Source organism: Galleria mellonella, unplaced genomic scaffold (assembly GCF_026898425.1).
Source record: "Galleria mellonella isolate WM207_F2 unplaced genomic scaffold, CSIRO_AGI_GalMel_v1 utg65, whole genome shotgun sequence".
Taxonomy (NCBI): Eukaryota; Metazoa; Arthropoda; class Insecta; order Lepidoptera; family Pyralidae; genus Galleria; species Galleria mellonella.
In genome coordinates, this window is record NW_026442138.1 from 12,320,208 (window position 1) to 12,896,923 (window position 576,716).

Consider the following 576,716-nt stretch of genomic DNA (forward strand, 5'->3'; position numbering starts at 1 on the left):
TTCATTTAGCTACCAGATTGTCACAAAAGATGATCTTAAGTTTGTTAACGCATTTGTTGCGTTTACAGATTAAAAAATCTATAAAAAATGTAGTATACATATATATATATATAGATATCTTCTAACATAGTTAACTATTTGTTGTTGTAATATTTATGTATTTATTTATGTATGTATATATTTATTTATTATATTATGTGTATGCTTATATTAGTCTAATTATATGTTTATAACATATTAACATTATTATTTTTTATATTTCTACAATTCAATACTACACCGCCTACACATTTCTCTGTCCAATGGTTGACTGGTAGAAAACACCGTCCGATGTTAAATCTATCATATGTATGTACATAGTTTTACTGTAAATTCAAGTTTACATAAATAAATAAATATAATATATATACATACAAACAAATTCACTTTCTTCAAACATAACGTTGCAAACTCCATAATTCTATTATAGATTTTGTTTTATATTTTTTTTTTCTCTTTTTATTATTGTCCCATTATTCTTTACCATTGTCGTAGTCTGGCTTCTGTAGTTATTTTTTTATTATATTTTCCATGCTCATATCCGCAGTATTCCTATATTAAGGTTGCTGAAACAAGAGTGCCACTTAAGAATTTTTAAAGTGGACACGGTCTCATTAAAATTAAGGAGTTAACTAAATATAATTTTTAAAATAAGAATTAATTTTCTTTTTATGAAATTGATAGGTGGTAGAGTAATTTCTACGAGGGCAGATATTAAGTAACCTATAAATTAAACGGTATGGTAATTAAGTCAATACTTCTTATTTGAGTACAATAATTATATAAGATCGATTTTAATCTGATATATAATTAATATTTTTTTATACAACTTAGAATGGCAAACAAGCTAATGGCCCCCCTGATGGAAAGTGGTAACCGTCGTCTATAGACATGAGCAGTACCATGGACATAACAGAGTATACTGTTTCGCCCATGATACCATTCCTGAGGACGCAGGTGTTATTCCTCTGTACCCTGTAAATTCTCGCCATATCCAATCCTTCAAACTGAAACACAGCCATGCAAACACAACTGATTCACGGTAGAAACACGAATGGGTAATATATGACATTTACAAAAACACGCTTTCATTAAAACATCAGGAAAACTAATTTGATCCACAAATGGCGAAAGCAAGCAACATACGAAAAAAATAGAATTCTCTTTTTAAATCGGATAAAGTAGCGGTTTGCTTAAATGATAACATGATTCACAGTACGTGTTTGGAAGCAATAATTTTGTCCTACTGTTTGTTGGAAAATGGTTGCATAAATTCGCCATGTTTGCATTATGTGCAGAAATCCTGTTGCGGTTTTAATGCGTTGTGTACATAGATTGAGAACAGTAACTGCGATTTGTTGTTCCGTATTTGAAAATTTGACCACCTTCGTGGTATAACGGTATTGATATACTGCCTTACCTTTCGACGGTTGTGGGTTCCATTTCTGAACAATACAAACATTTGTGGTTATGAATCTGTGTCATTATTATTTTTGAGCTCATTCATGAGCGTGGCCCACGCCTATGTCGCAAAACAGCGTTGCAGCACAGTGCTGCTCGTTAACAGCACTGCGCGAACAGCGCGCTGTTTGTCATTGCGCGCGTACGATTAGCAGCTGTGGTAGTCGTGGTTCCCCATTCCCTTCTTCGCTCTCATTCCCTCCTTTCGCCCGTTGTTGTTTCGCAAGTGTGTATTTAAATCCCCCGCAACAGCGGGGGGAGGGCCGACACACTTCTTGTGTCGGCTTTTACTAACTTTATATATTTTGCTAACACCTATTATATTTATTGGGAGCGGCCGAAGGGGTGAATAATAAAAAGATATAAAAAAAATATTATATTAAAATAAAAATATACATTATAAAAAAAAATTAATAAATAAATAAAAAAAAAATAACACAATGAAGAGCGAAGAAAGAAGACACCACGCCGGCATACACAGACCATCAGTGTATGCCGGTTGAAAAACTTAGTGACCCGGAGGTCGTCGCCTCCGGAGTTGAAGCCGGGGTAGTGGGGTATACCCCGAGGCCCCTACCTCGCCCGCCCACACATCATCCGGCGGACAAGAGACGACCATGTTGTTGTTGTTGTTGTAGTCGTGGTGGGACCGATTTTTATATCACTATACAGTTATGTTCTCGCATCGTTGGGTGATAGGTTTGATTCCCGAATACATGCATAAGAAGAATAAGTTAATATATGACTAAGAGTTCCTATCGAGTTTCAAAGTAGTTAGGCAACCGTGAATTTAAAACGTGAGTAAAACCAATATAAATAATCACTAAAATTTAATAGTAATTAAGATTGCAAACAAAAATATATATACTTTCATACGAAGAAATAAAGTATTTGCAGTTCTTTTTAAACCCATTGCCCTCCCTCTGTACAAAACGAACCATCCTCGCTTTTAGTTTGTTCCCCCTGTGTTCTTGCGGCTACAAATTCGTTCCCTTCCTCCCTTATCATTTGATAGGGACCTTCCTTTTATTTCGCCGAGAGATTGTCCTAGTAACGATATAAAAATACGCCGAAGGGTTTTTCGGACGTAATTTTCTTGATGTTTTCAGTGTACGTAAACTTCTTTTTATTTTGATAAATGTAAATGACTGCAGTCGTGTAAATAGTACGTGTAGATGTCTACATAGGTACGAGAGACAAGACTTGATATACAGTACATTCTGAAGGTTATCTCGAGGCTACATATCGCATATCCACGCTTATGTACGTCAATATGGAGGCTTCAGTATAATCTAAACTTATTTTTTATATTGCGACGGAGGAATGTAGGCGTACGTTTCAACTACGTGTGTATTATTATTTGAAACAGTTAGTCTTTTTAAAAATGTATTCGCTAAAATAGGAAATTTTTCCTAAAGAAACGAAACGAAAAATTACAAAAATTATATTCCATACAAACTTGACAGGTGCTTTAAAAAAAGAGCGGGAAATCACCCATAAATCTTTTTACTAGGTATTATAAATGTGAAAGTAAGTCTCTTTGTTTGTTACCTTATAGAGCGTTACATGTTTAACCAATTATTATGAAATTTACTATAATATATATACTATTTTCGATGGAGAAGGATCTAATTAACGTAGCGTAGCAATTAACGGTGTACAATTTTAAAACAATTACTTAGTTATAAAGCTTATTATAGTCAATGTAATGTAAATTGTATTACTGTTGCTGTGCCTAAATGAATAAATAAATAAGATATTTTCTTTACATGGACAATGAGTATTATCCCGGTCCCGAACGAAGTCGCGTGTAAAAGCCAGTGTTTTATAAGTGTTGTTTTTCTCCACGAAGTGTGATCCTTTCCATCTGCATCTATCAACTGCCTAAATTATCTGTCCATTCCAAAGACCTCTGACATCAAAAATTTACGACTTTAATTTCGAAAGCTTCCACTTTGTCTTTCAAAGTCAAAAATTGACAACTGCGTGCTGACAACGGAGATTGACAGCTTCAGGTACCCCTCGAAACATGGTCCTCTCTAGTTAATTATACGCTAATACAGCCCCATTGAAGGGTCGACCCTATTCAATATTACCGATCTCTTTTGTCCATCGACAAACAATATACTGATTGTGATATAATAGGCTATTTATCTATATATATATATATAAAAGGGATGTTAGTAATGGAGTCAAATACCATTACTAGCAATATGCTCTGTCAGGTCGACCTCCACGTGGTTCCCCCTGGAAACCGTCGTGTTTAATTCTAGTTGAATTCGTCAGGATGGGCTAACTGATCTGTCTTTTCATCCTCACCAATCATCCCTCACTAGTGCCACGCTAGCGTATACCGTTAACGCAGGCGGGGTTACCAAACCATTATTTGTGTTAATATATATATATATATATATATACCCATAGCAATTCTCAAGCGTAGCTGAAGTGAGTTATTTTTTTTAACTAAATTCTGCTTATTTATTATTTATAAAAGGTACGACAGTTTTCCATATTCATCACATTTAATCTGTTTTACTAAGAAAAAAAGCAAGAACGTAATATCTAAACTAAACTTTGATAAAAGAAAATTCTTCAGATCTCATCAAATGAAGTACCGTAGACAGGGTCTTTTAAAATTCAATCCGAAAGGTATTGTTAGGTACTTTTTATTAAGTGCTTCTTTTTATAAGATATGAGTTTTGGAACAGAAAAGTGCTTTTTAATTTGGTCCACATATGAAGAGTTTAAAATATTACTCGTTTTTTTTTTTCTTATTTTATACCATAATATTTTTTTTTATATCATGTTTAATAAGAAGGGGTCACTGTAGCCTATGAATGCCTGCAACACTAGGGTCGCCACGTGTATGTTGCAGTGTCTAAAGAAAACTCATTATACTCTTTTGAAATTCCCATACTGTAGTCTCTAGGGTAAAATATTACTCGTTTCTTTTTCTTATTTTATACCATGATAATTTTTTTTATATCATGTCTAATAAGAAGGGGTCACTGTAGCCTATGAATGCCTGCAACACTAGGGGTGTCACGTGTATGTTGCAGTCCCTAAAGAAAACTCACTATACTCGTATTCCTTTGAAGTTCCCATACTGTGGTCTCTAGGGTAAATCTTGGCAGGGAGCTCAGGCCACAGCCTGAGCGTTCTTTTCTTAAAGTTAGATATATAGAAATTGTATGTCTTTATGATAAAATAGTTGATTAAAATACGTAATAGCATTGTTACCTATAATGTGAATAATTCAGCCCCTCTTGAGCTCATTTCACTGTTTCTTAGTTTTTCTTTTTCTATAAATTGCGCAGCGCTAGTTCTACTACAGGGAGACTTTGTACAAAAATCGTTTGAAGGATGGGATATGGCGTGAATTTACAGGGTACACAGGAATAACACCTGAGTCCTCAGGAATGGCAACGCATGGGGGGGTATCATGGGCGAAACAGTATACTCTGTTATGTTCATGGCACTGCTCATGTCTATAGACGACGGTTACCACTTTCTACCAGGTGAGCCGTCAGCATGTTTGCCATTCTCAGTTGTATAAAAAAATTAAGAAATCTTACATATTGAAAATATTTTAATTGCGTAATCCTGCATTTAGAAATTGTAACATTTCTCTCTATTGTTTTGTTTTGTTTTCTCTCTATTGTCCTGGCTAAGTGTGTTCCTAGTTACTCCACGGAAGGAGTACCATCGGTCGGTAAACACATATAGAGATAGCAAAGTTTTTGGTACTTTTCGTCCCTATAATCAAATTATATTGGTACAGTATTAAAAATATCATATAAATTATTGAAATTACAGAATACTGAGGCATAACACCGTAGTCCTCAGGAATGGCAACGCATGATGGGTATACTTTGTTATGTACATGGTACAGCTCATGTCTATAGACGACGGTTACCACTTTCCACCAGGTGAGCCGTCAGCTTTTTTGCCATTCTAAGTTGCATAAAAAGAAAAGTTGCTTACATTAAATTGAATCGAATAGATCGACACAAGTGAAGTAGTGAGACGCCGCTAGTCTTGATAATAAAAGGCTCATAGCGTAAGTCGGCAGCTCAGTCGCGCTATTATATTCGCTTTAGCCCACGATTCCAATATTATTTTTACATTAAGAGCAAAACTAAGACATATTTTCTTATATATATACCGCTATTAAATGTCGTTTTCTTTTATTCTTAGTATAATATGGTTTCTTCGCTTAATATCTTATTTTTGTTGCTATTCACCTTTATTCTGGAATAAAATTAATAAGTAAAATTTTGCTTCGCAAATTAATGGCTTCAATCGTGAACGCACATAAATAAACGACGCAATATTACGTAAATAAATTAAATTTTCAAATATTTAAATTTAGAACGTCTGATTTCGTACCTACAACTTGTGTAGTTTATTTCAATCGAAGTGAATAAAATTGTAACCGAGTTTTGTTAAAATTTTTAATTTTAAAGGGGCTTTGAAATCTTTTGGTCTTAAAATCTCTTGGTCTTAAAACATCTTGAAAAATTCTCAGGTTGTGAAATGATCTCCCTGTTGAGATTTTCCCTTAAGACTAGCATAGGATTCTTTAAAAAGGGCGATTTTCCCTTGAGCCTCTAGCACGGGATTTTAAAAAAAAGCAAAATACGTTTTTTTTTTAACGGTTGGTAACGCGCGTGTAATATCTCAAGTATTATAGGCGTCCATAGACTGGTAACCTTGTTTACTTTCACATGGACCGTATGCTTGTTTGCCATCATAGTAATATAAAAAAAATCATACAAATCTGTCCAAAGGAAATTCGTAACAAACTAAAAAAAATTGTTAATATTTTTTTTTATCTGTTCTGCTATTGAATATCCGCAGACTATGGTCAGTATTCAATCAATTCAATCAATAGTCAATATGGTCATAATTCGATAGATTATAAATTAATTGAGGATATTCATTTTAAACGATAGAGTAAATGTAACAATTTAAATATAAATATAATAAGAATGAATTTCTATTTTGGGGTCAGGGCGTTTGGTGTGGGGGTCGTCCTACACTGCGTTTGTCCGTACGCGGTCGCCACTCAAGAATCTTTCTTTAACATCTGTTGTGGGTTCTTCGAGCTATGTGATCAGCCCATTGCCACTTCAGCTTGCTTATCCTTCTGTAAGAGATTGCCCTAGCGATAAGACCGCCTTTTGTACCTTTATGTATATATTTTAATCTGTACTTTATGCTACTGTATTTTACTTGAATTTTCTAATTGTCATTGTAAATTTGTTTATCTTTTTAGCGTAGTGAAGAGTTAAATAAATAAATAAGAATCATGAACATCGGTTCAGACACAGCATCGTAATCACTCAATAGCTACAAAAAAATCTAGAACCTTCTTTTTGAAGTAGCATAAAAACGTTTCTCCGACTTCATTCGTTATTTTCCTTTTCTGTGTAGAATTCCATAAACTCTTTACATCGGATGTTTAAATCTTAAAGAATAAATCTACTACAAAATAATTGAACAACCTTTTCATTTTATAAGTCGATTATACAGTATTTAAAAAAATATATTAAAAAATAAGTATTCGCGAACCAGGATGTTGAGACAAGCGCTTGTCTCAAGCGCTTTTTTAGAAAAAAATAGATTTTAATATATTTTTTAATTAATAATTAATCAAATAAAATATAATAAAATCTATCTATCTATCCTATTTAAGAGCTGCGCTCTTGTCGGTGGAGCTCTTGCCACTCACTATGATTTTCGGCGAGTCTCTTCACCTCTTGATACGACACGACACCAAGTTTTTCCTTGATCTGCCTGATGTAACTATGTCACGGTCTCCCTCTTCCCCTCTTTCCTTCTATCTTACCTTCTATTATAATGTTCATAAGTTCGTCGTGTCGTATTCAGTGTCCTAACATTTTTTCCCTTCTGAGCTCAATAGTTCTTATAATTTGTTTCTTTTCCTTGACTTTTACTTTAATAATAATATATATATTAAATAATAAATAAAAAAATAATAACTAGTTCTAATTAAAACTTGACGAATGTGTGTTCATTTTATCAAGGTTTTTTAATAATGTTTTTAAATTTATATCTATTTTTTATTCAATGCCTATATACATAGGTAATAGGAAATAAATGAACTCACTGTGTTCGTATATAAACAAAGTTTACTAAATTTTTAGTATAAATAAAAAAAAACTTTTAGTTTTCCGATAACTATAAACTTTTAACTAAATATTATGACTGAATATTAATTTTCCGTTTATTTACAAAACAAACTGTTATTCTAGATTTCTTGAAGTATAATATTTCTACAACTTTGTCTATTATTATTATATAAATTATTTCCATTTATTTACTTGTATTACTTATTACTTATTACTTATTATACCTACCTATCTCAGGCACTAGTCTCTCACAATTATATTTATAATTAGATTTATAATTATATTAATATAAACACGGCCGTGTGGTCCCGCCATAGAATAGACCATTCGTGTTTCTACCGTGAAGCAGTTGTGTTTGCATGGTTGTGTTTCGGTTTGAAGGGTGGGATATGGCGTGAATTTACAGGGTACAGAGGAATAACACCTGAGTCCTCATAAATGGCAACGCGTGGGGGGTATCATGGGCGAAACAGTATGTATGTGTGTGTACTGTTATGTCCATGGTACTGCTCATGTCTATAGGCGACGGTTATCACTTTCCATCAGGTGGGCCGTCAGCTTGTTTGCCATTCTAAGTCGTATAAAAAAAATACCCCTTCCTTTCCCGTGGATGTCGTAAGAGGCGACTAAGGGGTGGCGAAGAATGGGCACGAGCGTCCTTCTTAAAACATCTCTAAAGCCTGACTGCGGTTGCCACTTTTTACATGCGTTATGTTAAAATAGTATATGTTTCGTGCAAAAATATATTAATTTAATTTGTATGAAGAAGACAGACTAATTTCATTTAAATTCAAGATGTCTTTTTTCTGTAAAGCTTGTAATTTTTCTTTTAATGTTCATATTGGAAAACCACAGAGGTTTATATTAATGCTATGTATATTTTAATAGGACATTTTAACATTTATATTTTACGTAAGATATAATATACGTTATATTGAAAAATACAGAACTCAAAGAGAATCAAGTTAATTTTCATCCTCACTCTAAAAGTTCTTACAACACTTTTCTAAAGAACTCACTCACAGTTTTCTGAAGAACTCAGTTCATTTCATTCAACTATTGAAGCGTGAAATCATTTCAAGTATAACTAATAGAAGCTTTTGTAAGTTTTAAAGTTCTTGAAATAATATAGGTGTTAAAACAAATAGATTATACTTCGATAAAGAAGCAGAGACTTCAATCATGATAAATTGAATAAAATATTTGAATTTAGAATGTTGAATAGTCTACAAAATGGTGATATGGATCGTAACAAATTAAATTAAATATTTGAATTTAGAACGCTGAATAGTACAAAATGACGATATCGATCATAATAAATAAAAAAAAAAAAATTGATTTTAGAACACTGATAGTCAACAAAAGGTCAATTGAATAGAAAGTGTATGTTAACTAAGGTTATTAAAGATTATAAGTAACAGATGACGTCAAAATAATTGTCGGAAACGATAAACGTAGTAAGTTCATAAAATTCCGGTCGTGCATGTACATAAGTACTTAATACATTTTATTTTATTAATCTATAGATTATGGCACATATAATTATAAATAATTGTTAACTTTAATAAAATAAAATAAATTGTTATATGCTGTTCTTTTATATATTTTTTATACAACTTATAATGGCAAACAAGCTGACGGCCCAATTGATGTAAAGTCGTAGCCGTCGCTTATAGACATGAACAGTACCATGGACATAACAGAGTATTTGTTTCGTCCATGATACCCCCATGCATTGCTATTCCTGAGGACTAAGGTGTTATTCCTCTGTACCCTGTAAATTCTGCCATATCCCTCTCTCCAAACCGAAACACAACTGCTTCATGGTAAAAACACGAATGGGACACAGATATCCAAGTAAAAAACTTTTATACTATAACTTTTTAAGTCTCCCTAAAATTGATTAAACAATATTTTACCACTTAGACAGAGTTTTTAAGACATTAATTAACAGTGTTTTAAATAATTTCTGTATTAAACCTATGGTATGGTTCAAAAGATGATATTTTAATGTTAAACATAAATCGATAAAAGAATCTCATCGACAAATCAGTAATTATTATTCAAGTAATATCTCATTATAATTATATTATCCGAATAAACAAATGTCTTTACGGGATAAAATAAATCCACATTAATTTATACTTGGTCACTGTGACGAGGGATAATACCCGGATTAAACTTTTGCGGCCATTTAAACTCTTATCACGTGGTAATAAGGTATGCTTTTGTTTAGGACAGGTAAATATCTTGCAGGTTCATTTTGTGGGTCGTGCGCTTCGGTAAAGTTGGGTAAGGTGTTAATTAAACACAGTAAGATAAGGTTTCTGTGTCCGTTAGTTACCTAATTTAGGGTTAAATCGTTTTTATAGTATTAAATAAAACAGATGCGATTGAAATATTTTCTTTGTAGTTTTTTTTTTTAATTTCTATTGGATAGGGTGTAAATTTATAAACTTGATTCTCTTTTTTATTTGTTATACTCACTTTTCCTCTAAACTTATCTCGTTGGTTACTCTGTTTGAGTCATAGATTGTTTCATTTGCTATTTATAGTGCACCTGATGGAAAATGGTAACCGTCGCGTTTAGACATGAGCAGTACCAGGGACATAACAGAGTACACTGTTCGCCTATGATCAGCGAATACTCTCCATGCGTCGCCATTCTTAAGGAATCAGATGTTATTCCTCTGTACCCTGTAAATTGTCTGCCATATTCTACCCTTCAAACTGAAATACAGCCATGCAAACACAACTGCTTCACGGTAGAAACACGAATGGGACATAGGCGCTCAAGCAAATGACTTTTGTATCTTCAAAGTTGTTAAAAAGTAAATGTGCTGATTAGTCCCATGAAAATTTATGCATGCATAAAATTGGTTTAGTTTTTAAATCAAAATAATTGATTTTTCTATAATTGAAGTCGATTTTTTTGGTGAAACACAGTCTTTTACTTATTTTTAAGTCTTAATTTATTAGCTGCATTACAAAGCAAGTTAGAAGTTTGTTTTCTTATAATTAAACGCTCTAGCGTGTACTAATCTTAATATTAGTACGATAATATAATAAATTCCTGCAGCGTATCAGACATTAACCGCACCAATTTAATGGGTTAATTTTCTTAACGGCGATAACAGTATACAGTTTTAATTAACTTTTACAAGAAGAACAAACCTCATAACCGTTCGAGCTACTTTTGTGCTACATTCAAATTATGGTAGTACACTTGAGCGAAGAGTACGATATTCAGTAAATTGTCCTACTTCCTATATTCATATAAAATACAATAGTACGTCGAAATACGAGTTTAATTCGTTCCGTAACCTTGCTCGTATGTCAAATTGTTCGTATCTCAAAGCGATTTTCCCCATTGAAATTAATTGAAATACCATTAATCCATTCTAGCTGCCAAAAAAACGATCTCACTTGTTTTTATCAAGTGTTTTTGAATAAGAAAAAATGTATTTACAAGAAGAAAAAACATTTATTTAGAACATGCACATCTCAATCATGTTTTTCTACGATTTCACACTTTAATTCTCTCTCTCGTATATTGAGGTACCACTGTATATGAAAAGTTGGTTAATTAGTACTAAATTATGTTTAAATGAATTTGAATATAATTGGGTACATAAATCGACCATAGCTTGGATCATTGTTTCTCATCCATTTTTAGTGTGTCGCGACCCATAAAAAGCTAACGTTACCATGTTTGCCATTCTAAGTTTTATAAAAAACTAACTGTAAGAATAAATTTACTGAAATTATCGTGCCTGTATTAATTTCGCAATCTTAGGTTACGGCTAACTAAGAACAGGCAACTTAAGTACATTGTACTAACTTTTCACTCACCGTACATTTAAACAAAGTCTCATTAAGAGACTTATTCTAGTATCTATGGAAGCCTTAACCTATCACTATCAAGTCTCTTTAAGAGACATATCTAAGGAAGCCTTAACCTATCACTAAAAAGTCTCTTTAAGAGACATATCTAAGGAAGCCTTAATCTATCACTATAAAGATAATATTAATAATCTTTATTTAAAACAGTAAATTACAGAATTGCTTAACTATGGCCTCCATATGGGTCGAGCCTGGATCTGAAGAACCTATAAAATTATATACACTTGTATAAATTTGGTCACTGAAGAAATAAAATCACTACTATAGAGCTTTCTGATGATGCCAACGATTGCGATCCTAGTAAAAGATTGCATTCCTCTAACATTTTTTTTAATTTAGCCGCACATTATTTCTCAGGGCGTATTGTTACTTATTTACCCTGATCAGATATCAAAATGTCATGAGCCGGACACAGAAATGCCCGTACCGCGCCCGTAGCGTAAAAGAGAGTAACTGTTTTACTCCACGAATTGGAGAGCCCTGGCCAATTTGCATTTATTACCCTCACGTGCTTTCTACCGGCAATGGGACCGGCTTCTATTTACGAAAATCGTTGCGGACTTGTTCTAGAAAATTCGCAATACGTGAGAATGTAAACCGATAAGTTTGCGATGCGTACGTGACGCCAAATTTGGAAATTTTCATTCGGCAATTCTATTTCTTTTAGGTGATAATTATAGGATAAGTACTTATGCCATGGCATACCATATCAGCTAATAATTGTCCATTGCTGAACATAAGCCTCCCCCATAATTACGGGGGTTTTTCCAGTACTTGCCAAGCTTGGCAGGTAAGTTGGTAATTGTAGTTAGGCTTTCGCTGATGCTTTAATAGGGACGCTGCTGCCAATTCCTCGACTATAAACTCCTTTAGTCGCCTCTTACGACACTCACGGGAAAAGAAGGGGTGGCCTATTCTATGCCGGGACCACACGGCCAATACGTTAAGTACGTAATGTGAATACTTATTTACTAATAATGATTTAGCCCTATCAGCACGAATTTATTTCCAAACATGTTCAGGATATTGCTGCCGCATTCCGCGTGTTCTATATATAATATGAGGAGCTAAAAATATTTGTCATTTTGCGAGCTATGTTTCTTTGATAATGCGTCTTTTCATTCAGATTTATTTACTAATTTATGCCGGCCAATTTTCCGCTGATTAAATTCCCCATTAACCTAATTAATCCGTGAGATGGCGATAAGTCCGTCCCTTGCCATATTGAATTCCAATAATACATCCATTTGAATATTATGCTAATTGAATTTTTTTTCTTTGGACAGAGATGAAACGTTACATTCATTTGTATTTTACAAATTATCAATTATATACCTTTATCATGGATAATGGTATATAGTAATACAAATATAAAAAAAAATATAACTAGATTATGGCTGCATATGGGAGATACATAAAAAAATTGAAAAGTTTGCCTTTTGTATCATTTCTCAATATAATTTATTTTATTTTATATTTATTATTTTTATAAAAGGTGCAACATTCCTCTAGTGTGAATGCTTGCCGAGAAGACTAGATCATTATTAGTACTTAAGTATTAACATAATTTTTAAATACACTTACTTACACAAAAATGGGCTCAAGTTGTCTAAAATAAATAAATTAAATTTTATTAAATGAAATAAATTGTAAATATATAATCCGGAAAGCGTATTTTTTTTACGCAAATTGATAATACAAACAAACAGATGACTCGCCTGATGAAAATCTATACAATGGACGTCTCCATTCATCTCTATTCTTGGGTGGTATTTTCTTTTAAAAATAAATTTATTCCAGTTTGTATGTCTGCAAAACATTACCCTCGTTTTATCCGCAGCCGGTACAAATAACAATTGATAGCGGCATCTGCAAGCGTCGAATATCATTTACGTATATTTCCATTCAAAAACAATAATAGAGCATGAAAACCGTTGAGTAAATTCGGCCTATGAAATCCGATACATTGTGTATTCGATGTAGCTCCGCATAGCAATAACTTCCGTGGAAACACAATTTTTGTCACTGTCATGTGACGAATTCAATTTTCAATCGCAAAGATGTAAAACATGAGAATAATAAACCGTTTGTAATCTATTTTTTTATGCAACTTAGAATGGCAAACAAGTTGACGGCCCACCTCATGCAAAGTGGCAATGTGTTGCCTATAGACATGAGCAGTGCCATGAACATTTCAGAGTATGCTGGTTCGCCCATGATATCCCTCATGCGTTGCCCTTCTGAGAACTCAAGTGTTATTCCCCTGCACCCTGTAAATTCACTGCCATATATCCCACCCTTCAAACCGAAATACAGTCATACAAACATAACTGCTTCATGGACTTGATAGAGAGTTGACAATCGTCGAGTACAGGAATGAACAGTACCATGGATATCATTAGCATCCTTTCTCGTTGGTTTCGTAAAAGGCAATTAAGGGAATTTAATGGTCGAAAGACAGACAGCAATGACCTTCTTAAAACTAGGGGTGGGTTAATATATAGCAATATCTATATATTTCAGTTACAATATACATATACTAGTCTAATAACGAATATGTTAAAAGTAATAATTCAAAAAATAATATTGAATAAAAGACTTTTAACATATTCGAAAATAGATATCGAACCGATATGGGCGATGTCGGAATGGGTGATGACCTTTTATACGCCATCAATGTCCGGTGGAACCTAATATACATATATTGGATCAGTATCCATATTATCCATGCCTACTTAAAATTTTACTAAGCCTTAACTGCAGTTGCTAACCTGCTTTCTAACTACTGGCAAAATCCTCCAAGTTAAGGCCTACGTTTAGCAGTGGACTTTTAACGACTGATATGGGGGGAAAGGGATTGTTAGTAATGGAGACTAAAAATTCCATTACACATACACAACCAGGTCGACCTCCTCGTGGTTCCCCCTGGAAACTATCATGGTTAATTCCTGATGAATTCATCATGATGGGCTAACTGGCCTGTATTCATTCTCATCGATCACCCTTCGCTTGTGCTCGGCCAGCGTATCCCGTTAGCGCAGGCGGGGTTACCATTCCATTTTTATCTCCCAAAAAAAAAACTGATATGGTGAAATCTTACTAGTTTTTACTTCGTCTGCGTGATCAGTACACGTTGATTGACCAGGATAAAAGGTAACCTAAATCCTTCTCCTTCTGTTCTACGTGTATACCAAAGTTCACGAGGATTGGTTAAGCCATTATGACGCCAATAGGCAACAAACAAACTCAGTTTTACATTTATAATATTAGTACGGATTAGAGGTCCCTTCAGTGACATTTGATTTTATTCCCTTCTTCATAGCTAGATCTAAGCGGCATTTCACCGGATTCACGGATTATACGGATTTTCTTTGTTCTTGGAATTTCATAATAATAAGCATTTTTGCTCAAATCTTAGCGTTTGTATAGCGTCGTTAGGCTATAGTCACAATTGTAGATAAAATATAAAAAAATAGTTTTATTTATTTTATTTTAAATATTTAAATATAATATAATCTTCTCCTCTCTGTTTTCGGAATGATTTGATTTTCTAGTTCTTCATGGCGTATCTTTTGGTTCGGTGGAGTCTCTTATCCTCAAAATAGCTCCACACTCGTCTACGCGCTAAAACTAATCCTTTACTATCCATGGTGCTAGATTATGGAGTTATCTTCTTATATCTACTCTAAAGAGAGATCTTTATGAATATATATATTTATTGGTATATGTAGGTGTATATATACACACATACACGCATACACACACGCACACGCATACGCAGACGAACATGCACACCCACAGGCACCCGCACGCTCGCCCGTACCCGCGCCCGCGCCCGCGTCCTTAACCAAGCTAGTGCCTGCGCACGCACACGCACTCGCACACGCACATGTTTACGACTAAATGCACAATACATAATTTCTGGGTAAAAAAAAAACAATGATAAGTATAAAAACACGCAGAACAATTATTACTTTTTCTACGATCGAATAAATTTTTTCATTTGTGGTTGAAAATATGTTAATATATTAATTTTTTGACAGTGTGTTCGCCGCGCTATAGTCATTCCGGCTTAGTTGAATTATGATTACGTAGATATTTATTCAGGGCAGGTTTTATGTTTCTTATTTGTGTAGATTTTGATTTCGTAGATGCTTATTGTAATATTCTTTGTTTTATTAAACGACGTCATTGAACAAATGTTAAGACTAACTAATCGTTAATTTTTTAAGCAATTTTGTAAAGAGAAGCTTCTGAATTCGTCTCTTTCTTTTGTATTATTAAAACAACAATACTATTTAGCGTTTAAGCCGTAAAAGACGTGTAGTCCCAGCGTAGAATAGGTTACCCTTTCCTTTCCCATGGGTGTGGTAATGGTCGAGGGATAGGCAGCAGCATTCTTCTTAAAATATCACCAAAGCTAACCTGCGGATACCAATCCGTCTGCCAAGCGTGGTAATTACCGACAACCCCCATCATAGGGGGAAGCTTATGTTCAGTAGTTAACGGCTGATATAATGAGAATGATGATTCACGATGCTGATTTCATAGATTGCCGAAACTGGATGATGAAAAAGGTTACCCCGCCTTTTTTTTTATACAACTTAGAATGGCAAACAAGCTGACGGCCCACCTGATGGAAATTGGTAATTGTCGCCTATAGACATGAGCAGTACCATGGGCATAACAGAGTATACTGATTCGCCCATGATATTCCCCATGCGTTGCCATTCCTGAGGACTTAGATGTTATTCCTCTGTACCTTGTAAATTCACGCCATATCCCACCCTTCAAATCGAAACACAGCCATGCAAACACAACTGCATTACGGTAGAAACACGAATAGGACAGAGGTACCCAAGCTATAGATATACGCTGACGGTGACCAGTCAGTCCTGACAAGTTTTTTTTTTACAACACAGGGGGCAAACGAGCATGCGGCTCACCTGATGGTAAGTGACTACTACCGCCCATGGTCACCCACAACACCTACGGCATTGCAGGTGTGCTGCCGGCCTTTTAAAAAGGGAATATGCTCTTTTCTTGATGGTTAGGTTATCGTATCGGTTCGGAAATACTGTAAGTAGTATGTAAGTGAGTATGAAATCAGATTAGTTAGCTTATCGTGATGAATTCATTAAGAACTATTCAATGAAACACTTTCCAAGGGAAACCGCGTGATGGTCAATTTGACAGTCTTAAATTGTTAGCAAAAGGGTCACTAGACGCTATTATTATCCCTTTACCCTCTTACTTTCTAGTGATCAGAATATCTTAGCTACATTCTTTATACACAAAGTCTTCTGACGTAGCTAGATTGATGATATTTTTTTTATTGGATGAAAATGGAATGGTCACCCCGCCTGCGCTAACGGGATACGCTGGCGGGGCACCAGTGAAAGGTGATCGATGAGAATTAAAACAGGCCAGTTAGCCCATCATGATAAATTCATCTGGACTTAATCATGATAGTTTTCAGAACCAAGAGGAGGTCGACCTGGTTGGGTATATTGCTAGCAATGGGATTCTTAGTCTCCATTTCTAACAATCCCTTTCCCCCCGATTGATGATATTAATTTACATTAAAAACTATTTTTAAACTCGTATTATATTAATTTATCTACAAAGGCTTCTGAATTAGCTAAAATGGATTTGTGAAATTAATTTATACCAGGAAACTATTTTTACACTGGTATTATCTGGGTTTTTTCCCGTTACTTCGTACACGTGGGTTTCTGAAATAGGTAAATTAATGAAACAGAATGGAATAAAATTAATGAACTACTTTTCGACGATTTGTCAAGATAAAACATACACATGATTTTAAATTAGATCTTAGGAACAAAACGGTGAATATTGCATTCAATTTAGCGCTTTATTTTTTTGCGTGATTCTGGAACAAATGTACGACGGACAGGCAAAATTCCTGAACAATATTATTTTAGACTCTTTTATTTTTTCAGCTGTTAACTGTCTACTGTTGGATATTTTTTTTTATACAACTTAGAATGGCAAACAAGCTGACGGCCCACTTGATGGAAAGTGGTAACTGTCGCCTATAGACATGAGCAGTACCATGGACATAACAGAGTATACTGTTTCACCAATGATACCCCTCTATGTATTGCCATTCCTGAGGACTCAGGTGTTATTTCTCTGTACCATGTAAATTTACGCTACATCCCACCCTTCAAACCGAAACACAGCCATACAAACACAACTGCTTCACGGTAGAAACTCGAATGGGACAGAGGTACCCAAGCAATCGACTTTTGTACAAAATCTCCCTCTGATGAAATGTTGGATGTAAGACTTTCCAATAAGGAGTTTTGCCAATAGTTACCACGCTTGGCAAGCGGGTTGGCAACTGCAGTTAGGCTTTTAGAAAGGTTTTAAGAAGGACGTTGCTGCCCATTCCTCACCCTCCCTTAGTCGCTCCTACGACTACACTGCTGAACATAAGCCTTCCCCTTGGGGTTTTTTTCCAGTAGTTGCCCCGCTTGGCAGGCGAATTGGCCACCGTAGTTAGCCTTTGATAATGTTTTAAGAGGGACGACTCTGCCAATTCTTCGACCATTTACTCCCCTTAATCGCCTCTCACAACATCAACGGAAAAGAAAACGTGATCCATTCTATGTCGGGAGCACACGGTAATATTATTCCCCTTTATTCCCTATAACAAGCATATATTTTTTAAATTTATAAAAAAGTACGTAGATGGATTTATGTATAACAACAATGAATGGGTAATCAACTCAGCGTTATATTATGGAGTACCCGCAGAGCTGATGTTCAGCTGGTACCTTCCAAGAAAAATAAAAATCTCAATCTCGAACTCTTATCAATTTTCCTGTTGTAATGTTATGTACAATACCTAATCTATTATGTAATCTTGTTTCAAATTAAGAGAGCTTAATAGATATATAGTTAACAGTGAAGTGGCGTTCCAAACAAAGCAAGGTATACAACGCGAAAGTTTAAAGTTAACTAAAGCAAGGTAATATTACCAGCTAGCTTCTTGTCCGCTACTTTGTATGCATGGCTTTCAGAAGTAGTGTAACCAACGAAATAAACCACTCCAGTTTTCAGTTCAACCCAGATCGACCTCCCCATGGTCCTCCCTGGAAACCATCATGCTGAATTGCAGATGCACCCATTACGATGGGCTAAGCAACCTGCCTTTTCGTTTTCACCTACCGAATTTATCATGGGGAGTGGTCTGAGGAACTGTTCGGATTGATACCTGCTGCTGATTTTCACCATCGTACAACTCGCCATAAACTAAAATTTGATCCCAACCATCTGGATGAGTGGCGGTTCTCCACCGTGGGTTTTTAAGGCACTTTCTACCACGCACAACCACTTTTTGGATTCAACTTCCAGCAGCAGTATTTCCGAACCGATACGACAACATAACCCTTAAAAAAGAGCATATTCCTTTTTAAAATGACGTTTGTGTTGTGGGTGATCATGGGCGGCGGTAGTCACTTACCATCAGGTGAGCCGCATGCTCGTTTGCCCCCTGTGTTGTAAAAAAACCTATCAGCCTTCACTGGTGCCTAGCCAGTGTATATCGTTAGTAAATGCAGGGTTAACATTTCATTATCATTCATTAAAAAAACATAGAGCAATTTACATTGTTTCACCAGATACCAACATTTCATAACCGTTAATCTGCCACTTGCTTACTCTCTGATTCTGATATATTGTTAAAAATTTCATAACACACCGAAAATAAAAAAATCTAATAAAAAGTTCGCAACCGAATTATTTGTATAGCGAAAGGCCAAAAAAACGCGAAACAACGGCAAATTGACCGAAACAAATTCGGTTTTATCTACATTCGGAGCGACTCTTATCATCCTAAAAAAAGATAAAATAAATTTACGATTGCAAATAAGACCTTCAGCGAGTCCGCAAAGTTTGCGTCCAAACCTTTGTTTTGCACATGCCCACCTGAAGAGTAGTAAATAAATGCAAATTGCTCGAAGCACTCTCTTTGGGATGTCCCCCCTCACTTCTAAATACCGACGCCCCTACCTCCTCTTGGTTTAGGGTACTATTGGCAGTTTTGTTATTGTGACTGCGTTCAATATTTTGTTTATTTTTTGCTCTTAATATAATAATAATAGAGAAAAAAAAAAACACCAAAAATATTGAAATATTAAATGCTCTGGATGTCAAATTATAAGTCTTTATTGATCATTGTGATAGTATTTTTGATAATAATTATAAAATAAAAAAATAATTTTTGAAATTTTCGTGATCATATGATCGATTTGGTATGAAATTTTTTTTTCAAATTGTAACTATGCTTATTGAGGAAGTTCTTCTGTTTCATAAACATTATTATTAAATTTTGATGTATATATATATAAATGTGCAACGTTATTAAAAGATATGTCTGTCTGTTACTTAGAGGGCTAAACATATTTGAATGGAATTTCGTATATGGATAGTCTATATCTTAACTGAACATGTAGAATATTTTAAATAAAACATTTGCTGTTCTACTGATTCATGTAAGCAAAGCCGCGGAAAATAGCAAAACCATAAATATATATGCAAGTGTGTATAACTGTAAATTTATGAACTTACTATGTTTATCATTTCTAATAATTGATACGCTTATTTTATAACATTACCACATAAAATTAGTTATTGTACTCACTAAGAATAGCAAAATAGTAAATGAAAGTGATTACGGTCTGTTATTTGTTTAAATAATAAAATAAATAACTTTAAATAAATAAAACTGCTTATTTCGCTTGAAGATTATAGCCGTGATCGTATTTTTTAGGTTTATTATAGTAATGTTCTTTCCACAAACATCGAGTCTTTTGTTTCTTCGATAAAATATAACTCCTCCATTCAGCTCGCCCGAGCATCTAATCATCTCACATTTACTGGAATTAGGTACTAGGCACGAACGGAAAAAATAACTGAATGGCAGTACTTACGTATTGTTTGTTACCATTAGGTTTAATGCTGCGGCGTTACCTGGAGTACTCCGGAAGGGTGTTGGCGGGGTCTAGGGGTAATAAATTCTGACCCCTGTAAACACGTCCACGTATTCAGTGTAGATTGAACTGTGTGCTAATAAATGGTTTGAACTAGTCTGTTTCTTGTTCATAAATCATAATTATGCTCACGACCACAATTTTGCTTGGGGTGGACAGTGGTATTTTGTTGTTTTGTTGTTAGTAACATAATATTGTTTTCTATTTATGTTTGTTAAAAGTATTTACCGTCACTGAAGATTTTATCTTACAATTAACGGACGAGCCGAATTTGCTCTGTATTTTTTATTATATAGTAAATACTTATAATGTTAAAAGACATTTAAAAGAGTAACTGTTGAGTTTCTTGCGAGTCCTTCTCAACAGATAACAACCATCCGAGGCCTGCAGTAGATTAAAAAAAAATACGATTTAAAAGTGCTTGTAAACAAGTTTATTTGAATAAAGATGATTTTAATTTAAACAAGAAATTATTTTCTAAAATCAAAACTATATCGTAGAAGCAACAAGTAGATAGTTCTATAAATAATAGCAACTAAAAAAAAATGTGTGCCAAAAAAGACTCAAAATGCATCAGTCCAAAAATTCATGCAAAAATATAGATCTATGTGGTCTACCTAAGAAGTCAGAGTGGAAAAATGTAAATGTAAGGAGTCCCGTTTGTTAAGTGTTAAATTGAAATAAACACAAAGATTTGATATTATTATAAACACAATAGAAAATGAGATTATTACATATTTTAAGATCAAAAATATTAAATAATTCACACAATTCCAGAGGGAGACTTTGTACAAAAGTCGATTGCTTGGGTATCTCCGTCCCATGTGTGTTTCTACCGTTAAGCAGTTGTATTTGCATCGCTGTGTTTCTGTTTGAAGGATGGGATATGGCGTGAATTTACAGGGTACAGAGGAATAACACCTGAGTCCTCAGGAATGGCAACGCATGGGGGGTATCATGTGCGAAACTCTGGTATATCCATGGTACTGCTCATGTCTATAGGCGACGGTTACCACTTTCCATCAGGTGGGCCGTCAGCTTGTTTGACATTCTAAGTTGTATAAAGAAAAAAAAACAATAATTAAAACTATATAAATTATATTTTTGGATAAAAAAAAGATCATAGTGGACGCGGTTTCAATCCGCATATAAACCTGGCCATCTAGCCTTGACGGTCACCTTATAATAATTTCATATTCATTTATATTGGTTATGCCACTAGCTTGCTAACCTGTCTACCAGGCGTGGTAACAATAGTAACGCTTTGGTGATGTTTTAACCATTTCATCACCATACCAGCCCTTAACTGTCCACTGCTGAACATAATTTGGGGGGACTTCCCAGTAGTTGTCATGCTTAGCAGGCGGATTGGCAATCACAGTTAGGCTTTGGAGATGTTTTAAGAGGCACGCTGTTGCCTATCTCTCGTCCTCACTTAATCACCTTTTACGACATCCGTAGAAAAGAACCATTTAACTATTTACATTCATTAAATCACCAAGTGTAATCATAAATATTTTATTATATCACTCTTCTCACTCTTTTTTGAAAATTTATAAATATAAATTAAACCACGAAGTCACGGTACAGTACTTAGTCACCTCAATTCCTTCCACCTTTCAACAATCTCCGAAATTAATATTAAACGCACTTTTGTCATTTTGTCCGCCATTTGTATTCTTAGACGTAGTCCATAATACAAACTTTGTACTTAGTGTGTGCCGAAGTAATGCCTAAGTTGAGAAATTCAAGTTGCCAAAGAGCCTTTTCGGTGTATTCCGGGTGCTTTGTTGTTTACTTATTTGCCAAAATATTTTGTTATAAACTGACTTTACTTGGTTTGTTGAAGCTTGGCTGAGATTGAAATTTCAAAATCGTTAGCATCATTTTACAGACCTGTGGGGTCAGTCTTGAAATAAATTCCAATAGATTGGTATTGGAACTGAGACGTTTTGCATTTTACCAGAGGGAGACTTTGTACAAAAGTCGATTGCTTGGGTACCTCTGTCCCATTCGTGTTTCTACCGTGAAGCAGTTGTATTTGCATGGCAGTGTTTCGGCGTGGCGTGAATTTACAGGGTACAGAGGAATAATATCTGAACCCTCAGGAATGGCAACGCATGGGGGTATGATGGGGAAACAGTATGTGTGTGTACTGTTATGTCTATGGTACTGCTCATGTCTATAGGCGACGGTTACCACTTTCCATCAGGTGAGCCGTCAGCTTGTTTGCCATTCTAAGTCGTATAAAAAAAAATTAATTGCAACACTAGCGATATAATGGTTCTATATGGTGCGAAAGAGATCGTTAGTTATAGGGACAAATAGCCCCATTACTAGCCTGTCCACCATATACCCTATCAGGTCGACCTCCATGTGGTCCCCTTGGAAACCATCGTGGCCAATTCTAGTCGAATTCGTCAGGATGGACTAACTGACCTGCTTTCATCCTCATCAGTCATCTATCACTGGTGCCCTGCAGACGGAGACGGACTGCAATTAGGAATTAGGTTAACAATTCTAACCTTATTTTTTATTTTCTTTATTTTTGGCAAACAAACTGTCGGCCCATTAGACGGAAAGTGGTGACCGTCTTCTATAGACATGAGTAGTACCATGGATATAACAGAGTGTACTGTATCGCCCATGATATCCCCCATGCGTTGCAATTCCTGAGGACTCGGGTGTTATTCCTCTGTACCCTGTAAATTTACTGCCATATCCCACCCTTCGAAACAGCCATGCACACACAAATGTTTCACAGTAGAAACACGAATGGGATAGAGGTGCCCAAGCAAACGACTTTTGTACAGTCTTTCTCTGGTAAATTTACTACTGTAATCTTTTAGAGGAAAGAGTATCTATCTTTTCTTCTCATGATACCCCAAATGTACTTCCTTACTCTTAAAGTAAAATTTTTATCAAACGTTACATATAAAAAACTTGTCAATCGATAGAGTTAGGACTACTCAAGGGATAAATAAAGAATGAAAAAGCAAATAAAAAATAAAATAAATTAAAAAGAGTTGCCCTTCCGTACCCTTTTTCGAAGAAGCCCTTGATGTATTCTCTAGGGAAAAGTTTTACAAGAAACTCATTCTACAACTTTAATGTTCGCGGATGGATCAGGTGCAAGTGTAGCCATAGTGTATGGGACCATACATATGCCCAATTTATTGGAACATTACTTTATCTATGCAGAATGAAATAAAAGTAATTGGCTTTCTTTTATTATGTAATTCTAATAACAAAACTGAATATTTATTTATTTATATGCTTTTGTATGTACTTATACGAGTAGTATAGATATCAGGTTATAACAAAAATGTACACACGCGGACTTATCCTTTAAATTTTATTTCAGTTTCATTCACTTCATTTTGTTTCAGATTTCAGTCAACTTCGACAATATAAAGCATAACATATATAGTGCAAAAATAATACAATTAGTAATAATTTATTATATATATATATATATATACACACATATAATACACAGAAATATAATTTGCAAAGAAATGTAGATCGTAGATATTACAACTGATGTTCAGTTGAAGAAGTTCAGTAAGAATGAAAGGTTTAAATTTTTTATGGCATTTCGACCTATTTTTTTTTTTATTTTAAAAGGCGACAAACGAGCATGCTGTTCACCTAATGGTAAGTGATTACCGCAGCCCATGGACGCTAATGACACCAGGAGTGTCGCCAATGCATTGCCGGTCTTAAAAAAAATATAAAAAAATACTTTCCTGACAAAATATTTTTTTGAAAGGACGATAATGATATCCATTTCAACATGTAATATTGATATTCTTGATATCAGAATATCAACTTTGAATTATATATTTAACTCTAGATGGAGTGTCGGGTATAAAAACTTGGCCGAAAAAATTGTCAGCCAAAATTTTCCGCTGACGTATTTTTTCATACTGTAGAAAAATCTATAATATACTCGTAGATAGTAGCCACTAATTATACAAAAAAATAAATGATGGTTTTTGTGATAAAAGTCATTGATTACGAGTCATTTAAAAAAATAGTTGGTTTTTGTCTAAGTATTTCTTGTAAAGCTCTGACCTAAGAAGCAACTTTACTTATTGGGTAATGCATAGCAATAACTATATATTTTAATCCATCCACCATAAGCTTTCTTATGATGGAGGAATGGGTAGCAGCGTCCCTCTCGAAACATCACCAAAACCCAATCTGCAGTTGTCAACTTGCCTGCTTAGCATGGCAACTATAGGGGACCCTCTCCTATAGGGGACGCTATGTTCAGCAGTGGATAGCTGGTAGAACAATCTATATATTACAATTAAAATATCTATTTATTGACCAAATAACAGATATATTAAATATCAGTAATATATCCCTTCATCATCATCATCATATCAGCCTTTATCTGTCCACTGCTGAACATAAGGGAGGCTTGCGTTCAGCAGTGAACAGTTTGGAAGGTTTTGCCAGTAGATGCTATGCTTGGCAGGAGGATTGACAACCGCAGTTAGGCTTTGAAGATGTTTTAAGAGAGACGTTGCTGCCTATCCCATGCTCTCCCTTAGTTAATATATCCCTATATATATATATATATATATATATATATATATATATATATATATATATATATGAAATTAAAATGAGAAACATCAAAGATACCCCCCCTGAGGTGAGTTCTCAGGAATGGCAACGCATGGGGGGTATCATGGGCGAAACAGTATACTCTGTTATGTCCATGGTACTGCTCATGTCTATAGGCGCCGATTACCACTTTCCATCAGGTGGGCCGTCAGCTTGTTTGCCATTCTAAGTTGTATAAATAAAGTGATTACGTTACAAATATCCGATACCGAAATGGGCCATTACATTTTTTTCTATGATCAGTCTATGGAAGAAGTCGATATATAGATATTGAATCGATACCGATATTACCAATGCCTACAGTACATGATATATGTGTATACGTACGTCAAATAACAAGAAATCTTATTTATACAGTCCATAGTACAGAGCAACTTTTTCAACAGGCTTACACTCGCTCCCATAATACCCGCACAAAATGCACCGTCATGACACAGAATATCGTACAAATCCCTCATGGGTGCCCCACAAATGCACATTCCGAAAGAAAACTGGCACAACGTGTGGGCTTACTCAGGTTTAGTGCGAGATGTGGAACAAAAAACGATAATCCGGGCTTAGAAGCCGAGTTCCACGTACGGCTCGTGATGTTTCTGTGGCTGAACGCATTAGGGCTGAAATGGCTGAGTGCTGGCTGTGTTAGCGGGTCAATGTTCCAGCTAAGTGGTGCCTTTAACTTGTAATTAAATAAACGTAAATAAATATATTATATTTATATGCATCCCTAAACTAGGTACTCGAAAATACAAAGATAAATATATCTTCGACGTTCCTTCTCATAGAACCAATTTGGGCTTACATACGCTTATAACAAGATCGATAATCATTTAAACACAATATTCTGCATAAACCATTTAAGGCTAAAATATTTCTAAAAGCATTGATTTTAGTCAATCCTAAATTTTTATATGTATTTTTTTATGTATTCACAAACCTCTTTTTGTGTCAATGCATTATTTCAATTAAGCGCATGTCTGTATATTTTGTTTTTTAATGAATTTTGTCAGTATGTATAATTTTGTCTTGTATTTTTGATATGCCTTAACAAATAAATAAATATTTACAACAATAATTAATTAAAACATTATAAACAGACAATCCAATTGATTCTGAAGCACTTTTTTAGCTTCTGGGTAAAAACAAATATTGAATTAGAATTGGGTTACTACTTTACATTCACTATCAGTGGGCTGTAATGCTTCAAATAATCAGCAATCATAAAAAACAAAACGTTAATGTATATAATTCCTATCTGAAGTCGTCAATCATATGTGTATATGCTTTTCCAATTGCTTCTGGAATTTACGTGTATGAAAAAACAATAAAATTTAAATTTCCCAAAAAAAAATTTAAACTAAGAGCACATTTTCTATCCAATCTTAATGCGATGACCTCTTTGACCAGTTTTCTCGCTGCCCGCTAAGACATTTGACAGACAAAAGCTAACTGCTTTGACAAGACAAATGACTTCGACAAAGACCGGCTAAGACGGCGACCGTCATTTTCAGACAAGAAAATATTTTAATACTTTTGACGTCCATTTGACCTTTGACCCTTTATTCGACTTCTTCATGCTATACAGCAGAATATTAATGTCCACTATCACAAAATATAAATTAGTCAATACTTACTACGGAGCTGCCGTGTGGTCACGGCATAGAGTACGCCATCTCTTCTATTCCCGTAGGTCGTAAGAGGTGATTAATAAAACATAATAATTTGCTATAGAATTCTAACGGCATTAGAACGAAATGTAAAGTATCACAAATGGTTTAATTGGTACTAAAAATTCTTATGTTTTTGTATATATTTACATGGTAAATAAATTTAAAAAATAATTTAGTAATCTTACTATATTATTGTGTAGTAAGATTATTTATATTGTTGTGCAGTATCTTATGTACAATAATATAATTTTAATATAAAAAAGACTGAGCTATTATGATCTAACATTGGTCTGAATTTATGAACTAAGATTTTTATCCGGCGCAGTATCTTTCGTTATGAATATATAATAATATAGCAAGATTATTAATTTATTATATTATTATTATTAAAAATTATATTATTGTGTAGTATCTACTGTACAATAATATAATTTTAATATAAAAAAGACTGAGCTATTATGAGCTAGCATTGGTCTGAATTTATGAACTAAGATTTTTACTCCGGTGCAGTATCTTTCGTTATGAATATTTAAAAGAGGCTTAGACGTAAGTCAAGATGAATGAGTTAATTTGGACCGCCTCATAATATAAAAGGATTTTCTGATGGATAGCAGCACGTATAAGGATTTTAAGTTATTTATTCAAAAAACTAGCCTTCGCAGAAGCCTGGTTAATTTATTTCTTTCCTCGTTGTTAACCTCCTACATAGATCTGCCCAGTACTAGGAAGTACTTGACGAGAAATTAATATACTTCATCTATACTAATATTAAAGAGAAAAGATTTGATTTATTATCAGCGAATATATACTATATGTATATCATTTTCGAAAATACTATCTACTCAAGCGAAGCCAGGTCGAATCGCTAATTTAAAATAAAGTAATCAATGTCACATTATATTTTATCCAGTCGGTAATTAGATTTTTTTAAATATTTTTACTAGAGCAACCTAATCGCCATGTTATGGGGAAAAAGGGAGTTAGTACTAGGGTCTAACTTATCCATTGCCAGCAATACACCCTATCAGGTCGACTTCGACATGGTTCCCCTGGAAACTATCGTGGTTAATTCTAGTGAAATTCGTCACAATGGGCCGACTGACCTGCTTTCATCCTCACCTCTCACTGGTGCCCCGCCAGCGTATAACGATAACCATTATCACTCATTAAAAAAAATCGCCATGTCATTATTTCTTGCAAAGTTTTGCAATCCTATAGTTTGAAGACAATTTACTGATATATTTATTTTCACTATAACAAACAACAAAAAAAAAAAGCCAAAAAAACATAGATCTAATATATATTGTAAATAAATAAAGTGTAATATACATATAATATTGCGTATACAACACGACTTTATACATATGTATTATTACACACACATTTTCTTACTAAATCAAACAACGCTAGCAGATACCTACGTCTGCTGTACAATCGTGGTATCAATACAAATGCTGTACGTGTACGTTTATTTACAAAATATGATTTATTAATTAAATCGAAATAAAGTACCTCCTACGTATCTGTCTATAGTTAAACAACAAGGAACACGAAACTAAAGATATTTCAGTAGTATTCAATTACTGTTTTAGTTGGGCCGAGAGGAAGAATGAAAAATAGAGTTGTGCATACGAGTTACACAATGACGAAAATACCACAGCTATGTTCACAGCAGGCGTGTCACGTCGTATGCACAACTATATATATATATATATATATATAGTTGTGCATACGAGTTGCACAATGACGAAAATATCACAGCCATGTTCACAGCAGGGGTGTCACGTATACACTGACGAAAACAGAATAATAAATTATCCATATACAATAATGCTTCTGTAGTGTATTACGATAGTTAACGAGGGTTACTTCTTGATAGAAAAAATTTAGGGGTCATCAAAAATGAGTAATTCAGTTACTGTGTTAGTTGAGTCTAGAAAAAGAATATAAATAAATGTAGTTGTGCATACGAGTTACACAATTACGAAAATACCACAGCCATGTTCACACCAGTGTAGTGTATTATGATACAAAACGAGGGTTGCTTCTTAATAAAAAAAAATTAGGGTCATCAGAAATACGAGAGTACATCTGATAGTTTTGTAACTAACTTTTTTTAATAAGTTTTCTAGAAAAGTGGCAAAAGAATTTATTTCTAAATATGTTTGCATCGTACACTCAAGAACCGTATAGAATGTTCAGCGTCGCATTCTTATGCATGAAAACGATGTAGATTATGTAGATAGAGCATTCAGAGTGAAAAACGAGTCAAAACGTATTTTTTTAAGGGTACATAAATGAGATAAAATGTCATTAAATTCTTGAGCTATTTTGACATTATTATTGTCTATTTTCAGTTATATCCTTTCAACCGTTTTTTTGATGCTGTAGACTTAAATACAAGTACGAATAAAGGTATACTTTCACCTATAATTTTAGAAGCACAAGATTTCCATTAAGAATGTCGAGATAATATTTATGTTTTAACTATTGATGGTCAAAAAAATTATTATTATAATGAAATATCCGAATCAATACTAATAGAATATTTAAAAATATATACTTCAAAAGTACCCTTCTTCACTTACTTTTTGTACAATACTTTAAAAGTATATATTTTTATACTACAAAGGAGACAAACAAGCATAAAGCCCATCTGATGGTAAACGGTCACTGTAGCCTATGAACGCCTGCAACACTAATGGTGTCAAGGGGGCATTGCCGATCCTGAAGAAACCTTAATATATATTTTTTAAAGGCTCCGACCCCAAATAAATGGAAAAAGGAAAGGCAATGATGATGATACTTTAAAAATACTAAAAGGAATATGTATAAATAAGAATGAAAACAAACATTTGCGAATATTTCCATTTATTTTCGGTTTCCAATAGTTTAATGAAAACATTCCGACAGTTATAAAGACTTCGTTTAAACTATTTACACTGTAACGTACAAACTTAAATTAAACAGATAAAATTATTAACTAGCAACGTAATTGGATATTTTATATCCATAAAATAAAATTTGCAAGTTTTATACTATTTTCTTTTCCAATAACAAATTTTTGTATTACAAATTATTCATTAATACCACTCTCGTAAAAGCCGTGATTTCACATTTTGTAAATTCGAGGCATTTGTAAAAAGAATGATAACATATACATATTTTCAGTTATAACAATATTTGTAATTAAAATATTTAATTAAATTAATAATATATTATTTATACTACACCTGATTGGAAAATGTTCATGTCTTTTCATCCAATTATGAAGAAGATTCCTCTAAATAAATCAATTAAAGCATTGTTACAATTTTATAAATAATTAAGTCATTCTCCTGTATAACAGTATAGTAGCAACAGGTCACTACAAAGAAAGTACATTCTCAAGTCCTACATTCGTTTACTTTATTTTTCTCAAAGGTGTAGTATAAAGTCACTCAGAAGAAATTAGAATTCTCCACTTTTACATTGCACTTTCGTCAATTTATTTTTCAAAAACTTTAGTATAAAACAATACATCGTTTAAAAGAAAGTACGAATTATACTCTTCCTTACTTTATTTTTCTCAAAGGTGTAGTAGAAAGCGATAGATCATCTAGGAGAAAGTAAAATGTCCACTTGTGATCACTTTATTTTTCTCAAATATGTGATATTTATATATATATATTTATATTTATAGCAAGAGGTCACTCGAGTAAATGACAATTTCCACTTTTAATTACTTTAATTTTCTCAAAAATACAGTATTCAGAAATAGATCATCTAAGGAAAAGTACGATTCCCACTTTCGCTTACTTTATTTTCCTCAAAAGTGTGATATAAAGCAATAGGTCACATAGGAGAATGTACAATTCCCACTATCGGCTACTCAAGAGAGCGTACAATTCCCACATTCGATCACTTCATTCTTTACAAAAATGTTGTGTAAAGTAATTTGGTTAGCCAGGAAAAAATACTTGTATGATTTGGAGTTTCGCTTACTGTATTTTTCTCAAAGATGTGATAAGACACTATACATAGAAAGCAATAGCTCAAGAGAAAGTACAATTAACACGTTTGGTCTCTTTATTTTCCCTGTGAACAATGTCAGTAAACTTATATGTATGTAACGCCATTTAAATAACATATACATTTTTTTATTTTCTCGTTATCATACAGATTCCTTCCAGGTATTTGAAAGGTCGAGCGAAAAAGATAATTTTAGTGGATAAACCCACTATTATGAAAAGGTATTCTGTAATTTTTCGATTTTACAAATAAAAGTTTTTGTAAAAAAAAAAGAAATCTTTTTCAACTTAAATAAATAAAATAAATAAATTTTATTATCGATCTTAAAAAGAAAACTGTAAATTAAGCTAAGGATCCCAAATAAACATTTTTATTTTATTTATTATTTATTAACTAATGTGTCAAACAAGCCTCTTATTAAAAACAAAAAAAAAACAAACATAATATACGTTAAACTATATACGAAAGTATGTATTTCATATCGTTCAAATTACATAACAATAATGATACTAATTTAGTTTTTTCCTTTGAAAATTGTTATAATATTGTACACCGCTCTACCCGCTGCCATTGACGTTCCTTTCCACTTCGGGGTTGCTGGAAAAGAACTCTTTTAGAGTTGAGCTCGCCTTTGTACATTTATGTATTTCTGTCATATTTTTATGTAATATTAGTGTGTACACTAAAGTATAAATAAAAAATAAGATACTAAGTTTATAAGAGGTTTTATGTATTTTATAAACATTACTGTCATACAATGTATGTTTTTTTTCTGTTAAAACACAATCATAAACTACATAAGTGTAATAAGCAATTTTCATATAAAATAATAATAAAATTAATTCTAATATTTTTCTTTCATTACTGAACACACATATATATATATATATATATATATATTATATATATATATATATATATATATAATATATCTTGTTCAAAGACTATCCACAGTATACCTGAGATGAGAGAGATGAGACAGCTATGCGCAGTGGTTAAAATTCGTATTAAGCCTGTCTTAAATGTTACATTCTTAAATTTCATATTTAAGATTAAGGATTTTCATTTTTCATGTATGATCCCTGATTACTTTAAGACGCCTAAAACATTATCCTATAATCGGAAAAATCTTTTATATTTTCAATTTTTACCAAAATCGGTTTAGAAGTTTAATTTTTAAATCAAATTAATTGGATTCCTTAAACATTGGTTATAAATAAAAATCGGTTTGAAGGGTGGGATATGGCAGTGAATTTACAGAGAATAACACTTGAGTCCTCAGGAATGGTAACACGTGGGAGTTATCATGTGCGTAACAGCATGTATGAAGTACCATGTGTTAAGTCCATGGTACCATGGGAGGTATTATGGCCGAAACAGGATAATCTGTTATGTCCATAGTACTACTCATGTCTATAGGCGACGGTTACCATTTTCCATCAGGTGGGCCGTCAGCTTGTTTGCTATTCTAAGTTGTATATATTTTTTTCACTTTGGTCAGATTTAATATGAATTTCAATCACTGCATGCATAGTTATTTAGCTTAATAGACAGTTATATCATGTGCTTATAGAGTGATATTAATTTTGAGCTACATAATTAATACCCATGAATTCTTTCCCAACATTACGACCTAAGATCTTGCGGTTGAATTCTGCATGTATAAATTTTTTAATTAAATTTGGTTTGGGAAAGTTCCTCCCGTTTGCCCACTGTCAGTTAGCCGTAAACAGATTGTCAGGTATGCCACCTGTTATTTGTGGCCATTTTTTATGTTATCGTATAGAAAAAGGAATAAATTCTCATTTAATGTATGTTCTATTAATAAAGTCTAATTCCATGTAATTACAGCACCATCGTCTAAAACAAAAATTTAGATGCCATTTTTCAATAGACATATGCTATCGTGTATAGAAAAGAATAAATTTCTGTTTAGTGTAAACCAATCTTTTCGCTTGTCAACCTTGGTTGAGGGTAACTGAGAGCAGGTAACTGGATTTTAAATGCATTTTATTATATTTTCGTTCATCTTTCATTAAGTTTCATACAAAAGTTTTATACATACAGAATTCATTATTTTTCATTCATATCAACTTTCATTTAAAAATTTTATACATTCAAAATTTAATGGCGGGATTTTAGACTATTACAAAAAATTGCATAAATGGGCGTCAAAATTACTTAAGTTGCTTATTGCATTTGTTTTTTGACATCATTATAAAAAACTTGTTATATTTATATTAATAAAAAATAATAATAATAACTTGAAAGTACACACAGTGCCAAAATGTAATAAAATAACGGAAACGCGTTTTTCGCTAGTGATTGCAGATAAAAAATAACCGTTTATTCGCATTTGGTTCGCAACGGTTGACTAAAAACCTGTTATTTCTTTTAAATAGCTACCCATCGCTACTTCGTTCGAGTGTACTAACGAATGAAATAAGACCCAGATCTTCAATTATTCGCCATTCTATAAAAATTTTCAAACCTTTTCTTTCATACAAACCTTGTCCTGACAATTACAGATAGCAAAAAAAAATTTTTTTTAAACGCAGCCGTTCTTTAGTGATGCGCTTACATCGACTCAGCGATTGATTTTCATTTATACTTTGACACTGTATTTACATTTTACACATAATTTAATAAATAAATCAACTATATATAATACACTTTTTAATGTAACTGCGATCAATCTGTACGGCTTTACAGTGTCACAACTAATAACGTTAACGTATGACTTTAAGACACGAATAGGATTAATAACTGTATAATACAAAACATATTTACATTGGTAAATTCACGTATTTACAATACTCCTTAATGGACAAAACTATAAAATTACAAATGTCTCAACTCGTATTATGACATATTTAACCGAAAATACGTATCTAATTGTGTAGTTCTCGTTCGTAAAGGTATAAATTTTACCAAGACTTTCAAAATTATAAATTCGGTTTTGTATACAAAAAAGCAATTTTTTTTAAATGAGCATTGTTAATAATTAAAAAATAAATAATGTAGACAAGATGTTGCCAGTGTTTGAAGTTAGACTAAATAGTTAAAATTTTAATTACCTAGAGGAAAAACATCGAAAGCAATTAGACTATCTAGAGAATAACTATTGTTATAAAATGAGACGAGACATTTATAATGCATAATAATATTATAATATATTATCACATTTTCGTGATTATGATAAACTGACTATAAATTCAGTTATTTCAACTATAATACAATATAGGAAACAGTTCTATTGAAATACAAATTTTTGAAATTTCATTTCAACGGACTTTATTCCTTTAACGTAGTTTGCCGTTAAAAATTCTATAACGCGTTATTGTTATTTGAAAACGTTATTAACGCTATTATTTTACACGATTGGTTTTACAAAATTTTTCACAACCATTTATGACAAAAAAAGAGTGTATAATTTTCAATATTGACGATTATTTCGGTTTGTTGGTAGTTCTGTTATAATATCCTTTAATATAAATTGATTCGCAAAACTCTTGACTAGATTAACATAGTATTTACATTTGTAATTTACATATTAGTAGTAACGAATTTAATTAGTTCTATCTAATCCAAATACATCTAATCACCAGTTGGGATCCAGTAATTGATACAAAATCACCTATTGCTCGATAATATTAAACAAACCTCGAGTCTTTTATCGTTGAGCACGCCGGTCACTTGTCACTTGCGTCTATTTACACATGTCCTAGAGTTGAGTCGTCTGTCAGAGCGGGGTGTCGCGTGGCGTAATCCGCGGGGCGGCGGCGGGCGCGGGCGCGGGTAGCGGACGCGGCAGCGTGCGGAGATGCTGTAGTGGTATACCGCACCGCGCTTCCGCCGGCGCCGCGATACTGGAACCGCGCGGTAACGTGCACGAGCCCGCTGCGAAACGTGCAGGCGGTGGAATGCCCGATGTGGGGTTTTGGAATGTGGAGTCCTAATAAAAAAAAATAGGTTGGTATTACATTTTAAATGAAATCTTTTTTCAAAATAAGTTATATTACATACAATATATAGAAAAAAAAAACATTAGAGTTAGTATTAATTGAGATCCTGCCAAGGCTTTTCCTAGAGACAATAGTACCCCATACTATAGTCTCAAAAAAGGGTATTTTAAGGTTTCTTCAAGGGGCAACGTGACATCCCTAGTGTTGCAGGCTTCGATAGGTTATAGCGACTGTTTACCATCAGAAGGGCTGCATGCTTGTTTGTCACCTTTATGAAAAAAGAAACCTATCTGGAATGGATGTCAAAGATGGTTCATATACCGTATACATAGACCAATACTCTAAACACAAACATATATAGAGTACTTAATATTCTGATTCACGCGTGCATAGTTTTGGATTTCAGTAGATTGTGATTGAATGTTAATAAGTCAGTTCTGAATATTTACAAATCGGAAAATATAGATGGGGAAATACATTATAATCACCATAAGAGTCTGGTGGACATATATTTCTCTATATAAAAGGAGGATATTAACCTACTTTTAGTACACTGATAAGTCGTTTCGTTGATTACGTGTGTTAATTTCTTGCAATGCCGTATATGTTATGTTCTCCTAGTACTTACGCTATTGTGACGACAAAAATTAAATACAATTAATTTCCAATAAAAAAATGTCCATGTATTATTGAACGATATTTTAATAGGACATTAATAATGATTTATGTATTTCTAAATACACATTTGTACAATTAAATAGCATTTTTCTGTACATGTCATTAATTTGGTACCGCGCCAGATTCCGGTGCAAGGAAGTCACGCCTCGGTCCAGTATTGGCTATGTTCCAGAGGCTTTGTTTTAACTACTATTACAATTTTAAACATTTTAGTAGCCAACGTGGTTTCTTACTATACAGTGAATACAAGTGTTCACTAGAATTACTGCTCTTTCAAGATAGTTGGTTTTACGTTCTCATTTTCTACTTTATAATCTCGTGAAACAACGTCTTCTACTTGAAACACATTTTCTTTATTGGTTTATTTCTTATTAAAAAGTTTGTCTATTTTGTAAAATGTATGAGTTTACGACTTACACTATCGCCAGATGACGTCGATCTTTGGTCGTCGATCACCAGCAACGGAGCTCCAGTACATCAAAATGCATACTATTTGCTTCTCTCGGTCATTATACGTGATAGATCGGTCATATGTACTCGTTTATACATCGCCATAACGCAGGCGAACGTTCGTGCTTTGTCTCTGTTTACTCATTTGTGTGATGATCTTTCTTCGTCGGAAGATTAGTAACGTCGCATTGTTTTTTTTTTTTTTATATAAGACGCTCGGTCGATCCACATTAGGTATATATTTATGCGACCGAAGATCAGTGACAGCAGATACATTGCAAATGGTACTAGTTTTAATGCCATATTACTAGAAATTGGTGTCCCTAGGTATTTATAGCAAAAGAACAAATTTTCAATATAATCATCTGATAACTTACAGAAGGATCATGCATCGAAGGATGCGACGGTGGCGGTGCAGTCCTTAATGGGCAATATCCGGGAAGACCCCCTCGGACTCCAGCAACACTCCCACGAGGACCTCTACTGCCCAGCGGTGGGGAAATAGTCGAGACCTGCTGTTGGCGGTAATAGTCCAACTAGTGTGAGGAAAATAAAACATTGTTCTATTAATGGATTACATTCTCTAGTAAGAAATAAGAAAAAAAAAAGTCAAACTTATGTCTCTTGTTCTCTCAGTCACTCAGCATATGGTGTGGTAAGTTCGTTGCATAGGTATTCTATAGAAGTCATGTATAACATAACAAAACAATAGCTATAATAAAAAAAAAAACTAAAATGAGATTAGAATAAAAAAAATATTAAATTAGAATACAGAAACAATTACACTTATATTAAAGGAATAACATGCTGATAGTCAAGCAACGAAAAAATGTTCATACTATGATTTTATTTTAATACAATTATCATCATCATCATATCAGCCTTCTATTATCCATTGCTGAACATAGGTCTCCCCTAAAAGACGCAAAATACTTTTATACTAAATAAAATTAAAATAGGAAAATATTGAAATGCAATCCATACCTGCATCTGATCAGTATCAGATGGAATTATGTCAGGATTACGATCATCGCTTTCGCTATCATCTTTTTCTCTTAATTTATCAGGAGAGGCTGGTTGTGAAGATGGTGGAGGAGCCGATCTTGGTTTCCTCTTAGCGCACCGTTGTCTGACTGCTATCATGAAAAGAACCAGCACCACCATAAGGACTCCACCTCCGCCGACAGCAGCAGACATGGCCCCGGACATTTGAAACGCTGTTCTGGGTAAATCTGTATGAAGTAAGAAAACTTTCTGCATTGTTTGAATTTTAAAATTTTAGAAATTAAAAATGTTTCAATCATGGTTCTTAGTTGGAGTGCCAAAGAAAAGTCAACCTTCTATTATCAGCTTTTTAATTGCATATATTGTAACCTTACCTAAACTTTTATCATGAACATGATGTTTCTCCGGTGGTCTCAATGTACTGGCTCTCAAAGGATATGGATCTCCTCTTCCCTTAGCATTATATGCAAGGACAGCGGCTGCATACGTTCGTCCAGGCTGTAAACCCGCTGCCATGAAGCGAGGTACCGCGCTTGAAACGTTGGCAACTATTTCCTAATGAAGTATAAACAAGAATGTTTACTGCATGTTATTTATAGTTGCATGGGGTCAAATTCTTATACCTAAATACTCGTATCGTCGATCATAAATATCTTCAATCGTGAATAACTGATCAGTCATCATTGATACAGGATGAGATAAGAATAGTAATATCTATCTAGTTAAGTCACACAAAACTCTTAATTAGTATTGAATGGTGTATATTAATCAAGTAAAATTTTTAACAAGTCTGAATTTGGATTTAATTCAGGGCTCGAAAAAATTCGTATTTAGATATGAACTTGGTTTCAACTGGATGTTGAAGAATACAGATAAAGATGATACGTACAGGGTGGCCCAAAAGTCCTTAGAAAAGTAAAATTTGAATTAAACGAAAACGGCGCGCGTGAGCGGTGCAGGGGAAGCGGGGGCAGTAACTTCGGTTTCTGGGAATTTAGTCGCGATGGAGCGTTTCACCGGAGCGGACCGTGCGTTTTGTGTACGCGAGTTTTATCAAAACAACAATTCGGCAACCGTTGCGAGGCGTAAATTTCGAGAACACAAAGGTTTACACAACTTTGATGACACCCCAGCTCTCCAAACGATTAAGAATTGGGTTGCTAAGTTCGAGGAGACCGGTTCGACGTTAGATAAACCGCGGTTGGGTCGCCCAAGGACATCACGTACGGAACAAAACATCGACACAGTGGCACAATCTATTCGTGAAAATCCTACACAGTCAACTCGTAAGCGTTCCAGTGCATTAAACGTATCCAGGACATCGTTACAACGGATTTTGAAGAAAGATTTACTTATGCACCCTTAAAAAATTCAGTTGGTACAAGAATTAAAAGAAACTGATGCTATTCAGAGAGTGAATTATGCTAATGAAATGTTTAATCGGTTTACTTCATTCAATAACATAATGTTCTCTGATGAGACACACTTCCATATTAACGGACATGTTAGTAAACAAAATTGCCGCTATTGGAGCCCGATTAATCCAAAACTTAAGCACCAGAAGCCCTTACATAGCCCTAAAGTTACAGTTTGGGCCGCTAAGTCAGCCCATGGCATCATAGGGCCTTACTTTTTTGAGGACGGCAGAGGGCGTGCTGTTACTGTTACTTCGGAGCGATATGTGGCCATGATCGAGGAGTTTTTCACACAAAAATTGCAAAACTTTCCAGGCTTTAATGCCCGAACATGGTTTCAACAGGATGGAGCAACTTCCCACACCTCCAATACTGCTATGCCCGTTATCCGTCCACTTTTTCCAAACAAAGTTATCTCTAAGAGAGGAGACATTTCTTGGCCTCCACGTAGCCCGGATCTGACTCCAATGGATTTTTTTTTGTGGGGCTACCTTAAGGCTAAAGTGTACGACTCTAACCCGCGGTCAATTAATGACCTAAAAGAAAACATCCGCAGAGAAATGGCAAGCATTTCAGCAGTGACGTGCCGCGCAGTCATCGACAATTTCAGAAGGCGTTTGCAAGAGTGCCGTGACTGTAACGGATTACATTTGGACGACGTTATTTACAAAAAATAATTCCCGTTTTTCTAGCTATATTTACAAATAAAAATATTATTCATAGTGTAATTAGTTTTATTTTAATTAATTTTTTTCATTACTAAGGACTTATGTATATGTATTTAAAACAGTGATCTAAATTATGACTGAGAAAAAGCTCATTTAATACACCAAAATAAAAATATTATAAAAAAAATAATTCAATTTGTAAGAAAATTTTTGTTTTAATAACGCGAGTCTTGCTATGATATACATTCCAAACAATTTATACAAAGACTCAAATTTCTAAACGATATAGTCACTGAATAAGTAGATAATCAATAGGTTTTAGACATGGTATCGTGTACGTTAGACGCGATAGATATTTTAATGGTTATGCGCTACTAGCTCATTTCTAGTCTCTCAATTCAACGCCGTTGAAATATTGGAAAACCGATGCAAAAATCTACTTTGGTAAATCCGAATATTTATTTAAATTGTAAATATTTTTCTAAAGTTCCACTCGCTACGAAATTTTTCAATTACTTAATAATAATTGGAGTATGATTCAAATTTTAATAATTCCTCTAAATATTTTCAAAATAGGTAATACATTTGAAAGTATATCAAGATATTTTACTGATGTGGTTCTAATTGTTGTAATAGATGAAGTATCTTGCTTTATAGATAATTATTAGTGTAATTAATTTCCACAAAATGTAATAAACGTGAAGTCACTATTTTAATATACCTAATTTAATTTCCGAACTGATTTAACAAGACGTTCTCCTGTTTGCTAATTGTCAGAATAATTACTAGGTATTATGTTAATTCTTCTTTAATTACATTGTAAGCGTTCTACAAAGGAAATTAAATACATGTAAGGGAATACTCAAATGTTAGAAACATGAAAATGTCTTAATTTGGATAATATCACTTTCATTAAATTAGAGACATTGTGTGTACATGTTTCAAAGTGGTGATTCTTTCAATCAGTGTTTGTTTATATTTTAGAAGGAAATTCCAAACTTTTCTATTATTTTTAATGTCTTTTAATTCATCAATTAGCGTGACATTTCCAATAAACCTATTTAGTAAATTTTGCTTAATATTTCAACTATCTAGTTTTAACAAATTATCTTCTTATTAGATCTACGTTGTTGCTTGGTTTTATGAGTAATGTCGGTAGATTATCTTATTAGTTGCTGTTACTTTTTAAGAAATTTCATAAAAGAAAAAGTTTCTAATTTCTATTATATATTCTCTTGTCTTTCATCAATTTTGTTTTTCTCTTTAAAGTCGATAGGTTTTACTTTCATCAATTGTAAATTGGTAATATCGACAATATCCATTATTAATTAGATTAAATAATATGTTATTTTTAAACATTTACCTATCTAGTTATATTTTCTTATAACGTTTCTTTATATAAGTTCTAATGGAAATTATTTCTTATTTCAGTAGCAAACATGGAATATAAGAATAAGATTTAGTTCTCGGTACTTTTTTAGCAACTTTATTCATAAAATTATACAAGATCGTAGTTATCTTTTTCTAACTTTGTGCTTGACATAGTTATGTCAAGCGCAAAGTCTTCAGTTTCGAGATTACAGGCGAGTAAACTCAACGAGCGTCTAGGGAGTCCCCTTTGGAAGCTATTAATCTCACATCGGGAGCGTTTCCATCACGCCACTCGCGAGATAGCTAAAAGAAAGCTAGCTTATTTAGAACACTGCAAAATGTAATTTATCTTTAGATATATAATATACTTATACAAAAAGTATAAAGAGCTGAATAACCCTTACTAATATTATAAATCTGAATGTAAGGTTGTTTGTTAGCTTTTGGCGGTTCAACTAATCGGAATGAAATTAATATTTACGAACTATATGGGGTGGACAACGATGAAGGTTAATCCCGGTCAATGACCATATCCCGGTAATGTGTAGGAAGTTGCGAATGGGAGCCAGTAGGTAATTATAATATTTTATTTTATAAGTTAATCAAAATTAAAAATTTCGTGAGCATAAGGTAATTTATAAACCTGGTGGAAAATATTTTTTATAATAAGTGTGTTTTAGTTATTCTTCGTATATTATACTATTATAGGCACTTAAGAAGGATATTAAATTATTTAAGAAGAATTATTTAGACAGTATTAATAATATAAGTGATTTACTTACTTGAGAAATTATCTCACGAACTTCCAAAAGGAAAGATTGCGGCATGCCACCGTTGAAGCCCTCTGAACATCGCACGCCGAATGAAGTCATTGATGCATTTACCACAGAGCAATTATGGACTTGATCAGGTCGACCTGTAGATATTAGTTCAATATTATAGAATATGATAGAGAAGTTAAGAGTCTCAGGAACAGGCAAAAGAGGAGTTATAAATATGCAGGAAGCAAGAGATATTATGTAAGAATAGAGACCTATGGCATTCGGTTCTCTGTGTCTTGCCCGCATAAGGATAAATATTATCCTATGATTAATATGTTTAAATAGGGGTTTTTTAAAAGTTTAACGTTTGAGTAATTTAGTTGTATTTATTGCTTTGCTAAAAAGCAACTGTATTCTCATGGTTGTGTTTCGATTTAAAGGGATAAGACAAGGAATTTACAGCATAAGAAGTTATACCATCTGTGTTATAAGATATAAAATGGACATCAAAGTGTATTTTGTAACATCTATTATACTGGTTACTGCTATAAATTATGATTTTTTCCATTATCTTGTTTAGCATTACAGGTTGCATAAAAGAAAAATAAATTCTTACCAGCTGCAATAATATGATAGACACAAGGTACGCGTTGCTTTCCTATTCTATTATGAGCCCAGCACAATAATGTTCCGTAGTCCATCTCAGTGTGAGGGGTATAGGTTACAGTAGAACTGGTACCAGCCCTGGACACGTATGTATCGCTAACTTCGTTACTATTCGCCGTGTTGTTGAAGGTCCAACGAAACTGTTGGAAGAATAAGATCATTATAATCTGAATTTATTCTAATATCATCATCTCATGATAATGATGATATTAGATAAAGTTTAAAAGAAGTGACAGAAGATAAAAGAGATTAATCTTACAAGCTTTAAGAAAATGTTATGATAACCTTCAAGAAAAAACATATTCCTTTCGAGCCATGTCTCTGGTATTGCAGGTGATCATGGACGGCGGTACTCACTTACCATCAGGTGAGTCGCATGTTTGTTTGCCCCTGTGTTGTAAAAAAAAATTCTAAAAGAGACCAATGCGCCAAGCACTGATGATTTCTTCTATATATATTTCCAAGAAGAAAAATTATAACACCTACAAAATGACTAAATGTATCTAAATTGTAAGAGAGAACACATAATATTACGTATTACATCGACACTTCATTAGAAAACTTTTGAAACCTCGTATCTACACCCATTAATTCCTTTATAAACTAGTACTTTACTACTACTGTTAGAATAGAAAGCAAGTATATTAGCTTATTAAAGTCCTGATCCTCATTCAGCGTTCATATTAAGTATTTGGTCGGTACAGATCATTAAGTAAATCCAGATTTATAAAATATATTTTACTAAGTCCGCAACATTCATTCTTTTGAAAAGGACTCGTATACCTGAAGGGTATACCGGAGAGCTTTTGCAAATGAATTTAAAATAACAAAGACCCAGGTGTTGTACTGGGTAGTAGCGAAAAACATGAAGTTTTTATGAATATTATGTTATGTATATTACTTAAGAAATGGCATAATGTTAAAATGTTGCTTTAATTAATACATTTTTGTGTATGGAATTTAATTTTATTTAGATCTGTTTTTGTATTTAAATATTAAGGTTACTTCAGTACTTCCAGTTACTTCCAGTAACCTATCTATGTAAGGATAAGTTAGAGAAAGGCTTAATATAATAATATAATTGAACAGGGTAAATAAACAAAATTGCAAGCAATTAATAAACATAATGAATTTATTTTTTAAATATTTAATGAAAGAAGAGACGAAGATAAATTACTGGATAATAGCTACGAGATTATGGAACTTGAATTCATTAAAAAAATTCGTCTTGATAAAAAATCCCAGTACGTATTGATTAACTGTCCAAATAAATTATTTTAATTTTTCTTATTTCTCTTAATCTATTTTTCTTCCTTCATTCTTTCTCAATGAACGTGGAATCTATTAAATTACTTACAGTAACTTCAGGTGGATTGGCATCGACTTGACACATTATATGTGCTCGTTCCTGTTTCGCCACCCCGTGGACTCTTTGCTGGGAACTTCTGCAGGTTGGCGCATCTGTTTAATACGATAATTGTTAACAATAATTTTCTCGTGTAAATATCCGATTTGAGTATTAATATTATTAGAGGTTTGTAATAATCATATGTTTATTTTATTGATATCTTTTAATCCTTCTCAATCCCATATAATACGTGTATACTGCATTTCATGACAATTGCTTAAAGCGTTAAGACAGTAAGAAGTGTTAAGAGATAATAAACAAACAAACAAACCTATTTTACATTCGAAAGATTAGTAAGGATTATAATATTAGTTTGTTTCGGTTTCACACAAAAATTTCTGCATCAAATTGGATGCAGCTTTCCAAGTTGTATTCCTAAAGCTCTAATTTAAAATCTTGTATAAGTTTTATAATTAAAACACAATCTAGAAGTGATGTATTTTATGGTTTTTCCTATTTATGGTAATCACGCGCCCAAATTAGGGGACAAAAGGATAGTATTTAATAAGTATATAATAATAATATATAATAAGGCTTAGTGAAACAATATGAAACAGAGAAGTAACAAATACAAAAACATAAATTACAATGGAGCCTATAATTTTAGAAAAACAATAATTTATGGGTTCAGTGAAATTGTGATAAAAATGTGTGTGCGCGTGCGCGTGCGCGTGCGCGTGTATGTGTATGTGTGGGTGCGGGTGTGAGTGTGTACCGTTGTATGTATGATATATGAATAGGAAATGTATAAATGTATGTATATGTGAGAAAAGATAGATGAGTAGGAGTGTATGTATGTAAATTTAAGAATAAGTAGCATTACGCCTATGGTGTTGTATTATAAGCACAAAAGCAAATCTTCCTAATAAGTTCCTATGTTCACCGTTAATGGCTGATATGATGATGATGATGATGATGATGATGATGATTATGATGATAAATATAATTGTACTTACACAGAACATCTAAAGAGAATGGTTTGCTTTCACCATCCCCTTCTGCGTTGAAGCCAACGCACGTGTAGTTGCCGGCTGTTCTTCTACCAACACCTTGAAGCACCAGAGACTGATTGCTGATGATGACGCCTTGGCCCACGTTGTGAAGGAGAGTCTTGCCCTACGTTATATTATAGGTGATTAATATATCTTAATACAGACTACCTATTATGTAATATTATAACATATATTAATATTTAATTTATCTATTTATTTGTAACGCACATATTATTTACCTACATACATTACATTATACCTACGTTAGTCTTATAATCCTGTATTTCAGCTGTTCGCTAACAACATGCTTTCTCATTGTATTAGGTTGGCTGGAAGAGATCTCTTTCAGAGATTAGTACACCCTTGCTCATAAAATTTATAATTGTCCTATCTATATAATTTACAAGTGCTATCATCGTCTTCCTACCCTTATCCCAATTATTATTTGGGGTCGACGTAATATACTTTTATCCATATTACAAAAAGATTTGGCTTTTAATTTACAAATGCTATAAATAATATTATTAAAATTACAATTGAATCTTACATTATGTCTCCATTCGACTTTGTATACGTAGGGATGTGCATTGATGATGCAGTCGAAGTAAACATCAGTGCCTTCTCTGATATTTTTCGGATCTAAATTCGTTCCTAATCTCACAACAGTCTCTGGAACATCTGTAACAAAATATTTTTGTGAATGTATGCGTAAGTTTATAATTATGAACACACCACATACAGGGTGAAAACGAAGTTATTGATGTTACTCGTATTATAGTCTTCAAGATACAGGTCTAGCCTAGTTTGGGGACTTTTTTTTATACAACTTAGAATGGCAAACAAGCTGACGGCCCACCTGATAGAAAGTGGTACCCGTCGCCTATAGACATGAGCAGTAGCATGGACATAACAGAGTATACTGTTTCGCCCATGATACCCCCCATGCGTTGCCATTCCAGAGCGCTCAGGTGTTATTTCTCTGTACCCAGTAAATTCACGCCATATCCCGCCTTTCAAACCGAAACACAGCCATGCAAACACAACTGCTTCACGGTTGAAACACGAATGGGACAGAGGTACCCAAGCAATCGACTTTTGTACAAAGTCTCCCTCTGGTAATTGTGATGGTAACTAGTAGACTGATGATAATGTAGATATTTTTCTCGTTCAATATAAATTGTAAAAATTGTAAATTGTACTTTATGTAGCTGTATCTCATTTAAATAAAATTATTATTATTATTATTCCTTTTGATGCAAAATTTTTTTAGAATAAATATTTAAAAAAAAAATTATATTCCATAGCAAGTTAAGCTAGCAGAGCACGTCCAGCTCTTAAGTTGATTGTAAAAGGTTGGTTGGTTGGTTCGACGTTAAAAAACTTTTGTTTCTCAAAGAAAAATGTACAAAATCACTAGTAGAATACTTTTCAAGAGAATGCTTACTATTTAGAACTATAGATACGAACTATAGTCGACTACTAATACTATAGAAATAATCGTATTAATACGCAGTACGATAGACTTATATAACTATGAAGATTACAGGAATTGTTAAACTTGCCTACTTCTATACCTATTATATTAATTGCTTGACAATTAAAAGCTTATGGCTAGAATAAACTCGACCAACAGGTCAGACATGCACGTTGTGGTCTCCGCAACCTTTTTCAACTCTTTGTAATACGTAATAAGAACTATTTCTCCATAGCAAATTTCATTGATTTTAATAAATAATTTTCAATCCTTTTATGAACCTATGTTAGCCGTATTTGTCATAAATTTAATGAAGTGTAATAACCTTCCTTCCTATGTATTTCTACTATTATTTCTATGTATTCTATAATAATAGGGTCTTCAAAAGATGTATTTAAATATCATTAGGTCGATATAGCAGTTGTTGAGATATAAGGTTCGTCTAATTCATGAGTTGGGGGAGACAATGGATTGTTAAAAATGGGGATTAGTACCCCCATTGTTAGAAATATACCCTATCAGGCTGACCTCCATGCGGTTCCCCCTGGACAGTATCGTGTTCTATTTAGAGTGAATCCATTACGATAGGCTAACTGACCTGCCTTTTCATTGTCACCTATCTCTCACTGGTGCCCCACCAGTATATACCGATAGTGTAGGCGAGGTTAGCATTCCGTTTCACCCATCAAAAAAGATTCATGGGTTGATCCTATGCATATATTGTATGCCAATATTTGCTAGCATTTAGTACCCCGCAATAGAATCATAAAAGTTAACGAATTCATTGAACTTGTAAACAAGTCTTTTTGAATAAAGATTATTCGAATTTGATGCAACATCAGAAATTTGAGAATTTTTTATAAAATTAAATCTAGTATTTTCTAATATCTTACATTGCACATCCAATGTCCAGTCATCCTCCAATGGTGCAACTGACGGCATCTGAGGGTTTGAGGCTCTACACGCAAGTTTTGCTCCAGTGTCGGCTTTAGTAAGCTGCAGTGACACTGTTGAAGTAGTCGTGTTCCCATCTGTTGATAGCTGTTAAAAGAGAAAAAAAAATATATTAAAAATTTATAAATGTATAGTTATACTGTTTTTAGAAGATTAGCAGAAATGTACATCAAGAATGTTAAAGGAGTGTTTAGTGCGTCCAATTCTTTAATATATGGAGACTATTATATTGAAATGTGATGTTGGAGAAGAATGGAGAAAATTAGCTGGAGAGATCGATTTAGTAATGAGGAAGTCCTGCTTAGGGTTAAGGAAAAGAGACAAATTATAAAAACTATTAAGTACAAAAGGAAAAAAATGTTGGGTCACTTGATACGACACGACGAACTTATGAACATTATAATAGAAGGTAAGATAGAAGGAAGGAGGGAAGAGGGAGACCAAGGCATAGTTACATCAGGCAAATCAAGGAAGGAGTTGGTGTCGTGTCGTATCAAGAGGTGAAGAGACTCGCTGAAAATCATAGTGAGTGGCAAGAGCTCCACCGACAAGAATACAGCTCTTAAATAGGATACATAGATATATTGTTTGTATTCTCTAATAGAATACACAAAAAAAGGAAATATTAACGTGAATTGACACAATGATAAAAATTCACGATTATTTTTTAAATAAAAATTTCAAGATGATTACATAGATACATAGGGTGCAATCGATTAGCATTCTATTAATCATATATATAAGTAGAAATTAAGAAACAAAATAACTGAGCCACCCACAATAACAAGATGCATACAGTTATCAAATATGTATGGGAGACTCTGCATTATTTCCTATTAATAACTCAGATTCTACTCTTTTCACGCAATGTACTTATTTGTAATAAAAAAAAAAGATATAATACATTCATAATACAAACATGATTACCAGTTTGATGAACAAAAACATGATTACAACAAGAAATAAGAAAACAAAACAATGATATCGGATTTCTTCTGAAAACGTTCCGAACGATAATCAAAATACAACAATAATGATTGTTTGAATCAAAACAAATCAGAATTTGTTGACGGTAACTACTTTAGTTTTTCCTTCAAGATAATTTTGACTATTCGTTTCTGTTGTTTCACTTGTCTGAATCGTGTATTTTTCCAATATCTCATTGAATTTGTGATGGATAAATTTATCTTCTCTTCGTATTTAATTTTTTGTAGGTACTAACATAATTCGGTGCTCTTAAATTAGTTTGGCATATTATCAACTTAGTTTAAGACTAGATTAGATTTCTAAGTTTTACCAATTTATCGCACTTTTGTAGAAATTGTATGTTAACAAACTATTTACATAAATGTTCTATTTAACTTTTAAATTGAGTTTCTCAATCATGTAATAATGGTTTGTTTTTATTTATGAAATTTTATATATTAAACGAAACCAGTTTCGTATTAAGTTTGTATAAAGTTTTTAGGTTAATTGTATATACTATATACTAATATAAATAGTTAAGAAATTGTAATTATGTTATTAAATAGTTTTTCTTATAGTTTAATTAGATTCACTTATGTAACAACTGGCGCTTTTGGAGACCCGGCTACACATTTAGCAATTGAGAAATATATTTCAGCGAAAGACATTTGGAGTTCATGAACTTTTAAGAGAGGAGTGATGAGCGATTATAGAGGTATTTTTTATTAGAGATACCTCTTTCAATGTAAGCAGGCGGTTACTTAAACGCAAGTAGTAAATATGTTGATGAAGATAATTGCATATTTAGTTATTTGGATATACAGAAGTGCATAACCGTTATTATTTTGTATATCAACAATAAATGTTTACGAAAATGCTAATTTATTTATTTATCACATTACAAAAAAAAATGTCTGGTACAAAAAGCGGATCTTATCCTATTACATCTGACTTATCCTAGATGATAACTTTTTAAGTTCGTAATTTTAGGTTAATCCAAAAATGATGAAAAATATTTTTTTTAGATTTATATCAAATGTATAAATGGAAATGGTGATACCTCAGTCGAATAATACATTACAGGATTCCAAATAACAAGTGCAAAATTCATAATTTTTGAAGTTCATACATGTATAGATAATTTTAAATATTTAGTTGCAGTTGTATCGCCAAGTCACTAGGAGACCATATATATTTTTATTAATTGTGAAATATGTGTCTGCTTGTTCAGGATCAAAAATCTGAATTAGAATATTTAAGTTTTCAATGTTCAAAACTTTTTACAAATTTTACCATCCCTTTTGAAACATTATTGTGAACGATTTAAAGTACTGTCTCATTTCTCATATCTATTATATATATATATATATATAAACTTTTGGACTTATTAATTGACTACAACTATTATTTGTACATTTAGCTCAATAATAAGTCAGGGGCTTATTGATGAGGACTTACCTATTTGTAATAAATTTTACCAGAGGGAGACTTTGTACAAAAGTCGATTGCTTGGGTACCTCTGTCCCATTCGTGTTTCAACCGTGAAGCAGTTGTGTTTGCATAGCCGTGTTTCGGCTTGAAGGGTGGGATATGGCGTGAATTTACTGGGTACAAAGAAATAACACCTGAGTCCTCAGGAATGGCAACGCATGGGGGGTATCATGGGCGAAAAAGTATACTCTGTTATGTCCATGGTACTGCTTATGTCTATAGGCGACGGTTACCACTTTCCATCAGGTGGGCTGTCAGCTTGTTTACCATTCTAAGTTGTATAAAAAAAAATTAATACCTATACAAACTATTACAGTCTGTTATTACTAAATGAATTTACTTCACCTGAATCAGGATGCAAAGTATCTATTCGGTTCTTGTTAACAAATCTGTGATGAAATATCGCAGTTTCACTACAGACACTGCAATCTTGTTCAAATTGATTTTAATCAAGTCTCGTTAATATTAATTTCTGCGTGGCATGTTAGCGGAACGTTGGCTTTAATTAAATTACATACAACAATCAAACTGACTCGAACGTTTAGCTTATAGTATACCTAACTACCAACGTAGCTTACATATTATATTTTACATTAATGATTGACACGACATATTACGTATTAATCAAATTGAATATTAGATGGTAATAATTTAGCACTCGTAATACACGAATTCCATACATTTCCATTACTCCTTCTTATCCTCAGAATGTCATAAAAGCGACAAGGGGAGAAAAAAATACTATTGCGGAAAAGGAGGAAAACTCGGAATAAAATACTACTCCTATAACAAGAAGCCGGGTCAACGTGGTAATAGTGGACTAATCCTCCTTTTATGGGGCGGGTCCCATGCCCAGCGATGAACCGAGGGACGTTAATTGGTTATTATTCGGATGATGAATACGAGTGTACGTGAAGAATACGTACGTATATGAGATGGTTCGTATCACGGCACAGCTTATATCGAGAGAGTAAATTTTTGGTAAGGTAAATCCACAACATAAATAGTTGTTTATTAAAAGTCATTTACGGATACAACATGGCGGGATCAGAAGGTATTCGGGATTGAAATGGAATGATAGAGCAATTTCATGTCACAAAAAGTATAATTGTATGACTTGAAAAATTGATGGATACTATAGTAATATTTAATCAAAATTCCCAATTCAAATCAATTCCCGTGTGGTCCCGGCATAGAATAGGCCACCCCTTTCATTCCCGTGAGTATTGTAAGAGGCGACTAAGGGATCTAAATGATCGAGGGATGGGCAACAGCGTCTCTCTTAAAACATCTTCAAACTCTAACTGCAGTTGCCAATCCGCCTGCCAAACGTGACAACTACTGGTAAAACCCCTTTAAGGGGAGGCTTGTGTTCAGCAGTGGACAGTTAAAAGCTGAAATAATGATGATTATGATTCAATCGAAAATGAATGTAACTATGGACTACGATGAAAAGGGGGGGAGAAGGGATTGTTAGTAATTGGGATTAGTAGCCCCATTGCTAGCAATATACCCTGTCAGGTCGAGCTCCTGGTGGTTCCCCCTGGAATCTATCGTGATTAATTTATTGTTAGTCTCGTCACGGTGGGCTAACTGACCTACTTCATTCTTACTTATCATCCCACACTGGAGCCCCGCCAGTGTATATCGATGGCACAGGCGGGGTTACCATCCCATTATTATCCATTAAAAAAAAAACTACGATGAAAAGTTTTATATCATCCAGGTATGATAAATGAAACGACAAAGACCTATATGGTTGACAAAGAGATACGGTGCTGACCGCACATAATTTTTATTTATTTAATTTCAATAGGCACACATTACAAAGAATTAATAATTGTACATGAATTTATATGGTATAATAGTGTATTATTCGAGTTAACTCTCCAAAAATATGCGTACACAGCATGATCGAATCATAAATACACAGTTGAATAAATATGTAGGTAAGCATAATATAATTTATGTAGCAAAAATAATTTTACTTGCTTATACCTTTACAACAAAAAACATATATATACATACATATATATACATAAATAAAACCTAAATAATAAAAAATAATACAAAAATAAACTAAGTATTCTGTTATAGCAGTTCTCTATGTTATGGGAAACAAAATAATGGACGTAATAGATTACAATCCGAGCATCTAGACCAGTGTTTCCCAACCTTTTTCGTGCTATGCCTCACTTGAAGATTTCTAAAATGTTTGTGCCCCCATACATAATTTTTTCCGACAAAGTTTACTCGACGACTCTAATCGCCCAGTTGATATTTTGGTAACGTCAAACGAAATTATACCTAATAAATATTAACAACATTTTTTTGTTAAATTTGGCACCGATATCTACATATTGCATTTAAATGGCCTGGTGCAAGAGGGTTAAAATCGCTTCGAATCTATTTCTTAATTGCCCCCCCCCCCCCCTTAACTATCAAATTGCCCTCCTGTGAGGTGTGGGCTCCACGTTGGGAAACACCGATCTAGACCTTCAATTTAAAAAGATTGTTTCCTAAATTGTCATAACTAAGAATTTGGGTCTTCATTTATGTGAAGTAACCTGTCTATCGTTACACGACACAAATCACCTGTAACGAACCTCGTTCATCAACCCAAGATTGGAACCAAATCATGAGTTGACGGACTCTTGTCACTTACGTCAAACATTTACAGCTAAAACTTAGGCAGAGAGTCCCTTACGAGCGATTCGAGTAGGCCCCAAGCACTCGCTGTCCCATTCAATCTACATTTATTACTTTTACGTGCCCTTATTTTAAGTTGACTCCGGGATGTTGTTCTTATAGTAATAAAGATTACGGCGCTCCTATAAATTTAGTTGATGTTAAATTAGCTGGTAATTTCGGAAATTCAGAATCGATGAGGCATAACAATAGCACCATCCATCTGCCTTTTTAAAACGGAGTTTCCAAAGTCGTTTGGACGATTGCGCCCATAAATCTGGATGGCAATTTTGAAAAGATATTAAAGGCAGCTTCAAAATGACCAAGTAAAATGTGTTTATTCAAAAGTCATTTCCAAACGACCTTTTTTAAAATGTTGTTATGTCTTTTGTTTTTAGCCAGATGTTTGCTATTTCAATATTTACCTTTTTATTATTTGATTTTTATTAGTTTTATTTGAGGTTCCGGCATAGAATAGGCCACCCCATCCTTTGCTGTAGGTGTCAAAAGAGTCGTCTACATTACTTATTCGATATCTGTAGTCGACGGCATTTTGCGTAATTTTAAATTGCTTGTAAACATGACTGGAATTGAAGTCCTATTTGTACTAAACTAACTTTTACACGCGACTTTGTTCGGAATTGGGTTATGTTCCCTCACTGGGATAAAAAGTTTATGTGGTCCCGGCATAGAATAGGCCATTCCCGTAGGTGTCAAAAGAGGCGACTAAGGAAGAGCGAGGGATGAGCAGCGGCGTTCCTCTTAAAACATCTCTAAAGCCTAACTGCGATTGCCAATCCGCCTGCCAGGCGTGGCAATTACTGGCAAAACCCCTGAAGGTAGGTTTATGTTCAGGAGTGGACAGTTAAAGGCTGATATGATGACGATGATTATTTGATTGGATTGAATACAACAACCGAATTACTAATAACACGATTACTATTGCTGGTTCCATACATTTTTGGTACTTTGTGGAATTCGAACATATTGTTATAGTACTCATTGCACTTTTTATATTTATAAAGACAATTATTTTATTAAATTCGAACTCACCGTTTCCTTAGCATTATTTATCCTATGACCGTTCTTCCACCACGTGATGGAAGCTGGGGGTCTGGACCCTGAACTCTGGCATAGAAGGTCATATCTTCTGCTCGCTGATATAGGCTGGTCTGAACCCACCATGTGTACAGTTAATGGCGGAACTGGAACAAAGAGAAATATGTTAGTTTTTAAATAGTGAATGTTTATAAATTAAATAGTTTATAACGTTTCAAAAACTATGTATATTAATATCTTTTAGGTAAAAGGAAGTGGTTCTCAAAGTTTGTATTATTGTGAATATAAATACAGTATAATGTTCAGAGATGGGCAGCTGCGATTCTCTTTAAACATCACCAAAGCTTAAATTCGGTTACTAATCCGTTTGCCAAGCGTGGCAACTACTGGAAAAGCCTCTTTTATGGAAGAGGCCTATGTTCAACAGCGGACAGTTACTAGCTGATATGATGATGATGATGTAACTCAGCATTATGCAAAAACTTCGCCAATTCTGAACCGATTTTGATAATTCTTTTTATAACTGTCACTGGAGTGATTTTTTATTTTATCTATTACAAACAAATCTTTCCTCTTTATAGTCTCTAAATATATTACCTATTCCCAATCTGTATATACTTGAAGCCCATATTTGTTAAATTAAATAATCACATGTTTGACAAAAGAGCAAATACAAAGCAGCGCAAGATACCCTAAAAAACTAGTTAGTATAATTAAATATTAAATTCCTATATGATGCGTTTAAAAATCTTTAATAATATTCCTATGGACATAAAGGAATTTCCATTAAATAAATTTATAATTGTATTACGTAAATGGTTACTTAGCAAAAGCTTTTACTCTGTAGACAAATTTAAAAAAAAAAGAATAGATAAATATCTAATATAGTTGTCGATGCATAAATTAATCAGTTCCTATCGAAATGGGACAGTTGCATGCTATACTGTAACGGCGAAATAGGCATGAAGCTTTATGTAACATAAGACCACTGATACCTACCCTATTTTAAGTAAATAAATTTATTATTATTATATCTGCTTGGCTAAAATTGCATTTAGTATGGGCAGTAATAAAAAAATAAGAAAAAATAAGTATTAAAAAATGCTTAAATCTAATTTTACTTGAAAAAGAATCTAATTTTTCTCATGTCTATAAACGGCTACCACTTTCCATCAGGCGGGCCGTCAGCTTGTTTGACATTCTAAGTTGCATAAAAAAAATATTTCTTTCCTTTTTCTTCTTTTTAGGTATATTATATTAGTAAAGATAGATAGATAGATACTCTTTATTGTTTCCTCCAAAAGATTACAATAGTAAACTTATTATAAATATGAACAATTACAAGAAATAATCACAATGAGAAAACAATGGGCGACCTTATCGCTAAAAGCGATCTCTTCCAGGCAACCTTTGGATGGAGAGAAGTAATTATAAACAGGTAGGTAGTGTTTTATTATTCTTAGTTTCAAGTAAAGCGAAGACGAGCATAAGCACGTTCTAAGTCAGACATCAAAGTGACCACAGCACATGTAGTATGAAGTTTAATGGTTCACAAATTTCAAGTTCTGCCTGCGCCAGCAGGCGGTTACAGTTGACGAGCTCTAACCGGCATCCGAAGTCGTCAAAGACCTGTAGTTACTACATACCACTTAGTATCTTGTTTGATAAGAGCTTTGCAAGCAAATTTTGGTAATAATGTAGCGGTACTGAAGATTCAAATTCGATTGTCAGTAGAGTTACACAATCAGTTTAAATTAGTTTTTTATTGGTTAAAATTATTTTGTCTTATTCCGCTACTGTTTATGTTCTATCAGCCTTTAACTGTCCACCGCTGAACATAAGCCTCCTCTTTTAGGGTTTGCCAGACGTGGTCACGCTTGACAGGCGGATTGGCAACCGCAGTTAGTCTTTGGAAATGTTTTAAGAAGAACGCTGCTGCCCATCCCTCGCCCTCCCTTAGTCGCCTCTTAACTCCCACAGGAAAGAAAGGGGTGGCCTATTCTATGCCGGGATCACATGATATATTTATGTACTAGTATGTATTATTCGTGTAAATAATTTAATTAATATGTATTATTAGCCGTGTAGTCCCAGAATATAATAGACTATCCCTACCTTTCCCGTGGGTGTCGTAAGAGGCAAATAAGGGAGCTCATAAGCTCCCTTATTTGTCTCTTACGACACCCATGACCATAGTCGAGGGATGGGCAACAGCGTCCTTCTTAAAGCATCAACAAAACACAAACTGCTGTTGCCAACCTATAAAGGTTGACATAAGTCAAGCATAGCAACTACTAGCAAAACTGACTGACTGCTGAACATAGCCTCCCCCACAAGGATATGGGGGAGGCTATGTTCAGCAGCGGACAGATAATTTATTTATTTATTTATAGCAAGGCAACAGATTACAAATTAATACATTTATAAAATAAATATTACATAAAACGGCATTAAATTTGCACTCCAATAACTGCTCTGCATAACATTCGATATTATATACATTAAAAGAATGACGGCTATAAATTTAAAGTAACAAATTGGCAGCCTTAATGTAACATTGCAAGGATTGTTGGAAGATATCAAGGTCCTTGCATACATTGTTATATTTTCTGCACATGCGGATAATTGGATTGTGATACGATACATTATTATTACAAATCGGTATATAAAATAATTGTTGTATTCTTTTATTACCTGTACGAAATGAAACAAGGCTCAACAATGTGCTACTGTCCCATTTATAGTTTATTATTTTATAAAGAGTAATGAAATCAGACATAGATCTTCTATTTATAAGAGAATTAATGTTAAAGTGATTAAGTCTTAATTCATACGAATGAAGTTTCCTTATAAGGAAATTCCTATATAATGGCTGACATGATGATGATAATATGGTTTAATTGCTTTGATTAGGTTTTATTATCATCTTTCTACCCTTATCCCAATTATTATTCGGGGTTGGCGTAATATGTTTTTATCTATATTACAAAAATATTTGGATTTTATTTTTACGACCGGCAGCCTGTCTGACGTTAACTCTCCATAGGTATCTTTGGCTAGGTTATATTCTAACTTAATATATAGAAGGCTTTATGTACTTATATATTCACACGAGCAAAGCCACGGAAAACAGCTAGTTTTAAATAACGCGTACTTACAATTCATATCCAAGGTGAGCGTGGTTTCAATAGGATGAGCCCGTGGGTGGTTGGACGCTCTGCAAGTGAGGGCTGCTCGGACGTCGGCCCTCGTCAGCGGACCCACCCTGATGACGCCCCGGACGCCGTTCCCGGACAACGGCGTCGACGGAGTGTCCGTTTCTACTTCATCTCTGAACCACTTCACCCATGGCCTGGGACGACCTGTATTTAAATTAGGTATGGATTTATCTAACTGCATTAATATATGGAAGTAATCTATGGTATACTGATGTAAAAGGATTGTTAATAATAGAGTCTAACAGCATCATAACTAGCAATATATTTTATCAGGTCGACCTCCACAAGGTTCCCAATGGAAACCATCCTGATTAATTCTTATTAAATTCGTTATGATAGGGAAACTGTCTTCACATGTATGCTCACCTTTCACTGGTGCCCCGCTAGGGTATTCCGATAGTATAGATGGGGTTACCATTTTACAGATATTTTCTCCTATTAAAAAAATATATAACAAAATAGGAGAGTTTGTTTTATATGTTCATTTATATGCGGTAGCCACTGGAATTACCAGAGGGAGACTTTGTACAAAAGTCAATTGCTTGGGTACCTCTGTCCCATTCGTGTTCTACCGTAAAGTAGTTCTGTTTGCATGGCTGTGTTTCGGCTTGAAGAGTGGGATATGGCGTGAATTTACAGGGTACAGAGGAATAACACCTGAGTCCTCAGGAATGGCAACGCATGGGGAGTATCATGGGCGAAACAGTATACTCTGTTATGTCCATGGTACTGCTCATGTCTATAGGCGACGATTACCACTTTCCATCAGGTGGGCCGTCAGCTTGTTTGCCATTCTAAGTTGTATAAAAAAAAATTAACAGTTGAATTTGAAACATTCTTCATGCTATTGACAGTTTATATTTTGAGGAAGGTTATAGAGCATCACGATATTACTACGGGAGACGCCGCGAGATGCGTCTAGTTTTTATGCACATTGGAAGATTGGACTACAAGCTAAGAGTTTATTTAATGGAAAATGGTAACCGTTGTCTGTAGACACAAACAGAATATCGTAGAATACCTACACTGTGGTGCGTCTTTCATGCATTGCCATGTCTGAGGGTTTTTTTTTAATTGATGATAATGGAATGGTAACCCCACCCGCGCTATCGGTGTACACCGACGGGGCACCAGTGAAAAATGATAGGTGAGGAGATGAAGCAGGCCAGTTAGCCCATCGTGACAAATTCAACAAGAATTGTTCACGATGGTTTCCAGGGGGAACCACGTGGAGGTCGACCTGATAGGGCATATTGCTAGCAATGGGGCTGTCAAACTCCATTACTAACAATCCCTTTCCCCCCCATGTCTGAGGGTTAAGGTGATATATCTCAATACTCTGTAATGTTACTGCCATGTTCCGAATAGAAACATGATGATGATGACATCAGCTGTGAATTGTCCACTGCTGAACGTAGGCCTTCCTATTGTGGAATCATGCTAGTGGTTGCCATACTTGACAAGCAGGTTGGCAACTGCAGTTAAGCTCAGATGGTGTTTTGAGAGAGATGCTCCTGCCTATCCCTCGACCATTCAATAAAAACGTAGCTAGATAGATAGATACTCTTTATTATTTCCCTCAAAAGATTACAATAGTAAACTTATTATAATTATAAATAATTACAAGAAATAATCACAGTGAGAAAACAATGGGCGACTTTATCGCTAAAAGCGATCTCTTCCAGCCAACCTTTGGATGGAGAGGAGTAATTATAAACAGTTTGATTGGAGACACGATGAAAACCCTATTATTTCTAAATTCCATATTTACATAGTCATCAAATAAAATTTCCCAACGTAAAAAAAAAAATAACGCTGTTCGTTAATTTATAATCAAAGGAGTTTTAAAAGAGTTTTATCCATAAGAATAAATAAAACTGGGAGAAACGACACTCGTGTATTTTCCTTTGTGAGTGCACTGACGCCGATAAAATGTACTCCACTTTCTTTCACTCAACTAGGGTTGTCACAAATTTATACTGATTTAATAAATTATTTTGTCATTTACAAGTAACACAAGATTTTGTTGCACAAAATAAACACTGATATCAATCATAGCTAAACCAATTATATTGATTTAAAAATCAGATCACTAAACCGATTTTGGTGAATTTTCTATGAAACCAATCTGAAAGTATTTAAGCCCCGGAAAACTTTTTCGAGGCAAAGCCGAACATGACCAAATTTGATACTTTTCTAAAAATTTAAATTAAACTTCCAAATAAAAAATAATTATTCAAATCTGTTTATAAACGACGGAGTTATGAGAGATAACATAAAAAAAAATACAAGCTAATTGAGAACGTTCTTCTTTTTCAATCGATTGATAAAGCTATTATTAGTAAACCGTTTATTCCTATGGATTATTGATTTATACACATGTGGAACTCGATTCATTTTGAACACAATGCTTTACATATTTATTTTTTTTATTTATTTATTAGAACAATCAACAAGACATCCACTATGATCACATTTTATATTTCCAGCAAATAGTTCGAGTACATAGTGTTGGTTTAATTTCTGGTTATTTACTGGTACATGGCATGCATTATTTATTTAGAAGAAAAGGAATAATTTATTTATTTTAACCAAAATATATTTTTTTTATACAACTTAGAATGGCAAACAAGCTGACGGCCCACCTGATGGAAAGTGGTAACCGTCGCCTATAGACATGAGCAGTACCATGGACATTACAGAGTATAATATAAAAATATGACGTGCATGAATATACAGGTATGCTTGATAATTACTTATTTCATAATAAAGGGATTGATTATTTATTTCCTTATTTTTACAACACAGGAGGCAAACGTGCATGCGGTTCACTTGGCGGTAAGTGACTACCGCCGCCCATGATCACCAACAACACCAGAGGCGTTGCAGGCGTTGTGTTGTCGGCCTTTTAAAAAGGAATATGCTCTTTTCTTGAAGGTTACGATGTCGTATCGGTTCGGAAATTTTTTAAAGACGATTAATTTAAAACTCTTTCCTATTAAAATGTTCTAAACGAACAGCAGACATAAATGTATCGAGTTTTACAAATATGTACATATATGAATTTTTTGCCATAACATACATAGAAATTTATAACTATCGCCTCTGGATATAACACCACAGAATCCGTGCCTATTTCACAATCCTCGTGGCAGTAAGCTGATGTCTCTGTATCCAGTAATTTCACTTTCTGTTTCGAAAATTGTAAAATGCAATATTTTATTAGGACATTTCAGTCCTAATTAGATTTATCGTGACAGATATACGTTAGATACACAAATTAGGTTACATACAGACCGACCGCGGTACGTTTTCCACCGTAATAAATTCAGTCTGGTGAAAATTAATTAATTTCTCTCTCACGATACATAATTCGTCGAATGCCATTTTGAATTTAAAACAGGATGAGAAGGGTTCACGACGAGTTTTTACAGTACAATTTCCGTGTCAATGTACTTATGTGCGTACGTAATGAGGGTGTTAAATATATTAATTTATGGGCTCCAACTTCGTTTTCGTTTGCCGACACTTTTAATTTTTAGAAAAGTATCAATTTTGATCATGCTCGGCTTTGCCTCGAAAAAGTTTTCCGGGGCTTAAAAGTTTGAGTCTAATTTATTTTCTAATTATGAATTTTCCCTGTTTAATCAATAAAGTGGAATATTTTTTAATTTAAGGCAAGGTAACATTAATTGTAACGGGATTTAAAGGCTTAATTACATGGGAATTAAATTATTTATATTTATTTATTTATTATACACAAGAAATATACAAGATGAATACACTGGACCTCGCACTAGGCGAACCTATGTCACGGGAGTCCATAAGGGATTACCATGACACAGTGTTTTACAAATATAGATCACTGAGCCGATTTTACTTTAATTTGTATGTACATGGTGGACTTCAAATCGGATGTTCTCTACAAGTTAACCATTGGACAAATGAAGCATTAAAAAAATAAGGGAATATTATTATAAATTATTCATATATTATTCATATATAATAGATTAATAACTGGAGAAAGCTAATGAGGTTTATTTGAATCGAAGCATTTGGCGTTCCATTGTTTCTGCCTACCCTAATGGGAGACAGGCGTAACCGATATATATGTATCTAATACAATACATATATTTATATATAATAAAATTAATTAAAAACTTACCTCCCGAAACGTCACACTTGAGTGTGAACGTATCTCCTTCCACATAAGGCCCCACTATGGCTTGCTTCACATCGCCTCTGTCATCGATGATTACCATCTTGCTGGGTGGTACTGTGAACAAAACATGTAATTTAATATGTACCTATAAGTAAGATTATAATTTACAAGATGGCGATTAAAAATTGCTGGCTAGTAGGTTTATTTTTTATTACATAAAAAAGGAAAAGTAAAACAAATGGTTAAAACAAAAAGAATACTATATTAGGAAAGTTATAATTATATATATGTTTTTATATAAATAGGAATGTATTTATATATTTTTATATAGAATACCTGGAAGAGATCGCTTTTATATTTAGCGATATTATCGCCTATTATTTTTTCAGTGTGATCATTTCTTTTATTGGTATGTGTCTATAATAAGTTCTAATATAGAACTTATGTCTATAATCGCCGTGTGGTCCCGGCATAGAATGGGCCTCCCCTTTCCCTTGGGTATCGTAAAAAGCGACTTAGGGAACTTAATGGTCAAGGGATAGGCTGCAACGTCCCTCTTAATACATCTCTAAAAGCCTAACTGCGGTTATCAACCCGCCCTCGGCCTCTCTCAGTCGCCTCTTACGACACCCACGGGAAAGGAAGGGGTGGCCCATTCTATGCTGGGGCACACATGGCGGCTTATTCTAAGTTTATATAAACGAATTTAGTGTTATATTAACTAAAAACGCATTGCCCACTAATGTTTCTGATTACCCCATCCAGGGATTCCAGTCGTTAGTATATTTATTTTATTATTAAACTACTAAATATGATAAAATACTTCATCGTTTTATCTATTTTATTAAGCAAAGTATGGTCAAACGAATTATAGGTAAAAAAGAAATAAAATTTTATACAGTTATTATCATTTAACGAATCGGCTAATTTTATTCATAGCGAATGAATATAGATAAAAATCCACTCAAATTACCCTTCCCTGATTTTGCTGATCGAAATGATAATAGCAAACCCCGGCTGTATCAGGGCTATTGGTAATGAGCTCCGTGTAATTTCATGGGTTTTTGTACTTATTAATTTCTCTGAAGCCTCATTCTAATTCCTCTGAACGTGGAACTATACTTTAAACGAGGTTTCTTTTAAAATTATTAATAAATGTTGTACATTTTTTGCATAGATTTTATTTATTCATTATTTAATTATTATTTTTTATGCAACTTAGAATGGCAAACAAGCTGAAGGCTCACCTGATGGAAAATGTAACCGTCGCCTATAGACATGAGCAGTACCATGGACATAACAGAGTATACTGTTTCGCCAATGGTACCCCCCTACGTTGCCATTCCCGAGGACCAAGGTGTTTTTTTTTAATGGATGATAATGGAACGCTAACCCCACCCGTGCTATCGGTATACACTGGCGGGGCACCAGTGAAGGATGATGTTCACGATGGTTTCCAGGGGGAACCACATTATATTCTATTCTATTGTATAATATGAAAATACAGTATACTCATTTATTTATTTATTTATTTATTCATTCATTCAATTATCCAAATCCGTTTATAACTGACAGAGTTATGAGGTAACAAATATAAAAAAAAAATACAATCAAATGGAGAATCTCCTTCAATTCGAAGTCGACTGAAAACGAAACGTTTATCGATTTACCCAATACATATAAAATGTTTACTGATACAACCGTCGTTTAATTCGAAAAGAAAAATAATAATACGTTCATGAGAAATTACGTAGCGTCTCATAATAAATTGCCAAAGTCTGTCCCGAAAAAAGATTAAAAGCCTACATAAAAGTACTGTTCGTAAAAAGGCTTATTATGGACAAGATGAGTTCATAAATGATAAAGATGGTCTAGTCTAGTCATAAATTAAACATGAAACGTTCTAGGGACTCTATTATTCTATAGAACTACAATATAATACTAATGTATTGAATTTATTCCATAAAATAGACATAGTCACTTCTTCTATTCTATTAATATCTTTATAGTTTACTATAACTCTTGAACGATCATTTTCAATTATTAATAAGTGATTCATATAAGTTAGTTAATTGTACATATTTAGAAGAAGAAGAAGAAAGAAACTTTATTCTACAGAAATGTGCGACTACATCCACACAGGGGTTAAAAAAAATATATTAAGAATTATAACAACGAAACTACACACAATATTTATATATAAAAAAAGAATATAAAATAAAAAAAAGGAAAAAAAACCAATTCGTATAATAACAGTTTCATCCAAAATTATTGCCATGTGGTCCCGGTATAGAATAGGCCATCCCTTCCTTTCCCTACCTTTAACTGTCCACTTCTGAACATAAGCCTTCCTCTTGGGGAGTTTTACCAATAGTTGCCATACTTGGCAGGCGGATTGGCAACCCCAGTTAGGCTTTAGAGATGTTTTATGAGTGACGCTGCTGCCCATCCCTCGCCATCTCTTAGTCGATTCTTACGACACCTACGGGATAGAAAGGGATGGCCTATTCTATGCCCGGACCACACGGCCAATTGCAATGTATTAAATAGCAACAAATTGTGTTTGTAGTAACTTTAAGTAACTAACACACAGCTTTGTTCGTGTAAACTAAAATCATTTCATCATAGTCGTAGAATACTGACGGATCTTTATATGTAATATTCGTCAGATCCGTCAGTATTCTACGACTATGACGATTTGTTTACGTAGAATGTCAGCCATAGATCATATAGTATGAAAGTCGATGTATCTTAATGTAAAAATTTGGATATTTTTTTTTATATTAGTATAGACTGAAAAACAACTATGTAGATACATATATATGAACGGTCATCTTCTGATAGCTATGTTGGTATGATAACAATGGCAAAAGGATGTAATAGGAAAGGGAGAAATGCGAAAACGAAAGCTTACGTTTAACAGGTATTTTAGTTGTATGAAACGGGCCCTCCAAAGGCTTGGCTACTTTAATTAAAACCTTCTCCTCATAAAATTCGGTTGTTGTTGACGCAAAGTCGATACAAGATATTGAAAACCTTTTAGAAATCGAGATTGTAGGAATGGGATATTAAACGAAATTAATTTGAAAGTCATCATATTGAATTTTGGAGCAAAACCCAACAAGGGCTTAGCAAATTTAATGGGTATATTGGTAAGTTCAAGGAGATATTGGGGATCGATTGGATTCCACTTGGAAAAGTTTTTTATGTAAATTTTAGTATAACGAAGTATTAGAGGCCAAGTTAAAAGTATACACTGTCAACGGGTTTAAATGACTAGATTCATCCAACTAAAAATGGAATATTTTCTGAGACAGGAAGCAGTCTGAAGTTGGTAGATTACTTTAGGATGTCGTAAATGGAGGCTAGGGAATAAATACACTAGGATAAGACAAAAGTCCTTACTAACATTATAAACGTAAAAACGAGTTTGTTTATTTGCTTGTTTAACAACATAAGCAATTACTATGAAATTTGGTATACTAGTAGAATGAAGAAGGACATAGGAAACTTTTATCCTGATCAGTGAATATATATCCTGGTAGTGGGAACGAACGGATAAAAGTTAAAAATAAATCTCCATAACAACTCGTTTGACTAGCACGAAAAAAGTAGGCTAGTATACTTCATTTAAAAAGATAAATGGAGGTACCAAAAGTTAAGAATAAAGAAGAATAGTAAAATGTAACTAAAATATATGCTCAGTTTTTCTGTAGTGCAATGCTTCTAAAAAGTAAAGAAGGTTTTACCATTTGACTGTGGAACCCGAGAATTTATATTGTACACATAAATACTACCTATCTAGATCATAAGCAATAGCAATATTGGTCCGCTTTTTCAACCAACGAAAAACAAAGGAGCCTATCTTATAGGTCCTTGTTTCTGATAACTAAAGGGACAAGATACTTCTTTGACGATAAACTTGTACAAAGGCTTCAGGCCGTAGAATAAATATTATGGAACGTGCCAACTCGACTTTTGTATCGCTATCTTCATTTTACACGTGCGTGCCGAATTAATATAAACTGTAATAATTTGTTAACCGAGTTTCTGCTCGAACAAATTGGAATAGAAACTTGAGTGCAAAAACAGACCTGGCAGAGAAATTTCGCCGGGTTTTGGATTAAAAATAACAAATACCGCCGAGAGAGTTTAAAATATGAAAATTAAATTGTATATTTTTATTACTCTTTATACAACAAATTTAATTATGATGCGCCTTTTGTGCAGTGTTTGTGGAATAAATCTCATTTTTATGTTATTTTTATTTTATAATACAGAAGTTATTTTGCCGTGTAGCTCCGGCATAGAATGGGCTATCCCTTCCTTTCCCGTGGGTGTCGTAAAAGACGGCTTAGGGAACTTACTTATAATAGCCGAGGGATGAGTAGCAGCGTCCCTTTTAAAACATCATCAAACGCCAAACTGCGGTTGCCAGCTCACCTGTCAAGCGTGGCAACGATTAGCAAAATCTCCCCAATGGTAAACTGTGATAAGTAACGATCCCGTTCCTTACGGCAGTCTACAGGAGAGACCCAAGTTCATCAGTGGATACATCATGACTGATATCGTGATCAGAAGGTGGATACAGAAATTATTTCGATGATTGTAGTCTCAGACCAGTCATGTTTACCGAATGTCGGTTGATGCGGATCTCTTAGTATGTGTATATTTATTAGAAGTTCACGCGAATTACGTATCGTTTTTCATGAGCATATTCCCATTGCATCTCGATGCTATTTCCTTCATATTATCTATTCCACACGTTTATTTTAAAGTAAAATATAGCCCATGTTACTCCCAAATAATATAGTATTCTATAAGTGAAAGGATTTTGAAAATCCGCTAACTTTTTGACTTTGTCCATTACAATTAAATCTTGCCTCTTTATAATATTAATTTAAATAGGGGACAGTTGTATTTTTTTGCCTTTTGTCCGTTGTCTTATTTGCTATTACGAGCAGAATAAAAAAATGCTCTTAATGTCGCTCTTAAAGGATCTTACATAATATTATGCCATAAATTATTCTTTATAAATCGCTATTACTCCAATAAGGAAATTGCGAAACATCAAATGAATTGTATCCAACCAATTATGATTTTATGTTCATAGTTGATTTTATTGCTTTTTTTTTTCACTATTTCAATTTTATATTCCTTTTTATATGGATAGATAATTTATTTGCATCACTTACAGCACACAAACAGCAAAAGATACAAAAGCAAAGTGAAAAAACATAAAAAAAAGATACATGTACAAAAGATAAAAAAAAAAATCAAAAATAAAATCAGAATGCATAAAATTAGTAAAAACTCTTTTCTTCATGTGTGTGCCACAGTAATACAAAACGGCCACAATTCAGCTTTTTGCTTTGCCCTAAAAAGAGCAAAACACTGATATTAATACCCGCTTACTGTGTACTTTTTATTATAACACATTATGATTTGTCAATCTTTGTCGGGTGCCCACGATACAGGCTCGCCTAGTGTGGGGCCCATTGTATCTTGTGTTTGTAACTTTGTGTTTTTGTAATAAATTTTTATTTCTATTCTATTGCAGTTTATAAAAGTGGGTAATTTTTTTTTTACAACACAGGGGGCAAACGAGCATGCGGCTCACCTGATGGTAAGTGACTACCGCCGCCCATGATCAGCCACAACACCAGCGGCATTGCAGGTATGCTTCTGGCCTTTTAAAAAAGAATATACTCTTTTCTTGAAGGTTATGTTGTCGTATCGGTTCGGAAATATTGCTACTGGAATTTAATTCCAAGGAATGAATTTCTGTAGATATTTTGTGATATATGAAAATATCATTTCATAATCATGATAATCATCGTCATCCTTATAATGACCGACTAGAACCTTCTTCTGGGCATGGTTCTCAGCTCATGAAAGGAAAATACTAGCTTACTTCTCGTTATGTATTTTGTTTTATTTAAATTAAAGTTTTTTATAATTTTGTTTATAATTATTCTCACTTTTTAAGGTTCCGTACCTACAAAGGAAAAAACGGAATCCTTACTGGATCACTTCGTTGTCCGTCCGTCCGCTTGTCAAGACCTTTTTTCTTAGGAATGTGTGAAGGTATCAAGTTGAAATTAATATCATAGAGTCAGATCTGCAATCTCTTAAAGAAGTGAAAAAATCAAGTTTCTAAATCGACACAATCAAAAGAAACGGTCGTTTGTGTTCCATTTATATTGCATATTTTGACATTCTTAAAGGGAATCAAAACCTATAGGGTTGATCTAGAATCATGAAATTTGGCAAGAAGCAATGTCGTGTAGCACAAGTAAAGGAAAAAATCCGAATACTGCAAATTTGTAGCAGTGTCACAAAAAAATAAAAAACTTTTTGATTTTGTACGGAACCCTCGTTGCGCGAGTTACACTCGCATTTGACCGGCTTTTATATTAAATAGTAACAGTACTCTTATGTATTACACTAGAACGTTATTAATTATACCCGATATATATAAATATAAACCCATAATTGTATATGATATTAAACGTATTCACTATTCATAAAAGAAAGCCTAATAAAAATTACGACGCGACAATTTATTTATTTATTTATTTTACACTTTATTGCACCAAGTAAAAAGAGAAATAACAAATATAGTAAATATTAATGAGAAGTGATACAAAAGGCGGACTTATCGCTAAGCAATCTCTTCCACACAACCTTTGGGTACATTGAGAAAAAGAAATTTTTTTTAAAACAATTTCATTAATGTAATAACATTGCATAATGAATAATTTTGCACTGTGAGAGCAACAATTACCGCTCCCGACATTACCGTTTATAACAAATGTATCCCTATTTTATGGCTTCAAGTGTACAGTAATAAAGGCTCCTTTGTGTTCGGTCCAAGAGTCATACACTTTGTGCATCTAGCTTTGTGTAATCTAATTCACTGCAATGCATTTCTACATCTGAAGATATGCGAGAGGATTGTCCGTTACAGTATGTTGGTATTATATTTATAAGATATATATTTTATATATAATATAAGTATGTATTAATAGAAAATGGTAGTTATTATTATTATTATTATTTCAGCCATAAACTGTCCACTGCTGAACATAAAGTTTGCCAGTAGTTGCCAAACGTGGTAAACGGGTTGGCAACCGCAGTTAGGTTTTTAGAGATTATTTAAAAGGGACGCTGCTACCCATCCCTCGCCTTCCCTTAGTCAATTCTTACGACACCCACGGGAAAGGATGCCACTCCATCCTTCGTCGCCATAAGAAACGGAATTAATTAAGAAACGGTTCCTTATGGCAGTATACAATTTTGGATTTGCCAGTAGCTGCCACGTTTGGTAGGCTAGTAGGCAACCATAGTTAGTTTTGGTGATGTTTGAAGAGCGACGCTGCTACCCATCCCTCGCCTTCTCTTAGTCAACTCTTACGACACCCACGGGAAAGGATGCCACTCCATCCTTCGTCGCCATAAGAAACGGAATTAATTAAGAAACGGTTCCTTATGGCAGTATACAATTTTGGATTTGCCAGTAGCTGCCACGTTTGGTAGGCTAGTAGGCAACCATAGTTAGTTTTGGTGATGTTTGAAGAGCGACGCTGCTACCCATCCCTCGCCTTCTCTTAGTCAACTCTTACGACACCCACGGGAAAGGATGCCACTCCATCCTTCGTCGCCATAAGAAACGGAATTAATTAAGAAACGGTTCCTTATGGCAGTATACAATTTTGGATTTGCCAGTAGCTGCCACGTTTGGTAGGCTAGTAGGCAACCATAGTTAGTTTTGGTGATGTTTGAAGAGCGACGCTGCTACCCATCCCTCGCCTTCTCTTAGTCAACTCTTACGACACCCACGGGAAAGGATGCCACTCCATCCTTCGTCGCCATAAGAAACGGAATTAATTAAGAAACGGTTCCTTATGGCAGTATACAATTTTGGATTTGCCAGTAGCTGCCACGTTTGGTAGGCTAGTAGGCAACCATAGTTAGTTTTGGTGATGTTTGAAGAGCGACGCTGCTGCCCATCCCTCGCCTTCTCTTAGTCAACTCTTACGACACCCACGGGAAAGGATGCCACTCCATCCTTCGTCGCCATAAGAAACGGAATTAATTAAGAAACGGTTCCTTATGGCAGTATACAATTTTGGATTTGCCAGTAGCTGCCACGTTTGGTAGGCTAGTAGGCAACCATAGTTAGTTTTGGTGATGTTTGAAGAGCGATGCTGCTGCCCATTCCTCGACTGTTAAGTTTCCTTAGCTGCTTCTTACGACACTTGCGGGAAAGAAAGAGAGAGAAGCTACTATTGTTTACGAATTGTTCTAAATATGAAAACAAATTATATTATAGAAGGCTATATAATAAAACGGATTATATTGTATAACTAACGTCAAATTGTTTTTTTTTTCTGGCGGTTTTTTTTTCTGAACACCATGTATATGAAATTAATAACTGGCGCGAAAATTGAATAGCTCCTAATAAGCGCCGCTTGTATTTTACTAAGCGGATTTGTTCGCGCCTTTCACTCACATGTTAATTTTTCTCCAATTGGAAAGCGAAGCGGGATTACACAATTTTGTTTTATCCGAACAACAATTTTATTGAATTTTGCATTTTATAACCAATAAAATAAGGTTATTGATTGTTCGCGGAAATGTATTACGGGATCTGTTTGGTTACGGTGTTATTTATTTTGCGCTTTTTTTATTTGATAAATGAAATAGTTTTAATTTTACGTTTTGATAGAATAGTCAATTTAAAATTATTTGGTTTTAGTTCAAGTTACTAGTTCATATAAATGCGTTTTAGTAATAATTGTTTTTAACCGACTTTAAAAAGAGGGAGGTTCTCCATTCGGTTGTAATTTTTTATATTTGTTACTTGATAACTTCGTCAATTGTAAAACGATTTGGAAATACATCTAATAAATAATTCTTAGAATTTACGATACAATTCAAATGAAATATTCGTCACATTATCTAATTATATACCTATAGTTTAAAAAAATGAAATATAATATTTACACGTACACACGCACACGCACACGCATTCATACATACACACACTCACACACGTACGCATTCATGCACCTACTAATACGTACTCGCGGGGGGAAAGGAATTGTTAGTAATGGAGTCTGAGAATCGCATTGCTAGCAATATACCCAACCAGGTCGACCTCCTCGCGGTTCCCCCTGGAAACTATCATGGTTAATTCCTGATGAATCATCATGATGGGCTAACTGGCCTGTTTTCATTCTCATCGATCACCCTTCACTGGTGCACCGCTAGCGTATCCCGTTAGCGCAGGCGGGGTTACCATACCATTTTCACATATCAAAAAAAAACACGCACTAGCTCACCTTTCACTCGCCCTCTCACCCATACTAGTACATACACGTAGATTATAAAAATTTTCTAATTCCATTTATTAACTTGTATGATGTCCTTGAGTTTGGAGCCTGGTGATCTGTAAGACGGGTAATCCTAGTACCGCCACCAGTATCTCACAAAGATTGTTTTAAATTGTAACCTATATGCTGTAAATTTTATTATGTTGTTATTTTTGTGAGAGAAATGAATATATATTTTACTTTACTTATTTATTTAACTTCATGTACATAATAAAGGTACACATGGCGGACATAGCGCTTCAGCTGCCCGCTAACGACATGCTTTCTAATTGTATTGGGTTGACTAGAAGAGATCTCTATCAGAGATAAGTCCACTCTTGTTCACAACATTTATAAATGCAGGACAAAGAGAGAACATGATAGCGGTTGTTGACTTTTAAGTAAATATAATATTTTAAAACGTATTTGTTTTACTATTGCAAACTATATTCTCAAAGAGAATAAATGATTGAATGAATAAACATTTATTTGCCTACAAATATAATTATTAATGGAACTATAAGCGTTTGCTAATTATTTAATTGCCGGATCATGTATGTGCTTAATTTATTTAGGTCCATACACGATCCGGCCGTTGAGTTTCAGATAAATAAGTTAATCGGATTACTTACCAATTACGGTGAGGTTAACTCTTGAATTTCTCGTCTGGGCCTGTTTGAAGTCCACCCGACATCTGTACACTCCCTGGTCCGATGCCTTCACCCTGTCCACGCCTAGTTCTGCTGGCTTTCTCTCAGGCAGGAAGTAGGCTCTTGATGCGAAAACGCTCTCGTCTGACCAGCGTTCAGCTACTCCAAAGTCTCGTTCTCTCGCGTCTACACTGTGTACAAAATTATAATCTCTGTATAGAAAGAAATACTTTTATTCAAGTTAACTTAGAATTAAGCATTTTTTAATAATCATTTTTTCATTATTTTAACCTACCTACAATATAATAAAAGTCTACATTTAACTAGCGGTTTTCCATGGGGTTGTTGGCATAATTTTTTTTATGCAACTTAGAATAGCAAACAAGATGACGGCCCACAGTACCGTGGACATAACAGAGTATATTGTTCCGCCCATGATATTTTTCTGTACTTTGTAAATTCACTGCCATATCCCACCCATCAAACCGAAACACAGGTATATTTTACATATATTTAGGTGAGCGCAATTTCTTAGTAGAAACACTACAACTATACTGTTTTCTCTATTTATTGTACGCACGCTGCCCGCTGGTAATTAATGCTCTTTTCCACTCCGGATACGTTGGAAGGGAATTCTTACAGAGTTTGTCTATTGTACATCTTTATTCAAAATAAATTATAACTATGTACTCTTTGTATGTAAATAAGTTTACCAGAGGGAGCTTTGTACAAAAGTCGATTGCTTGGTACCTCTGTCCCATTCGTGTTTCAACCGTGAAGCAGTTGTGTTTGCATGGCTGTGTTTCGATTTGAAGGGTGAGATATGGCGTGAATTTACTGGGTACAGAGGAATAACACCTGACTCCTCAGGAATGGCAACGCATGGGGGGTATCATGGGCGAAACAGTATACTCTGTTATGTCCATGGTACTGCTCATGTCTATAGGCGACGGTTGCCACTTTCCATCAGGTGGGCCGTCAGTTTGTTTGCCATTCTAAGTTGTATAAAAAAGAATAGTCATTATTTTTTATTAAAATATGTAGTTGCATAATGTAAATGAAACACGCCTACACAAAAGACAATGTAGACACTGTTCGTTTAAAATAAAACCATCTAACAGTGTTACTGGCTGTGACGTTCATGAAACTCCGTTTGAAAAATAAAGTGGAATATTTTAATTAAAATGCTTTTACAATAGCGAACGAACGACAAAGTATGCGTCTTATTACTTTTATTCACTCAGTGTAATGTAAATATTATGGTAAATGCCTTTTTTGTTCGTTTCTTTGTAAAATAACAGTTTGATATTTTACAAAAATGTTACGATTGAAATTATATTATTGGTTATGTCTCTACGTATTTATATAAAAATGAATTTTATTTGTACTTTGTTTAGATTCAAAGTAAGTTTTAAAATAGTTAGACTGCTTTTTATTAGAAGATGTTCTTTAAAAAGCCTCGTCAATGTTATTAAATCAAGTCACGGACGAAAAATTTTTAAACTTGCCTACATTTTTTTTGAATGCACTTGACATTTTCACCAAGTCTGAACCAACTTTGATATGTTTTTTGTAATCGATAGACTCAATTTAAATGAAATTGCGTTTTTGAATCAAATCGTATATAAGCATAAGTATATGTATTCAATTTAATTCAAATTCGATTGAATGGTTATTCGATGGTCATTCTATCCGTTGATACAATGTTTCGATTTGCTCCCGATTCGATTGGATATTATTTCGATGAATGTTTTTATTTGCATATACCCGTGTTTGATGTTGTTTAAATCGAATTCCAATTCGACTGAATGTTCGATTAGATATGATTATTACTATACAAGCCTTTAACTGTCCACTGCTGGACATAAGCCTTTCCCATAAGGGGAGTTTATTTCTTACAACACAGGGGGCAAACGAGCATGCTGCTCACCTGATGGTAAGTGACTACCGCCGCCCATGGTCACCCACAATACCTACGGCATTGCAGGTGTGCTGCCGGCTTTTTAAAAAGGAATATGCTCTTTTCTTGAAGGTTATGTTGTCGTATCGGTTCAGAAATACTGCTGCTGAAAGTTGATTCCAAAGAGTGGTTGTGCATGGGAGAAAGTGCCTTGAAAAAGTGCCCTTGCATTGCGTGGGAGTTTTGCCAGTAGTTGCCACGCTTGGCAGGCGGGTTGGCAACCGCAGTTAGGTATTTAGAGATGTTTTAACAAGAACGCTGCTGCCCATCTCTCGTCCGATATCGATTAGATATATATCTGATGAATTCCGATATGATTTTAATTAAATCACAAATCGATTGAACGATCGATCGATTGACGTTCGATTTGACTTATATTCGATGTGATTTCGATTTGATCCCATTTCAGTTACAAAATTTATCCGACAGACCATATGAAAGTAGTAAGTGAAATTCGCAATTCGAAATTATTCCTTCATTAATGACAGTAATTTGCAGCGTACAAATACAAGCTTCGTACATATAATTATGCTCGTTATAAATATTGTTTGTATGATAAATTAAACGTTTCCCTGTTGACTGATGTACCATAGCTCACTAATAATTATTCACCTTGTCTGATATAATACATTTTTATTTTTACTTATTGTTTACTTAGCGGTTTTTTTGATGGAACGGTATCTCCGCTTTCGCTATCGGTGTATGCTGGCGAATTAATTTCTGACGGAAATAACCACGATAGCTTGCAATAATATAAAGTGCCAGATGGAGACTTTGTACAAAAGCTTAGGCATCTTTTTTTATACTACTGACTTATGGTTATGGAATAGGTGATGGAATGAGCTCCCTGCCGAGTTTTCCCAAGAGTCTACAGCATGGAGTTCTTTAAAAGGGGGGTAAAGAGATTTCTTTAGGGTCGGCAACGCACGCGTAATACCTCTGGTATTGCAGGTGTTCATAGGCTACGGCAACCACTTTCCATCAGGTGGGCCGTCGGCTTGTTTGCCATTCTAAGATGCATAAAAGAAATATTGGCCATCCCTTCCTTTCCTGTAGGTATCGTAAGAGGCGACTAAGAGCGAATTTAACGGTTGAAAGATAAGCAGTAGCGTCCTTCTTAAAGCATAACCAAAACTAAAGCCTAAATATAATTGTCAACCCGCTTTCCAAGCACGGCAACTGCTGGCAAAACCTCCCTTAAGGGGGAGGCCTATGTTTAGTAAGGGATAATTAACAGCTCATGTACTAATTATGTAATAACATAAGACAGGACAACATATGATCAGCTAATGAAATTTAATATTAGATGACACAAACTCGATTTAGAAAATTGGTTTTCTAAATTAACATGACGCAGAATTTTACCTAGGCCTTAATTTACGAAAAGCAACGTGACTACTTCAACGCTGTGGAGGTCATATGTGGAGTAGGCATGGGTAATCTTGATTCCGATCCAATATCTATATATTGGGTGTCCTCGGGATATTGATGGCGGGAAAAAGGTCTCATTTCGATAGCATCCCTATCGGTCGAATATATATTTTCGAATATTTAGTTTTAGTTAACTGTGAGTATGCGGCTCACCTGATGGTAAGTGACTACCGCCGCCCATGATCACCCACAACACCAGCGGCATTGCTGCTGCCGGCCTTTTATCCAATATTATTTTTTGAATATCAGACTCTTAACATATTCGTAGATATTGCAATTAAAATATATAGATATCGGTTAGCTGGTAGAGAATGCCATATGGCATTAAGCTCGCCATTTGTACAAAGTTTTATTGTGCAATAAAGAATAAATAAATAAATAAATATTGCTATATATTACTCAGTCCTACTATGGAGGTCATAGATAATCATAGAGATGGCCAACTGATCGATCACGATCGATCGGTCGATCGCGACAATTAGTTCGTGGCAAGGCAAAAAATATAATATATTGCTATTTTAGCGGAAGGTGCTTAGACATATATAAATAACTACAAATATAAATAAGTAGTTACTAAGAATAATTTTCAGTTTTATGTTTTCCCTCTTAATAAAATACCACAATACTACGTAATTGTGTACTGAACTATGTTCTTTTATTTGAGATTTCAAGAAGTATGTAATTGGTAGATAGCACAGGGTTTCGTCAGTAAACAGTAGATCTTGGGTCTAATCATGTTGGCCATCCCTGGTCTAGATCATCTTTGTACGTTTTATTTTATTTTTTTATACAACTTAAAATGGCAAACAAGCTGACGGCCCACCTGATGGAAAGTGGTAACCGTCGCCTATAGACATGAGCAGTACCATGGACATAACAGAGTATACTGTTTCGCCCATGATACCCCCCATGCGTTGCCATTCCTAAGGACTCGGATGTTATTCCTCTGTACCCAGTAAATTCATGCCATATCCCCACCCTTCAAACCGAAACATAGACATGCAAACAACTGCTTCACGGTTGAAACACGAATGGGACAGAGGTACCCAAGCAATCAACTTTTGTACAAAGTCTCCCTCTGGTAAAAAATCCATTCAACTTGTAAGCGACGCGTTCTGTGCCTCAAAACTCAATAGTTTGTCTATGTCATTGTCTATGCGTGCGGTCGTTTAAACTTATAATCGGCGCAACGGACGCCACGCACCAGTCTGTACCTAGATACGATCGACACCACACGTCTATTTATTACCTGTAATTAACTATATTAAAAACGTTAAATAATATCCAATTGTTAAAGTCTTCGTTTTCTTGCCATCATTCGTGACCTACCATATTCCATACCATACACAACTGTTATTTAGGTAAGTGGTATTAAAATCCATTCAACTGTTGGGTAAGAAACTTTCAAATGTCTGTACATTCAAACATTATGTAAGTATATAAATTTTCATACATAATGCCAGTAGAATTTATGAGCTTATAGATTTATTGGAGTGAAGAATAAGTTTTCTTAAAATGATATTCGCGATGGTCAATATCAATTTGCGTCATATTCGTTCTGTCCTATGACATAAGGGTGTATGGTATGGGATGGGATTCTTCAAAAAAGGCTTGATATGGGTCGGCAATGCCCCTGCATTTAAAATTTATATTTTTTAATGAAATATGTGAAACATATTTTTAAAAAATATATTTTTCTATTTATGCTTTTTATTGAGTTTATATTAAATTTTAGAAGTTAAAAAAGTATTTTTAAAGTATTTTGTATTTTTGTTATCGAAAAATTTGTTCCTAAAATATCTACCCTTATACATTTTAACATTATATTCGATAAATATATAGATAGATAGATACTCTTTATTGTTTTCTCCATAAGACTACAATAGTAAACTATTATAAATATAAACAAATAGTTACAAAAAAATATTACACTGAGAAAATAATGGGCAAGAGCGATCTTATCCATGTAACCTTTGAATAAATAAACAGTTTGACTAGAGGCACGAAACTCTATTAGTTTTTTAAATACAAATAGACATATATATATAGGTACCTACAATAATTTAAAATATAAATTACTAGATTAAATGCCATCTAGCGTTAAAAATAAAATTCCAGTCGTACCGACTAGATGGCGCCATAAATATAAAATAGGCATGCCAATAACAGAAGGGCAAATTTACAATTTTAATAAAAAGCATTATAATTAAAAGGTCACAATTGTATTTATTGACGTCACTCAATATTACTTTAAAAAGCTTATTGGAGCAAATCAAATAAACTGATTTAACTTAAGTCCTTGCCAAGTTTCGAATCGCGTCTTGTTTGAAATGTTCTGAAGATTTGTCGAGGAGGTTAATAGGTATGGTGCATGTCATAAGAGAAAATCTGTACGTTACCTACATAAGTACATTCAGGACTTTTTTTAAATTTTAATGGAATACGCCTCGGCTATTGGTGTATGTTGACGGGACACGAGTATACGAATGAAGTCAGGTCAGTTGGCCCATTGTGATGAATTCTCTTAGGATTAACCACAATGATTCCCATAGGGAACTCTATGGAGGTGGAACTGACAGGTTATTGTGCTAGCAATCCTACATACTTTGTTCTGATTTGAAGGATGTTATTATATCAATGATTGCTGTCCACTGCTGAACATAGCCCATAAGGGTTTTGCCAGTAGTTTCCATGCATGGCTGGCGGGTTAACACCACAGTTTGGTTTTTAGTTATGTTTTAAGAAGGACGCTGCTGCTGATACGGACGGACGTGGTGCTGGGACCTACACGGCTAATCTACACGACGAAGGATGTAATATGAAAATGAAATTATTGGGTGTTGTGTTAAACTTAACTATCAAAGAGTTAGTAAATTGCTGATAAAAGTCAGTAGCGTGAGTGGTAATCGTTTAGTATAACTCTTTATTGTGCACAAAATTGACGTACATACGACATGATATATTTATAATAGTTTTATAAGGTAAACCGTTAGCTTGTTTGCTATTCTTTGTATCATAAAAAATATTAAGTCTTATCGCTAAAAGAAATCTCTATTATAAACATTAGTATCAAGGAAATATTAATTTGACCCTCGATAATTTAATAAAGAGACTCTATTATGGATTAAACAGTTTATTATTCTTTCTATGATTTGGATTTTGATTTCAATACGTGAAGTAAATTAATTGAATTAAGAGATGTAAATAAAATCTGTCTCTATGCTTATTTAAAACTAGATTTGACAAATACAAATATAAAATAAATATATTTAAAATATTTTATAAAGCAAAATATTTGTTACAGAATACAATGTTTTATTTTCTATTTAAAAAAATAACTCCCATGTTTTCTAAAATAAGATAATTTTATTTTTTTAAATTAAAATAATTCCAATAAATAGCATTGAAAATTAATTGTAGTTTTACATTATACAATGCTTAAAATTTGCTTTTCACGCGCCGAAATTATACTCGAATTTCAAACAAAAAATCCTTGTTCATTTTAACTTAAATAGTTATTAATATTGTAATTATTTTTAAGTTAACTGTAATTCACATGTGTTTTAAGAAATAACGTATTTTAAATTGTACATAATTACTAATCACAATGGAAAATGAAAGATACGCTTACTTTATTATTACGCTTGTCACTTATCACTTAATCCAAATGCCTAGAAGGTTATTCAAAGAGTCGTATTTAGTTCAAGCGGTGTTTATGGAATATTCCCAATAAATAGGAGAATGCTCTGCTGAAGAGGAACTCCTAATAAAACTTCCGGTACAAAGCTTAAGTGCTTCCTTATAATAGAACATATTTCTTTTATAATATCACTATTTATTTATTTCATATTTAGGCTGGAACCAAAATTAGCTTCTTTTAAGATAGCGTTCTATTAGTATAACTGAAAAATCGCAAATTGATAAAAGAATTTGACTTTTATAACTGATTAGTTTACCTGCAATTTTTGAAATTTTTAAGTGTTTTATTTTCAAAATTCTCCAACCTTCAATAGTTTTTAAAGCAGTGGGTAATTTATTATACAACTTAACCGCTTGATATTTTGCGCCATGTTTCACTATATAAGAACGGTTCTGAGCCACCTGCATCCATTGACTCCGTGCAATGCATTTGAAGTCGTCACTTCATGTATTTGGGGATCATCCTACACTACGTTTGCCCGTATGGGATCGCCATCCAAGAATCTTTTTTCCCCATCGTTTGTCTGTTCTTAAAGTTATGTAACCAGCCTATTGCTACGAGTACTTCAGCTTACTTATCTTTCGGGCTATGTCGGTTAGTTTCTTTTGCTGATATCTTCGTTTCGGATTTTATCACGCAAAGGAACTCCAAGCATAGCCTTCGCCATAGTCCGTTGAGTAATTCAAAGCATTGACCTGTATATAGTATTTATTTATATATTGTATAGATATATGAGAGGCAAATGCAGTGGTACCCTGCATTTTTGTTGTATTTTATTAAGAGAAGGACTGGCTGAAAACCAGCGCTGTGCAGCTGTTCACATTACGCTGGGACACTCACAGCATCAGCTGAGCCGGTTCCTTTTGCATAGATTTTTTTTACAACACGGGGCAAACGAGCATGCGGCTCACCTGATGGTAAGTGACTACCGCCGCCCATGATCACCCACAACACCAGCGGCATTGCAGGTATGCTGCCGGCCTTTTAAAAAGGAATATACTCTTTTTTTGAAGGTTATGTTGTCATATCGGTTCGGAAATACTGCTGCTGGAAATTGATTACAGAGAATGGTTGTGCGTGGAAGAAAGTGCCTTGAAAAACGGACGGCGGAAGACCGTCACTCGTTCAGATGATTGGGATGAAGATAGTATGGGACACTTCTTGTATATGTATTTTCTTTATTTTCTATTGCGATTGTGTGTTTACTGTTTACTTTTTAAAACGCCGGCAGCACACCTGCAATGCCGTAGGTGTTGTGGGTGACCAAGGGTGGCGGTAGTCACTTACCATCAGGTGAGCCGCATGCTCGCTTGCCCCCCGTGTTGTAAAAAAATGTTGTCTTTTCTATTCTATATATGGGTTATATTTACCTGTAATTATGTAGCGTTAACTCTCGATCGTGAATTTAAATATGTGTAAATAATGCGAAAGTTCAAAATTAAGTGGTATAAAAGAAGAAGTCAACACCAACCTGTATATAGGTGTACCAAGATCTTCCCTGTACCACAGCACAAGTAGAACAGCATCCACGTCATCCTGGGTACTGATGTCACATGGCAGGTATACTGGTTCACCCGCCACCGCCACCACTTGGGTCATAGGCACTGTGGACAACGAGATGGTATTTAATCGATTTATTTTATCTATCAACCAAAATTGTTGGGAACTAGTGTGCCATTTAGAGTCAGGATATTTCTTCAGGGTTAGCAACGCGCACGTGACACTACTAGTGTTGCAGGTGTTCATACTGTGACCGTTTACCATTAGACGGGCTGTATGCTTGTTTGCCACCTTCGTTTTATAAAAAAAGGTTGTAAATTTAAAAGTCTAAATGGTACATACACGAGACAATTAGTTTCTGATATATGTATATCTCAATATACTTTGTTTAATATAAAATATAATATAATATTTATAATAATAGAATATATTTACTTTAAATTGAAATAACACTTGTGATGTTAGGTGAATTTTCTTTAATTTATAATAAAAAAAATGGACTTTTGTTTGAAAAATAATAAGTTAAGTTTCTTGACCATTTTTCATGGCAGTAGATTCAAAAACACTATTAAAAAAAATTTTTAATTAAGTATACTTGAAGAGAAATTAATCTTATTCTTATTAAATGCTTTTATTCATTAAATAATTTAATTTTTTATTCATTAATACACTTTGTCAGGTGTGTTACGTGAATATCAAATACACGTAGTCACCTATGGAAATCATCGTGGTTAATTCCTGATAACTTTGTCACAACGGGTCAACTAATCTGAGGGCCTACCATGAAATGTTTTTCGAAATTTCGGTTCCGAACGAAACACAAATTTGATACTAAAATTACATGGTACATACCGTTTATTAATATTAGAAATACTATTGTTCCTTTGGACTTTTATGGTAGGATTTATGACAAACGAAATGTTAAGCTCCATTGGGTCGATTTCGGTATGAACAAAAACACAAAATTGAGTCCGAAAATTCGGAATTTCATTTCATGGTAGACCCCCTGATTTTATTTTCCTCTATCGTCGTTCACTAATAAAATCAAAATATAAATGGATCTGAAATATGTACATATTAAACATATAGAATGTCTGATAGCTTAAGTAAACATAATTATAGCAGTTCTGTTATGTTATTTACAAACTTACCAAACTTAAGATTATGTTTATATTTAGTTCAAATTATATATAATATGTAGTAACTAAGGGAACTGGATGGTTAAGGGATGGAAAGCAGCGTCTCTTTTAAAACATCAACAAACCTTAACTGCGGTTGCCAATCCGCCTGCTAAGCGTGGCAACTATTGGTAAATACCCTCAGTAGGTGGAAGCCTCTGTTCAGCAGTGGACAGTTGACTGCGGATTTGATAATGATGATATAGTACGTTTCTATGATATTTAGAACTTTTAAAAACCTTTTAGCAATTCTCTCTCTCTCTCTATGCGCGCTTCTCAAAATGGGGTATTATTATTTATAATATTTAATATATATATAATATAATATGTGGGGTACTACGTAATACTAACTTTACAAGTATATGATATATTCTTTAACAATATAAAGGTCGTAAGCCTCTTGGTACTAAATAGAAATAAAGCACAATTTTTTTTTATACAACCTAGAATGACAAACAAGCTGACGGCCCATCTGATGGAAAGTGGTAACCGTCGCCTATAGGCATGAGCAGTATCATGGACATAACAGAGTATACTGTTTCGCCCATGATAACCCCACGTGTTGTCATTCCTGAGGCCTCAGGTATTATTCCTCTGTACCCTGTAAATTCAAGCCATATCCCACCCTTCAAACCGAAACACAGCCATGCAAACACAACTGCTTCACGGTAGAAACACGAATAGGACAGACGTACCCAAGCAATCGACTTTTGTACAAAGTCTCCCTCTGGTGTACATCCGGATATCCGGACAAACATAAAGCATTAGCACTATTAGGGCTTGTGTTATAATTTTCTTCACCCCATGCGTTGCCATTCCTGAGGAGTCAGGATTATTCTTTTGTACCCCGTAAATTTACAGTCATATCGCACCTTTCAAACCGAAACAAAGCCATGCAAACACAACTACTTCACGGTAGAAACACGAATGGGACAGAGGTGCCCAAGCAATTGACTGGGTGATGTAATGGCGTGACTGACAGTCACGAAAAAACAACGAATTAAGAAACAATGTGATTCTCGATTCGTCACATTTTTCTGCTTTTAGAATACGCAAGGAAGGCAATATATTTAAACGGATTTATTTAGCACAGCACGTGTAAATATCAAGAGGAAAATAATATCATTGAAATAAACTGTACGATTTTTATTACTCAGTACCTGTTTGTCAAGATACAAGGGTATCAATTTTACACGTGATACAGTAATAAACATCTGCTTAAGATATTTCAGTAGGATAAAAATAGAAAAGCAATATCGCCTCTAAAGATGATATTGAACGAAAAAGACATCATAGAAAATAGACATTCGTATACCTACATCTCAGTGACACTTTCACTAACGAAAATCTCGGATACTACATCTCTGTGTAGTGATTTAGTGTTGGCAATTATTCGATTTTATGAATAATCGATAGTTTTCGTTTAGATTAATCGAAATGTCTATTAGCTTATCGATTGAAGATTTAAGCAAACTAATTTATTATAATCTGATATACGATTATAATGGCTCGATGAATCGAGTCTTAAGAATAAAATCGATCACTCTGTTATAATTTCTTATAATCTCCTTTATATGCTACTAGTAGTTTAGTTATTCTAATAGTAAAACTGAATATCTTTTAAAAAATTACAAGAGAAAAAATACAAATTTGAAACTTTCGCGTTAAAGCGGTGATGAAAGGTTCAAAATTTATTTGAAGTTTTTCGATCATTTTGTTCAAATATAAGGTATTGATTATATATATATATATATATATATATATATATATATATATATATATATATATATATATAAGATAAGTTAAGCCGTTTGGATCCCAAGAGTTTATAACAATACATCCTAAAATAAATTATGTTACTTATGTATATGTATGTAATTTCCTTTTTTTCTCTTTTTTTTGTGTATTTTAACTATATTTGTTGTTATTTTTGTGTTGCAAGTAGTTCAAGTGATTTTTTTATGCACCTTAGAATGGCAAACAATCTGACGGCACACCTGATGGAAAGTGGAAACCGTCGCCTATAGACATGACCATGGATATAACAGAATTTACTGTTGCGCCATGATACGAGTACCCTCTATGCGTTGCCATTCCCAAGGACTCAGGTTTCTTTTTACCCTGTAAATTCACTGCCATATCTCACCCTTCAAACCGAAACACAAACATGCGAACATAACTGCTTTACGGTAGAAACACGAATGGGAAAACAGAGGTCCCAAGCAAAATTATATATATATATATATATATATATACACAAATAGATCTTTTCATTTAAGCTTGTGGGTGCAACTAATTCATGCATCTTCTTCCAGCCAGCTCTATCCCAGGCCGTATCCTTGACCTCTCTATACGACATGACACCTAGTATTTTCTTCATCTGTCCTTATAGTTATTCCTCAGTCATTCCCTTTCTCTTTTAGCCTTTACTTTTCTTTTTACTGTGCTCTTTAAAAAATTTTAAGGAAGTAAGGATTATAATATCGAGAATTTTCGATTACCGATTACTGATTCTACTCGATGCTTACAACACTATTTCTATTCAGTGATTATATCGTTGATCCTACAATACAGTGAGCACTGTATAGAATTTCCACTGAACATACGCTACCTGTCAAATACGTATTCAAGAAAAGCTCTCGAAGTTGGGTGTATAGCGTACTATTATCATCTCTTTGGCATTATAATATGAATGAGTTGTGTACAGTTGGTAAGAAGCGGAGATTTCGGATGTAAATAGAGATAAAATAAGTGGAAAATCAAAGGAAAAATGTGTTTTGTAATGGCTTAGTGTTCGTAACAATCATAAAGATGTTACATTGAGTAAATTAAACATAATTATGTATTTTTGAAATAAATAAAAATCTTACTATTGTAAATGTGATAGTATGAATAATTGTTAATTAATCACGTTTAAACGACTGGACGGATTTGAATAAAATTTAGTACATAAATAGATCACAACCTAGAAATTGGACTATGGTTATAATAAGTATTTATAAAAATACAGTCAAATGACTTTTTCTTTAACACCTCAATTTTTAAAGTCAGTTAAGTAATCATACGGAAACAAAAAAAGTAACTTTAATTTAACCAAGAATACCAAGAAACAATTTCGGACTCCAATAACTTGCAAGTGTAACGAAAGCCGGACGATGCATCCAGCGACGGACGTCCGGATATCCGGACGTCCCCGCGTCCGGATGCAATGTGACAATCCGGGGGAAACTGGTGACCATTTTTGTTTCCACCGTTGCATTTTATGCACTGCTCCATGGTGTAGAGCTTAATGGTTAAACCGTTTTATTTTTATGCGATTTTAAAATGCGGGGTTTAATACAAAAACACAAACTTCATAGTGATAGGTTAAGCCGTTTTAACACTAAGATGTAACAAACAAACGTACTTGCACATTTATAATATTATCACTAAAGTTATAAGTCCTTATGGATTTACTTTGCACAAAACTCGATTGCTTGGGTACCTCTGTCCCATTCGTGTTTCAACCGTGAAGCAGTTCTATTTGCATGGCTGTATTTCGGTTTGAAGGGTGGGATATGGCGTGAATTTACTGGGTACAGAGGAATAACACCTGAGTCCTCAGGAATGGCAACGCATGGGGGTATCATGGGCGAAACAGTATACTCGTACTCTGTTATGTCCATGGTACTACTCATGTCTATAGGCGATGGTTATCACTTTCCATCAGGTGGACCGTCAGCTTGTTTGCCATTCTAAGTTGTATAAAAAAAGCTGTTATCTGTTTGTTCATTTTTGATCATAGGACTCCCCCATAGACTGATGTAAGGAATGTAAGCATTCCTTAAGACAGTTTACCATTAGGAGGATTTTGTTAGTAGTTGCCACACTTGGCAGACGGATTGGCTGACGCAGTGCAGCTTATTGTGATGTTTTAAGAGGGACGCTGCTGCCTATCCCTCGATTATTAAATTCCCTTAGTCACCTTTTACGACATCCATGAGAAAGGAAGAGGTAGCTCATTGTATGCTAGGACCACATGCAATTTCTTTAGCAGTTATTTTTTTTGCGACTATAGTCGCAGTTTATTTTTTTATAGCAACACATTTGAAAATTTTTAAAACAAATTATGAAGTAAGTGTAAAGTTTTCAACAGACAAAGAGTTCTCGATTCGGTTGTAATTTTTTTTTTATGTTTGTTACCTCATAACTCTATTAGTTATAAACTAATTCGGAAAAATCTTTTTTTATTTAAAAGGATATACATATGAGTCCTATAGAAGTGTTATCAAAATAGAATAACTGATTTTGAAACAATTGAAATCGGTTTTTTTGTGAATTCCTAATTTGTTACTTATAGTTATATATATATAAAAAAAAATACATTTTCCCTACCAATCGTGACCACTTCCAGATAATATTCGTTAAATTATATGCGTGGTACAAACGCATAACTCCCCGTAGGAATACAATAGTATTCCAACATGTAGAATTGACAACGGTTTATTGAAATCCAGGGATGTACTCGTGCAATGGAATACAACTCCCAACGGTCGGGAAATACTATTAATTTCCGAATGTCCAGCAGCATTTCCATTGTATTGGAAATATATCTCCTTACTGCCATCACCGGTAAAAATAGTTTTGGGTCGAATTTATACATTATTCTCTGACAGGAATTCTCTGAACGATTCTCAAAGGAGTGCTAATTATTGTAATGTAATTTATAATCATTATTAAATGAAATTATAAAAAAAAAAACATATTCTATTTTTTTTTCTATTACTAAGGTGGTAAACAAACGTACGGCCCACCTGATGGTAAGCGGTTACCGTAGCCTATGAACACCTGCAGTACCAGAGGCATTGCAATACCTGCAATACGCGTGCATTGCCGACCCTGAAGAAACCTCTTTGCCTCCATTTTGAAGAAACCCATGCTGTAGTCTCTTGAGAAAACATCGGCAGGGAGCTCATTTTATAATCTGACTGTTCGTGATAGAAAACATCTCTGAAACCGCGTTGTACGCGAACATTTAAGCTGTAGGGTATGAGGGTGAAATCCCTGCCAAAGGTCAATCGTACGATGGTGGAAAGTGACGATTTGAATAAAAATTCACATATGTAACGATTTTTTTTGTGGTACATAAAATTACATTGTTATAGTTTTTTTTTTTAAATAAGCGCCATCTAGTGTTCCATATAGTAAGTAATTTAATGCGAGAATATATACATATATAGTAAAATATTTTGAATGTAAGTATACAGTTGCTTGACCGATTTGAAAGGATCTAATTGTGGATTCAGGATGAATGAGTCTCTGTTTAAGACTCTTTTATACGCCGACGACCAAGTACTTTTTGCATCGTCGGAGTATGAATTACAACAAATGGTGACTATAATGAATGAAGCGTATGCAAGAAAAGGTATGAAAATAAATGCGAAGAAGACGAAGGTAATGGTTTTTGAGAGGAATGAAAGTTTAACGGCATGCCAGATTATGATAGGAGATGAAAAAGTGGAGCAAGTGAGTGAGTTTCTATATTTAGGTTCTTTGTTTACGAGGGATGGGAAGTGTGAAAGAGATATTGAGAGGAGAGTAAAAGCGGGAAACAGTGTTAACGGTGCACTGCTCTCGATTATGTCAAGTAAAAATGTATCGAGCAAAGCTCGCCTTGCTATAATTCAAGGAGTACTGACACCAACACTCATGTATGGAAGCGAATCGTGGGTATGGCAGAAGAAGCATGAAAGTAAGATAAATGCTGTACAGATGAGAGCTTTGAGAAGTATGTGTGGTATTACTTTAAAAGATAGAGTAAGACACAGTGTGATTAGAGAGAAGTGTGGACTGAAAGTCGATGTAGTGACCAAAATCGAAAAAGGAATGTTGCGTTGGTTTGGTCATTTGGAGAGGATGGATGAAAGAAGAATTACGAAAGAGATTTATCGAGCAAGAATGAATGGAGATGTCGGTAGGGGCCGCCCTAGACGGACGTATGTCGACCAAATAGGCGACGTGCTGAAGAAGGGCCAAATTAAAAGTACCCGTAACCGACGAGCGTGTATGACAAGATTGATGAATGTGGAAGAAGCGAAAGAGGTTTGTTTGAATCGAAGCATTTGGCGTTCCATTGTTTCTGCCTACCCTAATGGGAGACAGGCGTGACAGATATGTATGTATGTATGTATGTATAGTTTATTTTGTATAAAGATGTACAAAAGGCAAGCTTAACTCTGTAAGAGTTCTCTTCCAGCAAACCTTGAGTGGAAAGGAGCATTAATTACCAGCGGGCAGTGTACGTACAATAAGAAGAGGAAATAGTAGTAGGTTGTTTCTACTAAGAAATAATAAATATGCTTACCTACATACACCTATATACTTACATTCAAAATATTTTACTATATATGTATATATTCTCGCATTAAATTACTTACTATATGGAACACTAGATGGCGCTTATTTAAAAAAAAATAATAAAACGATTAAAACTTAAACTATTTTAAGTACCAAATTTTTTTTTAATTCTAATTCAGATTTTAATTTGCCAAATATTACCAGACCTCTATTCCAATGAAAGTTATTACGCAGTATTGAATCCGGAGAATTTCCAAAGAGAAATAACTTTATTATGAAACGGGTACTGGGAAGATTATATTATTTTAGTAATATATTTTGTTATCTACAAGGTGTAATGGAAAGGGTGTAGGCGCCATTTGATTATAATTATTAAACCTATTACTGTAATAAAATCATGGTTTACAAATAAATATATATCACGTCATTAAATTACTGACTTATGGCCCTTTTACATATATTTAGTATTCGTTAAATTATTTTTACAATAAATAATTTATGAATGAGAAAATAACTAGACAGAATTGGTAGTAGCTTAACTTTTTTTTTTAATTTAATTATCATAGAAATAGATACAACAATCATTGAGAAAATAGAGTTGGTAGACTAGATAGAGTTGGTAGTAGATAAACTTTTTTTTTTAATTTAAATATCATGAAAATATATATAAAAACTTAAGAAATTTTAGTACCACTTAAACCTCTTGAGCTTGTGTTTGGCACTTTAAATTTAATTCTTAAATAATAAGTATTGCTAGTAATATTCCGCAGTATAGCAAGGTTGCACAGAAAAGGTGCTCTTACTACGTAAAATTTAAATTTTATGTCTTTGACAGTAATACTGTTTCGCAAGTCGGTAGGCAAAGATTGTACTAATCACAGTATGAGATAGACGCTCGTCTGCTCGCCACAGTAGTTTTTTGCTCGAGTAGTGGCTTTCTTGTCTTGCGCGCCGAAGCGTGTATGTAGGTATATACAGTATGATCTGTTTTTCTTTGAATTTCTTTTTTAAAGAATTGTTCTTTTAGACAATATTTGTGTATATTAGTGAATATAAATATTATATTCACTAATATATATATATATATATATATATATATATATATATATATATATATATATATATATATATATATATATATATATATATAATGATATTTAGATATATCTACAAGTATGAACTGAACAAGTGTAGAGACTAGAGGTCTTTTATACTAAGATATTGGTATTTTCGAAAAATCTCCAAAATTGTAATTATCCTTATTAATATTATAAATGTGAAAGTGAGTTTGTTTGTTACCTCTTAGCGCTTTAGCGGTTTAACCAATAACTATTAAATTAAGATTACACCTACTATATGCAACGGAGAAAGAATGGTTAGTAATATCTCGATTACAAAGACACATGAATTAAAAAAAAAAATGCATAAAACAAGCTGTCAGTTTCTCTATAACTCTAAATACAGGAACAAACATATAAACGGATAGAGTACCTATAATCTGGTTCAGGAATTAGGGCCTCAAGCTTCCATATTTAAATAAATCCTATTCCGCATTTTACAATTGCAAATAAAAAAAAAACTGATACAGTTTTGTCGTATTCCTCATAAAATTAAATTAACTTCTTACGATTTATGCTCTGTTTACAATAAAACCATCTAAATTGTACCTAATAAATAAATTTCTTTAGTATTTATTACTTAGATGCGAGGATATATATTTAGGGTCGATTTTGAGGCGTCATTTCTCTATACCTATCTCAGATATTAAAATTTCAATTAGATATTTACTCGAAATCTTTATTCTAAAGACTAGTATGAACTAAATTTCTAATAGTAAAACTTATTATAAAATTACTAACAAAATTTCTCAAGTCAAAATTATTGTAAATTTAATTTATCATGGCCCATAAACCAGTAATTTTCACGAAGCTATCAAATTAAAATATTAGAATAAGAGATAGGTTTGGAGGATTGGCATCTAATATCCTTTTAAGAGAGTATTCTACTATTTATATTATATTAAGAGAGTTTCATTAAACTAAGCGTTATTTCAAAGAAATAAGAATTTAAAAACATTAAAAAAAATGGCGCATTCAATTGTTAGTACGAAAGACTATAAATATTTTTCGCTTCTCCACCCATATTTCTTTGTTGAAATATTCCATTCCACTGGTGGAGCACTCTATTAAAAGGATGTTAATCATTTTCATTTCAACCTGTATAAATAAATCCCAAAGGTCGTAGCCAAATATATCTTATCTTTGTTCTGCTTGTGGAGTTATTTCCTGTCCTACTTAGTCCCATTGGGATCTTTTGTGCTTCCTCTTACCTTATTCTAGCAGCCCACTATAACCACTTGCAGTGAGTATTAATTGAGGAAAATGTTGATTTAACACAAATGCCAGAATATTTCTAATGAATGTAATAGAGACAATGCTGGTTGGCAAAAAAGTTGTCCTTAATTAAAATGTACTATAAAAAATTCTTAAAATATTATAATATAAAAATTGTATTAAAGCCAGGATATGTAAGTACTTTTATTATATCGAAACAAACAATTGTATGTTGGTACGTTTATTCAGAGATGACACAGCTAGACTAACAATCGGCAACCACTGTGGAAGAAGAGTTTTTGAAATGTGACCCGTACTTGAAAACTCATTATAGTATGACTTGATAATGAGACAAATAAAGAAAAAAATATATATATACTACCATTTTATATAATATTATATACTAGGCGTGAACTGTCCACTGCTGAATACAGGCCTTCTCCTTCTTCTGGGCGCTTTTGCCAGTAGATGCCATGCTTGACAGGCGGGTTGGTAACCTCAGGGGGAGGGAGACTTTGTACAAATGTCGAGTACTTACTTTGATTTTGTACAAAAGTACCTCTGTCCCATTCGTGTTTCAACCGTGAAGCAGCTGTGTTTGCATGGCTGTGTTTCGGTTTGAAGGGTGGAATATGGCGTGAATTTACTGGGTAAAGAGGAATAACACCTGAGTCTTTAGGAATGGCAACGCATGGGAGGTATCATGGGTGAAACAGTATACTCTGTTATGTCTATGGTACTGCTCATGTCTATAGGCGACGGTTACCACTTTCCATCAGCTTATTTGCCATTTTAAGTTGGATAAAAAAATGCCTCAGGCTTTGGTGATGTTTTAAGAGGGACACTGCAGCCCATCCTTTGACCATTAAGTTCCCTTAGTCGCCTCTTACGACATCCACGGAAAAGGAAGTGGTCTATTCAATGGCAATAATACCATATGGCAATTTTATATACTCGTACTTTTGTAGTTAGTTAACGTTTTCTGTCTTTGTTGGATGATGGATAAATAGGTATGCATGATAATAATGAATCATGAGATTTTACTTTCTGTTACTTGCTTGTTTGTTTTATTTTTTATTTATATATTTGTAATTTTAGTTACAAAGTTGAACTACGTATAATCTTTATAAAATATTCGAATTCGGAAACAATACCTGCATTGTCGAGAATAAGTCAAAACTTTAAAGCCACAAATCTTTCAGTGAACTAAAAACTATCCAGCAACTCGAGCACCCTTAGAAATTTCGCAAAATTGGCAGGATTGCAACTCCACAGAGCCGTAGAACTGAATAAATAGATAAAACCGCTTTTTAATTATTCAAATGATGTCCCACCAACGTCCCCAATTCGAGCTGGATGCCGTCACAATTCAGACGATTCTCGCCTCTGCATACTTTGTTTTAATGTTAAAATTCGCCAGTCAAAATTTGCAAGTGAAGTGGAACCATTCGCTTTTGCGATATTGGTACTTTATTAAGCTTTTTGCGAGTTTCAGCTAGCAGTTTGGGAGTAATAACGTTTTGAGCAATTTGGTACAGCGACAAAAAGATTGGATTAGGTGTGTTCATGGCCTTATTATCATATGAAATGGCAGCGCGTTTATTAAATAGATAATTTATTAAATCAACACGTCTCGAACGTTGAATGTAATATATTTTTATGACGAAGTTAAAGGGGACTTTAAAGATATGGCACATATGTTTCGCGTGTAGGTACTATCCTCAGTATGAAAAATGACATCTGCTGGTAATTATCTTGTATAATGTTTAGAGCAATATCCAAATATTATGTAGTATATGTAGTCAAGTTTTTCACATCTTTCGCATTTTTTTTTAAATTTTATTTATTCTCATTCCCACTTTATGTAAGGTTGACTGTTCTAATTCTGCTACGTCAGGAACTTCTATTTTGGGTTGTGGGCTCGTGTAATTTCTTTTCTGCTAAAAGGTACTAAACACACGTAGATAATTAATGAAAGTTAATACTACTACGTTAGAGATTTTTTTTTCTACACTTAACTCTTGTTTCTTGCCCATTCTTCTCAGCTAAAATTATATTCCTTACTGGGCGATAGACTCATAAAAAAATAACAATTCAAAAATGATTATTACTATGATTATGAATATTTGAATCAAAATTATTTTTATTTTATTTTTTTATTTTATTTTATTCCAAGTGCGATTCGAGAGACAGCACCATCAAAATTTCTTTTTACTTTTTGTCATGTTATTATGTCATTATTCAATATGAGATTCAATGAAAAATATCATTATTTTTTTTAAAACATAACTTATTTTAATTTTTTTATATTATATCGTAATTTCCATGCGTATAGCATGGGAATTTAATAAACTTACTGTTTGTTTATAAACTTACTGAAACCATTGTCGGGAACGACAAACACAGTAAGTTTGTTGAATTTCTCTTGTGCATGCATACAGAAAAAATAATGCTAAAGAAATCATTATCAGCAGTGTGTCTGCAATATAGTGGTTTCGGAAACTATTGACTCTTTCTTCATGTATACTATATATAATCTTTTCTATTCTGGGAAGCTATCAAAAATTTAAATTAAAAAATATATTACTCAATAGTATTACTGGTATCTCCATCATACAAGAAGTTCTTTGACATAATCTATGGTAGTAAAGTTGAAGTAAATAACAATAATTTTTTTAAACGATTCAAATATGAATTCTAAAACAGAGAGAATTCGATCTTGAATGCAGTCAAACGTTATCCCAGCGAACTGAGTACTACTAAATTAAGTATATAAACGACTAGAAATCGAACTCGTGAATTTCTATATTGTAACTAAACCGGATAAGTCAGTTACTGTTACAGAATATAACGCGTGCACGTATCCAAACATTGTTCTGAGCAAACACACCGTTTGTCCACGTAGTGCAAACAATTGTACGAACTTGTTCCAGTTTTGGACGATCCTTATTTTATCAGATCATTTCTGAGTGTGATGAAAGTAAATCACGTACACGAACACAAATCCTACCATGACATCTTTGTGCGTTCGAAATTATGTAATGTCGACAGCATATCTTTCGTAATTTCATCAAGTGCCTATTTCGTTCGTCTTTGATATGACAAATATTTTCATGGTAAATTGATTTTGTTGAATTCAATATAAAATACGCAATATCTGATACAAGATGCGTAGCTGGTTAGTTTTTGGCATAGCAACGCGTGAAGGGTGCTTCAGTATCACATTTTATGGTGCTCATAGTATTGCTGTTATTGTTTCTATTGATTATTAGAATTTTCTTTCAGATGAAATATCAGCTTATTCATTTCTGATATTAAAAGAAAATATGTAAAATAAACTTTTTTTATGCAACTTAGAATGGCAGACAAGCTGATAGCCCATCTGATGGAAAATGGTAACCGTCGCCTATAGACATAAGCAGTACCATGGACATAATAGAGTATATTGTTTCACCCATGATACCTCCCATGCGTTGCCACTCCTGAGGACTAACGTGTTATTCTTCTGTATCTCTATATATATAATATAGATAGGGAATAAGCAAGACAATTAATAAATGTAACAATACAGTTGTATAAGTACAGTAAGGCGGTCTTATTGCTGAGAGCAATCATTTCAAGACAACCTTAGGGTAACGGACTAATTGTTGTACAAGTGGGCATGATGATATTGTATAATTAAGTAAGTTTGGAATAACAACGTAAAATATTAAGGAAATATTATTGTAATTATAAGTATATATATATATATATATATATATATATACATATATCTTTTGGATGAAACAATAAACAGTATCTATATCTATCTATCTATATATCTATAATCTAACTTAAGATAAATAAGTGTGAAATACATGTTTATATGTGTTATTACAAGAGGCTGTGTAACAACTGTATATATATATATATACTTGTATAAATACATAAATATTGAATGCCAATTTATCAAATGTAGAAGCAGTCAGATTGAGAGAAGGTAAACTTATACAATAATTATGCCACAAGATATTGATTTTCTTCAGATATAGAGTAGGCAATTTAGTGAATAATACATAACGACTAATTGGAAGTGAGCGAATGGGTTCGTTCGAGTGTTCGCCGATGTTGATCAAATTGAAATTATTCTGAACGGATAATAAATTATGAATTGTCGATACTGACCATACCTGCTAAGGCATACATAAGGCTATCCTTATGTATGCCTTAGCAGTAATAAATTACTACGTAGAGTTTTTTTTATGCAACCTAGAATGGCATACAAGCTGACGGCACCCCTGATGGAAAGTGGTAACCGTCGCTTATAGATATAGCTATATATAGATAATAAGCAGTACCATGGACATAACAGAGTATGTCCATGGTACTGTTTCACCCATGATACCCTCAGGCATTGCTATTCCTGAGAATTCAGATGTTATTCCTCTGTACCCTGTAAATTCATTGCCATATTTCACCCTTAAAAACACAGCCATGCAAACATAACTGCTTCACGGTATAAACACAAATAAACAAACAAGCATACGGCCTTGATAGTAAGCGGTTACCGTAGCATATGAACGCCTGCAATACCAGGAGTATTACATGCGCGTTGCCGACCCTGAAGAAACCTCTTTACCCCCCTTTTGAACAACTTCATGCGGTTGTCTTTTGGGAAAACCTCGGCAGGGAGCTCATTCCATAACCTGAGTGTATATTTTAAAATCAAATAAATCATTGTTAGTCTATATGTATACGATTGAAGACATCTTTTATTACATTTACATTAAAACAAGTACATTTAACGGAGCAAATATTTGAAACTCATAATTCGATTAATGTTATAGGGAAATAATAATTTAAGATAGACAGATACTTTTTATTGTTTCCTCCAAAAGATTACAATAGTAAACTTATTATAAATATAAATAATTACAAGAAATAATCACAATGAGAAAACAAAGGGCGACCTTATCGCTAAAAGCGATCTCTTCCAGGCAACCTTTGGATGGAGAGGAGTAATTATAAACAAATTGGTGGAAGGCACGATGAAAAATTCTATTTGTTCTAAATATGGAGATGTGATACATATAATAATATAAATATATATCCCTACAAATACATACAAATACAAATATATAAATACTGCTCACATGTATACGTAAAATACTTATAATTTTTTTTTAGATATCTGAAGAAATAAGTATGCTAACCAGACATATTATAAACAAATTAAGAAGATGACAACTTGTTCAAATAAAAATCCTTAAGTTTTGTTTTAAAACTAGAAGGACATAAGATTGTGATCCACAAAAAAAAACTGACTTCAATTGTGACAAAACCAGTTATTTCGATTTAAAAACTAATTTTTTGAACCAATTTTGATGAAATTTCTATAGGAATAAACCATAGGTGTATTCTTTAAGGTAAAAAAAAAAATTCAAATTATGTTTTTTACTGATCTTGATTTAAAACCGTTCAGTACTTTATGTGTGAAAGAGTAACAAACTACTACCTATTCATACATCTTTAAAGATCTTTAAAGAGGTCCATGAAATCTATAGAGCGTCTAAGATTATGCTTCTTTAACAGCGCTTACTTGAAAATTTTATTAACTACAGTAACACAAGTGATCTGATATAGGTATTTTATTGCCACGTAAATCTTTGTTTTACGATCTTATATTTTCTTTATAACAATTCACATATATCTTAGAACATAACCAATTTATTACTATTTTAATAAAACATATTATTTAAAAATATTTGTAATATAAAGAATTTCGAAAGTTTGAAAAATAACTGGCACAGGTCACGTGAAAGGCACTGACCTTGTACGGTAGCCAAAGTTAAACTTATTAAAGCTAATCTCACTGGAACCCATTAATTTCGGTCTACAAAACGACATCTATGACGTCACATAAGCTCTCGAGCCAGATAATCCGGCCCTCATCTAGATGAAACTAGCATTACTCTTCGTCGGCCGGTTCATATCTCACGCTTGATAGCTCGAGGCACAAGGAGATTTCCCCGAGGAACGTCGGAGCAAGGTCATGCCATGCAGTCGCTAATACGGGATTTGTTGGCTATTCGTTTTATCGTACAACGTTACAAGGTTAGTCAGAAATCAGTCATAAATGTCACCTTTCAGAATAATTCCTCATACAGTATTTTTATTTGACGCGTTTATTATTAAAGTCGAACAGAGGTAAAACAAACTATTTTTAAAAGAAATTAATTTAAACTTGGAAGGTTAATAAAATAAGTAGAACGTGTTGTTAATTTAATGGAATGTATTTAGAATTCTAAATTCAAATTAATTTATTTTTCAATAGCTAGTATTAAAATTTCATAGGTTTAAACGATTGAATTTAAAAAAGGAAGCTTGACTATATTTATAGAAAACAGTAACCAAGTTTAATTTTCGATAGCAATAATTTAGGAAAAAGAAACTAAATAAGAATTACTTAATAATAATCAAACCCAAACATCGAGAATAGAAAAAGATTAAAATAAAGACGCCATATTTGAAATAAAAAGTTGCAAAATTAATAAATGCCAATACATTTTAAGTGCAGGATTAAATCGTATAATTTTAATTGTAAAATCAAACTCTGCGTTTAAACGTTAAGGCGATTGCATTATAACTTGGCATCGAAGTTTAAATGAGATGAGTTTAATAGAATTATGACAATAAACAATCTTCCATTTGCTGCTTCTATATTTAACAGTAGCGACGCAACCGCAAACCGATTTTCTTTGGAGCAACTCGATTGAAACCTCTCGAAGCACACACGTACTCGTAACTCATGCAGTATTCAATGAATCGATAAGATGAAACATTCATGATGCAGATACAGCCGCCTCTAGAATATTCTTTATTCGTAAATAATCTCGTTCCTTCCGCCCTTGGATTCTTAAGTTATAATTAAATAGGTGCACGGCCGAAGTTCGCTCGGAATATAAATATTAGATATACGAATTTAGTATAACTTTCCCAATTTGTCTCGGCTTTGATTGTCTGTATTGTGCTCCCAAGGGTTTCGTTATCTGGTTTTCTGTATTACACTTTTTTTTTATGTTTGCTACGCTTTGCTGATCTCGTAGCTTACATTAAAAATATTAAAATAGTTTTACTATCATCATTATCATGTCAGTCATTCTATTGGGGAGTTTTGCCAGTAGTTGCCTTGCTTGGCAGGCGGGTTAGCAACCACAGTTAAGCTTTCGGTGATTTTTAAAAGGGACGCTACTGCAACTCAACGCAACTCAACTCTTGCCCTCCTTTAGTCGCTTCTTACTACAACTACGGGATAGGAAGGGATATCCTTCTATGTCGGGACCATACGGGACCAGAGTCAATTATATATTAGTTAATTATTATACTGCGGGAAAGGGATTGTTAGTAATAGGGTCTAACAACTGCATTGCTAGCAATATACCCTGTCAGGTTGTCCTCCACGCGGTTCTCCCTGGAAACCATTAGGTCTTGTTGAATTCGTCACGATGGGCCAACTAACCTGCTTTCATTCTCACCTATCCATTCTCACTGGTGCTCCACCAGTATATACTGATAGCACAGGTGGATCTACCATTTTCACCCATAGAAAAAAAATTATATTAGTAAGATAATAAAAAATAAGATAAACATCTCAAGCAGGGTTAGCAACCGTACTATAATTTATAGTATAGTTCTATATTTTGTCAACTCCAATCTCTAGTAACAACTTATATGAAAAGTAAAAATATCTCTACTAAGCTATTTGCTTTAAATTTAGAAAAGTTAACTTCTTAAAGTTAACTCCTTCTTGAACTGAAACCCTTCCAAAAATACCAATTGACAAAAATAGTATTAAAAAAAAGTTTAGAGACGAATTCCAAGTTTAAATTTAGTCGAAATCAGTTACCTAATTTAAATTCAAAAATAGAAATGGTATTATTTCTGAATAGAAGCACGATATCGGCTTATTAAAACTTGGCCAGCCGGTTTGGTATAAAGATTTCCTTCTCTAACACCAATATATTATGTTTTGTTCCCGTAATTGCCTGTTACAGCAACCTGGGGTGAGAAGGGGTGACGACATCCGTATTTCAATGGTGACATTTGTTTGGGGTTTAATGCTTGCGCAATATAAACATTTGTACCCATGAGTAATTCTGTTTGTATTTGTCTCGCTGTTGTCTGATATATACATACATATGTGTTCAAAAATCTAGTTATTTTAAAAAGTCGAGTTATAAAAATCATACTTTAAGGGTTTTTTAATATGATGTCTTTCTAATATAACAAAATTGTAGCTAGACGACTAGTTTTTAGAAATTTCTGTCTGTCTGTCTGATTTCATAGTTGTTGGATGCGGTTTTCATAGTTGTGTTCCTAAAGGTTCAACTTAAAAAGTGGTACATATTTTATATTGATATGCTATATAGAAGTCGTATATTTATTGGTAGTTCCTATTTTTCTGAAATCTTATGTTTCGAAATTCAGTCGAAAACACAGTAAGTTCACACACACACACACACACACACACACACACACACACACACACACACACACACACACACACACACACACACACACACACACACACACCCGCGCGCGTGCACACATGCACACATGAACACAAATAAACACACACACACGCACGCACACGCACACGCACACGCACACGCACACGCACGTACGCACGTACGCACGCAGGCACGCACACGCACAGGCGTTGATATTATATTTATATTACACTTCCCCATCTGAAGGTTGTCTGGAAGAGATCGCTCTTAGCGATAAGGCCGCCCGTTGTTTTTTCAATATATACTTTTCTTGTAATTGTTTATATTTATAACAAATTTACTAATGATATCCTTTGGTGGAAACAATAAGGAGTCTCTATCTATTTATTATATTGTGGATAAAAATAAATTTATGATGATTTATCTGCAAGTTTATAAATCTAGCAGCAAAAAAAGTATAATCTAAGTTAAGAAAAATAAGTGTTAAATACATGTTTATATGTGTTATTACAAAAGGGTGTCTAAAAATATATACAGTTGTTAGAACTTTTTATATCTGAACCTAAAAAGATTGTCTTGTTAATAATAAATGCAATAAAGAGTTAAATAAATAAATAAATGTTGTTTAAAGTTATAAACACATTTTGTTATAATCATAAAATTACAAATAAACATTAATACACCAACTTCACACAATTTATTTATTTATTTATTTAACACTTTATTGCACCAACATAACATGATTTGTTAAAACAATTTTCAATACGTATAGTGTAGTACAAAAGGCGGTCTTATTGCTAAGCAATCTCTTCCAGACAACCTTTGGGTAGAAAGGATTAAAGCATAAGTAGGTAGGTGGCGCGTTAAAAAAGATAGATTTGTAAAAAATAATATTTGTGACAGCATAGTCATATACATATACATACATAAATAAACACATACAACCAAACATATACATATATATACATACACATATAAATATATATACATACATATACATATATACGCATAAATACATACAAATATACCATATTAATACACATATATATAACACACATAAAACTGGAAATACGTAGGACTAAGTGATTATAAGGATAGGTAGTGGGCTTTAACTAGGTTTTTAAAAATGGGCAACGATTGAGCGCACCGTATAGAGGTAGGGAGTGAGTTCCACAAACGAACTGCTTGCACGGAAAAGAATTTAGTCACTTAGACTCACTAAATAGGTAGGCAATGTTTAAAATTAAGCTCGAGTTTTAAGCAAACTAGAGCCTTAAAGGCTACAACTCTAAATAAAGGGCCAATTTGTACAAATACAAGTGTACTCAGCACGTAAATGTGATTATAAATGTCAATATCAAGTATATAAATCGACCCGTGCACCATCTGGAACCATCTTTGAATTATATTGTACTATATAAGCTTGGTTGTACTAATAATAGCATTAGACATGTATATGTATTTATGTGTGTGGATGTATTATATATTTATGTACCTAATACCATGCATTGTGCTTTGTTTAATTCAATATTGAGGATAATGGCTGAGTAGCTGAGTGGCTGAGTATATTTGTACTAATAATTGTGGCAAAAGAAGGTCACAAATTTGAATTTGGCTAAATTTTAAAATGTTAAAAGATTAAATACATTTAACGTTAGTGGGTAAAATTAGTAAACTTGCATAGACAGTAAAATACATATAAAATTTTTAATAATACATTTATTATAATTTTTTAACCGCCATCGAGTGTCACTGCACATCGGAAAGGTCGGGTAAAAAGTGCCTGTAGCATTAAGTTCGCTTTCTGTATCACATTTTATTGGTCAATAAAGATAAATAATAATCGCATAATTTGATCGATATTTTTTTTTATACGACTTAGAATGGCAAATAAGCTGACGGCCCACCTGATGGAAAGTGGTAACCGTTGCCTATAGACATGAGCAGTATCATGGACATAACAGAGTATACTGTTTCGCCCATGATACCCCCCATGCGTAGCCATTCCTGAGGACTCAGGTGTTATTCCTCTGTACCCAGTAAATTCATGCCATATCCCACCCTTCAAACCGCGACACAGCCATGCAAACACAACTGCTTCACGGTAGAAACACGAATGGGACAGAGTTACCCAAGCAATCGACTTTTGTGCAAAGTCTCCCTCTGGTTATGTTATTATAGTTTATTAATTATATATTTATGTTATTATTTTATTGCACATCTTTTAAATTCATATCGAGCTAGAATCGGCATATAGTATTCTAGGAACAGAACTGAACGGATTTAAATCTCATTTAAATCCGATCCACTGTTGAAGCATGGCTGAGTAATATACATATGTTAAAACATCTTTACTAAATTTCACGTTTATAATACAAGAATAAAATACCTACGTCGAAAATAAATAAATTGACAAATCGATCATGACAATATACACTAAAAGAAATTACAGTAACAACCAATTTAATATCTGTAGCTTCTAAAAAAGCCCAAGTTATTTCAATCAAGCCACCATTATATTATAATCGGCATAATAACTACGGGTAATCTGGGGAAATGTAACGGAAAACCTTAATTCATCAAAAGAAATGTTTAAAATATTAAAAGCCTATTCAATCGTAAATTCCCAACAAAGGCGAAAACTTCGGGAATAAAAATTATGTAGAAGAATCAAATAAACCTCTGTGGACGTCTAATGGTCGTCATTTTTGACTGAGTCTTTTATAATCTAATCATAGAGTTGGTTCAGAGTAAATACAATTTTCTTTATATAAAAGATAGGTTATACAGGCATCTACAAAATAATTGGTTGATTGAGATAAAAAAAAATATTCCCAATAATGTAATGTTTTTATTTAGTTTTCATGATTTTAATCTTATTACCTTAATTTTATTTGTCTATAGCATTGAAAGTTCTTCTGAAAACTGATTAGAGTGGCGAACATAGATTACAGCAGATTATTAATCCCGGCCTCTCGAGCCGCTGCAGTGCCCCCCCCCCCCTTTCCTTTCCCACATAAGTCCCTTACCAATCATTCACCAATTTCCTTTTCGCTTTTCCAACGTTCCCTTCCATCTTTCCTCAATCCTTTCCTCCATACCGTAGGTGGCGGAAACCACCAACAAATGCATTCCCAAAAGAAGGTTGACGTCAAGCAGATGGCCGGTCGTAAAACTAAAAACCAAATCTTTTTGTAATATGGATAAAATCATATTACGCCGACCCCAAATTATTGGAATAAGGGTAGGAAGACGATGATATATATGTATTATTAATTTTATAAGAATATATATTATGTTTAGTTAATTGGAATTATTTTGCTACCATTAATAAGCGTGCAACTGTCAACATTAGAGGATTGACTATCATTAGTATTAGTAGAGATTCTATGATCTTCTCTATCAGTCATTAATCTCTGACCGTCATTCAGTCTACGCACATATTACAACACGTGTTTCGCCTCTATAGGCGAGGCACACATACTAATGGTAGCAGAATTAAAAAAAATAATCTGATCAACTAACCAGTGATATGGAATTCTGCAAAATAACACTTAATTCAGAAAATAGTATTATAGAATCAAAGACGTAAGTAAATGTAACGTTGGTAAAAATTATCCAGAACATCGCATATTTCTGTTTTGGTATGCTGGTGTGTTGGTTCTGTCATTCATTGGAAAGATTTATTAAATTATAATAAAAGATCGTAGAAACTAACCAACTATTAGACTACAGTGTATACAAGTGTGTCAAGTCAGGACAAGTTATTTGTTTACCAGTGTACAGTTAAAAGTTAAAAGTAATAGTAAATAAATAAATACCACTTGATATACCAGCACATTATAACAATTCCATATATTTCTAAATAAAGTAGATTTTGTATTATTGATACTAGACAACTGATAGAAATATTTAGGTATATATTTTTTTATAAATACATGGAAAAACCTAATAAAGACCAATAAAGACGGCCGTGAACACAAATATTTGTATTGAGTGGGATTTGAACCCGAGACTATCGGAAGGCGAAATGATGCTTCAAACCGTTAGACCACTAAGATTAAAATGATTTAATATTCTTTTGTTTTTATTTTTTTATTATATATAATAATGAGCAAGGATATATATATATATATATATATATATATATATATATATATATATATATATATATATATATTATAATTATTCCTCTCCATCCGAAGGTAGCCTGGAAGAGATCGCTTTTAGCGATAAGGTCGCCCATTGTTTTCTCATTTTGATTATTTCTTGTAATTGTTTATATCTAGAATAAGTTTACTATTATAATATTTGGGAGGAAACAATAAAGAGTATCTATCTATCTATATGTGTTAGTTTAATAACATAATAATCCTTGATTATTAACGTGATCTGTAGCAGAAGTCGTCCCTGCTTTATCACACACCATTTATCCGCGTCCTTCGGCGCTTTCTTTCCAGTTGACCTGCAATAATTTGTCCAGATGTTTCCAAGGAACGCATCGCTCGGGGAATTCAATGTTTTTTCATGCGTAATTTTCTTCTTGCAAACTACTTATATTTCGTGGTATTGAGCGGATATGTGTCTTTCCTAATCTTTTTATCTTGCTAAACTGGTTGTCATAGTAACACTAGATATATTCCGAACTCCTTTTGAATGAATGAATGAGTATACTTTATTTGCATTATACAATATAGGGAATAAGCAAGGCAATTTACAAACACAACGATACAATTGTATAGGTACAATAAGGCGGTCTTATTGCTGAGAGCAATCTATTCCTTTTCTAATTTCTTTATTCATTTATAATAATATAATTCTATATTCTTGAAGATGTACATTATAAATTAGACTCCCAATTAAATCTCTCATTTGGGCCATTGTACTTGTAACTCGTGGCTAATACAGCCAGCCAAGCTTCGCACAGAAGCACAGAAGTTTTTAGGTATCTTCACAGGCATCAGGGAGGTTATCGTCAGAATCTACCAGGAGATCATACTAATATTACTATACCATATCAGTTTTTAACTGCCCGCTACTGTATATAGGCTTTTCCCATGAGAGAATGTTTTTCCAATAGTTGCCATGCGTGGCAGGCAGGTTGGCAACTGCAGTTAGGCTTTGATAATATTTTAAGAGGGGCCCTGCTGCCGATCTTTCGACAATTAAATTTCCTTAGTTTGCCTCGTATGATACCTATGGGAAAGAGAGGGGCAGCCCATTCTGTGCCGGGACCATATGTCGTTACCAAGGAATAATATCGAGACAATATGTTTAAGATAAATATATATTTGAATTTTAATGTATTTAAAAACATATAAAAAAGGCTACTTCAGTCTGTTCAAAATGTATTAAACCCGAAATCAAGAGTAAACCTTGTCGAATAAAAAAGTTGGTTTATAATTGATGAATATATATGTACAAAAAAAAAGTGATAGGCGAAATCCAAAAGTAAAAGGTGCGTTTGGGAATCGTTTAATAATATTTAACAATGCTCCTGTCGCATTTGGAAATTTTAAATATTCGGATCGTAATGTCTCATATACGAGGTTTGTCCGGAAAGTACGTATAAAAGTTTTTTAAAAATTTTATTTTACAATTATTCAGGTAAATCAATTTTATCCCCTTCAAAGTACTCCCCCTGTGACATAATGCACTTGTGCCAACGCCGTTTCCACTGTGAGAAGGCTCCTTGAAAGTCCTCTGGTTGTAGGTTTCTCAGCTGCCCCGTCGTAGCTTTTTTTATCTCATTTATGTCCCCCAAATGCCGCCCCCGAAGTACCAATTTGGTTTTTGGGAACAAGAAGAAGTCACACGGGGCCAAATCCGGCGAATAGGGGGGGTGTTCGGTCACCGTAATGGAATTTTTACTCAAAAACTCACGGACAACAAGAGAGGTGTGGGCAGGGGCATTGTCGTGGTGAAGAATCCAACGCCCCTCTCGCGCCAATTCTGGACGAACTCGTGCCACACGACTGTCTGACCGTTAAACGACGGTCCCCATTAACACAAGTTCGAATTCTTTCCACGTTTTCGTCGGAATGTGAAGTGGAAGGACGTCCTGAACGTGGGTCATCTTGAACGCTTTCTCGGCCCTCTCTGAATCTTTTTAGCCACTTGTGGACGGTTGGTTCCTTCACAGCATCATCCCCATAAACTGTTCTGAGATCGGCAAAAATTTCACGGCCATTCTTGCCGAGTTTCGAGAGAAACTTGATTACGACGCGCTGCTCTTCAACGGAAGCGGGCTCCATGCCGACGGGGTTTCGTTAAGAGGTAACTTCACAGATGGCGTGACAAGCCAGTTCGCACCGCACGGCGGTCAGACCAGAACTGAAGCATTGTTAGGGACATAAGGAAGGGGTCCTGCGCTTACCTGGCCTCCCCACTCCTCTTTCTCGCATTCCAGAACACTTTTATACGAACTTTCCGGACAGACCTCGTATTTGAATCGATCCGAAAAGATTTGTATTCGCATTTCTTAGCACTTCCAGTCGAGTATATCTATAACTACACTAGGTACTAAGGAGTTAGTACAGGCGTAAGTACAGAATAGAGCGATAAAATATAAAAATAAAGCGACTGTCAGAATACAGTTTAGCTAGCTCATTTAATACCAGCGTCTTCAAAGCCGAAAAAATGAGAGCTCATTCTTTAGCCACAGTAACTTTTTTTTCTGTATTCTGTACTTATGAAAACAGGACAGTTGTGAAATCTTCTCAGTTTCTGTCACTATATATATATATATATATATATATATATATATATATATATATATATATATATATATATATATATATATATATATATATATATGAAAACTTTTTATAACAAAAAGATATCGCTCCACAAAAAATACTTCAATCACACACAACAAAACACACACACACACACACACACACACACACACACACACAGAGAGAGAGAGAGAGAGAGAGAGAGAGAGAGAGAGAGAGAGAGACAGAGAGAGACAGAGAGAGAGAGAGATAATCGACGAGATGATTCGTAGACTTTACATTAATAATATTTAAATTTAGAACGCAGAAACGTGTGTTGTGTATAACTTCTAAATATAAATCTTAGAATGTATCCTATTATAAGAATAAGAACAGTTTTTGCTGTATATCTTAGGCTACGTTTCATTTCGGTTACTTTTTCCATCAATTTCGTCCATTTGTAGATAGAAGTTTGTTACAAACGTCATTCATTTAAAACTGCTCAGTGATATACAAGAAGAAGATAAGCAAGAAACAACATCACATCCAGAGTTCACGACCCGAGGGGATTACCAGAATTTAATACACCACCTGTTTTGCGACCGTGTTGTTAAGTAGCCAGTTTATTTCTTCGAACACGTTTCAAACGCTAGAACAAATACAACCGCGCTCCGGGATTTAGAACTGTCGACAAAGCTGTGTAGCAAAATGTCTGTGCCTAAAAAATATAGCGCTCTGGGAGATATTTTTTTTTTATAAGTACATTTACACATCAATCGACTTTTTATTCTTTTCTATGATCAAAGATATACCACGACAGTCTACCTACAAAAAAAAATTAAAGCTCTGTACAAACCGGGACTAGTCCTAGCATTATTATTTACCATCATATAAGTCGTTAACTGTCCACTGTTGAACATAAACCAACCAAAATTCCCCATAAGGGGAGTTTTGTCAGTAGTTACAATACTTGGCAGGCGGGATGGCAACCGCATTAGGTTTTAAATGGAGTTTTAACCCTTTCAGACCCAAGATATTTTTTCTTTCGGATTAACTATATTTTCGTGTTCTGGAGTCAAACCATCTTGCCGGCACGCACGAGACTACTGCACCACCTAAGCGCTAAAATGATTTCTTATTGGCTGGTTTAGAATCTCACTATCATGTTATTTCAGCATCGTGCGTAAAAATGAATTGCGCGCGGTTTTAGATTTTTTTAAAGTTACAACTCACGCCCGTATCGTTCAGCTCTGAAAGGGTTAAGAGGGACATTGCTCTGTAGACTGCCGTAGGGTTCTGTTCAGCAGTGGACAATTAACGGCTGACAAGCTGATGATGATGATATGACGTTACAATATTTACAGTAGGGAGAGTTGTTAGGAGAGGTTAGTCTCCATTGCTATCAATATACCACATCAGGTCGACTTCCATGCGGTTCCCCCTGGAAACCATCGTGAGTAATTTATTGTTGAATTCGTCACGATAAATTAACTGACCTGCCTTTTCATCCTCACCTATTATCCCTCACTGGAGCCCCGCCAGTGTATACCGATAGCGCAGGCGGGGTTACCATACCATTATCAATCTATTAAAAAAAATACTTACAGTAAATTTGTTTATTTGTTCAGTAACATTTTATTGTACTAACAGGAAAGTAAAATACATAGTTATATTGATACAAAATATCGGACTTATCCTTGAAAGGGCCTTCCTCCAGCCAACCTTTGAAAATCTGATGAGATTATGTCGAGTAGCGGAAAAAAAGGTAGAGGCAACAAAACATGCTAATAAAGTAGCAAATTATTAATATAATAAGAAGGAAATCTTGCCATCTTTTAGGATTACATGATAACAAAATGTAATATATATATATATATATATATATATATATATATATATATATATATATATATATATATATATATCAAATCTTTCCTCTTTATCTATTAATTTATATAAGTGTTACTAATACTTGTAATTACATTTTTATTTCATATTATAAAATACTATTTTAATTCTGTTAACATTAGTTCGGGAAATATCGAAAATTAGAATCGTGAATGGCCATAGCATTGAGAAGCAATGCCCTATCTTAAAAGTGGAAGGGCTCAAGAAAATGAGATAGATTCGCTTTTTTGAAGTCACTTAATTATGGCTTCTGTCCTATTAAAAAATTCTTTTGCCCTATCTTTAACTTAGGTCTAGATACGACCCTGGAATCGGACAATAAACTGTAGTGTCTTATAAAAATAATCATCAAAAATAGTAAGCCTATTTGATGCCTATTCGTAAAAATTTTAAAAGAATTATGTTAAAAATCTGCGGAATTATATATATAAATATAAACAATGAGGGTTAGAAGATTCAAAATAAAATATAGCAGGTTCAGAGCAAGCAATAGACGTAAAAAGATGCAATTCGATCGCACCTAGATCATTAATTCGAAACATATATCTGAAGGTACGATGAAATCCATATGTCAGTGAAATTGAACGCCCTTTCTGCTCTTTCGAGCGAAACATGCAAATCTTACGTTGTCTACCTATCTTCGATCTAGTTGTGAGCGGCGGATCCAATTTATATTTTCTGCCAGACGTAGTTTAGGTAAAAGGATAAAATAATATTATCCACCCATCAAGCGTTTTTTGTATGGAAAATCACGTACTTTTATTTGTATACGGCGGTGGCGTCTGGTAGCTACAAAAACGTATGGTCTTACCACGAAAATTTTAAACACTGACTATTTAAACAGAGTTTAACAAAACTCTATTTAAATTGCTAAATATTGTTTATACAGTGTAATAATGTTTATTCGTAATTATATTTGCCAAAATCTATTAAAAAATTGATTTATTACTTTATTATTATTTTCTTAAATATGGAGTATTATCATACCTACTTGTACAACAATTAGTCCGTTACTCTAAGGTTTTTTTTGAGAGGTTTGCTCTCAGCAATAAGACCGCCTTAATTTACTTTTACAATTGTATCGTTATATTTAGTAATTGTAAATCCTCAGGAATGACAACGCATGGGGGGTATCATGGGCGAAACAGTATACTCTGTTATGTCCATGGTACTGCTCATGTCTATAGGCGACGGTTACCACTTTATATCAGGTGGGCTGTCAGCTTGTTTGCCATTCTAAGTTGTATAAAAAAAAAATGTCTTGCTTATGTCCTATATTGTGTAATGCAAAATAAAGTTTACTTATACATTTACTATAATAATATTTAATACTTTATTTTTAATAACATAGATTTTTTTTGTTTTGACATAAACAGATGTTAGACACGCTTTTGCAGTATAACATTTAAACAAGTATTGAATAACTGTCTATTACATGTTTAACTATTTTTTAGTAAAGCCGAAACAAACCGAATATTTGCCAAATTCCTTATGAATATTATAAATTTGATAGTAACTTAGTTTGTTACTTATTTGCTATTTCTTAACGTTTTATGGGATTGTCATAAAATTAAGAAATCGTTATGATATTTGATTAAGTCAAATCATGTTATCAAAATCGGTTCAGTGACTTAGTTTTTAAACGAAAATAACCGGTTTTTACCGCAATTGATTTATACTAATTTTATACATTCTTCTTCTTTTCATTTAAGAGTTTCCTCTTGTCGGTGCAACTAATTCATGCATCTTCCTCCAGCCAGCTCTATCCCAGACCATATTCTTAACCTCTCTATACGACATGACGCCTAATGTTTCCTTCATACTAATCAAATAAATAAATACCATTAGTAATGGTCCATTAGTTTTTACCTGGGCTTATGAAATACGGGAAACAGTGCTTCGTTTTCCCGAAATCCATTTCATAAAATGAAATAATAGAAGAATATTTAAGTTTTAAAATTAATTTCAGATTCAAGATCAGCTGTTCTGTAGGCAGATAGATATATCTCCTTAATAATAGTATCCCGCGGCTTTATATATATATATATATATATATATATATATATATATATATATATATATCCTACATATAGAAATAGGATATAATTTACTCATGTACCAAATTTCATTTAATTTCATTCAGTTGCGTATAAAAACGAACAGTCTTACAACAAAAAATTTAAACACTGTCTACTTGAACATAGTTTAACAAAACTCTGTCTAAGATAATAAACATTGTTTAAATTCTAATTCAATAAAATTTTTTTTTTTTTTGGTTAAACGGTAAAAGTCTAATAAACCTATTTTAGCTATAGAAATATTTTTCCTTTGTTTTGCTCCAAATTCTCAATAAGAAAGAAAGTAAAAATATTTTGCAATAGTTAAAAGTTTTTTAAAATCTTGTTTCTTACTTAATAAAGACTACAATCTTTATTATTCGTTTAAAAAGATTACAGAAGTAATTAAAAAAAAATATATAGTAAAAGATCACAAGAGCTAAAATATATCTTCTTCCAAATATTTTTTAGAAGAGGTAATTTATATTATCTATACTGATATTAAAAAGAGATAAAGTTTGTGAGTTTGGGTCTTTGGGGTAATCTCCCGTACTATTGATTCGATTTTAAAAGTTCTATTACTGTTAGAAAGGCGTATTATCCTTAAGTACTATAGGCTACTTATTATTTTGGTAAGTATATATTTTTACGAATTAATCACAACAAATTTAATTGAAGTTGCTAAAAAACCTATAAAATGGCGTCCGCTGCTTGAACGTTTTGAATTACAGTGATAAAATCTATAGAATAAATAAAAATATATATATAATTTACCCGCCATAAACTAAAATTTCATCCCAACCATCTGGACGAGTGGCGGTCCGCTACCGTGCGTTTTTCAAGGTACTTTCTTCTACGCACAACCACTCTTTGGAATCAACTTCCAGCAGCAGTATTTCCGAACCGATACGACAACATAACCTTCAAGAAAAGAGCATATTCCTTTTTAAAAGGCCGGCAGCACACCTGCAATGCCGTTAGTGTTGTGGGTGATCATGGGCGGCGGTAGTGACTTACCATCAGGTGAGCCGCATGCCCGTTTGCCCCCTGTGTTGTAATAAAAAAAAACTTACAAAATTGCCAGATATCTGAAAATAAGAATATGCTGAACAGGCACAAATTACATGACAACTTGCTCAGACAGAACTTCCCAACTGTGTAAATAAAAATCAAATACCGTTTAGAATTTACAAAATTTACAGGGTACTGAGTCCTCAGGAATGGCAACGCATGGGGGGTATCATGGGCGAAACGGTATACTCTGTTATGTCCATGGTACTGCTCATGTCTATAGGCGTCGGTTACCACTTTCCATTGGGTGGGCTGTCAACTTGTTTGCCATTTTAAGTTGTATAAAAAAGAATTGTCGGTAAGGTCATCGCTTAAGATTTGCTCCAGCAGATCCAGGGATCGCTTAAAAATCACTCCTGTGATTTAGTTATTTTCGTTTAATATTTCACAATAAGATTCAATTAAGGTTGTTTAAAAATAATTTTATGGTAGATTAATGCTTTAGGGAAGAAAAAAAAATGGAAATTAGATAGAACGCTTGTTGGAGCAGATATAAATATATCTCTATTTTGGAAGAGTAATTACTATTCTAAATTTAACCGGTAAATGTTAAACAGGGGAAGGGTTTTAATCCTTACAAATATTGTAAATGTCAAAGTGAGTCTGTCTGTCTGTCTGTTATCTTATAGCGGCTTAACAAGTTACTACAAAATTTGATATACAGTTACTATATGGGATGGAGAACGGTTTATTGATTTATTTATTTTTTAATTTTTTTTTTAAATATATTATGTGTATGTTTATATTAGCCTTTTTTTATAACACTGAGATGGCAAACAAGCATACAGCCCGCCTGATGGCAAGCGGTAACCGTAGCCTATGAATGCTAGCAATACCAGGGGTATTACGCGCGCGTTCCCGACCCTGAAGAAATCTCTTTCAATTAAATTTATTTATTCCCAATAATACTACATTGTGTTAAATATTTTTTATAAGTAACAAGAAGATTTTATAAAATACAATAAAACAGAAAAAAATATAAAGCATCAAATTAACCAATAATAATTGTCAAAAATTACAAAATTGGCAAATATACGTCTTAATAAAAAATGGCATCTTTAGGCCCCCTTTTGAAGAACCCTATGCTGTAGTCTCTTGGGAGAACCTCGGCAGGGAGCTTATTCCATAAGCTGAGTGTTCATGGGTCTATTAATTATGTTTATATTAATCTATATATTATACGAATATATCAAGTATTGCTTTATTTTTTCTTTATTCAATAATGTACCGCCTATTTATTTCTCGATTTGCCCCATAGTTGACTGGTAAAAAACACCGTCCGGTTTAAATCCGGGCCCAAGCAAACGAGTTTTGTACAAAATCTCCCCCTGGTTTAATAATAAGTGATAACAGTTACTTCTCTAATTAGTCAGTTTCTATGTTTTAATATCAAAATTATCGACTTGAATTCGCATTTTGAGTATGAGTCAAGTCAAAGAAAAACAGACAAGCATTGTTCCTAATGTCAGAAGCAAATACTGGGATAGATACACGAATCTACGTACAGTCGACTCCATATTATATTTTTATGCAACTGGAAATCGTAAAAAATACGACGGAGAATCTCTGATTGGAAATAGTTTAAAAGTATTTTTGTTGCTTATGCCTATAGGCGTAACAAAAATAATTTTAAACTATATCAACTATAGTAAAAAAACTTACAATGCTCTTCGAGTCCAATGTAATAATGCCTTCAGGGCACTGTTGGGGCTACCTAGTCACTGTAGTGCGTCACACATGTTTGCACGAGAGCGTACGGATGATTTTTACGCAATACGGCGCAAACGAATTGTTTCGCTGTTAGGTAGGGTGCGTCTTATCTCAAACAGTGTCCTGAAGACAATTGCTGATAAAATGGACTGTCCCATCCTAAAATATTGGGTGGGACAGGTTATCAATGCAAGAGCGTTATGACCACTCATTTACTAACATAGGTTAAGTCAATTTATAACTAACAAAATGGGCCTTATGTAGTCAAATTAAATATATATTATTATTATTATAAACAGTACCATGGATGCCATAGAAAATACTCATTATATTGTTTGTAATCTGAAGATGGAATTACGAAGTTACGCCCTCGTTGTAGGCATAGAAATAATTGCTACATTTTATTCATTATCATTTAGTGAAAATGTTATTTTTTTTTCACAGTGATATCAAATCACAGTTGTTTACTGGTAGAGAACAAAGTCCGGTGTTAAGTCCACTAAATGTACAAAGACTTTTCATCATCATCTTTCTACCTTTTTTTTTATTTTTTTAAATGTATGATAATGGAATGGTAACCTCGCCCGTGCTAATAGTATACGCTGACGGAGCACCAGTGAGGGATGATAGGTGACAATGAAAAGGCAGGTCAGTTAGCCTATCGTGATGAATTCACTTGGAATAGAACACGATAGTTTCCAGGAGCAACCGCGAGGAGGTTGACCTGATAAGGTGTATTGCTAACAATAGGACTAACTAACCCCCATATTTAACAATCCATTATCCCCCCCATCTTCCTACCCTTATTCCAATTATCATTTGGAGTCGGCGTAATATGTTTTTTATCCATATTACAAAAAGATTTAGCTTATAGTTTTACGTCCGGCCGCCTGCCTTATGTCAAACCTCTTTGGGAATGCATTTGTTGGTGGTTTCCGTCGCCTACGGTATGGAGGAAAGGATTGAAAGAAAAAAAGGGAAGAGAACGTTGGAAATGCGTAAAGGAAATTGGTAAAAAGAGGAATAAGGGACTTATGTGGGAAAGGAAAGGAACCCTTTCCGTGTTCCTGTAGTTACGGAAAAGACTGAGAAACTGCATTGTACATAGACTTTTACTGTGCATTAATGTTTAAATAAATAAATATCATTTTTGAGAATCGCGAATCGAATGATTTTCGCCTATAATAACTTAATGGCACACTCGCTACTATTTGCTATTGAAAGTGAATTTTGATTTACGATTTTAAAGATAAGAGCGAACAAATAGAGACTTTAACGCATTGCGACAAAGTCTTTAATTGCTCGCTTTAATTTTTTTTGTGTGTGAAATAAAATCTTAATTTATTTTATACGTAGCTGACTGTACATTGAGTAATATGTTCGTGGGTGTACACGCATTCATAATGGAATTATGTAAGGGACGCACCGTGTTTGCGCCGCTGAGTAAATATAAGGAAATTATTTCTTATACGTACAACATTTGGTTTGTTTGTTTAGTATTTATTGTCTGACGATTTTATGTTCTTGTAAAGTAAAACATGTTATACAACGTTCTATTAGCGAAAGACTTTTTACAATAAACAGTTTAGGTTCTTTCTTAGTAATACAATTTTTACAACAAATAGTTTTTTTTTATACCACTGAGGTGGCAAACAAGCATACGGCCTGATACCTGATGGTAAGCGGTTACCGTAGCCTATAAACACCTGCAATACCAGAGGTATTACGCGCGCGTTGCCGACCCTGAAGAAACCTCTTTACCCCCCTTTTGAAGAACCCCATGCTGTAGTCTCTTGGGGAAACCTCGGCAGGGATAGGAACGTCTCTCTCTAAACGTCATTAAAGCTTAACCTAACCTAACCGGGGGAAAGGGATTGTTAGTAATGGTGACTGAGAATCCCATTGCTAGCAATATACCCAACCAGGTCGACCTCCTCGCGGTTCCCCCTGAAAACAATCATGGTTAATTTCTGATGAATTCATCATGATGGGCTAACTGACCTGTTTTCATTCTCATCTATCACTCTTCACTGGTGCTCCGCCAGCGTATCCCGTTAGCGCAGGCGGGGTTACCACTCCATTTTCATCCAATAAAAAAAAAAAACACCAAATATGACAACTACTGGCAGAAACCTTTTAAAGCCTGTTCAGCGGTAGGCAGTTAATGACTGATATAATTATAAATAATAATAATTGCTTGTCAGGACTGGGGACTAGTGGGCCATTACTGTATATTTACCCTGGGAGCTTTACCTTCACGTTCGGAAATCATTGCGAGTAATTTATGTTGATTTTTGTTACGACGGTCCAATTGACATGATTTCATTCAGGAGAATAGGATTGTTAATAAGGGAGCTAAAAAGCATCACTGCTAATAATATATCCTGTCAGATCGACCGCCACGCGGTTATCCCTGGAAACCATCGTGGTTAAATCATGGTGATATTGTTACGAACACAAAATTTATATTAGACAAATCTTTTTTTTACAACACAGGGGGCTAACGGGCGTGCGACTCGCCTAATGGTAAGTGACTACCGCCGCCCATGATCAACCACAACAACGAAAACATTGCAGGTGTGCTGCCAGGTAAATGATATCTCTAATCTAAATCTGAAAGCATATCCTTTTAGATAAAAAAAAAATAGTTTTCCAAATTGGTTTATCAATAATGAAGTTATGAAGGTACAACCAAAAAAATCGAGTTCAGTACCTCCTCCTTTATTGAAGTTGATTCAAAAAATATGGGACTGAAAGCAGGCGCTTAGAAATAATATATTATCGTGGTGTAACAGCTAAAATCATAATATTTTTATTCTTCCCCACTCGCTACGAGACCTGAATAATCTAACGCGCGCCAGATGTTACTAGTAATAGATTTAATATAGCGAACTATGTACATCGATAGATTTTAAGATATTGGTCTAACATGGTGGTTTTCATAGGAAACCGCGTGGGGGTCGACCTGTCAGGGTATGTAGTTAGCAATGGCATCGCTAATTTCTATAGTAAGTATTGAGTAAAAATCCCGTCCCATATATTTGAGAGATATATAAACTAAACGGAGAAGGCTCATTTCCTTTGGTAACGGTATTACAAATATGTAATCAATACATTTTAGATAGATAGATAGATAGATAAACACTTTATTTGAGCCATTTATGACACACGTAAATTAAATGAGTTTATACAATCAGATTATTTACATTTTTTTAAATATAAAACAAAAGATGAAGTATATATATATATATATATATATATATATATATATATATATATATATATATATATATAATATTATATATAATATTTTACTTGTATGGTGATGGTGACGATAAGGATACAAACGTTAACTCTCAACATCTAAATATAGGGCTTCCCCTTGGAGGGTTTACTAGTAGTTTTTTTAAATGGATCATAATGGAATCTTAACAGCGCCTGAGCTAACGATAAACGCAGGCGAAGCACCAGTAAGGGATAGTATAGGGATAGGTGAAGATGAAAGTAGGTCATTTAGCCAATCGTGTTAAATTCATTCGGAACTACGATGGTTTCCAAGGACAACCGCGAGGAGGTCGAGTTGATAGGATGTATTGTTAGCAATGGAGCTACAAATCCTCATATTAATTCAAATGAGTGAAGCCGAAAGATACAACTAGTATCCTATATATCCGTTATTGGGCCAATATATAGGTATTGCTATATATTAAATATGTTTACTCCCTTTAAGACTACGCATTTTGTCAACAGAAACTACTGTTTTTTGTAAAGCGAAAAACATCTTAATCCCTTTTGTTGATCCTACACTAATTTTGTCAACAGATCTAATAAATTAACTACGTTCTTTTTATTTAGAATTCCTGGAATTGTAATACGTATGTATGTATCTTTTAGATATTTTGTTTTGTCTGATTCTGGTATTTCCCTTGTATACGAGTTGTTTTTCGGCCGACATTATTTATATAGGTATTATACCTATATATTATATGTATATAACGTAGGTTTGCCGTGTGGTCTCGGCATAGATTTGGCCACCCCTTCCTTTCCCGTTGGTATCGTGAAAGACGAGTAACCGACCAGGAAGGATGGGCAGCAGCGTCCCTCTTAAAACATCTCTAAAGCCTGACAGCGGTTGCCAATCCGCCTGCCAAGCTTGGCAACTACGGGCAAAACCATCCATGGAGGAGGCTTGCGTTCAGCAGTGGACAGTTAAGGGCTGATTATGATAATGTAGACAATACCAGTATTATGTGTATGTTATTATAAAATTAATGATTTAATTTAATATTGTTTTTGATCTTTTATTTATATATTTTCTAATATTCCTGTTCACAGTCGACTGGTAGATAACGCCATATTTTAAATACATAATAATTTAAGTCATTGGATTGCACCACAGGGAGACTTTGTACAAATATCGATTGCTTGGGTACCTCTGTCCCATTCGTGTTTCTACCAGGAAGCAGTTGTGTTTGCACAGCTATGTTTCGGTTTGAAGGGTAGGATATGGCGTGAATTTACAGGGTAGAGAGGAATAACATCTGAGTCCTCAGGAATGGCAACGCATGGGGTATCATGGGCGAAACAAGGACATAACAGAGTACACTCCGTTATGTCCATGGTACTGCTCATGTCTCTAGGCGACGGTTACCACTTTCCATCAGGTGGGCCGTCGGCAAGTTTTTACATCATGTTAACTTCTGATTGTGTATTTAAAATAATAATAATAAAAGTAAACAACACGAAAATTTAAAATTGACTCCATATTCTGTTAAGTCCGCCATTTATATTTATTTATTACATCCACTGGGTGAGCCTTACAGTCTATATATATATATATATATATATATATATATATATATATATATATATATATATATATATATATAATTACAAGAAATAATCACAACGGATATGTATATATAACATATATAACATAAAGGATATGTTACCATTTAAGGAGTCTAACAATAACAGTTTATATTGCGAATGGCAATATAGTATTACATTATCTGTATCAATGGTCAATAAACTTCTCGTGCATAATTAGTTTCTGTACCACTAATGAATAGGTTAATGGTTGGTTTGGCCCTATTGTGATGTAAGCCCGTTATGGGGATTAGATTTGCGAATGGAAATATCCATTGTAATTGATTGGTGGAGCGTACAGTCTATGGGGATTATTTCGCTAACACAGAATTATGGGAAGGGTTTGTTAGTAATGGCGATGTTAGTCCCAATTCTTAGCAAAATACCCTGTCAGATCGACCTCCACGCGGTCCTCCGTCGTGGTAAATTTTTGTCGTATTCGTATACGCTGGGTCAGTTACCCTGTCTTCATCCTTATCGGTTAATCCACCACTGGTGTTTCGTATTAAATACCATTAGTAAAGGCGGGTGCCTAATTCCATCATCATTCATTATAAAAATACACATTTATATGTGTCACAACAAGTAGGTATAAGTTGGCTGAGAAAATAATGTAGCATGTCGATTGAAAAAGTAAATAGATAGGTAGATTCTCTTTATTGTTTCTTCCAAATGATTATAATAGTACACTTATTATAAATATAAACAATTACAAGAAATGTTCATAACGAGAAAACAATTGGCGACCTTATCGCTAAAAGCGATCTCTTCCAGGCAACCTTTGGATGGAGAGGAGTAATTATAAACAATTTGAAATAAGCATGTTAACCAGACAAATAAATAAATTAAGGAGATTAATTGACAACTTGCTGAAATAAAAATCCTTAAGTTTTGTTTTTTAAATTGAACTGCACGATCTTTTTCGATTTTATTTACTCCTCTGATAAGGCACAAACTAAAATCTATGACACAATAGCGTCCCTGTCGGAATAAAGTGGCAGTAAGCTTCCTTAATACATCCCTCCCTTTAAAGCTGGCAGTTAGATTTTCACAATGCGAAGTAAAAAAAAAATCTATTGTCCCAATAACGTTCTAATAGACGAATTCAATCCACAAAAATGCACCGGCGACAATGAGATTGCAAAATCGGGTTACAACAAATTCAAAAGCGTAAAACTGTGAATTCGCTTAATTCAAAATAATCGAAAACTTCCTGGAGCGAGGCGAGCACGGTACGCGTTCGGTATTGGGCGTGGGTAATGCTTTGTTTTCTAGATATGGGAAATAAATTTCGCCCGGGGGCCACGGGCGGCGGAGATTGTTCGAAAAGGGCCAACTTAAATCGACTTTCGAATTGTTACTCCACTCGGATCCTGCTCTCGATAGGGCCTATCCGATATTTTTGGGTGTAAGAGAATTTTTCGGAGGGCCAAATGCTCCTACCCTAATAGTTATAATCAGTTTTGTATACTCACTATTAGTTGAAGTTCGGGAGTTTTACAACGTTTTATCTGAAATGCTTGAGTTTTGGAATCGGTTTCCGAACATGTTGATAGTATTTGGATATTCGTTGCTTTGGTAATAAGTTTTAGGTTGCGCGATGAAAGATTACTAAAGATTTCGATATGTTTTTCTGTTTATATGTTACTCTATCTCTGTGTCACAGCATCATATATTTTTGATATTAAACTAACACTAAAACTTTATAAAATGGTATAGAATGGAAACCAGAATTCGGAAAGAGAGTTTGTCTGTGAAATTGAAAATGGAATACTAGCTGACAGCTCGTGCAATGAAATAGTCACTAACCGTTTGCCTACAGACATGATGTATAAAGACAACTCTAAATTGATTTTGTGTCTAAATTCCCCAAATATTTAAATTTTAATTGAAAAATTCAAATTCTATCCAAAGACTAGAATATTGTCAAAGAGATCTTCTTAAATGGAATTAAATTAATTACTTAACTAATAAATAGACAAAAAACCGTAACGAAACCCCAATGGGAGGAAAGAGGTTTTGTACAATACCATTTATTTTAGTATTTATATTTAACCGCGTATTTCTTTTACAATTAATTATACATGCGTGGCTATGTTCCTGATAAATAACATAATACGGGTTCCATTCCGGGTCAGGCCAATTTAGAAAATACAAACTTTTTTTATACCATGCAGATGGCAAACAAGCATACAGTCCGTCTGATGGTAAACGTTTACTGTAGCCTATGGACTTCTGTCTTAGAAATGCAATTTATTATTTATAATATGTTTAAGAAAATTAATATAATTTAAAATAAATATCTAACACCTGCAATGCTAGGGGTATCACGTATCCGTTGCTGACCCTGAAGAAACCTTAATATATCCGTTTTGAAAAACCCCATACTATTCTAAGGAAAACCTCGGCAGGAAGTTTATTCCACAGCCTGACCGTTCGCAGGAGAAAATTCTTTTGAAACCGCACTGTACGTGATCATTTAGGTATTAGCGTGTAAGGATGGATTCCCTGTTTTTGGCGAGTGGGGTGATGATAAAACTTTTCGGATTGTATCAGGTCGGGGTACTCTAGATTGTACTTCCAGGTATTCATTGACCGATTCCTTACAGTATAGGATATCCTAGCGAGGAGTGCTATTTTGATTATGTGGTACTTTTTTATATTTAATACTCATTTATATTTGAAACAATCCGATTTTATTATTTGGCTAGAAACGCGTAAAATGTGAGTGTGGTAACTCATTATGAATTGTAAACTTCGAAACAATTAATTTCCATTTCACCTTTTGTTAACTTTAAATTGGATATTAAACTTACGATTTAGAAATTTGCTTACAATGAGCAATTTGTAAAATTCAACATTATTCGTTAATTACTATTTAAAAATAAAACACGAATCTATAATTACAATTTTTTTTCATCTGATATTTATATTCTGTATCTATACTTTTACTTCCGAGAATAGAATTGTAATTTATTATACCTTAATAAAAAAAGTTATAAAGGTTAAAGGTTATTTACTTGAATAATTTTACACTTTTATATGTTTTAGCATACCCACTCATGTGATTACAGAACAGTTGTACACTCAAGTACACATATACATACACACGTACACACACACACACACACACACACACACACACACACACACACACACACACAGAGAGAGAGAGAGAGAGAGAGAGAGAGAGAGAGAGAGAGATACGCACACACACGTACAAACATACAGTCTGTACGCTGTAAATAATTTCAATTACATCGCTTTATTATTATCTGTGTATTGTAACATTAATCGGTAACACAGGTCTTTTCATAACCTACTGCAGGCACCAGTCTCTCACGAAACAAGAAATTGAGAATAATATAAAGTGTAGTCTAATAAAGTGGGTATGGGTAATATCGGTACCGCTCCAATATCTATATATTGGATTCTTTTGGACAGTGATGATGGAAAAAAGGTCATTACCCATTCCGATATCGTCCGTACAGGCCAGATATCTATGCTAATTCCGATCAGGTTCTTTATTTAGACATTAAATATTGGATAACAAATATTCAACATATTCGTTATTGGAATAATATATACCAGTAGATATTGTAACTAAAATATATAGATATTACTATATTACCCATCCCTACAATAAAGTTTATTCACATCATATAATTGAAGCTGTGGGCGCTGCTATCTTAGGTATTTATCTATTTTACGATTACGATTGAAGCCCAAGCCGCAGATCTGTTCATCGGGAGGGTTTTACGTACATTTTACTGTTGCGTTAAATTTAATTGGATAATTTCTTGTTGAATATGCCACATGTTCACACATTATATGGCGTGCGTTACTCTTAAGCTCTACATGAATAGGTTCCTTTAAGAAAAGTTTAAAATCACATTATTTTTCCAATATCACTTTATTATTATTACTACTATTGTAAACAAGATCGCCATCATTGTGTGTTTATATATATATATATATATATATATATATATATATATATATATATATACTTTTTTTATACAACTTAGAATGGCAAACAAGCTGACGGCCCACCTGATGGAACGCGGTTACCGTCGCCCAATCGCCCATAGACATGAGCAGTATCATGGACATAACAAAGTATACTGTTTCGTATATGATATATCAAAGAGTATTATATTGAATGTTATATTCGCCATAACGGCAACTACCTCTTTAGTGATTAGAGTCGTGAGTATATAATTGCTAACTTCACATTTAAAAATATTAAACTAGTTCTTAAATAATAATACTAATTGTCATATGAAAGTTTTCTAGAAGCATATGCATGTATTTATTAGCAAGAATTATACCGAGCCAAGTAGGTCACTGCAAAATAAAGTGGACAGATTATTCAGCAACCGAGGGACAGGTTTTTGGCACTAATTTACAATTCTCTCTGAACTTACAGTTCACTAGACTAGCTTTATTAAGTCACTTAATTTTGATTATATTTTAACTGACTTCAAAATGAGAAAGGTTTGAATGTAGAATTTGTTATGCAATTATTATAAATATTAATTAATGTTTTAAAATTAATCAACACGTTTTGTTTACAACTTTATGGCAAATTTAGTATTTTGACAAAATACTAATTTTAGAATAAAATTCAAAATTTTGTCGGAGACGAACTATTTTAACAAAATGAAACGTTAATATCGGTTCGTAATCAAACAAAAAAGTCGGATAATAAATATTCACAAAAAGCAAACACTGTCAAATCTGATTTTCCTCATTTCATTGAACGTTATCGAAATAATTGGATCGTCATAATTGAAATGGAACTCTTAAAATCAAAACGACCATTTTCCCCGATGGCCTCGCAAAATTGTCAATTAGCCAAGTAAAAATGGCGGGGTGAAACCTTCAAATTTCCCTACCGCTTAATGGAATACGAATAGCTTCACTCACGATTAACTTTATAGTTGCTACACTGTGTTGGCAAACTGCACGCCTCGTCAAAATCTATGGAGCGGCGTCGAATTGGATCAACTATTCAGCTGTCTCTGTCGCATGAAAAGTAGCTATTACGGCCCACTGATTCTGTTTTGTAATCTATTCATACCATTACCTCATGTAGAACAAATATATTTAAAAAAAATATATATATATATATATATATATATATAATAAAACATTTTGCTGTATAATATCGAAATTGATAATTGTAGATACAGATGGCGCTTATAAAAGATAAAATTAATAAATGTTGCACATCACTAGTAGATTCGAAACTATTGTCAACGTGTCGTATAATTTTTCACTTCCCCCGCAAAAAAATATATTTTACAATTTTTTTTAATTATGATTAACATAAGTGTTCCCCATAAGGTGAGTTTTGCCAGTAGTTGCCACGCTTGGCAGGCGAGTTAGCAACCGTAATTAGGCTTTAGTCATGTTTTAAGAGGGACGCCGCTGCCCGTTTCGATCATTCAGTTCCTAAATGAGGACTAATCCTCTCACGGCACCCACGGAAAAGGAAAGGGCGATCCATTTTATGCCGGACAACAAGTAAACTTTTCAAATGTGACAAATGAAGGAAAATTCAACTATTCAAATGTGACAAATGATGGAAAATTCAACTATTCAAATGTGACAAATTAAGGAAAATTCAACTATTCAAATGTGACAAATGAAGGAAAATTCAACTATTCAAATGTGACAAATGAAGGAAAATTCAACTATTCAAATGTGACAAATGAAGGAAAATTCAACTATTCAAATGTGACAAATTAAGGAAAATTCAACTAGATAAGACGTTTAGACGTGTTATATTGTATTTCATCAGTTTTCCTACTTTTATGATATTACTCAGTGTAGATCAATTAGATTTGGAAAAAAAAAAATACCAAATAGTTTATCGTAAATGCATTAACTATACAGTAAATGCAATAACAATAATGAGTCTACGGTTTCACCACTAGATAGTTTTAATAAACGGTTAAAAGCATAATATAGGTTATATTGTAGATACATATAAACCATGCAAAGCCGGGGCAAGTCACTAGTCGTTTACTCAAAAGATGCCTTATCTATGTGAACACATGAATACGCATACGCAGTCAACTATTATTGAATAACTCCTACCAAATCCACTATCAAACAGCGAACGCCATTATATTGAATAATAATAATAACACAAGTCTCACAAAATTTGCTGCCAAATCCTCAAGTCATGTATCCATCCATCCATTGATCGCTCGTATCCACACTCCGCACGCAATAAAAATGAAAAATCCTTTTCTCAACTCACACAACTCGCCTTTCTAGCGGATTGTTGATCAGTGTTGCCACATAGAGTTAGATTTTCGCAATTCTGGGTAAAAATTTCGCTCTTAGATAATAGTCGAGAAAAATTTTTGGGGAAATTTATCATGGTAGAGAGTATTTTGGATACTGTTTTTTTTTATGCAACTTTTCCGATCATAATGAAATGTATTTAAAGGTGCTTGTTTTAGGTATAATTTTTTTTCATACAACTAAGAATGGCAAACAAGCTGACGGCCTACCTGATGGAAAGTGGTAACCGTCGCCTATAGACATGAGCAGTACCGTGAATATAACATAGTATACTGTTTCATCCATGATACCCCCCATGCGTTGCCATTCCTGAGGACTTAGCAATTAACTGTTCACTCCTGAACATAGTCCTCACTCATAAAGGGAATTTTGCGTTTAAGGAGTGATGCTGCTGCCCATCCATCGACCCTTAAGTTCTCTTAGTCGCCTCTTATGATACCCACGATAAAAGAAGGGGTGGCCCATTCTACGCCAGGACCATACGGTAATTATCATGACATAGTCTTTAATACATTTAAATAAATTTTGTTAAAAGTATATTTAAATTGTTATTTTTTTATTATATTGTCATCTGTTGAGAATGATGTTGCTAGTGTTGCAGGCACCCATAGGTTACAGGCACCTTTTATCATCAGACGGGCTGTATGCTTGTTCGCCACTATTGTGGTGTTAAAAAATAATATAAATATTAAAAAAAATATATAAATTGGGTAGAAAACAAACCACATCTGGTAACACTATTATTGATATAGGTATATCGACAGTCGAATATATTGCAGCACCCCAATCGTAGCGGTCAACGTGACGTGATCGATGAGGTTATGTAAATTGTGTACAATGACGGTTTATGTGTCTGTTTTTGTTATTCTAACTCCGTATAAGCCGCTTTAGGGTTGTCGATGCGCGAAGGCAAGTAATTAATTCTTAGACAGGTACGAAGCGCCCAGTACTACCTTATATTATCTGTGGTAGCGCGCACGTGTTACTTTTGTTTTAATAACATACTAGCAACCCGCTTCAGCTTTAAAGACAGTGTAAATGTAATTTTTTTTATATTACATAATGTAGTTTTCTATACCTTTGTAGCAACTATAAGTGAAAAAAAAAAACATTAAAATTGGTAAAGTACTTTTTGAGTCTTTACATTCGTTACAAACAAAAAATTAAATCTTCCCTCTTAATAATATTCATTTAAACTTGATTATTTCTGCGGATTTTCCACGTATACCTGTATATAAAATATGTGGACAAAACTTATACCAAATTTCATTTAAACCCATTCATTAATTGTTTGCATAAAAGAGTAACAAATACCCACATATACATATGTACATACATTCTCACAAACGTTCGCCTTTATAAAACTAGTCCAGTAGTTTTTGAATTTATCCATTAAAAATAAAACATTTCAAACCTTTCCACTTTATAATATTAGTACAAGAGTATAATAAAATAGAGAAGTAACATTTTTTTGTTATTATTCCAAGTGCATTCGTGTCGTAACGATTTGATAAGTGTTCCTCACACACATGCTATGAAGCGAAATGCACTAGCTTTGGATGGATTCCAAGATATGAGATTACAAAATTAGTTGGGTGCATCGAACAAGTCAGTTACTTGTTTCTATGCTTTATGTTACTATCGTCTTATTTATATGTAAACTTTTTGTATACACACCAATAAGAAATGTCTTTAGATTCGATTGCACTTTTCAGCAATTTTATTAAGAAAGTAACAGCAAACCTTATCGAGTTCTTTGTATGAATATAACGTGAACTTTTCATTTTAGAATTCTTTTTATGCAATTTAGAATGACAAACAAGCTTATAGACATGAGCAATACCATGGATGTAACAGAGTACACTGTTTCGCTCATACCTCCCATGCATTGCCATTCCTGAGGACTCAGATGCTATTTTTCTGTAAATTCACTGCCATATCCCACCTTCCAAACTGAAACACAGCTATGCAAACACAACTTCACGGTTGTAATACAACGGGACAGAATTGCTCAAGCAAACGACTTTTGTTGTCTCCCTCTGGTTTAACAAACATCTTTTGCATCATCCACTTTCTTAACTCATACATACACGCCGGTTTTATAAATTCTTGACTCGTTCTTTAAATTTTATTTACTAGAGGGGAATTTTGTATAAAAGTCGCCTATTCGAGTAATAGAGGTCTATTCCATTCGTTATTCTGCCGTGAAGCAGTTGTGTTTGTATGGCTGTGTTTCATTTTGAAGGGTGGAATATGGCAATGAAATTATAAGGTACAGAAAGATAACACCTTAGTTTATAGGAATGGCAACCCATGAAGGATATCATGGGCGACACAGAATAACTTGTTATGTCCTTGCTATACCATAAAATGGTCATCACCCATTTCGATATTGCCCATTTTGAACGGATATCTATTTTCGAATATGTTAAAAGTCTGTTATCCAATTATATTTTTTGGATAACAGACTTTTAACGTATTCGTCATTGGACCAGTAGATGTTGTAACTAAAATATATAGATATTGCTATATATTATCTACCCCTATTTTTTTTTATAGGTGATAATGAAATAGTACCCCACCCGCGCTATTGGTATACGCTGATGCCCTATCAGTACCAGTGAAGGATGATAGACGAGGATGAAACAGGTCAGTTAGTATATCGTGACGAATTCAACGAGAATTGTTCACGATGGTTTCCAGGGGGAACCACGTGGAGGTTGACCTGATAGGGTATATTGCTAGCAATGGGGCTGTCAAACTCAATTGCTAACAATCCCTTCCTCCCTTATCTACCCCTATTCTATGATACTGTACATGTCTATAGGTGACAGTTACCACTTACCACCAGATGGGCTGTCAGCTTGTTTGCCGTTCGCAGTTGGATAAGGAAAAAGATAGCACAAGGATTATCTGATCGCCTTATGTTAGTCGAGAACTTTCTCATTACATGTATTACTGTACTATCACTTTATCTTTTATCACCAGAGAGAGACTTTGTACAAGAGTCGTGTGCTTAGGCACTTCTATCCCATTCGTATTTCTACTGTGAAGCAGTTGTGTTTTCATGGCAGTGTTTCGGTTTGAAGTGTGGAATATGGCAGTGATTTTATAAGGTTCAGAGGAATAACACCTGAGTCCTCAGGAATGGCAACGCATGGGGGTATCATGGACGAAACAGTATACTCTGTTATGTCTATGGTACTGCTCATGTTTATAGACGACGGTTACCACTTTTTCTTTCAGCTTGTTTGCCATTCTAAATTGCATAAAAAAAACTTTCGCTCCGTATACCTGTTTCGTCGATAAAACCATTGAGTTATATTATGCCACAGTGGTGACAAACAAACATACAGCCCATCTGATAGTAAACGGCCACTGTAACCTATGGACGTCTGCAACACTAGGGGTGTCATGTGCGTATGGCTGACCCTGAAGAAACTTTAATATAAACTTTTTTGAAAAATCGCATACTGTAGTCTCCAGGGAAAACCTCGACAGGGAGCTCATCCCACAACCTGAATATTTCAAAAATTCCAGTGCACATAAAATAAAATACAAAATATGAATGTAATCACAACTTGTTTTGTTTAGAAATCTCGCTAATGCTTCTGGAATTCTCTACTGTACGAGTATACATAATTATTTTAAACAAAACTATACTTTAAAATGCAAATACATACATACTAAATTTCTTTTGTTCATAACTTTTGTACATAGGTGCTTTGGAGCTTTAATTATTTACGTGAACTTACCTACCCATCTATTTCACTCTAACATATATATATAACATACATATCGCCGTGTATGCCCCGGCATAGAATGGGCCACCTCTTCCTTTTCCGTGGGTTTTGTAAGATGTGACTATGGAACGGCGAGGGATAGGCAACAACGTCTTTCTTAAAACATCTCTAAAAGCCTAACTGTGCTTGCTAACCCGCTCGCCAAGTGTAGCAAGTACTGGCAAAACTCCCCTTATGGGGAAGGCTTATGTCCAGCAGTGGACAGTTAACGGCTGAAATAATAATACATATTAGTATATTTTTTGTTTTTCGCTTTACAAACTTATACTTTTAATGTATAATTTGAATGAGACCACATAGAAAACAAACTTATATGAGTACCAGCGATCCAGTCCAACTTTCCATGTTTACATAGAACTTTGAAAAATAATATATATACTATATTACTAGCTGATAATGTAGCTTTCTACAAGTAAAACAATTGTTAAAATAGATTGATTAGTTTTTAAATTTATTCATTACAAACTATTGTAAATTAAATATAATAATTTAATAAGTGTGAAACGGTAATTGTGGTCGAACACCTCTGAAATAGCTAGACCGATTTTTATGGATTTTTCATGTAAGTATATTTGGCAGGTATGAGAATTGACCATGAAATATATATCATACCGCTAGGTGTGTGATTAGGGTGTCTTTATCCAGAAAAAAAATATTTACATAGCAGAACTACGTTTGCTGGGTTAGATCGTAATAATATGTACTTTTTTACTCAATAAGTATGACACTTTTCTTAATGGATGATAATGAAATGTTAGCCCCAGCTGCGCTAACGATTTACGCTGGTGGATCACCAGTTAGGGTTGAGATGAGAGCGTAAAAGCAGGTCAGTTCGCCTATTGTGATAAATTCACTTGGAACTAACATGATGATTTACAGGGATGATCACGAAGAAGTCGATCTAATACAGTATATTGCTAGCAAAAGGGGTTACTAAACCCCATTACTAACTCCTTACTAATCTCTTCTCCCCCCATAAGTATGACACTATTGAAGTGAAACAAGATTCATTCTATAAAAAAATACATGACAGGCTTCTTAATACTGAAATTATGTCGCCTTTGATGGCCAATATTACATTTCTAACACAAACAAACAACTTATGGAATCGAAACATGGTCCTATGCGATTTCCCGTATGCTATAGCTCCAAATTTCTCAGTAGGCTATAGAGAGGGCTATGCTCGGAATCTCTTTGCGTGGTAGAATCCAAAACGAGGATATCTGCAAAAGAATCAAAGTAACTGACATAACCCGAAGGAAAAGCAAGCTGAAGTGGCAATGGGCTGGTTACATAGTTCGAAGAACTGACAACCGATGGGGAAGAAAGGTTCTAGAGAGGTAACCTTGTGTGGGCAAACGCAGTGTATGACGACCCTTCACTAAATGGAGTGACGACCGAAATGCATTGCAGGGAATCAGTGGATGCAGGTGGTTCAGGATCGTTCCTTTTGGCAGTCTGTGGGAAGGGACTATCTCTAGCAGAGAATGGATGATGGCTGATCGTTGAAATGATGATGATGATGACAAACAAACAAATAAAAAATAAAAATATTTTTCCCTATAATATTAATACACGAGTAGATACAAACAGCACAGTGCCAACCCTAAGCGAGTAATTGTAGCAAGCCTACAAGTAGCGCTAGACGTCAGTATTTAGCGGATGTTTCGTACTATAAAGCTGTGTACACACTCTGAATGTGCCTCGTGTCACTGTACGCCTCGGCGTAAATTGTCGCTGATGACTATGAGTACATACAGCTAACAAAGGGCTGTTTGTAGGCAAACGAATTTAACATTTTCCATTCGTATTTTTGCTGGATTTTTCTCTTTGTAAGTCTTATATTCTATATAGTGTGTTTTTGTCTTATATACAACGAGTATACATAAGAATGTGAGACATTGTATATACATAAAATTTGTCTTAAGCGATAAGACTGCCTTTTATACCTTTATGTATAAATTTTAATCTGTATTTTATGCTACTATATTTCACTTGAATTTTCTAATTGACTACACAATTTTTTATGGTTTTGGTACAATAAAGAAATAAATAATTAAAATAAAATAATAGAGAATAACTTGAGAGATTCAGAAATTGTAATGCGAGTATTAGATTAAAAAAAATATGCATAAAGATAATAAAATATTGATTTTAAGGAGTATTTTAAAAAGAAAATAAAATCAGTATGACAGGCTTCTAATTTTTTGGTGTAAAATATAATAGTAGTCATATATATCACTTTTCCTTCTCCTACTACCACTCCTCCCAAATTCCTCATTTATTTTGTTTTTTTTTCTGCCGTACGTATAAAACAGATATCCTCTGTGCCCGCATCAATGTTAACTACTACAAATATGCAGGAGGGAAAGGGATTGTTAGTAATAAGTCTCATAGCCCTTCTCTCAGGTCAACCTTCACGCGATTCCCCCTGGAAACCATCATGGTTAATTTGTGTCGAATTCATTATGTTGGGCCAACTGACCTGCATTCATTCTCACCTATCATCTTCCACTGGTGCCTCGTCGGTGTATACCAATAGCGCGGGCGGGGTTACTATTCCATTTTCACCCACTAAAAAAACCAACTTAATGATGAAGATGTAAGCAGTCAGCCAATCCTGACGAGTTCATTAAGAACTGGCTACGATAGATTCCAGGTTGAACCACGTGAAAGTTGATCTAACAGGGTATTATTATATCAGCCTTTAACTGTCCACTGCTGAACATAAGTCTCCCCTTGGGGTGTTTTGCCAGTAGCTGCCACGCTTGGCAGGCGGATTGGCGACCGCACTTAGGCTTTGGAGATGTTTTAAGAGAAACAATGCTGCCAATACACAGATAAATGTATATATATTTTACATACATTTATCTGTATATATATGTACTTGTATGTTTATTGAGTAAGTTTTAGCATTATTGTACTCCAAGAGCCTACTTGGAGCTGACATATCCGGCCAATTGTCTGATTTGATGTAGGCTTTTATTGTTGTTTTACACAATAATGTATCTTAAAATTCTATTCAGAACACCGGAGGATAAAGAGGTCATTATACATACCACTTTTGTTATATATTATATAATAAAAGTATATAATATATTGTATAAGATGGAGAGGTATTTATTTTTATATATGATATAAAAGTAAATTCTAGCACTAGATATTAGATTATCTTACTAACATTTAGGGGTGGGCAATATTATGTATAGCAATATCTATATACATATTTTAGTTACAATATTCTATATTGGTGGGAAAGGGATTATTATTGTTAGTAATGCGTACTACCGGCCCCATTGCTAGCAATATACCTTATCAGGTCTACCGACACGTGTTCCCCTTATGAAACCATCGTGCTTAATTCCAGGTCGATGGGCTAATTGACTTGGCTTTTCATTCTCACATATCATCCCTCACTGGTGCCTCAACAGTGTAGTATTACTGTTAGTGCAAGCGGGTTTACCATTCATACCATTATCATTCATTAAAAACAGGATCTTTTTTCTATAAGATTTACAGAGTTAAAAGACAGCTTTATTTATACAAAAAAAATATATATATATCCATTAAAGGAACAAGGGTGAGATAGTAGGAAGGTATGGTGGTGGACAGTTAATACATACATCAGTGACAGATGTTGCTCTAGCTAGCGGAACGCTGGGTTCGTAGTCACAGGTGGTCACTTGGCAGCCATTTTGAATCGAGCTTTTATCGAGGGTAAAATACTCACCCGTATCATATCATTTTAGTTCTTTATAATCATAGGCAGATTTATAATCGTTACCAGAGGGAGACTTTGTACTAAAGTCGATTGCTTGGGTATCTCTGTCCCATTCGTGTTTTGCATTTGCATGGCTGTATTTCGGTTTGAAGGATGGGATATGGCGAGAATTTACTGGGTACAGAGAAATAACACCTGAGTCCTCAGGAATGGCAACGCATGGGATGTATTATGGGTAACAGTATACTCTGTTATGTCCATGGTACTACTCATGTCTGTAGACGACAGTTACCACTTTCCATCAGGTGGCCCGTCAGCTAGTTTGCCATTCTAAGTTACATAAAAATATAAGCTTTTTCCTTAGCAGGCGGATTGGCGACCACAGTTAGGCTTTGGAGATGTTTTAAGAGGGACGCTGCTGCCTATCTCTCGCTCTCCTTTACTTGCCTCTTATAAAACCCATGGGAAAGGAAGGAGTGGCCTATTCTATGACGGGACCTACGCAGCTTAACTTTTCTTTGCATGATTTTTTTTATTGGTGAAATAAATCAAGGTGGTATAATTCATGTTAAAAATTAAAGAAAAAATGCTTTAAAGAAATAAATTAGACAGCTATGTTTTTTTTTCTGCAATGGACATTAAAAAGGTATTTAGACACGATCAACTTAAAGTGAACTTGTTCTTTTATATAATTTTTGGGCATTCAGTGTTATGATGGAAATTTCCACCATTGTGCAAAGAAGGCTTAATAAATAGATATTAGAAATACAATATGTATTTACAGAAACTCGTATTATGGTTGCGTGGTACATTGAAAAATGGGAATTACAAAATTGAAAAGAGACGTTTATGTGTATTAAGGCGGCCTTATTGCAGAAAGCAATCTCTCCAATTGAATAAGAAAAGGGTAATAATGCAAAAAAAAAAAGGAATCAGGAAAACACACCACTCCCCTACTAATTTTACGAATGTAAAAGTTTGTAAACATGTTTGGATAGCATATCATTCAATCATACTTAAATGGATGAATTTCATTGAAACTTGGTGCACGGATAGACAAAAAATATTTCTATTTACTAATTCGTAGATGTCTATTTCATATATTTTTTATTGTACTCCAAAAAAACGTGTAATGCAAAATAAAAAAATAAATAAACAATATAATTGTGGATGGCTCTTAGAACGGAAAAGACTTGAACTAATCGATATAGGCCAAATAATGAAGAATGCGGGTAAAGGGACTGTTATTAATGGGATCTAATTTCCCCATAACTAGCAACATACCCTATCAGGGCGACCTCCACGCGGTTCCCCCTGGAAACTATCGTGATTAATTCTAGTGGAATTCGTCACGATGGGCTGACCTGCTTTCATGGTCACATTTCACCCCTCACTGGTGCCCCGCCAGCGTATACCGATAGTGCAGGCGGAGTTATTATTCCATTATCGCCCATTAAAAAAAATAGTGAAAAACAGAATAGAATGGAATAGAAAGGAGTAGAATGGAATAGAACGAAATAGAATGCAATAGAACATAACAGATGTTTATTGATATTTTTACGATATGAAGACAGTTATTCTTTCATATTAACTATTATTATACGTTAAATTTTCGTAATAGTTTGAGAACTACTGCTTTAAATGTTGCGTGTGAACCTCCCCTAAGGATGTTATAAGTGTCTGCCCCCGCGTATCTCATATTCCGGCATAATAAATCACGATGTACATCAGGGCTATTACGGCTGGGAATGAATATCCGGTACGAACTATCTCCGATACGTGAATCTATTAGTTTATACGTGTAGTCCAATCAGCGACTCTAATTCCAGATATTATTATGTAAAAATCAATAAATAAATAAACTAAAAAAGGTAACTGAATTAAAATAAAAAAAATCTAGGTATCTGAAATAATTATTTTAATGTAATAACTACCGGTTTAATTTGCATAGATTTGTAATAGATCGAGAAATCACGATTAGTTTCGGGACCAATTCGGGACCCTTAACAATGAGCAACTGTGACGCGAGGGCGATCCTAACTGCGCACCTTGGCCCACTAAGAGCGAGCTGTAGGCGTTCGCGGTACTGTCACAGATAAGAAAGACGACATTTGGAAATCTTCGGAAATTTTCTAATTATACGTAAGTAAATCCGGTAGTTATTACATTAAAATATAATGTGTGTTTACAAAACTTTTAATAAAAGCAATAAATAAATTAGAAAAAATGAAACGGCACTGAATATAGAGGGCATTTAAAACTGAAAAACAATACTTATAACTAGTTACTGAAGTTTAAGTATGTACCCAAGAGACAACAGCATGGGGTTCTTCAAAAGGGGGGTAAAAAGGTTTTTTCAGGGTCGGCAACGCGCGCGTAATACCTCTGGTATTGCAAGCGTTAAAAAAAACTATTAAAAATTTTGCTATCGCATTCTAAAGAAATAAATTTAATACATTATAAAATTTGTTAAAATGTGTAAAATAAATTAAATTTAATTAAAATAAAAAAATATCATTATATAATTTTTATACTCTACCTTATAATAATTGTACAAATGTATATATATATATATATATATATATATATATATATATATATATATATATATATATATATATATATATATAACTTGTAAGCACTTGTAAGTTACATACAATATAATGCATTTATAAATGTTGTGAGCAAGGGTGGACTTATCTCTGAGAGAGATTTTATTATCATTTTACTATTATTTTACTATCAAACAAAAAAGATTCATACTCAGATATCTTCATTTACAGTTACATAATACTATTCCGATTGGCTCTCGCAATTGAATAAAACATAAAACAATTCGAAACAGTTCTGCTTGAATAAATTGGCTACCTTGGTTACCACAATTGGTCCTATGAAACGCCCGATAAAATGGAACTACACAGAACTATCTTCAGGTAGTACGAACATCGACATTGCATAGATAGATATAGTCAGATATACATGTATTATCTAGGTTATCTAGGATTCTCTGCGATACAGTTGTGATCTTATTTAATTTGAACTCTAAACATGGATTTATTGTAAACCTTAACATTGCCATATGGTCCCGAAATAAAATCAGACACCCCTTCCTTTCTCGTGGACGTCGTAAGAGTCGATTAAGCAAGCTTATGGTAAAGAGATGGGCAGTATTGTCCCTTCTAATACATCAGTAAAGTCTAACTGCAGTTGCCAACCCGCCTGCCAAGGGTGGCAACTACTGACAAAACTCTCTTTATCACTATCTTTTATTATTATTTATAACTATCTTTACACTGTTGAACAGAAACCTACCCTAGGTTTCTGTTCAACAGTGGGCAGTTAAAGGCTGATATGGTATAGATAGTAATAGTGTATTAAATATATTAACTTTTTATCTCCCAGATTAGATTGATGGGGCAAGTAATGCAATTACTCAGGTTGGCGAAATAAATAACGATAAAACTGGGCTACTTGTGGCAGCTGATTTGCCAGCAAATTTTTGTCGTCTATGATGCCTACGATAAAGACAACTTATGAAGAGTGGCCATAGGTTTTTTAGGTTTTTCTGGTAGTCTACAAATAAAAACTCGGTGATCCAACTATGGGTCTCGAGGTATCACTTGAGATTTTATTTATAAGCCCCAAAGATTGAAGATAAAAATCTCGCACATCCCTTCTGTTCTTCCTCCAGTAGTTGAGATGGTACTTTGGAAGATATTTTCACCTTAAAAAAGGTCTTTTAAAGTTTTAAAATAGAAAACATCAACATTTAATATCAAGAGAAACTGTGGTCAATTGTACTGAGATTCCATAATGAAATAAAGATTCCTGAGAACTAAAGTCTTATGCTTCCGTACCCTGTAATTTCACTGTCACATACTGGCCTTCAAATCGAAATACAACGATAAATAATTCTGCATTCAGAAGATACTAGCTAACTTTTTCATTGTCCTATCTTATTCCTCAGGAATGGCAACGCATGGGGGGTATCATGGGCGAAACAGTATACTCTGTTATGTCCATGATACTGCTCATATCTATAGGCGACGGTTACCACTTTCCATCAGGTGGGCCGTCAGCTTGTTTGCCATTCTAAGTTGTATAAAAAAAAATCTTATTCTTACCACCAAATATTATTTATTGTAATACCAAAAGCCTTAACTTAGAACTTAGTTACCCATTTAGACAACTTATACGTAAAGTTTCTCTCTGTTGATCTTATATTATTAAGGTTGCATTGAAATTCCATCTTACTCTTAATTCCTCTATAATGTAGCTAAACATTAACAAACAACCAGAAGGAAACTTTTTACTAAAGTTGTTTCCTTGGATACCTCTGTTCTATTTGTGTTTCTACCGTAAAGCAGTTGTGTTTGCATGACTGTGTTTCGGTTTGAAGTGTAGGTGATGGCAGTGAATTAACAGGGTACAGAGGCGTAACACCATAGTCCAGAAGAATGGCAATGCATGAGGGTATCATGGGCTAAACTGTGTATTCTGTTATGTCCATGGTACTGTTCATGTTTATAGGTGACGGTTACCATTTTTCATCAGGTGAGCTGTCAGCTTGCTTATCATTCTAAGTTGCATAAAAATTTTTAAACAAAAGCAAAAAATAAATAAAAGAATATAAATAAGTATCTATCTGGGCCAAAATACTCGGTTGCATGCAACGAAGAAATTCTATTACCAAACAACGGACCCTTCAAATGAAACGAAGTGAAATGATTTCATTTTTCGATGATATTGAACGGATGCTTGTAAAATGGAGAATTAAAATTTAAAATGAGTTTCTAAAAGTAATTTAATTAGATTTTAACTTTACAAACTAAAGTGTACGTTTCAGTTCCGAGAAGTGTTCGATTTTTATTTGAAACTTGTTGAAAGGGTGTCGATACCGAAAGTTCTGAATGTATTTTTAAACAATATTATGAAAATTTGTAGTTATTCTAGTTTGAATTGTTTGGAGTTAAAATTATATTTTTAAGTAGTTTAACAAATATTAAATACAAAGAGAGGTTATATATTTTTTTATTATTAATATGTTTAAAGATTTGTTTTATGGGACTAGCATCAGATTTATATGGAGGTAGCTTTTTAATTAACTGTATAGGGACGTACATTTTTTGAAAAAAAAAAAACGTGTCTGTTAAAAATAATTCGTATTTCATTTTAATTATCAATATCTTTTATTGACATCAAAAAAATAAAAATCTGATTCCATATATTTATTTAGAATTTGTAGTACCTTAAATATAAGAAAATAGACTTCAAAATCAATTGTAATAAAAAAGTAGACGGATGACGAAAGAGCTACCTACCAACTAAATTATTTAGTTATTACATCAGATTATATTTTATCTAACAAACAATCAAAATCAAGTCATAATATGATAATCAGAAAGGAGAAAATGTCTAGGGCATCTATTTTTTGCATACATCACTCCTCTCTATTTCTTGCCTCATCTAATTGCATAATTCGTCTCACAATGACGCCCTTGTGACTTGTGCCTTGGACTTCTCTATCACGTAATACATGGTCTAGCTAATAATAGGCAATCTTAGGTCTCTCACTCTACTTATAATCTACCCTTACAAAATAATAAGATATTTTTTATAAGTCAAAATTTTAATAAGGCAAAGTATGACGGACCGTCGTAATTTTTTTTGGTGGGTAAATTTTTAGAGGTGGGGGAGGGCTTCGCTAATAATGATGTCTACTGGTCCCTTTGCGAACTATATATATATATATATATATATATATATATATATATATATATATATATATATATATATATATATATATACTATACTATTATACTATTAGTTTGACCTTCTTACGGTCGCTTCTGGAAACTATTGTGGTTAATTCTTTATGGGGTCAAGTGACAAGATATTATTCTTACCTATTACCCTTAATTGGTATCCTACCATCGTGTATATGTATGCCGATAGCGCCTGCGGGGTTACCATTCCATTTTCACCGCTTAAAAAGTACTTTCAAGAGTTAAAACACTGCATCCGGGATTAATTTTCCAAGTCATTGGACACTTTTACTTGTGGAATATGAAATAGAGACTTGCGCGGTCCTCTTACAATATTTTTATTTCTTTGCAATGCTAATTCAACTGTATAGCTGTCTGTCGGTCTGTGAAGATGTATAATTATTTTAAATTCCCTTTTCTTTAGACGAAGCATCTTTTGAAATTTTCATTTCATCCTTTTCCGGGTTATGTTTAAAATTATACTTTTGAAGGCAAATCGCAAATGAATAATTGAAATAAATGAAAGAACCTATCTAAGTGAGAACCAATTATAATTTTGTGAATATTATTCAGAGACATAATTAACAATGTATCTCATGAAGTGAATGATATAAAGTAGCGAATGGGAATAAGTCTCGAACATTCTATTGATTCCTTCATTTTTACAGAGTTAACTGTAAAAGATCCCTTTGGAATTTCGTCATTCTATGTTAAAACTTTTTCATGTCGTTTACATAAAGTATTATTTTTTATACAACTTAGAATGGCAAACAAGCTGACGGCACACCTGATGGAAAGTGGTAACCGTCGCCTATAGACATGAGCAGTACCATGAACATAACAGAGTATACTGTTTCGCCCATGATACCCCCCATGCGTTGCCATTCCTGAGGACTCAGGTGTTATTCCTCTGTACCCTGTAAATGCACGCCATATCCCACATTTCAAACAGAAACACAGCCATGCAAACACAACTGCTTCACGGATGAAACACGAATGGGACAGAGGTACTCAAGCAATCGACTTTTGTACAAAGTCTCCCTCTGGTAGGCTAGGCCTATGTTTAACAGTGGTCGAATAATGACTGAAATGATGATGATAAATATGAAATTGAATTTAAAAGTAAGATTATAATTAAACGGTTTGTTTCATGTATTTTAAAATGGAACTGTAGTTATAATTAATGACATTAGGATTCATTTTTAACTGCGTAAATGTATTTTACTTGACTGGGATAAAAATGGACTGTGACTTTATCCATTCCATATATTGTAAGGAGGCTAAACTTCATTACTGATTTAGGTGACAAATAGTCGAGAAATCCTATTAATGCCAAAGTTTGTAACATGGATAGATGGATGTTTGTTACTTTTTCACGCAAAAACTACTGAACTTTGGTACACGGGTAGGTATAGCCTAACTTAATTAACCCCTTGCTGGCAATATACCCTATTAGGTCGACCTTCACGCGGTTTCCCCTGGAAACTATCGTGGTTAATTCTTGTGGATTTGTCACGATGGGCTGACTGACCTGCTTTCATCGTCACCTGTCATCCTTCACTGGTGCCCATTTTCACCCATTAAAAATAACATAACTTAATCCTAATTTAACTTAAAGGATACTTTAAACATTATATTAATTATGAGACAAATAAATAAATTATAATTCTAAGCTTCGAGCAGCGATCTAATAATTTGCCTGTAGATGCCTAGTTTAGAGGTGAAACACATGTTGCAAAACGCATGAACAAAATGGCGGTCGGAAATTGATGGCTAATATGGAAGGTTGTGAAACTTCTGGTAGTAATAGTGGTGGGCAATCTTCGAGTGTTGCCAGTTACACACATACTAATGGTAGCGGAATTAAACAAAATAATTCTAACGACATAACCAGTGCTTAAAATATGTCGATACATCTTTTAATTACAAGTCATCAACTTTCCAGTGGATAATTTAAAATAATAATGTCACTTTCCGTCATGACCGCAGTAACCCGTATTAATTTGCCGTAGCACGATACCCGGCGAGTGCGAGTTCTGCGTTTAACGATTCCATACATATTTATGTGAGATGCCTACTTTATAAATATTTATAAGGGACGCTGTGATCGATACGCCGGTATACAAACGATATACCCGGTGTTACGGATGACAGCTGATGAAGACTGATAGTAGAGTATAAATAATAGTACTACTCCAGACAGTATGACTACTCTTTGTATTTATTTCGAGTTACACTCACCCTGTATGACTTAAATATGACTTAGTAGTATTCATACACAGTTTTTCAAGTGTAGGATTTTGGCGTTGTTTATAATCATGTAATGACAGTCATTTTACAGTTTTTAGGAGACCTTAACATCATCATCATCATCATCTTTAGCCCACAGTAGTACATAATCCTATACCAAAGTTTGCTATCGTGTATGGTTTTGTATTTTACAGATTCAATCGTTCCTAGAAATTTTATGCAAATCTACACGTCAATACATTGTGTTTTTATATACAGAGGGCTTACCATGAAATGTTTTTCGAATTTTCGGGACAAAACTAAACACAAATTTCTTCATAGTCATAGAATACTGACGGATCTATATATGTAATATTTGTCAGATCCGATGTTAAAAGTACATGTTACGTACTGTTTTATGTGTGTATACTGTTTAAATATTAAAAATGTTAAAGTATCTTTCCCTTGTACTTTTATGGTACGATTTGCGACAAACTATATATTAAACTTCACTTATTGGGCCGATTTCGTATGAACAAAAATACGAAATTGCATCGGAAAATTCGGTATGTCATTTCGTGGTAGACCCCCTGATTTTGCTTCGCACTAAGAAAAAACTGTATCTCGAATCGTCGCCAAATTAAAATGGGACCAATTCGGAATTAAAATCTAGCGATTGTCAAAAGAATTGTGAATTGAAGTGAATTGGCGTCGTAAATGTGTAACATAGTCGTAAAAACAATAAATAAGGTAATTTAAAAAATAAGCCGGTCAAGTGCGAGTCGGACTAAGTGAGAGTGCGCAACGAGGGTCGATTTAGAAGCTTGATTTTTTCACTGTTTTAAGAGATTGCAGACCTGAGTAAATGATACTAATTTCAACTTGATATCACCACGCGTTCCTAAGAAAAAGGGTTTTGACAGACGGACGGGAGAAGAACGGACAACGAAGTGATCCGGTAAGGGTTCCGTTTTTTTTTGTAGTACAGAACCCTAAAAAACATTAAACCAAAACCATACTGACTAAAATGTGTCAAATAAACTGATTATATATCAATAAATCTATTACTTATTAATTTAATCGAAGTACTATTATATATGTTACCTACTGATCCATTTTAACCTTTTTTTTTAAGTCAGTTAAAATTTTAACTTTTTTTTATACAACTTAGAATGGCAAATAAGCTGATGGCCTACCTGATGGAAAGTGGTAACCGTCGCCTATAGACATAAGCAGCACCATGGACATAACAGAGTATAGTGTTTCGCCCACGATACCCCCTATGCGTTGCCATTCCTGAGGACTCAAGTGTTATTCCTCCGTACCCAGTAAATTCACGCCATATCCCACCCTTCAAACCGAAACATAGCCATGCAAACACAACTGCTTCACGGTTGAAACACGAATGGGATAGAGGTACCCAAGCAATCGACTTTTGTATAAAGTCTAAATAGGAACACATTAGAAATCTCGTTCTCTTGTAAGTCTAAATAGAATAAAGAATATAAATATAAGGAATATATAAATGACATTTTCATTATGCATAACAAAATATAAAAAAAAAAACAAATAACTAAATAGGTATAGTTATAATCACGAGAGGTATTAGTGAAGTCACTTTTCTGTAATAGGTAAAAGGCTCAATTTATAAGGACAAACCAAAGCGGTTGCTGGAACGGAAAATGGATACTGGACTCTTTTGACGGAATAGAATTTGAGGATGAAACAAAGCCCATATTAAAACCTTTGTGCGCCTTTGTAACTTTATGCCATAAAATTATATGTATATGGTAATTGGACTAAGTCCTTTATTTGTGAAAGTTTATTGAATACACTTTATAAATAAATGCGTTTAAAATCAAATTATAGTAATTCTATTTTGATTATGTGCAACCCTCCCTCCCATCCATCCATCCCATTGGCCCGCCGAGCTAATTTCTTTTTACATATGTATATATACGTAAGATAAAATGAACATAATTTTTATAAATAATTATTTCTCAAAGATGCTTGGAAATGTGAGCATTATTTTGACAATTTTCTTCGAGATAAATCAAAATTGCCGTACTGGCCAAATACATGCGGGCAGCGGCCGGCAAAAGTTGTATGAAAATATATATCTGTCGTGTTTTACGGCCAGATAAATTACTATGTAAACTCATATCTGACCTGTTATTTAACAATGGAATGACCTTTTACTTATAGACATGGCTACCAAGGAAGTAACTAATAAAAGGTTTTATTTAAATTTAGAACTGGCTTGCAAGTAGAAAGCTGTTTATTGAAAAAAAAAAACAAAGGTACATTATGACGTGTGAAAAATTATTATTGTTCGTTATTCGTCATTGAACTTAAAAAGTAAAATTGTGTTTTTGATTTCTACGCATTGTTTGAGAAAAATACTATACAAGCCTTGGCCACAACTAGGCATTGATGGACTCACGTATGTGTGCCTCGGCTACGCCTCGGCCCACATTTGTACGTTCGTCCATCAATGCCTCAGTTGCTGGCCGCTGCAGTAATGTACTATTTAAGTATTTTCAATTATTAATAAGTCCATGAAATTATTCTCAAGAAGATTTGACATCAGATAGGAAGCCGATCGTAAAACTAAAAGCCAAAACCTTGGGTAATATGAATCAAAACATATTACGGTAGAACGATGCTGATGATTTAGTTCATAAAGCCAGTAATCACAATGTTGTTGAAAGACAATTTCTGTATGCAAACTTTGACTTCAGTCTAGGAACATAAATATAATGGCGAGAAAACAGAACATTTTTGAACACTTACTTTTTTAATTTCTTTTTTATGGCAACAATACCAGCCAGTTATAACTAGCGTTACAATCAAAGAAATTTTATTGTTATCAAAACGGTATATCGTTATAAAACCTTACATAAAAAAATGAAAAAAGTTTCTTCCTGACCTATTATTTAAACATAAATTGATGATATTCCTTTGCCTTTGTCATAAAAAAGTACAGGAGCTTGTTCACATTTTGTTATTTAGTCATTTCTTTGTATATTAAATGAAATAGAATATCTGGATTTTTGTGTCATACATACTCTATATATTTTATTATTAATTCTATAACATAAAGTTGTACGTATAGTGAAGAATAAAACGAAATATTTAGGTACATGTATAAAAAGTAGAGCATATGTATTATCCATACTAATTTAATATCCACATATTAGGTTTCTGTGGACATATATAACGGGAAAAAGGTCATAATGGTCAAAGGATGGGCAGCAGCGTTCTGCTTAAAACATTACCAAATTTATTAAAATTGCAAACTGTCTGCGTGGTAACTACTGATAAAATTCTCCTTTATCGGAGAGGGTATCCTTACTGGGTACAGAGGATTAACACCTAAGTCCTCAGGAAAGGCAACGCATGGGGGGTATCATGGGCGAAACAGTATACTCTGTTATGTCCATGATACTGCTCGTGTCTATAGGCGACGGTTACCACTTTCCATGAGGTGGGCCGTCAGCTTGTTTGCCATTCTAAGTTGTATAAAAAAAAGGTGTTCAGCAGTGGACAGTTAATGCCTAATATTTATATTTATGATATAGATTTTCCTATATATTATTTATACTATTAAAAAAATACTTCTGGTAATCAAACTACGGATCCTCAAAAAATAGATGGAACTTCAACCTTGTACCAACGAATGAAAGTCTTAACTTTATATCAAATTTCAACTTGAAATGTTTCCGATAGGATTTACTTAATACCTAACTCGTCACTCGAAGCGATGGCAAATTGGAAACCTGATCTTTCAATGCTTAACAAAAGCATTTAAAACGCCACAGCCCTCCGACTTTCCGCCTTTCATGCCTATCCGATTACGATAAATGGAGTGGGACAAAATTAAATTATAAAATGATTCGCTACACTGAATTTTAGTATCTCATTAAAATAATATTCAAATTATTTTTGATTTGATTAAATCGAATCGTTTTTATGAATTATCATTTTCTAAGTCGGGATAAATGTTTATATCCTTTTAAACATAACAAATATGCCATTTTTATAACAGAAATTAAAACGCATTTAACATCTGTAAATGAATACAGACAAGAACGAAATAAGGCTGACAAGTGAAAGATAAAAAAATCAATTAAATAATCATTATAACCAACTTACCACAGATCATTATCATCGTCTCATCAGCCCTTAACTGTCCACTGCTGAACATAAGCCTTCCCTAGAAGAGTTTTGCCAGTAGTTGCCACGCTTGGTAGGCAGTTCGGCAACCGCAGTTAGATTTTTAGTGGTGTTTTAAGAAGGGACGCTGTACCCTGCCCTTCTACCATGAAGTTCCCTTAGTTTACGATACTCACGGGAATGGAATGGATGACCTATTTTATACCGGGATCGACGCGCCGAATATATTATTATAGATATGCTAATTCAGCACTCAATTAATATTTCTTTCTAGTTATTCTTTTTTATTTTATGCATGCCACATAGCTGATTGATATTTTATACAAAAAAAAAAAACGTTTAATACGCCATAATATCCAATAACTAAAGGATAGAGTATAAAAAATAAAAACAAATTCTGTGCGTGTCTTTTTTGAGTCACATACCCAGTCTCCTATCCGAAACAGGGTATGTGACTCAAAAAAGACGTTACTTTAGTTTTTTCTAGGACACGACCAAAAAATTACCTATTAATAACGTCTTATTAGTATTGTTAATATTACCGTGCTATTTGGAATGTTTCACGGTGATATCTTAGGAAACTGCCAACCTGTAAGACTTTTTTAATTTTCTAAAAATAGAAACTGGACCATACTTGAAACCATATAGTGTTTTAGAACATATATATATATATATATATATATATATATATATATACATAACTTGAAGGGAATAGTTTATACGAAATGTATCTATAATTCTTTTATCTGACTCGAAAACACAAATAGGTTAACGACCAATCTAATGGAAATAACATGGGTACCTTTATTCCACTCGAGTTTCCAACCAGTTGTGCTTATATGACTGTGTTTCGGTTTAAAGGGTGGAATATGCCAATGAAATTACAGGTTACAGAGGCATAACTCCTTTGCCCACAGAATTGATAATGCATGAAAAGTATCATGGGCGACATAGTACTCTGTTTTATCTATGGTATTATTTACTTATTTAACTCTTTATTGCACCAAAAACATGAAATACAGTTATATATATATATATATATATATATAACTGTATTTCATGTTTTTGGTGCAATAAAGAGTTAGGTGAGCTAAACGCTTTTTTTTATTTTTTTTATACAACTTAGAATGGCAAACAAGCTGAGGGCCCACCTGATGGAGAGTGGTGATAGTTTCACCAATAAAAAAAATCATGCAAAGAAGGGTTAAGGGGCACGCTGCTGTTCATCCCTCGACCTAAGTTTCCTTAGTCGCCTCTTACGATTTTTAACGACTAACGCTTTAATCAACAATGAAATTTGGTATACATATACTATATGGGATGGGGAAGGATACATATTTTATCTCTATCAATAAACATATAGCGGTCACGCAGACAAAGTCACGGGTAAAACCTAGTGAATAATATTTCAAAGAAATTATAATAAAGCACGTTGAGTATGCATCGAACTATTTCTACAATAGATACCTATGATTTACTTCCGTATTGAACCTACGTTAATTTTTTTACACTTGAAACATGTGTTTTCCAAAATTTTTTCTATTTTTTATATTCTATACTATAAGTAAGATTTTGATCCATGTTTAGAATATCCAAGTTCGCTTTTCGAGTGGTACATAGTTGTTTTTAATACAAAATTCTAAATTTAATATTTAAAACAATTAAAATATATAAACGAAATTGAAACATGTCGTTTTTTATCTGTGCATATTATTCGATTTAAAATTAGAATTCGATAAGTAGCCACTACATCTTTCACGTATGAAGTTAGGGGAGCAAAATCTGCTTATTTTTGCACTTCAGCCGGCATATTCTAAGTCATTACAAATAACAGTCAACAATTACGAATTGTTGAAATCAATGCCACACGATCTGGTAGAATAGTCGATCTGTAACCCGATGATTACTGCAAACTCCAAATGGCAGTGACAAGTGACAACCTCCATCTTAACCTAATAATACTACGCCCCTGCACTAACACGAACTCCTACCTAATTATTAACGTGTTTATTCCCGTCGTTTGTCATCCCGTAATCCCGGGCGCACCTGCGTTACGACAGCTTGGATCATGGTCGGATAAGTCAAAAACAATTTCGCTCCAGAACTGTTCTGTCGGCGTTTGGTGGAGCGAGCGGTTTGGATATATTATTATGCCAGAGACAGAGATGAAACGTATTTGAGAATACTTATGCAGGTGGATTTGTAATGTGAAGAACTTGATACTAAAATTCTAGATGAGAACAATGCTTATGTTTCATTTAAAATTCTCAAAAAGAGATGTTATTTAGGACTTCAAATATTGCTGTATAATCATAGATGTGGACACTAACCCAGTAAAAAACAGATAAATTTATCCTTTGTTTAGTAGTGAAGGAGAAAGAATTAGCTAGAATAATCGATTTAGTAGTAGAGGTGAGGCATATATATCGGTACAGTGAAATACAGGGTGGCCCAAAAGTCCTTAGAAAAGTAAAATTTGAATTAAACGAAAACGGCGCGCGTGAGCGGTGCAGGGGAAGCGGGGGCAGTAACTTCGGTTTCTGGGAATTTAGTCGCGATGGAGCGTTTCACCGGAGCGGACCGTGCGTTTTGTGTGCGCGAGTTTTATCAAAATAACAATTCGGCAACCGTTGCGAGGCGTAAATTTCGAGAACACAAAGGTTTACACAACTTTGATGACACCCCAGCTCTCCAAACGATTAAGAATTGGGTTGCTAAGTTCGAGGAGACCGGTTCGACGTTAGATAAACCGCGGTTGGGTCGCCCAAGGACATCACGTACGGAACAAAACATCGACACAGTGGCACAATCTATTCGTGAAAATCCTACACAGTCAACTCGTAAGCGTTCCAATGCATTAAACGTATCCAGGACATCGTTACAACGGATTTTGAAGAAAGATTTACTTATGCACTCTTACAAAATTCAGTTGGTGCAAGAATTAAAAGAAACTGATGCTATTCAGAGAGTGAATTATGCTAATGAAATGTTTAATCGGTTTACTTCGTTCAATAACATAATGTTCTCTGATGAGGCACACTTCCACATTAACGGACATGTTAGTAAACAAAATTGCCGCTATTGGAGCCCGATTAATCCAAAACTTAAGCACCAGAAGCCCTTACATAGCCCTAAAGTTACAGTTTGGGCCGCTATGTCAGCCCATGGCATCATAGGGCCTTACTTTTTTGAGGACGGCAGAGGGCGTGCTCTTACTGTTACTTCGGAGCGATATGTGGCCATGATCGAGGAGTTTTTCACACAAAAATTGCAAAACTTTCCAGGCTTTAATGCCCGAACATGGTTTCAACAGGATGGAGCAACTTCCCACACCTCCAATACTGCTATGCCCGTTATCCGTCAACTTTTTCCAAACAAAGTTATCTCTAAGAGTGGAGACATTTCCTGGCCACCACGTAGCCCGGATCTGACTCCAATGGATTTTTTTTTGTGGGGCTACCTTAAGGCTAAAGTGTACGACTCTAACCCGCGATCAATTAATGACCTAAAAGAAAACATCCGCAGAGAAATGGCAAGCATTTCAGCAGTGACGTGCCGCGCAGTCATCGACAATTTCAGAAGGCGTTTGCAAGAGTGCCGTGACTGTAACGGATTACATTTGGACGACGTTATTTACAAAAAATAATTCCCGTTTTTCTAGCTATATTTATAAATAAAAATATTATTCATAGTGTAATTAGTTTTATTTTAATTAATTTTTTTCATTACTAAGGACTTATGGGCCACCCTGTATAACAGGTTTGAAAAAATAACAACTCTGAAATCATTGAAATACCAAAAAAATTGAATACCATTGAAATCGTAACAACTGTTCCAGTTTTACAACCGACCACATTGACACGGAATATATTTATCTCGTATCTAGTATATGGACTTAACCTATGTTAGAAAAAGATGGCAGCTATTATTGTTTTAATATAATTTCGACTTTTCTGCTATTCCTTTTATTTCAAGTGAGCCTTACCACCAACTCAAAGAATTGCCACTTGACCAAAACACAAATGATTGGAAAGTACCTACCTGGCAGAATGTTTTGCGGCTTACACAAGTGTCAAAGGCAGCTTTGTATCGCTTTGTTTGCCGATGCTAAATGACACAAACACATTTTTCACGTTAAACATATTTTTGTGACAACCTTTTGAAGGTTTCCCATGAAAAATAACCTCAGGTTATATTTTATTGTTATCGTCAAATGTCTTTGTTGTGTGCGAATGGGATTTATTGTATTGCGGATAAAGTTCAGTTTGCGTTTATCTTTTATTTGCAATATCTTAAGTACCTATGTAATACAGTTGCGTCGTAACCAATAAAATAGACTTTTTTTTACTGATTTACAAGAAAGTTAGGTTATAATTTTCGCATATAAAGTTTGCTCTATAGTAAAGTATGTGTTGGCTGCCAGAATCATTGTAGGAGGCGGCCATTTTGTTTATCACATCTTTAATATCATAATATGAACATGCATCACATAGGCGAAATATATTCATAAACCCATATTACAGTAATTCACTTGATTTATGGAATTTCAATAGATTTAAGAGCAATATTGAAAATTGGCGCGTTTTATTTTATTAAAAAAAGGTCTCTTAGTCACAACAGTCATTATTGGTTGAACGTATTTTGAGACGTTATCTAAAACTCGGCGCTCCACCTAAATGCACGCGGACCAATGTACTCGTATAAATATTAATTACACCCGGCGTGTACTAAGATTGAATAACCCGATATTTATACATATTCAACCTCAATAAAACCTCCCGATTTATTAAATCAAATTCCATTTGAATGTCTCTTAATTTTTCAGACCAATTAAATAGGGTTATACGGTACGCGGTGAAATTCAGACGATACGCGTTGCCGGAATGAGATCGAGGTTGCTGTGGAAATTTACGAGATAAGTTTGAATTTTGTGACCCCTTTTGGGTAGGTCCGTTGTCATGGCAACGCGCTCGGGGATTCAGAGTTTTACACCGATTGGATTGTCCAACCGCGTCCAGGGTTGAACGTGATTTCATACTTTCCTTTGTTGTTGATTGATGCGTGTATTTTTTTTTTATAATAACTACATCCTGTAGCTTTGCTCGCGTAAACTTAGAATACACAAACATTCGAAAAAGTATACTCTGTTATGTCCATGGTACTGCTCATGTCTATAGGCGACGGTTAACACTTTCTTGTATTCTTAATCTCTGGTTGTAGAAAATAAATTATATAATTAATAATCGTCATAATAATATAATAGTCGCGGGATGGGCAGCAGCGTCCCTCTTAAAATATGAACCAAATCGAACCGAAGCCTAACTGCGGTATTAACGGCTAACGAGTACCAACCCGCCTGCTAAGAATGATAGCTACTGCCCCCCCCCCCCCACCCCCTTATAGGCGAGACCTCTGTTCAGCAGTGGACAGTTGACGACTGATTTGATGAAAATATATATGTAGGATTATTTTCATTGAAAAAAGAATACATATAAATGTAACGCAATTATAATTTTAAAGGAATACATGATCGCATCTTCAAGTGAAGAAGAAAGAGAGGGTCAGTGTGTGAGGGAGAGGAATGTATGTATTACCTTTCTGCTGTATCATTGTTCATCGGATGACATTACGATTTAGAAAAACGAGCTATAAAGACGCATATTTGTATACATATATATATATATATATATATATATATATATATATATATATATATATATATATATATATATATATATATAGTGTTATTCCTCTGTACCCAATAAATTCACGCTATATCCCACCCTTTAAACCAAAACACAGCCACGCAAACACAACTGTTTTACGGTTGAAACACGGATGGGACAGAGGTACCCAAGCAAACGACTTTTGTACAAAGTCTCCCTCTAGAAAGAAGGAAAAGAAGTCAAGGGAGAAATAAATCACAAAAGGTCATGGAACGGTCGCAGTGTCAAAGGTTTTTCCTTCAATAATAACACTCACTAGAAAGGATAGAGTGATCCATGCTACGCTGGGACCACACGGCAAATAATATTACAGTATTTGCATTCATATAAAATGCATCATTATAATATTAAGTACAAAACAGACAAAAGAAAATGTTAAATACGACGCAATATCATTTACGCCACAAAATATTAATATGCAAAATGTATTTTGCATAGTATTTCTGCAATTTCCATACCGACTTTTAATATCAGTAGAAAAAAAAAAAAGCATTTTGTGGCGCTTTTTAAAATGGTAGAATTTTTTGAAGGGACAACGGCCGTCCGTCTGTATATCTTAACAATTACTAACCCCATCCATTTTGGTACAAGAAGTTTTAAATATAATTGACTTACACTTATTTTGAAAGAAAAAAGTAATATATTACAGTAAGTAGTATGTAGTAATAGTATATTTTTCTTATACAACTTAAAATGGCAAACAAGCCGATGGCCCACCTGATGGAAAGTGGTAACCGTCGCCTATAGACATGAGCAGTACCATGGACATAACAGAGTATACTGTTTCGCCCAAGATACCCCCCATGCGTTGCCATTCCTGAGGACTCAGGTGTTATTTCTCTGTACCCAGTAAATTTACGCCATATCCCACCCTTCAAACCGAAACACAGCCATGCAAACACAACTGCTTCACGGTTGAAACACGAATGGGAGAGAGGTACCCAAGCAATCGACTTTTGTACAAAGTCTCTCTCTTTGCTTTCGGGTTAAGATACTCTCTACGAAAACATAACCTAAGTATTTTACTGTAATTTTCATATGGATCTCTGTTTTTTTTTTAATTATCATACATATAGCTTATGCTTATATTATAAAGGTAGAGCATAGTCTCAAAAACGGGCCAACTTTCTGTCAGCTAATTGTCAAATTAGCTGGCCCGTTAAAATTAGCGTGGCAACGTTCTATATACTTTCGCACACAATGTATTTTGACGTATAATTTAATAAAAAAAAATGATTTTTTACGCATTAAAAAGATGCAAAATTTATAAGACAAAATAAATATAGAAGTTACAAAGGAATGACTCATAACTATTTATCACGCAAAATTGTATGAAACAGTTATTGTTTTCTCGAAGCATTTTATTATATAAAATTATATTATATAAAAAATAGTTCCAAATTTAAATTAAAAAATCGTCCTCGTATTGTTTAAAATCAAATTACTTGCAACACTGAAAAGAAGCGCTGTTTTTATTTTAATAAAAAAACATCAACCAAGCACCAAATTAGCTGACTAAATTTCGACATGTTTTTGATACTAAATGCTCTATCTATATAATCTAACGTGATACCAAAATATATTTTTAGACATATTTTTTGATGAATCATAACATCTGTCTATCGGCATAAAAAATGCCAGTTTTACTTAAGTGCGTAAATTTTACGACGTATACTTAAGAGAAAAAAATACTTTAATATTAATCTTATAGCTTTAGTTATTACAGCATGTAATAAAGGCGGGCTCATATTCTGAGGGACACTTAAGCCTCACTCGCAGAATGTTATTAAAACTCCTTGAGAAATATACCTTTATATGGTAGACAAAAACAACTTAATATGAGCACGAGTTTTTAATTCGTAAAACACTGGCCTAAAATATTACTCGTAAAAACAAGTAATAAAATTATTCCGAAATATGTTTAAATTTAGAACTCATTAATTTTAATAACTAGTGTTGGGATTTTTTAAATTGCAAATATACATATAAAGAATGATTTTGTAAATCGAATGTTACCTTTAGAATGGTGGTCTCGTTGTAAATCAGCGCTGCAGCTACACGCTACAGCTTAAGTTAAAAGGGGACCATTTTAGCTGCTACTACAGCTGGCGGACATTATTATATAAATGTAAAGATAATATTAAATATTCTAATATTCAATATATCGTCCATATCGGTCACATATGTTACTTTCTATTTATTTTACCAGAGGGAGACTTTGTACAAAAGTCGTTTGCTTAGGTACCTCTGTCTTATTCGTGTTTCAACCGTAAAGCAGTTGTATTTCCATTGCTGTGTTTCGATTTGAAGGGTGGGATATGGCGTGAATTTACAGGGTACAGAGAATTAACACCTGAGTCCTCAGGAATGGCAAAGCACGGGGGTATCATGGGGCGAAACAGTATACTCTGTTATGTCCATGGTACTGCTCATGTCTATAGGCGACGGTTACCACTTTCCATCAGGTGGGCCGTCAGTATGTATGCCATTCTAAGTTGTATAAAAAAATTCTATTTATAATGCTATAATATATATGATAATAGACTTTTAACATGTTCGCTATCGGACTATTATATAGATTTGTAATTAAAAATAATTAATTGATATTGCTATTATTGCCCAACCCTAGTGTCAAACAAAAAAATATGCAACCGATTTAAAAACCTCCTTCTATTTTAAGTCGATTGAAAATTGTTTTTAACGTTTAGCTCTCGATTGATAGTTTCAATCGATTAAGTGGCAAGTGCCCTTATAATAGCCCTAACACTTAAAGCCTGGGTCGAGAGGACGATAATGGCTTTGTAAATACAAACAAGGGTTAGGTGACCTATCCTATCACACTTTGCATATCCCAACTCCCTGTATATTGAATGTTGTAATATCACTGTATAATTTTTTTTAGGGTTCCGTAGCAAAACAGGGGGCAAACGAGCATGCGGCTCACCTGATAGTACTCGTAAGTGACTACCGCCGCCCATGATCACCCACAACACCAACGGCATTGCAAGTGTGCTGCCGGCCTTTTAAAAAGGAATATGCTCTTTTCTTGAAGGTTATGATGATGTATCGGTTTGGAAATACTGCTGCTGGAAGTTGATTCAAACCGCCACTCGTCCAGATGTTTGGGATGAAACTTTAGTTTGCGGCGGGTTGTACGGTGGTGAAAATCAGCAGCAGGTATCAATCCGAACAATTCCTCAGAACACTCCCCATGATAAATTCGGTAGAAGATGCACAGAGATGCAACATCTCTGCGCAGTTTCAGTATTTACATAATAATGGCTCACTACACGTTTTGGGTTTTTTTTTTATACAACTTAGAATGGCAAACAAGCTGACGACCCACCTGATGAAAAGTGGTAACCGTACTGTATTATCAATACATATAATATATATCAACATATCGCTGATCATACCATTATACGAATGGTGTATTATGCACTTGGTCAATCGATTATTGAATATTGTATAACCTCATGGGGAGGAGCAGCTAAATCTCACCTCATCGAACTGGAGAGAGCACAGCGAGCTATACTGAAGATTGGCTTCGCTCTTCCTTATCGCTACCCAACTACAGAGCTCTATAACAAATGGGACGTACTAACAGTGAGACAAATATTTATCCTCAATACAGTACTCAAAAAACACTCACAACTAGAATACGATCCTAATCTAAATAGCGACAAGCGCAGAAAAGGTTCTGTCTGCCGTTCTCCTGCCCTCCGCACTAGTCTCTCTCAAAACTTCTTCTATTTCCTTGGACCCTATATTTACAATAAACTGAATTGCTTATTGAATGTATATGCCTTGCATAGATCAAGTTGCAAAAGATCAATTATCAAATATCTAAAATCCCTCAATTATCAGCAAACTGAAGGTCTTTTGTCTCCATCAATTTAAGATCTCCTTAAATAAGTACCAATGGCTAATGTTATTTATATGCATCAAGTGATACAATTAAATTATATATCTATCTCTACTCTATTTGGTTGAACACACACACACACACACACACGCACGCACACGCACACGCACACGCACACGCACACGCACACGCACACGCGCACACACACACACACACACACACACAGACACACACACACAGGCATACACACACACGCGCGCGCGCGCACTCATAGTCTGTATTTTGTTTTTTTTGTTAACTTTGCCTAAGTTATATACTAGAAATAAGTTTTAATGTTAAGTTTATTCTTACACTCTATATCTTATTATTGTTATCTGTGTATTATAACACTAATTGGTTGCCTTGTATTTGTGTAGTCCATGGAGATGGGGCACTGGTGACTTGTAACACAGGTTCTTCTAAACCTACCGCAAGTACCAGTCTCTCACAAAACTGGTCTTCATTTCAAATTGTACCTCATGTTGTTACTTTATTCCACCTTTTGTGAAGAGAAAATAAACCGTTCATTCATTCATTCATTCATTCATTCATTCATTCATTCATTCATTCATTCATTCATATACAATTGTATAAGTACAGTAAGGCGGTCTTAGTGCTGAGAGCAATCTTTTCAAGACAACGTTAGAGTAATGGACTAATTGTTGTACAAGTAGGTATGATATTATATATGTTCTTATTATTGTGTTATTTTTATCATTTTCCAGTAGATGGGCCGTCAGCTTGTTTGCCATTCTAAGTTGCGTAAACATTTTTATTAACTCAAGCAAAGTCGCGGAAAACTAGTAGTGAAAAATTAAGTAAGTCAGTTGTGTCTACGATTAGTGGGTTAAAGGTATCTGCCGATGTCTTTCTTCATTAGCATTGGCGAATAGCCAAATACCCTTCAACTAAGTTCTGTAAATGCAATCTGTTATTTAACGTAGTGAGTTAACAAATGAAAATTTAACCTGAAATATTTTATTATCTTATTTATTATTAAAAAAAACATAATTTTGCTCATTGAATGTGGAATGGCGTAATATTTCCTTTTTAATATTTTATTCACATTTGCCGGGAATAAATATTGATCTAATATTTTTTTTATCATAATAATTAGGTACATTCATACTGGCATGAATATAAAAGTTCGAACATCTTTACAATGTGATGTACTGTACTGACCCAATTATTGGTTGGAGGAATAAAAAAAGTAAAACGACGAACATTCGAAATTTGAATTACGAAGTTCAAAGACAATATTCCAATGAATGGGTCGCAATTTTCTTTTTTTTTTTTCTGATGCCAATAGCTTCGTAATGTAAAATCTGAGCGTCGGCAATAATTCTAATTTCAAATATTGTCTTTCGAATGAGTATTTTAATGGAAATAGAATTGTTATCAGTGCGTATGCTGTCTTTTTATTTTATATTTTATTTTATTTATTTTTTATGAAAGGAAAATGAGTCGTGCCTTAAGGATTTCAATACAAATGAAATTTTATAGAGGCAGTATGTTTTTATTTGTTATTAAACGTAGGTACTAAGACTTTGCTAAATTATTTTTTTTCAATTACACTCTGCTTCCTAAATTCCTTTGTTATTCACTTCAGTTAGGAATAAAAAATACTTTAAGAGTTTTAAAAAGGCACAGTAAACTAAACTTTAGTATTGTAATAACAGAGTTGGGACCGGATATTCGTTTTTATTTCAAATCATAATTTTAATTTACTGAACCCGAGTTAAAAGTTTTCCTATAACATTGAAATGGCAATTAAAAATTATGTTCTTTGTTTCAATATGACGGTAGAAATTTTTTTAAATTTACATTTTAAGAAGTTAGTTCTTAACTGTGATTTAAACAGTGTTACTCAAAAAACTCAATTATAAAAAAAACATACCGCCTTATCTTCTAATGGTCCCGGGTTCCATTCCCGCACAATACAGATATCTAGAGCATGAGTATGTCTGTTTATCTGGATATTATGTTTTCTATGTACATATATATACATATATATATATATATATATATATATATATATATATATATATATATATATATATATATATATATATATATATATATATATATATATATATATATATAGGTAATGAGCAAACGATCTACCCGATAGAAAGCAGCTACCGTTACCCAATGAACACCTGCAACACGAGAAGAATTGTGTGTGCGTTGCCAGCCTTTTAAATGTTTGTAGGCACGTATTTTGATATTTATTTTCACCAGTTTTGTACAATAGATATATAACTTTAATAGTATTCTAATAGTCTACTTCATTTGCAACTAGATGGCGTTATGTACATAATTACTTACCAGAGAGACACTTTGTACAAAAGTCGATTGCTTGAGTACCTCTGTCCTATTCATGTTTCAACCGTGAAGCAGTTGTGTTTGCATGGCTGTGTTTCGGTTTGAAGGGTGGGATATGGCGTGAATTTGCAAGGTACAGAGGAATAACACCTGAGTCCTTAGGAATGGCCTGGGGGTATCATGGGCGAAACAGTATACTCTGTTATGTCCATGGTACTGCTCAAGTCTATAGGCGACGGTTACCACTTTCCATCAGGTGGGCCGTCAGCTTGTTTGCCATTCTAAGTTTCATAAAAAAAAGTTAAAAAAAACAAATAATTTTTAATAACCATTATAAAGTTACATTTTTCAATAGGTATTACCAAAATCTACAAACCTTTGACTATTCTAAAGTTAATATTTGATTTTATGAAATTAGTTCGTAGTATAAATAACTATTAATACCGATAACTCGTCTTAGTAAAATATTAAAGCTAAAGTGGATTAGTTAAACATAAGATATAATTAAGTTACAAATGGTTTATGTTAATACAAGTTTAGCCCGTGGATTCGGCCGTGTGACCGGCCTAGTAATTAATAATTACTAGCTGTATCCCGCGAATTCATCTACTTGAGTTAGTATATTAAGTACCCGGTATGCTAATATAGAATATGACTTATCTGTGTACCAAATTTTATTCAAATCCATTCAATAATTTTTGTATGAAAGTGTAACAAAAATCCACCCATTTATTTATTAAACTTTAAATAAATAGCTAGATAATAGATAAATAACTATTAAAACTTATATACACTTATATATATATATATATATATATATATATATATATATATATATATATATAAGGTTTTCCCAAATTAACTGTATACGGGACTATAGTATAGTAGTAGTATATTATTACGATAAAAAAGGAACTTCATGTCGTAGTAGTATGAAATTATTAAAAAAAAAAGAATAAAATACCTAAATTTCTTCACTACATGTAAAACATCCTATAACTATACTTTTCTCTATCACACTGGCTGTAAACGCCAAGTAAACATCAGCTGTTTACTAAAACCACTGATATTTTGATATTAAAAATCGTAATTTACTTACCAATGTGAGTGTGTTTAGTCACTTAAAAAAAAAAGGTGATGAACTTACCATCACACTTCAAACAGGATTTGGACTGTCAAATTATTATATGTCTTAAAATCATAAAATGAAATTTCTAATGTAAGTAGTATATTCATTTATTTTAACATTTATTATATAAGCAGGTAGGTATTACATGTATTTATAGTGTGTGTATTTATGTAATATTTTATTATATATTTTAATATTTTTTTTAACTGTATATTTGTTTACGTATTAATAGTTGTAGCACTTCTGCTGCCCGCTAACGAAATGCTTTCTTACTGTACTGGGTCGACTGGAAGAGATCTCTGTCAGAGATAAGTCCACCCTTGCTCACAACATTTATAAATACATTATTTTATATGTAACTTACAAGTGCAATAGAGAATATATATTTTTATAACATCTATTATTACTAACAATCCCTCCCCCCCTTCCCATTTATGTATTTAAAAATAATATAGTTGTCTACAGAGTAAAGTAGTGTCGTATTACGATACTCTTGTATAAATACGGTAAGGCGACTTTATTGTTGAAAGCAATCTTTTCAAGACAATCTTAGGGTGAAAAGGATTGTTAATAAAACGTAATACCAGCCCCATTGCTAGCAATATACCTTATCAGGCCTGCAGCCGCGTGGTCCCCTCTTGAAACCATCGTGCTGAATTCCTGGTGTATTTATTACGATGGGCTAACTAACCTGCCTTTTCATTCTCACCTATCATCCCTCACTGGTGCCTTGCCAGCGTATACTGTTAGCGCAGGCGGGGTTTCTACACCATTGTCATCCATTAAAAAAAAACTTAAGGAAACGGACATAATTGCTAAACAAGTAGGTATGCAAATTTAGGAAGTTGAACAATTTAGTTTCTATGAAATCTTATATAATTGGCTTGTTGGCAGTTTTCGGAAAAGTATTTTGAAATTTGTATATGTTTATTTTGTCACCCACACTTATCGTTTTCCTTAAAAGTGCCGTTTAATTGCATAAATCATATTTCTTCTTCATTAAATTGAAATGTCGCCCGAAGTATTTTCATCTCGATATTTGGTGTTGTGACGTCACAATCATGGCCGACAGCTTTATATGTATATATATCTCTGTGTCTCAACTAAGTGCAAGAATGGTGGTACCTATGCGATACATGTGTTTAATAAATCTAGATACTAATCTATACATATATATATATATATATATATATATATATATATATATATATATATATAAATAACCTAAAGAAACCTATAAATCTTGGAAACTAAGAATGCTACCTATATATATATATATATATATATATAGTCATTTAGTTTAGAGAGATAATATATATTTATAATATAGATAATGTATTTCATTGCCTTTTTCCTGAAATATGTAGCACGAGGGGACGGTTGGGATAAACTAATCTATCGGACGCGGCGCTCGTACAATTATAATAGAACTTCACGTACAGGTAAGTTCGTTTAATCATTGAGTATTTCATATTTCATTTTTACAACTGTCAAATATCCAATTACAAAAAAAAAAATACGTGAACTAAACACACGTGTCGACATGAGAACCTCGTCTCGTTCGGTCGGTCGAAAACCATTTTTCTTTTTCACGAACAGGTCAAAGGAAATTGTATATTCAACCGCCGTCTCCGAATCAAATTTCCACAAAGGACGAGGGGGGAACTAACAAAAATATTTTTCTTCCATTTTCTCCGCAGGTAACTGTGGATGAAAATGGAGATAAGTCTAAAATTATTTAATGACGGTAAGGCATATATTATGATAGATGACAGAGTGGTCTTTTTTTTCATACAACTTAGAATGGCAAACAAGCTGACGGCCCACCTGATGGAAAGTAGTAACCGTCGCCTATAGACATGAGCAGTACCATAGACATAACAGAGTATACTGTTTCGCCCATGATACTCCCCATGTGTTGCCATTCTTGAGGACTTAGGAGTTATTCCTCTGTACCCAGTAAATTCACGCCATATCCCACCCTTCAAACCGAAACACAGCCATGCAAACAACTGCTTCACGGTTGAAACACGAATGGTCGTTTCTAAGACACCGTTCCTCTAAACCTACTTCTTAATCTAATATTAAAATTGGTGATTTCTCGAAATTTATTATTTACCATCATAATTTTTTCATTTCTTATTCTTTCACTGTTCAAGCTATTAAACACTGGTACACACTCCCGCTTGACACAAGATCGACCTTAAGCAAGCTAGCTTTTAAACACAAATTGCGCATCTATTTCTTAGAAAAATCACTTTCCCTTAAAAAAATTATACTACTGGTTAACTCCGTTTGAGTCATAGATTGTTATTTGCTCTTCTATTATAATTGTTTTATTTAATTATTTTATTATATTAGGTGTATGTATATATTAGTCTAATTATATGTTTATATTATTTGTACATATCAAGTATTGCTTTATTCCTCTATTCGATAATACACTGCCTACTTATATCTCGATTTGCCCAATGGTTAACTGGTAGAGAACACCGTCCGGTGTTAAGTCCGCTAAACGTACATAAAATTTTACTGTGCATTAAAGTTTAAATAAATAAACCAAATTTTGGCCTGAATGTATTAAAAATGTACCTAGTATATATAGATAAAGAGAAATGCCATCTCAGAATCAATTGGTCGAATGTATTTCTAAATTTAAATAGTATTAGTATTGTATATTCGGATTTGGATATTATTGAAAATAGATATAGAATCGTATCGCTGTTTATCAGTATTAGAAAAAGTATAGATCAAGTAATAATCTTTTTGTTTTCAGATCATTTAGTTCTGGCTAGTATTCGTAATACCAAAAAGCTGAAACCTTTTGTAATTTGAATAAAAACATATTACGCCTCTTAGATTACGCCAAACACGTGACCAGAATGCTACGTTCCAAATTTAAATATTTTAAATTTGTTTCCGAAACGTCTCAACATCCATCGGTGCATTTTATTTATTTAGGAATAATCAACATTAACTGGAGTAGCTACTTTTTTGATTAATAATATACACGAGTAAAACCTCGTAATACCGCTAGTCTATTCATGCCGGAAACTCCATTCACTCCGAATAATTAAAGCTAATGAAAGTCGCTCGAGTTTGACAGTTCCAATAACACTTCCCGATAACTATACGTTAGCGCCGGATTATTTTTCACGTCGCAAGCTACAACGTCACTCCTCTCAAAGCCAACTGCGACTCCGTAAAGTAGGTCAGGCAACGTTACCAAAAGTTGAATGTTTTGTTTCCTTTCGCCTTTATTTTTCTTCGGTCCGCTGTCTTTGTGTTCAGCAACGGACAGGTTGAATTTCAACATCGAAATCAAATTGTTTGTTGGTGAAGTTGATAATCATAATATTATTCGAGGGGAAGCCCGATGAAGTTAATATTATAATCTGTTTTTTCTTACTTGGCTTTGTAAACAATTTTGGTGTATCCTTTTAATCAACGTTACTTACTCTTGGTTATTTATCAAAATTTTATGTTATTAGAAATTAAATTAAAACAAGGCATACGAAGAATCACGGAGAGTTGTTTGGAGAAGAAACAACATTTTATTTACAACTTTTTTAGATATTTTTTTATGCAACTGCCAACATCGAACTAAATAAATTTTAATAAAAAAAAAATTTAAAAGCATTCGAGATCTCAGGTACTTATCATTAATAAATTGTATTGGCTTTCTTTATTGACGTTTTCTTTTGATTTTGTATATCACTTTAATAAATATCATAGTTATAAATTAATCTGTATTTCAACCTTATAAAACTTTTGTCCTTATTTCTTAGATCTTGTTATATATTTAATAAAATTATATTTACGATGCCATCTAGCGATAACAGAAATATAACTTTGCACAACAGGTCCTAGATGGCGTTGTAACACAAATACAGAAGTACAGAAAAAAGAACAGAAGGAGAATATTCCAATTCAATAAATTGAGAACGGAGACATATTAAAATTAGTTTTTATCCATTAAAATATTTTCTACACAATATTTTTATAGTGAGTCGATTGAGAGTAAATCCTCTTTTATACCTAGGTGCCACCGTATAAATTTTATTGTAACGTGTACATAAATAAATTGAGTGGAAAGAGTTATTTGAATCGAATCCATAGTTTTTACGAGCTACGCCTTAATGTAGTGGAAGCATAGAAAATGTTTGATCGTAAACCATTTTTTTTTTTGTTCAACATAGCCTTTTATTACTTCTCTTTGTTGAATTTGAATGTTCTGGGCTTGATTGGAAACCTGTAGCATGCTGCTGTACATGAAAGTAATTAGTCACATACTTAAATTGAAATGAGTCAAGGAACTTTAATTAGGTAATTAATGATTATGTTCCAAAAAGAAATCGACTTCAATTGTGACAAAATCAGTTATTTTGATTTACAAATTAAACTACTGAATCCTTTTAGATAAAAAGAAGAATTTTCGATATCGGTGTTGGAATTTGTATTTTATATTGCAAAACCACCTTTTAATTTCACAATATTTTAATTATATTTTTAACACAAAGACTTGCACAGTGGACGATTGTTGTAACGGAAGAGAGCGAAAACAATTTTAGAGTTGCCATAGTATAATATTAAATTTTGTGTTTCGAACAATCGGTTTAGAACTGATGGAGTTATTAGGTAACAAACATTAAAAAATACAACCGAATTAAGAACCTCTTCCTTTTTTGAACTCGGTTGATAATAAGAAATACAAATTAATTTTGCTAATTACTTTAAGAAAAGTAAAATAGCCTTTGATTTATAATGAATGTTAAAATACAACATAATTTTTCCTAACGCTTGAAGCTACTTGGGATATATTTTTAATGAAAATGTACTGAGAGACCCGGTAAAAAATAAGGATAACAAAGTTAGTCTGTGCAGTGAAAGAAAAAGGAAAAAGAATAAAAAAATAAAGAATGAAAGAAAGAAAGAAGAAAGGAAGGAAAGAGAGAATGAAAGAAAAAGAAAGAAGGAAGAAAGAAAGGAGGAAAGAAGGGAAGAAGGAAAGAAAGGAGGAAATAAATATTTATATGCAAGTAAATTTAGATTTAAGCATTTTTTAATAGTAACTTATTTCGCTACCGCCCATTATGAATGCAGTTACAGCCAAGAAGAGCGGGCAAGAAACTGATATGCTGCTTTTTTTAAAAAAAGTTTAATTATATAAATTATGAATTTGTGTGAAGATAAATTACTAAGCAGTACCAAATGATAAATTTAAAATAAATAGTTGTACAATTAAAACAAATCAATAAAATAAATCAGTTGCAATTGAAACATCATTAAGAGATAATATGTATCACGTAAATTACTTGTCTGAAACCGAAACAGTTCACACGTTACGTTAAACATTGACACCAGGATATCGTAACCATTAGAAAACTTCATCGTACCGGCCCATTAAAATTCGCAATTGGACGCCATCTGTAATAGGAGAGAATAACAAAGTCGGTGCTCGGGAAAACATTTCAACAATTTAATTTCGCACTGCGATCCCAGAAGGCAAAGAAACGCCACGGTGATGCCAAAGTATAATTTTATTGACATTTTATGCTAAAATACTGCACGGCTACGACTACTGGTGTGCGGTTTTATGGTATTTCTGTTCTACGGTGTATTACGATGGTATATCGCTGACAAATGGTTGCTGGGGATTTTATGGATTTATATAACGGCGTACAGAAATGTTAAGATGAGTCTCTACTTCTTTTAGCAGAGGGTGAATGTACAAAAGGTAGGTGGTATCAAAGTCGTATTCATGATTCTATAGCAAGCATAAAGATACCTTGGGCATTATTAGAGTGCTGGAGAAATTTAAAATGTCTTCTATATTTTAGCTGTTTATTTGTATCTCATATAGCATTCGTACACTTAAGTTGTTTGCTAACTACACGCTTTCCCACTGCATTGGGTTGACTGGAAGAGATCTCTTTTAGAGGTAAGTCCACCGTGCTCCCAATATTTATAACTGTCTTATGCCACATCTTACGTATTTTGTAAATGCTTTTTATAAATGAAAGATTTTTTATAAGACGAGGCAAACGAGCATGAGACTTGTTTTTGGCTACTAGATAAAAGTTTTTTGAATTCATCTATTTTTGTTTTTTTTTATTATATCAGCTGTTAACTTACCACTACTGCACATAGGCCTCCTCCATAAGAGAAGTTTTACCAGTAGTTGCCACGTTTGACGTGCGGATTGGCAATCTCAGTTAGACTTTGGTGATGTTTTAAGAGAAACGCTGATACTCATTCTTTAAGTTCCCTTATTTGCCACTTACGACACCCTCTTGAAATAAGAATCAATCACATGGCATATTTTCCAAGAGTTTATCCATTACAGATAAAATATCAAATCTTTCCATTTTACAATATCATTTTAGATAAAGCCTAACCAGCTAAAAACAGCAATAAAAGTTCATATAAATAAATAATTGACCATCCAGTAAAAGCCTGGTTATTAGCCTGAACTGCTTGCATAATTTTATTACCATTTTATACAGAAGCACCCAACCGCTCGATGTTTCTCGCTTGGCCTATAACTTGACCACTTCAACGAATCGCTTACGTGGTATAAAACAACGCCAGATAATAAAAATGAGAAAGAAGGTTATATAAATTCTTAACTTTTTATTACTTTTTATAATACTTAGAATGGGAAACAAACTCATGGCGCTTATAAGGATAAGTGGTAACTGTCAAAACAACGCCAGATAATAAATTTGATTATGTTATATCAGTATGTATTAAGACTACCTTCCACTAGATGGAGTGACGACCTGAAATGCGTTGCAGGGAGTCAGTGGATGCAGGTGGCTCAGGACCATTCTTTATGGAAGTCTATGGGGGAGGCTTATGTCCAGCAGTGGACGGATAATGGTTGAAATTACGATGATTACTAATTTTATGATTATTAGAATGGCGTATCAACTAATGACCCATTCTTTTTTAATTAAATTTCGTTCTGAATGGGCAGTTACGAAAAAAAATTTAAAAAATGTCTATTCAAAAACGCTTAAATTAACTATGAAAAAAAAAATTTTAAAGAAATATTTTTATTCATACGAATGAATAAAAATATTTCCTTAAAATTTTCTTTCTGTCAAAACAACGCCGGATTATAAATTTGAGAAAGAAAATTATATTACTAACTTTATGATTAACTAAACTAACTAACAGTTCACCTGATGGAAAGTACTAAATATCACCAGCAGTCACCAGTATCACAGACATTATAGAGTATACTGTGACATCCATGGAAATCCGCATACGTTGCCATTCTAACTTCAACTAAGCTGTCACTCCTGCGTACTCTGTAATGTTACATTTCATCAAACTCAAACACAAAGTAAGAACAGAGTGGGACAATGGCACCCAAGCAGATGACTACTCACTGAACAGTTTCTCTCTGGCAATGTACTTCAGTTATTTTACTTTCCATTCCACTGTATGTTGCCAGTAATTTCGATAATTTAAACCACATCGGTATCTTATCATTAATTTACATAATTAAACATAGAAACTGCTTGCGCACTGCGTATATAAATTATATAATTTATTCCTCCATTAAAACCAGCAAAATAATAAACATTTTACAGGTTATAAACTCTCAAATAATTGAGATTAATGTTATAAGATCGTTGTGTTGCCCGAATTGAATTAAGCTTGTAAATGATTGGTCTCCCTAAGAATAATCTCTAATCAGGTCAGACTTTAATTTACCTGGTGCCATTGGCATATTTTTGAAAGGTATGTCTTTTTTTATAGCAGGTTTTTATAGAGGTGGCAAACAAGGTTCCCAAATTTATTTTGTCTACTGCCCACTTTGGGAATAAATTATTTTTTAGCGCCTCCATTTTTTCACCTACTTAAAAACCACTATTACATCAAGATCAACAAATCACCCCTCAAGCCTCTATAAAACGCCCCCATTTTTTTTTCTGGGTCTCTAATCACCCCCCTTTAGGCCTAACACACAAGAGGGTGTTATCACCACTTTGGAAAAGGCTGCTGTAGCCTATGAACGCCTGCAATACCAGGGGAATGACGCGCGCGTTGCCGACCCTGAAGAAACCTCTTTACCTCCGTTTTGAATCTCCATCTCCAAAACCTAACCTAATCCACCTGCCAAGCGGGGCAACTACTAGTAAATCCCCCAAGGGGGAGGTTTATGTTCAGCAGTAAATAGTTAAAGGTTAATATGATGATAAACATGAAAATTTATAAAGATATTTGATAGTTGTTACTCGTATTCAACAGCGACTAAACGACGATTTAGAATTTATCTGTAGAATTTTGTTGTACCACAAAGGTGGTAAACAAGCTAGTATGCAATATTTGACATTGGGGTCGATTCTGAGATGTAAAATTAAAATCTTAATTTAATATCACAATTAAATTCTTACTTTAAGAACAAATATGAACCAATTTTCTAATATATTTAAGTCAAATTTATTATAAATTTAGTTTATTATGGTCCATTAAATAGTAATGTAGTATAACTATCAAATTAAAATATAAGATTTAGAGTTAGGTCTAGAGAAATAAAGCTTTTTAACAGTTTAGTCGCTGAGTTACGTCTAATTGTACTATGATAGAATTCCAGCCTACAGCTAGAGTAATTGTCATTTGGTTCGTGCTTCAGGGGCACGTACAGCTGTTACGTATGAGAACTCACGTCGAAAGCTGTCTCGTTACGAAGATGGCCTAGAAATTCCCACACCAGAGGGCGTCACACTCAAACGATATAAGTAATTTCTGATATATTGTAACAATTGGCTAAATATCTGTGATTAACAAATAATAATCTACGTAAATACAACCACGTCTTCGCTTACAAGACAAAATTGAAATGGCTACTTCTACTATTCGAAAGCGTCGAGATTTCCATATAATGTCGCTTTTTATATTCCGTTCTATACAACCTTTCTTCACCGTCCTATCTTCGTGAATGATTTGATTTCCTAGTTCCCCATGCCGTATCCTCTCGTTCGACGAAGTCTCTCATCCTCAAAATCCCTTCTCACTCATTTACGCGTTATAACGGATCCTTTACCGTCCATGCTACTAGATTGTGGAATTCTCTTCCTATGCCTGTCCTTGAGAGTCGATCCCTAAATATTTTTAAGAGTGGACTTTCCATCTTCTATTCTTATCAACATGTTTATTTGTATGTGTATACGAATATATTTGCCGCGTGGTTCTGACATAGAATGGACCATTCCTTCTCTTTTCTCGTGGGTGTCGTATAACTAAGCGGGCTTAGTAATTGAGGTATGGGTTACAGCGTCTCTTTTAAAACATTACCAAAGGCTAACTACAGTTGCCAACCTTTCTGCCAAGCGTGGCAACTACTGGCAAAATTCTACCTTAGGCCTATATTCAGTAGTGGACAGTGGCTGACGTGATTAGTATGTTATGTAAGCAAACATATTGTTGATGTTGTCGAGTTATACATATTTTAGGATATTATAGAATGGTGTGGGTGCGTTTCAACAGTTTTCGGCAGCTGGCGATCGAATAACGTTCATTGTTATTATTAGGGATCCGCATTGAACCGGTTCGTACCGGTGGAAACCGCAAAATTAGTGGGGTCGCGGCCCAACCCGCAGGATGCGCTATCTAATTTGTGTTTGTTATTATTGAACGGTAAATTTATTTTGCTTTACGTGTACAGGTAAATTGTTTGGAAAATATAGATGGAGTACTCACGACCTGGTGCAAGTATAACAAACGTATGGTCAAGTGTGAGTGGCAAACAAGCTGATGGCCCGCCTGATGGAAAGTTGTAACCGTCGCCTGTAGACATGAACCATGGACATAACAGAATATGTTATGTCGCCCATTATACTGTTTTTTAAATGGTTGACAATGGAATTGCTACCCCAATAGCGCCAACGGTATACGATAGGTGAATATACTATTTTCTTGAAGATTATGTTGTCGTATCGGTTCGGAAAAACTGCTGCTGGAAATTGTTTCCAAAGAATGGTTGTGCGTGGAAGAAAGTGCCTTGAAAAACGCACGGTGGAAGACCGCCACTCGTTCAGATAATTGGGATGAAACTTTAGTTTGTGGCGGGTTGTATGGTGGTGAAAATCAGCAGCAGGTATCAATCCGAACAATTCCTCAGAATACTCCCCATGATAAATTCGGTAGAAGATGCACAGAGATGCAACATCTCTGCGCAGTTTCCATTATACCTTATTATGTTTATAGTATATTCTGTTATGTCCATAGTACTGTTCATGTTTATAGGCGATGTTTACTACCGTCCATCAGGTGGGCCATCTGCTTGTTTGCCATTCAAAGTTACATAAAAAACACTTATCCTTGTAACGTGCGAGGATCGAACTCGCAACCATCAAAACGTCTTGTTCAACCGCTACACTGCTAAGGTCAAAACGTTTGTTCTAATTACGCGGCCGGTTTTATATAATTAAAAAATATTTGTCTGTGAAGTGCTTACAATGTTCCATTTGTGGCGAGGGCCCTTTACATGCGTTTTGTATGATTAAAAAAGTTTTATCGCTCAGATTGGCTTCCCGAGCGGTCGCGCTTCGAATAATACAGTTACAGTACAGTTTGCTTTATTTACACCATGTATAGTGTGTTTTCATTATAATATCGTGCTTAGAGAAAGTTCAAGGGGATTTATTTTATTTTATTTAATAATTTATACTGCACACTTGGTTCTTAGATACAGTCGAGTTATGAGGTGACAAACTAAGGACAACTATATTTTGAACTTATAAAATTTTCATTTTCTATTTGTAATGTATAATCTCAAAGAATAATTAACAAATAAAAATAAAATCTCCAATATATATACATATAATAACTAAATAACCTATCTAACCGGGACGGGTATATATATATATATATATATATATATATATATATATATATATATATATATATAGGTAGATAGGTATATATAATCTGTACTTTAAAAAATATGTTCTGATTTCCATATTTACATACAAATATAATTGAAAAGGCTTACCTACCCATAACATTATTTTATTTCAAAACATTAATTAAAGGTAAAAAAAAAATGTTCTATACTTAATTTATTTTTTATAATGTATATCTTATTTTTATGTTTATTATTATTGTCATTTATGGCAATATTTTATTTTCATGTTTAATTTGATTACGGAATAAATTGACAGAAACGTTAATGGGATCCGATCTTATGATTAATAGAAGGGATAGATTTAATTTACAAAATTAATATAATATCAATTTTTTTTTTCGGTGTAAGGAATAAATTAAATGGTTATTTAATACTCACCAGCTTGTAGTTTATTTATTGAATGTATTTATTTTCATATTGTATGTGTGTTCCGCTTTACGTACCTGAAACGAAATAAAAATATTTAATCAATTTTAGGATTCTACAATTTAGGTGTCACTCATTTGCCGTTCATAATATTTGTTTACAATAAGGTTTTAAGAAAACAATAATGAATAAAGCCCTTTATTTTATTTCATATTTAAGAGCTGCTCTCCTGTCGGCGGAGCTCACGCATGCAAACACAACTGCTTCACTGTAGAAACACGAACGGGACAGAGGTGCCCAAGCAAACGACTTTTGTACGAAATCTCCCTCTGATAAGTTGCCGATATTGAAAAAAATCTAACAAATAAATTGTAACAAAATTTACTTATATAAACATACACAATTTTCTTTTTCGATTTTCCTTTCGCTTTACTTCTTGTAAAGTTACTGATGAAGTATACTTGGAACAAAGTTAATTAAGCTCTGCAACTTTTATTAAGGACCTTTAGTTCGTTCAAACAAAGTTAGGGATGGCGTTGTCGAATTCTTTGCAGTTGGAAATGGATTTGTTTTACTTTGTTTATTAGTGGCATAGTCGAATTTCGTCTTTGTTTACAGTGCATTATGGAATAGTTTCGCATGCGTGATTTTAAAGCATTTTAATATTCAATATCTCTAAACAATGCAAAAGAAGTCGCTCTTATAGCCATCAGTCTGTATCGAAACTACTGCGGTTTTCTCTTTAATCGATTCCCAATTCTTTAGGAATGTTGTCTAATTGAGTTTGGTTGAGTGTTGGCTACCATAAATATTTATTTGTTTATTTTTTATCTCTTGACGTCGTAACGGCTTAACGGCTATGTCTAAGCTAAGCTTTAATTAATAACTATAAAATTAGATACAGACGGAGTATATATGGGATATAAAAAGACAGACTATTTCTTATCCTTGTTAGTGAACATATCCAGGTCACGCAGACGAAGTCAAATAAAAAGAAAAAAAGAAAATTATCTATCTAGATAATTTATTTACATTACTTACAGCACACAAATTACAATAAAAAAAAATATACACATAATACACGGTAAAAGAGATAAAAGAATGAAAATAAAAAAGCACAAATAAAAAAACAAAATATATAAACTAACAATCTCTTTTCTTTCCCTTCCTTTAGTATTTATCTTACGCCTATTACTTATTTTTTTTTTTTATTTATATGTTACAATCAATAATATTAAAAATATTTATAAAAAAAACAACTGTATGAACTAGATTGAGGACTGGTGCACACACAGCATGGTTAAAGTAGTTGGTAAACAGTGTTAAATGATAAATTATATATAGAAATGATATGAATATAGTAAATAACAATAAACAAGTAAATGCAAATAACAAAAATATAAAAAAATATAGACATTTCAGTTTGTATGGCGTGAATTTACTGCGTACAGAGGAATAACACCTGAGTCCTCAGGAATGGCAACGCATAGGGGGTATTATGGGTGAAACAGTATACTCTGTTATGTCCATGGTACTGCTCATGTCTATAGGCGACGGTTATCACTTTCTATCAGTTGGGCCGTCAGTTTGTATGCCATTCTAAGTTGCATAAAAAAAGTTCCATAGGTAATCCTGAAATTGATTTATAAAAACATATAACATACTAAAATAAATTTACAACTTAATTTTTTAATTTTTATTTCTGCTACTATAACGTTTGAAATTAAAAACAAAATTGATTATATCCATATTGTGCTACGATTTAGTTCTACTAGTGGAACGGAACAGAACAGACTAAAAAAGCTAGTTCTTATAATAAGAAAAAAAAAAAACGGAGAGTGAAATTATATTAATTTGCATCCGGATTGTTCAACATTGTAACTAATTCCACTATTTTTTTATAACAAGACAAGAAACATCTTTGGATTTCAAAAATTTACATGTATATAAATGAATGACTTCTTAAATTCGAGCAGTGGAATTATATTTATTTTATCTGATTTATAATTATATATATAAATCAGATAAAATAAATTGAAGCTCTCCAGACGCCAAAGAGCTATATCCTCACGCGAGAAGCTGGTAACAGTACTGTGAAGGGCTCTAAATACTGTGTTTCCCCAGAGCGGCGGAATAGATCACCGCCTAAATGTAAATAAAGGAGTATAAAAAAACATTTTTCATGGACATAAGGAAAAATTGTGAATGCAACACACTAGATATTTCCTAATATACTAGCAAGATGGCGCCCCTTTATAGGCTTAAGCGACATCATTTTGTGCATCTGGTGCCATATTTAGGGTGCATAGTGTAGTGGAATGATATTATCATATAAAATATCTAATTATTATACTCGTTTTTATGATCACTTTTCCTTCTGTGTGGTGATGAAGTGAAGAAACTTATAATTTATTTATTTTTTATTTATTTATTTATATGCAGCTCACCTGATGGTAAGGGACTATCGCCGCCCATGATCACCCACAACACCAACGGCATTGTAAGTGTGCTGCCAGCCTTTTATAAAGGAATATTCTCTTTTCTTGAAGGTTACGATGTCGCATCGGTTCGGAAATACTGCTGCTGAAAGTTGATTCCAAAGAGTGGTGGTGCGTGGAAGAAAGTACCTTAAAAAACGCACGGTAGAAGACCGCCACTCGTACAGACGGATGGATTTATATATTATTACTTTATCACTACATAGATGGTCTTAATATGAAAATAGTTTAAAATACTATCTAAATACAGTTTAATAAAACTATAACTGTTTAAACATTGTTAAGTTGATTTAAAAATAATTATTTGTCATTTTGTGTACCAAAGTCTACAAACTATAACTGTGGAATGTATTGCTTTAAATATCTTTTCCTTTTGCCATTTCTCAACCAAGCATTATGGAATTTGGTATACGCGTACTGTATCTTATGAAAAAGGGCATAAGGTTCTTTTTATCTCGATCAGTGAACATATTATATTTGTATGCTAGATTCTGGTGAAGAGTGTGAACAGGGGAGGCTTTGAGGGAGACTTTGTACAAAAGTCGATTGCTTGGGTACCTCTGTCCCATTCGTGTTTCAACCGTGAAGCAGCTGTGTTTGCACAGCTATGTTTCGGTTTGAATGGTGGGATATGACGTGAATTTACTGGGGACAGAGGAGTAACACTTGAGTCCTCAGGAATGGCAGCGCATGGGGGGTATCATGGGCGAAACAGTATACTCTGTTATGTCCATGGTACTGCTCATGTCTATAGGCGACGGTTACCACTTTCCATCAGGTGGGCCGTCAGCTTGTTTGCCATTCTAAGTTGTATAAAAAAAAGGCAATATTAAAATGTTATGTACCATTCTTTATACCACTTTTCGAACAAAATAAAGTCATTTATATTTGTATCATTACTCTGTACTTTATGCTACTGTATTTCACTTGAGTTGTTTAATTGTCATTGTATATATGTTATTAGATGGAGCGACGACCTGAAATGCAATGCAGGGAGTCAGTGAATGCAGGTGGCTCAGGAACGTACTTTATGGCAGTCTATAGGGGAGGCTAATGGTTGAAATGATGATGATGATGATGTTACTAGTGCAATAGAGTTAAATAAATAAATATCCCCATTACATTTTGTACAATTTATTAATCAGACTTTATGGACACTCATTGTTATAGATAGTTTCTTTCATACATGCTATTACATTACTTCCATACACCCATTCTAACTTGCCTACCTTGCTTTAGAATTATAATTTTTATTTCTATAATTATAATCCGTTATCAGCTGTATTTATAAGACATTTAGCATATAAGTTTAGTTTTTAAGAGCTGTGCATTTTTGTATTAAATAAATAAATAAACATGGCCAAAGTTGCAAGTGAAAATTAGTCTTAAAACACTTAGTGTATTATGAAAGTACAATACCTTTTATAAGTACACTCATTCTTGCCAGAAAATTTTAACTTGCAAAAATATATTGCAATATCTGTACATAATACCTACTTGGTGTTAATTACCGAACATCACTTTAACCCGTAGCTAAGTAAAGGAATTTACTAGCAGAAAAATTTCCCAAGCTCCCCCCTCCCCCCCTTTCCAGTCGCTCGGTCGGCAGCCACAGCACTAATTAAGGTAAAAGGGAGAACCCGAAAGGAAAAGATAATCCCTTCTTTTCGTGGTTCCTTTTAATAAACTTCACGTATTTTATTTTAATTAAAAATTCTCACGTCATTCACGATTACGGAACGGGGAACGCCGGCTGCATAGTTTAGTGGGAATTTACGATGTACTATGCAAGAGATAAGTCGGCGCTATGTATTTTGTGACTGCAGAAAGGCATGCATTTTAAGTAAATCGCAAAAGGAAGCAGTTTCTATTTTGTGAGTATTTTTTCGAACCGATTTTTACTATTCTTTTTAACATCTACAGAGCTTATTCGTATCATTATTTTTATGACAGTGATAATAATTAAAACTGCAGGTTTTTGTTCGAAGCAAAAAATCGCTCATTGAAAAACAAAATTAAAGAAAAAAAACCAACCGGTTGATACTTCGTTCCTCGATAAAAATTGTATCGTTCATAATTTATTACCATCAGTATATTAAAAAAATCCTATATTTCAAATTAAATTGCAACTTATTCGTGTAATAAATTAAATTTAGATCATTTTTTTATACAACTTAGAATGGCAAACAAGCTGACGGTCCACCTGATGGAAAGTGGTAACCGTCGCCTATAGACATGAGCAGTACCATGGACATAACAGAGTATACTGATTCGCCCATAATACCCCCATGCGTTGCCATTCCTGAGGACTCAGGTGTTATTCCTCTGTACCCAGTAAATTCACGTCATATCCCACCCTTCAAACCGAAACTGCTTCACGGTTGAAACACGAATGGGACAGAGGTACCGAAGCAATCGACTTTTGTACAAAGTCTCCCTCTCATTTCAGCTATTTAAGCGGGATTGATTAACAAACATTCCATCATTTAAATTAAAATAAAAAAATATTTTTCATTTATGTAAATTTCGTTATAAGCATTTTTAAACAGCCATTCTTTATGAATCTTTCGGCTAGTTCGGATTGCAATTTCATTCTAACTTGTATAAAAAAAAAATTCAAAATAATAATGTATTTTCATAAGGCATTGTATAAAAGCGATAGAATGTCACCCCAAACATATAAATTGGGTCGAACATGTACATCATGCCGATGTAACGCGCCACCCTCTGAGTAGTTTGGGTCCCGAAACCCGGAAGCGTATATAGAAAAGCTAATTCAATACGTCCCCGCAGGCTGGGGCAAACTGAGTTAGTATTTCTAAATGGTAAACACGCGGAAATCCTTACTAATATTATAAATGAGACAGTGAGTTTGTTTGTTATCCTGTCTCTTAGCGTCTGTATAGCTCAGCCAATTGCAATGAAATAGAGTGTAAACTCGAAGAACCGACAACCGACTGGGAGGAAAGGTTCTTGGGTGGCGACCACGTACGGGTGAACGAAGTGTAGGACGACCCCCTACTAGATGGAGTGATGACCTGAAATGCGTTGCAGGGAGTCAGTAGATGCAGGTGGCTCAGGACCGTCCTTTATGGTAGTCTATGGGAGAGGCTTATGTCCAGCAGTGGACGGATAATGCCGTGGCTGTCGTAAGAGGCATTTAAAGGAGGGCGAGGGATGGGCAGCAGCGTCCCTCTTAAAACATCTTTAAAAGCCTAACTGTGGTTGCCAACCTGCCTGCCAATCCTGGTAATTACTGGCAAAACTCCCCTTATGGGGAAGGCTTATGTCCAGCAGTGGACAGTTAACGGCTTAAATAATAATAACATGTTAAAGTCTTTGCATTCATAAGCAAACAACGAATATCTAACGGTCTGCCCATCTTGGATTAACTTCTGGCGATATCAAATAAAACAGTAGGGGTTGTGAAGGTTTGACGGCAACATAGTCGTATAAATTATTATTACTCTTCATTAAAGGGACCCGATATAAACGGAATAATTCAAAGGAAACGGCAGTTTTATTTAGAGTACTCGCTCACATAACATTACGTGACTGTTCAGTTTGAAAATACTTGACTCCAGGGCCTACAAATTCGAATTTTAAATTTGTGAACTTTTTAAATTTTATTTGTTTTATCTGTGGTAACATGCTAAATTTGTGTATATCTATTCATTATCTAATTTAATTCTTAAACTTTTTAAATATTCATATGTAAATTATTCATTTTTTTTTATTAGTAGATGTTAGTAGGAATGCGAATCAGCTTAACAAGGGAGGTTGCTAGTATTTGTATTTCCAATTAAGAAGAAAACATTTTTTTTTAATGGGTGAAGATGGAATAGTAACCCCTAAGTGCTACCGATATATGCTCGCGGGGCACCAGTGAAGGGAGATAGATGAAGATGAAGGCAGATTGGTTGTCCCGTAGTGATCAATTGTACAAGAATTAAGTATTATAGCTTCCAAGGGGAACCGCGTGGAGGTCGACCTAATAGGGTGTATTGCTAGCAATGGGCCTGTTAAAACTCATTACTAACAATTCCTTTCCCCTCAACTACTAGACTAGGTGACATGCATTTTTATACCACGAAGGGAGCAAACAAGCATATAGCATGTCTGATTGTAAGCACTCACTGCACTAGGAGTATCACGTGCGCATTGTCGATCCATAAAAAAAAAACTTTTTGAAGAACCGCATAAAAAATACCTAGACTAATGGAGATACGCGAATACAAATGTTTCTATTATATGGGGGAAAAAATTTAAACCATCAAATGAGGTAATATGTTTAACAGCCACAGCAATGGGATCAAAATTTTGCGATAGAATTTACGAGTAACATTGACCCTAGTTTTGCATTTGTATTAACATTTTAATGAATATGTAGTAACACTCAGTTATGTTTATGGTACGGGGTTTAAGCGTTTATGCCCCACCATGCATCGGACAGTTTATGGCATATTAGCAATTTTGTTTGAGCGCCGCCATAAAACGAGTTGAGTGTGTCAACACGGGTCAGTTAGCTGCAGGGAAATGAATATTCTAGTGGGAAAATTACCTACTGATCGTTTTATAATTATATTAATATTATCTTCCATTATTCCGGCCAAGTTCTTTGCAAGGTAGACAGTGAGAAGAAAATTCTAAAGGTGTCTTTCTTTATACAACTTGAATGGCAAACAAGCTAATGCAATATCTGTGAAAAGTTGTAATTGTCATGTGTCATCAGACATAAATAAACTCTTGGATGTTATAAAAATCACTGTAATACTCATGATTTCTTTTTTATACAACTTAGAATGGCAAACAAGCCGTCTACCCATTTGATGGAAAGTGGTAACCGTCGCCTACAGACATGAGCAGTATCATGGACATAACAGAGTATACTGTTTCGCCCAAAACTCCCCATGCGTTACTTGCTTGGCTACCTCTGTCCCCTTCGTGTTTCAACCGTGAAGCAGTTATGTTTGCATGGCTGTGTTTCGGTTAGAAGAATGAGATATAGCAACGAATTTACAAGGTACAGAAGAATCACACCTGAGTCCTCAGGAATGGCAACTGTAGTACTGCTCATGTCTATAGGCAATGGTCATCACTTTCCATCAGGTGAGCCGTCAGCTTGTTTGCCATTCTAAGTAGCATAAAAACAAACAAAATAAAAACTTTAGAAATAAACAATCTCATTTAGACATCATTCTATTCATTCGAATGTGTGATAAATAAAGATTTTTCTTTTAAAAATACATCTATATTAGTTTCGACAAATTTAGTGAAACCAACAGGGAAGCAAATGCTGTCTATTACAAATATATCTAATTATGAAAATATATTCAAAATTGGCAATGGCATCGTGTAATGTAAAAAGAAGAAAGTGTATAAAAAATAACCTCCAGTCGAAAATCACAAAAGCCCGTGAGGTTTTTGTGGCATTGACATTGTCAAGTTCGTTTTGTTTGTATAGAAAAATGATTATTTTGAACGTGAATAAATAATGTGTCCTTGACTGAGTACTGCGTTTAAAATTATTATTTTCATGACCCGATCTATTAATATTATATTATGTTGTTGTAGCTACGTCCAAACTATAATTATTGATATGTGGCTGTGTCCCGCGGCATCGCTCGCGTGTAGTAATACATAAAGTATCCTGTGTGCTAAGTAAAGATATAAACTAACTGTCTAACAAATTTCATTCATTTTCGTTTTGTAGTTTTTGCGTAAAAAAGCAACAAAGATTCATCATAGTTATAAACGTCCATTCATCCATAGTTATAAACTCTCGTATTTAATATATTAATCGGATATTTTTAATTAGTCAACAAAACCAGCTCTAGTTACAGGTTATTCGATAATCGAATATCTCATAATATTTACCATAGTACATATATATATATATATATATATATATATATATATATATATTAGTTGCTATAATTATGTCACATATTTTTCACCACATCTGTCCTTCATAAGCTTTCTGTTTTTACCTAATGGTTAGCTGGTAGAGAATGCCATATGGCATTGAGCTCGCCACTTGTACAAAGTTTTATTGTGCAATAAAGAATAAATAAATAAATAAATACTGAATATCGTATATTTTATGTATATGTTTTGCCATAATTTAAGTGGGTGTTTTTTGTAGAATGAAATCTCAAATTATATATATATAAATATATGCACATGCACTGAGCATCTTATAAAGGGGAGAAACATCTCGTTTGAGCCGCGTTCAGTTTACGTAACTAATTATTTAGCTGTTGCAGTTAAAGAGCACGTTTTAATTAAATTGCAATTAAATGAACCGACTGGCTAATTAACGTATGGGGTCTTGCTGAAGTGTTAATGATGTTCGTTTTATATGACTGGATGCAATTAGTTTTCGAGCAGTTTTAAGAAAGGGGATGATTTATTTATTTATTTATTCTTTATTTACAACATTTACAAAGGCGGACTTAATGCTTGTACAGCATCCTAATTTGTTTAGTATTAATAATCCGTCACAGTTTTGTACAAGTGGATTACATTTTTGAAAATAATATTTGAAGTTTATACCTACTACTCATTGATAATGTACTTTTTCATAGGTGAAAGATTTTTCTAAAATAGATTGAGTCGTTTTTGATTTAATCCATTATAAACAAACAATCAAATCTTTCCTTTTTATAATATTTGTATAAGTATAAATATACGACCAGTATATATTGTTAATATTTATAATATATATCATTATTTGAAGGAAATAATAAATAAAGAGTTTTCGTTTATTCATTCATTCTTAAATGTAATGTGTAATTTTTTTTTATACAACTTAGAATGGCAAACAAGCTGACGGCCCACCTCATGGAAAGTGGTAATCGTCGCCTATAGACATGAGCAGTACCGTGGACATAACAGAGCATACTATTTCGCACATGATACCCCCCATGCGTGGCCATTCCTGAGGGCTCAGGTGTTATTCTTCTGTACCCAGTAAATTCACGCCATTACCCACCCTTCAAATCGAAACACAGCTATGCAAATACGACTGCTTTACGGTTGAAACACGAATGGGATAGAGGTACCCAAGCAAACGACTTTTGTACATAGTCTCCCTCTGGTATTATCACTGAAGTATGATATAACAATTTCACACAATTACTTATAATTTTACACTATATAATAATTCCATTTCTGTTTTGGTCGAAGGAAAACATTTTTTAAAGTATTTTCCCTTAAAACGATTAGGTGGTATATATTTCATAAACTTTTTTTCTTATCTATTCGGGCCTCCGTTTATTTTTTCAGGGACCTAAGTCATCCATCACGGCTGTTACGACTAAGAAATGAGGTTAAGGTCCTTAAGACAGCTCTTTCAGATAGGTAAGAATACTTATAATACCTTTCCACAATATTGCTGTGACAGTTCTTTAATATAATATCTGGGCTGTATTCCACGACATTAAATGCGTAAATTAGAGTAAAAAGTATTCTAAATATTAATCTAGAATATGGTCTATGTATCTGCATTTCAATCCTACTAATTACCTTATAAATAAAATTAAGGGTGATGATGATGATGATATCAATCATCATCATCATCATTTTATTGTTAAAAGCTTCGTAAGTACACCTTATATTTTAACGTAATAATATTTTTTTTTTTACGTCACAAGGGGCAAACGAGCATGCGGTTCACCTGATGGTAAGTGACTACCGCCGCCCATGGTCACCCACAACACCTACGGCATTGCAGGTGTGCTGCCGGCCTTTTAAAAAGGAATATGCTCTTTTCTTGAAGGTTATGTTGTCGTATCGGTTCGGAAATACTGCTGCTGGAAGTTGATTCCAAAGAGTGGTTGTGCGTGGGAGAAAGTGCCTTGAAAAACGTACGGTGGAGGACCGCCACTCGTCCAGATGGTTGGGATGAAATTTTAGTTTATTATTAAATATACTTTATTATTCAGACTACAATTTGGTCCATTTTGTTAGTATCAGTTTTCTTAAAAACTATGTTAGTAAAAAAGAAACGGAAATTAATTTAATTAAAGCAGTTCACTCAGATGTGAGCCAGCCGACTAGATCAGCATCTGAATGAAATACCCAATTATAGGCGAATCATATTTCTCGCCTATTACTTTTAGAATGCTGTTGGTACTTGTCCTAACCCTGTGTAGCAATGACGCAGTCCTCTTTCTCCTTACAGCGTAATAATCATCTACGCGAGATTGAGCAAACATGCTAGAAGCGCTACAAAAGCGAGCTAGCCCCAACAGCACTCTAAAACTATTATTGTACTGGATTCGTAGGGCACTGAGTGAGGCCTGTGTGCAGTTGACCCACAGGCTGCTCGTGTACCGGTTTAATTCACGTGTATTTAGATAGAAAGAGCTCGACTAGTTTTAGGATCAATTCGTGATCTTTAGTCATAAGTAACTGTGATGCGAACACGAGCCAGACTGCGTGCCTACCTGCCTGCGACGTTAAAAAGTTTCTGTGGTATAGTTTATCTGCGTACCAAAATTTTACAAAATCCCGTTTAGTTGCGTAATTATGATTGTAAAACAGAGAACCAAACATTTATGTATACCCTTAAACAGTAAAACAACGATGTAAAATAAGTAACAATAACAAACACCAAACAAACTAAAATTTTGTGCATGGATTTTCAAACAAATTCCCTCAAATTAGTTCGCTGTACATACTTACGTTGCGCGAACCAGTTCTGACTACAAAGTAGGTATTTTGGGTGCGTGGGCAGTGCAGGATTACAATTCATATGGGCCCAAAACTATTCCGTATTAACAGGGTCTTGAAAACTAATAGTACTGTCGGGGGTCCTTAAATATTATAGTAGCTTATTTTAAGGCTCAAAATTGAGTCTTCCCTTAGGACAATGTATGGGCCCATATTACGTATATTATTTCAAGTAACAAAAAATCAATTACTATGTCTCTAGCGAGAGTATAAGACAATTTATACCCTTCATATATAGTAATTGTTACTATATATTGTATTATATATTATGTAAGAACAGATAGCCTGAGTCTATCCTCAACTGATTTTATACTTACAGTATCTTGACTTACCTTTTTATTAATATCAAGTAATACATTTACGTCTATCAATTTCTTCAAGATAATATGAAATTTATATTATCTTTACCTTTCCATGTTCGCTTGATTACTTACTTTACTATTATTATTGATTAAAAAACTGCTATCGTTGTGTTTTCTTTTATTTTATATGTATTTATTATAATTAATAAATAAATAAATAAATAAATAAATATATACGGACAAATCACACAGATTGAGCTAGCCCCAAAGTAAGTTCGAGACTTGTGTAATGGGATACTAACTCAACGATACTATATTTATAATAGATACATATATAGATAAACATCCAAGACCCAGGACAATCAGGAAAAGATCGTTTTCCATCATGACCTGGCCGGGGATCGAACCCAGGGCCTCCACGTCGCAGGCAGGCGTGTTGACCGCTGCGCCACGGAGGACGATAATATATGTGTATACCTTTGTATGTAGGTTTATATTTATATATATGTATGTATGTATGTATATACATATGTATTAGTATTGTATCTTTCAAATATATATATATATATATATATATATATATATATATATATATATATATATATATATATATATATATATATAAAATTGTTACCAAAAAAATGCTTCAGTAAAATTAATATGATAAAATAATAAATTTTATAATTTTGTATGTTTGTTCCGATATTACGCAGAAACTACTCCACTGACTTAATGTGAGTTTCACTGTTGTATTAATGTAGATTTAATTTAAAATCTCATGTATATTTTATTTTATTGTCCCATATGAAAGTTGTCTATTTCATTATTTAAAAATCTACTCTTAAAAATTGTCGGTAATTTATTTATTCTTTATTTATTCTTCATTGTACACAAAAAATACAAACATATAATATATATTAAATAAAGATGTACAACAGGAGAGCTTAACTCTGTAAGAGTTCTCTTCCAGCAAACCCTGAGTGGAAAGGAGCATTAATTACCAGAGGGCAGTGTGCGTACTATAATAGGTGGAAACAGTATAGTTGTTTCTATTAAAAAATAACAAATATGTTGACATATATACAAAGTAACTCATATAATTAAAATCAAAATACATACATATTTGTATATAATTATATATATTATGGAACAAACTCCCTTCCCACATACAAGAGAGTCCCTCTATTACCTCTTTCAAGAAGAGGTTGAAATCACATTTTATTTCCTAATTGAACTGTCAAATCTTAAAATCATTAAACGAAATTTCTAATGTAAGTAGTATATTCATTTATTTTAACATTTATTATATAAGTAGGTAGGTAGTATATGTATTTATAGTGTATATATTTATGTAATATTTTATTATATATTTTAATATTTTATTTAACTGTATATTTGTTTATGAATTAATAGTTGTAGCACTTCAGCTGCCCGCTAACGAAATGCTTTCTTACTGTATTGGGTTGACTGGAAGAGATCTCTATCAGAGATAAGTCCACCCTTGCTCATAACATTTATAAATAGATTATTTTATATGTAACTTACAAGTGCAATAAAGAATATATAATACATAAATACATACATATATACATAAACATAAAATATTTCTTCATTTTATTTATTTATTATTACTAAATTCACAGTTAAGTGTTCATTCAACAATTTGAAGCGACTGCTATTCAAAAATGTCAAAAGCCAAGCCCAAAGACGTTGAATGATGGTTCACGAAGACTGTAAAGAAAAATGACTCCAAATCTCATATTCTTATGCTAATATCTCGTCCGGAATAAGCTTGACTGGAGTGATGTTATGAAAATATTACTTTATAATAGACTAGCTTCGAACCGCGGCTTTATTCGCGTGTAATTAGCATAAAAAGTGTTGTGTGTTAATCTATAGATACTAATATTAAAAACAGGAAAGATAAGATGAGATAAGAAGTACTCAATAGATTTTACAAATATTCTTTTATACCTATAAAAACCTACATTATATATATATATATTATAGACTTTATATTATTTTTCAAAAGTCATCTACCCGTTCATACCTGGACCAGATATCTAGTCTAAAATATAATTTATTTAAAATAGTATCTCTGTACAAAATTTTATTTAATAATTAAATTGTATACCACATAAAAAACCGACTTCGATTGTGGCAAAACCAGGTTTCTATGGAACCAATCTGTAAGTTTATCCTTTCAGATAAAAAAAAATCCAAATCATTTTACGACTGACGGAGTTATGCGATAATAAATAAAAAAAAAAAAATACAACCGAATTGAGAATTTATTTCCTTTTGAAGCCGTGAATATCTATTTGTTTCTAAAGCATACTACAACGATTTAACAGAAAAGAATGGAATTTTGTACACGGAAAATAAAATTAAAACCTAGGTATGATGTATGTGGATACACCAAGATCTTAATAATAATTATATATGTTTTTGTCTACAAAAAGAAGTGATCCGATCCAGGTGTGTTTTATTTCTCTCCGTCATATTAATACCTAGAGGCGGTAAATAACTATCAAATAGCAAACTAGGGTTAGTTTATTTTTACATACATACATATCAGTCACGCCTGTCTCCCATTAGGGTAGGCAGAAACAATGGAACGCAAAATCCTTCGATTCAAACAGACCTGTTTCGCTTCTTCCACATTGATCAATCTTTTCATACACGCTCGACGGTTACGGGTACTTTTAATTTGGCCCTACTTTTAGTTTATTTTTGTATGCATAATTTAAGAGTAAATAAATTAAGAAGCACGAATCATCATCGTCATCACCATATCAGCCTTTAACTGTCCATTTCTGAACATAAACTTTCCCTTGAATGGTTTTGCTAGTAGTTGCCGCACTTGGCAGACGGATTAGCAACCGCAATTAGGCTTTGGTGATGCCTTAATAGAGACGCTGCTGCCCATCCCTCGCCTTTCCTTAGTCGCCTCTTACGACACCCACGAGAAAGTAGCCTATTCAAGAATCACGTATGCCACCCATTAGACTCATTTTTAATTACTTAATTTTTTTTATACAACTTAGAATGGCAAACAAGCTGACGGCCCACCTGATGAGAAGTGGTAACCGTCGCCATTCCTGAGGACTCAGGTGTTATTCCTCTGTACCCAGTAAATTCCCGCCATATCCCACCTTTCAAACCGAAACACAGCCATGCAAACACAACTGCTTCACGGTTGAAACACGAATGGGACAGAGGCTATATATTTATAGGCTTTCCAATAAACTGTGAACATCAAAAAAAAATATTACTGGCCAGTAATTTCATTATAGCGTGTTGTTACCCCTTAAATGCATGTTTAAATACTGAAATAATATTACATACATAAGCTTACCAACATATCGTAAAGGTAAAGTACTCAAGATCTCGTTTAATTTCCGGCTTGCTTGCCTCGGAACGTCGGCTTGCTTTAATCTCGAGACGTCCGCCATCTTGGAATTTTGTTTGTTTGTACAGTTGCTGCCTAGTATTGATTTTCAATATAGAAAAATAAAATGAATCAAACGGATCAAATTGTGAGGTATAAATACTTCTAGATTCACATTACTGTATGGAGGTTTCCAGAAATTAAATGAAAAAGAGTGAATATTTATCGTAGAATACAATATATACCAGGTTTTCTCAAGAGACTACAGCGTGGGGTTCTTCAAAAGGGGTGTAAAGAGGTTCCTTCAGGGTCGGCAACGCGCGCGTAATACCTCTGGTATTGCAGGCGTTCATAGGCTACGGTAACCACTTACCATCAGGTGGGCCGTATGCTTGTTTGCCACCTCAGTGGTATAAAAAAATTAAATTATTAATATAATAAATAAACGGTTAAAAAATAAAACCTGTTTTATTTTTTAACCGTTTATTTATTATATTTATTTATATAAGTTTTTCTCGTTATTTCGTAGGCGTGGATTACTGTACTAGGAATATCAATGATATAGACTTCTAGTTAGCGTATTAATATAAAACATATACCAGTTTTTGAGTTCAGGAACACAACTGTGAAAACCTCATCCCATTTGGTATAATAGTTTTTGCGTTATGCCGGAACAAACACACAGACAGGCAAACAGACAGACAAAATCTCTGAAAATTATTATTTTGACTTCTATTGTTTATACTGGAACCACTTACATTTTTTTTTAAATCTTCAATGTTTGGTTACAATTTCCAACCGACTTCATAAAAAAGAAGATTCTCAATTCGGATGTATTTTTTTTTATTATGTTTGTTACCTCATAACTCCGTTAGTTCTAAACCGATATAGATTTTTTTTTTATCTGAAGGGATATACTTATAGACTGGTCCTATAATAATCAAAACTACTTTGGTAATTTAGTTTTTAAATCAAAATCAATTAATTTTGTCTTAGTTGAAGTCTCCTTTTTTCTGGAACACGATTTTAATTATTTTTTTTCTTTGTGATGAAAAATATAACGTCAATTAATATAACACAAAACATTGCAGTTTTTTTTTTCACGACGAGCACTTTGTTCCTTGATGGTGTTTTATAGTCCTGGAGATAGCGTACTACATTTTTATAATCAAGCGGGCAGGTTAATTAATAAACTTTATTCATGTCAGACACAGAGCTGTTTATGTCTATAGACAACGGTTACCACTTTTCATTAGGTGCGACCGTTAAGACGACAGATTTTTAACTCGATTTTTAAATATTTTTTTGTTACTGGCATCACCAATATGGGAGAGGCCTATATTCAGCTGTGCAAAGTTAACGGTCGATATAATGATTAAGATGATTTTGTTGAGAATTAAATATCTTAAACCATATGTAACTGATACATCACCTACTTATTGTAAAATAAGTACTACATTAAATTTATTTAATACTAACTGTATACCGTGGCTTCGCTCGCCTGAATCAGTAAGTACAGAAAGTATTCTGTGTTCTAAATTAGTATATAATGTTGTAAATAGCAGGATGCGGTAATAAAACATATATGTATTTGAGATATAAACTAATAAGTTTAGTGAAAAAATACGAGACATGTCTTATAAAAATCTGACATATGTAGAACAAACTTAAAAATAATACATTGTTCTAAAAAACCTCAGTGTCAATAGCCAGTATTAAAACTTCAACATATACCATAACCTACCAATACTCCTAATTTCATTCTAATCTGTTCAGTAGTTTATGCGTGAAAAAATAACAAAGGTCTATTCATTCATCCTTATAATTTTTCGCATTTACAATATTAATAGGATTAATTATATCTTATATATTATACACATATTATATATAAAGGAAAATTAACGAACTCACTATATTTTCTTAACAACCATTTATTTTATTTAATATAATTAATTAATATTGTTATTATATCAAATTAAATATAAGTCACGTGTAAAAATACAAAATAATTCAAACAAAAAAATAGGTAGATAAAAACTTGTAATACACGTAGAGTGTATCCCCGGGCCTACTTCATAATATCGTCATATCGTCCTGTTTACGCAAATGGCTAATGAAGAATCTGGTGGTACAAACAAAAGACACAAATGAAAACCCCCGGGGCCGTGTTTCTGATGCCTTTTTTTTACCTTTCGCCGAGTCTTTGTTCGCTGTAAGCTTGTTTAAAGCAAATAGCGGCAGTGTTTGATTGCGCCGCTCTTTGTGAAGCAAGTTTATTATTGTTGATCGTCGTTACCTGTGTTCTGTTTTACGATCTCGATTGTGGATTATCTATCTATATATATATATATATATATATATATATATATATATATATATATATATATATATATATATATATATATATATATATATATAGATATATATATATATATATATATATATATATATATATATATATATATATAAAACCTCTAAATTAATCAGTGTTTCTCTACAATATTATGCACGTATTATACATATAAACCTTCCTCTTGAATCACTCTATCTATTAAAAAATAACCACTTTAAAATTCGTTGCATAGTTTTAAAGATTTAAACATACATAGGGACGGACAGACAACGACAGCGACTTTGTTTTACACTTTGTAGTGATAGTGATAATAAAACTGTAGAGGTGGAATGTTTGTATATAGAAAAAAACACTGAAAACCAAAATTAGAGGGATGTTAGAAGTGCAAGTAGAACACATCTAGACTTTTTTCAAATTTTTTGTTTCTCTGTTTGTGCGGACTAATCTTTTCTTTTCTTTCCTCGTTAAGTATGGTACATTACTGCAGCATCCAGCAACTAAGGCATTGATGGACGAACGCGCAAATGTGGACCGAAGCGTAGCCGAGGCACACATACGTGAGTCCATCAATGCCTAGTTGTGGCCAAGGCTTGTATAGTACTTTTCTCAAACAATGCGCAGAAATCAAAAACACAATTTTGCTTTTTAACTTCAATGACGAATAAAGAACAATAATGATTTTTCATGCGCCTTAATGTTCCTGTTTTTTTTTTTTCAATAAACAGCTTTCTATTTGTAAGCCAGTTCGAAATTTAAATAAAACATTTTATTAGTTACCTCCTTGGTAGGCATGTTTCGAAGTAAAAGGTCATTCCATTTTTAAATTACAGGACAGATATGAGTTTACATAGTAATTTATCTGGCCGCAAAACACGACAGATATGGATTTTCATACGACTTTTGCCGGCCGTTGCCCGCATGTATGATCAGTACGGCAATTTTGATTTATCTCGAAGAAGATTGTCAAAATAATGCTCACATTTCCAAGCATGTTTGAAAGTCTTAAGGCAGGATAACTCCTCTAACTTGAGTGATAACGACAATTTAATTTAATTTTGGTCCAGTATTACTAGACATAGTTCACATATCAGGGGGGGAAAGGGATTGTTAGTAATGGAGACTGAGAATCCCATTGCTAACAATATACCCAACCAGGTCGACCTCCTCGCGGTTCCCCCTGGAAACCATCATGGTTAATTCTTGATAAATTCATAATGATGGGCTCACTGGCCTGTTTTCATTCTCATCTGTCACCATTCACTGGTGCTCCGCCAGCGTATCCCGTTAGCGCAGGCGGGGTTACCATACCATTTTCACCCATCAAAAAAAAAGTTAACATAACATAAGGTTAAATATGTTAATCGAAGGAATAACAAATAGCACGCGAACTAAGTCGCAAGAAACAGCTAGTAGGTAATAGATTTAGAGCGGAGGGAGTAGGAATTACTAGTATTAGTAATAATGGGGATAAGTAGCCCCATTACCAGTAATACAGGGTGAACTGCTAGTAATAAGGCCTGTCAAGTCGACTTCCTCGCGGTTTCGTCTGGAAACCATAGCGTTCAATTCCAAGTTAATTCATCACGATGGACAAAGTGACCTGCCGTTTCATTCTCACCTATCATCCCTCTCGAGAGCTCCGTCAGTGTATACCGTTAGCGCAAGTGGGATTACCATTCCATTATCATTCATTTAAAAAAAAACCATCTGCGTGGAGCATCCGTAAAGGATGATAGGTGAGGATGAAATAGTAGATCAGTTCGCTCATCGTGATGAATTCATTTGGAATTGAACACGATGGTTACCAGGGAGAACCTCGAGGTGGCCGACCCGTCAGGGTGTATTGCTAGTTATGAGGCTATTAATCCTCATTAGTAACGTTCCATTCAATCTTCCCCCCCCCCCCCCCTCACCCTCCGTTACCAGTTATCGTTCCATTATCACCCATAAAATAGTTTTCATGCAATTTGTTCTATTAAGTAGTCAAGGTTTTTTTTTTAATTCTTACTAATATTATGAATGTAACAGTGAGTTTATTAGTTCTCTATTTTGTTACTTTATAACCCCGTCTGTAGTTTTGAGAAATTTTTTTTGGGAAATTCTTTTTTATCTGAAAAAATATACTTAGATAGATACTCTTTATTGTTTCCTCCAAAACATAGTAAACATATTATTATAAATATAAACAATTACAAGAAATATTCACAATGAGAAAAACGTTTTTTTTTTATGAAACATATTATAATACTATAGAAGTCGCTGTTTCATACAAATTAAATATTTTTAATAAAAAAAAAATATTTAGTTAAATTTAAAGTCGTTTATTTCTGGGAAAAAATCCTAAGTTAGAAAAAAAAAATCCTAAAACTTCAAGTACAGATCGTGAACAATTTACAGTCAAGACTTACCAACATCAAATTGTTTCCATAATTAAATAGAACTGTTTTGCCAATTTTCCTCCCAACTAAGCATATTTCCACGTAAACACCGCCATCTTTCATCTCGCTACATACAAATCTACGCAAGATTATACCCTATTGCTTTAGAACAAAAAAACATTTTCCATCAACACCGCACCGTTTCGAATTCCATAAAGCGCATTTTTATTACAGAACTCCGTAATTACAGCGTAGCTAATGAGCCGAAAACTCAAATTGCCCGAAAACAATATAGTTACACTAAATAATTGCTCGAACCTTGGACCTTTTTCTAACATTAAGGGGGGTGATTTTTCATCATTGTTAAGAATCTGTTACAGAAAACTTCTGTTTGTATGTTTCTTAATAGCAATCTTTTGGTGGCTTTTCACGCGAAATGTATGTTAAAAATAGGAAAAGTAATGGAACGGGCTATTGTATGCGAAGACTGATTATAAAGAATGTTCTAGATACAATTATTAACTTCTTATTTTTTTTTCTTTTATAGATTACAATGGAATCATAACCCCGCCTGCGCTATCGGTATACACTGGCGGGGCGCCAGTGAGGGATGATAGGTAAGGATGAAAGGAGGTCAGTTAGCCCATAGTGATAATAATAACCGTAAGAATGAACCATGATGGTTTACAGGGGGAACCGCGTGGAGGTCGACTTAACAGGAGGGTATATTGCTAGCAATGGAGCTGTTAAGACCCCATTACTAACAATCTTTTCTCCCCCCAAAACGTAAACTGTGGTTACTGACATTTTTTGATCTAGGATTGAACTCATATTATCTTTTCAATTTCGCTTGATTACTTACTATTATTATTAATTACGAGACTGTTTTCACTGTGTTCTCTATTATTTGATATGTATGTATGATATATATATATATATATATATAAGCAATTAAGATTTATTTTTAAATGAATTTAAAAAAAAAAAAATTAAAAGAAAACTACGCTCTTTCGTATCCATTTGCATTAAGCACAATATCATCATCATCATCTTCCTACCCAATAAAATTAATTAATTAAGCACAATAAATATAACCAATTATGTTGCTACCGTCTACATTACAAACTTTTTTGCTATCGTCGACCAAAACTATTTAAATTACCTTACATATATTACTGAAACGATGAGAGTAAAGTAAAACTTACTAATCCAACACTACTAATTAAATGTAATGGATGAAAGATAGAGAAGGCGATAAGATCACACTACCATATTCCAGGGAAACAGTGGTCCCAAGAAAACGGATCATATTGCACGCGGCTAAAGTTTACAACAAAAGCTTGTTAGTATAATTGATCAGATACCTCTAAAGTTTACACAAAGTTCGCATCATTAATAGCCCAGTTAATACCAAGATAATTAAGTTACTAACTATCATCATAGTCCATTAGCTTCCCATGGAAATGTTTACACACTACGGGTTACACGCTTCCTCTTTTACGGATAATCTACTTTCCGATAGTGTAGCTTACAACAAGCGTTTATGTACCATAATAAATTTAGTATTTTAGGAACTAAACAGACTTATTTAGCTCCTAAAACATCAAATATATTATTACCGTTACTTTAGGTGACTATCTAAAGTAAAATCCTACTGACACTATTAATTACGGATAATCTACTTTCTAATAGTGTAGCTTACAACAAGCGTTTATGTACCATAATAAATTTAGTATTTTAGGAACTAAACAGACTTATTTAGCTCCTAAAACATCAAATATATTATTACCGTTACTTTAGGTGACTATCTAAAGTAAAATCCTACTGACACTATTAATTACGGATAATCTACTTTCTAATAGTGTAGCTTACAACAAGCGTTTATGTACCATAATAAATTTAGTATTTTAGGAACAAAATAGACTTATTTAGTTTCTAAAATAATAAATATATTATTACCGTTACTTTAGGTGACTTCCTAGAGTAAAATTCTACTGACACTATTAATTACAGATAATCTACTTTCCAATAATGTAGCTTACAATAAGCGTTTATGTACCATAATAAATTTAGTATTTTAGAAACTTAACAGACTTATTTAGTTCCTAAAATAATAAATATATTATTACCGTTACTTCAGGCGACTACCTAGAGTAAAATTCTACTGACACTATTAATTACAGATAATCTACTTTCCAATAGTGTAGCTTACAACAAGCGTTTATGTACCATAATAAATTTAGTATTTTAGGAACAAAATAGACTTACTTAGTTCCTAAAATAATAAATATATTATTACCGTTACTTTAGGTGACTTCCTAGAGTAAAATTCTACTGGCACTATTAATTACGTATAATCTACTTTCTAATAGTGTAGCTTACAACAAGCGTTTATGTACCATAATACATTTAGTATTTTAGGAACTAAATATACTTATTTAGTTCCTAAAATACCAAATATATTATGAACATTACTCTAGGAGACACTATTAATAGTCATTATTTTAAAACCTTCGTAATACTTTTAAAATCAAATCAGCAACTTTGTTTGTACATAGTTTTTTTCTTACAATTCTTTTATGTTATTATATTTCTATAACAAATATTTTCAATCGACTTCAAAGAGATGAAGATTTTTAAATAAAAATAACCGAGTTTGTTACAATTGAAGTCGGTTTTTTGTGGAATGCAATATTATTAAAATACTATATATTTTGTTTTAAATTCTATGTTTATTCTTTTCTTTATTTAAATGCAATAGAAAATAAATAATTAAAAAAATAAACATCTAAAAAAACACCTATTTTTTTATCGGATGAATTTGGGCAGTACGGTTAGATGTTTAAGAATGTTTGTTACTCCATCACCCTTGAATAGCTAGATATATTAGGATATATTTCGTATTATATATTTCGTGCATATATAGATAGATTATTCTAAGTTTAAATCAAAATCATTCTATGTTTTCATGAATGCTATGCTATACCAGAGAGAGACTTTGTACAAATGTCGATAGCTTGGGTACCTCTGTCCCATTTGTGTTTCAACAGCAGCAGTTGTGTTTGCATGGCTGTGTTTCGGTTTGAAGGGTGGGATATGGCGTGAAATTATTGGGTACAGAGGAATAACACCTGAGTCCTCAGGAATGGCAATGCATGGGGGTTATCATGGGCGAAACAGTATACTCTGTTATGTCAATGGTACTGCTCATGTCTATAGGCGACGGTTACCACTTTCCATCAGGTAGGCTGTTAGCTTCTTTGCCATTCTAAGTTGTATAAAAAAAATTCACGAAAACATAGAATGATTTTTATTTAATTAAAATCATGCTTGCTAAGTCGTGAGATACAGTTAATATTATATTATTTTATACAACTTATAGTGACAAACAACCTGATATTCCACTTAATGAAAAATGCTAAACCGTCACCTATAGACATGAGCAGCACCATAGACATCATAGAGTACACTATGACGCTCATAATATCCTTCATGTGTTGCTAATCTTGAGAACTTTTTTTATGCAACTTATAATGATAAACGACTTGATGGCCCACCTGATGGAAGGTGCTAAGACATGAATGACATGAATAGTATTATGGATATCACAGAATATACTGTGACACCCATGATGCCATTCATGCATTTCCTTTACTTAGGACTAAGGAGTTACGCCTCTGTATTCTGTCATTTGATTGATATATAATAGACAGACAGAAATACCAATTTATGCAAATCAAGCAGCGGTAATAAATAACAAAATAGTCCCAATCACATAGACGAAGTTATAGGTAAAAGTTAGTATAAATGTAATATCAATAATGAAAAAGTTATTGCAACCTTGAATCGTCCCAAATTGTTTACAAAGTGCCTTACTTCTTCAAAAAAAAAAAAAGAGTCCACTTCTTAACGAGCTTTTTAAATGTTTCCATAATTAAAAAACTCAGTTTTGACATTTCTCTTAAAGCTATAAAAATCTTTTGGAAACTTTTTGAATAATTAAAATAAATATTTTCAAATTTTTAGCTCGGAAGTTAAGTAAGATTTTATTATTCCAAATATACTATGGAGACAGTGAAAGAAAAGAAAGAAAAAGTGTTCTTTAAACTGTAATACAGTCATGTTGAAATACTTTCAACTGTTTAATGTATTAAAGTTTTTATTTATTATTTAAAAGTTTTTTTTTTTTGTAGAATACTCATTAGAGTGAAATCGATGCTGCCCATTTGACGGCATAAAATATAATCTTTATAATCATATCAGCCCTTAACTGTACACTGCTAAACATAAGGTAGGCTTGGGTGGTTTTGCCAGTAGTTGTCATACTTGGCAAACGATTAAGCAACCGCAGTCAGGCTTAAGAGATGTGTTGAGAGGGACGCTGCTGCCTATCCCTCGCCTTCCCATCGCCGGGACCACACAGCCATACTGTAATAGCTATTATTATTAAAAATATATATGTACTATAAAATTATTTAAGTATTTTAAAATACGTTGAAAAAATATTTTTAAAGTATTATATATGTTTAAAAGTCTAAAGAAATAAACATGTAAAGTTTTGCAAAAAAAGAAAATAGTGACTTCGATTGTAACTCAATTGTTTATGGGTAAACGGCGAGATATTTTTTAAGCACACTAGATAGAAAATGTTTGAATATAGAATGCTCTCTTTCTTTTTTATTTCTAGTTTTCTTTGCAAAAAGCAGTTTTTGCTTTATTTTAAACCAACAGCTTTAATTATCACAATATATAATGGTATAGTCGATGACCCCATACTTTTCTGATATAATTTATTATTTATATTAGATTATTTTTATCCAATTTAATTTAAATTTAAGGATTTTCGAATAGTTATATTTTATAGTTACAACGTCCATTCGAAATGCAATTTCAGTTGAGACAAATGGGCAAGAAACTCAACTGTTGCTATTTTCAAAATCTTGAATTTATAAATAATTATAAATTTGTCTAAATACAAACTGCTAAGCAGTAAAAATCATAAAAATTAAGATACTAACGTATCAATAATATTTATATAAACTATTTATATTGTAAAATATCAAAATCAATGCGAAATTCCACTCGTAATTTTGTAATTTACTTGTACTTATACAATTGTATCGTTGTGTTTGTAAATTGCCTTGCTTATTCCCTATGTTGTATAATGCAAATAAAGTATACTCATTCATACTCATTCAATTTATTTATAAAATAAAATAAACGAATTGTAGACGTTGCATGAGAACCTATTCATCATAAAAGCGATAAAGTTTTTGGAAAAAAGATTGCAAAGCTTCACCGGAATGGACCGAACGTCAAAATTGTGTAATAATTTTTTAAGAGAACTTCACCGACCGTCAAATTTTGCCGAAGCAAGTTTAATAGGGTCTGGCAGTTTCTCTACGCACTCCCATGACAAGATTAATGTTGGTGGGTGCCTTGCCGGTCATTACTTACGGTTACAATATAAAATTACACAATATAATTGATATTGCTTAATAATTAACTTATAATTTACTTCAATAGTAAGAGAACAGTATGTGTAATTGTTTATCTTTTATTTATACAACTTAGAATGGCAAACAAGCTGACGGCCCACCTGATAGAAAGTGGTAACTGTCGCGTATAGATATGAGCAGTACCATGGACATAACAGAGTGTACTGTTTCGCCCATGATACCCCCCATGCGTTGCAATTCAGAGGACTCAGGTGTTTGTACCATGCATTTGTAATTGTATATCTGCATACATATTTTTTTTCACCGCATAATTGCATTTCTGTTTTGCCAAAGGTTGACTGGGAGAGAATGCTATGTAGTATGAAGTCTGTCTTTTTTACCGCTCATTTTTTTTGTAATGTGGTCAATAAAGAATAAATAAATAAATAAATAAAATAAAAACCTGTATTTTAATTTAAAAACTACTAAACTGACCCTTTTTACAACACAGGGGGCAAACGAGCATGCGGCTCACCTGATGGTAAGTGACTACCGCCACCCATGGTCACCCACAACACCAACGGCATTGCAGGTTTGCTGCCGGCCTTTAATAATATTCCTAAAGGATTAATCTGAAAGTGCATGCATTTTACTTTTTCGAAATTGGTTTGTAAAAGACGAATTTATGAGGTAGCAAAAGTAAAAAATCCGAACTGAGAGACTTCTTCTATTTGAAGTCGGTTATAAGGGGCTACCTGATGCTAAATGTTAATCGTCGCCAATTTGAACTACGTAAAATATTATGTGACAATCATGGCCCCCTTGTATTACTATTACTATGAGTTTTACGTCAGCTAATCAAAATTATTTCACTATTAAATAAAACAGAAAATTTTGTTTTAGCGTTTCTGAATTACTTTTGTTTTATGCAATTTATAATGGCGAATAAGCTGACGGTCCACCTGGTGGAAAATGACAACCGTCGCCTACAGACATGACCAGTACCATGGATATAACAGAGTATAATGTGTCACCCATAATACCCTTTATGCGTTGCCATTCCTGAGGACTACGGTGTTATACCTCTGCATCATGTAATTTCATTGCCATAACCCACCCTTCAAACCGAAACACAGCGATGCAAACACAACTATATCACGGCAGAAATACGAATGAAATTCGCTCAAACGACATCAATTTCAAAATTACTAGACGTAATTGTCCAATGCATATTGACAAAGTAACAGTCTATTAGGGACATAATGCAATTCGTATTGAGCTTACGTCTATAACCACATGTCTATTTCAAAGGCTAACAGAGCCAAAATGCTAAACCTATTTGTAGTTTGCTTATGTAATACTCGTAGTGAGCCTAAAATTCATTAGAATAGAATGGAAATAATATTTATTCAAATATACTTATTTACAAGCTTTTTTTTTATAATCGTTAATTTTTATGATTCTACTGCTGGATTCAGGATGTTGTTATTTATTTATTCATTAGTACATATATGTGTACATGGCGGACTTAATGCTCTCCTAGTCAACAGTGAAACAAGTGTCAGAATACTCGAATGCGGTACTAGTAATTATTGATATATATATATATATATATATATATATATATATATATATATATATATATATATATATACATACTTTATTAATTATTTTAAACTGTTTAATGCAAATAATTTCATTTCATTGCACTAAAATTACATACATAAACGAATAAATATTATTTGCTGAGAAGAACCAGCAAAAAACGCTACGGGTATTATGTCGCTTAAATTATTATGTACAAGATAATTTTACATTTGCATAGATACTGTGACTAAAGCATTAAATTCCATTTATATGTATTATCAAATGGAAAATAAACAAGGAAATATGAGTAGATTAGTCCCCATAAGTAGCATTCGTTCACGAGTATGACAGTTGAACTAGCCATCATTGCGCTCAACCATATTTCAAAACTCGACGACTCGGTCCATTTCATAAATTAAAAGCAACAAAATGAGTGCTTGTGTTGAAAATAATTAAGAACTGGATATCACAGAATACATTGTGATATTCATAGTAATACACATGTATTATTTTTTCTGAGAACTATGACGTTGTACCTCCGTACTCCATAATTTCACTGCCATATCTTACCGTGTGGTCCCAGCATAGAAGGGGCCACCACTTCCTTTCCCGTTGGTGTTGTAAGAGACTAAAGAACATGGATAGCAGCGTCCCTCTTTAAACATCACCAAAGCTTTGTGGTTGTCAACTCGCCTGACAAACGTGTCAATTACAGGCAAAACCCCATAGAATAGGGAAGGCTTATGTTCATCGGTAGACAGTTAATGATACAGATAATATGATAAAAAAATACACTCAATGGTTATTTAACACTCACCAGTTTGTAATTATTTTATATTTATTGTATTTATTTTCATATTGTACTCCGTATATGTTCCGCTTTACGTACCTGAAACGAAATAAAAGTAATTAATCAATTTTAGGATTCTACAATTAAGGAGACACAGATTTGTTGTTCAAAATATTTGCTTATATTTATTTATTTAACATTTAATTGCGATTACCAACCCGCCTGTCAAGCGTGGCAACTACTGGCAAAACCCCCTTATGTTGATACTTGTCATAACTCTTAAAAATAAATAAATATATGATCTTTATATTGGAATTTATTGTTACTCGTGTCTAAAAGACATTATAACAAATTGTTCTAGAAACCGTTCAAATAAACGCAAACACAAAGGAAATGGCAAAATTTTGATGTTAATAAATATAAATAGATTGAAAAACATCTTCAAAGTAGTTTAATATAACATTCAAGTAACAAATTTTCTATTTTCATACTAATTGATGGAAATCCTATTTACAGTATTTAATTTTGAATCATAATTCACAAACAACCTTAATTAGAGGAACATGACATTAGTTAAACAGATATTAGTATTTGTAAAATTATAAATAAATTTTACTTGGAAAGTAAGTCGATACTATATCAATACCCAGCTATTTCACCGGGAATATTGGTATATAGATATCTCACACGGCAGCTACCCGCATCGCTTGTACTCGCAAATAGTGTGGCCCAAGTTATAGACTCAAAGAGACGTGCTATTTAAAGCATAATATATAAAAATGCATGTTTCATAATGCAGTTTTTTTACCACAAAAAGTTGTAGAAGCTATAGCTATAAGCGAACTATACAATTGTGAAAAGTGACTGTGGGCATCGTATTGAACAATTCCCCTGAGCGCAGTCCGTTGTATAAGAGGTAGAATATGCAAAGCGAGGGAAAATCTCTTAAGGGTTCGATGCCGCTTATAAACCTGGGATCATCGACATTTCTCATAGCTCGTCGTTGTACTGAGTTGAAGGTATGAAACTGATATTTAGGTACCCATAAGTGACTGTAATACTCTAGGTGGGGCCGGATATGCGTTTTATAGAGCATTAGTCGTTGATCCAGCTTAAAGAGGTTTAGTCAATTGTTTGATCAATTTATATGTAAATCTATCTCTAGTACGAGTAGTTTAACGCCAGAAACTCGACATTTTTTATACCACTTAGATGGAAACAAGCATACAGCCCGTCTGATAGTTAACGGTCACTGTAGCCTATGGACGCCCTCAACACTAGAGGTATCACGAGTACGTTAACGACCTTAAAGAAACCTTAATACACTCTTATTGAAGAACCTCATACTGTAGTCTCCATGCAAAACTTTCAGTACAAAGTCTCCCTCTTGTAGGAATATGTTTTGCATATGACGTCCAGTTACACAGAAACATACTGACTGATGAATATAACTTGACAGCAGAAACCGTAGTTGGATAGAAGTGTTGAAGCAGATGACATTTGAAGTCATCCTTTAGTGATTTATATTTTAATTAATTTAAAATAATACATGGTAAATTTTTAGAGTTACTTTTGTTCAGTAATGTATTTTTTTATCTATGCTACAAACACATAGAATACACACAAATAATTTAATTTTAATACAATCTACAGCAAACAATACGTTGAGGTAAGGCATTAAATTACTAGTAATATATATTCGCTGCATCCTTCAAATTGTGGCAAATATCGACTGAGCTCCACTATCAGTGAGACGCAGCCACTCTCGGTCAATTTGCTGTATCGTTTCATGTTATTATATATACCTACGTAGTATTTGTAAATATAAATTTAGTTTGCTATACTACTAATAATAATATTTTGTTGGCTTGGATTTAAAGGATGTCGCAGCTGCGTGCCATTTGCATTTTAAAATGAAATAGTCCATAAGATATAGATTTTATATCGATTCGTAGATACATTAAAAAAGTTTAGAACATTGATAAGATCAGTTGAAAATATTATTTTTTACGGCTGCAAGAAGAATTTTTTATTAAGAAATGTACAAATAATTTAGTAGTGGCACGTTTAGTTGTTATATAAAGCGAGTTACACGTTACGTCCTTTTCTCTCTATGTCTATAGTTTACTTGAATCATTTGTATTGTTTACTATAATATGTATATATTATCATCATATCGGCATTTAACTATCTACTGTTAAACATAAACATCTCCTTAAGGGAGTTTTGCCAGTAGTCGCCACGTTTGGTAGACAGATTTGAAACCAAAGTTAGGCTTTGGAGATGTTTTAAGAGGAACTCTGCTGTCCATCTCTCATCCTCCCTTAGTCGACTTTTACGATACCCACGGGAAAGGAAGGGGTGGCCTATTCTATGCCGAGACCCAAGGGCTTATTAGTCGTGTGATCTCGGAATATATAATTTAATAAATAAACACAAATATTTGACATTTTGAAAGGCAACTGACAGATTAAGAGGCGACTTGATATTACGCAACAAATTGTAGAAGAGAACAAAATGTTATTGTAATAATATTGGTTCAGAGTTGTTTCATCATAATTGATCATTTCCTTCCAAAAAATCGAAAAACTACGTCTAATCTTATACAAAATATTTCAGAGTTTAAAGACGATGGTCTTAAAACAGTGTGTTTTGCAGTGATGACCTAGGAACCGAAACATGGTCCTACGCGGTTAGGTGTATGAAGAAACTTCAAGTTGCTCAGCGAGCTATGGAGAGGGCTACGCTTGGAGTTTCTTTGCGTGATGGAATCACAAATTTGTGAGCTAAAAGGACCGACAAAGCCCGTAGGATAAACAAGTTGAAATGGCAATGGGCTGGTCACATAGCTTGAAGAATCGACAACCGATGGGAAAGAAAGTTTCTTGAGCGGCGACGCCGTACAGGTAAAAGCAGTGTAAGACGATCCCTCACTTGATGAAGAGACGACCACAAATGCATTGCAGGAAGTCTATAAAAGAGGTTTACGTTCAGCAGCTGTTAACGACTGATATGGTGATGATCCAAAGGTTGCCAAGAAAAAAATTCTTTTGGCGATAAGGCCGCATTGTCTTCTACGTGACCTTTTCTTGTATTTCTTACTAAATTTGCTGCTGTCACTTTTTTAAAAGAACAATAAAGAGCATCTCTCTACTTATCTATAATATCAGTAACATCAATATAATAAAATATTTGGGTAATATGAAATGTAATTGAGTCGATCGTACTTCGCGGTCATAAAATTGTTATTAATTTCACTGATCAGATAAATTTATAGCTACTCATAACAGTGAAGCTACGTTATTATGATAATATAAAGAACGGAAATTTATTAAATAAAAGGAATTATGAAACTGTAAAACAATATGAAATTAATATTCGTTTGATATTGTTCAATGAATACAATATATATTAAAGAAATATTCGTTTTGAGATCGGTATATTTCAAATTACATAAATTACTGGTTATGTAAGGGTAGTTTTATGTTATTACAATTTCGTTATAACAACATTTTTAACTGCAGATTATCAGTGATAAAATATAATAATTGTAATATTATTGATGAGGAATAAGATAGAAAAATAAATTATAATAATAAATGCCACATAATCATACCAGTTACCCGTTCCTCAAGATAAGATACCCTATGTTCTGAGAAACCAGGCAACGAATATCTGAGGGTATAACTAAGAACACCCAGACCCGAACAAATTTAGAATAGTTCTTTATATAAACTATAAATATCTTAGTTTCATTATCATCATTTTCATAAGTATTTTCATCGTCATCTTATTATGTTAAGCCTTCATATATTCTTTTTTGTAGGCATTTTATGTTAACCTTATTTATTTCAATTTAAAACCTTTGGACAATCAAAATCATATTATATCCTGCTGTTATTTTAACTTGCAAATTTAAAATATGAATACCTGCATTAAACATTATACTTTATTATACACAGTAATAGTACATAAAGAAATATGACAGTGGAAAGCAAATGTATAAAGGCGAGCTTAATTCTGCACGAGTTCTCTTTCAGTAAATCCAAAGAGGAAAGGAACATCAATATTAGTTAGTAGAATGGTATAAAATATTAAGTTATACATAACCAAACAATAAAAAGTAAAGTGTGCCTATAAAGTGTATTACAAGCATTAAATAAAAATAGTAAAGAAATATTAAATTAGAACGCTACGACTTACAACACTCATGTACACCCATTGTCTTGCTATTGTGCGTATACCATAAAATAAATCTCCGGACACAAACCCATCAATCAACAGCAACAAAGAGCACCAAATATCGCAGATAACAAATTTCCTTAACGGCACCGCTTCAAACGTAATCACAAATGGAGCGGGTTGCGAAAGAAACACGATATTTCAACAAAAATAAATGCGGCTCAGAAACCCCATTCAACCCTTTGGACGATAAATTCCAAATTAATTAAATCGGTCGACATCTTGGGATGACGAATCGATCCGCCCGTCGGACCCGAACACGATTCGGACAATTAGTCCGATTTCACAGACTCGCCTCCGCTGTAATAAAGTTTGCGACCGTCAAAATTAGTTTAGATACGTATTTGAATCTTGTAAATGCGTTAACATTTGCAGAATCTTGGGAATTCGTGTCTTTGGACGTATTATAAATTGGGATTGCACGATAATTCGATTACTTGTGATCATACGGAACAGGCGCAGGTCTCTAGTGTCATACCTCTTACGATTTAAACGAAAGCTTTTAAAGCTGGCGATTGACCAGTATCATTAAAATATAATTTAATTGTAGTGTATATATCCTTATTAATATTATAAATTTATTATCAAACCATATTTCATTAAAAAAGAAGGACATTGATAATTTGGTTGTATTTATTATTATCTTCATCAGTTTTGGAAAAACCAATTTGGAAAATACCTTTTTCACTTTATTAGCTTATTTAATAGCTCAAGTGATCATGAAATTTAGTACTCACGTATTACTTTGAATTGAGAAGACCATAGATTAGTTTTGACCTAGTCTTTATATATTGATCAAGCAAATGAAATTGTGTGTAAAAACTGGTTGGACTAGTTGGTCCTGAGCCACCTGCATCCACTGACTCACTGCAATGCATTTGAGATAAACACTCCATCTAGTATAGGGGGGTGGGGGGGAGGAAGGTGAATCAACTTATAAATATTAAATATGTTTGAAGTTAAGATAAAAACCAAATTTTAAATCTCTTCACTATTTCTTTCACAAGAGTAAAAATTTATCTATCCATACATACTAAAAGGGTATCGAATCATACATCTTTCGCGTTTATAGTAGTACGATATTTCAAAATCAAAATAATGAAATAAACAGCTCACCGCTAGCGCCGCAAAACTCACTCTTTGTCGATTTTTCAACGCATCCTTTCGAGTTTTACAAGTACAGGTCAACGCGTTATAGCGAGCTACGATAAAATTATTTGGCCAGTCGGCGGCTTAACGTAACTGCACTCTAGTTTTTTGGACTCGACACTGCGTATTCATGAATAATGTTCACAACATAACGTGTTATAACGTTAACATTTTGCAGGTCTGTCGCCACTTTAATATACCGGTGGACAAATTTACACGTCATGCAGAGATTGAAGTGTGTGACAGTTATATTTTAAATAATAATGAAAAACTGACTACTCAAAAATACTTAAATGTAAGTTTATTATGTCTTTGTATGTATATGTACGTATTTCGTATGTGAAGAGATATTTTATGTATATATGTATATGTATTATTGTATACAGATATGTATAAATTTTGATTTTAATTAAATGAGTTTTGTATATATGTAGACATATTTATTATTTCTTAATAGAAAACACTGGAATGTTTCCCCCTATTATTGTACGCACACTGCCCTTTGGTACTTAATGCTCCATTCCACTCAGGGTTTACTGGAAGAGAACTCTTACAAAGTTAAGCTCGCTTGTTGTATATCTTTACTTAATATGTTTGTATTTTTTGTGTACAATAAAGTATAAATAAATTAATAAATAAGTTTACTTGAATAAAAAATAGGTCTTTCTTTCTTTCTTTCAATAACTAGAGGCATATTATATTGTATATTAATATTTATGTCAACTTTACTGTTATAAACTCACTAAGGTTCGAAACTAGTTGGGCATTTTCGAATTACAAATATATATAAATAAACTGAAAAACTACTCGACATATTTTAAAAATTCTTTCACCTATAGAAAACTACATTAATAGCGAGTAATATAGGCTATATATTATTTTCGAAAAAAATATAAATCCTTACATATATTACATTAATATCACTTAAAGTATAAAAATCATATTAATAAAATACTAATTTATTTTTCTATAAAACTACCCGTGCGAAGCCGAAGCGCATCACTAGTGAATTATTGATTTTTATTTCAGCCGTTAACTGTCCACTCCTAAGCATTAGCCTTCCCCATAAGGGGAGTTTTGCCAGTAATTGCCACGCTTGGCAGGCGGGTTGGCAACCGTTGTTAGGCTTTTACATAGGTAAATGATACTCATTATTGTTTCCTCCAAAAGATTACAATAGTAAACTTATTATAAATATAAACAATTACGAGAAATAATCACAATGAGAAAACAACGGCCTTATCGATAAAAGCGATCTCTTGCAGCCAACCTTTGAATGGAGAGGAGTAATTATAAATAGTTTGATAGGAGGCACAATGAAATTCTATTATTTTTAAAATATATAGAATATAAATATACATATGTTTTAAGACGTTACTGTCCATTCCTCTACCATATGTCGCCTCTTACGAAATCCACGGGAGAGGAAGGGGTGGTCCATTCTATGCCGGGATTTACACGTCGAATTACAAAATCATAATCTAATCTGAATGTCTGATCCAAAGCTTCGCGCTTTAAGCTTTGCGCTTAAGCACAAAATGTATGATTTGATTTGTGATATTACAAATACACGTGCACAGCCTCTTAACCTGTCACAAAGTGAAGCCTAGATTTACGCGAGTAGAGAACGAAGACAAATATCTTGCGTCTCTTTTTTCATACATTACGCCAAGTAACATTACTCAATGTCTAATGCTAATTGACTCCATCATACATCATCCAGTCGTGTTTCCCATTAACATGTGTGTTATTTCTACCGCGATTTAGAATTTCTTTTGTTATTTTGAGATGCGGTGATTAAGGGATGTCTGGTGACTTGTTCTATTTTTATTTATTATTTCATTTTTATTTGTTATGTATTTTAAATTGGCAAACAAGCAGATGATCCACCTGAGGGAATATGGTAACAGTCGTCTATAGACATAAGCAGTACCATGGGCATAATATAGTATACTGTTTCGCCCATATCTCTCATGCATTGCCATTCCTGAGGAGCAAGACGTTATTCCTCTGTACTCAGTAAATTCACTGCCATATCCTACACAATACAAAAAAAAAAAACAATGTATCATTTATACTAATTTATATTACAGTATATTTATCCTTTGAATCAAATTACCTCAGTACAAAGTAATCAAATATATTGTATGGCATTTGTCAATATAGAAAATTTTATTTGATTACTTTTATAAATGCAGATATTGTTAATGTAAAAACATTCCCCAAGGATTTTGCATAAAATATCCAATTAGGCTTGATTGGTTTATAATATGATATGAATTCTATATTAAAACCGGGTTGTGGATAATGGTTCGGATAATATATTATTTGTATTAAGGTTAGAAACGAGACAAATTACATTTTGAACGATAAAAGAAAACCGATTATAATAATCGACACACATGTAGTGTAGTATATGGATTTAGAACACATAAATATGTGTATAGAAAAAGTAAAGACAAGAAGACAAAGTAATGTAAAGTGTAGACGTTGCTTCACAGCGGACATTGATTTACTTTACTTTTTTTATACAACTTAGAATTGTAAACAAGCTGACGGCCCACTTGAAGGTAAGTGGTAACCGTCGCCTATAGACATGAGCAGTACCATGGACATAGCAGAGTGTACTGTTTCGCCCATGATACCCCCCATGCGTTGCCATTCCTAAGGACTCAGGTGTTATTCTTCTGTACCTTGTAAATGCACGCCATATTCCACCCTTCAAACCGAAACACAAACTTATTAATATTATTTATTTAAATAACTTTATTGACTAAAATAAAATATGTAATTATTTTGTATGTATTGTGATAGGTAAAGAATATATATATATATATACCAAAATCGGACCAATAAATGGAGTTTAACATTACGTCCGTCATACATCCTATCATAAAAGTCCAAAGGAACGATATTTTAACATTTTTAATTTTTCCAAACGGCATGTATTATGTAATTTTAACATCAAATTTGTGTTTCGTTTGGCTCTAAAATTTCGGAAAACATTTCATGGTAGGCCCTCTGATCATCTGGCGGAATCATGCAGAGGACTATATCCAACAATGGGTAAACCTGACTTGAAATGAAATAGAATAGAATTATTTTTATTAATATACCAGCTGACCCCTGTAAACGTTGTTTTACCACTTATTGCGAAATATAAAAATCGCAATTAAAATACAGGGGTTGATCGTAAAACGATGAAAATTTAAAGTTGTATGTATTTTTCAATGCTAAATCATAATGAAATAAAAATGGAAAAATTTGTCGAAAAAAAAAATAAAAAAAAATATTTTGAGGAGGGTCACCCTTATCATTGACGGGTATGAAAAATAGATGTTGGCCGATTCTCAGACCTGTCCAATATGCACACAAAATTTCATAAAAATCGGTAAAGCCGTTTCGGAGGAGTTTGGTAACAAACACCGCGACACGAGAATTTCATATATTAGATTAATAATTGTTATTTATGCTATATATGCTAGTGTTTTGTTTTAAGATTAATATGTATGCCATTTTCAGTATCGAATGGTGTGAGTTCTTGAAATATTCACACGACTCGTAGCCATAAACAATTCATATGATGTGCCTTCATTAAAAATTTACCATGATTTGGCCGTGACATATCGTAGCCTTGATGAATTTATCATATTTTTCCTATTCGCTCACTTTGTTTCGGACGAATGTGAATTAATATTTTTCTTCTGTGTTCTGTTATTTGTATATGTTGCAGTCAAAACTCTTAACCAGTCAAAAGTACTATTGACTAGCAAAATGAGTAAAAAGTATTTTTTTTTTAATGGGTGAAAATGTTATGGTAACCCCGCCTGCGCTAACGGTATAAGCTGGCGGAGCACCAGTGAAGGGTGATACATGAGAATGAAAACAGGCCAGTTAGCCCATCATGATGAATTCATCAGGAATTGACCTGGTTGGGTATATTGCTAGCAATAGGATTCTCAGTCTCCATTACTAACAATCCCTTTCCCCCCAGTCAAAAGTATTTTTGACTGAACAGTTTGGTCAAAAGTGATTTTGACTAAAAATTATTGTTTATTAGTACTTTTGACTGTAAATTTGCGGTTGGGTTAGGTACTTTTAACTGTTATTTTAGTCAACAGTATTATTGACTAAAGCGTACGGTCAAAAGTACTTTCGACTGATTTTGCTAGTCAATAGTGCTTTTGACTGGTTAAGAGTTTTGACTGCAACATATATATTATAATAGCAATGTATGTACATTGGAGATATTTAGGAAAAAAGAAATTGTGTGTATATGAAACTAAAATAATTATTTTTGTCTGTCTGTATGTTTGTGTCTACTGACTTCCAATTTTATTGTCTAGTTTTTGAGTGATGTGATTCCCGCAGTTGCGTTTCTAAAGGTCTTATTTGAAGTACAATGTATATTTTATTTTGATATATCTAAAAATAGTTTATTTCTAATCTATGATATGCGTTTGAATACATAATTTGTTTTGCATTTTAGAATCTTATCACTAATTATATCGTTGGTATAATTGTATGGATCTCTCGTTATTTAATTAATAGCGGACCGCACGCACGGGTGGATATTTTTATATTTTAAAAAGTGGCCATTAAGGCTGCACACGCGACGGAAGTTTACAAATGGAGTAACTTCTCCCGTTTTCCCAACATTTCCCTTCACTGCTCTGCTCCTATTGATCGTAGCGTGATGAAAAGTATACTAAAACCTGCCCAGGAGTATGAAGAACAATTGTACCAAGTTTCGTTAAAATCCGTCGAGTAGTATTTGTTTCTATAACGAACACACAGACAGACAGACAAAAATTTTAATGATTGTATTTTTGGCATCAGTATCGATCACTAATCACCCCCTGATAGTTATTATGGAAATACATTTCATGTATAGAAGTGAACTCTCTACAGATTTATTATAAGTATAGTTTATTACTTCTTACAGTTAATATAGGTTACAGAGGAATTATTTTTCTTAATCACGAATTTATAATTGGTACGTATCTATTAGGGAATAAGGATAAGCAAGCTGAAGTGGCAATGGACTGGTCACATAGCTCGAAGAATCGTCAATAGATGGGGAAGAAAGGTTCTTGAGCGACAACCCCGTACGGGCAAATAAAATGTAGGACGACACCCCACTAGATGTAGTGACGACCTCAAATACATTGCAGGAAGTTAGTGGATGCAGATGGCTTAGGACCGTTCCTTATGGCAGTCTATGGGGGAGGTATATATCCAGCAGTAGACAGATGATGGCTAAAATGACGATCATGATAATAAAGAATCTGTTAGACTTTAAATAATAAAAAAGGCAGTAGAAATATTTTTGCTTTTATTTTTAATTTGACGTTAGTACATAACTTTTTCTAACATCAATCTTATAAATTTTCAGTATAACCTATTCAAGTTTTGATATCCAAATAATTAATTTTTTTTATACAACTTAGAATGTCAAACAAGCTAACGGTCCACCTGATGGAAATTGGTAACCGTCACCTATAGACACGAGCAGTACCATGGACATAAGAGAGTATACTGTTTCGCGCATAATACCCCCCATGCGTTGCCATTCCTGAGGACTCAGATGTTATTTCTCTGTACCCAGTAAATTCACGCCATATCCCACCCTTCAAACCGAAACACAGTCATGCAAACACAACTGCTTCACGGTTGAAACACGAATGGAACAGAGGTACCCAAGCAATCGACTTTTGTACAAAGTCTCCCTCTGATAAATGAAAGTCTCTAATTAACTCTACTAAATCTTAAACTATACCGGTAATGGTTTCCAAATCTAATAAACTCAACCAGCTGATATATACTGAATATTTAAGCTGAATGTATACGAGTTGGCAATAATAAAGACCTAATGAATATGCGACGACAGTTTCGAAAGAGGTTTAAATGTAGATTTTTGTGGTAAACTCACTGGGCGAGACATGGATATTTTACACTCAGCGACAAACGTGCTCATGCACGACATTATCAGGTGCAGATTGTCCAAAAGTCGTCTGCATATACCTCTGTCCTACTCGTGTTTATGCATTAAACTAATTTTTTTATGCAACTTAAAAATTGCAAACAAGCTGACGGCCCATCTAAAGTAAAATAGCAACCGACACCTATAGATATGAGCAGTACTATGGACAAAACAGAGTATACTGTTTCGCCCATGACACCCCCCATGCGTTGCCATTCCTGAGAACTCAGGTGTTTATTTTTGTATCCTTTAAATTCACTGCCATACCTCACGCTTTAAATCAAAACACAGCCATGCAAACACAACTGCTTCACGGTAGAAACACGAATGGGACAGAAGTAGCCAAGTAAAGGAATTTTGCACAAAGTCTCCCTCTGGTATATTTATAATTGTTATTGCACGGCTGTTTATATTTGAAGAGTAAGATATGACAATAAAATTACAAACTACAGAAGTATTTTAGTCTTTAGAAATGGCAACGCTTGAGGAGTACCTACTGTATTCATTATAATGAATTCTGTTATATGCTTAGTATTACTTTATGCCTATAAATATATTTATATCAACACTATAGAAAGCACGTAAAGAAAACCGTGTAACAACCAGATCCTTATGAAATTATTTTATTTCATAAACTTCATTCGAAAAAACACAATCTTTAAAAATCCATTAAACAGCTTTCACAGACACACAATTCAAAAGCAACCAAAAACTGTGCGGTTGAAAAGCAAAGATTCCTTTCCTCATGCGGTTTTCTAACCAGGCTCTCCTCATTTTACTTTCATAAGGCATAAAGCGTCGCGCTTACAAACTTGAACACGGCACATAAATTGTTTGGATCGTTGACGTTCAGTAATTAAATACATATATTTGCATTGTGTATCGCAAATGTAATTATGGACTTAGCGGCTCTCGAAAGTATCTTTACGCATATATTATGCAGAGAATGTTCTTTGTGCTTTGGGAACAATGTTGCTTGTATAATTTAAGAGATATTGCTTATATTTTACTCGTGCTTTATTTAATTATTACGTTACATTCCTTATCCTCGACTATATACGGCCTAATGAAACTGCGTAGAGATGTTGCATCTCTGTGCATCTTCTATCGAATTTATCATGGGGAGTACTCTGAGGAATTGTTCGGAGTGATACCTGCTGCTGATTTTCACCACTGTACAACCCGTCAAAAACTAAAGTTTCATCCCAACCATCTGGATGACTGGCGGTCTTTCATCGTGCATTTTTCAAGGTACTTTCTTCCATGCACAACCACTCTTTGCAATCAACTTCCAGCAGTAGTATTTCCGAATCGATACGACATCATAACCTTAAAAAAAGCATATTCCTTTTTAAAAGGCCGGCAGCACACCTGGAACGCCTTTGGTGTTTTGGATGATCATGGGCGGAGTTAGTCACTATCAGGTGAGCTGCACGCTCGTTTGCTCCCCGTGTTATAAAATCAATCTTGTTTTAGATTCAGTACACCGGCAGTAAAATATATCCGAATATCCTAGCTGAAATCACAATTATAAGTATTTCGTAAATATAAATAAGCAGGCAAAGAAAAATATTTTGACCTTCCCATTGTACTCGTACCTACTAACAAACAAGTGGATCTGATAAAGAAAAACGTTGGAAACATTGTAGAAAAAACTTCAAGCATAAATCATGATGGCTGAAAAGATTCTAGACATATACATCTATGAACAAGAGTTGAAGTAACCGTAAATACTTTGTTTAACATTTATTATTGTGAAATACTCTTAGACATAATAATGTATTGTAGCACGACACGATATGGTACTGCTTTCATCGTCATCATCATGATGATGATTATCATCATCATAGCAGCTTTTAACTGTCGCTAGCTGAGCATAAGCCTCCTCGGGGAGTTTTGCCAGTAGTTGCCACGCTTGAAGAATGGTACTACGTTATCGTCACAATAATTGCATCACTATCGTCATCGGAAAATTTAAAGCAGCTGCATAGAATTGCAAATATTCCTTTCCTTATTATATATTATATATCTTGACGATAAAATCGTGCCTTGCCGTGGTGCGGTAAATTATAAAAGCTCCCAATGTTTCGTTACTAGCTTTCCTGTCCCGTTATATTGGTGGTACGCCAGTATGTTCAACTATATTTACCTTAACCACTGTACCATAAAGTGAATTTCCGACAGCACCAATATGAGAGTAAACTTTGCGTAGTTCCAGCGGTGGGCTGTAGCTATTTTGATATGCTCGATGTACATTACTTATTCAGACAAGGAAAACTAGTGACAGAATATGATAAACAATATTTTTTAATAATATTTCTTTTTGGGATAAGCAATACATTACAAACGTGTCTAATTTTACTGATACAATTATCAATAGAACTATTTAAAAAATTTATTGTTTTATTAAATTTTTAAAACAAACAAATAAAATTGGCAAAGTTTTTCTTGTCAAATATTTATTTAATAATTAAATGAATGAAACAAATATATATAATTACCAGAGGGAGACTTTGTACAAAAGTCGTTTCCTTGGCCACCTCTGTCCCAATTGTGTTTCTACCGTGAAGCAGTTGTATTTGGATGGCTGTGTTTCAGTTTGAATGGTGGATTATGGCAGTGAATTTACAGGGTACAGAGGAATAACACTTGAGTCCTCATCAATGGCAACGCACGAAGAGTATCGTGGGCGAAACAGTACACTCTGTTATGTCCATGGTACTGCTCATGTCTATAGGCGACGGTTACCGTTTTCCATCAGGTGGGCCGTCAGCTTGTTTGCCATTCTAAGTTGCATAAAAAAAGTATACTTCGTAATAATATCATGAAAAAGCGAATGTAAAATGAGTTTTTGATAGCTATTGACCCCTAAAATTAATGTCAATCCCATGAAGGACAAGTTTTTTTTGTGTTTATGATGTTCCTAGTGTGGTTCTTAGACGAGAACCGAACTTTTCTAATTTATCTCTTGTTTAAAGATTTTGAATTATTCTCGAAGTTTTTCACCATTCTGTCTCTCATAATATTGGATATCCTGATTACCTGATACCAGCCTATTACTTGTTGGATACATGCAATGTTATAACAGGAGATCATGCAAATATTTATATAAATATAAATTATTACTTTTTTTTGTGATACTCTCTATGGCAGGTGGTAGAGCCACGCTGTAATACCATATGGTATTGCAGCATGAATGGGCCGGCTCGACCGGGGAAGTACCACACCCTCACAGAATACCGACGCTAAGTGGCCGCACTTTTAGTGCGACCACATTCCGTATGGTGAGTGAGGGAGTCCGGAGGCCCATCCTATACCCATCCCCTTCCTTATCCTAAAATCCTCCCCCAACTCCGTCCCCCCATCTTTCAATACCATGGCAGTGGAATTTAAAAAAAATAACGTACCCCAGGGAGGTACCAGCAGCCATGTTGCTGGAGAATCCTCCCTCGAGCAACCACGCTCGGGCTGCCCTGCGTATTCTGGGGGGCAAAATTCCGCTCTATGGGACCAAGGGCAAACAGAGCAAGACTTCTGCGGCATCCCCTTTGCTCAATGTGAGCCTCTGTAATATTAGGGGAATTCATTCAAACCTGAACGCTGTCCACCACCACCTAGAAACGGCGCGGCCGGCATTGCTCTTCCTCACGGAGACACAGATATCCCCTCCTAACGAAACATCATACCTGACCTACCCGGGGTATAAGCTTGAACATTGTTTTGTTTCGCGTGCCGGTGTATGTGCGTATGTCAGAGAGGATATCTGCTGTCGACGCCTTGGGACTCTTGAAGGTACGGACCTGTCCATTCTATGGCTGCGCGTAGATTGCAATGACCATCCCCGCATCTATGCGTGCCTATACAGGTCCCACAGCGGTAACACTGAAACCGACCAACTAATTGAGCACGTCCAAATGGCTACAGATTCCCTGCTTGAGCAGATTCCTTCCGCTGAAGTCGTGATTGTTGGCGACTTTAATGCCCACCATGCCGAATGGCTTGGTTCGCGTACAACCGACTATGCGGGAAGATCTGTTCATGACTTTGCTTTGGCTTATGGTCTGACACAGCTTGTTTCCTCGCCTACGCGAATCCTTGATGTGTTGGACCATTCACCTTCACTGCCGGACCTTCTGCTGACCACCCACCCAGACAACTATGTGATCTCCGTCGAAGCCCCGCTTGGATCGTCGGATCACTGTTTGGTGCGGAGCGAAGTGCCTCTTACGAGTCCGACTCCACCTCGTTCTACGGGTAGACGTCGCATTTGGCACTACAGGTCGGCAGATTGGGATGAGATGCGGATTTTTTTCGCATCTTACCCATGGAGGCAGGTTTGCTTCACACTGGATGATCCCGACGCCATTGCCGATTCCATTGCTGATGTGGTGCTTCAGGGAATGGAATTATTTATTCCTAACTCTGTGGTGCCCGTCGGCGGGAAATCCCAGCCCTGGTATGGAGCCTCCTGTAGAACAGCATCTCGTCTGAAACAGGAGTGCTTCCTAACCTGGGCTAAAGGTGTGGCGTCGCGAGATCCTAACACCAGTGCTCTTAAAAAGAAGTATAACTCTGCCTCTAGGTCTTTCAAAAGAGTTATAGCCACAGCGAAGTCAGAGCATATTAGTAGAATTGGCAAGAGACTGGCTAGTTTGCCCTCTGGGACTCGAGCTTTCTGGTCTCTTGCCAAAGCTGCACAAGGGAATTTCTGTAAGTCATCCTTTCCACCTTTGCGCAGGGAGGATGACTCGTTGGCCCAGAACGCTAAAGAAAAGGCCGATCTTCTTGGATCCATCTTTGCGTCAAACTCGACATTGGATGACGGGGAGAAACCACCACCGACCATCACGTGTTGTAGGAGCTCTATGCCTGACATTAAATTCACGCATAGCTCAGTGCGTAGAGCACTTTTCTCCCTCGAAATCCATAAGTCGAGTGGGCCTGATGGTATTCCTCCAATTGTGCTTAGGACGTGCGCACCAGAGTTGGCTCCGGTTCTTACGCGTCTTTTTCGGCTTAGCTACTCATCGGGCATTGTCCCAAAGTTTTGGAAGACTGCTCTGGTGCATCCGATCCCTAAAAAGGGAGATCGCTTAGATCCAGCTAACTATAGGCCCATAGCTATCACTTCCTTATTCTCGAAGGTTATGGAATCCATCATTAACCGTCAACTGCTCCGGTACCTAGAAGAGCACCGGCTGATCTGTGATCGCCAGTATGGCTTTCGACAGGGACGTTCGGCCGGTGATCTTTTAGCTTACTTAACACACCGATGGGCAGTGGCAATCGAGAGTAAGGGAGAGGCCTTAGCAGTTAGTCTGGATATTGCGAAGGCCTTTGATCGGGTGTGGCATAGAGCGCTGCTTTCAAAGTTACCTTCATTTGGGTTGCCTGCGAGACTGTGCATTTGGGTCGCCAGTTTTCTCAAGGAACGTAGCATTAAGGTCGTAGTCGACGGTGCATGCTCTGATTTAAAACCTTTGAATGCTGGTGTCCCGCAAGGCTGTGTACTATCTCCGACTCTGTTTCTTCTGCATATCAATGATATGTTACAGATAAGTAATATTCATTGCTATGCGGACGACAGTACAGGAGATACATTATATACCGGTCATGCAAAGATCTCGCGGGCACATACCGATGAGTGCCGGAATAGACTTGTGTCTGAAATCGAAACTTCACTCCATCAAGTTTCGATCTGGGGTGAACAAAATCTTGTCCAATTTAACCCCAAAAAGACACAAGTCTGCGCGTTTACCGCAAAAAAGACGCCGTTTGTCGTATCTCCTCACTTTCAGGGCACTTCCCTTGATAAAAAGTCAAGTCTAGGAATTCTGGGCGTTGATATATCTTGCGACGTCCAGTTTTGCGGTCATCTGGAGGAGAAGGCTAAGATAGCTTCCAAAAAGTTAGGAGTGCTCAATAGGGTGAGACGATATTTCATGCCAGAACACCGCCTGAAATTATATAAAGCCCAAGTCAGGCCGCATATGGAATACTGTTCTCACCTGTGGGCAGGAGCGCCACAGTACCAACTCCTTCCGTTAGACCGCATTCAAAGTCGGGCGGCTCGAATTATCGATAGTCAACGCCTTACTGTCCGACTTGACCCATTGAAACTGCGCAGAGATGTTGCGTCTCTGTGCATCTTCTACCGAATTTATCATGGGGAGTGTTCTGAGGAATTGTTCGGATTGATACCTGCTGCTGATTTTCACCATCGTACAACCCGCCACAAACTAAAGTTTCATCCCAATCATCTGGACGAGTGGCGGTCTTCCACCGTGCGTTTTTCAAGGCACTTTCTTCCACGCACAACCATTCTTTGGAATCAACTTCCAGCAGCAGTATTTCCGAACCGATACGACAACATAACCTTCAAGAAAAGAGTATATTCCTTTTTAAAAGGCCGGCAGCACACCTGCAATGCCGCTGGTGTTGTGGGTGATCATGGGCGGCGGTAGTCACTTACCATCAGGTGAGCCGCATGCTCGTTTGCCCCCTGTGTTGTAAAAAAAAAAAAAAAAAAGCTGATATCCAGAGAAAACAAGTTTACTTTCACAATTTTAATATTGGTAAGGATTAGAATTATTTGTAATACATTTAAATTACAGAAGTTCATCTATAATTGCTCTGTTGTATTCATATTATATTATATCAGCCGTTACTTGTCCACTGCTAAACTTGGACCTTCCCTATAAGGAAAGTTTTGACAACCACAGTTAAACTTTGTTCATGTTTTAAGAAGAACGCCGCTGCCCATCGCTAGATTAATAAGTTCCCTTAGTCATTTCTTATGACACCCAGAAGAAATGAATGAGTGGCCCATTCTACGCCGAGACAATATTGCATAGAATGGATGATTATATAATAACAATTTTATAATCAACGTTTGTGAGTTATAAAAAAAAATCTGTTATGACAAAATCATTAATTTTGATTTCAAAACTAAACAACGAGTATTCAACCAATTTGGGCAAAATTTCTGTGAAACGAATCTCAAAATATATCCTTTCAGATAAGAAGAAAGAAGAATTTTCTAAATCGATAAAATGCAAACAAATTGGCGACCTCCTTTTTGTTGTCGGTTGAAAATGTGTGCTAATCGACACAATTTGAACAATTTCTAACTTCACGTCTACACGTCTCGTCCTCGCTCGTCGTAGTACAAGTTCAAACACGTTTTGCAAGCAAAAGTTCGCGCAGTTTGGACCGGCTATTAGATGCAATACGATTAACAACTGTTAACTTTGTTTTGTTTGCAATGAAAACGCATTAGTTCCCATCTATTTCAATGTGTTTGCCATGTTTAGAATTTTTCAACATTATAATAGTATTGTACATTCAGTAGTTATTTTTAAAGAGCAAAAGATCAGCAATTTTGATCGTAATACAATTAATTTTAGACAAACCAAATTTAAACTTCTTTTCATTTAAGAGTTTCCTTTAGTCGATTCAACTAATTCTTGCATTTTCTTCCAGCCAGCTCTATCCCAGGCCATATCCTTGACCTCCCTATACGACATTACACCTAGTGTTTCTTTTATCTGTCCCATTTAGTTATTCTTGCGACGTGCTGAAGAAGGGCCAAATTAAAAGTACCCGTAACCAACGAGCATGTATGAAAAGACTGATGAATGTAGAAAAGGCATAAGAGGTTTGTTTGAATCGAAGCATTTGGAGTTCCATTGTTTCTGCCTACCCTAATGGGAGACAGGCGTGACAGATATGTATGTATGTATGTTAGTTATTCTTCAGTTTCCCTTTCCACTTTTGCCCTGTATTTTTCCTACTATTTAACAATATAACGTTTAAACTATTGATCGTAAAAAAGTTTGCCGTGTAGTCCTGGCATAGAAGATGCTACCCCTTCTTTTCCTATGGGTCTCATAAGAGGCGACTAAGGGAGGGCGAGGGATGGACAGCAGTATTCCTCTTAATGCATCTCTAAAAAATAACTGCGGTTGCCAATCCACCTGCCAAGGGTAGTAACTACTGGCAAAACCACCCAAAGAGGAAGCTTATGTTCAGCAGTGAACAATTAAAGGTTGATATGATGATGAGATTGGAAAACAAACACACAAAATATATAATTGAATCAATAAAAATGTAATTTATTTTTGAAAGTTAATTAGGTTTGTAATCCAATGTAGGCAAAAAAGGGCGATAGATTTTAATTCCATTAGAAATCTTTGCTGTAAATAACAGTCTATTCCAATCCTGCAATATTAGGAACAGAGCAAACTAAAGCTTTCACAATCAAGTTAAAACAATGAGCAAACAGAGGAACCAACAAATCTATACTATAATATGGAAGTTGCTAAGTTATGCACATTAAATATGCTAGTTGCTTAGGAACTAGTGAAACCTCATAAATTATTATTAGCTTAGATTAGAGAGGTGGCATGGAAAATTTACTGATATAAATTAGATATTATATCATCATGGTATCAGTCTTAACTGTCCATCGCTGAATATAAGCCTTCCCTATAAGAAAAGTTTTGCCAGTACTTACCACCCTTGGCAGACAGATTGGCAAACACAGTTAAGCTTTAGAGATGTTTTAAAAGAGACGCTGTCATAATTGTGTTCTCATTTATTTTGTATGTATGTATATACCATAGATCATATAGATATAGTGTCTTTATAGAAATCATACATATCTGTCACGCCTGTTTCCTATTAGGGTAGGCAGAAACAATGGAATATCAAATGCTTCGATTCAAGTAAACTTCTTTGCTTCTGCCACATTCATGATTCTTTTCATATACGCTCGTCGGTTACGGGCACTTTTAATTTGACTCTTCTTCAGCATGTCGCTTCGGTCGACATAGAGCGGCCTCTATTGATATATACATTTATTCTTGCTCGATTAATCTCTTTCGAAATTTTTCTTTCATCCATCCTCTTCAAGTGGCCAAACCAATGCAACATTTCCTTTTCGATTTTTGTCACTACATCGTTTTTCAATCCACACTTCTCTCTAATCAAATTGTTTCTTACTGTATCTTTTAATGTAATACCGCACTACTTTTCAGAGCTCTCAGCTCTTAGTATACGAGTATAATATATATGTGTATATATAGTATATATGTATTAATATTGTATATGTATTAATATTGTATATTACAAATATAGATATAAAGATTTGAAATACTTATTAATGTTATTTACATTTCTGTTTTGTACTACAGCTGCCCACTCACTACTTCCTATACCACTATGAGAGGTTGACTGGAAGAGATCTCTATTAGGGATAAGTTCACCAATTGTTTGTTTCTAATTGTTATTATTACTGTATGTTTTAGTACCATAAAGAATATTATTATAATTGAAAACAAGTCTAAACCTACCTCCAACCTTACGAAAAGGGTTACAGACTGATGTTTTGAATCAAACAAAGTGAGAGTGGCCTATTTGAAAGCAGACTTATCAGCGTAATGTTGTAAAAGTAGAAAACAAACACAATTCATCGTTACAACCAATTTCCACGCTCTTTACATAAACTCGAAGATAGAACGTAAACGGGAAACTTCCTGTTACCCATTCCCGATATGCTTGTTCTAAAGAATTCATCAAAACTTTCACTTTTGTTTAAAAGTTGAAACGTCTTACGGCCTCTAAATTGCAGTTTACTTTACACAACAAACCATATTGGACGAACTTGGCTATACGTGACTAACTTATTCACAAACCATCAAACTGAGCTACTTTGTAAAGTTATCCAGCAGGATCAAATGTGCCACATACCTCTGGGTACGAGCACAAATTGCTAGGGGGCAAAACGTGTCAAGTTAATATGTATTAAATGTTTATAAATCTTACTAATATAATAAAATTGTAATTAAAGTATGTCTGTATATATATATATATATATATATATATATATATATATATATATATATATATATATATTTATAATAGAGGACAAACGAGCATGTGGCTCACCTGACGGTAAGTGACTACCGCCGCCCATGATCATCCACCAAAGGCATTGCAAGTGTTCTCTCGACCTTTTAAAAAGAAATATGCTTTTTTCTTGAAGATTATTATGTCGTATCGCTTTGAAAATACTAATGCTGGAAGTCGATTCCAAGGAGTGATTGTGCGAGGAAGAAAGTGCCTTGAAAAACGTACAGTGGAAGACTGCCACTCATCCAAAAACTTAGAAGATATTAAAGAAAAATTGTTATACGAATAATAGAAGTTTTCACAATATTTTTTTTTAATTTCTTCTATCTGTTTAAATGTTTGTTGCGACGTCACGCAAAAACCACTGCACCAAATTGAATATAGTCACGTTATAAACCAGAAAGTTTAATTTAAAATCAGATGAATGTTTTATCGTGATATATCATTTTCTCTCTAACTACACTGGGTTGGCTGGAAGAGATCTCTTTCAGAGATAAGTCCTCCCTTGCTAACAAGTTGTTAAACTAATCGTCGCATATATTGTTTAAGTGCAATAAAGAATATATAATCATCAAGAAGTGTTTTAGTTCACTGGTTTTTCTACTTCTGAAAATTCACGTGTATGAAGTAACCGACTAATGACTAATAATATAATAATAATCATCATCATCATTTCAGCCATTATGCATCCACTGCTGAACATAGGTCTTCCCCTATTGTGGGATTTTAAAAGTAGTACGCGCCTGAGAAATCGATTGGCAAGCGCAATTTTTTTTTATGCATGATAATGGAATGGTAACCCTGCCTGCGCTAATGATGTACGCTGGCGGACCAATGAGGGAAGATACGTGAGAATGAAAAGACAAGTCAGTCAGTCCATCATGACGAATACACTTGGAATTCAGCACAATGGTTTCCAGGAGGACCACGAGGAGGTAGACCTGTTAGGGTTACTGTTACTAATAAATACTGTTACTAATAAATAATACTGTTAGCAATAAGAATGGTAATCCGCATCACTAACAATCCCTTCTCCCCATGGCAACCGCAGTCAGGTTTTGGTGGCGTTTTTAGACGGACACTACTTTCCATCTCTCGACCATCGAGTTTCCTTAGTCGCCTCTTGCGACATCTACGATATAGGTTATTTTATACCGGATCCATACGGCGAAGAAGAAAGTGAACACAAGACATGAATCATACGTTTCAACAGTTGTAAAATATATTTCAACTTGCAAACTGAAAAAGGAAACACCCAATTAAGATAACTCGTAAACTATATAAGGATAGAAATAAAAATAATCTTGTTAAACAATTGAGTTTGTGTTTAAGAAGCGGTTTCCCGCGTAGTAAATTTAGTTGCGAGCAATTATCGCGGCCTTTTATCGGCTGCGGGTATTTTTTTTTATAATAACTGTTATGCGCCGTGGTTAGTGAACGAAGAGGTAGATATGGCCGATTGCGAACACGCGATGCCAGAGGTTTCATATGCCGAAGAATTGGGTCGGAAGGAAATTTCATTGTAATTGACGTAGATATTCTATGATGAGAGGTCAGAGGTATTACGCTGAAGCTTTTATGCAATATGAAAGGATTTAGGTTAGCTTGATTGAATACTTTTTATGTTTTTTTTTTTTTTCACTTTTTATCAAGGTTGAGTTAACGTTTTATTATGTTAGAAATTGGTCGTTCTCTTGTATTATTTTTTTCTCGAAATATATTTTCCTTTAAGCGTGTCGAACACGCAATATTAAATGTTCCGTAATACGTTTGTATTACGATCCTTACTAATATTCTAAACATGAAAGCGAGTTTGTTTGTGTGTTACCTTATAGTGCCTTAATAGCTTAACCAATCACTATGCGTTTAAGATCAGGCATTATAGAAGTTTTAATAAAAGTAAAATTTTTCGCACTTGCAATATTAGAACCATAGACATAGACCGTTCAACCGTTAGAAGGTCAAACATTCAAATTTTGTTAACGGATAAGACTACACGCAGCTTTGTATTATTTAATTTATTATAAACCTTAAAGCACGGACAAGTATTTTATTTCGTCAAAAACTTCTCAGCTTCAAACGCAAACATACCTGTTTTGGACCTTCGTTGCCGAATAATAATACGAAAAGAACGAGTCAGCGACCATTGGACTCATCGTATGCCAATTCATCGCACAAGTTTTGGACTACGAGAAGTAAGAAGACATCTAGTAAGGATCGAGGTTAAGGCGTCGGAGGAGCAGCAGCAGACAGCAATCGTCCATAAGCGCATTCCGGAACGGTCTGCCATCCTCGCTAACCCCATCTCCTTTGCTTCAATTGTGTCACACCGTGCCTTTAATCACGTTACAGTTCTTGTGTTTAGCAATAAGAAGCAGCTTTGTATCGCAGCTAGCATAGATTGATCTTACAGACCAAGAATCAATCGTAAGTACCTTCATAATTTGCCAAAATGAGTATAAATGAGGCTAGTGTTAAAATTGATCGTGAAGTCGCTAATAATGAAAATGATAATGAATTGCTCAAGGATCTAGTCAAGACCTGTGGCAAATTAAAAAGCAGGGTTACTAAATTTTCTAATGCCGTCAGTGATATTACCCTCGAACAATTAACTAAAAAAAAATGCGCCGATGTAAAATCACGCATGCAAGGCATTACGAGCTTATTTGCAGTGATATTTTCTGATAATGGTCGAATGGTATACACGTACAAACTGGGATAGAAAAGACTATACAGTCTATTATGTATTTATATCGGTCAGTAAACATATTCCTGTCAAGCAGAAGTCGCGGGTACAAGCTAGGTACAATAATTCTGAATAGAAATTTAATAAATATATATAAAGTGTCTGGTCGTCTATAATTTTTGTCATACACCAGTACACCATTACTAAAATTATCTTTCAAGGAGATTGAATTAATACCCTGTGTTGATTGCCAAGTGAGTCATCTTTCAGATCTGAGATTTCGTTTATTATTAGTTCAGCTTAGTTCACATTGTCACTAATTTATTTATTTATTTAGACTTTTGCACTTTTATACCAGAGGGAGACTTTGTACAAAAGTCGATTGCTTGGGTACTTCTGTCCCATTCGTGTTTCAACCGTGAAGCAGTTGTGTTTGCATGGCTGTGTTTCGGTTTGAAGGGTGGGATATGGTGTGAATTTACTGAGTACAGAGGAATAACACCTGAGTCCTCAGGAATGGCAGCGCATGGGGGGTATCATGGGCGAAACAGTATACTCTGTTATGTCCATAGTACTACTCATATTTATAAGTGACGGTTACCACTTTCCATTAGATAAGTCGTCAGCTTGTTTGCCATTCTAAGTTGTATAAAGAAAAAAAAAAGAATCTAAAAGCACCGCTTCTGCATCTTCCCCGGGAGTAAACCGCCTCGGAAACCCAACCGTCTGAGATGTTGTTCCAGACTGCTTGGGATAAGACCGTTCACCGGCAAAACGATTAGAAGATTTCAGTGGACGCCTCCCCCCCCACATTCGGTCACCTCATGAGCCAGGTCGAGATATTTTCTCTTTTTCTCAGTTTCGGCTTTTATTTATTATTATTAAAATGAAGCAAGCTAATATCAAAGCAACTAATTTATACTCGTACGTTTTATAATGTAAGATTTATACAAGGATATTTTTTTAATACGACTGTTCCGTCATACGAGAGTAACTCGAAAAAACCAACATCTTTAGGTTATTAACGGAAACAGTGAGCGCTTTATACATATTTTTCTATTCAATTCCATGCAAATTTATACTTACCCAGACCTCCCGAGTCTTTTGAATAAACATAAAAATATTCCTTTGTGAGTATAATAAGAGAGTATAATTTGACACAAATTAAGCACATACACTTTTATAATTTATAAGTATGTTCAAGTCAGCACGTGAACACGGATTTCCTCAATTCCATTTAGGTGTACATTAAAAAGAGCCTGGGCCTTATATACTCAGGATGGAGTTCATTTGGAAAAACAAATATGTGTTTTAATATTAAATGTTTCGTAAGCATATTTTATATTTTAATGTAATATGTAAGGTAATAATGAATTCACTTTCACGTGTATAATAATAGTAAGGATAGGTAATATTAAATTGACTTAACCTTTTTTTTTATGCAACTTAGAATGGCAAACAAGCTGATGGCCAACTTGATCGAAAGTGGTAACCGTCGCCTATAGACATAAGCAGTACCATGTACATAACAGAGTATACTGTTTCGCCCGTTATAAACTCGATCAATCTGTGATCCTTAGTTTTGAGCGACTGTGACGCGAGCACGAGCCTGTAAGCAAGTTAAACCGGTAGTTATTACAAATATGTGTTGTTAAAGAATGGAAAAATATTTCAGTATTTTCCTAATTTGTTTCTCTTAAAAAATTATATTTAGCTGTGAAATTTAAATGAATAATAGCATTAGTACATTCTTTTCTTAACGACCCATTAATGTCTTACTGCTGGGATGAATCTACCATTATACCCATAAGAGGGAAATATAGTCTAGTATTACAGCGCTGAAAAGGAAAACTGGGAATAAATCTATACTAAGCCTTAGTAGAGTTTTATTCCGAGTTTTTCTTTTGCACTATTGTATTGTTCTTTGTTCGCTGAATGGACTCTAAGTTTTTGGGATGAAAAGCTATAGTGATACATATTTTTACTTCCTCATTGAAAGAAAATGTTTACATTGGAAATTTGAAAGAAATTGTATACACCTGATGGAAAGTGATAACCGTCGCCTATAGATATGAGCAGTACCATGGACAAAATAGAGTATACTGTTGCCCATGATACCCCCCATGCGTAAATTCACGCCATATCCCACCTTTCAAACCGAAACACAGCCATGCAAACACAAGTGCTTCACGGTTGAAACACGAATGGGATAGAGGTTGGATACCTCGACTTTCGTACAAAGTCTCCCTCTGGTAATTTTTTATCTAATGATAATCTTTTATTAATTCCGAAACCAATTTTAATAATCTCTCTCGTATTGATTAAAACTATCACTCTTATTCATAAAAACTTCAAATCTCTCATAAATTTATTTTTATTTTCGCACTGGGATAATTTCTTGTAATTTTTTGTATTTGTAATAAGTTTAATACTGTAATAATTGACAATCAATAAAGAAGGAAGACTCTTGAGTAGCGACTTCGCACGGGTAAACAAAATGTAGAACCCCACTAGATGGAGTGACGATCTCAAATGCATTGCAGGGAGTCAGTGGATGCAGGTGGCTCAGGACCGTTCCTTGTGGCAGTCTATGTGGGAAGTCTTTATTCTGCAATGGACATATAATGGCTGAAATGATTATGATTATGTAATCGTTTGGAGGAAACAATAAAGAGTAGATACGAAAGATAGATAGATAGATAAAGTCTTTATTACCAACAATAATAGTAAAAAAAAAACAATAAAAAAAGAAAAATAAACAATTCATTTTGCTAGTAATAGGAGCCGCCTCAGCTGTTGCTATATATGAACACATCCAGAGAGATATACTTATATAGCGCTGATTTTCGGGCGACCAATAGCTATTGAAGTGTTTTGTTTTTTTCTATTACGTTAGTTTCTCAATTTGATAATTAGTGATAATTTATTCTAATAGTTAAAGTAGTTTTGTAGGACATATAAATTTTTATGAATAAGCCTATAATTTTAAAACATTTGAAGTCTGTTTATTATAAAACAAAATCTGAATAGACTCATACATATTAATGTTTTTAATGCAATTATACCTGACCTCAAAAGCACTTTAGATACATATCAAATAATAACAAACGTTACACAAACTGAAAACAAAGAGTGTAACATAAATACATTAGCATTGGGGTAATTTTTGTCACCGTTTACATAAGTAGACAAGCCCACCGACCCTTTACATAGATTTGAAAATAAAATGTTAAGCACCTGATTTGAAATGCAAAAGGCTGCTTATTACCCTGAAAAGTTAAACGAGGGAGGCCATTCTTTTTTACAATGGCCACACAGTACCGGAAGCTACAAAGAGCATTCGAGTTAGGAGTAATGACGATTTGGTATAGTTTTGTATGAGGCAGTATTTTAAGTGTTCTATACTTGGAATTTTGGGGCAGAATAAAATTTGGAGCGAGCATACTGTAGAAAAGAATAATAATACTTAGGGAGAAAGATTTTTTATTACGATAGTCTAAAGGGAAGGAATTTTTATGAATGGCAATAAAATGATTAATCTGACTTCGCTATTAATTTACGCGAGGCATCAGTGTGGGATGATAAGTGAGGATGAAGAAGACACTTTCTGTAGACACTTTTTTCCATGCACAACCAAACCAACCATCACCCAGCAACAGTATTTCTGATTAGATACGACATGAGAATCTTCAAGGAAAAAGTGTATTCCTTTCCAAAAGGTCGGCTACACACCTGCAATTTATTTGACTTGGCGAGTGCCTACAGACTTACTATTAGGTGAACTACATGCTCGTTTGCCCCTAAGCCAAGAAAAAAAAAATAGTCCATCGTGATGTCTTTATTCATCAAAAAATAATCACGATGGGTTACAGATTGAATAACAAGGAATATAGTATTTTTTTATAATACTTAGAATCGCAAACAAGCTAACAGCTCATCTGATGGACAGTGCTAACCATCACGAACCAATCAAGACATAAACAGCGTCATGGATATCACTAGAGCCACTCTGGTACTTTTCATGCATTGGCATTCCTGAGAACGACGGTGTTACGCCTTTTGACTCAGTAAGTTCATTGCCCACTTTTCAACTAAAACAGCTATGCAAGTACAGCTGTTCACGTTTTCATGACAGAAACACGAGTGGGACAGAAGTACAACTTCATTTGGTTTACAAATCTATAGCAATTTTGATAATATAGCAACCTATATTTTGGCAAAAAAAAAAATCCTATGATTGGAATAATATCTGTTATAACATTGTGAAAAGAAATAATAAACTAAAGTTTCATCCCAACCATCTGGACGAGTGGCGGTCTTCCACCGTGCGTTTTTCAAGGCACTTTCACTCACTATCACTCTTGGGTATCAACTTCCAGCAGCAGTATTTCCGAACCGATACGACATCATAACCTTTAAGAAAAGAGCATATTCCTTTTTAAAAGGCTGACAGCATACTTGCAATGTCTTTGGTGTTGTGGATGACCATGGGCGGGGATAGTCACTTACCATTAGGTGAGCCGCATGCTCGTTTGCCCTATGTGTTATAAAAAAAGACAAACATATAAAAACATATAACATTTTAAGCCTCCTTCCTTTTTCATTCTAATAAATAATGTTATTCATTGTTTTCTGCCGCTATCCATTTTAAATCATATCCGAGCAGCTGAGAATCACGATGGGTTTTTGTGAAATAAAAATGAGTCCTGCTCACTTACCAATTCAAGTGTGAGATAACATCATGGTAACAATGTTTTTTTTATAACTACTTAACGAAATAAATATTAATTATTACAGTTATGTAATTCTCTAGGTTTTACCTGTGACTGTGTGTGTATACTACTCTGATTCAGGGTCGGTCTGGGCCAGAAGGGCCTGAATAGTTGACCACAAGCCCGGGGCCTGAGACTAGATGATTGTAGTTGCACCAGTTTGTCGCGGCACCGCAAGCAAACAGTATACTCTGTTATGTTCATGTTACTGCTCATGTCTATAGGCGACAGTTACCACTTTCCATCAGGTGGGCCGTTAGCTTGTTTGCCATTCTAAGTTGTATAAAAAAAAGCCCTGCAAGCCAGGCCCATGGGGGGCTCACGCAGGAGTGGCCCGGCTGCCTAATGCCACCTCGACTATATTCCCAGTCCGACGCTGCTCCGATTCGATTGTTGTATCAGCCGTTAATTGCCCACTGCTGAACATAACCTTTCTCATAAGGGGGATTACGCCAGTAGTAGCTACGGTTGTCAGACGGGTTAGCAACCGCAGTTTTGTTTGTAATGTTTTAATGTTCTTTGTACGCACCCCAACGCTGCATGCGATTGCGTGCTTGTCGATTACTATCGGCACCGCCGGTTCGCACCTGTACTGCTCAGTTTGCTCCCACTTATCAGGCTATTTCTCTGCTCAATTCTCTGGTTGCTCAACAGCCAGATATTGATATATTTAATGACAAAATTGATATATTTTTAAAATGTTGTACAAAATTTGTAAGTTTGTAAAATAAACCTATGGCTCACTACACGTTTTGGGAGAGTGTAAGTTTGGTGAGTAATTTTCAAATAAATAAATAAATAGGAGTCACTTAAACCCTTAGTTGCCTCTTCGGACGCCGACGGGAAAAGAAGGGGTGCTCCGTTCCATTCCAGGACCTACACGGTCAGAAACTCCAATTCGATTGACCGGAATAAAATGTAGCTTGTGTCCTTTTCCATTCTAAATATTGCGTGTATATTATTTATTTTCAACCAAGTTGAAAAAGAAGGAGGTTTACTACGTGATGGAAAGGTGTAATGGTCACCTAAAAACATGAATTTTTTTTTTTTTTTTTTACAACACAGGGGGCAAACGAGCATGCGGCTCACCTGATGGTAAGTGACTACCGCCGCCCATGATCACCCACAACACCAGCGGCATTGCAGGTGTGCTGCCGGCCATATGCTCCATGGGCACGATAAAAGAAACTGTAATGCCCATAGTAACCTACAATAGTTGTAATTTTTAAGGATTAACTTGTATGTATACATATACATAATAAGTTTATAAAAGCCGTGAAGTAGTTGTGTTTGCATAGTTGTGTTTCGGTTTGAAGGATGGGATATAGCGTGAATTACTGGGTACAGAGGAATAACACCTGAGTCCTCAGGAATGGCAACACGGGGGGGGGGGGGGTATCATGAGCGAAACAGTATACTCTGTTATGTCCATGGTATTGCTCATGTCTATAGGCGACGGTTACCACTTTCCATTAGGTGGGCCGTCAGCTTGTTTGCCATTTTAAGTTGTATAAAAAAAAGTATTCTTAAATATTAAAAGTATTATTAACTATTTACCCTTCAAATGGAAACGAAATCCTTCAGTCTCCCTCTGGTGTGTATATATAATATTATAATAAATTTAAGAACCCCATCTAAATAAATATAAACCTCGAACCGGTATGAGCAACGTTGTATTGAGTGACGACCTTTTTTCAACCTTGATGTCCAAAGGAAATTCATATATAGATATTGAAGTGATACCGATATCGTCCATGCCTAGTAACAGATTTTGTTGTACAATGCCAATGTTGCCAACACCACATTTTTCAAGAGAAACTAATCAATCACTGTTGATTAAAATTAACGTTTGAATATTTATAGTTCGGTATATTAATAAAAGCACCCACAGATTGAACGGTAACACTTGAAAGGATAAGCTGTACACTATTAATATCAATTAGCATTTATGGGAAAAACAACCATATTCAGAGGGCGGTAAGCTTTTATTACAACGTACTACAAAACTTTGACGTTAAAGGCACGCCCTTTCCCTGTTTTCGGTCATGGGAAAATTGGTTTGAGTACAGTCGACTCGCGTGACATAACTTGTATCGTGACACCAAGGTTTTGTGTTAAAACTCCTCTTTTATGGGTCCTTCAGTTTGTGAATTGCTTAATTTGTGTGATTTTATAAAAGTGTATGAATAGTTTCGTGGTTTTATGTTCTTAGGTGGTTCATTAAAATTTAATATTCCTTGTACATTTCTTTTTATGTGACATTAAATTTATGAAATTTCTCAATATGTCTGTATTTCTTTTGTGTTTCATCATCATCATGTCAGCTTTTAACTCTCCACTGATGAACATAAGTCTTCCCCATAAGGGGAGTTTTGCTAATATAATTTCCACCAGAGGGAGACTTTGTACAAAAGTCGATTGCTTGGGTACCTCTGACCCATTTGTGTTTCAACCGTGAAGCAGTTGTGTTTGCATGGCTGTGTTTCGATTTGAAAGGTGGGATATGATGTGAATTTACTGGGTACAGATGAATAACACCTGAGTCCTCAGGAATGGCAATGCATGAGGGGTATCATGGGCGAAACAGTATACTCTGTTATGTCCATGGTATTGCTTATGTCTATAGGCGACGGTTACCACTTTCCATCAGGTGGACCGTCAGCTTGTTTGCCATTCTAAGTTGTATAAAAAAAAAGTAGCCCCACTTGTCAGGCAGATTGGCAACTGCGGTTAGACTTTGGAGATGTTTTAAGAGGAACGCTGTCCCCCATCCCTCGCCCTCCCTTAATCGCTTCTTACGACACCTACAAGAAAGGAAGGGGTGCCTTATTCTATGCTGGGACCACGGACAACGGATGATACATTTTAGTGCTCAGTCCTGTCTATCCGACAAGGAGTTGGGATGAAGATAGATACGTAATCAGGTTTTGAGATACTGTTTACTATGTATTTGATTGAATGGTGTGAAAATATCAGATACTTGTATTGTTATGTATTGTATGTTTGTTATTCAAACGAACTCGGGTGCAATTTTCCGCACCAATACGCCATAAAATATGTTGCCACATAGAATTATTTGTGCCGTGGCGTGACAAACAAAAGAGTAATATGTTGAACATATCATGTTATGTTGGGTAACCGTATAACAATTCAAGATTTTTTTATTTCATACATGAGTGATAATACAACAATGAAATTAATATATTATCCAATTTAAGATTTTTTTTTGCTTCATACATGACTGCTTCAAACAATGAAATTAATATAATATCAATATGGAAGTATCAAAGCACTTCAGTATTTTATGGAGTGAATATTTCGTTAACGAAATTCGATATTATTTTTTTTATTTATTTTTTCGTTATTTTGTTATGCGTTGTGATTACCAATTTATTTGAGTTTACTCCTATATGTACTACTGTCTTATATGGTAGTCCGATTAATACGCTAAGATTTTTAAGTGACTTCCAAATGCTGAAAGTTATATTTTTAAAATTTTTTTTTCTTAATTATGTCACTAATTCTCGATTTCTAATATTTATTTTTTAATCGAAAGGGTTTATTATGTTGTTGGTATTCGATTAATTGAAGCTTCTATTTTTCTTTGTGAATCAAATTATTATAATAGTATAAGAGAAGCAGAAGCTGCTTTTAAATATACGATTCCGTGTTCGAAATTCAAATATTTTTGAATCTAATCTGTCTACAAAACATCGTTATCAGTATCTTATCTAGGAATAAATTTAGGTAATATCAATACCGCTACGATTTATATATATATATATATATATATATATATATATATATATATATATATATATGTAATTAAGAATATAATGTAGGCATATACATATGCCTACAATATATGGATATTTCTATATATTACCCGTTCCTAGTATAATCACTATTGAAATCATTTTTTTTTGTGCAAAACAATTTATTTAAAAGCAAAATACTAAATTATCATTATCAAAACACACATTCAAAATAATAGCGGGAGGCGTGTACAAGCACTAGAATGCCCCGCGGGACCTATTATGAAATAAATTAATAACCATCCGTAGAAAGCCAATTTTTCTATCCATTGTGTTCAGGATGACTCTGATAGGAACAAAGCAGCCCGAACAAAGCACCAACAACACAATACGCCTCTTTCAGTTCTATATAGATGGAAATGAAATGCTTACTGGCGTTATTTCAACAGTGCTCTACGGTAATCGCTTTAGTTCAGCTAAAGGCTGTATGAGACTTGTCAGTTTTTTTTTAAATGATTCAGTATCATTAGCCGCTATTAGTTTATACCTTCATTTTATAGAGGTTACATTAGTCTATTCAAACAGTAATACGTAAAGATATTTTACTCGACAACTGAAGACAGGAGGGTAATGTTTTTAGAATATATAAACATCGACTTTTACACTAATTATTGCTGACCTTCCAGTGATGCGACGTTGCAAATAAGTATCTCCATTGATTTTTTATTCTTTTTTTGTTTTATACAACTTAGAATGGCAAACAAGCTGACGGCCCACCTGATGGAATGTGGTAACCGTCGCCTATAGACATGAGCTGTACCATGGACATAACAGAGTATACTGTTTCGCCCATGATACCCCTCATGCGTTGCCATTCCTGAGGACTCAGGTGTTATTCCTCTGTACCCAGTAAATTCACGCCATATCCCACCCTTCAAACCGAAACACAGCCATGCAAACACAACTGCTTCACGGTTGAAACACGAATGGGACAGAGGTACCCAAGCAATCGACTTTTGTACAAAGTCTCCCTCTGGTAAAAGATTTTCTATTCAATTTAACCTACCCTCCAAAAATAAACATAATATTGTCTGGTATACAAATTGGGAATCTGTAATTGACTAATGTATGGTGAAAATATAATATTTTTAGTTATTCTAGATAGAAGTTGTTGATTCCAGATGTAATATAAAAATAAAATAAAAATCGTATATATTTTTAGAAATACCGCAAGTAGGTGAGCATGTTTTTTTAATGCATGATACTGAAATGGTAACGCGCCTGTGCTGATCGGTATACTCTGGCGGAGCACCAGCAAGGGATGATTAGATGACGATGAAGCAGATCAGTTAGCCCATTGTGACAAATTTACCAATGAATCAATTACGATGATTTCCAGAGAAAACCGCAAGTAGGTCGATCTGATAGGGTATATTGCAAAGAAGAGGGTTGCTAATCCCCGTTACTAAAAATCCTTTTTCCCCCTATAAATCAGGAGAGCATGTTAGCTCAACGTGCAATTTAGTTTTTTAAAGATTTTAAAAGAGTTATTCTAGGTAAATCAATATTAGTATTGTCTACGTTTATGTTTACATTACATATGGCCGGCAGCACACCTGCAATGCCGTAGGTGTTGTGGGTGACCATGGGCGGCGGTAGTCACTTACCATCAGGTGAGCCGCATGCTCGTTTGCCCCGTGTTGTAAAAAAAATTGTTTTTTTTTTTTTATACCACAAAGGAGGCAAATAAGCATAAAGCCCGTCAGATAGTAAAAGGTTACTGTAGCCTATCAACACCTGTTACACTAAGAACTACTAAAAACTAGTACCGTGAGCATATCTTTGTTTTTTCGTTTTCTATTTAAGAGCTGCGCTCTTGTCGTTGGAGCTCTTGCCACTCACTATGATTTTCAGCGAGTCTCTTCACCTCTTGATACGACACGACACCAACTCCTTCCTTGATCTGCCTGATGTAACTATGTCTTGCTCTGCTCCTCCCATCCTTCCTTCTACATTACCTTCTAATATAATGTTCATAAGTTGGTCATGTCGTATCGAGTGTCCCAATATTTTCTCCCTTCTGTCCTTAATAGTTTTTATAATTGGTCTTTCCTTAACCCTAGGTAGGACTTCCTGGGGGGGAAAGGGATTGTTAGTAATGGAGACTGAGAATCCCATTGCTAGCAATATACCCAACCAGGTCGACCTCCTCGCGGTTCCCCCTGGAAACTTTCATGGTTAAATCCTGATGAATTCATCATGATGGGCTAACTGGCCTGTTTTCATTCTCATCTATCACCCTTCACTGGTGCTCCGCCAGCGTATCTCGTTAGCGCAGGCGGGGCTACCATACCATTTTCACCCATAAAAAAAAGTAGGACTTCCTCATCATCATCAGAAAAGATCGTATTTATTTTTGAAAATACGACAAATGTATTATTATTAAAATTGGCAGCTGTTCCGTACTCGTATGTCAGAGTTTGCTCAAACACAAACGTCGTCTTGGAACACTTTCATATTGAAGTTTCGCTACAAACTCTTGTTATTGCATACGTTTTGAATTTTATGCCAGTTTAAAAGAGTTCCATTCTTTTATTGTTTGGAGAGCACAATGTTCGTAGTGTTATTTTTAACTGAATTTCAAAAGAATCTAAACTTATCTATTATTTTTACAATTACATTGTACTGGTAAAATGTTGTCAACCGCTGTGTGGTTCCGGCATAGAATAAGCTACTTTTTCCCTTCCTATTAAACGGTAGAGGGATGGGCAGCAGTGTCCCTTTTTAACACATCAATAAAAACCTAACTGTAGTTGCCAAATCAACTACCAAGCGTGGCAACTACTGGTAAAACTCTCTTCATGAGAAAGATTTATGTTCATCAGTGGACAGTTATGACGATGATATTGTGAACAGATTTTCTTTTAAGTAATATTTGAATGAACATTACATGTTTGTTAGGTTTTTTATTTTATTATTAAAGTAATTTTATTTCTATAGAGATGTTCAAAATTAACCTTTTTGCATAAATTGACAATTGTAGTTTTTTATAAAGTCATCAAGTCAACAGACGATATTTTTACTAACTATTAAATATCATTAATAAATATATATATATATATATATATATATATATATATATATATATATATATATATATATATATATATATATATATATATATAATATACAAGAACCAGCACATTTTACAAACAAGAGAATCAATTTTTTTAAGTATGTTTGATCATTCGCTATATATGTACGTGTCACAAAGAAATAACACAAGGGCGGTAGTACGTTCGTGTAATACATGAGTAAGTATGCCTATAGAGCCTAAGTGACATACAAGGGGCGAGCAATAGATACCTACAGTTGTATATGTGCACACTCACACGTAACTGCGCAGTTCTTTTGATTGTACAACAAAATAAAATAAAAAATATTTAACATTTTCTTTTATGATTAACATTTTATTCGTTTGCATTTGTCAACTACTTATTACCATTATGGAGAACATAAAAGATTCATAAATAAAATTATACCACTTTGTATTTAATCTCATTTTCTTTACCGTACAATTTAATAAAGGGAAATAAGTTTACATACACCATAACGGAGCATACGATAACTCATCGGCACTTAATATTATTATACCTATCAACAAGAGAGGTCACGCACACATTGTCACGCTATTGTGTATGTGTACGCGGATAGCTTGTATGTATTTGAGACTCTGTAGGGATGCTTACTCTTACGTCCGTAGTACTCTCGGGCAGTGAGCCAATTTGAGGCTCGTACCTGCATCCCAAAATGGATTAGCAGTAGACCCGACAACAACAGCCAGTCTTATATGTTTATTTATATACTAGCGATCCGCCCCGACTTCGCACGGGTAGAAAGATATATTAGTATTTTGATATTGGCTTTAATAAGTAAAATTTTAATACTTTGAATTATATAAGTTTAGTGGGGATTTTTATTTGTTTTAAAAATAATATATAGCCTCGGTTACCCTTTGATAATGTAGCTTTGAATAGGTGAAAGAAAATTTAAAATAAATTGAGTAATTTTAGAGTTTTTTTAGACAAACAAACATTTAAATATTTCCTTTTTCAACCGACTTTAAAAAGAAGGGGGTTCGACCAGAGTAATTAGGTCATAAACAAATTGGCCCCATAGAAATTATATCCAAATCAGTTCAGTAGTTTAGTTTTTAAATCAATAATTGGCTTTACCACAATTGAAGTCGGTTTTTTCTTATGGAAGACATTTTTTATTAATCTTAATCAGTTATCGTCTCAGTTACGCGAGTAATCTTTCAAATAAATGTTAATATAATACATTCGATAGAAATCATTAAAATAATCATGAATGTTATGAAACGTGAGATGATTCTCGAACTGATTTATTTATTATAAGGAAATACAATAATAAATACAATACAGCATACCTACATTAATGCTTATTTAATTTTAAAACTACAATGAGTAATAAAAATCAATATCATAAGCTACTATCACCATTACACATTCCATGTACTTGATGTAAAAATAAATTGATATTGCAAATGTTGGAAAATGACATTCAACAGTCTTGTTCGACATGTGGATCATCAAATTTCACCCCTCACCGTTTTATGGTGGATATTACACCCGCAATAGATGCTATCGGTGTTTTTTACAACAAAACTTTGTTATGAACATGTCTTTGATATTTACTTGTGGAGTTTGTTAGTTGAGATAGCGTGAGAAGGTAGCTACTTGTAATATATACATAATTGCGAACAATAACTCTTTTTTTAACTCCCTTATGTTCTTTTATCTGCTGTTCTAATTTATTATCATTAGAATTATGGTTGTGTAGTATATATGTGTATGTATGTGCGTGCGCGCGCGTGTGTGTTTGTGTGTATGTGTGTGTGCGTGTGCGTGTGCGTGTCCGTGTGCGTGCGTGCGTGTGTTTGTGTGTGTGTGTGCGTGTGTGCGCGCGCACTTATATATGTGTGTGTGTGTGTGTGTAAGTATATAAATTTATGGATGTATGTGTGCAATATGTAGTAACAATATTAATACATATTGTAGTAAATTCACCGCCTACTTAATTTTCTGCTTGTCTCATGGTTGACTTGTAGAGAACACCATTAGGTGTTAAGTCCGCCATATATATACCCTTACTTATATAATTGTGCGTTGAAATTTTAATAAAAAAAATAATAATAAAATAATTATGATTGACGCATGGTCCTAGTTGCCATGTGATCCCGGAATGGAATGAGCCACCCTTTCCTTTCCCATTTTCGTGTACATTATTTTATTGAAATATTTTACTACACTGTAATTTCGACTCTGATAAAATTTCCTCCAATTTTGAAACTACTCTAACTTTTATAGAACTACGAAATTATTCCGTAATTGCCTCATGTTATATGTATTTTAAATTCGTGTAAGCTTTCCGTTAGCTTTTAGCTTTTTGTTTATTTTTACTAGAACCACTATTATTTTAGTGTTAGCACCCATTTTGGTGCGCTGTTTTATAGCCGTCGGTTAGTTTATGTATTCGTTTTAAGCAAATTTGTGTTTTAAGTCTACTTTAATTGCTTCTTGCTAAAATATATATCGTATTAAATTACATAAGTATTATTTATTTATTTATATACTTTTGTACATTCACTTATAATATTTATATTATTTTAGCTTTATTTAATTTTATGCGTGTCTATATTTTGCACAATATCGTCTCCAACACTGATTTTTTTTAGATTTTCTCTTAGTATTTATTTTGCCATGACCAAAGCTACTTTGGACCAAAGTTTTTTGGAGTAAAATTTTATTGCAACATCCAGAACTTTTAAATTATTATTATTAAAGCCGTTAACTGTTCGCTACTAAACATAGATCTTCCCCTTGGGAGGTTTCGCCAGTAGTTGCTATGCTTAGAAAACGGGTTGGCAACCACAGTTAGGCTTGGTAATGTTTTAAGATGGACGCCGCAGCCTATCATTCAACCATTAAGTTCCCTTAGTCGCCTCTTACGACACCCACGAGCAAGGAAGTGGTGACCTATTCTATGCCGGGACCACACAGCAATTAACATTTTTTTTTGAAATCGATGTTAATGGAATGGTAACCCTACCCGCGCTATCGGTATACACCGGCGGTGCACCAGTGAAGAATGATAGGTGATGATGAAGTAGGTCAGTTAGCCCATCGTGACAAATTCAACAAGAATTGTTCACGATGTTTTCCAGGGAGAACCACGTGGAGGTCGACCTAATAAGGTATATTGCTAGCTATGGGGTTGTCAAACTCCATTGCTAACAATCCTTTTCCCCCTGCAATTAACATATTGTATACCAATTTACACTATCAAAGAAGATAGAGATGTAGTGATTTAACACACTGCCTCAATTACTTGAGTTCTATTCTAGTACAATACGGTAATTTGTATTCATGAGTCATCAAATAGATAAATATTGGTTTTGGTTTGGGCTAGATTAAGGCGTTTTTGGTAGGTACCTAACACATAGAAGGCAATGCTGATAATTTGGGAATCGTAAAATATGCTATTTAGTCGTAATACGGAATAATTAAATCGTATGCTTTTTACAATCTTCATTGTATAATAAAAATATTTAACCATAACTGAAAATTTAATAATTCCAATAGCTAGCTATAGCAAAACTAGCTAGCGAATAATAACTAGTTATAGCAATAACAGGCTACTTAAAAATAACTGGCTAATTAACTTATAACTAGCTCCATTTGTAATATTAATATTACAAATGGAGCTAGTTAAGCAGAGCAACACAGCCATCTTACCAGGCATGCCCATAAGAGATGATTAATTTTTACATAACTAGATACACCAAAGGGAGATTTTGTACAAAAGTCAATTGTTTGGGTACCTCTGTCCCATTCGTGTTTCAACCGTAAAGCAGTTGTGTTAGCATGGCTGTGTTTCGGTTTGAAGGGTGGGATATGGCGTGAATTTATTGGGTACGGAGGAATAACACCTGAGTACTCAGGAATGGCAACGCATGGGCGGTATCATGGGCGAAACAGTATACTCTGTTATGTCCATGGTACTGCTCATGTCTATAGGCGACGGTTACTACTTTCCATCAGGTGGGCCGTCAGCTTGTTTGCCATTCTAAGTTGTATAAAAAAAACACAAATGTGAAAGTGAATATGTTTATTAACTATTGGTTTCTAAACTGATCAAAAAATCAAATCAAATCGAAAAATCAGCATTATATTTGGTATATAGTGATATAGTAGCTGTATGATCCCAGCATAAAATGAACCCTCCCCCCCTTTCATTTCCCGTGGACATAAGAGGCGACTAAGGGAACTTAATAGTCGAGGAATGGACAGCAGCGTCCCTTTCCTCATTATATTAGAAATTACCATTCCATTATCATACCATAAATAAATATATGTAGTCTATTTCATTGCTTTTCATACTTCGAAATACTCACGCATAAAGTAGTAGGTATAAAGCTAAATAGACTTAATAAAGAATTTCACGAACTTTCTATTTGTTAAGACAAAATCTTCACACAGTTGTTCGGATTGATACCTGCTGCTGTTTTCACCACCGTACAACCCGCCACAAACTAAAATTTCATCCCAATCATCTGGACGAGTAGCGGTCTTACACCGTGCGTTTTTCAAAACACTTTCTTCCACGCACAACCATTCTTTGGAATCAACTTCCAGCAGCAGTATTTCCGAACCGATACGACAACATAACCTTCAAGAAAAGAGTATATTCCTTTTTAAAAGGCCGGCAGCACACCTGCAATGCCGCTGATGTTGTGGGTGATCATGGGCAGCGGTAGTCACTTACCATCAGGTGAGCCGCATGCTCGTTTGCCCCCTGTGTTGTAGAAAAAAAAAAAACACATACTATTTATATGCGTACATAATTTCCTTTATAAGAAAAAATCATTTAGACGTTTGGATTTAGCTGGAAAGTGTTCAATGTAACTAGTCTACGTTTTCTTGAATAAAATTTCTAATACTGAACGTGGCAATTCCCTTCGTATCGCACCTATATGTTACCCAAAAGACACATCGAATTAAAGTATTCAATAAGGGAAGGAATCTTTGTACGCGAACTTATCGACTTGTGACTGACATATACGAGTATGTGTCAAATGTAGCTTTGTTGTCGAGGACTCTTGAGATTTATTTTATAAGACACGTTGTCGGCACAATAAAATCGATCTTTTATATTGCATTCTAATAAAATATATTCATTCCTCTTTAGATATTTTTCGCCTTCAAAAAGATGGAGGCACTCAATGTATCTATTTTAGATTTTACGTTACATTTCAATCGATGTGAAAAAGAAGAAAGTTCTCGTTTCGGTTGTATGAGTTTTACGTTTGTTACCTCATAACTCTATCAGTTTTAAACCAATTTGGATTTATTTTTTACTTTCAATGTAGTCCTAAATAAATTTTATCGAAATCGAGTTTAGGTTTTTAAATCAAATTTAGTTTTGGTTTTTAAATCAAATTTAGTTGTTTTGTAGATCTTAGAATAACGAACAGGCTGACAGCTCACCTTGGAAAACGGTAACCGTCGCCGATAGAGATTATTAGCACCATGGACAGAATACTCTGTGATACCCATGGTACTTGACATGCTTTGCCAATCCTGAGAACTATGATGTTATGCCTCCGCACCCTGTAAATTCACTTCCATTTCCCATCCTTTAAACTGAAATACAGCCGTGCAGGTATAGCTGCTTCACGGCAGAAACGTAGATGGGATAAAAGTACCCAAGCAGATGATTTTTGTACAAATTCTTTCTCTAGTATGCATTGGATAATATTTCATTCGATTTTAAATCGATAGTGTTTTGGAATATTGAAACATAAAACAATAAATAAGTAAACATTTTAGTCCTTCGAGCCGGATCAACATGTTTAAGCTGTTTGCTTAAACATATTTTGTTTTGTAACGTTAATTTGTATGTACGAAATCTGAGAATGTCTGTATGTTACGAGTGATTTATTAACACTGGCGATATAATTATGAATAATAGTGTACGCGCAGGAACGCTGAATAAGCTATTTACACAATATGGAGTTAGCCTGAAAGTGAAAACAAAAAGTCATAGACATCCATCTCTGACAAGCTGAAATTATTTATACAATATAATTTAAAACTCTCTTTTCTAGTTTGCCTTTATGAATAACTTTCTGCTGATCTAATAATGTGATAAATTGATGGTTTGTCGACATTACTGAATAATTTATACGTAATATGATTTTATAAATGTTAAAATATGAAAAGAATGAATTTTGAAAACTGAAAATAAAAAACATCCTGATCACACTGTTTTTACATGATGTTACTGCGTACTTTCTGAATATCTTATGTTCACGATATTATATTTCTTTGTAATAATATATTCTAAAGAGTATATAAGGGAAAACGTTATTTGAAAATCGACGAAGAGCTTAATAAAAACGCACAGATAAATCGCATATATTGGAACACTGTTTGTTATTGTATTTTCGCAATTTTATTGTTTTATTTTATTGAATATCTATTTTGTACAGTTTTTCTCAAACATGCTTGGAAATATGAGCATTATCACAACAATCTTCAATCACAATCTTCTTCGAGATAAATCATAATTACCGTATTGGCCAGATACATGTGGGCAGCGGCCGGCAAAAGTTGTATAAAAATCCATATTTGTCGTGTTTTTAATTACTATGTAAACTCATATCTGTTCTGTAATTTAAAAATGGAATGACCTTTTACTTCGAATCATGGCTACCAAGGAGGTAATTAATACAAGGTTTTATTTAAATTTCAAACTGGCTAGCAAATAGAAAGCTGTTTATTGAAAAAAAAAACAAAGGAACGTTATGGCGCGTGAAAAATTATTATTGTTCGTTATTCATCATTGAACTTTAAAAGTAAAATTCTGTTTTTGATTTCGGCGCATTTTAAGAAAAAAGTACTACAACCTTGGCCACAACTAGGCATTGATGGACTCACGTATGTGTGCCTCGGCTACGCCTCGGCCTACATTTGCACGTTCGTCCATCAATGCCTGTTGCTGACTGCTGCAGTAATGTACTATTACATATATACTCATCATCATCATCATCACATCAGCGGTACATACTTGGGCAGTGTTGGCACGCTTGACTTGGGTTGGCAACTGCAGTTAGATTTTCGTGATGTTTTTGTCGCTCATATAGCATTATATCGACAATTTTTTCTTTAAACTAAATGTTCAGATTTAGTGATAAAATATTATTAAAGTCACGATATAATTTCAGTTTTATCTATAGTATGTATAAATAATAATAATGCAAATTGCTAAGGAATGAAATATCTTTTCTGCTTCTGTATTTCTGGAAAAGTACAATCTTTTAAGCAAATGCGCGCCATCCTAGATCCTATCACTACTTACCATCTGGATCAATTGCAAACCCATTTTGTGATAAAAAAAAATAATAGCATGTAGAACATTTATCGTTAGCCGTGTAGTCCCAGCATAGAATGTTCCACCTTTTCCTTAGCCGTGGGTGTCGTAAGATATGAAGAAGGGAGGGCGAGGAATGGATAGCAGCGTCTCTCTTAAAACTTTACGAAATCCTAACTACGGTTGCCAATCCGCTTCCCAAGCGTAACAACTATTAGCAAAACCCCTCTTATAGCGGAGGCCTATGTTCAACAGTGAACAATTAAGGATTGTCATGATGTAGAACGCTTAGTACAAAATTTTAGCTTGCTTTAAAAAAAACGGTAAAGGAAAAGCAATGTTTTAGAATGTGCAGCAGCACAATCTCTAATATAGCTTAACGAAAACCCTTGTTGCCCACTAACCTTTTTATCTGTACACCGGCTTCCATTTCTCAAACGTCCACTCACCCCAGGCCTACTTCCCCACATATTAACGGGAAAACAAATGCACCATTACGTTTTTTATCAGCTAAAAGTCAACGTGTCATGCAAGACTAGTTTAAGTTGAGCTCTCATGTACCATTTGATAGTGCAATCTATGTGTCAATTTCTCTGGAGCTTTGTCTACAAACACTAATATATTTTGGATAGTTTATGGATTATATAAGGAAACCTTCGCTTCTCAGGTATCGAATGTTTTATCAATCCAGAAAATAATATTTATGGTGTCTATGAATAAAAATAATGCTAGCACTATACTGGACTATGGGAGGGTAATATTTATCGCTCGTTATGTAAACATGTGTGTGAGTTAGTGAATGTGTGTGTAAGCAGTGTTCGTACCCTCATCTCTTATAAGACAGACAGAAAAATTTGTATGTCTGAAAGACTTCAATCTCCGTATATATTTTCATTATTAGATATTGTATGTTGGGTAGACGTGGACGGCATGGGGTCGAAAAAAGAACATTCGAATTCAAGCAAATGAGTTCAAAAATATTACCACATTGTTAAATTCAGAATAATCAAAAATTTATATTAATAAATGAAAATAAATTTGACAATGTAAATTAAATGTTGATTTAAATTATTCGAATTCAACAACTTTTCTTAAATATTTCCCATGTACAGACAATTACAATACAATTTTATAATATTAATAAGATAATACAAAGATTACATGACATAATTTCTAAAAAAAAACATGTATATACTGGGGAGACCGCATTAGATTTTTGAAAACACATCAGGGTCGTGAAAAATACTGTTACGGAGTATATGACAGATCGCTATTATCAAGTTATTAGCTAGATATTTTGCACAGTACAATCTCAATATCCTACAGGTGTCTAGACGTAACTGTAGGTCAATGAATTATTCATATACACGGATTATTTACCTGCCCTGTCGCCAGGGAACCTAGGAGCATGTCTCACAATGCGGCGCGTGACGAAAATCCCCAATATTTTTTTCTTGTTCCACCGACAAATTAGATCGCGTATCAAATGTAAATGACGGTGTTTCGCCATCTTATCATATTATTTGACTGTTAATATATTTTTGTTATGAATATTAAAAGGTAGTATGTATGCATGTTATATTTTCAATTCGGTTGCCCTAAGAATAAGAATTAGTAGTTTTTTCTCTTTTTATCGATATAATAGCCTTTGGAATAAAATCACATATAATACATAAATATTATATATATATATATATATATATATATATATATATATATATATATATATATATATATATATATATATATATATTTCATATGTATTAGTTTATCCATATATATTAATGCATTTCTTATGTGTATATTATATTTATATTGTGTATTGCCTTAATGTGTTACTATAAATGTCACATATTTTTCACCACATCTGCCCTTCATACGCTTTCTGTTTTTACGTAATGGTTAGCTGGTACAGAATGCCATATGGCATTAAGCTCGCCATTTGTACAAAATTTTATTGTGCAATAAAGAATAAATAAATAAAAATAAACAAATAATAATAATCGTTATTTTTACAAGCTGTAATGACCCAATTTGTTAGTAAGATAATCTTAGCATAATGTTAGTACATCTTACCATAAAATAAATAAATAAAAGAAAAAAATAACAATAAACAAATTTGGCTATTGCTAAAGCGTCCAATTTGAGATACAACAACAATGACTAATGTAATGTAATGTAATATGAAGTTTGTATATAGTCATTTTATTTACTCACATGTTTGTTGTAAACTCAATTTTTATTTGTAAATTGCGACAACTGAGTTTCGTACCCATTTTTCTCAGCTGAGTTAGCTAGTTTACGATAATTGACATACTATACATATATGTAAGCCTAAAAATGTTATGACCTTTACGTTAACTTTTTAATTGATAAAAATACATTTTTCGAATGCAAGTATGCAACGCCTATAACGTTTTATATTCCAAAATTTTATTGAATCCTGTGAAATTCAAATTTATCTACTCATAAGGTCTGTTTGACAAATTTTCTCAATTCCGGTCCACAGTTTGAGTAATGGGGCCCATTCGTCACGTGCGCAAGTTTTCTCGATTCAGTGAGATTTCGGGTGTAACATATCATTTGAGTGAAATAGTTGAAATGAAGTGCTATACTATATAGTAACTAGCGACCCATCCCGGCTTCGCACTGGTTTTACAATATTTTACATTTACATTTATTATAACATTTATTTTTACAATATTTTACATTTTTATCTGTACCTACCTAGCTACCTATTTCACAGATGTGCCCGCCCCCACCTTTCCCTCTTCTGCACCACTAAAATAGGTACGTATAACATGTACAACGCGACAGCATTATTTTTTCTATTTCTATAAATTATTAAATTCGTAATATCTATTGAATGAAATAGCCAATTTGAATAATATGTTTAAAAATATAAACACAAATCAATAATTATCGCTGACAATTTGCTTTAATCTAAACACGTCCAAAATGACCGCACGAATGACATAACAACATGCTTGTACTGCCAACACTGAAAACAGTTTCAATTTGACAGCACAATCTCCATCTGAAAAAAAGTTTGAATTTGACACAAAAATCCCCATTAACAAAATGATCCGCCATTTATTGAATTCATTTGTTACAAAAAATGCGATAAATGAAGAACCGCTCGACCGATTTTGTGCAAACTTCACATAAACCATCTACTAAATAGTCCGAACAAAGCCTAAACATTTGGTTTAAATAGGTGAGCCCGTTCTTGAGTTATAAAACTACAACGAAAAGTGGCATTAATTTTTATATATTATATATTCATAGTTCAAGATTGTGTTACGCAAAAAGAACTAACTTCAATTGTGACAGAAGTATTACTTATTTCAATTTAAAAGAAACTAAACCACTAAACCGATTTTGATAAAATTTCTATGCGACTAATCTGAAAGTATGAATATACTTTCGGATAAAAAAAATTAAGATTGGTCTAGGCGTCTTTGATTAATTAGGGTGAGGGGGAGGTAAATAAATAAAAAAAAAAATATTTCGACGCATTAAAAAGCTCCTAATGGAGGTATCAAGTTAAAATTAATATCATATACTCAGATCTGCAATATCTTAAAGCAGTGAAAAAATCAAGCTTCTTATTCGACGCAATCAAAAGATACGGCCGTTTATGTTCCATTTATACTGCACATTTTGACATTTGCAAAGGGAATTAAAACCTACAGGGTACTTCAAGTTGAGCTGGAATCATGAAATTTGTCATGAAGCAATGTCATGTAGCACAAGTAAAGGAAAAAATCCAAAAACCGTAGTAAATTTGTAGTTTATTCATAAAAAAAATAAACTTGATGATTTTATAGGAAACCTTCGTTTTGCGAGTTCAACTCGCTTATGACCGGTTTTTTTTATATCTTCACTTTTTTTTTATTTCAGAAAGTTGTTATCTGCTGAGATAAGTCCGCAAGAAACTCAATAGTTACACTTTTAAACCACTATATTCATCTTTTATATCTTTATATCAATGTAATGATGTCTCATTTATATTATTCATTAATAACTTTGAAATAACGCCGAAGACCGAAAGAGAATTTGCTACTACCAAAATTCTTTGCATCATTATTTCAAAATTCAATCTACCGACATTTTACTTACTGAGTAGCAAATATTTTTAACAGATATCTGTTGTCAAGAACGCTTTGTGAAGATTCCTCGCCAATTGATTTTCACATGACAAAAGATGTGCGCTCTAATGGCCTTTGTCATACCTGAAACAAAAGAAGGAGGATTAATTAGAGATCATATTGTTAGTACATTTATATTTGATTATGGGATACTAGCTTTTACCGACGACTTCGGTCGCGAATCCGGATACTTGTTTATTTATTTATGACAACAAACAGTCATTCGCAAAATATTAATACAATATATATTACAGTTTTATACCTTACATTGCTAATAATACTTTAAACATAGAGTTATTATTCATGAAGTCCCATGGAAACACGCAAGGAATTTAATAACAAATCCAAAGTAATATATATATATATATATATATATATATATATATATATATATATATATATATATATATATATCAAAGATGAAAAAAAAAAAAAGAAGAAGCGCCGATTTAATTAAAACAAACAAGTTTTTGAGTTAATATATATAACTAGTATATGTTTTTCTCCATCCCATATTTTTTATAACATTGAGGCAAACGAGCATACGGCTCACCTGATGATAAGTGTATACTAAAAATACGTGTGTATCTATCAAATTTCACAGTAGTCGGAGAAGCTGTTAAGACGCTAAGAGGTAACAAACAAACTCAATTTCACATTTGTAATATTAGTAAGATCTAGTAGGATAGTAGCTGTATTTCCCGATTTTGACTAATTGTTAAAATTTTTGTCTATCTGTCTACATATTTATTAGTACACCAAACTGGAAGTAACTTTCACTGTTATACGCTTAAAAGTCTAACTTAAAATCTGATGTATGTTTTATTTCAATACGCTGTCTAAAATGGGTATCTATTTCCAAAATCCAAACGTACGAAGTTGCGGGTAAAAGCTAGTATATTCTACAAGCGATTAGGTCTTAATCATGCCTCACTGGCGCATCGAATACAAACTGCAGCTATGTAGGAAGCGAGATACGTGTCGATCCAAGTAATCCTACCGCGCCAGCTTGATTGATAAATCCACCATAAATTCCGTATGTTTAATTCGCACACCACGCTGAAAGGCAAAATTGCAGCACCGTTACCCTTTCTAAATACAGAAAATAATGACACATATTATAGCCTTGATAGACAACTGATAAACGAATATTGATAGATACGATATCGCTACCGCGTTTACGAGATAAAACGAGACAGCAAAAACTCTGCTTTAGTAGTTGCCAGAATGTTAGCATCTAATTAGATTATGGAATATATTATTAGTATAGGGTACGTAGTGTAGAACGACCCCCCCCCCCCACTAGATGTAGTGATAACCTGAAATGCAATGCAGGGAGCCAGTAGATGCAGGTGGCTCAGGACCACTCTTTATGTCCAGCAGTGGACAGATAATGGTTGAAATGATGATAAAGGGATTCACAAGTAGGATGAAATGATACGTTGCCACGTATCCTGTCAAATTATTCTTCACGCGGTTTCCAATATGGTTAATTTCTAGAGAACAGGTCATGACGACGTACCAAATGACCTAATTACATCCTCACCTATCATATCTCATTGGTACTCAGCCACCACAAACCAACAGTGTAGACAATTCCATTAACATCTGGTAAAAAGATCCTTTTACCAGACGGAGACTTTGTACAAAAGTCATTTGCTTGAACACCTCTGTCCCATTCGTGTTTCTACCGTGAAGCAGTTGTGTTTGCATGACTGTGTTTCGGTTTGAAGGGTGGGATATGGCAGTGAATTTACAGGGTACAGAGGAATAACACCCGAGTCCTCAGGAATGGCAACGCATGAGAGGTATTATGGGAGAAACAGTATACTCCGTTATGTCCATGGTACTACACATGTCATGTCATGGTGGCCCGTCAGTTTGTTTGCCATTCTAAGTTGTATGAAAAAAATAAATAATAGAACGTACAAAATAAATAAAACAAAAGTATGGTAAAATTTAGAATCTCCATCTTTAAAAAGTCAGGTGAAAAGAGGAAAAAAGAACGAAGGAAGTTTGTCCACTCAATAATAATTCGAAATGGTCGTGAATTCCTGATGTCGGTTTGGGATACTGGCAAAACTTTTAATTTAAATTTCGAAATAGCTACCGGTTATGGTAAATAAGTTAAACACAATTTTTTCTTTTATTATACTTAGAAAATCACGGGCTACGGACCGTTTAATGGAAAGTGGTAACTGTTGCCTATAGATATAAACAGCATTAAGCAATAGCATCAAATTCCACCCTTCAAATCGAAACACAGCCATGCAAGCAACTGTTTCTAGGCAAAAAGACAAGTGGGACTAAGAAATCCAAGCTGACGTTTTTTCGTCTTTGAAAATTATTAGGATCAGACGTTTCTTCTTATTGTGTTTTAATCGAACATGCTCGGTGAAATGTAGGTAGATGGTATGACAATTATTGGAACTGTTGACAAAATACCAAAGGGAGACTTTGCACAAAAGTCGATTGCTTGGGTCCCATTCGTGTTTCAACCGTGAAGCAGTTGTGTTTGCATGGCTGTGTTTCGGTTTAAAGGGTAGGATATGGCGTGAATTTACTGGGTACAGAGGAATAACATCTGAGTCCTTAGGAATGGCAACGCATGGGGGGTATCATGGGCGAAACAGTATACTCTGTTATGTCCATGGTACTGCTCATGTCTATAGGCGACGGTTACCACTTTCCATCAGGTGGGCCGTCAGCTTGTTTGCCATTCTAAGTTGTATAAAAAAAAATATCTTTCACTATTCTATCTGAGTCGTAAACATATTTTTTACTAAAGAATAATTGATGTTGAAAAATAATAATAGATTTATTCAAAATTGAAGCATTTGGCGTTTCATTGTTTCTGCCTGCTCTAATGGGAGATGGGCGTGACAGATATGTAAGAATACACTTCTATGTATTATTATTAATTTAAAATGAAAATTATGTAATTTTGTATGACTATTAAAATTTCAGTAAATTACAGGCCACTGTTGGAGAATAAACCTTCTCACTGATAACTATAAGAATCATTTCTAAACCAGCCGGATCTACAATACATTTAAAGTCAATAGTTCATCGAACTATGGCTGGCTCATTTCTAATCCTTTGGGTACTTTGATTCTTCAAATCTCCTTATTACGGACCCTATCACACAATGAAAGCCTTTTATGTATAGCCTTTTTAATGACACCTATTTAAATTGGAACATTTAAACATAACAGTGTCATTAAGAGAGATGTAGTGATTTAGTCCATAAAAGGCGATGTAGTGACAAAAATCAAAAAAGAAATATTACATTGGTTTGGCCATTTAGAGACGATGAATGAAAGAAGAATTACGAAAGAGATTTATCGAGCAAGAATGAATGGAGATGTCGATAGGGGCCGCTCTAGAAGGACGTATGCCGACCAAATAGGCGACGTACCGAAGAAGGGCCACATTAAAAGTACCCGTAACAATTATAAACAACTATAATCAAGTATATACAATTATAAAAAAAACATGCACTAATTAATGACAGTTTCATACAATCATCAAAATGAGTCAAACATGTCCGAAATTCAAACACTTAAAACCAATTTAAAACCGAAGCCTACTCCAAAAACATTTCAGTAATCCGTAACTAAATCGCTAAACAAATAAACAGCCCAACATGAAATCCATCATATAAAAAGCTAGCACTCGTGTCAACGAGTTTCACTCAACACTATTAATAACCCTGCAGTACTTCGTCTCTTTCCAACACTGCGGTTATGACAAGGACTATATGAAATACCGTCAGGACTACGGGCTTTGCACCACAAAGAGATATTAACGGCTCAGATCGTTACAAGAAGCGCCGAGGGTATAATATTGTGCTACAGTTGGGGCCATTAAGCTGGAAGTTACGAAGCTTATTATTTTTGTTTATTTATTCATTAGTACATATATGTGAACATGGCACATTTAATGCTAAAAGCATTCTCTCCCAGTCAACCGTAGGGAAGTGACGAATACTCGAATGCAGTACTAGTAATTATTGATATACATACATATTAAAATTCACATATATAAACGAATAAATATATATAAATAACAAATATACTTACACATTTGTATATTATTCTATGTATTAACTGCAATTTGTAATTTTAATTATGGGAAATAGGGTGAAACATATTAATGTCATAAATTGTGGCTAAAATGTAGTCCAAATATGTATTTACTTCATTCAAATCAGTTCAGTCGTTGTAATGCAGTCGAGGAAGAAACATTTTCACAAATTTACGCATTTATATGTAACTCTGAGAATGTAAAATTTTATACACGTTAATTAGTATTGATGTATTTTTTTTTTATATTTATTTATTAGTACATGTATGTATACATGACGGACTTAATGCTAAAAGCATTCTCTCCCAGTCAACCTTACAACCATTATATTTCACAAAACTAAATACAATGATCCTTACTTGATAATAAATACTTGACAAGCTGTAATACCCTTCATTAGTTTTGTTTTTGATTATTTTTATTATTATTTATATTTACTGTCAAATCTACAAAATGTAAATAAACTAAATTAACGAATTTGTTAAATTACATAATTATGAAAATGTTAAAACATGTAAGTTCCATTAGTCGTATTTCAGAACTAAAACAATCACGACATTTATAAAGTAATAAGGTAAAAAATATACATATTTCCATAAGTTTAAGTAAGTACCATTTTAAATAAGGTCGCTTGCTTGATTTTTTCCATTTCATATTAAAAAATAATAATAATACAAGTACAAATAAGACAGTTATCGTCGGTCTTGTGGCCACACACGCTCGCTCCACGAAGACTGCTGGCATTTGTTTCCCATCACCTATATTTTCCTCTTCCATTAAGCAGTATTAAAGGACTCGCGCCTTCTCGTGTATCCGAGCGTTTTTCATTACGGCTCTCAACTAATTGATTGGATTTACTTCTAATATTGACTTGTACAGTGATTTATAACATGCTTAAAGGTAGAATGTATTTAGCTGTACCCGCGGCTTCGTCTGCGTGGTGAAAGAATTTTTTAGGTCAAGACATAACGTAATTCTGACACCGTTGTACATTATTCATAATTTATCATCATCATCATCATCATCATTCATCATCATATCAGCCATTATCTGTATACAATATATATTAAGGATTAATTATGATAATTATTCTCTATTCAAATTTAGAAAATATGCAATCGAACTGAATCGAACTCAAATTTCAAATTTTCAAATATCGAACGCGAATGCTTCATAATACATCGTCGATATATTATTCTACACTTTCTTCCGACGATAAGATCGTTCACGATTACCAAGAAATCACAGTTCGTTTATACTCGGCGTTTCGAATTTCGAAGCCCGGAATACGGAAATACCCGAGCGGACGGACGCCAGTCAGCGGTAAAACGAGGAAAAGCGTTTTTCATTTGTTAAATTTGTACAATGAAGGGCTGAAATTTGGCATGAAAATTTGTATTGAAGATTTTTTTATTTTCTAGTTGTACATTCCATGTTTTAAATGCCAGTACATGTTTTAAATTTAGAACGTTCAAATAAAAGTTATTGACACGAGTTGCGATGCTTTAAAAATTTTAGGGATATTTTTTATCTCTTTACTAGTCCCAGTTTTTTACATGTTCATACAATTTACTTTAAAAATAGTAAAATATATTGCTGACTAGGATTTCCTAAAATAACTATACGGTCTCCTTGTAAGTAATTAATTAATTATTTAACAATAATTAACATTTAACAATCATTATAGAATTATATTACAATAGTTTTGTTTGTGACTTTTGTAGACTTTTACATTATGTGGCATGTCAGAAAAAACTAGACATTAAATTCCACCCTAAAAAACAACTGTGAACTGCATTCAATTTGATGCATGCAGTGGTTTTTTTTTTATATTATTGAAACAAACATATAAACAGACAAAAACAATTAATTCGACTTGTGTTGCTCTTAACTAGTAATAGATTACCATTTTCCATCAGGCAGGACGTCAAATTGTTCGCCATTCTAAATGGTATACAATAACCCTAGCTAAAATTTTATTATATGTATATAGTACTTGTAATATATATTTATATTGATATTACAAAGAGATTATTTTTTCTTTTGGTTACAATTTATTAACTGAAAAAATAATTATTTATTTTAATTCTTTTACTTATAGAAAGCTAGCTACATACATTATCCAAATCAGTATAAAACCACCAAAACTCTATCGACAATTTTTGCTTAACATCTGCTAGCTTAGACTAACTGAGAGAAGCACGTAAAACTTTCCAAGCGATGGAAAAAAAAGGGAGACGTTCAATTCGAATTTTCTTCTTATTTTACTTTTTCAACTTTTTTTTTCCATTATTCCTACTTCAATCGACAAGATTTATTACTCGTATTTGTTTTATACAAATTCGATTTAAGATATCAAAACGGATTTTCTATAGAACAAAATCCTTAACTATTTAAAATTTGTAGTAAATTCGTGACCACACGAAAATCGTGTTGAATTCGTCCGGAATGACCATTTGCACCGCAGCGTGCACACGACAACTTGCGGCGCTAGAACGCTGCTTGCAGCACCGCTTTATGGAAAATGACATGCACCTAAACACGGCTGGCAAATGGGTCGAGCGCTTATGCAGCGCTGTAACAGTACGTTGCATCTGCATAATGAAATTTACGGTCAAAAGTGAAAAATAACACTAAATCAATAAACGGAAAAAAATTGTTAGTAAATGCAGACTGCCAGTTTCATTGCTTTTTTTGTTAATGAATGATGATGAAATGGTAACCCCGCCTGCGCTATCGGTATACACTGGCGGGGTGCCAGTAAGAGGTGATAGGTGAGGATGAAAAGACAGGTCAGTTAGCCCATCATGACTAATTCAATGATAAATTAGTCACGATAGTTTCCAGGGGGTATCGCGTCGAGGTCGACACGATATTATTAACAATCCCTTCCTCCCAGTTCCATAGCTATCCTATACCCTGTCAGGTCGAACTTCACGTGATGCTCTCTGGAAACCATCGTGCTGAAATTCAAGGCGTATTCATCACGGTGGGCTCACTGACCAACCTTTTAATTCTCACATATCATCTCTCAATTTTGCCCCGCCAGCGTATACCGTTAACATAGGCAGGGTCACCATTCCATTATCATCCATTAAAAAAAAGATAAACTATAAGTAAGTCGTTATATTGACGCAAAATAATCCTGCTAATAAATGTAAAAATGTTTCAGTCAATCATGATTTTTCCTTTGATTTTTTCTCTTCCATGGACGTCGTACGAGGCGACAAAGAGAATTTAATAGTCGAAGGATGGGCAGTAGCGAACCTCCAGAAACACTACCAAAGCCTAACTACGATTGCCATACCGCCTGTCAGTCATGGCAACTACTAGCAAAACCCCCGTAGGGGGAGGCCTATGTTCAACAGTAGACGGCTTTGGTATGGTATATGGTAACACCTGCGAGTATCAACTAAATTAAAGAATCACATTAAACAAGACTTAACCAATTAAAAACGTGAGACGTTCTTAAATTGATTTTTCTTTTCATTTTTTTTATACCACTGAGGTGGCAAACAAGTATACGGCCCACCTGATGGTAACTGGTTACCGTAGCCTATGAACACCTGCAATACCAGAGGTATTACGCGTGCGTTGCCGACCCTGAAGAAACTCTTTACCCCCCTTTTGAAGAACCCCATGCGGTAGTCTCTTGGGAAAACCTCGGCAGGGAGCTCATTCCACAACCTCATTTCCTAAATAATTACAACATCATTGTCAGTTCGAAATTGATGATCTTCATCAGTCACATGTTATATATAAAACATTACAACTCAATCAAAAATCCCCTTCATTTAAAATTTACTTAAAACGTTGTCCCTCTGATGTAATCGGAGAGTATGCACTTGTTTCATACAAGAATGCTTCTCTTCTCTACATTAAATTCACAAAGGGATATTTGAACGTTTCAAATGTGGAACTTATTATATATTTAAAATCAAGAATAAAGGAAAGATGGAAGTTGAAGCTTCACAAATACGGAAGTTACTGCGTTTTGAGCAGCAATTGAAAAAATCTCAAGAGACCAGTCCGACTGGTATTCTAATGGTTTCAAGGAATACATTTTTCAGTCTTATGTTTATATACTATTATTTTCTAAACCAAAATCGCTAGGGAGAATATAATTAACCAAAGGGGTTTCGTTTGGGTTCAAAGCTACTATTTTTAGAGTTAATGCCTCAACTACGCTATAAGGTTTAATGTGCTACTTTTTTTTAAATATAATTTTACAAAATTTTAAAAAATAATTCTAAATCGGTTTAGTATCTGCATTGTTTGTAAGCTTGTCAGCGTGAGGATTTCATTAACTTGAAAGCAAAATAATATTATAAAAAGCCATAATACCTTTCTCGTAAAAACAATTACGGTATAATTTTCTACATTTTCCTTATAAAATTTCGTATTAATTTGTATTATTTTGTAATCAATCATCTCAACACAGATGCGGGTAGATATTCCAGCAAATTTACCTTTTACGATCAGATCCCTTCAAGATTATGGATCCTCTAACGTATTTCCTAATTTGAATAAAAATTATATTTTAATTTGGCCCAAAGAGCAGCCGTATCATAAATTGTTGTTGAAGCTCATGGCGGCGCAACGAAGATTTTGATCCTCGGCTCTCTTAGCAATTTTCACGCTTACAACCAGCCTTTCAGGATGAAAAAGTTGTGTTCCATTTAGCTATAAGCCTCTCGGATAGCACTTTAAGGAGTTTGTGGCGTCAGAGATGCTGACTCGAAGATTATGGGATCACCCTCGCTGCTCTCAAACAGATACCGCAGTAATACCAATCCTATTACAAACGAATACGGTCCAATTTCCATAGGCACGAACCGGAGAAATAGCCACGCATATTCTTTCGCTATGTCCCGAGCTATTTTGCACGCGTCATATGACTTCCTTCTAAACAATAATTTTCGACTGTAATCTCCACACTTCAAAGTCCATTTTCCATTATTCGCTTAAGATGTAGGCCAGGAGAAATACGCTGTGGAAGTTATTGCCCACAAATAAGTTTAGGTGGCTTGCTAATGGAAGGTTTTTACTTAAAATGAAAGCTAGAATGCTTTCAGAAATATACTCGTATGTTTGTACAAACAAAAAATGTTTTTATCCAACATTACCCGTAGTTGCTGAAAACTTGAGCCTGGATATATGTTTACATCTCACGGGCAGTTGGGGAAAAGCCTTCCAACTTTACTTTCAGGGTTGTGTAATAGAATTTTATAGAACTTGTTAGAATAATAATATAATAATATTTTTTATTGCGGACTTACATCCATATAAATAATGAAAAGCAAATAAATTGTGCCGAGTGTAAAAGGAGGCGACTAAGGGAGAGCGAGAGATGGGCAGCAGCGTCTCTTTTAAAACATCTTCAAACTCCGGTTGCCAATCCGCCTATCAAGCGTGGTAACTATTGGCAAAACTCCCTTTATGGGGAAGGCTTATGTCCAGCAGTGGACAGTTAACGGCTGAAATAATAATAGTAAATAGCATACCCATGAATAAATTCAAAACTAGAAGCTTAATCGTTATTTATCAGTTCAAACTGGAATACATTAAGCAAGGGACGTTTAACAACACTACGCTCCGAAACTGCAGTTTCGTAGTAGATACCAGCGGGTCTACCATGGAATGAAATTCCGAAATTTCGGACTCAATTTAATGTTTTTGTTTATACAAAAATCGGACCAATAAATGAAGTTTAACATTACGTTCGTCATACATCCTATCATAAAAGTACAAAGAAACAATATTTTAACATTTTTAATATTTCCAAACGGCATGTATTATGTAATTTTAACATCAAATTTCTGTTTCGTTTGGCTCCGAAATTTCGGAACACATTTCATGGTAGGCCCTCTGATATAAGTAAAATCGAAGTACACGTGCAGTCGTCATTATATATAGTTTTTTTGGTATTTATACAAAAGCCTCACCTTAAAGTCCTTATCAGCGGGAGACTTTTTACAAAAGTCGTTTGCTTGGGTACCTCTGTCTCATTTGTAGTTCAACCGTGAAGCAGTTGTATTTACACGACTATGTTTCAGTTTGAAGGATATGGCAATGAATTTACAGGGTACAGATAAATAACAGCTTAGTCCTCAGAAATGGCAACGCAAAAGGGGTATCATGGGCGAAACAGTATACTCTGTTATGTCCATGGTACCGCTCATGTCCATAGGCAACGATTACCACTTTCCATCAGGTGGACCGTCAGCTTGTTTGCCATTCTAAGTTGCATAAAAAAATCATTTGATACCATAAAATCATTCCTTTACAATATACCATCGCAATAAACCTATCTATATCGAAAGGTGTCGGGTCAAAAAGCTATATATCAAATATCGTAAAAGCAGAAAAGTTTTTGATGTCCCCCTCAAGGGTTTTATTAGGTTCTGTTTATTACATCTTTTATGGTAGGCAAGAATTACCTGTTCACATAACACATTTTATTGCCTTAGTGCCACGTATTTTGCTTTCTACTAATCTTATGTTTGTTTGTATAGAAAGTTATGGCTTTTGCCAAATTATTATTTCCTTAGCGATTTCGAAAGGTACAAAATTTGTATTTGTGAGACGTAATAAAACAATTCTAAATATAATAATATTAGTTTTATCAATCTAATATGAAAACGTTCTCACAGATGTAATTCTGTAAGAACTATTTATATTTATTTAGAGCTTCTTCGTAAATGATGTTTGATGTTTTATTATTATGTGGCAGTAAAATTGATTGCTTTTCGAAAGCTAGTAACATCACATAGATGCAGTTTTATAACGGTCAAAGAATTTTTAAAATTATTCAAGTAGTTTTGGAGTTAAATCATAATAAAAAACAAACAAAAAATCATATCTTTTTTTTGTACAATTTAGAATGGCAAACAAGCTGACGGCTCACCTGATGGTAAGTGGTAACCGCCGCCTATAGACATGTACAGTACCATAGACATAACAGAGTATACTGTTTCGCCTATGATACCCCTTTTGTGTTGCCATTTGTCTTTATAATATTCGTCATTATATAGGTCGCTTATATATTAAGATTATATATAAGCGACCGGTTATAGTTATTATGATTCTGTTTTAAAATGATAAAATCGCTGCATTAAGAAAAGATTACTCTCAGCAATAAGACCGGCTTACTGTTCTTATCCAATTGTACCGTTGTGTTTGTAAATTGTCTTGCTTATTTCCTATATTGTATAATGCAAATAAAGTATACTCATTCATTATTTTAAAATTTGTGTTAATATGTCAATGTAATATACTTTGGTATACCATATACCTAAGTATATTTTCAAATTCCATCAAGAGCCAAGTCTCTGACATCGACAGATAAAACGAAAGTATACATATTTTTTTAATACTAAAATCTAAAATGTATTGTCTACGCTTCTATAGAAACTTGATTAACGGCTATTACAAGATAATGACGCAGTCACTGATTTTATTATATTCTCTGTAGATTTAAATTTAGACATTTACAGTACAGGGGCATATCTAAAAAAGACTTTACTGCAGTCACTCACTGTTGTAATGCATTAATAATAACAGTGGTAACATATTAGCTGCTATCAATACACAATTTGCTTTTCTTCTTCTTTTCCTTTAAGAGTTTCTTCTTTTCGGTGCAACTAATTTATGCATCTTCTTCCAGCTATCTCTATCCAATGCCATATCTTTGACCTCCCTATACGACATAACACCTAGTGTTTCCTTTATCTGTCTTCTGTAGTTATTCCTCGATCTTCCCCTTCCTCTTTTGTCCTCTATTTTTCCTTCTACTATGCTCTTTAAAAAATCGTTATATCGTATAAGGTAGCCTAGCATTTTGCTTCTTCTATTTTTTATTTTCTTTTTTTATTATCAAAATGTTACCCGTCTGCGAAAGCCCTTAGCTAAATCAAATCGTTCTTTATCAGCGAATCACTTATGATTCATTCCCTTATGGTTCAACGGGCAAGCTTCAAATTGCTTAGTAAGCAGCAGCTATCAAGAAACATATGCTCGGAGCATTATTGTATGGGAATGATTGAATGGATTCCCATGACCGCGTTCTATTGTCTACCGCTTGACCGCTAATTCATCTTCACATATTACTTCCTAGGGGGTCGCTTACTGTGCAAGTTTTCGAGAAACACATACCCATGAATATTTAAGAAGGATTTAGACTTAAAGAAAAATATCGCAAAACATAAACTAAGACTTGGAAGCTGCTGAATTCGCATTGAATATGCATATTTACATTCAATTATATACTGAATATTTCAAGAACAGATAACAAATAAGAGTACAAAGAAGAAAGATTTGGGCAAAAACAAATAATATAATTAAATGGAATATCAGTTGAGCGATAAAGGGATTCTTTCAATAAACTTTTAACATTTATAAATTAAAAAGAAAATAAGAAAAATAAGAATTCGCTCACTTGATCTAATTCTACCTTTAAATTATGCTAATGAAATGAAAAATGTAGTTAAATTTAATTATTCTTAAAAAGTGCAAATAAATTTGTCTAGAATCTATAAAGCGTAGATGAGAATTCTGGTACAATTCATTGACAAGCTGTCTTTTTGTTATTTCAATTAGGTTACAGCTTGTAGATCGCCCGAATCTATTTGCTAATTCTGTGAGAATATTAGGACATTTATTCTTAGTACTCAGTTATATTGTAATGTGCGAAAATGATATTTGTAAATCCACTGATTTATGTCATATAAATCAGTGGATTTAGTTAGTGTTAGAGAGACAGAGAATAGAGTTTGATTCTGTAGGTTTATCTTAATCTAAACCAAAAAGTGGATACTATTTACAAAAACACTACAGTTTATTTGCTCCGTCGATTCCTAATCGAAACCTTGTTACAGCAATCTTTAAGGGCAAACAGGTCAGCACAAAAAAGTAATTAATTAGGAAGGATCCACGGACATGTGTGGCTGAATAGAGGTTTGTTTGTAGGTAAAAAAGATTTAGCCAATTCATTCAACCTGTTGGTCCCTTCGGGCGATTTGTAGAATGGAGGAGGGTCAAGAGAGGGTATCTCGTGTCGTGTTCTTTTCTATTAATGAAACCATGTTCAGACGTTAAGTAATTAGTCAAACAATTGTATATACTGCACTCTAATAAAATAAAATTTTGAGTAAATATTGCAAATTTACACCACAATTACTAAATCCGCATACTAAAATAGATACCCTATCTTATGAGCGACCAGATAATGAATATCTTGTGGCAAAATTAAGAATGCTAGACCCGAACCAAATTAAAAAGTACGGTAAGTTTTTTTATGCAATTTAGAATGGCAAAAAAGCTGACGGCCCACCTGGTGGAAAGCGGTAACCGTCGCCTATAGACATGGATAGGACCATGAACATAACAGAGTATATTGCTTTATCCATGATACCCCCCGTGCATTGTCATTCCTGAGGACTAAGGTGTTATGCCTTTGTTGCCTCTAAAATCACGGCCATATTCCACCCTTCAAACCGAAACATAGCCATGTCAACGGAACTGCTTCTTGGTAGAAATACGAATGGGACAGAGGTACCCAAGCAAACGACTTTTGTACAAAGTTTCCCTCTGGTGATAATAATAATGAAATTAAAATATTATAATATTATACACCACGCATGTTTATGGCATGAGAAGATGGATGAATATAATATGTAACGTAAAAGGAAGAAGCAGTTAAAGCATATTCCGTATTTCCTAAGAAAAAAACAAAATTTTGGCTTGATGGATGCAATTATGGTCCATATTTATATTGAGTACCAGTTTATTCCGCGAACTTTGTTCGTAATAATTCTCTTCCACGAAATTAGTTTCATCTCTTACTTTCATGTTTTTTTCTTAATAAATATAACTAAGGCCTTGAAATGAAAACAACGACATTCGTGCACTCTCTTATAAATGTGTGTTAGCAAGAAATGTCGTCAATTTATACTAGTGATCTTGAGTTGTCTTAGAATATTCCCACTTTCTGCACAGATGAGTTTCACTCAATACATCAGTCTATCGATGCGGCAACAAAACAAACGACACATCTTCCAGTACTGAAATTGACTATAGTAAGAGAAATGTATCCGATATAACGAAACTAGAACTGCCACAAAAATAAAACATTATTTTCAAGATATCCAACATATTGGGAGTTGTGCATGCAAAGCACAAGTAATTAATGCTCCTTTCCACTCAGGGTTTGCTGGAAGAGAACTCTTACAGAGTTAAGCTCGCCTGTTGTACATCTTTATTTAATATATATTATATGTTGTAATTTTTTGTGTACAATGAAGAATAAATAAATATATATATTCTTTATTGCACTTGTAAATTACATTGTTAATGTATTTATAAATATTGTGAGCAAGGGTGGACTTATCTCTGACAGAGATCTCTTCCAGTCAACCCAATGCAGTTAGAAAACATGTTGTTAGCGGGCAGCTGAAATGCTACAAAGCTTATAAACAATAATATTTGTCTTTTAAAAGCAGAAAGTGATAACATATGAAAAAGCATTTGCATAACCCAAATTTTATAAATTAATTAAAAATCTTAATAACTTAAAAATAAAATGGTCTATAAATATTTAGTGACAAAAGAAATGTGTCAACATTTTTGACGTACACTTTGACAAAAATCTGCACTCACAAGTCTCATATGAAGTTGTTTAAAATAATCTACTGAAAACTACATATTCTGCACGTCTAACTTTTCCAGAACTATTTTACTATCTGTGTACAGAAAAAGAGAATAAACTAAAGAACACAGTGCAATGCGGTGCAGTCGGGACAAAATTTATTGTTCTGTCTGTGAGTGCTCGAAATTGGTGAATTGTTTGCTACATTTCTAAGTCTCGGCATGCGGGAGGCCTGTAGCTTATTGTTTCTTCGCTGCGACTCGTATTGACAAACGCTCAGGGACTGTACTACGTTAGAGCTCTTTGATAAAAATAAATGCTATCAGTATTGTATGCCTAGACGAGGTACTCAGAAGTATTATTTAAACTATGCCACCATTGAAAAAACGTGAACTTGATTTGTACACGTTTAGTAAAGGTACAAAATATTAAATGTTTTATACGTAATGAAAACAACGAGAAGGTTCAACTAATGGAACATGAGACGCCAGTACCGAGAATTAATTATTATGTCTTTTATTTACGAGATTACATTAATTATTTTATCCTTCAAACGTGAATACTATTCCAAGTATTGCTGATAGAAGCAGATAGGAAGAACTATTTATCCTTCTACTTATTTCTAATTAGAACTTATACAGAAATGTATTTACTCAGAAAAATCGCATTAAACTGTACTACTGATAGTATTAAAATAAATTATTTTAAAAATAAACAGATCTTTTCATTTGTCTTTTTAAAATTTTTATCATCAACTATCAATCCTGACAATAATAATGTAATTTAAATTTGAAATGGGCAAGAAAATAATTATTTTTCAGTCACGTGTACATTTTATATAAAGACAATAAAATAATATAATAATATATGGTAATATAATAATAATAATGATTATTTCAGCCGCTAACTGTCGACTGCTGAACACAAGCCTTTCCCATAAAGCGAGTATTGCCAGTGGGTACCACATTTGGCAGGCGGGTTGGCAACCGCAGTTAGGCTTTTAGAGATATTTAAAGAGGTATATATAATATAATAATAGCCGAAAGAAATAATTGCAGTAAAGGAATAACTTTAAAATTTGCAAATCTCAAATATGTTGACTTACTTGCAATTCTTGAAAAGTTCGCTACAATAACATGCCAAAGACGAATTTCAAAGCAAAACATTTCAAAAGATTTCTTCTAAACTTGAACAGAATCTATAAACTTACTTTTGTACCAGTCAAAATAAAATGCACTTAGAAGCTACAGCAGAAGGCTGTGACATAATATAAGTAATCTTGGGGTCAGCGGAATGAAACGTCCAGAGCAGGGCTTATTACATGCTCCTTTATTATATCTATCTGCGTCGTAAGGATCAACCCGACCACGGAGAATGCAGCTAAATAACGTCTATAAAGTCCAGAGTTAAAAATGTCCAGTTTGTAATGAAATTGGCTCTAACAATAATATACATATGAGTCATTTTTTTAAATTGTTATATTTTGATTTTATTCAATTATTAGAAATAGTAAGAATTACATGAATTAATTTCCGTCTGTTCCCGGCATACAATAGGCCACCCCTTCCTTTCCCCTGGGTGTCGGAAGAGTCGACTAAGGGAGGGCGATGAATGGGCAGCAGCGTCCCTCTTAAAACATCTCTAAAGCCTAACTGCGGTTGCCAATCCGCTTGCCAAGCGTGGCAACTACTGGCAAAACCTCCCATAGGCGAGGTTTATGTTCAGCAGTGGTCAATTAAAGGCTGATATGATGATGATAACATGACTTAATAAGAAATCTCGATTTTGAATATTTTCCCTATATTGGAAATTTATGGTTAAAAAAAATTTAATACAATAGAAACAAAAACAGACTTTTTATTCACTTTCTTTTTAGAGTTACGCATTATTAGAACTTCATTGACGATATGTATACTTTATATGAAACAAGCATTAAGTTCACCAGGTCTATCAGTTAATATCTAATTTTCTTTCATTTTATCAGTATCATATTTATCAGTCCATATTTAATTTTCTATTTTTGTTACATTATTCCTAAAATATCAAATACATAGCTTTATGATTATATATATATATATATATATATATATATATATATATATATATATATATATATATATATATATATATATATACTATATATATAAAATTCGATTTTATGTTTATTTTTATGACATAGAGGATATAGGAACTTGTGGGTCAGCTGATGGTAAATGACTGCCGATTAGACTACAGAAACTAGTAGATATGTTGCTGGCTTTTTAGAATGAAGAAATACATTATTTTCTTGCAAGTTTTTTTTCGTTTGTAGTTTATAGATAAATTCAATAACTAATTTATCGATTTTAAAAAATGATTAATTAAAAAATCAAGGTAACATAGGCTGCATTTTATCAAAAAAAAAAACCGTGTAAAGCCAGTACGGATAGCTAGTAATAAATTTTAATAAATCGAATCACTGGATTCTTTCAATTTCAATATTAAAAGGTTTTCTATATCTAAACTGTACTATACAATTTGTACGTATCTAGTTTTAAAATAAAATGGCATCGTTTGAATCAAAAAAACTCTGTACAACCGATCGTGGATCCATCAATTTCTCAGTCCGTACCGATTTTAGAATTGCTTTCATTGCACGCTTCGGTAGCTTCGGTTTTCAATCAATACTATATTTCGATATAAATCTGCGGTTTTTATTTTTAGTATCCAATCTGCAGGGGGAAATTTAAATTATTAGATTCTTTTGAGAAAAAAAAAAGAGCCAGCCAAGTTGAAAATTTCTTCTAAGAGTCGCCAATACTAACTAGATGCAATAAAGAGACGCCAGTGCGATACATTGGATAAAAAATTTTGACGTTTTCAATTTATATTTCTTCGTGGAAAAGTTTTTTTTTTATCAGATCAAGGCAAAACAGTTCATTAAAAAGATACTTTTAGTTTAATTTTAATTCTGTATGAGCTTATGAGCTTCATTTATTAATTTTAATTAGGATTATAAAAATGTGTTTTTAATGTTATTTTAATGTAAATTATTACATTACTTATTAGGTCATGTACACATATTTGTACTAATGAATAAATACAATAAATAAAATAATTTATTATTCAATAAAGACAGTTATTATTATTATAATATAACTTTCTATAGACTAAATAATTGTTCAAATCGGTTGCATGGTTTGCAAGTTTATACATTAGAAACAAATAAACAAATACACATAGAAAAAAAAAAATCAAATCTTTCCACCTTTATTACGAGTATATTAATATTTCAAAATTTATTTCAATAAAATTTAACTCTTGATCTTACATTACAAAAGAACTTCAGTCATTGAATAAAAAAAATAGGTCCTCTCTAAAGATTACAGTATAGGGGTTTTCAAAAAGGTCAAATAGTAATAAGGTTAAGTAATCTAACCTTTCCCCTTTATAATATTAGTATAGAAGTACAGATGTAAATAATATTTATCTATTGGTAAGATTCAATATTAAGTTTATCACGATTCTAGCATGCAAAAAAATATAAGATGGTGGTTTTAAATATATTAATATATGAATATATAATATAAAACATATTAACATATAGCCGTGTGGTTCCGGTATAGAATGAGCCATACCTTCCTTTCTTGTGGGTGTCGTAAAAGGCGACTAAAGGAACTTAAAGGTCGAGAGATGTGCAGTAGCATTCCTATTAAAATATCACCAAATCCGAACTGCGATTGCCAGAAAAACCTCCCCTTATGGAGCGAGGGCTTATGTTCAGCAGTGAACAGTTCACGACTGATATGATAATGATGATGATGATTATCATGAGTAATAATAGTAACTTTATATTTCAATGTAATAACTAATTAATTTGGTCGAGAAAACTCATACCCGAAGATCTCCGGACGCCATCTTTTATTTACACTTTACATTGTACAAAATAAAAAGAGAAATAACAAATACAGTAAACATTAATGAGAAGTGATACAAAAGTCATTTTTCTTATTTTTTTTATATAGGTGATAATGGTATGGTAACCCCGCCCGCGCTCTCGGTATACACTGGAGGGGCACCAGTTATAGATGACAGATGAGGATGAAAACAAGTCAGTTCTGACTTCGTCAATCCTGACGAATTTAACTAGAATTAAACACGATGGTCTTCAGGGGAAGGTCGACCTGACTGGGTATATTGCTAGTAATGGGGCTATTTGACCCCATTACTAACAAGCCCTTTCCCCTCCCCCCCCCCCATCATTCTTATTTGTTACAACCTAAAGTTTCCCTTAGCGGGCCGAAGCGCGCAGTCAGGCTCGCGCTCGCATCACAGCCGCTTAAAACTAAGTATTCCGAATGATCCCAAAACTAGTTGAGTTTTCTCGATCAAATAATACGTAAGTTGAACCGACAGTTATTAAAACATAATGTGTACTTAAAAAACTTTTAATAACAAAACAACAACCTCATATAAAAGTCTCCTCAACCAAGATCCATGAAATACTTCAATTTCTTAACGATCTGTACAAATTTTTAAATCTTTTTTCTTGTCTGATGTATACCGAGATATTAAAAGGTTACTTCTGTCCAATATATATGTAGATATATTCAAATTGAGTTTTCATTTCACGATGGCTTAATTTGCATAGTTAAATGTTGCTCAAATGATTACTATGCCCATCATAAGTACATCCATAGACTTTTATATCAGTTTTTATTCAATTCTGTTTATTTTTTTTAAAATCGCCAAGCGTGACAACTACTAGTAAAATTACCCTTATGGGGAAGGCCTATGTTCAGCAGTGGACAGTTAACGACCTTTCCCATAAGGGGAGTTTTGCCAGTAGTTGCCACACTTCGTAGGCAAGTTGGCAACTGCAATTAGGTTTTTAGGGATGTTTTAAGAGGGATGCTGGTGCCCATGCCTCGCCCTACCTTAGTAGACTCTTACAATACCCATAAGAAAGGGGCACCACACGGTGCTGTATCGTATACAGAGTTTTATAAAATATATTCATAGCTACCACAGAATAAACTTGCGAGCGAGTGGCTCGAGCCATTTCGTGCAATTTACATATATCTTTGACGTTATACACCCATTTTATAGGACAGTCGAAATTTCAAATTCAATGACTGCATAAATCTTTGATATTTAAATCTTGTGGAAATCTACCAGCTCCAATCTGTATGATGGATCGACTTACCTATATTACTGGAGCTTACTGCTGTAAAACGTTTGAATTCTCTAATGGATGAAATAAGGATTTGTATTTTTTTTTACTCTCGGGAATCTCAAGTTAAGCGCTTCGTTCTTAATGGTTTCTTTGTTGACACGAGTTTTGATTCAGCTACAGAGGACTTAGAGACTTTTGTCGGGAACAGTGGTTTAATGTTTATTAGAACTGTATTAAATAACCAGCTGACGGTTCGCTGATTTGTTTTACTAGTATTTAACCGCGACTTCGTCTGTGTAACCGTGATATGTTTGTTTAAAAGGCGTTACGGTATTGAATTCAAACTATCTTTATATTTATATATATAGTCGTATAACTTGCCACAAAAGTTTCATCCCAACTATGGATAAGTGGCGGTTCTCCACCATGCCTTTTTAAGGCACTTTCTTCCACGAACAACCGCGCTCGGGAATCAACTTCCAGCAGCAGTATTTTCTAACCGATACGATAGATATCATAACCTTAAAGAAAAAAACGTATTCCTGATTGAAAAGCCGGTAGCCTACCTTTAATTTCTCTGGTGTTGCAGTGAGGTAAGTGTCGTGTTCGTTTACAGGAGGTAAACGTGTTATAAAAAAAAATATTTCTGTTAATGTTTTAAAGGGAAAAAATGTTGGGATACTTACATCGACACGACGAACTTATAAACATTATAATAGAAGGTAAGAAGAGGGAGACCAAGGCATAGTTACATCAGGCAGATCAAGGAAGAAGTTGGTGTCGTGTCGTATCAAGAGGTGAAGAGACTCGCTGAAAACGTAGTGAGAGGCAAGAGCTCCACCGACAAGAGCGCAGCTCTTAAATAGAATAGATAGATAGGTATGTATTAAAAATTCAAGTCAGTTCACTCTTTAAGAACATGCATATCCACAGATATATCACGTCATGAAAACAAACAAAAAAAAAAGGAAGGAAAACTCACTCGCATTGAAAGATAACCATAAAGGTAGTAATCCACAGTTATTGACGTAAACACGGAATGTTCTCATAAAACGGGTCAAGTGTGAGTCGGTTCTACATTTTGAGAATTCAGTAACTTTCTTGGATGAATTAGTAGATGATTTATTATATGAAATAAAATGCAATATGAAATTAGTTTATTTTGATTAAACAGTTTAAAATTAGTACAAAAGCCACGTGGTACAATTAATGTGAAAATATATCCTGTTAGATAAAGAAATAATTTTCCAAATCGATTTATTACTGACAAAGTTATGTGGTGTCACCACATAACGCTGCAGCCTATCCCTCGATTATAAAGTTCCCTTGTTCACGTCTTACGAGACCCACGGCCTAGTTTATGCCGGGACCACGCGGCGGATATAATTGAAGATATATTAAAGCTAAATTAAAAATATACAAAACTGATGGACCTGTGAAGAGATATATGAACTACTAGCTATATCTTATGGCTTTGCCTACGTGAATAAAGGATAAAGTACATAAAGGATCCTATGTGCCAGCTTAGGATATAATCCACCTGTGTACCAAATTTCATTCAAAATCCAGTTTTTTGTATGAAAGAACAACAAACATTCATCTATTCGTCTGTCCATCGTTACAGATTTTCGTATGTACTATATTAATGTGATACAAAGAAAGAAAAAGGTATACAATATCTTTAACTATCCAAGCTATCCGTCTCTGAAACTCCTTACCTCTTTCCATTAAATCAGCGCAATCTCTTACCTCGTTCAAGAGGCGGGTAAAATCTCATTACCTATCTCTCTAATTTGCCTTAATGTTTACTTCGTGTTGTTTACCTTTATCTATTTTGTATATTTATTTTTATATATTATTATTTAGAATAATTCCATACAGCCTGATTAAAATTAATACATAGTCAAATTAATTATGAACTTATTTACTTACATAATCTAATATATATATATATATATATATATATATATATATATATATATATATATATATATATATATATATATATAAAACTAATATATTTCATAGAATATAGAATAAAATAGAATATTATTTATATTATATATGTATGTTTATGTATTGTAATCTTATTTTTATATAAATTATATTTAGAATAATATGCATTTTATTACTTTTTTGTATTTACTGTGTCTGACTAGCGCCATCTACCTTCCTCTCTGTGCTTATCCATTATTTATGCCAGGTTGTCTGTAAGAGATTTTTTTTTTTTTTTTACAACACAGGGGGCAAACGAGCATGTGGCTCACCTGATGGTAAGTGACTACCGCCGCCCATGATCACCCACAACACCAGCGGCATTGCAGGTGTGCTGCCGGCCTTTTAAAAAGGAATATACTCTTTTCTTGAAGGTTATTATTATAAGGTAGATTGCTTTTAGCTATAAGGCCGCCTTTTGTATATGCACATTCTGTATAAGTACTCCTTGGAAACATCTCTATTGTGCGCAATAAAGAGTTTATTATTATTATTATACAGAAATAAGTGGTAGTTACACTCCAATTGTTATTACCGACTTAGTCCAGTATTGTTTTTTTGTTGTTTGATTTTAAGTGGTGCTTTCTCTCCAAGACTTTGTACAAAAGTCGATTGCTTGGGTACCTCTGTCCCATTCGTGTTTCAACCGTGAAGCAGTTGTGTTTGCATGGCTGTGTCGGTTTGAAGGGTGGGATATCGCGTGAATTTACTGGGTACAGAGGAATAACACCTGAGTCCTCAGGAATAGCAACGCATGGGGGGTATCATGGGCGAAACAGTATATTCTGTTATGTCCATGGTACTGCTCATGTCTATAGGCGACGGTTACCAGTTTCTATCAGGTGGGCCGTCAGCTTGTTTGCCATTCTAATTTGTATAAAAAAAAAAATTGTGTCAGTGAAAATTAGCGTCATGTTCGAAAGAACATGGCATATAGTTAGTTGAGTGACACTATTTTAGTGCTTTTTTTTATTTTTGTTTATTGTTAATTTTTTTTTTTGCAATTATGAGTGAAGTTATGCACTAAATAAAAACTTCTTTCTTTATTTCTGTATTTATTTATTTCTTTCAGTCTGTGACTTCTATCTACTTCAAAAGGGAAAAGGCGTAAAGCAATAATACTAATATAAAAGATTAAAACATAAGCTTCCCTTCACGTTTTTCTTGCGGGACCCTTAAAAGGGAAAACATAAAGAACACACACAAATTTGCATAGAAAATATTCACACGATTTTATGAGAGCTCACAGGGCGTGGAGAGATTTTATGGTGGCATAAATTAAATGTGGAACTATCATTGTGTAACCCTTTATTGCAGGTTGTGAGACTAAGTAATCGTTTTATTACAACTTAACTGTAATTTTTATTGTGCCATTACCCGTGTTAAGGTAGGGGAGTTATGTATGTATGGAACATGGCGGCGAGACCACGTAGCGTGGACTTTGTAACTAGTAACTAGTTGTGCTTTAATATTACTATCATTTTCCACCGACTTCAAAAAAGAAGGAGGTTGTAATCTTTTGTAATTGTTACTACTGTTGTTATAGTTGTATTTTTTTATCCGAAAGGATATATTTACAGATTGTTCCTGCAGAAATTTTATCCAAATCGGTTTAGTAAATCAGTTTTTAATTAAAAATTATTGGTTTTGCCACAATTAAATTCTTGTTTTTATGGTATATACTCTTGTAATTTGTCCATTTATCTTCACATTAATTCTATTATGGGATAGATAAAGAGAACTAAATTCCAAACGCTTGTGGATGTGTGTAGATGTGTGTAAAGTGGATTATATATATATATATATATATATATATATATATATATATATATATATATATATATATATATATATATATATATATATATATAATCCACTGCTGGACAGAAGCCTACTCCTATTGACACGACAGCAGCATTCGACAGATATTCAAATTTCGAATGCGTAGTTAACTGGCAGACGTCAATCAGATGATAATCATAGAGCCCTAAGTTCAAAACATTAATTGTCATTGACCAGTATTATGGTACAAAAGTTAGATTTTTTGGAATGATTTAATTACGTTTTACATTTTGGAAATGCATCATTGTCACTTATACTTTTAATTTCATTATTTGTACTAATTATATAAATAATAATGTAAAAGGTATACACACATACCAGAGGGAGACTGTACAAAATTCGTTTGCTTGGGCACCTCTGTCCCATTCGAGTGTCTACCGTGAAGCAGTTGTGTTTGCATGGCTACGTTTCGGTTTGAAGGGTGGGATATGGCAGTGAATTTACAGGGTACAAAGGAATAACACCTGAGTTCTCAGGAATGGCAACGCATGGGGGGTATCATGGGCGAAACGGTATACTCTTTTATATCCATGGTACTGCTCATGTCTATAGGCGACAGTTACCACTTTCCATCAGGTGGGCTGTCAGCTTGTTTGCCATTCTAAGGTGTACAAAAAAAAATTACATGGTACAAAGAAATAACACCTGAATTCTCAGGAATGGCAACGCACGGGGGAAATCATGGGCGAAACGGTATACTCTGTTACGTCCATAATAATGCTCATGTCTATAGGCGACGGTTACGGGTACCACTATTTATCAGGTGGGCCGTCAGCTTGTTTGTCATTCTAAGTTGAATAAAAAAAACCATACATATGCACTACTGGACAGAAGCCTACTTCTGTTGGGGATTTTTGATTATAAATAGATAAATTTAATATATCATTGCCATAATCGATTTAAATTCCACATTTACAATACACGTCATTTAATTCATGCCGTTACACCGCAATAATTGAGAGATCATCGACTGTCAAACGAATGCATTCATGTCAAGCTACGATTATAATAGGTTTTAATCAACGCCATGATGAATCCATGATTTTAGTAATGATTTATTACTTTAATATTGATATAACTGATTACATCGTAAATTTCACACTACTATAGTTATTGGGTAACAAAATACATTCATTGTATGTACATATATAATAATTTATTTAATATGTTAAAGAAAACGAATCTGTTAAGATCCTGTGAGAAATGCCCGTTCAAGCTGATATCACCGTTACACACAATAGACCAGATTTAATATATATAGATAAAAATAATAATAAATCATACTTAATAGATATAACTGTACCATCTGATTACAATATAGGAGCTAAGGAAATTGAAAAGCTAAGTAAATACCACCTTCTCAAAACTAGTCAGTCGTTTGTGGAACACACAAACGATTATCATCCCGATAGTAATAGGCGCAACAGGAATAGTAGCTAAAAATATTAAAAACTACATAAATAAGCTAAATGCCAAAATTGACATCACAATCTTGCAAAAACAAGCAGCCATTCACACATCAACCATACTCAGCAAAGTATTGGGAGATACCGTATTTGTACAAAATACACAAAATCATCACACTCAAGACACGCACCGGTCACCAACCATCCAACAGGCAACCAACACACAACACTCAACAAACACACCAGATTCACCCAACACAATTCATACACCAAACACACAATCATTCACAAATTCAGTATACACTCTAAAGAGAAGGCGAGGTAGAAGACGGACATAAAAATAAAACTGGGGCATACGTACCTTTTTTCCTGTGGGTTACAGTACGGGGTATGTTTTTAAGCCGACATAAGTTGAGAAGGTGAAAACCAATAAAGTATAATTTATTTAATATATTATGTGTATGTTTTTATTATATGAATTTATCAAGTATTGCTTTATTTTTTTGTCTATTCAAAAAATGCACCGCCTACTTATTTCTCGGTTCGCCCAATGGTTGATTGGTAGAGAACACCGTCCGGTGTTAAGTCCGCCAAATGTACATAGAATTTTACTGTACATGAAAGTTCAAATAAATAATTAAAATACATATATAAACTTTAACATTTACGTTATAAGGAGTTTTTATTTGTTACTTCGTTGTTTTTTTTTAACACTGAGGTGGCAAACAAACATACGGTCCACCTGATGGTAAGCGGTTACCGTAGTCTATGAACACCTGCAATACCAGAGTATTTCGTGTGCGTTGCCGACCCTGAAAAAAACTTCTTTACCCCTTTTGAAGAACCCCATGCTGTAGTCTCTTGGGAAAACCTCGGCAAGGAGCTCATTCCATAACCTGAGTGTTCGTGGGAGAAAACATCTCTGAAACCGCCTTGTATGTGATCATTTAGGCTGTAGGGTATGAGGGAACACTCCCTGTCGATGGCGAGCCGTACGATGATAGAAAGTGGCCGCAGGCATCATATTGAATAATTCATCTGAGCACAATCCGTTGTACAAGCCAAATAAAATCATAGTAATCAATTCTCTGCTTTTATTCTCACAATACTTCTTCACTGATTCACACTTCCCTACCGTATACCTTTAGCACTTTTTAATGAATAATAATTAATATGGTAACCCTACTACTATGGGAGGAGAAAGGATTGTTATATAATAATGCGAATTACCAGTCCCATTGCTAGCAATACTCTATTAGGTCGACCACCACGTGGTCCCTCCTGGAAACAATTGTGCTGAATTCATGATGGCTAACTAACTTGTTTTTTCATTCTCACCTATCATCTCACACTGGTACCCCGCCAGCGTATACCGTCAACGCTGGCGGAGTTACCATTCCATTATCATCCAATTAAAAAGCCCAACTATTAAATTATCATCCATTAAAATGTATTTTTTGTTAAGACAAAGTAATGATTAAATTTACCACTAGCAATATAATTACTATTCACGAACACGCAATATGATGCCTATATACAAATCAAATTTACTAAAAACAAACAAAATTAAATTTAGTTTCTACCATCCGTGTTGCGATGTATGTAAAATATTCGTATAATTTTTTTTATCATCAGCTAAGTCAATCAACGGCAATCAACGTGCTATTATTCCAATTCCTCCCACCCCTACAATCACAGGCTGTACTGTGAAGCGGCTCATTAGGGGACAGACAGCGAACTACGTGACTGGGCTGCCTATTTCATTGGCACAGTTCGTGGTTAATACGCCTAACGTTTTACGCAGACGAAAAATTACATTTAAGATTTTTAAGTTTAGAATTATAAAGATCTACCTACGAATGTATACATTTTTTTAATTACGAAAATAATATTTTCATTAATATTTGTGTAATTGGCACAAACATTTAAATTAAAACTATATGTAACAATGATAATTTTTCAAAATGTATAATACGTAACTAATTCCAAAAATATCAAACTTTTGTATTAAGATATTGGTCAATGATGATTGTTTTGAACTTTAGTTTTTTTCCTTGATTATAAACTGCTTGACGTTTGTCAATTAACTACGTATTCGAAATTTAAATATTTACGGAATGCGTCTGCCGTAACTGTGGCATTCCGCAGAATGCACATGTAGGTGTATACGTATCCTACAGAATGCGCGTGTAGGTGGCTAAGTCCCACTGAATGCGCACGTACACCTTTGTATTTTCCGAAATGATGCATACATTCCAGTGTAATCTCAAAAGAAAAACAAATATTTTTATTTATGTTTCTTGGGAAACGTAAACTTTAAATTACAATGAAAACGAATGCCCCTTAATTGTATTGTAAAAAAAAAACGCGCCGACCGTTTGATGTAAATCGTACTTTCAACATCGTGGACAGCAAAAAGGGTAATATAAAACGAGAAATCTATTCTGTACATTGACCATATGAAGCGTTTGTTAACGTTCTCGCAGAAATTGCCGTAAGTAATAACGACACAATTTCACGAAACCCACATCAGTTCAACGTACAACGTGACAACTTGACGAGTTTCGCCGTTAAACCTACGCGGAAATGTGGGTTGCTTTTATTGTTTACTTTGGTAGACTGTGGCGTAAAATGTGAAAGGAAAGTTGTAGTCTATGTGATAAACCCATAATCCTCAGGCTGTTATGTGCGCACTTTACGATGGCGCTAAAATAAAAAAAAAACCTAATAAACATCTGTCACCGCGTTGACATTTAACGAAGTATTGGGCATAAGGGCTCTTTCCCACGCACTGCGAAAGTGGCCATGCCGCGTCATCAACGTGTACCAATTTTGGCAAACTTTTTATACCTTTATGAGAGGTTTTCTATGAGGTAGATAGAGATTTTAGAATGCCAAAAGCTTATATGACTATCCTAACATATATCTGTTGATTTATACACTTTCAAAATGTGTCTCATGCTTACAGGCTGATTATGGCTACTCGATCTACTTCTCTATCAAATAGTACAATACTTATCATAGCAGTTTCCCATTGTATAAAGAATAAGTTATACAAAAAATAGTTAGCTCTTTTGGATTTAATAGGAAACGTGGTTGTTGCCCTGGTGGATGCTTCAATTTGTATTAAAGAGATCCCGGGTTCGATATACGATCGGGCTAATTTAGGAAAGGAATTTTTGTGTTGGGTTTGAGTATTCTGGGTTGTATCCTCATATAACCATTACCTGGTTCCCTATAACACAAAGTATTCCAGCTTGAGGATCAAGCCATTGATGTAATTGTTGGCATTATATAAAGAAATAACTGCTTTTCCAATCCTTTATACAATATTCATTTTATATACTCAAACCATCTTAGCACGTCCTTTCTCATTTCACACCCGCATCTCGATCTCCCAATACAGTGCAGTACGATCGCAATCTGCTAGCTTTACTCCGCAGTGCTCGTATTTGGACCTCATTTATTCTACTTTAATACTTTCTCTTATATACCCAACTTTGGCTACCAAACAATAAAGTGGAGACAATTATGAAGTTGTGTGCAGCTATCTGTACTTTTGGCTTAATGTGGTTGCCAAATAGTTGCCTTACGGTGTTGCGGCTCCATTTCTATATCAAACGGATTTGACAAATGTGGTTCCTGTAAATCGCGTGATATTATTTTCGGTGCTAGCCAATGACCCTTATTGCCTTGTTCAGCCCAGTCCATCAAATTTTGTAACGTTAACAGGAAACGCATCATTTTTTACTCTTAAATAATTTACCCAAAACTAGTCAAAACATGCATAGATTAATACATACGGTATTTATTCTATCTTATTCCAAACTATTCCTTGATTTGAATTTCAACAAAATTAGAGTACAGAAATATATTTTTTTAATTTATGTTCAATTTCAATCGATTTCAGAAAGTAGGAGGTTCTAAAATCGGTTGCAATTTATTTTATATTTGTTACCTCATAACTCCGTCAGTTGTAAACTGATTTGCAAAATTCTTTTTTTATCTAAAAGAATGTATTTACACCATCATATTTAGTCCCATAGAAATTTTATCAAAATCGATTTAGTAGTTTAGTCTTTAAATTTACATGACTAGTTTTGTCACAATTGAAATCGATTTTTTTTTGGATAGCATCTTTAATTCTTTTAACGATTTATTTATAGATTTATGATTTATATTGAAGGTCCTACAACTTCTACTAATAATAATAGTCAATCCACAAATGTTAGCAATCGCACGCGTACTAATGGTAACGGAATTGATCAAAATAAATTTAACAGAAGTCTCTTTTTACCGAGTCAACTGCAAGCTAAATATTTTAGATCAAGTGTCAATGCCATCCATAATACAGTTTAATCTTGCAGCAACATGATGACTATAAAAAACAAAGTTGGAGATGGGACGTAGTCATTTCCCATAGTAAATCATAAAAACAACGTAAACCATACTAGACCTATAATTTCAGTCTCGCAAATCTGAAATAAGAAATTTGAAAAAAAAATATAGATCGAGATCGAGTTTATATTCTGTTTTACGTCCATCGTAATAGTGAAACTAGCAGCTTTATTTCGACAACACACCACCATTACACTTTTAGTGAGGTCGTAAAATAATTTTGCTGAGCAAAATTTTTGGGTGACGTCATATATTACGTCATGAGGTAGTTGCTGATAAATTTCTAATGGCTTTAGTTGCTGTTAAAAATAACTATTAGTTCAACTGAAAAGCAAAAGGAAGGTAAGGTAGGTAAGTTATGGAAAGATCAGTTAGATCACTGCTGAACATAGCCTCACCCATAAGAAGGGTTTTGCCAGTAATCGCCACGCTTGGCAGGCGGGTTGGTAATCGCAATTTGGTTTTTGATGATATTTCAAGAGGGATGCTACTGTCCATCCCTCCACCATAAGCTTCCTTAGTCGCGACCACAAGAAAGGTAGGGGTGGCCAACTTTATGCTAGGATCAACACTTCTAAGGTAAGGATAATCAAGTGTGATATGTAATGTATGAAATAATAAATGTAAGATATTTGAGAATATGTACATGAGGGTATTTAATAAAAGCAACAAAAGCTAAAACATATTTTTTTATTTGGCAGTGTGTTTGTATGTATGATTGTTTCGGTACCACGCAAAAATTACTGCACCCAGTTGGATGCAATTTTCACTATTTATTCCCGAATGTCTAACTTAAAATCTTGTATACGTTTCATCTAGAATACCATCTAAAAACAATCTAGTTCATTGCTTCTACCACTGAAATCCAGACGCACAAAGTAGCGGGCAAAATGCTATTTAAATATAATATTGTATTTAGTAGAAAAAAAAAAAACATTTTTATTATTACGCTTTGTTTTTGTTATGATTACTAATGCAAACTTTAAAAAAATAATTAAGCCTCCATTTTACGTGGGTGTACTATTTATAAACAATTTTTTATGTGTGTTTTCTTAAAGTTTACAATTATATTTCAAGTAAAAAAAAAGAGTCATACAAAAATATAAACAACATTTCTTGATAATACGAGTGTTATAAGAAATTTCCAGTATTTTATTAGGTTATGTAGTAAAGTGTTTTGAAACCGAAATATTATAATTATCATTATTTTACATAACACCTGAGTCCTCAGGAATGGCAACGCATGGGGGGTATCATGGGCGAAACAGTATACTCTGTTATGTCCATGGCACTGCTCATGTCTATAGACGACGGTTACCATTTTCCATCAGGTGGGCCGTCAGCTTGTTTGCCATTCTAAGTCGTATAAAAAAAAACAGAATAGACCACTCTTTTCTTTCTCATAAGTGTCGTAAGAGAACTTAATGGTCATGAGATAGGCGGCAGCGTATTCCTTAAAATATTACCGAAACCTAACTGCGGTTGCCAACCCTCCTTTTTTATACCACTAAGGTGACAAACAAGCATACGGCCCACCAGATGGTAAGCAGTTACCATAGCTTATGAACGCCTGCAATACCAGAGGTATTCCGCGCGCGTTGCCGACCCTGAAGAAACCTCTTTACCCCCTTTTTGAAGAACCCCATGCTGTAGTCTCTTGGGAAAACCTCGGCAGGGAGCTCATTCCACAACCTAAGTGTTCGTGGGAGGAAACATCTCTTAAACCGCGCAGTACCCGACCATTGAGGCTGTAGAACATGAGGATGAACTCCCCGTCGATGGCGAGCCGTACGATGGTAGAAAGTGGCTGTGGGCATCATATTGAATAGTTCCTCTGAACACAATCCGTTGTACAAGCAGTAGAATATGCAGAGTGAGGCAAAATTATAAATACTCAATAATCCTTATGGAGGAGGCCTATGTAGTAGTGAATATATTTCTATTTAAAAAAAATATATGCAAATTATATTTCAGATGTTTATTGTAATGTAAATCACGTGATTGTTCGAATAAATTTCTTTTCTTTAAAATGCAAGGAAAATGTACTAAATAAATCCGATTTGTGAAAATAGGAATAAAGTCTATTCAGATCTCATCGCGATTATATATAGCACAGATAAATCTGAAAAGATTTTCTTGCTGTTTTCCACCGAGAGTTTCCTTTCCAATCTATCGATTTCCGTGCGATTTTCTCTTTGTTATTAAACAGTATCACAAACTTTATATATTGATCGTGTTTCCACATGATTTTAGTTTGTAACACAAGGTAAAGTTTTGGGCGTAACCGCAAAATTTCCGCATCAGACCGGCCTACTAAAAACTCCACTATATCGGACTAAAAGGCAACTCTCGCCAACAACTTAGTACGTACACTCTAAAACGCTGTTATAAGTCATAAGAGATTGGAGGATACGATTTAAGATCATGTTAAAAAAACGGTTGTAAATATTGTAAAACCAGTTATTTAGATTTACAAAAAAAACTACATATATATAATTATATGTATATGTATAATAATGTGTAGGGATATATATTTACATTATTGCATGTACATTTAAAAATGATAAAATTTTCATCGTGCCTCCCACCAAATTGTTTATAATGACTCCTCTCCATTCAAAGGTTGCCTGGAAGAGATTGCTTTTAGCGACACGGCCGCCCATTGTTTTCTTATTGTGAACATTTCTTGTAATTGTTTATATTTATAATAAGTTTACTATTGTAATCTTTTGGAGGAAACAATAAAGAGTATCTATCTATACTAAACTTACGTAGGCATTGGTACGTCATTAGTAATCGTCCAATTTATTCGTAATGCGAAAAAAAAATCTTTCCTTCTCATTAAGGCAAAATAATTAATGAAGTCATCAACTGACCTGCCTATAAGTGTAAATCTTATAATTACTCTCTCATCTTACAATGGCAGCTGGATATTTTGTAAATGGGTTCCCGGAAGGGAATCTAGGGATAAGGAAATTCGTTGACGCGAGAGGGCGGCAATTTAGAATTTTTCAACCCCTTTCCGGGGGGATGTTTCAATTCCTTTCTATAGCAATTCGACGGTGTATTCTTTTATTAATTAGAAATCTTGAGTTTAGGGTCAAGTGCTTTGAAATTTTATCAGAAGATTAACTGCTTAATTTATTATTACCATTTTCCGAAACAACTGAACATCTTAATAAACTGGAAATAATTGCTTGATTTATTTAAAGAGCTCGCCAATGGAATTAAGTATCATTCATTTTTTTTTTTTAATCTTGTAATACAGTAAAATTGTAATTAGACTATTGTTTTTGACTACAGATATTTCTGTACATGGAAAATAATAAAGAAAAATTGAAGATCTGTATTTTAATGGGGTCAATAGAATTCAAAACAATATTTATTAGAAATTGTATTTATCTGTCTGTTTGTATGTTTATTCCGGCATCACGTAAAGCATACTCCATCGAATTATTTGCGTTTTACAGTATTTTTTTTTTATATACTACAAAGGTGGCAAACGAGCATATAGTTCGTCCGGTAGTAAATTCAGATCACTGTAGCTTATGGACGCCTGTAACAATAGGGATATCTCGTGCGCTTGACACCCCTAGTGTTTGTATTCCTGAAGGTATAACATAAAATGAACAAAATGAACAAAAGTACAATATATAAATAAATTAGCGACCCGGCCCGGCTTCGCGCGGGTACACATTTCATCACATTACATCAGAAACTTCTAAATTTATCAGTGTTTCTCTACAATATTATGCATGTATTATACATATAAACCTTAAAATATATATAAATCTTCCTCTTGTATCACTCTATCTATTAAAAAAACCGCTTCAAAATCCGTTGCGTAGTTTTAAAGATTTAAGCATACATAGGGACGGACAGACAGCGACAGCGACTTTGTTTTATACTATGTAGTGATAAGTAAAATCTTTATTTATTTAGGTTCACCAACAATTGTTTCCACAAAATAATGTAAATATATATACAATTATGGAGCTTAGAACTAAGTGTAACAATTTTTTATAGGCAAACACAGCATATATTGATACATGTATAACAATAAGTACGGCGAAATATATATAGCTTACAACTATTATTAAATGCTTAACAACTAACAACTAAAGCCACCATATCCATAAGCAGATCCAGAAGCACGACTCAGTTTATATATTTATAGATATTTCGTACAAAAGCAATTGGAGTCTTGTGTATATTTTGTTTCTTTTTTATTTCTTTATTTTACACTTTATTTTTTATCTTGATCAAGTGATCTTTAAATGGTTTTCCCACCTCAATAATTGGTGTTTACTTTTTAACTGACCAGATAAAAAAATGATATGTATACATCTATATCTCAAATAGTACTAAGTTGTTAAAGAGCCAACAAATAACAATGGAATGAACTCTGTTGCACTTTTGTAATATTTGTCAGAATAATAAGAATGACAGTAGTTAATAAAAGGTTATAAACTTATTTAAAGCAGATTTAATTATCGTGATTAATGAATGAACAAACGAACGAACGAATGAATGAATTCTAATAAACTCCAACTAATTTTGAATTAATTACTTAATTAAATAATTGTAATTAAATAATTAATTACATTATTTAATTAATTACATTATTTAAATAATTGTAATTAATTAATTACACGTACACAAAAAAGAATCTTAATTACAGAAAATAAGGTAAAGAGGCAACAAAGGGCGGTTTTATCGCCAAATAGCGATCTCTTCCATGCAACTTTAGGATAGAGAGCAATAATTAAAGTTACGTGTGCTCAAGGCGTAATAATTGAAAAATAGTAAGACTAAGAAAGGAGGCTAAAAAATAAATTTAATCTATTTTTATTTTTGTCTATTTTTTGTGCGACATCGCCAATTGTAAATCAATTTTGTATATTCTTTTATCGTATTATTCTCATATTCCTTTATCCTTGTCTGAAGGCACACTCATGGGACATATTCTGTAATTATTTTATTTCAAATTACTATTTTACAGCCATATTGTCTCTCGAAACTGAAACATAGCCATCTAAAAGTAACTGCTAGCTGCATGGTGACACAACTATAATATATATGGAATAGATGCCATGCAGACGACTTTACGTCGTCACCGTAAGTTATGGTTTCATCCTGTTCAGGGATATTATTTTAATAACAACAACGATTTATCACTTTAAGTCTTTAATCTTAGCAACAGACTGACATAATTCTATTTGCGAGGCAGGCAGTTTCTTCCACGCACAACCACTCTTTGGAATCAACTTCCAGTAGCACTATTTTCGAACCGATTCGAAATCGTAACCTTCAAGAAAAGAGCATATTCCTTTTTAAAAAGCCGGCAGCATACCTGGATTACCTCTGACGTTAATGAGTTGCATGCTCGTTAGACCCCTGTGTTATAAAAAAAAATACTAAAAGTGTATTTCCGAAAGAATGTATTACAGCTGCACTTATTTGGTGCATTTTCTTTTTTGTTGTATGAAAAGTAGAACGAAAAAGTAAATAAAATATGGGTTAAATAGCTAGTTAACCAACAATGACATATTCGTGATGTACCCAAAAATATCACAAGTTTAACCAGATTACCGCTTCCTCCTATCACTTGTACCACACCAAACTCATATATAGGTCACAGGGTGTTCTCTAAATGAGCGCCGACTAATGAACGCGAATCTTAGAGTGGCCCTACTCTACTATACACGATATGACACAAGTGCGGTGGCGAGACTAATTTGATTGCGCTAGAGATATGTTACATTTTGTAACGTCATTTTAATTCTACATTAACGCCTTTTAGTCATGTAATATTATAGTTACAACTATAATATTAGTATAATGCTGTGATATTCTATAGAGGTTTTGCTCCCACGAATCTCTTATCGAAAGAGTGGACCAATTGTAATTTGAACGATATTCTCTATTGTAATTAGTCCAACAATTAATTGACACATCGCTGCAAATTTACTAGGACGTAACTATACGAGTAATATTACAGCATCCAGAGGGATTCGTGGAGTCTTTCTCCATAGGCTATCATTACGCTGAACCAAAATAAATATGAGAAAAGGGAAGAAAGAAGAAGGAACAAAAGTTTATATTACTAACACTCCCCTTTACCCTAGTTTAGGTGTTATCTATGTATGTTTCTATTTAACAAAAAAATTATCTACAATTTGGTTGAATACCAGAAACAACTTTAAGACATTTTTGATACAAAATTTAGGACTAGATGGCGCTGTCTATAGTTATTTATTTTTTTATTTATTATACCAAACAAGAAATGATTACAGAACGTCCTGTATCCTTACTGAACCTTTCAAGCACGGAATTCTAATTGATCACAACATGTAGGTATATTACACCGCAAAATTAGAGAGGCATTTAATTTTAAATTGTTCTCTTGTACGCTTATTATCTATTTTAAGTATCCTTCTTAAATAATGAATGCCTACCATATCAAATATGTAAGGAAGACTGTGCGGAGCGTCGAAATAATATCTTCCCAAAATGAATGTCAAGTTAAAAGGGTTTTAATATCTTATTATGAGAATTTTCCTGGCATTTTAGCTCCTTGAAGGTTATATATCGGTGTATAGATACGATATAATTTTGAAATGTATTCTATTGTTCTTTGAAGAATTGTGCTCATAAGAATTATAATTAAGTGTAAATATTTTTAATGAGAATTCATTAGAACGAGGGAAAATTATTCTTTCACGTTTAAATATAGATCTGCTTTTTAAAGATTAAATAAATCAATATTTATCTAAATTAAAATGTCGACAATATTAATGAATGTATGAATATCTTTTGATGGTTCCCTTCAAAGAATGATACAGTTAACATAAGTTAACTAAATGTATACAAAAAATTATATTAATTACAAGAAGCAAGGCAAAGAGGCAATAATGGGAGGCCTTATAACTAAATAGGGATCTCTTCCAGGCAACCTTAGAATGGAGAAAAATAATCAAAAGTATGGTCAATCCGTAACAATAGAAAAATAATAAAACTAAAGAAAAAAAAGGGGCTAACGATAAATATAAACGTAGTATAAATATATAATAATAAAAAAAAATTAAAAAATTCCTATATATTAAAATAATAAAATACTTAATTTATAATATATCTTTTTAGATAAATATAAGTATGCGAGTACATACAGTGCAAGTATATGTCAGTGTTCGCGGCTTTACTACATAGTACAAAACAAAGTCGCTTCCCGCTGTCTATCACTATGTATGCTTAAATCTTTAAAACTACGCAACAGATTTTAATGCGGTTTTTTTTAATAGATAGAGTGATTCAAGAGAAAGGTTTATATGTATAATACATGCATAATATAGTAGAGAAACGATGATAATTTTACAGCTTTCTAATGAGCCGGCAGTGCTATTTAGTATCAGCAGTGCACCCAAACAAAGCCGGGGCGGCTAGTAGCATGTATGTTATCTTTTACGCCTCAACTCAGTATATACTTATTTCATATATGTATTTAAAGCGACATTTTCTTCAATTCTGAAATGATATAAAAAATTCTTTTTACGTTCGAGAGGATTTATTCCCATATTAGTCTCATATAACGTTGTCACGTCTTTATTTTTTATTTTTTTTACAGAACAAAATCTTAAATCATTAAAATACGAGGAAAAAGAGCTTCATGTTTTATTCTTCAAAACGTACTAAAATTCTGTAACTCCTTCTACGTATCACTCGTGAAAGATTTAACTCTTATTTCTACAATCCTTTTGTGTGTATATCACTCGACATCGTTGACAATTCTAAGTTCTAATAATTTGCCAAATTTCAATTTTGTCACGATTGGAGTAGGTTTATAATGCTTTAAACTCCATTCTGTCCACTGGTAAATATTAGAGACATTTTGTTATAAAGTGTAATCACGTGCAACATTTTTTTTTACAATACAACTTAAAACGGCAAACAAGCTGACGGCCCACCTGATGGAAAGTGGTAACCGTCGCCTATAGACATGAGCAGTACCATGGACATAACAAAGTATACTGTTTCGCCCATGATACCCCCCACGTGTTGCTATTTCTGAGAACTCAGGTGTTATTCCTCTGTACCCTGTAAATTCACGCCATATCCCACCCTTCAAACCGAAACACAGCCATGCAAACACAACTGCTTCACGGTAGAAACACGAATGGGACAGACATGCATCCATTTTGGTTGTATTTTGTTAAGAGAGAGACTGGTTGAAAATCAGCGCTGTGCAGCTGTTAACATTGCGCTGGGACACTCACAGCATCAGCTGAGCCTGTTCCTTTTGCCTAGTATGGGGCACTTCTTGTATATGTATTTTCTATATTTTATATTGTGTTGTGTGTATACTGGCAATAAATGCTTTCTATTCTATTCCATTCCATTAAACTATCATTTTAGTATAAGGTAGTGGGAATTGGTATTACCTTGAAATGATTGCTCTCAGCAATAAGACCGCCTTACTGTACTTATACAACTGTATTGCTACATTTATTAATTGTCTTGCTTATTCCCTAAATATACTATATAATACAAATAAAAGATATGTCTCGCAGTTTAAAATACCTATAGTCCCTTGGCTCGATAAGCTGTTTCCAGTAAGCTCATAAGCATACTTGCCAACGAATCAAAGTTACACATCAAATGTTCCATGGATACAGGTATTAGGTTTCATATGTAAATAATAACAAAATACCTATAATAGCTGGTTTTTAACGTGAAATATCCGATTACAGCGTTATGTGCAGTATATGGATTGAATAAAACCTGAGATTCAGCTTGATATTTCTGTTGTACCTGGAATCGTAGGAAGTAAAGTTCAGTTATTACCTGTAACAATGAAAAAGGATATGGATTAAAAAATGTTAAACAAAGTAAAAATAAAACTGCGTAATTATATAACTAGCGATTCGTCCCGACTTCACATGGCTAGATAGAAAGATAAATAACTACTTTGTATTAGCTTTAATGAGCAAAATTTTTATTTATAGTTTGAGTTACATCATTAGAGATCTTTATGAAAAATGCAATATTTAATTATTTAAATATTGTAATTTTTGTACAAATCTCAAAGCTTTATTTCGATTATGAGCAAATCCCAAGAGCATAATTATTAAGAATAAATATTATTTACTGTAATAGCGCTCTTTTTCATGTTGCTCCCATTTTAATTTGGTCACCATTGAAGCTAAAGTTTTTCATTGCGGAGCAAAAAGTGCTTGTGTGAAAAAAAATTAACTAATGCGTATTCATGATTTTATATTTTAAATTGAAATATTTTTGTATCAATATAATAATGAGCATATTATATGTCCAAGAAATATCTCAACTTCATAGGTGTGTACGAGTCTCTCTCTTTCTCTCTCTCTCTCTCTCTCTCTCTGTGTGTGTGTGTGTGTGTGTGTGTGTGTGTGTACGTGCGCGTATGCTTGTGTGCATGTATGTACGCATGCATGCGTATATTGTGAGTTTGCGCATGAGCTTACGTGTGTGTGCGTGAGCGTGCCCTTGTGTGCGTGTGCGTGCATAGCGTTTGCATGTTCGTAAAAGTGTGTATTTGTATGCGTGTTTACGATTAAAATCGCTGTTTACAAATTACAAAATCAGTTGTAATGTACTAGTTACAACTGATTTTGTAATTTATAATTATACATCCATTTTCAAATAAACTAACTCTCTCGCTATTGTATTACGAATGTAATCTGCCGACCTAAATATTATATGAAACTTTAATAGCCATTTCCAGATATAATGATCACGTCAAGTCGGAATCAAACTCCAACTTCGGAGTGCGAACAATTGCATCTATCAGCTCTTAAGTTGAATAGTCAGGAAACTTTGATTGGTTGATTACCAGACGAGCTTCACTGAATTTAGTGGATAGTTCTCATTCAACGATTTATGAGCGAACTAGTTCACTTGGATGAAAAGTTAACCTGCTTAGCTGATATTTACGCCTTATGTTTTGTACTTATATTTTAATAGGAACTAGTGGTCGCCCAGTGGTCGAAATTTGACCATAACATATGTATATTGTATTTAATGAATTTATTATGGTTATGTATGATATTCAGTAAGACTATAGACAAATAATATTAAATACAAACAATATTAATCTATTCTCAATTTAACCACAGACTTTAACAATAAACAAAAGAGTATATATGCGTATGTGCATCAAATACATGGTAGTGTGTGTAATGTTTTTTTTTTTTTATTGATTTAATGTCTTTTTATGCATAATTAAAAAAAAATAGTATTCTGCACTTCTTCTCTATATAAGTTATAAGTGTGCTACTTTTAAATGGTTTTATTATTTGGTTATTAACAGATACTCAATATTTTATTATAAAAACTTATTCCACGTTTAATATATAATAATGAAAGTTGAATGTCAGCAGGAAAAGTAATGATAAAATGACATTATTTCTTCGTTACTTTATTTACAAATTTTGTTAACTAATGTATATATATCTAGTTTTTTAAAATCACCCAAAAAAATCACAGATTTAAGTATCATTTTTTATGATAATAATTAATATTTTTTATTCAATTAAACTTAATAATAATCAATTTAAATATTTTTTTTTACTAATCTACTACCTATTTCGGAATGCAATTTCAGCCTAGAAGAACAGGTTCAGCTGAGAAGAAACACATCTGTTGCATTTACAAAAAAAAGTTAAGTTTACAACAAAAAATATACAAATAAAATATACTATTACAAACTTCGTATTAATAAAAGAAAGAAAAAAGAAAAATATATGGTTATTCTAGTATGTACCTATAGTAGTACATATATAATAATCCTTTCTGCTTTCTGCTTTCTGCTAATATAAAATATTATATATTTATAGAGTTTTGAACGCTTAAACGACTTAAATTTGAACACAAATAAACCATAACATAGAATAAAATATTATTCTAAACTAGACAGTATAAAATATGCTCAGCAGTTTTATCCATACTCGTGCCATTATGTAGAATAGTCTATAATCTTTCTCTAGAAATAAACTATTAAAATGCAAAAATAACTCTTCAAATCCGACTGCAAGTTCCAGATATACCTGAGCACGTTCAAACAAACAAACAGTTCCGCATTATATATTACTATAATATAAATATACCGTATGGTACCAGCGTAGAATAGTCTTTCTCTTTCCCATGGGTGTCGGAAAAGTAAAAAAAAAGTAAAAAACTTTCAAAAGTGGTTGTGCTCAGAGGAATTGTTCAATATGATGCCCACAGCCACTTTCTACCATCGTACGGCTCGCCATCGACAGGGAGTTCATCCTCATGTCCTACAGCCTCAATGGTCGCGTACTGCGCGGTTTCAGAGATGTTTCCTCCCACGAACACTCAGGTTGTGGAATGAGCTCCCTGCCGAGGTTTTCCCAAGAGACTACAGCATAGGGTTCTTCAAAAGGGGGGTAAAGAGGTTTCTTCAGGGTCGGCAACGCACGCGTAATACCTCTGGTATTGCAGGTGTTCATAGGCTACGGTAATCACTTACCATCAGGTGGGCCGTGGTGGGCATGTTTGTTTGCCACCTCAGTGGTATAAAAAAAAAGAAACAAACATAGTCATGGAGTGAAATTTTTCACTGCGGTTATAGCTCAAAGTAATGAACCATAATTGAAATAACAATAATAATATAATAATATGATCCAATTGTATGAGAAATAATCCATTGTAAGAGGAACTAAGGGAGCTTAATGGTTAAGGGATGAGCAGCAGAGCTTAAAACCTTAGCAAAGCCTTATTGCGGTTACCAATCCGCTTGTTATGCATGGCGACTATTAGCAAAACTTCCCGATAGAGGAAGGCGTATGTCCAAAAGTGGACAGTTAACGGCTTATATGGTGATGATGATGATGATAAATATGCAGATAAAATTATCTTAGATCTGAAAACTATTACGACTAAAAACCTATTTCTTTTTTCATTTGAGAGTTTTCTCTTGTCGGTGCAACTAATTCAGGCATCTTCTTCCAGCCAGTTCTATCTCAGGTCATACCCTTGACCTTCCTATACGACATGACACCTAGTGTTTCTTTTATCTGTCCTATGTAGTTACTATGCTCTTAAGAAAATCGTCATGTCGTATAAGGCGGCCCAGTATTTTGCCTCTTCTATTCTCTATTATTTTAACTGCTTATCCTAAAGTACAGGATTTACCTATTTAGGGAGCAGAGTTTTACCTATATTTAAAATGTAACATTTATTTTGAAATAAATTATTATTATTATGATTATTTAAAAAAAAATTTAAAAATATTTATTAGTAATCTAATACGTAATACATGGGGGGAAAGGGATTGTTAGTAATGGAGACTGAGAATCCCATTGCTAGCAATATACCCAACCAGGTCGACCTCCTCGCAGTTCTCCCTAGAAACTATCATGGTTAATTCCCGATGAATTCATCATGATAGGCTAACTGGCCTGTTTTCATTCTCATCTATGATCCTTCACTGGTGCTCCGCCAGCGTATCCCGTTAGCGCAGGCGGGGTTACTATACCATTTTCACCCATCAAAAAAAAAATACGCATTACATATTTCTAATCGAAAAATTATGTAGCTATCGTAGAAAAATAAATCAACAATGCTATATCTAATACGTCTTTGAATATATACATTTGTACAGTATGAGCTGTTACAAGAATATGTCCGAAGTTGAACTAAGAATCCAGAACTATTGTGAAACTTTCGATAGTTGAATCGAGTCGAGTATTCGATATCTGGCGATTTTCAATGGAGCCATTCAAAGTTTTCTAGCAACATAAGAATTTATTGCTATTCGTTTGAGTTATTCGTGTATTTCTCCTTAGAGATGCGATAATTGAATGTGAAAAACTTTTCGATATTTGTCAATGTCGCACTCTTGAACTGGGAACATTATTGTAATAGATTTCTCAGCAAATGTTATGCAAATTGTGTTTTTACTTCGTACTACCACGGTGTCAGGAATTTATACGTAACCACTTTTCAATCTTAAGGATATTAAAGACAATTAAAAAAAAGTTAACAGATAAAAAATGGTAAGAATAGTGCAAGTAAACTTTCGGTAGTGTATTTTCGTAGTTATGTTTTTTTACGCCACGAAAGTGAGAAATAAACATGGGGCCCGTCTGATGGTCAGTCATTTTAGCCTATATTTGCCTAAAGGTAAGAATTTTTAGGGGTGAAAATGGAATAATAACCTGGTCTGCACTATACACTCATCAGTATACACTGTAATAGCAGAATACCAATGAGTATGAGGTGAGGATGAGGGCAGATGAGTAAGCCCATCGTGACGAATTCAAGAATTAACCACTATGGTTTACAGGAGAATCGCATGAAGGTCGACCAGATAGGTTACATTACTAGCAATGAGGCTGTTAACAATAATAATAAACTCTTTATTGCGCACAATAGAGATGTATACAAGGAGTATTTATACAGAATATGCATATACCAGAGGGCCTCGATTGCTTAGGTACCTCTGTCTCATTCGTGTTTCAACCGTAAAGCAGTTGTGTTTGTATGGCTGTGTTTCGGTTTGAAAGGTGGGATATGGCGTGAATTTACAGGGTACAGGGGAATAATACCTGAGTCCTCAGGAATGGCAACGCATGGTAGGTATCATGGGCGAAACAGTATACTCTGTTATGTCCATGGTACTACTCATGTCTATAGGCGACGGTTACCACTTTCCATCAGGTGGGCCGTCAGCTTGTTTGCCATTCTAAGTTGTATAAAAAGATATATACAAAAGTAGGCCTTTTCGCTAAATGCAATCAATCTCTTACACACAACCTGTTAGACTCTTACTATTTCTTTTCTCTTAACCAATATGGTTATATTGTACAATGCTTAGGTTATAACTTAGTTATATATATGAAAGTGTATGTTTCTAGAAGATTTGTGAAAGGAATGGAAATGAGAATAAGTGTTATGAGTGAAAGAGATGCAAAAAAGTAGTGTGACCCTATAGACACTTTCTCCTTTCGGCTTCTCAAGGTTAACTGGAAGAAATCCCTTTAAGGGATAAGTCCGCCTGTGTATGTTATTTTTGTATGCTCTTTTCTCCTAACCAATATGATTATATTGTACAATGCTTAGTGTAACTGGTTATAACTTAGTTATACTCGTATATATGAAAGTGTATGTTTCTAGAAGATTTGTGAAAGGAATAGAAATGAGAATAAGTGTTATGAGTGAAAGAGATGTGTGATCCTGTGTGTAAAGTGAAAGTAGTGTGAATGTACAAAAACATATAAATAAAATAAATAAATATATATGTGCTACAAAGCCAACTAAAACTGGTATCCTAAAAATAGTAATTATTCAACCCGTGACAAATTTCACTAGCGTCTATCCAAAGCAGGCTAGCAGCGCGCTGCTTGCAGCGGTATAATACATACGTTAAGCATATAACCATTTATCGGCACTGGACATACGCCAAACTCTACCCCATAATGGTACTTAGTATATATTGGCAGTTTATTGGCAAATCTATTGGGAATATGTAGGCTAACTGGTGTAACGAAGGTTTATTTGGTAACCCTATTGACTGATGGGTGACGTATTTTTTTAATGGGTGATAATGGAATGGTAACCCCACCCGCGCTATCGGTATACACCGGCGGGGCACCAGTGAAGGATGATAGGTGAGGATGAAGCAGGCCAGTTAGCCCATCGTAACATTTAACAAGAATTGTTCACGATGGTTTCCAGGGGCATCTCATGAAGGTCGACCCAATAGGGCATATTGCTAGCAATTTCCCGTAGTTGCCATGCTTGGCAAGCGAATTGGCAACTATATCTAGGCTTTAGAGAAGTTTTAAGAGAGACGCTGCTGCCTATGCCTCGCCCTCCGTTAGTCTCCGTTAGTAGTTCAAAGTTAATCGAAAGTTCAACCATTAATTTTTACTGTACTTTTAAACTTGTTAAATTTTTAAAATAATGAAAATCTTATTTTTTTTAAATATTGCAACCTATTAAGCTTAATACATGACCATTGTTAAAAAAAATCTAAAAATATTCCATTTATTTAGAAATGTATTCGCCCTTCAAGCTATTAGTGGCATTAAAGATTCTAATTTCTTTACAGTTCTTCTTTCCTTTAGCAGCGGCAGCTAAAATAGAAAGTTATTCGGGAATATCGAAAGAAATTAAAACTGTAAAGAAAGTCAATGACGTGAACTCATAAGATTTTACCCATTCAAAAATTACCCAATGCATTTAAAGAAGTATCCAAATTTGATAGCTAAACACAATACTTTATCTATAATTATAGCTAAAAATTTAAAAGGAAATGCTCAATACGCCTAAAGATTTCACTTTAAGAGAAAATAAATGTCAATATCTATTACAAATCTTGTTTCACGCTGCAAACGCGAAAGAACATGATTTAACCAATAAACACACCGAAGTCACGAACTGTACTAACGTTCCGCCGAACACCCATTCCTCACCATGACGTACGAGTTTCCGAACTCGAAACGCCATAAACATGCAACAGACACGATAATTCCGTTCATATAGAGCATAAACGAAATTCAGCGACTATAGAATGCACGAAAAAACGTGACGGAGTCAAAAATTCAGACCATGCCGCCACTTCTAACGTAGAGGACCGTAAAACAGAATGACCCACGTTACGGGAATTTTTACGATGTATCCGAAAAAGCATGTTAGGTACGCGTATGTTTAATATTACATTCTTTGTGTCACGAACTCTAGAATGACGTATGACAGGTGAATTTTTCAGAGATACCAGTATCGGCGGTGGAGGTAGCAAACTCGCATTTATCACGTTCCGAGAACCTTGCAATGTATTCGCGGTACCCGCTAAAAATTTCATAATTTTTATATACCACGAAGATGGCAACCTTACACTCAGTTACTTACTGTGCCTGCAGTACTAGTGGTGTTACATGCGCATTTCTGATCCTGAAAAAAACCTTAATATACTCTTTTTTAAGAACCCCATACTATAGTTTCTAGGGAAAACCTCGGCCGGGAGCTCAAACCACAGCCTGAGCATTCGTTGAGAAAATTCCTTTGAAACCGCACTATATGTGACCATTTAGGTTCAAGCATATAAGAATAAATTCTCTGTCAATGATAAAAGGTAACTGTGAACATAATTCCTTAGAAGACAATCTATTATACCAGCGATAGAATACATAGAGGAAAAGTCTCGCCTTAGACTTAAGGGCTTGATACCACCTGTGAACTTGGAGTCGTCAGCTATTCTCATAGCTCGTCCTTGAACCGAGTCAAAAAGGCCAAGCTACCATCCAGGAGCTCCAGAAATAGTAAAACTATTGGAAATTGAAAGTATTTCACATTTAAGTAGAGCCAATTAAAATTTCGAGAGCTGTCAAGATATGATAACGTCTAAGATGTTCGAAACTAATTAAGTTAGAAGTTCGAAAACAATAATCCAGGTTTATAATAGAACAAACATAATCCAAACAAATAGACTTGTTTACAAGCTCCTTTCAATCGTAGATTTTTATGATTCCATCGCTAGAGTCAGAATGTTACCTGTCGCGAAAAACTTGAAAGAAACTTACAATTACTCCTTTTAAATCATTTTTGTCTTGGCCCATGGTTATTGACAATGGATTTAGATAATTAAAAGACTTAGTCGACAATACGACTTTATTAAATATAAAGACACCGTCTTATTTTTTTTTTAGATAGCTTTACGGCTTTGGATGTTTTCTTATTAGCCTATCTTTAAAAACTATTACTCTTATTGTAATGAACATTTTTCTTGAAAATTTTATATAATTGAATCCATATCTTGGTATAATTACAGTATTTTAATAGTGTTGATGATAAATTCATAGAGAAATAGATAAGTATCAGTTCTGAAGAATAGATGGCAGGAAACGGGGAATCTCTTTCATCATCATCATCAACGTTTCAGCCATTATCCGTCCACTGCTGGACATAAGCTTCCCCCATAGACTGCCATAAAGAATGGTCCTGAGCCACATACATCCACTGACTCTCTGCAACGCATTTCAGGTCACTCGTCGTCACTTCGTCTAGTGGGGGGTCGTCCTACACTGCGTTTACACGTACGTGGTCGCCTTTCAAGAACCTTTCTTCCCTATCGGTTGTCGGTACTTCGAGCTATGTGACCAGCCCATTGCCACTTCAGCTTCCTCATGCTTCTTTCTTTATTTTTATATAAACTTATTAAGCCATCTACCTGAACAAGCTAGTGACGTGCCACAATCGATATATCTATACTAGTGATGTACATTTAATACAATCATAACAATTTGAATATAATGCTTAAACACTCAACGTAATTACATTTTTTTATTTTTATTTATATCTATCGTTTAAAGTAAAATTTTACATTATTTATTAAATTTTAAATCAAATATGCCTACCAAATATCTCGTCAATCATTTGATTGATTATTAGTTAATAGTTTTCCTCATAATTGAAGAATTTGTTTTAAAACATTAATTTGTTAATAATGTTCCAGTGGAACGGAGAAAATAGAAATAGAAATCATGGGAAGTGCTCTCAAGAATTGTTCGGATTGATACCTGCTGCTGATTTTCACCATCGTACAATAAGCCATAAACTAAAATTTCATCCAAACCATTTGGACGAGTGGCGGTCCTCCACCGTGCGTTTTTCAAGGCACTTTCTCCCACGCACAACCACTCTTTGGAATCAACTGCCAGCAGCAGTATTTCCGAACCGATACGACAATATAACTTTCAAGAAAAGAACATATTCCTTTTTAAAAGGCCGGCAGTACACCTGAAATGGCGTTGGTTTTGTGGGTGACCATAGGCGGCGGTAGTCACTTACCATCAGGTGAGACGCATGCTCATTTGCCCCCTGTGTTGTAAAAAAAAGGCAACGAGGGCCAGTAGCCCCTTTGCAGGTGATTAACTAGGATCACTAAAAACACTTCCCTGGTAACCGTTATGATTACTATCTATTTTTTTTATTACTAATTACTAATAACTCCTGGTAAATTCATCACGATGAATCGATGATTCCGATTTCATTAATTTTTTTATACCACTATGGTGGTAAACAAGCATAAGGCCTATCTAGTTGTAAACGGAGTTACAGTAGCCGATGGAAACCTGTGATACTGAGGATATCAGGAGCGTATTGCTGACTCTTAAGAATCCTTAATACGCCCTTCTTGAAAAACCCTATGCTGTAGTCTCTAGGGAAAACCTCAGTAGAAAGATCATTCCAGAACCTGAGTGTTTTTTTTTATGGGTGAAAATTGAATGGTTACCCCGCCTACGCTAACGGGATACGCTGGCGAAGCACCAGTGAAGGGTGATAGATGAGAATGAAAACAGGCCAGTTAGCCCATCATGATGAATTCATCAGGAATTAACCATGATAGTTTCCAGGGGGAACCGCGAGGAGGTCAACCTGGTTGAGTATATTGCTAGCAATGGGATTCTCAGTCTCCATCACTAACAATCCCTTTCCCCCCAGAACCTGAGTGTTCGCGGGAGTAAGCTTCTCTTAAACTATACCATATGCATCTCTCTCGTCTTGCTTGTGTAAACCCACGGCGCAGGCGAGGTTACCGTACCATCTTCATAAAAAATGTAGACATTCCTTGCACTACAAACTATGAGATAGCTATTTCATACTCACATAACTTAGCCATAAACAAAGTTGTAAAGATTTATGACCGAATCACGCTTACCCGCAAATGTGGTCCGATATTACTATGGGGTCATTTCATGGTGGTGTAAAACATTTTCTCTTTGAAAACATGGCAAATTATGTGAGGACAATATATTGCTTTTATGAATTATAGGTTAATATTATAGGTCATTTTATGAGTTACATAAATTGTTCATTGCAATAGTTTATGGTATATTGCTTCCGTAACTATTATATAGTATAATATATATATATATATATATATATATATATATATATATATATATATATATAATGAGTAAGGATAATATTTATATTATTATATGCATCACATCTCCCATATTTAGAACTAACAAAATATTTCATCGTGCCCCCCACCAAATTGTTTATAAATACTCCTCTCCATACAAAGGTTGCCTAGAAGAGATCGTCTCTTAGCGATAAGGTCGCCCATTGTTTTCTCATTGTGATTATTTCTTGTAATTATTTATATTTATAATAAGTTTACTATTGTAATCTTTTGGAGGAAACAATAAAGAGTATCTATCTACCTAAATATATAATGTCTTTAGTCATAGCTAAAGGCTTTGGTTTTGGGGTGGGCACAGTACAGTTCTGGGGTGGGCATCCCACCCAGCCTCTACTGAAATACGCTATTACATAGCGTATTTCAGTAGAGGCTGGGTAACTGTAACACTTTATAACCAATAGTTACAGCGCAGTAACAAATTTACGGATGGACAAAGTCCTACCATAAAGATATTTTTTTCCTATATTTTTATTTATTTATTTCTACTTTACTGTACACACTAGTAATGCATAATAAATGTGACAAAGGTAGAAATATGTACAAAGGCGAGTTTAACTCTAAAAGAATTTTCTTCCAGCAAACCCAAAAGAAAGGAGCATCAATGTCAGCGGGTAGAGCGCTGTACAGTATTTTTACAATTTTCGAACAAAAACAACTAGACAAACTTAAGTTGGTTGGGGGAAGGGGATTGTTAGTAATGGAGACTGAGAATCCCATTGCTATCAATATACCCAACCAGGTCGACCTCCTTGCGGTTCTCCCTGGAAACTATCATGATTAATTCCTGGTCAATTCATCATGATGGGCTATATATATATATGTTCATAAGAATAAAAGATCCTCTTTAAATCTACTCTTAAAACTATTTAAAGACTATTTATATTTTTTAAGAAAAAAAAATACGAAATTTATTTAATTAAAGGTTTATTTATACAGCTTTCTACAGGCGATGGTTGCTTATTTCCATCAGGTGGGCCGTCAACTTGTTTGCCATTCTTAGTCTCAAAAATAAAATCTAGGTATATTAAACTTTAACAAATAAATAAATGTATACCTCTGTATTTTAAACTAGCACTATTTAAAAATACAAGTTTTCTAACGAAACATCCGTTCAAGCACGTTTCAGGATTCAGTGCGTATTTTTTCACTGTTATTTTTTTGACGACGCTATTACTACTTTCAATCGGTCCATGACATAGTTAGCATTTCTCTTTCGATAGATTTATAAAAGAAAAATGTTTACCAGTTGACTGCATTTTAAATAAATTGAACAAGAATGGTATGTATTATGTACTAGCTATCCAACCTGGCTTCGCATGAGTAGAATTTCAGAAAATCAATACAAATAATCATTTTTTAGTTTCAGTCAATTCAAGTAACCGATTATTTTTGATAGCATTTTAAACGTGATTCTTTAAATTGATATAGCTTTTTCATTTATGAACCGATTGATATAAAACAAACATTATATGTTAAGTGGGCCAACCGCAATACAATAACGAAACCCACATTCAAATCGGTCAAGCCGTTTCTGAGATTAACGTGCACAAACGTAGAGACAAATAGACAAAATTTCTAAAAGTCATTGTTTTGGGTTCTATTGCGTTCAAAAACCTAGAGGGCTTTATGGACTATAATAATATTTCTTATATATCTTCCATGTTCAGACAGCGACCAGTTATGATTTTATTATGGGTGATAGTATTAATATATGCGTGTGTGTCTGTATGTATAAAGATATAAGTTTAGTATATAGAATTAGAATATAAGTTTATAATTGTTTAAAAAGCTGTATGTACAAGAGAGCAAAGCTGCAGACAAACTGCAATGCAGTTACTGTTTACTTGAAATAAATAAAAAAAATATATATATATCTATTGATTTGTTTATATAGTACCAAAACATATATTTGTAATATAAAAGTTTCAGTTTAGTAAAAAACCAAAAAACATTTTACAAAAGAGTGACACAGAACAACTTTAAAAACAATATTCTAATGAACACTATGTTCTAATGAACAGCGTCAATAGCCAATAGCCAGTATTAACTGGCTATTGGCTAACTGTAACTAGCTATGCGCGACTTTATTAATCCGACAACTAGTTATTCGACTGAGCAAATCTTTTAGATTATTCGAATTATGTTCAACGGCTGATATGGCATGGTATAGTCTTAGATTATATACTCGTAGATAGAGTGTCTCCATACAAATGCTTCGAGGAAAACGGGTCAACTTTTTCATACAATTTTCCGTGATAACTAATTATAAATGTCTTATAAATTCTGTACCTTTTTAATGCGTAAAAACTAATTTTATTTATTAAATAATTAAATATAAATACATCAAGATACATTGTGTGCGTATATAGTATATAAAACATTAATAAATGAAACGAGTCAGCTAATTTGACATTTAGCTGAGAAAAAGTTGACCCGTTTTTGAGGTTTACGATACTCTATCTATATAATCTAAGTCTGTTAGACCAGTATCGCATACAAACTACAACACCAAATTGTATGCAGTGTATACAGTTGTATTCTTAAAGGTCTGACTCAAAATCTGGCATATGCTTCAGTTTAATATGCTACCTAAAAATATCTATTTTTACCCTTCTAGAGTTCTCATCTGCGATGTGTTTTGGTGATGAGCAATTTTATTCCATACAGGTCTCACGGCTCATTCACACATTCGTGGCACACACTCCATTAGAGGCGCTCATTTATCTACATAAACTTATAACTGTGCTAAATTGATATACATTTATTTGAAGCATTTCTACGCGAATGTTAAGTCGCAGTATTACTTTGTATCGCTTCACCACCATTACTCACTGTTCTTATGTAAATTAAGAGCCTCGTTTACGTATGAACGGATAATGTTTGAATATTTTTATTTATTTAAATACTACTATTAAATATTAGGCGACTCAATAAACGTTGTTTTACCATATACATTATTTCGAGAACTATACATGAAAGTTTATCGTACTACAATTATTATATTCGATTGCCATCTTGCAACCCTATTGCGGTATATAAAAATCGCGATTAAAAAACAGGGGTTGATCGTAAAAGCGTGAAAATTTGAATTTGTATGTATTTTTAATGCTAAATCATCATAAAATAAAAATAAAAAAATATATTTAGGGGTAGGTCACCCTTATCATTGAGGGGTATGAAAAATAGATGTTGGCCGATTCTCAGACCTACCCGATATGCACACAAAATTTCATAAAAATTGGTAAAGCCGTTTCGATGGAGTTTGGTAACAAACACCGCGACACGAGAATTTTATATATTAGAATTATTGTATGTAAATTAAAACGTTAAATATACTAGTAATCTAGTCCCCACACTAGAAGTACTTCTGTCTGTTCTGTGTGTGTAGTGTGTTATATATACCTATCTATCTATCCTATTTAAGAGCTGCGCTCTTGTCGGTGGAGCTCTTACCACTCACTATGATTTTCAGCAAGTCTCTTCACCTCTTGATACGACACGACACCAACTTCTTCCTTGATCTGCCTGATGTAACTATGTCTCGGTCTCCCTCTTCCCCTCCTTCCTTCTATCTCACCTTCTATTATAATGTTCATAAGTTCGTCGTGTCGTATCAAGTGTCCCAACATTTTTCCCCTTCTGTCCTCAAAAGTTCTAATAATTTGTCTTTTTTCCTTAACCCTAAGCAGGACCTCCTCATTGCTAATTCGATGCCTCCAGCTAATTTTCTCCATCCTTCTCCAGCACCACATTTCAATTATTATTATATACCTATATAATATAATATACTGAGGAACTTATTGGTGATTGGTGGAAGAAAGGATTGTTATTTATCATCATCATCATCATCATCATCACCTTATCACCCGTTAATTGTTCAGCATCATCAAGGTGATGATGATGATGATGATGATGATGATCACCCGTTAATTGTTCAGTGTTGAACATAGGCCTTATCCATAAGGGCGGTTTGTCAGGAGTACCAATCCACATGCCAAGTATGGCACTTGGCAGGTGGATTGGCCATTGCAGTTAGGCTTTTGGTGAGATTTTAAGAGAGACCATTAAGCTACCTTAGTTGCCTTTTATGACAATCATGGGAAAGGAAAGAATTGTCTATTCTATGCCGAGACCACAGTTTGACGGTTACCGACATTAGTTTATCTAAATAACCGCGTTAATTTCTAATACTTATAAACCATAAAACATGTGGAAGTCTAAATCGGAATATATATTTGGTTTTAAAATAAAGAATGTATCGATATGAGCATGAATTTACAAGAAAATCCTGCTTAAACTGTAAGGTATATATTTTAAACAGGTTCTATAATTTCCTTCATAGCGTGCTTCGAGATGGCACTAAATTGTGCCTCGGAGCGTTGTTACCATCATCCAGATACTTTCTGAGAGACAAACAGGTCCCTCAGGGTTTTGCTCAACTGTATATTTCGCTATATCTCGGCTTAATGCTCCATTCTGAACATATTCTTAGGTTTAGACGATAGTGACGGGATTTCAAAGGGGTATTAGATTAGAATAGATGTTTAGAGACGTTTTGAGAAAATATACTCGTTTTTAGGGTTGCGTACCTCCAAAGGAAAAAACAGAATCTTTATAGGATCGACTTTGCTGTCCGTATGTAAATTGAATGTAGTTTTCACAGTTCTATTCCTGAAAGTCTTATTTAAAATCTGCTATATGCTTTATCTTGATAATTCATCTAGAAATATCTATTTAATTAGTTTCCCTACTTCTAAAATCCACGCATATGAAGTATTCACAGCCGCTCATGACCAAGGATCACGAATTGATCCCGAAACTAGTCGAGCTTTCTCGATCTAATTACATATAAGTTAGACCGGTAATTATTACATTAAAAAAAATATATCCCCACCAAAGCATTAAGCCATCATTTACATATAAATAACAGTTTCATTTCTGTTTCTGATGGTTCAGAGTGTACATGTAATATAACAATTTATAAATAAAATATAAATTATATGTAATATAAAGCTATAGTAATATGAAATCTATGAATCCTTTTCTGAGTATTCGTATTTCAAGACACTATACGTACAATGACTGGATACAAAATGAAATATCTTCACATGAAATTAATTTTCATTATCAACTAAAAATTTCGCTTGAGGCCATCACAAAGAGATATTACGTCTACTGGATTCCCTTTGAACTAGACTACTTGAAGTAATGGCTTCTAAATAAGAGAGTTTGTATGTAAATTAAATGGCCGTCTAGATTAAAGTCACCATGCAACTTGGATAGGAATATAGAAGGAACAGTGCTAATGAAAGATACATAGGATCTTACAGAATAAATAAAATTTAAACCAGAGAGAGACTTTGTACAAAAGTCGTTTGCTTGGACTACTCTGTTCCATTCGTGTTTCTACTGTGAAGCAGTTGTTTGCATGACTGTTTCGGTTTAGAGAGTGGGATATGGCAGTGAATATACAGGGTACAGAGGAATAACACCTGAGTCCTCGGGAATGGCAACGCATGAGGGGTATTATGGGCGAAACAGTATACTCTGTTATGTCCATGGTACTGCTCATGTCTATAGGTGACGGTTATCACTTTCCATTAGGTAGGCCATCAGCTTGTTGGCCATTCTAAGTTACATAAAAAAAATTGTAAACTTCTGTCTGGTTAATGAAAGCGTTGTCCTTCCTGACAGAATTTGGGTGATAATATTTGTACAAGTATATTTTATGCAACAAAAGACTAGCTTATAACCGCGACTTTGATTGCATGACCAAGATATGTTTCATTTTCATTTTGGCTGTGTGGTTCGGCATAGAATAGGCTACCCCTTCCTTTCCCGTAGGTGTTGTAAGAGGCAACTGAGGGAACTTAATGGTAGAGGAATAGGCAACAGCATCCGTCTTGAAACATCTCAAAAAGCCTAACTACGGTTACCAACCCGCTTGCCAAGCATGGCAACTACTGGCAAAACTCCCCTTATGAGGATATGTTTACTAACCGGGATAAAAAGAACAAACCTTCTCCATCTCTTACTCTATTAATATGAAAAATGCGAAAGTTTGTAATGATAGACGGAATTTTTGTTATTTTTTCACGCAAAAACTACTCAATGGATTTGAAAGCAATTTGGTACACGAATAGGTTATATCTTAAATTAATACATAAAATACTTTATGTATGGAATTACGTGGATTTTACAATTTCCCCGCACAAATTAATTCACAAATGATTCATACAAATTTCAAATTAATAGCATTAGTTGCAGCTGACATATAATGCTGTGACAAAAGGTTTGGATGGATAGACAAAGAGGAAACCATAAAGATTCCTTTGTACCTTTTCAGAACGGAATCCTAAAAAAACAGATGAACTCAGAACCTACTCCGGTTCGAATTCCCATAAAAAACGCCTTGCATACTGTAGTACAAGAAATAAATATAACGAAGCCTTTATTTGTCGAAATGCTTTCTAAATCCACTCAATGCAAACTCTTAGCGTATTAGATAAAAGGCTCTTTGCTAAATGAATATACACTTATTCTTGGTACTTTTTTGTTTTATCACTAACTTTTTCATTCGGCCACGTTCAGTAATCGACCTTAAGTAAAATCAATGTATATGTACTCAGACACATTGAAATTTATTGGAAACATTTAAAGATAAGAGTCTTATTATATTAAAGGATCTATATTGAGAGTTATCCATTTTAGATCGTAGCCCTCCCGACAGGTTTTTATAATTAGCTATACTAAATTTGTCGTTACGAAATTAAAATTTTGGTGAATAAATATAGAAGTGCGTAAACTCAACTTTTTTCTGGACGGTGACTTTTTTTCTTAAAATGTCATAGAGTAAATAGTAGTAAAATTGGTCAAATTATACGATGTATTTGCTCATTCATTATACACTTCTAGTTTTCAACAAATCATATATATATATATATATATATATATATATATATATATATATATATATATATATATATATATATATTACAAAAGTGCACATATAAGAAAAAATTGCAAAGAGAGGTAAATGTACAGTTACAATTCAGTTATTTAAAACACTTTTTATACTTTGTGTGTCAAAATTAACAATATCGAATGAAATAAAAAATAAATGAGCAACTAAATTATTATTATTATTATTATTATTAAAACGAAGTAACAATTATAATGAATTAAGTAACACTAGACTACGAATATTTTAAAAGTTGCGTTATTAGTTATAGAAATAAACATGTAACCTAAGTTGTGAGCAATATCAGAAAATACGATTATAAGTGAATTCAATTTAAAAATATTTGATATATACTCGTATATTAATATCATGGGCGAGGGACGATCAGCAACGTCCCTCTTAAAACATGTCTAAAGCCTAACTTAGCGGTTGCTAATCCGCTTGCCAAGAATAGCAACTACTGGAAACCCCCCCCCCCAAGGGTAGGCTTATGTTCAGCAGTAGACAGTTGATGGATGGTATGACGATGATGATGATACCATACCATACCATTTTAGCCGTTAATTGTACACTGCTAAACATAACTCTCTCTATTGGAAGGTTTTACTAGTAGTTGCCATGCTTGGCAGACGAATTGACAACTAAAATTAGGCTTTGATGATATTTAAAAAAGGACATTGCTGCCTATCCCTCGATTTTCCATTTACATATAAACATAAAAATTACAAAATAAATATGAGTACGTACAATAAAATGCGTTTACGACTATAATCCTAGATGGGGTAGTAAGGCTTTAGTCGACTTTTGCCGGTACGGTGAGCGTAACACTCGACTTATCCCATTTCGCTGATTTTATTAGGATCCAACGGCAATTAAACAGGCAAACCCACCGCCATCTTTCCGATCATAAATAAAGGAACAGCTGGCCAAGTCTGCAAGAAGTTATCAGTATAAATACCTATATATATATATATATATATATATATATATATATATATATATATATATATATATATATATATATATATAAATAAATAAATATTTAAGGTTAGACTTCGAATGATTAATTTCCTGAGCATTTTATTTTTATATAGATTAAACTAAAATATTATAATTGTTTGTTTGAATCGAAGCATTTGGCGTTCCATTGTTTCTGCCTACCCTAATGGGAGACAGGCGTGACAGATATGTATGTATGTATGTATGTATTATAATTGTTATAGAATATGCCAAATAAGCGAAAGAAGGGCCTTTCGCGTTGGTGTCATAAGAGGCGACTAAGAGAGCGCGAGGGATGGGCAGCAGCGTCTCTCTTATAGCATCTCTAAAGTCTGACTGCGGTTGCCAATCCAGTTGCCAAGCATGGCAACTTCTGGTAAAACCCCCAACAAGGGGAAGGCTTATGTTCAGCAGTGGACAGTTAAAGGCTGATATGATGATGATTATTATAAATGTGATAACCTAATTAGGTATTAAAATAGGTAACGAAATTGCTGTTAGTCAGTGTGATTTTTTACCGACTTGAAAAAAAAGGAGTTCCTCATTTCAGTTGTATGTTTTTTTTATGTTTGTTGCCTCATAACTCCGTCAGTTGTTAACTGAGTTGGAAGATTCTTTTTCTATCTAAAAGGATATGCTTTTACAGATTAGCCACGTAGAAATTTTATTAAAATCTGTCGAGTAGTTTAGATTTTAAATCAGATGGTTTTACTACAATTGGAGTTGATTTTTTGTGGAGTACAATTTTAATTGTTCATTATTTAGTTGCTCATTTATTTTTTATTTCATTCGATATTGTTAATTTTGACACACAAAGTATAAAAAGTGTTTTAAATAACTGAATTGTAACTGTACATTTACCTCTCTTTGCAATTTTTTCTTATATGTGCACTTTTGTATATATATATATATATATATATATATATATATATATATATATATATATATATATATATATATATATATATGATTTGTTGAAAACTAGAAGTGTATAATGAATGAGCAAATACATCGTATAATTTGACCAATTTTACTACTATTTACTCTATGACATTTTAAGAAAAAAAGTCACCGTCCAGAAAAAAGTTGAGTTTACGCACTTCTATATTTATTCACCAAAATTTTAATTTCGTAACGACAAATTTAGTATAGCTAATTATAAAAACCTGTCGGGAGGGCTACGATCTAAAATGGATAACTCTCAATATAGATCCTTTAATATAATAAGACTCTTATCTTTAAATGTTTCCAATAAATTTCAATGTGTCTGAGTACATATACATTGATTTTACTTAAGGTCGATTACTGAACGTGGCCGAATGAAAAAGTTAGTGATAAAACAAAAAAGTACCAAGAATAAGTGTATATTCATTTAGCAAAGAGCCTTTTATCTAATACGCTAAGAGTTTGCATTGAGTGGATTTAGAAAGCATTTCGACAAATAAAGGCTTCGTTATATTTATTTCTTGTACTACAGTATGCAAGGCGTTTTTTATGGGAATTCGAACCGGAGTAGGTTCTGAGTTCATCTGTTTTTTTAGGATTCCGTTCTGGAAAGGTACAAAGGAATCTTTATGGTTTCCTCTTTGTCTATCCATCCAAACCTTTTGTCACAGCATTATATGTCAGCTGCAACTAATGCTATTAATTTGAAATTTGTATGAATCATTTGTGAATTAATTTGTGCGGGGAAATTGTAAAATCCACGTAATTCCATACATAAAGTATTTTATGTATTAATTTAAGATATAACCTATTCGTGTACCAAATTGCTTTCAAATCCATTGAGTAGTTTTTGCGTGAAAAAATAACAAAAATTCCGTCTATCATTACAAACTTTCGCATTTTTCATATTAATAGAGTAAGAGATGGAGAAGGTTTGTTCTTTTTATCCCGGTTAGTAAACATATCCTCATAAGGGGAGTTTTGCCAGTAGTTGCCATGCTTGGCAAGCGGGTTGGTAACCGTAGTTAGGCTTTTTGAGATGTTTCAAGACGGATGCTGTTGCCTATTCCTCTACCATTAAGTTCCCTCAGTTGCCTCTTACAACACCTACGGGAAAGGAAGGGGTAGCCTATTCTATGCCGAACCACACAGCCAAAATGAAAATGAAACATATCTTGGTCATGCAATCAAAGTCGCGGTTATAAGCTAGTCTTTTGTTGCATAAAATATACTTGTACAAATATTATCACCCAAATTCTGTCAGGAAGGACAACGCTTTCATTAACCAGACAGAAGTTTACAATTTTTTTTATGTAACTTAGAATGGCCAACAAGCTGATGGCCTACCTAATGGAAAGTGATAACCGTCACCTATAGACATGAGCAGTACCATGGACATAACAGAGTATACTGTTTCGCCCATAATACCCCTCATGCGTTGCCATTCCCGAGGACTCAGGTGTTATTCCTCTGTACCCTGTATATTCACTGCCATATCCCACTCTCTAAACCGAAACAGTCATGCAAACAACTGCTTCACAGTAGAAACACGAATGGAACAGAGTAGTCCAAGCAAACGACTTTTGTACAAAGTCTCTCTCTGGTTTAAATTTTATTTATTCTGTAAGATCCTATGTATCTTTCATTAGCACTGTTCCTTCTATATTCCTATCCAAGTTGCATGGTGACTTTAATCTAGACGGCCATTTAATTTACATACAAACTCTCTTATTTAGAAGCCATTACTTCAAGTAGTCTAGTTCAAAGGGAATCCAGTAGACGTAATATCTCTTTGTGATGGCCTCAAGCGAAATTTTTAGTTGATAATGAAAATTAATTTCATGTGAAGATATTTCATTTTGTATCCAGTCATTGTACGTATAGTGTCTTGAAATACGAATACTCAGAAAAGGATTCATAGATTTCATATTACTATAGCTTTATATTACATATAATTTATATTTTATTTATAAATTGTTATATTACATGTACACTCTGAACCATCAGAAACAGAAATGAAACTGTTATTTATATGTAAATGATGGCTTAATGCTTTGGTGGGGATATATTTTTTTTAATGTAATAATTACCGGTCTAACTTATATGTAATTAGATCGAGAAAGCTCGACTAGTTTCGGGATCAATTCGTGATCCTTGGTCATGAGCGGCTGTGAATACTTCATATGCGTGGATTTTAGAAGTAGGGAAACTAATTAAATAGATATTTCTAGATGAATTATCAAGATAAAGCATATAGCAGATTTTAAATAAGACTTTCAGGAATAGAACTGTGAAAACTACATTCAATTTACATACGGACAGCAAAGTCGATCCTATAAAGATTCTGTTTTTTCCTTTGGAGGTACGCAACCCTAAAAACGAGTATATTTTCTCAAAACGTCTCTAAACATCTATTCTAATCTAATACCCCTTTGAAATCCCGTCACTATCGTCTAAACCTAAGAATATGTTCAGAATGGAGCATTAAGCCGAGATATAGCGAAATATACAGTTGAGCAAAACCCTGAGGGACCTGTTTGTCTCTCAGAAAGTATCTGGATGATGGTAACAACGCTCCGAGGCACAATTTAGTGCCATCTCGAAGCACGCTATGAAGGAAATTATAGAACCTGTTTAAAATATATACCTTACAGTTTAAGCAGGATTTTCTTGTAAATTCATGCTCATATCGATACATTCTTTATTTTAAAACCAAATATATATTCCGATTTAGACTTCCACATGTTTTATGGTTTATAAGTATTAGAAATTAACGCGGTTATTTAGATAAACTAATGTCGGTAACCGTCAAACTGTGGTCTCGGCATAGAATAGACAATTCTTTCCTTTCCCATGATTGTCATAAAAGGCAACTAAGGTAGCTTAATGGTCTCTCTTAAAATCTCACCAAAAGCCTAACTGCAATGGCCAATCCACCTGCCAAGTGCCATACTTGGCATGTGGATTGGTACTCCTGACAAACCGCCCTTATGGATAAGGCCTATGTTCAACACTGAACAATTAACGGGTGATCATCATCATCATCATCATCATCATCACCTTGATGATGCTGAACAATTAACGGGTGATAAGGTGATGATGATGATGATGATGATGATAAATAACAATCCTTTCTTCCACCAATCACCAATAAGTTCCTCAGTATATTATATTATATAGGTATATAATAATAATTGAAATGTGGTGCTGGAGAAGGATGGAGAAAATTAGCTGGAGGCATCGAATTAGCAATGAGGAGGTCCTGCTTAGGGTTAAGGAAAAAAGACAAATTATTAGAACTTTTGAGGACAGAAGGGGAAAAATGTTGGGACACTTGATACGACACGACGAACTTATGAACATTATAAGTATTGGTTGTCCGTGCACCAAGACAGGAACATTAAATAATGTTCTCTTGCTTCTTGCTATATTATTATTTAATTTACTTTACTTTTTATAAATTATAAATTTTCTACATATATTTTAATTTTTATGTTTTTCTTTTTGTATGTTTTGATTGTTATATTTTTATATGTTATCCGTGCACGTTGTAATACAATTGTACCTCTATGGGCTAAGTACCTGATAATAAAGAATTATTATTATTATTATTATTTTTATTTAATTTGTTATATCTCTCATTTAGAGGTAGTTTTAGACACGGGCCAAAGCCAAGTGTTTTTGGAATGTCAGTTCAATGATAGGAACTTACGGACCAGGCGACATGTATTTAAAATTGCTGCTTTTTGGAGGAGTATATATGTGGAGGGTTGTATACATAATGTATGGAGACTTGTGTGTAAGGTTTTCGGGATAACACCCGTTGTAGATAAAACTATTGGTATTGTTTTTACTGTATGAACTCGCCATTGGGATTTTATTTCTATAGAAAGATCTGTGTATTTAGCTAGTTTTTCAGAGTGTGTTTTTGTCAAATTGTGTGTGTTGCATATTGCTATGTCTATAAAGTAAACTATTTTATTGTCTTTATCAAGAATAGTGATATCTGGTCTGTTATAATGTATTGTTTTATCTGTTATAATAGTTCGATTCCAGTACATTTTGTGACGTTCATTTTCTAATACTGCTGATGGTTGGTATTTATAATAAGCTATTTTTTCTGTTATTAAATTGTATGTAAATGCTAAATACTGGTGGATTATTGCTGCAACTTGGTCATGTCGGTGTTTGTAGTCTGTTTGGGCTATAGACTTACAGGCACCGGTTATATGTTGAATTGTCTCTGGAGCTTCATGACAACGGCGACAGATGTCTACTGAAATATTTGTGTGGGTGATATGCTTTTGGTAGTTTTTGGTGTTAATTACTTGGTCTTGGATTGCCATTGCAAAAGCCTCTGTTTCAGGAAAAAGATCTCCATGAATCAACCATGCATTCGATGCTTTTTTATCGACATGATGCTGTTGTAAATCCTTTTGATGTCTTCCGTGCAGTGACTTTTGCTGCCAGGTTAAAATCTTGTCCTTGTTGTCTGTTATTTTTTCATTCCCTTGAGTTGTCCTATCCCGCAAGTTTAAAGGCGTTAGTCGCATATCTGTTTCTATAATTACTTTGTGGAGATTCGAGTTCACTGCTCTTGTGTAGAAGTAATTTCTTAAGTTTGTAATCTGTTTGTTATGAAGATTGGTGATATCGCTTATTCCTCTTCCTCCCTCATGTCTTGGTAATGTTAATCTTTGTATACAGGATTTTGGATGGTGCTTGCGATATGTAGTTAATGTCGTGTTTATGATTCGCTGCAGGTTTTTAAGATCTGTTTTAGTCCAGTTGATTATTCCAAATGAATAAGTTAATACAGGGATAGCGTAAGTATTGATGGCTTTAGTAAGGTTACGTGAATTCAGCTGAGAGCGTAATAATGCGTTTAATCTATGTTTAAATTTTTTGATTAAATCTTGTTTGACCTGTTTTTGGTGTATTTGGCGTGATTGTTGGAATCCCAGATATTTGTATGAACTGTGCTGGTCAAGTGGTTCTATCAAATCCCCCGAGTTTAGTTCATATTCAGCATTTATTATTTTACCATTAGAGATTGTGAGGCTTTTACATTTATCTACACCGAATTGCATGCATATGTCATTAGAGAAAGTTTGTGTTAGATCTGCTAGCTTATGGAGTGTTTGTATATCATTACTGTAAAGTTTTATGTCGTCCATAAACATGAGGTGTGACAATTTTGTTTCGTTTTCATCTGATGATATTTTTAGTCCTGCGTCGGATTCATTGAGTATTTGGGAGAGTGGATTTAGGGCGAGGCAGAACCACAGGGGACTCAATGCATCTCCCTGGAATATGCCTCGTCTTATTGGAATGTCAGCAGTTTGTATAATATTACTACCGTTGATTAATTTTAATTTTGTTTTCCAGTGTTTCATAGTGGATTCTAGGAGTGCTATAATATTTGGATGAATTTTGTAATGGTGAAGGATATACAGAAGCCAGCTATGTGGTACAGAATCGAATGCTTTGCGGTAATCTATGTACATTACACTGAAATCTTTCTTTCTTAGGGAAACTATTTTCATTGCTATTGTGTCTATTGTTAACTGTTCTTTACAGCCCCGACTGTTTTTGCGACAACCCTTCTGCTCTTCACTCAAAATATTGTTCCTTTCGATGTGATTATATATTAAATTAGTGAGACATGATGTAAGTATTTTATATATATTCTGTAAACATGTAATAGGTCGATACTTTCCTGGATCTTGGTGTTCCTGATCTTTAGGTATCATGTACGTTATGCCCTCCGTAACAAATTCTGGTATAGTGTCTGGGTTTTCTATAAAACTATTGATATGATTATGCAGTATTGGATGCAGTCTACTAAATTTTTTGTACCAGTAATTATGGATATTATCTGTTCCTGGAGCTTTCCAATTGTGCATTTTCTTTATGACATCATCGAAAACTTGTATTGGGACATGTTCATATTGCATGGCAGTAATCTTGTCCAAAAGTTGTGCGTTCGTTTTTATCCAGCCTGCAGCATCGTTATGTGATACTGGGTTAGCCCAAATGTTAGACCAGAACCTATGTAAGTCTTTAGCTGACGGCATTGTCACCGTTAATTGTGTGTTAGTACCTGTAGGTGTGTTTTGTGTATTTAATGTGAGCTGTCTATAAAATTGCTTTTCGCTGTTAATGAATTGAGAATTTTGTTTTTTTCTTAATGTGCAGTTTACGTATCGCTTTAATCGACTTGTTGCAGCGTTTAATTTTTGTTTTAATGTATCTAAGACCTGATAGTCAGTAATGTTGGGTTCTTCGTGTTTAGTATGTATTTTATATGTGTTTTTGATATTGTCTATGTGTTGTTTCAATCTTCTACTTCTGTTACCCCTCATGTATTGTATCATCCTTCCAATGTCTCTTCTTAAATCTTCTATTTTTTTACGTAGTCTCTGTTGCCAGGCTGGAGTATAGATGGTTTGGTGTATATCAGTTCTTTGTTCTTTGATTTTTGTCCCGTTGCAGATTGCTGCAGTAAAAGCCGCACAATATAGTGTCGTGTGTGTTTTTATGAAATTTTCATTTTCTGTTATTTGTTTCGACAATAGTTTTGTATTTATGTAGTTGATTATATATTTCAGCTTCCTAGAGACTTTTTGTTTTGGTATGTAAGGTCTTTCTGTAGGATTTGTATCTTTAAAACGGCTAAGTGTTTCTTCAAATTTAGCCATAATATGTAAATCTAACTGTGAGTTTGTATATGTGATCGATTTACTTGTATTGTAATAATGGTTATTAGTATCTGTCATCTGGTCGTTATCTTGGGAATTTATAGAGGTATTTTGTGAAATAGAAGTTTGAATCGTCTGTATATTATTTGGTCTATTTGTACTCGCACAAATCTGGTTTTCAAGACTAAGTTGTAAATTAGGTGTTGTTAAAACAGATTCTACTTCTCGTTTTATTTCTTCTAACCGTTGATCGGTAATATATTTATTTACTATAATTGCTCGACGTTGATCTGCAATTCGTTGTTCTGAAAGATGTTCTAATTGCGGGAATTGGTCTATTACACTTGCATGAAGCTGTTTACGGTATGCACATTTATTTGTTTCAAGCTGAGTGATTTTGTAATAAGATCTAATGATTGACTCATTCATATCGTTAGTCCAGTTGATTCTTCTAGATGAATTACGTGCAAAAGTTGTTTCAGGTAATAATTGGTTTTCTTGGTTAAGAATCTCTGAAACTTCTTTCCTCAGATCAGTTAACACAATGGATGGAAGGAGTTTATTCCTCAAAATAGCTCGTCGTTGGTCTCCTACTCGCTGCTTTGATACTTTCATGTCAGGGTATTTTTCGACGAATTGTCTGTGTAACGGTTCTAGGTATCCTTTGACTTTTGTTTCTAATGCAGTTATTATGAGATAAGTGCGCCATATGAACATATTCATGTCTTTTGTCCACTTTTTTCGCGCACGAACTATGTCTGTAGTGGGCACAGGGTCCATAGCAGTAGCCTCCTGTGCAACATCTACTGACAGTGATGAATTTGATGATGACATTGTACTAGTGTTTTTGAATGAGTTTTTGCAAGTAAATGAGTAAGATGAATGTATAGAACTATTAGAGGATGATAATGACGTTGATGATTGTGATCGTATGGCGATATCGGCTGTAACATCTTCGGGTTCATGCCCAGCGAGTGCCCGCCTGCTCAGCTCCTCGCTACCGATGGTCCGTATACTGCTACACCCAGCACCGGCTCCAGGTGCACCCCGGCGACCCCCGGGCAGCGGCCGCAAACAATATTTCTTCTCAGACATACTTTTCATAAAAGGGTTTTGGTTTTTGGGATCGTTAGTTAGGGAGGTGAATTTAATTGGCCATAGGTGTTGTTAGCCTTATAAAGCATCCCTCATTAAGGGTCACGAATTCTAGATGTTATGTTGTATTCTAAGGTACCTCTCCCTGTAAGCCCCCCCACCACGGCAAGGTGATCCCCGGGGGGGGGGGGGGGGGAACGAAGATCCTCTGTCACGATATGTCCCAAGTATCTGAACTGACCCACTCTTTCCACTGCAGCGCCGTCTATAAAAACTGGCGGGATCCTCTCCGGTCCTCTCCCAGACCGAAATACCATCATTTGTGTTTTTTTTTACATTGTATTTCAGTCCATGACTCGATGCATAACGTTCACAAATTGCTAACAATTTTCTTAGTCCACTGATAGAGGGACTAAGAAGAACCATATCGTCAGCGTAGCTTATACTATTTAAACAAGTAGTTCCAATATGACAGCCTACTTTGGCGCTCCTTAGTTCCCCTATCAGGTCATTTACATATAAATTAAAGAGGTCCGGTGAGGTCAGCCCTCCTTGACGAACTCCACATTCTAGTCTATACTCACTAGAGGTGGTGCTGCCCCATTTTACAAAATTTGTCTGTCCACAGTACCAGACCCTCAACTTTCCGTTTTCTCGCACTGTATAACTATGTTAAAGTGAATGCTGTGAATACCTATAATAGGTGTATGCATTAATATTGTATTATATTTAATGTTTGTTATACCTATATGTTATAATGCAATATGCTATTGCTGTTGCTTTAAATAAATAAATAAATACATATGAGATAGAGAGAGAGAGAGAATTTAATACTCTACTACTATTACCACAAAACGATCCCGACGTGGATATTCAGATTATTTGTAACCGTAACAATTTGTACACGACGATCAAAATCAAAACGCATGCAAATTGGTTGTTGCATATCGGCTCGTATTAGCATATTCATGAAATATTGGATTTTACTGGCATTGTATTTATATTATTAATAAATGCTATTATGATCACTTTTTATAATTTCCCTTATGATTACTGTTCATCATCATCATCATCATTATCATCATCATATCAGCGTAGTGACACCCCCAATGTTGCAGGCGTCCATAGGCTACAGTGAGCGTTTACCATCAAACAGGCTGTATGCCTGTTTGCCACTTTTGATATAGAAATAAATAAGCAGTTAACTATCCACTGCTGAACATAGCACATACTTTGCTTTGTACAAATATTTATGTGCCTACGATCAAACTGTTTATAATTACTCCTCTCTATCCAAAGGTTGCCTGGAAGAGACCGATTAACGATAAGGTCGCCCATTGTTTTCTCATTGTGATTATTTCTTGTAATTGTTTATATTTATAATAAGTTTACTATTGTAATCTTTTGGTGGAAACAAAAAAGAGTATCTGTCTATCTATCTATGTTTAAAAATTAACGCAACATATAACTCTTGTTTCAGATGTAGTTTCTTACACTGTCGTGTCAGTTAACGATCTTTCAAATTACAGTATAGTCAATTATTCTTATAAATATACTTCAATAATTGTTATTTTTTTTTTTATTTAAATTCACATAAGAAATGTCAATTAATATAAAATATTTATTACTATTTGTTTCTTTTATGCAACTTAGATGCATAAAAGAAACAAATAGAAAGATGACAAATAAGCTAACGGCCCACCTAATGAAAAGTGGTAACCGTCGCCTATGGATACGAGCCATGGGCATAACAGAGTATCCTGTTTCGTCCATGATACCCCCACGCGTTGCCATTCCTGAGGACTCAGGTGTTATTCCTCTGTATCCTGTAAATTCACTGCCATATTCCACGCATCAAACCGAAACACAGCCATGCAAACACAACCGTTTCACGGTTGAAACACGAATAGGACAGAGGTACTCAAGCAATCCACTTTTGTACAAAATCTCCCTCTATTAAATATTTTACATCTGGTAAACATGGTACTGCATTTTATTTACAATAAATTAAGCCTAAGAGCCTAAGAGTCGCGTCATTTTATGTACTGTTTAAACCAATCACAATACATTTGCAATCTAAACCCAATCTTAAGTAACCTATACGTCTTAACTCAAGATTGCAGCCCCCGTTACACTTTCGAAAAATGACCTCCTCAACGAAACAATGGCGAGAGCACCACTGCCATTTGTCGTCCTCCGATCCCCAAAGAAATCATTTTGTTCAACAACTTTTGCCTTTTACTAGAAAATTTCGTGTCGAGTTTGGAACAAATATCTACGAAGCCGATTCATTATGCGTCTTTCAGTGAGGAAAAGTAATTCAAAGTTGTTTCCTTCAGCATTCGCAGACAGAGTTTGGCTCATTTTCTTTGGAGCTCAGTTCAAGAAGGTACATTCAGGAGTCCCAGAGATTAAGTCGTTAAATTAATTCGATCCAAAAACTAGTTTTAATTCTAGTTCCTAGATATAATTAAAAGTTTTTAGTTTCGAACGATTCGACGAGTTTTCAGATTTATAGTGGTAACGCTAGATTTTTGTCGAATTCAAGTAAAAAAGCTTTAGGTAATTTATTTATCTACTAAATATTGTATCATTGATAGATATTTAAAATAAATATTTTATATCTGCATTAACATCTCATATCTATACTGATCTTATAAAGACGAAAGATTTCTGTTTGTTAATAATGGATAAACTCGAAAATTAATTAATTAATTTAAAAAAATCTTTCATCTATAAAAACTATATTATCAGCATATAGAGTATCACAGGTTATATATTATTTTCTAAAATACTATCGACTCGTGCAAGCCGCACTAAATAACTAGTAAAATAAAAGTAAACTGTTCAAAATTTTAAGACAAAAGCATTTACATATATCATTTAAAAAAAATCTCACCAGTTATAACTAGTTTTAAATAACTATATTTTTTTTATACGACTTAGAATGACAAACAAGCTGACGGCCCATTTGATGGAAAGTGGTAACCGTCGCCTATAGACATAAGCAATACCATGGACATAACAGTACACACACATACTGTTTCGCTCATGATACCCCCCATGTGTTGCCATTCCTGAGGACTCAGGTGTTATTCCTCTATACCCTGTAAATTCACGCCATATCCTACGCCCTTCAAACCGAAACACAACCATGCAAACACAACTGCTTCGCTGTAGAAACACAAATGGGACAGAGGTACCCAAGCATTCGACTTTTGTACAAAGTCTCCCTCTCCCTCTGTTAATTCTAAAGATATTTATGAAGATGATGAAACAAATAAAAAATAAATAATTACTTCTAACCACTAGAACAGTGAATACCTGATTGATAATGCAGACTACCAGTGCTCGACGGGATTTGAAAACATTTATTAAAGAGAATTTTTGCACTGAGATATCTGTGGATATAGTTTTTCAAGTCACTTTCTACACACAACCACTCTTTGGAATCAAGTTCCAGCATTAGTATTTTAGAACCAATACGTCATCGTAACCTTCAAGAAATGCATATTCCTTTTTAAAAAGCCCGCAGAACACTTGCAATTCTTCCGATATTGCGGTATTCATGGATGACGGTTGTCGCTTATCACCAAGTAAGCCACATGCTCGTTTTCACCCTATGTTATAAAAAAAAATTGTAGAAGTATTATTCGCTACTTATAAAAAAAATATTAACAAGTGAATATATTCAATAAATAAATTTACACAATTTAAAAGTGACTGTTGTTTGCATTTTATATTTACAAATGTTTCAAGCTAGAATCTCTTTAAAGAATTTTATTTTGACCGAAATAAAGCACTCCGGATTATCGGCTTTAACTCCCCACCGAAGTACAGATTTTGCAACAATATAAATGTATGAAACGTTACAAACATTTATTTTCAAGCGATACAAATCCACTGCTTTGCTGCTGCTAGGCATCTTGAAATTTTGCAAATTCATACAACAACCATAGATTATGCAAAGCTTATTGCCGGATGTATGAGAAATTAATATTGGCATATAAGTTGGTACGACTCAAGTTTAATTCAATTCGCACCTGCCGTGTATAAGTTGCACGAGAAATTGTCAGAACTTGCTAACAGAGATATTTTGCAGACTCCTGTTGCTTACTTATTGAGTTTCAAATGTAAACTTCATGTTTAGTGTTATATACAAAATTTTATTTGCAGTACCACTTAATATGTCTGCGTTATTTCTAGATATAACCAAACCATTGCTTTGGTTTGTCACAAACGAGCAACTGCATCATGACCTGGAAATTGGAACTGTTAGACAGGAAATACTACAATACACATACAATCCTACAAGGAGAGGATAACAAAACACCCTAACTGACTGGTAAGAGACATGGGACCCAAATCACACAAGTCGTAGATTGAAACGCAAAATGTCCCAAGACACGATTCAGTTAAATAAAGTAGGATGCGACTCAGGTCGCATACTGAGCACGGCATTAAAGTATACGTCAAACATACTATTTATTGTTCCAACAAGGAGACAGATCGTAGTATAAATAAAGACAAAAAAATCTCCAGATATATGGATAGAAATGGTCCAAAGTGGCTGTGGGCATCATATTGAACAATTCCTCTGACCACAATCCATTGTACAGGCGGTAGAACACGCAGAGTGAGACAAAATCTCTCCTAAGACTTAAGGGTCCGATACCGCTTTTATATCCCTCATATATAGTTAATTTAATAGATACTTTTATTGATTTTGGAGCTTCAGCAGTTTTATCGCCACAAAATATCCACACTACATTTGTTATACGTTCGATTCAAAGCTGGCCAATACCGCAACTAACGTAAGTCATAATAATTGCTCTCGACGTCAGCAACGCTCCGCGCAGAGCCGGCGAATGGGTACATAACTCAAGTTAACTGGTCAGTGATAATTTGCTCTTAAACAGTGGAACCCATCGTCCTGATTTGATACGGGTTTCTAGAGTATCTTGCAAGAAAATATTTACAACATAACAATTTCCCCGAGTCGTGGAGAACTGTTAAATGATGCATGTATAAATTAGTGCTGTTTCAGTTATGTTTTGAGTATGGAAGATCTTATTATTCCATGTAACGGTTATAGATGGAAAGTATTCGTTATAAATATTCACATATAACAATGTTTATATTAATATAATATATTAATTTATTAGTACATATATATGTATGATGTATAAATATAATGTTAAATACAGCGATGTGGTTCCGGCATAAAATAAGCCACCCCTTCCTTTTCTCTGGGTGTCGTAAAAGCCAACTAAGAAAGGACGAGGGATGGGCAGCAACGTCCCTCTTAAATATCTCTAAAGCCTGCGATTGCCAATTCGCCTGCCAAGCGTGGCAACTACAGGTAAAACTCCCCTAAGGGGGAGGCTTATGTTCAGCAGTCAAAGGCTGATATGATGGTGATGACATGTATGTATACCTTCTACAAGTTAAGATCTTATGTGTTAGGATATAATCTATCCATTTACTAAATTTCCTTTAAAACTATACAGCAATTTAAATATGATTTGATAACAAACGTATAATATCCAAAAACATTATAAACTTCCGACGTGAAAGAAAAGTAGTTGAGTGACGACCACGTACATGAAAATGCGGTGTAGAACGACCCCCTTTATGAACTGACGACTTTAAATGCATTGCAGCGAATCAATGGATGCAAGTGGTAAAATAAAAAATAATAAAAAGACATATATAAAATAGAAAAGTGTAAATTAAAAAAAAAGCAAGTTTAAAAAAAAGGACAAGGAGGAGACGGCAAAAGGAGGTTTATCACCAACGAATTCATTCATAAAACAGCACGAAATGTCATTCAGAAGTTCGTATCAGCAAGTAGGCTTGAACTTAACTATTGTAGCCTACTGATATAAACTTCTAAACAAACAAAAGATTATTAACGCCGTAACAACAATAAAACAGTAACGAGATTTCCACTTTAAAACATTTGCCATAAAGTAGAAATTTCATTTTCCTCTTTGGACGGAATGTAAAAATTGCGAACGCTCGCCTCGAAAGCGAAAATGAATATTTGATATGGCGCTCTCTAGTTTATGATTAAGCTTGAAACAGCTTTCTTTATTTTAAAATAGTATCGCAAATTAAAGCGTTTATAGGTGTCGGTAGTTACTTTGAATTTTCTCCGGCTCGGATAAGTGAACTGCGCACTTAAAGGAATTTCCTGCAATGGAAATCTTAGAACCTAGAAGAAAACTTTATTCTAACATTCTAAACATTTTCTAGAAATACTAAACAGATTTTGAAAGCTATTTTTTAATAAATTGTATCAACGGGCCGAGGCGCTCGGTCTCCCGCTCGCGTCACAGCCGCTCACGATTAAGGATCACGAATTGATCCCGAAACTAGTCGAGCTTTCTCGATTTAATTACATGTAAATTAAATCGGTAGTTATTACATTAAAATATAACGTGCGCTTAGTGTAAAAAACAGTTCTTTTTGTTATGTGTGCTTAACAAAAAAACTGTTTTTTACTTAAAAAAAACAAAATCTTTACAATAGAGATTGTAAAGATTAAAATATTAAGTTTAAAGATAGGTTTAGAGATATGATGCCTCAGATCTAACCCCTTTATGAATCTATTAATAACTTATGTAATATTTAATTTATTGTATTTAATATTTAAATTTCTTTTTAAACCCGTTTTTTACTTAATCTACGTAAATCGAGTGGGTAACCTGTAACATAAAGAAGACCGCATAAAAACCCGAATCAAAATTTTTTAATCAACGTTCAATTAAAAACGCTGGCTGAAAATGTTTAATGTCATCGTGAAGTTACAGAAAAAAAACAAAAACACCAACACGCGCACTGTACCGTGTACGTACACAGCGCGTTCCATTTTCAAATTTGCTTATCAGCGAGCTCCCTGTCGTAACGCCATTCGCAAGGGCCGACTTGATTAAATTCGCTCTTTATGTGCGCCCAGAACATGCTACTTCAAATTAACTATACGATGTATATAATTGCACGTCGCTATTCACTTTTTATTATTTTCACTGTGTGAGTTTATGCTGATTAAAATATATTTAGACGATATTTTGTGTGCTACTTAACGTACCACTCTTCTGTGAATTTAAAGTTTTAGTTACACTCTTCTACTTCTAAAAATAGAACGAGACGCGGAAATAAAGTGTCTCAGAAAATATTTAATAAACCTAATCTTAGAACACTATTGAATGACAAATATGGACTTTCAACGACCATGTAATTTTAGACATAGTACATTTAAATAAATACACATTATGTTAACAGACATTTAAAAGAGTAACTGTTGAGTTTCTTGCGGGTTAAGTTCTCTACAAATAACAACTTTCCAAACCCTGCAGTAAGTAGTTTAAAAAATGACTATTTAAAAGTGCTCGTAAACAAGTGTATTTGAATAAAGATGATTTGAATTTGACTAATTGATTTAATTTTAAAAATGTTTGACTTATTTATTATTTAACAGTACTTGTATTATTAAAAGAAAAACCCTGTTCTAAATACTTCATGTTATTTTCTGGGTTAATAGATGTCCGGAAATAAAAATACATGATATTACGGAATACAAATATTTCCGAGTGATTTATTTAACAATCGATACTTAACTATTTCACTACGTAATGATAAAATTGTGTGTTGTAGCAAAACCAGTTACCTTGACTTAAAAACTAAACTACTATTCTGATTTCGATAAAATTTCTATAAAACCAATCTAAAAGTATATCCTTTGAGATAAAGAAAGAATTTTCCAAATCGGTTTACAATTAACTAAGTTATGAGTATAACAAACATAAAAATAAATACCTGTTTCTTCTTGAAGTCGGGTAAAAAGAATACAGCAGTAAACAATAGCAAATATAATTATATATATATATATATATATATATGAGAGACAGAGACAGAGATACCTTAGTAAAGTTTATTTTTAGTTCTGACGTGACATTCGTTTCACGACATCATTCGTCAAATGGATGATCCCGTGGGATGAAAGAAAATTACCAGAGATTTAGTTACGTAATATTTAACTTTGACGACAGAACTCGCGGAAAGTAGGGAAAACTTCTCCAAATTACACCGTTAAGTTTGTCTGTTGAATTTGTTCTGTTTTCTTTCAAACAATCACCGTATCTGAGTGCGTGGAAAGTACAATAAATTCCTTACTTCATTATAGGCACTCACGTAACAAGTTGATCTTACAAAGTTACGAAGACAGCAATGTTAAAATTTGTTAAAGTATTTCCCTTTTATACAACCTGGAATGGCAAACAAACTTTTTTTTTTTATTCGTAAGGAAATGCATCATGCAGACCCAAACGCCCCGGGGGAGGTGTATGTGTACTGCCGGACTCCTACCGGCTAAAACCACCACGGCATCCCTTGCCGCGCCATAATGTTGGGGACCCGGGTTCCCTTTCGTAGTCCACCGAGTCCCAACGGCATTGGCCGCACCGGCTTGCGGGCCCCGACTCAAATATGGAGCAGCAAAGATGCCGCCCACTCTTCAAGGGGAAACACGCGGGGATACGCGCGCAACTTCCCAGGGCCATGTTAAGCTGACGGGCAACCTAGTGGAAAGTGATAACCGTCACCTATCGACATGAGCAGTACCATAGACATAAGAGTATACTGTTTAATGCGTTACCATTCTTTATTTATTTGTTTATTTAAGGAAAATCAAGCCACAATCAATAGCTTCAATCAATGGCTACGAAAGCATATATTGAAAATACGTGTAACAAAATATTGATCGTTGGTAAAGGTATTACTATAAAAAAACGATTAGATCATATTGGGAAGTTTTTTTTCTAGTAATAATAAAAAAAAGTATATTTTTTTTTATTATTACTAGGAAGACAAACGAGCAAGCGACCTTAAGGGAGCAACTACGATCGCCCATAAAGACTTCATCAAGTAAGAGGGTTTCCTGTACGTTTTTAGACACGTTTTTTTAAAGAACATCCATAATAGTCTTATTCTTATGGAAAAAATGGGATGGTAGGGAAAACTGGAAAAAATATAGTAAATATTTGTTTATTTATACTCTCTTAAACATAGTTAATGATAGGAAATACATATTTGATTACTTCGTCATTACACTGTTGGCTATATTTTTTTTTAATTTTTATATTAGGCTAATAATTATATCACAGATACCATTTTTTATCAAATAGACTGTTTTTTTTTTTTTTTTTTTTTTTTTATTATAAAGTGATTTCTGTCGCTATCTTTGAGGCGACAACTTTCTAATCTGTTTGTATTTACATCTGTAATATTTTAACTGTGTATTTTTTTTTTTTTTTTTTTCCTGTATTTATTATCAAATAGACTGTTAGAGTGTATAGAGTTATTCAAGTTTCATAAAATAATGGTAAATTGCAGAAAGGAGGTTGCGTTTATTATGAATCTATTCATTTAACACTACCTCAACTAGTAACATAATTCATTTTCATTTAAGAGTTTCTTCTTGTCGGTGCAACTAATTCATGCATCTTCCTCCAGCCAGCTCTATCCCAGGCCATATTCTTTATCTCCCTATACGATATGACGCCTAGTGTTTCCTTTATCTGTCCCATGTAGTTAATCCTCGGTCTTCCTCTACCTCTTTTGCCCTCTATATTTCAGTAACATAATAAATAATTAAAATTGTAACAAAAAACTGACTTCACTCGTTGGAAAATCAGTTAACAGTTGAAACTAAATTACTGAATCGAATTCGATAAAATTTCTATGAAAGTAATCTGTGAATATACACTTTCAGATAAAAAAAGAATTTTTCAAATCGGTTTACAACTAAAAGATTTATAAAGTAATAAACATTCAAAAAAAATATAACCGGCTTTGAACCTCCTTCTTTTTAGAAGCCGGTTGAAAACGTGCAAACAAAACTGAACCTTGAAAGCGTTACACTTAATTTTAAGAGTTGTGTAAAAAACAAAAGGTAACAAGATACACTTTCTTTTTAATTTGTCAGAGATCTGAAATAAGATTATTACGCTTTGAAGGATTAAGGAAATGTTAAGGGACAGACGACGGCTCAGTGCCTCTAATTTGTATCATTTAATTATGTCGACTTGAGAGTACATTTTTGATGTTACGCGAGTAAACTTGAAATGACATTTTTCTCTATTGAAAAAAAAAGGTTTGTTATTAAAATTATTCTATATATTTAAATTCAATTTTTTTTTTATACAACTTAGAATGGCAAATAAGCTTACGGCCCACCTAATGGAAACCGTCGCCTATAGACATGAGCAGTACCATAGATATAACAGAGTATACTGTTTCACCCATGATGCCCCCCATGCGTTGCCATTCCCGAGGACTCAGGTGTTACTCCTTTGTATTCTGTAAATTTACGCCATTTCCCATCCGTCAAATCAAAACACGCCATGCAAACACAACTGCTTCACGGTAGAAACACGAATGGGACAGAGGTGTTCAAGCAATCGACTTTTGTACAAAGTCTTTCTCTGGTAGAATAAATGTTTACAACAAAAGTTTGGCATAATGATCCAATCTGACTACAACCTTCTACATTACAATGTAGTCTAATCTATCCTATTCTTTTTAACAATTACAGTTCTTTGCCACTTTCTTTTGAGTTAAGATCATAGTTGATAAGGAAAAAGAAAACATTTCAAAAGCTAGGTTTATTAAACGTACAGCACCTGGGTGAGAACGAGGATTTAGAATTTAGTTTATCTATCCTAAAATCAAGTCGGTTTGGTGAAGGAATAAGGTTACAATGAGTCTTAATTTCTAACTTTTGATGTCTTAAGAGAAAGATAAAAAAGAGAGCGCATTGCACTAGTATCAGAAAATAAAGACTCCATACATACTCTAAATTGGCATACACGTAAGGATTTACCTTACGAGTATGCCAACCTCTTTTTATGGGAACTTATTGGATGCCCAAGTAAGTTTTAAATCATTTCATCTAAAAGAAGACCTTGATTAACTGAGAGATCGAGAGGATGTTTTGACGTAAACAACATCAGTTCGCATAAAAGGGCTTAGATAATTTTCCAATTTATTGGCTTGAGAAAGTTCCAAATTCTCAACTTTCGCCCTCGATAAAATTGTTAGCTGCGTGCACCTACGTATCCTATAAAAAGACTTGTCTACAATAAAAAACTCTGGTGAAAAAAAGCAAAAAAAATCGTGTCCCATCACATATGCACGATCCGCCGTCCCCTCATGGAATGAATAAAACTTATTCTTTTCAAAGTTAGTGACACTTTTAGAGGAGCGAGTCGAATTTACGAGGGAACTTGTTACTTACTATCTGTCACGGAGTTGGGTCACTGAACAAAATAGATCAAGCAAGTTTGGATCTAGTAACTTGGAAGAGCGATGGCTCCCTATACTGGCGCAATTGGCGTGTCCTCAAATGAACTTGGATATACGACTACATGTTAAGATTTTTGTTGGTACCGACTTTAACTTCATTTTATAGTTTGAATTGTTGCTTGGTCTATGTATAGCGTTACTGTCTTTAGATTTAACGAATACAGTATATAACACAAAGTATATAAATATACTTCTAATGGCGGGTTTCTTTACGCAAATGAGATTCCTGATTCAATTCTTTGTCGGGCTAATTTAGAAAACGAGCCTTTCTAAATTGCCTCGGGTATGAACGATGAATTCCGTGTGGAGGCAGATGTTCGTTGTCTGATTTTTATTACACAGGATATCCTAGCTTGAGGACTGGGCGATTAGTATTTATATACCATTTTATTCATTAATTTACGTGTGTTAAATGGCTCAAATAAAGTGTTTATCTATCTATCTATCTATCTAGTATAATTGTTGTTCCCGCAACTTTGTTTATATCATGACTTAACTGTTCACTACTGAACATAAACCTCCCCTTTAGGGGGTTCTTTCCGTTAGTGGCCACGTTTGTCAAGTGGATTGGCAACCGCAGTTAGGCATTAGAGATGTTTTAAGAGAGACGCTGCCATCTCTCGCTCTCCCGTTTTATTATTTTTTATCTCGTACACTATCTAAAGAACTTACTTCATTGTATAAATATAAATAATTATTGAGTCTGCCACAAGTTCAAAATTATTAAATTACAAACTAGCACTTCCAACAAAGCGATGCAACTATCGTTAACATTTATGAATCATGAATGGGTCTGCAGCTGTATAATTTGTACCTACTGTTTCAAGTTTCCATTAGTTTATATAGTAATGTTGGGCCTTAGTGCTAGTAAAGAGTTTATTCGACAGTTTCTATTTTATCTGCATTGTCAATGTTGATTTTATTACCAATTCTCACTTCAAAGGCATTTGCTTTTACTTTGTCTCTGTAAATAAAAACATCTGTGCCATTAGTTACTAATTATTCAGCAAGAAACTTAATTTTTTTATTGAGCTTACAATTTTTATTAAAGACAGAAAAATTTATTTATTTATTTAATACTTTATTACACCAACATAACTGGTAGGAAATAAGGAGTACTAAGTGATTATAAGGATAGGTAGTGGGATTAAACTAGGTTGTTATATACTCGTATAGGCAAAGATTGAGCGCACCGTATAGAGGTAGGGAGTGAGCAAATAAAATGCGTCTTAAAACGTTTGGAATTTTTTATCACAGATAGACTCTGTACAAAAGTCTACATAGTTACCTTTGACCGCTCATATTTCCGCCGTCAAGCTACTGTACTTGCAGGCTGTGTTTTGGTTTGAAAGATCAGATAAAATATATCAGTAAATGTACCTCTTATTTTTCTGGGTTATTAAAGGCTTAGGGGTAATGTAGGTATTAAAGAATATTCTATAATTTATAGTAATATTTATGTCTATAATTGACGGTTATCACTTGGCAATAGATAGTTGAGATGTGACTCTTTTTACAATTTTAAGTTTCATAAAAAATGTTATTTCACACGGGTAAAGCCACGGAAAATAGCTAGCACTAAGGACTCTACTGTATAACCGAAAAGGATGAAAGATTCTTGAGTGGCGATCCCATATGAGTAAATGTAGTGTAGGATGTCCTACTAGATAGAGTGATTACTTTAAACACATTGCAGGGAGTCAGTGGATGCAGGTGGCTCAGAACTATTCCTTATGGCAGTATATGGGGGAGGCCTATGTTCATTGGTGGACAGATAATGGCTGAGATGATGATGATGATGATGAAGTTCTCTAGCTTTATAATTTTTTTTTGTTGATGAATAGGAAATTACTCCGTCAACAGTTGGCCACCATATAATGCTGACTTGCCAATTACTATTTTTGAAAGACTCGATGTTACAGACAATAGCAAATATTCTATTGAAGCTTTCTCGTTAATTTGATAGTTATATTATTTTTATTACTGATTATATTATCATAAAGTACATCCGGAAACTGCTTGGATTTATAGCTCTTTGTAACTTTTATACGCGGTCGATTCATCTCGTAGAAGGTCGCTTCACAATGCGTTTGTTCGAAGTCATCACTTTTACCCTTTTTTTGTAAGCCACCGTTTATATGATGACCTTGATCTGTTTCCCTAGTTGTCAGCCTCTTTAAACTTGATGATGATTTGAATATCATATTAAATATAAGCTATTTTCAATAGCTTCTAATGAATAAATGAATCTGTTATTTTTCATTCTGGTTTCGCCTTTTTTTTTATACAACTTTGAATGGCAAACAAGCTGACGGCCACCTGACGGAAAGTGATAACCGTCGCCTATAGACATGAGCAGTACCGTGGACATAACAGAGTATTTCGCCCATGATACCCCCCATTCGTTGCCATTCCTGAGGACTCAGGTGTTATTCCTCTGTACCCAGTAAATTCACGCCATATCCCTCCCTTCAAACCGAAACACAGCCATGCACACACAACTGCTTCACGCTTGAAACACGAATGGGACATTCTAATAAAAAAGACAAAATATTTTCTTAACGATCACTTACATATATTACACACATATATTGTATACAAAATTTCATCACAATCCAATTATTTCGGTTATATGTTTATGAATCATATTGTTTTTTCTGTGAAATTTTCTGATCATCTCCAAATATTGTTCAATTTAAGTTTAAAAATAAATCACACTAAAGAAGTCCTTTTATAAATTTAAAAAATAATTTAACAATTTAAACTCCTATACAAATTTACTACTTAAACATATAAAACTTACATAAACAATTTGAAGAGATACCTAACTTCAATAGATTTCAATTAGTCGACAGACATCTTTAAAAGCTTTAGAGAACTAGTAAGCTTAAATTTGATTGAAATATTCTGTCTCAGAACGTATTTAGTTGTCGAAACTATAATATGTTTTATAAATATTCAATTAAAATAAAGGTGAATTCTTTTTATGCCCTTTTTGAAGAACCCCAAATTGTATTATAGTATTTAGTTATAAAGGTATAATAGCAAGGGCGTCAGAGCCTATCGATTTATTTATTTATTTGACGACCAACATAAGATACAGAGAAACATTTTAATACAACACACTAGTGGATTAGGTCTAACAGTTCTTACATTTAGAAGCAAACACAGCATGCTTTGTGTTTAAGAAACATTAAAATGGAATTAAATGTCATTAAATGAATAAAAATATTAGCAATATAAGTAAATAATAGAAATTGTGATTAAAAACTGTGATTTGCTACGTTTTCTACAGTAGTCGTTTATTTAATTTTAACAACAATAAAACTGACTCTGACTTTAACTTTACTATCAATAACGAACAAACAAAACATAATTATACTCTAAGAAATAATGAAAACTCCACTATATACATTATGGGACATGAAAAAATAAGAATCTTATTTTCGCATGTGGGGTCAAATAACAATCTGTCATATTTTGACCCATTGGGATTTTTCTTTGTCTTACTCTCCCATCTTGTAGATTTTATGCATTGGTCTTATGGTGTCCCTTATAATAAAATATGTGTAACGAAGGAACATGACATATTTTCTTATTCAATTAATCAGCCGTATAGTATATTTTGGGTCTTATTATACCTATAATGACCTTCTAATATGTCAAGCTCACATTATCAACAACTGTCGCCTTTGACTATCCCATCTGAGATTATTGGCGTAATTGTACTTTTTAACCGATTGCTAAATTGGACATAAAAAGATAATAAAAAGTTTGAAAAAATTAAGCTTCCGATAGCTACATCTGATGAGATTCAAACCCGCTTATCATAATTGTTCGAACCAAGTTTATTCCCAGTTACATCCATGGTTGGAATACTATCAAAATCAGAAAGCAAACTGATACATACATCATTCCGCAGTGTAATTGAAGAACTATTAATGCTGTAACCAGCAGCGTTATAGTATTTTAAAATTTATTAAAAATTTTCAAGTAAAAAATTAGCATTTTTCTACAGAAATTTTTGGCACAATATATATCTAGCCTAAATAGCTTAATGAACTTTAACAAATGAGGTGTTGTTAGGTTTATCCTAAAAATCTGTGTAATGGATATTGTTGCGTAATGATGGACGTGTTCATATTCTAATGATGTGCCAGTACGTATATAATACTTGAATCATAAAGTACTGTAACATATTTGATCAACAGGCAAAGATATTTGAATCAAATCGAACTTATGCAAAGGTCTATAGAATTTTAAATCGACTTCGAGTTTTCTAGAACAATATGTTGGCTTAACTTACCACACTCTTACTCAGAATGGCCCAATAAGAAAAAAAATGCAGAACTGCAGAAACCTACTAAGCTTTTATTCGTTTTCAATTATATTAAATATTTTTTTCACTGAATGGAAGGCAATATTCATCGAGAAGACGTGTCAAGGCTCGATGTAACAGATAGTCGACATCAGCAGAAAACTTTGCTCATAAACATGTCGGGTGACTTACAAAGTAGGTTGGGGGGAGTCAGTGCTAGCTATTACACCGGTGTGTAAGAGAATTTTAATAGAGATCCCAGCATTGTTTCAATGAATAATATGCAATTTAAAACAGAGCAGCGCGAATTATCAATGAAGATCTTTGTAATGTAACATAAAGTAGGCCGTACAGCGATTTACCAATGTAAATTTTGATTCCCTGTTAATTCAAATTGCGACTTCTTGACTAATCGAAATCGGATCTGAATATTTTAGATAGTAGCTATATATGTTTGTATATTTAATTGGAAGAACTGTAAACATAAACAACAATTTAACTATGCAGCAGGATTATGGGCAAGAAATTGTTTATTATCTGGTTCGTCAAGGTAACTAATAGTTTCCATTTTACATACATTTCCTATTTTCCTCAAGTTCATAAGTTGATCAATGGAAGTAGATGTAGTAGTGATAATCAAAATACAATGTTAAGTATTTACTTATTTATGGCATTTGACATAGCCTGAGCATGTCTAATATTTTGTTTCATAAATATGTATAAGTAGATAAGATTTCTAAGACGATATTATTTAATCTAGATTTTAATTCCTAAGAGCATATTAATAGATTAAAAGTTATTTATACACCCCAGAAAGACAAACAAGCTGATGATCCAACTGATGGAAAGTGATACCCGTCGTTTACTGACATATGTTTTAAATACACAAAGAGAATTATAAGTAGATTGCTACATAATTTTTCATAAATACCTACTACAACAAGCAATATTATTTGCTATTGAAAGTACTTAACTGCACCATATTACTTGAACTTATCTTGGTTTCCTGAGAATGTTGATAAAGTAAGTTTAAAACTTGAGTAAGTTTAATTACTCTACTATAAAGTTTAGCATTATCTAGATACAGATTCGTTAAAGTAACTTCCAAATGATTAAGAACAATGATTGGATATAAAAGAACTTTATTATCGAAAGAACGAGAGATGAGAATAGAGAATAAACAACTAAAGCTATAAAACATCGGGCTAATGACATACCTGTAGTAATCAATACGGATAGGAGTCTTAACGAGAAAGATTCTTAAGTAAATGCCATCATATAGAACGACAATGGTGAATTGATACCATACATGAGCAATATCTTATAAGTAGATGCCGATATTTTCTAGAATCATTCTTTATAGCCACATGACAGGTTTATTGATGGCAAGGAAGAAAGAACTAATGATATGAATAATATTTATCGAGATTTTATTAGGAAATATTAGTGTTACAATGCATGAAATGTAATTAGAAACTAGCTCAATATTTTGTTTGTACAAACATTTTTGTTGGAAATTTTTAATGTCTATAAATGATTAAGCATTATTATAACATAGATTATTTCCGGATAGAGTAAATTTAATTCCTAAGTGCCTTATCTAAGAAAATGACAAAAATATATCCTATTTGAAAGAGAAAGTCTATTATCAAACTTTATAATTAGTAATTAGATAAATCCAATATCTAAACTGATAAGACTCTGATATAGTACGATCATAACATTAAGTTTTGACATAATTTGCTTTCAAAATGGCCGCTCTGTAATAGGGCTGTCGTCCGACAAGGTGTTTTCCAAAGTTTTCTTCGTTTATCTACGACAAGCTTAACTTTGGATAAGAAAGTATGATTAATAACATACTTTATTAACCCTCGTCGTGGAAATTTATAGAATGAATTGAAATAGAACAGAGAAGATTACAACAGAAGAAGAAAATTTATCACTGAATCTGTTATATTTGTTGTTATATTTTATTTGTGATATTAAGCATAATTCGAATGACAATTAGCTAATTCAGAAACTATGGTAATTATCAAATATTTACTACAATTTATTCTAAATAGGTTGCCTTCAACAATGATGTGAACAGATTTGTATACACTGTGAAATAAAAAACAAGTAATAATGATTTTTAAGTAGTCAAAATAAAGACCAATTTAGAGGTGTAGACTGATTCGATTCTTTTCGATCTTAGCAAGGTAATGCAGATTAGGGCATAATAAAATTGCTTATTATATTCATATTGAGAGAGAACAAATTTTTATTTGACAATGATACTCGTTCATCTGCGTAAATATGTTTTTTATCTCATAAAAATTCCATTGAATTCATAACGGGAATACCATAAGTATTTTTAATCACTTTTTCTAAGAAATCAAGATCAATGTATGTATATTATTTTTTATTTTTAAATAAATTGAAGTGCTGTTAATTTATACATTGATAAAATTCCAAATAACTTTGGCCACAATACGGTATTTGTTAAATTTATTTCTTTCTTTTCAAGTGAAAAACTCATTTTAAAACGATATTTAGAATTACATATTAAATCATAGAATGTAATAGTCTATGTAAAATAAAGTATTTACCATTTATTCGTGCATTAAGCAACAAACAGCAGAATTCATTAGTTAGTAAGTTTGTTGAGGCCCAATTTTAATAGATCCTTAAGTAATTTCCTAATTATAAAAATCATGTTAAAGACCATCATAAATGAACAATTAATCTTAAATAGATACCGAGTGAAAAATTAAGCGCTTCATAATTTCTTTTTAAACTATAGTTTTAAATTGTGCACATTTTTCTTAGAGCCAACAATGTTAGACTCCTGTATAAAGGCAAAAGTTTAACAGAAGGAAATAAAACGAAGTTTTTGAACTATAACGCAACAAATCTGCAATCTGCAGTAATGCTAGTGTCCCTTGGTGTACTAGTGTAAAACACTTAACAACTTTTCTCAGAGTCGCTCCTCACAGAAAACTCTAGAACTTTTTTAAAGGCAATTTCTGACTTTCAACAGTTTCTAGTTCCGTGTACAAGTTGCGTAATTATGATGCCAACTCTAGGGTTGTCAGTCTAATTTTTTCCTTCAATTTACAGTCAACTTACCGAGATACTAAAATGTAAGTTCTTGGATCTTTTATGTTAGAATTTCAAATCTAGAAGTTGAGAAAGGAAATTTCTGGTCATTATTCTTAGATGTCGTTTTCTGGCATCTGTTTTTTATAGTAATTTAAATATTATTTAACACTTTTTTTTATACGTAAAGTATCTACAACAAAAAGCTAAAATAGTTAGTCAATTTTAAACTTAAATTGATGATTTATAATAATTTTTTAATACATTTGTATGCACTATAAGGCGGCAGATAGTATTTATGTAAACAGATATGTATTAATAAGTACATAAAAATATTTAAAAAATTTTATGCTATCAGCAAAATTAATAAGCTCAAGAATTTTAATTTCTAGATATGAAAATAGAAAATAAGTGAATAACAATCGACGACAGATTACGGGCACTTACGGGATTAAAGATTACTAATCAAGTGCCAGAACTCTAAACCGATAAAAATATATATATTTACATTTTGAAGCAAAAATTATTAAAATCTAAAAGAGGAACAAAACTGTATGCTAAATATAGACTTTGATATTCAGAAATACATTTGCGCACCCGTGAGAAAAGAGGTTTGTTATAAATAAAGGATAGAAGTAGGTTTTCCAGAGGTCTAATGCCAAGTATTATCTAGCGAATAAAAAATATTTCCCGACGCTATCCAGGGGAAAATCGCTCGTTGAATTCCAAATGAGCAACCAGAAATATTTTCTGCTAGTCGCTTGTAAATGGGGGAGACATATAAATGGATTGTTTGAAAAGTTATATCCTAATGACTTATGCTGCGTACGCTCGGGAGCGACTTTGATCGACGGCGACTCGCCAGCGATTTTATTATTTAGAGGTCCAATAGACAGAGCGAACGATTCATTGATGATGTATTATGACCACACGTATGATGTCATACAAAATTTTTGATCAAATAACTGATCACAGATCGTGAGATAAATTGTTGCTGATATTTGGTGAAACAGGATCGTTCAATCAATGGCTACTTACAACTTCTCATACAAGTATCTATTATGTTCTTTTATTCCCTATATTGTATAGTACAAATAAAAGTATACTAATTTATCCAGTCAATGACAGATGGCGAAATTGGATGCGAAAATCGTCAAGTTCAAAATTATGCTCAAACGCAGTGTTCCAACTTTAGGTAGATTTGGGCAAGATCTGACATCATTTATCCACTTAATGGAGCATGTAAATTTATCATTTTAACTATATTTTGAAATCGTTTAGCATTTAGCCTGTCATTCCTCATATATTACGTGTGTGATCTTTTAAGTTTGTCAGATTGGTCTACGAAAATGTAGCATGTACCGTCTATAAACTTTAAATCGCTGTTAATATTCACGTTCATATAATTACAAGCAAGCCGATTAAAAGTCTGCTGCAGTTGTTGCATGGAATTTGTACTTTACCATATATTGCAAAACCACCTTTTAATTTCACAATATATTTATTTTAATTATATTTTACACAAAGACTTGCACATTGGACGATTGTTGTAACGGAAGAGAGCCAAGGCAATTTTAGAGTTGTCATAGTATAATATTAAATTTAGTGTTTCCAACACATTTGGATCTAGATTAATTTTCAAGCACCATTACTACTTAACGTTGCTTTGTTCAATGCTTTTAAAGGATAGCATATATCTTTTATTGGAACTTTTAATTATTATCGTTAACTTCTTTCCTACTAATTGCTGAAATCCAATACCGTATTTGAACTAAACTAAGTTTTCACTAAGACGAAAATTATAGTTGGTTTTTAGTTTCTAAGAAAACAACGAAGAGCTTTACTTATATACTTATAGACATTAGAGATACAAAAGTGAATTAATAATCCAACTATACCATCATATGATTTAATTTCTAAAACTTTTCTATGGAACGACAACAACATACTACCACAAAACAAATAGTAACAGTCTTCGGTAAACCCCAAGGATTACTGTTGAATAATAACTACTTACTCTTTACACTCCAATTACTTCACTTCCTACTTCAAACTTTGCCTCTGTGTATTTTGCCACTTGTATAATATATTCTGATCTGAGGAGTTATTTGTCATGCTGTTCACAGTCGCCTGTTAAGTTACATAGCTTACCATCGACAGGTAATTCATTCAAATATCCATATACTCAAGAGCTTATCTGGTTATATAAGGTTTGGTTCAAAGGAGTTTTCTAGCTTCTGCGAACGGTCAGGTTGGAGAATGAGTTTCCTGCCAAGATTCTTCCACTGTCAAAACGATGTACATAGTTTCTTGAGAATAGGAAATACATATGTAATATTTCTGGTATTACAGTTAAATCTAAATTCTTTATAACTTTTTATTATTAAATAAGTCTAATACATTATCGGAAAAATACAAAAAAGAAAATAACAGAATTATAAGTTACCAAGATCTGTCTCTTATGAAACAGTCACTATACGTATTACATAAAAAATGGTTTGAAATAACCCTTAAAAGGGGTGCGAAGTTAGCCACTTTTCGCTAACATTATTGACCGTTCATCTTATTTGAGGTTTTATTCATTATTTTTGTTATTCTCGCCGCCTCTCGAATACCAATTGTGTTCAATTGTTGTTTTCTTTTCATCCCGGGAACCCCTCGATCCGTTATAATTTTTGAGATGGACTTTACTTCTTCGTTTCGTTGGGTATTGTTATTTTATTGTTAGTATTCCCCCGATAAAACGTGTGACTCCGAAATATTGTATTGAAAACGCTTATTGTTCAAGTGCTTGGGGTAAATTTGAAATGTGAAAATATTTGAAGACGATAATTCGTTGATAAGGCCATGTCTCGAGATGGCTTTTAAGTTTCTGAGATCAAATGGGCAAAAAAGGCAATCCTTACATTTTTATCTTTTTATCCCATGATGGTCTGGTATTTTGCATTTTTTTTATAATTCTTACCAGTTTCGACGTGAAAGCGTATCAAACAAAGTCACTTTCGCATTTATAATATTAGTTAGGATAGCTAAAACTTGCTTAATAACTTGAAATCAATGTACTATCAAATACCTATATATAATATCAAATACCTGCTTCTCGTCCTAGAATTTTGAGATAGACCAGGCCACGAATATTTAAGACAGAACCCAGAGCACTTAGGCATACGCCAACTCAGAAAAGTTCATTTCCAAAAGTATTTCGGCAGATAAACTTGGGAGTACATTTTCATAAAGCCACGTGCACGTTGCCCTTTTCGTGGGCAAATCTTTAGGAATGTATCTTTATTTGTCTTGAAGAGACAGATGAGTTATACCTCCAAATAACCAAAACTTCACAAGTGTTCCTTTTGCTCTCATAGTGTGGAATCGTGGCGTATCACTGCAATGCAATGCAATCCATAAGCTCCAATTACGGTTAGTCTTGCGGATAGGATTTGCAAAAACAAGAAACCAATGTGCCTGCGCAATTAAGGTCGACAAGTTCTAGTATTAATAATTACTGATAGTAGAGTACACGGTAACTTATTATAATATAATTATACTTGTTTTGACAACAATGCTCAAACTTCTAAGAGCTTTGTCCTTACTTTGTGTAGAAGCGTCTAGAGAATTTGTGGTCTCTCTGTTAGTTACATAGTTTCTGATATAATTGAGTAGACGTGCAAACTTTAGTAGGTACAAATCTTTATAAACAAACAATCTTCCTATATTAAAATTGTAAACTGGAGTTATTTTTGTCCTTGCACTGATGAAGCAAGAATGCAGTGTACCATCACTCCTTTTGATATCTAAAATATCGTGAGAGGTGACTAGGGAACCAAGCATAGTACAAATTAATGGAAAAATATTGCTGGTTCCGGGTCTAATGGCCTAATATACGCTATCAGTTTAACTTCTACGTTGTCTTCCCTGGAAACCATCGTAGTTAAAGTTGAATTTTTAAACATTCATGACAATGAACTAACGTATATAGATAGCGCAGGTTAGGTTACTGTATCATTTTTATCTCAAAAAAATTACAATAAAGATCAAGACATAAAAAGCTCAACATAAGGGGCATCAATGAAGAATAGTAGGTAGAATTTACATCAAATAATCTACTATCGTTTAAAGAAGTATCGCATGTAGAGCCCGTATGTTTTTCTTAACCAGTTTTTACTGTCATATCTTCTATCTCAGCTTAAGAATCAGACAATCGTTGTGATATGTAGCATTTATTTATTGCAGCTTATAAAATTACCCGCATTTAACAAAAAAGCAGTACCTTATTCCATATATGAGAGGTATCATAAGCGGTACAGTATATGTGTATGTCGACCATGATACCTCTGTTATGCCCATACTACAGTCTGTAATATATGCGATGGATACCACTTTCCATCAGGTGGGCCATCAGATTGTTTGCCACTCTAAGTTGTATAAAAAAGCCAGCCATTTTTTAGTATTGTGATCTTTCCTTGTAGTTCTTTAACTGAGTTTACAACATTTTTGGGGGAATAATAAATAGTGTCTGATCGAGCGATGGCCAACAGCGACCCTATTTGAACATCACCAAAGCCTAACTGTGGTTGCCAACACGCTTGCCAAGTATGGCAACTACAGAAAACACTCTCCTTATGAGGGAGGCCTATTTATTTATTTATTTATTCATTAGTACAAATATGTGTACATGGACTTAATGCTAAAAGCATTCTCTTCCAGTCAGCCATAGGGAAGTGTCGGAATACTCGAATGCGATACTAGTAATTATTGATATACATACATACTAAAATTACATATATATAAACGAATAAATATATATAAATAACAAATAAACTTACACATATATGACATATACTATATTATACACGAAATTGAGAATAATACAAAGCACTTACTGCTCGGATAAAGTAAAAAAGTGAGCGTGAACGTTTTTTTTGAAAGACAGTTCAGCAGTAGACAGTAAATAGCTGATATGAATATAGATCTGTCTATTTATTACCACCTACCTGTACCTTGTTATTTTAGTCTTTGAATACTCAGTGTTCTAAGTTTGGAAATACTTGTGCCACTATATAATAACACAATATTGCGTATTACTTCCGAATTGTTACCAAGACAATGATTATCATTCTATATTTGTTACGTCCTCTTGAATAATATTGAAATATTGATAACGTTACGGAAATATCTTGGAAATTGAAACGTAATAAAGGTGAGATAATATACAAAATTACAAATTCAATACAATTTGCCGCTCGAGAAGTTTTGGTATTACTAAAAATGCTTCTTTTACGAGTATGATTTTATTTGTATTGTCACTAGCGTTTATCCGTAACTTCGCCTGCGTGGACGGAGTATTTGAAGTGATCAGATAAAGGTAGCTTATATGTATATGTGAATTTCGGAATGTCTGGTCGAGCCATTAAAACTGGTGGATGACATCTAGCGATATCTACACATATATCTATACATATATTGGCCCAATAACATAATATATATATATCGGTTATCCAATATATAATATTGAAAAAAAGAACCCGCTCGAAATGAATATAGATATCCGACTGGTATGGGCGACATCGCAATGGATGGTCATCAATGTTCAGAAGAACTCAGTATATAGATATTAGATATTACCTATCTCTAATTAAAACCAATAACTTGACGCATCCAGCTATTCAGTTAGTATAAGATGCTAAAACATTTTTGACCTGTTTGACACATATTTCTTTAGGAAAAGTGATTAATTTCACTGACTATAATAAGAACTTTCTTAAAGGTATTCTTCATAAATGACTCCGATATTTATCATACCAATACTATGAATGCGAAAGTTACTCTCTTTACTGTCTTTCTATCTGTTACCATTAAAACACTAAACCAATTTTGATGGAATTTGATAGAGAAATAAATTGAATCTTGGAGAAGGTCATAGACTAATTTTTGTTACAATAATAAAACTTGAAGGATATGAAATACAGGATGAAAATGTGCATAAGAAATCAATCATTTCTCAAGTAAAAGATATGGAACTCACTTTTGAAGCCGCGACACAGACTAAGCCGCGTACATCAGTTAGTTATATATAAATATAATGACAATTATATAAATCTTTTAATTTCTTATACAATAGTATGGACAGTAGACTCGGGATTAAAGAGTTGACTTCGAAAACTGCAACTTGAATACTCTGGACCGAGTCCAAGTGAAACGCAACAAGTTTTATGATAAAATCTCAAGTACCATTCGAGGATATCCTTGAATATTAAATATTTGATACACAAAAATTATGACATGATAACTCCAATATTTAATATATATCGGTTTTTTTTTTCTAGATAAGCATTCAGACTCGCTAATTCTTTGTACATGCGCATTCTAAAGATATTGATGTATATAATGATGCTAACTATAAAGCAAGTAATTACTACGTTATTTAAAAGTCGGCACCGCTCTTATATTGACGAAACTGAAAAATGAATCTATGCAACCATCTAGAGCTTTCAATACAATAAAATATATAAATATTCATAGTAATGTACTAATGTTTATAACATGCTTATGTCCAAAATCACCAGAGCGAAACTTTGAACGAAAAAGGTTAACTCTATCCTACTCGTGTTTGTACTGAAAAGTAGAAATGCTTGCATAGGTGTGTTTTGGTTTTAAGAAATATAGCAGTGGATTTACAGGGTATGGAGGCATAATAGCATAGTGCTCAAGAATGCTGGGAACCTACGAGAGATATCATGGAAATCAGTGCATTATGTGATAGTCATGATACTGTTTATGAATATAGGCGACGGTTACCGTTTGCTATTCGAAGTATCACAAAAAATATGAATATTGATACCTTATCTCAATATCTTAGCATTGTAAAATCGTTATTGTATTTTATTTTATTTTATTTAATATAATAAACTTATAATTATACGATGTTTGTACATAGGAGATACTTAAGAAAATAATAAAAAAGACGGGGTCTTAATAAGATCTATAGATGCCAAAATAATAATTTTAGAAATTTTGTTTGCCTGTCTGTCAATCAGTTTGTCTATAAATTTGTTCCGGTATCATGAAAATACTACTGCACAAAATAAGATGTAGTTTTCATAGTTTTATTTCTAGAAGTCTAACTTAAAATTTGATGTATAGTTTATCTTGATACACTGTCTAAAAATGGCCTATTTCATTGGTTTTCTTACTTGTGAAATTCACATATACAAATTCAGTGTATTTTCACATAAATACAAAAAATGTAGCGGGCAAAAAGCTTTTGTATCATAAAAGACCTAACTACATATTTTATAATGTACAGTTTTCAAAATTCAATAAACTGGTTGCATAGATTTCTTTTTTGTTCGAAGTGACGCGAGCATGATGTGGATAGATGGGACGATGGGTAAGCGATAGTGTATAACCACATTTTCTCTTTTTATCGAACAAGGAAATTAAGGGCGTGGATACATATATACAAATACACTCGTTTCGAGCTGTCGCATTGCGGTCCTGATAATTTACCATTCTATACGGACTATTTTGTCCGGCATACCGTGTGGTCAAAACTTTAAAAGTATAACTATTATTGTGTTACAAATGACTGTATTTGATTCATGAATACGAAATTTAAAATTCGAATTCTTTTGACAAAAATATCGACAATTTATTGGATACAAAAACTATTTGCTAAAGTCCTGTGACTGTACTGTTGCCTAGTTTTTGTTTTAAAAACTTTTTAATGAAGCGGAAGTGCAATACCTACATGCTATTAGCGTGTGGAACTTTTGACGATTAAATAACACTGACTGAGGTATTTTTTTGCAGATATTAATAATAATAAATTCATTATCTCCAACAATCAGTTTTACCAGAGGGAGACTTTGTACAAAAGTCGTTTGCTTGACTACCTCTGTCCCATTCGTGTTTCAACCGTAAAGCAGTTGTGTTCGCATGGCTGTGTTTCGGTTTGAAGGATGAGATATGGCGTGAATTTACAGGGTACAGAGGAATAACATCTGAATCCTCAGAAATGGCAACGCATGGGGGGTAATATGGGCGAAACAGTATACTCTGTTATGTCCATAGTACGAGTACTGCTCATGTCTAAAGGCAACGGTTACCACTTTCCATCAGGTGGGCCGTCAGCTTGTTCGCCATTCTAAGTTGTATAAAAAAATCAGTTACAAAATCTTTAAAAGGTAGTACCTTAAAAAGGTAATACAAAATTTGGCATTTGTCTCTGAGAGTCTGGTGCCCGAGTTAGGTTAAAATCTGTGTTAAAGGTCACCAAATTGTCACAGATGAGGAACTTTGTATAAATAAAAAAATACAATAAATTAGTTTGTGCTAGAAACAATAGAATATATAATTTTCAAACTAAATACTCTTGCAATTTTGCCTATTTACAAAATATACTAATTTACCCTTAGTCGATAAGCTTGTAACATTATTCTATATTATACATACATACATATCTGACATGTCTGCTATTAGGTTAAGTAGAAATAATAGAACGACAAATGTATAGATTCAAACAGACCTCATTCACATTACTCAATATAATATCTGAACTATAATATTGATGGTTTCCCGCCAAAAACATCAAAACGAAATAACTGTCGCACTCGAATTGAAATTCCAAATTTGAATTCATTATTGTTTTAAACATAGGTAGATGAAGAAGTAATATAAATCTTAGTTTTTTTTTTTTAACTAAGACCATCTACATACATTCTTATTATTAATCGACTTCAAACAGGGCGTTCTTAATTCGATTGCATTTTTTTATGTTTGTTACATGTAACTATCTGTTCACTTGTAAACCGATTCGAAAAATACTTTTTTTTTTATCTAAAAGCATACACCTATAAATTGGTCACATAGAAAATTCTTCAAATTCAATTTAGTAATGTAGTTCTTAAATCAAAATAATTAGTTTTACCGCAATTAAAATCGATTTTTATTGTGAAAAATATTTTTTATTAATATTATAAAAAAATATGTAAAAGAGTTTGTTTGTTTATTAATTACCTTATAGCACCTCAACGATTTAACCAATCACTATGAAATTTTATATATCCATACCATATGGGATGGAAAGGGATATAGGCTACTTTTGGTCCTGGGAAGTAAACATGTCGCGGGTATAAACTAGTATATCTATAAAATAGATACACCTGTAAATTTCTCACCCGTAACTGCTCTAAGTAATTAACTTGTGATTTTTCAAAAATAGTCACCTTCCTGTAAATAATTAATCGTTAATCGATCGATTAGATGATTACGATGCACGTGTAAATATTTACAAACAGGTGTAAAGACGACCATGGACAAACAAATTCTATTTTATTACATTCTATTTTCAAATAGCTGTAAAGAAACAAAAAACATAGATTCCATCACGCCGAAAGTGAATTGCCCACATTTATTTAGATTTCCAATAAATTGCACGGCTCTGTAAAGATTTACTTCCTAATAGGACGCCATTTTTATACACCCACACACACACACAATATTCACATACACATTATTTCGCATTTTTTTTTACTCAAAAATATTTAAGTATTTAATTTAACGTACATGACAAAGGTACAAATGGCGGATATAGCACTTAATACCGTGTAAGATGTAAAAGTTTTTTTTTTGAGCAACCTATAGAAGGTTACTCAAAAAATACTATTTTAATTATTGTTTTACATTGGACTGTGTGATACTTTGTATGAAATATGAATCTAAATTATTAAGAATAAAAAGACCAAGATACAAAATAGCTCTCTTGCTATAAGTATTGGATACCCTAACCGTTACTAGTCTTTTATTAGGTTTTTTTATTTCAACGTATTCGTCTCGCAGTGTATCAGGTACAGCATTATTGTGCTACGTTGTAACAATCCACGCAATTGTATTGTTATAAATACTATTATAATACTAACTTTGTAATTTTTAGAAAACCAAAGCCAATACGTTTATGTTATAAATGTATAGAACGAAATAAAAAGAAACGCGCGTTGTATATGCCACAGGGAATTTAGCAAACCCCGCTTTGAAATGAGTGGTAATAGCAGTATGCAAAACAGCGATTGAAGCGCTCATCTATACCACGACACTCGGGGGACCATCGATTTTTTAAAAAAGGAAAACAATATTTCTTACGCAGAGTACGTACCGATTTTATTTTTTTTTTATAATTTGAATATCGAATTTTTAATAGCCAGAACCAATATAACACAGGAATATACTTCTTCGTTGTGGATATTATACGTTTCTCGAACATACGTTACGTTTCTCAGACAAAATATCCGCGTTTTAAAGTAACGCATTTTATATTATTACTAGCTGTTTCTTGCGGCATTGTACGCGTAAATTAATATAATAATGAGTTTATATAATATACAAATATCAAGAAAAAATATATAGTATAGATAATAACATAGATAAATTATATTTAAAATATACCGATGTACCCAATTTCATTGAAATCTGTTGAGCCGTATAAGCGTGATTGAGTTATAAGTATACAAACGTCTTTACACGCTTTCACATTTATAATATTTTTTTTTTTACTTTTAAATTATTCTTATTACGTGAGTAAAACTAATTCATTATAATAATATTGTCTTTTATCTATTTGTTACCCGTCTATAAAAGCTTCAAATTAGTCAGCGGGCTATGGAGAGGGCTATGCTCGGAGTTTCTTTGCGTGACAGAATGCGAAATGAGGTTTTTTACAAAAAAAAAAAACCAAAGTGACTTACACAGCCCGAAGGATAAGCATGCTGAAGTGACAATGGACTGGTCACATAGCTCGAAAACCTAACAATCGATGGGAAAGAATGGATTCCACTAGATGGAATAACGACCTCGAATGCATTGCAGAAAGTCAGTGGACGCAAATACCTTAAAACCGTTCCTCATTGGAGTTTATGTTCAGCAACGGACAGATCAGGGCTGAGATGATGATGATGATGATAAATGTTAATTATAATAATCTAGTTCATATTATATGGAAATTAATGAGAAAAAGCTCTTGTCTGAGAAAAACAACTATTATACATTGTTACAACACACAATAATTAATCTAAGTCTTGCACTAACACGTGTAAAAGTTTTTCACTAGACGAAAAAAACCTAGTTTTGAGTGAGAATTCTCACTATCCCCAACTTCCTTCGGTTTTATATGTTGTTATTAGTTAGTTATGTTAGTTGTTCTTATAAGAAGGGATAAGAGTGAAAACTTTTACTCTTCTAAAAATGTCTATATTTGTGGATTAAGTATACCTAAATAGTTTAATTCTACTTTAGTTTAGTAAAATTTCTAAAACATGCACATTTTCTAAACCTTAATAATGATAATAATAAAGTACTACATGATTCACTGTTTAGGATAAAAGGTTGACTGGTAGAGGATGCTACTAGCATTATGTCCGCCTTTCTTTCAACAAAGTTATTTAAATAAATAAATCAAAATAATACACATTTTTAATACCAATGAATACGTAAAATTAGTACGTTTTACAATCAATAAATAGACTCAATTTGGGCAACGAAAAAAGAAAATGTAACAAAAAAAAAAATAAACAGCGTACCTACATTTATTAACGAAACGGCCGATCGGAAATGTAAAATTCGATAATACCGTTGACTTTTATCGAATACGTTTCCAAATAAAACTCTTATCTTCATTAAATCCGTACAATTCCGGAGCACGTACTACAAATACAATGGCGTGCAATACCTTAAAATCGACCGAATTTGTCCCGAATGTCCAGGGCGAGTGCTGTACACTGGCGTTATCGAAAAACTATAAAACAAAACCTTTTCATTTTGCAAACGCCATAACGATTCGCCTCTGTGGAAGTTTGCAAATCCATGAGCTGAATTAAAGAGCAGTACTAAGAAGCTTCGAGATTTTATGGTGACTGTCTCGGGTGGGATTCACAATAAAATACTATTTGATTGTGTATTCGCGGACGATATTGTATCTTATTGTCATTGCTGTTACATTGATTTTCGCTCGTAACTCTCCCTCGAGTTTCTCCTATCTGTGTGTAATGAGTCACAAAACATCGGTTTAGTGTGTTTCGCCTGGTTATCGCAGGTCGTCGTTGACATTAAATTGTTGTTTACATGGCCTTTTGAAGTTTACATTTTTATGACTACAATGATTTATTTCGTTGCAAGTATTTCATGACTTGCAACTCTTTTAATGACTTGCACTATTCAGAGGATAGCAGCAACGAGGACGAGAAGATCCTGTAACAACCAACTACCACGGCACAAGATACAACTACACATGTCCAATAGCACCTTTACTACTGTTGAAGGCATGACGCCTACAAAGGCACACGAAACTTCTTCATTACTGAGTGAAACTTGTTTATTAGCTAAAATTGTTTACAACTGCCAAAATTTAACACACGATCTATCGATAGAGCTTATCGGTACTGTTAGTGCCCATCTATACTGTAAATTTTAACTGCGTGGTTTTCCGCAAAATTCCGTAATTTATGGCAATATATGAAGATATACGCACTGCGGAAAAAACCGCACTAATATTGCTGCTCTTCTAATTGACATATCAATAAATTGGTTGCAGATCTTTGTTCCCTTTAGTTAGCCAAATTTGTGAAGAAAAATTTACCTTCCTGATCAGGATTACCAATTTACCATTTAGTAAGAAGTTTGAGGCTCTTTATTTATGTACCATCAGTAGGATTTAAGAACTGTGCTCTTGTCAGTGGAGCTCTTGTCACTCACTACAATTTTCAGCAAATCTCTTCATCTCTTGATCGTCGATTGCTTGGGTACCTCTGTCCCATTCGTATTTCAACCGTGAAGCAGTTGTCTTTGCATAGCTGTGTTTCAAATTGAAGGGTGGGTTATGGCGTGAATTTACTGGGTACAGAGGACATCTAAGTCCTCAGGAATGGCAACGCATGGGAGGTATCATGGGCGAAACAGTATACTCTGTTATGTCCATGGTACTGCTCATATCATTAGGCGACGGTTACCATTTTCCATCAGGTGGGCCGTCACCTTGTGTGTCATTCTAAGTTGTATAAAAAAAAAGTAGACATACTGTCTCTGTAATTATCAAGACCTTCACTTATCAGGTCCACACAAGTATAGTCAAGATGTATGTATGTTACACATATTTACAAATAGCTAGTGTAATTTGTATGGGTGCTTACTGTTAGTTAAATGGCACATTAAATATTTACCAAAACGTTTAAGTAAACGTTTTCCAGAGGCAGTCTTTGCACAATAGTAATTTGCACGGGCCCCTTTGTTGCTCTCGTGTTTCTGCCATAAAGCAGCTGTGCGTGCGGAAGTAAAAATAAGATACAATACCGAAATTACGAAGTATAGAGGAATAACACTTGAATCTTCGAAAATGGCAAAAAAAATCAATGACGTCATAGTTCCATCTTCTCTTATTCATAATTCCATCTGTTGGATAAAAAGAAGGGTGAAGGACAAACCTGGTTCGCATAGTCCCCGCGTGTAGGTCTTTTGTTCCGTTCTTGTTCCGTCTTCAAATTATCCAACACTTTTATTGATTTGCTTAAGGTATCACTATGTGTTGCGCGGAGATCGCGGCTGATTGAATAATTCACAACTGGCGGAAATTTATTCGTGATCTAAGCGGAACTTGATCAGCTCGACGCGCGGTTGGATTACAGACTGATTTTGTCCATCTACTCCCCAATGTGATTTCAGATTGAATAGGAAATCTCTCATCACCACGTAACGGATTCTAATTTGGTTTTCACTTATTTAGATATTTTATAGAATATTTGTACATACAATTAATATCTTTGAGAAACTAAGGCAGTACTCTAGTAAAAAATGAACAATAAAACAAGATAAAGATTCGTGAAGATCATAAAAGTGACCATTTTAGTGTACAGCAGCCGAGAGAGTATCTGCAGCATGATGGCATATATCACTCAACCATAGCACAGTTTATCACATCACCTATCACTGCACTATCACGGGACATATTAGCGTCCGACACGTAATAACATGAAATAAAATAATAAACAAATAAATCGTAAAAATTAAAATGAGTAATTAAAAAATAAAATCCAACAAGACTCACCATTTTTAGCTGCCATAGCGAATAACGTAGCACCGAGCAGCGCCGCCGCCGCCAGCAGCCGACACAGCGCCGGCAGCATGATGACCTCTATCACTCAACCATCACTTATCACATCACCTAACACTGCACTATCACGTGTTACATTAGCGTCCGACACGCGCACATCACAATTATTCAAAATGGAATGGACATTTTTTTATACGCTATTTATTTTCGTTGTACCAGTAGTTTGAGCATCTGAAACAAAAATAATTACCATTTATTTCATATATATATCATTTATTTTAAATTTATTTTAAATAGAAAATTATTATTAGAATTATAGACAGTTATATTAATTAAGTGTTCATCTAAAAATCTAAACTAATATTATAAAAAGAACGGATTTGATTTTTTAGTATTTTAATAAAAAAAAAGCTATACAAAGTGTTGCTAGTTTGTATTACACGGGCGTAATAACTAAGTTATGATATTTGACATATCCGTATGGTGACAGGAATCCTACCATCTTATCGTGTTTTCCGATATCCTGGGGATGTTGTAAGATTAAGTGTACTAAGCATATTGTACGTGAACCAGTAAAAGAAAGGAAAATCCTGATCAGCGTAGTGTTGTGGCGACAAACTACACTGGCACTCGCTTAGTTGTCTATGGCCTGCGAGTGCCTATGAAGGATATCTGTCTACATCTTTTTTTTTTTCATCTGTCATATCGTATACATTATAACTTTTTCTTCAACCTTTCATTCATTATATTTATTTAATATTAAACAGATTTATATTCATCATGCTGAACCTATTTTCATGATCCTTCGAACCGGATTTGAACTAACCACCTATTCAAGTATCTGTAAAAAAAAACGCTATTTTGTTGTAAGCAGACATACTGTAACATACGATATAAATAGTATACATAATAATTTATGCTACACTACTAAACTACAACTTTCCCATTCATAAAACAACAAAGAAGTGTAACAATAATGCTTAATATTAATTAATAATAGCAATGATTCATTAGTTTATTTTTTTAAATTCATATTTTGCTTTGACTGTCTATTAATATAACTTCTAAATCAAACATTCCAAATAATTGTTCGAATTTCAAAACCATAAATAATTTACAAGTTGACACGAGTAGAAAGCAAAACACAATGAGGCTTGTCGTTGTCAGATTCCAAAATTCGAATTTCAATTTTCGAACGCGTGTACGTGCAACGTTTGCCGCGTCAAATGAAATGCGGTTCGTGCTAGAATTCCAATTTCAAATGCGAAATGCGAATTGTTAGTGAGCTGTAACGTAAGCGTCTGTGAGATTATTTTGTGGTCTCAATTTTATTTTAAAAACCAGGGTCAAGGAATCCGAGATTGTAAGTTCTTCGTTGCCAATTGGAATTGTGAGATTGTAAAGGAAATATAAATTGTCGGTGGTTGACGATTCCTTTCACAACTCGTCAAAGCTCATAAGCTCTGCTCTTTTCGTATGATCAAGAAAAACAACTGAAAGGACATACATATTCTTTTGAATTTAGCTAAATCTGTTCACGGATGGATCTTTTTCAGGCTACGTAATTTTCCTTAAGTGAATAAATGGTAACTTAAGGAAATTAAATTACTTTCCTATTTGATTTTTGGAAAGTAATAAAAAATGACATGTTTATTCGTATCGGTGACAGTGGCGGGAACACCTACAGCTCGCGTTTTCGTCCTAGCCCCTCAAGACTAAGGGTTCCGAACGGTCCCGAAACTAGTCAAGCTTTCTCGATCAAATTACATGTAAGTTACATTGTACTTCGAAAGATTTAACAATAAAATTACATTAAAATATTACTTTGAATTTGACGTAATCTATATTTATATATTGTATAAATAAGTATACAAATGTATTTGTAATTCTGGGGAGTATCATGGGCGAAACAGTATACTCTGTTATGTCCATGGTACTGCTCATGCTTATAGGCGACGGTTACCACTTTCCATCAGGTGGGCCGTAAGCATGTTTGCCATTCTAAGTTGTATAAAAAAAAATGTAGAACGAATAAGTAGATATTTTGATAATATCTCTCTGTCTAGCCCTAATATGCCTAGCGGGGGGAAAAGGATTGTTAGCAATGGGGTCTAATTGACTCATTGCTAGCAATACACCCTATCAGGTCGACCTCCACGCAGTTCCCCTGGAAACCATCGTGGTTAATTCTAGTGGATTTTGTCACGATGGGCTAACTGACCTGCCTTTCTATCCTCACCTATCATCTCTCACTGGTGCCCCGCCAGCGAACCCTGATAGCGTAAACAAGGTTACTATTCTATTATCAACTATTGAAGAAAAATATATACCTAGCGATAAGATACATCTAATTTTAATAAACATGTAATTTATGTATTAATAGTTGTAGCACTTCAGCTGCCCGCTAACGAAATGCTTTCTTACTGTACTGCGTTGACTGGAAGAGATCTCTGTCAGAGATAAGTCCACCCTTGCTCACAACATTTATAAATACATTATTTTATATGTAACTTACAAGTACAATAAAGAATATATATAAGTTTTTTTTTATACAACTTAGAATGAAGTGAAACCAGAGTTCTAAGCTAGTACATACGAAAGGGCTGTTAAGGTAGCGTTTCATAGCCCGTTAAATTATTACTGCCATTAAAACATAATTTAGGTTCTTACAAAGCCTTAAAGGACGGTGAGCGAAGCTTACTGTATCTTCAGGTTAATTGGGTTTTCTAACGATTTGGGGTCCATTCGCTTTATTAGCTGCTAACTATATGACTCGGTATTGCTTGCGAAAACTAAAACTGTAGAAATAAAAAAAAATGAATAAATCAATTAATAAATGTTGGTAAAGATAGATAGATATTCTTTATTATTTTCTCCATAAGATTACAATAGTAAATTTATTAAGAAAAATTTCAAGAATAGATTAGAACACTGACAAAACAATGGACAGTGTTATCGCTAAAAGCGATCTCTCCTTGGCAACCTTTGGATAGAGAAATATAATTATAAACAGTTTGGCTACATAACCGCTTTCCATCAGGTGGGCCGTACGCTTTTTTGCCATTAGTCGTATAAAAAATTAAAAAAATTGTCCGGAGGCACGAAACTTTGATTTTCACATATTTTTTATAGCACAAAAGTGGCAAACAAACATTCAGCCCGTCTAATGGTTTTTTTATACCACTGAAGTGGCAAACAAGCATACGGCCCACCTAATAGTAAGCGGTTACCGTAGCTTATGAATGCTTGCAATACCAGGAGTATTACGCGCGCGTTACCTACCCTGAAGAAACTTCTTTATTGTTGTTTTGAAGAACCCTTGCTTGGACACCTCTGACCCTTTCGTGTTTCTACCGTGAAGCAGTTGTGTTTACATGGTTGTGTTTCGGTTTGAAGGGTGGGATATGGCAGGGAATTTACAGGATACAGAGGAATGGCAACGCGTGGAAGGTATCATGAAACAGTATACTCTGTTATGTCTATAGTACTGCTCATGTCTATAGGCGACGGTTACCACTTTGCATCAGGTGAGCCGTCAGCTTGTTTGCCATTCTAAGTTGTATATAAAAAAGTTAAAAACAGAACTAAGAGTATATATTTTATTTGCTACATTTACTCAGGCACCGTATACTAACGTGTCTCTTTCATGCAAATATATTGAAAAAGTTACTAAATTTATCAAGTAGTTAAGACTAACTTTTTTTTTTTTTTTTTTTTTTTTATATAACTTAGAATGGCAAACAAGGTTAATGACATTTTTTTGTATTGAATACGGATAAATTTATTGTTATTTTAATGTTCTTTTTCTTATGCAAAATGAATTGAAAAACAAGCTGACAGTCTGCCTGATGGATAGTGAAAATCGCCGCCTACATACATAAACAACAGCATGAAATTCACAGCGCCATTGGGGGGAAAGGGATCGTTAGTAATGGAGACTGAGAATCCCATTGCTAGCAATATACCCAACCAGGTCGACCTCCTCGCGATTCTCCCTTGTAACTATCATGGTTAATTCCTGATGAATTCATCATGATGGGCTAACTGGCCTGTTTTCATTCTCATCTATCACCCTTCACTGGTGCTCCGCCAGCGTATCCCGTTAGCGCAGGCGGGGTTACCATACCATTTTCACCTATAAAAAAAAATTCACAGCGATGTTACGTCTGTATTTTGTATATTGATCTAGGAATTGGTTTGGAATATCACTTTTAATATAAATTACATATATCACTAGCTTCTCCCATGACTTTGTCTGCATGACCAGAAGCGCATGATCATATATTTACTGACCTAGATAAAAATTAGCTCGTATATAGTTCTCCTTTGCATATAGTATGTGTATACCAAATTTAATAGTAACTGGTTAAACCGTTAAGGTGCTATATGGTAACAAACAAATGCAATGCCTCAGGTGTTGAGGGTGATCATGGGCGGTGGTAGTCACTTACCATCAGGTGAGCAGTTTACCAGAGGGAGACTTTGTACAAAAGTCGATTGCTTGGGTACCTCTGTTCCATTCGTGTTTCAACCGTGAAGCAGTTGTGTTTGTATGGCTGTGTTTCGGTTTGAAGGGTAGGATATGGCGTGAATTTACTGGGTACAGAGGAATAACACCTGAGTCCTCAGGAATGGCAACACATGGGGGGTATCATGGGCGAAACAGTATACTCTATTATGTCCATGCTACTGCTCATGTCTATAGGCGACGGTTACCACTTTCCATCAGGTGAGCCGTCAGCTTGTTTGCCATTCTAAGTTGTATAAAAAAAAGAGCATACGACGCACCTAATTGTAAGTGCCTACCCTCTGTGTTATAAAACAAAAACACAAAGAAACAAACTCACTTTTACATTTAATATATTAGTAAGGATGTTATAAATTAAGCAATTCTACTATTACCTCCCATTTATTTTTCATGCAGTATTAATGTACAAGGCGCAATAAGCAATGTAGCTAAATATATGACTTCATAACACTAGTTAAATAGATCTTAATATTTTGACAATAGGTATTTATACAAATAAACTAGCTGACTCGATATACGTTGTTTTACCATATACATCATTTCGAGAACTATACATGAAAATTAATCCTACTACAATTATTATATTCGATTGCCGTCATGCAACCATATTGCGGTATATAAAAATCGCAATTAAAAGACAGGGGTTGATCTTAAAAGCGTGAAAATTTAAATTTATATGTATTTTTCAATGCTAAATTATAATAAAAATAAAAAAATTTGTCAAAAATATAAAAAAAAATATTTAGGGGTAGGTCACCTTTATCATTGAGGGGTATGAAAAATAGATGTCGGCCGATTCTCAGACCTACCCAATATGCACACAAAATTTCATGAAAATCGGTAAAGCCGTTTCGGAGGAGTTTGGTAACAAACACCGTGACACGAGAATTTTATATATAAGATTATTATTATTTTATTTAATGGTAAGAGGTTTGTTCAAGACAGTGAAACTTCCATAAGTTGTTGAAACCTAAATATAAAAAAAATAAATCTTTATTTCAATTTTTTATTGTACAGAATACAAAAAAAAAAGTTTTACTTTATTTGATTAAATTATTATATGAGCTATTAACTGTCCACTGCTGAACATAGGTCATCCCAATTGGGGAATTACGCCAGTAGTTGCCACGATTGGTGCCTGCCATTATTAATTAGCCTTAATTAGCAAACGCAATTAGGCTTTGATGATACTTTTAAAGGGACGCTGCTCCCCATCTTTTGACCTATAAGTGCCCTTAGTTGCCTCTTACGATACCCACTGGAAAGGAAGGGGTGGCCCATTCTATGAAGGAACTTCACAGCAAATCTAATTCAACATCATTCAACTGATTAAATATTAAAGTATAAATCCGTTTTACTTTTATTTTAAATAAAATTAAAAGGTTTTTTATTTATGGCTACCGGTACTCCCAAACAGGGTTCGAGGGCACCTAATGAAATGACGTAAACAAAGAGAATTCCAATTGGCACGGAACAATAATTTCTAAACGCGCCCCAATTACGATCTCCCTTTATTAACAATACCGTTACTTAGCGGATACAATTTTGAAATACCTATCTGCCTATACAGGGTGAAATCGAAATTTGTTAGCATCCTTTTAGGGCAGTGTTTCACAAATGAAATTAAACATTACTTGGGTCAAAAAGTGCCAAAAACTTTTGAGCTTAAATATTTAAATTCCCCTTTATAAATAATACAATTACTTAACTGATAGAATTTTGTAATACCTATTGACCTACATTGGGTGAACACGATATCAATAGCTCCCTTTTAGAGCCATGCTCTACTAATGAAACAGAATATTACATGGGTCAATAAGTGACAAAAACTTTTCAGACTCCTTTACTTGCCGGTTACAATATTCAAATACCTATCGATCTATACTGGGTGGAGTGTATATTATTAGCATTCTTTAGGTCAGTGTTCTTCAAAATACTTCTGAACATTAAATGGGTCAAAAAGTGCCAAAAACTTTTGAGCCTCCTTCACTCACATAATGAGTCTGAATTATGACTATTAAATCAATCGCGATGAAGTTAACTGACTTGACTACTTACTCATCTATCTCCCACTGATTACTTACTCTCATTACATGATCACCAGAGCAAGGTATTACGCGCGCGTTGCCGACCCTGAAGAAACCTCTTTACCCCCCTTTTGAAGAACCCCATGCTGTAGTCTCTTGGGATAACCTCGGCAGGGAGCTCATTCCATAACCTGAGTGTTCGTGGAAGAAAACATCTCTGAAACCGCGTTGTACGCGACCATTTAGGCTGTAAGGTATGAGGGTGAACTCCCTGTCGATGGCGAGCCGTACGATGATAGAAAGTGGCCGCAGGCATCATATTGAATAATTCCTCTGAGCACAATCCGTTGTACAAGCGGTAGAACACGCAGAGTGAGGCAAAATCTCTCCTAATACTTAAGGGTTCGATACCGCTTGCAAGCCTGGTATCATCGACAATTCTTATAGCTCGTCGTTGCACTGAGTCGAAGGGTTCAAGCTGGTATCTTGGTGCTCCCGCCCATAAATGACAGCAATACTCCATACGGGGCCGGATTTGCGATTAATAAAGCATTAATCGCTGATCTAGCGTGAAGTAATGCTTCACTCTAATGAGCACACCGAGTTTTTTGGATACCAGCTTCACTTTATCTTCGAAGTGGCCACGGAACTGTACGTCACTAGAGAAGTCGACACCAAGAATCCCAATGCTTTTAGAGATGTTAAGAGACGTGCCTTGAAACTCTGGGGCCATAGCAAATGGGGTTTTCTTAGCGGTGAACGCGCAAGCTTGTGTCTTAGAGGTATTAAAGAGGTAGGGGAGAGGCGTGCCTAATCCAGAATTTTCTGGTACCAATCTCAAAATGCAAGCGAAACTTATAACTATAGATACAATATTATTTATAAAAGTACATAATATATTATATTTAAGAGGTCAAGCACCCCTGGAAAATAGTCTTAAATATGCCAACAAATACAAGATCAGTTTTGAAATACATAGAGACATAAGTACCACTCGTGTGAATGGAAATTAAGATACCACATGGAATACAAGTCGTAAATAGCATTTATATTGTCATTCCGTTCGGCGGTCTGCGGTAAACCAATTTCCGGTATCGGTACCTGTATTTTCCGGTATCGGAATGAGTGTTTACTGATGCAAATTTTGGGTCTTGCGTTCAATTTGATTTTAGTTTGAAATGTGTCTGAGATATGTACATTCTACTACTATTTTTATAATTCCTTCCACAGTCTTACATTTTTTTTTCAATGGATGAATACGGAATAGTGTATCTGCTTTGCTAATAGTGGGGTACCAATATAGGTCATCATGACATTTTCCGTGAGGACCAAGTCAATGTGGTCTAATAGGTATTATTGCTTACTAAGCAATAATACCTATCAGACCACATTCACATCATGGGATTAAAAACACAATACCCCCCTCCCCCATGTCTATGGGGGAGGGGTACTGTGTTTTCAATCCTATGATAAATCCCATAACAATAACGTAAAGAATACAGCCAACTATATCCACTGTTAGTTGAGCAGTACAATTTTTTTTATACAACATTATTCTCTTGCAATGCCGTTAGTGTTGTGAGTGATCATGGGCGGCGGTAGTCACCATCAGGTGAGCCGCATGCTCGTTTGCCCCCTGTGTTGTAAAAAAAAATTATAAACTGGTGATGAAACCGAATTGGATGCAGTTTTGACTGTTGCATTTGTAAAGGTCTAACATAAAAACTAGCATATGTATGCCATCTAGAAATAGTCATTGGTTTCCCTACTTGTCATAACCATACGTATTAGGTGGTGGATAGAAAAAAAGTAAAAAAAAATAGTATTTCTTTTTAATACAAATTAAATCGCTGTTAGAATTAAGGGCTTTTGATTGACAAGAATTTCGGGTTGAGCTACGTGTAATTTCTTACTAATTGTCTAAATTGATTAAATTAGACTGAGAAGTCGTCTTTCAGAATCAAACGAATGAAATTAACAAGATACTGTTATTAGCAGTCTGAGATTATAATGGTTACATTGAGCGTCTCGTTTATTACCCATCTAGATGACATGCTTTTAGATGGAATGCACACAGCATTCAAAAACATTAGATTATATAGATAGAGCATCGAGTCTCAAAAACGGTTAAATTTTTTGTCAGCTAATTGTCAAATTAGCTGACTTGTTTTTTTGTCAGTGTTCTTTAGACTTACGTACATAATGTAACTTGCCGAATCTATAATTAATTATTTAATAAATAAAATAAGTTTTTACACATTAAAAAGATGCAAACATCATGAAACACAAATATGAAAAGAATATGGATGTTATAAAGGAAATACTCATAATTTTTTTTAATGGGTGAAAATAGTATGGTAACCCCGCCTGCGCTAACGGAGCACCAGTGAAGGGTGATAGATGAGAATGAAAACAGGCCAGTTAGCCCATCATGATGAATTCATCAGGGATTAAACATGATAGTTTCCAGGGATAACCGCGAGGAGGTCAACCTGGTTGGGGTATATTGCTAGCAATGGGATTCTCAGTCTCCGTTACCAACAATCCCTTTCCTCCCACTCATAAATATTTATTACGCAAAGCTGTATGAAAAAGTTGACCCGCTTTCTTCGAAGCATTTGTATAGAGACATTCTATCTATGTAATCTAAGCTAAAAACGTCTCGAATAATAGCTATTGAAATTGACACGTAATAAAACAAAGTACGCCGTTTCTCTGTATTACAAGTAATAACTTTAATATTCTCCCTTCTTCTTCAACTGTTTCTTAAGAACAGCAATCTCAACAATCTTAACACTAGGTACAAATATAAACTTGCTATTTAGAAAAAGTTATTAGGTCTTTTATGAGAATGGGCATTAAACGTTACGAGTATAATAAGATACCGAATGTTATTTGGGAACTACCTTTTAATAAGTTTAAAACTGTTATTAAAAAACACTTGTTGAACAAAGCCTATTACACACTAAACGATTACTTGAATGACAAATGTGCATGGTGTTAGTCGATCATGCACGGGCTTTCTAACGACCATATAATTTTAGACATAGTACAATACATTTAAATAAATACACATAATGTTAACAGAGATTTAAAAGAGTAACTGTTGAGTTTCTTGCGGGCTCTTCTCAACAGATAACAACTTTTCGAACTCTGCTACTGCTATTGATTTAAAAAAAATGACGATTTAAAAGTGATTGTAAACAAGTCTGTTTGAATAAAGATGATTTGATTTAGAATGTAGTATTCACTCACAGAATAATAAAGAAGTTGGGCAGTTTATAGCGAAGCGGTTGTAGAAAGATACTCCATCTAGACAATATTAATCAAGTAATTTATACAAAACATTTAATTTATGTTTAATTGAATTTAAAGTGACAGCAATATACTGGATAGGTTTCCATTTAATTTGGTGTGAAGATAACTTGGACGAGGGATGGGCAGCAGCGTCCCTCAAAGTGTAATTAATTTGATTGTATAAACTCATTTTTTAATTTACGCGTGTCATTAATGGCTCAAATAAAGTGTTTATCTATCTATCTATCTCTCTTAAAACAACCGTTGAACCGTGAAGTAGTTGTGTTTGCATGCCTGTATTTTGGTTTGAAGGGTGGGATATGGGTGAATTTACTGGGTACAGAGGAATAACACCTGAGTCCTCAGGAATGTCAACGCATGGGGGGTACTATGGGCGAAACAGTACACTCTGTTATGTCCATGGTACTGCTCATGTCTATAGGCGACGGTTACCACTTTCCACCAGGTGGACCGTCAGCTTGTTTGCCATTCTAAGTTGTATGAAAAAAAACACACCTGCAATTTGTTTGCTTGTCTCTGCACATGCCGGTCTTTTAAGAAGAAATATGTGCTTTTACTGTAGGTTCCAATGTGGTACCTGTTTGGAAGTATTGCTGCTGGGTGTTGGTTTCATAATTTAGTTGAGCGTGGAAGAAACCCAAGGTGGAGAACCGTCACTCATCCAGATGGTTAGGATCAAACTTTAACCTGTGGTGGGTTATACGGTGATTAAATTCAGCAGCTCGTATTGATCAGAGTAGAAATTCTTCTATTACTTCTTCTACTAATCGCTGTATCTTTTGTTTTTCAAGTGCAATAAAGAATATATACCAATAATCCTACAAACAAATCCGACAAATTGGGGCCCTATACTGAGGGTTTTTGCATAAAACACGGAACGTGTCTTTATTTGATACATTTACCGACTGCACACTGTAGCGAGGTAATGTTTTTTTGTATTACTCGGAAATAGAGGCATGATAGCGCTACATTAGCCCTGTAACCTTTTTTTTTATACCACCGAGGTGGCAAATAAACATATGGCCCACGTGATGGTAAATGATTACCGTAGCCTATGAACACCTGCAATATCAGAGGTATTACGCGCACGGTGCCGACCCTGAAGAAACCTCTTTTGGCGGCGGTAGTCACTTACCATCAGGTGAGCCGCATGCTCGTTTGCCCCCTGTGTTGTAAAAAAAAAAAAAAACCCTTTTTTTGAAGACCCCCATGCAGTAGTCGCTTGGGAAAACCTCGGCAGGGAGTTCATTCCATAAACTGAGTCAAAACGTTTATATAAATTAGGTATATTGGGGGAAAAGGATTATTAGTAATGGTGAGGTTAGACCCCATTGCTATCAATACACCCTATCAGGTCGACCTCCACGCGGTTTCCCCTGGAAACCATCGTCACTAATTTATCGTTGAATTCCTCACGATGGGCTAACTGACTTGCTTTTTCATCTTCACCTATCATCCCTCACTGGTGCCCCGGCGGTGTATACCGATAGCACAGGCGGGGTCATCATTTCATTTATGTCCATTAAAAAAAAACTAGGTATATTATCAAATTCTATCGAAACAGAGAAACCATAAGCCATGCAAGGGAAAAATCTATAAGTTAACGTTATTAACCCTAAAGGCGTCAGGAATTAATATGACCGTTGATTCTAGTCGAAATAATGAATCTGATAACTGACAATGAACCAATATTCTTAACTAACGAACCGCGAACGTACAATTTTGTGTTCGCGGCAATTTTCGCAGATGGTGACAATTTTAACTGATTACACGGCAATTTCCCTCTTATTACTAGAAAGCATTCGGTCTCTATTAATTTCGATTGGAAAAATCAAATTTATTTTATTTATTTCGCTCCGGGGAACTTGGGGAAATGGATCAGATGTTTTAAGGAGCGCGTGTGGTCCGAGTTACAACGGGAGCGGACAGTGTAATTGCTTTCCGGCTACATTAAAAAATAATTGGTAAGACTGATCAGTAACACGGATAGGTGATTCTCAAACTATATATATAACATATATATATAACATATTCTCAAATAATTACTGATAATTAGAAAATAAATCAGTAGTCAAATTGAATTCGATCTTTTATAGTCCTATCATATTTTACTGATGACTTCGCAAAACTGGCGTACATTGATCGACCGGGATATAAAAGTAACCTATGTCCCTTTCCACCCTAAATAAAACATGGGAAACAAACTCAGTTTCTCATAATTTTTATAATATAATTAAGTAATCCTACGTTTTCTCAAGCTTTCTTTTTAATCAGGTCTGTCGAATTTTTAATTAAAATATTATTTAAGTAATTGTAAAAAAGAGATTTATCTAAAAATAGCAAAGTTCCAAATTTTATTTAAGTTTTACTAACAGTATCCCTAAACAAGTAAAAATGCAAATTAACTCTAAAAATGTTTGAATTTAAAACAAATATTACAAGCACAAATTTTGCTTTGTAACGATTTGTGAAAATCGACTCTGAATTGGCGACGCTATTGCGTAACATAACTACAAATAGGCAAAACACAAAAAAATTATTTATATAAATCGAGAGCCTCCTTCGTTCGGAAGTCGTTTAATGAGATAAAATGAAATAATCTACCTACCCTTAACTACCTAATAGCATGACCAGAAAATAAATTAGAACGACCTGACACCAGAGCCCCACCCTGAGGCTCTCCGCTTACGTACCCGCTTTTATTTACGTTTTATTCACGTAATTGCGTTATTTACGCTCCATTTATTTTTCATAAAATGAATTATTTGGGATTTATTTCATGTGAGCGATTATCGAGAATTTCATGTTGATTGCATTTGGGAATATTTTAAATGAAAAAAAGCCGCATTATTTACATGTTTTTTTTTTATACTATAGGTTTCGCTTTAAGGGTTCGCAATATTGTGGAAAAGTCACTAATTGTGTGCAAATTTATGTAAATTTATTTTTGTTTATATATATATATATATATATATAAATTACTAGTGTTGTAACGACTACATAACATGAACGATTAGCTCAACATAATCACATTAGACTATTCATATCTCGAAATGTGAAAACATGATATGAAAATACCAAGTTCCGATTTGAATAATTTCGAATTTCTTGGAAATGTTCACGTGGGTGCAGCGTGGTGAGTCGAGTTGCTACGCTCCATAAGATATGGTTTGACGTAAAAATGGCTACCTCTCGGTCATACTAGTGAACGTTTGGCATTTGTAAGGACTGAATTGCTTTTGCCTAGCTCTAATTTTGTAAGTCTTTAACTTATCTGATTGTAAATATAAGATTTTTTTCCAAAATGGATCAGTTGAATTATTGAGCAATTTTTTCTACTTTAACTATTATTTTTTTTAATGGGCGATATATTAAGTAACGACCTAACATAAGGGTGAGTGATGCAAATCGTACCATTATCGTTATGTCCTCCTCGTCATATCATATCTCTCTTTGGAGATTCTGCCATCTGGCAGGCAACTTAGAAACCGCAGTTAAGTTTTGATGATGTATTAAAAGGGACACTATTGATATTTTTCAACCTTAAATTCCCTTAGTCCTTACCACATCCACAGATAAGGAAAAAATCATATATAAATCAATTTTTTTATCACATTGAGTTGATTTTCGTAAACGATGGTTGTGATTTGATTCTTAGTAGGACCATTTTTGTTCAGATCTTTATTTTCTGATACCATGATTACCCCCGATGTTCGCTGTACTATTTCTAATAACACAAATTACCTTTGGGGAAAAAACAATCTTTGGGAAAAAAAAACAAAAAAAAAACCCTTATTTATAAAAACTTAAAACCTCTAATTCCTCTAAAAATTTTAGCTATTGAAACAGGGCCGTAACTAGACCCAAGATTAAGGTAGGGTAAAAGAACATTTTAGTAGGGCAAAAGCCATAATTAAGCTACTTCGAAAAAGCCGCTTATTTATTTGCTATTTTATTTTGCTTATTATATAACTTTCTTAGGGCCTGTCATTTTAAGGTAGGGTATTGAGCCTTTTTAGGTAGGGCATTACCCCTCAATGCCGTCCTTAGCTACGGCTATGTATTGAACTGTTTTTTAATTTTCTTTTTTACTAAATTTCCAATTTTAAAAAGCGACAATAGTGAAATAGTTATTATAAAATAGGTTTGTAGAAGGTTTTAGTTTTTATGAATGCGCTAATATAATAGAGTGGCACTTACTGAATTAAATTTTTAATAGACCTATTTACTATTGATAATAACACTGTTGCCAAGAGTATTTTGTAACGGTTATTTTTACAAAAATAAAATACACTGTGCTACGTTATACGTAATAGTCGTTTATATATATATATATATATATATATATATATATATATCACCATCACCACATCATCATCATCAACACTACATAATAATCTTTTACTTTTACCATAGGAAGACCTTGTCAAATTTTTTTTGGTGCCAAATCAAAAGTCATTTGCTTTGGCACCTCTATCTTATTCGTGTTTCAACCGTGAAGCAGTTGTGTTTGCATGGCTGTGTTTCGGTTTGAAAGGTGGGATATGGCAGTGAATTTACAGAGTACAGAGGAATAACACCCGAGTCCTCGGGAATGGCAACGCATGGAGGGTATCATGGGCGAAACAGTATACTCTGTTATAAGATAATAATCTTAACGAAACATACAATGAACAATTTACCATTTATCAATTTTTCAAATCAAATAAAATAACAGAGCTGTATTCGAGGGCATGCCTAATGGACAAAAAGGGTCTATACTCGGTCTTTCTTCGACTTATACGGTTCCAGTGATAGATAGAGACAACAACGTAGAGAAATACCGCTAACAATATACATAACTTACTTGATTCTAACACTTGTTGTTAGCTATTTATTTCTCTTTTATTCTCACACCTTTAGAGATGCATAGTACAACGGCACATTCACAGTTAGAACTGAAATTTTCTATTTCTGTCCACGGAGAGCATGCCAAGAAAAACAATACAAGGATATTTTTCACTATTTCGGTTCTAGGACTGTAGCGACAAGTTAAGCGGTGGTACAAGGCAAAAACTAAAGCGAGTTTAAATTAAAATATTTGCCAAAGTCTTGGAATATTTATATATTTCCAAAATTCAAGTATAATTAAATAACTTTATGTAATGTTTCTAAATGATATTATAAACTTATAGTGAAGCATAATCGTTTATCTCACAATTAAGTCCTATTATAGTTCATGCCTTATCAAACCATTGTCCGAAATTTTATGATTATTTTATAAAATAATAATTAATAAATTAATTAAATAATGGTATTATAAATAATTATACAATTTAAATAATTATCGGAAACAATGAACACAATAAGTTCATAAAATTTCTCGTAATACATGTGTGTTATACATATGTAAAACGATACTAAAAAAGCACATGGTAACTTCAAATGTAAAATATCAAATAACTGTCAAATTTGATGATGGTGATGATGATTAATATTTCATAGCAATAAATTTGCACTTTTTACATATATGTATAACATGAAATATATAAACAAATATTAGGATTTTTATCACTCAACTATGCATTCATGACGGTGCAGATTCAAATTAAATTTGGTATACCGATGGGCATAGACTATTTTTTATCCCAACTCACGTCATTAAAGCCCCGATAGATAACAATTTTATCTATAATTTATAATCAAATACAAAGATTTAGAATTTTTACCTTATATTTTATGGATGAGTAAATTGAATTTAGGCCCTAAAAAGCTAGTCTAGAAAAAGCAGCAAAAAGAAATAATGGACCTATTGTAAATAGATCCCATTAAAAACTGAGAGAATCAAGTTTAAGATAACAAACAAGTCTCTTTTATAAACGGACACCGTTAAAGATTTAATTATATACAACGAACGAAGAACAAAAGTCTGGCCTTAATTATGTTAAAAGTAACAATGCGCTGCGACTTTGCTCACGTGAATATTTTTTGTTAATTTTGCATATTATATTGTAACTGTACTAAACATCCTTATAATTAATAACATAATATTAATTATTCATATGTTTCTTTTATCAAAATTAATGACCTTCCCTATGAAGGGGAATTTCCTAGTGATTGTCATGCTTGGCAAGCGGATTGGCAACCACAGTTGGGCTTTGATAATGTTTTAAAAGGGACGCTGCTGCCTATTCCTCTACCATAAAATTCTCTTAGTCTCACAGTATTACACACATGGTGCTATTCATTATAATTGACAATTACCCCTTGCTATCAGGCGGGCTCTTTTAGATATCATCAAAAATATATGTATGTTCTTTTCATTAAATTCTCATTATATAATCAAACATTAGTATAGTTATATACACACGCATATATATAGTTATATAAAAGTATAGTAATAAAGGTTAAAAGCGATGTTGTCGAAATGATTTTTAAATAAATATTATATCCGTGATCGTAACCTGTGAACTGTTGAAATATCATTTTTGTATATTGAAATTCCATCATAGCACTTTGTACGATATTAAATATGCAAGCGACCCTCGCTTCTCATATGATACACACAGCTTTATCACTAGCATACATACTCGTACAAATACTGATATAAATTTTAATTTAAAATACCTTTTTTTCCATTTCAGGTGCATTGGTCTGTGACTTGCAGCAAACGTAACAAATAACGCTGGCTGCGTGTCGCGCGACATTTCCAATTTACCCGCCTCCGCACGTGTCGCGTCACTCGCATGTGCACGCGACTTTATTTTGTCTTTTCCACTGACTTTAAAAAAGAATGTTCTCAATTTGGTTATATATATATATATATATATATATATATATATATATATATATATATATATATATATATATATATATATATATATATATATATATATATATATATATAGTCCTATAGAAATTTTATCAAAATCAGTAGTTTAGCTTTTACATTAAAATAACTAGTTTTATCACAATTAAAGACAATTTCTCTTTTTAGGATACATTCCTTAATTATTTACCGGCCAAAAGGAAAAAAAAGAATGCTTTAAAATCGACTTTTGTAATATACTTACATACAAAGTCTGCAATAAAATAAAATTTAAAATATCTTATGCCATTTTATGTTCATTAGTCTGTAACTTGCAACAAATATATCAAATAACGCTGGCTGCGTGTCGCGCAACATTTCCAATTTACTCGCCTCCACACGTGTCGCATTACTCACATGTGTACGCGACTTTATTTTGTCTTTTTAACCGGCTGAAAGGAAAAAGAAAGAAACTTTGAAATTGATTTTTTTGTTATGCATTCAAAATAAATTTTAATTGAAAATACTTTATTTCCATTTCAAGTACATTAGCCTGTGACTTTCAGCAAACGTAACAAATAACGCTGGCTGCGTGTCGCGCGACATTTCCAATTTACCCGCCTCCACACGTGTCGCATCACTCGCATGTGCATGCAACTTTATTTTGTCTTTTTAACCAGCTGAAAGGAAAAAGAAAGATAGTCCGAAATCGACTTTTTATTATCCATACAAAGTCTACATTAAAATTAAATTTAAAATACCATATGTCTATTTCAGATGCTTTAGCCTGTGACTTGCAGCAAACGTAACAAATAACGCTGGCTGCGTATCGCGCGACATTTCCAATTTACCCGCCTCCGCACGTGTCGCGTCACTCGCATGTGCACGCGACTTTATTTTGTCTTTTTAACCGACCACAGAATAAAAGAAGGATGTTCTGAAATCGACTTTTTTATCATGTTACGTGGTCTTTCCATGGAGGCGAGATTCCATATATACATCACAGTATGGTGTGCAACATGTGCATTCTAGTATAGGTACTGCAGATATATTCTTCAGCATAAATAATTTAATCGTCGCAAAAAAGTTATATTATTTAAAAACTATTTTAGACGATTTGATAAAATGACTGGTTTGATGAAATTAAATGAAATCATGGGCGATACAGTATACTATTATGTCCATAGTACTTATCCATGTCTATAGGCGACGGTAACCACTTTCTATGAGGTAAACCGTCAGCTTATTTGCCTTTCTAAATTGCATAAAGAAAAAAGAAAAAGTTCTAAATTTAAATATTTACAATGTATCTATGACAAATATCTATAACTATGTAATATCGAAGTCACTTTTTAGCGGAGCAAAATGTATTTGTATAGTTCGTTTGTACGTTTGTAGATAAATATATAACATAAAAAAGACGGTTACAAAGAAAATAACAAAGTTCCCAAGCGGACTTATCCCTTGAAGGGATTTCTTCCAATCAACCATAAGAACCAGTACAGAGAAATTGTCAAACTTAGTTTGTGTCTATATTCAAAGTATGTTAGTATATATATATATATATATATATATATATATATATATATATATATATATATATATATATATATATATATATATATAATGAGTAAGGATAATATTTATATTATTATATTTATCACATCTCCCATATTTAGAACTGACAAAATTTTTCATCGTGCCTCCTACCAAATTGTTTATAATTACTCCTCTCCATCCAAAGGTTGCTTGGAAGAGATCGCTTTTAGCGGTAAGGTCGCCCATTGTTTTCTCATTGTGATTATTTCTTGTAATTATTTATATTTATAATAAGTTTACTATTGTAATCTTTTGGAGGAAACAATAAAGAGTATCTGTCTATCTATTAGTATCTATATATTAGTGCTATACAGGGTACCTACATATTATTTGTTTGCTCAATGGAAGTGCTTTACGAATTCCATTTAAAAATCAAGTCATAATTGAATCATAATTATTAGGATTTTTAAAAAAAAACGTGATATCAATTTCCAACTAACAATGAGTATTTAAGGTCTCTTTGCTTACTGACAACCGATGGACAAGAAAAAATCTTGAGTGACGATGCCTACAGACAAACGCAATGTAGAACGATTCTCTTACCAAATGGAGTGGCGACCTCAAATTCATTGAAGGGAGTCAGTGGATGCTGGTAGCTTAGGATCTTTCCTCATGGCAGTCTATGGGGTAGACTTATGTTTAGCAGTGGACAGATAATGGCTAATATGATGATAATGATCTTTTAGCTTGAATTATCTCTTCTATTATTGTAAGAATTGCTGATAAATATATCCAAGGTAAAAGATTGTTAATAATGGGAATCGAACAGACCCAATGCTAGCAATATTACGCGGTTTCCCCTGGAAACCAATGTAGTTAATTCTTATGGAATTCGTCACAATGGACTAACTAATCTGCTTCCAACCTCACCTATCATCTCCCTCAACTCATATATGTATAAATACGTCTGACTCCCTCATATGAGATTACAGCCGTGAGTGTATTGACTCAATTTTTAATTTATGGACCTTTGAAAAAGTTACCGCACGGAAATATCGTCTAAAATGACAATAACTGCTGGAATACGCTACACGGGGCAACTTTGTTGTATCACCACCGTGTTTGGTTGGTTCGTTCCATTCATTTAAAAGTTGCCCCAGTTTCAAACTTCGAATGTTGGGCCTTTGTTTACGTGCGGAGCGTTGGCGGCGTTGACACGACGAGCAACAGCTTTATTTTGTGACACTAAAGCTGAATCATACATTTAAGGCCTGCGCAGACGAGGCACATTTTGTGTGCGGTTAAAAAGATTTCATTACGGTCTCACTCATTCATTCTTTTTTTCATTTAAGAGTTTACTGTTCTCGGTGCAACTAATTCATCCAGCAATAATATTTCCAAACAGATACGACATCATAACCTTCAAGAAAAGAGCATATTCCTTTTTAAAAGGCCGGCAGCATTCATTCAGACAATCATTTCATTAAGATAGGGCATTGGGCCTTTTAATTTAGGGCATTGCCCTTCAATGCCCTCTAACTACGGCCATGTATCAAGTTGACAGTGAAGTAGTTAATTAGAAGTATTTTTGTATAAAACGCCAACTAAGTATTATTTTGAATTTGCTATCGAGTAATAATATAAGTAATAGTAATGCATAAAACGATCGATTATACTTAAAATATTAAATTTATAAACGATTAAACTGCGTAAATCTATTAAATTATACGAATTATATTTCATACCGGGCTTTCTATATCTATTGATTATTATATTTATTGATATTGATTAGTTAAATTGCCATTTTTTTTTACAACACAGGGGGCAAACGAGCATGCGACCCACGTGATGGTAAGTGACTACCACCGTCCATGATCACCCACAACACCAACGGCATTTCGGGTGTACTGCCGGCCTTTTAAAAAGGCTCTTTTCTTGAAGGTCATTATTTATTGGTAGCCTTGACAGGCCAATTGAAATTTAGAATATTGTTTGTAAACAGCATAATAAATTTACATTTCCACATGCATACATACATGTTTTTCATCTACAAAGAACAAAACAATATGTGATTTTACATATTTAAATCAGAAAGGTTTATCTACACTACTGGAAGTAGTCTATTAGATAAAAAGAATCATTATCATCATCATATCAGCCATCATCTGCCCATTGCTGAGCATAGGCCTGTTATAAGGTTAGGTTCCAAGCCACCTGCATTCACTGACTCTTTGCGATAAATTTGAAGTAGTCACTCCATTTAATGGGGGATCATCCCATACTACAAGGCACACACTACGCCTGTACAAAGTCTAAGGCCAAGGCCGTGTAAGGCCAAGGTTAGGTAGAATATTTTAGATATATAAAAATAAAGGTTTCATATGATAATGCACAATCTAAATTAAATTAACTTTGTCGAATTAATTCTAATAGAACGAGGAATCTAGGTGTGCTGTCAGATTTTTTTTATATATTCTTTATTGCACTTGAACAATACATATAGCGATTAGTTTAACAACTTGTTAGCAAGGGAGGGCTTATCTCTGTAAGAGATCTCATTTTTTTATATAATTTATATTATTTTTATTAATTAATGATCCATTATCAGATATCTCAGTACTACACTATCAGCAAGCTGAAGTGGCAATGGGCTGGTTACATAACTTGAAGAACCGACAACTAATGGGGAAGAAAAGTTCTTGAGTGGCAACACCGTACAGGCAAACGTATAGGACGACGCCCCACTAGATGAAGTGACGACCTCAAATGCATTGCAGGCAATCATTGGATACAGGTGGCTCAGGACCGTTCCTTATGGCAGTTTATGGAGGAGGCCTATGTCCAGCAGTGGGCAGATAATGGCTGAAATGATAATGATAATGATGACTATATCATATAGATCAACTAGCGTAAAAATTCGCTCTGCGCCCAGAGCAAAGTTCCGCCTACTTTGTAAACGCAGCCTAATCTTCATGCTCGGAATTCGGTGGTCATTCGGTATTTCGCGGTCCATTTAACAGAATCGACTGTTCTCGGCTCGGTTGGATCATTTAGGATACCTTTTTGTTAAATATAGATAATTATTTGTAGGGCAGCTTAATATATGAGGTCAGAGGCTGAAGGTTAGTTATATTTTTGCAAAAAATATTTATATCCCTTGCAGATATTAAAATCAAGCAATGTTTTATTCTTAGATTGTACATATACATATAAAGCATCGGATGTCAAAAACAGGGCAATATTTGGTCAGCTGAATTGACATTTGACTGAGTAAAGATTGACATATATATATTTTTTAATCAAAATAATACGCGCCATTATTTCAGGGTTGCAACTAATTACGTTAAAAAATTCCCAATCCAAGTCGATTTTTTAATTTGAATTAGGAACTGTTTCTTCCAATATTGTATGTTATGTCTGTGCCTCTAGTAAGAAAGGGTATAACTTAAGTTATAGCCTTTTTCTTTTTTAGGCTACTTTAAATAAGCAAATTTTTCTCTTTCGAATGGTATAAGAATCGTAACGATATCTTTAAAAACAATAGAGATAGTAAACATGTAAAAGGCTACAATTAACAAAATATTTGTGGTAAAAAAGTCATAATTAGAAATAAAACTACAATATTTTACAAAAATTATTTTTGTAAAATGAATCAGTTCGATTTGAACCCTTTTACACCATTTAATAGTGATTATTTTTTATAGCGTAAAATACACAACATTGTTTTTCTTCAATACTTCAATAAAATAGTTTTAAGTTGAATTAACACATCATAATTTTAATATTTTTGTTAAGTGTGATTAGGTATAATAGAATTATTTTTAAAACTATAGGTTTTACACAAAAACCGACAATTTCATAAGAAAGAGGAGAAAAAATTACTATAAATGCAATCATTGACTTGTTCAATTAGCAAATAATAAAAGCAGCAGAATTTTTTTTCTTTATTTAAAATAGTTTTTTGGCTCTCCTGAAAAGTGACCATTTTGAATTGAATTTCTCTTTCTCACTAGAGGCACAGATATATGTACATATGTATTCTTTATAAATGAATATACATATTTTAATTAAAATGTCGGCCATGTTTAATGATTTTAAAATGAGAGAATATTGTAAGTCTTATACTTGAATATAAACCAAAGCACTAATTTATTATAAGCATAATTACGAATAATTCTTTTAAATATATCCATAAGAATTTCGTATCGTTTTTATGTTTAACTTTACATTATAGTTTCTCCCCTATACTGAATAATAAATATACATTATGGTAACCCTATTCACGCACACATGAATAAAAAAGTTGACCTGTTTTTGGTGAAGAATAGAAACGCTCTATCTATATAAAGTAAGGTTTATTAATAATTTAAAACGTCTACAAAATGGGGTTCATTAAATCGTATATCTATTTTAAGACACGAAACAAAAAAAGGAGTGTTATTATTAACATCATGTATAGACTAAATGCCTTTGTATGTATGTAGTGTATTAACTCTTAAAAAAGTGCATAATACCATATGGTCTATGTTCAGCAATGGACTTCTTTCTATCTTTTTATTGGGGAGTATTGCCAGTAGGGTTTTGCCTAGTTGCCAACCCACCAGGGGTTGGCAACGACAGTTAGGCCTTGGAAATGTTTTAAAAGGGACGTTGCTGTCCATTCCTTAACAATTAAGTTCCCTTAGTCGCTATTTACGACACCCATAGCCTATTCTATATCAGGACCACACCGCAGGCACGACAAAATGCATATTTTTTATTTTATTTGAAGGCCTATTTAATCAGGTTATATTTTGTAGAATACAGATTAACTCCAATAGTTGTGTTAAAAAATATAGATGTACAATATATTTATATTGTACATCTTTATTAATATATTTATATTGTCAAATACAAAAGTGAATCTTCAAACACGTTTGAAAAATAGATTCGTTTCAAATATACTGTGTACTCATACTCATATTTTTATTTGAAACTAGTTTCAATACGAGGGGATCAAAGAGAAATAAATGCAGTCCCTTTTTTATAACAGAGCAGTATACACAGCTACTGATATTTATTGTATATACATGTATATATAGTTATAAATGGCATTATAAAATTATTAAATAACCTATATTAGTTTTAATATCGTATGTTCTTATGAACTTATTTTATTTGTATATGTAAGTATATAATTATGTTTATATACACAGACACACTTACTCTCACACACACTCACACACACACACACACACACACACACACACACACACACACACACGCGTGTGTGTGTGTTTTTTATTTTGTTCTATCTGCTGACATTAATGATACTCCACCTGAGTTTGCTGGAAGAGAACTCTTGTAGAGTTGAGTCATAATTATTAATTTTCTTTTACAAATAAATCAACTTTAACTTGAAAAAAATAAAATTGGATGACCACTAGTAAACTGCAATATCGGCCACTTTATACAGATCGCCTTAACATCGTGCTAGGAGGCACCTTACGTTATATTAACCTATCCTTTAACCAAACTTCATTCAAATTTTATAGTTTTTGTATGAAAGAGTAACAAACATCCATTCATCCTCACATACTTTCACATTATATTATTAATAGGATATTACACCACATTGAAAATCCAATAATTTACTAATGTTGGTACATATTAATAATTTATTCACCATAAAGGTCACCGCAGACCTCAAAGACAACATCGAAACGGAATGCGAATACTGTAACTTTAACTGAAACAAAGTTTACACCACGAGTTAATGTTACTTAGTGAAAATTTGATTCGCAAATTCCATTAGCCAGATCAAGTATTTAGTTCGTTGACCGTTGTCCCGTAATCAAAGTTTAAACGTAGCTTTTACTGTGGGGAAATCAATGCGAGACCCCATCATAATTGGTCAAAGACACAGACGGAAGCGTTTTCTTTGACAACCCTTCCGGGTACTGCGTTTAAGTCGAAAGTTTTAGAGTTATCAAATCATCGGTACGAATATAAATTTAATATCAAAATAAACAATTTACTGCCAAATAGTTTGCATCAAATATGATATAATTAATTAACTTCAAGTTAATCGTTACTTATCTAAATGAATATTAAAAAAGGACGGATTTAATTTTGTGTTTGTGTTAGGATAGCAAGTTGGTAGAACAGAAAAATGGTTTACTAGACGGCTACTATTATAATAAAAAAAATATGAAGAGACGACATGACCTTAGATTGGGTATGAAAGTGATAGGGTAAACAGTCAGCGTATCGATTTCCTGCACCGCTAGTGCATCTAGTTGGTACGATAACAGTTTTTAACTAAAAAAATACTTAAAAATTCTTTTACATATAGAAATCTACTTATACATTATCAACGAATAAAATGAGCTATAATTTATTTAAAAAAAAAGTCATATAATACGCGTGAATGAAAATAAATGTGAAAATGAGTTTATTTATGTGTTTCTTTGTTCACTCGATCGTAAATTTATTACCTCTTGGCGTCTTAATGGCTTAACTAATCGTCACATAAATATACATGTACTATTTGGAATGAAGGACATAGGATCCTGTGAAGGAAATAGCTAATAAAGGTTTGCAAAATGTAATCTATAAATTTTGCAATATTCTATTTTAATAATACTATTATTATTATTTCAGCCGGTACCTGTCCACTGGTGAACATAAGCCTTCCCCATAAGGGGAGTTTTGCCAGTAGTTGCCACGCTTGGGAGGCGGGTTGGCAACCGCAGTTAGGCTTTTAAAGATGTTTTAAGAGGGACGCTGCAGCCCATCTCTCGCCCTTCTTTAGTCGGCTTTTACGACACCCCCTTGGGTGTCGTAAGAAAGAAGGGGTGGCCTATTCTATTAATAATAATATATTTTTTACCAATTATCTATGTGTTTTTTTTATACAACTTAGAATGGCAAACAAGCTGACGGCCCACCTGATGGAAAGTGGTAACCGTCGCCTATAGACATGAGTAGTACCATGGACATACCAGAGTATACTGTTTCGCCTATGATACCCCTCATGCGTTGCCATTCCTGAGGACTCAGGTGTTGTTAATATCCAAATGTAATATGGGAATTATATGACCTGAGGGCCATCATCACCCTTTTAGCATCGTACCTCTCGCTATGGAGCTGGAGTTTACCCTCTTTTCTTAAATGTATAGCATAGTATGGACAGTAGGTCCATGCATTCCATTCTACCTCTTACACCTAGTTGTAAAATGGATTCCCGTTTTCAGGTTTCCCTTTACAATATAATATGATGAATTTCAAAAAACGTGCTTATAAACATTGAAAAGGCCGGCAACGCATAAGCAACTCCTATCGTGTTGCAGGTGTTCATAGGCGACAGTAGCCACTTACCGTCAGGTGGACCGTCTACTCGTTTGCTTTCTAAAACTAACAATAAAAAAATATGTACATGTGTGGGTGTAGTGGAAATTAAGATCTCTCTGTGTCTCTCTCTTATTATATAATTAATATAATATTTGAGAATGTCTCTGTCCACTTATAACTTGTACTGGAGGTCGAAGAAACGAATCTAAACTCTATGAATACTTAGCGACTTAGTCCTTGGACATATATACATACCTTCGAGTATTACCCTCTGCAGAACTATATTTTAGATGTTGGGCACTTTTGGGCTTTGTCGTATTAAGCCCAAGATTGCCAATTATCTTCTGTTATGGTTATGGCTGCTGTAAAACATTAGATCTCTCTACAACAAAGTCTCTTCAACAAAGATTGAAAATTTAATTTAAATTTAAGACAATTTTAAAATCATAGATTATTAAATAAAATATATGTTACTGATGAAATCCCATTAACAAAGTCTCTCTCGCTTCGATTCCGCATTCTCTATATTATAAACTGTTTGAATAATAAAATAAAACATTGAAATTATGAACACAGAATGTTCATTTTACAAAAATTGGAAACACAAACATTTGCTGCTTTCGTTGTCAGCTTTCTTACTTCCACTCTTTTTCTTTAAGGACTTAAAGCGTAATTGGCATTATTTCTTAACCTAGTAAAAGAATAAAAAAATAATATGATACTGGCTTAGTACTTTTTAATGTCTCGAACTTACAAGTAGATTGTCATGTGTTTGTAATTTTACAGAAATTTCAACCATTTTCTTTTGTTGGTAAAACAAAAAAAAAATATTATGATGAAGTAGTAACCGCTATCTATAGTCATCATAAACCTACCATACTATATGAGACATATAGTTGCCATTATTAACGACTAAAATTGTATGTCTCTGTACCCTGTAATTTGACAGCCGTATCTCACCATTCAAATTGAGAACAGTATTGCAAGAGAAACGAGTGGGCTCGAGGTACCTGTGCAGGTAACTTTTGTAAAAGGTCTGCTTCTGGTGTTTGATTTTATTCAGATTTTCAATGGATAAAACCGCGGGTCGTAGCTAGTTGTGTGTAAAGTTAGTAATATATTAATCCTACGTGACCCCACGTTTGTAACATTAAACTTAGCAGGTGTAATTATAACTTTTGTGGGCGACGTCTTTACAAGTTTAAGTTTTTTCTAGTATTAATTTAGGGAGAAGTTTTATGTTCGTAGACTTGTAACATTTTTTTTATATTGATTGGATATTATTTCAGCCGTTAACTGTCCACTGCTGAACATAAGCCTTTTCTATAAGGGAAGTTTTATTAGTGGTTACCAAGCTTGGCAGACGGGTTTTTTTTATTGGATGATAATGGAATGGTAACCCCGCCTGCGCTATCGGTATACACTGGCGGTGCACCATTGAGGGATGACAGGTGAGAATGAAAAGGCAGGTCAGTTAGCCCAACAGTGAGTTGTGCTAAAGTCCTAATGAATTCACCTGGAATTCAGCTCGGTGGTTTCCGGGGGACTACGTGGAGGTCGACCTGGTTAGGCATATTGCTAGCAATAGGAATGGTAGTCCACATTACTAACACCCTCCTCCCCCCACCTGACAGACGAGTTGGCAACCGCAGTTAGACGCTGCTGTACACCCCTCAATCATTAAGTTTCCTTAGTTGCCTTTTAAAACACGAACGAGAAAGGAAGGGGTGGCTAGCATGCCAAGACCAAACAGCATACTCGTATTACACGAGCTGAAGGCTCTTTATCCCGATCAGTATACATTTCCCAGTCACCCGAACGAAATCGCGGGTAAAAGCTAGTACTGAACAAATCCTATCAACTGCAAAAGGAATTAACAAAATCCATTCAAAATTCTATTACATGTTATTTACAATAAACAATACAATAATAATAATATTGTTTCAGAACCTATCACTGTTCTATTTATCTAAGAATAAATGCCAATACAAACAGAATACTGATTACATTTCAATACGAAAACCTCAATTCCAACTGTGAGACGATAAATACATCTCTGCAAAGCTTCATTTCTCTATAATCAAACCCGTTTTAAACACGTCCGCAGTCTCTTTGAACTGGCCACAATGTTTCTAAGTCCAGTCACAGACCCTTAGGGGTTGGAGGGAGGTTGGGAGTGCTAATACGAAACATTTCAACTTTCACAAAATGATTGGTTCCCTTATATTTTATTTTGACACTTAATTGATAAATAATCATACTTTAATTACTATTTTTTTTTTAAAGAATATGACATTTAAATTAGTATATTTAAATGATTAATCGACTTTTAATAACATTGTTTTAAAATAGTGAATGTAGTTGTAATTGCTATTGTTAAATAGACAGTTAAGTTTAAAATAATTATTTTTGGATTTATAATAATTTTATTTTTAGATTTTATATAACCAAATAACCAAGTTTTTATTACTATTTTGAAGTAATTAATAAAATTTTAATTTGATTTTTTTTTACACAAAAAAATCAAGTTTTAATTACAAATTTTGAGCAACTTTCAAAGGACTTCGCCAAGAATGTATTTTGAAATGTGCAAAGCCGGAATGGATTTCTACTACTATTATCATATCAAAAATATTTTTTTTTTTTATTTTACGCATAAAGAACATTATCAAATTCGGAATGCTTAATTACTGGAATATAAAAACCAATTTCCAGTCAACACGTGCCAGCAACACCGCACATTTAGCATTCACAAAGGATATAACGCCAATCGACACCAGAGTTCGCATAATCGAATAAAGCTCGTATCTACATCGACAATTCATTTTTTTTATTTCCAATCGGGGCTTATAAGAATATTAAACCATCACGTTCGAATTCGGGGATGATATTTAAAAAAGAATATTCGGAAACATAACGAATACGTGTCGCATTTTGTATTAATCGATTAATAATCGGAAAAGTGATAAAAAAAATTATACCTATATGAGAGGAATGCCCCGTTTTTGCCCACTTAGATTATATTTTATGTAAAATTTTATATTTCTAGACACAATTTTTTAATTCTTAGTTTAGGGTCTAGGCTCCGAGCAGCGACCTCAAGATTTCAAGATTTGCCTCAAGATGCTTCGTTTAGAGGGGAAACATGTGTCACAAGATGTACGTAGATGAAGTGGCAGTCAGAGATTGATGCCTAATATAAAAAAAAATGTAAAACTTCTGGTAATAACAATATTCGGGTGTTAGCAGTCACACACATATTAATGTTAGCGGAATTAAAAAAAAATAATTGTAATTAAATTACCAGTGATATGGAGTTCCGCAAAATAACACATAGCTTATTAAAATATTAGAAAAGAGGTAAAATTTAATAGTAAACTGATTAATTACTGAGAAGACAGCTGTAGCAGTGTTCTTTGTTGAAAGAGGTACATGCTTGACATGGAGATACCGATTCATGACGTCAAATATCTAATACATCTATTTATTGCTATTAAAATATATCCAGAGGGGGACTGTACAAAAGTCAATTGCTTTGGTACCTCTGTCCCTTTCGTATTTCTACTGTGAAGCAGTTGTGTTTGCATGGCTGTGTTTCGGTGTAAAGGGTGGGATATGGCGTGAATTTACAGGGTACAGAAGAATAACACCTGAGTCCTCAGGAATAGCAACGCATGGGGAGTATCATGGGCGAAACAGTATACTCTGTTATGTCCATGGTACTGCTCATGTCTATAGGCGACGGTTACTACTTTCCATCAGGTGGGCCGTCAGCTTGTTTGCTATTCTAAGTTGTATAAAAAAAAATATATAATCTGTTTAGAATAAAGCGGCAAAGTACAAAAATACTTAAGTTCCTTAAAATAATTTTATACCACATCAGCTTACATAGTCAGGGCCTTTTTATATATCTTGAATTGATAAACAAGAATATACAATTGGTAACTTTGAAGGTATTTTTCATAATTCGATTAAAATAACAACTTCCTACAATTCCCTGCCATTGGAAGAACATTTATATCATATCTATAATCGTTTAGACTTCACAAATGTCTCCAGCGATAAACGATCATTTTTGCCTCTCATAAACCACCCAGATTAGCTTTTATTTCAAAGGAGTAAAGTTGAATTTTGATTACACTTAATGCTGTGCCAAGTTGGTAGTATATGAGTCAAGACTTAGGTCCCCAATGTCAATTACATTGTCATTTGGACAAGCTGTCGTGCTAAGCTGTCTACAATCCACTGAACCAATGTTCCGGGTCCGAATATTCCGCCATTTTAGTTGTCCGTTTAAATCAACGAACTTCAAAATGGCGGGTTACAATGTTGCCAACTTAAAACATACTAAATGAATAAATACTTCGAAAGTAATTAGTTTAACTGTCAAAGTTAGTTTCACTGTCTTGTTTATTAAAATATCAAATTTACTAGACGTAAACTTATTTATTATTAAACGACTTACAAAAAGAAGGGGTTTTCATATCGTCTGTATTTAATTTGCTAAAATTCTCGTATCTTGAACAGATTTACATATTTTTTTACGTGCCATTCGTGTTTCAATCGTAAATCGGTTGTGTTTGCATAACTATGTTTCTATTTGAAGGGTGGGATATGGCAGTGAATTGACATTAACACAATACAGAAAATAACACCTGAGTCCTCAGGAATGGCAACGCATGGGGGGGGGGGGTATTATGAGCGAAACAGTATACTCTGTTATATCCATGGTACTGCTCATGTCTATAGGCGACGGTTACCACTTCCCATCAGGTGGGCCGTCAGCTTGTCGCCATTTTAAGTTGCATAAAAAATATTAGTTACAATTTTGTGTTAATAGAAATAAAAACACTACTAAAATTCGACACTAAAAACCTGCATCTGATTATCTTAATATCTAGGCTGAAAATTATATTTTTTTTAAACTCGTTCCAGTAATGTTCGAACCAGTATTTTTCATATATTAAGATATAATAATAATAAACTGAATATAATGTACAATTAAAAAAACCTATCGTGAGTCTGAAGTCAAATTTAATCAAATAAGTATTTTGTGAAAACTTCACAAGAAAACTGATTACATGAATTAAATATCTCAACTTTTTCACGTTCTATGGCGAGACCTAATTTCTATTAGGATACATTGTAGACCAAGTTAGTATTCAAGAAGGTCATTGCAACTATGTCCTTGTATGTAACTCTGTTAACGTCGAGTTAAGACGACCACTTACGTTAGGTAACCCATTTGTACTAATGAAGATCATAAAAAAAATATAAAAGTAAATCATTCTGTTAAATTTCCATAGAAAACTTACTAACTAGATTCAGTTAAAACTTAGTAGAGGTATCATTTGAAACCTAATATTTGTGATTAACTAAAAAAACCGACTTTGATCATAGCAAAATCAGTTATTTTAAGTATTACTGAACTGGTTTTGATAAAAATACCTTTCAGATAAAAAAAGAACAAATTTTTCAAATTTATATATATTTATACAACTTAGAATAGCAAACAAGCTGACGGCCCACCTGATGGAAAGTGGTAACCGTCGCCTATAGACATGAGCAGTACCATGGACATAACAGAGTATACTGTTTCGCCCATGATACCCCCATGCATTGCCATTCCTGAGGACTCAGGTGTTATTCCTCTGTACCCTGTAACTTCACGCTATATCCCTTCAAACCGAAACACAGACATGCAAACACAACTGCTTCACGGTTGAAACACGAATGGGACAGAGGTACCCAAGCAATAGACTTTTGTACAAAGGCTCCTTCTGGTAAATAACGTAGTTATGAGATAACAAACATAATAAAAATACAGTAAAATTGAGAACCTATTTCTTTTTTGAAGTTGGTTAAAATGTATATGTAATTAATGTAGAAATACTTTAAAAGCGTTTAGTGGCGTAAAAATAAGAGCTACAATGTAAAAACATAGTCTAAACAACTGCTTCTTACTTCGGTCGTCTACCGGATACATTCAGATGGAACAATGCGTCCCAAATCATCATGTAACTGCTCGCTTATAAATCTTCGCTTTCATTCAATAACAGCGGAAGGTATTGGAAATGAACAATCAATATCAGCTAATTAACTAAATGGACTCCCTAATATCGGTATGATCTAATAAAAACGCATGATGTAATTAAGAATCCATGAAAGGAGGACGCTAAAATGTATGTCTTATTCATTTCACATCTTAATGTAATAATTACCGGTTTAACTTATATGTATCTGTCCATCAGGAGCGCCGTTAGCTTGCTTGCCATTCTAAGTTGCTTAAAATGCTTTCTAAATTTATAAATATTCAATTTTATTGATTTTCCTACTTTTGAAATCCACGTATGTGACGTAACAATAAACAATCTAGTGACAATGACTGAGCTGACGACCAACCTGACGGTAAGAGGCGACTAAGAGAATTTATAATGTCGAGGGATGAACAGCGGTGTCTTTCTTAAAATATCACCAAAGACACACTGCAGTTTCCAATCCGCCTGCCAAGCGTGATAACTACTGGAAAAACTCTTCTTATGGGACCTATGTTCGCCAGTAGACAGCAAACTTCTGGCTGATATATATTATATATAAATTTGTATGTATTTTTCAATGCTAAATCATAATAAAATGAAAATAAAATAAATTGTCAAAAAAAATAAAAAAAAATATTTAGGGGTAGGGCACCCTTATCATTGAGGGGTATGAAAAATAGATGTTGGCCGATTCTCAGACCTACCCAATATGCACACAAAATTTCATAAATATCGGTAAAACCGTTTCGGAGGAGTTTGGTAACAAACACCGCGACACGAGAATTTTATATATTAGATAAACAGCATCACGGATATCACAGAATGTACTGTGACACCAATTATCGTTATTCCGACAATAGCAGCGATTCATTGCTTCCTAACGTACAGGATATTAAATTTTAATCGATTCTGAATCAGCGGTGTAGCACGGAGCCAATTACAAGAGGAAATTATTGCTGGCACACTAATAGGAAAACTTAGGAAGTCACTAATACTCGATGAGAACGTGGCAATCGGGTCGAATTATATTTATAGTGAAGTTATTTGAGATAAAGATGGACTGAAAGACGATGTAGTAACAAAAATCGAAAAAGAAATGTTGCGTTGGTTTGGTCATTTGGAGAGGGGTGAAAGAAGAATTACGAAAGAGATTTGTCGAGAATGAATAGAGATGTCGGTAAGGGCAGCCCTAGACGGACGTATGTCGACCAAATAGGCGACGTGCTGAAGAAGGACCGAATTAAAAATACCCGTAACCGGCGAGCGTGTATGAAAAGATTGGTGAATGTGAAAGAAGCGAAAGATATTTGTTTGAATCGAAGCATTTGGCGTTCCATTGTTTCTGCCTATCCTAATGGGAGACAGGCGTGACAGATACGTATGTATATATGTTATTTGAGATTACAGAAATGTATAGTTTATTGGGAAATATTTTGAAATATCTTCCAATAAATAAACTATGAACACTGTCCATGATCCGAGACTTACAAGCGAACCATTGAGTCTTACGAGAGATTTTGCCTCACTCTACGTGTTCTACTACTTGTACAACGGATTGTGCTCAGAGAAATTATTCAATATGATTGTACAGTTCGCTATCGATATGGAGTTCAACCCCATATCTTAGAGCCTAAATGGTCGCGTGTAACGCGGTTTCAGAGATGTTTCCTCACACGAAGGTTCAGATTATGGAATGAGCTCTCTGTCAAGGTTTGTCCAAAAGATTACAGTGTGGGATTCTTCAAAAAAGTAAGAAACAGATTTCTTTAAGTTCGGCAACGCGCGTTTAGCTCTTGGTATTGTAAGCGTACATAGGCTACGGTAACCGCTTACCATCAGGTGGGTCGTATGCTTGTTTGTGAGTGATATAAAAATAATAATAATTGCCACACAATCACATCGATCGATTGGTCGTGAAACATACCTTGTGTTATGAGAAACCAGGCAGCATACATATTCAAGCACTACACAAAACATTTAGGGAGAAAAGGATTGTTAGTATTGGGGTCTAACAACCCTTTTTGCTAGCAATGTACCCTATCAGGTCGACCTCCACGCGGTTCCGACTAAAAACCATCGGTGTTAATTTTAGTGGATTTTTATAATGGGCTAACTGATCATACTCACCTATCATCTCTCATTGATTCCCCGCCAGCGTATACCGATAGCGCAGGCGGAGTTACCATTCTATTATTACCCATTCAAAAAACACAGATCATCCTAACTCGAGCTGATTATAAAAATTTGTTTCGTAGCAAGCGTGGAAACTACTAACAAAACCCACCAATGGGAGAGACCTATCTTCAGCAGTGGACAAACTGCTGATATGATGGTAGTTCACAAGTATTTAATCCACTTAACATATCATAGCGGAATTCACAATATTTTAGTTGTTGGACAAACAAAACTATAGATATGTACGGTCCAAGTAATTACAAAATATCACAATTTACAAAGTCAATAACACAGCCGATACAAAGGCTCTGTAATATTTATCCATCTAAACCATCCGATATTGAATTCTAAAATTAAAGATGCAAAAGGGACAAAATCGACTATCGATATAAAACTTATAGATTCAACGATCCACTTAAACAGAACTCGCTATCCTGTCCCAGAAAAAGACAAATAATAAATTCGTATGACCAGAAATCTGCTAGACCCCAATAATTCCCTCCAATTTATATAGGAAACGTCATCATAACGTAGCCATCTTTGGCATCCATTTTCGTGGACGTTGATAAATAATTTCATTTCTTTTCCCCGAATCTTTAGTAAAGGGGGAATATACACAGTTGCAGTTGAACGAAAATCTATTTATTTATTTATTTATTTAACTCTTTATTGCACCATAAATAAAAATATACAATGACAAGTGAATAATTCAAGTGAAATACAGTAACATAAATACAGATTGAAATATACACATAAAGGTACAAAAGGCGGTCTTATCGCTAGAGCAATCTGTTACAGACAATCTATATGAAATGTACACATGAGCAAACTTTGGAAAACGTATTTAATGAATGAATGAATGAAAACTCTTTAGTGTTCCATTCAAAGAATGATATAGATTATAAAGATTAACAATATGTACAAAAAAAAACAAAATAAATACTTAATTATATAGAATTAATTACATAAAAGCAAGTTAAATATCGCTAAACAGCGATCTCTTCCAGGCAACCTTAGGCTGGAGAGAAATAATTAAAACTGTCTGGTCAAGGTGTAACAGAAAAATAAAAATACTGAAAAGAGAAAAACAAAGGGCTAAATTTTCGATCACAGTGGTGGCCTAATGCACTATTATTTACTGCACTCTATTACATGCTCATGAGTACAATAACAAATTATAGAGGGGTAGGGATTGTTTAAGTTTAAACACAGTAAAAATAATATATATTTATAATATACTTACATAAATAAATAAATAATACATACATATATATGAATATACATATATAAACTTACATAAAGAAGAATATATTAATGTATATTGGGGAGAGAGCTCCCGTGCCTGCAGTGAGACCGTCGTGTTCGTGCGTGATCCTTCTCGTGAGTACTCCGGGCGACCGTCGAGACTCCGAGTAGCGTCTTCCCCAGCACGTCGTGACTCCTGCGCCTTCGAGAGCCCTCCAGAGCTGCCGCCGAGCGCCGTGGGACGCCACAGCCGCCGCTACAGCTCACCGCCGAGGAATCAACTGTGCAATCGTAAGATTGTACAGTCGGATTCCTCCTACACGTGCCCGCGAGCTTCGTGCTCCGTGACTTCGTGCCGCCGCCGAGTAGGACGTCCTTTTCAGGACGAACTCGAGGCCGTCAGCCGTTCTGAGGGCTACAAGCCGACGGGGAGATAGTCCGTGCACCTGGGTGCACCAGTGTAGGCACCTGTGTGCTACACGCCAGGGCACGGTCGAGTCGTAGGGTTAGGGACCGTAGGTCGTCGCGGGGGTTCTGTCCCCCCGCACCCCTCTCGGCCGTTCCGGAGAGTGTCGCCTCACGGGGAGGACAAGTGCACTCACGGTAACGGTCGAGAGCACGGTCTTCCCGGCCGTGTCGACTCCACCCCCCCTCCTCCAGCAGTAGGGATCGTTCGTGGGGTTCCAACCCCCACACCCCCCCTTTCAAACCGTAGGGTGTCGTCTCACAGGGAGAACAAGTGCACCCACGGCGAGACTGAGGGCACCGCCTGAGTCCCCACTTGGGCGGTGTTGGTCCAGCGACCCCTTCGCCCTTCGTGGGCTACTAAGTTAGGGACCGTAGGGACAACATCACCATCACCATCACCATCACCGACAATAATGTCTGAGCGCGAGGGGAAACCCCCGCAAACCTTTTGAGTCGGCCAAACGGCCGACCCGCACTCCTTCCGCGTCGGCGCCTAGGGCGCCGGCGCCACTGCCACAGCGGCAAGCCGTGCCGAGGCAGGCAGGCAGTAGCCGACCGGTCCCAGAGACAGAACTGGGACCGTTTCACACCCGCCGTGAGGCTAGGTTAGCACTCGCCAACCGCAACGTAACCGCTGCGGAAGGGGAACGCGCCGAGCCGAGCGGCGACTTGTCTGGCGCCACGCCGTCTACGGCCGCCAAACGCCGCACACCACCATCGCCCGCTCTCTCGGGAACCCCTTCAGAGAAGCGGCTAGACGCAGGCGACTCACCGCCGTCGCCCCGTCTCGCTCCCGCACCGCGCTACACTGACCGACCGTCTCGCTCGGTGAACGCGCCGTGCGAGGCGCGCCCGCATACACGGCGCGCCACACCCCCCCGCTCGCCCTCGCCTGCCCCCTCTATCGACAGCGAGGACGAGCGAGTTATGGATTTCGACGCCTTAGGCGCCCTGGGCCATCCCAATAAGGATGACGAGACCTCGTACGTCGCACTGGAGAGTGTCGACGTACAGGTCCGCTCCGTGGGGACATTGTCCCCCACGAAATCATTCGCGGACGCGGCCGCGGCCGCTCCCGCTCCGCGCCCACCGACGCCTCCTGCTACCACAAAGGAGGCAATCGACCATAAGCAGCCTGGGCAGGGCAAATACCCGCCCATTATTGTGGAATGTCTGCCGCGGTGGACAGATCACTTCGCCGCACTCACCCACGCACTGGGTGAGCCGCCCAACGCCCGCCCCTACGGCAAGGGCGTCCGATTCCTGTGCAAGACGGACAAGGAGTTCCGTCTTGTACAAAGATACCTAACCGAGGCCGGCGCAGCTGACCCAGCAATCAGCTGGTATTGCTACAGCCTGGCCTCCGAGCTCCCCACAAAGGTGGCAATAAGGGGTCTCCCGTCCGACACCACTTCGGACGCGGTAGCGGACGCCCTTGAAAAAATTGGGTACCCCGTCCGCCTAGTGCGGGGTATACCGGCCCGCCGCGGCCGCCCAGGCTGCGTATTTCACGCCCAGCTCGATCCCTTGAGCAAGGACGAGCTGGATCGTCTTTATGCCACGCATGAACTTTTATTCATGCGTGGCGTCACAATCGAGGGCTGGCGGCCCTCAACTTCCTCCCTGGCACAATGCCACAGGTGCCAGGGATTCGGCCATTCATCGGCCAACTGTCACCGGCTCATCAAATGTGTCCGATGCGCCGGTGAACACGCGGCCGCTGATTGCGACCGGCCGCGCGACCACAAGCCTACCTGTGCAAACTGCGCCAAGCCGCACACCGCCAACGATAGACGGTGTGCGGTTTACAAGAGAGAGGCGCGCCGCAGGGGGATCCAAACCCGCCCTGCCGCCCCCGCTGCTCCGACGCGCGCCCCCGGCGCCGACAGACGCGCAAGAGCGCCCGCACAGGCGGCGCCGACTCAGGCGCAACTTCCCACACGCGCACCGGTGCCGCAGCGAACTTTCCGACCGCTGGCACCGGTGCCGGTGACAGTCGTCCCACCGACGATGTCGTCCCGGGGCACACTCATGGCCCCGGCAAACCCACCCACTAATCGTGGTGAGGCGCCCAAGCGCAGAAGGCGCAACAGGGCCGGCAGGAGGCGTCGTAACCGCGAGCAAAACGCGGTTACATCGACGCCGTTCGAGGAGGTCGCCCCGCCGACGCAAACCCGCGGCCGCGCCGCGTTCGAACAACGGGGACTTATTCCCCCCCCAACTCAACCGTTCCAAACATCTGCGCGGCGAGGGACTGCATTACCGACAGTCGCTTCTGTACCGGTTTCGTCCGCTCGCCGCCAGATGGCGCAAAACGTAGTGAACGAGCGACAGGAGGCGTGGCCGTCTTTGAGTGCCGCCCCACGCTACTCGAGTAAACCGCCGTGGCGGTCGGCCCAGACGGCCTCCCAACCACTACGTTCACTACGTTCACAACAGACGCGCGATTTACCTACGATAACAGACAATGGAGCCCTAACATTAATAATAGGGCTCCTCACAGATCTCCTTACGGCCCTAGCGGCCGGAGAGGACATAAAGTCGGCGGCTCTCGCCGGATTGGCCAAAATTAGCCAGTACAGAGTCGCGGAGTAATTCTCTCCGCGTCCTGTACTGGAACCCCGGGGGGATAAAGGATAAGGTACAAGGCCTCCGTCTCCTTGCTCAAACCCAGGATGTGCATATCATACTCCTGGGGGAGACCAAGTTGGCTCCCAAGGAGACGTTGCGGGTGCCCAACTACTTTGTGTACAGACGGGACGAGCGGTCCCCGGCCGGTGCGGCATACCGTGGCACCGCCGTACTGGTCCGCCGCGACATCGTACACATGCAGTTGGCGCTCCCCGAGTTCCGCGTCATGCGCTCCATAGGAGTGAGCATTAACATCGACGGCGCGGAACTGAGAGTATATGCCGCCTATCGCCCCCCGGTCAGAGAATTCTGCCCCTCCGATGTCCGGAACGTACTGGACGGTAGGAGTCCCACATTACTCATGGGCGATCTTAACGCCAAACACCCGACTTGGGGAAGCCGGGTGACATCGCCTGTGGGTACTAGACTCCTCCGTGACGCAGACAGTCACGGCTACGAAGTGTTGGGACCCGCACACCCAACACACATTCCCACGAATCGTAGACACTATCCAGACGTTCTGGACATAGCACTCGTGCATAGAGTGCCCTGCCCGGTCAATATGGAGGTGTTGTACGACTTGGACACACAACACCTCCCAGTTTTAGCCACGCTTGACCTAGGTGCGGTCGTCACCGCATCGCACAGGTCTGAGCGGCGGAGTATTAACTGGATGGCTTATCGCTCAAGCCTCCAGCACATTCCTCTCGACGGCGACTTTTCCACGCCTGAGGGAATAGAGGCCGCCTCTATCGATATACAGGAGCGCATTCAAAGCGCCCTAGAGGCGGCCACAACTACCATACACTCGGCAGCTCGCCGCCGAGTCGAATTGCCGGCACACTTGAGTGATAAGTTGTCGCGCAAAAGAGCACTCCGCCGCCTATGGGCCCGCACCCGTTGTCCACGGGTCAAGCGTGAGCTTAACTGTCTCGCTGCGGAGCTGTCGGAAGGAGTCCGCGACTGGCGTGGCTCCTCGTGGGAGGGTGTCATCTCCCACGCGGGTGAACACCAGGTCACCCTGTACGCCCTTAACCGACAGCTCACTAAGGCACGACCCCCCGTCTGTCCGTTGTTCGATGAAACGGGCAGACGTCGTTACGCAGCCATTGACCGGGCAGAAATCCTGGCCAACCACCTGGAGGGGCAGTTCACTGCCAATCCGGTAGCCGCCGACGCACCCAGCACTGTCGTCGAGCACCATGAGCGCGTTGTACGTCGCGTGGGCGAGTTTCACACCGCTCCGACGCCGGACTTAACGGAGATTAAATTCGTTTCGCCCGGCGAGGTAAGGCGCATCATCGAGCGCCTACCTAGGCGCAAAGCGCCCGGAGCGGACGAAATACCCACGCCTGCACTCGCCCAGCTGCCCCGTAGAGCTTTAGTATTTATTACTAAGCTCTACAACGGTATACTCCGGACCGGCCACTTTCCATCAAATTGGAAACTCGGCCGAGTCATCGCCCTCCCGAAAGCCGGGAAAGATAAACGCTTCCCGGCCAGTTACCGGCCGATAACACTCCTCCCGCACGTAGCGAAGACCTTTGAGCGCGCGCTGCTCCGCCGGCTGTACCCGTACGTCACTCCACGGGACGAGCAGTTCGGTTTTAGGGGCGGCCATTCAACCACGCTCCAACTTGCGCGCGTGCTGCATCATATGGCCGTCGAGCATAACCGCGGTCGACGCGTAGTCGGTGTTTTTCTCGATATAGAGAAAGCGTTCGACCGCGTGTGGCACGACGGCCTAGTGTACAAACTGTTGATGCACACTAGCACGCCGCAAGCCTACGTGCGGGTAATCGACAACTTCTTACGAGGCCGGAACTTTTATGTTTCGGTAGAGGGCGTGGACTCAGCCGTCCACCCAATCGCCGCCGGAGTGCCGCAGGGCAGCTGCATTTCCCCAGCGCTATACGCGACGTACACGGACGACATTCCCACCTTGAGGGATGAGCTCCTCGAGGGAGAGAGCGATGTCGTCCTAGCTCTATTTGCCGACGACAGTGCATACTTCATGTCGTCGACCAATGCCAACTACGCTGCACGCAGAATGCAGCGTCTGTTGAACCGCCTGCCTGAGTGGCTCGATAAGTGGCGCACCTCCGTTAATGTGGGGAAAACGGTAGCGCTACTGACTCGAAGCCGCTCACATCATCCGCCGCCTCTCCAACTCCGTGGGTCACCCATCTCATGGGAGCGCACAGTGCGTTACCTAGGGGTAGAGATCGACCGGTCGCTGCACATGACAGCACAGGTTAACCGCGCGGTCACACAGACCAGGACCGCGCGGGCCATGCTGCGACCGGTCCTACAGTCAATCTCTCGCTGCGAACGAAAATAGGCATATACAAGACTTATATTCGTTCGCAGCTGACGTATGCCTCCCCCGCATGGTACGCGCTGTGCTCCGACGCACAGAGGCGGCGCATGCAGGCGCAACAGAACTGCGTTCTGCGCATGTGCGCAGACGCGGCTCGTTACGTACGTAACGACGTAATTGCCCGAGATCTCGCGGTCCCCTCGGTGGAAGAGTTCGTCCGCCGGCTGGCACGTACAATGTTCAGCCGGGCGGACGCCAGCCACCACCCGCACTTGAGGGACCTAGCCCCGCTCCACGCGCGCCCACCGGACGCGACACGCGCATTGCCGCGAGATCTCCTGCGCACAGCAGGCACAAAGCAGGGCGACGGTTAAACCGGCCCTGCACGGTCGACGACACAGTATATAATGCTCTTTCTTCCCCCACACTTTATTCCCTCAGCCGACGCTATTTACAATAGCGTCGGCTCGACCCCACGGGTCGAAAATTAATGACGCACAGGCGGCAGCCTGTGCAGACCGCCCGGGTAAAGGGTGCACACCCGAGGCCCGCACCTGCAACCCTGTAAAGGGTTGCGGATGAACCCTTCTCTCTGTATATTGGGTGCAAATGATTTTCTTAAATAGGATTTTTTCACTTGGAACCTAAAATTCGACAATGATTTTATTTTCCTCACAGAAAGTGTATTTCATCTGAGAAATGTAATAAAGGTAATTTTATCTTATACATATTTATATACGGAACATTCGGCGTATGACTTCAACTCACACCTGACCGGTCCTTTTTATTTTTATTTTTATTAGTGTAATTTTGGTAAACACATCTGAAAGACACCTATAAATGTCTATTGCAGGTATCTGTTTTTAATTTTAAAGGTATTTTTTTTATTATTAGTTAACCTCGATCTCTAAGAGAAAAGCTGTCTATACTATTAAAGACTGTATAATATCCTGCTATAATTAGATTTATTTACAAACGGATTCAATTTGATTTTATAATCCAATAAATTAAGTAACTTTCTTGAATAAATTTATCTTTCCACTCTCTTAAATCTCAAAACGTCGATGTTCTAAAGGTATATAGCACGTAATCAATTGTATAGGTCTAAAGATAAAAGTATCATCAAATATAATTTAGGTAAAACTTAAAAATCGCTTACATTTAAAAGAAAAATATTTTTTTCTATAAATTTTACTGTTCAAATTTACTGACCTATATTGTAAAGTACCCTCACTTCAGAACAACTGTGCCTATTTGGCTAATTCTTATTTTGTGTCGTTTGTAATTATCACAACAGCGTTTATATGGGGGGGAAAGGGATTGTTAGTAATGGAGACTAAAAATCCCATTGCTAGCAATACGCCTTGTCAGGTCGACCTCCTCGTGGTTCCCTTGGAAACTATCATGGTTAATTCCTGATGAATTCATCATAATGGGCTAACTGGCCTGTTTTCATTCTCATCGATCACCCTTCACTGGTGCTCCGCCAGCGTGTCCCATTAGCGCAGGCGGCGTTACCATTCCATTTTCATCCACCAAAAAAAAAAAAAAACAGGGTTTTTATTATATGTAAGAAAATGTTTGAAAGATTGTACTGAAAAGTGAAAAATTAGGGTTGCTATAAAATGAAGATTTGGTCTAATTTTTTTTTTATTATTACATACGTACAAATCCGGCACAGGCATATGTATATGTCACTTTTGTTATGTACCAGCGTATATATTGTATGATAATGACTACTAACTGTCCACTGCTGAACATAGGCCTCCCTTTGGTGGGATTTTGTCAATAGTTACCATGCTTGGCAGGCGGGTTGACAACCGCAGTTAGGCATTGGTGATGTCTTAAGAAGAACGCTGTCATCTCTCGACCATTAAGTTCCTTTAGTCGCCTCTTACGACCCACGGTAAAGGAATAGGTGGCACGCTCAATGTCGAGACCACATGGTTTATTTATTAACAATTTTGATATATAAAACACTTGAAATAGAATGTATTTCACTTGATCTGTAATAGGATTACATGATTGATCAAAAATCATATTAAGGAACGTTTTCGGAGTTTATGTATTGTATGTGAGTTTATTTATTCCACTATAACTTCTAAAGACCCATCATACCAAGTATATTTTTGGTTATTTTACGAAACAAAATGAACTTATTTTTATAATGGATGAAAATGGCATAGTAGGCTGCGTTATAGGTATACACTGGCAGGATACCAGTGAGAGATGATAGGTGAGGATGAAAAGGCAGGTCAGTTAGCCCATTGTGACGAATTCAACGATAAATTAGTCACGATAGTTTCCAGGGGAACCGCGTGGAGGTCGACCTGATGGGGTATATTGATAGCAATGAGGATTGACCCCCCCCCCCCCATTACTAACATTCCCTTCCTCCCTGTACTTGTATTCTGTATTAGTATATACATATATTTAAAGATGCGTTCTCCTGGAATCCATATTAACTGTTACTAAGTAGTTTATTCGTAAGAATTAGGATAAAAAAATCCTAAATGTAACCTAACACAATTATAAACTTTCCCATTTATATTTACTAGTACTAACCGATTATTATGAATATTACAAAACGATTTTTTTTAATATTGTTTCTTTTTATACAAAATCGGCAATAATAATTCTATATTATGATTATGGGCAGGTATCCATACATGTTCTTATTTATCATATAACAGCATAATTTAGCCGAAAAAGTGATAATAATAAAAAAAGTCACAAAATCCATTACATTAGTAAGAACTAGAAGGAAATAAATTTCAAATCTTTTTAAAGTCTATAATAAAAAAGTGACAAAATAAATTGAAAATCTACAAATAGTGCATCATAAGTTTTATATTACATTTTCACGATCGAAAAACGAAATTTGTTGCGTGACGACGCCATTGCAGGCACACCGCCAGAAACTCTGTCGTTTTAACACATTATTAAATTCGGTGTCCACTCAGCCAGAACGCGAGTGCACACCACCCCTAACCGTTGGAATATAACCGAAGTGGATATTTATTTCTTTTGACGATTTCGCCCTAACACATTTTTTATAGAATAACAAATTGCTAATACGAATTCAGATGATGAATATATCTTTATTCTAGCTGGTAAAAGAGATGTAACGCATCATTCTAAAATTGAACATTTTGAAACACTATTCTCAGGTTACGTTAACAATAAAATTGAAAAAAAAAATGTTTATATTAATTCTCTAAACTAAAATTTGTGTGTTTGAAATTAATTTAATTGATAAGTAAGTAGCACAAAAGCAGTAAAATGCATTTTTATTTTCCATAAATTTTAATTATCTGTCAATATATACTATTTATAATAACTCCTCTCCATCCAACGGTTGTCTGGAAGAGATCACTTTTAGTGATAAGGCCACACATTGTTTTTACAGTGTAATATTTTCTTGTAATTGTTTGTATTTATAATAAGTTTTACTATTGTAATGTTTTTGAGGAAACAATAAAGAGTGTCTATCTATATATTTGTATATTTGAAATTATTTTAATTAATTTGTCATTTTCAGAAAATATAAATTTTGCCCGAAACAATAAACATATTTTTTAAGATTCATACATGAAATTATAGCTTACATTTTTAATAATTAAGTAAACTGTGCATTTGATTTTAAATTTTGCAACAATTAATTTACAGGCTCAAAAAATCTAAATTTTGGCATAACAACACTATTATAAGTAAACCATAGATGCTTTGTCGTTTTAACACATTATTAAATTCGGTGTCCACTCAGCCAAAACGCTAGTGAACACCACCCCTAACTATTGAAATATAACCGAAGTGGTTATTTATTTCTTTCGATGATTTCGCCCTAACACATTTTTTATAGAATAACAAATTGCCAATACGTATGCAGACGAATAACGACCTTGGTGGTGTAGCAGTTTAACACACCGCTTTATCATCTAATGGTCCCGGATTCGAGTTCCGCATAATATAAACAATTCGTATTTATGAATATGTATATTTTCTGGATATTTTCTCTCTATATATAAACATGTATGTATTTGCAAAAAAATATATTTATTTTTATCAGATATCTAACAAGCATAGCATAAGCTCTTCTTTGTGTGGGAATAAATGTCGCTTCGTCTCCTAAAATTCTCCAATTATATATTGCTATTTTTATATACTGTAATATATATTCACAAATATTATAAAAGACGTTCATTTTTCTAAGATAATGTAAAGGAGTATGTTTCATAACTAGGTTTTGAAATACACTTGTTTTAAGTATTTTATTTCTGCCAATTTTGCCAATTTGTTTTGTTTAAATTATGATGTGTCAATGAGTCATATGAATACAAAGCGGCAATGCCCATGTACCGTGAAGGATTGTTAGTAATAGGGACTAGGGGTCCCATTGCTAACAATAAACCATTACCTACGCTCACTACTCAATAAGGCAACCTATCATTCACGAACCCGTACTTGCAGAGCTAAGTCTTGATGAAGTATTTTGGCTGTCAGATCGTGTCGTTTCCATTCTGAACGAACTGAAAATCAGAGAAAGATTATCGTCGACTCTTCAAATACGAATTCTCCAGTACTTTGGGCATATTATCAGAAGTTAAAACTGTATGGAACATCTAATTGTCCAAGGGTTGGTATAAAGCAAACGTTCTCGGGGTAGATCACCAAGGCGATGAGCTCGCCTCATTAAAACGACCACATAGTAATCTATTATGAAATGCAGAATGTCATTGCAAAGACCTCAATCGTGAAGAAGAGCCTCAACAACAATCCACTATAATCAAGAAAACCACGACTGTCAAGAGTGTACGACTGAAGGGAGAAATATCAACACTGAGTCTGTACTCAGTGCCAAGAGCTGGACAATCCAAAAGCAAATGACTGAGTAACTTTCCGAGTTGGCGACATACCCAGACAGAGGCCCTCAGTACCATCTTTTAGAATGTGCTTTCGATAGTTGTTCTTACCAACCACCTGATCCTGTATTTCACAGACAGGAATTCCTCCCTCGATTTCTCCGAAGAAATCATCGAATTATAGCCAATGCACGAGTCTTCGTGTTGTTGTACTGAAAAGTCTTCCGTGCCACTCGTTCTCTTTCCATTCCCGTTGAGAAATATCCAGTAATGTATTATTATTTTTTTATTTTTTACATTTCTCGAGAAACTATGCAATAAATCACCTATCCTTAGACTAACCGTATACATAATATTTTCCCCAATATTTATAATAAACAGGCCCGTTTTCAGAAACTTGATTCATGGACATTCGTTCATATTTGTATTAATCATTCTTCTGGGAAGTATTCACGTACAAACGTACATATATATTCATTAGGGATAGTAGTTTTACGATGAATGAACATAATTATTTAAAAAATCGATATTTAACCCGGACAATAAGCGCGATGGTGTGCAAATGAAATGAAATTGCTTTCCAGCGATAATTATATCAAAAAGCGGTGTCCAATTAAATGTATCCACTTGTATTTTTCACAATACACGGCTGCACATAACAGAAACTAATTAATAACCTAATTAAAATAATTTAAACAGATTGCATGTTATTGTTTATTTTGTTAATTTCATTTTAATTCTATAAATGAATTTGTTTACTATAATTTGAGATTGTTTTTTTTTACTGGGTAGATATATTAGAACATATTGTTACCGTGTGATCCCGGTGTAGAATGGGCCATCCTTTTTTTTTTCTCTTGGACGTAATAAAAGGCAACTAAGAGAACTTAATGGCAGAGCGATAGGCAACAGCGTCTCTCTTAAAACATCACCAAAATCCTAACTGCGGTTGTCAAGCGTAGTAACTAATGGCTAAAATAACCGAAAAATGGGAGAGGCCAATATTGAGCAGTGGGCAGTTAACAGCTAATATAATAAATAGTTATAATATAAGTAAATGTAACACTGGTCATGTCGACCTTTTAGAATGTATTTAGAATTCAACACTATTATTTAATTAATTTAAATTAATAATCAATATTTTCCAGCAATGGAGAGTTGGACGTGAATTATAAATTGCATTTCATCCTCGAATTTTCCATCGCTTTACTTTTTATGAAAAGGTTTCAGAGCAGAAAAAGAAATTAAAAATAATTAAATATCTTAAATAGACTAGATTGAAGTCTTTTGACTGTCGAAGTCGAAGACGTCTGTAAGACTTTCTCTTAAAATGTAAATTATTATTACAGTATATTTTTTGTCTCTTTTAATACTATGTTCCTATCTACCATTTAAGCGGCTTATAACTATATCAAACGAGAGAGAAACGTGAATTTACATCTGCATTTATAACTGGCAACATTTAGTAAACTATAATTTGGCCCTTTTGACGTTAGTATTCAACTAATATCGTTAGCGGCACACATACAAACGTGTTAGTAACTTCTCAACTCGCACTACAACATCGCTAATTGTGTCGAACAACTTTTGTCTGACACAAACATACGTACACGCACATAACCTATTTACTGCATTACAACAAAGATATAAAACAACTAGAAAGCCTGTCTAAGTAATTGATCAAAATTCAAAACTCAAATCATCTTTATTCAAATACTTTTGTTTACAAGCACTTTTAAATCGTCATTGTTTTTTTTAATCTACTACAGGGTTCGAAAGGTTATATGTTGAAAAAAGCCCGCAAGAATCTCAATAGTTACTATTTTAAATTTCTGTTAACATTATTTGCATTTATTGAAATGTACTATGTCTAAAATTACATGGTCGTTAAAAGCCCATGCATGATCGACTAACACCATGCACATTTGTCATTCAAGTAATCGTTTAGTGTTTGATAGACTTAGTTCAATAAGTGTTTTTTAATAATAGTTTTATTAAGTTGCAGATAAGTGGTAAAGACACTAATTAGGTAAATTTAGATTCTAAAATTACATACCTTTTTAAATATTTTACCTTTTTAAAATCTAGTCCATATTTAGAGGCGTATGGTTTTCATATCTTAAGAATTAGACCAATTGCCCAATTTTTAAGCTTAAGCTCATTTACAAACATGTAAAGTTACCTCTTCTAGTATTTTACATACTATATATTAGCTCCCTTCCCTTAAACCTACGCATTTCTGCTCTGTACAATTATTCTGATGAAGTAAACAAAGCATTTCTATGTATGCCTATATGTAATTACATGTTACTTCACTGAGAACAAGGCTAAATTTCATTGCTAGCATTAAGTTAGAGGCAAATTTGTAAGCAGTTCCTAAAAGGAGGAAATTGTCGATTAATCTGTACGAGTATATTTTCTTTACGACTGTTTTAAAAAAAACTTACGCGTTCGTCATCAATTTCCAATTAAACCCAATATTTTTTCTTATTTACTTGTCTGCTAAATAAACTGTCATATCTGTCTGTTTACTGTGTATCTACCTATTTACTGTATAGATTATCTGGTAGTATTATTTTATTGTTACCCTATTCCCTTTGGCCGCAACAGAATATCAGTGCTTTGCTCTTTTGAGGGCGAAGCAATAAACTGAGTTGTGACCATTTTGTATTGTTATGGCACACGCACAAACGAAAAATTGTATTTAGCTTTATGTATGTTTTTTTAATCATTTATGTTATCTCGCTTTTTATGTATGTATTTCTTATATATGTTGTAATTTGTGTGCTATAAGTAATGCAAATAAATTATCTATCTATCTACTTTGTGTTAGTTCTATATTAGCTTTTACCCGCGACTTTTATAACACAGGGATAAACGAACATGCGGCTCACCTGATAATAAAGTGACTACCGCCGCCCATGATCACTCGCAACACCAAAGGCAGAGGGGAAAGGGATTGTTAGTAATGGAGACTGAGAAACCCATTGCTATCAATACTATACCATTTTCACCCATAAAAAAAAAACACTAGAAGCATTGCAGGCGTTACTGACCTGACCAAGAGAAAAGGAACCTTTTTCCTTCTTTATCCCTAGTAAAAATACGGACTACAAAGATAAAGACTATTATTTTTATACAGTATACTCTGTCATGTCCATGGTACTGTCTACGTCTATAGGCGACGGTTATCACTTTCCATCAGGTGAGTCGTCAGCTTGTTTGCCATTCTAAGTTGTATAAAAAAATTATACTATTGTTTTTTTTTTTTTTTGTGGAGTAAATAAAAATAGTTTGTTGCTAAGCAAAATATTCTAATTCCGCGTTCTAAATTCAAACATTTCTAACTACTTCTAACATGTCTACGAAACATCTCGTTGCCCATCGGTGAACCAATTTGATTATTGCTACTTCCCTCTTTTGAAAGCGAACAAAACGAATTTTCCTCTATTAGCCGCCGACCAAATCCATTACATTACCATCTTTTTATTAGTTCCTACTACTGTTATAAAGTAGTGAGAACTCAATTTATTTGACTGCATTTTGGGGTGTCTAGTTCGAATTCCGGTTTAAGTCTTCGAATTTTCGAATTTGTTTCTAGGTCATTTAATAGCAATTATCACTTGTTTCATATTTCAGAGAGCACGTAAAACTATTATCCGATATGCCACGTCAGACCTAGAAACTTTTACCAGCAGAGGGCGGTACTGTCACACGAGTGACTACTAATATATACTACTATGTACTACGTCCATATATATAAACGATTAAGATTCCACAAACAAACCGACATCAGTTGTGGCTAAAACCAGTTTAATATATATTTTAATTTTGAAACTAAATTACTAAAGCGATTTTGATGAAATTTCTCTAGGACCAAACTGTAAGTATGTACCTGAAAATAAAACATTTATTATTATTACATCCTTTCAGACAAGACTTTACCAGAGGGAGACTTTGTACAAAAGTCAATTGCTTGATACCTCTGTCCCATTCGTGTTTCAACCATGAAGCAGTTGTGTTTGCATGGCTGTGTTTCGGTTTGAAGGGTGGAATATAGCGTGAATTTACTGGGTACAGAGGAATAACACCTGAGTCCTCAGGAATGGCAACACATGGGAGTTATCATGGGCGAAACAGTATACTCTGTTATGTCCATGGTACTGCTATAGGCGACGGTTACTACTTCACATCAGGTGGGCCGTCAGCTTGTTTGCCATTCTAAGTTGCATAAAAAAAAGACAAAAAATGCATTTTCCAAATCAGTTTACAACTGATGGAGTTATGAGGTAACAAACGTATAGAAATATACAATATAATTGAGATCCTTCCTTATGAAATCGATCGAAAACCTCTCGCAGCTATCCGTTGCATAAATCACAATAGTTAACCTCGACTTGTACAATTGCGTGCCCACTTGGTGATCGTTAATTGTCAATTTAAACCGAATGTCGATGCACGGAATTCTGTTCATATATTACTAACTGTATCCCGCGGCTTCCTTTACATGAATAAGTATATAAAGTGTATACTATGTGCTAAAGTAGAATATAACGTTACCAAGTACCAAATTTCATTCAATTCCGCCTAGTAGTTTTTGCGTGAAAGAGTAACAAACATTCATCTGCCTGACATTACAAACTTTCTCATTTATTGTATATATATATATATATATATATATATATATATATATATATATATATATATATATATATATATATATATCAAATTTAATTCGCATCATAATGCGCAATTTCTTTAAATATATATTACAATAACAATAACGAATCCAGTATGTAGGTAAATATATAGGTAAACAAATATGTAGGTATGGACGCCAAAAGTAAAACAAGAGATAGAGACAGAGAGAAAATAAAAAATCATCATCATGCTGAAACGTGGACACTTATCATAATCATCATTTCAACATCAAACATCAGCCACAAATAAAATATAATGACAGATAATGAAATATAGTTCAGTTCTTAAAGGTGGTTAATGAAACGTCGACTAATACCGACATATTAATATCGAGTAAAATTTAGTTTTAAAACAAAAAGATTCAACAATATTGCATCCCCACAATGAATACCGAATGGCCTTTGGTACCGAACAATGCGTTAATAACTGTGATTTATAATAACAGAACACAACTGTATGTCCGTGTGTACCGATAGCACCAGTTACACTGTTAGATAAAGTACGCAGTTGAGTTTGCAATTCGGCTCAATTTTTAAATGACATAATAATATTCTCTTTGTAATTTATATATACAAGTTTCTACCGCGACTTTAGATGACTTGGATATTCACTGACCGAAATCAAAAGTATCCTATATACATTACAAGCTCATATAGTACATGTGTATCAAATTTTATAGTGATTAGTTAAGCCATTAAAATATAACAAACAAACTGATTTACAAATTTATAATATTAATAAGGATTTCTTATAATACATCATCTCAGCCATTATCTGTCCGTTGTCGTACATAGGCCTCCCCCATAGACTGCCCTAAATAACGGTCCTAAGCCACCTGCATTCATTGACTCCTTATAATACATTTGAATTCACTCCATCTAATGGGGGTCGTCCTACACTGCACTTGCTCGTACGAGGTTACCACTCAAGAGCTTTCCTTCTCCATCGGTTGTCGGTTACTACTACTAATCTTGGAGAAAACAATAAAGAATATCTTTATACCTAACCGAGTCCCGGACTAATACGCAGAAAGTTAATCGTCTCTTTATTTGAAATACACCGAATGAACCCTAAATGTGTTTTTATCAACATGAAAAAGTAACCAGTTTGATTAACTGGACTAAGGTACTGTTTACATAGAAACATATCGCGCGACATTTGCAGCAAATACATAAATGTAACCTAATGAAAATTAGTTTACGGAGTCATTTATTCATAATTTAACTGCGGAAAAGATTTCTTCTCTATTCAAATCTATGTGATAATTTAAAATTCCCTAATAAGTGTATGCCATTCGATGAAATTTGTACTACAAATAAATAAATTATTTTTCATGAATAAAATAAATATTTTTGAATTTAGAACGCGGACTCAAATGTCAATAATAAGGATTTTGCTCTGCAAAGGAAACTTGTAACATCAATTCAATTTTAAAAAATAATTATTAAAATAAATTCAAAATTGGCAAAGATATCGTACACTCGTACTATACTCGTACTATAAATGTGAATGTTTGTCAATAAATTAGGTACTCTTAAACGGTTGAAGGGACTTGTGTTAAATTTAGTAGAGATATCATATCCTTTTTGCGATTTGATTCATGTGGATGAAGCTATAGAACAGCTAATATAACATAAAATGATAGGCGAATTAAGAACTTGATCTTTTTGGATGTCGTCAAAAAAATCGTACGATGTATCGCAGTGTGTATGGTACCTTAGCGTAAAATTACAAATAAATAACGTTTCCACATCCCCCGAAGTTTCTTTACCAAAGCCATCAATCAAATGGCAATATCGATAGGTTTCGAATGAAACAAAGAATTTTTCTGAACACAAAAATCTATTTCCATACAAGCAATCTCGCCATTATATTAGATTTTCATATAAGTCGCACACAAAGTCATGTAATCGTTTATCAAATGACTTCAAAAAGAAGGAGGTCCTCAATTCGATTGTATTTTTGTATATCTGTTACTACAAAGGTTTGTTTTTTTTATACAACTTAGAATGACAAACAAGCTGACGGCCCACCTGATGGAAAGTGGTAACCGTCGCCTACAGACATGAGCAGTACCATGGACATAACAGAGTATACTGTTTCGCCCGTGATACCCCCCATGCGTTGCCATTCCTGAGGACTCAGGTGTTATTCCTCTGCACCCTGTAAATTCACGCCATATCCCACCCTGCAAACCGAAACACAGCCATGCAAACACAACTGCTTTACGGTTGAAACACGAATGGAACAGAGGTGCTCAAACAAACGACTTTTGTACAAAGTCTCCCTCTGGTGAATCCAAGTTGTTTGTATCCATGCATTTGACGTTCCATTGTTTCTGCCTATCCTAATGAGAGACAGGCATGACAGATATGTATGTATGTACTGTACTGTTACTTCATTACTCCGTCAGTTCTAAACCGATTTGGAAGCTTCTTTTTTTATCTGAAAAGTTATACTTACAGATTAGTCCTGTAGAAAATTTATCAAAATCGGTTCAGTAATTTTATTTTTACATTAAATAACTTATTCTTTACTCGTTCGTCATAATTTAAGTCGGTTTTTTGTGGGATACAATCTTTATTTATTATTTAATTGAATGCTAATAAAAAAAAACTGTGAGTGAATATAAAAAATAATATATTTATAAAATGTATTGCATGTAATATCCGTCCGTGTGGTCTTGGAATAGAATAGGCCACCCCTTCCTTTCCTGTGGGTGTCATAAGAGGCAACTAAAGAAACTTAATTCCAGAGAGATAGGCAGCAGTGTCCCTCTTAAAACATTACTAAAAGCCTAACTGCGGTTGCTAACCCACCTTGCCAAGGGTAGCAACTACTAGAAAAACTCCTCTTAAGGTTATGTTCAGCAGTGAATAGTTAAAATGATAATCATTGCGTATATTACAAGTACTTATTTACTTTTCTCGTAGACTTTGAAGGTAATATATATATATATATATATATATATATATATATATATATATATATATATATATATATATATATATATATATATATATATATATATATATATATATATATATATATATATTATTTCTCATTTTATTTCGATTTAAAATACTACATTACCGAATTTTATCTTTTCAGAAAACAAATCCAAATTGCTTGACAACGGACGGAGTTATGAGGTGACAACCGTAAAAAAAATATATAACCTAATTGAGAAAATCCTTCTTTTCGAAGTCGGTTGAAAATGCACGTTTATCCCCAAATTACGATCATAACTACATCACTATAAAACCGCAATAAAATAACGATGCACCAACGATATATTCTTATTTCGGCTCACGTAATATCGTAACGTTTAGGTTGGAAATCTTGTAAAATTCGTCGACAACACACCCAGATCACGTCTCCTATAAAATACGTCTAGAATTTCTCAATATTCTGCATAATCTATCGCATTTCTCAATATCGACACGGAGTAGTGGTAATATCTTGCATTAGACCGATTCAATACTGTTGGATAAGTGGGATGCTACAGCTTTGCTTCTAACGTCAAACATATGTATAAAACCTAGACTCTTTTTAGTGCCAACACACAACAGAAATATTTTTTTCAAGCCACTTTTAAAAGAATAATAACTACTAATAAATAATAACGCGCTTCCTGATGCCGTTAAGAGACAAACAGGCCAGTTAGCCAATCGTGATGAATTCATCAGGAATTAAGCATGATAGTTTCCAGGGGGAACCGCGTGGAGGTCGACATGGTTGGGTATATTGCTAGGAATGAGATTCTCAGTCTCCATTACTAACAATCCCTTTCTCCCCTAGCAACCGTAGTTAGGCTTTGATGATATTTAAAGAGAGGTGCTGCTGTCCATCCATGGACTATTAAGTTCCCTTAGTAGTCTCTTACGATATCCACAGGAAAGAAAAGGGTGGCCTATTCTATGCCGAAACCACCACTTTCCATGAGGTGGGCCGTTGGCTTGTTTGTCATTCTAAATTGGTTAAAATAAATAAATACCTACGTAGCTTAGCTAGCATAATCCTGAGACTACGTTAAATCGTACCTTTAATGTAAATTTTTCTTTACGACTAATTGTGATTATCATAAAAAATATGGCTTACTAATAGGTAGGTCCCGTATATAGTGTTTCCCGTATATTATATTCTTTAAGATTGTAAACGAAGTTCTATATCCGAAGATTTATAAAACGCCTCTATTATTATAGCTACACGGTTCATTTTTAAAATTACAAATTTAAATAAAAATTTTAACCAAAAATCGGATACACTTTTCCAATTTCAAACCACATTTATTGTTAACCATGCCTATGTAAAAATCCGGAGAATTTCAATCAATAAATTCTTCTCTCGAGGGAGTTAAAGAAATTATTAACTTTTTACATTCAAAAATTTCGAACGCGGAGTTTGTACGTCGCTTTTCAGTAATGACAAATTGTTGATCTAATTTAAATTGATATTTCTCTATCTATATCTTTATATATACTAAAACTTTAAGAAGACCAAATCCGTACACGCAACATACAAAAAGTTACGCAGAATTTTGATGAAATTCTCTCTGTTGATAACTTAGTAACTGGGTCAATGTATAGATGTAACAAAATATATATTTCTTATAAAATTTATTATTAGGACATCAGCGCTCGCATGATAACTCTGCATCTCCGTTGCTCTGCTTCCAATGACAACTGTGCAATTCAAATAAATAACCCAATTCGAATACTGTCACTTCCATAATATTACAAGAGACAGGCATGCAAATTTGATAGCTAATAAAGATCACACGAACGGAATTCGTTCAAACGATCACTTAGAGCTGAGATGAGATCTCGATATGGCAAGCAAATTGTATTTGAAAGATCCGTCAACGGCTGATATCGACGTGATTGATAGCACGTTCGAATGTGCCGTGCCGACGTGTTATATTTTCGGAGGCATATTTTTATGAACCCCAAGAAAGAGCAATGAACTTAGTGTCGTTCTATATGAGAAACTACCAGAATGCATATATGTGACACTTATTTTTTTGCAATTGGATGAAATCTGGGATCGATTCTGCGACTTTATTTCTCTAAATCTATCTCAAAACTTAAAATTTTAATTAGATATCATAGAGAAATCTTTATTATAGCAAACAGACTGATGGCCCACCTAATGGAAAGTGGTAACCGTCGCCTATAGTCGTAAGAAGTACCATGGATATAACAGAGTATACTATTTAATCCATGATACTTCCCATGCATCACCTACCATTCCTGAGGCCTGAAATGTTGTACCCCTGGACCCTGTAAATTCATGACCATATCCCACCAAACCGAAACACAGCCATGCAAACACAACTGCTTCACGGTAGAAACACGGATAGAGGTGCTCAAGCAAACGACTTTTGTAAAAAGTCTCCCTCTGGTCCATAACATAGTAATTTCACAAAAAAATAAAATAAAATATTAAGTTAAGATGTAGGTTTACAGAAATTGCGCTTTAGACTCGGCTCCAATATATACGAGTACTATTGACGCAGCTTTTAAAATTCTTAGAAATTAAGGTCTTAAAGATCTTTATGGACCTATGTCTAAAGGTGAAGTCAAGTGTTTGGTCAGCGTACAGGTATGAGATAAAAGATTTAAAAAAATGAAAACTTCTATAGGGGTGTTAGGCTTTTTTTGAGATAGAAAAAATCATTGAACTCGCAGCAAGGTAACCGATACTTTTGACGATTCCAAAAATACACACGTAAATGCCGGAGTGCCACTGTTTTTTTTTTTTTATTCGTTGTGGCAATGAACAGTCATGTATTAATATAACTTAATAGGTACAACAAAACCCTTTACAGTGCCAATAACAGTATGTTTAATATAAAAGTTATTATTAAAGAAAGATTATGGAAATGCGCCGAAAATTATAATACTAAAATATACATTTGCATCAAAACTGTAAAATAGAGTACTGATTTTTTTTATGTAACTTAGAATAACAAACAAGGTGACAGCCCACCTGATAGGAAGTACCATGGACATAACAGAGCATACTGTTTCGCTCATGATACCCCCCATGCGTTGCTTTTCCTGAGGAGGATTTACAGGAATGGCAACTCATGAGGGGTATCGTGGGCGAAACAGTATACTTTGTTATGCCCATGGTACTGCTCATGTCTGTAGGCGACGGTTACTACTTTCCATCAGGCCGTCAGCTTGTTTGCCATTCCAAGTTGCATAAAAAAAAATTCCAAAATATCCAAAACGAAAATTTTACGCCAAGTTATCCAAATATCGGTCATTACTAAGCAGATAATTTTGCAAAGTATCCAACACGTCCACAAAAAACTAATTACTCGAAGGAAACTTCGGTAGAAAAAAAAAACTTTTGATTTTGCTGTGATTGATGTTAATTTACATCGGAAAAGGAAAACAGAAAAACTTTATCCAATAAACGTTTTACTTTTAGGAGATATTATACAATAAAAATTAGATGCACGAGCTTCTACAATAATAATGGTAGCCCAAAACTAATAAAATTTGTGTCTTACATAAAAATCTGGCTTAAAATGTGACAAAACCAGTTATTTTGATGTCAGAGCTAAACTACTGAACTACTGAAAAAAAAATTTATGGAACCAAACTGTAAATATATCCTTTCAGATAAAAAAGAATTTTCCAAATCGGTTTAGAATAAACAGAGTTATGAAGTAACAAACAAAACTAAAAAACAACCGAATCGAGTATTTCTTGCTTTTTAAAGTCGATTGAAAAAAAAATTGCCACTTCTATTTCCAAGTTACGAATTTTATAATATTTGAAAAGTTATTTTTGGCCCTATCCCAAAAATATGTCTCCATTTCTTTAACATCTCTATGATGTCATGAGAGGCAAATAATAGGGAGCTAAGTACAATACACTAATACAAGAGATGGAAAAGTTAAAATAAAACCTTGTATTAGTAAGTTGCAAAAAATATGAGTACGTTTATCAGTTGTCTAGTATAAGTTTTGCTTAGTTTGATATTGCCTAGATGGCGCTAAATTATGTTTTCAGTGGTATTTGTTTATTTAGACGTCAAATAAATACAGTATCTTATATTATTTCTGTGAACAGCCAATTAAGTAAACTGTAAACATACCGGCCCTTTATTTTTACAACAGAAGAAGTTGTTATTGATTTTAAAGGCAAACAGTTCATAAAGATGTCGTAGGATGTTTGCTTTTAAAATTGTTATCGATTGTAAAGTAAACTGTGCCTTAAATTCAGATAGTTCAGGGTCAGCCAATAATGTTTTATGTAACTAATTCAAATAGACACCCTCTTACTCCTTACTAATTACTATTGAGAAATTGAAATTTTTCACTGAAATTTTTCAGTTTTTTTTTTTACAACACAGGGGGCAAACGAGCTTGCGGCTCACCTGATGGTAAGTGACTACCGCCGCCCATGGTCACCCACAACACCTACGGCATTGCAGGTGTGCTGCCGGCCTTTTAAAAAGGAATATGCTCTTTTCTTGAAGGTTATGTTGTCGTATCGGTTCGGAAATACTGCTGCTGGAAGTTGATTCCAAAGAGAGGTTGTGCGTGGGAGAAAGTGCCTTGAAAAACGCACGGTGGAGGACCGCCACTCGTCCAGATGGTTGGGATGAAATTTTAGTTTATGGCGGGTTGTACGATGGTGAAAATCTGCAGCAGGTATCAATCCGAACAATTCTTCAGAGCACTCCCCATGATAAATTCGGTAGAAGATGCACAGAGATGCAATATCTCTACGCAGTTTCAGTGGGTCGAGCCGGACAGTAAGACGCCGATCGTCAACAATTCGAGCTGCCCGACTTTGAATGCGGTCTAACGGAAGGAGTTGGTACTGTGGCGCTCCTGCCCACAGGTGAGAACAGTATTCCATGTGTGGCCTCACTTGAGCTTTATACAGTTTTAGGCGGTTTTCTGGCGTGAAATACCGTCTCACCCTATTGAGCACCCCCAACTTTTTGGAAGCTATCTTAGCTTTTTCCTCCAGATGACCGCAAAACTGGACGTCGCTAGATATATCGACGCCAAGAATCCCCAGACTCGACTTATTATCAAGGGAAGTGCCCTGAAAGTGAGGAGATACGACAAACGGTGTCTTTTTTGCGGTGAACGCGCAGACTTGTGTCTTCTTAGGGTTAATAAAAATACAAATAAGTAACAAATAAAAGCTGTTTTTATGTACGCAGAGCATTTTTAAAAAAATGCAAAGTAAATGCATTAATGAAAACTATTTATTATTCGCTTCAATTAATGAATAAATTTGTAAAAATTAACAGTATGTACACAAAAAAAAAAAATGAAAACTTAAGCACATAAAATCAAAATAGAGACGCAACAATGGGTGGCCTTATCGTTAAATAGAGATCTCTTCCAGACAACTTTAGGATGGAGAGGAATAATTAAAATTGTGTCTGGTCAACCAGCTTTTGTAAGCGACTATTGAAATGTTAATTTTAATTAACAAAGCCAGCAACATTTTATCTACCATTATCAATTTAAAAAAAAAATACTAATAATGTCCGCTATGAGTACTGTAAACAATTTATTAAAGTATCATCATTATTGTGATAAATTATTCAATCACTTAATACTATCATTAACAACAAAAAATATTAAATGACTCTCGAAGAAACGTGAAACGGTAGTTATGATCCAATTAGAGTCCATTACTGTTGACCTTACCTGTAACAAAAAATAAATATCCTTAAAAAGTTATAATAGTGTACCTACTATAAAATAATTGAGTGGCATTGACATTAAATTAAGCTGGAGTATATACTCCAAACCAAATAATTATTTTTCAATTGTTCTACTATTGGCATTACTCTGAAAGATCTTTTAACATCTTCTAATAATAGAAGAATCTATTATCAGTATTGTTTTATACCAGAGGGAGACTTTGTACAAAAGTCGATTGCTTGTGTACCTCTGTCCCATTCGTGTTTCTACCGTGAAGCAGTTGTGTTTGCATGGCTGTGTTTCGATTTGAAGGGTGGGATATGGCGTGAATTTACAGGGTACAGAGGAGTAATACCTGAGTCCTCAGGAATGGCAACGCATGGGGGGTATCATGGGCGAAACAATATACTCTGTTATGTCCATGGTACTGCTCATGTCTATAGGCGACGGTTACCACTTTCCATCAGGTGGGCTGTCAGCTTGTTTGCCATTCTAAGCTGTATAAAAAAAAATTGTATATATTTAGAAATAACCTATGACCTATGAAACCGCAACATGATCCTACACAGTAGCCCGTATGCAAAAGCTTCAAATTACTCAGCGAGCTAAGAAGAGGGCTACGCTCAGTTACATTGACAGAATCCTAAATAGGAATTGGCATAGCAACCAAAGTCACCGACATAGCCGGAAGGATAAGCAAGCTGAAGAACCGTCAAACCATGAGGAAGAAAGATTTTTGAGAGGCGACGCCGTATGGGCATACACAGTGTAGAACTTCCCCACTATATGGAGTGACAACATCAAATGCATTGCACGGAGGCAAGTGGTTCAAGAGCGTTCCTTATGGCAGTCTATAGTGGAGACCTATGTTCAGCAATGATAATGTTTTTTTTTATGGGTGTAAATGGTATTATAACCCCGCCTGCACTAACGGAATACGCTGGCGGAGCATCAGTGAAGAGTGATAGATGAGAATGAAAACAGGTCAGTTAGCCAATCATGATGAATTCATCAGGAATTAACCATGATAGTTTCCAGGTAGAATCGCGAGGAGGTCGACCTGGTTGGGTATATTGCTAGCAATGGGATTCTCAGTCTCCATTACTAACAATCCCTTTCCCCCCGGTAGATAATGGTTGAAATGATGATGTATATACTTATATATATGTATGTATGTATTTGTATATGGATATAATTTTACTTATTTACATATGTTAAGCTTTACATTATTTTTTTAAACCGCCACCTACCCATTCATTCTTTAATTCCTTCTACCCATATGTTGTCTAAAAGAGATTGCTCAGCAAAAACACCGCCATTTGTACCACATTATACTTACATTCAACAATTCCTATAATTTTGGTGCAGTAAAGTGTTAAATAAATAATAGTAACGCCAATAGTAGTGAAATTGTAAAGTAAGTAAGTAGTTTGTCTTAAAATTAATATACAATGCACATGAACGAAGAGAATGTAATGAGGAAAATATTAAATATGAATATGGAAGGTCGTAAGGGAGAAAGACCCATAGGAGATGGAAAGATCATATAATATGTAAGATGACATGGCGAGAAAGGTGAATGCAGAAATGACTACAAATAGAGATGAATGGAAGGGGAAAAATCATTATGTCAATCTCAGATGGATATAAAACATGGACAGGAAGGTAATGACTTACACTATGGATCACTGTGGAACTATGAAATATAAATAGAGGAATATACATGTGAGACAAATATAATAAAATGCAAGATTTTGTAATAGGAGTGTTTTTTTTTTGTCTTATATTAAAACAGCTAAGGTTAGGCTAAGGCTAAAACAAATTTGCTCCATCACGCACCTTTTATTAGAGCACTTGCTTTATTGAATATTTCGAATATGGGTATTGATCTCTTTACATGTTCTCTGAGGGAATTCACGAGGCCTGGAATGTGTACTATTTGTTATAGTGAAATCAAAACCAATGTTGTTTGTTGTAGCCTGTCGAATTGGGATTTGTCCTGTAAGAACAATTTTTTATGCAACTTGGAATAACAAATATTTTACTGATCTACCTACCTATCCTGAAAACTGGTAACCATCTTCTATAGACATTAACAGTAAACATAATATTGTATAAAAGTCGTTTGCACAGATTTCTTTATCCCACTTAGGCTTCCATCCCCAAATATTTATAATGACATACATGGTTTCGATTTGATGTGATGAATATACGGTATGAGGACATAAAATCTTAGAGTTCAGGAATGGCAACACATGATATCAATAGTGCCTGTCATATGGCATTTTTCATTAAGTGGGTCCACTTAGTCAATTTATTTTTCAGTCCAGTTTCATAAAAACTACTTTTAAGTAAAACATCTATATATTGGTCTAATAACCAAAAATAATATTGGATAACAGACTTTTAATACAATCGAAAATAGATATCCAACCAATATAGGTGATATCGAAATGGGCGATGACCTTTTTTCCGACATCAATGTCTAGAGAAACCCAATATATAGATATCAGATCGATATCTATATTATTGATGCCTATTAGGTTTGGTCCCTACCTCATTGAATTCTAACATGCTCAGCAAAACGTGGATATCTATTCTTTCAACAAAATACATTAATTTTAGACGCTTCATATAGACAGACCCGTGTCAACCCACACTTTCTAGTTAGCAGGTGTCATCTGAAAGTGCTTAATTGCTCTTATCCGTTAATCGATAGTAGAAGATTGTGACGCCATTTACTCTGTACCTTTAATGTCAAAGTGGGGGCGTGTTGGATCAATTTGTAGTACACATTAAGGCCAATTTATAGTTGAAGACAGATGTATCAGATAATTAACTTGGATGAGGCGTGATGACCTTATTTATGCTTAAAGGCTGAGTGGGGAACACTAGTAATTGAATTAACAGCTATGTTGCTATGTGGTTTTTTTATAATGTATTTTTTTTATATTTTGTATTTTTATGGAGAAGGATATGGGCTCCTTTTTATCACGATCGCGCGGACGAAGTCACAGTTAAAAGCTAGTTTATGATAAAATTGTAATTAAACTTTAATAGGGACCAAGAATGGGTAATTCCAAGTGCCTGGGCGTAGCTTCTTCGTGTTTCATCCATGATCAATGCTAAAGATGTCGAGTTAAAAGACGATACTGTGAGTATTGTAATTTCTCAACAGCCTACAATCACCGTCGTGGGCTGTCAACTTGTTTGCCATTCGAAGTTGTATAAAAAAAAAAGAATATGGAAAATATAAAAAAACAAATTAAAAGACTATACTGAACTTATAAAAGTATTACAAAATATTGTGGTAGTTCCATATTAGAAAACTGGAAAGGATTATTTATGAATTCCATGGCAACGCAACACTTTACCCAAGCGGAACCCGACCCCATGGGAATTACCAGAAACCCTTTCACACTCCTCTAGTACTTTATATCGCAAAAGGAAACTCTGTGCTGAATTTACAGCGGTTTTGAACAGTTAGTTTATATAGTAACATAGTTACTTTTTTGGATTTAATATAGAAAAATCCCATATCGCGATGTTTGTTCACGCTAATCTAGGAAACAGCTCAATTTTTCATGTCAATGAAAAAAAATAAATCGGGTTTCCAGTTATTTGCGTAAAAACTAAGCTAGAAAAAAAAAACATACATAAATTTACAATAAATGCTCAAATTGTTTTCCTCCCACTCTTATGCATGCCCTGCATCTTCGGATAAATGCTCTTCTGTGCAGTCTTGTGTACCGTCGCTAGTTTTTTTTCGATGCAGCCGCTCTGACACGACTGCGTAATTCATCCAAAGACTGTATAGGCTTACGGTACACTTCCTCTTTGAGGCAGCTCCAGTAATAAAATCCAATGCATTTAAATCCGGTGAACGTGGAGGCGACAGAATTGGCCCTAGGCGCCCGATCCATCTGCTTGGATACCTTCTATTTAAATATGCACGAACCGGTACAGCATAATGCGCAGGACAACCGTCATTTTGCAGCCAAAAAATTTGACTTTTCTTTAAAATAAAGATAACAAAGGTACTACTTATGATATATTTTGTTTCGTATTTTTTTAGGACGGCCATAAGTTGAACTGTAAGACGTTTCAAGGTTATACATTCATTACCGAACACCCTGTATATATATATATATATATATATATATATATATATATATATATATATATATATATACAGGGTGGTTCATCTCTTTATAACTTCGCGTTAGATTTCTCATATAATATATACCGACATATGCACGTAATAAATATTCTTGTATTTACAAGAATTCTTGTTACAAAATACATATAGACCTGCTATCAGTTATTTATAGATAACTTTCTATTTACAGACCTGGCAATCTCTTATGTACACACTTCAAGACTGATCACGTACCATTATATGACCACTATTGTAATATGACCTTGGCCTTTCTCCTTAGAATCGAATATTTGAATTTCGAATCACGGAAGTGCGACACTACTGAGTCTCTGATATGATTTTAATGGAGATTTACGTTACTACTGCCTTAGCGGTTACGTAACCATAATTTGTATTGAAAACTTAATTGCGCCTCTAGCGGATGTTTTCGGCAACTCAGACTTCCTTACAAACTTTTCGACATAAATGTCACGTATATAATACGTAATATTATAAATGTGAAAATGAGTTTGTTTGTTCGGTTATTTGTCACCTAAAGCTCGTATTTATGTACTATATGAGGTGTAGAAGGATATAGGTTACTTTTTATTCCAGTCAGTGAATCAATAAATCAATCAAACACGCAAACGAAGTCACGAGTAAAAGCTAGTCTTTGTTTAACTTACACCAGGCGCTCTAAATTGTGAACATCGATGTCTAACGTCATCACTTATAGATCTGCTCTCCTGAGAGTGTTTTTCTTTATACCACTAAGATGGCAAACGAGCATACGGCCCACCTGATGGTAAGCGGTTACCGTAACCTATGACCGCCTGTATAGTTATTTTTATATTATTATACCAGCCGCTAACTGTCTGCTGCTGAACGTAGACTCTCATAAGAGGAATTTTGCCAGTTCGCTTGGCAGGCGGGTTGGCAACCGCAGTTAGATTTATTTTTATAACAGGGGGCAAACGAGCATGTGGTTCACCTAATGGTAAAGACCGGGGGGAAGGGATTGTTAGTAATGCGAACTACCAGTCCCATTGCAAGCAATATACCCTGTCAGGTCGACCTCCACGTGGTCCCACCTGGAAACCATCGGGCTAAATTCCAGGTGTATTCATCACGATGGGCTAACTGACCTATCTTTTCATTCTCACCTACCATCCCTCACTGGTGCCTCACCAGCGTATACCGTTAGCGCAGGCGGGGTTACCATTCCATTGTCATTCATTAAAAAATATTGTAAGTGCTACCGCCGTCCATGATCACCCACAACACTAACGGCATTGCAGGTGTGCTGCCGGCCTTTTAAAAAGGAATATGCCCTTTTCATGAAGGTTATATTGATTTGGTGATATTTTAAAAACGACGCTATTATTCATTGATCATTTATAGACTCCATGACTATATAGTATCATTTAACAATAAATAAAAATATCGCAAGTCTCCTTCTCGTCTGTCGAATGTCGTTTTATTCATTGTAAACGAAATAGGCAGGCTAAAATGTGGGCACAGATTGACAGAGCGTGGGAGGTAATGATTGGATACATTCTTACAATACGAATATAAGAAACCAAATACAGGAACTCTGAATGGCATTTCAAAGGTTTTCTATGAATACAACGATAGTTCTTTTGATGTATCTAATATATTTGTTATAAAAAATATTTAATATATACACATCGACTAATATATTCCACTTTGGGTGTTGCTGGAAGAGAACTCGTTTAGAGTTCATCTCGCCTTTGTACATTTGATTAGCTCTGTCATATTTTTTATGTATATTATGTACAATAATATTAAATAAAATAAATAGCAGAGAGGAGAGACTTTGTACAAAAGTCGTTTGCTATATTATTTGTTTATATGTATATTTTGATCTGTACTTCATGCTACTGTATTTCAGTTCAGTTACTGTATTTCTCTTCCCATATCTATCCGTGAGAGTCAATCCCTAAATATTTTTAAGAATAGACTTAAAGAACATCTTCTATCTCTATGAACATATATTTATTTATATACATATGTAGGTATATTTTATGTATATGTGTCTAAGTATATGCATAGATGTAGGTATATATTTATGTATATGTATGTGTGTGTTTGTATGATAAAATATAATGTAATCAATTTAATTTTGGCTGTTTAAAAATTGTACACTGCTGTATCCGCTGACATTGATGCTCCTTTCCACTTTGGGTGTTGCTGGAAGAAAACTCTATCAGAGTTAAGCTCGCCTTTGTACTTTTGTTTAAGTGGTAATCGTCGCCTATAGATATAAGCAGTACTATACACATAACAGAGTATACTGTTTTGCCCGTGATACCCCCCATGCATTGCCATTCCTGAGGACTCAGGTGTTATTCCTCTGTACCCTGTAAATTCACGCCATATTCCACCCTTCAAACCGAAACACAGCCATGCTAACACAACTGCTTTACGGTTGAAACACGAATGGGACAGAGGTACCCAAGCAAGCGACTTTTGTACAAAGTCTCCCTCTGGTAAATTATTAATATTTCAAGAGGTAAAAAACAAACTCACTTTCTAATATTAGCAAAGAAGTAAGATGCAGTCCCAGCGTAGAACGGGCCAATCCTTTCTTTCCCATGGGTGTCTTAAGTGGCTACTAAGGGAATTTAAAGCTCGAGGTATGGGTACTAGCGTCCCTCTTGAAACATCACCAAGGCCTGACTGCGGTTGCCAACATGCCTGCCAGGCATGGCAACTACTTACAAACCCCCACCATATTGGGGAGAGTTATGTTCAGCAGTTAAAGGCTGATATAATGATGGTATGTAGATTAAAGTAAACGAATAAATTAAATTTAAAATTCAATGGCAGACATGAATGAGGAATAAAATATTCATTGAAAACTCTGATACTGGTAGCGGGATATTAGGTTATTAAAATAACTAATTTTGCCTTCATTGAAGACAGTTTTAATGTGAAATAAAATTTTAAACTTATTTTATCGAATCCTAACCTAAACCTCGGGGGGAAGGGATTGTTAGCAATGGAGTTTGACAGCCCCATTGCTAGCAATATGCTCATATGCCCAACCAGGGGGACCTGGTAGGGCATATGGTCGCGTGGTTCCCCCTGGAAACCATCGTGAACAATTCTCGTTGAATTCGTTACGATGGGCTAACTGACCTGTTTCATCCTCATCTATCATCCTTCACTGGTGCCTTATCAGCGTATACCGATAGCGCGGGTGGGGTACTATTTCATTATTACCAATAAAAAAAAAACTAAACCTCTGAATTATTAATTCTTAATTCTTTTGATTAATAAAAAACAATCTAAAATTAAAATATATTATCAGTTAATCATGTTTTTGAGATCACATAAAGCCAGGAAGAAAGGAGTTATCAGCAAGTGACTAGCAGTCTTCATGTATAACGAATACGGCCTAGAAACACTTGATATCAGAGGACGCTACTCTCACACAAGCAGTTGTAATATTTTCAACCAATTTAAAAAAAAGAGGTGGTGTTCAATTTCGTAGTACCATTTTTTTTGTTTGTTACCTCACAACTCTATCAGTTATAAACCGATTTGTATTTTTTTTTGTCTGCAAGGATATACTTTTAGCTTGGTCCCATATAAATTTTGTCGAAATCTATTTAGTAATGTAGTTTTTGAAACCAAATAACTGGTTTTGCCATAATTTAAGTTTTCTTCGATTCGATTTTTCTTTGTTTTGTACAAAATTCTAAATAAATAATCTGTAGTTTGTAACTACAAGAAATTACAGGTTATGTAACTTAGGAATGGCAATTCATGAGGGGTATCATGGGCGACTCAGTATACTCTGTTATGTCCATAGTACTAAGTAGTTTCTGAGGAGGATTTACAAAGTACAGAGGAATAACCTGAGTCCTCAAAAATGGCAACGCATGGGTGGGTATTATGGGCGAAGCAGTATACTTTGTTATACCCATGTTACTCTCTTTCTCTCTATATCTTTCTCTTGCTATACTCATGTCTATAGGCGACTGTTACCACTTTCCATCAGGTGGGCCGTCAGCTTGTTTGCCATTCTAAGTCGCGTAAAAAAAACTATAGTCTCAAGTCAACGAACCCAGCTAAATCTTACATTGCGCTAGAATAAATTCTACCGTGAGTTACCGATGTGGAAGTTTGTTCCCGCACGAAAACCTTGTTGTACTTAGGCCGTTACTATAATTTAGCGGCAAACTTCACCGTTGCGGGATGTTACAATGGATTTTTACTCCTTACCAGGTGTGGTGTAAACTTCAGGGTTTTAATTACCCCTGTTTCTTGGCACGAAGTTTCTTTGCGAACGCTAAAAATATTAACTGAGGGTACTGCACAAAAGGCGAAGGGGTTACTTTCACGGATTTACTGAATAAAATTACACTATATTTTTGCTTTATTTTAAAAATGTATTGAAGTTTTTTTTTAGTGTAAGACTGGTAACACTTCCTAATAGAAAGGTTTTGCCAGTGATTGTCATGTTCGGCAGGTAAATTAGCATCCGCAGTTAGAGGGAGTACCAGAGGGAGACTTTGTACAAAAGTCGATTGCGAGGGTACCTCTGTCCCATTCGTGTTTCAACCGTGAAGCAGTTGTGTTTGCATGGCTGTGTTTCGGTTTGAAGGGTGGGATATGGCGTGAATTTACAGGGTACAGGGAAACAACACCTGAATCCTCAGGAATGGCAACGCATGGGGGGTATCATGGTCGAAACAGTATACTCTGTTATGTTCATGTTACTGCTCATGTCAATAGGCGACGGTTACCACTTTCCATCAGGTGGGCCGTCAGCTTGTTTGCTATTCTAAGTAGTATAAAAAAAAGACTTTGTTAATGTTTAAAGAGGGACGCTGGTGCCCATTCCTCTACCATTAAGTTCCTTTAGTCACCTCTTACGACCCTTGCGGAACAAGAAAGGTTTATTTTTTTAATGGATGATAATGGAATGGTAACACCGCCTGTGCTATTGGTATACACTGGCGAGGCACCAATGAGGGATGATAGGTGAGCATGGAAGAGGGTCAGTTAGCCCATCGTGACGAATGCAGCAACACGATGGTTTCCGGAAGGAACCGCGTGAAGGTCGACCTGATAGGGTATATTGCTAGCAGTGGGGCAGTTAGACCCTATTATTAACAATCCCTTTCCCCCATCAAGAAAGATTAGCCCATTCTATGCTGGAATTACGCTGTCAATCAATATCGAAACAAAATTACAGAGTTAGTATCTAATTAATATCATTTTCACGGCATAGAATTTTTAAATATATGTACATGGAGATATAATACATACAGTAATATAAATATATATAGTTATTTACTATTAAATAAGTCACGTAACATATATTTATATTATTCTCAATTTCGTGTATAATATAGTATATGTCATATATGTGTAAGTATATTTGTTATTCATATATATTTATTCGTTTATATATGTAATTTTAGTATGTATGTATATCAATAATTAGTAGTACTGCATTCGAGTATTCTGACACTTCCCTATGGTTGACTGGGAGAGGATGCTTTTAGCATTAAGTCCGCCATGTACACATATTTGTACTAATGAATAAATAAAACAAATAAATAAATACCTGCTCGTATTTGGTGTGTAAAAAATACGGTTAAATTGAGAACTATTTGAAACTACCATGAAACACTAAATCAATCTTAAACACTATGTGGTTATTATTTATAAGTTAAAGTGCTTACCCATTACAAGACGCCATTCTTTGTTGCCACCTGAACTTTTCTTTCGTTACATTACAGCTGGCATATTTTTATCGTGTTAATTAGAGCGAAACTTAATGACTTTTTGTTAAAAATAATTAGTTTAATCACGTAACACGCGATTGTAGAAATTATATAAGTGTACGAGATTTTTTTTTTATTATACCTTTTCATTATTTTACACAAGAGACTAGAAATTTACAATATAACTTTTTTAACGTATCTTTTCGTGATTATTTTGTTTCTTTCCTAAATTTAACTCGCCTGCCAAGTGTGGCAACTACTGGCAAGACCTTCCATTTATACTGGAGACCTATGTTCAGCAGTGGACAGCATATATAAACTATTTGATATCTACTTATTAATAATAATAATAATATTTTATTGAAATATAAACAGTAAAATTACATGTAGTCCTGACTCCCAAACTAGCGTTCATTGTATGTCAGAGAGAGTCACCAGAGGGAGACTTTGTACAAAAGTCGATTGCTTGCGTACCTCTGCCCCATTCGTGTTTCTATCGTGAACCAGTTGTGTTTGCATGGCTGTGTTTCGGATTGAAGGGTGGGATATGGCGTGAATTTACTGGGTACAGAGGAATAACACCTGAGTCCTCAGGAATGGCAACGCATGGGGGGTATCATGGGCGAAACAGTATACTCTGTTATGTCCATGGTACTGCTCATGTCTATAGGCGACGGTTACCACTTTCTATCAGGTGGACCGTCAGCTTGTTTGCCATTCTAAGTTGTATAAAAAAAAAGTCAAGAGCCAGTGCCTTCCCAAGTTACAATTTAGTTATAGTTCCATATATGTATATGTATGTACACATTTACATCTTGCACTTTGGTGAAAACGTTTAGTTACGTCGGTAAAACACCCCATAGGCTGCTAACTGATTCTGATTAGGGGGGTGAGGCATTGTTAGTAATATGAACTACCAGTCCCATTGCTAGCAATATATCTTATCAGGTCGACCTCCACGTGGTCCCCTCTAGAAACCATCGTGCTGATTTCCAGGTGCATTCATCACGATAGGCTAGCTGATCTGCCTTTTCATCCTCACCTATCAGCCCTCACTGGTGCTCAGCCAGCGTATACCGTTAGCACAGGCGACGTTAACATTCTATTATCATCCATTAAAAAAACGATTCTGATTACAGCCTGTAAAATAGTAAAATGACACTACATTAACTAAAACAGGTTTTTTTTATAGCACAGCAAACGAGATTACAGCTCACCGAAGGTAAGTGACTACCGCCGTCCATGAGCGCTCGCAACACCAGAGGCATTACAGATGTGCTGCCGGCCTTTTAAAAAGTAACTTTTCTTGAAGGTTATGATGTAGTTTTTTTAGATATTTAAAGTTTTATAAATAAGAGGATTAAAATTCGTTTGAATCGAACCGTTTGGCGTTCCATTGTTTCTGCCTACCCTAATGGGAGACAAATATGTATGTATGTATGTAGGATTAAATGTTATTCCACTTGCTACTTCATCCTGCGACAATATTAAATACAACAGTTTACGAGGATGTACATATATTTGTTACTCAATCATGCCTAAACGGCTGAACGGATTTGGATGAAATTTTGCACACAGATAGGTTATATCCTAATTTAACTAGGATAATTTATACATTGACCCTACATTGAAGCATGCAGGCAAAGTCAGAGGGAAGAGCTAGTGCTAAGTGTTACTCACCCCCCAGTAAGAAACCGGAAAATCGATACCGTCGCCGTATACCGTTGGAATATGACAACAACAAACATTTAATCAACTGTCACATTCTGCTTTAGTTACCATGAGACGGCGCCCGCTTCGAACAGAGCTAAATTGTTCGGTTCACTCAGGCGAAATTGTACTTTATGTCGTAGTGTTATTACTTAGAATACCTAATATAGCAGCTGGGTGAGTTACGCCAATTGTGATGGTTTCAATGAATATTATATATACAAGTTACAACCCGGGGGTTTGCTCTCGTAAATTATCATCATTTCAGACGTTAACTGTCCACGGCTGAATATAAGCTTTCTCCATAAGGGAAGTTTTGCCAATAGTTGCCACGCTTGACAGGTGGGTTAGTAACAGCAGGTTAGCTTTTAGAGATGTTTTAAGAAGGGAACTGCTGCCCATCCCTCGCCCTCCCTTAGTCGAATCTTACGACACCCACGGGAAAGGAAGGGGTGGCCCATTCTATACACCTATGTAACGGTAAATACTGGGGGCAAAGGGATTGTTAGCATTGGAGTTTGATAGCCCCATTGCTAGCAATATTAGCCCTATTAGGTCGACCTTTACGTGGTCGCCCCTGGAACCATCGTAAACAATTCTTGTTGAATTCGTCACGATAGGATAACTGACTTACTTCATCCTCACCTATCATCCTTCACTGGTGCCTGGTGGGGTTACCATTCCATTATCACCCATAAAAAAAACGGTAAATACTGCTGAACTAATTAATTTTAAGATCTGCTACTGACAATCGTCAATATTTAGTAAATAAAATTCATTAATTCGCCTCTCAGTTCGTGAAGTGTATTCAAAAATTTCCCGTCTGTACATAGATATTGATTAAAAATAACCATAAGAACATAATAATACTAAAATTTAAGTGAAAAAGTGAATTTATTTGTTCTCTTAACACCTTAACAGATTAACCAATTATTATGATATATATATATATATATATATATATATATATACGTGGTTGTACCGTGAAGCAGTTGTGTTTGCATGGCTGTGTTTCGATTTGAAGGGTGGGATACGACAGTGAATTTACAGGGTACAGAGGAATAACACCTGAGTCCTCAGGAATGGCAACGCATGGGGGATATCATGGGCGAAACAGTATACTCTGTTATGTGCATGGTACTGCTCATGTCTATAGACGACGGTTACCACTTTCCATCAGGTGGGCGGTCAGCTTTCTTGCCGTTCATAGTTGCATAAAAAAAATTATGGATTTATATCAACCACATGGTTATATAAAATACATGTATTGATAATCGTTAAAAGAAAATTTCTAGTTTCAATCAAAAATACCAAAGAAATCGAGTAACATATAACTACAGAAAAAAAGCCATTTGAAAACGTCTCAACACTTTCGAAGTCCAATGAAAGGAAATCTTACAACTTGCAGAGCTAATTCACAAAGCCATAACTCGATCGAGGGAATCAAGCTTAGAAGCAAGAATTTTCAAGCGATACTCACATAAATATCTATACATTATTCACAAATCGTCAAGAGAACTATTCCGAGTGCAGCTCACGTTTGAGCGAATATAAGGCCTCTTTCAGATGCTGCCAGCTCAAAGGGAAAAGTGCACGACACGTTCCCATTGTGTACATACATTAATGAAATGTGTGTTCGCCTGATTACTGTTCTAAATTGTTTGCAAACACTAGTAGGTTTTGTTTCGTGAAAACAACGTTTTTTATCGTAACGAAAGATTGAAGGACGAAATGTTTCGTGGAAAATATTCAAATTAAGAATACGAAATCGTGTGACTGTAAATTAATTAATTATTATTATATAATTATTACACATGTAATTTCTTCAATAATTTTCGATATTTAATTAGTATTATATTCGTTTTTTATCATCATCATCATCATCTCAGCCATTACCCATCCACTGCTGAATATAGGCCTCTCCCATAGACTGCCATAAAGAACGGTCCTGAGCCACCTACATCCATTAACTCCCTGCAATGCCTTTTAGGTCATCACTCCATCTTGTGAGGGGTTGTCCTATACTGCGTCACCTCTATGGCAAATTTACGAATCTGCAGTTTTTTCAAATTGGACATTTCTTTAAAAATCTACATTTTGCGTCATACTACTTATTGTGGCTTATTTTCAAATTTCTAACCCTAACGGTTAAAGAAATCGAGTAGCTCGAATCTCCATATTTTTGTGATATACCCAAATAAACTTACTTAGCATATTTTTATAGTATTTTCTATAATAAACACTTTAATTTGAAAATTTCAATAATTATTTTATCAATTTTTCAATCCTAATTTAGTTATTTTACGTGAATGATTGCTATAACGTTATTATTTAAACTGAAGTTCTCTCCAAAATACGTGATTTATACATTGGTATATTTACGAAAATGGCACCTTTGTTAGTTTGCCAGATATTAAAATAAATGATTTTCTTTGGCAACTTACGAAACTGCCACTTTCGTAGATTTGCTGTTGTATAACTCAATACCTAGGAACTCTCATGTATGAAGGTGCAAAGTAACGAATATGCATTTATTTCTAATACTTGTAATATAATAATAATATTAAGCGCATTCAATAAAAAAACAGGATTTTAAAACTAAAATGTTAGCATGACCTTCTACAATAATCTTCTAATAAAAGTTATTTGCATTCTAATGTTTCAAAACGTTCCCCTGTAAAATGTATCTTTTTCAGTTTCGTAAGTTTACCATAAAGGTGACGATATCACAAAATCTCCAATTTGAATAATGTTTTACTCACCGATATAGAAATTGTTTTTAAAATCCAAAATAAAATATAAAATTGAAGAAGTCCAATATAAAACTACTAGTAAACGAGGACATTTATAATTCAGAGTAGCCGAAGCATGCAAGCTCATGTAAGTGCACCTCACGTTCAATAGAACAAGTTTACATACAATTCTGCTTCGCATCTGTAAATGTTTCGTTAACACGCGAACCACTTCTCGACGATATCTAAGTATATAAATGTAATAATGTAGTATAAACAAGCTGACGGCCCACCTGATGGAAAGTGGTAACCGTCGCCTATAGACGTAAGCAGTACCGTGGACATAACAGAGTATACTGTTTCGCCCACGGTACCCCCCATGCGTTGCCATTCCTGAGGACTCAGATGTTATTCCTCTGTACCTAGTAAATTCACGCTATATCCCACCCTTCAAACGAGAATTGAATAGTCGAAGGAAGGGCAGCAGTATCTCCTCTTAAAACTTAACTGCTGTTGCCAACCCGCCTGTCCGGGAAGAAAGGAATATCACTAACAATATGGTCTTATTTCCCTATTACTAACAATACACCTTATCAGATCGACCTCCACGCGGTTCCCCATGGAAACTATCGTGGTTAATTCTAGTGAAATTCGTCAAGATGGGCTAACGTATCTGCTTTCATCGTCACCTATCATCCTTCACTGGTGCCCCGCCAGCGTATACCGATAGCGCAGGCGGGGGTTACTATTTCATTATCACCCATTAACAACCAGTCCGCCTAGCGTGATAATACTATGTAAACACTAACCATATTGACTAATATATAAATATATAACAAGTCTTTCTGCAAGATCGAATCTGAAAATGGATAAAAAATATTTTTTATTATGAAACTGCCTTTCAAGAGGCTAAAGACCGTGCGAAATAGAGAAATACCATAAGAGAGGCAATAGACACCTTTCAAAGACACGACCTTCAGTAATAAAGTGGTCGAAGAGAGAGACAATTAACTTTTGGAAGAAGCGTCTCAGAATCAGCATGTCTTACACAACTAGTGCATTTCAAACTCAACTGTAAACGCTCATGGGTGAAAATAATTAAAAATACAAATTCCTTGCTTAAAGGCCATTAATTTAAATTAATTTTACATTTGGAATAATTTAAAAAATCTTATTTTAGTCCAAAGAAAATTGAGTATGAATAAATCCAATTATACGATCAAAGAAAAACAACTCTTTGGAGAGAGCAAAGATATTTATTATGCAGATATCGTCACGACATCTGAGCTCATAGTGAGTGCACCGCACGTAGATACAAGTCTAGTCTAGTCTAGTCTGCACCATACATTTGCAGGAACATGTTAGAACGTACTCGTTAGAGGGAATTCTCCGAGATTATTCTATTGTATGAGTAATAATAAATGTTACCGCAGAAATGGGAGTTTTAGATTTGATTACAATGGGAAAATGATATTTTCGTTCTTCTCTATACAGGATGAGTTCATTAGTATCCTTTTTAAGCAGTATTCTACGTGTAAACAATAAAAATAAATCCATAGAAACCTTTGAGCCTTCCGTGCTAACTTAACTCGTGAACGAGTATTGTCTTTAGGTTTAGCAAACGAATCTGCTCTGATTACTGCAACTAATTCATTATTTGGTGATTACATGATTATATATATACGAGGTCTGTCCGGAAAGTTCGTATAAAAGTGTTCTGGAATGCGAGAAAGAGGAGTGGGGAGGCCAGGTAAGCGCAGGACCCCTTCCTTATGTCCCTAACAATGCTTCAGTTCTGGTCTGACCGCCGTGCGGTGCGAACTGGCTTGTCACGCCATCTGTGAAGTTACCTCTTAACGAAACCCCGTCGGCATGGAGCCCGCTTCCGTTGAAGAGCAGCGCGTCGTAATCAAGTTTCTCTCGAAACTCGGCAAGAATGGCCGTGAAATTTTTGCCGATCTCAGAACAGTTTATGGGGATGATGCTGTGAAGGAACCAACCGTCCACAAGTGGCTAAAAAGATTCAGAGAGGGCCGAGAAAGAGTTCGATGTTCGGGGGATTGTCCATCAAGAATTCGTCCCTCCAGGCCAGACAGTTGATGGAAAATTCTACGTCGATGTGCTCAGACGCCTCAAAGCTCGTGTGGCACGAGTTCGTCCAGAATTGGCGCGAGAGGGGCGTTGGATTCTTCACCACGACAATGCCCCTGCCCACACCTCTCTTGTTGTCCGTGAGTTTTTGAGTAAAAATTCCATTACGGTGACCGAACACCCCCCCTATTCGCCGGATTTGGCCCCGTGTGACTTCTTCTTGTTCCCAAAAACCAAATTGGTACTTCGGGGGCGGCATTTGGGGGACATAAATGAGATAAAAAAAGCTACGACGGGGCAGCTGAGAAACCTACAACCAGAGGACTTTCAAGGAGCCTTCTCACAGTGGAAACGGCGTTGGCACAAGTGCATTATGTCACAGGGGGAGTACTTTGAAGGGGATAAAATTGATTTACCTGAATAATTGTAAAATAAAATTTTTAAAAAACTTTTATACGTACTTTCCGGACAAACCTCGTATATATATATATATATATATATATATATATATATATATATATATATATATATATATATATATATATATATATATATATATATATATATATAGACAAGTATAGACAATAGAAAAGGTGTCATAAGAGGCAACTAAGAAGGGCAGCGTCCCTTTTCAAAAACACCATACCCTAACTGCGGTTGTCAACCTGCCTTCCAAGCATGACAACTCCTGACAAAAGTGTCTTTATAGGGAAATCTATGTTCAGTTATGGCTAATACGTTAATAATATCTTAAATTTTATAATCCGATACTGCTTTGTAATTTGTTTTCACAATAATTCATAATTTATATAATTGTATATTTGCAAATACAAATTCGCAATTCGAAATTGCGTTTCGAATGGGCAGTGGAATCATAACAAATGACTAATCAAAAATGCTTCAATTTAAAAAAAATGCTATGTATTTTTTTCTGTTCTCTTTCGATCCATATTTCTTTAGAAAAGTATTCAGTCTCAATAGTAGACAAAGGTTTACTAATGATTTCTATTTATGCTATTTTTGTCACATTTATATTGAAATAAAACTCAACTGTCAGAGATAAGTCCACCCCTGCTCACAATATTTATAAATGCATTAACAATATAAGTTACAAGTACAATAAAGAAAATATATAAATGTGATACAAATACAACAAATATGCTAAAAATAATCCATAAGATTATCTTTAGGGATCATAATGATATTGTCTACATCCATCTTAAATTGAAATTGTATTTTTAAAAGAGATTTTGTACATATGTTCTCTGCATAAGTACCTCTATCTAATTCGTATTTCTCTCGGCAAGTAGGTATGCTTGCACGGTTGTGGTTAGATTGAAAGTAAATGTGGAAATAACAATGAAATTATGGAGTGCAGACACTTAGCATCTTTATTTCCAGAAACGGCAATGTATGACGAATAGCATGAACTTCACGGTGATTGCTTTGAAGCAACATTCATCACATCCCATATATAAAATATATAGTCTTGCATCATTTATCAGTAGGATATTTTATACAATGGTCGTCTGCTTGGGGAACTCTGTACCATTCATGTTTCTGCTGCGAATCAGTTGTGTTTGCATAGCAGTGTTTCGATTTGAAGGATAGGATATGGCAATGACATTTAGGCTATAGTCAGAAAATATTTTAATCCTCAAGAATAACAACATATGAAGGGTATCATGGGTGGCACAGTGTTCTCTGTTATTTTCATGTCTATAAACGACGGTTACTGTTTTCCATCAAGTGGGCCGTCAGCTTGTTTTCCATTCTAAGTTGCATAAATATTTCTTAGCTATATTGCAAAAAAAAATTATCATTCTTTCTACTGCTTCTAAGTAGATACATCACTTATGATTTCTACTTTAGTTTTCTTTACTACGTTGATACTGTTAAACTTGTTACCATTAACAGTATTTCAACTATTCGCTTTTTACTACAAAACATACTTTTTTACTTTAAAACAAAAGGATGTTGTCAATGCAGTTGTATGTTTATTACCTCATAACTCCATCATTTATAAGCCGATTTGTCTTTTTTATCTGAAAGGAATATTAAAAAGTAAAGAACATATGTAATCGAATAAAGGAAAATACTCCATTTTTAGATTGTTTTCACAGAAATGTTATAAAATAGGTTTATTAATTTAACATGTAGTTAAGGAAATATACTCCATTTTCAGATTGTTTTTGTAGAAATGTTATAAAAAAGGTTCATTTGTTTAACATATATTTAAGAAAACATACTCCATTTTCAGATTTTTTTTATAAAAATGTTATAAAAAAGATTCATTAATATAACATATAGTTAAGGAAAAATACTCCATTTTCAGATTGGTTCATAGAAATTTTATAAAATAGGTTCATTAATTTAACATGTAGTTATGGAAATATACTCAATTTTTAGATAGTTTTATAGAAATGTTATAAAAAGGTTCATTTATTTAACATATATTTAAGAAAACATACTCTATTTTCAGATTGTTTTTATAAAAATGTTATAAAAAAGGTTCATTAATTTAACATATAGTTAAGGAAATATACTCCATTTTCAGATTGTTTTCATATAAACGTTACAAAGTATTTCAGTGCTTTAAAATATGATTATGCAACGACTGAAGTCAATTTTTTTTGTGTAGAACACAATGTTAAATTACCTACAACATCAAAATCTCTGTGTACCTATAAACAACTTCTATCCAAATTATACCATCACAAGTCAGACTTAAATCCGTCTGGTTGGAGATATTAAATAATTCTAAGCACACACAGGTGCGACGTTGTTAGCCGGGTGAGTAATTACACTTATAAAGAAACCGCTTACATGCGCAACCGCCTTTTAATAAAGAGATGGTGCATAATTTAAATGATAAAGTTGGTGAAGTATGCGACGGGGGACAGATTGCGAGTGAGTGACAGATGGGGTTCAAGTTTCATTCGCACACCATTTGTCATGCGAGATAATTTCCAAGTGTTAAATCTTCTTTACTCAAATACCTTTACTTTTGTCATTATACGCAATATACATATTTTTTTTTTATAACACAGGGGGCAAACGAGCACGCGTCGCACTTGATGGTAAGTGACCACCGCCGCCAATGGTCACCCGCATATATCATTCTCGCTGCAAGTGCTTTATATTATTCTCAATTTCGTGTATAATATAGTATATAATATATATGTGTAAGTATATTTGTTATTCATATATATTTATTCGTTTATATATGTAATTTTAGTATGTATGTATATCAATAATTAGTAGTACCGCATTCGAGTATTCTGACACTTCCCTATGGTTGACTGGGAGAGAATGCGTTTAGCAATAAGTCCGCCATGTACACATATTTGTACTAATGAATAAATAAATAAATCTAATATTTTAGGAAACTGTAAGTGAAGATAGCAATTTATTTTTAAATAAATATTCTGAAAATATTACAGTTCTTTCGTATTACCCACAAATTATAACATACAATATAATTATACGACAATTGTATAAAAAAGTCATTTTTCAGTAGAGACTAAATTGGTATTTCTGGATGTAATACCGTTCACTGTTTATTTTTAAGCTAATATCACGAAAATGTAATTGCTGCTTATCCTTATTTCAGCCATTAATTATCTACTGCTAAATATAAGCCTTCCCCATAAGGGGAGTAGTTTCCAGTAGTTGCCACTTTTAGCAAGCGGGTTGGTGACCGCAGTTTTTTTTTTGATGAGTGAAAATGGTATGGTAGCCCCGCCTGCACTAACGGAATACGCTGGCGGAGCACCAGTGAAGGGTGATAGATGAGAATGAAAACAGGCCAGTTAGCCCATCATGATGAATTCATCAGGAATTAACCATGATAGTTTCCGGGGGAACCGCGAGGAGGTCGACCTGGGTGGGTATATTGCTAGCAATGGGATTCTCAGTCTCCATTACTAACAATCCCTTCCCCCCCCGGTGACTGCAGTTAGGCTTTTAGAGATGTTTTAAGAGGGACGCCGATGCCTACCCTTCGTCCTCCCTCAGTCGACTCTTACGACACGCACGGGAAAGGAAAGGGTGGCCTATTCTATGCCGGGACCATACACTGCTGCCTATATAAACGCATAATTTGACTTTATAATGACTTATAAAGATCTAAAGATATTCCTTATTATTATTCGGAACGATAAATTCGATAGAATAATTACGGAAGAAACGTAACTCAGACAATGACGGATGGTGGCGGCGAGCGAATAAATTAATACAAATCAGTCAGGTATTATGAAATCGATTTTCATTCCTCATCACAAATATTATCTACTAGCTATTACCCGCGAATTTGTCTGCGTAACGATGATACATTGAATGACCTGGGTAAATAGATAGATAGATAAATACGCTTTAATGTTTCCTCCAAAAAATTACAATAATAAACTTATTATAAATATAAATAATTACAAGAAATAATCACATTGAGAATACAATGGGCGACCTTATCGTTAAAAGCTAACATAATAGTATCATCGTCATCATATCAGCTGTTAAAAATTAGATATATAAGTTTAGATAGATAGTGACTGACAAACAATGCACATTCTACACGGAATGTACCCCATTTTCGGTATATACTGCGCATTCTTGATTTCCTATACTGCAAATACTGCGTAGACAGTTCGCTAACAATTGCTAAATGCTACTAAAATTAGTATTATATAGTCTTATATATAATATTCGAAGGAGAGTAAGAGTACCAAGGCATAGTTACATCAGATCAAGGAAGAAGTTGGTGTCGTGTCGTATCAAGAGGTGAAGAGACTCGCTGAAAATCGTAGTGAGTGGCAAGAGCTCCACCAACAAGAGCGCAGCTCTTAAATAGGATAGATAGATAAATAGATATAATATTCAGAAGTGGTAACTTCTTAATATATCTAGTAATTTTAATTTTTTAAAAAAAGAACAGAAGCAAAAGAGATGAGAGGAAAGGAGAAGAGAAATAATTGTCTAGAATTCTAAATTGTATTAAAATATAATTGTATTCTCAGTGTGAACATTTCTTGTAATTGTTTATAACTATAATAAGTTTACTACTAAAATCTGTAACGGAAAAGGGAGAAACAATAAAGAGTTTATCTGTCTATAATCTACACTAATATTATATAGAGGAAAGATTTGTATTTTTGTGTGTATGTATGTTTGCAATGAATAAACTCAAAAACTACTTTGTCGATTTCAAAAATTCTTTCATCATTAGAAAGCTACATTCGCCCTGAGTAACATAGGCTATATTTATTGCTAGAAAAGATTAGGGATCCTTACTAAAACATTAATAACGTAACTCAATGTGTAAAAAATGCTATAAAATATCTTTCGTCGCGTGCGCTGCGGAAACTATTGGTGATAGAACAAAAGTATGTTCTACAATATTGAAGAAAATAGGTATCAATAACTACAAAAAACTTCGCGATACTATATGTCCAGCTATTATCGTCATGACACAATAATCACTTTTTAAAATGTTATAAAAATATCCACCCGTGCGAAGCCGGGACGGGCCACTAGTTTACTATAAATTACTACCAAATTTGTTCAGCTAAATATTAAACCACTCTTAGCAATATTCAGAAATGTTTTCATTTCTTATTAATAAGAAACATGGCGTAATCTTTCTATACATAAACCTAATTACAGCCTCATTCAATGAACATAGTAGATTTAGGCTATTGTTCAATATTATATAACAAAATACATGGTGTGCAACCTTAACCCTTGATGTTAGAGTACAATTTTCCATAACAACTGTTACAGATCTTCAATGCATGCTCTATGTAAACATGTAGGTAGGCGTTTAATTAATTGTTCCATTGAGATGGGACAGGACTTCGGGTGCTGGTAATTAATAGCTATACATTTATATAAATATATGTACATTAATGTATATGACATTATTATTTCTATGGAAAAAAATGTATTTCATCGTGTCACCAGCCTCCTTAGAGATGTTACAAACGAATCGATCGATTGGCACATTTACATTAGAGCACGCATGATAAAGAGCGTCAGATATTGCTGTCTCGTTCTAACTAATGGATGCAGTAGCGAAAACATATCTATCGACAGATTTTTTTGATAGCTACTTATCTAGGGGGACTGGTTTCTTATGAGACAAATAAAAAGAATCCAGTATTAGAGTTTCATTAAATATTTGTTGCTCGATATGTCCAAATGTAAGTGAGAATGTTAGGGCTTATTGGCACTCAGTTCTCTTTACCTACCCAGTTGTGGATATGGCGTAATTATAAGCCATTTTAAAAGTAAGTTACAATTATTATAGCATCATTAATTAAGGCAATTTATTATTTATAATTTAATTTTTTTTTTTATACAACTTAGAATGGCAAACAAGCTGACGGTCCACCTGATGGGAAGTGGTAACCGTCGCCTATAGACATGAGCAGTACCATGGACATAACAGAGGATACTGTTTCGCCCATGATACCCCCCGTGCGTTGCCATTCCTGAGGACTCAGGTGTTATCCCTCCGTACCCAGTAAATTCACGCCATATCTCACCCTTCAAACCGAAACACAGCCATGCAAACACAACTGCTTTACAGTTGAAACACGAATGGGACAGAGGTACCCAAGCAATCGACTTTTGTACAAAGTCTCCCTCTGGTAAAATTGTGGACTATAAAAATGGTGATGTTAATCAGGGCAGAAATAATACGATATAATCAGGGTAGTATCGGTTACAAAAAAAAATAACAAAATCAGACATGACAAAGATATCACGTATCATACACACAAAAAATAACAAACTAATTAATAATCTCCTTTTTAAAATCGTATGAAAAGAAAAACGATATAAATCTCGCAACAATTTCAATGTAATTTAAACCTTAATTTCAAACGATATAAAAAACAGTTTTATTTGTATCGAAAAAAGGCAAACTAATTCAAAATAAGAATCCACTCGGCTGTTGAAGTTCGCTGACCCGTTTTTAACGCTTTGATCGAATATCTAGTACTTAGTATTGATGATTGGAAGTTAATACGCGTACAATTTAAATGTATAAATAAATAAAAACTAAACGCAATTTGTCAGTAAACACTTTAGAATAGCTAGTTCCATAATTTTGTTAACGTTCATAATAGAAAGATTTGGCTATTTTTGAGAACGGCTAGACAGATTTGGATAGTTTCTGAGACAGATTGACTTACTCATATTTTTAAGCAAATTCCAAAAGAAACTTTGTAATTTTTATATATTGTTTTGTGACTATATATTTATTTGATTAAGTTTATTGGCCAAAATAAAAATAGGTACAAAGGGCGGACTTAATGCTAGTAGCATTCTTTACCAGATAAACGTGAATTATATATATATATATATATATATATATATATATATATATATATATATATATATATATATATATATATATATATAATAATTATAATAATTATACATACATAATAATAATTAATATATACATAATAATAATTATACATTATAATAATTATACATATATATATATATGCAACTTAGAATGGCAAACAAGCTGACGGCCCACCTAATGGAAAGTGGTAACTGTCGCCTATAGACATGAGCAGTACCATGGAAATAACAGAGTATATGACGATTCTGAGAACTCAGGTAAACCTGTATGTGCACCCTGTAAATTCACTGTCATATCCCACCCTTCAAACCTTTCTCACCGAAACACAGCCATGCAAACACAACACGGGTAGAAACACGAATGGAACAGAGACAGAATGGGATATATATATACATACACGCAGTGTAGCACGACCCCCCCTCCTCGCTAGATGGAGTGACGACCTCAAATGGATTGCAGGGAATCAGTGGATGAAAATGGCTCAGGACCGTACCTTATGGCAGTCTATGGTGAAGGCCTATGTCCAGCAGTGGACGTAATCATAATCATAATATATCATTGTTATGATACATGGATTATTTTGGTTGTTTGGAAGAGATTACTTGGCGATAGTTAGTATTGCTTCTCAAACCAAAATCAAATATATATATTCGCTTGCTACATGGTACAATAGGAAGTTACATATATAAGTAGATACATAACATGCAGCACCCTGCAGAGGTATGCAAATGTTAACCTGTATTCCGTCTCTACATTATATTACAATTATGAAGTCCAAATATTTTTTAAATTACAGTATTCTTTATGTCATATGTGCAGGTGAAAATGGTATAGTAACTCCACCTGCGCTAACGGGATACGCTGGCGGAGCACCAGTGAAGGGTGATAGATGAGAATGAAAACAGGCCAGTTAGCCCATCATGATGAATTCATCAGGAATTAACCATGATAGTTTCCAGGGAGAACCGCGAGGAGGTCGACCTCGTTGGGTATATTGCTAGCGATGGGATTCTCAGTCTCCATTACTAACAATCCCTTTCCCCCCAGTATTATTTATGTCAAATTATCATATAAAATTATGGTTTATATTTTAAACAATTTTTAATACATCTTTTATTAAATACATTGTTTTATCATTTAAATATTCAATAACTGTATAATAGCATTTTTCTAAGAGAAAGTTACATAACCTTGTTTTAAATCTCTCTATCGGAAGTTTCTTCATTTCTGAAGGTAACTTATTGTAGACCCGTATTGCCATTGGATAACAGCTGTCACTATATAATGTTGTTGACATTGCGGGTAGCATCAGTTTATCTGGGAATCTTCTACGATAGTTATCAATTACATTACAGTTTCAAATAAATATAGGTGCATTTTTATTTATTTTATTTATTTATTTAGCTCTTTATTGTACCATAAATAAAAATATATAATGACAAGTGAATAATTCAAGTGAAATACAGTAACATAAATACAGATTGAAATATACACATAAAGGTACAAAAGGCGGTCTTATCGGTAGGGCAATCTCTTACAAACAACCTTTGGTTAAAGGAGAACAGATAGAAGTGGGCAGGTGGCGCAATAGTGAATTTATAATTTTTCGTGCATAAAATACAAAAACATACACATATAAATACATACATAGCACACACAAGGAAATATGACAAATCTAGTCCAAAAATTACATAGGAATGGAAAAGAGTAACTACAGTGAAAGAAAATGTGATTTGACTTTAAAAATATGCTCATTAATTATATTATTACATTATATTATTACGTCGTGCAATAAAGTATATAATAAATATATATATAATGTTACATAATTACGTCACCTAATTATTTTTGCTATCGAAACACTTTGCCACCATATTAATTTTCTAACGATTAAAGTTCCCGTTTTTCATTGAAAAGTATAAAACTGTTTGTTGCGAAGTAAACACGCGATTCCGCGTTCTAAACACAACAATGTACAACGTAATATGTCTTCGAAACTCATTTATTAGTGTGTAATTGAAGTCGCTTTTTTTAGTCTGAACGCTCTGACCGCGTATTTTTTTTTTTTTCACAACAACAAAACACATCGCTTTGACAATAAATAGCAGTACGGGTATTTAACCATCTAGCGAGATTCTGAGAAACAATGTCAATCTACCAGAACAAAAATGGTGGGACAACAACGTCAATAAACATAAAAAATGCGAGCACGTCGAAATCGTGGGATGCATAAAATTAAACTAGTAAAAGATACTGCATGCAGAAATCGCGGGATGCCCGATCAGAGGATTAATAGATAGATTAAGATTTTTAGAAAAAAAAATAGATTTTAGACAAAACAACGTCTGTGAGGTCATTTGAGAGCGAACGTCTGAATTTAGCAATTCTTTTATTTTAATTGTACCAATAACCTGAGTGAGTTTTTTAAGAAATAAAGAAAAAAAATATTAAGAAGAGAGTGTTTGTCACATCAATTGTGTGTCATATTCATTCTCGCAAGCAATATATTGAACAAAGAATGTTCTAGCATAAGCAAAATATTGCTGTGCATAAAAAGAGCCTTGCCGAGTGCCGCTTTTGGTTCCCTTTGCGATAACAATCGATTTTCTTAAGTGCTTTGTGCAGGGTTAAAACATAAATTGAGTTGTGTTGACTATGACAACAGCCAAGAAATGTAGGGTACAGGGAATTTCTCCCCCGGAAAACTGATGATACCTACTCGAGTTATGGAAGCTACGGTCGTCAGAAAATCGGAGTGAAATAACGCCGCCCTTTACTCGAGTTTTATATAAAAGTGTAATGTAATGTTTTTTTCTGATCTTACTAGTTACGACCAGTGGCTTTGACTGGATGTTAGATAAATATATGTATCTTATACTGTATGTTTTATTGCACTATGACATACAGCAATTATAACAAATTAATAACAAAGTTAGCAAATGCGAACTCTAAAAGAGATTTCTTCCAGCTAACACAGTGGCATAGGAAGTAGTGCTAAACAGAATCTAAAATAAATATTTACATAAATATATATATTAATTTTTTAATTACTTATCTCTAATTATATATATACGCTAGTAGTTGTATTGTTCTGTTTGTTTTAAGTAAGATAAGTATATATATATATATATATATATATATATATATATATATATATATATATATATATATATATATATATATATATATATATATATATATATATATTCGGTTTGAAGAATGGGATATGTCAGAAAATTTCGGATTACAGAAATTTCAGGAATGGCAAAGCATGAGAGTTATCATAGGTGAAACAGTATACTCCTAAGGACTCAGGTGTTATTCCTCTGTACCCTGTAAATTCACTGCCATATCCCGCCCGTTACACCGAAACATAGCTATGCAAATACAACTGCTTCACGGTAGAAACACGAATGGGACAGAGGTGCCCAAGCAAACGACTTTTGTACAGTCTCCCTCTGGTAAAGCATTTAACAAAACAAATTTTAAATACATAAGAACACACGCGAAAACCTAAATCCATTCGTACGCAGTCCCAATTTACGGTTGGAACATTAATAATTTCGCTTGAATCGGCCGTGTTTGATTCTACGCTGTTTCCGAAGGTACAAAAGGATGTTCCGGCGTATTTTTTCGCTACACCCTTTAGGGAAATGGTCTTTTTGTGTCAGCCTTGATATTCGTTTATAATCACATGACTGAATATCGTATCTTCGTCTTGTCTCGCCTCAGTTGAATTGGCATTGGTCATATTCTTAGTTCTACACACACACGTACATAGATAATGGAGAAGATTCTATACATACATACATCCTTACATATCTGTCATGCCTGTCTCCCGTTACGGTAGACAGAAACAATGGAACGCCAAATGCTTCGATTCAAACAGACCTGTTTCGCTTCTTCCACATTCATCAATCTTTTCATACACGCTCGCCGGTTACGGGTACTTTTAATTTGACCCTTCTTCAGCACGTCGCCTATTTGGTCAACATACGTCCGTTTAGGGTGACCCCTACCGACATCTCCATTCAATCTTGCTTGATAAATCTCTTTCGTAATTCTTCGTTCAAGAAGGTTCTATATCAAAATCCAATGATGACTTATCATCATTTCAGCCATTAACACTGTTGTCATAGTCCACTACTGAACATAAGCCTTCCTCATAAGGGGAGTAGTTACCAGTAGTTGCCACGCTTGACAAGCGGATGGACAGCCAAAGTTGCTGCGCAAACTTCGTTCTCCCTTAGCCGCTTCTTACGATTCCTATGTGGGTGGGTGGCCTATTCTATGCCCGGATCACATGGCCAACAAGTAGTGATGACTTATGTAACTGACTACTGGCATTGTACTACAGCATGAGTTTCTTCAAAAAGGACGTATTAAGGTTTCTTAAGTGTCGGCAACGCACGCATGACAACCGGTTACCGGCGTCCATAGGCTACGGTAACTCATCAGTCGGGCCGTATGCTTGTTTACCACCATAGTAGTATAAAAAAGTTGTAATTAAGACTAGCTGTATCCCGTGGCTTCGTCCACGTGAATTAGTAAGTACATAAAATATATTATGTGCTAAGTTAGGATATAACCTGTTCGTATACCAAATTTCATTCAAATCCGTTGAATAATTTTTGCATGAAGAAGTAACAAACATGTAATAGTAATATAGGGGCCTCGGGGAATTCCCCTTTGCCCCGGTTTCAACTCCGGGGGTAACTACCCCCGAGTCTTTAGATCAAAGCGTAATCCATCATGGTATGATGTGGTATTCTATAAATATTCTTTGTGGAAATGTGGAAATTAATGGGTTTTTAAAGTTGACTAGTACACTAGTTAAGAACTAGATGGCGCTGTCTAATATTTTCAATGGTATTCGTATTATTTTTTTATTAGCAAACATTTTGGTACAATTGAAGTCACTTCTTTTGTGTTGCAAAATTTACTTATTCAATCACTATAAAACACAGCCATGAAATAAACCATGGCTGCCATTCCCGCACTTGAGTTCGTATCACAAAATCCCGTACGTTACTTTATTACGGGTTCCCATAAATATTTTAAAGTATTCCTTGCAGACCCTATTTACCCGGGCTGTCAGTAATGAAATCGACCACAGATTAATAAGGGCTCCGGGCATGATCGTAATTGATTTTTTTTTATACAAACATTTTTTGCGAACCGCACCGTAACGAGCAAACATTATTTATTAAAGTCATAAACGTAATAGGTACGTTTTACTTTACCAAAAAAAAAAAATCAGTAGACTCGTGACAAAATTAATTAATACTCACATCTCACTATTCTAATTTTAAAACGAACAAAACGCACCGATGAACGACGAGTTGTTTCGTAAATTACAAATATTTGAATTTAGAATACTAAATTATCAATGAATAGATTTTTTTTTAATAAAAGAACGACATCAGACTGTAAAGTTTAGAGTAAACACAGGAGCAATACGGTCCATAAATACGGTCAACCGAAAAGAGAATTATTTACTTTTAAGCTAATTAAATACTTTTTACACTATATCAGAAGTTTTTAAACTACTAGGTTTTTGCTCAAAAAAAAAAATTACAGCTTCACAAAATTACTATGGAACAAACACGGAAATAAACCTCGTTGATTACGAAAAGAATTACGAGTACCAGTTTATGGTTGGCAAAGACCGAGAATTATCGTATAACATGGGATAAATACCAACAACAAAGATAACAAAGGCGGAGTTTCTCAATTCATATGTATTGCGTGACAAACAAAATAGACAAATTAGGAACCTGCTCCTTTTAGTCATTTTATATTAATAAAATTTAAACTGGGCTACAGAATAATAAGGACTCCGGGCATCGTCGTAATTGATTTTTTTTACACAAACTTCCAATGGATATATTTTGCGAACTACACCGCACTGTGCAAATTTTATTTATTAAATTTATAAAATTAGAGGACAAATGAATAGGAACATTTTGCTCCACAAAAAAAAACGATGACATTAACCATAATAAGATCTCAACACCGATCTCACGATTCTAAATTTAAGACGAATAAAACGCACCAATGAACAACGACGTAAGATTGAAAATATTTGAATTTAGAACGCGAAACCTTTAATAAGCAGATTTGCCTCGGAATGATCAAAACAATAAAGATTTTTCTCGATAAAGAAAAATTGCTATATTCTAATGTCATTATTAAATGTATGTTATTATTGAATCCTATTAATATCCAAAAAAGACGTAAAAAATTTGTTTGCATTTAACAAAGATCATGACATGATAACATAAACATGGTAACATAGCTACATATAAAAAATCAGACAAATTAAGAAATTACTCCTTTTAGAAGTTGCCTAAAAATAATATTAATATTTCCTAACTTCAATCAGATGGCTACTTTAAATTGCGAATTACACCCTCTTTTACGCATCCCGTGCCGTAGTCTCTATGGAGAAGCTCGGCAGGAAACTCATTGACCTAAGCAATCGCGGGAGGAAACTTGATCATTTAGGTTGCAAGATGTTGGGGTGAATTCCCTCGCGATAGCGAACCTTATTCTCCTTGCATTCTATCTTGATATATAAAAATCCCGAGTCGCTGGGTTCGTGAACGCTAATCTCCGAAACCGCTTAACAGACTTTCACAAAATTTTGTATAAATATGTATTGTTTTTTCCAACTTGAAGGTTAGGATTGTTTTTGTATGATTAAGAAAAATGAAGCCAGTATGCAAAATAGATTGCTGGTGATTTTAATGGGTGAAGAAGTAATGATAACGCTACTGGTGCTTTCTATAGACCCTGGCAGAGCACCAGTGGAGGATGATGGGTGAGAATGGAACCAAATCAATTGGCCCATCGTAACGAATTCCGCTAGCATTGAAACTGTTATTAAAAAACACTTATTGAACAAAACCTATTACACACTAAACGATTACTTGAATGACAAGTGTGCATGTCGATCTTAGTCGATCATGCACGGGCTTTTTAATGACCATGTAATTTTAGACATAGCACGATACATTTAAATAAATACACATAATGTTAACAGAGATTTTAAAGAGTAACTGTTGAGTTTCTTGCCAGCTCTTCTCAACAGATAACAAACTTTCCGAAACCTACAATAGATTTAAAAAAATGACGATTTAAAAGTGCTTGTTAAAAAGTCTATTTAAATGAAGGTGATTTGAATTATAAATAGCTACGATGTTTTCTAGAGAAAAACTTTGTTTATTCGTATGTAATCTTCTTTCACCTATAGAAAGCTACATTATAAACAAACAACATAGACTGTATAATATTTTCGAAAATTCTATCCACCCGAGCGAAGTCGGCCGTTTCACTAGTAAATAAATTATTATATCTACTCGAGATATTTAATATGAAACGGTATAAAAAAATACATTCATAAAAAAGCCTGTCAAGTGCGAGTCTACTCTAGTACCTCCTTTCTTAGAAAGTCGGTTGACAAGTAAAAAATATCTGTTACTAAAACAACAACAAATCAACGGCTCACTCCCAGGAAAGATGCAGAACGTCGGTTTCTCCCCCTGGGCCCTGAACTCCGATCGACTGTGCATCTGCCGGGGGTTAGTTGCCATCTCCTCTCCTTAAGAGGGGAGATGATAATTTAGGTAAAAATTAAAAAATAATAAAAAATCTTTTATTTTCAGGTATATATCCACAGTTTATAATCATTGCGATTATAATTTACTTTTAAATCAATTACAATTTTTACAGTATTAATTATACGTACAAATTATTATAAAAAATTTAAACTATACAGTAATTAATAAAATACAAATTTAAATCATTTTATTATAAAATCTTTTGCCGTCAAATGTACAGTGAGGAATACTGTCTTAATAATAGTATTGCTTATTGTCATTAATCTTCCATGAAATTTTGAATAGGACACAATAGGACACAACAAACTATTTTCAGCGTAATACAACAAAACACTTTCAACGTGCTGTTATTTTCCATTAATAATATATAAGGGAGTTATTCCACAACTATTTCAATCGAACGGCTATGATTTCACCGTGTACGCCTACCCTAACGTACGGGTCGACCGCAGCGTCACGCTTGACCAAAATTAAATTGAATTTCAACAACGTAGCCCCTAGTTATCAACAGGATAGGATAGGATGTGAGGTAATGATTTATTTTGTATAAAAACGACCCGTGTTTTGTGTTTATTTTCATCTAATTTCCATTCTGAAAATGAGTCTTTTAATATTTTGTTATTCAATTTGAATTTGGAATTCACGGATGTACCTGTTTATCTTAGATTAAATAATTCTAGATGGAACGTCGGAGCTACTTTTTTATTTCGAATCGAAATCGACGGTCCGTCGTTCCAATTTACATTAAAAATGTTTATTGAGCATTTAATATGACAACTTAAGTAAATCTCGTTAGAATTCTTTTTACAATATCAAATATCAAGAAAAATTAAATAAAAAAGTAATGTGTTCTTACAGCGCACTTCTACTAAACATACCTTGTCGTGTGGTCCCAGCATAGAATAACCGTCAACTGTCATTGCTAAACACAGGCCTCCCCAACAACGGGGGTGTGCTAGTAGTTGCCACGCTTGGCAGGCGAATTGGCAACTGCAGTTAGGCTTTGGTGATGTTTTAAGAGGCATACTGCTGCTCCTCTCTCGCCCTCCCGTAGTCACCGCTTCCTACTCCCACGGGAAAGGAAGGGGTGGCCTATTCTATGCCGGGACCATACGACATATTATATACGAGTATATAGTTATTATATACCTGTAATTTCATCGTTATTTCCAATAACTTAAATACGTAGAACAAACGCGAACGTTTAAAATAATTAATCAATGAATAATTTAATTAAATAATTATATCGGTCCAGTTTTATGACACAGGTATTAAATTTGACTTTGGCGAACAAAACCGTGGAATACAGCTAGTCTATACTTCTTTATTAATTATAAAGAGGAAAGATTTGTTTGTTTGTTCGTTTGTCCATAATTGATTTATTTATTTACAGAAAAACCAGGAATAAGTACACTAAACAAAACTAGAGTAAATAGATATATCTATTTACTCTAGTTTTATTATATATATAATAGTCTATTTATTATATATATATATAATAGTTAGTAAATAGATAGTTTGTAACCCTAAACTATAGTTTAGGGTTACAAACTAAGCCATTAATAAATTTCCACAATTAGTAACAAAATAGATTAAAGGCACTGAACACGAAGTAACGAAAACAGAAATTAAGAAAAAAAAATACAAAGTAAAAATAAATGTAAAACTTGATTAAATTGTGGTCTGTTATGGATGAAACGTATTAAATTTGACTTTGACAAACAAAACCGCGGAATACAGCTAGTCTATATTTCCATACTAATATAACAAAAAGGAAAGATTTGATTATTTGTTTGTTTGTTCATAACGTATAAACTCAAAAACCACTCGAACGATTTTTAAAAAATTGTTTCACCTATGGTAAGTTATATTATCAGCAAGTAATATTTTGTAAAGGTCCTTCTGAAAACTGAAACTGAGCAAAATAGAAAAAATCGGGAGAGTACTAGGAGGAAAGATGTTAATACTAACTTTGTGCCCCGTCTAGACATTGTCAAACACGATACACGTCATCAGGCAGTAGTGTTATTTAATAAATTACCTATCCAGTTAAAAATTATACGAAGCCTCAATTCTTTTAAGATTAGATTACGATCCCTTTTATTGGAGAAATATTACTACTCCGTACATGACTACTGTACTGATGATTAATATAAATAATTAAAAATGAATTTGACATGTGTATATAATATTACTATGAAATTGACACTGTTTATTGCAGAATTTATTTATTATAATTTGTTGTTATTATTATAGTTTGGATGGTTGTAGTATTCAGGTTAGTGTAATGATTTTTGTATGTTTATCCCTTATTTCAGACACAATGTACATTGTTTTTTGAATAAATGACTAATGACTAATGACTAATAGACTGTAAATTTTATAGTTTGTGAAAAAGAATAAAATTTTATTTAAAAAGTTAAAAAGTGACCGTAATACCGATAAAATTCGCGTTCAGCCTCACGTCACAGCATTATTTGATAAAAGTTTTTTTGGTATGGTCTCTTAAATATATCATAAATTCCCGAAGGCATTTCAAATGAAAAAAATAGACAATTTAAATGTATTTAAGAGAAAAGCAAAAGAATATTTAATAGCAAGGCATATTGAAGGAATTAGACAATTTAAATGTATTTAAGAAAAAAGAAAAAGAATATTTAATAGCAAGGCATATTGAAGGAAATAGACAATTTAAATGTATTTAAGAAAAAGCAAAAGAATATTTAATAGCAAGGCATATTGAAGGAAATAGACAATTTAAATGTATTTAAGAAAAAGCAAAAGAATATTTAATAGCAAGGCATATTGAAGGTAATAGACAATTCAAATGTATTTAAGAAAAAAGCAAAAGTATATTTGACAGCCAAATGTTACATGATTATTACAATGATAAATATTAGACATACAATATCGTTTATCAATTGGCTTATAATTATTATTATTGACATTGATAATTTTTTTTATTCTAAATTATTATACATTTTTTTTAATGGTTATACAGGTATTATTCTCAAATAATGTGTTTTTCTGAAAAAATGTTTTATTAACGTCTGAGCATTATTATTGACAATGTTGCTGTAGTTTTCAATAGTATTTGTTTGTTTAATTTTGTTTATATTTGTTTATTTTAGTATTGTCTAATTTTGTGTTTCGTTTACTTGTATTTTATTTTATGCTACCGAATTACTATTTAAGTATATAATTATGTATTGTTTTAGCTGTTTGTTTGCCTTAAATAAATAAATAAATTGTTTGTATTGTTATAAATTATTATTAATAACCAACTTATATTAATTTTATATTGTGCATGCCGATATGGTACGAGTAGAATATGGGATAATGGAGTTGTAAAAAATATTTTCATCCAATGCTTAATAAATGATTTAAATTGAAAATTTATCCTTGAAATAATTAAAAAAAACTATCTATCCAAGCGAAACCGGACCGCTAGCGGTAGTCAAAAATAATTCTAATGACATTTACAAAATGGCAACTAAGTGAAATCAAGCTCATGAATACGTTAGTCGCAATAGCACGCCTCAGAGCTCCCAATTAACTGAACGAAATTAGATGCATTATGCATTTATGCACGTACCACTAATATGGCATTGTCTGTCCATATCATTATCGCCATATCAGGCGTTAAATATCCTCTGCTGAATATAGGCCTCCTATGGGGGGTTTTGGCAGTAGTTGCCACGTTTGGCAAGTAAATTGGCAACAGTTACGCTTTGATGATAGTTTAAGAGGGAGACTGCTGCCTATCCCTCGACCATTAATATGTTTGGCCCTGTGTCGTAGCCTTGTGGTCCCGGCATAGAATAGGTCACCCTTTCCTATCCATGGGTGTTGTAAGAGCCGACTAAGGGAAGACGAGGGATGGGCAGCAGCATCTCTCTTAAAACATCACCAAAGCCTAGCTGTGGTTGCCAACCCGTCTGCCAAAAGTGGTAACTACTGGAAAACCCCTGGAGGAGACCTATGTTCAGCAATGGACAGTTAACGGCTATATCATCATAATCATCATATGAGTTTGTTTATTTGTTTCATCTTAACGCCTAAACGACACAACGAATCATCAGGAAACATGAACTATTTGCGATGGAGAAGAATATAGACTTTTTACCGCAGTCAACCAAAATATCCCAAACACGCGGGCAGAGTCGCAGGTAAAAAACTAGTACTACAATAAATTCTCAAAGAACCAGTTCGGAGTACACGATTTTGAAAATTTTCTCATATTTTTAAAATCAGTTTCACTCAGTGTCCATTAAAAATAATTTCTGATATGTATTCATACTGAACTACATAGTAGGTATTATGTATGTATTTATTATTCCCTTTTTATTTTAATGGAAACCTTGTATTTTGTACGATCTATAGATTTTTACGTTGAATAAATAAACTATTTGAGCACTATTATTTAGCCGTAATTGAAAAGGATCGAATTTCATAAGCCGTTATGAACGTTCATTCGCAACAAATGCACAGTACAGCCTTTCAATTCAAAGTTTAGTGTTTCCAATTAAAATGTTTCGCAGTTTTAAACCACTATCAAATTTTATTAATATTTTTATCATTATATTGATACGTGAAGCAAAAACTTTGTACCACTTTTTTACGAAAATTGCGCCGACGGAGAAGTATGAAACTAGGCACACTTATAGTTTATATAGAGAAGAAATACAGAATACTATTTTTTTTTTGTTAATTATTATAAGAAATACAAAAAAAAAATTACACACACTACCATGTATTTGACATACACACGTATATGTACTCTTTTTTTTATTGTTAAAGTCTGTGGTCAAATTGAGAATAGATTAATATTATTTGTCTATAGTCTTACTGAATGTCAAACATAACCATAATAAATTCATTTATTACAAAATATGTTATTGTCGAATTTCGAACACTAGTCACTTACTTATATATATAAATACATATCTATATATATAAGTAAGTAACTAGTGTTCGAAATACTTATATAAATATATATTTAAAAAAGGATCAGAGATCTAAAATAGTAATGACCTATTACAACCGACATCTGATGAAGAAATATTTTCGTGTGGTAACTGGATATAGACAAGGACTGTGTAGGATGACTCCCACTGGATAGAGCAACGACCTTATATTATATTACAGGAATTCAACTGGTGTAGGTGGCTCAGAATCTTTCATTATGACATTTTAAAATATAAAGACAATATAAAATATAAAGTTACACTCACATAATTGTTATTATACTCTCCCCTTACCAGAGGGAGACTTTGTACAAAAGTCGATTGCTTGAGTACCTCTGTTCCATTCATGTTTCTACAGTGAAGCAGTTGTGTTTGCATGGCTGTGTTTCGGTTTGAAGGGTGGGATATGGCGTGAATTTACACGGTACAGAGGAATAATATCTGAGTCCTCAGGAATGGCAACGCATGGGGGGGTATCATGGGCGAAACAGTATGTGTGTGTACTGTTATGTCCATGGTACTGCTCATGTCTATAGGCGACGGTTACCACTTTCCATCAGGTGGGCCGTCAGCTTGTTTGCCATTCTAAGTCGTATAAAAAAAACTACATTAATAAGATTTTCATACATGTATTCTAAACGTCTAACTTAAAATCTATCAGCCTTAAACGCCATCTGGAAGTAATCACATAGTTTTAAAACCGACGCGCACGAAGTTGAGAGTAAATGCTAGTAATGAATAATACATGTACGTATATTCATTACTAAAATATCTTACTAAGTATTTACTAAGATATTTCAGTGGAAATATATTTCAGCATATTGGAGGTTAGATAGTAACGCATCATTTTCACTTTAATAATGATAAAATATTTAATATTATATACATTATTCTCGGAAACGTAATTTACAATATCTGCTAGCTTATTCCGAGGTTTTGTCTTCATGAAGCGTTAAAAATACTCAAATTTTTACCAGAAGGAGAATTTGTACAATAGTCATCTGCTTAGATAGTTTTGTACCGTTCCACTTGTGTTTCTGCTGTCAACAGTTTTGCTTACATGGTTATGTTTCGTTTTAAGAGTTTTGAAGGCATATGTCAATGAAATTACAGGGTTCTTTTTTTAAAAGAGTGATAATGTTCTAGCAGTTCCTTCAAGAAAAGATTAAAATCATTCTACCTTTCCAATTTTGTTTGAAAATAATTGATTAGAAGACTGGTCTGTCCTCAGTGTTGTATATATATATATATATAATGGTAACCCTGCCTGCTTTCGGTACACGTTGGCCCGGCATCAGTGAAGGGTGACAAGTGACGATGAAAGTAGGTCCATTAGCCCATCGTGATAAATTCCGCTAGAATTAACCACGATAGTTTCCATGAACAACCGCGTGGAGGTCGACCTGATAAGGTGTATTGCTAGTGATAGGGAAATTAGACCCCATTACTAACAATTCCTTTCCCCCCAATTACAGGATAAGACCACAATCTTTAGAAATAGCAACGCAGGATACCACGGCCATAACAGTTTACCGTCATAATTTATGGGACCAATACGGAAATAAATCTTATCAATTAAAAATAAAAATTGATCCAATATTCACTGACATCATAGATTTATATAGGTAGATAGCTAATGACGCGTAACGCTTATGTAGGAGCGAATCGACCTTTTCACATACACACGCCAGCTGCATTCCGTTAAGTTTGTCGGAAAACTCCACAACATTTCAAAAATTCCTATCATTCTTGTGATAGTGTGCTGGAACTTGTTTCTGTAAAAAACTTATAAAACAGACATGGATTGAGATATATGTATATACACCAGAGGGAGACTTTGTACAAAAGTCGTTTGCTTGAGCACCTCTGTCCCATTCGTGTTTCAACCGTGAAGCAGTTGTGTTTGCATGGCTGTGTTACGATTTGAAGGATGGGAGTGAATTTACAAGATACAGAGAAATAACACCTGAATCTTCGGGAATGGCAACGCATGGGGAGTATAATGGGCCATTGCCATTCTAAGTTGCATAAAAAAAAAACAAAGAATCCCATTCCACCAATAGATATAAATGTTTACTCTAGTTTCTAATTTTAATTGAATTTTAAAAGTATTCCATATTTAAATATTTGCATTTTTCTAGTACCGAGCTTAGTGATTGACGTAATAGCGTTCGATATATTTATCGACATTTAAGTTCGAGTTAGATTATTTCGATATTAAAATATTTCTCAGTTGATTTTTAGAGCCAATCTCAACATCATGGGGGGAAAGGGATTGTTAGCAATGGGGTTTGACAGCCCCATTGGTAGCAATATGCCTTATTAGGTCGATCTCCACGTGGTTCCCCCTGGAAACCATCGTGAACAATTCTTGTTGAACTCGTTACGATGGGCTAACTGACCTACTTGATACTCACCTATCATCCTTCACTGGAGCCCCGCCGGTGTATACCGATAGCGCGGGTGGGGTTACCATTCCATTATCATCCATTAAAAAAAAATCTAAACATCATAATATTAATTTATTAACTGTCCACTGCTGGACATAAACCTTCCCCATAAGGGGAGTTTGGCTTTGAAGATGCAGACAGCAGTTAGGCATTGGAGATGTTTTAAGAGGAACGCCGCTGCCCATCCCTCGTCCTTCCTTAGTCGCCTCTTACGACACCCACGGGAAAGGAAGGGGTAGTCCATTCTGTGCCGGGACACATACGCCGATAATAAAGAAGTATATATTTTGGAAATATAATGGAGAAATCTATTAATAAACAATTTATAGTTATTACGATTGTTACTAACCAATCGATATCAATTTATAGATTAATGTCGATGCTATCTAATCCCTAGACTGAAGGATTGTGTCGAGTTGGCATCTGTCATATGACGAGTGAGCGGCGACAATCGATCCCCATACAAAACGCTCATCACTATCCATCTCTTGAGATATTTGTGACTAACATATGTAACATTTGCCGTGTGGTGTGCCGTGGTAGAATAGGCCACCCCTTCCTTTCGCGTGGGTGACGTAAGAATCGACTAAGGGAGAGGTGAGGAGGAAGGATGGGTAGCAACGTCCCTTTTAAAATACCTCTATAGCCTAACTGCGGTTGCCAACCCACTTGCCAAGCATGGCAACTACTGGCAAAACCCCCCAAGGAGGAGGTTTTTATTCAGCAGTAGACAGTTAAAAGCTGATATGATGATGATGTACATATATCTACCAGAAATATACAAACTGTGAATTTACAATCTTTTTGAGGTCGTTAAAAAAATATAGTCTAGTTGAACGGAACGTGTGCTGAAACCGCATATCGTATCAAAATCATATTATAATTTGATGCATGCCTTTCACGTCGGTGCCCTGATGCAATTATGCACCAATATTGTATCGGTTGGAATCCATTAGCAATAATTCCAGGCGGGTGGCATGGTCGCGCCGTGTATAGTCAACTAATAGAGACGAGAGAGGGAAATGTAAGCAATTCGTAACTCATTTTACAGTGAAAAAAGTTTTCTATTCGACTGTTATATTTTATGTGTACGTTACGTGATAAACAGGTCTATTGTCTACCGCTTAAGGGCCGATTTTCTTTAACTTCAAATTGTAGTACACACATACCCCTAGTCCTAAACTTCTTTTAAGTATTGGGAAATGTTCCATTTGGGAACTATTTATTTGTGAAATAAAAAATATTTGAATCGCTAAATTCACTTATTACTTTAGGCATGACAATGCAAAAAGAAAATCATTACAAGACGGCCGCTACCCGACCAAAAACAATACATTTAATAAATTGACAACCAACCATTAAATGCGCGAGAGGCTCGTAAACTGTCATGTGTCACAGAATCGAAGCGTAGACAGCAAGGTTGACATAAGTACGTTTCTACCTACTGTGTATTTATTTCATGTACAAAATTCCTGTTTATATTTTCTTTTTTTTTTATTAATTTTAAATAAACAAACGCTTAAAGAGACTCGAATCACTCAACTGTAATTTTTTAATCTCTTCTCCAAAAGTGCTTTACCGAAGCCTGTAAGAGCACTTGTTTATTTAATTAGTTAAATGTAGATAAAAAGCGCAAACACCAAGTAATATTATAAGCTGAAGATAACAGAGAGTTTAAACACACAGAAGTTACGCCGTTTATGCAATCACGGGACAGAGAAGTCAAACAGACGTCGAGCGAAACATAACGAAATAAACGTATTAAAAGTTTCCCTCGGTCTTAGAGTAATTGCCGAGTTGTTTGTGGGTACAACGCAGCATTAATTACGCGCTGCGTAATTTCGGTTGCATTACGCAAATAGCATACACTGGGAAGAATCATGCGATTACTGTATTTTTATTGAATCTATAAAAGATAACAATGTTGTCGATTCGACTGTACTCTTGTTATATGTTTTCTCATTTGCGTAATTTCGGTTACATTACGCAAATCATATTCTCTGTGGAAAAACTTATGTTTAAAAATTGATCACAATATTGTTTACTTGACTTCAAAAAGGAGAAAGTTGTATTTTTTGTATGTACGTTCTGCGATATTTTCGTCAATAAATAAATAAATATCACTAGACATTTTACACAGAATCTTTTAGCTCCATACCAAACAAAACTTGTATTATGAATACTAGACAATTTCTAAAATACCTTTTTTATAAATACATTCATGTTTCCTTTATGGATGATAATGGAATGGCAACTCCGCCTGCGCTAACGGTATATGCTGATAGGACATCAGTGAGGGATGATAGGTAAAGATGAAAAGGCAGGTTAATTAGCCTATCGTGATGATCAGACCTGGAATTCGAAACGATGGTTTCCAAGAAGATCATGGGGAGGTTGACCTGATAGAGTATATTGCTAGCAATCTGGCTAGTAGTCAGCATTACTAATAATCCCCCCCCACCACACACACACACATTAATCTTGTATGCATAGAAAATATCCAGAGCAATATCAAGACATACTCATGAATAAATATATTTGCAATTAAAGAAGAAAGAATTAACGAAAGAAGAAGGCAAATAAGTAAATTAAATTACGCAACTTAGATCATTAAAAATAATGATGATAACATTACGAAAAAAAAAAACAGAAGAATATCGCATTATCAATATACCTACCACTAACTCTCAAGCTAACCGCACGTAATATAGTCGCACCGTGAGTGGCGACCTTTAGGCACCCCTACAAAGTTACTTTGAGTTCCGACCCCAGTAACGAGTTACTCGTATTACCGGAAACCTACCATATGTTGTCGTATAATTTCTGAACGTGCTTATTCTACTTAATATAATAGGTATAGCTCTTTCTAAAACGTACTTATTAAAACTTCTTTTTAAGCAACTTACTTTGATTATATAGGAATATAGACAGTCTCCACATAGATACACACACACACACACCCACACGCACGCACGCACGCACGCTTGCTTGCACGCACGCACGCACGCACGCACGCACGCACGCACGCACGTACGCACGCACGCACGCACGTACGCACGCACGCACGCACTCACGCACGCACGCAGATACAAGAGTGACCTCTTTAAACATCACCAAAGTCTAACCCGCTTTGCAAACGTGGTAACTACTGGTAAAACCTCCCAATAGGAGAAGGCCTATGTTCAGGAGTGGACAGTTAGCGGCTGATATGATGATATTATTTTATTATCAATGCGTACATTATTCTGTTTATTTATATTATATAAAAAGAAAACTAGTATCCAATTCAAATTTAAAAAATCTAACTGATTAGGGGAAATTTTTTAATCCAATTACTTGCAACAATGAAAAAACACATTTTGTTCTGATTTATAAAAAAGGAAACAGTCATACAATTGTTTTTACATTTGTATGACTATATATAGCCGACTAATTTTTGACCTGCGTTTGATGTTCGATACTCTATCTTTATAATCCAACCTTTTTTTGGTTAGAAACCATTTTTATATTATTCTTGTTAGTACAAACCACTATGTAGGTATAATAAAAATATACTGAAATAATCAAATCGAAACTGTAATTAAAAACTCAATAGGAAATTACATAAGAAGAAATAACTCATTGCAGGTTGACCAACGGCTAAACACCCGCTAAATTTAAAATCATTCGCGGACCATATTTTAGCTTCTGCGGATCACTAGTGGTCCATGGATCACTGGTCGGGAACCACTGGTATAATCTAAGACAACTTACAAAAGCAGGAATTTCTCATTTCGTCTAAATTTCTTTTCGATTGCGTTACGCGAATACGTCACCATTTCTGATCCAATTTTCACAATTATTTTTAAAATAAATAAAGTGTTAGTCATTTCAAATTTAAGACAATTAAATTTGATGTGCTTTGCGGCAGAAACAGCTGCTTGTTGCGAAAAAGAATTATGTATAAACTAGCAATACAGCACAGCACAGCACAGCACAGTGCAGTATATCTACGACATATATTGTTGGCAGGCAAGGTTTTTAATTTTTATTGAAATGTTAATTTTTTCCAAAATGATTTAATTTTCCAAACGTGTATCGTTTTTTACTACATTTCGCCATGAATTACAAAGTGACGGACGAAAAAAATAGTTCTGTATATTTCTAACTTTGGCTTCCACGTCTTATCCAATCTTATGTTTTGTTATTTTCATCAATATACTTTATATACCGTTATATAGTTTACAAGTATCAAAGGTGTCAAAAATTTATCCAAATGTTTTCCAAATTTTTTAATGAATGAATGATAATTTTATTTGCTTGAATACAAGTAAATAAAAGTTGATTACATTTGAAATACCTATTTAATATTACAGAAAAAAAAAAACTCTGCTTTCAACTATGTAGCGTGTAAATATTTTATTTGGAACTTGTTATTAAAATAATGCATTAAAATAGTCTTAAAATGAATAAAAATATTTCCCAATAAGCCAATTCTAAAGCCTTTTTAAAAAAATACCCAATCTGGCAACACTGATTGTAGGTAATCTACAAAACATATCGTTAACGCAACCATACTAATAACTACTTATACTCTTCTACAGAATAAACCATTTCGTTACAGAACTCTAACGGATTCATAATGAGTATATTTATTGATCCTAGTAAATAAATGATTTCTCATTTGATTGATTGATCACTAATTTGCTTCACATTTTTTGAGATATATTTAGGTAATCTCATTTAAAATCGTATTTGAGGACATTGATTTATATGTAAAATGCTTTTACCTATTTTAAGGTATTTTTCACTCATATTCAAATTTCAAATTCTCTTATCTCTAGGGTCTTTTAAAATAAATAATGGAAAAAGGTAAGGTGAAGGTTTATTCTCCGTATCTTTCTGATATAATAAAATTGCAACTAGAATATGTCTGTACGTAGAAGATATTTAAGAAAAAGTAATATAAGTGATCTTAATAAGACTAATAGACGCCAACACAATAAGTTTCAGAAATTTTGTCGGTCTATATATTTTTTTGTGGCATCACGCAAAAACTATAGAACACAGTCTGGATAATTGTATAGTCAGAGAATCGATGCTTGCATAATCGAAATTTTATCACTAACACCCGAATTATTTTAATTATAAATAAATAAATAAATAAAAATTGGAAATTTATTTTACGTGTAATTTTGTATAAATATATGTATTCCTATTACACCCTATAATACCTTCAAAAGATCTCTCACTACAAATGTTAGAATATTACACGAAACAAAATCAAAAACACATATCAAATATCTCTCGAGGTCGAGAGAGCATAGCGAGAGATATCCAATATTTTCATTTGATTAAATTCTTTGCGGGTAACCGAGATGGCGGTAATAAATGTATCAAAGGCCCCATATATACAGGGTCGAATCGAAATCATTAGCAATATATATATATATATATATATATATATATATATATATATATATATATATATATATATATATATATATATATATATATATATATATATATATATATATATATATATATATATAAAGGGTGTATTAATATTCTAACAATGAAACTGATTATTTTCCTAAAAAAGGCATCTGTCCAAAAACGATCGAATCGGCGATTACTTAAGATGTAGTACCAAAAAAAAATCATGGCAAATAAGTTATTTTAAATTAAAAACCAAACCAATGGTTTGATTTTATAATAATTAAATTTCTATTGGACCCATCTAAAAGTATATCCTTTCAGATAGAAAAATATATTTCTGAGTCGGTTTATAACAGAGTAATGAGTTAACAAACATAAAAACAAAATACGGCCGAATTGAGACTTTTGAGAAACTTCTCTTTAAAGTCGATTTTTTTTTTGTGACGCACATTTTTAAATTATTTAATTTTTTATGTAACGATTTTTCATTTTTATAAATTTGTTCCTTATTTCCAGTACGAAAGACTCTAATTTAGCTCCGCTTTGAACTTATATTGTGTGGGTGCAAGCTCGACAGAAAAGTATTTCTATCTCGCTCTAACATATATATTATCGTATTTTTTCTCTTTTACATTACCAATCTATATACTTTATGATCTAAGGTTCAGTCAAACACCATGCAATATCTTTTAGATACCATCCTAGTTCTTGGTGAATTTATCACAATGTATCAATCGTCCTGACTTGACCCTCACCTCATTCCTCACGGGAATCTTGCCACCACATTTATTAATATAATACATGTACAGGGCATTAAAAAAAAACTATTATTATAGTAAAAGTATGTAAAAGTTTCTAGACGTGTTTGTTGTGTGTTGCTTCAAATTATTGCATTCAAATTTATAATGACATTTGAATAAATTTGTTTAAACAACTAATTAAACATTAATAAATTAATAAATTCTAATAACCTACAATTAAATTAAGACACCTTAGTCCTCGAGGATTACAACGCATGAGAGGTATGATGGGCGACACTGTATACTGTCTTATGTCCAAGGTACTATTCATGTTTATAGCCAACAGTAGCTTACCACTTTCCATCAGGTGGGCCGTCAACTTGTTTGTCATTCTAAGTTGCATAAAAAAAAGATAAAAAATACAAACAGCACGCATTCTAAAGGCTTATCTGAACATTGTTGACTCCTTTAACAATATTATACACGTACATACACCACAATGTATATACTGTGCTACCCATAGCACCCCTCCTGTGTATCTATTGCCATTCCTAAGAACTCTGTTATGCCTCTCGTGTCATTTGATGTTACCCTACTGAAACACAACAATTCACGCCCCTTCACAGAAGTGGGTGAGGCGACAGAGCCCTACACAAAACCTTATAACCACAGTTATGTATACAAGTTATATTATTTCCGTGGAATTAATTATTCAAGCTTATTCAATATTATATTTATAAACTACCTATATTTTAATTGTAAGAAAAAGCGGTTTGATTTAGATATATTTTTACTAATCATCATTTTTAACCACCTACACAAAAAGAGGGCGGTTAAAAAGTCTGACGTGTATTTGTGTCCGAGTGTCTCTCTGTGTATGTGTGTGTGGGTGTTTGTATCTCTCTCTCTCTCTCTCTCTGTGTGTGTGTGTGTGTGTGTGTGTGTGTGTGTGTGTGTGTGTGTGTGTGTGTGTGTGTGTGTGTGTGTGTGTGTTTGTGTGTCTATGACATCGTAACTCCTAAACGAAAGGATCTATTATGATGCGGTTTTCTGACGTGATCGAGATGGTCCCTAGCGACAATTTATGACAATCTGTCTGTGTTTCATTATAATCACCATATCTATTTAATTAATTAAAAAAAATATGTATCATGATGATACATTTATTAATTTGTTTAAACTTCAACGTACAATTACATTGTACATACGGCGGTTATGTATTCATTTAAAATTTTTGTATGTTTATTTTATTCGTATTCTACCCATTTTGTATTTACGCTTATTTCTTCTTTTTTTTTTATCTTGTACGCAACTTTCCTGCAGTAGATTACCCGCTAATCATTTCCCCTCTCACTGCATTAGGTTGGCTGGAAGAGATCTCTTCCAGAGATAAGCCCACCCTTACTAACAAGTTGTTAAACCAATCACTGTGTATCTTTTGAAGCAACTTCAAAAAGAAGGTTCTTTCGGTTATTTTTTTATGTTTCTTACCTCATAACTCCGTCATTTGGAAACCGATTTGATAGATTCTTTTTTATCTAAAAATATATAATTATCTTAGGAATTTTATTAAAATCTATTTAGTAATTTAGTTTATAAGTCATAATTACTGGTTTTCCCACAATTGGAGTCGTTTTTTTTTTATACAACGTAATTTCAAATTATTTCCAAATGTAATAAAAAATATTTATAATCTAAATATTATGTTTGTACGAAGTTGAAATCGAATCGAGTGATTTTCCGTTGAAAATCACAATTCCACGGAAATACACGAGACGCATTCTTATTTTAAAAGTAATAAGACACATCGATGATGGATGAAATTATTTTCATCTCGCGTTCTTTTGGAAAAAAAAGTTTATTTTCAAGCTAATGATTTCCATATAATGATATCTTGGTTATAAACCGACTAGCATATGTATTCCCGCGGTATTGTCTGTAGTGTTACCACAATGTGAAATAGTATATCTTCAAAAAATAAACTATGAAATGAAAAAAAAGATGTTTTATATAATATGAGTACCTATTATATATTTGTAATTTTTAAATTTCTCCTTTAATATTGTTCTTCAGGTTGTACCGTCAATTATATTTTCTATTATTTCTGTCTACGATCGACCGGTAGCAAAACGCCATATAGCGTTAAATCCGCCATTTACACTATCTAGGTGTATGAAAGTTTAATAAATAAATATTCTCATTTCGGTTTCCATCACATAAAGAAACTCTAAGCATAGCCCTCTCCGTAGCGTTCTCATTCTCTCCATTAAAATAATATTGTATAACTAAATTCAAGTTCGAATTGTTGAAATAATATTACAGTATACCTACATACAAATAATTTTACGCACTCTCCCACATACATACATTCAAATTAAACTGTACACACAGGGAGCACAGTTTTTCACAATTTTCATTACCACTAATAGTTATAATTAGATGGATTTTTTTTATGGTTTGCGGTACAGTATTTAAGGCATCCCGTCCTCGCTATTAGATACGGGTGACGGAATGCCTATACAAGAGGGTACATGGTGGGCGCAGTTTAGACGCAATATTTGAGGAGCATTAGGAAGGTACTACGGCCGGATACTGCAACAAAAAAAGAGTATGTAGTCGGCCCCCGAACTGGCGACCTCTGCTGTCTACCGGTCTCCAGTTCGAGGGACGACCAATCACCGGCCGTAAATGATGACGCAGGACGTCTATGAAAACACACTAATCATGTAGTTATAATTAGATGGATTAACTTTATATAAAATCAACATTCTATATGTGGCATAAAAATTTTGCTAAGCTAATATTATAGAATTTAAAGAGGGTTGAGCGCCGTTGTCTGAGATACAGGTTTTATAACCTAGTTCAGACACAGACGTTTAAGTCGATTTAAATGTACAAATGAATTTGTACCTATTTTTACTGTAATTTTCTTAGTGACCATCATTTTAACAAACTCAGCCCTGATGTGCTGAGTTTGTTAAAATGATGGTTATGCAATAAAGTTATTATTATTATAATTTTAATAATATATAAAATAATATAAAATTACTTTTCCTCTCTTAAGGAGAGAAGATGGCAAATTAACCCTCGGTAGAAGCACAGTCGGCCGGAGTTCAAGACCCCACGGAGAAAAACCGATGTACAATGCGGGCCTCTGCCCGGGAAGGATACAAAAAGCTGTGCTCTTAGACTCTTCTAAGAGCACAGCTTTTTGTATCCTTCCCGGGAGTGAACAGCCTCGGAATCCCAATCGTCTGAGATGTTGTTCCAGAGTGGTTGGGATAAGACCGTTCACCGATAAAACGATTAGAATGATTTCTGTGGACGTCACCCCCCACATTTCAGTCACCTCGTGACTCTTATTTTCTCTGTTATTATTATTTCCAAAAGATCACTAGAGATATTATTATTATAGATCGAGGAGCAACTTGAAGCTTCTAAGAGCAATTATTAATTATAGCAATTATGTAGGACGATATTTCGGTTCCGTGGGTCATCGCTGGCAACATTGGATGAGGAAATGTGCAGTAGTTTTCCGAACGTTGCCCAGTCAAGTGGGATTCGTCGGTTGACCTCTCGGTCGAAGTTTCATTTACCGAGTCTGAGAAGTCATCTCTGGTCATATTCGGCAACAATTTTGCTTGTTGGGTTCTCAATAATAACCAATGTAATTAAAATTTATAATAAACCAATATAATGTAGTAATATATAGTAGTAACATAATAATAATACTACTCACTATGACGTCACTTTAATTTTTTTATGGGTGAATATATTGGAGTTTTAATACTGGCTGTTGACATTGACATTTTTAAAAACAATGAACTTTTTTTAATTTTTATTTTTTTATTCAATTTAGAATGACAAACAAACTAACGGCCCACCTGATGGAAAGCGGTAACCGTCACCTAAAGACATGAGCAGTACCATGGACATAACAAAATATATTGTTTCGCCCATGATACCCCCCATGCGTTGCCATTCCTGAGGACTCAGGTGTTATTCCTCTGTCCTTTTGATCGATGATAATGAAAGCAGGCCAATCAACCCATCATAACGAATTATCAGGAATTAACCATGATACTTTCCGCATGGAGGTTGATCTGGTTGAATATATTGTTAGCAATGGGATTCTTAGTCTCCATTACTAACTATCCCTTCCCCCCCCCCCATGCCGCCCCCCCCCCCCCCCCGAGTTACTCAGATTAGAGTGTTCGAGCTAAACAAACAAAACTCTTCTACTTTATTACATTACTATGGACACTTGACACTGAAAACTTATTACATACTGGGATTTAAACCTCTTACAATTTGCAACTTTAGTTCGTAATCATGCTACGATCCTGAAAACAGCGTAGTTAAAACTTGTTCAACTTTAACTAAGAAACTTAACAATAAATATAGGAGTTCTCGAGAAACAATAAGTGAAGTTGTTAAACAAGGGGTAGGCCACAGGAATCAGGCAACAATCCGGCTACCTTTCTACGCGTACAAGAGATTACTCGCCAACTAAACTAGCGCTCGCTTACAACTCGACTAAAGTTTGCGTTGTTTGTTCTTTTTAATTAAATGACGCCTTCGTAAAATATATTTATTTATTTATTTATTTAACTCTTTATTGCACCATAAATAAAAATATACAATGACAAGTGAATAATTCAAGTGAAATACAGTAACATAAATACAAATTGAAATATACACATAAAGGTACAAAAAACGGTCTTATCGCTAGGGCAATCTCTTACAGACAACCTTTAGTTAAGGGAGAACAGATAGAAAAGGGCAGGTGGCGCAAATATATTAATGTATCGGATAATTATTTTATGTTTTTGTTTTTTTAATATTATTTTTACATTTCTAATTAACTTTCAAAACTAAGAGATCCATTCGTCTGTTTTTTTTTTATGTATAATATGTTACGCGATTATTTCACCAATTCGGAACAGAATTGAATTTTTTATTTTTTATTTTTTGCAATAAATAAAATTTACTCCTATATTCAATTTATGGTATTTGCAATCGCTGTACTCCTTTATGTAGCAAAAATACTATTTCTTATAAAACAATACCTAGGTAATTAAAAGGTTAATAAAAGATTGTCTGCAAGAGATTGCTTAATGATAGGGCAGCCTTTTGTATCGCTTCTCATTAATATTAACTGTATTTATTATTTTACAAATGGTGCAATAAAGTGTGAATAAATAAATAAATACTTTTTCCTATGGAATGATAATAGAATGGTGATCTCATCTGCACTATCAGTATACGCTAACGGTACACCAGTAAGACATGATTGGTGAGTATAAAAGCAGATCAGTTAGTCCATCGTGATAAATTCAACGAGAATAAACTACGATCATTTCCAAGGAGAACCGCATGGAAGTAAATCTGATAGTTTAATACGAGTAATGTAATCATATAAATGCCTTTGACTACCTCTTTAAAAATTATATTTGTGTGCATATTGGGTAGGTCTGAGAATCGGCCAACATTTATTTTTCATATCCCTCAATGATAAGGGTGACCCTCCCCAAAAATATTTTTTTATTTTTTCAACAAATTTTTCCATTTTTATTTTATTATGATTTAGCATTAAAAAATACACACAATTTTAAAATTTCATCGTTTTACGATCAACCCCTGTCTTTTAATCGCGATTTTTATATTTCGCAATAAGTGGTAAAACAACGTTTACGGGGTCAGCTAGTATATTATATATGTATATATATATATATATATATATATATATATATATAATTTAATTCTTAATTGTACACACCAATTATAAAAATATGACAGATGTAATCAAATGTGTACAAAGGCGAGCTTAACTCTAATAGAGTTTTCTTCCAGAAAACCCAAAGTGGAAAGGTGTTTATATATAATAGTGCGCCACCTACCCTTTGCTTTTCTTTCTTTTCTCAATGTCCTCTACACAAAGGTTATCTGGAAGAGATTGCTTAACGATAAGGCCGCCTTTTGTATCATTTCTCATTACAATTAAATTTTCCGTTTTTTTATTCTACACCTGTTCAACATTATACCCGTGAATATATTAACATGCAGACTGTCAGTTTAATCAGATGGGATGGTGTTCCTAACGACAGCCCGTCTATCCCTTCTGATAGTAGTTATTTATTTATAGTTTCACCTCAACTGGAGCCACCGTAGGGTTTCCGTGCAAGGGGAATTTCTGATTTGCCGCCCTGCTTTATGTGGGTTGCTTCGGGATAACTTCACCGAAATGCGGCAAAGTCAAAGGGTTGGGTTTCGTTTACTGTAAACAAGGCGAAATTTATACACAGCTCGTAAATGGGTCAGGTTGGTCAATTAAGAGAAATATATTTATTTTGATTTGATAAAATATTATTGCGTAGCGGTTTTGATGTTTGTTGTCGCATACCTCTTTGTTGTACTGCGACTATAATGTTTTTTTTTTTATACAACTCAGAATGTTTGCCATTCCATACCACTTTCCGTCAGATGGGCATCTGATGGAAAGTGGTAACCGTCGCCTATAGACATAAGCAGTACCATGGACACAATAGAGTATACTGTTTCTCCCATGATACCCCCCATGCGTTGCCATTCCTGAGGACTTAGGTGTTATTCCTCTGTAACCAGTAACTTCACGCCATATCCCACCCTTCAAACCGAAACACAGATATGCAAACACAACTGCTTCACGGTTGAAACATGAATGGGACAGAGGTACCCAAGCAATCGACTTTTGTACAAAGTCTACCTCTGGTCTTACTATTATAATCAAATTTCAACTAAATGATCTCTGATTGCCGTGTGATCCCGGTATAGAATACGGCATAACTACGGCATACTTAATGGCAGAGAGACGAAAGCTGCGTCCTTCTTAAAACATCTCTATCAGCCTAACTGTGGTTGCCAACCCGCCTACCAAGCCTGGCAACTACTGGCAAAACCTCCCTTATGGCAAAAGCTTATATTAAGTAGTGGAAAGTTAACGGCTGAAATTATGTCTATATATGAGAAATATTAAAGAAAAATTTATATATTAAGAGCATTAGAAGCCAAAACGATCACTTTTACTAATTAAGTCTGTCTGTCTATCTGTTTGTTACGACATCACGCAAAGACTACTGCACCAAATTGGATGCGGTTTTGACAGTTTTATTCCTGAATGTCTAACTTAAAATATGATATATGTTTTATCTAGATACATTATCTAGAAATAGTCTATTTATCTAAATAAATCCATGCATGCGTAGTAGCGAGCAAAAAGTTATTTTTTATTGTACACGAACATATTTATAAGAATATTTTATTTTTAAAGTAATATACAAAGATGAGTTTATCTCTTATAAAAGATTTCTTTCAGCAAACCTTTTCATGTGAATTAAATTGTAATTTAAAAATAAAAATAGGCAGTCATTAACATATTTGTAAAAAAGGTACATATAAAGTTATAATACAAACTACATATTATATATATATATATATATATATATATATATATATATATATATATATATATATATATATATATATATATATAGATTTATTTAAACTTTTGTGGACTTAGCACCGGATGTTTATATATATATATATAATAAGTACATAAAATTTTATTATATAAAACAATTAGATAGAACAACTGTAATCGAAGAACAAATAGCAATCTATGACTCAAACAGAGTAACCAGCAGGAGAAGTTTAAAGGGAAAGTGATTTTTCTATGAAATAGGCGCGCTATTTGTGTATAAAAACTAACTTGCTTAGGGTAGAATAAAATATATAAATTACATTAGTAAATAATATAAGTCTAATATTATATAGAAAATAAAATTAATTAATACATAAATTTATTTCTTTATTATTGCTTTAAAAGCTTAACCTTTCACTATTAAATCTATACATATACTACATGGAATAGAGCAAAATATAAAAAGAACGAAAGAAAATAAATAATTTAATATAAGATATACTGGCTACTTATATTTATCACGGTTAATGAACTATCACGCAGACGCAATCGCGTCTAAAAGCTAGTACTATTTCAATTATGTTAATTGAAAATTTCAATACAGAGAATCACACCCACTCACCTTCGCTCACAAGCATATATGTACCTACAGGTACACTCACATCATCCACAATTATATGTTTCATCCCACTCAAAACATCTTTGTTCCATTTCATAACCACGCCTTTTGTTCTATATGTATTTACTTCATCCTACTTAATTCACTTTCAAATATAATATATACAACAATTTATGAAAGGGGGCGCTGACTCAACACAATGCTTTAAATTTAGAATTTTATAATTTTATTCCATATGATAGTGTTTTTTTTTTGGTGGATGAAAATGAAATGGTAACCCCGCCTGCGCTAACGGGATACGCTGGCGGAGCACCAGTGAAGGGTGATAGATGAGAATGAAAACAGGCCAGTTAGCCCATCATGATGAATTCATTAGGAATTAACCATGATAGTTTCCAGGGGGAACTGCGAGGAGGTCGACCTGGTTGGGTATATTGCTAGCAATGGGATTTTTAGTCTCTATTACTAACAATCCCTTTCCCCCCCCCCATATGATAGTGTTGGCATATAATTTAAAATTGTTTTTTTATCAAACAGGAAATAAACTTTAATTCTGATTCATTTATTTTATTCAATTGTTTTATTTAAAACGTAAATTACTGAAACGATTTTGATAAAATTTTTATAATACCAATCTGTAAGTACATTCTTTCAGATAAAAGAATTTTCCAAATCGTTAGTATATCCTTCCAGATAAAAAATAAATAATTTGCCAAATTGATTTATTACTGACGGAGATATGAGGTAATAAACATATAAAAAAAACATTACTCAGAACTTTCCTCTTTTTGAAGTCGACTGAAAAATTAGACAACGTAATTTCACATGCGTTCCGTAATGAGAAATTTATTTACCAAATTGTGCAATTGAATCATAAAAATATAACTGTATAAAAATGTAAAAAAAAAAAATATTTTAATAAAAAATGCTTCAATCCCTTTTTATTTTATACTAACGTTAGGTCCACTGCTTTGTACGCGTAAATTCTATAAGAAAACATTTCTAGATGGTGGTCAAGATAAAACATACACCATACTTTAAATAAAACCTTCAGGAATACACCTGTGGAACCCGCATCCAATTTGGTGTAGTAGTTTTTTGTGATGCCGAAATATATATAATTTTTTTTTTTTTTATACAACTCAGAATGGCAAACAAGCTGACGGCCCACGGAATGTGGTAACCGTCGCCTATAGACATGAGCAGTACCATGGTCATAACAGAGTATACTGTTTCGCCCATACCCCTCGTGCGTTGCCATTCCATTATATATATATATATATATATATATATATATATATATATATATATATATACAAAGTTTGATTGATAGGAATGGCAGCCCCGCCTGCGCTATCGGTATACGCAGGCGAGGTACCAGTGAAGGGTGACAGGTAAGGATGAAGTTGGGTCAGTTGACCCAAAGTGACCAATTAAACAAGAATTAACCACTATAGTTTCCAGGAATAACCGCGTGGAGGTCGACCTGATAGGGTGTTATATTAGGGTTTCTTCAGGGTCATCAACTCGCACGTAACACCCTTAGTATTGCAAGCGTCTATAGACTACAATGACCGTTTACCATTAAAAGGACTGTATAATCGTTTGCCACCTTTGTAGTATTAAAAAAATGGTATCTATCGGTTTTTTTAAAACCACTCATATCACTTTTTCTTAAATATCTCTCATGTACATTCGTATAGTTACAAATTTATTCTTCTTTTCATTTAAGAGTTTCCTCTAGTCGATTCAACTAATTCATGCATCTTCCTCCAGCCAATTCTATCCCAGGCCATATCCTTGACCTCCCTATACGACATGATACATAGTGTTTCTTTTATCTGTCTTCCTTTTCCTCTTTTGCCTTCTATTTTTCCTTCTACAATGCTCTTAAAAAAACCGTCATGCCGTATAAGGTGGCCCAGCATTTTGCCTCTTCTATTCTCTATTGTTTTAATTAATGTTCTTTTCTCGTTCACTCTTTTCAGGACTTCCTCATTCGTTAGTTTTTCTTTCCAAAATTACAAATTTATTACATTACTAAAATTTAAATCTAGGAAAGTCAGAAAAAAACCGTGAGACCATATGTCACATAAATTATCCACATACTTGAATATCCATTCAAATAATATAAACGACAAACCACCATAAAGTAGGTCATCGTCGTGTACCTACCTGCTCTTATCCCATGTTATTTGGGGTCGGCGTAATATGTTCTTCTCTACCATTCATCTCTATTTGCAGGCAACCCTGTATACACTGTATATTCCGTCCTTTTTAAATTTTCCTCTGCACTTGTAGTCGTTCAAATAAAGTAGTCATATAACAAAAATAAATAAATAATATAATTATTGGTATATATAATGCAGAAGAAGTCGCGAGTATAAGCTAGCTATTTACATATGAAATTCGCTATATGGTCCCAGCATTGAATAGTCCACTCCTTCCTATGCCGTAAGTGTCGTAAGTGGCAACTATGAGAACTTAATTTATACACAAGTGTTGTATTGAATTTCCGTGTGGGCCCGGCATAGAACTCCTTCCTTTTCCGTGGGTGTCATAATGGGCGACTAAGGAAGGGCAAGATATAGGCAGCAGGGTCCTTCTTAAAACATCTGTAAAACCTAACTGCGGTTGGCAATCCGCCTGCCAAGCGTGGCAACTACTGGCAAAACTCCCTTAAGGGGAGGCTTATGTTTAGCAGTGGACAGTTAAAAGCAGATATGTTGATGATGATGATGATGATTCTCTTGGATGGAGAAGAATGTAGGCTTCTTTTTCACCCGTTCAGTGAACATGTTCTAATTACACGGACGAAGTATAACTTAGTACAGTATTTATATATTTTTATGTATCTGTGTAGATGATTATATGCATGTATGTATGTATGTATATGTGTATATGTATGTGTGTATATATATAGTAGTATATAAGTGTATATAATGAGAAGGGATATATATTTTACATTATTACATGTATCATATCTCTATATTAAGAATTAATAGAGTTTCATTGTGCCTCCGATCAAACTGTTTATAATTACTCATATCCATCCAAAGGTTGGCTGGAAGAGATCGCTTTTAGCGATAAGGTCGCCCATTAAATAAATTTTAAGTCCTGTTATTAAGTACATCGTAATTTAGCCCGGATACGGAACGTAACTTTAAACAAGTTTCCGTCATGGGTAAGACATGGGATCGTATTTACCTAATTCGTGAGAATACAACACAAGCTGTACACTTTGCATCCAATTAATAGTTTGTTACCCTATTCGAATAACAAGTGGGTATCTGTCGATTTAAAATAATAATAAAGTTGTTCAAAGTAAAATTACATTCAATTTTACATAACTAGTTATACAAGAATAGAATAGAATAAGTAAGTATAAAAGGTCGCAATTAAATAATAAATAATCCTTTTTAATTAGTAATAATGACTTCGACTTTGTTTACGTGACTGGCAAGCTTATAACTTCTGATTTAACAATCACTGCGCGATAATTTTACAGTTGGTTACTAATTAACAAAGCGATTGCTTTCGATCTAAGTCAATTTGTTAAACATCGCACTAGGTAGATATCAGTTTTATAGTTTATTACTGAACGCTTGCCAATCGCTTTCACAGACATAAAACTTGTTAAAAACAAATTTATAATGTCAAAAACTGATTACGAGATACGTAATAATAGTAAAGTGGCTTATGTCATTTAAAAAATGTATCATGTTAACTCTAAATTTGCCAAACTGGGTAACCCAATACTCTCTAAATTCATAATCACATATGAGCATCCCAATTCATTCATAAGTCTTCATCAAGCATATTTACATCATATCATGTTAAACTAGACACAACATAAACGGAAAAGCTGTCACGTCAACTCTAAACTACTCAGACTAAATAACTCGGTGCATTCTAAATTATTTAATAGGTATGGACACCCCAGTTCATTAGTAAGTCTTCATAACGCATATTCATATCCTGGTACGTTAAGCTAGGCACAACATTAACATACTAGTTGTCACGTCAACTCTAAACGCCTTAAACTAAGTAACACGGTGCACTCTAAATTCTTTAATAGATATGGACATCCCAGTTCATTAGTAAGTTTTCATAAAGCATATTCAAGTTCTGTTACGTGCAGTAAGGCACGACATTAATATCCTAGTTGTCACGTCAACTCTAAACCCTCCAAATTAGATAACGTGACGCACTCTAAATTATTTATCACATATGAATTCTATTACTAATAATTATAATTCACTAATTCATTTATAAGTCATCAAGCATATTCATATCCTGGTACGTTAAACTAGACACAACATAAGCATCCTAGCTGTCACGTCAATGCGTGACATCCCATCCTAGGTAACCCAATTTATTCATAATTATTCATCACGTATGTTAGTACCATGAGGTATCAAATTTGATATAATGTTCCATAATTATCAAATCGACTCTAAACCCATTAAATTTGGTAACCCGATGCACTCTTAATACCTTATCACATATAAGCACCCTAATTTGTTTATAAATCTTTATCAAACTAGATACAACATAAAGATCTCAGTTGTCACGTCAACTCTAAACCTGGCAAATTTAATAACGTAATACACTCTAAGTTCTTTATTACGTATGTGCGTCCATTCATAAGTCTTTATTAAACTATGTAAAGATAACATAAGCATCCTAACTGTCACGTCGTATACTCGTCACATCGCAAACTAGGTAACCCGATTCATTCATAATTCTTCATCACGTATGTACACACCACGAGGTGTCAAACTAGATACAATGTTCCCCAGTTGTCACGTCAACTCCCAACCCCCCCAAACTGGGTAACACGATACTCGCAATAACTGAAGAACATTCAGTACAATAAACACGCAGTTTCGACACGTCACGTACCCCTCTCGCTTACAAATGAGACAGGTAAGTATTACAAGGCGGAATTTAATTGTGTCGGGACAGGAATGCCTTAAGTAGTTTTCGATTGTGTGTGACATGTTAATAGCGTGCTAAATTCCCTGATGTGCGCTTAATTCAATTGTATCGAGAGTTATTGAGACTAGATTCAGGAAAATATATTGTGTTAACAGTTATGTAAAGATATTGAAGGTGTAACAGTATTTGTTGCGGGTTGTATTGAGACGACGAGGTTTGTGGAAATATATATTTCCAATGGCTCGGTTATAACTGACAAAATGAACATATTAAAATGATCTTATGTACTAAATACAAATACAGTAAATTAGGATAAAATGGTGGGGTGACAAATTAACCTAGTAACTGCAATGTTAAATTAACAATTATTAAATTTCTTAGTAAAACAACAATTTCTTTATTGCACTGCACTCATAAACATAGATATGACTATATATATTACCTTTTGTTTCTATTTTTTTTTTTTGGTGAATCAGTATGGAATTAACCTTCTATATACATTGTACAATGGCTAACCTACAGTGGATGATTAAGTCAAAGCAATTGGCAACAAGGTAAATTCCAGAAGATATAACCACAATACACAAGTACAAAGTTTCGGGTAAAAGTTTATCTCTGTAATATAATAAAATTGTCACTACATGTTGTCCATGTATAAGAAACATTTCAGAAAAATTTATATAACAATAATGATATTTGTATTTTTTGAACTTTGACCTTTTTTTGTTAGTAACAATATTCTTTTTTTTTTATTATTTTAACATACAACATTATATTGTTATTTCTGTTTGTATATATATTGCTTATCTTTATAATCTGTACCATTATTTGAAGGGAACAATAAAGAGTTTTCATTCATTCATTCATCCTTATAACTAATGTTAGTAAATTTACACACACACATACAATATACTTACATATATTGCCGGTGTGCAGTTTTATTTATGCAACTTAGAATAGCAAACAAGCTGACGGCTCACCTGATAGAAAATGGTAACCGTCGCCTATAGACATGAGCAGTACCGTAGACATAACAGAGTATACTACTGTTTCGTTCATGATACCCCCTGTGCGTTGCCATTCCTGAGGACTCAGATGTTAGTCCTCTGTACCCTGTAAAATCATTGCCATATCCCACCCTTCAAACCGAAACACAGCCATGCAAACACAACTACTTCACGGTAGAAACACAAATGGGACAGAGGCGCTCAAGAAAACGAGTTTTCCATTCGATAAATTCTCCAAATTATTATTTTTCCAAACGACAAATTCCATTGGAAAATGTGTAGCAGTAATTAACGTACACTTAGTTTAGCCATGAGTAATATCAATAAGTATGTTTACTCTGATATAACGCGAAAACCGCGTCAACAATTTGGATGCTGTTTTCATTACTGTCTTCCAGAAAGTGCAACTCAAAATATAAGTTATCTAGAACTGAGGGTCTACCATGAAATGTTTTCCGAAATTTCGGAGTCAAACGAAACACAAATTTGATATTAAAATTACATAATACATGCCGTTTGGAAATATTAAAAATTGAAAAATATTGTTTCTTTGGACTTTTATGATCGGATATATGACGAACGAAATGTTAAACACCATTTATTGATCCGATTTTGGTATAAACAAAAACACGAAATTGAGTCCGAAATTTCGGAATTTCATTTCATGGTAGACTCGCTGGCCTATTTCTTTGTTTTTTCTCTTATGCGACCTACTTCCAAAATCCAATACAATGTTGCAGACTAAAATATCTGCCAATAACAACTATCAACAATTACAGTACACGAAGTGAAAATAACAAGTTGAAAGATTAGTTTCGAAAATCATTTTTGTGATTAAATTTACTAGAAACCGCCGGGCAAGTTTCTGAAATAAGTTATGAATGTTAACACCGTCTGTCAATACTCCAGAGACACAGCTAGAACTCACAGTTCACATCAAATGAATAGGTAATTACACAAGTTTGAGCAAATATTCCACTAATGAATACGTATGGTTGAACTTATGAGTTTATTTTGTAAATAACAACAGCGTCTGTAGGCTTGTACATGATTTGATTTAGGATATAAAGTATGTCTGTATTTTTATCTTTAACTATTTACATTTATTCCATTAGAAACTTCTTTTTTTATAACAATATGTATTCAAAATTTATGACCTAATAGGTTTATGAGAGGATTGACGTTTTCTTGAATAAGTGGGTTAGTTTTATGTCCCTCTAATGATTTCCATTTAGTTTTCCTAACTATTTGATTGACGAGATGTGTAGTTTATAAACAATATTCTGTTAGTATTAAGTATATATTATATATAGGTTGATGTACCTCGCAATTATGTTTTGTTTTTATTTTAATTTAATTTGAATTGTTGGGTGTCATCGGGTGAATGTAAATCATTAATGTTTTTATTAATGTATTGCCATTTAATAATTTAATAATTTAATTCTATTTTAATATTTTTTTACACACAAATCATACTGTGGTTGCTTGTAAATGTAAGAACAGTTAGCCGTAATCCACTAGTGTATTGTATCGAAATGTTTCGCTGTATCTTATGTTAGTGATCCTAAGTTTTTAGATTTACATAACTAATGTTGATTACAACTTTTTTCGATATTGAAATAGATTATGAAAGATTTTATTTATTTATTAAATTTTAATAAACCTAGATAATGCAAATGGCGGACTTAACACCATATGGCGTTATCTACCAGTCGACCGCAGATAGGAGTAACAGGAAATAACGGTACAACGTGATAAACAATATTAAATTAAAATAGTAATTAACAAATAACACATATTATACTCATATTATCCACATAATGCATATATATTTGATAATATTGTATTCTAAAAATCCTTATTAATACTATTTATTGTTGTTATTGAAAAAAAATATACATTTAAAGTACTTCTACGAGTAACTGCAAATTTAACATATTGAATTATTCGCATAATATATATATATATATATATATATATATATATATATATATATATATATATATATATATATAAACAATTATGTTTGCATGGCTGTGTTTCGGAAAGGTAGGATACGGCATTGAATTTACAGAGTACAGAGGATTAACACCTGAGTCCTCAGGAATGGCAAAGCACGGGGGGTATCATGGGGCGAAACAGTAAATTCTGTTATGTCCACGGTACTGCTCAAGTCTATATAGGCGACGGTTACCATTTTCCATCAGGTGGGCTGTCAGCTTGTTTTCCATTATAAGTCACATAAACAAATATATAGAAATTAGCATGCAATTGCAGTTTTCATAAACAATATTATATTAAAAATTCTAATAACGACAATCATGCAAAATCACTGAAAATTTATTCTAAAACAGAGCTCACGTCCAGCGGGTCGAGGCGCGTAGTCAGACCCGCATTTGTATCATAGCCGCTCGAGTTTAAGAATCCCGAATGGTCCCGAAACTAGTCGAGCTTTCTCGACCTAATTACATGTAACTTAAACCGGTAGTTATTACATTAAAATATAAATTGTATCTAGTTAATTTATTACCATTTTGTGCAAATATTAACACCTTTTCCGGGAATAAATGCAAAACGTACAAAACAAGCTGTCCCATAATTGTTTAAAACGGTAGACACCCCATCCACTTTATCATTTCTGTACATAGCGAGTATTATCCAAATTGGTGTGAATTCTACAAAGAAAGCTCCGGATATTTATTATTTAAACGAAAATGAAGTGAGTGCTTGAACTTCTTTGCTTTGTTTGTTCACTTTGATGTTCTAAAAATCTTTCAAAATATCTCTCCTTTGGTATTATTGAAATGTTTTTCTGATTGTGACCGAGGCAATTTGTTAATGGATGTCATTTTTAGGACTTCCAAAAGGATGAGGTCCTCGGTTCGTTTCTATTCCTATGGCATTATTATAAGATTACGTCACGAATTTGATAATATTTTTAGAATCAATAGAATAAAATTTGTGATTATTTAAGTCGCCGTTTCTTCTTAATAAAGCAAGCAACTGTTTCTTGCAAAGGAAAAACTTTTTCTTGCAAAGGAAATAACTTTTTCTTGTGAAAGAAATACTGTACTGTATTTTGTGAAGGAAAAATGTTTCTTACGAAGAGAAATCCACTCGTAGACAAATGATTCCGTTTATTTTCGATCTAATATATTTAAGAAATTTGCCGTCCAGTCCCGGCATAGAATGGGCCGCTCTTTCTTTTCCTGTGGATGTCTTAAGAAATGGCTAAGAAAACTTAATGATTGAGGAATGAACATCAGTGTCCCCTTTAAAACATCATCAAAAATCAAACTACAGTTGCCAGTTCGTTTGCAAAGCGTGGCAACTACTAGCAAAACTCCCCATATGCCATACCCACAAGACTATAAAATATAAAATGAAATGTGTACTACAGTATAATTCTGTTTATAAGATCGAGAGTTGTGTTATATTGAGTTTTTGGTAAAATAAACTTAAGCGCTGTTTCGAGTAAATATTTTCTTACGTATATTGAAATAGATACACTTATCTATATTCATTTTTGACGTTCAGAGTGGATTGTAAGGATGAATTGGATGTACCTAATCATATCTGAGTAGTAAAATTTATTTCATTAAACTTAGATATAAATGAATGAATGGTTTATTTTCTCTTCACAAAAATCGATTACTTGGGTACCTCTATCCCATTCGTGTTTCTACCATGAAGCAGTTGTATTTGCATAGCTGTGTTTCGGTTTGAAAGGTGGCGTGTGGCGTGACATATGGCGTGAATTTACTGGTTACAGAGGAATAACACCTGAGTCCTCAGGAATGCATGGGGGTATCATGAGCGAAACAGCATACTCTGTTATGTCCATGGTACTGCTCATGTCTATAGGCGACGGTTACCACTTTCCATCAGGTGAGCCATTAGCTTGTTTGCCATTCTAAGTTGTATAAAAAAAAAATACTTGAGGTACAATTAATATGTAAGACCAATTTTGTGAGAGACTGGTGCCTGCAGTAGGTTTTGAAGAACCCGTGTTACAAGTCACCAGTGCCTCATTTCCATGGGCTACACAAGAAATTTATAAAAGTAACTAATTTTAAAGTTCATTGACATATTTAAAACAATAATTTAAGACTTAGCTCTACAAAAAATAAGCTTTAATCGAGATAAAATTTATATAAAATGAATATGGTATGAGACTTTGTCGACTGCAAAAATGAAACTCGTAATCGGCACAAAATTAACGAAGATGACGCGTGACGTAAAAACAAAATAATTAAGATTGCTAAGTTAAGCTTAATAATTAAGATTGCTTAGCTTAAGTTGTGGCAAGACTAATTATTTCTATTGAGATGGTTGGATCGAAAAATAGACGACAACTTTTAATTTATCTTATATTTTATTTAAATACATATTTTAGCCGTGCAATGTAAGTGACAGACAAAATCAGAGAGAGAGATACAATATGGCGTGCGCTGAGTTATTCCTAAAAAGATAACAGATGGCGCTACGTGTCCCCTTTACATAAATATGATTATTAAATTTAACCTAATTACAATAATTTCGATTTAAAATCTAAACCACTAAACCGAGTTTGATAAAATTTCTTTGAGACCAATCTGTAAGTATATTCTTTCAGATAAAAAAAGACTTGAAATCGGTTTACAACTGGCGAGGGTAAGAAATAAAACTAAAAAAAAATACATCCGAAACAACATCCTTCTTTTTGAAGTCGATTGAAAAAAGAATATAATACAAACATTTGGGCGATTTATTGTTTCGTATCAATCAATCGTAAACAAATTAAAGAAAGACAGACGAATAGAATGGAAGGAACCGAAATTATCAATGAGCAATCTTTTTTACACAAACATCTATACTTACACCCAAAATATATTTAGAAGATTTATTTTTATTTTATTTTTATTTAATACTTTATTGTACACATTGGTTATAAAAATATGACAGAAGTAATCAAAAGTACAAAGGCGAGCTTAACTCTGATAGTTTTCTTCCAGCAAACCAGGAAAGGAGCATTAACGTCAGCGGATACAGCATTGTACAATTTTTAAACAGCCAATATAAAATTAATTTATTATATTTTATCGTACAAATACACATATACATATACATAAATATATACCTACATCTATGCATATACCTATACATACATACACATATACATACAATATACCTACATATACATTATTTGAAAATATCTTTTATACCACTGCGATGGTAAAAATGACAAACTAACTAACATAGGAAAGAAACTCTATTGAGTGAGAAACGAGTTATTCAAACCTGTTCAGAAATATGGAAAATATCGTCCAAAATATATAAAAAATTACGGACAAATTTGAAATCCTCCCGTCAAGAAGTCACTATATGGGTTGTACAGAATGACAGCGCTGTAACAGTAAATAAACCGCCATAGTATCAGTACTCAGCATTGAGTATTGGTTACCACTGAGGTGGCAAACAAGCATACGGCCCGCCCGATGGTAAGTGGTAACCGTAGCCAATGAATGCCTGCAATTCTAGGGGCATAACACACGCGTTGCCGACCCTGAAGAAACCTCTTTACCCCTTATGACATGACAGCAATTAAGTCATACAAACTCGAGATACGCTTTAATTTACATTTCCCTGATACGTGAAGTATCTTTTGATTGTCTTGACAAAGGAATGAATAGGACACGACCTTTACTTCATATGTCGCGTTCACTTCAACGAATTTATATTTTGTGAAATGTATTCTTATATTAGATAGCGGGAAATGCAAACAAGCTGACGCCCAAATTGACGGAAGGCGGTAACCATTGACTCTAATTGAAACAGATGTCGCAAATAAATGTAATTTACGCGATTTGATATATGTATAGACAATTTTTACAGGCCCACTAAAGTTGTTTTTGAAATTGTTCTGAACTGAATTTGAAAAGAAATAAATAGTTATACTATAAATAGTTCGATAATGTTATGCTTACTTTTCACATAGATTAAAATCCTTGCATCGTCTATCCCAGTATATCTATGTTGATAGCACCTATCTATTAAATATACATAATAAATCACCAATTCAGAATTTCTTTCTTGAATGAGTTTTTCTTCTCAAAAATACCGCAATTTCAACGCATAGATTAAGAATAGTGAAACTGTGAAACTTTCCACAAAGGTGTTAGTCATCGTAAGTTTAAACACTATCTATTGCAAATACGGCCAAAACGAAGATGTCACAACACACATACACACACGCACGCACGCACATACACACACACATACACCCACGCACGCACGCACGCTCATACACACACACATACACACACGCACGCACGTACGCACATACACACACACATACACACACACACATAAACACACACACATACTCACACATAAAATGTATACGTGACAACCTCCTTCTTATGAAGTTACTTAAAAATTAATCTCACAGACTCCTTTGAGAGTTTTTCGCTATTTCTTTTACTTTAAGATTTGGCCGTCCACGCACACTTAGAGTATTCGCTCCGTATATGAAATACGTTTCATAACATAAGTATGATGGTAAATTGAAATTGATACAGAAGGCGAACGTACATTTTCGTATCCGTAACTTAGGCGAAAATACTTATAAAATTGGAACCGAATTCCTTTACAACAAGCATTGAATTAATAATACAGTCCTGGATGGCTGCTTTTGGGCTTAATTTAATGCAAATACGTTTTCCGGTTCATTGTAGAACTAGGCTATTGCAAATTCATATTTAATAAGGGAATAAATTATTATTAAAATATTATTTAACAGTCTTAGAAAGGGATTGACTCCTGTTTACCGAGAAGAAGGGGAGAGGCGTTTTAAGTAACAGAGATCAGCGGCCCCTTTATTATTAATACACTCTATAGTAGATATATAGCAATATCTATGTATATTCTCGTCCAATAACGAATATGTTAAAAGTCTGTTATAAAAAAAAAAAATAATGGATAACAGACTTTTAACATATTCGAAAATTTCATTTCGTATATCTAATACGACAGATATGGGTGATATCGAAATGGGCGATGACATTTTTCCGCCATCAAGTCCAGAGGTACCCGATATATAGATATCGGATCGATATCCATATTCCCCATGCTTACATATAAAGTCAAAATGAAGAACCTGATCGAAATAAATATATAAATATCCAACTGTGATGTGACGTCGAAATGAGTGATGACCTTTTTCCATCATCAACGACCAGAGGACCCAAATATATAAATATCGGAGTGGTACTTTCTTTTTTGATGGGTAAATATATATTATGTTAACTCTGTTTGCGCTATCGGTATATACTGGCGGGACACCAGTAAGGAATGACAGGTGAGACTGAATTAAACCAGCGAACCCCCCTGAAAACTATCTCCAGATGGAACTGCGTGTAGGTCGACCTGATACGAAATATTGATAGCAATGGAGCTACTAGATTACTTATGCCCATCTAACAGATCAACGTCTTTGGTCAACGATGGGCCAACTCACTCGACTTCCCTCACTGGTACTACGCCGTTATAAACCAATAGCGTAGACAGCCTTACCATTTCATTGTCACCGATTAAACAAGTCACTAAAATATTTAGTTAATAATTTCTTCAGCGGTTTTGTCACACGTCACTCCATCTAAATGCATATCATCCATGACATGAACATAAAGTTGTGGATTCCGTCCTATAGCGACGTCCTGACAAATAAAAAGTATCTCACAATGAAATACCATACATGCAAAAATATTCTTTATATCCCATCCAAAGTATTAGAATACACCATTCAACTTATATTTTGTGATGTTAACAATTGTACGAGCACGCTTTAGAAACTTATAATTGGCTGACATTGACCTTTCTTTACAATAATAGATGGAGTACAAATATTCATAGCAATATTTTAGTTATATTTATAGTGGTAATTGTTGGCACTTAATGGAGTTCAGTATACATCAGATATTCATCACATAGTTTTCTGTGCGGTCCCGGTATAGAATAGGCCACCCCTTCCTTTCCAGTGGGTGTCGTAAGAGGCGACTGAGGGAGGGCGAGGGATGGACAGCAGCGTCCCTATTAAAACATCTGTAAAAGCCTAACTGCGGTCGGTAACCCGCCTGCCAATCGTGGCAACTACTGGCAAAACTCCCCTTATTGGGGAAGGCTTATGTCCAGCAGTGGACAGTTAACGGCTGATATAATAAAATTCATCTTTATTAATAGAAACAACTATTCCTTACACAAGTTCAGGTATTTATCAAAACTATGTTTATACATAAGTATTCTAACATATCGTCATAGTCGTAGAATACTGACGGATCTTTATATGTAATATGCGTCAGATTCGTCAGTATTCTACGACTATGACGATATAATGATTAATATTTTGGATGTCATTTTGTTTACCACCGTAATGTATTATTTATAATTCGTTATCAAATTCAAATTTGTTTTACTCTCTATTCATGCTTTTTGCTTTACTGGTAGGTATTATTGTGCCTTATTTTTTTATCTGTTGTCCTGATTTGTCATAATTAGAATTATAGTTATATATTACATAGGTATATGTATGTAGATAAGTATACATACATATGTATATGAATAACAAATGTATATTAGTAACAATATTTGTACCAGTCGACCGTAGATAAGAAATACAGAAAATATAATTGACTGTGCAACGCAGTAAACAATGTCAAATTAAAACAATAATACAAAAATAATATACATACGTATAATACTCATATCACCTATATATATATATATATATATATATATATATATATATATATATATATATATATATATATATATATATAATTTTCTCATTGTGATTATTTCTTTTAAATAATTTAAAATAAAACTGCTCAGCTTCAATACTAGCATCATACAAAGCAGTGTCTATTTCATCAAACTGTGATTTTTGCACTGCAGAAAATACAGAATTATTCCATAATTATATGTTTACAACATATAATCCGGCCCTTGCTTTAGAAAGACTTATATTAGTAGATGGCCTAATATGTTTACATACAAAAATAAAGAGATACCCCGCCTCCTGCCATCTATCCTTCAAAACACTGATATTTATTCAATTATCTATGAATTTATAATAAACAGTAATAATTATAAATTCTTTATTGCGCACAGTAGAGATGTATACAAGGAGTATTTATACAGAATGTGCATATACAAAAGGCGGCCTTATCGCTAAAAGCAATCTCTTACAGACAACCTGGCATAAATAATGGATAAGTACAGAGAGAAAGGTAGATGGCGCTAGTCAGACACAGTAAATACAAAAAAGGAATCAAACAAAATGCAAAATATTCTAAATATCATTTATATAAATTTATCCTGTGAAATCCTTACCAGAGGGAGACTTTGTACAAAAGTCGATTGCTTGGGTACCTCTGTCCCATTGGGTTTCGGTTTGAAGGGTGGGATATGGCGTGAATTTACTGGGTACAGAGGAATAACACCTGAGTCCTCAGGAATGGCAACGCATGGGGGGTATCATGGGCGAAAGAGTATACTCTGTTATGTCCATGGTACTGCTCATGTCTATAGGCAACAGTTACCACTTTCCATCAGGTGGGCCGTCAGCTTGTTTGCCATTCTAAGTTGTATATAAAAAAATATCCTCCACACTATTAAAACACTATAATTACTTCAAAATGGATTCAATTATATACATTTTTTTAAGAAAAATATTCGCTGGAATGAAAGTAATAAAAATTAAAGATGGGCTAAAAGGATATATCCAAAGCCGTAAACCTATCATAAAAAAAACAAAGCAGTGTCAACGTAGTTTGTACTTGATTGCAAATATTCGCTAAAAAACCATTTTGTTCTATATGCATATATTTAATCTTACGTAGTTCACATTCAAATATAATATAGAACATTTTATGGAAGAGGGCATTGACTCCTAAGACGCAATGCTCAATGTCATGATATTTATAAATTTATACTACATCATAGTATTGACACATCATTTAAGACTATTTTCCACAAGGAAAAACTCCTTCAATTGTGACAAACTCAGTTATTTGGGGGGGGGGGAAAGGGATTGTTAGTAATGGAGTTCGACAGCCCCATTGCTAACAACATGCCTTATTAGGTCGACCTCCACGTGGTTCCCCCTGGAAACCATCGTGAACAATTCTTGTTGAATTCGTCGCGATGAGCTAACTGACCTACTTCATCCTCACCCATCATCCTTCACTGGTGCCCCGCCGGTGTATACCGATAGCGCGGGTGGGGTTACCATTCCATTATCATCCATTAAAAAAAAACTCGGTTATTTTGTTTAAAAACTAAACTACTATAAATATATCCTTTCAAATAAAAAAAAATCCAATAAATTTATAACTGACGGAGTTATGAGGTAACAAACATAGAAAAAAAATTTAAACAAACTGAGAATTTTATTTTATTTCAATTCAATTATTTATTTTGTAACACATATATAGATAACAATGGATGTTAAAATAAGGCCTCTATGATCAAACTCAAATATCTAAGTATACAATTTTACAAACATATATAATATTAAAAAAAAAAAAACAAAACAAATACAAATGTCATTTAAAGTATAAAAAGCATAGTATTAACATAATATTAAGGAAATTTATTTCATTTATCACCAAGGAAATCGTCAATTGAATGTTTTATTCACTAGATATTCATATAGTTTTGTAATTTTTGTGTCACCTATGTCTGTGAGAGATTTAGGTGATTTATTATATATTCTAGGTGCCATCCCTTTTTAGTGAATAATAACTTTCTTCTTGGAGTCGGTTAAAAAATAACCGAAGAATTAATTCAGTAATGTTGACTCCGCTATTGATCCAATATAAATTTTAACATAGTGGAATGTGGAACAGATTCTTTAATTATATATAAGCCATTTATAGGTCGTTCCAACATACGAGTACATTCATTATTGACGAATCGACGCTGATAATGAAAGTTCAAGAGTAAATAGACATTAATTCGAAACTAACTTTTACATACAACTTTGTATGGATGGATTTTGGAAGTAAATAACCTTTTCTAGATTCAAATAAAATATGCAACCAATTTAAAAGACTAGATTAGTGAAAATCTCATCAGATTTGGTGTAGTAGTTTTTTTTTTTATACCACTGAGGTGGCAAACAAGCATACGGCCCACCTGATGGTAAGCAGCACCTGATGGTAACGCCTGCAATACCAAAGGTATTACGCACGCGTTGCCGACTCTAAAGAAACCTCTTTACCCCCTTTTGAAGAAACCCATGATGTAGTCTAACTGTAGTCTACATGTTGCAGTTTTGTTTACGCGTGATGTCGTATGCAGACAGATAGACAAGAATTGTAATAATTATTATTATGGCCTCTAATGCTCTTAAGACTCCTCATACATTTTTTTTATTAGATAGATAAATAGACAGATACTCTTTATTGTTTCCTTCAAAAGATTACAACAGTAAACTTATTATAAATATAAACAATTACAAGAAATAATCACAATGAGAACACAATGGGCGACCTTATCGCTAAGAGCGATCTCTTCCAAGCAACCTTTGGATGGAGAGGAGTAATTATAAACAATTCTAAATATGGGAGATGTGGTACATAAATATTAAATATCACTTTTTTTAGTTAAAATTTAAAGGTTCGTATCTTTTACGTGCGACTTCGTTCGTATGACCAGAATATGTTTACTGACCGGCATAAAAAGTAACCTATATCCATAGATTATAAAGATAGACTGTCTCCATACAAACGCTCCGAGAAAATAGAGTCAACTTTTTCATACAATTTTACGTGATAAATAGTTATGTGAGTTTCCTTTCTAACTTCTATATTTATTTTATGTTATAATTTTTGCATCTTTTTTATGTGCAAAAACTTATTTTATTTATTAAATAATTAATAAATAGATAGGTACGTAAAGATATATTATGTGCGTAAATATATACGAGTAGATAGATAGATAGATAATTTATTTACATTACTTACAGCACACAAATTACAATAAAAAAAAAACATACACATAATACACAGTAAAAGAGATAAAAGAATGAAAATAAAAAAGCACAAATAAAAAAAAAAACAAAAAAAAAAACAAAATATATAAACTAACAATCTCCTTTCTTTCCCTTCCTTCATGCGTGTGCCATAGTAACACAAAATGGTCACAATTCAATTTATTGCTTTGCCCTTAAAAGAGCAAAACACTGATAAACACTGATACTAGTCAGCTAATTTGACAATTAGCTGACAAAAAGTTGACTATTTGAGACTATATGCTCTATCTATATAATCTAAGCTTAGTCCTTTTCTATCCCATAAAGTACGTCTATACTAAATATTATAGTAATTGGTTAAGCCGTTAAGGTGGCTATAAGGTAAAAAACAAACACACTTTCACATTTATATTAGTAAGGATGTACAGTCATTTTCTAGTCAGAATTGTATTATATGTATGCACATAAATGACCGAATCGTGACTTAATACTATTTGTCAAATCGATTATTGATGATTTACCCTAAAATAATACTGACCTGTCACTAAAATAAAGTAATGATTATGACCATGACCTATGTATATCGGCCAAATGAATAACCTAATTGTGAAATGTAAAGATTTATCCGAATAGATACGTAGTTGAAACTGTTTGCGTTGAAAACTAAAAGATTTTAATGAAATGAAATATGTTGTTCTTGCCTCAATTTTTGTAACAAATAAATGATACAAAGATGCCTGTAGTGGTAAAACTATTCTTTGACAAAATTTTGAATATTTAACAACCCAACGGTTAAACGGCCTACGTCTATAGTCTGCTAATGTTACAAGTCCAAAAAATATGCATTTTTATTATATCTTCATTTCCTCCCTGCATTGCAGGGAGTCAGTAGATGCAGGTGGCTCAGGACCGTTCTTTATGACAGTATATGGGAGAGGCTTATGTCCAACAGTGGACGAATAATGCCTGAAATGATGATGATGATCATTTATTTCTTAAATAATGCCTGATATTGAACAGGGACTTATTTATAATTTTTCTACATGTGGCAATCCTCCACTATGTATTTCTGTAAACAATCGTGTTTTCGAATAGATACGATATTGAAACCTTCAAGAAAAGAGTATAGTTCTTTTTAAAAGGCTGGCGACACGCGTGCTATTTCCCTGATATTACAGATGCCTATGGGCGGCAGTAATCACTTACCGTCGGATGAGCCGTATGCTCCTTTGCTTCCTATGTTATACAAAAAAATCCGTGAACTCAATTCAACGTAAAATAAATTTTTAAAATCTGAAATAATAACTGTTCTTTCATAATTGAGGCTTTATTAGGCCAGATATAGTTAGTATGTAATTTACCGTCTTATACTAAAATATACATAATTTAATTTTTTTAAATCACTATCGAATATCCCCATACATCCCAAAAGTTGTTGACTTGTAGAAAATACTAAAGCCTTAAGTCCACCTTTTGTACCACATTTTGTTGGTCAATAAAGTTTAAATAAATAAACATCAATTGTGACCTAATTAAAAACTTGCTGTATGTACGTAAGGAGCCATATTAGTAACAACGATTATATGGAAGCTAAAGCCTTACATCAGTAAATTAACCACGTTAGTCAGTGGCGTGATTAAATTTCAAATCGATTTGCATTTTGTAACCGTTTCGTGACCAGTAACCATTTGTTACCAGCATATTTAGATCGTTAAAGAGCAACTTTGCTATCCACAAAGGCGTTGTTAAATTTACAATTGGAATGTTTCAAATTTTATTTACGAGTACAAGCACTTGGAAACTTATGTTGCTATGGGCTTAGTTTATTATTAGCGTAATAGTTCATAATTATTACAGCTGCATTATTATATGACGCTCGTGCTTAGTGGGCGTGCCTTGGAAGAGATCTATATCCGGCGGTGAACTGCAGTAGGCTAATTACGATGATGATGATGATTGGGTGATAGAGTGATATTATTAAATGACATAAAATATATTTTTATTCATTTATTTATTAATACTTTATTACACACAAAAATTACATTGTCATAATTTATTTTAGATAAAGATTTACAACAGGCGAGCTTAACTCTGTAAGAATTCTCTTCCAGTAAAGTTTGAGTGTAAAAAAACTAGATAGGACCTATTGTTAATTTTCGAAAATCAACCAGAAGGCAAACATACAAACTCATCATCAAAATTTTATAAACCATCGTACATATTATTATGACAGGAGTTTGTTTAGTATCAAACATCCAAAATTTTTATATTAAAAATTTAAAAAATTACCCCGTAAAAATAAATACCGAATTTAAACATAAACTTCTGAACCAATTTTAATATAATCTATGCTGTGAGATTAATCTGAATATATATCTTTTTAGATAAAAAAAGCAATTTTCCAAATCGGTTTATGACTGATAAAGTTATAAGATAAGAAACAGTTAAAAAATTCAATCGAATTAAGAACCTCTTCCTCCATTCAAATCGGTTAAAAATTAATATAGAACCATCAAAAGAATAAATCCAATTATTTTAGTATTAACACACATATATTTATATGCGTATCACATATTTAATATGTAAATCATTTGAAACATTTTTGTGTTAAATGTTTTATACGTTTATTTATCTACTCTTTTTGCACAACTTAAATAATAATAAACTATATGTGTGTGTGTGCGTGCGTGCGTGCGGGCGTGCGTGGGTGCGTGCATGCGCGTGCGTGCGTAAATGCCTGCGTGCATGTGTATGCGTGTGTGTGTGTGTGTGTGTGTGTGTGTATTTGTGTGTAGGTATATATATATATATATATATATATATATATATATATATATATATATATATTCGTTTTTTACTTCATATGTGTAATATGAAATACAAAAAAACGCTCTTTTCACTAAAGCGATCTCTTCCAGACAACCTTTGAATAGAGGAGAAAATAAATACATAAATATATTTTAATGCAACATTTTGATACATAAAATATTGGATACACTTTCATATCAAATGTTTTACGTATCGAATTCCACTCTACGAAATATACAATAAAGAATTTTAAACATAGAAAAACATATCTGTGGGGATATGAACCAACTATATTTTTCATTCACTGAATAGTACCTAACTTGTTAACTTCACTGAAACTATATTAAAAACCACAGAACAGAATAGCTACTCGTACATCCAAAAATAAGCAATTACAAGCACAAAGCACAAATTCCAGTTGCAAACTAGAATCTATGCGAAATTGCGAGTTATTTTTTTTAATATCCAGATTAATTCATATCCAAAGTTGTTCTTTTGAACGGAATCGCGCACAAGGGAGTTACCGAAAAGTTTTCATTCGAAGTTAGATATTGTCGTTTCCATTAATAACTAACTGACCTAATATGACGATGTTCGTTGTATTTTCGCATTATTTGGATCACGAGGAAGTTGCCTAATGTTTATTCATTGTATTGAAAATAGTTATTGTTATTTTATAAGAGAAATCCAATGGAACTTGCTCATGACCTTCGAACACGAGCTTCACGGATAATTATAAACTTACTATTTTACTAATATAATAGAATTATAACAAAGCGGTCCCGCCATAGAATAGGCCACCCCTTCCTTTCCTGTGAGTGTCCTAAGAGGCGACTAAGGGAAAGCGAGAGATGGGCAGCAGCGTATCTCTTAAAACATATCCAAAGCCTAACTGCAGTTGCCAATCCGCTTGCCAGGGGGGAAAGGGATTATTAATAATGGAGACTGAGAATCCCATTGCTAGCAATATACCCAACTAGTTCGACCTCCTCGCGGTTCCCCCTGGAAACTATCATGGTTAATTCCTTATGAATTCATCATGATTGGCTAACTGGCCTGTTTTCATTCTCATCTATCACCCTTCACTACTATTACTACCATGGCTACCATTCCACTTTCGCCCATCAAAAAAAAATCCGCTTGCCAAACGAGGCAACTACTGGAAAACCTCTAGGGTGGAGGCTTAAGTTCAGTTCAGTCCCATTGCTAGCAATACACCCAGTCAGGTTAACCTCTCCGTGTTTCCCCCTGGAAACCGTTGTGCTATTTCCAGGTGTATTCATCACGATGGACTAACTGACCTGCTTTTTCATTCTCACTTATTATCCTTTACTGGTGCTCCGCCAGCGTATACCGTTAGCGCGGGGTTACCATTCCATTATCATCTATTAAAAAAGGTCTTCCCCATAAGGGGAGCTTTTCCTGGTGGAGAATACCATCAGATATTAAGTCAGCCAAATGTATATATGAATGAATACTAGCGCTTTGCATTAAAGTTTAAATAAATATTATGCACGAAAAATTATTAATTCACTCTTGTGCCATCTACCTACTTCTATCTGTTCTCCTTTAACCAAAGGTTGTCTGTAAGAGATCGCCCTAGCGATAAGACCGCCTTTTGTACCTTTATGTGTATATTTCAATCTATATTTATGTTACTGTATTTCACTTGAATTATTCACTTGTCATTGTATATTTTTTTATTTATGGTGCAATAAAGAGTTAAATAAATAAATAAATGTCTCGACAAATTTACAATTGCACTGACTCGCATCAAATTCCATTCGGAGGACACTTAGAGTTTGTTATGTCGTTACACGTTGATTAATAGCCGACAATTCCCTCGACAGGTTTGCTTCGTGCAATTAACCCGCCATTGTTCAGGGAAATTGAGCTTCATTGACAGCTAATAGTGGATATTTATGAAGTTTCCACACCTAATCAACGCTGCCATAAAGTATTTATTTTATTTTTTATTTTATGAATGCATGAGTATACTTGTCTGCTATCGGAAGATTCTCGGATACTTCGGCCGTATTGCTCGTCGAAAGTCCGAGAGTCTGGACAAGCTAATAGTTGTAGGTAAGATAGAGAGAGAAATAGTACGCGGACGATCTCCTAGTCGATGGTTGGACCAAGTAACCGCCGTTACGGGACTATCAATTATAGCTGCCCTGCAAGAAACTGAAGACCGTGTGAAATGGAGAAATATCATAAGAGAGACAACAGACACCTTCAAGGACACGATCTTCAGTAATGAAATGGACGAAGAGAAAGAGAGAGAGAGAGTATACTTGATTTGCATTATACACTAAGAAAATAAACAAGGCAACAATTACATTTAATACAAACAATTAATAACATAACGATAAAATTGTATAAGTTTGTTTTATGTTACTGGGGTAATAAACGGTACAATTATCATAAAATTGCAATATTTTACTGTAATATATTTTATCCTTATGAACATATTTTATTTATTTATATGCTTATAGGCAAACAATCTGACGGCCCACCTGATGGAAAGTGGTAACCGTCGCCTATAGACATGAGCAGTGCCATGGACATAACAGAGGATACTGTTTCGCCCATGATACCCCCCATGCGTTGCCATTCCTGAGGACTCGGATGTTATTCCTCTGTACCCTGTAAATTCACGCCATATCCCACCCGTCAAACCGAACCGTATATAATAATGTTTATGTATGTGTATATAGTTATTCAATCAAATATTCCTTTCCTATCGTAAGAGGGAATTAGGAGAACTTAATGAACGAGGGATGGGCAGTAGTGTCCTTCTTAAAACATCACCAAAGCCTACCTGCGGTTGCTAATCTACCTTCCAAGAGGGGCAACTACTAGCAAGAACCCCCCCTTATGGGAGAAATCTATGTCTCTCAGTATATCTATCAGCAGTGAACAGTTAATGATATGATGATGAAGACAATATAATATAATTGGTTAAATTTGTCTATTTTTTTTAGTTCGTACATTGTCACAATATTGTACACCGCTCTACCCGCTGACATTGATGCTCCTTTCAATTTTGGATTTACTGGAAGAGAACTCTTGTAAAGTTAAGCTTGTGTTTGTACATTTGCTTTTCACTGAGATATTTCTGTTTTTTTTTTCATGAATGAACTCTATTGGAATAATAATTAAAAAAAAAAATGTGCTGTTCGTTAGTCTGTATTGACATAAATTTATGATTTACAATTATAACTTTTGAACTTATCAACTTTTCAAGCAAAAGTTGGGTTTCTTATCCGTTCTTCTCAGCTGAAATAACATTCTAAATTGACGATATAATCGTAAAAAAAAAATTACTATGCCAAAATACTTTTATCTAAGTTTACTTGAACAGAAAATATTCTTAACTAAAAAAAAACAATATTTAAAACTAACATCTTGTCCTTCCAATCATCCCTATTTGTTACTCACTCCATTTTAGATTATTCCACCGCATTGTTATAATAAATTCTATGCCGAAATCATAAAGGGATAATATGGTTCCCTAGCAAATAAAATATTTGGCCCGTAAAAGTATCCCTTGGATTAGGCGCACGTGAAGAAAAAAAAAAGACAATCAAGTTTTGCTAGTTTTTCTCTTCGACTAGGGCGATAGACATAATCTCCCTTTGAACCTCGTTTCACGACGTAAAATATTAGCTTTACGTATTAGTAAAAATTGGACAAATTCTTTCTTACATACCTAATAAATAAAGTTTAAAATATATTGCAGCATTGCCAGATTGAATTTTTTTTTCTACCCAAATTTTAATTAACTGATTTCAAAAGAAGGTGGTCAATTCGGTTGTATTTTTTTTTTTCTTTTATTTTTATTACCTCAATTGTTTTTGTTTCCTTAAGTTCGAAACCAATTTGGAAAATTCTTTTTTTTATATCTGAAAGAATAAGCAAATAATAGGAATAGGAAATTTATCAAAGATCATAGATATTTTATCAAAATTGGTTTAGTACTCGTAGTTTAATTTTTAGATTAAAATGACTAGTTTTGTCACAGTTGCTATGGGTTTCTTTTTTATGTGGGACACAATCTTTAATTATATTTTCCCCACAAATAGTAACGATTATCTTTACTTTCACCCAATCATAAACCTGTATCAGTTTTCATCTACGGCGGAAAAAAGTCAGTCTCTACGCTGGTCTCGTGTTACTTTATTCGTAGATTCTATAAATCTTAGACGAGTATATTTCTTAATGTTTACGAGGGTTGAGATAAAGACAGAAGTCAAGCAGCGGATTTAGTACTTATAACGTAAAAAATGAATAAAAAGATGAAAAGGGACGTTAAACAATAAAAAAAGAGTGATAGATATTAAAAATGGACTAAAATTTAAATTGTAAAAAAAATATGTAAAACAATGCCCACATTATGAATATTTCTACATACTATTTAAAAATATCAAAAGTGTCAAAAAAGTGCCCTAACTTCTCCACACCCAATTAATATTCCTCTAAAAATGTCTATAACATTTTTCCATTTGTCCAAAACTTTTTTACCCTAAATTGCAAAAATGTTCCCAATCTGACAACTATGAGACTTTGCTCAGTAAAGAAAAAAAAACAATGACGTTAATTGTAACAAAATTAATGTTGACTAGCAATTCATCAAATGAATGAGAGTTTACCATCAAATATTTATAATTTAATCTGTCTAACTGAATTTTTTCGCAACGAGCAAAATTTTTACTCCATAAAGAAAAATAACAACTCCAATCTTTATAACATTAATATAGAATCAACACATTAAAAAATACTATGGATCGAACAAATAATTAATAAAATGCATTTAGAATTGGTAATGAATTCGCGTATCGTAAAAACAAAAAATTATGCATAAAATTGACAACTTCCGCTAGTTAGAGATCACTTAAAAGGCACAATCGAATTGTGAACCTAAAAAAAATCTAAATTCTAAATAAATAAATGCCACACTTAAAAAAAAAAGTGTAATCTTTTTTCTATATTATTTACCATCAAATTTCATACTAGATTGAGTAAAATACTGAATTACTCCAATATCCGAAATGAATTAAATAATTAATTAATGAAAATTTATTTATATAATCCACAACACTTACATACATTTAGGCTGCAAGTAATAACAACATTAAAAAAATATTGAAATAAGTTTACATATGTATATGTCACAAAAAAGCGTGTCAATGATAAATCTTAGGTTTAACTAGTAAATCTTAGAATTTACCAAAAAAAGTTGGCTTTTATTTGGCTTTCACCAAACCTAACCTAACCTTTCTGATCACGAATACCGCGCACTAAACATGTCTAAACATTATGTCTGTTACTCTAAAACTTGCAATACATCTAAAATTTTCTACATTTACATCAGAGATGTGGTAAATGTAAAACAAAACAGGCATACTTTTATTAATATCAAAGTAGGCATCATTTTAAATAAATAATAAGGAATTTTTGAAACATTTACGAAATTACCAGCTCATATTGGTAAATCCTAAAATTTACTAGTTAAACTTAAGACTTATCAATGTTTAGGCTTTAACAATAACATATATAATATTTTTTATTTTTATTTCCTTTTAAATTTTATAATTACTCTAGCCACGACAAATTTATATCGCTAAGTCAGTGAAAACCTGTTATTGGCTTTTTTATGGATAAGTTGTTATTGTTTTAAGCTATAAATTGTAAGCTGTTGGTTTTCCAATAAATAAATAAATTACAATATCTAGTTAAATTCGACCAATGGTATGAAAATGAAAAAAGATGCCAATTCAGCTTAAAGTTCCTGCAGAAGGAAAAACGCTGATTTTCAATTAGCACCTCAAATGAAATGAGTTTATTTGTATTAAATAGTCATGAAATTTTTAACATAGTTCTTACTTATTTACTTAGCGAGTTAATAGGTTATTAACAGTAGAAGTCCTGCTAATATTATTAATTAGGTAATAAATAAATAAATGTAAAGATTTATAAAGATGTTTGTGCATTTGATACTCGATGATGCTTAAACAGCTGAACGAATTTGGATAAAATTAGTACACAGGTAATATTTTACTATAACCTATTCTAGCTAAACATAGAATACGTTATATATTGATTGACGCGGACAAAGTAACGGGAAATAAATAATATCTAATATTTCTATCTTAGGATGGAATCAAGAATCTCCGAAAGCGGATGCATGAGATGAATTAAGAATGTGCAGAAAGCAAGAGATGTGTGTAAGCTTAGAGAGCTTTGGCACTCGATTCTCTCTGCCTATCCTGCAAGGAATTTGGCATGAAGTTCGATATTTAGAAAACCTAGCACTACGGATCTTTTTAAAAGTACCACATTGCTATGTTTCTATAAGAGAATAACCATAGACAATTTAGGAGATATTTTTTTTTATTTTTTATTTTACATTAAAAAACCTTGTAACTTTTAGATATGTTGCAGGCGTCTAGAAGCTACAGTAACTGTTTAACATCAGACGGAATATATGCTTGTTTACCGCTATCATGGTATAAAAAATTGAGCAACTTGTTACAAGTAGATTGGCAATTCGTTTGTAGTTTCAACCGACTTCAAAAAGAAGGTAATGCTCAATTCGGTTGTATGTTTTTTTTCTTTAATGCCTGTAATACTCATAACTTCGTCAGTTACAAACTGATTAGGCAAATTCTTTTTTTTTTTATCTAAGAGATATTTCTATATATATATATATATATATATATATATATATATATATATATATATATATATATATATATATATATATATATATATATATATATATATATATATATATATTATCTAAAGTTACTTACAGATTAGTCTAATTGAAATTTTAATTCTAATTTATTTTTTTAATTTTAATTTTAATTCTACTGAAAACAGTTCAGTGATTTCATTTTTACATCAAAATACCTGTTTTTTTTTTTTTACAATTGAAGTCGGTTTATTTTATGGAACACAATTTAATTATTTACTTATAAATTTAAATTTTAATTTACAGTAAATCTCTATGTACATTTGGCGGAATTAATACCGGCCGGTGTTCTCTACCAGTCAACCATTGGGCAAATCGAGAAATACGTAGACGGTGCATTTAATTATTGTTTTATTTATTTATTTAATCGTGATATACAAGTTTCGTTAAAGTGTTACATCAATATAATAAATGTTAATTCACCATAAGGAATACAATAATAGAGATATGAATAATTGTTTATCTACAACAATTTTCAATTTTTCACCGTACAATTACATTTCTGTTTTGCCAAAGGTTGACTGGGAGAGAATGCTATCGTCATAGTGGTAGAATACTGACGGATCTGACAAATATTACATATAAATATCCGTCAGTATTCTACGACTATGACGATATGTAGTATTAAGTCCGCTTTTTGTACCACACATTTTTTTTGTAATGTAATGTAAAAAATAAATAAATAAATAATTTCAAACAATTGATATGTGCATTCAATTATCTTTTCACATATGTCTTATGCTTAATTTGTTATGCAATTTAGAATACCTAGTAAACAAATCGACGATCCACGTAATGGAATATTGAAAATTCTAAATAGATTTTGTGAATTCTTGAATTTAATTGAAAATTAATGAATTGAAACTGTGCTTTCGTTTGTAGAGCAAAAAATTAATTATTACAAAACAAAATATATTTGTGTGAATACATGATTTTGGATAGTAAATTCAAATATTTTAAATCTAATATGTCTACAAAACGTCTCGTCGTTTATTAGTGTGTTTGATTAATTTTAAAATTAAACTAGTGAGATTAATTTTGTAATATTACCCTATCATCTTATTGTATCACATTTTAGTAATAAATTTCATTTATTCATCCATTCATTCATACTACTCAATGCTTAATAATTTTGCCATGACAAAGTCGCTTAGTTAGTTTTTTATATATATTTCAAAAGCAATATTTAAACATTTTATGGCAGTCTATGGGAGAAGCTCATGTCTAGCAGTGGACGAATAATAGCTGAAATGATGATTTAAGCACTTATATATTATAAAAATTATAATTACTTTATGGCTTGTGAATTAATTGAGTATTGAATGCACCATAGCAGCGGAATGATTGATTGACAGTCGGCTAATGTCGTCAGTCAATTAAAAAATCACATCTTATCCGCTCTTAGAGAAACGTGTACTCGCTTCCGTTCTTCGCTACATAGTATCACCATCGTTTAATATTACTGTCCTTATATGTCTATTCCCTGCCCCTCTCTCCAGCTACCCTCAACCCCTCTCTATGTTTCAAATATGACCGTTCGAAAAAAGAATACGCCGCGCTCGGTACACACACATTTGAGCGTGTACAAACATCATCTGTCTATGTAGTAGTGACAGATGTGATCACACCTTCTTTGTATGGAATGCCCGGGGCTGTATTATTTCATTTTCAACCAATTTCATAAGGTATTTCGTAATTTGGTTGTTTTTATGTACACGGTTTCTATCTACGTCATAACTTAGCAAGTTTTGTGACGGTAACGATGACACTTTTTTAATCGATAGTATATACGCCCATAGACTATCTTTGGCTTTTTTTTAATGACAAAAAACAGGTATATATATATATATATATATATATATATATATATATATATATATATATAACGATAGTTGCCGAAATAATGTTTCAAAAGATTTTAAGTTTTGTTTACAAAAGACTATTTCGGTCTTAACTAAACTAGTATGGGCCACTCAATAGAGTGTTATCTTTTTTTGAAGTCACTTGAGAATTTTATGAAGTCTTTCTAAATGTATAATGGTATATATATACAATAACATCCCAATATTGGGCCCGGATTGACCTCTATTAGGTATTTGAGGATATTACTCTACTATTACCGACATCAAACTGTTTGGTACAAAGTTTCAAAGCCACTACGCATTAAAAATAAAAAAAAATGTAGCTACATTTTTTAAATTCGAGCTGTAAAAAACATTTTTGCCTAATGTTGTTTAATACATCCACATTTCATACCAACTTCCCTCTAAATACAAGGGTGTTCCTGCTACAACATCCTTATTAATTTCACCGAAAGTCGTTAACGCATCCCAACGCGCGCATAAAGGCTTTAAAAGCTGGAAACACACGAAAACTTGGCGTAATATATATATTTTTTTTAATACATCAAAATGTAACTTCAATTATTCATGTTAGTACTTCATATGCAATTTCGCAACTATCAAAATTATATATCTTATCAATTAAAAATTTGTTATTTCATTATAATTCCACACTTTTACTTAATTACCCTAACACAAGAAAGCATTGACACTTCCATATTTCCCCGCCGAATAAGCTAACGTGAAATAAACGAATGGTAACTCACGTAAATACCTGAAACATCCCATTGCGGGGCTAAATTATACAACCTCACACACCGAGATTATAGGATTGGTAATTACCTTGTTCATACATCCATACGAGACACTGTTCACATACACAGCACTATTAGAATCTTACACGTTTCCACTGAGTATTAGGAGCACGGGTGACACTGTTAGAGCGGTGAGACCGCGCGTCCGGCGGGCGGGTAGCGTGCGCCGCGTACAGCGCTGGGCTTACGACTGAAAACGCCCCTCCCCGCCCCCACCCGCACACCCCCTTTCAGACGAAAACACCGAAGGCTCCGTTTCATTATTTATTTTCTTTTATTTTATATTATTTTCATGGTATTTTTCTATTGTTGCTGCATAACAATAAGGTTTTATTATGGGACGATCGTCAGTATTTGAAATTTAATTTTTGGAATATAACTCGCGCATAGATTACGGTCCATGATTACGCATCTGTTGTCTATATTAGGATACCTCTTATAACATGATTATTAAGAGAAGACATTGTAAAAAATTCTCGGTCTACTTGGGGAAAAGGAGTTGTTAGTAAAGTATCACTGTCCTATTGGGGGAAAAGGTACCGTCAGTAATGCGGACTACCAGCCCCATTGCTAGCAATATATCTCGTCAGGTCGATCTCCACGTGGTCCTCCCTGGAAACCATCGTGCTGAATTCCAGGTATATTCATCATGATAGGCTAACTGAGCTGCCTTTTCATTATCACCTATTATCCCTCACTGGTGCACCGCCAGCGTATACTGTTAGCAAGCGGGGTTACCATTCCATTATCGTCCGTTTAAAAATCTCTGTCCCACTCATGTTTCTATCATGAAGCAGCTTTACACGGCTGTGTTTTAGTTTGAATGGTGAGATATGGCAGTGAAATTACAGGGCATAGAGGTATACCATCACTGTTCTAAGGAAAAGCTACACATTAGGCGTACTGTGAGTATCAGGGTTTATTTTTTTATACCTATGATTCATGTCTATTTTTTTTTAAACAGGCAATAAATGTCCACTACGAAACTTAATCCTCCTCCATTAGGGGAGTTTTGCCAGTAGTTTCCACGCTTTTGCAATTGCTAGCATTTTTTTTATACCACTGAGGTGGCAAACAAGCATACGGCCCACCTGATGGTAAGCGGTTACCGTAGCCTATGAACGCCTGCAATACCAGAGGTATTATGCGCGCGTTGCCGACTCTGAAGAAACCTCTTTACCCCCCTTTTGAAGAACCCCATGCTGTAGTCTCTTGGGAAAACCTCGGCAGGTAGCTCATTCCATAACCTGAGTGTTCGTGGGAGAAAACATCTCTGAAACCGCGTTGTACGCGACCATTTAGGCTGTAAGGTATGAGGGTGAATTCCCTGTCGATGGCGAGCCTTTTTTTTATATAACTTAGAATGGCAAACAAGCTGACGGCCCACCTGATGGACAGTGGTAACCGTCGCCTATAGACATAAACAGTAGCATAGACATAACAGACATAACAGAGTATTATTTTTATTTTTACATTAATTTGAATAATCAAGAAAAAAAGGACTTTTGGTGGTTTTTGGGATAATCAGGCGCTAAGATAGAAATACCGAGAAAACCAGTAACGTTGAGTGCGCCGTTATAATTCTTTAAAAAAAATATGATAAAATTTAGTGGTAATGCCTAATAACTAGAAAGCGAACAATCTTAGTAATAAAGAGGATAGAATTTAGTGGATATTCCTGATAACTAGAAAGCTATACATTTCAAGCTGAATAGATATTTTCTTAAAGTTTCTCTAGAGTGGAAGCGATTATTTATTTCCTCGTACAATCTCATCTCCTTTGAGAGTACGTTAGATAAATGGTGAAATACTGGAAGAGATATACCGGATTTACGATTTACATAGAAGTCATGACTTCAAATATGTTCGTAAGTGTTTCTTTGTCTTTTTTAATGTGTGAAAATGGAATGGTAACTCCGCCTACGCTATCGGTATACGCTGGCGGCACCAGTTATAGTCAATCAGGCCAGATCAGTCGGCCCATCGTGAAGAATTCGACAAGAATTAACTGCGATGGTTTCCAGGGAGAAGTGCATGGTAGTCGACCTGACAGGGTATATTAATTGCAATGGAGCTATTGGAATCCATTATTAACAAACCCTTTCCCCCCAAATGTAACTGTTTAGATCGGCGTATCAAAATGAAACATGTACCAGATTTTAAGTAAGATCTTTAGGAGTATAGCTATGAAAACCGCATCTAATTAGGTGTAGGTTTATTCCTGATTCCGGAACAAACATAGAAATAGACAAACTATGTTTTTTTACAACAGAGGGGGGCAAACGAAAATGCGGCTCACCTGATGGGAAGTGACTACCGCCGTCCATGATCACCCACAACACTGACGGCATTGCAGGTGTGCTGTCGGCCTTTTCAAAAGAAATATGCTTTTTCTTGAAGGTTATATTGTCGTGTCGGTTTGGAAATAGTACTGCTGGAAGTTGATTCCAAAAAGTGGTTGTGTGTGGAAAAAAGTGCACTGAAAAACGCACGTTTCTAAAAATTATTGTTTTCGCTTAAATTGCTCTTGTTTAAATCCCTTATATTCATTATCCTTAAATATAGCCCATGTACATTCATCGTCCAGTTAAAATTTTAATATATTAATAAAGAATATAATTAGGCAAGCACATACTCGTGTGGTCCCGGCATAGAATAGGCCACCACTTCCTTTCCCGTGGGTGTCGTAAGAGGCGACTAAGGGAGGGCGAGGGACGAGCAGCAACGTCCTTCTTAAAACATCTCTAAAGTCTAACTGCGGTTACCAATCCGCCTGCCAAGCATGGCAACTACTGGCTTAACCCCCCAAGGGGGAGGCTTTTGTTCAGCAGTGGACAGTTAAAGGCTGATATGTGAATGATGATAATTAGGCAGGCCGCTTGACATAGGCTTTATATTGAGATTCCCTTTCTATAACTAGTCTGATTTAATTTTTTTATGCAACTTAGAATAGCAAACGTGCTGACAGCCCACCTCATGGAAAGTGATAACCATCGCCTATAGACATGAGCAGTACCATTGACATAACAGAGTATACTGTTTCGCCCATGATACACCCCATGCCTTGCCATTCCTGAGGATTCAGGTGTTATTCCTCTATACCCTGTAAAGTCACTGCCATATCCTTTCAAACCGAAACACAGCCATGCAAACACAACTACTTCACACAAGCACACGACTTTTGAACAATGTCTCTCTCTTGTATTTAACTGTTTTTTTTAAGGTAAAATCGTTATGCAAGAGTAAGTTAATAATTCACACAGTTCACAATATATTTTTTTATTTCTCTCACAAAATTGTTAAGAGAGGGACTCGCTGAAAACCAGCGCTGTGCAGCTGTTCACATTGCGCTGGGACACTCACAGCATCAGCTGAGTCGGTTCCTTTTGCCGAGTATGGGACACTTTTTATATATGTTATTTATATTTTATATTGTAATTGTATGGCAATAGAAGTTTCTATTCTATTCTTCTATTCTAAAATGACAACATAATAAAATTTACAGCTAATAGGTTTTTTTTTTTTGATGGGTGTAAATGATATGGTAACCCCGCCTGCGCTAACGGGATACACTAGCGGAGCACCAGTGAAGGGTGATAGATGAGAATGAAAACAGGCCAGTTAGCCCATCATGATAAATTCATCAGGAATTAACCATGATAGTTTCCAGGGAGAACCACGAGGAGGTCGACCTGGTTTGGTATATTGCTAGCAATAGGATTCTCAGTCTCCATTACTAACAATCCCTTTCCCCCCAGCTGATAGGTTACAGCTATATAGGTTACAATTTAAAAACAATCTTTGTGAGAGACTGGTGTCGGTACTAGGATTACCCGTCTTGCAGGTCACCAGGCTCCCAAAATCAAGGACATTTTTACTTGATCTACAAAGGTAAGAGTATACAAGTTAATAAGTTAAGTAACATTATATAGAAGACTTGCATTTTACAAGCTAATTCGTATTAATTTTGGAAGAAGAAAACCAATAAGACAGAACAGTTCTAGATGGCATATTTAGTTGAAATACCATCATATGCACACAAGATTTTAAGTTAAACCTTATTTATTTATTTACTTATTTAACTCTTTATTGCACCATAAATAAAAATATACAATGACAAGTGAATAATTCAAATGAAATACAGTAACATAAATACAGATTGAAATATACACATAAAGGTACAAAAGGCGGTCTTATCGCTAGGGCAATCTCTTACAGACAACCTTTAGTTAAGGGAGAACAGATAACAAAGAGCAGGTGGCGCAAGAGTGAATTAATAATTTTAAACACAACTGTGAAAACCGTTTCCAATTCGGTGCAGCAGTTGTTTCATAATCCCAAATCAAATATACAGACAGAGAGACAACACTTCTAAACATTATTATTTTGACATCTATTGGTCTTTTTAAGACCGAATACTGTATCAGATTAAACAAAATTGACGATTTAAAATGCTTGAATAAAAACGATTTGAATTTGTATTTGAAAGACCCCTTATATTATTTTTACTTAAATATCTCCCATGTACAGATATCTTCGAGTTACAATTTTATTATATTACAAGATTAAATAAAATAAAATAAAAAAAGGATTATTTTTTTTACACATAATAGAGATAGTATTCAGTTAAGTATTCTAACAAAAACTACACCAGAAACAACTTGAAACCACAATAGAAAGAGACTTAAATATAAAAAAAAAACCACAAAGGTTTCTCTCCGTGAAACAATTAACTTACATTTTATTTATATAATTGTAACAACAGCCGGCATAAACTAAAGTTTTGTTTTGTCTAACTAGTCAAATGGTTAAATAGTTTATTAACCCATTTAGAGTTAGAAAGTAGACAATGTTACTGAGTACTAGTGTTGCCTACCTGAATATCGATTATTGGGTACCGATTGTTCAATCTTATTAATCGATTATGTAACCGATTATATGATATTATCGATTCATTATCATCATCTTCTTGATAGATAGATATGATATATATATGATGATAGTCTTTATTACCAACAGCAACAATAAGAGGTAAAAAAAAATCATTTTGCTGGTAATAGAAGCCGCCTCAGCTGTTGCTATATGTGCACACCTCCAGCTAGATGTACCTATATAGAGCTGATTTTCAGGCGGCCCTTAACTCATTTAACTTTAATATTGGTGCGGGTCGCCAATACCCATTTTGTGGATGGGAGACTCAATACATTGAACAGTTTTTTTATTTAATTTTATACAACTTAGAATGACAAACAAGCTGACGGCCCACCTGATGGAAAGTGGTAACCGTTGCCTATAGACATGAGCAGTACCTTGGACATAACAGAGTATACTGTTTCGCTCATGATACCCCCCACGCGTTGCCATTCTCGAAGACTCAGATGTTATTCCTCTGTACCCAGTAAATTCACGCCATATCCCACCCTACAAACCGAAAACCACAGCTATGCAAACACAACTGCTTCACGGTAGAAAATAAAAAACGAAAGAAAAATAAAGTAATTTTTAACCATTACATATCTATCCACTAATGAACATAGACCTCCCCATAGATACATAAACCATATATAAATAGTGTCATATAAAACGGTCCTGAACCACCTTCATTCACTGACTCCCTACAGTGCATTTGAGGTCGTCACCCCATCTAATGGGGTCGTCCTATACTGCATTTATCTGTACGAGGTCGCCACTTAAGAACCTTTCTTCCGCATCGGTTATCGGTTTATCGAGCTATATAACCAGCCCATTGCCATTTCAGCTTGCTTATCTTTATCCATTCCTGATAACTGAGATACAGATCTCTGATTTCATTTAGGGTCCAGTCTCTCGCAAGTTTTACAGTGCATTACATTTACATATTTTATTTATACATATACATATATAGTTTTTTTTTTTCATTTGGCTGTATTTTTTTTTATAATTTGTGCAGAAAGTAAATAAAAATCTATTAAATTAAAAAAATATATATATCATTATCTATAAAAATATCAAAATATTTTTACAAATATTTGTTAAATTATTAAGACAACTAATTAATCTGAGTTAAATTTAACATGTTTTTAAACACGTAATTGTGAATAAAGTGAAGAACTTCTTACGCACATATATTCTTACGGTACGTGTGTAATTACTGTAAAACAGTCGCAATGTAATATTAAACCTGTAACTGTAACGATTTAACTCGTGAAGGGGCGGTTTCCAGCGGTTAACTTATAACCCATTAGCTGGGCCCATCCACTGTCTTTATACAATTAAGGGAATTGTACTTAGTGAAATGTTGCGTTTAATCTAATTACTATGTGTGAGGTCATACTGGTAATATTAAATGGATAAATAAACGGGAATAGCTGCCTGCCGAGGTTTTTCCAACAGACTACAGCATGGGGTTCTTCAAAAAAAGGGTAAAGAGGTTTCTTTGGGGTCGACAACGCGCGCATAATACCCCTGGTGTTGCAGACGTTCGTAGGATACTGTAACTGCTTACCATCAGGTGGGCCGTATGCTTATTTGCCACCTCAGTGGTACAAAAAAATATAGGAAAAAATCCTTTTTAAGGAGTGCTCTAATATATCTAGTATATCTCATAAATAATTAGAATCTATATAATATATATATATATATATATATATATATAACTTCATCGTTTTTAAAAAGATACAATATAGTGTTATAGAAATTTTATCAAAATTGATTTCGTAGTATAGTTTTCAAATCTAAATAACTGGTTTTGTCACAATTGATTTTTTTTTTGTGAGACACAATCTTTAATTTATCTATTTACGCAACTTAGAATTACAATCGAGCTGAAGGCCCACCTGATGGAAAGTGGTAACCGTCGCCTATAGACATGAGCAGTACCATGGACATAACAGAGTATACTGTTTCGCCCACGATACCCTTCATGCGTCGCCATTCCTGAGGACTCAGGTGTAATTCCTCTGTACCCAGTAAATGCACTACCATATCCCACCTTTCAAATCGAAACACGGCCATGCAAACACAACTGCTTCACAGTAAAAACACGAATGGGACAGAGGTGTCCAAGCAAGCGAGTTTTGTACAAAGTCACCCTCTGGTAAAATAAATTAATTACAATTTTAAAACTAAACTACTGTAATAATTTTGGTAAAATTTCGGGATTTTGAAGTAATAAACATAAAAAGGGAAATCTCCATTTTTTAATTAACATATTGCTCTAACAAGTATACTACGACAAATTCAAAGGCATCGAATCGAACAGTCTTCAATTGTTTTGTTTCGACTAACTACAAAATAAGACGTAATTTTTTCCTATTGGATTCTGCGAGTTCTTTGTACTCGTATTTAGAATAATGAAACAATTGCTCGCTTCACTGCAGCATTGCGCTTAAGAGTCTTAGGCTACGGCAAATGAAACTTAAGTAATTACATTATCAGCAGAATAATACTTAATTTTCTATACACAGTTTGTTGTTTTTTCATACAACTTAGAATGGCAAACAACCTGAGAACCTATCGAATGTAAAATGATAACTATATCCTACAGACGTGAACAGTACCATGGACATAACATAGTATACTATATCGCCCATTATACCCCCCATTCATTGTCAGGGTATAGAGGAATAACACCTTAGTCTTCCAGATCAGGTGTTATTGCTCTGTACCCTGTAAATTCACGCCATATCCTACCCTTCAAACTAAAACACAGCCATGCAAACACAACTGCTTCACGGTAGAAACACGAATGGGACTGAAGTACCCAAGCAGAAGACTTTTGACAGTCTCTCTCTGGTATTTATTTGTTCGAACAATTACTAGTTTTTATCCGCAATTTCCTTCACGTGACTAGGATATAGATATATTTTGATTAGGACAAAATATAATTCTTCATTCTACATACTATACATATGCTAAGTTTTATAAAAATTGGTTAAGCCGTTAAGATACCAAATGGTTACAAACAAGCTCAATTACTAAATTTTTACATGACTAGCGTTTAACCGTGACTTTGTCTGTGTGCCTGAGATACCATTAGTGGACTAGGACACACAGTAGCCTATCTCCTTCTCCATTCCAAGTACTACTTGTATACTAATTGTTATTGACGGTGAGTTGAGTCGTTAAAACGACAAGACAAACAAACTCACTTTCACATCTATACTTATAATAAATCCGTAGTAAGGTCAATTCTTTACAAGAAATATATTTCCAAAATAACTATCTGGGGGTGATTAGTGATCGATACTGGTGCCAAAAAAATGCAATCAGTAAAATTTTTGCTTGTCTGTCTGTATGTTCGTTATAGAAACAAAAACTACTAAACGGATTTTAACGAAACTTGATACAAACATTCTTCATATTCCTGGGCAGGTTATAATATACTTTTCATCACGCTACGATCAATAGGAGCAGAGCAGTGTAAAGAAATGTTAAAATATCCACCCGTGCGATGCCGGGACGGGCCGCTAGTTTATAATATTAGTATGGACAATTATAGTAACATTTATTTAATCAGACCACATAAGACCCATTTTGTTAGTTATAAATTGACTTAACCTATGTTAGTAAATGAGCGGTCATGACGCTCTTCGTTGATAACCTGTCCTACCCAACACTCCAGGATGGGACAGTCCATTTTAGCAATACAACAATAAGGAGATATACTTACTTACTGAAATACTCAAGTTATTATACAGAGCACGATTAACACTGCTGTAATTTTGTAAGGAACAGTAGGTTTATGTAAAATATTTCTGTCCTGTTCTCGTGAGGATTTCTCACGGTTCAACCACCCTTGGGGATTGGCATAAGTCATAAGAGACGAGCGATTTTAAATAAAAATTTAACTGCATTCATCAAATAGAAATAAAACGTCCTTCAAATCTATTTTGTTTATTAGAACATTTTGTCACTGTTTTCCAAATTGAGAAATTAACGTAAGAGAGAAAGACAGAATACTTCAATAACTAAAATAGGTTTATGAGACATTTGATGTTTTTATAAATAAGAGGGGGGGGGGGTAAAACTATTACGGTATTTATACACGTTATTATAACATTTATTGACTTACATTCCAATATCCTTTCACATATAATATATCACGAAACTTTTAAAAAATATAATTTAAATATGATCATTTTAACGATTATTGAGCGACTGCAAAATTAAGAAAAGGTATTTTTAAAGATTGACTGTAAAATATTTAATATAATATCAATATGTAATGAATATATTTTAAAAATAATGCCAACGTTATATTAAATATTAGCTTAGTTTTAATTAATTAATTTATTTTTTCGAAAACGTACAGCTGAATTACAGTCAATACATAATAAAAATTATAATTAATTTTATTTAATTTAATTAATAGATAATTAAAATTTTGCTTACATTAGCCATAAAACTAATAACTTCCTTTCATTATATTTGTTGCTAAAAAGAAATTTACTAAATTTACAAGAGCATAATTCGGCCTGCTATTTTGTACGGATCGGAGTGTTGGCCAGTAAAGGTAACAGACGAAAAGCGATTGCATGTAGCTGAGATGCGGATGTTGAGATGGATGTGCGGAGTGACAAGAATGGATAAAATCAAGAATGATTATATCAGAGGAAGTATGAAAGTAGCGCCAGTGATAGAAAAGTCAAGAAGTAACCGTTTATCCTGGTATGGGCACGTGATGCGCAGGAATGAGAATCATATTTTAAAAAAAGTATTAAGAATGAAAGTAGATGGCTATAAGAGGAGAGGAAGACCTAAAAAGACATGGATGGATTGTGTGAGGGACGATATGGCCAGAATGGGAGTGAATGCGAAAATGACTGGGAATAGAAAAGAATGGAAGAGAAAAACATATTGCGCCGACCCTAAATGATAGTTGGGATAAGGGTAGGACGATGAAGATGATGATGATATTTGTTGCTAAAAAATGAATTCTACATCTTGATGGTTCATTGTTTGTATTAATCCTACAAAATTACTCTAAATTTCATAAAATTAAACTATAGATACACTACATGTATTCTAAATAGATCACTCACAGTAACTCGAAAATGATAATGTAAGTAATAAATAATTTTAATTCTCTTTTACTCATTATAAAATAACACCCAATAATATCATAAATGTTAAAGTATGTTTGTTACCTCGTTTTTAACGACTCAAATAGTTATCATGAAATTTATTAACATTTAGACTTAAACTACTTTTTACCCCAAACTATCGATATATCCCGGTTACGAAAATTAAGTCGCTGGTTAGAGTATTTAAATAAATTGCTCAAAGTCCCGCTATGCTTCCTATAATTATATAGATAAAGCATTGAGTCTATCTATCTATCTATCTAAAAAAAACGGATCAACTTTTAAATGAGCTGACTAATTTTTTTATCAGTATTCTATATATTCACGGAAAAAATGTACCTTGACGTATTATTTAATAAATAAAATGAGTGTTTTTGCATTAAAAAGATGCAAAATTTATATGACATAATAAATATAGAAGTTACAAAGGAATCACTCTAAATCTACATTGAAATAGTAAATATGAAAAAGTTGACCCGTTTTTTCGAAGCATTTCTATATTTTACTTTAAATATTACCCGCTACCGGCTATCCCTCATACCTGATCTACGGATGCGACTCCGTACGCACGCGCCATCCCAGCCCAGTAAAAACCCCTGACTTGCGTATTGCCGATTTTTTCCAACACTTAATTACGTCCTAACCAAAGTTTTGCAACTAGCCAATTATACTAAGTGTAGTTTTATCTATTCCAAATATTTTCGATGCTCGAGGGGTTTAATAAAGAAAATTTAAAGGTCAGGTTCAAGGTCACTATTACTTTCCATTGTATACCTTTAATGGGAGGCCATTGTTTTGTGATTTTCTTTTGTTATACGTTTATAATAAATATGCAGGTGGAATAGATATTCTCGCGAATTTAATAAGAACTACCTTGATATATTGCCATTTAGGTTCCAGTATAGAATAGGCCTCCCTTCCATTTCTCGTGGGTGTTATAAGAGACGACTAAGGGAGCTTATGATTGAGGGATGGGCAGCAGCGTCCTTCTTAAACATCACGAAAAGTCAAACTTTGGTTACCAATAACTTTTGGTTTCAACTGTAAAGCAGCTGTGTTTGCATGGCTGTGTTTCGGTTTGAAGGGTGGGATATGGCATGAATTTACAGGGTACAGAGGAATAACATCTGAGTCGCATGGGGGGTATCATGGGCGAAATAATATACTTTGTTATGTCCATGGTATTGCTCATGTCTATAGGCGACGGTTACCACTTCTTACACTTCCATCAGGTGGGCCGTGGGCTTGTTTGCCATTCTAAGTTGTATAAACAAAAAAACTCGCCTGCCAAGCGTGGCATCTACTGGCAAACCCTATATATATATATATATATATACTAGCTGACTCGGCAAACATTGTTTTACCATATACATTATTTTTAGAACTATACATGAAAATTTATCCTAGTACAATTATTATACTCGTATTGGATTGCCATCTTGCAACCCTATATATATATATATATATATATATATATATATATATATATATATATATAGCCAAGCCGATAAATTTTTGATAAAAAGATACATTTTGACTTCATTAGTGTCATTTTTACCCAGTCTAATTATTTTGCTGCTTGTATCATTCTATAGTCGCAATTGATTCTTTGTGCCTCCCTCCCAACTGACCCCTCTCAAACGAAGTGTAGTTTTACGGGGGAATGGATGTTAATTAATGTAAATGGAACACTGCGCTGTATAGAGAATGTATACAGAATCGTCAGTACCTCGAATGATTACGAAATGCTGATTATTTTCTGTATTAATTAGTTAGCCTTTATGATGGAAATAACAACCAAATTAAATAAAGAAAAAGTACTCAGTCAGGCTCGTACTCTCATCACAGTCACTCAAGACTAAGGATCACGAATTGATCCCCAAACTAGTCGAGCTTTTCGATCTAATTACACATACATTAAACCGGTAGTTATTAAATTAAAATATAATGTGTGCTTTCGAAACTTTTAACAATAAAATAACAGTCAAGCATACGGTCGGCCTGATGGTAAGTGACTACTAGGCATGGGTAATATCCGTACCACTGAGATATGTATATATTAGGTTCCTCTAAACATTGATGGTGGAAAAAAGTTCTTCGCCATTTTCGATACCGCCTATACCAGTCGGATATCTACATTCGTCAGTCGTGTGCTTTATTTCTATATTATATATTTGGCAACCGATATATAACAAAAAAATCTAAATTTGCCTTTATATGAGAACTTTAGATTTAATATATATTTACTTTAATTACACTATGCGTTACAGTGTAGGACGGCCTCCCACTAGATGGAGTGAGGGGGGAATGGGATTGTTAGTAATAAGATTTAACAATCTCATTGCTAACAATACACCCTACCAGGTCGACATCCATGCGGCTCCCCCTGGAAACCATGGTGGTTAATTTTTGTTCAATTGGTCGCTATGGGCGAACTGACTTGCCATCATCCTCACCTGTCACCTTTCACCCCGCCTGCGCTATCGGTATACGCCGGCGGGGTCACCATTCCATCTTCACTCATAAAAAAAAACTAGATGGAGTGACGACCTCAAATGCATTGCAGGGAGTCAGTGGATGTAGGTGGCTCAGGACCATTCTTTATGGCAGCCTATATGAGAAGCCTATGTTTAGCAGTTGACATTTTTTTTAAACACAGGGACCAAATGAGGATGTGACTCACCTGATGGTAAGTGACTACCACCGCCCATGATCACTCACAACACCTACGGCATTGCAGGTGTACTGCTAGCCTTTTAAAAACAAATATGCTCTTTTCCTGAAGGTTATGATGTCGTATCGTTTCGGAAATACTGCTGCTGCTTGTTGTTGTTACCACGCTTGGCATAGGAGTCGGCAAGCGCAGTCGGCAAGCGCAGTTAGGCCTTGGTGATGTGTTTTAAGATGGACGATTATCATAATTCCCTGCCTACGAATCCCCCAACTGAACGGCACCGCAATCTTTCAGTGTGCAGGCTCAATTAAAACTACAGTCCACAAACAAAGCTAACTTATTAACCTAACAAACTTCTTAATGAAAGGTAATTACAATCAAGTAATTTGTCAAAGAACCCTTAATTTGTTTAGCAAACTTCAAAGGAGAATACAATGAACAGGCCAAAAGGAGGTACTTTTTAAAGTAGACAAGAAAAAAAAGTCTTGCTCAGTGTATTTTATGCATTATTTATTCTTTAATTCGGTTTTGTTTTTCAAAAGAAAGTTTTATGACGAGAGTTTGTTGGATATACTCTATAAGAAATAGCTTGCTAAGTCGAAACCCTGGCTTTGCCTGTGTGAACTAGGATACTAATTTAAGATTGTGTTCCACAAAAAACCGACTTCAATTTAGGCAAAAAATCTGCTATTTTAATTTAATAACTAAATTACTAAAGCTATTTTAATACAATTTTTATAGAACTCATTTGTTAAGTTGTTGTTAAGAGAGAGTTATAAGATAGTAACATTAAAACGCAGTGTAGGACGACCTCCCACTAGAGGAGCGAAAGGGATTGTTAGTAATGGAATCAAATAGCCTCATTTCTAGCAATATACCCTGTCAGGTCGACCTCCACCTCGTTGCCCCTGGCAATCATCATAGCTAATTCTAGTTGAATTCGTCAGGATGGGCTAACTGACCTGTTTTTATCGTCATCAGTCATCTATCACTGGTGCCCCGCCAGTGTATACCGATAGCGCAGACGGAGTTACCATACCGTTATCATCCATTAAAAAAAAGACCCCCCCCCCCCCCCACTAGATGGAGTATCGACCTGAAATGCGTTACAGGGAGTCAATAGATGCAGGTGGCTCAGAAGCGTTATTTATAGCAGTCTATAGGGGAGGCTTATGTCCAACAGTGGACGGATAATGGCTGAAATGAGGCAACATAAAAAAATTACAACCGAATTGGGAACTTCCTTCTTTTTAAACTCGATTGAAAATATATAGTAGTAATAATGAATATAATCTAAAATAACAATTTCATTAAACATTAATCAACTATTTAATCGTAATACACCAAATAGCCAACCTATTCCATCCACCTGATGAAAAATGGTAACTGTCATCTATCTGACCTTCTCTTTTCATTTAAGAGTTTCCTCTTGTCGGTGCAACTAATTCATGCATCTTCCTCCAGCCAGTTCTATCCCAGGCCATATCTTTGACCTCCCTATACGACGTGACACCTAGTGTTTCCTTTATCTGTCCCATGTAGTCATTCCTCGATCTTCCTTTTCCTCTTTTGCCCTCTATTTTTCCCTCTACTATGCTCTTTAAAAAACCGTCATGTCGTATAAGGTGGCCCAGCATTTTGCCTCTTCTATTCTCTATTATTTTAATTATCTATCTGACCTACAGGATATTATGTAGTAATAATATTTGTATAAAACATAGCAAAAAAACCTCTACAAATATAATACAACATCAAATTTGTAACTATACCTATATTTAAGCAAATAAATGGCTGATTGATTCATTGCTTTCATACCTACCTCACCAAGGATGATGCCTTATTGAAGCCCAGCCAGCGTATATTGATAGCACAAGTAAGGTTTCCATCACATTTCATCTCATAAAAAATCGACATCTGTAAACATAAAAAGTACTTTAGATATCTTTTTTATGCAACTTAGAATGGCAAACAAGCTGACGGCCCACCTGATGGAAAGTGGTAGCCGTCGCCTATAGACATGAGCAGCACCACGGACATAACAGCGTATACTATTTCGCCCATGATACCTCCCATTCGTTGCCATTCCTGAGGACTCGGGTGTTATACCTCTGTACCCTGTAAATTCACTGCCATATCCCACCTTTCAAACTGAAACACAGCTATGTAAACATAACTGCTTTACGGTAGAAACACGAATAGGACAGACGTGCCCAAGCAAACGAGTTTTGGAAAAAGTCTCCCTCTGGTAAAATATCTGGTAAACTATGAAGCTCATAGTAGTCCCAAAGAGTTTTTGTACTATTAAAAATTCCAATTTTTGTTAATAATTAACTAGAAATATCAAACAAACTGATTGTACACCTGATAGAAAGTTATAACCACCGTCTATAAACAAATAATAATATAGGACGACACAGGATATACTATGACGCCTATGATATGCCTCATGCGTTCCCATTCCCGAACACAAAATTATTAGTTCCCATACCCTGTAATTTTCAATGCTACAAACCGAAATACGGCCATGGAAGTACAGTAGGGTGATAACAGAAATACATGTGGAACGAAGAACAAGTATTAATAACTTTACTACACAGCTGATTTATTATTATTTTATACCAGTTATTAACTGTCCACTGCTGAACATAGGCTTCCCCCATAAGGGAAATTTTGCCAGTAGTTGCCACGCTTGGCAGGCGGGTTGGCAACCGCAATTAAGACTCTAGTAATGTTTTAAAAGGAACGCTGCGGCCCATCTGTTGACCGGTAAGTTCATTTAGTCGCTTCTTACGACACCCATTGGAAAGAAAGCGGAAGCTCATTCAATTCTGGGACCACACAGCAATAAAGCAGATTACTTTTTTATGATAAATATTCATGTTTCTCAAACATAAAACATGCTGTGGTTACCTCTAAATATAAAGACAGTTAGACCTAATTCACTAGTTCATTGTATTGAAATTCTTTGCTATATCTTATGTTTTTAATACTAGAAATAAATAAAATTTATAAATAATATTTAAAAATGCAGCTTGCAAAACAAGCTTGTGTGCAAATCACCTGTCGTCAGCGTAACGCATCTGTGTAAAAATATTGTGAAAACTAAGCCCGAACTTGATATTCACAACGATGGTCACTCTGTGTTCATGTCTAAATTAAAAAGTTGATGCACCTCGCCATTACATTATATTTCTTTATAATTTAAAATAATTTAAACACAAATATTAATCATTCACTTATATTGTTAATATCTTTATTATTAATAATTGTAATTTATTTTATTTATATATGGCAACAAGGAGTCATTTACAAAATAATTAACAACAATATACATTACAGTTTTAGAACAGTAGACCTAACAGTGCCAATAACAGTATTTTTAAAACATAGAGATAATTATTTATGAAGTCCCATGGAAACACGCAAAACGTTTATCAAACACAATGCTGTGGTTGCCTCTAAATTTAAGAACTGTTAGACCTAATCTACCAGTGTATTGTATTAAAATACTTTGCTGTATATCATGTTAGTGAACCTATAAATAAATAAATAAATAAACTCTCCGTCCAATAAAAGTGGCATATAGAAACTACTAAACCTAAACGAGTTTAAAAAGATTCCTTTATTTAAAAAGACTATCAAAGTCTTTTTAAATAAAGATATACAAATATGACCAGTGAGTGCGGGATTTTATCAATATGTGAAAAGAAATTTAAGTATTCAGGACTCGGTGAATAAAATCTTGTATCCAAATACAGCTCTTTTCCTCGCAGTTGTGTTTCAACCTGTTTTAACAAATTGCAGCTAGTCCAATTGAAATTAAAGTTCAATATTCGAATTTTGAGATCTCTCATTTCTTTTTGGTTCTATTTTCTCTACCAATATGGAAGGGAACAGGACTAACCCCATATCATACAACCGTTGTCTTCAGTTAATTCCTGGTGTTAATTTTTTTTAGTTTCTGTGAATCAGAGTTCTTCAAATATAGATATTTTTAATAAGTGACGATGGAATGTTAACCCCACCTGCACTATCGGTATTCGCTGACAGGGCACTAGTGGCAGATGATAGGTGAGGATGAAAGCAAGTCAGTTAGCCTATCGTGACGGATTCAAGAGTTAACCACGAAAGTTTCCATGGGAAACCGCGTGAACATCGACTAGATAGGGTATATAACAATGGCGATATTAGACTCCATCACTAACAATGTGTTTTCCCCCCTAAATGTTGGAATTTTTTTTTAATGGGTGGTGATAATGGTATGGTAACCCCGTCTGCACTATTGGTATATACTGGCGGGGTACCAGTGAGGGATGACAGATGAAGATGAAAGTAGGTCAGTTAGCCCATCCGGACGAATTAAACTAGAATTAGTCACGATGGTTTCCAGGGGGAACCACGTGGAGGTCGACCTAACAGGGTATATTGCTAGTAATAGAGCTATTTGACTCCATTACTAACAATCCCTTTCCCCCCAAATGTTGGAATTACATATTCATATATGGATTTACATGTTCCTTTGATCTGTTGACGGGAGGGTTATGTTACTAAATAATTAGACGACATTAAGGCTAAGCCTAATTCAGACTCAACTATTACATACATATGACGAGTAATTACTAATCTACCAGAGGAAGACTTTGTACAAAAATCGTTTGCTTGGGTGCCTTTCTCCTGTGTGTGTTTCGATTTGAAGGGTGGGATATGGCAGTGAATTTACAGTGTATAGAGGAATAACACTTTAATCCTCAGGAATGGCAACGCATGGGGGTATTGTGGACGAAACAATATGTGTTATGTCCATGGTACTGCTCATGTCATGTCCATTTAAAAATGATGTCAGTCTTAAGACACTGACACCAGCGATCTGGGGATTGTCGCCCCGGTGCTAAATTCGGGACAAAGGGGTTTGCCCTTAGGTCTCTATCTGAGCCTTCTTGGAATGGCTAAGAAGCTTCTTACTCATGTCGAAGCAAATAATACAATACATTTACAAAGATTCATAAAAATCAGTTAAACAGTTTCTGAGATTAATGTGAATGAACAGCGTGATATGGGATTATTTTATAGAGAAGATACCATACAATATCAGCAGGTAACTATCCACTGCTGAACTTAGGCCTCCCCCTATTATAAAGGGTTTCACCAATAGTTTCCACGCTTAACAGGTGAATTGAAAACCGCAGTAAAACCGCAGTAAAACCTTGTTTTTTAATATATTTTTACAATAAATCTCATTCATTCATTTATTTATTCATTCATTCATTCGTTCGCTCATTCATTCCTTCAATAGAGACACTGCTGCCTATCCCCCGACTATTAAGTTCCCTTAGTCACTTCTTACAACACCCACGAGAAAGGAAGGGGTGGCCTATTCTATGCTGGGACCATACGGCAATAATAATAGAAAAGGCAACTTTTATTTATTGGGGGGTGTTAGCAATGGAGTTTGACAGCCCCATTGCTAGCAATATGCCCTATTAGGTTGACCTCCACGTGGTTCCCCCTGGAGACCATCGTGAACAATTCTTGTTGAATTCGTCACGATGGGCTAACTGACCTGCTTCATCCTTACCTATCATCCTTCACTGGGGCCCCGCCGGTGTATACCGATAGCACGGGTGGGGTTACCATTCCATTATCACCCATTAAAAAAAACTTTATTTATTATTATTATATACATAGTTTAAAAGAGGTTAAGTCTCATTTTAAGAGTAATTAAATTATGATTAATCAAACAATTGAGAACAACGATACTTCAATTATTTTTGGTAATAACTCATTAGTCATGCATACGAATATTAAGTACACGTATAAAGATTGCTAAAAATTTTGAAAATTATTATAGTATAATATAAGCATTATATAGTATATAGTAGTATGTAGTAATATCAGGCATTCACACATCAACCATACTCAGCAAAGTATTGGGAGATACCGTATTGGTACAAAATACACAAAATCATCACACTCAAGACACACACCAGTCACCAACCACCCAACAGGCAACCAACACACAACACTCAACAAACACACCAGATTCATACAACACAATTCATACACCAAACACACAATCACTCACAAATTCAGTATACACTTAAAATAGAAGGCGAGGTAGAAGACGGATATAAAAATAAAACTGGGGCATACGTACCTTTTTTCCTGTGGGTTTTTTTTTTATACAACTTAGAATGGCAAACAAGCTGACGGCCCACCTGATGGAAAGTGGTAACTGTCACCTATAGACATGAGCAATACCATGGACATAATAGAGTATACTGTTTCGTCCATGATACCCCCCATGCGTTGCCATTCCTGAGGACTCAGGTGTTATTCCTCTGTACCCAGTAAATTCACGCCATATCCCACCCTTCAAACCGAAACACAGTTATGCAAACACAACTGCTTCACGGTTGAAACACGAATGGGACAGAGGTACCCAAGCAATCGACTTTTGTACAAAGTCTCCCTCTGGTTACAGGACGGGGTATGTTTTTAAGCCGACATAAGTCGAGAAGGTGAAAACCAAAAATATATAGTAATAAAAGTATTATAGTATTATATATAAATATTTAGTGGTTTAATTAAAATTTTAATAATCAGTTTCATTTAGCTGCTTTATAGCTTGCTGGTTGCTTGATTATTAAAAATAATAATCGACTTATATAAAATTAATAAAGCAATCTGAACTGGCCTTTATGATTTTTAATTAGTGGCCGAGTTTAATATCAAATTACGGAATTGGAAAAAATCGTTGTTAAAATGAGCACAAAGTTTTCTTTTTTTTTTCCAACAACTCTGCAATTCGATATCACTGCAAATCACTGAGTACGGAAATATTTTCTAAGATGCAAGACAATTAAACGTTCAAACTCCTTGGATTTCTCGCTGCTGTTCCAGACGTTAATTGTTTACTGTTTAAGATGTACCTCCCCCAAAAAAAAAATATATATTTTTTATTTAATCCGAATGAAAATGTGAAATGGCCCTTAAATTCGCCTAGTATCTATTCGAATCATATTTACTGCCATAACAAACAAGCAAAACATAAGTGTAGCTATGCCATGTATCCACAATGATAAATGACACACGTCGCCAAACATGGCAGCCGTGAAATATTGAATGGGAATGTTTATAAAAATGTATTTCTATTTCGTTTCCACGAAATATATTCAATCATGTATCTATATGTGTATGAGTACATACAATTTATTGGATAGTGACTTTAATTAAATTCTAGCAAAGGTTTTTTTTAATGGATTACAATGGAACGGTAACCCCGCCTACGCTAACAGTATATGCTGGCTGAACACCAGTGAGAAATGATAGTAAGTTAGCCCATCGTGATGAATACACCTGGAGTTCAGCACGATGATTTCCGGAGAGGGGGGGGCACGTGGAGGTTGACCTGGTAAGGTATATTGCTAGTAATGAGACTGGTACTCCATATTACTAACAATCCCTTCCCCCCTGCTGAGGTTGTTAAGTACCCATGTAGTTAAAAACCAGTTTGAAAGTGACAGTGTAAAAAAAAGAAAGAATATGTAAAAGAAATGACAAATATAAAGTCGATGAAACAAAGTTACAGTTCGATTAAGGTAATAATTTTCAGTTAAGAAAGGTAAGCTACTTTTTATCGCAGTCCATTTAAATACTTACACGGACAAAGTCGCAGGTAAAAACTAGTAAAATACAAGGTCAAATCGAGATCGTCAGCGGCACGTAAAGAATACGCCCACGTTGAAGAATACATAAGGTCAGAAATTTTATGAATCATAAATTCAAAGAAACATCAATTAATTTGAAGTACTTCTGTATTTCAATTTAAAGGGCGGAAAATGGCTGTGTTTCGGTTTGAAGGGTGGGATATGGCGTGAATTTACAGGGTACAAAGGAATAACATCTGAGTCCTCAGGAATGGCAACGCATGCGGGGTATCATGGGCGAAACAGTATACTCTGTTATGTCCATGATACTGCTCATGTCTATAGGCGACGGTTACCACTTTCCATCAGGTGGGCCGTCAGCTTGTTTACCATTCTAAGTTGTATAAAAAAAAGCTTATAGGATACAGAGGCATAACACCTTACTTCTCAGGAACAGCAACGCATGAAGAGTGTCATGAGCGACACAGTATACTCTGTTATGTCCATTCTCTCTCCTATGTCTCTCTCGTCTCTGTCCTATTCGTGTTTCAACCGTGAAGCAGTTGTGTTTGCATGGCTGTGTTTCGGCCAGAGTGGGTTACGGTAGTGAATTTACAGGATACAAAGGAATAACACCTGAAGCCTCAAGAATGGTAACGCATGGGAGATATCATGGGTGAAACAGTATACTCTGTTACGTCCATAGTTCTGCTCATGTCTATAAGCGACAGTTACTACATTCCATAAGGTGGACTGTCAGCTTGTTTCCCATTGTAAGTTACATAAAAAAGTCTCCCATACTAACTAAATAGATTTTTTTAGCCTTTTTCACTCAGTGCCACTTTAGTGAAAATGTTCAGATTCACTAACAAAACACTCTTTTCAAAAGATGCTCACTTCATTCTGTTTAAATTCGTAAAAAAATTACCCGCAGCATCGAACGCTCAATCTTTCTAACAATTAACGGGCAAAATTGCAATCTATAACGAGTTCAATCCAGTTCAATCCGGTTGGGCGATTCCAACCGCGGCCACTATCACTCAACTGTGATAGGCATCTATCACGATTAACCGCCGCAGCAGCGACTCAACGAGGAGGTTATTATCAAATCTCTACTCGTGATAATAAAATTTTCTAACTTTTTATTTTTTGTTTTACAGTATCCTCTAATATTAATAATAACATTGTCTAATACTAAGAGGGGGGAAAGAGATTGTTAGTAATGGAGTCTAACAGACCCATTGCTAGCATTACACCCTATCAGGTCGACCTCCACGCGGTTCCCCCTGGAAATCATCGTGGTTAATTCTAATGGAATTCGTCACGATGTGCTAACTGACCTGCTTTCATCGTCACCTATCATCCCTCACTGGTGCCCCGCCAGCGTATACCGATAGCGCAAGCGGGGTTACCATTCCATTATCACACTTTAAAAAAAATACTGTCTAAGAAAACTAAATGATAGATATAGATACTCTTTATTGTTTCCTCCAAAAGATTACAATAGTAAACTTATTATAAATATAAATAATTACAAGAAATAATCACAATGAGAAAACAATGGGCGATCTTATCGCTAAAAGCGATCTCTTCCAGGCAACCTTTGGATGGAGAGGCACGATTGAAAATTCTGTTAGTTCTAAATATGGGAAATGTGATACATATAATAATATAAATATTATATATATATAAATGAGTCAATTTTATTATCAAACCTTCGTGATTATCATGGCAATTGTTAACTTTCCACTGTTGAACATAAGCCTTACTTATAAAAGGGATTTTGCTAGTAATTGACTACTGCAGTTAGGAATTTGGTTCTATTTTAACCACCAACGGGAAGAGGTGGTTCATTCACTCATTCACTCACTCACTCATTCATTCGATCATTCATTCAATAGGGACACTGCTGCCCATCCTCCGACCATAATGTTCCATTAATCGCCTCTTACGACACCCATGAGAAAGGAAGGGGTGGCCCATTCTGTTCCGGAATCACACGGAAAATACCTAATGAAAATAATATTTTTTTTTATATATTTATATGGAGAACACAGCAGATATTGAAAAAAAAATATACAGAATTAATTATTGTAGACATACATAACATAATACAAGATTGACAATCTAAAATGTATTAACACAACATTGTTGATTACTTTTTTTTAATAAGGACACAACACTTTTTTGGAGGAAACAAAAAAAAATTATCTATCTATTGGAGATACAATTTAATTGAAATTCACAATGACAACTATCAAAATTGCTGAAACAAATGAACGTGAAATTTCATATTTATATATTGCAAATATGTATATCCATATAATAAATAAAAAGAAAAATGTAAATCTATATAAAAATACAAGCGGAATTAAATATATTATTGTAATAGTATTTTATTCTTTATTGTACATAAACATAGTGATAAAAATATTTCATTTTAAACGTAATGTACAAAGGCGAGCTTATCTCTAACGAAAGATTGCTTCCAGCAAACTTTTTCAAGTGAAATAAATTATTATATTTTATATCAGCGAATCGTATTGATATCCTGATGCTTTTTCTCTTAAAGTACAAATTAGTTTATTCTACAAACACTGATTTAATTTACTTACAATATGCAACTTAGCTAAGTCTAGTAGCTAATTTAGAAATATGGCCACTCCATTGCAACTTTGAGTCTATTGGGATTCCTAAAAATACAGTATCGTTAACAAAATTTGACGGTTTATTGTCCAAAATAACATGGAAATCCACCTTACATTAGGAAGTTTAATTTAATACACTTAGTTTTGGAAGCCTTTAATAACAAATTATTAAGAGTAAACCATTTTAAGATAGTAAAAATAGCTTTATCAAATATTAATAGACAGTAGTAACATGGGAAAGAAACTCAATTGAGTGAGAACGAAGTTATTCAAGCTTGTTTAGAAATGTGGAATATATCGTCCAAAATACATATAGAAAATAACAGACGAATTGAGAAACTTTGACAGAAGTTTCAGAAATCACTATGGGGTTTGTATAGAATAACAGCGCGGTGACAGTAAATAAACCGGTATAGTATAATGCTGAGTGTTGGTCACATTGGAAACTAATTGTTACAAGTTAATTTTTTTTTATACCACTGAAGTGGCAAACAAGCATACGTCCCAACTGACGGTAAGCGGTTACCGTAGACTATGAACGCCTGCAATATCAGAGGTATTACGCGCGCGTTGTCGACCCTGAAGAAACCTCTTTACCCCCCTTTTGAAGAACCCCATGCTGTAGTCTCTCGGCAGGGAGCTCATTCCATAACCTGAATATGTTAATATTATTGTCTTTTATTTTTTGTTACATACATACATACATACGTGTCACGCCTGTCTCCCATTAGGGTAGGCAGAAACAATGGAACGCCAAATGCTTCGATTCAAACAAACCTCTCGCTTCTTCCACATTCATCAATCTTTTCATACACTATCGCAGTATTTTTTGTTTTGTTTTATAAATGCAATTGGTTGTTAATGAAGCTTTCCTTTCTTTCTTTTTTCTTTCCTCCTGTAAAAGATATTCCTTTTTAAAAGGCTGACATCACACTTACAATGCCTCTACTGTTGCGGGTGATCATGGGCGGCGGTAATCACTTACCATCAGGTGAGCAGCATGCTCGTTTGCCCCCTGTGTTATAAAAAAAATCTTTCCTTGTAATTGTTTATCGTAAATTTACTACTGTAATATTTTGAAGAAAACAATAAAGAGTTTTTTTTTATGGGTGAAAATGGTATGGTAGGCCTGCGCTAACGGGATACGCTGGCGGAGCACCAGTGAAGGGTGATAGATGAGAATGAAAACAGGCCAGTTAGCCCATCATGATGAATTCATCAGGAATTAACCATGATAGTTTCCAGGGAGAACCGCGAGATCGACCTGGTTGGGTATATTGCTAGCAATGGGATTCTCAGTCTCCATTACTAACAATCCCTTTCCCCCCAATAAATAGTATTTATCTTTTCTTTAAAGAAAATTGAAAATATAAGCAAATATTCCTAACTTGTAACCGTGAAACCGCAGCAAAGTTACTAAGGTCAAGACAAATAAAGTCGTACTAAAACCATATGCCAAGCCGTTTAGTCCACTTAATATAATAATAACTCAAATATTACGTATATTTAGTAGTAAGACATTAATATATTATTAAATTAAACATTTCTACTAAGCATCATCCAAACCATTACGGAAGCACAAATTATTGAATTCCTATTTTCGAACATTAACTAGAATTACTTTGCGTCAAGTCAAGTTCACGGGAACTTTGGAGATTTCGGCCTACACAGATCATTTTACTCGATATAATTTTGCTAATCAAGCAATATTATATTTACGCATTATTTAAATACTGAATGCATACCGCGACTTTGCTCCTATGAAATGGAATAAATAATAATATAATGTTTAAACAATAAATATTAAATTATAACTAACGCTTGCTTTAAAAATAGACACCGTTTAGACTAAATGACAATTCTAATGGACTCGTCAAACATGTGATTGGAAAATATATATAAATTAAATAGTCATTTATTAAAGTCTTGTTATTTATGTTAATAGTAATTATATATATATATATATATATATATAATATATAATGCTTCTTATACTCTATTATTATCGTGCATAATATAATATTAATACTAGTAGATATAAGCTAACTCTGTGCGTTGGGGGGAAAGGGATTGTTAGTAATGGAGACTGAGAATCCCATTGCTAGCAATATACCCAACCAGGTCGACCTCCTCGCACTTCCCCCTGGAAACTATCATAGCTAATTCCTGATGAATTCATCATGATGGGCTAACTGGCCTGTTTTCATTCTCACCTATCACCCTTCACTAGTGCTCCGCTAGCGTATCCCGTTAGCGCAGGCGAGGTCACCATACCATTTTCACAAATAAAAAAAAAAAACGCTGTGCGTTGAAATTAACGGTGTATAATTTAAGAACAATTAGTTATAAAGCTTATTCTAATCAATGTGATGTGAATGGTATTACTGTTGTTGTGCCTAACATACGTAATGAGACCACACGATTTTGAGTTTATTTTTATGTTTCAACATACTCTCCTCCGAACTCAAAACACTTTTTCCATCAACCCGGTAAGGTTTCGATACCCGTTTTCTGCCACCCAGTCTTTAACAGTCGCATACGAAGGAGCGGACTCACCTAAAGTAGCAGACGTGTCTTCATGTATAGCTTTTGGAGTTAAACCTTTCGAATTCAGGTATTTTATCACTGCACGATGTTCAATTTTATCCATTTTCAAAAATGGCTCTGACTTGACTTACGGTATCACGTGTAAACGAACAATGAGTTACTGTGAATAAACTATACTGTGCATACTTGTTGCTAAATAATGTAACTACAAAATGAGGGTAGTTATAATAAAAAACCAATGACTTTAACCATGTTAGGCTAAAAACTTTTCAAATGACCCTCGTACATAAGTCTCTCAACTGTCAAGTGTATTGTAAAATCTTCATACATTTATTTATCATTTTATTTATAGGTTTTTGTTTAATAAGAAATTAATTGCGTATTTAAATAAAAGTAAAATCATCATCATTATATCAGCCTTTAACTGTCTACTGCTGAACATAAGCCTCCCCCATGCCAGTAGTTGTCACGCTTGGCAGGCGGATTGGCAACCGCAGTCAGGCTTTAGAGATGTCTTAAGAATAACACTGCTACCCATCCCTCGCCCTCCCTAAGTCGCCTCTTACGACACCCACGAGAAAGTACCCTATTCAAGAAGCACGTATACCACCCTTTAGACTCATTTTTAATTACTTAAATATATTCATAAGTTAGTACTAGTATAGTATTATATTATCTGTAATACTGTGAACATAAAAAAAAAATAGCTGGCCATAAATAGGTTAAAAAATATGAAGAAAAAAAGAGAGAGAAGAGAGAGAAAGGAGCATTATCCTTATTAATATTATATTATGAAATGTGAAAGTAAGTTTGTTTACTTGTTATTTTTACGCCTTAATGGCTCAACAAATCATCACGTAATTTGATATACATATAATTGGCATAATTTTTATCTCGGCCAAACAATATGTCGTCTTTACTCCGGGTCTCATTGACGAAGTTGCAGGCATAAATATTCCTTATTATAAATGTATAAGTGCGTTTGTTTGTTTGTTACCATTTGACCTGACATTTTAACGGTTCAACAAATAGTCATTAAATTTACATATAGTATTTGGGATAGAAGATCAATATATATGTACCACTTTTTTTATAACATTGTAGGCCAACGAATATGCGGCTCATCTGATGGTAAGTGACCACACGCCGGCCATGATCATCCGCAACACTAGAGCCATTGCAGGTGTGCTGCCGGCCTTTTAAAAAGGAATATGCTCTCTTCTTGAAGGTTATGATGTCGTATCGGTTCGGAAGTACTGTTGCTGGAAGTTGATTCCAAAGAGTGGTTGTGCGTGGTAGAAAGTGGCTTGAAAAACGCACGGTGTAGGTCCGCCATTCATTCAAATGTTTGGGATGGTTTGATCAGTTTATGGCGGGTTGTACGGTGGTGAAAATCAGCAGAAGATATCAATCCGAACAATTCCTCAAAGCATTCCCCATGATCAATTCGCTAAAAGATGCACAGAGATGCAATATCTCTACGCAATTTCAGTCAGTCAAGCCGGATAGTAAGGCGTTGATTACCAATAACATTTTTATCCTTTTCAATCAATATCGTAAGCGAAGACGCGGGAGTAGCTAGTGATTCAATAAGACTACAAGGGCACTGGTGGTACGTAACTGAATTGATTAGCTCCCAGTGGCGGCCTGTCCGTTTCAGGATCAATTACCGGTTAATGCCCGCGTGAGGGCACACTACGGATTCGGGGTTCGTGGGGCCGATAAAGTAAATGCGTAGATCTAAGATAAAACTCAGCAATCTTGTAATAACACAGTTCATCCATTAGAACGTATATATATATATATATATATATATATGAAACTGGCCGTTTCTTGTGGGTACGTTCGCGCGTGTGGTTTTATTCATTTCTAGAAGGGTTTCAGAAGGAGAAGGAATGTTTCCGCGTTCTAAATTCAAATATCATTTCAATCTTTTACATATTGTATACGAGCCATGTATCTTGGTGATATCACAGTTAATAAAAAATATATAATAATTTCACTAAATGACAATGAAATTTAATGTAGCAATAATTACCGTGGCATAATGTAGCAATAATATATATATACAAAGATAAAGAAAAAAATATCTCTGATATTATTCCTGCCTATGAATAATGATTATATCAAACTAGTGGGCTTTTATATTCTTCTATTTTTAGTCGTATGATAAAACAACCTCATACAAATCGTTCCACAATATAAGAAAGTAACGAACTTCATTAAATATTCAAGACTTTAAGGTGAAAAGGTCAGATTTGTCTCAGTACCTGAAAATTTAAGATAAATAATGTATACAAACATCGGCCGACGCTAGATTATTCTAGAATCCTACTACTCTTATAAATGCGAGAGTATTTTAGGATAGATGTTTGTTACTCTTTCAAGCAAAAACTACCGAACGTATTGATTTAAATTTAGAAAACGAATACGTTTATTAGATGATAATGGAATGGTAACCCCGCCTGCGCTAACGGTATAAACTGGCGGGGCACCAGTAAAAGATGATAGGTGAGAATGAAAAGGCAGGTCAGTTAGCCCATCATGATGAATACGCCTGGAAATCATCAGAATAGCTTCCAGGGTAGACCACGTTGAGGTTGACCTGACCTGGCAAAGGCAATGGTAGTCCGCATTACTAACAATCCCTTACCCCCCATCGAACGTATTTGTATATAACCCGAGAGACAGATAGGCTATATCCTTACTTAAAACATAAAATACTATATATATATATATAATAAATTAATTAAAGATTTGTTAAACTTGGTTCCATTTTCATTAAGTCTCGTTAAGTCTTGAATAAGACCATAGTTTTGTACAAGTCTCAGTAGCACTTCTTTTTCTCAGGCCCGACTAGAGGCTATCAATTTCCAATGAGCAATGTTGAATTAGGCGCCACTTTGTTTGGATATTGTAATTAAAATATTGATTAACTTTTGATATTTTAGGGCCGGCAAATATTTTCATTAGTACGCTTCCGTAATGGAATTTATCGCTGTGTGTAGGTATTATTAGAATAGTGGTTTTGATAATGTCTGTATCGTTTCGATCTGTATATTGGGTCTGGAGATTTATTTTCATCACCATACTAAAGTTTCATCCCAATCCTCTGGACGAGTGGCGGTCTTCCACCGTGCGTTTTTCAAGGCACTTTCCTCCACGCACAACCATTCTTTGGAATCAACTTCCAGCAGCAGTATTTCCGAACCGATACGACAACATAACCTTCAAGAAAAGAGTATATTCCTTTTTAAAAGGCCGGCAGCAAACCTGCAATGCCGCTGGTGTTGCGGGTGATCATGGGCGGCGGCAGTCACTTACTAGGTGAGCCGCATGCTTGTTTGCCCCCTGTGTTGTAAAAAAAAAAACCATCATCCTCATAACAGCCATTAGCAGTCTACTGCTAAACATAAACCTCCCACCATAAGGGGGATTTTGCCAATAATTGTCATGTTTGATATGCGAGTTAGCAACCGGCTTTAGTGATGTTTTAAGAGAACCTTCGACCATTAAATTTAGTCATCTGTTACGATACCAAATGGAAAGGAACCCCATCCCAGTTATCCCATCTGGACATTGACGGCGGAAAATAGGTCATCGCCCATTTCGATATCACTCCTACCAATTTTACTAGAATGATGACTCAATAGTTATTATTAAACCTCAATACTTATTGATATTACAAATGTAAAAATATATATATATATATATATATATATATATATATATATATATATATATATATATATATATATTCGATACCAAGCTCAAACGAATCATCTTATATTTTTTATATGCAAACAAGCTGACGGCACACCTGATGGAAAGTGGTAACCGTCGCCTATAGACATGAGCAGTATCATGGACATAATGGAACATACTGTTTCGCCCATGATAGCCCCCATGTGTTGCCATTATATCTTATAGCTTATGTTATCTTATAGCGCCTTAGCTTAACTTAACCAGTCACTATGAAATTTGGTATACGTATACTATAAGGGATGGAAATAATAATAATAATAAATTTATTTGTACGAATTGTAGAATATGCTACAAGATGATAGTAGTAAATAAATTCCCATCGTATTCTGCTGTTTTTAGCGTACAAATATTTAAAAACATATAAATTATTACAATCCATTACACAATAAAATACGTCCGCGTGGTCCCGGCATAGAATATGCCACCCCTTCCTTTCCTGTAGGTGTCCTAAGAAGCGTCTAAGGAAGAGCGTGAGATAGGCAGCAGCGTTCATCTTAATACCTTCAAAGCCTAACTACGGTTGCCAATCTGTATGCCTAGCGTGGCAACTACTGGCAACACCCCAAGAAGAGGCTTATGTGCAGAAGTCAGACATTAGGAGCTGATATTATGACGATGATGAAAGCATGGCCACATCACAGTTGAAAAGGCATAAACTACTAGTGATACTTACCAATCTATGTATCAAGATTGTACGGATGAAGTCGCGAGTAAATACATGCATATACAGCAAGCCTATCTCCCAATAAGTTAGACAAAAACAATAGAACGCTAATAGAATTCAAATTTAAACATATTTCTCAATTTCACCTCCACGCTCATCAAATATATTTATGCAAGCGCCCCATATACGAACATTTGTAATCCCTTCTAACCCCTTGTAATGTCATATCTAAACTCCTTGTAATATTTAAATGCTATTTTTGTCCCGAATAAATTATGATAACCGATGTGACCTCGTGTTACATTTATTATTGCTTAATTTAAACGCAATAATAAAGAATAGAATAGAAGAGGCAAAATGCTGGGCCACCTTATACGACATGACGATTTTTTTAAGAGCATAATAGAAGGAAAGATAGAGGGCAAAAGAGGAAGAGGAAGACCGAGGATTAACTACATGGGACAGATAAAGGAAACACTAGGCGTCATGTTGTATAGGGAGATAAAGGATATGGCCTGGGATAGAGCCGGCTGGAGGAAGATGCATGAATTAGTTGCACCGACAAGAGGAAACTCTTAAATGAAAATGAAAAAAAAAATAATTTAACGCAGACACATAGGTGTCTTTGTATTTTTTATATTTGTTGTATATTTTGAATTTATTAATATTCGCATTTCCCCTCGTAGGGGGGTATTAGACGAGCAGTATCTAAAAGCACCGCTTTCTGTCTCATTACCGGAATCCCAACGGTCTGGGATTCAATGAATTGAGACACCGCATTTGTCAGTATGTGAAATGTGTATCAAATTTAATTCTATTACAATTAAGTAACAAATGGTATCATAAACATCTTCTCAAACTTTCACATTTATAATAAGTTGAATTAAGAACTTTGTACGCCAACAAAATATATGTAAAAATAAATTCATATTAAAGAACCATGGATTTATCACTACGGAAATCAAGATTATTCATATAGCTGTACAAAGGATAAATAAATACAGAGGAATAACACCTGAGTCCTCAGGAATGGCAACCCATAGGGGGGGTATCATGAACGAAACAGTATACTCTGTTATGTTCATGGTACTGCTCATGTCTATAGGCGACGGTTACCACTTTCCATCAGGTGGGCCGTCAGCTTGTTTGCCATTCTAAGTTGTATAAAAAAAATTGAGTACCACAAAAAAACATACTTCAATTATGACAAAATCATTCATTTTTAATTAAAAACTAAACGAGTGAAGCAATTTTGAAAAAAATTCAATGGGACCAATCTATAAGTATATCTTTTGAGATAAAGAAAAAATCCAAATTGATTTAGAACTGACGAAGTTAAGAGATATCAAAAATAAAAAAAAACATACAACCTAATTTAATACTTCCTTTCTGAAATCAGTTGAAAAGAACATACACGTAGGTATATTTTCCCTAATAATTCCCCAAATATGCTCATAATATGTATATGCCTAACACGAGTTAATTGCATGACACAAACAACGCTGTATATATGTATTAGCAAAAATAAAATAAGCAACGTAACGCCCCCTGGCGGCAGGAAATGAAAAAGCACTCGGCGTTTTGAGAGCAACGCGGAGCAAAGCAAAGTACTGCACTAACAAACTGCTTTGTTCGCGATGGAATATTTGGACGGTAAGCTACAACAAAACTTGGTATGCGACAAAAAATATTATTTTAAATACAAATTATTTTTATTTTATTTTTTTTTATTAAGACTTATACTGTAGTTATTAACGATACAGAGAGAGGGTAGGTAGTTTTTAGTATAAAAGACCGTTATATATTCTTTTTTTTTTAAATCATATTTAAATATACAAGAATATGTTCAAAGACAAAGAAAAAAAAAAGGAATTACTCTATATACTAATTTAGGATGTATCAAACCACCAATGTACCAAATTTTATCCAAATTCGTTCAGTAGTTTTTGCGTGAAAGAGCAACAAACATCCATCTATCAATCGTTACAAACTTTTGCATTAATTATATTGATATATTTGTTACAAATGCTACAATAAAATTTGTTATTAATAAGCATGTGTAATTTAATAATAAATAATTTTTTTTTATTTAAATACAGGCCGTTCAAATTCTTACCGCCTCATTCGTAAAAACATCAAACTCTCATAAACCTATTTGAGCTATTTTGCTTTTTCTTTTACACTGAATCTATTTACTCATTTAAACTTTAATTCACAGTAAAATACTATGTACATTTGGCGGAATTAACACCTGACGATTGGGCAAATCGAAAAATACGTAGGCGGTGCATTTTTGAATAGAGGAAAAGTAAAACAATACTTGATACATTCATATAGTATAAACATACACATAATATATTAGATAAATAAATATATACATACAATAAATACACACATAAATAAATACATAGAATATTACTATAAAATCCAATTTGAAAGGAAATGTAATAATTAAAGTAGACTTGTAGAAGGTTTTAGTTTTTATGAGTCAGTGCTATATCTTTTACTAAACTAAATCACACTACACGGTAACCCATGACTGATTTTAAATTAAATATTTATTCTAGAGAAAAGGCTGCAAAATCATTTCTCGATCGAATAAAATGTAAAAATAAAAAAATAAATAATGTAAATCTAAAAAAATATATGTATGTTCCAGTTACCGGGTTTTTATACACATCTAAAATTTGAAGGCAAAAATTACTTCATCTAAGTAAACGGTAAACGATTGAATGGACCTCTGGTGGAGACGTGTTGGTATTGCGAAATTGTAGTTCTGTACATTCTGTTTAGTCGCAGCCAAATTGTGGAATTTAGCGCAATACAAAAAGGCTGACTGTATTAAATACGGACCCCTCAAAATTCAAATAGCTGTATTTTTTTATACAACTTCGAATGGCAAATAAGCTGACCGCCCACCTGATGGAACCATCATATCATCATGCTAAGCATTGCCTATAGATATGAGCAGTTCCATGGACATAACAGATTATGCTGTTTCGCCCATGATACCCCCCATGCGTTGCCATTCCTGAAGACTCAGGTGTTATTCCTCTGTACCCTGTAAATTCACGCCATAACCTACCCTTCAAACTGAAATACAGCCATGCAAACACAACTGCTTCATGATAGAAACACTAACAGGACATAGAGGTGCCCAAGCAAACGACTTATGTACAAAGTCTCCCTCTGGTGGATACTGATGGTACTCTGGTGGTGGAGTATTCCAAAACTACTCTTTAATTATTAAAAATACAAAAATACATGAAATTAGGTTCAGATTGAGCATTCAGCTACCCAAAAGTACCATATAGTGCAAAGAAACCCAAGCCTTGTGACAGCAGTCACCAAAATCCAGTCAGTTGTCCAAAAACACGTTCTTTGGCTTAACCCAGCCAATCAACTACAAACGTACAGCCAAAGCATAATCATGTCAGAAAACTTTCTCATGATACTTTTTTCGTATAACGAAATTATTTTAGTGTAAATCACTAAGTATAAATTTCAGAGACGCGGTTCGCCGTTTCTCTTAAAATTTAAAGTTAAACGTTACGCAGAAAATTTATAGTGCAGTGTAGCAATTTAAATGAAGTCTGGACGCTTTATATACTGTATTTTGTTCTAGAATAAACCATATACTTGGATGCAATGTAAAAAGAATATCATAAACAGTATCTGTAAGGGACAACCCTAATAATTTGTACAATAAGTAAATCTTTGTCTGAAAAACAGCAAATTTAATTGTGAAACAAAGATTATTGGATCGATAGAGGACATTGATATATCTAATATTTCAGAAAATATTATAAATATAAAAACATTGAGACAATTTAAGAGCAGACTGTACAAATGACTTTTGGACAAAAGTTATTACTTAATTAAGGACTGGACCGTTCCTTACGGGCCATCTATGGGAGAGAAATATGTTCAGCAGTGGACAGTTAAAGGCTGATATGATGATGGTAAAGTTAAAGAGAAGCTAACGATATTCTATTATTTAAAAAAAAATATACCCCCTGTCATAAATATAATCTAAAACACAGGATATGACAGAGTCGGCACTCTGCTACGATTCCATTTAAATCCTTTTGTTTTGACAACTGTCTATTAAAACGAAGATAAAGTTAAAATTATAACTTTTGTTTCAACACCACTGTATACACAGATTAATTCCTTTTATAACTATTACAATTGATCCTCCCCCCTGCCCTCCCTGATAGACAGAAGACGATCCAAAGAAGCCAGTCCAGTGTCGTCCCACTCGGAAATTCATTCAAAACATTTTAACTAAAGCTGAATGGGAGACTTCGCCATTTCGAAGTGAACTTCTCTTTTCAACCAATTCAATTTGTAATTTAATCGAAAGTTATTTTAAATATTTATTAATTTTTAAGCGACTTCAAAATGGATTTGGAAATGTTTTCGATTCTACTTTATATTCCTTTGTGTGTACATGTCTCATGATTTTATCGTTAATTCTTTATTTATTTGGAAGGGAAAATTCTATATATATATATATATATATATATATAAAGGCCTACTTCTGTTTTAGCGCCATATTCATTTTGTAGCAAAGTCGCTATTTTTTATGTATGAGCAAGATATTAAATTATTCAAATTTATATAATATTTGAATTATTTAAACATTATTGATATTTGTATTATGCTTTATCCGTTAAGCTTTGGTAAATTCTTCGTATATAATAAAACAAAACTGCTTACGAAATCTTACAAAATAATAGAGGGCGCCTCACAAGCAACTAGTAGTAATAATTTTTAATATTGTTACTAATATTTTAAATGTAAAAGTAAGTTTATTTGCTTGTTACCATTTAGCGCCTTAACAGCTTAAACGATTACTATGAATATTTATGTACATAAATAAATATATACTAAATGGGAGATATAGGCTATTTTTTATCCCGGTCAGTGAATATATCACGTTCACAGACACGAAGTCGCGAGTAAAAGCTAGTAGTCTAATAATACTTTCTCAAAATACGTATCTTATTACTACACAAATCCTATGTCTTTATATACTTTATTTACTAAAATCCCAATCATTCGGCCTTTGGATTTTAATATAACACTTAATAAATTACATTTTTTATGAAAACGAATCAAACATAAATTTGCTGACAGTACATTATCGGTGATTCCAAATGGAAAAATAAAAAAAAAACTGCGTTGAAAGAGTGCTCTTAAAATTAAAATATTATTATAATAAATCCGAATCATTATTATGAGTACAGTGTGGAAAAACCCATTTATCCAAATAGACGTACTATATAAACTGCGAAGATTGACCGGCTAATTGGTTACTGGTGAATAAATAACACAAATTATACATTTAACCACATTTATCTCCGGCGAACACTCGACTCTGCGCTTGTGTAACCGCGTACGCTTTGAACTTCGTCAAACTTAGAGATGTTAAAGTATTTTTTTTTTTGTAACACAAGTGTAAAACGATCATGTTGCTCATCTGATGATAAGTGAGTATCGCAGTGGCAGGTAACGAGTGAATGTATGACAGATAGATACCTCCCCGCCTCCGCCACCTTCAAAAGTTACCCTGTGTAGACTGTTTCCTAAAACTACCGTATGAAAATCTTTATACTGTGACAGTATAAAAGTCCTACCAGAGGGAGACTTTGTACAAAAGTCGATTGCTTGGGTGCCTATGTCCCATTCGTGTTTCAACCGTGAAGCAGTTGTGTTTGCATGGCTGTGTTTCGGTTTGAAGGGTGGGATATGGCGTGAATTTACTGGGTACAGAGGAATAACATTTGAGTCCTCAGGAATGGCACGCGTGGGGGGTATCATAAGCGAAACAGTATACTCTGTTATGTCCATGGTACTGCTCATGTCTATAGGCGACGGTTACCACTTTCCATCAGGTGGGCCATCAGTTTGTTTGCCATTTTAAGTTATATAAAAAAAAAACTTTAATATTTTGACGTAGATATCTTTTTTATTACACAGCTCACTTGATAATAAATAACTACCTGCATATGAGCACTCGCATCGCCAAAAGAATTGCAAGGGTGCTGCCAGCCTTTTAAAAAGGAATATGCTATTTTCTTGAAGGTTACAATGTCGTATCGGTTCAAAAATACTGCTGCTAAAATTTAATTCCAAAGCTTATTTGTAACATGCTAGAAAGTACATTGAAAAATGCCCGGTGGAGAACCCTCACTTTGTACCTAAATCAATAAAAATAGCAACTTGTGACCATAGATAATGTAATCAAATAACAAAATATGCTTAACTCGAAAGTTTACGTGTCACAGCATCGCTCGACATTCTCTGTTTTTCCATTATCCGTTCAGATCCAAGAAAATGGCTCTTTTATTTGCTGAATAGTGAATGTTGGGCACTTAACCTTACGGGGCTTACTTAAAGAGTAATGTGGACACTTCGCATCGACTCAAACCGGCAAAGACTAAATAGAACGTCATATAGTTACTTGCCTATTAATTTTAAATCTCTGAGAGGTAATTATCATACCGCCCATCAAAATGCAGTCGATAATTATAAATAGATAAAAATAAACACCACTGGATATATTACACAGCATGGAGAAGAAAGTTTTTTGAGTGACGACCCCGTACGAACAAACGCAGTGTAGGACGACCCGCCATTAGATGGAGTGACGACCACAAATGTATTGCAGGGATTCAGTGAATGCAGGTGGCTTAGAACCGTTCTTTATACCAGTCTATGGAAGAGGCCTATGTCCAGCAGTGGACGGATAATGGTCGAGTTGATGATGATGATGATAACATCACATAGCGCCATCTAGTCCCAAACTAAACTGAGTTTATACTATTAATACTATCGTTGACAATTTAAGCAGTGATAACTCAGTCGGATAACGCTTGACTATACTGGGTGTACCAAGATAGAAACCCAACGTATAAGCCAGTGTGAACAAATAAGAAATGTCTACTAATTTGTTCAAATTAATATTTTAACAACATAAAAATAATTGTCACTTTATGTTTTAGAAGCTATATAAAGGTCTTTCATGATCAATAACGGCGGCAGCCCAAAATCTCTTGACATTCGAGGACGTCACTCTTACACAATTATTATTAATTATTATACACAACATATATAATAACAATTATAATTATCAATAATATTGTCCTCAAATAAAAGTTTTTTTCCTAACCTGATCCTATGGTCAATTGGACACCAATTTCTTACTTATAACGTCAGACAAATGGGCCGTAAGTAGAGTAACCAACAGTCAGATTTTCTCTGGATATATCCGGATTTTGTTTAATTGTTTAATTTTAACATTCATTACATTATGCTCCGCTTTTATAAATCTTATATTATAATATTATACATTTTGTGATACATAAGTAAGAAAAAAAAAAGGAAATTTTATTTTACAAAATATACAACAATACCCACATAGGGGTTAAAAAATGGCTAAAAAAAAAATAAAAAAAGGAAAACAAAATTTACTAAATACGTAGCAAAAAAAAATGCATATTATAGCAGTTTCAGCGAGAATTAGTGTGTGTGCATATGTCGCAATATTTGGCCAAATGAGGTTCGTGGTCAGCATTTTGCTGTAGCATCAGGAGCGTTACAGCGCTGATTTTCAGCACGAATCATGGCAACCCATGGGGTCCTAATAATAAGAATAAAATAAAATGCTACATTGAGTATGCATGCGTTTAAATATTTTTGTTATACAAAAAAAAACAGTTTCACTACAAATTTTTCCTACAAGTTTCCTTCCACGAACACTCAGAATGAGCTCCCTGCCGAGGTTTTCCCAAGAGACTACAGCATGGGGTTCTTCAAAAGGGGGGTAAAGAAGTTTCTTCAGGGTCGGAACCCGCGCGCGTAATACCTCTGGTATTGCAGATGTTCATAGGCTACGGTAACCACTTATCATCTGGTGGGCCGTATGCTTGTTCGTATGTTGTTGCCACCTGAGTGGTATAAAAAAAATTGATGGAGTCCGTTGAAAAAAATAGAACACTGCTATCACTAAATATATTACAGTTTATTCACCTAACTTTCCTGTATCGATTTTCATTAAATTGTTATTTCGGGAATAATCCTATATACGACAATGTGATATGAAAGCCAAATTACATGTTGGAATACCGTTAATAATAGCTTTCAGTTATAAAATTGTACGTTTGTTTTATCGATAAAACATATTAAATGTTCCGAATAAAACGATAATCGAATGAATCGAGTAATTGCTTTTCCAAGAACAATGATATGTAAGGCAGGTATATTAATATAATATTAATCGCAAATACGCCTGTACGATTAAAGACTTATTTACCTATTGGAATGGCATAGTACTGTAAAATAGCTAAGTTTTACAAGTTATTATAAAGCGTATCCTAAATTAAATATACATATTAGAAATTTTTATTTAGGACTTTTTTTTTTAAATGGATGATAATGGAGTGGTAACCCCACCCGCGCTATCGATATATACCGGCGGGGCACCAGTGAAGAATGATAGGTGAGGATGAAGTAGGTCAGTTAGCCCATCGTGACGAATTCAACAAGAATTGTTCACGATGGTTTCCAGGGGGAACCATGTGGAGGTCGACCTAATAAGGTATATTGCTAGCAATGGGGCTGTCAAACTCCGTTGCTAACAATCCTTTTCCCCTCTATTTAGGACATTTGAATTTAGAATGTGGAATTGTAAAGATTTTGTTTTTTATTTATACATTGTTTTACACTTCAACATATCTGATGGCAAGGAATTAGACCGGCTCCCTGCCAGCACAGTGGTAGCCACGATCCTCCTATTTATATATTTATTTACATATATCTATATCAATTAGAGGCAAACTGAATTATATATATAAAGAAATGGATAAACTTAGAGCCTTTAAAATATGGTGCTGGAGAAGGATGGAGAAAATAAGCTCTTTAGCTAATTCGATCGAATAAGTAATGAGGAGGTCCTTAGCTTAGGGTTAAGGAAAAGAGACAAATTATAAGAACTATTGAGGTCAGAAGGGAAAAAATATTAGCACACTTGATACGACACGACGAACCTATGAACATTATAATAGAAGGTAAGATAAAAAAAAAGAGAGGGAAGAGGGAGACCAAGGCATAGTTCCAGGCAGATCAAGGAAAGAGTTGGTGTCGTGTCGTATCAAGATGTGAAGAGACTCGCTAAAAATCTAAGTAAGTGACAACAGCTCCACCGAAAAGAGTGCAGCTCTTAAATAGGATATACAGATAGATATACATATACGTACATATAACAGGTAAACGAGCACGCGGCTCATTTGATTACAGCCGCCCGTAAGTACCAACAATATCAAAGAAATTGCAAGTGTTTTGCCGACCTTTTAAGAAGGAATACGCTCTTTTCTTAAAGATTTCAATGTCGTATCTGTTCGTAAATACTGCTGCTGTAGATGGCACCATTACAATTGGTGAAAATATCGCATAAAAACATACAAAATAAATACAGTCAAATTAAGCAAAAACTATTTGAAAAGAGAATCCTTTTCTTTTTAATGTAGGTTGAAAACGATCTCCATCTCTGTACACTAGCTACTCTATGGACGTCTATCAAAATACTGCAAACTTGCACAAAATAATATTAATCTACACCAGCAGCTTACTTCGTATATTTTAATCTGTGATTTGTGTTTATATTCACTACAGTTTACAAATAAAATAATTCAGCTTTATAAATAACATCATAATCTAGTTATAACTGGCAAGCTATCCTACGTGAATTATGGTAAAAAAATATCTTATATATATATATATATATATATATATATATATATATAAAGCACTCATTTTATTTATTAAATAATATATCAAGCTACATTTTATGCGTATATATATATATATATATATACGCATTAAATCATCACGCAAATTTGTATGAAAAAGTTGACCCGTTTTTTCGAAGCATTTCTATGGAGACATTTTATCTAATAATCTAAGTATGCTTACTTTTAATATTACCGCTATATATATATATATATATATATATATATATATATATATATATATATATATAAACTACATTTTTTATAGGTTTTTAAATCTGTAAACGCAACAAATGCAAATTCTGAAGATGATCTTTTGGGACAATCTGGTGGCTAAATGAAAATAAAAACTCACCTGTTTTAAAAATAAATAAACAAACCCGAAAGAAAATTTCCTACAATGCAGACAAGCATCTGCATTACTTCTCCAGAGTATTAACGATAGTGAACACGACAGTTTTCAGGACAAACCTGGTGGAAGTCAATTTGATAGAGTTTATTGCTACTGCACCTGTTGTAATTTTTTTTTATACAACTTAGAATAGCAGACAAGCTGACAGTCTACCTTCTTATTCCGGAGACCTTAAAAAATATTGACAGAACTTTTTTCTTTTTTATACCACTGAAGTGTCAAACAAACATACGGCTCACCTGATGGCGACTTTCTTATCTGTGACGATGTCACATACGCCTACAGCTACAGCCACGGACCGAGGCACACAGTCAGGCACGCGCTCGCGTCACAGTCGCTCATGACTAAGGATCACGAATTGATTCCGAAACTAGTCGAGTTTTTTCAATCAAATTACACGTAAGTTAAACCGGTAGTTAATACATTAACATCTTAGATTATATAGATGTATTGTCTCCATACAAATGCTTCAATAAAAGCGAGTCAACTTTTTTATACAATTTTGCGTGATAAATAGTTTTGAGTGATTCCTTTAGAACTTCTATATTTATATTGTTTTATAAATTTTACATCTTTTTAATGCGTAAAAACTAATATTATTAAATATAGATACATCAAAATATGTGCGTAAGTATATACTGACAAAAAACTGATAAAAAGCAAGTCAGCTAATTGGACAATTAGCTGACAAAAAGTTGACGCGTTTTTGTGGCTCGATGCTCTATCTACCATATATAATCTTAGTTTAAAAAATCATGTGTGCTTTAAACATTTAACAATAAAATCTATATTAATAAATTGTTCCGTAAACCAATTTAAAAGTATATCCTTTCAAATAAAAAAAATCTTTTCAAATATAAAAATAAAACGTACAAAAAAACAAACAAAGTCAAAACCTTTAACACAAATAGAGGTGCAAAGTAAAGCCGTGTTCACATATTAAGGAAAACAGCATCAGTCTGTTCAGCTTTTAATATGCACACATTGCAAATTAGCAATCTCCTTGATTAACCCTTCTCGACCTTTACTATTCGAAGCCGGAACTGTGTGAACGGCGCCTTACTAATGAATACAATGTTTGTATTCTGAGAGAATCGAATCCGCAACCAATGGAGAACGAAGCAGTGTATTAAACCACAATATTATTAAAATCAATGTTTACATACATATCGTCATAGTCGTAGAATACTGACGAATCTATATATGTAATATTTGTCAGATCCGTCGGTATTCTACAACTATGACGATATGTTACGAGAGATTAATTAACTCAATGTTTTTTTGTCGTTTCTGACAAATGTTTCGACTTTTTCTAAAAGTCTTCTTCAGAGAGAGTTTGTTTTAAAAATAATACTATTAAAATTAGCAAAAAGTAAACAAGACAAACTAGAAAATATGGCAATGTATAAAAGAACCTGGTTTTTTGATGTAAAATGTTTTTCTTTTCGTTTTTTTTTTTTTTTTTTTAATTTAGTTTACTACCATAACAAATATATTTTTATGTGACTGACATCGAAAGATTCTTTCGAAACTATACAGCCTAAATCATAACCATCCTACAATTTACCAGATGGAGACTTTGTACAAAAGTCGATTGCTTAGGCATCTCTGTCCATTTCGTGTTTCTACTGTTGTTGTGTTTGCATGGCTGTATTTCGGTTTGAAGGGAGGTGTATGACAGTGAATTTACTGGGTACAGAGGAATAATACCTGAGTCCTCAGGAATGGCAACGCATGGAGGGTATCATGGACGAAATAGTATACTCTGTTATGTCCATGATACTGCTCATGTCTATAGCACAGAAACACAGCCATGCAAACACAACTGCTTCACGGTTGAAACACGAATGAGACAGAGGTACCCAAGCAATCGACTTTTGTACAAAGTCTCCCTCTGGTATTCTTCATTATATATATTTTTATATAAATCTTTATAAATAAATCCCTATAGAAACTTTGATGATGTTTTCTAGAGGTCCGTCATGCACGTCGAGCCCATTACTAACAGTCCCTCCCCCTCCCACGTCATTACTAAGGTAATATTAAACCAATACGGAAAATCCAATTCGAATCACAAAATTGTTATTCCGAGAAATCAACTAATTAATTCTACTACGTAATACTAACTAAGGATTATAACAATTGCTGGTTTTACATGAAATACGCATTATGTTAAAGCACAATGCCAACTTTACATAATATTCATGTTATCAGATTACATATTACACTTAATTTCTTCCCTTTTACAAGTCATCCGGGGATCAATACAGTTGGGTCGTGTTTTTTTAAACAAATTGTGTTAAGAATTGCATATAGAATATAATATTATAACAATATTTATTTTTTATTTTTATACCTTTAGACTTTAATGCATAGTAAAATTCTATGTACATTTGGTGGACTTAACACCGGACAGTATTATCTATCAGGTCTACCATTATATACTAGCGATTCGCCCCGACTTCGCACGAATGCAATGCTGATACTAAACAGCGCCAACGGTCCCTCATTACATTACGACATTAAGAAATTCCGAGCATAGCTCTCTCTATAGCTCGCTGACAATACAATACTAAGTACCTAGTGTGCTAGTTTTAAAATGGGCGCCGCGAGTAAATAGTAGATAATACACGTATATATATATTGTCTACCATGAACCTACCATACCACCAAAAAAATAATGGGTAACTGTTGACGACAGACCACTTTTTATGTAAGTTTACCTTTTCATATTTTATATTTTTATATTTTGAATATGTCTTTTGATAACTATTTTGTTTTTTACTTGATTGACATCTTGTACACGTCTTGTCAAGGAATTGTTTTTTGATGGGTGAAAATGGAATTGGGGTTACCATTCCATTTCCGTTAGCCTGCGCTAACGGGATACGCCGGCGGAGCACCAGTGAAGGGTGATTGATGAGAATGAAAACAGGTCAGTTAGCCTGTCATGATGAATTCATCAGGAATTAACCATGATAGTTTCCAGGGGAAACCACGAGGAAGTCGACCTGGTTGGCTATATTGGATTTTTAGTCTCCATTACTAACAATCCCTTACCCCCCTGTCAAGGAAATTATACTGGTAAGCCTCTCTAATAATGTTATTTATTTACTGTCGCTGCCCTTCTCTCTTACCAGCGCAGTTAATAGCAACAATAAAATAAATGTGGTGATGTTATTTAATAAATTATGTAAATAATGACTGATGACTTAAGTACGTTTAAAAATAATTAAAAATTGTGTCTCATTAAAAAAAGCTGACTACAGTTGTGATAAAACCATTTTTTTTTTATCTAAAATCTAAGTTACAGAAGTAATTTTGATATTAAAATTTCTGTGAAACCAATCTGTTCTGTAAATACCCTTTTAAATAATAAAAAAAGAATTATCCAAATCGGTTTAGAACTAACGAAGTTATAAAGTAACAAACATAAAGAAAAAATACAATCGAATCGAGAAATTGTCTCATTGTCTTTGAAGTCGAAAAAATATTAAGTAACCCTCTATGGATTACTGCATAAAAACTTGTTTTTAAACAGGCTTCTTTGATACAAGTGTTAACACCTAAAATCACACCTACCCACTACCCACTACACTTACAGAATAAAATAAACAGCCAAAAATAACAAAAATCTGAAACTATGAACAATATTTATTTTAATTATACTTAAGCTGGAAAACTTTCCGGCCACTGCGCGGAACGAATACTAATCCGCTCCGTGGAAATCTTTTGACAAAAGAATTGTATAAATTGTGGTTTTCCTTTTTTTTTTAATTAGCTTAAAAACTGGCTAAGAGCGTGTCGAGATCGCATTAGTAGGATTCTGTTATAGTAATAAAAATATCACTGGATTGATTTATGTAATCAGAGCGCCATCTAGTCCAGATTATGCAAAACTTCTTCTAAGGACCCCACAAAACATTAAGTGTTTTTTAAATATTTTTCGAACGATTTAAAAAAGAAGTAGGTTCTAAATTCGATTTAATTTTTTTTTTTCACGTTTGTTACTTCATAACTCTGTCAGTTCTAAACCGATTTTGAAAATTGTTTTTTTTTTATCTGAAAGAATATAATTACATAGAATTTTTATCAAAATCGGTTCAGTAACTTAGTTTTAGTTCAAAATAACTGGTTTTGCCACAATTGAAGATAAATTTTGAATATTTCTTTTTGACTAAAAAAATATACTTACTGATTAGTCCCATAGAATTTTTATCAAAAACGGTCCAGTAACTTAGTTTTAGATCGAAATAACTGGTTTTATCACAATTGAAGTCCAATTTTAAAATTCTTTTTTTTTTAATATATTAAAGGATATACCTACAGATTAGTCCTATAAATATTTTAACAAAATCGTCTCAGTAATTTAGATTTTAGATTGAAATAACAAATTTTTTCATGATTAAAGTCGACTTTTTTGTAGAATACGATCTTTAATTATTTTATATATACATACATACATAATGTACATAGAATACACTGTTGTAGATACTTTGCCTTGAAGATTGTCGCTGTAAACAACATACGTATTACAACTTTGTAGTTCTAATATGTACGTGAATAACTGTTATTAGCTAACTTAAACGTGCTAGATGTTTAAGTTACAACTATGTTACATGTAAGTTTATTATATATGTTTATATTTTTTATACAACTTACAATGGTAAACAAGCTGACGGCCTACCTAATGGAAAGTGGTAACCGTCGCCTATAGACATGAGCAGTACCATGGACATAACAGATAATGCTGTTTCGCCCATGATACCCCCCATGCGTTGCCATTCCTGAGGACTCAGGTGTTATTCCTCTGTACCCTGTAAATTCACGCCATATCCCGCCCTTCAAACCGAAACACAGCCATGCAAACACAACTGCTTCACGGTTGAAACACGAATGGGACAGAGGTAGCCAAGCAATCGACTTTTGTACAAAGTCTCCCTCTGGTGGTTTATTATGAATATCTCTAAGAGATAATATAATTAACATTGGAGAATACTAATAAATCCTACAATTGCATAAGTCTGTGAAAATGTTTACATGAATGGATTTTTCTACTATTGTAGCAAACAAGCGTACGATCAGTCTGATGGTAAACAGGATTACTGTAGCCTATAGAAGCTTGTAACGACAGGAATATCACGACCGCATCGTCGACTCTTAAGTCTCTGTCTACTTTTGTCTCTAAGGAAAACCTTGGCAGAAAGCTCATTCCATAACTTGAGCGTTCGCAGGAGAAAGCTTCTCTGAAGTCGCACTGTACGCGACAAACAACAACGACTTTAATCATGGCCAAAGTATAGTAATTTTGATTTTTTTTTTACAACCCAGGGGGCAAACGAGCTTGCGGCTCACCTGATGGTAAGTGACTACCGCCGCCCATGATCACCCACAACACCAGCGGCATTGCAGGTGTGCTGCCGGCCTTTTAAAAAGGAATATGCTCTTTTATTGAAGGTTCTTGAAGGATTTAAAAACTAAACTACTAAATCGATTTTAGTATTTTTTTTGATGGATGAAAATGGAATGGTAACCCCGCCTGCGCTAACGGGATACGCTGACGGAGCACCAGTGCAGGGTGATAGATGAGAATGAAAACAAGCCAGTTAGCCCATCATGATGAATTCATCAGGAATTAACCATGATAGTTTCCAGGGGGAACCACGAGGAGGTCGACCTGGTTGGGTATATTGCTAGCAATGGGATTTTTAGTCTCCATTACTAACAATCCCTTTCCCCCTCGATTTTAATATTAGGTATAGATAGTTCACGAATGAACTATTTAGAACAAATGCATTCGTCATAATTAACTACGTGATAAAGTTTAAAGTTCATTGCAGTATTAAAACTAGGTCAAGCACTGTATGTATAAATGGGATTCTAACAGTTGGATGTGACAATATGATCTACGCTAATATATATGTTGAGTCAGCCATTAACTGTCCACCAATGTACATAACCTCCCCCATAAGGGGATTTGCCAGTAGTTGCCACGCTTGGCAGGTGAGTTAGCAAACGCAGTAGCACTTTTGGTAATGTTTTAAGAGGGACGCTGCTGCCCATCCCTCTTTGCGCTAATCAGCCATTAACTATCCACTATTTAACATAGCCTCCCTCATAAGGAGGTTTGCCAGTAGTTGCTACGTTTGGCAAGCGAGTTGGCATCCCCAATTTAGCTTTTGATGATGTTATAGAAGGATGCTCCTACTACGCTACCCGTACGTACGTACGTACGATACCACAGACAGACGCACAGATATAAAAACACGTCAATCTTACAACCCTCTTTTTGCATAGGAGGTTAAAAATAAAAAAGTTTGCTTGTTTGTCTGAAACCAAACAATTATCAATCGCAACTCTGGAACTAGCAATCTAAAATTCTTATTACATCCACCAGCAGTATTTCCGAACCGATACGACAACATAACCTTCAAGAAAAGAGCATATTTCCTTTTAAAAGGCCGGCAGCACACCTGCAGTGCCGTTGGTGTTGTGGGTGATCATGGGCGGCGGTAGTGACTTACCACCAGGCTCGTTTGCCTCCTGTGTTATAAAAAAAAAAACATTTGTTAGCTCATTTTATGTTGAATATATTATTTATGTATCACTATTCTAATAATTTACTATAGTTTATCTTTCTATTTACTCGTGCGAAACCGGGACGAATCACTAGTAAAATAATAAATCCCTTAAATACCTGAAGTTTCAAATTTGATACCGGGGCTATAAATCGCATTGGACGCCTACAATCGATTTTATTTTAATATTTGGCTGTTTACATGTAACCAATTTTTTTTTTCAAAATAAATATATAAAAATATCGTTTTGATTTTTTTACTATTTTCCCCTATTAGTAAAAACAGTAAAGGGCACACTTATATATTGTTTGATTTAAAAAATCAGGCTTTTAAGGGTTAAAGATTGTGTCCCACAAAACCGACTTCAACTGTGACGAAACCACTTACTTTGGTCTAAAAATTAAACTACTGGGACGATTTTGATAAAATTTGTATGTAGACTAATCTGTAAGTATATTCTTTCAAATAAAAAAGAATTCTCCAAATCGATTTACAACTGACGGAGTTATGAGGTAACAAATACAAAAAATGCCATGGGCTACCCCTTCCTTCCCCATGAGTGGTGTAAGAGGCGACTAGAGGACGGCAAGAGATGGGCAGCAGCGTCCCTCTTAATATATCTTTAAAACCCTAACTGCGGTTTCCAACCTGCCTCCCAAGCGTGACAACTACTGGCAAAACTCCCCTTATGGGGAAGGCTTATATCCAGCAGTCTCTCTAGTGTGTGTCAATCTAGTGATCTTCATATCACCTTCTTTCACCAGTGGGAGACTTTGTACAAAAGTCGATTGCTTAGGTACCTCTGTCCCATTCGTGTTTCAACCGTGAAGCAGTTGTGTTTGCATGGCTGTGTTTCGGTTTGAAGGGTGGGATATGGCGTGAATTTACAGGGTACAGAGGAATAACACCTGAGTTCTCAGGAATGACAACTACTCTGTTATGTCCATGGTACTGCTCATCTCAATAGGCTACGGTTACCACTTTCCATCAAGTGGGCAGTCAGCTTGTTTGCCATTCTAAGTTGTATAAAAAAAAATATGCATTTAAAAATCGAACAAAGTTTCGTGGAAGTTTCAGAGTTACCTGGAAGAGATCGCTCTTAGCGATAAGGACCACCATTGTTTTCTCAGTGTAATATTTTCTTTTACTTATTTACATTTATAATAAGTTTGCTACTGCAATCTTTTGGAGGAAACAATAAAAGGTATTTATTTCCTTCTTTTTTGGAAGTCGATTGAAAAAGAACCAAAAAGCTCCAATGTTGATATTTTAATATACAATTTGCATATATTATATATATTTTTTTGCACAAAAGATCTATAATCAGCGAGGTTGGCGCATATCAAACACAGAGATCGCTGATTCTGCTATCTCCTGATTAGTATAACCAATTTGCTCGGACGCTTTCGTTCAACAAGCCCCGCACTTCGCTGCTTTAGCGTTTTTTTGTGTAAACAATGTTTAGGGAGGGTTCAAGATATTTGTTTTTTTTTTTTATCAATTATTAAAAGTGAATTGATTTAACATTTTCGTCTATTAAACGCTTTTAACGACGTTGAAATAAGATAATTACTAATAATTACATCAATATATAATATTGTAATATTAGTATATTCGTGTAATATTTTCTTGTAATTATTTGTCTTAGATTATATACGACGTTGAAATAAGACAATAGAAAATAATTACATCAATATATAATATTGTAATATTAGTATATTCGTGTAATATTTTCTTGTAATTATTTGTCTTAGATTATATATTATAGATAGAGCATAGAGTCTCAAAAACGGGTCAACTTTTTGTCAGGTAATTGTCAAATTAGCTGACTTGTTTTTTTTTTATTAATATTCTACATACTTACGCAAATAATGTGTCTTGACGTGTCTATATTTAATTATTTATTAAATAGAATGAGTTCTTCACACATTAAAAAGATGCAAAAATTATAAAACAAAATAAATATAGAAGTTATAAAGGAAACATCCATAACTACATATTTATCACTCAAAATTGTATGAAAAAGTTGAGCCGCTTTTCTCGAAACATTTGTATGGAGACACTCTTATCTATATAATCTAAGTTGTTTGTAATCTTATAGAGGAAACAATAAAGAGTATCTATCTATCTATCTACGCCAGGTAATTTAATAGATAAATTTCTAGAGCGTTATTCCAATATACAGATACTTGTACACGCAAAAGTTATATCAAATTTAGAAGTTACAAAGAATAAGTTTAGAAGATTAAGTTCCATAAAATTAATCGATTACAATTATGGTAAAACCACTTATTTTAATTTCAAAACTAAAATATTGAACCGATTTTGATAAAATTTCTATGGAACTAATCTAAAAGTATACATAATCATTTTTCAAAACAGTTTAAAACTGATGGAATTATAAGGTAAACAAATATGAAAAAATTGCAACCAAAGCGACGGGACCACCTTTTTATTGAAGTTGATTAAAAATAGCAAAAACTAAATTGTTTGTATACAACATTTGTCCTTTTGAATTCTGTTATTATCTTCACGCTAAATGTTTTTTTGGAGAAGGCAGAAGGAGTCGGAATAAAAGAGCGTTATCCCTACTTGCACATTTTGCTTCAGACGCCTTTATAAATCGTCTAATGTATGTACTCCGATGCCCAAGATTCTTAACTTCCCTCTCTGGATATAGCACAGTCTAACTGATAACTCATTTCGTATTGTATTGTATTGTGTTGTGTTATGTGGTGTTGTGTTGTGTTGTATTGTATTGAAATATCTTTATTGTACCTAATTTAAATTAAATCCATTAAAAGATTTAGTCATAATTTCATGTGACTTACTATTCTATTATTAAAATAATATTCTATATTAATCCCATTATTCTATCGGTGTGTTTTTTCATAGCAATTTCTTCCTTCACACAATCACATTTACATGAACAAGAACTAGTTGTATCGCGTGACTACGCTCATGGAAATTAATATCCTATCTACTAAGTTATGATATAACCTACTCATATACCAAATTTTAATGATTTATTTATTTAGTCGTTATTTATTTATTTATAAATTGCTCACTACACTTACAGTTTCCCAAAACCTGTAGTGAACATAACTATAGCCATTTAAATCTGTTCACTAGTTTTTTATGTAAAAGAGTAACAAACATCCATCTAAATATTTTTTTATACATGTTAGAATGGCAAATAAACTGATAGCCCACCTGATGGAAAGTGGTAACTCTCATCTATAGACATGAGCAGTACTATGGACATAACAGAGTATACTGTTTCGCCCATTATACCTCCTATGCGTTACCATTCCTGAGGACTCAGGTGTTATTCCGCTGTACATTGTAAATTCACTGCTATATCCCACCCTTCAAACCGAAACAAAGCCATACAAACACAACTGCTTCACAGTTAAAACACGAACGGGATAGAGGTACCCAAGCAATCGACTTTTGTGCAAAGTCCCCTTCTGGTATACAAACATACAGTATACAAACTTCCAATTACATTCACAAGATTTTTTTTATTATATAAAGGTATTTGAAAATCCCAACGCTAATGGTTTACATCGGGTTTTCCCCTTGTATTTCGCATATAAAGTTTGAGCGCATTTTATTAGAAGCACTGTGTGTAATAGTTAAATATATATAAATATATATGTATTTAAGTCTATTATACTTACATATATAATAATATATCACGGAAATATATATATATATATATATATATATATATATATATATATATATATATATATATATATATATATAGTTTGTATAAGTTTACTGTATATCCATTGGCCACTCGAAGCGAATACACTTTCAAATAACTTCTGATTTCACTTAGCGCACTCATAAAACATTATTGTTCGGCGAGTGAGTCGATTAGTGAGAATCTTATTGCGAAGGAAAAAAGGGGCAAAAGGGAATCTCGTGTTTGCACGTCAGGGTATTCACCGTAAAACCTACTTGGTGTACGCGTACACTGCACACTACAGTATATATGTTTATTTTTTTTTTATACAACTTAGAATGGCGAACAAGCTGACGGCCCACCTGATAGAAAGTGGTAACCGTCGCCTATAGACATGAGCCATAGTACCATGGACATAACAGAGTATACTGTTTCGGCCGTGATACCCCCCCCTGCGTTGCCACTCCTGAGGACTCAGGTGTTATTCCTGTATACCCTGTAAATTTCCTGCTATATCACACCCTTCAAATCGAAACACAGCCATGCAAACACAACTGCTTCACGATAGAAACGTGAATGGAACAGAGGTGCCCAAACAAATTATTTTTGTACAAAGTTTCCCTCTAGTAACGTGTATTTTTTAATAGATGACAACGGAGTGGTAACCCCGCCTGCACTAACGGTATACGCTGGCGGGGCACCAGTAAGGGTTGATAGGTTTTTTTTTGATGTGAGAAAGTGTGTGGGAGTGGCAACGCATGGGGGGTATCATGGGCGAAACAGTATACTCTGTTATATCCATGTTACTGCTCTTGTCTATAGGCGACGGTTACCACTTTCCATCAGGTGGGCCGTCAGCTTGTTTGCCATTCTAAGTTGTATAAAAAAAAGTGAATAGTCACGTACAGAGAAACTCGAATTCTGACGATTCTATTTTTAAAACATCCCCATTATTTGATTGTATTTCTATTTATACTCCGCTTTATAAATAACTTATTCATTCCTAATATATATAAAATTTATTTATATGAGAAGCTTAATTGTAGGTACAATCTAATTACATAAAATATTAACCGACTAATCAGTCGTTTACCAAAATAAACTTCGATACAGATAAACATAACCACTCAACTAATTCATAACCACATATAATAGTCGAGTAAATTTATTATATTTGTTTATACCTAAGAACAAGGAATTACATAGAGGGAATGGTAAAATAAAAACTGTAAATCATATGGTCGCCTCCTTTCTTTTTATGCTAATATAATAAGTAAAAACAGGACGAAAGATACACCATCAGTTGCTATTTTTGTCAATTCATTGCAGGCTAGTGTATAGAAACTGTGTATGTAAAATTTTTGTTTACATTGATATGTCAATTATTTGTCAATAACAAATGTTATATTACTAGATTATATATTCGACACAGTTTATGTAGAAAGTATGCAAGCAGGTTGTATCTGCATTTGGTAGGGCTGTACGGCCAATAAAACCAATTGACACATCTTGATGAATTTGACTTCTACAGACTAGTCGAAAGGCAGATGCGTTTTTATATGTCTATCCTTCTCTAACGCATTGGCAATGTCATAAATACAACGAGCAACACACTATGTGAATTATGAATTCCATTTATTCTATTCGGAATTCTTTGATATATACCAATGTAATAAAGATACAATAATATTTTAAAGAAAAAAAAAACTATTGTCACAGTGCACATAAGCATTTCATTACATTACTAAATAATTTAAAAGAGATAGAAGTTATTTGAACGATTAAAATAAGGGATAGGCTAGTGCTTATCAAAAATGTCTGATATTATTCTAATGGTGTGCTAATTTAACATCGTCTTTCGGTTTCAATGTCGGCGTGCTTTTAAAGTACCTACCTTTTTTCTTTTACTACAATATCTTTGCGTGGATATATGTTAAGAGAATTTTTAAGAAATATTGTATTCCTTTTCAAATACCAACTACGCGTATTTTTTATTCTACTATGGTGGCAAACAAACGTACGATCCGTCTATCTGTAAAAGGAGTTACCGTAGCCTGTAACACACAAGGATGGCAAGTGCGCGTTACTGACCCTTAGGAAACCTTAGTACATCCTTTTTGAAGAACTCCGTTCTGTGGTCTGTAGGGAAAGCCTCGGCAGGAAGATCATTCCACAACCTGAATGTTCGCGGGAGGAAGCTCCTCTGAAATCGCACTGTGCATGACCATACTTGTTCAAAGGTATGAGAATGCATTCCTTGCCGATAGCAAGTGGTGTAATGGTGAATCAAATTTCATAAAAAACAAAAATTAATTTACTTTCATACTTATAATATTCGTAAGAATTAAATGGCCAATCTCAGTCACTTATCAAAATAAACTTAAGTAGAAAGCAACATAACCACTCAACTAATATACCAACATATTAGTTGAGTGAATTTACAATTCTCTGAAATATTAGTTGAGCGGATTAGTGAGCACTGTACGCGAACATAGATTTTTATACAGCAGCAAGAAACGGTGGGAGCGTGGCTGCCAGTAATGTACAATTAATGGAACACCCACAGTAATGCTGGCAAATTAGATTGGATCTGAGAGTTCATACTTACTCGAACCATCTCGCCCTGTAGAGGCGTGAGTGGAACAGATTTTAGTGAAACCTTTACTTTATATATATAAATATATTGTTGTTAAGAGTGGATTACAGATTCTTACTTCATACAGTTGATTGTTTACCCGACTGTGCAATATAAGAGAATTACGTTTTAGATATATCTATATATATATATATATATATATATACAGTCGCGTCGGAAACTATTTGCGCGCAAAATTTTATAACATTTTAATGAATTCGTGCGTTAAATATGATTCAAATTATTCAAGATATTCATGTTCAGCAGTTCAGCACTGGACATATATATATATATATATATATATATATATATATATATATATATATATATATATATATATATATATATATATATATATATATGTCCAGTGCTGAACATGCTGAAATGTAAGTTATCAATGTTGCCCGAACGTCGACTCTAAATAAGATTAGCAATTTTAATTATAAAACAAACAGCTGGCCTCCAAATCTGCCAGAGACGAATTATTATTACTACTTAAAGCACAGACAAATTTTGTTCATGCCAGAGATTGTTAGCACTTTGTTTAAATTTGGAATTTAAATGTCATCTTTATACAACAACATTCGTAATATTGCAGATTCTAAAACTTAAAATAAGTTTGTTACTTCCTGACGTTTTAACGGTTGAGCCGTTAATTGTAGTGACTCATCGTGGCTTGAAATGGAGAAGAACATAGGATACATTTATTCCGATCAATCAATACATCGATTCCAATTACAAAGACGAAATTACAGGTCAATAAATTAAGACTGTATTCTACAAAAAAAAACTGACTTCAATTGTGACGTCACCAGTTGATTTAAAAATAAAAACTAAAGTACCTAACCAATTTTGATAAAATATCTATATGACCAATCTGGAAGTTACCAGAGGGAGACTTTGTATTTTTTATTTATTTAAATTTTTATTGTACACATTAATTATAAAAATATGACAGAGGTAAACAAAAGTACAAAGGCGAGCTTAACTCTGATAGAGTTTTCTTCCAGCAAACCCAAAGTGATATAAAAATTGTTTGTATAAAAATTGGTTTCTAACCGTGAAGCAGTTGTGTTCGCATTGCTGTATTTCGGTTTGAAGAATGGGATATGGCAGTGAATTTACAGGGTACAGAGGAATAACACCTGAGTCCTCAGGAATGGCAACGTGTGTGAGGTATCATTGTTATGTCCATGGTACTTGCTTATGTCTATAGGCGACGGTTACCACTTTCCATCAGGGGGGCCGTCAGCTTATTTAAAAGATCAAGAAAAAAATGTGAGCGTTGTGTAGAGGTTTGGGGGTGATTTGTAATTTGAAGTAATAGTGATTTTTTAATAAGTGAAAAAATGGGAGCGCTAGAATATAATTTATTCTCAAAGTGGGCAGTAGACAAAATAAGTTTGGGAACCCCTGCAAATAAAGTATATTAAAATATTATACAGGCCACATTGTATCTCAGTTAATTCATGTATCCAGCAAAAAGTTGCAACTAATAACTAGTACATTAATATTTGACTAGCGAGTCCATTAAACCATGCTACAAAAACAACATTGTTACAATAACAACACGCCCAATAAAACCCCATAAGCTATGACATGGGAACGCTGACATTTACCCATTTTTATGCATGCCCCTGGCTAAAGTGACCCTTGTAAGCTAAAATATGTTTTTCATAAAGACATATTTAATAGTTCTGGCAACATTTTTGAAAGGTCACTTATTCTATTACTAGTAATGTCCCGCGGCATTGCCCACGTGAATAAGAATAACACAATCATCTTGTTATGGGTGAAAATCGTAATAGCAATCTTGCCTTCACTATCGATATACGCTGGCGGATCACCAGAGATGATAGGTGAGGATGAATATTATGGACTAAATGGGCAGGTCAATTAGCCCATCGTAATAAATTCCACAAAAATTAACCACTATACTTTCCAGAGGGAAACACGTCGCTGACTTTATTAAAGTCGATTGCTTGGGTAGCTCTGTCCCATTCGTGTTTCTACCGTGAAGCAGTTGTGTTTGCATGGCCGTGTTTCGGTTTGAAGGGTGGGATATGGCGTGAATTTACTAGGTACAGAGGAATAACACCTGAGTCCTCAGGAATGGCAACGCATGGGGGGTATCATGGGCGAAACAGTATACTCTGTTATGTCCATGGTACTGCTCATGTCTATAGGCGACGGTTACCACTTTCCATCGGGTGAGCCGTCAATTTGTTTGCCATTCTAAGTAGTATAAAAAAAATAGTATATCAATAATTACTAGTCCTGCATTCGAGTATTCTGACACTTTCCTATGGTTGACTGGGAAAGAATGCTTTTAGCATTAAGTCCGCCATGTACACATATATGTACTAATTAATAAATTAATAAATGACTTAAACAAATTGTCTATAACAGTTATAATATTAATGATAGTACATTCAAAAGATTTATTCAAATAATGGATCCTGTAAATTTTTGTAGCCCCAATGTCAACGCTCTCATATCTCAATGGGTTGAGTTTGAATGGGTGATCCTTAGTCATGAGCGACAGTGATGCGAGCACTAGCCTAATAACGTACCTCGGCCCGCTGAGCGCAAGCTATAAGCGCTTGGGGCATCGACACAAATAAGAAACACGACGTTCGTAACTCTTCGGATATGATCGACTGGTCTCCGTAGTCTTTCTCTTCATCTGCAAATGTATTGCCACTAGTTATGGAAACCAGCCGTTCATAGCCGAAGATTAGTAAAGATAGTAAGGAGCGAACAAAATAAAAAAAAACACGACTCTTCATCCGCATCGATTATCGTCCTCAGAACTATATGATTAGCCAACGCCACTCGAATAGTCATGATTAACGATTATAAATCGTAATCGAGTAGTAGAAAACCTTTGTACGCAGTATCTGACCATAAATCACACTTCGCGAGTTCCATAGACACCCGTAAAAGTTATCTGCGGCTCTCAAATCGGTGCATCCATTGTGGAGGGCTCGTAAAACCTTTTTATAGGCGCTCGGTTACCCGCCGCGCGCCGGACTGTTGGATTTTTGATTTTGGAACGAGTGTTTATTGTGAATTTATTTATGGAATTCCATTATCAAATTTTATTTTTTACTTAACAATATTACATTTGAAAATCGAAATCCATCAAATTAGTTCCATTACTTTTAAAATATTTGAAAATAAACGTCGTTCGTCATGTGGACTTAAAAAGTGATACTTGGCCATTGATTACTAGTAAGTATCATTTGTCAAATTGTTAAATCACTTGACAGATACAACGTTTTGTTTTATTAAGTAAGTAATAACCGAATATTGTTAAAATCCTCTACACTTATAATTAATAGAATTATAAAATATTAACGTTAATAGAATAAGCTAAGCTACGATATTTTTATCTTATTTGTTTACTAAGAACCATCATCATCATCATATCAGGCGTAAACTGTCCACTGCTGAACATGGGCCTCCCCCTATTGAGGGGTTTTACCAATAGTTGCCATGCTTGGCGAGCAGGTTGGCAACCGCAGTTAGACTTTCATTATATTTTTAAAGGGACATTGTTGTCCATCCCTCGACCAGTAAGTTCCCTTAGTCGCCTCTTACAACACCCACGGGAAAGAAAGGTTAACTGAGAATATTTGCTATAAATTAATGTTTTAATTAATACTTATATTATTAATAATTCTTTTTTATACAACTTAGAATGGCAAACAAGCTGACGGCCCCCTGATGGAAAGTGCTAACCGTCGCCTATAGACATGATCAGTACCATGGACATAACAGAGTATACTGTTTCGCCCATGATACCCCCCATGCGTTGCCATTCCTGAGGACTCAGATGTTATTCCTCTGTACCCAGTAAATTCACGTCATATCCCACCCTTTAAACTGAAACACAGCCATGCAAACGGTAGAAACACGAATGGGACAGAGGTACCCAGGCAAATGACTTTTGTAGAAAGTCTCCCTCTGGTAAAATGACAATACACGAATAATCAATACACGAACCATACATCAATTATCTAGAGAACGCATTGTCTCCCAACAATTTTAATTTAACTGATCCTTTAATAATATAAACATTATTAAAAGGTTTACTGGAAGAAGTCGCTTTAAGAGATAAGTCCGCCTGTGTATATTTTTATTTACCAGAGGGAGACTTTGTACAAAAGTCGATTGCTTGAGTACCTCTTTCCCATTCGTGTTTCAACCGTGAAGCAGTTGTGTTTGCATGGCTGTGTTTCGGTTTGACGGGTGGGATATGGCGTGAATTTACAGGGTACAGAGGAATAACACCTGAGTCCTCAGGAATGGCAACGCATGGGGGTATCATGGGCGAAACAGTATACTCTGTTATATCCATGGTACTGCTCATGTCTATAAGCGACGATAACCACTTTCCATCAGGTGGGCCGTTAGCTTGTTTGCCATTCTAAGTTATATAAAAAAAATAAAAAAAAAATATTACATAGTTTTATTTTGCGATATACATAAATACTTATATATAGTACAAAAAGCGTTACAATATTTATTTTATATTAATAAGCAAAAACTGAAAATTGAGAAACTTTTTACGACAAATATCTGAGAGTTCATAAAATCTCTAAGTAGATTGAAAAGCGATAAAATATGTAAGTTACAAAATATTTTATTTAAGAATATCCAGCTATGCTTAGACGGAGACAATAACTTTCAGACGGTTGAGTCCTTTGCCGGTTAACCGGGTGTGTGCAGTACCCGGACCCGGGTGTAAAATTGATTTTTAAAATATTACATTCTTAAAAATATTTCCTGAAAACACTCCACTCTATCATTGCGATATAAAATTCAAAGTGAAAACAAAGTTTAGGTTAACTTAACTTTAGGTAGCTACTACGTTTATAAAAAGACATTTTTGAATCGTCATTTTCTTTTTTGATTCTATACTGTTGTTTTTTTTTTTATATTTCGTTTCATTTATTTTGGGATACGTAGGTAATAATACATAACAATAGAATGTAATGGTTGTTTTTTTTTAATGGATGATAATGGATTGGTAACGCCGCCTGCGTTAACGACTTATGCTGGCGGGGCACCAGTGAGGGATGATAGGTGAAAATGAAAAAAATCAGGTCAGTTAGGCCATCGTGATGAATACACTTGAAATTCAGTACGATGGTTTCCAGGGGGACCACGGGGAGGTCAACCTGGTTGGGTATATTGCTAGCAATAGGGCCCTTAGTTTTGAATACTAACAATCCCTTCCCCCTCTATACTATAGTTAGTTTCGTAAACAAAAAAAATTTTTTGGAAAAATGACTACAAAATTGATTGACTACAGAAGTGATTTCTTGTTATAGTACATTGAGAGTAAAATTGAAAAGAAATTAAATTCTATCACAGAAAGTAAACACTTGTTAGTCGATTAGAATTATTTTGTTTATTTTCGCTACCATTAATATGTGTACGATTGTCAACATTTAAGAATTTATATATATATATATATATATATATATATATATATATATATATATATATATATATATATATATATATATATATATATATATATATATATATATGAAATAATATAATGTTACTAAAATTTATACCTACATATTTACTAAAGTCTCAGCAAAAAATAAAAAAATATTTATATATAGGCCTGTATAAGACTTTATACAGGCCTTTAATATGTCCACATCATGAACGAAACAGTACTGCTCATGTCTATAGGCGACGGTTACCACTTTCCATCAGGTGGGCCGTCAGTTTGTTTGCCATTCTAAGTTGTATAAAAAAATGAGAATAGCATAAACCATTAAGTCTACCGTATATACATATTTTAATGTTAGCAAAAGAATAAATAAATCAATATTATCTGTTTCTGATATTAGTATAAGTAAAATTTTTAAGTATTTTACCAGTTTAGTACCTACAATACGAGCTCTGCTTGGGGACTAGAGGGCGCTGTGTAATATATCCTAAAAAATTTACATTATTTATATATTAATATTTAGATTTAAATTACTATTTATATATGATACATAATAATTTAAATCTAACACCAGCAAGTGAATAAATAAAAAAAGGCTTGTAAATATATATTCCATCCGCCATCTTGTAGCAGCGGCCATTTTAAAAATATTACAGCATTGTGTATACAATTAAAGATTCTGTATTACAGATTGTATTATCAGCAGAACTAAAGGTGTATACGAAATTTTAGCAAAATCGGTTAGAAAGACTCGTTCTAAGTCAACTTGCAAGATTTGACCTAAACAAACTGACTAACATATATTTTAAGTTATTATGATAAATAAAACCTTATAAAAATAGATAAACTTATAATACCAAAGTAGAACTACGCCATTATTCATTCCACACCAAACAAGACTTATAAGATTTGGCCTAAACAAACTGACTAATATACATTTCAAGTTACGCTAAATAAAACCTTGTAAAAATAGCTGAACTTGCAGTGCCAAAATGAACCACGCCATTTTTTCATTTCATAGCGAACGAAATGGATTTCTTATGGCGCATGCCGGCGCGTTCCCCATACGTGTTGGTAGCTACATGTGAGCAATTAGTCCCGAGTCCTTTGTACGAGTTTCCACGTAGACTCACATTCCATCTGCTTACACTAGACGCGTCGCCCGTAAAACACTGTACTATCCATTTTTTTGCTGACGAAAACTCTTTTTACATTCATTTTAGACTTTAAACACTGTTTCATCTACTTTTTTTTATTTGTTAACATAATCTTTATATTATTTTTTTTTTTGGTTAATGTTTACGATTTCATAATCCTTGTCCGGAGGGGAAAGGGATTGTTAGTAATGGGGTCTAACTGACCCATTGCCAGCAATACACCCTGTCATGTTCCTGAAGCGATTCATCCTCGCTATTTTGAACTAGTTGTATTTTGTAGCTAATTCTTGAGTTTACCTAGGCTATATTTCAACTGTCTACCAAATTTCGTTCCTATCTGTTTAGAAGATGGAAAAGGGATTGTTAATAATGGAGTCTAACCCATTGCTAGCAATACACCCTATAAGGTCGACCTCCACTTAGTTTCCCCTGGAAATCATCGTGGTTCAATCTACTGGAATTAATCACGATGGACTAACTGACCTGCTTTCATCGTCACACATCATCCCACCACTGGTGCCCCGACAGCGTATACCGAATAGCACAGGCGGGGCTTACCATACCATTATCACCCATTAAAAAAAACCTTGTTTGGAATATGTATATTAATCGAAATAAACAACCTATGTCCTTATACTTCCTATATAATACGTGTATATCAAATAACATAGTGATTTGTACACCTTTAAAGCAACAATCAAACGAACTTACTTGGGGGAATGGATTGTTTTTTTTTCTAATGGATGATAATGGAATGGTAACCCCGCCAGCGCTGTTCGTATACCCTGGCGGAGCACCAGTATATTTATTAATTATACAATACTACCATACCTACTTGTACAACAATTAGTCCATTACCCTAAGGTTGTTTTGAAAAAGATTGCTCTCAGCAGTAAGACCGCCTTACTGTACTTATACAATTGTATCGTTACATTTGTTAATTGTCTTGCTCATTACCTATATTGTATAATGCAAATAAAGTATACTCATTCATTCATTCAAAAACATTGCATAGTTTTTAATGTGATTTAATAGTTTATATTTTGAGGTCCTTTACGTTGTAATTAAAGTCTATGTTTCAAACTTCAGCTTTCTAGATTTAGTAGTTTTGGCTGTACGCTAATAGGTGATTAGGAGAAACCATTTTATAAGTCATCACTATTTCAGCCATTATCCGTCCACTGCTGGACATAAGCCTCCCCCATAGACTACCATAAGGAACGGTCCTGATCCACGTGCATCCACTGATACCCTGCAATACATTTGAGGTTGTCACTCCATCTAGTGTGAGTGTCGTCCTACACTGCATTTACCCGTACGGAGTCTCCACTCAAGAATCTTTCTTCCCCATCGGTTATTGGTTCTTCGAGCTATGTGGCCAGCCCATTGCCACTTCAGCTTGCTAATCTTTATACAACACTCAATAGAAAACAATCAATGTTAACAGAAAATTTAAAAGAGTAACTGTTGAATATCTTGCGAGCTCTTCTCAACAGATAACAACATTCCGAACCCTGCAGTAGATTTAAAAAAAAAGTACATTTAAAAGTGCTTGTAAACAAGTCTATTGGAATCAATTATAAACAGTAAATAATAAACAATTAAACAGTAATTGTTTCAATGTCGATCGGGTTCAATGTATCGATATTGAACCCTACTTAACGAATGAAGTCAACAAATTACAAAATAATATCGGAATGGCTAAACAGAGTAACTAACTATACAAAACCTCATTGCCGATTCTACAGAATTAGTAATAAATCTATAACAGCGAACAGCCTTCGGAGAATTCCAATATTAGTTCACGAACTTGGACTCGGTTAGAGGTGAGACTTAACGTGACCTAGACTTGACCAGGTGACTGATCTGAGTCCGACATACGTCTGTGTATCTACATATCTATACACATATACCTATATCTATGGATGTATCTATCTATCTTTCCTATTTAAGAGCTGCGCTCTTGTCGGTGTAGCTCTTGCCACTCACTACGATTTTCAGCGAGTCTATTCGCCTCTTGATACAACACGACACCAACTCCATAGCTTATCTTATCTTATCCTATTTAAGAGCTGCGCTCTTGTCGGTGGAGCTCTTGCCACTCACTACGATTTTCAGCGAGTCTCTTCACCTCTTGACACGACACGACACCAACTTCTTCCTTGATCTGCCTGATGTAACTATGTCTCGGTCTCCCTCTCCCCCTCCTTCCTTCTATCTTACCTTCTATTATAATGTTCATAAGTTCGTCGTGTCGTATCAAGTGTTCCAACATTTTTCCCCTTCTGTCCTCAATAGTTCTAATAATTTGTCTTTTTTCCTTAACCCTAAGCAGGACCTCCTCATTGCTCTCAGCTCAACTCCATATCTACATATGGTACATAAAATTGTAATGATGTTTGTACATTCTCTACTATTACAAATGCTTATGAGGATGTTTGGATAGATTAATATTTGTTACTCTTTTACACAAAAACTACTGAATGAATTTGAATAAAATTTGCTACACAAGTAGTTTATATCCTAAATTAATACGTAGGATACTTTATATACTAATTTAAACAGATAAAGCCACGGGAAATAGCTAGCAGGTGATATTTAAGAAAAATCTATGTAAGGGTCTTAAAATGAGAGCGATAAAAATCGAAACAAAGTTGTTTTTTTTTTGTTTGTATCTGTTTGTTCCGAAAGAAAACTATTGCACCTAATTGGATGCTGTGTTCACATTTCAATAATAGTTATATACTTAAATAGAAGAATAATTCTATTAAGAATTATTCTTCTATTTAAGTATAATTCTATTTAGTATTTAAGTATCGTATTAACGACTTAGAATGGCAAACAAGCTGACGAATAATTTTAAAAATTATGCCCAAATTGTAAATATGATACCAAATATTAAAAAAAAAACAGTTCTAAAATGGCGTGCATTGTTGAATTTTGATTAGCGCAATAACTATTATTCAACAAAAAGGGGTAAATGTTCCATTCTCAAGAGTGGGAACACATAAAGTGTCCCATGGGCTTGGGTGTAGTCAAGTACGGGTAGGGGAGACTTTCGCCCCCCCACCACAACCCCCTACGCAGAGTGTGGGTCGCGCGACCAGAGTGCTTTGAAATGAGTAAATAATTTTATGCAATACCGTATAAATATTCAAAAATTAATTCCTTTTCTGAACTCCTAATAAAATAGATTTTTTTTAATTACTTTTTTTTAATAAATATTTCTGTAGCATGCAGGCATTCTTTTCTTAAATAAGGAAAATTGAATGGTTACCCCGCCTGCTGTGTCGATGTACGCTGATTGCTACTCGACCAGTGAGTGATAGGTAAAGAGGAAGACAGGTCGGTTAGCCCATCGTGACTAATTCACCAAGAATCAACCACTATGACTTCCACAGAACACCACGTGGTGGTAAATTCAAAATAACAATAGTATATTTTCAAGAATAAGGACTTACTTCCGTATTACTAACAATTCGTTCATTCAACCATACAACTGGAAACATCATGTTATTTTCAACCGACTTCAAAAAACGAGAAGGTTTACAATTTGATGTTTTTTTCATATTTCTCGTTATTTGATTAGAATTATTTTGTTTAATTCCGCTACTTTTAGTATGCGTGTGACTTCCTACATTCGAAAACTGACCACCACCATTACTATCAGAAGTTCAACAACCTTCCATATTAGCCATCAATCTCCGACTACCATTTTATTTACGCACGTTTTGCGACACGTGTTTCCATTCTAATATATATATTCATTATTATCCCACAAGATTATACCTAATATGGTAAAATATTTTTTTTATGTTTGTTACCTCATAGCTCTGTCGGTTAAAAACTGATCTTGACAGTTCTTTTTTGTTTGGAAAAATATACTCATAGAAATTTTTACAAATTGGATTCAATAGATGTTAAATTAAAATAACTGGTTTGTTAAGTCGGTTGTTTTTTTGTGAAACATAATCTTAAATTATGGGAGGGTCAAAATGTTTTATCAACGTTTTTAATTATTTACATTACCTTAAAAAAGGGGCTAAGGATTTAAATCTATTTCATTATATAAAATATGTGGCATTCAATGTTTGCATGTCTGTAGCCAATTTAAAAGAAAGTGGTAACTTTTCATTAGCCATCACATGTTCCCATTAATTAAAAAAAACTGCTCTCTATACAAAGTCCATAAAAACAATGGCCCATCTAAAATATTAAAAAAAAAAAAAACATAATCTAAAGCAATATCAAGGACTTCGTAGAGCACTACAGAGTAATTATTACATTATTTAAGAGTCGGCACTACTCTTATATTGATAAAACTGGAAAGTGAATTTATGCAACCACCTAGACATATTAACATAATAAAATAATTTAATATTAAAATCTATAGTTTTGTAAAAATATTTATAAATTGGCTCTGTTCAATATATTAATATTGATGGATCTAGATTACAATGTAAAATGTACAGATTTAATGAACTTGTTGCATAGAATTCATACAAATGTTTTATTTTTCAAAGTGACGCGGGTCTGTTGTGTTCAATAAATTGAAATATAAGATTGACATATTCTTTGTTATCAACAGGAATGAAAATTAAAATGTAAATCCATCATACACATTGAATATAACGAAAATTTATCCGAAATATAATTTAAAAGACAAAATGCGAATTTATAATCGCTTCATAGCTTAATAATATTACTTGTATTTCATTAACAAATAAAAATATGCAACCATTTCATTATTGTAACTATTGCGATACAAAACTAATGCTTCGGTTTAAATTTCATAGTGTTCTAAAGAAATCGGTTTTATATATATTTTTTTTTTTCTATTTTTTTTTCTAGCAATGCCATGACTTCGTCCGTGTAATCAGGATCTATTGATAAATCAAGATAATAGTAACCTACGTCCCTCTCTGTAAGTACGAAGTAACTTGATCACATTATTTTTTTATTTTATTCATTTATTTAGTTTTGGTAATATCAGTTATATAAATTTAAAAACTGAACTACAGTGCTAATTTTGATAAAATTAATATAAGACTAATCTATAAGATATTTAGATAAAAAAAGAATTTTCCAAATTGGTTTACAAATGATGGAGTTATGAGGTAATAAACACAAAAAAATATACAATCGAATTTAGTACCTTCTTCTTTTTGAAATCGGTTGAAAGTATGATTAGTACGAAAAGCGTACTTAATACTTTATAGCCATTGGTTAGGATTATTTTCCACTTTCAAAAAGCACATATATACTTTTAGACATATCTGCCTATAACAGAAAGCTGCAGTCTTGATCCTGATGGTACCAATAATTTTGACGTGGCCACAACCCACCTCTCTTCTCTCCCTTAAATACGCATATATTTATAGCATTCTCTCCCTTACAATTAATGATATTATCATTATATCATCCTCCTCTAGAATACGCTTATATTTATCTACGCCTATGCGTATGGCATCATCATTATATGATCATTTTCTAGAATACGCCTATGTTTATAGAATTCTCTCCCTTATAGTAATAACATTATATATCATATGATCCTTCATTAGTATACGCCTATGTTTATCTACGCCTATGCTTATGGCATCATCATCACATCATCCTTCACTAGAATACGATTATGTTCATAGCATTTTCTCCGTTATAGTCAATAACATCGTTATCATATCTTCCTACAGTAGAATACGCCTGTGTTTATTGCATTCTCATTATTTTATCATCCCTCACTAGAATACGATTATGTTCATAGCATTTTCTCCGTTATAGTCAATAACATCGTTATCATATCTTCCTACAGTAGAATACGCCTGTGTTTATTGCATTCTCATTATTTTATCATCCCTCACTAGAATACGATTATGTTCATAGCATTTTCTCCGTTATAGTCAATAACATCGTTATCATATCTTCCTACAGTAGAATACGCCTGTGTTTATTGCATTCTCATTATTTTATCATCCCTCACTAGAATACGATTATGTTCATAGCATTTTCTCCGTTATAGTCAATAACATCGTTATCATATCTTCCTACAGTAGAATACGCCTGTGTTTATTGCATTCTCATTATTTTATCATCCCTCACTAGAATACGATTATGTTCATAGCATTTTCTCCGTTATAGTCAATAAGATCGTTATCATATTTTCCTACTGTAGAATACGCCCGTGTTTAATGCATTCTCATTATTTTATCATCCTTCACTAGAATACGATTATGTTCATAGCATTTTCTCTCTTATAGTCAATGACATCATCATCATCCTTCAATAAAATATGGCTATGTTTCTTCTTTTAAAAAAATACACCTTTCATCTAACTAAAAAAAAACCCAAACCACCCATATGTGAGTTTGAATCAGGTTATTTTCCATTAAATAACATTGACACATCAAGGGTCGTTTCAAATGAAGCCGTTAAGTACACAAATGCCCACATTTCACGTCCGTAGCTGGAAACAATATAATTTAAACCTAACACACCGGGGGTCCGATACAAATCCCTTTATCGATAAATCTTCAACGTGTAAAAAAAATCTCGCCTCTTTTTAATCTATACACAAACCGCTCGGACCGGTGCGTTGAAATCGAAAAAGTTTCTGGGTTCCCTCTGTTGAACATTTTTCTCTATGGTTTAATGTTTTTTTTTATTATTTAAGCAATCCAGAACGCCAAACAAACGGTCCGGCTGACGGAAATTTGTAATCGTCGACAAAAGTCAACGAACAGCACCATGGACACCGTAGGACACTCGTGATACCCCTCATGCATTACCATTCCTGTGAACAGATGTTATGCTTCCGTATCCTATAATTTCACTGCCATATCCCACCCATCAAATACATCAAAGCCATGCAAATACAGCTGCTTAACGATTGAATTACGTCCTGAGTTCGGTATTTTAAAGTACTCTCCTTATTTAGTTGAACGAATCAAGAGAAGCGACATTATTTAAAAAAAAAAATGTTCTTTTTTTAAACATATTTATATATACGAGTTATATATGTATAATGGGAATTTTTATAAACTTACTGTAAGCGCTGTACACCCCCTGAAGAAGGCTTTCAGATTAAATAGAAACAATTGTCGGAAACGAGAAATACATAAAATTGTCTGTTACACACATATATAAACATCAATAGAAGCAAGTGTAAGAGACGACTAAGGAAACTTAATAGACGAGGATTGTTAAAATATCACCAAAGCCTAACTGCGGTTGCCAATTCGCCTGCCAAGCGTGGCAACTATTGGTAAACCCCCCCATTATGAGGGAGGCCTATATTTATTAGCGGACACTTAACGGCTGACTACTTTATACTTTAGACTACTTAATACTTTATCGTAGCACGATACGATACGGCACGATTTTGTCGATGTTAATATACTTTAACAATCTAAATACATTCAGGCTAAATAACAAGACGGTAATAAACTTATTACGATAACTGAAGACGATGGTTTTTTTCTAACTGTATCCAAGAGACGTGGTTTCTCTTTTATCAATTTGTCTGATTAGACACGTTACGTGAATGCGTCACCAATTGATGTACCGATTTGAATGATTCCTTTTGCAATCGATAGACAGACATTATTTCCATCTTAATCTCATATTAATTTTGTAACGAATTAAAGTGCTTTTCTTTACAATAAAAAAGAATTTGTAGCTAAGCAAAATCTAACTGTAGACATGCCATTTTGCATTTTTAACCGACATCAAAAAGAAGAATTCGATTGTATGTTCTTTTTAATTTTTTAATGTTTGTTACTTCATAACTTCATCAGTTGTAAACTGGTTGGGAAAATTCTTTTTTAATCTGTAAGGATATACTTATAGATTTGTCTCGTAGAAATTTTATCAAAATCGGTTTAGTATTTTATTTTTTAAATCAAAACAACTGATTTTGCCTAATGAAAGTCGGTTTTCATTTTGCGAAACACGATTTAATTATATATTCAACTATTTTCAATGTAATGTCTACAAAATGTCCAATTGTTTATCGGTAGATGTATTCACGACGAAGTTAGAGCAAAATATACCTTGCTATTACTGCATTAGACTCAACTACGTTGGACAAAAGGATGGGATTTCCTTAAACCTAAATAAATCTAAACATAAAACTTGCGGACAGAACTAAACAGTATTTTAGTGATGTACCGACTCAGCCTATTTTAGTATTCGAGTATTCTAGTACTCTATTATAAAAATGATCGAGTCCTGACTCGAGTCTGTGGAGTCAAGACAAATATTCGAGTATTCAAATACTTTATGAAGACTCCTATTTGTTGTCATCATTTCTAACATTTAAGAAGATAATAAATTTTACTGTAATAACTGTTGACTTACATGTAATTTGGTCGAGAAAGCTCGACTAGCTTCGAGACCATTCGAGAACCTTAATCTTGAGCGGTTGTGACGTGAGCACAATCCTAACTGCGCACCTCGACCTGATAAGCGCGCGTAGTTATTACATTAAAATATACTTATAAAACTTTTAACAATAAATATTTAGTAATCAAACATTTTCCATTTGGTCTATCAAACTTCTAATTATTTTTTCCCTATTTGGGGTCACTGCTACTTATACGCCATTTTCGCAGTTTTGCATTATCTCAAGTGTTAAGCCCCTTACTTATGTTACTTATTTTGTATTTGATACTTTAAAAAATAATAATAAAATGCTGAAATAGACAAAAATCTTATGATAAACTTTCTTAAGTACTCGTATCCCGAATACTAATGACATGGCCCGACTTCGCCGCAAGAATTTTCACAAATGATATATATAGCCTATGTTACTCGCTGTAACTGCTTTCTATAGATATAAGAATTTTTAAAATCGATCGAATAGTTTTTTTAGTTTAAACATTACAAATAAACAATCAAATCGTTCCTCTTCGTAATATTAGTACGGTTAGGAAGAGATTGCTTAGCGATAAGGTCACCCTTTACATCACTTCTCATTAAAATTTACTGTATTCATTATTTTTATAAATGATACAATAAAGCGTAAATAAATATTAGTATAGATTCAATTAATTGACTACCAAATAGATATTCGAGTCAATACTCGAGTCAACCTAACTCGGTACATCACTACACTCGTTATAACAAATATGAAACAGTCTAGTCAAGGAAGGGTCTACTTTATGTCCTCAGTGAGTAGACAGTCAATTGCACAGCAATTATTTTGTTTTAGTGTGTCACTCTAATATCTAGTGAAAGCTTGCCTACTTTACTAAGTAGGGTTTTAGTACTAAGCTACGTGGACCTAAAAGTACGCCACAAAATAATCATCATTATCATGATATCATTATTTGTTCACTGCTGAACATAGATCTCTCTCTTAAACTGCCTTAAGGAACGGTCCTGAGCCACCTACATCCACTGTGACGCATTTGAGGTCGTCACTCTACCTAGTGGAGGGAACATCCTACATTGTATTTGCCTGTATGGGGTCGTCACTCAAGAACCTTTCTTCTCCATTGGTTATCGGCTTTTCAAGCTATGTAACCAACTCATTGCCACTTTAGCTCGCTTATTCCTAGGGCTATGTCGGTCACATTGGTTCTTTAACGGAAATCCTTATTTCAGATTTTGCCAAGTAAAGAAACTCCAAGCATAGTCCTCTCCATAGTTTGCTGAATAGCTTGAAACGTTTGCATACGAGCCACTGTGTAGGACCACGTTTCGGTTTCGTAGATCATCACTGGCAACACGTACTGTTATTTTTTTTTTTATTTGAAAGGATGTACTTACAGAATAGAAATTTTATTAAATTCGATTTAGTAGTTTATTTTTTAAATCAAACAACAGGTATTGTCACAATTGAAGTCGGCTTTTTTGTAGGACACAAACCTTTTTTAATTTTTTATAGTGGATTGAAAAAATTCATACAATACGAGAACCTGCTTCTTTCGAAAGCTGTTTAAAAATACCCATTGTTAATATTCAAAATTGACCTTTCTGAAATTGTGTTATGTGATAAAATAGAAACAATATTGTTTATAGTACCGTCACCCACACGGCACTTTGTTACTCCTACGTCTCCTTGCATCGTTCATCTTTCATATGTCGACGCTAGAGTAGCAAAATGTATTAAGCACCATTCAGTGAATTTTAAAAATATACCGTGGACTTTCCAGCACCTGTTCACAAGGCACGAACTACCCAAGCCTGGCTTGCAACCAACGTTCCGGACTTTATAAGATCTGAAGACTGGTCTTCATCTAGCCCAGACCTCAACCCTTTAATCTTCAAATTATGATTAGTTTTAGAGAACATGCCTACTCTAAACGACACGACGACATTGAGTCTCTTAAAAAATTTTTGGAGCAAGCAATGGCGAAATTTCCCTCGGAAACAGTGCGTAAATCCATAGATTTGTGGCCAGACAGATTAAAGGCCTATATAAAAGTCAAAGGTGGCCATTTCAAATAGTATATTTTGTTAAAACTTTAATAAATATGTAGGTATATATACCAAGTCCAACTATAAGTTACGTTACAAATGAAAATGCATTTGTTAATTAATTTTTTTTATGCAACTTAGAATGGCAAACAAGCTGACGGCCTACCTGATGGAAAGTGGTAACCGTCGTCTATAAACATGAACAGTACCATGGACATAACAGAATATACTGTTTCGCTCATGATACCCCCCATGCGTTGTCATTCCTGAGGACTCAGGTGTTATTCCTCTGTACCCAGTAAATTCACGCCATATCCCACCCTTCAAACCGAAACACAGCCATGCAAACACAGCTGCTTCACGGTTGAAACGCTAATGGGACAGAGGTACCCAAGCAATCGACTTTTGTACAGTCTCCCTCTGGTAAATTGGTAGTTAATAAGTAGCATTAATTAAAAAGTTTAATAAAAGAAAAGTATTTATGGCCAAACTATACACAATATATATATATATATATATATATATATACACAGTTGTGTGATAATATTTTATATATATTGTAATGTATATAAGTATTAGAGATGTCATGTGCATTAGTTAAATCACCTGTAATTTGCTTTTTATCTGTACTTTTTTTTTATGATGAAATTTACTAGCTGTTGATTTTTTTAGTAAAAAATTGAATGTAAATAAAATATATAATATGTATTAAGGTCAAAATTGGCGCTTAATACATTTTTCTTCCCAGCGTCGATCGATGTCTTTTTAAATATTTTTTTTTATTGATCATTACATTCGTCTCTTGTATTTGTCTTAAACACAATTTTTGTATCATAAAAATATCATATGAGGCAAATATTAAACAAATCATTCTCCAGTGAGAAATTACATTATCTAATATCCGTTATGGTACCCATGGGCTGTTACTTCACGCCATAAACGGCGATAACTATAAACGATAAGATTACGAATTAATTTTTTTCAACCGCACATAATTTTTAAGCCGCTAAAGGAGGTATCAATTCCGAGCTTATTTTTTTTTTGTATCTATTATTCGACTAAGTTGTTAATTCTAAACAGTTTTTGATGATTCTTTTTCTTTAGAGGTCCTATATTTTTGTCATGGTCTAAGTAACATTTTTACGTTGCGAAGTAGAAATTGCTTCTTGCGAAGCAAAAGTTAATTGTACGCAATCGCAAATTCTAAATTCAAATAATACTTTTTTGCAACGTCTACAAAACAAATCGTTTTTTATCATTTACTTCCTTTTTTATGAGACTTAGAATGGCTAATAAACACACAACCCACCTGATGGAAAGTGGCAACCTTCACCTATATTAATAACCAGCAACATAGACAACTCGAACAAATTCACCAAGAAATAACTACGATGGATTAGAATAGCCGTGTGGTCCCAACACAGAATGGGTCACCCCTTCCTTTCCCGAGTGTATCGTTAAAGACGACTAAGGAAACTTAATGGTCGAGGAATGGGAAACTTAAAAAAGGAGTAAAGAGGTTTTTTTAGGGTCGGAAACGCGCGCGTGATTATGGTATTGCAGGCGTTCATAGGCTACGGTAACCGCTTACCATCATGCTTGTTTGCAACCTCAGTGAAATAAAAAAAACTTGTTACTCCTACATCAAATGTCATGCAAAATGAAGATTTATTTAAATCCCTTGAAATATTTAACAGACAAGCTAAAGGACAGAACCGTTTAAAATTCTAAGACCCGAACTCGGATTTGTAATAACTACATCAATTTTACAACCAAATTCAAGAAGAATGCCAATTAGATTGTAATGTAGTGATCTCTGACCTTCAAAACAGTTAAACTTGCAAGAAACAAATGGTCAATACGTGTTCAGACGTCTTATTACAATAGTTTGTAATAATATTATAAGCCGATATATATAATAAAACAAATATTGTTTTATTTTCAACTCATTTAAAAAGAAAGGAGTTTTCAATACATTTGCATTGTTGTCAGGTCGACCTCCACGCGGTTCCCCCTGGAAACTATCATGGTTAATTCCTGACGAATTCGTCATGATACTGGACTGGCCTGTTTTCATTCTCATCTATCATCCACTAGTGCTCCGTCAGCGTATCCCGTTAGTGCAGACGAAGTTACCAATCCATTTTCATCCAAAAAAAAAGCCCCCGCCTGCCAAGCGTGGCAATAACTGGCAAAATTCTCCAAGTGGGAGACTTATGTTCAGCAGTAGAGAGTTAAAAGCTAATGTGATAATGTAATACCAAAATTGAAGTTAGTTTTTTTTTTCGGAATTTAGTTCCAGTAGTTTAAGAACAAATTAGCCGTGCAGTATTTCCGAACCGATACGACAACATAACCTTCAAGAAAAGAGCATATTCCTTTTTAAAAGGCCGGCAGCACACCTGCAATGCCGTTAGTGTTGTGGGTGATCACGGGCGGCGGTAGTCACTTACCATCAGGTGAGCCGCATTCTCGTTTGCCCCCTGCGTTGTAAAAAAAAAAACAAACAAACGGACGGACAGACAGACATGCTAGTGACACTATATGAGATCCATTTTTTCCTTTTCAACTACGAAACCCTAAAAATACACACGAATTAAAAACCTCATTTCTGAAACAATTTAAAAAGGGACGAATACCAACATGCATCCACTAGTATACATACATCAGAAAATCATCACGCGTCGTGATGAAACGAAGCGATTTGCCGAAGGGAAATAAAAAAACATACCGTACACGGTCCGACCGTGGAAATTATAAATCATAGGGGCCCAAAACCTAAACATGTCCGGTTGACAAAAAGGGTGATTTCTGTGAATTTATGAGCAACCCTACCCGTACCACGGGGCGTGTGTACACTGGCGCTTAGCTCGAGACGGGTGCAACGCCCTTCAAGACATTATATTACATATATACAAATGTATGTACTTTAATATAATAATGCGACCGTTGTCACAGTCACTCATGATTAAGGATCACGAATTGATCAAGAAACCAGTCGAGTTAATTACACATAAGTTAAACTGGTAGTTGTATATTAAAATATAATATAAACTTACGAAACTTAATTGTAAAATGTATATTATTTGCCATTTCTGAATTATTGCTACACTTATCGAGCCTGTACTTAACTAAGTTGTGCTCGTGACTTTGCCCGCATTACTGGATTATTGATGGACCCAAATAATAGTATATCTTTATCAATACCAAATACTATCACCATTGTCATATCATTATCATATAAGGTTTTCGTTTATAATACAACAAGCTTTTAACCGCGACTTTGTCCGTGTGATCGAGATATGTTTACTGACCAGGAGAAAAAGTAGCCTACAGTGAGTGTAAAAAGTATTCGTACACCTAGGGTTATAATAAAAAAAATACGAATTTGATAGACTTTCCTCTATTTATTTAATTTAAATCAATACTGTTAAATAGTTTAACATTCCCGCACTTTGTTTACGATAATTTTTGTTTTTAAAAAAAAAAATATACAACATAAAAATATTTTTACGTTAACTAAGCAAATAATGACAAACAAAAAGTATTCGTACATTCATTCTTTTTTAAATGAAATTCTGTATAAATCATTTATTCAATCGAATTTTTCATATGCCTACAATGCCAAGGTAATTTTTAATACGTAGGTATAGATATTAGACGTTTTAGTTTCACTCGTGACAAGTATAGACGTGTTTAGTTACAAAAATGGGTCGTAAAGCAAAAAAAAACGAGTGAAGAGGAGAGAAAAATAATTATTAATTTGCATAATCAATGCAAATCATTATGTGAAATTGCAAAATTTGTCAATAGACCACGTTCAACCGTACAGACTGTAATTGATCGGTTTTCTATTACTAAAACACTAAAAAACATACCCAGAGGTATGTTTTTTAGTGTTTCCATCAAAAATCACGCCTCGATTGGATCGGAAAATTTTAAATTGTGTAAAAAAAAATCCAAAAATTAGTGCCCCTCGAGTGTTACAAGAAATTAATAATATCAATGATTGCCATATTTCTGTCAGTACCGTTCGGAACGTATTACGTAGTAACGATTATCATGGAAGAACTGCGCGTAAAAAGTATTGGGTAAATGATATTAATAGAAAAAAAAGATTAGAATTCGCAAAAAAATATATTAAAGAAAAAAATAATTTTTGGCAAACTGTTATTTACTCAGATGAATCGAAATATAATATTTTCAAATCGGATGGACATCATATGGTATGGAGAAAACCTAATATGAAATATAAGAAAGAAAATTTATGTCCAACGGTAAAACACGGTGGTGGGTCAGTATTTGTATGGGGTTGCATAAGTGCTTTTGGGGTGGGAAAACTTGCATTTATTGATGGAATTAGGGATCACAAAACGTATATTAATATTTTAAAAGAGAATCTTCTCTCTAGTGCAGCTCAAATGGGTTTTAACAATAATTGGATATTTTTACAAGATAATGACCCTAAACATAAAGCATGGAATACTAAAGCATGGATCCTGTTTAACGCTCCAAAATACCTAGAGATTCCTCCTCAATCACCTGATATTAATGTTATAGAGCATGTGTGGGATTATCTCGATAATAAAATTCGAAATCGACCAATTTCGAGTAAAGAAACACTAAAAATTGCGCTTCGCGAAGAATGGGCATTGATACAGTCTTCTTATATTTTCAAACTAGTTGATTCGATGCCGCAGAGACTCCAAGCTATCATCAATGCTAACGGTGGTCCAACGAAGTATTAATATTTTTTTAATATTCATTTACTTACAAATTTTATAAGTGTACGAATACTTTTTGTTTGTCATTATTTGCTTAGTTAACGTAAAAATATTTTTATGTTGTATAATTTTTTTTATTAAAAAACAAAAATTATCATAAACTAAGTGCGGGAATGTTAAAATATTTAATAGTATTGATTTAAATTAGATAAATAAAAGAAAGTCTATCAAATTCGTATTTTTTTTATTACAACCCTAGGTGTACGAATACTTTCTACACTCACTGTATGTCTTTCTCCATCCCGTATGTGAATACCAAATCTCAGGGTGAAGGTGGAAAGGGATTGTTAGTAATGGGGTCTAAGATCGCCGTTGCCAGCAATATACCCTATTAGGTCGACTTCCACGCGGTACCCCCTGGAAACTATCATCGCTAATTAGTCATTATGGGCTATTTGACCTGCTTTCATTCTCACCTACCATGTCTCACTGGTGCCCCGCCAGCATAAACCGATAGCGCAGGCGGAGTTACCATGCCATTGTGGCCCATTAAAAAATTCTCACAGTGATTGTTTAAACCATTAAAGCGCTAAGAAGTAACAAACTTACTTTTATATATATATATATATATATATATATATATATATATATATATATATATATAGATCAATTGCTGTTTATTACTTTCGCTAAAACTCTAAAATAGCTGGACAAATTTTTATACGTTATAATTTAGAGCTGTTTTAAAAGAAAAAAAGTCGAAAATCCCTAAAATTAAGCTAAAAATAGAAAAATTACAATTAGAAAATTTTACTTCGTATTACTTTTGATAGATGGCGCTGTAAGTTATACTTAGTTCACCGAATAATTTAGTTTATAAATGTTATAGTAAGGATCGAACGCTAACTAAGCCTACAGAAGTCTTAAAAAAAACTAGATACGTAGAAAAATGGATAATTAATCACAATAAAATGTTGCGAGCCAGATAAAAAGTTTTGCTCTCCACCAACCTCCCTGTATAAAGTTGTTGCAAAACTTTTTCTATTAAAACATTTTTCGATATTCATTCCTAAATTCCAAACACGGAATAACTACATGTTAATCCTGTATTTACCGTTAAACGAGCAATTTTGCTATAGCCTTGCTAATATAAACGTAAAAGTGAAATTTTTGTTTGTCTATTTTCTACTGTACTGTACTGTAGATCGTCAGCTTGTTTGATATTCTAAGTTACATAACTTAGAATATCAAACAAGCTGACGATTTACCTGATATATATATATATATATATATATATATATATATATATATATATATATATATATATATATATATATATATATATATATATATATGAGTGCCTTAACGGCTCAAACAATCGTCACAAAATATGGCAAACACGTAATATATGGGATGGAATCGGACGCCTGTTAATATGGAAGCTAAAATTTATTGTTATTTTACGATCCACGTTTCTTCTGGAAAATGTTTAAAATCACTGGTAAAAGAGTCTGTTAAAACAAGCAAATGATTTGTTTTCACCTTGTATATTTAGAACTAGCGATCCGCCCCAGCTTCGCACGAATTGATAGAAAGATAACTTAGTATTTTAATTTCAATACTTTTAATAGGCATATTTTTGATACCTTGGGTTTTTTTTTTACAACACAGGGAACAAACAAGCATGCGGCTCACCTGATGGTAAGTGACTACCGCCGCCTATGGTCACCCACAACACCTACGGCATTGCAGGTGTGCTGCCGGCCTTTTAAAAAGGAATATACTCTTTTCTTGAAGATTATGTTGTCGTATTGGTTCGGAAATACTGCTCCTGGAAGTTGATTCCAAAGAGTAGTTGTTCGTGGGTTACATTATTATAATTTTCGTAAGAATCTCTACTTTTTTTTAATAATTTATAGCCTATATTACTTGTTGTTAACGTAGATTTCTAGTAAAATCTAGTAATAAATTTGTAGTGAAAGAATTTTTAAACGGTTGAATAGTTTTTAAGTTTATCCGTTACAAACAAACAGACATACATCCAAATCTTTCCTCTTTATACAATAATACAATAACACATTCCGAGCGATGCTCAACTTGCCATTAATCACAAGATTACAAGATTCTCGTTTCTTACTAATACTAAATAGTACATCTACTTCTATTTACTTATATTTATATTTAAAAATGTTCGAAATAAGTAATAAAAAAGAATGAATGAATGATTTCCATTCACCGTACTTCATTCGCTCCTTATATGTTGCCTAACAGCTACGATTTTGTCTGAGATAGTCTAACGACAATGGAAAAGGGTGCTAAATGCTATATTTACGGCCTTACCAAACCCCATATAATGTAAACACACTGAGTTGGTCCAATAGAGAGGACATATGAACACAATTTAAAATTTTCCTTCATAAAATAAAACGCCTAATTCGATTGTGATAGAAGTCATATGAAATTGGCACAAGAATAAATCCTGCTGAATATAAAAATTACCTATTTTTTATTATTATTTCAGCCGTTAACCATCCATGGTTGAACATATGCCTTTCCCTTGAGGGGTTTTGCCAGTAGTTGCCACGCTTAGCAGGCGGATTGGCAACCGCAGTCAGGTTTTTTTTTATACAACTTAGAATGGCAAACAAGGTGACGGCCCACCTGATGGAAAGTGGTAACCGTTGCCTATAGACATGAGCAGTACCATGGACATAACAGAGTATACTGTTTCGCCCATAATACCCCCTATGCGTTGCCATTCCTGAGGACTCAGGTGTACCCAGTAAATTCACGCCTTAGAGATATTTTAAGAGGGACGCTGCTGCCCATATATCGCAGTCCCTTAGTCGTCTTTTACGACACCTACGGGAAAGGAAGGGGTGGCCCATTCTATGCCGGGACCACACGACCAAACGGTTTCGCATTTCGCTACAACTAACTTAGTGCGATCCCTACTCCCAAATTTAGAGTGCTTCACAATATTTGTAAAAAACTTTGGATATTTTTAACAAAAAATATTTTTTAAATAGTAACCAAAATAAAAAATTGTGGGTTTCATAAAGTATTTTATTTCCATTCTCTTAGCTGTGGTAAGTAATCGTTTATTTTTCCCCAATTTTCCTTTGAACGGTACCTACTTCTTTCAATTTTATGCGCTCCACTAAAAGGATAACCGGAAGAGATTTCAATTTCGATAAAACCGCCTAATACTCGTACACTCCGATTGTTACATTTATTTTATCCGTTTTTTTTTTTTATTTTTTTCTGTAATAAAATATAAATAATTTAATCACAAATTGGCAGCTTTTGGCTTAATTTCCGAAATATGAGTAGCATTTGTACGGGGTTTTTAATATTTACATATTTTTTTTTTTATTTTACTTTGAAAGGGAAACATACAATACCTGAGACATATAAAATAGTATACACAACCATAACATAAATCAGTAAAGTTTCCACAATAAACCAAACCAAATAATCGAGAGCAGATGAATATTATATAAAAATATATATAATAGTATATACATACACACACACGCACGCACGCACGCACGCACGCACGCACGCACAGACACACACACACACACGTGCGTATGCATAAACACACCCACATACATACACAGTAATATTTATAATAGCAGACTATTTGTTATAAATTTTAAAATTATGCAGACAAAAAATAAAAAAAAAATAGTTTTATTTCATGATTAACTACAATTATTTAAGGCCTAAATATTATCTTAAAGTATTGATTTGAATCAGTCCTAAATTTTTATATGTAATTTTTTTTACATATATAAATCTCTTTTTGTGTCAATGTATAATTTTAATTAAGTGCATGTCTGTAATTAATTCAAATACTATATTTTATTTTTTAAAATTTATCGTCAATGTTTGTATTGTTGATAAACCTAAATAAATAAACAAATAAATAAATTATATAACTGAGATATTCCAGTTATGGTTTTAGAGGAATACTAAAATGCTCAGCTAAAAAAAAAACCAAGAAATCTCAACGTCTGAAAACATATATAATAGATAGATTAGCTATTTCTTTTCCTCTTGATAACCTTCGAATAAATTTAATTATAATTTATTGCACTTTACATGGTAATAACTAAGATTGCATTCCACAAAAACAAACCGACTTCAGTTTTTTTTTATGCAACTTAGAATGGCAAACAAGCTGTCGGCCCACCTGATGGAAAGTGGTAACCGTCGCCTAAAGACATGAGCAGTACCATACACATAACAGAGTATACTGTTTCACCCATAATACTCCCCATGCGTTGCCAATCCTGAGGACTCAGGAAAAACAGTTTTACTCAGTTGTAACCAAAACCAGTTATTTATATTTAAATTAAAGAAGTGATTTTGATAAAATTTCAATAAAACTAATCTTTAAGTATATTTCTTCAGATAAAAAATGATATTTTCAAAATCGGTACACAACTAACGTCTTTCAAAAAACATTCATGCTCACTTTTTTACTTTATCCGAACAGTAAGTACTTCATATTATACTCATTTTGGTGTATAATATAGTATACGTTATATATGTGTAAGTACATCTGTTATTTATATATATTTATTCATTTATATATGTAATTTTAGTGTATATGTACTCGTATATTAATAATTACTAGTACCGCATTCGAGTATTCTGACACTTCCCTACGGTTGACTGAATGAATGCTTTTAGCATTAAGCCCGCCATGTACACATATATGTACTAATAAATAAATAAATAAATAACGGAGTTATGAGGTATCAAACACAAAAAGGTTACAACCGAATTGAAAAATTCTATTTTTAAAATATTTTGAAAATATAGTTCGGTTAATAATTATAAAACACAGGATTACATTCGACTAGAGTACTGAAGAAGCCAGCTCGATAAGCACATCTTAGTGGCAGAGCTATATCGATATTAACTGAGATTTGCAGCAATTGATAGCTCCCTAATCTGATTGAGATGACGTTCCCACATAATTGACGTACGTACCTTCTGGGACGTGCTCGCACGGCCATCAGCATCGTAATGTATCGACGTACACGCAGCTACACTATTCCTCTATATACATATAGAGTATATATATATATATATATATATGATATATATATACAGATAATATATTAGTTTATAGAGTGCAGTGGCAAAACATCTTAATTCTCAGACACGCAATACATAAGGGATACCAGGCATACCCGTGAGTCCATGGTGTTGTTGATATCTATGTCTGATCCTTATTAATATTATAAATAAAGCTTAAACAAAAATATTTTACATTACAATTGATAGTTGAGTTACTTATATGTATAATACCAGAGGGAGACTTTGTACAAAAGTCGTTTGCTTGAGTACCTCTGTCCTATTCATGTTTCAACTGTAAAGCAGTTGTGTTTGTATGGCTGTGTTTCGGTTTGAAGGGTGGGATATGGCGTGAATTTACAGGGTACAGAGGAATAACACCCGAGTCCGCAGGAATGGCAACACATGGGGGGTATCATGGGCGAAACAGTATACTCTGTTATGTCCATGGTACTGCTCATGTCTATAGGCGACGATTACCGCTTTCCATCAAGTGGGCCGTCAGCTTGTTTGCTATTCTAAGTTGTATAAAAAAATATAAAATATAAAATTATTATTATATAAGTAGGTAGGTATTATATGTATTTATAGTGTATGTATTCATGTAATATTTTATTATATATTTTAATATTTTATTTAACTGTATATTTGTTTATGTATTAATAGCTGTAGCACTTCAGCTGCCCGCTAACGAAATGCTTTCTTACTGTACTGGGTTGACTGGAAGAGATCTCTGTCAGAGATAAGTCCACCCTTGCTCATAACATTTATAAATACATTATTTTATATGTAACTTACAAGTGCAATAAAGAATGTATACATAAAGAATATATACCCTAATTTAACACATAGGATACGTTATATACTGATTCACGTAGGCATAACCGAGGGAAACAGCTAGTCAATTCACAATTATCAGTTAGTAATAAAAAAAAATCCTAAAGCTCATTGTAGGGCCTTTTTGTTTGTTCTATGCCAGTATATTGGTTGGAGATATTGTTAGATTTATAACATCTGTCGTTACTTAGGGTTGACAAAACTTGAAAACTATTTTTAGAAATCTATTTATTTATTTACACCCACGGGAAATGAAGGGGTAGCCTATTCTATGCCGGGACCATGCGGCAGCCTTTGCTATTCCCAAAAAATAAAAGAGCATGACTCTTAATCGTTAATAAATTGATCGGATGGTTGTTAAAATAAGTAAATATTTTAACCGAAAGTAGTTAATTTTAACAGATGGTTATAACAGCTTTGATGTTACAGAAAGTAGGTAAGTTGAAAAATAAATTGCCTGCCTGTCCTCGGAGGCAATTAAAATGGCAAATAACTTGAAGTAAAATAGTTGATAGTCGTTTCACAAAAAATAAGATCGAATAGACAAGTTGATACTTAATTATTGGAAAAATTATCAATATTCATCGAAAAATCACCGTGGTTATTTTTTTTATACCACTGAAGTGGCAAACAAGCATACGGCCCACCCGATGGTAAGCGGTTACCGTAGCCTATGAACGCCTGCAACACCAGAGGTATTACGCACGCGTTGCCGACCCTGAAGAAACCTCTTTACCCCCCTTTTGAAGAACCCCATGCTGTAGTCTCTTGGGAAAACCTCGGCAGAGAGCTCGTCCATAACCTGAGTGGTTATTCTATGCTTTCATCACTTGTACTAACTAAAAATACTTTATGGGTTATTACAGAACAAAATTCAACATATACAAGGTATAAGTGACAGATTGGCCAAAAAGAAAACAACTGATTCAGACGAATGGCCCCAATCAAATGGCATATTATTTTATCGCCGGAATTTAAGCTCAGATATATAATTAATTATTCTTAATTTTAACGCCGCGCAATGTATTTGAAGTTTTACGATCCATACGACGCGTGATACGTAGGTATAGCGCGGTCAATGGTGCTTCTTCGTAGGTAGTTTCGTACACTTGTGGCGTTGACCTCAAACGCTGGTTTCACGCGTTGCGGTAGGATTTCAATACGTATGTTACATTGCTTTTTTTGGTATATCATAGTATTTCGCTACAAAATATTGTTATATATGTGCTTTTGTTTATACTTATGACATAATATCATATTCATGAATAAATTAAATGATTTTAAATGAAAAAAATAGAAAAGAAATTAGACATTTTCCGGAAAGAATTTCCACTAATTTTCAGTTCAGAATAATGATCTGAATTCAGTTTCAGTTTTTGCCTACCTGTTCCTTACACCCAATATATTAAATGATCTATCTGTTATTAAAAAAATAGATGTGAAATCAAAACCAGTTCATGTGTGTAACGCGGCTTCGGAAAATGTTTACAAACTCCATATCAATGGCGAATACATCACTCACCTACGATTTGCCGATGATATAATAATCATAGCGGTTTCCCTAGAGAACGCAATCCGAGATGAGACGCTGTGACGCAAAACGCTGTACGCTCCCTGAAGAAGACTTCCGGACGAAGTCGAAACAATTGTCGGAAATGACAAATACAGTAAGATAAATTCCCGTTGTGCATGTATATAAATATCTTAATAAAAAATTTACGTAAGTTTTAAGAATAAAATATCTTTCACATACTTTATACTGTTAAAAAAAAACTACAATCAATCGCAGTATTTGCTACTAAAAGCACCCGTTCACGAGTATGACGAATGGGCTAGACATCATTGTTTTCAACCATATTGCAGGAAGCCCAACGATCAAGTCCAACACGCCGCTTTGATGTACCATAAGTATTCATTACAGTTAATAAAATACAGTTTGTGTCGAAATAACAAATTTCAAATAAGAGCTCACTATGTAAGTGAGACGATTACTGTTACTGTGTTATTAGTACTCGACCGATTTTTAGCTCCTAGACCGGACATCTATGATCAAGTCTATAATCGATCGATCGGATTTTTGATCGAATATTCTATGGCAGCTATATCCGACAAGCGTTGGAGAAAAAAGGTTTATAACTGACAGAGTTAATGTACATTAACATTACCCAAAACACATTCCACTCAACGACATACTTTTGCTGTATCAAATCGCAACTCGAGTTTGTAACAGCAAAAAAATGCAAATGTATGCCAGTAAAGTAAGTAAGAAAAGAAACAAATAAAATAAAAAACTGACAGAGTTATGAGGTAATAAACAGAAAAAAATACAAACTAAAACCTACTCCTTATTTTTAAATGTGTTGAAAAAATAAATAAGTCATAAATGTTTTTTTTTATGCAACTTAGAATGGCAAACAAGCTGACAACTCACCTGATGGAAAGTGGCAACCGTCACCTACAGACATGAACAGTACCATGGACATAACAGATTATACTGTTTCGTCCACGATACTACCAATGTGTTGCCATTCCTGCGGACTCAGGTATTATTCCTCTGTACCCTGTAAATTCACTACCATATACCACCCTTCAAACCGAAACACAGCCATGCAAACACAACTGCTTCACAGTAGAGACACGAATGGAGCAAAGGTACCCAAGCAAACGAGTTTTGTACAAAATCTACCTCTGGTAAAAGTGCAGGATACAAGAGATATAGATACGTAAGGATAGAGATTTATGACACACGATTCTCTCTGCCTACCCCACAAGAAACTTGGCACTGAGTAGAGAGATCCTACCTTTTATTATTATAAATATAAAAAATTGTAAACATGTTTCTTTGTTTGTTACTTCATTACGCTTAAATGGCTAAACAGATTTAAATGAAATTTGGTATACGAGAAGTTTATATCCTAACTTAAAACATAGGATACTTTATATACTGATAGACACGACCAAAACTGCGGAAAACAGCTAGTATTTAACTTAATGCGCCGTCAAGTTCTACGAGTGTAACAGCAATTGTATCTACGTACATTTTCCCAACAAATACTTTAAGTAAATAGAGAAAATATATCATTTCATCTCGGGATTTGTTCATAATCTTTCCGACACGGGAACCTAAGGCTAATGTTTGTTTAGGTGCCTCATGACAAGGCCCTGCTTACTCCTTAGAAGCCTTACCACTTTATGTACCTACTTATAGTATTCGTCTACTCACATTTGTGACTTGTAATGTAAATTAGACTCTTTTTCCACACTAAGCCTCTCATATGGGCCCTTGTTACTTTACTTGTGACTTCAATTTATAATTATTGTTAAGATATTTTAACCGACTTCACAAAAAAGGTTAGGTAGGTTGTCAATTCGATTGTATTTTTTATGTTGTTCACCTCAAAACTCTATTTGAAAATACCATAAACAGATTTGAAAAGTTCTTTTTTATCTAAAAAAATATACATTCAGATGGGTCCTGTTAAACTTTGGTTTTTGAATCGAAATAATTGGTTTTTTCATGATTAAAGTTATATATATTCTTTATTGTACTTGTATAAATTACATTATTAATGCATTTATAAATATTGTGAGCAAGGATGAACTTATCTCTGACAGAGATCGCTTCCAGTCAACCCAATGCAGTTAGAAAGCATGTTGTTTTACAGAATAAAATGTGTTGGAAACTCCAGCATGAAGTTTGTAACTAACATTACGATTGTATTCGTAGCTCTCTTCCGTCCGCTCTCACACCGCATACAAACGTGTCTTGTATGCTGTTTTCAATAAATCAACCTCATTTCGTAAATCCTGTAGTGCTCTATCTCAGTCCAGCTCTCCAACAAAATATATTTGTTTATTTATTTATACTTTATTATTCACATTCATAATACATAAAAATATGACAGAGGTAAGCAAATGTACAAAGGCGAGCTTAACTCTAAAAGAGTTCTCTTCCAGCAACACCCAAAGTGGAAAGGAGCATCAATGCTAGCGGGTAGAGCGGTGTACAATATTGTGACAATTTACAAACATTAAAAGAACTAGACAAAAAAATCTACTTATGTTTAACAATCCGTTAATGCTTGGTTGATGATGACGATTGATGGAACGTTGCAGAGTTTGAAATTAATCAAGTTTACTTTTAAATAGTTTACAAAGGGAATATTTTTATGTCTCGATTACGTCAAAATTATGAAACAAAACAAAAAAAAAATCTTTTAGCTTTTCTCTGTTTGATAATTTTATATCGTTTGAATCTGCGGTTTTTTTTTATGGCAAAGCAAAAAACTGCTCAGCAATGAAGCAAATTCAACACATACAAACACATAATTCTGCTTCCTAACTTCAATTTTTTTTGTTACACGGACGCAGAGTCAAACACCGCTAATATTGAATAATAATTTTAAAAAAATCCAAAAATATAATGTTAAGAGATTTTGTACATTTTTTTTAAATACTTTTCTTAACTAGATGTTATCTTGCGGAAGTCCATATCACTATTTATTTAATCAGAATTATTTATTACAAAATTAATTACTTTAAAATTAATTAATTGATGGCTGGTATTGATATTTGTGTAACTTCTGGTAGTAATAATAGTAATCAATCTTCAGGTGTTGGCAGTCACACACATACTAATAGAAACTAAATCAAAATAACTTAATTCTAATCAAATAACGGATTCTACAAAATTTACAATATACCACTTTACTTACAAAAAAAATGCAGTCAATTTAAAAAAACCTTTTCGTAACCAGTTGCAAAAATTCCTAAAAGCGGCGCCAACCCTGATACGGCAAGTTGTGTGTGACATAAAATCAGATAGTATATGCAAATGAAATAGCCAATTTCGTATTTTGAACACACACAGAAATATAAGGATGTATAGAAAAAACCAGAATAAACACGTTCTGGTTTGCTTCGGCTTTTTGTGACTGAAGCGTGGAAATAAATTGGCACAATAAGGTTGTACACGCATGTCTAGATAACATTCGGTATTCGAAGCACTGGAATAAGGGAATAATACATGTTTGACCTCTATACTCGTTGGTTCACAGTCTAAATAATACATAATCCGAGATGTTTATCATGTCAATTTTGCGTAATTATTAATTTTTGTTCTATTAAGTTTCAAGAACGTAATAGGATTTATATAATTAACAAATTAATTTTCCTTTATTAAGTTTCTACTCGATATCATTCATCAAAGTTTTCCGTAGAGATTATAGTATCAAGTTCTTCAAAAAGGGTATACAAGTATTAAGGTTTCTTCAGGGTCGGCAAAGTGCTCGTGACACCCTTAGTGCTGCAGGCGTAGATAGGCTACAGTGACTATTTACCATCAGACAAGCTGTGTGATTGTTTGTGACTTTTGTGGTATTAAAAAAAATATAGACTCCACTTTTTGGATTAAATTTGTGTTCAACACTTCGGTGGACTTCGGTGGACTTTTCAACTGTACTTTCAACTTCGAGTCCCCAGAAAAGTCGATGTCCTCTAAATATAGCAGGAATCGTTTGAAAAAAAATGTTTCTGGGAACATCCATTTTAAGTCAAAACCAAAAAAATTGCACTGAAATTAGACAGAAATCGCCCTTGTTCAAAATCACTCATTATAACCATCTTCTGGTAATAATATTTATTTGTCTGTTTTAACAAAACAAACATAATCTCCATAGAAAAAAATTATGATTAATTCTATCCAAATGCGACTTTCAAACTTCGTCGCTGCAAAGTGAGATCGTGTCCAAACTTAGAAAATTCTTACCGACAAAACCACGTCACGACCACACAACAGAGACACAATAATTGAGGAAGGAAAACAGCAGAAATTTCAACTATTTAATCACAAAGCTGTAGGGCCGTGTTAAAGCGAGCATAACAATACAAATGATCGGGTCCCAGTGCTAACGGAGCGGAACAGAGGACCTGAATAATGTTCAATTACGAATATATCTTTTTAAAGGCTGTTTAACGGATGGATTTTTTAACTTTTATCTATATATCTTTACACCAGAACACATGTGGGATAAGCAGATACAACTAGATACGTAAAGGCTCTGCCCTTTTATATATATATATTTGCCCTTACTTATAGGTTTTCCAAATAAAAAGGTTTCTCCAGGGTCGACAATGCACGTAATGCACCTGTTATGGGCCGTATGCTTATTTGCCACCTTAGTGGTACAAAAAAAAATTAAAATATTATTACTGTTTTATATATTAAAGTGTTTTGTCGCTGTTCAAATTGAGATATTAGTGTAAGGGAATAGGACAAAATATAGCTAAAATAGGTTTAAGAAAGATGCGAAATTTTTATAAATAAAGGCTATTATGTTTTTTCACTTATTGCCTCTTAAAACATCTTGGGATATAAAAAGTAATAGTGAGTGGTTATTACTACGTTTACACATTAGTTTTTTACTCTGTCACCCCATTATAGCTGGATAAACATAACTTATGACGTGTGGTCCCGGCATAAAATGCACTGTAAACTACTGTACCATATTGGGTGCAGTTTTCATAGATATGTTTCTGAAAAACTAAAAAACTGGTGTATATTTACTCTTGATACGCCATCTAGGAGTATTTTATTTTATTATTTACCCACATTCTGAAATCCAGGCATTCAAATAAGTAGATAATTTAATATTATTGTGAAGAACGGTCCTGAACCAACTGGATTAAATATCTTTCTAATTTATCCGTTTAAGTACCTATGTGGGAGAAAGGGATTCTTAGTAATGGGAATTTACCAGCGCCATTACTAGCAATATACCCTGTCAGGTCAACCACCATGCGATTCCCCTTGCAAAACGATCGTGGGTTCTTGTGGAATTTATCACGATGGGCTAACGGACCTGCTTTCATTCTCACCTATCTCTCACTGATGCTCTGCCAGTGTATACCGATAGCGCAGGAGGGTTTACCATTCTATTATCAACCACTAAGAACTCTCTACTGCTTTTTTTCATATGTCTATATCAGCCATAATACTGCGCGGTTTCAGAGATGTTTCCTCCCACGAACACTCAGATTGTGGAATGAGCTCTCTGCCGAGGTTTTCCCAAGCGACTACAGCATGGGGTTCTTCAAAAGGGGGGTAAAGAGGTTTCTTCAGGGTCGACAACGCGCGCGTAATATCTCTGGTATTGCAGGTGTTCATAGGCTACGGTAACCACTTACCATCAGGTGGGCCGTACGCTTGTTTGCCACCTCAGTGGTATAAAAAAAAAACATTATCCAAGTATCTACTACTGAATAGTGCGGCTGTGTAAACTACTACATTTCCAGGGTTGTCAATCTCACTATCATCCCTCGCTGGCGGGGCCAGCGTATACCGATTGCGCAGGCGGGGTTACCATTCCATTTTCATCCAACAGAAGACAAAAAAGTACTTATGTGACAAGTTATACCGCTATTAGTCGGACTCCACACCACCAGCCGTCAAAGCAACCATCTCAAAGCAACAGTGTGCAAGCAAAATTCATAATCACAAGAGAACAGACCAACACAAAATGGCAGGGTGTTATTACCAATGGAATCTTATTATGTTATGCAGAAACACTAGTGCACTGCCCCTGCTTCGTATGGGTATAGGATAGAAAATAATATATCACCTATGTAAGCTAACAACGCACGTAAAAGAATTTTTAAAATCGGTTAACTAGTTTCAGAGTTTATCCAATATAAACAAACTAATACACAGAAATCAAATCTTTTCTCTTACAATACTAGTAGTAATTTGACGTCAGTATTTATTTAAAATCTTTATTTATTTTATATACATTTTATTACACCATTCATAAAAAGAATAACTACAACATTTTTTTATGAGAAGTGATACAAAAGACGGTCTTATATTTTTTTTATGCAACGTATAACAGAATACTATTGATATACTATATATTTTCTGTTGATACACTATACTATATTTTGTGTAGATTGCTCAGCAATAAGGCTGCCTTTTGTATCATTTCTCATTAATATTTAATGTATTTATTATTTTATTAATGGTGCAATAAAGTAATAAATAAACAAACAAGCAAACAAACAAACAAGCGAGCAATCGAGCAAGCGAGCAAACAAACAAACGAGCAAGCAAGCAAACAAACAAACGAGCAAACGAGCAAACGAGCAATTGAGGAAACGAACAAACAAACAAATAAGTAAATAATAAGTAAATAGGTAAATAAGTAAGTAGATAGGTAAATAAGTGACTAAATAAATAAGTAAATAAATAAATTATTTAGTAACAGAGATATGGGCAGCAACGTCTTTCTTAAAAAACGCCAAAGCCTAATTACGATTTCCAACTCGCCTGCCAAGCATGGCAACTATTGGCAAAAACTCCTTATGGGGGAGGCCTATGTATATATGTAGGCCGATATAATAATAATAATTCTTAAGTATTATATATTATGAGTGCTGTTATATATATATATTTCATTGTAATATGGCCCTGACGGTCAGTTTCCTTGAAATTTGCGATAACGCTAGAACGCACTTCACTTTTCCGGATACCTACCCTCGTCAACAAAGAATCATTTACACCTTGCGAAGTAAACACGAAGTGGCGTCAGCATGACGAACGGACTGACAAATGTAATAAATTATTATTCACGAAAAAAATATTACCAAATATATTCTTAAAGAATCTGAGACTATGCTCTAGTTTGGTCATACATCATACGTCGGACAAAAGGTATAAAGCAGCGATGCCTAAAGTACCTAGAAAAGTACCTAAAGAACTTAGAGATTCCATTGAAAAATAACTTATTTTGGCTATCAAATAATACCACAGTTAAGTACAAATGTAATTTTAAATTAGTGCAAAATATATATATATATATATATATATATATATATATATATATATTATATATATATATATATATATATATATATTATACAGCTTAGAATGGCAAACAAGCTGACGGCCCACCTGATGGAAAGTGGTAACCGTCGCCTATAGACATGAGCAGTACCATGGACATAACAGAGTATACTTGCGTTGCCATTCCTGAGGACTCAGGTATTATTCCTCAGTATCCAGTAAATTCACGCCATATCCCACCCTTCAAACCCAAACACAGCCATGCAAACACAACTACTTCACGGTTGAAACACGAATGGGACAGAGGTACCCAAGCAATCGACTTTTGTACAAAATCTCCCTCTGGTGTGATGAAAAGAACTCATTACTGTTATGTAAGTGGGTAGTTAGAGAGAATTCTGTCCGAACTACGGCTACTGTATAATACCCGGATAGTAGTATATATACATACTAAATATAACTTTGTAAAAAATGACTGCATATAGAGATGAATGGAAAACAAAAATATATCATGCGGATCCAAAGTATTATATTGAACAGGGGCATAATGGTAATGATGATGATGAGATTACCCTTTGTTCACCAAACTCTTCAATAATTTAAGTTATTTATTCCCAATCAAATCCAACCACAATCGGGGCAAGTTTGTTCTGGAAAATAAAAGTTCTTAATTTTTTATTTTATTATTCTTATACATCTTTATATGCTACTTGATATATTTAAAAAAATTATGTATGGATTAAATTGTTTATTCTTCACAAAATTTGTTTTGTATGTATGTGAGCGCGAGTGCAGTCGTGCGGTCGTGCGTGTATGCGTGCGTGCGTGCGTTTTACGTGCGTGTATATATTTGTATGATGTATGTGTGTGTGTGTATATGTGTGTATGTTCACGATTAAAGTAATTTTTTTACGAATCAAAATATACATAATATGTCAGAAATTAATAGAATCCATAACAATCACCTAATACGGTGTTCAGCTCAATTTAAATCAGGCACAGTGGTGTAATTAGTACGTAATAGTTCCGCGATATGCAGCAATTACACAGTTCCCGAGAGCACTGTATGTAGACGGTTCAAGAGCTTCCGCAGGCTATTATTAGTGTTTAATTACAACATGCCAATGAGAATTCACGTGTTTATATGCATATTTCTAATATAATTCGCTCAGGCATATTTTATATGAACATGTTGTAACAGTTCTAGAATATTTTCAGACGTTCTTTTTTTAAATAAAATAAGCCAAGTGCGAATTGAGCTTACACATGAAAAGTATATATATGAAAACTTATAAAACCACTTGTGAATGGATTGAACTGTAATTTTTAACCTAATCTTTATTTCTGGTGAGAATACAATACGCAATACTCAATATTGTAATTTTTATAAAATGGCCGCCACCACAAAATGGCGGATTGTATATATATATTTACAAACCTTTTAATATGGGCATCAAACAAAAGAACTTCAAGAATAAATAACGATAAAATAAATGGCATCGTTATAAAATAAACACAAATACATTAAATTAATGCGAAAATGGTAAATTACATTAAAAAAAAAGCTTGTCTTTAAAAATATTTATTATAACTTGTATCTTACAAAATATAAATACAAATACAAATAACTTTATTTTGTTTGAAAAATGGTATAAAAGATGGAATATAATATTGTTCACTTTTTCACCAGAATCTGGCGTACAAAATTTATTTAATTGTGCCACTATACTATGCTAATACTATTTTACTTAAATCGTTATATTAAATAAATGTCAATATTCATAATAAATTATACAGATTATAAATTACAATCATTTCACAAATTACCAATTACATTAATTGAGTCACATATTTAAGCTTTAAAATATTCAAAATATTCATTAACCGCGTAAAAGCATTTTTCTATCAGCCATCTTTTTAGTTTCTTTTATATTTATATTTATATTTACTTATATTTTATATTTACCTAAGTAAAGAATTTCCAAACAAAATACTTTATAATTATATATAAAATAAAATATGTATTTCATTTATGTTTGGCAACACTGGAATAGAGATTTTAATACTCATCTGTTTCTTTCTAATCCCATAAGAAGTAATCTAGCATTCTAACTGAAGATTAATTATTCTTATCTAACAAAACATTAAATAGTCACTAACTAAATAGATGTTCCGTAATTGCTATTATTTACATGCATAATCAGAATCACGTTGCACTGTGCCTAAATGCTGACAGCGAGGCTCAACCGCAGACGTCAGCAAAATTAACGTCTCTTGAGAGGAATGGAGCTAACATTGCAGTCTCTAAATACCAGTTTACAATAAATTTATACATTGTTTATTTATATTTTTAAATTAATTCAACGAAGTTCTCAATTTGAATATCGAAATAGCAGTTTATAATTTATACAAAACAAATATTTAGCTTTTTTTTATTTCAAGAGAACATTCTTAATATGAATGCTAAAATATAAGTTTACAATAAATTTATACACATCAAATATTAAATGTTTTAACAAATTTAAAATGAGATTCTTAATTCGAATACGTGATACTGTTTCATTTAAATATATAAAATATAAATTTGCAATAAATTAAAATACTAAGAGTACTTTAAGTTTTCAAAAATTATTCTCATTTACAATTCGAAACACAAGTTTACAATAAACTTAACTTATAATAAACTTTGCTAATACAGAGTAAATGTAAAATTTTTAAACAATGTTAAAGAGGAATATATTTTTTCTTAATTACGTTCTTTATACTACTTCGAATGGCAAATAACGACTGCTTGCCCATCTGCCAGAAAATAGCAACTATCTCCCTGCCTTGTTAATTTACTTCTATCTAGAATAATTAAAATAAATAATTTATCCATTTGCAACAGTAACATGACAGCTTCACAGAATAAAAACACCCTAATATCCGTAGCTAAGTTGCTTTAAAAAAAATCGGGTTCACTGGTAGAATACTCTCTTAAAAGGATGCTACAATTTCAATATCTATCTTTATTTTTTTAAGTATAAAGTATTTCCGCGTACAGGCAAGGTCATCCGAGCACTTTTAATTAATATTATACAGTACCAGTTAGCCCGATTGGACCCCAAAAAAGTAACCATAGACAAGGGCGCAGACTTTTTACGAGTTCTTTTTTTAATTTACGACTAATTTACGTCCACGGAAAGTTTCATTTGTGAGGTAAATTACTTTAACGATTCACGCTAACTCGACTCTCCGTTGCGGAAATTAAATGTGGTCGTTCCTTAAGGATTTATTTTGTGTTTTTTGATGAATTCGCTTTTCTTGTTAATTATGAAAATTACAAGAAGTCAGGCGAAAGGCAACGAATCTAAAAGAGAAAGTATTTTAACGGGACCTCTACCTATATCAAAGACGTCAAACGTAATTTGTTCAACGTCGGAAACAGTAATGTTTGGAAAATACTATATTAAGTAGCCTAATAGATATTCAGTAACTACACACTATTTCTATATTATATTAAGTAGTCATTTTTTATAATAGTCTATTACGTCCGTAGACACAAGCCGATTTTGTAACGAAAAAAAAAAAGTCATTTAAATAAAGAAAAAAAAGAAAGAATTCATTTATAGAATCATGAGACTCACAGAGTAGTATAAGACGCTATTAGACATATTTGCCTCCAACTTGCTGGAATTTCGTGGAATGACCACAGTGGTTGTATTCAGAGATTTAAAATCTAATGTTATTTCTATTATTAATATGTAAATTAAATCTTATTAATATTATTCCTTTGAATTATATATGTGTGTTATTTTACTAATACTTTACTAGGTGAGCGTATTTGAAGACTATAGAGCTCCCCAGCTGATGAAATAAATAAATTAACAATCTGTGTATAAAAATATAATTATACTCTTAAAGCGCTATATGGTAACAAACTTACTTTCACATTTTTTATATTAATAAAAATTGATCATTAACTGATTGTCATACAATCGAATCAGTTTATCCATTTGTTTATATTTTCGTTAAATTTTTTAATTTTTTTTTACAACACAGGGGGCATACGAGCGTGCCGCTCACCTATAGATAGTAAGTGACTACCGCCGCCCATGATCACCCACAACCCCAACAGCATTGCAGGTGTGCTGCCGGACTTTTAAAAAGGAATATGCTCTTTTTTTGAAGAGTTATGATGTCGTATCGGTTTGGAAATACTGCTGCTGGAAGTTAATTCCAAAGAGTGATTGTGCGTGGATGAAAGTGCATTGAAAAACGCACGCTGGAAGACCGCCACTAGTTAAGTTACTACTACTAGGCAAGTTGTACGATGGTGAAAATCAGCAGCACGTATCAATCCGAACAATTCCTCAGAGTTATTTTTTGTTTCAACTTAAAATGGCAAACAAGCTGACAACCCACCTGATGGAAAATGGTAACCGTCACCTATAGACATGAGCAGTACCATGGACATTACAGAGTATACTGTTACGCCCATGATACCCCCATGCGTTGCCATTCCTGAGGACTCAGATGTTATTCCTCTGTACCCTGTAAATTCACGCCATATCCCACCCTTCAAACCCAAACACAGCTATGCAAACACAACTGCTTCACGGTAGAAACACGAATGGGACAGAGGTACCCAAGCAATCGACTTTTGTACAAAATCTCCCTCTGATTCTATGTACACTAATAGTATGGGAATTGAACAAAATAATTGTAATCAAATAATTAACGATTATACTCAAGAATCGTCGACTTGTAACTCGATTATGTCGCTCATAACACGATATGGCGTTTACGAGCAAACCATAGAAACCTACACCAAACAACATAATCCGCATTAGACAGTATTGTATCTACATTTAATGTTATTCGAAGCGCAACGCCCAGTTTTCAATATCAAACAAGAGGAAGAAATTTGTTGTCACAACGGATTCCGACGTTCGCTGTAAATTCACATTTACTCCGCTCTCTGTTTATATATATGATGTGGCTGCACCAACACTATTATTAATGGCAAAGAAAAATTATGACGATAATTACAGAAGTGACATTTGCGTTCGTTTTCTACCTATATGCTTCAGATGTATATTATGATTATCTGTATACCATGTGTTTAGACCTTATAATTAACTTTATTGGTAAATTTTTGTTCAATTTAAATACACAATCGGGATTTAATGAAAAGTATTTACAGGTAAATAGTACCTTTAAAGATTTTTCATAACATCCCTGTTAAATTTGTACATACCTGCTTCTTTATTGCCGACGTTTTCACGTAGATTACACCACGTCGTGGTCACGACAGGACCTGTCCCGATTGTGTGTTTAAAATTTGTGCAAACAACGCGAAAGTTTAATATTAATGTATATTTAATTACAAGCTATATATCCTGATTGCCGTTTACTGCCCTCTGCTGAACATAAGTCTTCCTTTAAAGGCGGTTTTGGCAGTATTTGCCACGCTTGGCAGACGGATTGGCAATCACAGTTGAGGTTTGGTGATATTTTAAGAGGGGCGCTGCTGCTCATTTCTTTCATGACCATTAAATTCCCTCAGACGTCTCTTACAACACCCACGGGAAAGGAAAAAGTTGCCTATTCTATGCCTGGACCACATGGCCTAATACGATGTTAAAGTTACTATGCATTGTTATTATGGTATTATGTATACCGCAGTGAATTCTATGATGTTCATGGTATAATTGATATATATCGGCGAAGGTAACCACTTTCCATAATTAGGGCTATCAGCTTGTTTGCCATCCAAATTATAATAAAAAAATGACACGCAGAAAAGTATGAAATATTTATTTTAAAATAAGTATTTTTAACTTATCTTTATAAGGAGGATCGTCAGTTTGTTTGCCATTTTAAGTATCATAAAAAAATTACAGAAAAAGGAGTAAGTATTATACTCGTATACCTATTTGAGAATAAGTCTTTTTACCTATCTATGGTATATCTTGTCTGTCTTCCCTTATCGAATCTATGATATCAGTTATGAATTTTTCATGGTACTGCCGAGAACCCATGTGCTCGTTCGGTAATGTGCGCTGTGTTGTTTTTGGACATATAACCTGCTATCTGGGGAATCGCAATATGGCTTCCGCACTCACTACTAAAATTACCGACTAACTTTTTCCGTATAATCAATTTCGCAAGGGAAATATTCCGGCCATACTTGTAAATGTACGAATGAATATTTTTACGTTGCGTTCCGTTACGCTAATAAATTTATAGGCAAATAGTTTTCACCCGCGACTTCGCTCGCGTGACCGGGATTTGTTTACTGAACGGAAAAATGGTAGCCTATGATCTCTATCCTATATAACAACATTTATTTTTTATTTCTTCTTACATTTAAGTTAGTTGTTAAATTTATTATTATATACTGAAGGAATATTTTAAATGAAAAAAAGAAACTATTCTACAGAAATTTACTGGGTACAGAGGAATAACACCTGAGTCCTCAGGAATGGCAACGAATGGGGGGTATCATGGGCGAAACAATATACTCTGCTATGTCCATGGTACTGCTCA

At 34.1% G+C, this 576,716-nt stretch overlaps 1 protein-coding gene across 1 annotated transcript; it reads right to left on the reverse strand.

Annotated features, from left to right (window-relative positions):
* Positions 1 to 31,832: 31,832 nt before the first annotated feature.
* Positions 31,833 to 480,997, reverse strand: LOC113514026 (hemicentin-2). Its single transcript, XM_052900467.1, has 17 exons — positions 480,553 to 480,997; positions 338,597 to 338,833; positions 78,875 to 79,007; positions 70,295 to 70,503; positions 60,289 to 60,399; positions 56,064 to 56,267; positions 52,900 to 53,051; positions 46,641 to 46,788; positions 44,821 to 44,951; positions 44,238 to 44,397; positions 43,231 to 43,334; positions 41,824 to 42,013; positions 41,229 to 41,362; positions 37,367 to 37,547; positions 36,972 to 37,219; positions 36,365 to 36,523; positions 31,833 to 34,849 (listed from the first exon to the last, which is right to left on the reverse strand). The coding sequence occupies exons 2-17, from the start codon at positions 338,673 to 338,675 to the stop codon at positions 34,637 to 34,639; spliced, it is 2,556 nt and encodes an 851-aa protein (XP_052756427.1). The 5' UTR covers positions 338,676 to 338,833; positions 480,553 to 480,997; the 3' UTR covers positions 31,833 to 34,636.
* Between the last annotated feature and the right edge of the window lie 95,719 nt (positions 480,998 to 576,716).

Excerpts from the sequence above, each read along its gene's own strand:
- LOC113514026 (XM_052900467.1), bottom strand. The coding sequence starts at position 338,675 with ATGCTGCCGGCGCTGTGTCGGCTGCTGGCGGCGGCGGCGCTGCTCGGT. Across the intron at positions 79,008-338,596 it reads CGCTATGGCAGCTAAAAATG|TGCCTATGACCCAAGTGGTG; the intron begins GTGAGTCTTGTT and ends CGTTGTCCACAG. Across the intron at positions 70,504-78,874 it reads CTTGGTACACCTATATACAG|TGTAGACGCGAGAGAACGAG; the intron begins GTTGGTGTTGAC and ends TTTTGTACACAG.